The sequence below is a fragment of the Narcine bancroftii genome, chromosome 11, assembly GCF_036971445.1.
Source record: "Narcine bancroftii isolate sNarBan1 chromosome 11, sNarBan1.hap1, whole genome shotgun sequence".
Taxonomy (NCBI): domain Eukaryota; kingdom Metazoa; phylum Chordata; class Chondrichthyes; order Torpediniformes; family Narcinidae; genus Narcine; species Narcine bancroftii.
In genome coordinates this window covers 62,088,472-62,576,243 of record NC_091479.1, presented here as the reverse complement: position 1 = coordinate 62,576,243, position 487,772 = coordinate 62,088,472, and the positions used below count along the sequence as shown (strand labels likewise).

The window sequence follows — 487,772 nt, the reverse complement described above, 5'->3', positions numbered from 1 at the left end:
GGTCCACAAAGTACTATTGGCCATTGCCTTGTTACAAGTGTTCTGCTGTGGTCTGGCAAAGACAAATATAACTAATATCGTTCAAGTTTACTATCATCTGACCAGGTAGACAGCCAGATCAAACAATGTTTCTGCGACACATACACAGCACAAAGCAATCATGTATATAGTTCAAAATAAATTTATATAAATATTTTGGCTTGAGTTACAGGATACCATTCATCAGTCTCACATCCTATGGAAAGAAGCTATTTCCCAGCCCGGGAGGCCTGATTTTGCTCCTCAAAGATACTGTGCGCTGGATGGAAAGGTCCCTCAATAATTCTTTGTGCCCTATCTAAGCAACACTCCTGGATAATATCTTCAGTAGAGACCCCAGTGATCTCCGCTATTTTGATGATCTTCTGTTTTGATTTTTGCCTGATCCTTAGCAGCTACCATACCACCAATGATGCAGCCAGACAGGACACTCAATTGTGGTCCTCTAGACAAGTAATATGTAAAACAATGATGACAAAAAATCCCCAACATTTTCAAAATGTCTGACACAAAAAAACATTGGTGATGGGAGAAGGAGCTTGAATTCAGCAGGCCCCACACATCTCATGGCCCTTGGGTTTTTCTGGAGGTAAGTAAAATAATATGGTCTCTGGGTGAAATCAAGTTGAGAATCACTGAATGAGGGAGCCTCAATGTTAATCGGAATCTTTAAAGAAAAATATCTTGCTGCTCATCCATAAACAGGGACAGTTCTAGACTTGTATAGCATGGATACGCTGTCCAAATACCAAATTCAGTTTGTGAAGGTCGGTTTGGCAGTCGGCAGGAAATGTATAGTGGTCATGAGGAAGTCCGTCTCCCAACTAAATACTACATGGTTGAATATGGAAATACAGAGTTGCATTCCCCTGGAGAAAATCACGAACAATTTAAGTAGGAAATATGACACATTCGTTAGAGTGTGGCAACCTTATCTGAAATATATTGGTATGCAGATATGTCTATCCTCCTTCAGAATAAGGGTACTGAAACAATCTGTCCCAGCAAGGAAACGATTGGGATCAATGAAGTGGGATGTGGTGCAGACGATGGGCTCTGAAAATTGTTTTTTTATTCCTTTTGTTACCTAGTCACCTTGGTTGTTTTTTCCTTGGCTTTTCCCTAAGTTTCAGTAAGGGGTCCTTGACCCCACCAGTATTTGTGTTTTTCATATCTGTACAAGTTATATGACTTTATTCTCAGTTGTATCGGGGCAAGTGGGGTAGGGGGGGATAAAAACATATTTTGAATGCCTTATTGGTGTTGAAAGAAATGGTATTGTTTGAATTTATACGAGTCTTTGAAAATCAAACATAAAATATTCAAAACAAATCTTTGCCTTATGATAGACTGAAGGATATTTCGTGCAATATCACATTTTCTGTTTTACTGTATGACAAAATAATCTTGAATGGATATAAATCCTTCTCACTGATGAAAATAAAGGAAGAATATGTGCATTTCTTTCCCTGGAGATGACCATACAGTACATGCTCATGTAAAATTCAAATTTTCTCGACCACTTTTTAATGTTAAATTTATAGGGTCAACTATTACATGGATTCTTCTTTTGAGGGGCTGAAATTCACAGTAGAATCCAAAATACTATGCAGTAGCAAATGATCTCTATAAATGAATAAAGAACAAAAACATAACAAATTAAAGTAATAATAGAGTTTGCACATCAAAACAAATCTCACCATGTGGGGCGGTCAGGACCATGGTAAATATCTGCAACATTGGAGGCATTGGAAGTTCTGATCAGTGGGCAGCCGGGGCTGAGGTGAGAGTGCACATTAGATGTGATGGGACCTCCAATGGACAGGTGACCAGGCCAAGATGAGAATCTGCATTAGACACATCAGGAGCTTCACCGAGCCAGGGCCTCGGTGAGAGTCTGTGTTAGATGCAACGGGGGCTCCAAAGGACAGGCGACTAGGCCAAGATGACGGTCTACATTAGATGTGTCAGAAGCTCTGAAGGGTGGGTGGCTGGGGCAGATGCAAGAGTCCATGTTGGACTCATTGAGAGCTCTGATGGTCAGGTAGCCAGGGCCGGTGAGAGTCCGTATTGGAGGCATTGGGAAGTATGATGGGTGGGCAGTTGGGGCTGGTGTATAATTTTGTGACCAAGGTGTCAGAAACTCCAGCCTCCGGGTAGGTGGCTGAGGCCAAGGTGAGAGACTAGGGTCAACCTTCACACGAGATGTGTGGAAAATTCCAGATGTTTTGACCAAATATAAGGGGTCAACTTTTACGAGATCTACTTTTACCACGACTCTATATGGTAACTCTTTCCTGTGAAGATGAAGTTCATGATGTAATCCCTCACACTCCCTGAATATAGCTGAAATCTGGCCCTGTGTTCTCACCAGTGAACTGAGTTGGGAAATGTGGCCGCTCTGAGAGGAAGACTTTTCCCGTGCAATGTCATCCACACCTGCTCCCTCAGCTCATCATTTAGCCTCCACACTTTCTCTGCAAGGAGTGGAAACCTGCCCCATTGTTTCCCTCACCCCTAAAATATGTCACTTACCCAGTAATGTGCATAATTCCCTGCTGACCATTGTACCTCCTGTCTTTTCCCTGTTTAACCACTTCCCCATATTCCTTTTGTTTTTGCCAGTGTCATTGTTCCAATTCACACATTTTACCTTATCTGCCTGATTTGAAGACTATACCATGGGATTAATATTATTCAATGCAAACTTTTCCATTGTGCCTGTTAATATTTATGAAAGCATTCCAATTATTTCTCAACCATCCTCACTGAATCAGCATATACTTTTGCATTAAATTGTTTATTGTCACATGCACCAAGATACAGTGAAAAGCTTTGTTTTGCATGCTATCCAAGCAAATCACTTCAATGCACCATCCATGGCCCATCCCTTCACAAGCGAAGATGAACATTGTAGCTTTTCAGCTTTAGGCACTGTGTGCTGGGGCTAAAACTTGGAGGCGAGTGCTCAGTGCACCAGGTAGCACAATAATAAAACAAAAGTGCATAGTGTTACTGTGAATCAAACTGAGCAGGGTAAAGTGAGCAGAAGTGCAAGGGATGGAGAAAAATACAGTTAAAACAGTGCAAGGTATTAACTTTTGCCAATGAAAGGTCCATTTAAGAATCTGATAACAGCATTGTCCATGAATGTGAGAGGTCATGTATCTTTATCAAACCAAATTTGGATGCTGAAGGCACCTGCTCTCATCTACACTTTACAAGCCCCTCCAACCTTTGGCGCAACTCTATCTGGTCACCCCTGCCTCCTAAGCCACTTCTCCACACACACTTCCCCACCACCATCACCACCGTCCGTCCCCCCCTCTCTGCTTCATTATGGCAATTCTACACACTCCCATAAAACAGAGGCCATGGCTGTTGCTACTGTACACTGAGGGAACTTTCAACTTAGTCAACAGCTTAATTTATTGAAGTTACTCTCGTCGGCCGATCGTTCTATCGTTCCTTGTACTTCCAATGACTCTTTTGGTCTGGGTCGTCATCCCTAATTTAATTCCTCCTGTCTTCCACCCAAAAAACTTTCATTCTTTCTTCTCTATCCCCATTTCTCCTCCTGTGAAGCAATAGGTTAATTAAATATATGTTTATAAAAGGGATTTGAATTGGTTAGCTGTTAGATTGCATGCATTTTTACAGACAGAACAATGCCTTGCAAAGTTCCGAGGGCAGGTGCAAACAGAAGGTTCTGGGCTTTAGCAACATGTGCAAGCACACCCCAGAAACTGAAACATTCGCAGAGAGTTGGGGCCATGTGTTTTCTATAAAACCTGGAACTTGCAACATTTGCAAACTGAAACCAGAAAAATAACAGTGCCTGAAACATGAGGAGGAGAGGGGCAGAGAATGAGAGAGAAGGAGTTAGCAGGAGGCAGTCTGAGAAAAGGCTGGACAGAAGTGGAGCTTGCTGAAAAGGCTTCCTTTTTCAAGACTGTGCAGAGTTCTAATATGGTAGCCTGAGTGCACTCTCTATGGAAATCAGGAGTGGCGGCTAGTCTTCCTGGTGTGGCCAAGAGAAGAACTCTGTGAGAAGAACCTGGAAAGAAGACAAGTTTCTTCTGGAAGACACTCCTGTTTGGGGTGTCCAACAAGCAATGATCATCTCTCTGTAACCCTCCACAACTTTCCTGCCTGGTAATTCTAAGTAAAGCACTGGAGTTTGCTTGACTGTAATGACTGTTTGATTCTGTGCACAGGATTAAAGATTACTGGAAACTGTAGCCTTGGAAATGTGGACAGTGGAAGATTGGCCAGTAAAAAGAACTTTCTTGAAGATACACTACACACACTTAAGCTTAGATTAGGTTGGGGGAGGTGGGGGAAGGGATTGTGTAAATAACAGTGTTGATAAGTGTTGATCTTGTTGTTCTATACTCAGAGAATTAAACTAATTTTGTTTAAGGGACCATTGCTTTGGTATATTTCTATTGCTGCTGGTATATGGGGTTCACTGAACTCGTAACACTCCTCTCTAATGGATTAAAAGTCCTCTAAAGTGATAGGGTTCTGATGAAAGGTTGCCCATTGGAAACATCAATCTGTTCCTCCCTCAAAAGCTGCTGCCTGACCTACTGAGTATTTCCATGGAGTCACAGAGGTATCAGTCCCTGTGATTCTTCCACTCACCACTTGCCCAACCCACCCCTCCTGTGGTTCCATCTGGTCTCTCAATTCTTCTTCTAATCACCCTGAATAACTCATCTTCTACCTGACTCATTTTGTCTGGTCCTTCTCTCTCCCTTTGTCTGGCATCTGGCAATCATCATGCTCCGCCTCCCCTTGGCCCACCAATCCCACATGGGCCCCTTTCCTGCTCCTCCCACCTTGTCCTCTTCTTTTCTGCTTTCCCAGACTTGATGAAGGACCCTGGTCCAAAACGTTCACAATTCTTTTTCTATCACTGATGCTGCTCAACTAAACCAAGACTCTGTAGCAGATTGTGTTTGGCTTCGAATTCCAGGATCTGCAGTCTCCTGCATGTCTCGACTAGTTCCACTATTGATGAATTTAATTTTGTTTCTGTGACAGTATATAGAAATGCTTTTGGGAGATAAATTGGGGGAGGTTTATTAAGCCGCTTTCAGGTGTTCCCACGGAGATCGTACGCCAGCAGTTGCAGCTAGGGGAGTTCAGCTGGCATGTTTAGGTGGCCACAGAGTGGACGTCTTTCTGGCACTTGAACATGGGAGCTGACTGATAGCCATCTACCAGCGAAAGCCGGCTCCTCAGGACAGTGGCCTAGTCCCGCCCACGCTGCCTTGATGTCATAGCAGCGCTTCGGGCTGAAGCAGAACACAGAATCGGGAGAATGGAGGACAGAAGGGAAATGCTTATGGGGATGTTGTCAGCCTGTGTCTGCATTCAGGATGAGATACGCAAAATCCTTGGTGAGATCATGAAATAAGTTGAGGGTTTTATCAGCTCCATGCGATCTGAACAGCACGTAAGTGAAATCAGAGGACAATTCCTGCAAAGTTTGTTGGCTAGCAGGCAGCAGGTGGAGGTGAAAAGGCTTGCGGAGCATAGGCGCCGCAGACGGATGCAGATGCGAGTGTTGCATTTCAGTCAATTGGCTGTGATCACAAATCTATGGAGGTTGAACAGATCACAGGGGGCTGCATTCTGGAGTAATGTCCTCAACAAATTTGACGATGACAAGTGGAGGAGACACTTCCATATGACGCGGGGTACCTTCAACTTCGTGCTGGAACTCATTGAACATCACCTGCAGCCTTATAGACCAGATACACAGCATCCATAGGTCCCGGGAATTTGACTGGCTGTGGCCCTGTGGCGGTATGTAACCCCTTGTGAATATCGATCCATCAGTGCCATCTTTGGGATAGGCATCAACACTGTGTATATAGGAGGAGTCACGTGATGGAGTAGTGGCCGGTCAGGGAACTCCAGCCCTCTCCGGAAAAGTTTTAAAAAAAATACACAAAGCACAAAGGCACAAACATAAAAATTTTAAAAAAGTGAAAGTAAAGGTGGGAAGAAAATGGCAGCGAAGAAAGAAAAGTCGAAAGCCACGGGAAGAAGAGAAGAAGAAAGAACGTTGGAAGAAGAAGGTGAAGGCCTTACCTGTCCGAGGAGGCCCCCCGCGGAGAGAGAAGCCCGCTCCCTAAGGTCAGTTGAAGTACCGAGCTCGGGACTACCAAAATGGCTTGCGGAGCCAAGTAAAAGTGCGCAACCGCGCATGAAAAAAAAACACTGACGGGAGGCGGGACCAGCTGAGGAGTCGATCTCCACAGCTGAGAATGACAGCTGCAACACAACAACAGGAAGAGAACATAGAAAATAAAGAGAACAAGAAAGAAGAGAGTAAAAAGAAAACAAGGAAACAACAGATGACCAACCCAGAGGAAGAAGAAGAAGAAGAAGAACATAGATAAATGGAAGAAGAAGGGAAAGGCAAGACAATGGATATATTTTTTTAAAGAATATATGGAATCAGTAAAAGAATGGCAATTACAAGAATTTAGTGAAATAAAAAGAAGAATTAAAAGTGCAGAAGAAAAAATGAATAGATTAGAGATGGTCATGTCAGATATAGGAAAAAGTGTGGACAAGGTGGAAGAACGAGAAACAGCCGTAGAAATGGAAGTAGAGGACTTAAAAAAGAAATTAGAAGAATCTAATAAAAAAGTTAAAGAGACACAAGAGCTGTTAGCTCAGAAGATAGATATAATGGAAAATTATAATAGAAGAAATAATATAAAGATAGTGGGCCTTAAGGAAGATGAAGAAGGCAAGAATATGAGAGAATTTATAAAAGATTGGATCCCCAGGGTCCTAGGAAGACCAGAATTACAGGAAGAAATGGAAATAGAAAGGGCACATAGAACATTAGCCCTGAAACCACAGTCACAACAAAAACCAAGATCCATTTTAGTAAAATTCTTAAGATATACAACAAGAGAAAATATATTGGAGAAAGCAAATAAGAAAATAAGAGGAGACAAAAACCCACTGGAATACAAAGGTCAAAAATTTTTTTTCTATCCAGACATAAGTTTTGAACTCCTGAAGATGAGAAAGGAGTTTAATACAGCAAAAACGATCCTATGGAAAAAAGGATATAAATTTATGCTAAAGTACCCAGCGATACTTAAAATAGTTATTCCAGGGCAGCAAAACAGACTATTCTCGGATCCAGAGGAAGCATGAAAATTTGCAGAACAACTACAAAACAGACAGAGAGATGAAGACATGTAACGAGAGTAAAAATGACCACGAACTATATGTATGTGTGTATATGGGTAGTATATGGGTATACATATATATATATATATATATATATATATATATATATGTCTGTGTATGTATATATGTGTGTACATGAGTGTATCCGTATTTAGAGGAAAATATATAGATAAGAATTAATAAGGGAATGAAAGGGAAGAGAGGAAGTAAGGAGGGAATTAAGAGAGTGACCTTTGTAATATATGAAAATTGAAATCTTTTCTGGGGGGGGCTGGGTGGGGAGGAGTTACGGTCACTGCGAAATCAGTTGACGCTTGCGAGTGAATTCGCAAATTCAAATGGAGAAGGGGAGATGTGGTTGCCCGACAAGGGATAAAGGGCAACTCAGGAAGGGGAGGGGATAGTGGGGTTAAAGAAATTTTAGATAGGAGAATAAGGGAAATGTTTGATGTTTTAGAAATGTTATCTTATAAAGTTATCTTATAAAGTGTTCAAAACAAGAAAGCAGAAATGGATAAGAAGGAAAGGTGATGATGAGGAAACGGAAAGGAAAGATAAACAAGGTATGAAATGGCTATTTTGAACTATATGACTTTAAATATTAACGGAATACATAACCAAATCAAAAGGAAGAAACTGCTAAATTTACTGAAAAAAGAAAAAATTGATATAGCATTCGTGCAAGAAACACATTTAACTGAAATGGAGCACAAGAAATTAAAGAGAGATTGGGTAGGACATGTAACAGCAGCGTCATATAATTCAAAAGCTAGAGGAGTAGCTATATTAATCAGTAAAAATGTACCAATTAAAATAGAAGAGGAAATAATAGATCCAGCAGGGAGATATGTAATGATAAAATGTCAGATATAGTCGGAGTTTTGGAATTTACTCAATGTATATTCACCTAACGAAGAAGATCAAAAATTTATGCAAGATATTTTTTTGAAGATAGCAGACACGCAAGGGAACATACTAATAGGAGGGGATTTCAACCTTAATTTGGATTCAAACATGGATAAAACTGGGAAAAAAATTAATAGAAAGAACAAAGTAACCAAATTTATAATTAAATCGATGCAAGAAATGCAACTTTTGGATATATGGAGGAAACAACACCCAAAGGAAAAGGAATATTCATATTATTCAGGTAGACATAAAACATACTCAAGAATAGACCTATTCCTGTTATCAGCTCATATGGAAGATAGAGTAAGAAAAACAGAATATAAAGCTAGAATATTATCGGACCACTCACCCCTGATATTGACAATAGAGTTAGAGGACATCCCTCCAAGAATGTATAGATGGAGATTAAACTCCATGCTACTTAAAAGGCAGGATTTTAGAGAATTCATTGAAAGACAAATTAAAATGTACTTTGAAATAAATACGGAATCAGTGAAAGATAAGTTTATACTATGGGATGCAATGAAACGTTTCATCAGAGGGCAAATAATAAGTTACGTAACCAAGATGAAGAAGGACTACAATCAGGAAACAGAGCAGTTGGAAAGGGAAATAGTAAATATAGAAAAAGAATTAGCAATGAAGGAAAACACAACTAAAAAAAGAGAATTGGCAGATAAAAAAAAATGTGAAACACTACAAACGTAATGAAGACAAAACAGATATATTATGAACTAGGAGAAAAAACGCACAAAATTCTAGCATGGCAGCTTAAGACAGAACAAACTAAGAGAATGGTATTGGCATCAAGGAAAAAAGACAAACAAATCACATATAATCCAACAGAGATTAATGAAAACTTCAGAGAATTCTACAAACAATTATACCAAACTGAAAACGAAGGGAAAGAAGACAAAATAGATGAATTTTTAACTAAAATTGAACTACCAAAATTACAAATAGAGGAACAAAATAAATTAACAGAACCATATGAAATAGTAGAAATACAAGAGATAATAAAAAAATTACCAAATAATAAAACACCAGGACAGGATGGATTCCCAATAGAATTCTATAAAACATTTAAAGATTTATTAATTCCTCCCCTCCTGGAAGTAATCAACCAGATTGATAAAACACAAAGCTTACCAGATCCATGCAAAACAGCAATAATTACAGTAATACCAAAGACAGGGAAAGATCCACTCTCACCAGTGTCATATAGACCAATATCTTTACTTAACACAGGTTATAAGATAATAGCTAAACTATTAGCAAACAGATTAGCCGACTATGTACCAAAAATAGTAAATCTAGACCAAACTGGATTTATTAAAAAAAGACGAACAGACAATATTTGTAAATTTATTAACTTAATTCATGCAGTAGAAGGGAATAAAGCTCCAACAGTAGCAGTTGCTTTAGACACAGAGAAGGCCTTTGACAGAGTAGAATGGAATTATTTATTCAAAGTATTACAAAAATTCAGTTTACCAGAGAAGTATATTAATTGGATTAAAACGTTATATAAGGGGCCATTGGCGAAAGTGACAGTAAATGGATATATATCAAAGCAATTTAACTTAAGCAGATCAACAAGGCAGGGATGCCCACTATCACCCTTATTGTTCGCGTTAGCTATAGAACCACTGGCAGAATTGATAAGAACAGAAAATAAAATAAAAGGGATAAAAATAAAAGACAAGGAATATAAAATCAGTTTATTTGCAGATGACGTTATAGTATACTTCTTCTTCTTTGGCTTGGCTTCGCGGACGAAGATTTATGGAGGGGGTAAAAAGTCCACGTCAGCTGCAGGCTCGTTTGTGGCTGACAAGTCCGATGCGGGACAGGCAGACACGGTTGCAGCGGTTGCAGGGGAAAATTGGTTGGTTGGGGTTGGGTGTTGGGTTTTTCCTCCTTTGCCTTTTGTCAGTGAGGTGGGCTCTGCGGTCTTCTTCAAAGGAGGTTGCTGCCCGCCAAACTGTGAGGCGCCAAGATGCACGGTTTGAGGCGTTATCAGCCCACTGGCGGTGGTCAATGTGGCAAGCACCAAGAGATTTCTTTAGGCAGTCCTTGTACCTTTTCTTTGGTGCACCTCTGTCACGGTGGCCAGTGAAGAGCTCGCCATATAACACGATATTGGGAAGGCGATGGTCCTCCATTTTGGAGACGTGACCCATCCAGCGCAGCTGGATCTTCAGCAGCGTGGACTCGATGCTGTCGACCTCTGCCATCTCGAGTACTTCGACGTTAGGGATGAAAGCGCTCCAATGGATGTTGAGGATGGAGCGGAGACAACGCTGGTGGAAGCGTTCTAGGAGCCGTAGGTGATGCCGGTAGAGGACCCATGATTCGGAGCCGAACAGGAGTGTGGGTATGACAACGGCTCTGTATACGCTTATCTTTGTGAGGTTTTTCAGTTGGTTGTTTTTCCAGACTCTTTTGTGTAGTCTTCCAAAGGCGCTATTTGCCTTGGCGAGTCTGTTGTCTATCTCATTGTCGATCCTTGCATCTGATGAAATGGTGCAGCCGAGATAGGTAAACTGGTTGACCGTTTTGAGTTTTGTGTGCCCGATGGAGATGTGGGGGGGCTGGTAGTCATGGTGGGGAGCTGGCTGATGGAGGACCTCAGTTTTCTTCAGGCTGACTTCCAGGCCAAACATTTTGGCAGTTTCCGCAAAGCAGGACGTCAAGCGCTGAAGAGCTGGCTCTGAATGGTTTAGTATAGTATACTTAACAGAACCAGAAATATCAATAAAAGAATTACATAAGAAATTGAAGGAATATGGAGAAGTTTCAGTTACAAGATTAACGCAAATAAAAGTGAAGCAATGCCAATGAATAATGCGGATTTCTCAAAATTTAAGAAAGAATCACCATTCAGATGGCAAATGCAAGCAATACGATACCTAGGTATACAAATAAATAAAAACCTCGGCCATCTATATAAACTCAATTATTATCCACTAATGAAAAAATTACAGGACGACTTAGAGCATTGGAAAGACTTACCACTAACACTAATAGGAAGAATAAACTGTATTAAAATGAACATTTTCCCAAGGATACAATACCTATTTCAGGCATTGCCAATACACTTGACGGAGAAATTCTTCAAGGAGTTAAAGAAAATAATAAGGAAATTTTTATGGAAAGGAGGGAAACCGAGGATACCACTAGATAAATTAACAATGGTGTAAACAGGAGCCTTACAACTGCCAAACTTTAAAAATTATTATAGAGCCGCACAATTAAGATACCTATCAGATTTTTATCAAACAAGGGAAAAGCCAGATTCGACTAGATTAGAATTAGATAAAATAGGGGAGAAGATACCTGAACATATATTATATAAATGGGATGAAAAATTGGTACAACATAGGAATTCTCCAGTATTACATCATCTGCTCAATATTTGGAAGAAGATTCATGTAGAAAGGAATAAAAAAAAATTACCAATTACCAAAACTAATACTGATGCAAAATCAGCTAATCCCTTTTACAATAGATAACCTTTCCTTTAGAGAATGGGAGAAGAAAGGGATCAAAAGAATAGAAAATTGCTTTTCAGGAAATAAATTACTATCCTTTGAACAAATAAAGGATAAATATAATATAACTCAAGATACAGTTTTGGCATACTACCAACTGAAATCCTACTTGAAGGACAAATTGGGAAGCAGTCTGAGGTTACCAGAGGGAAGTAATTTTGAATATGTGATTACAGACACAATGATAATCAAAAAAATTTATAACAAATATATATATTAAACTGCAAGAAAAGGAGAATGAGGAAACAAATGGTAAAACTAAACAAAAATGGGAACAAGATTTAAACATAAAGATAAAGAAGGAAACATGGGAGAAGTTATGCTCTGGAACTATGAGAAATACAATAAACACGAGGTTACGTATGATACAATATAACTGGATACACAGGCTATACATTACACCTCAAAAGTTAAATAAATGGGGCCCAACAGTATCGGACAGATGTTTTCGTTGTAAAAAGGAAATGGGAACAACAATTCATGCAATCTGGACATGTGAGAAAGTGAAAAAATTTTGGGAAGATCTAAACCAGATATTAAATAAAATCACAGAAAGCAATATACCAAAAAACCCAGAGATCCTCCTCCTAAGTAAAATAAAACAAAGGATTTGGACTTGATTTGGATGGTGCACAAAAAAGATTTGTTAGGATAGCCTAGCTGTAGCAATAACATGTATTATGTCAGCCTGTAAATTAGAAGATAACTTGAGAATACAACAATGGTATATAGAAATGAATAAATGTATTCCATTAGAAAAAATAACATATAATTTAAGAAATAATATTATAATATTTGAACAAATATGGGAGCCATACATGAAACACAATAGAGAAAACCTACCAGGGACATCTACTACCTAAAATGACAGAAGGAGAAGGAAATGAAAAGAATTGACTCAGTGGAATTTCTTGTTTATTTTTATTGAGTGACAACATTTTTTGACAGGTTTAATGTATCTTAGATTCTGAACTTTAAATGAATGGGAGGGGAGGTAGGGAGGGTGGGATGGGAAGAGGGAGGCGGGGGAGAAAACAACACTGTATATATTTGAAAAGAAAAATGTATGTATCTTGATCAATGTGGTTTATAGTGTCAAAAATAAAACATTTTAAAAAAACACTGTATGGTGGTATGGCAGGTGACAGGAGCCGTGAAGAGTGTCCTCGGTAAGTGTTTCATCTCCCTGCCAAGCGGAACATGCCTCCAGGAGACAATTGATGGCTTTGCAGAAAGGGGCTACCCAATGTGTGCTGGCGCCATTGATCGGTTGCATATTCCCATTATCACCCCCAGCGTGGATCCTGCGGCCTACTATAATCGCAAAGGATGGCACTCCATGGTTCTGCAGGAGATTGTTGACCACAATTTCTGGTGAGTTGCAGTCTGACTTTTTGGGTTTTTTTTTGCATCTCGCTTGCCCATGTTCACTGGTACAAGCTACTTTATTTGTTAGTTTTCAAATTCTTGGACATGTTTGTGGGTTGGCCTGGCCGCACGCATGATGTACATGTGCTTGCCAACTCCCCTCTGTACAGAAAGGCGGAGGAGCAGGGCGGATACCTCTTTGCATGTGACGTGAGTGATAACCCTTACATGCTCCTCACGGCGATGTTGTTCATGCTGCATGGCTAAACAGGCGGGCCGGTGAACTAACGCCACCTCTGCACTTTTGTCCCCACAGGTGTCCAAAAATGTTGATGGAGTGGAGGTCCCAGCTCATCTGTGGTCTTAGATCCTGGCTGATGAAGGGCATCGAGTACTGGATGCAGACCAGTGAAAATTTAACAAGGCGCTGAATTCTGCTAGGATAGTGGTGGAGCATGACTTCGCCTGACTAAAAGACCGCTGGCGATGCTTGTCCAAGCGTCTTGATGTTGCGATTATCTTCTTCCCAGATGTTGTGTTTGCCTGCTGCGTTCTGCACGATATATGCGAGCTCAACAAGGAGAACCTTTTGCCTGAGTGGGCATTGGTTCGAGTAGATCATCCTGCACCCAGCACCCAGGACTGTAACGATCCCCAACCCACTGGAGTACAGGTCATACGTTCTGCGATTATGTCAATTCTCTAGGGGGGTGGATCTGAGGGATTGCCCGTGCGACGCAGGTGTGTCTCTCACACCCACCAACCCAACTGTCACCACAGCCTTCCCACCCCCCCCCTCACCCCCCCAACCCTGGCCCAAAGGCTGTGATGGGAGCCAGCTGCCTGGCCCCAGATTACAGAATCTAACGATTGCTTGATCAGAACAGTGACAAAGTAGATGATACTTACATGCTTTTTGAAAGTTTAATTAAAAAATTGTTCAATAACACTTGTATGGTTTCATATATACCTGAGGTAGATAACGCGTCATAAACATTAAACTTATTGCAACAGACTTGCTTTGTTGAATGGAATGGAGAAAAGACAGTGCAAATCCACCCCAAAAAGCAGGTCAACAGATATGACACAAAAGGAACACAAAACCTTTAAAGAACTACAACCTTCACCACCAGGCACCCACTAATCCTTCACATTAGGCATAGATTACCATCAAATGTGGCTAGTGACTTGGGGCAGCATTAACATGATTTCAGGTAGACACACAACTCATTCCAAAAATGAGATGAATGAAGGGGGAGGGGACGGGGAAGAAGAGGAGGGGGGGGTGGGGAAACATTGCTGCACCCCAGCATCTCCAACCTCTCCAAGTGGCCACCACCGTTACGCGATGGTATGAAACGATATTGTGGGCCAGCATGAGGGGGAAGGTACATGGATGGTGATCCATAGGGGTGTGAGAACTGGGATGGACAGCCGCCATTTGGACAAAGAATTGTTGGAAGGTGGAGGACTGACTGCCTAATGCTGCACTGAAGTACTCTAGCACGGATGACAGGCATGTCGCCGCCTGCAGATGCCTGTCACCCTCGGACCGGGGAACAGCATTCTCATGGCTCGTCAAATCTGCAAGCCGCTCTCTCTCCTGCTCCAGAGCCACTTCTGCATGCTGGCGGTCCCTCTCTGCTTCCTCCTGGTCCATTGTGGACATGATGTTCTGAAGCTCCTTGGCACCTTCGTTGGCCTCCTTCGCTTGCGTCTTGGACCGGGCACTTAAGGTCAAATCATGAAAAATACATCAGTATTTAAATAATGTGGTTCTCAATAAATAAATCCATTTAATGGATATGTGTCCACCGGTGCGAGTGCAGCCTCGCTACTTCCATGGTCAGCAAAAAGTGAATTGTTGTCTTGGGGGCCATCCAGGGCTGTGCCAGTTGAGTCATGGGTCTGCATCTCCAGTCCTTCTGCACTGCTGTTTGTGGCCTGAGATGCCTCAGGGATGAGATCTGGTGAATAAGGGTTCTCCATGGCACTGGCAATGCTTAACAGTTCTGCTGAGCAGCTGGATCCCCAGAGAGTGTGACATTGCTGGAAGTACTGCCACTCCATTCTACCACTGCCACTCCTGTGGTTGGGATCCAGCACGGCATGAAATTTTTTCTGAGGTTTTTCAGCTTGGTCACAACCTGAGTCTTTGTGCAGGCATGGCCACTGGCTGAGAATGCAGTGGCCACTCTTTCATATGTGGGACCATCCCTCATAGTCCCCGTCAGCTCTTTCTCCTGTGCCTCCTGAGTTAAATTGTCCAGAAGCAGTCTGACCTCTTCCAACTGGAAGCCATACCTGGATATTATGCTGCAAACTGATGATAATATTAAATTGCACCACGAGTCTGCACACCGACTGAATTTTCAAAAAATCGCGCCAAGAGTCGATGGCTGATGAAGTCAGCGCGACATCATCAGCCTGCCGCCTGGCAGCCCGGTCGTTTTCAGCTGCAACTCAGGATACTCGAAGCAGGATTTTACACCTACTGGAGAAGGATTAGGTAAGTAGACCTCCTGGCCGGGTTCACCCATTTCAGACGGCCACCCGACAGCCGCACAGGAGTACAATGTGCAGCTTTACAGTCAGGTATTGTAGCTATCTGAAAGTGCCTTTAGAGTAGGACACTTTAAAACAGATCTTATTTGAAATACTGGAGTACCTGCTAATGCTAGACATATCGGCTCCACAGATTTTGCAAGAGCTTTGAAGAATGCCCAAGAGTCTTCACTCATGGATTGTTGTTTAGAAAAGGCAACAAATGAAAGATCTTGTTGGAGCAGCAGATTGTCTGGAAGAGAACTTGTTGTTTTAAGAGAATCACGAGGTTTTGCAAGCTGAGAGAGTCAAACAGGCTTTCTCTCAGAGAGAGAGAGAGACACACACACACAAAAATCGCTTCTTCAGTATTACAGCTAGCAACAGTAGTTGGGACTGGAACAGGACAAGCTGGCAAGCTTCCAAGTTCAGCCTGGTCAAAGCCCTTGTGGTTCATGCAAGAGCCTGTCACATCTCCATCTGTGTGATTATCTACCACTGCTGGGTTTTGGGGTCCTCTGGGCCTGTCACTTCTCCACCTGTGTGAATATCTACTGCTGCTGGGTTTTGGGGTCGACCGGGCCCGTCACATCTCCATCTGTGTGAATATCTACCACTGCTGGGTTTTGGGGTCATCTGGGGCCATCACATCTCCATCTGTGTGAATATCTACTGCTGCTGGGTTTTGGGGTCGTCCGGGCCCGTCACATCTCCATCTGTGTGAATATCTACCACTGCTGGGTTTTGGGGTCATCTGGGCCCGTCACATCTCCATCTGTGTGAATATCTACTGCTGCTGGGTTTTGGGGTCGTCCGGGCCCGTCACATCTCCATCTGTGTGAATATCTACCACTGCTGGGTTTTGGGGTCATCTGGGCCCGTCACATCTCCATCTGTGTGAATATCTACTGCTGCTGGGTTTTGGGGTCGTCCGGGCCCGTCACATCTTCATCTGTGCGAAAGTCACCGATGACCGATAGTCTTTATCATTATTAGGAAAGGCTGAAGTTGTGAAGGGATCTGAGAGTTCAGATGGTCTCTTCACAGGCTCCATTTCCCTGCATTTTTTGATATCAATATCCTTCGACTTCCCTCCCAGTACTCTTCTTAAGGGTGTGTCTCAGTGTTCAATGCGTCCATTCGGCACCTTTGCTTGCATGCCAGCTTCTTGGAATTAGTCAAGTTTGATTTTTTTTTCCTTGATTCATTTGGTGAGATGTGTGCTTGGCTAGCTGAAGCACCACTAATTTTACTTGAGAGGATGGAGGTGAGCTGCCCTCTTGGACCACTAATGACACCCACAATGGTGACATTACTGCCTGTACTTTCTATTTCAGGTGTTCCATGATACTTCACAGCACTTCAGTTATTGAATCTCAGTTTCTCTTTGAACATCAAACTAAAAACCGCTCCTTGTTGTGACCTTTCAATGCAACAATGGATCCTGGGAACCAATGATGGAGACTGGAGACTGTCCCCACATTGTGAGTTTGCGCAGGGTTAGTGCAGCATTTGGGACCTAAGATTGCCCCCCTATGTGAAATTTGCATGTCCTGCCCGTCAGTTTATTTTAGGCATCCAAAAGATGTGCCTGTCAGCTAAGTGCATACATTAAGTTTTGTCTCAGTCTAGGTTAAAAGCAAAAATAATTAAAGCGAGAATAAGTTGCATTCATCCAGGGAAATAAGGCGAGGAGTAAAGCTGCCAATGGGAATGCTTCCCAAGGAACCAGTATAAACTGATGGGCTGAAAGGCCTCCAATTGCACCATTATCAGTGTACGCTGACATCTTTCGTACGTGTTGTTTAAAGATTCCAATGATAAATATGGAGATATTTCACATTAGCTGTTCTCCTTAGTCCTGTATTCTTGGTTACATGAATGATGTTTGAGATATTATGTTTGATTTCAGATTTATTGTCAGAGTACATGGATGACATCACATACAACCCTGAGATTCTTTTTCCTGCAGTCACGGCAGAATTACCACTTATTGGTAGTGCAAAAAAAATGTATACAATAAAACAAATAAAGAAATGTAAACAATTGACTGTGCCATACAGAGAGGAAAAAAAATCAAACAATAAAACACAAAGGTAAGAGTCCTTAAATGAGTCCCTGATTGAGTTTGTCATTGAGGAGTCTGATGGTGGAGGGGGAGCAACTGTTCCTGAACCTGGTGGAGCGAGTCTTGTGGCACCTACACCTCTTTCCTGATGGTAGCAGTGAGAACAGAGCATGTGCTGGGTGGTGTGGATCCTTGATGATTCCAGTCTTTCCCAGTGTTCTGTTTTCTCACTGAAACTGAATGACATATGAGGGAGTGGGAGGAGGAGAGAGACATAAGGAGGGAGAGGGAGAGAAGGCACTGGGAACTCTGAGAAGGGCACAGTTTTAAGTGAGTTCTGAAAATCAGCAGGGATCACTTAAGACGTGGACAGAATAATATGGTTGATTTGGTCAAATTTGTGGATCGTAAAGCAAGACCCACTTCTCGTATTTTGATCTTTTTTATTGATGGGGGTGAAAGTACCTTAAACTTCTTCCTGGCACACTTGTGTAAGTTTCTCATTTGGCACAGTCGGGATACAAAATGCACATCAGAAATGCAGGGTTGTTCTTTTGGACTTGATAGAAGATATTTATTTACAAATGTACTTTTAATTTTAAAAATAAATGCAAGTTCTATCTATGAGAAGTGAAAATCAGAAAACATTTGAAAAGATTGATATTAATTGATATCAAATGTCCAAGGTTGCACTGTAATGTAGTCAGTAGAAAAGTTGATACAATGTGCTGTAAAAAAGCAAATTTAAAATTGCAAAGGACTCAGTGATATCTTGAGCTGTGATTCAGAAGTATAATTACAATATGACAGTTCAACAGGCAAGTCTGCATGTGCTGTGATGGTAGTGCAATGCACAAGTGCTGTAGAAACTCAGCAGGCCATGCACCGTGTATAGGAAGCAAAGGGTAACCAACATTTCGGGCCTGTGCCTTACATCAAAGTATGAGCAAAAAGCAGGCAAACAGCTGAATGAAAAGCAGGGTGAGAAGAGGATAGGAAGGAGTCAGTGGAAGAGAAGGGCTCAGGCCTGAAACCTTGGTTACCCTTTAGTTCCTGTAGATGTTGCCTGACCTGCTGAATTTTTCCAGTTCTTTTGTGTATTGCAATATCATACAGTGTATGCAGTACAACGCTGGCACCTCCCTTCCATTCATTGTGCAGACAGAAGATGCCAATTAGTAGTGTATATGCAGGTGAATACGGATGACACTGCATTGGACGACCCCCAGAATTTCCGCTTAACATGGAGGTTGTGAGTGGTACTCTTTGTATGAGTCGACCTCCCCAAATCTGGCATTTCCCGCTGACCAATGGATGCCGTTAAAAGCAAATCAGAATACTTTAATACCAAATTATCCTGTAAAGATTTAAATTTTATTATCATATTTTAAAATAAACCACTGTTGACTCTTATAACAGACTGTTTAAAGACTGTACAGAGCTGACGGCGGATGGACCCATAGAACGCTTCAACACAGAACAACAGGCCATTCGGCCCTTCTAGTCTGTGCTGACTGCTATTTTGCTAGTCCAGACCCTCCCATCCATGTAACTATCCAATTTATTCTTAAAACACAAGATCAAACCTTCAATCACCACATCAGATGGCAGCTTGTTCCACACTCCCTCCACTCTCTGAGTGAAGAACTTTCCCCTACTGTTCCCCCTGAACCTTTCCTCTTTCAGCTTAAAACTATGACCTCTCATATCTCCCCCAACCTTAGTGGAAACAAGCTTACTTGCATCCACACTGTTTATACCACTCATAATCTGGTAAACCTCGATCAAATTTCCCCTCCTTCTTCTTCGCTCTAAGGAATAAAGTCTTAATTCAACTCTTGAAGACCCTGCAACATCCCAGTAAATCTTTTCTGCACACTTTCAATCATACTTACATCTTTCCTATAGTTAGGTGATTAGAACTTCACACAATATTTAAAATTTTGCCTCACCAATGTCTTAAGCAACTTCAACATAAAATCCCAACTCCTATACTCAATACTTTGATATATAAAGGCCAAAGTGCCAAAAGATTTCTTTACAACTCTGTCCATCTGAGACGCCACCTTCAAGGAACAATGTATCTGTATTCCCAGACCTCTCTGCTCCTCTGCACTCCTCAGTGCCCTACCATTTACTGTATACCTTCCAAAATGCATCACCTCACACCTGTCTGCATTAAATGCCATCTGCCATTTTTTGGCCCATTCTCCCAGTTCGTTCAGATCCCTCTGCAGGCTTTGAAAATTTTCCTTGCTATTGAGTGAAGAGATAGCCAAAGAATTTATTTGTAAATGGGATATAAAACAACTCTTGAAGAAAGTGGATAATCCTTATCCTAAAACATGTTCTTCAGACGTGGAAAAGCAAGATATTGGATGGAAGGTGGAGATATCCCCTAAAACACTCTTGAATCCGAATAATTTAATACCCTTGACTCTGGGTAATGAGATCCTGGACACCTGGTGCCAGACTGGGATCAGGTGTATCAAGGATTGTTACAAAGGGGGCAGCTTATATCATTTGAGCAATTGAGAAACAAGTTTAATTTGTTCACCAGAACATTGCTCTGCTATCTGCAAATAAGATATTTTTTGAGGGGAAAATTGGGACCCAGCAATGACCCTGCATGAATGTGGTGACATGGAGATTCTAATTTGAAAGGGGAATGTGTTTCTAAGATGTATACATTATATTCCAAAGTGAGGGTCCGAAACCGGGCCTACAAAGGTCGAGGGAGAGATGGGAGTTGGACTTGGGTACCACAATTAATGAAGAACGGTGGCAGGACCTATGTCTGGACAGTGTGACGGGGTCGCAAATGCCAGATACAGGATGGTGCAGTATAACTTCCTGCACCAGTTGTACCTCACACCTCAGAAACGACACAGATCAAAGTCTGAGATTTCAGAAATTTTTCGATGTGGTGTGGAGGTGAGAACTTTACCTGGCTGTGCTCAAAGGTGAGACCTTTTTTGGGGAGACCTAGGGGATATTCAAAAATAAAATTACAGGAGTGAATTTTCCACAGGACCCAGAACTGTTCCTCTTGGAGGATATGTGCAGTTTAGACTGACTAAATCCTAAATTCTGTTTGTGAATGTCGTCTTGGCGGTAGCCAGGAAGTATATAGTGGTTTCATTTAAGTCTGACTGCTAGGTAAATACCACACAATGGAATATGGAAATAAAGAGTTTCATTCCCCTGGAGAAAACTACATATAACCTACAGAGGAAATATGACACATTCGTTAGGTTATGGCAACCTTACTTAAAGTACATTGGTTCTCAGATAGATTAATTCTGCCCTAAGGTTAAGTTATCCCAGTGCGGCCAGAGGTGTGATTACAGAAATAAGACTTTGTGCAGACGACACGCCTGCCCTTTTCTTCTGTCCTTAGTTTTCTTTTTCTTCTGAGTTTCCTTTTGTGATAGTACTGACCTATCACCAATGTATATAGTTACAGTATCTCGAGTGTAATGACTGTGCTTACAGCGATTGGCTGAGAGCTTAGCCACGCCTACTGTCTGTGCCTTAAAGGGTTGTGTCCCTAGCCAGGTTGGATCATTCCGGACTGGTCGGCAACCTGTGAAGAGCTCCTGTCTTTTGTTAATAAAAGCCTTGGTTTGGATCAACAAGTCTTTGGTTCTTTCGACGAGCTCTACACCTTTCTTTTTAGTGTTTTCTTTGAGTGGTGTTGCCATTGTATTTTCTTTTCATTACAGGTCTTGATAGGGGTCGTGTACCCCACAATGTGTGGGATTGAGATAGGTTTTTGGAATATATTCGCTATGGTGGGTGGTGGGTGGGGGGGGGGGGAGGAGTTGGGACATATAGGGACTTTGGGCATGCATATGCACACAAATGGCTTTGTTTATTGGATTTTGTAAGTCTGTGAAAAATAAATAAAATATTCAAAAAAAAACTTCCTCAGTGTCCACAACATCTCCTATCTTTGTGTCATCCGCAAACTTGCTAATCCAAGTTACCACATTATCATCCAGATTATTAATATATACAACAAACAACAATGGTCCCAACACAGATCCTTGAAACACACGACTAGTCACAGGCCTCCAGTGTGAGAAGCAATCATCCACTACCATTCTCTATTTTCTCCCACACAGCTAATTATGAATCCAGTTTACAACATCTCCATGGGTACCTAGTATCATAACCTTCTGAACTAATCTCCCATATGGGACCTGTCAAGGTCCATGTAGACAACATCCTCAGCAATTCCTTCATCTACCATCTTGGTAACCTCCTCGAAAAACTCTATGAGATTCATTAAGCATGACCTACCATGCACAAAGGCATGCTGACTGTCCTTAATCAACCCATGGCTGTCCAAATACCTAGATATCCCCTCTCTCAGAACTCCTTTGAATAATTTACCTACTATTGACATCAGGCTCAACAGCCTATAATTACCTGGTTTATTTTTGGAGCCTTTTTTAAACAATTGAATAATATGAGCTACCATCCAATTCTCCAGCACCTCATCAGCCAGGGCACCTGAAATTTCTACACTAGTCTCCATTGAGGTCCAAGGGAATATCATATCGAGGTCCATATCTGGCCTGGGGGTTTATCTACCTTTATTTGTTGTAAGGCAGCAAACACCTCCTCCTCCTTAATCTCCATATGCTCCATGACACTTCTATTTGTTTCCCTTCCTTCCTTATGCACTCTGCCAGTTTCCTGAGTAAATACTGATGTAAAAAACTTTAAGATCTTCCCCATCTTGTGAGGCTTCACATTTTGTTGACCACTCTGATCCTCTAGGGGACCCATTTTTCCCCTTATTATCCTTTTACTTCTAGAAACCCTTCAGGTTTAACTTCACATTATTGGCCAGAGCAACCTCGTGTCTTCTTTTTTCCTCCTGATTTCTTTCATGAGTATTTTCTTGCTTGGCACTCAAGAACTTCATTAGCTCCTTGTTGCCTATACTTACTGTACACCTCCTTCTTCTTAACCAGGTCGTCAATATCCCTTGAAAACCAGGCCTTGAAATATCCCTTGAAAACCATGGGGGAGCGCTGAGACCTCATTGATAACTAACAGGATATGCCCAAGATTGGGGGGGGGGGGGGGCGCGGGGGGAAGGTGGCAGTGGTGTTGAGACTTCACTTTCAAGGTTTGGATTTTATACTCAGCGTATAAAATGACCCCTGATTTTGAGTGACATTGTTAAGTTTCAGATATATACGCTGTTTCAGATATATTCCTATACGCTGGGATGTATAGCTTTAAAGAGAAAGTTCATCAAACAGCATATCCAGGTGGATGGATTCCAGAGTGGAGTGAGAAGTGAGACGCACTCTGGGGAATTATCTTACTGGTCATAAGACAGGAAAGTCGTAACTATTGTGGAAGAAAGGTTCCAAAGCTTCCGTATTCATTCAGGTCAACCTGGGCTGCCCTCACCCTTTCAAGTGCTCTCCTCCTTTCACATCTGCTTGAGTACAAAGCTGTCATATTCCTTTCAGGGAGGCTTGTGCTACCCTCTGCCTTTCAGGTCTGCTTGAATGCCACTGTGCCATCTACCTTTCAGGTCCTTATCAATCTATTCCCGCTTGGCCCTTGTAGCGCGTCAAATGACTCAAAGACTTGTTGACTCAAACCAAGGCTTTTATTAATAGAAAACTGGAACATATTACATCGAGGTTGACCAGTCCAGACTGACCTGGGTAGGCTTGGCTACGGCTCTCAGCCAATCACTACTACTATATCTAAATATATACAAATATGTACATTGGTGATAGTATCCTGTACTATCACAACCCTATCCGGTGCGCTGCTCCTGTCCTTGCTATCACAACCCTATCCGGTGCACTGCTCCTGTCCTTGCGTGCCATCACATTGGCCAGTCCCCCAGGAAACATTATTACTGTTACTCATTCCTTGGTCAGTTTCCCCTGTGCTCAATTAACCTCTTTGCATCTGTGATTTTGTTCTTTGCATCTGTGATTTGGGAAGATAGAACTAGAGTGTACCAATTCTGAAAATGATGGGGATTTATTGATGGTTTCAGATGTTATTCCTGGATTGTACTGAGTTAAATCATTCTAGCTGAGAGAGGTTGTAATTATTATTTTTGGCCTCTGCACCCCAGGAGCAGTGAAATGATGCATTGATATGGCTTCAGAAAGTGGTTTAGTTTTACCAGTGGATATCTTGATGGCGACTAAGATTACGAATGAGCCAGACTGCAATCTCTGCAGTCAAAAGGCCCTTTCAAACTGCCATGTAAAATGGGGTTAACCAGGCATTTTAGATGGTTATCAACCTAGTTACATGGTGATTTGAAAGGGTCCAACTGGGTCAACCCGGTCAGACCTACCTCAGAGAACCCAGATAAACTTACCCAGGCATCCTGGTCTGGCGGATTGAAAAGGGGAAATGGCCGACCCGATTCATCTTGTGACGTCAGCACTTACGCCACAGGGAAATCTCTGGCTGAAGGGCTGCTGACACGATTGGGGGGGAGAGAGAGGGGTCGCTGCCGCGGGGGGAGGGTAGGGGGGGGGATGTGCTCCGGCTCGCGGCGATGGCTCAATACAGAGGTGCTGGATCAATGGCCATCTTCCTTATCCATAATCCCCCACGCCGCTGGAATCGGAGCAGCAAGTCACCACAGCAACCAACCTTCCACCATTCACGGCAGTGGCACTTCGCTAGGGGGGTGGTGTCTGATAAGAGGGCTGACTATGGGGTGGTGGCAACCGATAGAGGGGTAGCGACTGATTGGGGGGGGGGGGGCGATGTCTTTGCATTTCATTTTACTTTCATGACCAGACAGTTCCATCTTTTTCAAACTCTGTAACAGTGATTTGTGATTTACCCTGCTTAAAGCCGATCTTGTTCTCTTCTTAATAATGACTAAGCTCTCAAATCTTCCCAAACTAATTCTGCATGACACTGAAAACCCAGACACTTGCATCTTTGCGTTTATTAACCAGAGTCTGGTCAAATCAAACATTTCTTTTCTTTTAATGCTGTGCATCCCTCTGCTGTAATTGCTATTCTGATCAAACCATCAAACCTTATCTGATTTATTCTAAATGACTGTGCTTTATTAATCCATCAAGATAGAATTTTAGCTGCGAAAGAAGATTTGACTCCTAAGTGCTTTCTAGTGGTGTCAAATCATCTGTTCAGATTACGGTGTGAATTTTAAAGTCTATCAATTTTTTTTATGAGCTACACAGGCTAAATTGTGAACTTTGAAATAAATTCTGACAATTATGCTTTCAGTGAAACCAATTCCAGTAAGTTGACTTCAGGTGGAATTAAATTCCATCTCTCACCCTGAAGAACAAAAAGGGGATTCTTTCTGCTTTCCACATAGTTTTGAGCACTGGAGACTTTGAAATAAATAGGGGAGAATGGCGGTTGTAGTCTGCTGGGGAAAATGTGCGGGAGCCAGACCAAGTCATTTATGGGGGAGAGTGGAGTCTGCCGGAGCCCAGATTCGAAATGAACCAGATGATTTAATGGCTTCACAGTTGAGGTTTGTCGCTATCATCAATCTGAGCGGAACTGCACAAAATGATTCTTGGTGTATCTTGGACCCGAGGGGAAGAAATCAGAATTATATTCACCGTGATATTTTCAACACTTCTCTTGAAATCAACCGAGCGACTTTATCAGGTCCCAGAAGGCCAGATTGTTAGCAAAATGCATCAGCTGTGACTGTATCGACTTTGCTCCACTAGGCAAGGTTATATGATTTATGCAATGGAACAAACAACAGCGAAAGGTGAACCAGAAGTGAGGTGGGGGCAAGTTGGGCACCAGTCTTCATTCAAAAGCAGCTTCCTCCCCCTTGTAGTGTGGCCAAGGAGCTGAGGGAGATGGACTGAGCTGAACCAGGAGGACCAACTCTTCTCTCCTCTTGTTATCTGGAAACTCGAGTCAATTAGTGTGAACACACTCAATTCCAATGAAAGGAAGTGCTTGTGTTTCTGTTGTATGTTTTAGGGGATTCCAAAGTTATTTCCAGTCACTGAAGTACTTTTAAGGTGCCACCAAAGTACAAATTTATTTCAGAGAACATACATGACATTACATACAACCCTGAGGTTTTTTTTTTATGCAGGCCAGGCAGATTTTTATTTATTGGTAACAGTAAGCTGTACACAAGAAAAAAAGATATGTACACAAAAGAGAGAAATGTAAGCATAGAAAGAAATGTAAATAACATAACATAACATAACATAACAATTACAGCACGGAAACAGGCCATTAGGCCCTTCTAGTCCGCACCGAACCAAACACCCCTTTCTAGTCCCACCTCCCTGCACAATGCCCATAACCCTCCATCTTCTTCTCATCCATATACCTGTCCAACCTTTTCTTAAATAATACAATTGACTCCGCCGCCACTATTTCTCCCGGAAGATCATTCCACACAGCTACCACTCTCTGAGTAAAGAAGTTCCCCCTCATGTTACCTCTAAACCTCTGCCCCTTAATTCTTAACTCATGTCCTCTTGTTTTAAACTTTCCTCCTCTTAACGGAAATAGTCTATCCACATCCATTCTGTCTATCCCTTTCATAATCTTAAATACTTCTATCAAATCCCCTCTCAACCTTCTACGCTCCAAAGAATAAAGACCCAATCTGTCCAATCTCTCCCCATACTCCAGATGCTTAAACCCAGGCAACATTCTGGTAAACCTTCTCTGCACTCTCTCCACTCTGTTTATATCCTTCCTATAATTAGGCGACCAGAACTGCACACAGAACTCCAAATTAGGCCGCACCAACGTCTTATACAATATCAACATCACCTCCCAACTCCTATATTCCATGCAATGATTGATAAAGGCCAGCATACTAAAAGCCTTCTTCACCACCCTATTCACGTGAGTTTCTACCTTCAGGGAACGATGTACCGTTACTCCTAAATCTGCTCTTCTGTATTCCTCAATGCTCTCCCATTTACCACATATGTCCTATTCTGATTCTTCTTACCAAAATGAAGCACCTCACACTTATCAGCATTAAATTCCATCTGCCATTTTTCAGCCCACTTTTCTAAGCAGCCCAAATCCCTCTGCAATCCTTGAAAACCTTCTTCATTATCCACTATTCCACCTATCTTAGTATCGTCTGCATATTTACTAATCCAATTCACCACCCCATCATCTAGATCATTAATGTATATAACGAACAACAATGGGCCCAATACAGATCCTTGAGGCACACCACTGGTCACCGGCCTCCAACCTGACAGACAATTATCCACTACCACTCTCTGGCCTCTCCCTTTCAGCCAATGTTCAATCCATTTGACTATCTCAAAATTTATACCTAAAGACTGCACCTTCTAAGTAACCTTCCATGTGGTACCTTATCGAAGGCCTTACTGAAGTCCATATAGACAACATCCACTGCTCTACCCTCATCCACATTCCTAGTCACCTCTTCAAAAAATTCAATCAGATTGGTCAAACATGACCTTCCTCCCACAAATCCATGTTGAGTGCTCCTGATCAGACCCTGTCTATCCAGATGTTTATAAGTACTATCTCTAAGAATTTTCTCCATTAATTTACCTACCACAGATGTCAAACTTACAGGCCGATAGTTGCCAGGCTTCTTCCTTGAACCCTTTTTAAATAACGGAACCACATGCGCAATGCGCCAATCCTCCAGCACTATCCCCATATCTAATGACATTTGAAAAATTACCGCCAGAGCCTCTGCTATTTCCTCCTTCACTTCTCTCAATGTCCTGGGGAAGATCCCGTCTGGTCCCGGAGACTTATCCACCTTTATATTCTTCAAAAGCCTTAAAACTACACCTTTTGTAATCTCTATATTCCCCATATTTACCCAATTTGCTTTTTTTATCCCACATCTCCCAATATCCTTCTCCTTAGTGAATACCGAAGAAAAGAAACTGTTCAATATCTCCCCCATTTCTCTAGGTTCCACACACAGTTTTCCACTCTGATTTTCTAAGGGACCAATTTTGTCTCTAGCTTTCCTCTTACCATTAACATATTTGTAGAACTCTTTTGGATTAGTTTTCACCCTGCTTGCCATAGTTTTCTCGTACCTTCTTTTAGCTTTCCTAATTCCTCTCTTAAGATTCCTCTTACATTCAATGTATCTTTCAAACATCTCCTTAACTCCATGCTTCTTGTATCTAATGTACGCCTCCCTTTTTCTTCGAACCAAGTTTCCAATATTTCTTGAAAACCACGGCTCTCTCAAACCTTTTGCCCCTCCTTTTAACCTAACAGGAACATAAAGCTTTTGCACTCTCAAAATCTGATCTTTAAAAGACTTCCATCTCTCTACTACATCCTGCCCATAAAACAAATTGTCCCAATGCACACCCTGCAAGTCCTTTCGCATCTCCTCAAATCTAGCTTTTCCCCAATCAAAAACCTCAATCCTTGGCCCTGATTTCTCTCTTTCCATAATGACATTGAAGCTGATGGCATTATGATCACTGGACCCGAAGTGCTCGCCAACACTAACCTCCGTCACTTGACTAAACTGTGAAAATACAGAAAAAAATATTCAGGAATAAATAATGAGCAAATTAAGAGCCTTATTTAAACTCACTTTGGAGACCCCTAGTCTATGAGGAGTGATTGAGTCACTTGGGACTATACTCACAGGAATTTAGATGTATTGGAACATATAAAATTATGAAAGACATAGATAAGATAGAGAAGTTGTTCCCATTTGTCGAGAAGACCAGAACTAGGGGAAATTTAGGGTAGCAGGTTTAAGATAGAGATGAGGAAAAATTGCTTTTCCTAGAGAGTGTTGAACCTATGGAATTCACTGCCCATTGAAGCAGCGGACATGAATTCACTAATTCACATGAATTCAGGGTTGGATAGATTTTACATAGTAAGGGAATTAAAGAAAAACTTGAAAAGGCAGGTGGGTGGAAATGAGCCTGTCATCAGATTAGCTGTGAACTCATTGAATGGCGGAGCAGGCTCGATGGGCCAGATGGCCGACTCCTGCTCCTATTTCTTACATTCTTAAAGAAACAAGCCCCTCAGCCTATCATATCCATGATGGCCATCGAGTACCCATTGATGCTCTCACTTGGTCCATTCACAGTTGGTAATTCAAATACTTGTTAAGTAATCTTCATGTTGAACAATATAAGGAGCCAGAAACTTGATAACATCAGCATGGAAGCCATTGAACTGGGTAGTGTTGGGGGGGGGGGGGGGTGCAACCATTGCAGCTTCCTTGTCCACAGAACCCAAGTGTTGGCTTTCAGTGTGAATTATTCTCCAACTGAAGTTAGCAATGCACATCTTGGCTTTGCTCAAACGCAATGTACAAGTTAATGTGAAGTATGAGAGATCACATTCTTCACAATATGAAAGAAAACATCTTGATTGCCTCATTCAAAGCTGATGTTTCTTCAAGCACCTCTTTTCTGGTTACCACTATCAAGGGCCCCAGGTTTTGGAGGGTGAGCAGAATGAATTGGCAGAGTTTGTTCAGCTCTTTCATCTCCATTCTGAACTATTAATCTCCCCTTGACACTGCCTGGCGAACCCACTGAAGAAGGGAGAAATCTTTGTGCTTCTACTGCAGTTCATCTCCAGTGTGAGGGCGGCAGAAATTCCCCTGCTGTGCACAGGCCCCAAAAAGGTTACATCGCTTCATTTGGGACAACATCCTTTTGCCTTTGGCTGAATTTGAAGGTTCAGCTTTTGCTACCACTGGTGTAACACTGTTGAGCTCCACTGCAAGAGAATGAGGACAGCCACCATTCGGACTCTTTCAATCCTTAGTCTTTGCAACTGATGATAATTTTGCACAATGAACATTCTAACTCAAGTATATTATCATCTGACTGTATATATACAACCCAACAAAACAACATTTCTCAGGACCAGGGTGCACGCACACATAGTCACACCCAACACACACACACACACACACACACACACACACACACTGCACAGCACTTAATAATCATATCTATGCTTAAATAAATAATAATTTAAAATAAATATGTAATATTTCAATTATCTACTCAATTAGAGGATACCCGTTCATTAATCTCACAGCATCCAGGACGAAGCTACTTCCCAGCCCGGCAGTCCTGATTTTGATGTTCCTGTCCCTCCTTCCTGATGGTAGTAGGTTAAAGATACTATGTGCTGGATGGAAAAGCTCCTCAATAATTCCATGAACCCTATTAAAGCAACCCTCCCACTGAATGTCATCAATAGAGGAAAGGGAGACCCCAGTGATCTTGGCCATTTTGATCATCCTCTGTATTGACGTCCGGTCCGATGATTTGCAGTTACTGTCCCACACAATGGCGCAGCCGGCCAGGACAATTACAATTGTGCTCCCTGTAAAATGTCGTCAAGATGAGGTGGGTTCAACTCTGTATAATGAGGTGCATTTAATTTTCTCACTTCAACATCAATCTGTTAAACCGTCATTTTGTGAAAGCATTTGGTATCAAATGTCTCAATGAATTAAAATTCAAATGGAGGAATAGCGAGGTAGGTAAAGGACGTCTGCTTCAGATATAGACATTGTCCAGGTGAACATCTCTCTTCTAACCAACACCCAATACCCTGATCCTCAACATCTGATTTGTGAAAGATTTGTGATAGATCAGCGAATAGAAAGGAGAGAAGAAAAAATACCTGCACAATTTCAAGGAGAGATCATTATTATGTTGTGTGGTGGGTAGACTAATATGGTGCAAGGTTTGTCTCTCCCTGAGAGTATCTGACTGATTTACCTTACTTTCACAAGCTTCCAGTAATATCCAATCTCATTAATACTTCTGATTAAAACTACCTTTACTTCCCTTCCAAGTGTTAATTAAGGATCTCTATTGCACTGAAAAATGTCATTTCAAATGTAAAAAAATCATGTGCAAATGTGAGGAGAAAAGATACAATTGTATAAGCATATCAATTTCGGAGTGGGAGTTGGAAATGATGGAGTGGGCTGAATCAATTCTTCTAGCTACAGTTTCTCCAGCTGACAGAACAAGGTGTTTTGAATAGAATCTCAAAGAAAATAGGAGCTGAGATTACAGCTTTCATATCAGATTCTGAGGAAGATTTTGTACGTGGGTGAATTTCTGCTGCCTGTTTCACCAGCGAAATGTCTTCCCATCACATACGAGTCAGAGAATAAAAGATGAAGTTGGTTTAAGGATGATTACAAACACAATCAGTTCATTCTTTTTTTTTGGTGGGGGGGGGGGTCATATCAAGTTAAGTTTCAGGTGGTTATTCCTCACCGGGAGAAATCTTAAACAGCTTGTTCTCCTTTGCCTGTAAGGAATCCACAACCCATTGTTAAACTTTGTAAAATCAGCTACAAGGAGCAATCCCACACTGCTACTCTATCGCTGGTCCCGAAAAGCCATTCAGTTTTAAGTGCGGTTGACATTCAGTTGAACTCATGAATACTTGCTCGGAATTAGTAATAACTATTTGTAACCAACTGATTCGTCATGGGAATTTCGGCAGCAAGGTGAAAGAAACTGATTTGAATTCATTCCTCATCTCAAAGTCTCACCAGACATGGCAGCCCATGAAACATTGATGCATTCTTTGGTGGAGGTAAACATGGGCATGGTATCACTCAGAACCATTGAATAGGCACAGTTCAGACTGAGTATGTGTCTTTTATGGAAATTGAATGGCAAGATGAAGGAAGGGGAAGGGCTGCTCAGCTCATGGAATCGCTGCCTCACAGCTCTGGAGATCTATGTTCAATCTCCAGTTCAGGTGCTATCTGTTTGAAGTTTGCACATTCTCCCTGTGACTGCAAGGGTTTTCTCCCACAACCCAAAGGTGTGCAGGCGGGTAGATTAATTTGTACTTCTCATCAGGAGGTCGGTAGTAAAATCTGGGGCGAGTTAATGGGAAAGTGAGGAGAATAAAATTAGGATTAATACAGGATTTGTGTCAATGGCTGTTTGACGTTTGGACTGGACTCAGTTGACTGAAGGGTCTATTTCCATGTTGTATTTATCTCTGAATCTAATTCTCCACCATTCTTTGCTTTCCACAGCCAAGTATTTAATCCAAAGCTCTACTCATAACTGAATCATATTTTGTTACAAATATAGAAGGCCATTTTATCTCATCAAGTCTACACCAGTTCCAAAGCAATCCTGCTCCCCATTAATTTTCCTGTAAACTATGCTTCCCATGTTCTCATCCACTCCCCCCAGATTCTACATCACCTGCTCACCAGGGTGGTCTAACCAATCAACTTGCTCTCATTGGAATGTGGAAGAAAGCTAGAGGACCTTTAGGAAACCTGAATGGTCACAGGGGGAATGTTCAAGTCCAAGTTTATTGTCACATGCACCAAGATCTAGTCATAGATTTTGTTTAGTGAACAGTCCAACTGGACATCTCATACTTGGTACATCAAGGAAGATACGGTACAGAAGTGTACAGAGAGGTCAAGTGACATGGTGCAAAGTCATTATGTTAAGATTAATTTAAGAGCCTGATAATGGTAAGAAATAAACAGTCCTTGAACCTTCATAATTGTGAATAATTTTTCTGATGGAAGAGTATGGTCAGGGTAGGATGTGTCTTTTAATATAGTGGCTGATTTTCCAAGGCACCAGGACCTATAGATGGAGTCAGTGGAATGGAGGGGGGGATTCTGTGTGATGGCCTCAACTGCATTCCATTTCTTGTGGTCTTGGGTGAGAGCAGATCCTGTCACACACAATGATGCACCCTGATAGGATACTTTCAATGGCGCATCTATCAAAATTGTTGAGGGATGCAGATGATGTCTCAAATTTCCTCATGCTTCTGAGGGAGCAGAGCTCTGATGTGGTTTCTTGGCTCCTGCATCGATGCGGGTGAACCAAGACATGTCACAGGAGATGTTTACCCCAAGGAATTTAAAGCTGTCTAGTATCTCCACCTCAGCTTTGTTGGAGTAGAGAGTGAATGTGCAGACTCCACACATATAACATGGGAGGTTAGGATTGTTCCTGGCTCGCTGATACTTTGAGGCAGAAGCTGATTTTGCTATACCACTCTCCTACCCAAATAATTACTTTATTTAAACATTCTTCAATAAGGAGTGCTTTTACTTTTGAGTGAATGGGTTAATTCTCAGTTAGGTACTGAAGTTTATCAAGAAGGAACCACGTTTGCAATAACTGGACCGTTTCCAAGACTGTTATTTTCTATGGCATAGAAAATATTAAAGCAGAGTTCAGGAAATTGAAGAAATATTGGCCCTTCCCTGGAGCCTGAAATGAAAGAAAGAAATTAAGAGATCAGAAAGATATCATGGACTGGTTTGAAAGCTCTAATCCTAGCTCAGGACTGAGGTGATGACTGTAGGCAGTGGAGCAAAACCCACACATCACAGTAACAGAGTAAACTGTCAGGATTGGCAGCCACTGCCAGTTCGACCACTGACCTGAAACTAAAATAGAAATACCTTAAAAAATTAACAGATTATTCATGAAAGAAAAAGTTCAAAATGGATGGCAGTCCAAATTTAATATGTTTTTTTTATTTGCAAGTCAAATTCAAGCTATGTTTGTAAACCACCTGAGTATAACTTTCAGTTGAACTCATCGATTAAAATTTGTGTGTAATCATTACAAATGTTGGTTATTCTCTGAACTTCCTGGGATATTGGCCAATAAAATGTTTCACATTACGTCCTGGCATCTTCCTCAGCCTCGATTTTTGGAGGCATTAAAAGCTGTTGGTAATGAATACATTGGTACCTCTGCAGAAGAGGAGGTGGGAAGGGTTTGGAGAAGTGAGTGCCAGGACATGGGATAACAACTGACCACCTGGAGGAAACCCATGTAGACACCGAAAGAACATACAAACGCCACACAGACAGCACGCAAGGTTAGTGTTATACCCAGGTCTCTGGAACTGTGAAACACCGGTTCTACGATCTGTGCCATTGTGCCATCCTCAACTGGATTCAAATTCAAGGGCTGGGTTATTGTTATCAGAGAATCATTCATGTATAGATGGCAAATGAGAGTGGGTTCAGTATTAATTTTGTATAGCCATGGGGCAGGAGTGTTGTCTAATTGTGGGTAATGTCCAGTGCTGGATACTATTGGGTTGCCCAGGAAAGTACCAACTTGGCCATGCATTGCCATTCTTTCATTTTCACCAAAGACATTTTGTGTGGAGTTTGAGATAATGGGACGAGACAAGCATTTATTGTCATATACATAAGTACACTGTTCAGATGCTCTAAAATTTTACCTTGCTGTAGCCAAACAGGTATGTAAGATACACCAACTGCAACAAAGAAGAGTGTAGTAACCAGGCTAAATAACTATCAACCAGCAGCACTTACATCAATAATCTATCATTACCAGAGCAGCACAGAGTTGCATTCTTAGCCCCCTGCTTAAATCACTTTACATTTAAGACTGTGTGGCTCAGCTCAGTATCACAATAGTAAGACCATCTACAAATTTACAGACGATACCATGGTTGTACAAAAAAAAGGTGATGAGTAGGCATACAGGAGAGAGGTTGAAAACTTGCACCAACAATAACCTTGCACTCAATGTCACCAAAACCAAAGAGCTGATTGTCGAATTCAAAAAAGGAAAACCAGTAGTATATGATCCAGTGATCACTGGGTGATCAGAGGTGGAGAGGGTGAGCAAATTGAAGTTCTTGGTCATCACTATATCGGAGATGCTTTCCTGGACCCAGCACACTAATGGCATCATGAAGAAAGCATGTCAGCACCTCTACTTCCTCAGGAGTTTGTGAAGGTTTGGTATGACACCAGAAACCCTGGCAAATTTCTACAGATGTGTGGTGACCGGCTGCATCACGATCTGGTCTGGGGACACCAATACCACTGAGTGTAAAACCCTATAAAAGGTAATGGACACAGCCCAGGACATCACAGGTAAAATCACTATCAAGAAACAATCATCAAGGATCCACAGCACCCAGCACACACTCCGTTCTTGCTGCTACCATCTGGAAAGAGATACAGGTGCCATAAGATTTGTACCACCGGGTTCAGGAACAGCTGCTCCCCCTCCACCATCAGTCTCCTCAACAACAAACTCAATCAGGGACTTATTTAAGAACTCTTATTTTGCACCAACGAGCCTGCAGCAGACGTGGACATACCCCTCCATAAATCTTCGTCCGCGAAGCCAAGCCAAAGAAAAGAAAGAAAGAAAGAAATATGTTTCATGCAGTTTTTGTTTTTGCATTCCCAGTAAGTGGTAATTCTGCTGTGCCCACAGGAAAAAGGAATCTCAGGGTTGTATGTGATGTCACGTATGTTCTCTGACAGTAAATCTGAAACAATTAAATAAGCAGAATATGCCAAAAAATAAATAAATAGGAAAGGACAAATTAATAAATATTCAGTTGTAGTTTGTGCTCAAAAAAATATATAATGACATTTGATTCGAACAGACTCATCCTTTGGGGGGTCCCAGAGTAATTTATGATTCAAGTTCTGGGAGTATGTGGAAGCTCAAGAGTCGGATAACTGTTCTTGAACCTGGATTTTCTGGGCTTTAGGCTTCTGTACCTTCTGCTTGAAGGCAGCGGTGAGAAAGAGGTTGTGACCAGAGTGACGTGGATCCTTTACGATGATGACAACCTTCTTGAGGCAGTACCTCCCACAGGTTTCTTCAATGGACGGCAGGTTGGTGCCTGTGATGGACCTGGTGAGGCTTGTAACTTTCTGCAGTCTTCTACATTCCTGGGCACTCAAGTTTCCAAACCAGGACTTGATGCAACCGGTCAGTGCACTTTTCACACTGCACATGCAGAAGTGTGCCAAATCTCCTTAGACTTCCTGCAGGGTTGAGCATTGGTATCCCTTCCTCATAATTCGTACTCTCTCATTGTGACCACACAAGTTTCCTTCGAGTGCTCCAGTTTCCACATTCCAAAGACATCTTTAGATGTTGTAAACATTGGTTAATGGACAAAAGGGATTAAAGGGGACTTGATGGGCATATGTGAGGAAGAACAAGTTGCAGGGGCACAAGGAAGTAAGGAGGATAAATGGGACTGGTAGGGTTCTCCTCTGGGACCCAACATGGGCTGAGTGGCATTCTTCATTAAGTGGGCCAGTCTGTGGTGACCAGTGGTGATCGATAAATGCCAAACTTGCCATGAATAGTCCAGGACATGAATGGATCAGAAGAAGTTCAAATTAACTGCCTGGTGGCAGGGCAGTGGAAGTAGTTGTAGATTGATCCGGTGGAGAAATGGAAGAGATGGAAGATGCCTCTTCCCAATTCACTTGAAAGCTTTCCAGATTTGTTGTTGTTGTTGCAGTTATCAGGAGAAGGTGGGTTGATTTCTTTGGAGCTAGGAGGCTGGGGGATGACCTGAGACCAGGGAAACAAGCAGGCTGGCTGCTGTTAATGGCTGTGGCAGTTGGCCAAGAACATAGCCTTCTCTACCTGTGGGATTCAGTTGGCAGCTGATGCTTCCTCATCGACACCGGGGCCCAGATCAGCATCATCCCGGCCACAGCCATCGAGTCCCAGAACCGGCCTCGAGAACCTCCCCTCCGTGCAGCCAATTCAATGGAGATTCAAATGTATGGAGACAAGACCGTCCACTTCCAGATCGGCTAGCACAAGTTCTCGTGGAGGTTTACTGTTTCGTCCCTTCCAACTGCTATCCTGGGTGTTGACTTCCTCCTCGCCCACGGACTCCTGATCGACATTCGGGGTGGGCGACTGATGCCCGTACATTCCAATCTGTTCGCCTCAACACCTCCTGCACAGTGCAGCCGCAGATGGCCATTGTCAGCACGCCCAAGGATGAGTTTCAGCGTGTCCTGGACAAGTTCTCGTCCCTCCTCAAGCCACAGTTCTCTGTCGCCTCACCACACCATGGGGTGGCCCACCGGTCCATGCCAAGGAATGCCGGCTTCCGCCAGATAAGCTCCAGATAGCGAAGGAAGAGTTCTCGCATCTGCAGGAGCTGGGGATCATTCGACGCTCTGACAGTCCTTGGGCCTCACCACTCCACCTGGTCCCCAAAGCCTCTGGTGGCTGGTGCCCCTGCGAAGATTATCAATGGCTTAATGACGCGATAGTACCTGACCGTTACCCGATCCCTCACATCCAGGACTTTACAGCCAACCTGCATGGCGTGAGGGTATTCTCCAATGTCGACCTGGTGGGCGGGTATTACCAAATCCCAGTGCACCCCGAGGACATACCCAAAACGGCCATCATCACCCCCTTCGGCTCGTTCGAGTTCTTACGCATGCCGTTCGGGCTCAAGAACACTGCCCAGACCTTCCAGTGCCTTATGGACACAGTAGGCAGGGATTTTAATTTTGTATTCATTTACCTGGACAACCTCCTTGTCGCCAGCAGACACCGAGCACCCTCTTCTACCGACTGGCTGACTTCGGTCTAACGATCAATCCGGTCAAGTGCCAGTTTGGGAAAGAGTCCATGCAGTTCCTGGGCCATACCATCACGGCCGAAGGAGCTACACCTGCCGCTATGAAGGTCACTGCAATCAGGAAGTTCCCATGCCCAGACAACCTCAAGGGGCTACAGGAGTTCACGGGTATGGTCAATTTCTATAACCGCTTCATTTCAGGCTCTGTGCGCATCATGCAGCTGCTCTTCGCCCTCATTGCGGCCAAAGATAAGACACTCGCCTAGATTCCAGAGGCCAGCAGGGCATTCAAAGCCACGAAAGATGTCCTCACGAAGGCTACCCTGCTTGTCCACCCACACACCAACCTGCATATGGTGCTCTCCATCGATGCCTCTGCCACAGCAGCAGGTGAATGGACATTGGAAACCACTGGCATTCTTTAGCCAGCTTCTTCGCCCGCCAGAGCGCAAGTATAGCGCTTTCGATCGTGAGTTGCTGGGCATGTACCTGGCGGTGTGTCATTTCCACTATTTCTTGGAGGGGGTCTTTCACCATTTTTACCGACCACAAACCCCTCACAGGCACTCACTATGGTAAGAGATCCCTGGTCGGCTCGCCAACAGTGTCACCTCTTCTTTGTGTCAGAGTTCACCATCGACATTTGGCACAAGGGGGGGAAAGACAACGTGGTCGCCGATGCACTCTCACAACTGGCCATTTGCGCGCTGACACCCAACCTTGACTTCGACCAGCTCGCCCGGGACCAGAAGTCCAACGAGGAGATGTGGACCTTCAGGATTGCCATCACGGGCCTGGGGTTCCAGGACCTCTCGACTCCTCACGGTGAGGGCACCCTGCGACCAGTGGTTCCCCAGCAGTGGTGCAGGCAAGTCTTCCACCATATCCATGACCTTTCCCACCCTTCCATCAGGTCCACGGTCCGTATGGTGGCAAAACATTTCATCTGGCATGGGCTTCAGAAGCAGATTGCTGACTGGGGCAGAACCTGCACCCATTGCCAGATTTCCAAGGTACACAGGCACACCAGAGTGCCGTACAAGATTTTGAACACGTCCGGGAATGGTTCAGCCACATACATGTGGATTCGTCGGACCCTTACCCATTTCCCAGGGTAACCGTTACCTTTTCACAGTGGTACACAAGCACCACTTGTTGGCCCAAGGTGATCCCAATGCCAGATGACTCTGTGGACTCCTGCTCCCGAGCACTTTTGAACGGTTGGGTTGCCCAGTTCGGCATCCCGAAACACCTCACCAGTGATTCAGGCACCCAGTTCACCTCTGCGCTTTGGGTCCAGCTCGCCAACAGGCGAGTTATATCACACCATGGCCTATCACTCACAGGCCAATGGACTAGTTGAGTGATTGCACTGCCACCTTAAGTTGGCATTTATGGCCCGCCTCACCGGCCCCGACTGGGTGGATGAGCTGCCTTAGATGCTCCTGGGGATCCATTTTACACCCAAAGTCCTACAGGCGTCATCAGCCAAACTGGTACCGCTAGCCCTACCCGATGAGTTCATCAACGTACCTCACGACCCCCAGCAGTCACCACATGGTCTACTTCCCCATCTCCTGGCCCATTTAGACTCCTTCACACCCCCACCGCCACTCAGACACGGCACATGGCCTCGTATGTCCCCAGCAAGCTGTACTCCTCAGAATATGTTTTTATCAGACGGGGCTCGTCCACAGCACCTCTACAAAGACCATACGAAGGGCCCGTACAAAGTTGTCCAGCATTCAGGATCCACTTTCACACTAGACATTGGTGGTAAGAGGGAATTGTTTACTGTGGACAGGCCACCTCGACCCCACTGAGCCAGTAGTTGTGGCCCAACCCAAGAAGTGAGGCCGTCTGGCAAAAAAAGGTAATTGGCGTCGGTTCGGGGGGTGGGCTGTGTGGCAGTAGGCCATTAGGCAGGCGAACCGGCCCCGCTTGTCACACACATGGCAGGGCAGCCAGCCAAAATGGCGCCATCAGGGGTTTCCTCCCGACCTGGGCACTGGACTCAGAAGCCTGCGGTTGGGGACCCACGTGACACCCTGGTGATGTCGGGGGCGCCAGCGCAGTTCTCAGCCAGGTCCAGGTTGGGAGTATAAGACCAGCCAGGCAGCCTGCAATAATAAATCAGTTCTTGCTTACTGAACTCATCCCGTCTGGTTGTGCCATCCTTCAGTGCGCAGTGTCGCCGCCGCTACACTACCTTACATCTATGTCAACATGCTCTGTGGTCCTGGAGAAGCGCCTTCTCACCTTTACCGTGCCAGCATGGTGACTTGACTCGGTCACAGGGAGAACGCGCTAACTCCATCCAGGTCAGGATGGAACCACAGAAACAGGCTCTTCAGTCAGCAAAGACTCATTTGGCTCGAATCCCATCTTTTGCCCATTTTACTCTCCCTTGCAGAAGGGACTATGTGAAGCAATGAACCAGCCTTTGGGATGTGGGTGGAAACAGGGGGAGAAAGGAAGCCCACAAACTAATGGGGGGAGAACACGCAAGATCTTCGCCGCCAGTCCCCGAGGGCTGGGTCACTGGAGCTGCCAGATGCCCTGGAAGCGGAGCAAAGGGCTGACGTGCTTCTTGCATGGGTTGGGAGCTGGCAGGTGAGGATTCTTACCCCTGCACCTTTTTCAGTGCAGATGAGGGGGGGGGGGGGGGGGGAAACCACGTTGGAAGAGGAATGGGATTTTAAAAAAATCAACTTGGAATATTGATTTGAGGGAGAGGAGAATCTCCTGTTTCCATCCACATTCATGGCAATGTCGGTTTCATCCGTCCCCGTCCCCACCCTGGGTGCCCATGGGTTTTGCGAGGCGAGCAGTCAACCCCAGATTATCCGGCAGACCAACCCCGGCCGCTGGAGTCGCTGCGGTTAAAGGGGGGTGGGGGACGCAGTGAGAGAGCGGCGAGTGTCGCCGCTGGAGGCAGCTGCGGCCGCCACAGTCTTGCGAGCAAAGCGGCGGGTCCCGATCTCCCCTCAACCATCCGAGTCCTTCCTCCTCTCGCTTCTGGTTCGAGACGGCGGCTCCGAATTTTCCTCCCGCACACCCCTTAACGAAGAAGGCGCCCGCCGGGGGGTAAGTGTGTGCGTTGGTAACGCCGGCGCGTCGTGGGGCTGCGCTCCGCACGTTTTCACTCCTATTCTGCGGGGAGACCGGACCCCCCGACCCCGTCGCAACCGGACGCGGTGACACCCTGTCAAGGAAATCTCAGGCGGGGTTAACACCAACAAAAATATATGCGCCGTGGTTCTCGGTGCTGCTTTTTCCTGGCTGAATCCCGGCCAAAGGTTTCCAACAGATTCTTGATTGCAAACGATGCTACAGGCAAGGGGGGGGGGGGGGGGGCAACGCGTCGCCGTCTTCCAGCACAACACCCCGCTTAATCTCCCGTGTCTGCGCGCTGCCTCCTCTCTCCCTCCCACAGGCGCAGCACGAAATCAGAGGGGAAGGGACTGCGACTTAATGGCTTTATCTTCCATCTCAATGCAGAAACGTCCCGTCTGGAAACGCCGAATTGTTCTTCTGCTGCTTCTTCGTGGGTGGGTGGGGTGGAGGGGGTTGTGTGTGGGAGGGGGGTGGGTGTAGTGTGGGGTTTGTGTGTGGGTGGGGGGTTTGTGTGTGGGTGGGGGGGGGTTGTGTGTGGGAAGGGGGGTGGGTGTAGTGTGGGGGTTGTGTGTGGGTGGGTGTAGTGTGGGGGTTGTGTGTGGGTGGGGGGGGTTGTGTGTGTGGGGGGGGGGTTGTGTGGGTGGGTGTGTGTGTACCTTGATGCGCACGATCCTCTGCCCGCAGCGGGTTGGAGGTGTGGTGGAAACGCGCTGGCCGAGCGCACGGTCGTGAGCCGCCCCTTCACGCCGCTAGTCTTGAACGGGGTCGAGTGAATTGCGAACCAGCCCGCCCGAGCTCTGCCTCTCTCGCCCCCAGCAAAGTTTCTGAGCTCTTCCTCCCGCTCAGAATCGGAACTGCGGATTGATTTGGAATCGATCGCCCCAAATGCGACTCAAGGTCGCAAGTCGGAACGGAACGGCCGTCAGGAGCGGAGCCGACCCCCCCACCCCCTTATTGCCAGCATGTAGGTTCCAAAGTGCGGGGGCGCCGTGCAGTGTGGTGCAGCATCCAATTTGCCTGCACCCTTGCCAGCGGAACCGTCTATCTTACTACAAGGCAGCTTGTGGCAAAGGTCGGGGTGAGGATGGGGGAGGGAGAGGCGGTGAGTGGCCGGATTGGAGACTTCTTCCTAATAAACTGGTCCTTTTGCACACTGGTCTCCCCCCCCCCCCCAAAAAGCAAGGCACACCAGCACGATTTTGTGTTTATGTGTTTCCTTTGAGGAATTCCTCATGTTAAATGTTAATATTTCAGACATTGAAGGAATTTGATTTGAATATCAGTTCACAAAGTGTGGGCCAGAAAGGCTTTATTCTTTTGATGTAAAGCAGTAAAATCTACAGGCTCTCTGGTTGGAGCTGGAGAAACCCAGCAGGTTTATCTAGTAGCGGTAAAGATGCATAACTGAACCCTTCATCGAGCCCTGACACTGTTTGACCTGCTGAGTTTCTACAGCATTGTGTTTTTATTCTTTACGTCTGGTTCATGTTGTTATTGTTGCAATTTCTTCAGCCAAATGCCTTTGAATCATTAGGTCTTTGCACGGGAGAAGGCTGGAAGTGCCCACGTGTGTTTGTATGTAGTTTGTGTGATCAGTCTTCTCCAGACTGTCTCTGCACTGGAAGGAACTCAAAAGAGTGAAACTTGTGGATGACATGTTTTTCAAAGACAGCCCGTTTTCTGATAAACTGCAAATTCACTTGACATAGAAGGGTGCCATTTACAATCTGAATTTTACCTATTTTGGCACTTTAGAAAAGGTTTGCATTCAGTACTACACCGTCTCCCCCCCCCCCCCCCCCCCAGCCCATATTCTCTTTTCCAGTGCTGCTTTGAGAGGTTCGTAACGCCTTTGAACAGTGTATTTCAGAGCTACAAAATGTAATGATTGGATTTCTTCAGTAATACCTGTAAACCAAACTGTAGGAGACCTGACAGTGCTAGTGGAGGTACATGCACTGCTTATAGGCAACACTTTCCTTATTCTAATATATCCTAATTTTAAAGTATCATCTTCCAAAACATGAGCACTGATATCCCAAATTTAGATCTCTTTAATCCAACAAATCAAACTCTGTAGCTGTCACTTTATGAAGTTTTAATTTGTTGATAAAATGGATAAACATTTTGCATAGCTTCGCATTGACTTTCAATAATATTTACTGTATAATGATACAAAGATATTATAGAGATATGAAATGTATATAAAATGCATATGATATAAAAAGCTTTTAAAGAGATACACAATGGTATTTAAAGAGATACAAAAATTCAAAGAAAAATTTCTTGTGCTCACACTTCCTTCACATCTTGTACAATGAATGAGCCTTTAGTCTAGGTGGATATTATGACATATTACATCATAGTCATTATGGCAACACTTCAAACAATAGTTCTCTTAAAGAGACAGGCACAAAATTAACTAAGAGTTAAAAAAAAACCAAGGTTTTAACCTTTACACTGCTGGGCTCCAGAAGATGACATTTGACCTTATTTTTGCCCATTTGAATCTCTATGGAATCCATAGGATTCGAGAAGGTATTCGAGAAGGCTGTAGGTTGGGCAGCTTCTTAAAAAGCTGATTTTTGGACCATTTGTTTCAAAATTCATGTCACAGCAATGTATTGCCTTTGGTCAGTTGTTTGCATGCATTTGTTAAAAGTCTCAAATTTAAAGTTGTTCTGTGTTCTGAAGATCAATGGAGTGAATCCAATTAAACACTTTATTGTCTGCTGGATTCAGAACAAAAGTGTTCGGCAGTTTTTTTTCTGTCTTAATCTAATTTTGGGGAGATTTTAAGGAGCTGCACAGTAGTATTTTACTGTGGAGGTAAAAATTTCAGAAGATTATTACTTTTCGAAGTGAAATGAAATCCAAAGACTCTTGAAGGGGAATCACTGGCAGCAAAGATTCAGGGAGAGGTGGTGAGGTTTGAACGTGTGACAATTGGAGGAGGATATCTGGGGAAAAGAACTAAAAGTAAATACGATGACCTAGTCAATTTTGAAATAAGGCAGCGAGGATATTAGGAAGATAGAAAGGATTTGGACTGTTGCAGCTTAAATCTTATGGTATTATCCTACAGCAAAAGGCTGTTTAATTTGTTATTTGGTCCGTGGTACTTTGCTTCAGATTTCACCCACTCTCTGTCAAGCTCCAATCTAATTCTCAAGAGTATCCATTCTACACTCCAGCACTAGTCTGTCGTGAAGAAGTTTACATTCCATCCACTCTCAATGGAATGAAGCTTTCTTCTTACTGGCTCTTAAATTCATTTTGTGATTATCTTTGCTTCCAAGAGTAGTTTTTCTTTTAAAACAATCTCATTAAAATTTGCAATGCAAAAGGCTTCATGACCTCAAAGACCTCAATCAACTTCCTAGCTACAGTTCTCAGCTTTAGTGAATTCTGGCTTCACAACTAACTCCCCAGAGGGTCTGTGCTGCATCTTGCCTTGATTTTTGTACAAGGCTTTTTCAGGTGCATTCTCTGCTAAGAATGCGCCTGAAGAAGCAGGCGGCCCTTTAAATTGTCGTTCAGGTGGCAGCTTTTAAAGCGCAACGTTGGCCACCTGAAGGAAACAGCTGCACAGGATGTGGCTCTGAGGACACTCCGGCTCCTGCCCACTGTCAGCTGTGATCAGCAGCCTGACCCTTTCACATCTGCTTTCAGCCACCTGCATTCAGGTCGCTGGGGGAGCTACTGAGCTGAGCTGATTATCCCTCTCAGAGGAAGGTTACGTAGCTTGCCTGAAAAGCACCTCCTGCACATTCAGGTGGCCTCAAAACAGCCACACATTGCCTAAACATGGGGCTTTACATGCGGGGCAATTGGCCACCTGAAAGTGCCTATAGTTTCTATGGCAGGAGACCAAGACTGCGCATTGAAAGGAATATACTCGAATCACCGTCACCCTAATAAAACAGATTAAACGTACATGCAGAAAATAATGCATAGAGCAAAGTTGTGTGTGCCACAAATAGGATGTCAATAATTACAATGCAAGGGGTTTATTATGATAGCACAATTAATTCAAATTATCTGTGGATGCATATGCAAATTCTCATTTTTGCTTCTGCTTAAATTTGCATTGTCTGAGCTTCAAATGTGTGAACATCTGTACATTACTGTTGTAATTTCTTGCACCTTCAGAGAACTAATCAATGATTAATTGAAGCTTTATTACTTTTGAACATTTTCATAAACTTCAGTAAAAATAACTAATTCCCAATTGTAATCAAATTATGTTAACCAAACATTATTTTGCGGAGATTTTATTATCATACTGAAATATATTCCATTAATATCAAGTGTTTACTTTTAGAATTCAGCTTCCATTAAAGGATTACTTGAGATCTGCATTGATCTATTTGTCTCCAGAGACTTGTGTCAACCAGTTACAGACTGGTGATGTGATCTTGAATAATATTCATAACTTGGAATAAAGGTTTACTAAACACAATATGAAAACTGGCTCCTTCTCTGGTACCGTCAGTAACAGTAAATAGACCAGTGGGTCTCAACCTTTTTCTTTCCACGCACATACAACTTTAAGTAATCCCCATGCCATTGGTGCTCTGTGATTAGTAAGGGTTTACTTAAGGTGGTTTGCGAGTGGGAAGGGAAGGTTGAGAATCACTGCTCTAGACCCAATTGCTTGAGAAAAAATGATAATTGGCCCATTTCTTTTGGAGTTATGAAACTGTGCACATAACAACTCAATTAGGTATGACTAAAACAGTGGTTTTCAAACCTTTTCCTTCCACCCACATAACCACCTTAAGCAATCGCTTACTAATCACAGAGCACCTATGGCATAGGGATTAGTAACAGAGAGTAGAAAGAAAAAGGTTGAGAACCACTGAAATAGACTGTCAGATTCTCATACACCTGTCAATGAGGGAGTAGCTCCTGTACGGCCAGGAAGCTATTGTGAAGGATTCTGATTTGCTTGTTCTGTGAAAATGTCAGCAAACCCAGTTTGAAGATTGGTATGATGCCTCTTTGTTCTAGATTCTTCTTTTATTTGGCCTTTCATCTTTGTTATCTTGTGATTTTCTGCACATTTTTAAATCCAAAATGGCACTGGTACATAGCAATATTTTCCAAACTATCTGGATGGCATGCAACAACCCCAATTTTTTTTTTTGTTGTAGCTCGATGCACATGTGAATAAACAATTCAATTCAGTGCCCAGCAATGGATGATATCATTAAGAATCACTTTATTGCATGACTGTAACTGGAGACCATGGCAAAGCAGTTAGTGCTGACCTCTGACACTCTCATTGTCAGGGGTCCATATTTCTCCTTCCAATTATTGGGGTTCCCCCCACTATTGCTTTCTTCCTGCATCCCTGTCACTCTGGTGGGTTCATCTGCTATTGTGAATTCCCTACCAGTAAATGTAAATGGAAAAAGAATTGAAGAGGCTTTGAAGAGTAGGTGAGCGAAAGTGTATTGTAGGGCTATTGAGAAGGAAGGACTGGGATTGCTTAGTTGAGAGCTGGATGTACTTTAAAAATGCAGCTGGATACTGTGCAATTTCATTAAAATGTTACATTTAACCAGGTATTCATTGAATGAGAGGGTTGTGCATGGCAGGAATGCTGATGAGGGATGGGACAACTTCTGGTTTGAGTCACAGTGGAAAGTTTGCATTCAGTTGGAACAATCTCACTTCTCAAAGTATTCAGAATCCAAATTCATTCTCATGAAAAACTCATGAAATTTGGTGTGGAAGTGTGAGGAGGCCCAAGTGGGGTTGGGATGCTCTCACATTCGTAGAGAAGAAATTGCTCTTCTGTCTTGGGGAATGAGGCAAGTTGTTGGGCCATGTCTCTGGGTTACTTGGGAGGCTTCTTAAATAATTGAGAGATACAAGATTCAAATAACAGAAGAGACTTACTGATGCCTTCCACCATCTCAGGAAGCTGTTCACACACTTGTATACATACACCCCACAGTGGTGGACTGCAGTTACTACAGTGAGAAGGGTGTATTCTTGCACGGTTACAAATAGTTCACATTATCCTGATTGTATAACATCCCTCCTTCTCAAGATAAATCAAAATTTAGAGTTCTTTATCACTTTACTTCTAGTGCAGCTTAAGTAATTGAAATTGTACCCTAGTTTATTTACTCAACTATTTTTAAATAGTTCTTATTGATATCGCTCTGGGGGCAGTACGTTGCTTCGCCATCTTGGGATTTGGCTGCGACCGTTTGGCTCTGAGTTGCTGGTACACATGAAGGTGATGGAGCTTGTTGTGCCTCACCTGACCACTGCTGTGTTGATGTTTCAGTATTAGTGGTTGTGGTCTCTTCAATTGATACCTCACTTGATATTGGTGTTGCAGCTTGGCTGGTATTAAAGCTCTCTGCTTCATCACATCTTGTGTCGGCCGGATGTGAATTCTGTTCCTCCACAGCTGATTGCCAGAGTCTGTCTCGACAATGTATGATCTTGGTGTCTCAGCTTCTCTGATGACCTTTGCTGGGGTCCATGTTTTCAACATCGGCTCTTGAATATGCACATGCTGCCCTCTGAAGAGTTCTGGCAATGTTTGTGCCTGTTTGTTATAATGCTGGCTTCCTTCTTGCGTTTCAGCCATTCTTCTTCTGGTTTCCTCCTGGTCTTCTGGAGGGCGTATTTTCCTTGGCAGAGTTGTTTTATATCTCCTGATATTTAGAAGTCTGCCGGAGACTTCATGCCAGCCCTTAAAGGTGTTTTGCTCGTAATGATGTGGGTCTTCTTTTGTTTTGCTGCACTTAACAAGTGTGGGTTTCACCGTTCGCACCTTTCCTTCAATGGACTCATGACCTTTGGGGTCGTATGGGGATGATGCAGTGATAACAAACCCATACACTGCAGCCAGCTTTCTGAATTCTTGTGACGTGAACTGTGTTCCATTGACATGTATTACTTACTCGGGTATTCCTTGTACAGCAAGGGCGGCTCTTACTTCTGAGGTGATAGTTGACGCTCTCAGGTCTTTCACCCTTTTGACGTACGGAAACTTAGAGTAGTAACAGGCTACTATTAAATCCCACGCTTGATTCTCGGTGAACATGTTACTCCCACTGTGTGCCATGGCCTGGCAGGTACTTCTGTGGAAATCATTTCCTCTTTTCGTTGTGTGTTTCTGTTGATGCTTATGGATATCTTCTTCATCTGGATCTCATAATTGACAGAAATCAACTGCAACTTCTGGCTGCTATTCAGACCTAGAATTGCTGGTCCATCTGCATATACCACATAGAATGTACAGAAGATGTTCTTTCCTTTATGCCAGCCATTGATCTTCGCTTTCCCTAGCTGCTGGATCATGGATCCACCATTGGCCACTAATGTGACGTTTGCTGTTTCTAATGCACTGTCTTTTGAATACCCTTTTACTATGTTTTCTGGGAACATCTGGCAGTAGAGTCTGAGTGGAAGGACGTTGCTTTGTAATCCAGTATCCAGCTTCACCTTTAGGTTAAATATCATAGGCTTGTTCTGGATCATCCTCTGTATTTGGATCCTTGTGTGCAAATTGCTTCCTTCTTTCATCTCACCCGACATCTTGTGGAGGTGTATGGATTCTATGTCCGGTATCTGGGTGTTGGAGTCCTCATTGTTGTTTCCTTTTTTGTGGTGGATCTTCTTCTTGTCTTTTTCCTTCACTGGTATTACTATTTTCTTCATACCAGACTTGCACATCTTCGCCCAGTGGTTTGCTTTACCACAGGTTCTACATTCAGAACCGTATGCGGGGCATTTGTTTCGATCATCGAAGGGGTGTTGCCTGCTGCACTTCCTCCAGCTCTTAGAGGTTTGCACATTTCTCATTGTGTTCTTTATAGCATCAACCCTTCCTTCTCTTTGCTCTGCATAGACAGGGATTTCATTTGTCTCCTTGTGGATTTGAAGGCTCTGCCTGTGTCTGTGGCTTCAGCCAGCTTCAAGCTATCCTTCCCTATAAGAGACTTTTGCACTTAAAGATGGACACTCCCCCATATTAGTTCATCAACTAATCTTTCCTCTATATCCTTAAATCTGAATTTTTCAGCAATACTTTTGAGTCTAGTGAGGAGGTTATCAACAGTTTCATCAGCCTCTTGAAATTCATAGCATTTAATTCTAAGATTAGACCTGGGTTCAAGGTGAGAAGCAAACTGCAAATATCTGCTCACGATCATTTCTCTCCCCCTCTGTAAGCTCCCAGCTATTAAATAAGTCAAGGCTTTATTCTTGTTCTCTTATACCACTGCCACCACGTTATGTCTCTGTGTTTCTTGGGAGGCTTCTTAAATAACTTAGAGATGCAAGATTCCAATAACAGAAAAGACTTTACTTACTGATGTCTTCCACCATCTCAGGAAGCTGTTCACATACTCATATATATATATATATATATATATATATACATACATCCCACAGTGGTGCATTACATTTACTACAGTGAGAAGGGTGTATTCCTACACTGTTACAAAATAGTTCACATTATCCTGACTATATAACAGGCCAGAACCAATTGTGAAGATTTCTTCTGCTTCAAATTCAACGTATAGAACCCTGAAGTCAGGCATTTCCAAGTTCAAGAACAGTTTTTGTCCATCAGCCATCAGGCTTTTGAATCTCCACGGACTATTTCAATCCTAACAATACACTACCTCAGGACCAACAAAAGATCTGTCTGCATGACAGAAACATTTTTTTGCACTAACTGCAATTGCAAATATTTATTCACCTATCCTTCGAAATTCATTCCATCTTTCTCTGCCTTGTATTTGTGCTTATTTAAAGTTTTACCATTGCAGTTGATGTGTCTTGCGTATCAGTTTGACAACAGCAAGTAAGAAATTTGGTGCATCTGTGCCTTGTGCTCCTGCAGTGACAATAAACTTGCATTGAACATTAATGTAGCGGGCAGAGGGCTTGTGTGGGGAAAAAGGAATGCCCAGAAAATGCCTGCACAGATACCAGGTTTAGGATCAAGAGATGCACATTTATGGTGTGATGGTGCAATATCTGCATTTAAATTGAAACTGCTGTGAAATCCTGGTGGCCTAGAGGTATATAAGACAGGGTCCTTGCTCCTGTTCACCAGTCATGCCGAAAATGGCACCCACATCTTGTTTCACTTTGGACCACGTTCTGGAGATCCAATGGTTCAGGCAGTCATTATGGCCGTGAGAGGGTCAGTACTCTTAGCAGTGGGGGGGGGGGGGTGTGGCGGAAAGGAGAAAGGAGACAAATGGTTTCATGTCGTTTTGAATAACTCATTTAAAGTAGAATCAGATATTGAGAAGGAATCAAGGGTTCCTTTGCTTGTTATGTTTTGGATGGTTTCCAAAATGGTTGCATGTTGCATTGTTCCTCAGAAGGACCATATATGACTTTGCTTTGGGGGATTGCTAGAGGGATAAAGAATAATTGGATTCCATCATGTGCAGTGAACTAAACGAAACTAAGCCCAGACATGATCAATCCCTTGTGTCAATGATTCAAGTCCTCAGGGCATTTCTGTTCCAATGCTATGGCATATATAATGGTAGAAACCATCCCATTTATATACTTGGTAAAACACTGTGGTTAAGTGAAAAAAAAACCACAAATGCTGGAGAAACTCAGCAGGTCAAACCGTGCCTTTATGTAGCAAAGAAGATACACACAGGATTCTGTTGTCACCGTGGTTAAAGTGGAAAAAAAAACACCTTGATGAAGGGCTCAAGCCCGAAACATTGGTGGTGTATCTTTACCTTTGCTACATAAAGGGATGATTTGACCTGCTATGTTTCTCCAGCATTTGTGTGTTTTCCCATTTATATGCTTTGTAAGTGGGAATGTGCATCATTTAACAGGAGAGGGTACAGACGCTGGGGTTGAGTGCAATACACAAATAGGCTGGAGAAATTCAAGAGTTCATGCAGCATCCATATATTTTACACCCAATGAAGGGTCTAGACCAAAATCTTGGTTATCCTTTACTTATGGATACTGGATGACCTGCTGAGTTTCTCCAACAGATTTCTCCAACCGATGTTACTAAACTATTCAGACTCAGAATATCAACTCAAGCCTTGTTAGCTGATGCTGCTCTTCCTCACCTGGTGGAACCTGGATGGATCCTTGGTTCTCATAAGATCCTGCTGTGTGGAACAATTCAGAGCACAGTGAAATGGTAAGCACAGTCGAGGATCCTCGATAGCTGAGGTCAGCCTATTTTTCTTGTTAACTTATCAACTGTAATGAGCAAAGAGGTTGGCTTCACTCGTGTGATGGACCAGTGCTGACGGGGCTCTTGTATGATTGGCCAGGCAGCATTTCCAAAGCAGCAGCCTCCTTTCCATTTCAGTCATCTCACCTTATGATAGACCTTGGTGTTGGTACAAGGTGGACACCATTGGTTGAATGCATCCATCTTGTTCCAGGATGTTCTTGCGAGATGCTGTGACTTCAGAATATTCTATTGTGAAAACCGAATATGCTGGGAATACTCAGCAGGTCAAACAAGCAGCATCTTCAAGTCCCTTTGTCAGACATGAAACATTCACTCTACTTTTTGTTCCGGAGAAGCCTTTGCCCTGTGTTTTTCTGGCACTTCCGATTGGCAGCATCTGAGGTTTTGCTTTGACTCTCCGATTAGTCCATCGAGTGGCTTCATTCACTCACCAGCACTACATTCACCTTTAAATTTTCACTTGTGCTGGTTCCAGTGGGTGACCGGCTTCAGCTGAGGTAGATGAATGATTCTGCCGTTTCAAAGCTGTTGCCGACTATTTTCATTTCATCCAGATGGTACAGCAGTCCTTGTCTGATCTTTATTTGGGTTCATTCACTTTATTTCTAAAGCAAATGAAAGTTCATTTTCCATTAACTTCCAGAGTATGGAATAGAACTTCATGCATCTCAGTGTGCAAGGTGGGATGGTTGTCCTCGTCAGCAAATAGTGACTGGGGCTTGCTCCCAGCAGAACTTTGTTTAACAATGAGTACAAAAAAACAGACTTGAACCAATGGTTCAGCCATGCCTCCTGCCACTCTTGTTGAACCAATCGGAGGACTCAACACAATGGTTTTAAAAAAAGCAATGTTATTAACGGAGACACAGGGGACTGCAGATGTTGGATTCTGGAGCCAAAAAAAACAGCCCTGATGTACAGTTTCGTCCTTCAACATGACTGCTCCTTGCCTCTGTAGATGCTGTTTTTTAACCATCAGAATTTCTCCAGCGGGTTGCTTGTGAATAAGTTGAAATGTAGTCCAAAATAAGGTGTTTCCAGCAATGCAGCTCTCCCCACTCCTGCACTGGAGTGCAGAGCTCCATCCCATTTAAGTAAGGGGATTGCCTCTGAGCCAAGGCTAGGGGAGTAGTGTCAAGGGTAGGAGAATACATTCCCCCTGCAGGTATTGCCACCTGACCTTAGGCCTGACAGAGTAATACATGGAGAAACTGCAATTCTTCCAGGGCTGTGCGAGCCAACTCGTTTGCTGCATAAGATGGCCACCTCGGCACTCCTGTTAAAATAGTCGAGGATGACATGCAGGAGTGGGGTGAGAACTTGACTAACAGCAAATTCCCGCGATTATTTTTTCAGTATAGTACATGAACAGGCACAGTAAAATATTTCTCTGTGCTCAGCACCTTGTTCGTCAGTAACAGATCACTTGTTCATCTCAATAACTGTTTGTCACTTAGTGCTGGTGAACATTGGCTGCTCTGTGTTTACTGAACGAAGTCAGTTATTCCAGAGGGAAGTCATGGTGTGTCAATGCCCTTGAGATGATCAAGTACGGTAATAACATTGTTTACATTTGAATATCCCTAACCCAGCGTTGCCCAGGAAATAAAAACTCAGTTGTTGACTACATGGTTGAATCAAAAATACCCCAAAAGCTTAATGGTAATTCTCTGCAGACCCTTGTTATCTGCTCATGGAAGGCCTGGCGGGATCAGCAGTGAAGCAGGCTTGGCATTGTTCCTCAGTTTCTTGCTGCCTGCTCCATGCCTGTCTGGAGGCCTGAGCCCTGAGACGGGCGTATCATTGCTGTTCTGTTTCCTGCTGCCTGCTCCTTGCATGTCTGGAAGGATCAACATTGAAGTGAGACTGATGTTCCTCTGCTGTCTCTTGCTTTCTCCTTGGTCTAACTCCTCAGGCTTGTGAAGACTGTCTGCCAATGTTGCTTCACTTTTTTGGGCCCATATTGAACTGTGTTTGGCCCCTTGTTTTTATAATGAATGTACATTGATGCCCAGCATAGTAATTAATTGAGGTGTCCCTAGAGCAAGTTCATATTTTTTGGAACTGCTGAACTTCATATGACTTTAAAGGTTAAATTCAATGCGGTCATGACATTCAGCATCAAATGTTACCAAAATTATAGTAAACAGTAATGCAAGTCTGTGCTAGTAAATCACCAAAGTTGTGGCTATCCCTAGAGGTTGAGGACGATGGTCTTCATTCCAATGGGCTCTCAAGGCGCTTATGTCCAATCTTGGAAAGTGTCCTACCGAGTGAAGATGCCCGTGTGTGTATTTGTTTAACGTGTACTTGTTGTTGCACTCAAAGAAGCACACGATACTTCACAAACTAGTTCCAATGGCCTGGAAACCACAATGATTAAATGTTCTACTTTGGTTCACATTATAGGGAAGCAACATCATCTGTTTGATTCCCTCTTGTGATGTCTCTCCTCCTGATCTCAGCTCGGTTAGTGTGATAGATATCAGGACTCCAGGACCTAAACAGAGTAATAATCAGGCAGGGTTGACCTCCTGATCCCTGAGACTGTATGTAAGTGCTCATGGAAGTGTCCCGGAGAGGTAGGGAGTGGGGAAGTTCAGAAGAAATATACTGGGATGTGTACATCAAGTAAAGAAAACTGAGGTGTTGAAAATCTAACTTTAAAAACCAAAATATCTGTAAGACCCAGAAGATGAGAATGTGTGCTGAGAGAACAAAAACAACAAAATTGCTGGAGGAACTCGAGCAGTATCAGTAAAGGCAAAAGGATGGCTGATATTTTGGGTCAAGACCCTGAGCATGACCATGAGTCATTTTGATCGCAGCCTCTGAAGCCTCCTTGTCTCTATGTTGGGATAAGCTGAGTGTGGGAATAAACAGAGTTAAGGTTTCAGTTCCCATGAGGCATCAACTTTGTTCCCCCTTCCACAGAGGCTGCCTGACCTGCTGGGTGTTTATTTGGTGTGATGTTTGCCCTTTCACTCTGTAATTGTGTGGGCTTTCTTCCATGTCTTAAAGATGCACAAATTAGGTTAATGATCCACTGTCATTTAACACTTGCATGTAGATGAGTGGTATAACCTGGGGAGGGATAAAATGATACCAGTTTTGGATTAGTGTAAATTGGTGTTTGGTGGAATGCACAGACTCAGTGGGATGAAGGGCCTGTTTCCATGCTAAATGCTTCAAGGACTGTGGCCCCTCCAGGGCCTTGATCGTAATAACGATCAGGCTGTAATAACAGTTACTTCAGTGGTTCATCTCGTAATCTTCTGAAATCGAGTGAATACTAGACTACACTATCCAATCCCTTTCCACTCAAGAGTCCTCCCACCCCAGAAATTGGCCCATTGCACCAGTCAATGGGCTAGTCTGTCATTATTATATTAGCAAGTGTTTAGCATAAACCCTGGATTAAATGTGGTGGTGGGGAAATAAACTGGCACTCATTGGACATTGGGCCAACTTCCAGTGAGATGGTTATATCCAGAGTTGATGGCTCAGTTTGAGCAATAAGGCCAGGTATGGTCTGACTATGCCTGCATCTGCCTGGGATACAGCCACACCTGGAGTTTTCAGTTCACTCTTAAGTTGAGACCAGATTGGTGGCCATTGTCAGAGTAGCCAACAGCTGTGGTGGAGGATTCTAAATTTACATTTTAATTAAAAATTTTTTAGACATACAGCACGGTAACGAGCTATTTCAACCCATGAGGCCGTGCTGCCCAATTACATCCAATCAAGCTACACCACCGGTACATTTTGAACGGTTGGAGGAAACCGAGCCCCTGGAGAAAACCCACGTGGACAACGGACAAACTCCTTACAGACAGTATGGGGTTTGAACCCTGGTCCCAACTGCTGTAACAGTGTTGTGCCAGCAAAGACCTGGTGTGCAGTTGCCTGCTACTCGGTTGCTGAATGACCCCACTGTGTGCATGTGTTTCCTGTCCTTGTCGATTTTCGTATTCCACTACAAAAGAATGGTGCAGTCCTAATGAAACTGCAAACCTGCATGTAAAATAACTGGAATCAACCCACAGAATACGTAATAACAATTTTATGGTTTTGTGTGGATCAATGTGCAGCAGAATGAGTTAAACCTTCCATCCAGATAGACACTGCTAAGTCTGACTTCCCAAATATACCAGCATTTCATTAGTCTAACTTCCTCTACAATCCAGCTCAGAGTCGCCATACTTTCTGATTAACTTACTGTAGCCATGTTTTGAAACCTTGACATCAATCAATATTTTCCTCACCTTTTGTTTACCCCAACATGTTTTAAAATTCAAACAAATCTCGGAAATAAGGTAGAGGGGGAGGCGGCCGCAAGCTGCTGTTGGTTTTGTCTTCCTGTTGCAATGATCTGTTATTTCCTCAGGGGAACAGAAGAATCAATCTGCCTCTGTGGTTACAATAGAACATGGATGGTCCATCGATTCCTCCTGATGTTATGATTGATAGACTTGTATTGGGTTGCTCGAGGAGAAGGGGAAGGGGAGTATGCTGGTGGCAGAATAAAAGACTTGCGATGTTCTGCTCTCCACTGCACTCACAAATCCTACTTTTGGTTCTCCAGTGGCACCTCTGGGAGTGTTTCAGCCAAGCCAAGATATTCTGGCCTTGCACTGATATACGCCTTGTCCATGGACTTTTCCTGAAGTGTTAACTCTGCTTCTCTCTACACAGATGCTCCCTGATCTGCTGAGTGTCCACAGCATTTTCTGTTTTTATTTTAGATTCATGGTAAATGTCTTCACTGTCCATGGTCATCCTGGGATGATGTGGCTAACAGGACCATGAATTGTTCCTCCAATCTAAAGTCATTAAGTCAAACATCATGGAACGGGCCTTTTGGCCCACCATGCCTAGGCCCACCTTCTGGACTGGTCCTATTTATCAGTACTTGCTTTGCAGATTTGATCATTTGTGCTTGTGGAGACACTGAAGCTGGAAATACTCGGCAAGTTAGGCACCTGTGAAAAGGATAAAAAAGAGTTAGGGGTTTATGTTGAAGACTGTTCTTGCCTTCCAGCTTTGCATTAGAGGTACATGATTGTCAGTTGGCAAGAGGATGAATAATATTAAAACATTAGAATCACTAATACATTTAATGTTCAACAGGTTCCATAAACTGGGCAACATGTTGATTATGGGCAGAATTTCTGAATCCAGTGAATTGAGTAACTCTCAAAAGAAAAGAAAAATAATATAGGAAATGGTGACTGTATCAGGTTATTTTTTACAATTACATCTCCCTCATTGATGTCCAACACGAAGGAACACAGACTGCCTCTCTGTCTGGACTTCATCAGATCTCACACCTGCAACGACCTTGAATGACTCTGGTTTCCTCTCAGAAATGCTGAGTGCCTAGGATATAGTCAACTGCTGTGACAAGTACAACCTGACTATGATAAAGGCTTTGTACGTTCAGAGAAAAACAGGCAGAGCAAAGTTAAATATTAGGAAGTCAAGTCAAGTTTATTGTCATCTGATTGTACAAGTACAACCCGACAAAATAGCTTTTTACAGTCCTCAGTGCAAAACATGCAGACAGTACATATGCAGAACAAATATTTTATTTTTACAAATAAATATTGTTTTGTACAAATGAGAGTCTCGGTGGTTAGTGTGAGCAGATCCTTTGGTCATTCACCATTCTCGCTGTCTATGGGGAGAAGCTGTTCCTCAGCCTGGTGGTGCTGGCTCTGATCCTCCTGGATCTCTTCCCCGACGGGAGCAGCTGAAAGATGCTGTGTGTAGAGAAGGAGTAGATCATTCAATAATTCATAATTGCTGCTCAAACTCTGAGCCATTTCTATACTTTCTCCTGAAACCTTTTTTCTTTGTGTGGTTAGAAATCTTTCTACCCCCTTCTGAACTACCCTCAGCAACTCTGCACTTGGGGTCTATGCTGGAGGATCTCACAACCTCACACTTCCCTTGGTGAAGAAACCTTTCCTCCTCTTATTTCAGTCCTAAGCATTTTGCCCCTTCTTGGATTGGTAAACTCTGCCTCTTGAGCTCCCAGCCAGGGAAACATTCTCTTTGCGTCCACATTTGCTGAACTTCAGTGGTTCATCTCGTAATCTTCTGACATCGAGTGAATACTAGACTACACTATCCAATCCCTTTCCACTCAAGAGTCCTGCCACCCCAGAAATTGGCCCACTGAAACCTTGTTGCGTTCCCTCTATGGCAGGTGTATTCTTTCTTTGATAAGAAAACCCAAAGGTAAAGTTGAACACTGCAATGATCAGCAAACATAGCCAGCTGACTTTAGGGTGGAAGGAAAGTCATTGATGAAACAGCTGGAAATGTTTGGTCCCAGAAATCCCTGCAGCAAAGTCCTGGATCTAAGATGATTGACCTCCAACGATCATAACCATCTTTCTTTATTCAATGTAATTACTTCAGTTATTGTCATGCTTTCTCCATTCAATCAAAGGCTACCTTAAGCTTGAGAGCAGTGATTCTTCACGTCACCATAAAAGGTGGTCAGGTGGTCTGTATTTCTATTATTCATTGGAAATCATTTCTATCACAAAGCCTTCAACAGGCCAAAAGAAGATGGATTGTAAGTAGCAGATTCCATGTTCTCTCTTGGGAGCCAATTGGATTGATTTATGACTTGTATTTAAACTTAACAGCACATTATTTTTGAAGTTGTCCTCGATCTTTAACATTGCATCATTTACATTAGTTACTCTGTGCTATGTGTAAAGCATTCCCATTAAATGATGAAGATTTTTTAAAAAAAAACAGCAACTAGAAGACAAATTTTCAAATTTACTTTGCTGTTCTGATACTTTATGCTTTGAAATTTTAAAGTATGATCTCAATTTGGCTTTCATACATAGAGTTGCTTTAAATCTGCCTTGGCTGAGTTTGCCCTGCCTGCAGCACAAATGGAACAGTTGAAGAATTCAGTTGGTCTCACAAATCCCTGATTTTTGTAATGTAGAACAGGACTGTACAGGAACAGGCCCTTGAGCTCATTATATTGCATGAGTTCTTAAAATGATGCCCAAATTAAACTAAATCTCTGCCAGTTGCATTTGATACATATTCTGCCATTCACTGCATATTGCATGTCTGCATAAACCCTTTCAAATGCTGCAATAATATCTGCTTCCACCACTACCCTTTGCAGTCTCTTCTGTGTGTGTGTGTGTGTGTGTGTTTACTACAAATTGTGCCTAAACTTTACCACCCTCTCCACTTGCATGGCCACTTTCAGAGAGCTATGGACTTGGACTCCACCCCCCCACCCCTCCCCCCCACCCAAGTCCCTCTCCACATCAATGTTGTTTAGAATTCTGACATAAACTGTTTACTTTCCTTTTCCCAAAATGCAGCACCTCATATTTGTCAGAATTAAATTCCAGAGTTCTGGGGAGGGATTCATTAGCCAGTATTCCCTTTGTCTATTGTTTTTTAAGTTTCCCTTGCTTATAGACTTGGCAATGGCAGGAGTGAACAGTTAGGATAGGAATGTTCAAATGAGACACAAACTATTGGAGTGAGTCACTGGGTTGCCCAATGTCGGAGGAAGCAGACTGACGGTTGACATCTCTGATTGAGAACCTGCATTAGGATGGAGAGTGTCGAGAAAAGATGTCCTTTCTGGTGAGAGAAAGGGGGAAATTTTCTCATGGGTTTCTTCTTCCTTGGTCTACTTTTCCTCCCCTTGATTAGTTCCATCTGCCCATCATATCTCTCTCTCTCTCTCTCTCTCTCTCTCTCAGCTGGTTCCTCTAATCTCTATCCCTTTCATCTTCTCCCATCCTCCCACAACTGATCAACGTATTATTTTTCCCCTTGTGTGCTTCTATCCAGCTACCTTTATCTCAAATCTCTTCTCCACCCCTCTCCACCCACAATCCCTCAACAGGCTAGCAAGGAAAAGAATATCTTAAACTGGCAATCCTTCAATTTTTCACAGTGATACAGAGTTCCTGATCCCACTCCAAGAGAAAACATCCTCTCCGGATCATCTCAAGGTGGCTCATGTATTTCAGTTGTCCCCTCATCTAAATGTAGGCAGATACAAGCCAAAGCTTTCCGTTCTTTCTTCATAAGACATGTTATTCCAAGAATTAGTCCATAGTGCATTACCATCCTCCATGAAATAAGATCAACACTGCACAATATGCCAAGTGAAGTTTCAACAATGCCCTGAATCATTGCCTCCCTACTTTGTATTAATTGCCTGAGAAATAAACAAAACCCCTCTGTTGGCTTTCTCCCTGCCCTGCTGCACCTGTGTAATGACAGGTGGGAACAGTTCACAAGGAAACAACTCTCTTAAAACTTTGCACTTTTGTATTCAATGTAGACATACAGCACAGTAACAGGCCATTTTGGCCCACGAGCCCATGCCGCCCAATTTGCATCCCATTAATCTATATCCCCGGTACGTTTTGAACAGTGGGAGGAAACCGCAGCCCCTGGGGAAAACCCACGCAGACATGGGTCTGCTTACAAGCAACTCCTTACAGGAAACACGGGATTTTGAATCCCGGTCCCGATTGCTGGCACTGTAAAGGCATTGCATTAACTGCTATGCCAACCGTGCCACCCCATGCCAACCATGCTGCCCTAATTTGTTTGTTTTTTTGTTTAATAAAGCTGCTCTCTTACCTTTCTTTGCCAAAATTAACAATTTCATTGTATCCCCCCACACTGTATGCATATGGTCTCTTTGATTCTGAATACGCCCGTAATTATCTGATCTCGGAAGCTAAGCAGACTCAGGTCTGGTCAGTACTTTGGGGGGGGAGATCGCGTAGGAACACTATGATTCTGTGAGGGGCGATGGTCAAAGTGGCAACACTTATGGTAGATAAAAGCAAAGGAATTTCATGTTACATTCTAAATGTAATATAACATGAAAATAATGGAACCTTTGATCATTGCAATCACTGTAACCTCAATATCTTACTTTCTTACCTTTGCGTCATTAATAATTTTTTAAATGATCTCTTAAAACCCTTCATCCAAGTAAGTGATAAGATATTGAGATCCCAGCACCGATCCCTGTGATTTAGCACTTGTAACCAATAGAATGTCCATTTCCAAATAACCTTTACATTACTTTCCACTCCACAATGTTTGCATTTCTATTATAAGTTTAATATGAACACCTCTCAATACACTCAATGCTTTTCATTACAGGATATGTTGCTTCTTCAAAGAACTCTAATAACTTGTTCTAAAGTGAAGTTGCTTTCACAAAGCCATGTTGACTTTGCTCAATGTGAATATTTTTTCTCAGTCTCTTACTCAGTTTCACTTTCCTATATTTTTCCAATGACAGCTGTTAATCTAACTGCTTTAGAGTTCCCTCCCTTTATTGCTCAACTGTGAGACTCGCTGTTGACAAAATCTTTGTTCAGTTTCAAAACCTTCAGTGCAAAAGTAGCAAAACTCATCTTTTTTGCATTATTTGGTCTGTTATACAATTCCTGGATTTTGAACAACTTTCAAAGATGTAATACTGGAAAGCATGTTCCAGAACGCAATTAAAGAATTATCAAATAACAATGGGGGGAAGAGGGGCTTTTTGGTTGGAAGGCTAAAATATTGTAATTTTAAAAATAGGTTTCAGAAGTATTTTTAGAGAAAATGGGTAATTAGGCAGAAAGATTGAGAAAAAGAAATCTGTGTGAGGATCTGAATGGTGGACAGCACCATTGCCAACAATCTTTCCCAACAGCAGTCCGCTCCTGCCAACCCTACCCTCAAACCTCCTCTCCAGTTTTGCTTTCTCTTCCTGCACCGAGAAGATCACCTTGCACTCTGCATCACCCGGAGTCTCGGGCCAGGAGTTGCAATTCCAGCAACCTAAATGCTAGGGGCACTCGGAATTGAAACAATTTTCAGGTGTACTATTTCTCACCGCAAATTTTTTCCTTAAACTTGCATCAATGAACGTATATCTTCAAAGAGCTTGGACATTTAGGCAGTTCTAGAACAATATTTTGATGGTTTGCACTTTTAGTATGGTTAGCAGTAATTCAGTTAGTACATCTGAAAATGCATAATCTCAAAGGCAGCTTTTAAAACCACCATTTGTGAGTCACCCAATCTGAAATAATTTAACATGATTTTAAATAACAATGTACATCCAATTGCCAGTGACACAGGCACATAGTTTCCCAGGAAAATGAAAGCAAACGCAAAAGGTTTTCATTATTAGTGTCTTTGCTTGTCTGTAAAGGGGTCTTCCACACCCTGCAAACGGGTAGGGTTCATGCTGATGGTTCTGACTTGGAGACATTCTGCTTCTCTGGGCCAAGGCTTTCTCAACTGAGATGGGGTTTTTTAAAGCCACTGTGAAATATTATGGAAATTCAATAGTTTGAAATTCCTCAAACTTGTTCATTGTCACAATGCAGAACTTTAACAGCAAGTGCAAGAATGCAAACACAGAAGTACATGGTGTAGAGTCACAGGAAACCAAAGTGTTGAGGAGAAAAGTTCAGAAATACAATGGATGGCCTCATCGTTTATGGCAAGTACTTTGGAGTTGAGCTATTTTTAAGGCGTACTTCAAATGAAAAACATGACCATCGGTTTAATCAGAGCCAATTATCATGATGGAGGTGTATGATCTAGTAATCATTGGGGGATCAAATGGTGAGAAAATTTAAAGTCCTGGGAGTCACTAACTAGGAGGATCTTTCCTAGACCCAACACATGAATCCCATCATGGATAAAGCATGTCAACACCTCTACTTCCTCCGGATTATGCGGAGGTTTGGTATGACATCAAAACCTCAGCAAACTTCCACAGATGTGTAGTGGAAAATGTATTGACTGGCTGCATCACGGCCTGCTATGGGGGTACCAATATCTCTGAGCTGAAAGCCCTGCAAAAGGTAGTGGTCATAGCCCAGAACATCACAGAAAAAACTCTCCCCACTATCGAGAAAATTTACATGGAATATTGCCATCAGAAAGCTCCAGAGCCCAGGACACGTTCTGTCTCTCTGCTGCCATCAGGAAAGGGGTATAGGTGCTCAAGACTCACACCTCCTGATATAGTTGCTACTCCTAAACAACAAATTCTATCAGAGACTCGTTAAAATATTCTAATTTGTACATTATTTATTATTGAATATTTATTTAATGTATTGCAGTTTGTTTACATTTCTTTATTTGTTTGCATTTCTCTCTTTTGTACACTTATCTATTCTTGGGTACTAGCAGTAAGTAGAAACTCTGCCGAGCCTGCAGGGGAAAAAAAAATTTCAGGGTTGCATGTAATGTCACCCTGACAATAAATCCGAACTTTGAAGTCCTGCTCTGAAGGTGCTGTAATGGAGGCTTTTACTTACACATAGCCTCTTTTAAAAGCCACAGTATCATCAAAATCAGTGATATATCCGGATAAATATCGCGCATGACATTGAATTCTTGCTTTCAGTTTTTAATGTTGACCCGATGGAACAGATGGAGTAGTCTCCTCAAACATATCAGCTGCCTTTCAGTCTTGTATGACAGCCTGTGGACACCAGGAAGAAACTCCAGATTTTATCACTGAGACGTTGTACTGGTGTATTATTTATTCCAGATCAGAAAGTTAGCCGATGCAAAAATGCACTGATACACACATTCATTCATGCCACATGTGCTTCTCTGAACTCCTAAGAGGATGTTGTTAGCTTCTGCTTTGCAAGAACTAATTAGTTGTGGACCAAATTCAGCATGTCTTCAATCTGAATTCAGAATTGGAATTTATTGTCAGAAGCAGGAGGATAAAGTGAGGTAGAATCTGTGGTTCATTGTCCATTCAGAAAACTGCTAGTGGAAGGGAGGAAACAATTTTTTACTATTGGGTTTTCATCTTTAGGCTCCTGTACCTCCTTCCAGATAGTAGCAATGAGAAGAGGGGATCGTCTAGGTGATGACAGTCCTTGATGAAAGAGGCTGCTTTCTTGAGACTCCGCCTCTTGTAGATGTCCTTAATAGAGTGAAGACTAATGCCCATGGAGACATTGGGTGAGTTCAGAGCTCTGTAGCCTTTTTCCATTCTGTACCTTGGAACCACAACTTGCAGATCAGAATTTTTTTACAGGTTTAATGATCAAATTTTCCCATGGCTTGTGAATCTAACATGCTGGATGCAATTTTCAAATTACAACCCTCCCAGAAGGGTTGAATAACCTTTATATATGATATGCTTTCAAAATTGTCAGGTTTCCCTTGATAAGATTAAAATATTATGGGAGTAATATCAGACAAAAATTAGGATTTGATTCCTAAATTAGTTAACACTTCTTCACTATGTGCTCGACATTCTCTTATTCAGTTCAAGGTTGTACATTGGACTTGGATGTCTAAGGACAAATGATCCCATATATTTCCTGATCTAAATCCTCAATGTGACAGATGTAATGATGGGGAAGCTGTGGTGGTACAACCAACTGAAAAACCTCACAAAGATAAGCGTATACAGAGCCGTTGTCATACCCACACTCCTGTTCGGCTCCGAATCATGGGTCCTCTACCGGCACCACCTACGGCTCCTAGAACGCTTCCACCAGCGTTGTCTCCGCTCCATCCTCAACATCCATTGGAGCGCTCACACCCCTAACGTCGAGGTACTCGAGATGGCAGAGGTCGACAGCATCGAGTCCACGCTGCTGAAGATCCAGCTGCGCTGGATGGGTCATGTCTCCAGAATGGAGGACCATCGCCTTCCCAAGATCGTATTATATGGCGAGCTCTCCACTGGCCACCGTGACAGAGGTGCACCAAAGAAAAGGTACAAGGACTGCCTAAAGAAATCTCTTGGTGCCTGCCACATTGACCACCGCCAGTGGGCTGATAACGCCTCAAACCGTGCATCTTGGCGCCTCACAGTTTGGCGGGCAGCAGCCTCCTTTGAAGAAGACCGCAGAGCCCACCTCACTGACAAAAGGCAAAGGAGGAAAAACCCAACACCCAACCCCAACCAACCAATTTTCCCTTGCAACCGCTGCAATCGTGTCTGCCTGTCCCGCATCGGACTGGTCAGCCACAAACGAGCCTGCAGCTGACGTGGACTTTTTACCCCCTCCATAAATCTTCGTCCGCGAAGCCAAGCCAAAGGAAAAGAAAGAAAGACACCACCAGCCTACTGCAGGGGGCAACCTCTGTACCTGCAGGAGTGTAAGGGGTCAGAACAACACCTGGCTGGCTGTCAATCAGTCAGCCTGAAGGGATCAAGCCCCATCTGGTCGGGTGTTAATCACCCTCTGGGATATAAGCCTGCGCCGGCCTCCCGAGGCCTCACTCAGAGTTGATGCAGCCACAGCCAGTCTGGCTCTGTGGAAGTCTTTGTGGATTAAAGTCTGTTGTACAGTCTTTATCTTTGTGTGTGTCTGATTCTGGCTAACAGTGCACCACAGAAGCAACCTTGATACAGATGTTCTGGCCTTGTTGAGCTCTTGAACCTTATCGGAGGGAGATTCTTTTATGTTTTATCAATAATATTATGTGTTAATCTTGAACCTAATCCTTTAACGGCTTTGCTTGGAGTGTTAGATGATATTAACAAGCTATTTTCTTCATCTGATCGTCAAGTCATACTATTTACAACTCTTATGGCACGAAGAGTGATCCTACTTGGATGGAAAGTCCTGTTCCACCCACTAGCACTCAGTGGTTATGTCATGTCTTGCCTTAATTTAGAAAAGATCAGGTGTTCTGTGTTGTATGCTAACACTAATTTTCATCAAATTTGGTGTCCTTTTATGGACTATTTTCGTGCTCATTAAAATGCTCTATAGATTCAGCAGAAGTATATAACCTTCAATTTTATCTCAAACATCCCAGGATTTTTGGTAGAGTTTTTTTTTTCTTTTTTGTCATTTGAATAACATTGTATGAGGAAATGTACTTATATTCTTCATATTTGGTTTGCCAACTTTGGAGATGGCATTTGAATTGTGCCTGGCCACACAGTCTTGGGTGTAGAGCGAGTAGAGCAGTGGGCTGAGCATGCATCCTTGAGGTGCGCCTATGTTGATCCTGAATGAGGGGGAGACGTAGTTTCTGATTCATACCGACTGTGATCTTCCGATGAGGAAGTCAAGAATCCAGTTGCAGAGATAGGTTCAGAGGCCCGGTTTGAAGCTTGTGGAGCAGTACCGAGGGGATGATTGCGTTGAGAACTGAATAGTAATTTAAAAAGCAGCCTGATGTGGGTGTTGCTGTTGTCTAGGTGATCTAGGCCTGAGTACAGATTGCATTGGCAATGGAGCGATTGTGGCGATCAGTGAATTGCAGAGGGTCCAGATCTTTACCTAGGTAGGAGTAAAATGTGAATGTCTGATGGAAGTAAAAATCTCGTGGGTGGTGAGCAGCATAATTGTCTTGAGACAAGGAATTGCAAACTGCAGTGGAGTGGTGTTGGGCAGATAATCTGAGTGTGAAGTTGGAAAAAGCCCAGAGGCAATAGGTCCTCATAGTGACCATCCCCAGGGCTTCGGGAAGCTGATCCCAAAAACGCCTTCAGTTCCTTGAAGAATTCCACTTTTTTTCTGCCTTGGCGTTCTTTCCCTCATCAATCTACTTGAGGGATGTTGTTCAGGTCAGAGTAAAATGCTATCAGGCCCCTTCCCAACTCTCCCAGAGTTCAGGGGAAGAAAGGAAAGAAGCAGCTATGCTGTTCTTTTTGTAATTAAAAAGAAACATGAGAAAAGTTCGCATTCAGTTTAGAATATTCTGGCTATTATTACAAGCAAAGAAGGAACACCCTCTTCTCTCCTTTAACCAGGAGGAGAAGCTAATTGTTATAATGAGGTTCAGTTAATGGGAGTGGACTCTCGAGCTGAGAGGTTCAAATGAGAACATTTGATGAAAGCAACTTTGGAAGAGTTGGAGGTGTTAATAATGAGAGGTTATTTCTAATGATTTGGTGGGAGGAGGGGAACGTTTCTTGGGCTAGTACCAGAACGAACTTGCTTCTTCAGCTGGTGTTGCCTCCTTGTGTTTTCATTGAGCTCATGAATTTTCATTGAAGTGCTGTCAGTGCCAATACACAGTCAGTCTGCAACAGTCACATTCCACAGAAAAGGTCTGTGCCAAGCAGTCAATAGGTCTGCTATGCAATGGAATCAGTGGGATTAACATGGGGCAGATGGGGGAAGAGGGAGGGGTGGGGGTGTTGGAATGGAGTTGGCGTGACCTTAATGCCCAAAACGTCATTAGAATGTGACTGCATGGCTGATGAAGCCAAGTCCATGACATTTCAGAGGTGAAGACTGTGAGGAAAGGAATTGTAAATGGGATATACTCATTTGTTCTGCTGTAATTCCTCCTTTGCATGTTCCTGTGAATGAAAATTCACTGTTGATTTGTCAGATGTCTGAGCTAATGAAGGCAGCCTTGTCAAAGAAGTGAGGAACATTGCACAAAAGCACTGGAGCAACTCAGCAGGTCACGAGCCAGTCGATGTTTCGGGCATTAGCCCTTCATCGAGGGTGCCAAAGATTGGACGAATGTCTGAATAAGAAAGAGGGAGTGGAAGCACAGGCTCACGGATGCAAGGTGAACGCTAGTGGGGGTGGGGGGGAAAGGAGTGGTGTTCGGGAGTGGAGTGGAAGGCTGAGAAAGGTGCTGTCTCATTGGAGGAATGAAGGAAAGGGGGTGGGGAGCTGGAGGAAGGAAGATATTGATGACAAGCTAGGGAATGAGAGGCATGGTAAGCTCTACTTTGTGAGGGGTGAGGAGACCGTGCTTGCCTACATGTGAGCTGACTCCCTCTGAGGTTAAAGTTGTGCCAATGTTCCCAGGCACAGCAGCCTTAGAATAGAAAGATTCCCCATTAGAACAGATGAGGATTTTTTCAGCCATAGGTCGTGAATCTGTGGAATTCATTGTCGCGTACAGCCATGAGGGCCATCATTGGGTATATTTAAAACAGATATTGATAGGCTATTGATTAGTAAGAGTGTCAAAGGTGAAGGAGAGAAGGCAGGAAAATGGGATTGAACTGAAACATCCATCAGCCGTGATTTGAATGGCAGAGCAGACCCTGGTTTAATTCTGCTCCTAAGTCTTATGGTATCTGCCTGCTGTAGTTTCAAGGCAAGTACTGCTCTCTCTTCAGAGAGTTTTCTGATGCTAGCCCATTAACGTAACCTGTCTGCACTGGCAAAGTCTCTCAGTGTCATGCTCAAAGCTCCTGTCGTCACCAAGCTTTGTAGTAATTGGCACACTTGGATAGGTTGGATTTGAATTCACCTGCCCGCCTACTTTAAATTCTTAACGTAGATGTGAACCTTTGGAACTCCAGAACTAATTATTTGTAACTCGCTTAATCACAGCCTCTGAACCCTAAAATTAACCTCTTTATTCCTACTAGTCGGTGAACCAGTCTGCAGCTCATCCCCAATACTAAGCTTCCATTTAGTTTAATAATACTTGCAGCAAAACTTTCCAAAAGTCCCAACTACTCTGTGGTTCCCTCTTCACTTAATCTGTTCATTTGCAGCTTAAAAAAAACTCGACTTTATTCAGATCTTTGAGTTGCAAGTCACCAGATCAAGGAGATGTATTGCTTTTTTTCAGTCCCCTGAATTTCTTTGCTCATTTTTTTTTTAACCCAGAACAAATTTCTTCAAGCTCTTGTGGCTCTTCATCATCTTCAGGAGATGTTTATCATCTGCTTTCATGAAGACAAACGACATTACTTTCTCTGCCATTTCTTTAACCCCCCACTATAATTTCTCCTGCTGTGGTTTGTAAGGAACCCATATCAACGTTACCTGTACTTTTTTTGTATGTTTACAGAATTCTTTTACGGTTTCTAGATGGCTCAATTTCACCTTTTCAGGTAAAGAGGTAAAATAATCGAGCCTGCAGCTGACGTGGACATTACCCCTCCATAAATCTTCATCCGCGAAGCCAAGCCAAAGAAAAAAGAAATAAATAAGAATGAATTCCTTACCATTGTTCTTAAGTGAATAAAAGCCTACAGGATTCTCAACAACAGTCTTTCAAGCACTTCATGGTACATCACTTCAATATTTATATAAAATTCTATCATAAAGTTGCTGTTCCATGAAAGACTCAAAACCATTTGAGAATTTCTGAAATCTCGATCTAAGACCATCTGTTTCCATCTGTCTATTCATCTTAACTGATCTGAAAAGCAACTCCGTGAGTGGTTCTCAGCACTTTCCCTGTTGCTTTGGTCAGTCTATGTGTTGATTTTAATAAAAAAAGCCTCATGATTTTCCAATGATGGGAAATACCTTGGATTTTGTGTGAACAGAATGAGTGATCTTTGGTTTCTTTGCTGTCGTTTCCTCCTTACAAGTTGATCATCTTGGTTCCCAAGTGTGATGAGAGAATCTCAGAAAAATATCAGTTTGGCCATGCTACTAGCCAGCTACTTTAATAATTGTGACTTCACTCCTAAAGCTGGGGCAAGTTGTTCTCCTTGAGGGATCATAACTCTCCAGAGGACATTGGGACTTTTTCTATAAATTAAACCAAAAGTTAAATATTTGAAAGTGCCAATGTGATTTTGCAGAAACCAACAGGACAATGTGCTATCATAAAAACTGAAAATGTTGGAACTATTCAGCAGCGGGGGAAGTGAACAGAGCCAAAAACTCACCAAAATGCTGGTCTTTCAGCATCTATAACAGGCACCAATAGGTTTCTCTTCCCCCACCAAAGATGGGCAAGATTTCTTATGGACATAAATTTGGAAATCTATCTTCTTATCCCAATGGATGGCATAGTTTAATGGCTTTCTCTTGTTTAATGGAATTCTTGCCTATTTTGCTGCCTTGGAGAAGCTGCTTTCATCCAGCCCTTCAGAAGCTTTGATTACCTCCCACAAAGTGAAACAGCCTTGAAGGCTCATTGTACAAAAGATCCCCAAATTGGAGTACAACAAACAATGAGAGCTTGGGGTAAAAAGTGATTGCGATTGGTGTTGTCACATTGAGGGAGGCTGTCAAAATGGGGTCTTGTGTGCTTTCTACATGTGACTTTATCAATTTGCAATCTCCGTTGCTTCTCAGGCCATCTTTTCGATGGGCAGTCTCTTCTACAGCCTTTCCAAAGCCTCCACATCCTGTTGTGATCTTCTTGTAAAAGACTAAAAGTTCTCATTCAGCTGCATTGTTCCCAGTTTTGTAGTTTAAATGCTGGGGAACCTAACTCTACAGCAATATACCGTTTTGACACTCTTACAATTTGGCATGTCATCTGGCCTGGTAAGTCAGAATCAGGATTTATTGTCATGAACAAGTCATGAAATTTGGTGTCCTGCAGCAGCGTCACGGTGCAAACGTTCATGTTATAACCATCTTACAACATTACTATAAAAATAATAGTGCACGACAAGTAAGGCAGAGTCTATGGTTCATTGATTATTCATGAATCTGATGGCAGCGGGGAAGAAGCAGCCATTGAGTGCTCTCCTTTAGACTCCTGCACCTTTCCCCGATGGTAGCAGAGTGAAGAGGGCATGGCATGGGTCTTTGAGGATAGAGGCTACTATTTTAAGGCATTGCCTCATGTAGGTGTCCTCGATGGAGTAAAGTCTGGTGCCTGTGCTGTCGCAGGCTGAGTTCACAACCCTCTGGAGTTTATTCTTGTCCTGACAGTTGGAGCCTCCAAACCAGCCAGTGATACAGCTAGCCAGAATGCTCTCCACTGTACACCTGTAGAAGTTTGAGAGTTTTCAGTGACATAACTGAATCTCCTCAGACACCTCACAAAGTATAGCCACTTCTTTGTGATTGCATCAACATGGAAGCTCCAGACAAAGTTAAAAAGCGATATGTGGTGGAAAACTTAACATTAGAGAAACAAATTGCTGAATTGGAAAAGGAATTCCAGAAAGATACTACAGAAGACAAAAAAGCTGCTTTAATGAAGTTGAAATTACATTATAATACTTACAAACTTATCAGTATGAGCAGCTACTTCATCGATCTAAGCAATGTTATTATGAATTGGGTGAGCGAGCTCATAAGGTATTAGCATGGCAATTAAAAACAGAGCAGGCATTATGAACTATTAATGCTGTGAAAAAGAATTCAACAGTTACCTATAAACCTCAGGAAATTAATGATCAGTTTTATTCATTTCATCCAAAATTACATACTTCTGAGGGAAAGCAGGACGCTGGTTCTATCGTATCCTATTTATCTAAATTAAACTTAACTGTTTTAGGGGAGGATGAGGTTAAAGAATTGGGAGCTCCATTTATGGACTTTGAGATTGAAGAGGCTATACAAGAGATGCCAAATGGAAAGTCGCCAGGAGATGATGGATTTTCTGCTGAATTTTATAAAGTATTTTATGAAGATTTATCCTCTATATTTGGAGATGTGTTGCAGCAAGTAACAGAGGAGCAGTTGTTAATGGAATCTTGTTCAAGTGCTATAATTACTGTGATTCCTAAGAAAGTTAGGGATCCATTGAAAGTATCTTCGTATAGACCTATTTCTTTATTAAATGTAGATTCTAAAATTATAGACTTGCCAAATATTTATTCAGTTGATACATGTAGATCAAACAGGTTTTATTAAAAATAGAAGTGCGTCTGATAATGTTCTTGTATTGATAACATTAGTCAATGCATTTAGACAGCAACCCAAGCATCCAATGGTGGTTGCGCTGGATCCAGAAAAGGCCTTTGATCGGGTCGAGTGGAATTTTTTGTTTAAGACAGGGGTGTCAAACTCAAATTCACGGAGGGCCAAAATTAAAAACTTGGACTAAGTCGAGGGCCGAACTAAATATTTATTGAAAATTTTCAACAACATCTGCATGTTTTCTCTTCTTTCAACATATGTAATGTTAAACTTTTTCTTATTAAAATAAATGTTTAATAATAGTTTTGGATAAACTCTTTCATTGTCATTGTCATTGGCCCATTTCCTTTAGCGATCTGAAACCGTGCACATGACGAGTCAATGAGGGATGATTAAAGCAGTGGTCTTCAAACTTTTTCTTTCCACCCACAGACCACCTTAAGCAATCCCTTACTAATCACAGAGCACCAATGGCACAGGGACACGAGTGGAAAGAAAAAGGTTGTGAACTGTTGTATTGTGGTAACTCCACATCTGATTAGGTTAATTGTTAGGCAAGTGGTCAGAGAAGGACCCCCACCCCCACCCCAAGAAAGACTTAAATCACAGGAACAAAATAAGCTTCCGTCTCACTGCTCCCAATCTTACACACAGTCCTGATGTGGAATGTGGGGTCGCAGCTCCACGTTCACCCGAGTTCAGGTGCTGTCTGTGTGGAGTTTGTACGCTCTCCCCTTGTCTTGGACCAACAGGTCAGTCGCCTGATGAAGGCACCCGAACCCCCCGTTGAAACGCCGGCGTCCGGGGCGGTGGAGGAATTGGCTGAGAAGAGCGCGTTGCTCCCACCCCCCTCCCATGATTGGAGAGGGATTAAACTGCGATCTCACGGCGCTGGGCTCGTCTCCAACAAAAGGAGCGGGAGGCAGGGTCTGCTGCGCACAGAGCGAGGGGGAAGGCATCGCCAACGAGACGTTCGGTCCGGTGTCGCCGCTGAAGCGCAGACCCAGCGAGGATGGTCCCCAACTCCAGCTGCGTCTGTGTGTCCGGGAGCCGGGCGGGCTGAGTGCGGCGCTCCGATCCCCGGGATTCGGGACTCTGAGATCCCTCCACACCTCCGGCGTCTTCATTTTCACCTTCAGTGTGCATGCGCTATACTGGCGCGGCGGCCAGCGGGCCAACTCTAATATATATTTAATATGATCTTGCAGGCCAAATATAATTATATCGCAGGCCAAATTTGGCCCGCGGGCCAGAGTTTGACATGTGTGGTTTAAGGTGTTAGAGAAGTTTAATTTTGGCCCTTATTTTATAGGCTGGGTTAAGCCTTTATATACAAACCCAACTGCTAGGGTGATGACAAATGGTCAAATTTCCTTACCATTTAACCTAATGCGTTCAACTCAACAAGGTTGTCCATTGTCATCAGCCTTATTTGCATTGGCTATTGAACCATTGGCTCAGACAATATGACAAAATGAAAAGATTAAAGGAATGAAAATTGCGGAGGATGAATATAAGATTAATTTATTTGCAGATGATGTGCTGGTATACTTGACAGAACTGGAACAGTCTTTGAAATATTTACAAGACTGCTTGTTAAAATTTGGGGAGTTATCTGGATATAAAGTAAATTGGGATAAGAGTGAAATATTGCCAGTTGGGGATGGAGATTATTCAGAATATAAAAGTATTATAAAATTGAAGTGGTCAGATAAAATTAAATATCTGGGAGTGGTAGTAAATGCAGACTACCATTCTTTATATAAATTGAATTAGGTCCCTTTATTTAAAAGGATTAAAATGGATTTGATTAAATGGAAAGATTTGCTGTTAACATCAATTGGTCGAGTAAATTGTGTTAAAATTCAATATTTGTTTCAGTCTATACCATGTTTACTTTCAAAGGGTTTTTTCAGGACTTGAATAAGGTAGTACGGAAATTTTTATGGAAAGGAAAATTAACCCGAGTAGCTTTACATAAACTTAGATGCTTTAGGTGGATTGCAATTACCTCACTTTCAAAATTATTATGATGCAGCTCAGTTGAAATTTGTTAGCAGATTGATGGGTGTGGATCAGCATCTGAGTTGGGCAAAGGTGGAAATGGCTTGTATATCTGAAGTTGAGATACATCAGTTTATATTTAAATGGAATCTGGATTTATTGTGGGAATGTAATATGCCAGTATTAAAACATTTGTTAAGGATATGGGTTAAAAGAAATAGGGTTTTAGGATCAAAGAGTAAATTACCATTATAGCATAATCAGCTTATTCCTTTTTCAATGTTCAATAATCAGTTAAAGAGATGGAATTTTAAGGGTATAAAGATAGTTCAGGACTGTTTTGAAGAAGGCCAATTTCTTTCTTTTGTTCAATTGAGGGAGAAACTTGATATATCTGTAAATTTTTTGTTTGTGTATTATCAACTCAGAGCTTTGATAAAAGATAATTATGGTAAAGAGATTAATTTACCCATGTTGATGAAATTTGAGTCTTTGATTTCCTCTGTACCTCAGAAAGGTTGTATTTTGGATATGTACCAATTGTTACAGGATAGTATGGATAAACCAGAATGGGAGAAATCGAGGCTTAAATGGGAAAGAAATTTAGCCATATTTTTCCGGAAGATAATTGGGAGGTTATGTGTCATGGTAGTGTAACTAAAGTGACGAATGTATGTTATGGAATGGTTAATTATAATTTTTTACATCAGTTATATTTGACTCCAGAGAAATTGAAAAAATATGGATTTTGTAACTCGGATTCTTGTTTTAGATGTGGACTATGTACTGGAACTTTTTTACATGCTATTTGGTCTTGCTTTCAAATACAACCATTTTGGGAAAGAATTAGATTGGTTTTGGAAAAATTATTTAAGATCAAATTACCATCAATCTTTTTATTGGGATATATGGTTTCTTTGAAAGGACTAGGGTCGGATAAATTTCAAATTGCATTTGTACCTCTAGTGTTATCTGTAGCGTGAAAATGCATAGCTAGTACTTGGAAGGATAATGTGGAGGTTAATATAACACGCTGACATAATGAGTTGAGACATTGTATTATTGTGGAAAAAATTACATGTAATTTGCACGATAACCATTCATATTTTAAAATGTGGTCTCCTTATTTGGAGTATATGAATTTAGAAATACTTTGAACTATTTTTTATAATCACTGTATTATCTTTATATTTGCCTCCCCTTAAGGGAGCTGGTTGAAAGGGTGGCTGGGTTTGTTTTATATGTATAAAAGTTTTTTTTTGTTGTTTTTTTCTTGTTATGTTTAAGTGTGTTGATTAAATTCTTTAAATAAAGTTTTCAAAAAAAACCATGGAGGCTCCAGAACAGATGTTCGGAGATGTTAACACCCAAAATTTGAAGTTCTTGACTCTCTCCATTACTAAGCCGTCAATGAGGACTGGGGAACCTTCCCCTGATTTCCTTCTGAAAGAAGGTAAAAATTCCATTGTTGTCATGTAATATTACATTTAGAATGTAACATACATGACATTTTTTAACATGTCTATCATAAGGCAGACAGATTGTCACCACTTTGTCCAGCGCCCCTCACAGAAACCTACAGCACCTGGTGGTCTCCCCTCCAAGTACTGACCAGTCCTGTGTTTGCTTAGCTTCCAAAATCAGACAATCCCAGGCATATGCAGGCTATTAGGTAGTCCACAATTATCTCCTTGGTTTTGCTAATGTCGAGCACAAAGTTGTTGTCATTACACCACTCAACGAACTGATCTATCTCTCTCCTGTACACTTCCTCATTGCCGTTTGTGATTCTGCCGACAACTGTGGTTCATCGACAAACTTGTAGATGGCATTGGAATTGTGCCTGGCCACAGTCATGGGTGTATACGAGTAGAGCAGTGGGCAAAGCACGTATCCTTGGGATGCGTCTGTGCTTTTCAAAAAATATATTTTATTGATGAGTTTTAACCACCAAATAAAATTTGCAATACAAATCTTTAAATTGGTTTTACATTACCACTCCCTCCATCTAAGGCCCCAAGAAAGAAGGAAGAAAGAATGAAAAAGATAGAAGATGCAAGAAGAAAGATCAGACATTATCCAGAGAGTCCTTTTCCAGAAGTCATAATTACCCTCAAATAAATGTCACCAAGGATTGAGGTGACCAGAAAAATTATTAAACGTGCACCTGTGTTGATAAATCAATGAGGAGGAGAAGTTGTTTCCAATTTGAACTGACTGTGGTCTTCTGATGAGAAAGTCAAGGATGCAGTTGCAAGAAGTCTTGACTTCTTGGACCATTTGAGGGAAGGGATTTGAAACAATTTTTTAAAAATTTTGTTGGATTATTGGTCTTTTGCAGTTGACCACTGTGATGGTTGATTCTGATGGATGTTGCTGCAAGTTGCATGAATTCCATTTTGTAGTTTGGCTAGAATATGCTCACCATACAGAATTTACAACAACCAGTCTATTTTATCTGTGGCTAAGTCATTTAAAAAAAATGTTTCTGTTAAATGGAGAAAACTGGACAAGTGAATGAAAAGATATCATTAGTGATTTTTTAGACAGCAAGGTTGAAAAAATCTGAAAAGAAAATAGCATAAATTAACACACTCCCCTTGTGGTCGTTTACACTGCTCGCCTTAAATTCCTGTGCGCCTTTGTCCCGGTGCTTTGACGTGGAGCAACGTGGCCTGAGTCATCCGCTGGATGTCAATTTGATAAAACGAGTTTTGCGGTGCGATTTAGACTGCAGGCTCCCCCTCCTCTCCCCCCCCCCCCCCCACTGAAAAGTAATAGGGTTCCTGCAGGATAAATCGTGGTGCAGGAATTGACTAAAACTTCCTGCACGCTCCTTTTTACACTGCCCGTGTCATGGCAAATTTCGTTGATTGCGATTTCCATACCTGCGGTGTGAAAACCCTACAGAGGTCTTGACAAGAGCAAAGTCCCTGGCACCGGAGTCAGCTCTTTGTGCGGTTGACAATCAACTTCATTCTGATGGTGTTGGCGGATGTTTTGAAATTCCAGATTCCCTTATTGCCATGAAACGCGAAAGTCTGTAGACCCTGTCTGTGATTGTAGTTAAAAACACACTGAAACGCCGAAAGACCGGCCGCGCTCCCTGTGGCCCCAGCTAATTACTGAAGCCAGATTAGATTTGGCCAGCGCAGAACTGCAATGAACAAAATAACATTATGGGTGATTGCTAAATAGTAAAGATGAGGCGCTTGCCACACAGTTTGGCTCGGTTCCTAATGAGTACGTGCTTTTCTATTTCATGGAAATCACTTTAATTTATACTGTGGGAACTTTTCAAAGTTGAAATGCGCGGACAATTTCTTGAACATTTATTTATCGCTGATTTATATCTTCGACTTTCCATCGGAGATTCGTGAACTTTCCATCTCGGTTACAAACATTTTAAGCCCTGCTAACGTGTTCCATGGCGGGATATTCAAAAATGGGAAAGAGGGGCAGTGCTTTGTGATTCAGAACCCCAGATTGAGACGGGCCACTGTGCCGAGGGCGCAACTTTCAGGGTGTCCAGCGTTCACACGGGGCTGGTTGCAGGGCGAGGGCGTGGTCAGATTTGCGAGAATTTCCAAGTGATGGATTGAGATCAATCCACCACGCCCCATTATATTGGGCCAGGGGGAATTGTGCCACGCTGCGTGGTTAGCGCGATGTTTGTGTCCGCGTCCTGTCTCACTTACCGGGAGACTGAGCGGATGGTAGAAGTGATTGTCAAAGAGAATCGAGGTGAATGTTGCAAAACACTGGCCACTTGCAAACTGCAACGTAAGTTCATTCACTGTCGTTGACCTTTGGATTTTTTTTTGTCTATGGTGGAGTGTGCCCCGTATTCCTGAGTTGGGTGGGAAAAATCAATGGGGAGACTTTCTCCTCCGAGTCCAAATGAGACACGGTCCCGATTTAACCTGGGATCTGAAGCAGAAGTCAATCTCCTGCAGGGACTGAATGGGGACAGGAGTATTGTGGATGTTACGGGTCGAAACCTTTCCATTCACCCCCACCCCGTCCCGATGCTGCTTCTCGCCCTGCCGATGTCCACCCGCAGATATTTCTTTCAGAAGAACCGCGCCTGTCGCAATTCTTTCTCTAGTACAATTCACTAGAGTTCGCTCACTGGCAGGTTCCCCTCGACCCGAAGTAACATTTCTTGCTCTGGAGTTGTCCGAGCGGGTCTGAACTTTTGGGTTGTGTGTAGACAAAATAGTGCAGTCCTTTTGACATTAGGTTTCATTCTAGGTTCAGTTTAAAGGGCAGGTGAGAAAGGGGAAACTATGCCGACTATACATTCCCAGAACTTGCTCCTGCTCTCTCTTCTGTGGCTTCAACGTTATTTGTTCATAGACGTGTTCCCTCGTGCAGCCAATGCCTTGCACATCACCTCCGGTGAGATGAGCGGTGTGTTTCCTGGAGGAGAGGCAAACTGGAGGGCTCAACGGGGCAGGCGGCATCCCTGGAGACAACTGGTCAGTCAACGTTTCGGGTCGGAGTCCTTCAGCGAGAGTCTGCTGGTGACGTCTCCGCGTTATTGAGTCCACCCAGAGCCATTGGGGAGAAAAAGGGTGAGGTCAAGGGGGGGGGGGGGGGAGAGGATAAAGCTCGCCGTAGTGTCCACCCGTTAACATTGTTGGTCGGAGTGCAGTTTCAACCTTCCCGTGGCGGTAGCGCGAGTGGAAATGATTCTGAAACACTTGACCTGGGAGGCCCCTCCACTGCCTAATGGGGAACCCCCGCCCGGTTTGCAGTGAGTCGAGTTGATTCAGTCGCTTCGGCCGCGAACAAAGACACTGGGTGGAGTGGGGGGTCGCCGAAAGTGACAGAAAAGCGAGCTCTCTGGGATCCACTTTGTCAGCGGCAATTGGAGGGGCGCCCTGCTGCGGCTTTATTCTGGTCGTTTCTCCTGTTTGACCATCTCCAGGGATTGGGCGGCCAATGTGGGCACGGAGCTTGGCATTTTTTTGTCCCACCGAGGAGTTGTCCCCCTCTCAGTGCTGGCCGGGGCCCGTTCACTGCTGCCTGCTTGGGCGTGAGCCCAATGGTCTTCTGCTGGGCTGCTCTCCATGGGTCCGCTCACAGCAGTGAAGCCGAGGGGAAATTGGGGAGGGGGGGGAGGAAGGGCCCGTTTTTTGGGGGGGAGGAAAGGAGGAAGGGCCCTTTTTTTGGGGGGGGGGAGGAAAGGAGGAAGGGCCCGTTTTTTGGGGGGGGGGAAAGGAGAGGAGGAAGGGCCCGTTTTTTGGAGGAGAGGAGGAAGGGCCCTTTTTTTGGGGGGGGGGGGAAGGAGAGGAGGAAGGGCCCGTTTTTTGGAGGAGAGGAGGAAGGGCCCTTTTTTGGGGGGGGAAGGAGAGGAGGAAGTGCTCGTTTTTGGGGGAGAGGAAAGGAGGAAGGGCCCTTTTTTTGGGGGGGAGGAAAGGAGGAAGGGCCCTTTTTTGGGAGGGGGGAAGGAGAGGAGGAAGGGCCCTTTTTTGGGGGGAGGAAAGGAGGAAGGGCCCTTTTTTGGGGGGGGGAGGAAAGGAGGAAGGGCCCTTTTTTGGGGGAGGAGAGGAGGAAGGGCCCTTTTTTGGGGGAGGAGAGGAGGAAGGGCCCTTTTTTGGGGGAGGAGAGGAGGAAGGGCCCTTTTTTGGGGGAGGAGAGGAGGAAGGGCCCGATGTTGTTGTTTGGGGGGTGGAAGGGCCCTTTTTTGGGGGGAGGAAAGGAGGAAGGGCTCGTTTTTTGGGGGGGAGGAAAGGCCCTTTTTTGGGGGGAGGAAAGGAGAAAGGGCCCTTTTTTTTGGGGGGGGGGAGGAGAGGAGGAAGGGCCCGTTTTTTGGGGGAGGGGAAGGAGAGGAGGAAGGGCCCGTTTTTTTGGGGGGGAGGAGAGGAGGAAGGGCCCGTTTTTTGGGGGAGGGGAAGGAGAGGAGGAAGGGCCTTTTTTGTTGGGGGGGTGGGGGGAGAGTAACTCACGAACGTTGGGATGCATTTTGCGCCGCGCCTTTCTCGACGTGTTTGTCCCCAGTGATCAACTTTCTATCCGGGCAGAAATAAGAACAAGTTGCCCCAGACGGCAGCACCAAACTGCCCTTGAAAGGCGGAATGGATGGAGAAGGAAATGCTGGACTCATTAAAAGCACATTATACGATTGCTTCGCTGTTTGCAGTTCTCGCTGGAGTAAATTAAAATTCCGTTGGGTTCTCGCCCAAGTCGAGGGCATGTTTTCCTTTGGAATGAGTTGCACATTGAACAGTAACACTGCGAAAAGTAAAAGACGACCCGAGACCCAGCTGGGTGTTTGAGGGGATCTGTCCGCTTCCCCTGCGCTGCCGCCGACTGACGAGTCGGGCGGAGCTGTGGTCTGAACGTATTGTGGAGCGTCCCCTCGCCTTTCAGCAGTTTACCTCTAGAATGCAAAAAGGCCGAACAAAGCTGCTTCTGTTTCCCTTCTCTCTCCTCCCCCCCCCCCCCCACCCCACTTCTTGTGCTCGCCTTTCGCGGAATGAGTGTGGACTTGGCGAGGGGTCAGGAAAGAGAAATCCCCTGTTGTATCGCATTCCAGGGCACCAGCTCTGCCGTTTTCAGCGGATCCTATGGCAGCCGCTGGCCATTGAAATGTGTCCAAGCAGCGCAGAGTGGCAGGGAGTCCAGAGGTTGCCTGGCAGCTCCAGCGACGGGGGCGGTGGGGTTCAATCCTGACCTCGGGTGCCGTCTGTGTGGAGTTTGCAAGCCCCGCTAGGTTTCGCCGGGGTATTCTTTTCGGGTAATTGGCCGTAATGAATTGCCCCTTGGAGGCGGATACATTTGATCTGGCAAATGGGCACGAGGTTGCTCACTGAGCTGCCCTCAAGTGGGTGGGCCGAATGGCCGCGCCGTTTGGAAATGGAATAGATGCGGTTTGTCAGACGATGAATTCTGGGTATACGAGTCGGAGTTGCTGAGAGTGACTGTTCACTGAGCAGGACTTTGGCCGCTCCGGCTGGTTGCAAGCGGGTGGCGGGAGAATCTCTTCCCGCCACTCCCGCGGCGCACCCGCCTTCGGCATTGCTCCGAGGCACACGAGAGGCTGGAATCTGGAGCAAGACGGAATCTGCTGCAGGAACTCAGCGGGTTGAGCAGCGTCGTTGGCGGGGGGGGAGGGGGGGGGGAGGGGGGGTGGAAAGGAAGAAAAAGAGGAGGCGGGAACCACTTGCTCTGCTGGTTTGCTCTCCCGGTACCGGCCGCGGCGCTGGGACTTGCCATGATCGTCCTGGTGCTGATCGGGCGAGCCTCTTTGGCCAGCTGTCTGGGACTGCTCTGCATCCAATTTTTACTGCATGAACATTGACTCTCCTTTGGAAAGATCAAAGATTGCGCCGTGGCGCCCCGTGGGTTAGAAGGAGAACTGAATGGAACAGCGACCCGACTTGGACTCAATATCTTTTATTGAAGAGCCTCTGAATGAGGAGGTGTCACTTGGTGTGTGTGTGAGTTCCCAACAGCAAGCTCCTCAAGACGCCATCAACCCTTATTATCCCCATATCCCGAAGTGAACCAGCCTTGTGCAAACTTATGGAGAGGATCCTTAAGGATAGGATCTATCTTTTCTTCTTTAGCTTGGCTTCGCGGACGAAGATTTATGGAGGGGTAAATGTCCACGTCAGCTGCAGGCTCGTTTGTGGCTGACAAGTCTGATGCGGGACAGGCAGACATGGTTGCAGTGGTTGCAGGGGAAAATTGGTGGGTTGGGGTTGGGTGTTGGGTTTTTCCTCCTTTGCCTTTTGTCAGTGAGGTGGGCTCTGCGGTCTTCTTCAAAGGAGGTTGCAGCCCGCATGAACTGTGAGGTGCCAAGATGCACAGTTTGAGGCGATATCAGCCCACTGGCGGTGGTCAATGTGGCAGGCACCAAGAGATTTCTTTAGGCAGTCCTTGTACCTTTTCTTTGGTGCACCTCTGTCACGGTGGCCAGTGGAGAGCTCGCCATATAACACTCTCTTGGGAAGGCGATGATCCTCCATTCTGGAGACGTGACCCGCCCAGCGCAGCTGGATCTTCAGCAGCGTGGACTCGATGCTGTCGACCTCTGCCATCTCAAGTACTTCGACGTTAGGGATGAAAGCGCTCCAATGAATGTTGAGGATGGAGCGGAGACAACGCTGGTGGAAGCGTTCTAGGAGCTGTAGATGATGCCGGTAGAGGACCCATGATTCGGAGCAGTTTTCTCAAGTCAAGTCGGCTTGGATTTGTGAAGGGAAGGAAGTGCCTCACGTGTCTAATTGAGGTGGTTACAAAAGAAATTGATGAGGATAGGGCGGTAGATGTGGTCTAAATGGATCTTAGCAAGGTATTTGACAAGGTCCCTGTGCAAACCTGGTAATGAGCCCAGGCCAGCTGGGAAATGTAGGCCCCATTTCAAACTGTTCATTCATTATTTTTGTCATCAGTGCTAAATACACATGATTTATAGATGTAGTGTGCATGATGTTCTTACAAGTAACAGCTCTGAATAAAAGAACTAGAATGGTTATTTTAAAAATAATGGCAAGCAATTTTATTCAAAATGTATATGACGGAAAAGATCATTATATTCAAAATGGATGCAAGATTGAAAAGATCACTGGGGGCTCTCTTCCAACCATGAAGGACATCGACAACACTGGATGCAGCCGAAAGGCAATAAACATTGTGAAGGACTCCACACACCCCTCAGGTAAACTGTTCTCTCTTCTGCCATCTGGTAGGAGGTACCATAGCACTCGGGCCCCTATGTCCAGATTGGGCAACAGCTTTTCCCCCAAGCCACCAGGCTCCTGAACTGCCAGAATGTTTGGGGATAGGGTATCGTAGACTGCTAATCTACAAGTCTTAATATTTTAAACATGTTGAACTTCTAACTTCTATTTATGTAAAAATGCTCCGTGGTCCTGGAGAAATGCTATCTCGTCTTTACTGTGCTCGCATGGTATGAACGATAAATAAAGGTGACTTGACAAGCAGTAAAAACATTCGTGTTTTTTCCATATTCAGAGTTTCAGATCAAAAATGGACATCACTTCAGCATTCAGAAATGCTTTACATGGTTTTCTTTAGGCAAATTCATCAATTACACTAGAAAAATCCAGCAACTTTGCCTTGTCACTGTTAGTGTTCAAATTTGCTAATCCATTCAAACGTTCTTGCACCATTGCTCAGAAGCTCAACAAAACCCCCAAAATTTCTGTTGTATCACTGATTTGTTCAGAAGAACCAGGGAAAACGAGACCCCTCTCTGACAAAAATAGGATGATACCAAGAATGCGATGAAGAGTTTCCTTCCATTTATTGCTTTCAGCCTTGAGCTGGTCTACAATATAATTGTCAATTGAAGTTGAAGCCACTGCCTTACCTTTTGCTTCTCATGTAATATAGTTTTCGTTGTGCAAGTTAGAATTGTCATGACTTGGAATCTGATCCTATAGCTAGCTGCTACAAGCTATGGCTCTGCAGAGCCTATAGCACAGGAGAGGTTATACCTGTATGCAGGTTAGCTTAGAAAGAACATGGTGTTTCCAGAAAAATTGACATAAACCCCAGTTGAGTGTAGTTAATACTGAGTTTTATTAGGCTCACAGCCCTGCTTTTATTCTCAAGCTGAGGGGCATGGTCAAAACCCTCTCAGCACTGATTGGTGTGTTTGTGATCCGCTTTCCGTGATAGGCCAGTTAAGCTCTTTTGGTTGTGGCTAATTGGAGGGTAGCTCGTGCAGCCTGCTGGATGGTCCTTCATTTTGTGAGGCCCCGTGGGGGAGCTGTGAAGGGCCGACACAATCCTTTAATTTTCTCCACTCTTTCTCATTACTTCATCCTGGAGGACTGGTTAACACACTCACATTAGAAGAGACATCCCCCTTGGTAAACAAGAAACAAGGTGCACAATACAGTGATGGCTTCATTTGACACCAACACAGCCAGTCTCATTTATACTTCTCTCCATTTGTTTCACACTGAGGGCAATCGGTGACCCTTCTTGGATCCAGGTGAAATTCCCGGGAAGTCAGGACCTCCCTGGCCTTTCACACTGTAGTCCAAATTCCCTGCAATTTGGTGAGGACCCGCCTCCAGCGATGACATAGAGAGTGACACATTGCGCGCTCACAGGAAGTCCTTCCGGAAGTCAGACTGCACAGTAATGACAGGCGAGGCTTAAAAAAAATTATTAAACTTAATAGCTATATGCTTAAATAAATGGAGTAATTCAATCTACAATCCTATTGTACAAACACCTCTCCCACGTTCTTCTTCCTTGATTGGTGACACAGCACGCAAGTGCTGACGTCTCAATGCTTCCCCTGCTCGGCCATTTGCCGATTTAGACCGCAGGGAGGTGGTGGCCAGGGGAAATTACTTGGTAGTTTTCCTGAGCTGACATTTTCACACCAGGAGGGTTCTGGTGAAAATTTCCCGTGAATCCCCATTTTACATGGTGGTATGAAAAGGCCTATTGTTAGTGTAAAAGGGTAAATTAGAATTGAGTGATTATCCTTGGGAACATCAGTTGGTACTTCAAGACCTGAACTTTTAGAAATGGTTTAGTGTCATTTCTACTCTTTTCATCAGTACGTTCAATGTCGATTTGTGAAGTGGAGGCTTTTCCAGCTGCGGACCCTTTTTCATTATTATCAGTATCAGGTTCAGTTGGTAATTTTGGTTCCACGGTTTGCTCTCAGTTTATCATCAGTTTCTTTAGCAGTATTATCTTCTGCATCTGTAGCTGGTCCTGATCCAACAGCCTGGTTATCAAGATCAGCGTGGTCATTCTCTGATTCACATTCATGTCTAGCTAGGAAGTCAGTAATTGATGTGGACTTTTTGACGGCTTCTTCTTGCAATTCGGCACGTTTTTTCTTTGCTACACCACTTTCATATTTTTCATTGTGAAAATCTACCGTATCTTCAGCATATAAGTCAATCCCTATTTTTCAACCTAATTTTAATATCTGATATATGTCGACCCCCATTTTTTGGGCTGTCCGGACCTCCCAGGAATGATGCATGATTTTTTTTTAACACCCCTATTGCGAGTAACAAAGCTGTAAATTAAGTAACTAAAAATAAATCCTCGGCCTTCCAGGCAGCAGTGGTGACAGCCCACAGCTGAAGCGGCAAATTTGTTCTCCAGGCGGGAGCAGAGACCTCAGCCTATCAGGTAGGACCTCAGATCCCAGGTAGGAACAGTTATGGTGGTTCCCAATGGTGGGGAGGTGTCAGGGAGTGCCAGCACTGGCAGTGGAGAGGTACTTCCAGCATCTGCTTGTACGTTGAATTGACGTTAATCTGTTTTTTTTTGTGAATTTAAGGCCTCAAAAATATATGCGGAAATTCAACCTCCCCCCGCCCACCTTTGAAACTTGACTTGTATGCTGAAATATATGGTAGTTCAGTAATTTTGCTTCCACCCATTGACCAATAGATTATATAATATTGGTAGTAATATTTTGATATTAACCAATAAAGCAAGTATCAATGTAAGTGTGCATTTTTTTTGTTCCTTTTTTGTTTAACATTGGTTAAAAATAGAATATTACCTCTGACATTGTAAATCTATTGGTCAGTATGTGGTAGCAAAATTACTGACCAAGAAGATTTTCACAAACTTTGCAGCTCTATTATATTTACCATAATATAAAAGATAAAAACATTTTGCATGAAGAGTTAACAAAAATAAAAAAAAATTGTGTATAAAACGCCAAAGACGCACTAAACCACAAAGCTAATAAACAAAACAATTAATTTAAAACATATCTTTTATCAACAAGCATTGAAATTTCTCACAGGCCTGTCTACTCAAAGTGATAGCATTATCTGCTGTCAAAGCCAAGTTTCCTGAAATTTAATGAAGAGATGTGCCGTGAGTGTGAGTGGGTGTTGCGCAGGCTCAATGCAGATATGTATTTATAAACCAAATGCACAACACAACAAATATATGAGCATGAAGAAACTGATGGGGGCTTACAGGCTCTATCGAGCTACTGCTCGCTAGCAAGGCAGGCACAATCACTCGTTCCCACGCAATGCACGTGCACAGCGAGCATTGTGGCAGTTGTGAGAAGAGTGGGAAAAATTCTTTTTATTTGTGTGTGTGGCCACCACAACAAGATACATAGGATAAATTTGGAACATAAGTTGGTTTCGGTTATCTGCATTCATTTATCTATTAATCTTTTATGAATCTTCTTTAAAATATTAATATTTTGTGCGAAATGATCCCCTCCTTGACTCTTTTATACAATATCAATATTCTTTACCAAGGTGAAGGGTTCCCCCCATTCCTCTACCAGGGGTAGTAGGCCCCCTCAGAATCATAGACCCATGCCAACTGGCCCACCTGCCCACCCCCTGTTCTGGCCTAGCTGCATGGAGAAAACATTGGCTTGTAGGAAGAAAGCAGAAAGAAATAGTGGAAGGAAAGTATTCTCCCTGGAGGTTGGTGACTAGTGGACTGCCTCAAGGATCAGTACTGGGACTCCTGCTCTTTGGGCTTTTTTATAAATGACCTAGATGAAGAGGCAGAAGGATAGGTCAATAAGTTTGCGGTGCAGATGACACGAAGGTTGGAAGAGTGGTGGATGGAGCTGAAGGTTGTTGAAGGTTACAAGAGGATATAGACAGATGAAGAGTTGGGCATAAAAGTGGCAGATGGATTTCAATCCGGATAAGTGTGAGACGATGCATTTTGGAAGGATGAACCAGAAGGCTGAGTACAGAAGTGTGGTTGAACAGAGGGCCTTGGGGTTCAAATCTGTCCGCCCCTCAATGTCGCAGCAAAGGTTGATAGGATAATTAAGAAAGCCTATGTGATGCTGGGATTCATTAATAGGAGGATTAAATTCACGAGTAGAGAGGTCATGTTGCAACTCTACAAGTCTCTGGTAAGACCACACTTAGGTTTTTGTGTTCAGTTCTGGTCACCTCATTATAGGAAGGATGTGGAAGCCATGGAGAGGGTGCAGAGGAGATTTACCAGGATGTTACCTGGATTGGGAAACAAGTCTTCTGAGGCAAGGTTAGCAGAGCTGGGTCTTTTCTCCTTGGATTGTAGAAGGATGAGAGGAAACTATACAGTCTACAAGATTATGACAACCATTGCCAAATTCCCAAGGCAGGATCAGCAAACATTAGAGGGCATAAGCACAAAGTTAAGAGAGGGAAGTTTAGGGGAGACATCAGGGTAAGTTATTTTTTACACAGAGAGTTGTAGGTGTCTGGAATAGTTTTCTGAGGATAGGGGTCGAGGCTGAAACATTGGGGGCATTTAAGAGACTCAGGCACATGGATGAAAGGAAAATAGAGGGTTATGGTGTAGGGAGGGTTTAGTACTTTTTTTTATAGGTTGGCACCACAACATCAAGGGCTGAAGGTCCTGGACTGTGGTGTATTCAATGTTCTCCCAGGCCAAACTCCCAACAAAACTGAGCTATATTTTCAGCTTCCTGCAGCCTCAACAGCAGTTTCTGCGAGCAGTCGCTCTATTCTGAGATGGGAAGATATTACCTGAAGACAGGTAAAGACTTGTAGGTGTTCAAAAAGCTCCACTAACAAGAATACAAGAGTCATACTGTTCTTGGCTGAGACCCATTGAAGAAGTCCATTGGTCGGTACTGAACGGTGTAAATGGCGGGGGAGTGAGCAACCTTCCTGACCCTTTAGACATTTCCTATCTCATTTGTGGTAGGATCTTCAGATCCCACATTTTGTGGCACATTGGAAACTACAGAAGCAGGAGTGAACGCAGCTCACTCAAGATCCTGATGAACTGCTCGAGCTGATGATGAATATGGACATTTCGTCAGTAACTGCGCCAACTCAGCAGTTTCCATGAAGAAACAGAGTGTGTTGATTGGGGCCATTGAACTTAAATTTTTCAGTGTGATTTTCTTTCAGAAAAATGTGGGGTTTCTCCCAAAAATCAATCAGTCCCAGCGTCTCCTTCCTCAAGAAATCAGCCAAACTCTATTGACCAGGCATGTTCTATCATTAGCTCTGTGCAGAATCCAGTTGGCTGGTATCTCCCCTCATTTGGCACCGATGGGGTACTGACTCCTATTGCCATGTGACTGGACTTTTGGGGAAGGATGCTAGGATAATGTAAGAACAGCATTCATTGAGGAACAATTTTCCCCAAGGAAGAAAGGGATCTGAGTATCCCTGCAAGGCAATTGAAGACACTTGTATCTTCACATTACAGAATGGAAAGAATTCTGTTGAACGTGTCAAGTTCATGGAAGTTATGCTGATGGGGTGCAATGACTAATCAAGCTTGGGGACAGCTCTTTTAAGGCTGCAAAGATCAATCTCTTTCCTCTGAGGTCTGGAATGTTAATCCTTCTTCCACCCCAAGCTATGGAATTATGAAAAGTGCTCTCACACAGGAATAACACGATGACCAAGTCCAATTTTAGTGATGCACATTGACACTTCTTCAAATGTGGGAGGGGATCTTTTGCATTTATTTGGGGGAGCCAGATTGGCTAAGAAAGGCAGCGCACTCACCAGTACACCACAAAATATGGCTGGATAAATAATATGGTTGAATATTCCTCAATCATTGGGATGAATCGCTAAATGCAGCTGGATGTGCCCACAAGCATTCACCTGCATTTTCTACACAGCCCAAAGCTGTCCAACAATCCATCTTTGAGATTCAATAACATTATTGCTTAACCTCCACTATTAGTATATTGCAATTTACCACTCTCAGAAACTTAACCAGATGCAGAAGGTGCGGCTAAATGTCTGTAAAGAAAAAAGGCTTTACTGTTCTGCAATGTTCATAAAGATTACCACTAGATTGTCATGTCGCTTCGGTGTATGTCACCTGCAAGATAAAACAAGGGTATTTTGACAGCACTGCTCAAATGCATGTTTATCAATAATAGATGTAAATCATGGGGTTGAAATGATATTAAAACATCAGACTCCTATGAGCTGGTGAAAGTTCTGGTTCAGGTCGACCATTTTGAGTTTCAGTGGACTGTCATTTTTTAAAAAAAAGCTATACTTGTGGATTCTCAGCTCCCTTAAGGATGTCTGTATACTCACCAAGAGAATGATACATTGTATGCCAGGCTATTATTCATTGACTTCAACTTGACATTCATCACCATCATATTATCTGTCATCGCTGGGACTCAACACGCCAATCTGCAACTGGATTTTGGACTTCTTGATGGAAAGGAAACAGACTGGGTTGGCATCAAACCTCAAAACCCATCACGCTGAGCACGAGTGCACCTCAGTGCTGTGTGGTCAATCCACTATTGTTCACGTTGCTGATCTATGACCGCAGTTCCACATTCAGTTTAAACAGAATCACCAAACTTGCAGCCTCTTCCGCAACAATGATAATTCGACTGACAGAGAAGAAGCTGGGTGGCTTGTAAAATGGAGCAAGTTGACAACCTGTGATTCAATGTGCACAAGACAAAGGAGATGATTGTGGATTTCAGGAAGCCAAAGGTTGACCACTCTCCATTACACTTCATCAGTTCAGTTATAGCAAGCACAAAGTTCCTTGGTGTGCATAGAAAGGGCGACCTAGCACAACATCACCTCATTAGTCAGGAAGGCGCAGCAGCGCCTACACTTCCAAAAGGCGGTCAAAGGGGGCAATGATACCGGCCTGCGTCTTGACATTTTACAGGAACACAATTGAGAGGGCCCAGTCGGGCCACGTCATTGTGTGGTATGATAGCTCCAAAGCATCACATTCTCAATGCAAATCGTCAAAATGGCCATGAAGATCACTTGGGTCTCCCTTTCCCGCACTGAGAATATTTACTGGAAGCAATGCTTAAATAGGACTCAAAGCATCATTGAGTACCAGCACACAATATCTTTGACCACCTAACATCGCTATGGAGGTTCAGGAACATTAAAAATCAGGACTGTCAGGCTGGAAAATGGATTCTTTCTGCAGGTTGTGAGATTGCTAAACAATATCCTGGAACCAAGTAAATCATCCCAAAATATTAATATTTATTTAAAATTGTATCCTTATGTATATATGCGATTATTATTGGCTATGCATTGTTTGTACCATGGTCAGAAAAAAAAGACTTTTATCTGTGTAAGCATTGTAGTGCGGATAATTCTGACGCCAAGTCCACATACTGTACATCAGGCTTTAATTCGCTTAAACCTGTACACACCAGGTCTTAGTACACACCTGGCTCCACACGTCTGACTGCCTCTAAGGGGGCCGGCTCGAGTCTTTATATGGAGACAGCAGACAGGTGGGGTCAGGCTCCCAGGCTGTCTACCTGCAGGTACAATGGTTGCCCCCTGCAGTAGGCTGGTAGGAGTGCGACCAGTCTAGTGGTTGTATCAGCACATTCTGATTGTATATGTTCAGTCAGGTTGAACTTGAAGTAACTAGCAGGTGAATATGGTTTTGGCAGCATCTCATGTGCATAGTTGCTTCTGGTCGAATAAGTTGTCGAAGAAAGTGCTTCCGTGTAGTTGAGGTGAAGATTGGCGACGATCTCACTGAAAGCCTGCATATTGGACAATTGTTGGCGTAGTTACTCAATTGGTTCACCATGAACAGATTTGAGATTCCAAATTGTACACTTGCTCAGTTTAATATCTGGAGCTCCTGATCACTGGTCTTTTGAATGGATATGTTTTTAGGTGAGACTGGTTTTAAATTTTAATCAATCAGCCCTTGAATAAACAAAGCTCTAAGCTTTGGGGTGCATTTTATTATATTGATTGAAGCAAGAGGTGTTCATATAGCATGTACACTGTTTTTATCTTCAAATCATGTTGCTGAACCCCATCCAATTTTTCAGATTTAATTTGTTCGTTTCCATTCCAAAAGACTTTTACTTGGATGGAATTTAATTTTTTGTTGTTGCTTAATTTGGTTTATTTTTTGTCCTTGGAAGGCTGTGGCTTTCATCATCTCAAAAGAAAGAAACCAATAGTTTGATTTATACTCAAATTTGCAGGGTTTGGTTGTCAAATGATCATGGGTCCTGTTCTTGTAACCTTGAGGTGAAGAGTTCAAATCTCACCATGATAAGAGGGAAAATTAAGTCCAATAAATCTATCAGTTTTGTAGGCCAGCATGAAAGCTCTAATTTTGCTATAAAATGTCAGTTGGTTTCAATGTACCCTTCTGGGAAGGGAATTTTATGTCGCAGCTTCGCTGAGAACTACTTCAGTCCCACATAATATGGTGCCTGTAAATAGCCTTTGGCATTTCGAGTGGGACAATGAAAAGGACACAGCTGACATCAATGCAGCCCGAGAACAAATTCACAATTTCAATTGGTCTGCGCAGGTTCATGCTGCAAGTGCCCCCAGTGAAAAGTTCAACAAATTTATTATGGGGAGAGGAAGGGCTTTGTGGTCTATTGTGCAAGTTTGTTTTTTAGCATTTAAGAATTAAAACAAAACTATCCATTTCAATTGGAAGCTTTGCTCTTTGATCCTTTCTGAAGAGGCATTGGTCCAGGAGATGGAGACAGGACTGTAGACTGGTTAGTCCAGCGTTGGAGGTGGGGAATTTGCTGGAGTCTGTGGCAAAAAAAAGGGCACGATTTGATCCTCTGTGGATTGATAGAGGGAAACTTGTGTTCCATACAAAGTGTGCGCAGAATTAAAGCTAACGGGATTGAAGGGACCCTACAGGAGATTCATGGACATGGGGAAACAATTGATTTTCTGTATAGGGGATAAGCATTGGGGGCTCAGATTTTGTTTTTGCAGTAAACGTCAGTGATTTGAGTAAATGAAGTACTTCCACAGAACTAATTGTGAGGAGAAGGTAAAGAAATATGAAGGCCACTTTAGATTAGTTGAACGAGTGGGCAAATGAATGGCCAGATGCAGCGCGACATAGACATATGCAAAGTTATGCATTTGAGTGATCATGTAGGAAACAATGAAGCCTTGTGCAGCAGTACAAAACAATCATATGGGTGAAAGCAAGTGGTATATTGGACTTATGCTTTCCAAGTCTTTTTGAGCTGAGGACCAGGGTACTGCTTTCAAGAGGCTTGGTGGAGTGCACATTGGTGAATACACAAATATACTAGAGAAACTCAGGGGGTCACGCAGGGCAATAGGAAGTCGCTTGAGGGTAAGCAATGTTTCAGCTCTGAGCCCCTCACCAAGGCATGAACAAAAACACGCAGGAGCCTGAATAAAAAGGAGAGGAGGGAGGGAGGGATGGGGGAGGAGCATAGGTAAGAGATCGTAGGTGGGCATAGGTGAGAGGGTAGAAAAGAAGAAAAAAGCTGAGGTGATGGGGGAGTGGGTAGCTCTAGATTCGGAGAGGAAAGTGGGTGGAAAGCTTTAGGAAAGGGATATGGGAAGAGAGACACCGGGGAGGGATTGATCAGAAATTGATATTAATATGTCTAGTTGGAGAGTGCCCAGATGAAAGGCAAAGTGTCCCTCCAATTTATGGGTAGCCCCGGTTTGGCAGTATGAGACCATGGATAGACGTGTCGGTGTGGGAATGATTAGTGGAATTAAAATGGTTGGCCACTGGGAGGTCCTTGTTATGGTGAACAGAGCCAAGGCACCTGCCTGTTTTTGCTCACAGCTCGACATAGGGGTCAGGCCTGAAACGTCGGTTACTCTTTATTCCAGTGGATGCTGCATGACGTGCTGAGTTTCTCCAGCACACATTGACTGTTAAATGATAAGGGATTGGATTAACTGGAACTGTACATGCTGGAACTTGGGAAAACGAGAGGAAATCCAATGGAGATGTACAAAATGTTGACAAATTCAACAGGCTAGATGCAGGGAGGGTGGTTCCCTTCGCAATCTCAAGTCTGGGGTTGTTGTCTCTGAACATGGGATGAGATGTTTTCAGTTCTGAAGAGTTTTGTACATTTTGCAGGGTTTTGAACCTGAGGAATTCTCTACCACAGAATGTCATGTCAAGCTGCTAAATAATTTTTTAAAGGAGTTAGATTTCTTGACACAAGTAATCATGGAGTAAGCAGAGAGAGCAGGAAAATGATCCCATGATATGGGATTATCTATGAAGGACCAAATGATCTCTCTTGCTCTGTTACCATCTGGATCATGAATCTTGTAGGGTTGGTGTTCCCTGGGAGTAATTCCAGTGGAAATCCAATCCTGCTTTCGATCTGCACAGTCCCATGATCTGGGGGGAGAAGACTTGTGAATCTCCTGTGCCTGTTCAGTTTGTTGGCTGAAGGCTCACTGAGTGCAACAGGTCTACCTCAAACCTGTATTGTCTTTGCCAGGAGGAATCCAGAGCCTTGTACTTTGTGAATGTCCTGCTGCACCTGAAACTTGTGCGTTGCTAAACAGCTGCATAGAACAGGAGTGGCCTCGAGATATTGTGTGACCCTTTGTGCAGATAAAACTGGAGGAGTTTTGTTCAAGACAGCGTCTGGAGATGTGAAGAGAATGAATTGCCTGTAAGTTTGTTTGTGCTGGCGGTGGAGTAGGCAATCAATCATTTGGCTCAAGGAAGGCACTTTTGTGTCAACTGACCGAATGAAGGGCATTCTTGTCAGAGCAATGCACCTGGCCTTGGGAGCAAGCCACTACAAGTGGACGAGGCCAAGACCATCTTAATTAACTTCATTGATCAGCTTACACAGCTGGACCAAGCTCCTCATTACATAATTATAAGACACTGAGACATTGATAGTTGAAGCATTGATTGAATGTTCAGATTGCCCCTGAAGTCCCCATCTTGCTAAAGTGCCTTTCTCCACATTAATGATAGCAGCTGTGGCCTTGTTCAAATCTTGCCATAAACTTTTTACGCTTTGGAGAAACCAGTAAAGGTGGGCGCTGTTGTAATGTCAATGATCCTTTGGTTAGTTCGTGCCTTTGCTCTGTTGGAAATTGACAACATAAGTTTTGTTAGCGCAGTGTACGCAAGTGGAGGAAAAACTCAACAGGCCACGCAGCATGCACAGGAAGCAAAAGGCAGCTGACGTTTCGGCCCTGAGCCTTTCCACCAGAATGAGTTTTGTTCATACAGTCTGATACCTTTATCTCGCGAGTTGCTTCTGGAAATGTATCCTTGAGTTTCTGCTTCATGCAACCAATTTTGGGTCCCACTTCTTGACACTGATGACATGGGGATCAGAAATAAGATTTCTATGGTGGAGGAGGCCGCCAGGTAATGGCCATAAGGGAAGGGGGTACTTGAGCAAGTTGCAGGAGTAAATTTGAAATGAGAGGGAATAATGTTCCAGCTTCAGCATACTTTGACCTCCCATGCAAAAAAACAACATCTTCAGTGGTGGAGTCTGCTCCAGACCCCTGCTAATTTCCAAGACGTTGATTGCACAGAGAATACAGAGACATTTCCTCTGATCCTTGCGAGAGCCTGTGGAAGAAATGGGAAAATACAGCTCTAGTTTCAAATTGTTCAAATTGAACCCAGTGACTTTAACTGCATCTACTGCAATAAAAAAAGAATGTGCTGAAAGAACCTCTGAGCGCAGTCAACGTGTTAGAGGGGGATAGCCAACTTGCAACAAGAAACGAGTTTGTCAACTCCATGTCACGGAAATTAATATCCATTTCGAATGGAAGATGCTTAACTTTCCAATGATGTATGGACTTGAATCCTTGACTGGAGTTGCAGTCCATGCCCTTAAGAGTGAAGAAGAAAATGGAACACTAATCAGAAATTTGGTCTAATACTAAACAGTATTTAATTCCCATTGTATTTTGCACAACAAATCCTCTGGTCAGCTCAGTGTGATATCATCAATGATTTACTTTTTGAAGTACAGCACTTTTGTATAGGATTGAGTCTTGCGACAGAATATATCCTTAGCACTCTTGAACATGGTGGCTGCAAAAAACCTTGTCATTATTCTGCTTTTGTGTGTTGCAAGCTTTAATAGGCTATAAGGTCCAATTATTTAAAGTTAGAATTCCGAGTTTTTCTGGGGAGAGGTCAGGATGCTGTTATATGTGGATTGTGGAGGAACACATGACCTCCCTGTCTGAAACTTATTTGGAAGTCGCCTTGCCTGCCAATCAAAGTTGGACTCTAGCCACCCAGTAGTGCACACCTTGCCATTGGCTCAGTTAGGTGATTCATTGCCATCATTAGTCAGATGCCCAGCTCCAAACAGTATAAGATATCGATGAATACGACATTCCTCTCTCTCTCGGTCCAAGTCCCAGACATAGCTCCCTGCCAGGTTGCTACTGTGGGCATCGCTGAAGAAGTCGTGCATAAGGTATGCACAACACTTAAATTGAGCCATGGGACTACAATAGATCAGTTCTTGGAGAGAGCTGCACCCCCCGTTGGTGCAGGGAATCGGGAGTGTGTTTGAAAGTCCCTGTCTGTGAAGTGTGTACATGTGCGGGAGAGCAACTGGTATTGGAGTCCCTTGTGCCCAATGTGCCTGCTTGGACCATTATAGTTTTTGTCTCGTATCATGTACTGGTATTGGACTCCAACCTGGGTCCAATGTGAATGTATCTATAGTTATTTAGTAGTAGAGCAAGTATCATTTGCATCTTCCCCTGTTTGTCTCCCTTGTGTTCAGTAAAGTTAATTTTGATTGTAACACTTGTGACCAGACTCATCTGTCTGAACCAACTGAGCCTGCCACTTTCCAAACAGAACATATGAATTGTGCTGTTTTATTTTGTGCTACTTTGATGAAAATAGTTAATTTCCAGAGGGAAATGTATCTGATAGCTTCTGGGCTGAATCACAGCACTCCACAGATTCAGCAGGGAAGTTCTTGGCGTGTCGCCCTTGCCCACACAGGACAATCTCAACATTGGCCATGCTTGGATGGCTTCACCCTTCTGCAAGGTGCATTCCCTCTTGTATTCATGATTCTGGACTTGACCCTGTGCTGTCATCCCATCCCAGGTAGATTCTGTTCTGAGAATCTGTTTGGCAGTTCATACTTTTCAGATCACTTCATTCCTTTTGCAGTTGTCAACCTTTGAAGTAATTTGGCTGAAGGAATCAAATGTAATGTACCCAGGTTTGGTGATGATTCCAAGCTGTCAATGTGGGGAAGATGTAGGTAGACTTTGGGGATTTAGGCCTCCATGAATGGAGAAAGGGGACAGATGAAGTATGACATAGCAAAAAGCCACAGCATTGGTGTTTGTCGAAAAAGAGTAGCCAGTTGGGTTTTCAATAGGAGATGGAAGAAGCTTGTGTACAAATCAATCTGAATTCATCACATTCGGGGAAACATGAAGTTAGGAAGGAAGTGATATGATGGGCTTTGTTGCAAGAGGATTTGAGTACAAGAGTGGAGATGTCTTGCTCCTGTTTGTTCTATTGTGACTTTCTGGAATATTGTGTGCAGGCATGGCCTTCTAACCAAAGGAAGGATACATAAGAACTAGGAGCAGGAGTCGGCCATCCGGCCCATCGAGCCTGCCCCACCAACCAGTAAGATCATGGCTGATCTGATCATTGACTCAACCCACCTTCCCTACCTTTTCCCAATATCCCCAAATTCTTTTCTTATGTAAAAATATATCTAACTCAGTGGTTCTCAACCTTTTTCTACCCACTCACATTCCACTTTAAGTAACCCCTATGCCATAGGTGCTCTGTATTAGTAAGGGATTGCTGAAGGTGGGTGGGAAGGGAAGGTTGAGAATCACTGCCCTAGACCCATTTGTTACTGAAATATTTTGCTTGAGAGAAATTGTCATTGGCCCATTTCCTTTGGAATTCTGAAACCCTGCACATAACGAGTCAATTGGAGATGATTAAAACAGTGGTTTTCAAACTTTTTCTTTCCACCCATGTCCCACCTTAAGCAATCCCTTATGAATCACAGAACACCTATGGCATAGGGAATACTTAAAGTGGTGTGTGAGTGGAAAGATAAAGGTTGAGAACCACTAAATTGAACCTTAAATATGCAATTGGAGTGCTGTTACACAAACTTGCTGGAGAAACTCAAAAGGTCATGCAGGACCCAGAGGAAATGGAAGGTGTGATAGTACAGATCTATCACCAATGTATATAGTGTATATAGTTACAGTATCTAGACTGTGCTTACAGCAATTGGCTGAGAGCTAAGCCACGCCTACTGTCTGGGCCTTAAAGGGTTGTGTCCCTAGCCAGGTCAGATCATTCCGGACTGGTCGGCCACCTGTGAAAAGCTCCTGTCTTTTGCTAATAAAAGCCTTGGTTTGGATCAACAAGTCTTTAATTCTTTTGACGAGCTCTACAGAAGGTAGCCAACGTTTCATGCATTGCAGGTTCCTGAGATGGTGAGTTTATTGTGTGCAAAAAGTCTGGCATATATATTCAAGTTTAGAAGGAGGAGAACTGTTTCAACTGAACGGAGCAATATTTTTATGGTAGTTTGACCAGATGCAGAGTTCAAACATCCCTGGAGGGATATTAAGAATGAGAGGTGATCTTCATTAGACATTAAGATGAGAAGTTTCATCAGAAGTGATGTATCTTTGATAACCTTAATCCAAGAGATCAGCAGAGCATATTGCAAGAATGAGAGCTTTTTGGCCTTTCAAGGAAGTTGTTTGGGGTGAGAGAATGGCACTGAGGTAAATGATCAGTTATAATATTGAATGGTAGTGCATGCACAAGAATCTTCAATGACCCACGCCTGCTGTTTCATGTGTCCTTGATTCTGGCCTTGACGCTGGACTGACATCCCATCCCAGTCAGATCCTTTTTGAGGGAAAAGACTGTCTGCTGGAGGAACTCAGTGCGAACCACATTAGTTGGAGAAAACCAAAGTTTGATGATTTGGACTGGAACATTTTATCAATACTTCCATACAGGATTCCGACCTGAAATTATGACCTTTTTATTCCTTGCACTAATGTGGCTCGACCTGCTCAGTTTATTTAGCAGATTTTTGTTCTCCATATTCCAGCATCTGCAGTTTCTTGTCTTTCTTGGTCTGTTTTTTTTTATTAAATTTGTTTTTATATCCCTAATTGTCCTTACCCCATTACCGTTCAATACACCCTCACGGTATCAACCCTCGGCTCTTTCATAATTCACCTGGCCTAGATCCCAAACTCCAGGCCCCTGATCTTTTGCTGCATTCCTCGAGAGGAATTTTCCTCAATAGTTTCCAGTTCCAGCGACATCACTGATCCAAGGTCTTCACTGGTCCTGGGGTTGGTCCATTGCATTTCAACCTGCCCGTTGGTGGTGAGCTGCTGGGTGTCACCAAACTCTGCCTTGTACCATGATCAAATTTCTGATTAATGTTCCATTTGACTGTGCAGGCAAATTTCAGTGATGCTCTTTAAAACAGAGAGCATCTTTTTACTTCCCCAACTTTTTATTGAACTATAATAGATGACCAAAATAATTTGAGGCAGCAAACTGATGTGAAATAAATGTAAACAATTCCAAAAGTGGGTCACTAACTCTTTAGCCCTGGTTCAAGTTGTTTCACTGTCCCATTTAACTCTGCAGTATGGAATATGCTTTTTAACTTTGAAAATTAGGCTAATTACATCAGCTCTATCTGTGTGAAGTGACAACCGGAGTACAGTCACTGGAGTTGTAGCCATATTTTAGTTACCTGGACAGTTTAGATATTCTTTTTCCATTGATTATGAGGAAAAATGCAATTGTTTGGAACAGAATACTGATGCTGCATTGTTTTGCTGAAAGAAATAGAAGATGTTGGATTATGCCCCTTCCTAGTTCAACTCTACACCAGACCAGACCAGTCCACCAGGCTGATGGGCAATTTGCAGTGCCCGTTTATCCTTCAGTGTCGGGGAGTCCAAGGGAAGGGGGCGTGGAGGTAAATTGATGGGAATGTGGGGATAATGAGCGTGGGGTTAGTATAAATGGATACTTAATTGTCAGTATAAACAGTGGGGTGTTAGTGGCCGTTGATCAAGAAAGGAAGGTCTTCAATTTCAGGAAACGTGGAGAAACTGCTACTGTGCTGGAGTCTAAGCTAAAGGAGAGGAAGAGAAATAAAATTTCCACGCACCTTAACCTTGGAATTGCAAATTCTTTGGTCAAGCCCAATCACCAAATTGGTCACCTTTTGTAGGACAGTCCTATTTGTGAGAACAGTATGAGATGCTTTATGTGGATGCTTGATAATTGTTGCTGCTATCAAATTGCAGCGGACCCTACAGACGTTCTTGGTGGTGGGGAGGATTTTGCCTGTGATGTCCTGGGGCTATGTCCACTACCTTTTTGCAGGGTTTTTCTCACAAGGTTGTTGGTGTCTCCATACCAGACCATGATGCAGCCGGTCAGCACACTTTCCATCACTCATCTGTAGAAATTTGCCAGGGTTTCTGGTGTCACAAACTTTTGAGGAAGTAGAGGTGCTGATGTGCTTTCTTCATGATGCCATTAGTGTGTTGGGCCCAGTAAAGATTCTCCGAGGTAGTGACTCCCAAGAACGTAAATTTGTTCATCCTCTCCGACCGGAAGACATTACCAAGGATCTTCAAAATGGCTGAGAAGATCACTGGGTTCCTTTCCTGTATTGATGACATTAACCAGGAGTGTTACTTAAATTGGGCTCAAAGGATTATTGAGGACCCTTTTCATCTAGCACACAGCACCTTCGATCTACTACCACCAAGGAGGGGTATAGGAGTATCAAAATCAGGACTCCCAGGATGAGAAATAGCTTCTTCCTGCAGGCTATGAGATTGATAAACAGTATCCTGTAATTGAGTGAATCATTCCAAAATACTTGAACTGAAAATATTTATTTAAAAATATCTTTTTTCCTCTCTCTCTGCACTATATGTTAATCATACACACACACACACACACACACACACACACACACACACACACACACACACACACACACACACACACACACACACACACACACACACACACACACACACACACAATTTATTGTCATGAGCAAGTCCAGAAATTCATTGTTTTGCAGTAGCGTCACTTATATAAGCCATTTTACAAAGTAAGGCAGTGCCTGTGGTTCATTGTTCATTCAAGAATCTGATAGCAGAGAGGACTAAGCTGTCCTTGTGCCGCTAAGTGCTCGAATTCCGGCTCCTCTATTCTTTTCTCAATGGTTGTAGAGGGAAAAGGTCATAGCCTGGGTGGTGAGTGTCCTTGGGGATAGAGGCTGCTTTCTTAAGACACCGCCTCTAGTAGACATCCTTGATGGAGTGAAGTCTGGGGCCCTCTTTTTTTTCCCCCTGTCCTGAGCATTTGCATCTCTGTACCAAACAAAGATGTAACCAGCCTGAGCGTTCTCCACGGTACACGCATAGAGGTTTTGAGAGCCTTCGGTGACATTCCGAATCTCCTCGCAAAGTATAGCCGCTGGCGAGCCTTCTTCATGATTTCGTCAATGTGGACAGATCCTTGGAGATGTTGACACCCAAGAATTTGATGTTCTTGACCCTCTCCACTGCTGAGCCCTCGATGAGGACTGATTTGGGTACAGTTAGATGATACACTTGATCATCTCCCCCTCTTAGTGTGAATTTCTTCAGTAGAAAGATCCAATAGAATTCTCAACCACGGAGTTGTGGAGGCAAAGTGATTGAATACATGACAGGCTGAGATATCCTGCTGCTATCTAATGAATATGAGAACTGGTAGAGTGAAGCATAAGTCACGATTAGAATCTGAACTTTAGTCATAAACGAGTTATGATATTGGTTGTTTTGTGGCAGCATCACATTAATTTACGAAAAGTCAAAGTGAGGGTTGATTGATCATTCTGGAATCTGATGGCAGTGGGAAAGAAGCTTGGTGATGACCACGATGGTTGAACAGTCTTGAGGGGCTGCGCACCTCATTCTTGCTCTCAGTTTTTCCTTCTGTGGGATCATGCTTTGTGCAAATTGGGTGCCGTATGTTTTTCATGGTGACATTTTCCCTATTTGCTTCCTGATGCCCTCAAAGGGAAATTTTCCCAAGCATTTTGATTGGCAGTGCGATCTAAGCTGGCTGGAAAGGCAGATGTTCTGCACATTTGAGTCTTGACTACGATGAGCATATCGAATTGAATGCGTTCCGCTGAGATGCATCAGCAGCAGGCAGTGTCATGCCCATTTTGCTCTTCAAGCGCTCTCAAATCTGTGATGGTGCCCCACTGGTTTTTGGTCTGTTTGACGAGTTCTTGGCCTTCCTGTTCCCAGTCATTAATAGAATTAATTGGCAATTTGTGACTTCAACTGCTCTTCAAGCTTTTGTCTTCATCTTCCTTCACTGCTCGTGTTGAAAGAAAATCTCCACAGGCTCCAGGAAGATATGTCCTGCTTTTTATTTAATTTTCCACAAGTGATTCTAAATAGCATTTGTATTGTAGAAAAGAGAGTTGGGCCTGTTCCCAAAAATGAGTAGCTTTTTGCAGTGAGTCGTTTGCTGGTGATTGCATTTTAATGTGAAGGGGAACTTAAATGATCTCTATGGAGGGATAGAGGTAAATGATTTGCCCTTTTACTGGTGATATTCCATAATGCCAGCAGCTGTTTTAAATGTTCTTCTAATCACATACTGAGCACAATATTCACTTGCTGCCCTTGCATTGATGTTCTATTGGTGGGAGTCCATTCTCTCCAAACTCTCCACAATAACATGAGAATTGACGGTGAGCTGGGCTTTTGATGGAAATAATGCAAGACCAGCCCCCTCCAACTTCCAGCTTTGCTTCTGTTCAACAGCCTGGCAGTTGGAGAGGATTGTCCCAGCTGGCGTTCGCCTCAGTTGAATGGTTAAGTGTTGGTTCAAATCAACTTTTGAATGTTCAGGGCAAGCCTAATACTGGAAAGACTATATACTTCATCCGGTTCTGCTTGCCTTTAAGAATTGCTTTATGTGGGACTGTTGTCCCAGTGAGCCTCACCTTTATGATCCCTGTGGAAGGGCATTGGTTGGATTGTTCAATAATCTGGCAGCATTGACATCAGGCACCTGGTGGTGTTTAAACCTCATCAAATTCAAGTTGGCGCTTTGATATTCATGATGTAACTCTTCGAGATGCCAACTGCCATGTGTCAGATTTGGAGGGTCTGAATTTGAAACCCAAGGTGCTTGAAGAAATAGCTAAAGGTTTCAGCGCAGGTATGAATGTGAAGGTCTTGTGGTAGCCAGTGGTTGGTAAATACAGTGGATGCCTCCTTCAAGAAAAGCATGATGAATTGGAATGGGTGACAATGGACTTGGGAGGCGAAGTTAAAAGTGACTGCAGATTCTGAAACCCAGAATATAAACCATGCTGGAAGAACTTGGTGGGACATCCATTTTCTGTGGAAGCAAAAGAGGTCACATATTACTTTGAGACCCTGCCTCAGAGGGAAGGGGAAAGATTGCCAGCAATAGCAGTTCTTAGTTGGGTGGGCAGTCATTGGTAGGTGATTGGTGGGACCAGATAATGAGGGGCTGATGAACAAAGGGAACCAGACAGGAGAAGAGAATGGGAGGCATGAATAAAGGGACAAGTAAACATGGCGAATAACTGAGTGGGAAGTGGACATTGGGGATGTGGGTTGCTTGAAATTTGAAAAAATTCATTATTCTTACCATTGGCTGTGTGCTTCCCAAGTGGAATAAGGTGGTGGTCTTCCATTTTTATGTTTGGCCACTTGAATGTTGACATCCATGCTCTTCTCTGCCCATGCACATTCTGCTGTTTCCTTCCTTTTGGTCATCCTTCTCATTGTTTCTCCCCCTCCCTCCCAACCTTTTTCAGATTTCTTGTCAGAGTACATACATGCCATCACATACAAACCTTAGACTCCTTTTGCCTGTGGGCGCAGCAGAATTCTCACTAATTGGTAGTGCAAAAAATAAACCGTAAACAAATAAAAGAACTGGAAACAAACTGTGCAATACAGAGAGAACAAAGGAAAATCGCTAAAGTTCACAATAAGAGTCCTTAAATGAGTCCCTGATTGAGTTTGTCATTGAGGAGTCTGATGGTGGAGGGATGGCAGCTGTTCCTGAACCTGGGGCCAGTCGGTGGGAAGGGAAGAGGGGACGAGGAATTGTGAGGGAGCAGACATTGAGGAGAGGGTAAAATGTGCCTGGTAGTGGGATTGTGTTTTAGGCAGAAATTGTAGAGCATCATATGTTGGTTGTGGAGGATGGTGGAGTGGTAGATGAGGACAAGAGGATTCCTGTCCTGGTTGTGTCTGGGAACAGAGAAGGCAATGTCAGATGCATGGGAAATGGAGGATATGCAGGTAAAGGGTGAGTTGATGGTAATGGAGGGGAAGCCATGTGTTTTGAAGGAGGCCTCAGCATCCAACATACCTTGATGAAGGGCACAGACTCAAAATGTTGGTTATATGAGCACCAACGAATGCTTTGGGACCTGCTGAGTTTCCCCAGCACTTTACTCCAATCATAACATTGGTCTTGTCTTGTTTCCCTTCAGTCTGAGCAGTGCCATTTCTCTCCCAGTGATGACGACATAGATCCACTACCTCACAGTTCCAGAGAAGACCTGCGTTCAATTCTGACTTTGTGAAAACTCCACAAACACTGCATCTATTCCACCTGTAATCGAGCAGGTTTCCCCCACATGATTTTCAGTGGCACGGCTCGCGCAGCGGTTACTGCAATGCTATTACAGTAACCTGGTTACGAATCCAGCGCAGTCCATGAGGAGTTTGTACATTCTGTCTGTGTGGGTTTCCTCCGAGCGCTCAGTTTCCTCCTACCTTCCAACAAAGCGAGGGGTTTGTATGTTAATTAACTGTTCTTCCTGTACGGTGAAAACATTATGAGAACCATACAAGACCTACCTGGGATAATTACAGGAGGACTCAATATCAACACCCTCTGCTATGCAGATGATACAGTACTGATAGCAAACAGTGGAAGTAAATTTACGGAAATTCGTATCTACCATCAACACAGAGAGTGAAAGACTTGGCCTAACTTTAAACAAAAGGAAAACTGAAATAATGGTCATATCAAAGAAGCATGATTTTCCAAATTGTGGGATCGTAATGGGAAATTAAATCCTGAAGTAAAGTTCACAACTTCAAGATCATGGATAACATCGGAAGGCAAATGAGAAATAGACATAAAAGCAAGAAGAGCCATGGCAAGAACAGCATTTATTAGAAATGAGAAACATCCTAAGGAACAAGGAAATAGCAATTGGCGTCCACCTTCGAGCTCTCAGCAGCTACATTCTTCCTGTATGGATGTCTGGTTGCAAGTGGTGGACCATCACAAATGCAATGGAATGAAGAATCAGTGCAGCAGAGATGTGGCTTCTCAGAAGAATGCTCTGCAGATCATTTACGGAGAGGATAACAAATGAAGACGTTCTACAAAAAATGAAAACAAAACGTACATTACTTAAAAGAATCAGACTAGCCATCAATATTCTTTCGCACATCATGTGAAGAGATACATTAGAACATTTAGTTACAACTGGAACGCTGGAAAGAAAAAGAAGCAGAGGCCGACAGAATGAAAATGAGAGATGGATTATCATCATGGTTAGAAACAAGGGCAACAACTACAATTCAGAGGGTCAGAGACTATGATGGACAGAGAGACATGATCACCATGCCGAACGACAAGGCACCTAAATGCACAAAGTTAATTAGTATATTTGTGCAGTACAAACTTGTGAGCCTGTTACTGTGCTGTCAGTCTAAATTTTAAAAAATATAACTAACCAAACCTTGCAGGTTTCAGTCACTGAAAATTGCCCCTGGTGTAAGGGTGAGTAGTAGAAGCTTTGGGGGAGTTGATGAGAGTGTGGGCAGCATTAAAAGCATATGAGTTTTAATGCGTCATTGATGGTCAGTGCGGATTGGTGCACCCAAGGTGTATCACTGACTTCTATGTCTGTTTTGACCATGAGAACCTTATTTCTACCAAGAAGAGCAGGTGATGAATCAACTGATGAATCTACCTTGAGGAGTGGATGCTTTTGTGAGTTGCTGCTTTAAAAAAAAATCATTTGGGATCTGGGTATCGATGGAATTTTTTTTTTGCCCATCTATTTAACAATGGGCCATTGATCATTATGGAGAGGCCTGAAACGTATGTTCACCTGCTCAGTTAGGAGAGCAGATTTCCTCCCTGGGATTTGAGCTGTGTTATCTAGGCTATAGTTGATTATCTGAATTCCTTGGCTCCTGGATGACTGTAGAAAGAGTGTTTCCTGTTGAGAACACATTGTGAAATTCATCAGACCCCACACCCAAACGAATGCAGGACTGCCATTGGGAGCATACATTTCCCCTTGAATTCCATCATCAGGCATCTTGGCTTCTGGAGGCTTGGTGGTGTTGTTACTGAGATTCTTTAACATCTTAGTTTGTGAATGGAAATTGAAAATTCTTCAGAGGGGGCTATTTTCATCGGCACTTTGCAGTGCCCAGAATGAAAGAAGCAATACATTTTCTCCAGGAAGCAGTAAACTGTTCTGTTTAATCATGGAACTTTCCAATCTGTTCATTAACACCCTTTCAATGCAATTCCCTGCATGGTAATGGCCAGGTTAGAGATCTTCTCGAGGGCATCATCAAATCTGCTTCAGGAAATTATAGTCATGGGTTTTTGCAGTCCAGCTCCTCAGTGACCCTTGAATTCTTTTGGGGGTTAAGTACAATTGCACCAAGAACACTCTTGGATAAGTGTTTCAAAATGCAGACTTGTAAACCCTCTCACGTCGTATCAGCTGCTTTTGTGCATAGTGATTAAGGCATTGCAGACATGTGCCGGAATTGCTGGCACAGTCCTCCACTCTAATAGACTCATAAGAAATTCACAGGCTTAATTGTTTTCCCACACTGAGTTGAACCCCCCACCCTTTCTCCTCGATTCAGAAAGAGAAAGATTGCTTTCTTTCCTATGGAACTTTATTGCACCTGTCCCAAAATGAAGACAAAGTCTGACTCATAACAATGTATGGCGTTGTAATGAAGAGTGCTTTTGTCTGACTGCACCAAGATAAACCATTCAGTTTTACAGGGTATTGCAGCCAGGCTCCAGCCCACTGTACACAAATGGACACTGCACAGCCAGGTTTATTGCAGTCGGAGCAAGAATCCAGCACGCTGCCTCATCGCTCCACCTCTGGCCATATCAACAAGAGTTCCCCACTATAGTCCTGCCTAAAATTATGATGCATGTGATGTTGGAGCTTGGAGTTTGTGGCTCTTTGCTGTGTGGAAGAGGTCATTCTACGCCAGTTGGCTGGACATCTTTATGAATGGTCTTTTTTGCCTGGCAATGCCTTGAACAAGATGCCAGTTGAAATGGAGACTGTCAATAAAATCTGTAGTTATTTGTTGTATTCCTGGTGTTTAAAATCATGGTGGCACTTTCCAATTGGAAAGAGAGGAAAATGTGAAGGGCAATCAGAAAGGAAAGTAGAAGAGAATTATGTGTTCATTTAACTGTCTCTTGTTCTTTGAATGTGGTCATTTTTTTTAAAAGGGAAGGAATCTGTAAGCAGGACAATTGAAGATGATTAAATTTCCAGAATACACCTAAGTATAAAATCAGAGTTAATAACTTTACATTTGCCCAGACCAAATGCAAATAAAGGATGTTGGCAGTTGACATCCCACATCACAATTAGCTGCGGAGGACCATGGATTACTGTCCATAAGACTTGACAGCAGATCAAGGCCATTCAGCCCATAAAGTCTGCTCTGTCTTTAAAATCATAACTATTATTTATTTTCTTTCAACTCCACTGTCCTGTCTTCATAACTTTTAAAAAAAAAAATTTAGAGATATGTTACAGTAACAGGCCATTTTGGCCCATGAGTCCTTGCCACCCAATTTACACCCAATCTACAACTATGCAGATGGTATCCACACATTGAGCAGGCAATGCCCATGCTTGCCAGGATGCAGCCCTAGGCCCTGCACCTCTTTCCTGTCATCCTCTCCAAATCAACCTTTAGATTATTCGTTTTCTGGGGCCTACAGGGATTCCTGGCACCCAGGTTTCTAGCCCAGCACTGTCACTGGACAGTTGACTTGCCTGGCATAGCAGAGGGATGCTTATCCAAGTACTTGACAGTGTGTTTCTGTGAGTATTCCAGCAGTGGAATAATAAATAGGGACGCTATGGTAGTCGTTGGTTAGTTTTACCAGGGAAATGAAGATTCTGGTTGAGGTGGGGGATGGTTGGAACCCCAAGGTTAGTGATGAAATTGCCGAATGTTGATGTTATAAATCATAGAAGCAGTTGGAGGTGTGGGAAGAGAAACGATTGACATTTCAAGTTGAAAACTTTGACCTGGAAGTTTGACTTTGTGTCTCTCTCTGCAGGTGATACTGGATTTTCAGGTTAAAGTTCATTCTCATCTGACGATGTTTACAACCAAATGAAGCAGTATTTCTCTGGACCAATTCACAGTGCCCAGCAATCACATTTATACCAAAATATATAAATATGTTAAACAGTGGAATAGATCCACTCCATTGGGGACTTCCTGTGTGGAGGTTGCATCTGTTTCTTGGGGACAGTGAAGCTTAAACTATGAGCTCCTTTTTCACTTAAATTATTTGAATATTTAATATGGTATGTTTATCAAATAAACCGTAATTTATTTTGGATTTTTTTTTCCACCAAAGCTGAGGTTTGGTTAATTGGCTTGTGGGGTCTATTGCAGGAAAGAAGGGGGGTTGGATGAGAACAGGGAGAAAAATGCAGGAATGGTTAGATGGGGAAAGTCTGCAGGATGTATATGGAGAGGAAGGCCAGATGACTCTGAGTGGAAATGGGTTAGTGCTGCAGCCCACTGTGACAGAGGCCTGATGTGGCACCTGAGATTTCTGCAAGTTAGTGCCTTAGTTAGCAGTTAATAAATAAAATGCAGACACATGCCCCAAAAATATATTGTTCAGCACATTTTAAAAATAAGTGTGTTCAGAATTTATTCAAGTTGAAAGCAGTTTGCTGTGTTCTCCTGTATTTGCTTGGGTTTTTCAGCGTTGGAGTCAGGACTTGTGCTAGCTTGCATATCGAACTTGATGTGAAGTGTATTAGCTTTCATCCTCTTGTGTTGCACTGTTGTCATTTTAGGTGGTGATCCATCTGCTGTTTCACCGTTAATCATTTGTTTATGCTCGTGTTGATATTTGCATTGCAGAAGTAACAGCACTTCGGGAAGAATTTGGCTGTAAAGCAAGTTGGAACATCTTTTGGGAGTGAGAGGCAGCACGTAAATGCAAGTACTTATTATTTTTCGGGTCTTGAAGTGTTTGGATGTTTTAATTGTCTGGAAAATTGTCAAGTTGATTGTCACATGCATGAAGATGCAGTGATTAAGTTTGATTTGTAAGCCGTCTTGCTGGTCATCTTGTACATAGTACTGAAGATGCAGTGTTACAGAGAGATGAGTTATTAGCCCTTTTTTCACTGGCATCCCAGTTAATTCAGTGCCTCGGTTAATGAAGTTTTTTGCTGATCCTACTGGGCCACTTTTAACCGGGACACGACCTGCTTTCACATTGACCACAAGTCATCCCTGGGGATAGAAGAGTCTACCTTCAACATTTTTGTCCCGGGTACAACTTATCCCATTTTCACCGGGTTAATCTGCATAGTTGACACTGGGGATATGAGTAGGGATCGAGGCCATCAAGCCCCGGCGTGATTTGATGCCAGAGTGCTGATTGATTCACTGTCCTAGGGGACTGTTAACCAGTAAGTTGGTCATCACTTCCTGGGGCAAGGGGCCAGTGAGAAAGGGGCTAGTGATGATTAGTGCGAGAGAGGAGAACAGTGTTTGAGGAGTGTGAAAAGGCAATCTGTTGCAAACAGCTCCCTGAGCATTGCTACATTTTCAATGCTCTCTTTTCATCTTAGCAAAGTTACCCAGCTGCACTATTAATCTGAGTTTGACCGGAGCAAAAGCCCTTTTGCAAGTGGAATCTTACCTGCATTGGAATCTTTAGTAACCATTATCTTTAGTTCCCCTTTTGATATCTGGTCACCGTTTATGATGCTGTAACTTTCAATTTGCCAATGGAAATACTCTGATGCTTTCACTATCTTGAGAGCCTGTTGGTTTCTCTGGACTTTCAAGCACAATGCCTAGGTTTTGTCATCTTCTTCTGAAAACTGTATTTCCTCATTGCTTGAACATTCTGGTAAACCTTCCTTCTGACAGGACTTTCCACACCCGCATCCTCATTGCGCGCACGTTCCTATTTGTTGATGCACCCTCTTCAGGGCCTGGAGGATTGGATCGGTTTGTTTCAGCATTGGAGCCTCAATTTGGAGATGAAAATAAGCCCCAGGATTGTTTGGCATGAACTCCATTTTGAACAAGCCATCAGCCCAGTTATTGGTATTTGTTTACCAAGCAACAGAGACTGCACTGGTTAATAAATTCTGGGGCTGCAGTATAATCCCAATCTTGGGTTCTGTGTGTGGAATTTGCATGTTCTCCTTGTGATGTTGTGGGCTCTACTGGTCTCCCATCTTCAATAAATACTGGTTATTTAATTACAGTGAGCAAGCTATTGGTGCATTTAAATAGAAAATGGGTCAATGATGGGCATGATTGAGGCTGGATAAATTCCTGGATTAAAATGATGGGATTGCTATGCTGGAAGCTGGCACTTGATGGGCTGAATGATCTCCTTTGCCTGAAGGAAGTTAATCATTTGAGCTGATGTTCTTGCATTGACTCATCACCTGCATTCAAGTGACTTGCTGAACCTCTACCATCAACAGCAAGAAAACGAGGCTGAGATCTTGGGTGGTAGCCTGAAGGTGGAATTGCTTTGCAGCAAAAATAAAACGACTGGGATAAAGTGGAAATGTATGACTTGTCTCCAACGTGGGGTGACCACTTCTGATTGCGCCTATTCCAGGAGATTTCTCCTTCTGGAGTGTCTGAGGTGAAGAGGAGGCCTGTTGTGTGAAAATGTTTAGAGTCTTCATGTCAGATACCAGAGGATGTAGGTTTAAGGATTAAAGGAGATGTTTGAGGCAGAATGTGGGCCTCCCAGTGGCCAAGCACTTTAATTCCACCACATTGACATGTCGGTCCACAGACCCGTGTATTGCCAAATTGAGGCCTCTCACAAATTGGAGGAATAACACCTCATTTTTAATCTTGGCGGCCTCCAACCAGACTGCATTAACTTCTCCAATTTCTGTTACCCCCCTCCCCACCACTCCAGGTCTCCCTTACTCCAGTTTCTCACTCTCTTCCCTCCATCAGAGAGCTATTCTTCTTGGTCCTCTGCCCTCTTCCCCATCACCTCTCAATTTCTATCCTTTCACCTGGACCCACTTTTTTTATAACCTCTTGCCAGTTTGCCTGTGCTCTTCCTTCTACCCCCCTCCTCCGTGCCCTCTCTCTCCCCCCTCTCCCTCCCCCACCCAACTTTTTTTATTCAGGGGTCCATCTGATTTTTGGCATTTCTATGAAGGGCCCAGACTGTCTTTTACTTTCTATGCATGCTGTGTGGCCTGCTGAGTTTCTCCAGCCCTTTTGTTACTGCATTAGATCCCAGCATGTGCAGATTCTTGTGTTTACCAGAGATGAATGGCATCATGTGCGACCCAGATCTAGTTTGCTAAAGGGACTGTTTCTTTGTTTTGCCTTTTTGCACTCTCTTGACCCTTGTCCAGGTAAATATCACCAATTACCTGGAAATTTCTTCAACTAAGAGAAGTGCTCCACAGAAGTAAACAGAAGTGGACAATGGTTAACCACGTGTCATTTCAACAGGAAGCAAATCTTGTAGCATCAGTCTAAATGAGGTAGGAGCAAAAAAATACTGCAGATGCTGGAATCTAGAGCAAGAATAGTGATCTGCTGGAGGAATCCAGAAGGTCAGGCTGAACCTGTGAGGGCAATGGGATGTGGGTGCTTCAGGGCTGAAAGCTTGCATCAAGGGAAAATGGTGATCTAGGTTTTTTAGCAAGACGTCCTTGCAAATGGTGCTGCAGTTTAAAGAGGCTTGAAATTTGTAATATAAAGCCCAGTGTAATTTTCATTGAAAATAATTTTAAAAAGCTGTAATGTTGGATTGAAGTGTCTGGGATCCTGTTCAAGCTTGCATTGCACTGAACAGCTTTGTGCTCCATGACCTCTACTGATGACATATAACGGGAGCGTTGCTTAAATAGGTCCCAAAGAATTACGGAAGACCATTTCCATCCTTCCCAGCACTGCTATCGAGCAAGAGGTACAGGAGCATCAAAATCAGGACTGCCAGGCTGGGAAATGGCTTCTATCTGCAGGCTGTGAGATTGATGGCCATTATCCTGTAACTGAGTAAATAAACCAAAAAAATTTATATATTTTAAATAATTTCTGTAGGTATATATGTAATGTCTTCTGTAATGTGTGTGTATGTGCGTCATGAATGGGGGGGGGGGGTAAATGCTCTTTTATTGGGATGAATGTCTTCTTTCTTTGGCTTGGCTTCGCGGACGAAGATTTATGGAGGGGGTAAAAAGTCCACGTCAGCTGCAGGCTCGTTTGTGGCTGACCAGTCCGATGCGGGACAGGCAGACACGATTGCAGCGGTTGCAAGGGAAAATTGGTTGGTTGGGGTTGGGTGTTGGGTTTTTCCTCCTTTGCCTTTTGTCAGTGAGGTGGGCTCTGCGGTCTTCTTCAAAGGAGGCTGCTGCCCGCCAAACTGTGAGGCGCCAAGATGCACGGTTTGAGGCGTTATCAGCCCACTGGCGGTGGTCAATGTGGCAGGCACCAAGAGATTTCTTTAGGCAGTCCTTGTACCTTTTCTTTGGTGCACCTCTGTCACGGTGGCCAGTGGAGAGCTCGCCATATAATACGATCTTGGGAAGGCGATGGTCCTCCATTCTGGAGACGTGACCCATCCAGCGCAGCTGGATCTTCAGCAGCGTGGACTCGATGCTGTCGACCTCTGCCATCTCGAGTACCTCGACGTTAGGGGTGTGAGCGCTCCAATGGATGTTGAGGATGGAGCGGAGACAACGCTGGTGGAAGCGTTCTAGGAGCCGTAGGTGGTGCCGGTAGAGGACCCATGATTCGGAGCCGAACAGGAGTGTGGGTATGACAACGGCTCTGTATACGCTTATCTTTGTGAGGTTTTTCAGTTGGTTGTTTTTCCAGACTCTTTTGTGTAGTCTTCCAAAGGCGCTATTTGCCTTGGCGAGTCTGTTGTCTATCTCATTGTCGATCCTTGCATCTGATGAAATGGTGCAGTCATGATAATAAACTTGAATGTGATTTTGGGGAAGGTGCACTGGATTCAATGTTGAACTGCAGAGTGATGGCAATTATTTCTGGGTGAAATTGCTTTAATTGTGAAAAAGCATCAATGCTCTGATTGCAATTATGTTGTCTCATCGGACTTTTTCACCCCTTTGTGCAGTCACCTGTATATATGTGTGGCCTGCTGGTCATGCAAATTCTTATCTGTTCTGACATCAACTGTTCAGTACCCCACACCACAGAGTGGGAAAGACTCAGTCCAGCTAAGAAGCTTGCGTGCTAGCATTTGCAGGGATAGTCTTTCTTGCGAGGATATTTTGAGAGCCTCAGAACTGATAGTAAGCTGCTAAACATCTTCCGAAGTCCAAAGAATGTGCAAGAATGGGCCGCAGAGTGTTGTAGTATCACAATTCAAATTCCTCGCTGTAAGGAGTTTGTACTTTCTCCTTGTGTCCGCCTGGGTTTTCCCTGAGGCATCAGTCTCTTCCTACCATTTGAAATGTACTTGAGGGTGTAGGTCAATTGGGTGGTAAGGGCTCATGGGCCGAAATGGCTTGTAACTGTGCTGTATGTTTTAATTTAAAAATCTCATTCTACACACACACACACACACACACACACACACACACACACACACACACACACACACACACACACACACACACACACACACACACACACACACACACACACACACACACACACACACACACCCTGTCAGTCTTCCTCCAGAACATTGTGTTTTTCTGCAAGGATACCTCTTCCTTCTGATTGCCACTGACTGAAGGCCCTATCTGCTCAACCTAACTCCCATCATCTCAAAGCTCAACCTGGTGAACTTGATCCAAACTGCTTCCCTTACAATAACTCTCTCAATTAAGGAAGCTTGAATTGTGCACATACTTCAGGGTCCAGACGTGTTGAAGGGCACAGACTCAAAATGTTGGACACTCTTCACTCCCTTTGAATGCTTTGTGTCCTGCAGAGTTTCTCCAGCACGTTTGTGTATTCCATACTTTGGGGTCTCATCTCTCCAATGCCGTGCAGAGTTTTAATAAGACCAATGAACCAGATGGCTTCGCAATTTCTTGCTCTATTTTCCTTTTAACATATTTTTCCCCCATGCAAGGTGACAGCCTGATCATTCTTTACACCAGCAAATTTGAGCACCACAGAAACAGGTCCTTTGGCCCAACATGTATCATCCTCAGCTTGTCGTGTGTGTCTGCATGTAGCCTTTACTTCTGTGAAGCTTTCCTACCCATGTTCTTGTCCAAATGTCTTTTCAAAGTGGAGAATTGTGTAATCTCTTCCTGGACACATTGACATCTCTTTATGAAAGCAAGATTCTAGGACCAAGTGCTCCTGCAGTTTGGAGAACTGAATTTGTTCATGAAACAACAGTCGTTTCGTGATATGATCTAAATACTATATCTGTAACCCAGCCAAACAGCTGTACCCAAGAATAAAGCAATTATACTTGAGGTTTACAGTTGGTATTTGAGATTGTTTCAGGCTTTTAAAAGACAGCTATTGATTTGAGCTCCACTAATCTTTGGCTTGGCTTCGCGGACGAAGATTTATGGAGGGGGTAAAAAGTCCACGTCAGCTGCAGGCTCGTTTGTGGCTGACCAGTCCGATGCGGGACAGGCAGACACGATTGCAGCGGTTGCAAGGGAAAATTGGTTGGTTGGGGTTGGGTGTTGGGTTTTTCCTCCTTTGCCTTTTGTCAGTGAGGTGGGCTCTGCGGTCTTCTTCAAAGGAGGCTGCTGCCCGCCAAACTGTGAGGCGCCAAGATGCACGGTTTGAGGCGTTATCAGCCCACTGGCGGTGGTCAATGTGGCAGGCACCAAGAGATTTCTTTAGGCAGTCCTTGTACCTTTTCTTTGGTGCACCTCTGTCACGGTGGCCAGTGGAGAGCTCGCCATATAATACGATCTTGGGAAGGCGATGGTCCTCCATTCTGGAGACGTGACCCATCCAGCGCAGCTGGATCTTCAGCAGCGTGGACTCGATGCTGTCGACCTCTGCCATCTCGAGTACCTCGACGTTAGGGGTGTGAGCGCTCCAATGGATGTTGAGGATGGAGCGGAGACAACGCTGGTGGAAGCGTTCTAGGAGCCGTAGGTGGTGCCGGTAGAGGACCCATGATTCGGAGCCGAACAGGAGTGTGGGTATGACAACGGCTCTGTATACGCTTATCTTTGTGAGGTTTTTCAGTTGGTTGTTTTTCCAGACTCTTTTGTGTAGTCTTCCAAAGGCGCTATTTGCCTTGGCGAGTCTGTTGTCTATCTCATTGTCGATCCTTGCATCTGATGAAATGGTGCAGCCGAGATAGGTAAACTGGTTGACCGTTTTGAGTTTTGTGTGCCCGATGGAGATGTGGGGGGGCTGGTAGTCATGGTGGGGAGCTGGCTGATGGAGGACCTCAGTTTTCTTCAGGCTGACTTCCAGGCCAAACATTTTGGCAGTTTCCGCAAAGCAGGGGAATCACGTTGCTCTCCATTGCAGGCAAAATCTTCGCTAGGATTCTACTAAATAGAATAATACCTAGTGTCGCTGAGAATATTCTCCCAGAATCACAGTGCGGCTTTCGCGCTAACAGAGGAACCACTGACATGGTCTTTGCCCTCAGACAGCTCCAAGAAAAGTGTAGAGAACAAAACAAAGGACTCTACATCACCTTTGTTGACCTCACCAAAGCCTTCGACACCGTGAGCAGGAAAGGGCTTTGGCAAATACTAGAGCGCATCGGATGTCCCCCAAAGTTCCTCAACATGATTATCCAACTGCACGAAAACCAACAAGGTCGGGTCAGATACAGCAATGAGCTCTCTGAACCCTTCTCCATTAACAATGGCGTGAAGCAAGGCTGTGTTCTCGCACCAACCCTCTTTTCAATCTTCTTCAGCATGATGCTGAACCAAGCCATGAAAGACCCCAACAATGAAGACGCTGTTTACATCCGGTACCGCACGGATGGCAGTCTCTTCAATCTGAGGCGCCTGCAAGCTCACCACTAATAAGCTGACAACAATTGACCTGGGTCAGAAAAATCCAATAAAGTGCCTGAACGCCTCTACATTCTGAGAAGACAAAGGAGATTCTGTATGTCCCCTTGACCCTCAACTTGCTGGCTGTGGTACAGGAACTGATCTGCTCAGGATTGGGGAGAAACTGGAAAAGGTAGTGAATTCAACCCAGATTATAACACAAACCTCCCCCCACCCCGTGAACTCTATTCTCTTCTCCTGTTGCAGAGGGAAGGCAGACAACACACTGAAAGGTTCTTCACACTCTCTGTCTTCTTCATCCTCTGGTCAGGGAGGAAAGGGTGTGAAAGCATGCACCAATGAGTTTAAATGCAGTTTTATCCCCCCTCTTCCACCAGGCTCTTGAATGCCCCACACAATTGCTTTCATGATGCCATTGGCGCTAATTGGCCTTCCTTTTCCTTGTAATCGTGTACTCTGTTCCTTTTTTATATGGCTGTATAAATGTTAGAGATGACCTATTAGTCTGCTCACAGAAGAACCCTTCTCACTGTACTCAACATCTTGTGGTAGCCTATTTATGAGTTGTGCTCCCCTGAGGCAATAACACTGTGGAGTCTCCACCATGATCAAGCATACATGGACTGTTTCCTTGCCACAGGAGCTTTTTAAATGGCCACAGCCTTTCTCTGCTATGTCTCCAATTTGCTGCCTACTGCTGCATCAGAGCACACCAAGCGGAGTCATTTCAAGTTCCCAGCTACCACTGAGGGAGTTGAACCTGTGTCCAGAGTTAGTAGTCTTGGAAGGGTGGCCCAGAAACCTAACTTGCACATGAAGTGTCTGGGGTGGAGCTGCTTAAATTAGATTGAGAGGAACCGTGAGATGTCTTCAAGATGATGAAAGGATTTGATGAGGTTGGCCTGACGGAGTAGTTTCCAGCCTTGGTTAGAGCCTCCAGCAAAAATTAAGCGTCAATAAGGAATTAATTTGAAGCTCATTTGCCCAGTGAGAGGTTAGAATATGGAAATACCATATATTTTGGCACATAAGTTAACTGGTATATAAGTCTACCCCCATCTTTCAGCCTACTTTTAAGGGTGTTATGGTATATCTGGCATATAAGTCGACCCCAATTTTTTGGCCTGTCCCAGGAACAACCCAACATTTTTGAAAACTCCCCAACTGCAAGCAACCAAACTGTAAATTAACTAAGTTTTTAAAAAAAAACCTTGGCCTACCAGAGAGAAACAGTGATGGCCCACGGAGCGTGAATAACAAAGACGTGTTCAAGAAGAAAACAGCAAGGCAGTTCAAGTTTCCTAAATTGAGGAATATGTACTTGCATTGGAGACTGTTCAGATAAAATTCATCAGGATGAACTTCTGGGATGAGGGGGTTGGTGTATGAAATTCGGTTAAGTTAGAAGGAAATTGAGGAAGAATGATATCTGCACATCAACGGTTAACAGCGTTGAGAAGGATGCTGTTGCAAAACATAAGGATTGACAAGGGTCTGATCTGCCAACAAATATTTTGCAATACTTCACACTGTTCCATTGATAGTGATCTGAGATTCTTGTGACGGCCTCCAATTAATCTTCAAGAGCATAACAATCCAGGAGTTTTGGCAGCTCTGATCTGAAATCACTTGATGCACACAATGATATTCAATGGCGAGTGAACCCTGCAGTGAACCAAAGAATGATGGCCTTTGAAAATTGCGAGTGTCCATAATAGCTGGTTTCGTTTTGGGCCTTTTTGGTTTTATCCTGCAACAGATTTATTTAGATGTTTGATGACGAGATGTTTTTATCTGGTAGTAATGATATTCAAGAGAACAGAGCTGATCTTATGTGGGTGTTTGGCATTTGTACGGAATTTCGCATTAAGTGAAAATACAATGAGAAGTATGTATTACAATTTCTCTGCCACGTGGTTGAAATTCCCAATGATAAGGTAGATGAATCATCCCAGACAACGAGTAATGATTCCAGTCCTGGGCAGCAGGGAGCGGGAAATGGTTCCACCTCTGGCCATACAAGGGGGGGGGGGTGGTGGTTGTGTTGGGGGAGTGTTTCCACTTCTCTAAATGTTGGGAGGATGATTTTCATTACTGACCGCTGGCCTGATTTTTACCATTCAGTTAATTTTTGGACACATTTCAGTGATGCTTTCTCCAAACCAAAGTTCAAATACTTCTACCAAAATGCATAAACTTAATGGAATTGCCTTCATTTTGCCTCCTGGCGCTGGTCCATTTGCATGTGTTCCTTCAGCATCTGACACAGTTCCTGCCAGCCTCACCTCCCTTTGTCACCAAAGAGGGAGTAGGGGAGTGCTTGGTCATAGAGTCATAGTTTGGAAGAGATGGGAAGGCATTCATATCTGGTAAGATCATTCTTGGAGTATTGAGTTCAGTTCCGATCCCCTCATTATAGGAAGGGTGGAGAGAACACAGAGGAGATTTACCAGAATGCTGTCTTGATTTGAAAACATGAGGCAAGGTTAGCAGAGCTGGGACTTTTCTCTTTGGAGTGTAGAAAGATGAGAGGGGACTTGATAGAAGTCTACAAGATTATGAGAGCCAGCACCTTTTTCTCAGGACAACATCAGCAAATACCACAGGACACATGTACAAAGTTAAGGGAGGGAAGTTTAAGGGGTATGTTTTTTTTTTACATAGATTTGTGGGTGCCTGGAATGCCTTGCTGGCGATGGGGGTGGAGGCTAAAACATTAGGGGCATTTAAGAGACTCTTAAATAGGCACATGGATGAAAGAAAAACAGAAGGTTACGGGGTAGGGAGGATTTAGTACTACTTTTAGGAAGGAATATATGGGTTGGCACAACATCGAGGGCCAAAGGGCCTGTACTGTGCTCTATTGCAATATGTTTTATGAGTCCAGAACAAAAGCCATTTGGGAAGTGGTGGGTGTGGAGTGGAAAGTGGGAATAATTGGTTTGGCATATGGAGAAAGGGATGAAGTTTTATCTAGAATCACCTGTTGATTGCATTCACTCAAGTGAACCATGGATTAGGTGTCTGGATGGACCTCAAACCTCTGAGGAGTGACCAAAACTTTATGTGCAGATCTGTGCTGAACAGGATCAATGATGCAGATCATATATTGGTTAGAGCAGGAAGTTCAGTTCATTGAAGGGTTCAATTCAAACAGTGCACCATGCTTTCACTCCCTCCTCTTTAACCTCTGAGCTCTGTTTGTTGATTTGCCAGTGTGCATTTTCTGGTCTTCCTTTGCTGATGGATGAGTCCTGTGACCCATAAGAGCAATACTGCTTCCTACTCCCCTATCGTGAAGAGAAGACCATGTGGTTCATGGGGATTTTGTCACAAACACCCTTTTGTTTGCGGCATTTCAGAGGAGAATGCAGACCTTGCTAGAGGCAGTGGGCAAGATGACAATGACTGGCAGGTGAGGATCAGTCCCTTTCCTGAGTTCTGTGCACAGCTTTGCCCTCCTGCACTGACTTACTCACCCACATCCCCAAGGCCCAATCAAAGACCTTGCATGGAACTGGTATATTAAATTCTTATCACAGCAGTTTCTTAACATTCAAAAGTCGCTCTCCTTGCACTGGTGTCTGAATGTTCCAGTTCAGGGGATTGAAAGGTTTGATGTTTGTGGGACTGAAATATGGCGAGCTCTCTGATCCTCCTCAGATCAAAAGTTGTTCTGAATCATTGCCAAACTTTGTGACAGACACACCATAAAATCTGAGGGGAATTTTCATTGTTGTGTTAAAGATCAATGAACACAATGGGTTATTAATCAGTGTTAAGAATGAAAGGCAGTGAGAAATATTCAGACAATGGCACACTGGTAATTGATCTCCTTTAATTTATCAGATGCTGCTTTCCCTCAAACCTTTTTCTTCAGTCGCTTTCAGGTTCATTCTCCGCCAAGAATGCGCCTGCAGAAGCGGATATAGCCCTGTGGAATGGTGGTTCAGGTGGCAGCCCTGAAAGTGCTGCGCTGCCCACCTGAAAGGGACAGCTGCAGGAGAGGTGCCTCCAAGTGCCCTCCGACTCCTGTCAGCGCAGGACGTCGGGGCAGGGGCGGCCGGCACGCGGGGATTTGGGTCACTGGCCCCTAGCAGCCGCTTTCAGACTGCTGCATTCAGGGGCCTTGGGGGACTGCTCAGATGTGGAGATTATACCTCCCGGAGGAGGGTTGGTGAGTACTCCTCCGACCCACGCCTGGCTCTTTCAGGTGGCCTCCCGACAGCTGCATTCGGGTCGAATATATGGCTTTACATTGGGGTATTCTGGCCACCTGAAAGAGGCTTTTGATTTAGCATGGTAAATTTTGGTTACTCTCCAGCCTCCTGACTCATTCCACCGCATCCAGTCACCTGGCTGGCACCAGAGAGGTTTGTAAGAATCGTGATGTCATTGGCAACGTAAGAGGCCATCCTGGCCATTACGTACATGCTGGCCCTGGAGAGAATAATCTGCACATCCAATTTCCAAAGGCAAGTCTTAGCTGTCAAATGTAGTGTTTGAAGTAACACTGCAGATTTCATATTTATTGTCAGGGTTCAAGGCAGAATGACAAAAAACGCTGTACACATGCAAACAAAAATGGAAATATAAATGAACTCTGCAATATAGAGAGAAATTAAACAATTGTAATGGATAAATATTGAGAGAATTTGGTAAGATTAGAGTAGGTTACATACATACATGCACACATTTTCAAACAGATCTTATTTGAAATATTGAAGAATTCATATTCAGTGAACACAATAGAAACAATGGAGAATGCTATACACATTTCACAAGTAGGTGCTAATTGAAATGATGTCATGAAATGAATAGACCATTGTCTTGGACTGGGGACAGGCTGGCTGGTTGAATAATTACAAGGCTTCTGACCTTTTTACAAAATGCTCACAGAAAGATCTCACCTGGGTTTTGTTTACCTAAGACAACAACCTGACCAAGAAGGAGAACTGTTGTTTGCTGAAGAAGGTGAGGGTTTTTGCAAGTGAGAGAGTCGCATGGGCTTTCTGGCAGTCTCCGTTGGAGAGGGAGAGAGAGAGAGAGAGAGAGAGAGAAGAAGAAGACAAGTTCAAGAAGCTCTCTCAGCCTGTGTGTGTGACACTAAAAGCAGCTGAACAGTGCAAGCCAAGAAAAGCTGGTGGGAAACAGAAAGCTCCAGAGTGGCGGATGGCTGGAAGTGCTATCTGTCTGATGTTTCTCTTGGAATAAGCGGAACAGAAAGGAACTCTGTGATAGCCTGAAAGAAGGAGGTTACTATTTGGAGAACCCTGATGGGGCAAGTTTCATCAGCGAGACATTGAGGTGACTAATGGTGGTACCTCAGTTGTGGAAATCCTGGAACAACAAATCTCTCTCTGCAAACCCTACAAGAACCTTCCTGAGCGGAAAACATTTACCCTTCGAGCACCAAAGCCTGGTGAACTTTATACATGTTAAATTCTGTGCACAGTATAAGAATTGCCTGCATCCAGAGAACTTGGAAGAAGGAGAAGTGAGATTGAACTGTGAACCAAATAACTTTTCTTAAATTTACACACACGTCACATACACGTGCGCTTAGAGTTAGAAGGGGATTAATTTGGATTAGTTAAGTATAGAGATAAGTTAAAGTGTGATTCTGTTTTCATGTTTAAAGTTAATTAAAAACAACTTTAGTTTAAGTAACTACTTGTCTTGGTGAATGTCTATGGCTGATGGGTTTTGGGGTCCTTTGGGCTCGTAACACAATAAAGTGCAAAAGTCCTTAAATGAGTCTCTTGAGTTTGTTGTTGAGGAGTTTAATGGTGGGGCAGGTGTGAAATAATTCATTGAGAGTGGTAGTAAAAACACAGAAATGCTGGATGAACTCAGCAGGCCTCATAGTGTCCAACGTCAGATAAAGATATATCGTCAACATTTACGGCCTGAGCTCTTCAAGGTCTGAGTGAAAAGCAGGCAGGCTGCTGAACTAAGGCTGGGGCAAAGGAAAGAAAGGGAAAGGGGGAGAGGTATCAACCGGCAGATGAAAGGTGTTAGTTAATTGGATATGGACAGGAGGAAAGGTGAGCATTGATTTGGGGAGGGGGAATTTGGCTCTATGAATGCAGAGTTTAGGGTGGGGGGGGGAAGAGGCAGAGGAATAAGGGGAAGAGACAGAGCAGAAGAAAAGGAGACATAGGGATGCATGGTGAGGGGTGGGGGAGGGGAGGGAGGGTGTGTGGCTAATGGAAACCAGACAATTCAATTAATAGAATCTAGTTGTGGTGTGCCCAGTTTGAATATCAGTTGTTGTTCCTCCAATTTGCTGGTGGTCTCAGTCTGGTAGTGCTGGTGGATTTGGTCTGGCAGTGAATGGACAGACATGTCGGCAGGGAAATGAAAATGGGAATGGTTGGGAAGGTTGAGAAAGTGGTCAAAAAAACCCTTGAGCTGGAGCTTTATAAATGAAGGTGTGGAGTATGAGGGTAAGGATATCGTGATTGACCTTTTACAGAATACTGGAGCATTGGAACAAGTTCTAGGCACTGCACAAGGGAAAATACTGTGAAGAAGAGGTTGATGGAAATTATTATAGAGATAAGGAACTTTAGTTATCTGGGAAACTGGAGAAGGTGGGTAGTTCACGTTGGAACAGGAAAAGTTCAAGCAATTGGGGCATTTAAAATCATAAGGTGTGCAGGGAGTAGATAGAGAGAAGCCTCAGATTGATCTGGAATTGTGGAATGAAGGTAAAAGAACCAAAAGTGATACATTTATTAAATTTAGACATACAGCACAGTGACAGGCCCTGCCACCCCACACATCGTGCCCCCCAATACATGAATTAACTTGTAATCCCTGTATATTTTTGAAGGGAGGGAAGAAACCAGAGCATCTGGAGGAAACTCGCATAGCGTACGGACCGGGGGTTTGAATCCTGCGCTGTCTGTAAGGGGTCTGTACATTCTCCTCATGCCTGCGTGGGTATTCTCCACAGGCTCCGGTTTCCTCCCACTGTTCAAAATGTCCCAGGGGTGTAGGTTAATAGGGTGTAAATTGGGCGGCGCAGACTCGTGGGCTGAAATAGCCTCTTACCGTGTTGTATGTCTCAATGAAAAAAAATTTAAAAACGTACAAACTCTTACAGACAATGCCAGATTAAAACCCAGGTCACTGGCACTTTAATCTTCTTCTTCTTTCTTCTTTGGCTGTGATGTGAAGGATTTTTATGCTCTAGTGGATTGGGTCTGAAATGTGCTGTAAGGGGAAGTCATGGAGGCAAATTCAGTTGTAGCATTTATTGAGGAGGTGAATATGTTTCTGAAAGATAGTAGATTGCAAGATGATGGGAGATTGAGATTAATTGGATCGCTGTAATATGGGAGGAGTGCAGTCAGGCCAAAATAGCTGCCTTTGTGCTATAATCATTCTGCAATTTCCTTAGTTTTTCTCCATGTTGATTTGAGTGTGCCAATAGATGCAAGGTGATGGTAAATTAATAAATGAAGAGTAAAGAAAGATCGGTCTGAAGGAAGTTTGCTGAAAGTTACCAGGGGGCAATGGAGCGATTGCTGACCATCCTCAATAAAAATCCAGAGATTTACTAGCATTTGTGGAATCCAAAAGGCCATGGTCAAAAGTGGGAAAGGAGAATCACAGAAAATAGGTGTCGGGGGAGGCAATTCAGCCCTTTAAGAGCCTGAAGCCCCTTCAACAAGATTATGGTTGATTGGCAGTTTGTTCATACAGCATTGAGGGTGTTCCTTCTGACTGTGTTGGACAGTGGCATAACATAAGAGGATTGAATGGGAATGAGTTGGAATTGAAGTGAAAGGTGACTAGATCTACAGGACTGAACAAGGGTGTTCCACAAAGTGATTGGTCATTCAATCTATATTTCATTGCAAATCAGTTCTTCATAAATTTCCACAGTGAAGGAACAGTTACAAAAAAAGGTTTCTGTGTATGGTCCTGGTGGATGACCAATCAACAGATGTGAAGAGATGAATATTTTATAAACTGCATCGATTGGCAGAGCCTGATCTGAGGTTGAAGCACTGACCGAACATCTGCTCAGTAGTGTCATGAGAGAGCAGCAAGAGGGAAACTCTTTGCATTGGCCAAGGGGTTAGTACCAGAGGATACAGAATGAAGGTGGCACAAATAGAAGCATGTGGTTTGGGGAAATTCTTTTCACAAAGCAAGTTACTGGGGTCAGAATGTACAGCCAATGTCAGTGGTGGAGGCAGATTTAACTGCAGTTCAAAAGGGAATAAAATTGAGTTCTGAGAAGACTTGCAAATGGAATCAGATTTCCCTCACATTGGGTCAGTACTGACTAGATGGGCTGAAAGGCTTCCATCCATGTTGTGTTCATTCAGTGACTTCATGAGTTGTGTTTGAGCGCAAGAGCTCGCTCTAGGGGAAGTATTGATTTCATCGCTGTGTTTTAAATGACAAAAGATTATGGTTTGCCTTTCCTGGTCCTGCACTCAACCCAATGCTTTTTTAAAATGTTACAACTATAAATGGTTCTTCGAACCTGCTTCAACAATCTCCCCCCTTCCCCCAAGGCAGAGAACCTCGGCTTTTGATCTATTTGTCAAATTCAGGCTCCCCATCCCTGGGATTGGCACTTCTGCTGAATTCACATTTTTCCCATAATTTGACAGCAGTTCACTGAGGCTGACTGTGCTTTCTTGCTGTTGTACCTGGAGCTCTTGTTACTCTCTTGCACTATGAAGACCAATATCCCTTCTACTTTTTTTTTTAAAACCTTCTCAACCTGTTCGAGTACCTTCCACGATCAATGTGCTAGTGGCACCAGTTCTGTCCTTGTGCCCCTCTTACCAATACGCTCTCTTATTTATTGCCTTGTAGTGGGTTGCTGCAGTTATAGCTTGAGGTATAATGGGGTTAGAGCTCGAGGCTGAAGAAAGAAGTATAATTGACACTGACTTTATTGGGCTGCAGCTCTGTCTTTTATAGGCAGCCAGCTGCATCATCACTGGGCCGACTGGCTGCTGATTGGCTGTCCTGGATGCAGGGGCCTGGATTGGACCCCCTGTGATCTGCTGGCGGTGATTGGTCGATTCAACCACTATTCCTGCAGCTTATGGGAGCAGGGATTTCATCCTGCATGCTGTTTGCTCAATTGCCGTGTTTGGCGACCCTGAGCCGCTACTGCCTCTCATTTTTCCGACTTTAAAAACCACTCTTAGCACTTCTCTTCATTGAATCTTGCCTGTCAATTTTTCCATTTTGCTTTTATCTCCTTTCACTCTGCTCCCATCGAGGGGGGGTGGGGGGGCGAGGGCAGGGGGTGGTGGCAGTGGGGGGAGGTACAGGAGCCCAAAGACAAGCACTCAGCAGCACAAGGACATCTTCCTCGCTGCCATCAGATTCCTGAATAATCAATGAACCAAAGACACTGATTTACTTTGATTTTTCATGCACTATTTTTATTTATTTTTGTCAGTTGGTTTATATGAATGTTTTCTCTATGGTGCGGCTGCACGTCAATGAATTTCGTGACTTGTTCTGAATGAAGATGCTTTGGATGTCAAATAGTGTTGGTGGAGAGAAAATCTCATAATGTTTTAGGCCAGTTATGTTTCATCTGAATCAGGAAATAAAACCTGTTCACGTTCCACTGTTTTTGTGGGTGGTGGAATGACCGTGATAAGGTGGAAACCACAACAAACTGAATGATGCGAGTGGTAACAAGAGAGTGTGGTAAAAGTGGTAATCGACAGCTGATCTGTCTGGAGGAGGCACGTGTACAGGAAGAGGTGAGGGTGGAGTTTTATGTCAGTGATTGGGGGGTGGGGGCGCGTGGGGAGGGAGAAATACCAGATTCTGGAAGTCTGAAACAAATGAAAATCCAGCAAATATTTAGCAGGATGGGAAATGGAGAAAACAAATGAATGGGACCAGTGGATGAGTTTTCATCGGAATTGACCAGAATTGTCCTGGTCTGAACTTTTGGCAAGTCCTGTGAACACACTTCCCTTCCAGTCTTTTTTTTTAAAATCCATCCTTCACTGTCACCTTGTTACTTAGTCAACTTCCTCTTCATGTTACTGCAGCCCCTTTCAATTTTTAATCCACAGGTTTCAATTTTGATGACCAATCTGTGATCTTCCTCATCAATCTTCTCCAAAAATAAACTCTAGCAAGTTAATTGAATGCAATTTTTATTTAATAACTCCATGCTGGCTTTCCCTAATTAATCCACCCTTGTCCAAGTTATCCTCCATCTGACAGCAATCTGCCACATGGTTATCCAACCATACATTGAAGCCATAAGCAAGGGTGTTTTCCACTGCTTTATGCTCAATCTCTGATTTGCTAATACAAATTGACACATTAGAAGCATTTCCATGGTCTCATGCACTGCAAAACTGAGACCACCCGCATCTCAGAGAAACCATACCTTGTATTCTGTCTAGGCACCCTCCAATCAGATGGTATTAACATCCACTTCTCTGATATCCGTTAAACCCCCACACACCCCACCCCATCCTTCTCTTTCCCTATCACTCTTCTCCAGCTCCAGCTCCCTGTCCATTGTCTCTCTCTCTCTCTCTCTCTCTCTCTCTCTCTTTCCCTATCCTTCTTTCACAAAGCTACATCCTCCCACACCTCTCCCCCTCCCTGATCAATGCTCAGCCTTTTTTCCTCCTGCCCTTCTTTTCACATCCACCTATGGCTTTTTGGCTGTTGGCCTGTGCTCTTGCCCCTGCCCTTTCTTCCCTCACCTTTTTATGTAGGTGCCTGGCTGCTTTTTGATCAAACCTTGATGAAGGGCTCAGGCCTGAAACATTGGTTATGTTGCTTTGCCTCCTTTGGATGCTGTGGGATCTGCCGAGTTACTCCAGCACTATTGTTTTGTGTGCACTTCCTAATGCCTTTTATTCACCACCTTGTCCACCCAGGTCTTAAATTGTAGAATTCCCTTCCAAGAAATGTCTGTTTTTTATAATTCTGTGAAGAGCCTTGTGATGAATTTTCCCGAATAGAGATGTCTTTTGAATGCTGTTTGTTGTTGCATTAAATTTGAACTGTGTTTTGATACTAAATATATCTGTGTTTACAAAGAAGATGGGTGTAAATCATTTAATCACAATGTTTATTTCACAATGATTTATTGCGCAACTTCACGTGGTGTGACTGATTGAAAATGACATCAGAAGAGACGGCAAAAAAAAAGATGTGAACCCTGAGGTGGTCCCTTGGGGCTGAGGTGTGGCGGGGGGGGGGGGGGGGTGGGGGGTGGTTCTTGCTTTCCCCTTGGATCTGTAGATGAGGCCCACAGGAAATGCACGATGGTTGGGGAGGGTGGGTAAGTGGTTTGTGAGATGGTGCTCTCCATTGAACGTTTGGATTGGCCTGTGTGTGCCCTGGCTCCATTCATTCCTCAGCTGGTGAGATTGCCTGTACAATATGCATGTGCTTAAACAAGTTCCCATTACTGCATGTCCTGAATTAAAGACCTGTCAAATGTTTAATTATGACATCAAGAAAGTGGATCCTCTAAACTCATTGGTGGGGTGGGGGGGGGGGGAAATGAGCATGAAATATTATTGATTTCTGAGTAAATTCACCCATTGCATGCAGATCCTGTTTGGAAAGGAGGCCCTAAACTGACAAGAATCATGGAGTCATTACCACACAGGAAGAGGTCGTGCAATTCATCGAGAACTTGATGAACTAGAGTGATCGAAGTAACTTGTAGCCCCCTCCTTCTAGTATCTGCCCTGTTCCCTCTGAAGGACCTGGATAAGTCTAATTCCACCATAATCTACTGCATGCAAGGACCAGAGATTATCAGCTCTGTGAGAAGTTTACCATTGTGTCCCACCTGTTTTTTGACCGTCACTTGGGATCTGGGAAGTGGCAAAGTGAGTGGGATACTAGACTACAACCAGTTTTGGACCTTGCACTGTATATGTGTGAAAAGGAAAAAGTGTGTATCATGGTTAATGTGATTTATGGTGTGAAAAATAAAAAACTTAAAAAAAAACAAAAAAAAAAACCAGTTTTGGACCAAGGATCTGGAAATGAGAGTTTAAATTCTGCAATTGTGTCTAGAAAAATGTAACCTAACAACTTGTAATTTAACTAAAGATCTGCCATTTAAAAAAAAACCCATAAAATGATGAGATTAGCATTGAGGAGAAAAATCATGTTGAAGTGTTTGCTTTTGGTTTTTTTTCTTGACATGATAAGTCATCAAGAAGATCTGCTGTACTTTGAAAATATAGCTTGCGTTGTGGTTTTGAATCCACCAGCATGGTTGACTCTCAGCGATCTCAATTCAGGGGGATGGAAGGATTGAGAAATGCTGGCATCTCCAATGATATCCCCCTCCTGCCAATTAATTTTAAGGTGGGAAAAAAAGCACTTGTTCTATCCCACCAGTCACAATCTTGCACACCAGTATTGAATTTGTTCTCTGCCTTTTCCACGTGGAAAAAGGCTGGTTTCCCCAGCTGAAATGCTACACCCCGAGAACTAGTTCAACCTTTTCCGCTCTGTTTGTTGGCCCTTGTTGGCTCCTTTCAAAAAATGTAGTTGATCAGAAGCTGGAAGCAATACGCCAGTTGAGGTCAAACTCGTGTTCCCTACTTCTCGGCCTCATGTTTGAGGCCTGAATCCCATATGGTTTTCTAAATAATTTTCTCACTACGTCTCATTTCCTTCAAAGTGTTCCTGTTCACCCTGAAGGAGTCTGTCATTTAATCTTGTCCTTTCTGAATGAATTTATCTGCCCATTGTGATCATCCTGCCAGCCTATTCATGCCCCCTTGGTTTGAAAGTTGGACTGGGAGATTGCTTTGTGAGTGCTTGATGCGGCATCGTCTACATTCACAAGATATAGGAGCAGAAGTCAGCCCATTGTGTCTGCTCCACCATTCTAATCATCTTCTCACTCAACCCCATTCCCCATAACCCTTGATGCCCTGACTAATCAAATACCTGTCAATCTCTGCTTTAAAGACACTCAATGACTCTGCTTCATCAGCTGCCTTTGGCAACAAGTTCCACAGGCTCATGACCTTCTGACTAAAGGAATTTTTCCACATCTCTGTTTTAAATTGACGCCCTTTTATCCTAAAATTTATGCCCTCCTCTCCTTGAATTGGATGACTGAAGGCAGGCTGGGAGTACCTTCACTATCTCTGCACCAACAGCGAAGACCTACCAGTGGCTAACCACTTCAATTCCGCACCCCATTGCACACTGACACATTTGGGCAAAATGTATGGCCAAGTTGAGGCCACCTGCGAATTAGAGGACCAACACCATGTCGGCAGTCTCCAAACAGATGACATCAAAATTGACTTCTCCACCTTCTGTGAACCTCCTTCCTAGACTCTGCCCCTAACCATCCATTTTTTCTCCAGCTGTCCACCCCTTCCCTTCCTTCTCTCAGATAGCTACTATTCTCAAGCTTCCACCCTCTTCCCCAATGACTTCTAAACTTGTTTTCTCTTCTCACCTTTTACCTCTTACCTGTTAGCTGGTGTCCCGCCCTCCTCCCCCCCAACCTTTTTATTTGGGGATCTACCTGATTTTTTTATCACCCCTGAAGAAGGGCCCAGGCCTGAAACGCCAACGGCCTTTTGCTTTCTATGGACGTTGCATGACCTGCTGAATTTCTCCAGCACTTTTGTGTATTGCACTGGGCATCTGCAGAGTTTCTTGTTTACAATTTTAAACTTCTCACCTCTAAGTTTGGTGCCATCTGCACTTTATTGAAATTGTAATCTGTACGTCCACATCCAAGTCATTAACAAATATCAAAGGCAGAGTGACTCCAGAACTGATCCCTGGGGATCCTGCTGTCTGCCATTGTTCAGCTTGAAAAACATCGCTTTCCACTGATCTCTGTTTTCTGTCCTTGAGCCAAATTTTTTTATATCCGTGGTGCCTGTGGGCCGTTTTATTCCACAGGCCTTGATTCTGTTAAAAGAGTCTTTCATGTGGTAACTTCTCAATTGTTTCTGAAAACACGTCTGGCAATTTCTGCTGCATTCTCTTTATCGACTTTCTCAGTTGCCTCATCAAAAGTTTAAATCAAGGCAGACGAGCATGATCTTCCTTCTTACAAATCTGCGCTGCCTGTTGAATGAAGTCTAGTCTTGCCATGTGATTTCTTCCCCTCTGTTTCTATCATTATTGGAACACCGCGACATTGACTCTCAGTTTCTATCAGTGAGGACCCTGCCTTTTTAAAGGAAGATCTTTGAATGTAAAATTCTGAGTTGTAAGATCATCAGTGCAATACTCAAAAGTGCTGGAGAAACTCAGCAGATCATGCAGGATCGAGAGGAGGCGAAGGGTAACCGATGCTTCTCTGAGCCATTTGTCAAGGAAGGCAGACAAATACCTGAATAAAGAGACGGAGGGAGGAGAATCAGAATTTAACAGGTACAAGTGTCACAAAATTTGTTGTTTTGCAGCGACATTATTGTGCAAAAATTGCAATAAATTACATTTCCAAAAGTATGTTTTTGAAAAGAAAGAAATTAGTGCAAAAGAACAGAAAAAGGCGAGGTTGTTCATTGTCCATTTTGAAATTTGATGGGGGAGGGAAAGAAGCTGTTTTGTATCGTTGGAGAGGAGGGAAGAATGGGCCTGCGGAGGATCACAGATCAAAAGATGAGAGGCCATGAGTGGCTTCGCATCAAGGTGTGGATTTCCCTTATCTTCACCTACCACCCCACCAGCCTCCACATCCAACATACTCTCCTCAACTTCAGACACCTGTATCATGAATCCACGATTATAGATCTTCCCCTCTCCTCCCTTCTCTGCTTTCTGCAGCGATGGCTCCCTCTGGGACCCCCCCTTGTTCACTCATTCCCTCCTACTAATTTCCCCCTCAATATCTACACCTGCAACCACAAGAGATGCTCTACTTGTGCCCACACCTCACCACCATTTGGGGCCCCAAACAATCCTTCCAGGTGAAGCAACATTTCACTTGGGAATCTGCAAGATCATCTACTGCATCCGGTGCTCCCATCGTGGTCTCCTCTACATCAGAGAGACAGGGTGCAGACTGGGAGATCATTTCATTGAGCTCTTTTATTCTGTCCGCTGCAATAGCCAACCATTTTAATTCTCACCCTGGCATGTCTGTCCATAGTTTTGTGTACTGCCAAACCAAGACAACACAGCTATTGGAGGAAATATACCCAATATTCCACCTGGGCACCTGCCAACCAGACATGACTTTCTGCTGAACCGCTTCCTCAAGTCTCTCTCATGGAGATTCTCTGGAGATGCAGCATCATCTTGAAGCATGTTTTAACTGCAATTGCAATTATATCTCTTGGATCTTTCCCAATCCTTCCCTCAACTTGCCAATCACTCCCTCTGGTTTCTTGGTCACAGAATGGCTCAGATGAATAACAATGGTTCAGAGCCTGTTGGGATTGCATGAACAGTATTTGCCTGCTGTAGGTTTGGCCCTATATTTGTATTTCTCAAGACTTAAAATGAGGCCATTCTGCCCTTGATCTTTAGCTCTGGAGTCAGTTTATCAACGTTTCCCATAACCTGTTCTCCCTCTTGCTGCCCATGCTCCCATCCCATTCTCTTGGAACATGCCCACACAGTTAATTTGCAGTAGCCAATTAGCGTACTAATTCCTGTCTTTCGGATGTGGGAAGTAATCAGAGCTCATAGAAGAAGCCCATGTGGTTGAAGCCCACAGGATGAATGTGCAAATTCAACGGAAACAATACCAGAGGTTAGGATTGAACCTGAGTTGCTGGAGGTGTGAGGTAGCAGCTCCACAATCTGTCTGACTGTGAATGGGTTTGTGAGAAACCTTCACAGAAATTGCTCGAGACAAAAATTGAGAACAAATAGCATTTATTATACAACAATGCAAAGTTGGGTGCTTTCCCCTTATCCTGGGAATAAACACACACACTGGGGCTCACCCAACTTTTATACAGTTTATTTCAGTATAGAATTACCCTCCCCCTTACATTCTTCTGCCTCCTGGATGAGTTTGGCATTAGGCAATCCTGTCTGCCTACATGCTGTTTCTGTGAACTTGGAGGACCAGGGGGTATCCTGTCTGTGTCATTGTCCTTATTGACAAACCTGCCTTTGTACTTATTCACACCTTCCCAACCCTCAGAGCTTACTAACTCTTATATGGAGAACTTGCTAATTCTGTCTAAGGCTTACTAATTACATATGCGGAACTTGCTGACTCTGTCTAAGGCTTGAAAACCCTTATCTTATCCAGACTAACTTTACTTCCTACATTCTATTATCTACCCTTATCCCATTCATGCTGGCTTTATTCATTACACATATATCCATACTAGCTTTCTTCATCTCTCATATTTTCATATTAGTTTTACTCATCTCTCACAATCCTCACTTTTAGCTACGCTTCGTGAATTCTCAACTTTACTCATCTCTCACAATCCTCACTTTTAGCTACGCTTCGTGAATTCTCAACTGGAATGTATTACTTGTATACTTGGTCTTTTTCCCAGCGAGTCAGTAAACGAACTGCAGTCTCAGCATCATCAGACAGAATTTGGGAAACATACATCCTTTGGGTTATAGTGATCTGACGAGGGGTCTGTTGAATTAAATACTGCACACAAGTCTTTAGGCAGGGGAGCACCATAATGGCCAGAATAGCGAGTCCAGCTGCTATAAGGGCTGTGGGTATCAGACTCCAGTTACCAATAAAAAGTCTAATCCATCCCACACCGGACCAAGGTTGCCAAGTCTGAACCTGAGCATGGGAAGATTTTCGAACTCCTGAAGAAGTGTCTTTAACCACCTGACCGTTGTGAGCATTGTCATTAACCAGTCTTTCACAAACGCTGCCTTCAGCAGCCAACGAGTAATCGAGAGCCATGCGGTTTTGTTGAACTGTGGCTTGTATCTGTCGTCTTTCTTCAGCCCATAAATTCAGGGCCATCGCTGTCTGTTCAATGATGATCTCCAAGGCTGCCTGGAGTCTGATAAAACGATTTAAATGCCAAGCAGCTGTGGTGTTCTGGAGCAGCTTAAGTCGTTTACAGCTGGAACTCCCCTTACAGTGGTGGTTCTTAACATTCCGAATGTCTGTGTGACCCAAAGGATGATTTACAGGAGACCAAGTTGGGGAGGGGGGTTTCTTGTCACTTAACCTGTGAGTTGCAGCCTGTCTGTGACATTAGCATATGTATTCACTCTATCTCTGCTACATGTACAAACCTGACTAACGTTCTGTCTGTCATTGTCCCACCATCTTCTTTGTGCTATCTCTTTAAAACTCTTTATAATACCTGTAGTGGCCGAAATACAAATCAAATCTACTCCCCTAGGGCCGTTCTGTTCCCCTGGTCCATGTTGGGATCCTATATTAACCCATACCCCACTATGACTCCATACCTGCGCCCTGTCTACATTCTAAAGGTAAATAATTGTCACCTCTGCTGCCCCTGTTCCAGGAGGACAATACATTGTGAGCAATTTGGTGATTTCCCAAAAATTGGGAACCAACAAGTAAACATAACAACAAATCGTAAAAACAGCATTACAGCACTTTTTTCCCGCATAGTGTAACTTTTAGATCAGAAGGATGAGGGATTGCACGCCAGGTGGAGGGTAGATTATCAATGTCGTTAGTCCATGGATCAGCAGCTCGTTTAATTCGTTGGATGTGGCTCCATCCCTTTTCTTTCGTTTGCACGGCAGTGTCTGTAATCAAAAGTACACAATAGGGGCCATCCCAGACAGGTTTTAGTTGGTGATCTTGCCATGCATTTACATATACTCAATCACCAGGTTTAATAGAATGAATAGGATACTCCAGGGGTGGGTTTTGAGCTAATAAACCCTTCCGTTTTAATTCGTATAGAGAGGCAGAAAGTCCCTTTAAATATTTGGATATGTACTGGTCGTTAGCCTCAGGGGTAGGGGTATTAATGTGGAATCCCATGTAAGGAAGACCAAACATCTCATATGCTGAGATAGCAAGATCCTTATGAGGGGCTGTGCGAGTCCTGATTAAAGCTAAGGGCAAGCATTTAATCCAGGAGAGACTAGTTTCGTCATGAAGTCGAGTGAGCTGATTTTTCAAGGTCTGATTCATTCGTTCAACACGGCCTGAGCTCTGGGGGTGCTATGGGGTATGTAGCTGCCAATCTATTCCCAGTATTTTACACACACCCTGGAGTACCTGAGAGGTAAAATGTGTACCTCGATCTGAGTCAGTGGTTTGAATCATACCATATTGTGGAATCACAAACTCCAGCAGTATCCTGATAACGGTGCTGGCACGATCATTAGGGGTCGGGAAAGCCTCAACCCATCATGTGAAATGATCTACCATCACCAGGAGGTATTTGTAAACCCCTATCTTAGGTAATTCCGTAAAGTCAATTTGTATCCGTTGAAATGGGCGTACAGCTATATCGCGACCGCCAGGCATTACCTGGAGCATAACTTTCTTATTTACTCTCTGACAGACTGGACAACCCCGAGTACTTTGCTTGGCTATAATGTATATTCCCGAGGAATGAAAATACTGTACAAAAGTATCCACAAGTGCCTCTGTTCCCCAGTGTGTCTGCCGGTGGAGCTGATCAATAATTTGCCGAGCCAAGGCTTTGTTCAGCACTTGGCGTCCTTCTGCCGTCCACCACAACCCATCAGCAGTTTGGCGCATTCCCTGGTCCTTCATGTAAACCTCCTCTTCCCGTGAAAAGATGGGAGCCTTTTGAACCTCATATGGGGTGGGCAGTAACAGCTGCATGTCTATTTTCTCCGTGAGCGCAGCCTGTTTGGCAGCTGCATCTGCCTGTTTGTTCCCCTGTGCTTCAGGACTGTCACCACTTTGATGAACTACATGAACTACAGCTATCTCCTCAGGTAATGTAAGAGCATCTAGAGATTGGACAATTAAGTTTTCATGGATCAACTTTTGTCCTTTCCCAGTTATCATTCTCCGCTCTTTCCAGATCTTCCCAAAAGTGTGCACTACACCAAAAGTGTACTTTGAGTCTGTGTAGATCGTGCCCACCTTGTTCTCTAGACCCTGGAGAGCTCTACAGAGGGCATACAATTCACAAGATTGTGCTGACCAATGACCGGGAAGGCGACCGGCTTCAATCACTACTCCTTCCTTCCCATCCACTATTCTATACGCGCTATAATGAGTGCCATCAATGCAACGGGAAGATCCATCAATAAACCACCTTTCACACTCCTGTAAAGGCTCATCGCTTAAATCCTCTCTAATTTTGGTCTGTAAATCAATGACCTCTAAACATATGTGCTCTAAATCATTTATGGTATTGTCAGAATTTGGATAAACCAAGAAAGCTGCTGGATTCTGTTCTTTATTCGTAATCAGGGTCAAATCATCCCTATCCATTAGGATTGCTTCATATTTTAAAATTCTAGAGTCTGTAAGCCACCTTCCAGCATGTTGTAAGAGAATACTGCAGACTGTGTGAGGGGTATGAACTATCATCGGGGCACCAAACGTAATCTTTCGTCCTTCCTCAACTAAAATAGCAGTGGCTGCGATGGCTTGCACACACTCTGGCCAACCACGACAAACAGGGTCTAAAACTTTTGACAGAAAAGCAACTGGCTGTCTACAGCCTGCCCTCTCTTGTGTTAGTACTCCGGTGGCCACACCGTCTGGTTTCTGGACAGGAAAAATTGGGGTATTAAAAGGTGACATACAAGGTTCGAGTATACCATCTTTCACCAACTGGTCAATTACTGGCTGCAGCCCCTTTCGGCCAGCCATCGGAATTGGATACTGCTTTCGTCTAATTACTTGCTCAGGATCTTTTAAAGCAACTTGCAAGGGAGGAATATCTAACACTCCTCTATTGCCTCTTTTTGCCCATACTCCAGGATTTATTAGTTCCCGATCCTCCTCGGTTAATACATACAATTGAACCCCGATACCTGATTCCTGTAGTCTGGTGCCGATAGCCAATTGGTCCTGTAAATCTCGTCCTAACAAACAAACTCCAGCTTGGGGAACTAGTAGAATGTCCTCTGTTACTATCTTCTCTCCCATTTGTATTCTTACTTCCCTTAATACAGGGACCGTAAAATCTCTTCCTACCCCCGAAATCATCACTGTCCCCTCTATCTTAACACCCTCGGGTGGTTGTAAAATACTAGACCGGGCTGCCCCAGAATCTACTAAAAAGGTCATCTTGTCACTGTGGGGTCCTATGCTTAAATTTACCAATGGTTCTCCGTGCAGCCCCACGGTGTGTATTGACTGAGAACCGTGACCCCCCTATTCATAAAATGCTTCCATCAGTGCGTAAGATCGCGTCTCCCTGGCTCGCATTGGGCATTCTCTCTTAAAATGTCCCTCCTTTTTACTCATGCTCCTGTATCCCAATTCCTACCGGGATTACCATGAGGTCCCGGGAACGGTCGTTGTCCCCAGAATTCCCCTCTACCCTTGCCCCTGCTCTGGTCTCTACTCTCCCACTCCCAGTGCTCCTCCCAATGTCTAGGAGCTGGCACACAGCCCCTACCCTTTCCTTGCTGTCCCTCCACGACTTCCTTGACTGCCTGCATCAAAATCTTAGCCTTTCCTTTCTGTTTATCCTCAGACCTCTGGACGTATGCCCTTTGTGCGATCTGTAAAAGCTGTGTTATTCCCTGTTCATGCCAATTCTCAGTCTTCTGCAATTTCCTTCTAATGTCTGGGGCTGAATTTGTAACGAAGCCCGTTAATACCAATTGTTCACCCGCTGGGGATTCTATATTCAGACCCCCATATTGCTGTATGGCCATACACAATCTATTCAGAAATGCAGAGGGGATCTCCTCGGGACCTTGAAAGCCTCAAATGCTTTCTTAAAATTCTGTCCCTTTGGAACAGATTCCTTGATTCCTTTTATCAGATTAACCCTATATTCCTCCATTAATGTGCGACCATCATTAGTATTCTTATCCCAGTTTGGTTTTGCCAGGGGGAATTTAAGTTCCCCAGGTATCGCCTCTGGTCCCCCTTGGTGTTCCCTATCCCAGACTCTAATCTCTGCCTGGCGAATCATTCCACGTTCATCCAAAATGAACAGAGCCCTAAAGATCGATGTTAACTCATCCCATGTACATATATTTGGTCCCAAAAATTGATCTAATTGTTCGGCACATCCCTGAGGATCCTCTATCAGGGAGATCATTTCTCTCTTAAAGTTACGCACTGTACTAGTCAGGGGCACATTTACGAAACCGAGACCCCCTCCCACGGGAACTTCCATTAAGGTCTCATCCAGTTAATTTCTGGCTTATCCTCTCCTTTATAATGTCTAGGTTCCTGCTCTCCGGGAAATGAATCAAAGGGTTCTGCCCTTCCCTCCCAGAGGGTCTCACACTGTTCTGAATCAAAGTCTCCTCCCTCTCTTGTCAATTGAGGTGGCAATCTAGTACTTTGTGAATGGGTCATCATACCACCCCTACTTTCTTCTCCTTTCTTTAGCTGTGGGGGAGGAGGGGAAGGTGAAGAAGGGTAGAGCATAGGAGAGAGGGGAAAGATAGGAGACGGCATAGGAGGAGCATAAGGTGGAGGAAGGGAATGTAACACATCACATCCTTGTGTTTCAGGGACAAAAGGTTCCTCATCCTTCTTGTCCTTACATTCCTTTTCATTCAAAACCAGTTGATCAACCGATCCACTGAGTCAGCAGGCTGCATATTCTCTCCTCTCAATATTATCTCTATGATTTTGATAGAGCCAGATGTTCAATGCCTGACACATCCAGTCCTCATCGGATCCGAACTTTGGCCAATGTACCGAATTCCCTTTTATCGGGTTTTTAACCCATTCCAGACAGCAATACCTGACCATGGTCTGTTTGTCTTTCCCACGGGTTCTCTCTGCACCCCAATCAGATAGCATTAATCCTAATGGACTTTGCTTAATTATCTGATTGTCCCGTCCTTCCTTCGGATGACTATTTCCCTTGCTACTCACACCTCCCATACTAACAGGTAAGTAAAATTCCTCTTACCGGGATCCAGTAGCTATTCCTAGCGCGCTTCCTTAACGTCCTCCATCGTTTGTTCTCAATGCCTCTTCTCAGATATCACTCACTTCATCCACTGACCAGTCACCCGTCGTCCGTGAGTCCAGCTGAATCACCCGGGGTGCACCTACCATCATCGTCGGGCACTCTGTCAGTGGAGGGAGTGGGATCCCGGACGAGCCCCCATTTGTGAGAAACAGAAGTACCTTGACAGAAATTGCTTGAGACAAAAATTGAGAACAAAGAACATTTATTATACAACAATGCAAAGTTGGGTTTTTCCCCTTACCCTGGGAATACACACATACACTGGGGCTCACCCAACTTTTATACAGTTTATTTCAGTATAGAAATACCCTCCCCCTTACATTCTTCTGCCTCCTGGATGAGTTTGGCATTAGGCAATCCTGTCTGCCTACATGCTGTTTCTGTGGATTTGGAGGACCAGGGGGTATCCTGTCTGTGTCCCATCATGTCATTGTCCTTATTGACAAACCTGCCTTTGTCCTTATTCACACCTTCCCAACCCTCAGGGCTTACTAACTCTTATATGCAGAACTTGCTAATTCTGTCTAAGGCTTACTAATTACATATGCGCAACTTGCTGACTCTGTCTAAGGCTAGAAGACCCTTATCTTATTCAGACTAACTTTACTCCTACATTCTATTATCTACCCTTATCCTATTTATGCTGGCTTTATTCATTACACATATATCCATGCTAGCTTTCTTCATCTCTCATATTTTCATATTAGTTTTACTCATCTCTCACAGGTTGAATAGAGAAATTAAAAAAAAAGAGCTGTCACATTAATGGAAAATGTATTCTCTCACACAGCATTCTCTCTCTCACACAGCATTCTCTCTCTCTCGCTCTCTCTCTCTCTCTCTCTCTCTCTCACTCACTCACTCACACTCACTCACTCACTCACTCACTCACTCACTCACTCACTCACTCACTCACTCACTCACTCACTCACTCACTCACTCACTCACTCACTCACTCACTCACTCACTCACACACACATACACACACACACAATCTAAGAGGACAAATTTCCTGAAATACATAAAAAAAGACCATTGGAACATAGAACATTACAGTACAGGCCCTTCAGACCATGATGTTGGGCCATCCTATGTAAACTTGCTTCACAACAATCTAATTTTTCCCTGCCCCTCACCCATAACCTATTCTTCTTGCATCCATGTGCCTATCTAATACTCTTTTGAATGTTCCTTTACCACCACTCCTGGCAATGAATTCCAGACACCTACCACTCTCCGAGGTTTAAAAAAAGATCTGAAATTTCCCCTAAATTTTCCTCCACTTACCTTAAGCAGATCTCCTCTGGTATTTGCTATTGTCGCCCCAGAGAAAAGGCGATGGCTGACCACCCTGTCAAATCTTGTATTCCGTGTCAATACGCCTCTCATCCTTTGTTGCTCCAAAGAGAAAAGCCTTAGCTCTGCCAGCCTTGCTTCATATGACATGTTCTCCAATTGAGGCAACATTCTGATAAATCTCCAATGCACCCTCTGCAAAGCATTTACATCCATCCTGGAAGGAGGTAACAAGTTTGAACACAATGTGGATTAGTAACTGGTCATAAAGAATAAAGAACGAGTAATGTTCTTGAGATGCATTCTGTAAAACCTTTATCAATCACATGCAGTGAACACAAGGAGGGGAAATTGATACTTAATTTTAGGGAAATAAATTGGGTCGGGTGGCAGTTGTGGATCATTTTGGGAAAAACCATCATAACAATTGAACTTGGTGTCATTGTGGAAAAGCACGAAGATGAACTGGCAAACCTTACTTGCAGCTGGGGTTTAGAATGTGTGCCCAGCATTTCTTGATACGGGGAAGTTTCCCATCCAACCAAGAAAACCTAGTCCTGTAAGTTGAAGAAAGAGATCTGTAGACATCGCAATACTTCGGACTGATGCGACCAGGCCTTGTACGTTCATCTTTTCTGCATTGCTGCGATTAAAATTCTGGAAGAAAATAACAGCTTTCTTTTGTTAAATTGTGGTGAAAACAATATTGGGAAAGGGAAAGTGATTTTCTTTTTCCATTATGCTCGCTATTTAGAAGCAGAAGTTTTGCAATGAAACCTCGAGCTAACTGTTCACCCAGTTGATGATGCACTTGCCTGCTTGTTAACACATCCAGTGGTACAAGATTGCCCGTGATAGACCTTTATTTTGAAAGAATGAAGCTATTATGAGATGATCAAGTTCATCTTTGGCAGAGATCCACTTTAATGCCCAGCAGACATCACTGGCAGATTCCTTGGCCCTCCCCCATCCCCCACCCCGAAGAATAACTCGCTTCCAAGATATGACTGGTTGTTGTTGCCCTGGTAACAGTAATTTCTGATTACCAGCAATGTGGCTTCACCAAGACTTAAAATCGGTGCATCCCAGGGGCAGAGCTTCTTGTTCATGATGTGATCAGTTTCCCTGACCCAAGGGTTAAGATGCAAAGCCATAGAATTAATGTTCATGGCATAGTACCCTCGATGCTTTCTATGAATAGGTGCACTTCTGACCCAGGTCATTTGATGTCTGTGTATTAGTGAAGCTCAAATCAATAGTCGACTTTTAAAAGCTTGCTAAGATCTCAAATACAAGCTGTAAGCTTGAAAGGATAATTGCTCTATGCAAGGGTTCAAGCTGTTTGGCAAGGTTGCAAAAATGGTGTTTAGCTCATATTCAGAAAGGATTGTGATTCAGTGAAAGCTGCAGGAATAGTTGCTTCTGGATCTTGCTTTCATTTAAAGATGTCCAAGTGTTCAGTGGAGTGATTTTGCCGTCTTCCTTTGGGAGGAGATATTTGGACAGGTGCATGGACAGCAAAGGTTTAGAGAGATACAATCTCATTTCTCTTATGCATTGCTCGGAAAGTTCGTCTATTTTCTTGTGCCCTGAGAGCCAGTGACCAAGTTTGTTTTGTGTGCAATCTAGTTGGACAGCCCATGTAGCAGTAAAAACACAGTCCAGAGAGAGAGAGATCAGTTGGAACAGAACAAAGGCAATGTTATTTTACTTGGTTGCCTGGATGATTTAATTTTTTAAATGTAGACATATAGCATGGTATAACAGGCCCTTATGGCCCACAAGCCCGTGCCGCCCAATCACCCTACAATCCCCGATACATTTTAAAGGGTGTTAGAAAACCGGAGCCTCTGGAGAGAACCCACGCAGACACGGGGTGAATGTACAAACTCATTACAGACAGCATGGGATTCGAACCCCTGTCCCGATTGCTGGCACTGTAAACAGTGTTCTGCTAACTGTGCCGCCTAGATGAGTTGGAGGCGAAGGCCTTACTTCATGCTGATCTGCTCTAATCCTTAGAGACATCTTTTATTAAGCTCTTTTGCTGGTTTGCTCCATGCCCTCTCATCCACTCCCTGTCAAAAGTGAGGGACACCTTTTCTCTTGCACTTACCCTCATACACGAATCCTTGGATAAGAAATCTTGATTGAATGGACTTTGTACTTAACCCATTTACAACAACATCATAGGCTCTTGACCAGTAAGAGCTGGTGCTTGTTCTCAGAGCTGGAGGTTCCACCCTTGCATCCAACTCTGGTTCTGTCACCCAGTGTTGACCACAATGAAGCTGTTAGATCATCAAGGACCATTGAACAGAACTGCACAGGAACAGACCCTTTGGCCCATGTGCTGGACAACTAAATCTCTGCTGCTTGCACCTGGTAGATATCCCTCTATCCCCTTCATGTGTTTATCAAAAAGCCTCTTAAATTCTACTATTGTATCTACTTCCATTACTATTCCTGACAGCCCATTCCAGGCACTTACCACTCTGTATAAAATATTCTGCTTATTCCTTGAAGAAGGGCTCAGGCCCGAAATGTCAGCAATCTATCTTTGTCTCCTATGGACGCTGAAAGACTGACTTGAGTTTCTCCAGCATTTTGGTGTGTTTCTACGACAGTCACAGCCTCCGCAGACTTTCCTGTTTCACTCAAAATGTTTGCCCTGCACATTTCCTTGCTTGACATTAAAGTGTGCAAACATCTCTTGTTTGGAATCTTGTGGGCAAAGTGGAAGGAAATATTGGGCTGGATGGTGAAGGACAATATAAATGGGCATGGTCCCATGAATGGATTGTTTGGCCCCTACCAGCCCATTCTGTTATTCAACAAGATCATAGCTGATCTGATTCAGCACTATTTCCCTGTCCTGACTTCATTTTGTGAGTGAGGAAATGGGTTTGGTAGGTCTCAAAGGCAAGGACTCTAAACATAGTTTTGGTAGGGAAGGATTTTATTTATAGAAGGCAAGTGTGGGAAATAGAAACACACACACACACACACACACACACACACACACACACACACACACACACACACACACACACACACACACACACACACACACACACACACACACACACACACACACACACACACACGATGCTCCATCAGCCCTTGAGTCAATGCAGGCACTGCTCTTTGTTACAAGGGACAGTAATTAAACACTTCTAACCCTTTTAACAGTGCACTAATTTCTCCAGCACCCTTTCACATTTCTAGGCTAGGGTGGTCCCAAGCTGGCAAAGAGAGAGAACAAAGAACACATGGCACCTTTATAGTGCTGGAGGGTTCAGCCCAGATCATTTAGAGAGTGAATGGCTCAGTGCCAGGAGGGTTAATCCAATTGCTACAGCCAATGGCCCAAGGCCCAGTATAGGAAGGCTGGAGAGTCCAGTCCATGGAGCAAACAGCAAGGTGTGTATTAATCGGTGGGGTGGAATGGAACCAAACCTTGATTGGCAGCAGGTGTGTCCTCCAGCTAGGTAAGTTGGGGGGGCAGTGCTGTCTCATGACAGCCACAACCCTTCCTAATGCTCCCCATAATCCTTTCGGATCAAAAATCTGTCCATCTCTGTTTTGAATACAATCGATGAACAAGCTTAAAAAAAAATTCATCTCCCTCTGAGTGAATGCATTTCTCTTCCTTTCGGTTCAAAGTGAACTATTCCTTATCTTGATATTGTTCCCTGTCTCTAAGTTCCCGAGCAAGGAAAAAATTATTGAGGAAAAGTTATTCAGAAATATATAAAAGGAGTGTCAAATTTAAATAAAAAATCATGAACAAAATGACTGTTGGATCCATCGAGTCTGGGGAATTGATAATGAAATACAAGGTGAATTAAACAAGTATTTTGCATCAGTCTTCACAACAGAGAATAAAATGACATCCAAGATACAGGAATCAGGATAAAATTGCTTTCACCTGGATAGTGTTGGAGATCTAAGCTGTTAAATCTTCACATCCTGATGGGCTTCATAGGGTCAGAAGAGAAGTAGCCAGTGAAATAGTTGTGGCACTGACTTTAATTCCCCCAAATATGGAAGATCTCAGGAAGGTTCTGTTCAATTGAAAAATGGCAAATGTAACTCTTTTATTCAAAAAGAGAGGGAAGGAGGAAAGCTGAAAGGGAACTTCTAGCCAGTGAGCCTAACACCTCTCTCAGGAAAAATGCTCAACGCTGTTCTGTAAGACAGGGCACTTTGAAAAGGATTTATATAATCAAGGGAAGTTGCCGTGATTTTCTGAAGAGGAAAGCACGGCCAATTTACTGGAGTTCTTTGAAGTGTCACATGCTATGAGGGCATTTGGAAAGGTGCCACATGAAAGGTTATGGCTAAAATGATAAGCTCCTTGTTTAGGAGTTAATATACTGGTGTGAAGAAAAGTTTGGGTTATTGATTTGAAACAAAGGAAGCTTCAATGCACGATTCTCTGCTTAGGAAAATGCAGTGAGCAGGGTGCTACAGAGAATTGCTCCAAGACATCACATTTAAAAAAAAATCAATGAAGACACAGAAGGTTTGGTTGTTACATTTACTAATGACAGGTTGCTGGGGAGGATAGAAAGTTGTGGGAAGGAATTCCAGAGTTCAGGAAAGCCGAGGTTGGCAGAGGAAATTGTGCAGGCGGAAAGCTGGAATTGGAGATAATGGAGAGTTGGAGGTGTTTGAAGGGACAGGGAGGGTTGAAGCCACAGAGGGATTTGAATAGAGTGGAGATTTCAGACAGGGTACTGCAAGGCAAGGAGGCAAGGATGGACATGATATTCATTCTGCGATGTTACAACAGTGACCACACTCAATTCGCCGTAAGAGTCCTTTGGTGTGTTTTGAAAGAAATGAGCAAAATACCAACAAATATATTTGCAACTGTTGTTTGAAATTTGGTGATTAATACTGGCTCTTCACTGTTTACAAGGTAATTTGATGAAAATGATCTCATCCCATCATTAAAAAAAAACTGTTCTCAGTTCACTTTGACAGCTTGTATAAAATTGTGCAGTTAATTTTGATAGGATCAGTGGGGGGAGAACATCCTTCTGTTCCTTCCTGCATGGCTTCAATTGATAGAATTGAACATGGATGCCTTCTGGGAATAGAGAGCGTACATAATAAACTTCACTTTGATGCAGCAAGTGCCATTGGAAATAGGAAAGAGAAGAAATGATAGGAAAAATAAGATTGTCACTTGGGGGATTGAGTTTACCTGCCTTGGTTGGTTGACTCTTTGAAGTATGGATCCGCCACTGTAAAAGGATAGGAGGAAAGAATTAATCTTATTAACCACATGTCTCCTGGTAATGTTACAATTGCTGCTACAGAAGTCCAAATGGACTTCTGCAATTTGATTGCTTGAGGTTAGGCTATTTGTTACCATCTATGACGATATGCCTTGAAGGTTCAATGCGCATTGTATAATCAGTCATATTCTCTTACTTCGCAATTCAACTGGATCCAAGAAAAACCTTATAGCCTCTTATTGTTGACACACTTTATAGTTATTAATAGTTATGTGGCAGCTGCAATGACATAGCATCGGAGAGCAGTGAAATGAATCTAGTTTGTCTAATGAAAGGTGACACAGAGATCTTGCTGGAAGTCCTGCTGGCCATCGCAACAATCGACCAAATCTACGGAAGACCTCCTGGACCCGAGTGCAGGTTCGCCAGATGCAAGTCAAATGATCGTGACCGTTAACCATTGCGGGTTTCTGCTCCTTGTATCCATCGGCTCTGTAAGATTTTTGTCAGAGGGCTAGGAGACGGGCCCACTCAGTTTAACAACTGAATTTGAGTGAAGTGACACCACCAAAAGAAGTAAGTGATTGAGTATCATTTCTGGTTAAAATCCCAGAGTTAGACCAAGGCACATTAAGAGGCACATTTTTTGATGATTCAATCTGTCTTCATCTTTGTCAGTAAAACTACTTCACTGAAATAAATCCATAAATCCTCACCTTGTCAAACTTTATTATTAATGCATTTTTTCCCATCTCAGGTTGGATTAAATTAAGAAACTCCAAAAAAAACTGTATTTTGAGATGATAACAAATGAACTCGAGCTCCCACCTGAGGCCTGCCCGAGAAATGAAGCTGAGAAAGAGTGCATATTTTTGGTTGTCCTTCCTTGCTGCACCAATATTAAGTTTTTATTTTATTTACCACATGTTAGAAGCTGATTCTGGCCATGTAAACCCATGCTGCCTCCCCAGGAACTTCCAGAGCTGCAATAATGGCAGCACTGCTGCTGCAGACCTGAGAGAGTGGAGGGCAGAGACACAAAGTAGCTCCCCATAACATGCCGTTCTCCCTAGCAACGAAGGTTTCAAATGCCTGATCTTAATACTTGGCTCCATACAGACTTTAAACACCCTGCAAAGGAGCCGAAGATGTTTGTAAATAAAATCCTGCAGCCGTGATGAGGTCTGTGCCCAAGATGGCGTCACCCGAGCTCGGCAGTGGCCACGAGGGTTGGCAGATCCTGGGGAGTGGTGGGCTGGCACAGAGCACCAAAAATAGGGAGAGCACACCTTATCCCCCTCTCCGCCCCACCCCCATCCACCATTGAGAAGTTTGGGAGACCACTTGGTTGCAGGAGGGGTGGAACTGGCAGCTCAATAATATGGGCTTCAGGCACGATAGAACGGAGGAATGAAAGGGGGAGAAGTGGCATTGCTCATCAGGGAAAATATCACAGCTGTGCTCAGATAGGACAGGCCAGAGGGCCTGTCTACTGAGGCTCTATGGGTGAAGCTGAGGAACAGGAAAGATGTGACTGCACTCATGGGGTTACACTATAGATCACCCAATAGTCAATGAGAATTGGAGGAGCAAATCTGTAGAGAGATAGAAGACAGCTGCCAGAAACACGAGGTTGTGATAATAGGGGATTTTAATTTTCCACATATTGACTGGGACTCCCATACTGTAAAAGGGCTGGATGGCTTGGAGTTTGTCAAATGTGTTCAAGAAAGTTTTCTAAATCAATATATAGAGAGAGTGCAATGGGGAATGAGACAGGGGAGGTAACAATATCTATAGGGGAACATTTTGGGTCGAACGATCATAATGCCATTAGTTTCAAATTAATTATGGAGAAAGATAGGTCTGGGCCTTTGGTTGAGATTCTAAATTGGAGAAAGGCCAATTCTAAGGAAATGAGAAAGGATCTAGAATATGTGGATTGGGATAGGTTGTTTTCAGGCAAGGATGTGCGAGGACCATCGAAGGTGGAATTTTGAGAGTACAGAGTTTGTCTGTTCCCGTCAGGATTAAAGGCAAGGTTAGCAGGCATTGGGAACCTTGGTTGTTGAGGGATATTGAGGATCTGGATTGGGAGGAGAGAGAGGTGTGTAGCAGGTATAGGCAACATGGAACAAATGAGGTATTTGAGGTGTATAAAAAAAAATAAATCAGGAAGGCTAAAAAAAGACACGAGGTTGCTTTGGCAGACAATAGGAAAGAAAATCCTAAGGAACTTCTACAGGTAAATTTAGAGTAACAGGATAGTAGTGACAACATTGATCCCCTTGAAGATCAGAGTGGCCAGCTTTGTATCAAAAGAGATGAAGGAGGTTTAAATGGTTATTTTTCACCAGTATTCACTCAGGAAACAGTCATGGAAACTAAGGGAAACAAGCAGTGAGGTCATGGAACACTTACAGATTAAAGAGGAGGAAATGCTTGCTGTCTTAAAGCAAATAAGGGCAGATAAATCCCCAGGGCCTAACCTGATATTCCCTCAGGCCTTGAGGGAGGCTAGTGTAGAAAATGCAGGGACTCTGGCAGAAATATTTCAAATGTCCTTAGCCACGAGTGTGGTTCTGGAGGATTGGAATGCAGCAATGTTCCCTCTTCTTTTTAGTAGCCAGTGTGCACAAAAATCTTAGGTTGTGCAAATTGTCAGTGACCCAGGTTCGTATCCAGCCCTGTCTGCAAGGAGTTTTGTACCTTCTCTTGGTGTCTGCATGGGTTTTCCCTAGGTGCTCTAGTTTCCTCCCACTACTCAAAGACTCCAGAGCAGCTGTCTGTTCCTGAGTATCTTTTCAAGGTACCATAGGTAATGAGCCCTAACAAGAGCAAAATCCATTCAGGGGCCTATCTCTGTGGGAAAGATCCTGTTGTGAAATTTAAACTTGTTGGGGTTGGAGGAGCACATGAGCGGAACAAGCTGCAGGTTATGTGCGTCCTTTTGGTTTAGAAAAGGGCCCATCTGGCACTCCACTTTGTCACATCAAAGATGAAGAACAGCAGTGGAGTGACCCTGAGAGAACCAACAACTCCTGACAGGGTGTTGCCGAGGGATAGATGATGGAGGAAAGGTCGGAGGGAGAAGAGAGGCAAGGCAACGGGCAATGCTGGGGACGGACTCTGTCTGGATTACAACTTGCTGGAGGCCAGCCATGACTTGAATGGCTTCCTTCCTTCCATTTTATTCTCTATAGGTCAAACACTTACATGCAACTGTTGCCATAGATGCTTCTATTTTGGTGATTACTAGGGAAGGAGGAGGGGTGTCCCTGGTTCACTCCCATCTGCATGGACAGGACGGGCAGACAGAAAATACACACTTGACAATTAAACTACTAATCCCGTACAGTTTTGGAACATGGGAGGAAGCCCACACGGTCAGGGAGAAAACTCTTAAGGACAACAATGCTCAAAAGTATTGGAGAATCCCAGTCGGCCACACAAAGGAAGTGAAGGAATAGAACCAACTTGAGCGCTTCGTCAAAGTGTCCTCCTGAGTTTCTCCAGCGCTTTGGCATATTTCACAACAATCACAGTGTTTGCAGACTTCCTGTTTAACTCCGAATGGACAGTGAATTTGAACCCAGGTCATTGGCGCTGACTGCAATGCTAACCGTACTGCTTTTAAAAAGTACCAGCCAATTGGACGTTTTACTGAGGTAAGAATGACTGCGGGAAGCGCTGCTTATATAATTGTGTGATCTCACGAACCTGCTGCAGATGAGTCGGTCCATATGGCACATCCCAGTATATCCATCTGGATAACTTGCGCTCTCTGCTGTGAGGATTCAGCTCGTTTGCTCACTTACCCAGTGATTCATCCAAGCCCACCTTCTGATGCTGCAGCAAGGCTCCTGACAGGAGTCAAGAAGGGGGAATTATATCACCCCTATTCTGGCCTCTCTTCACTGGCTGCCAGTATGGCTCGGGTTAGATTTTAAAGTTCTCCAGTTTGTTTACAATGTCATTAATGGACTAGCCCCCCTCCTACGTCATCGATCTCCTAACACCCTACTCAAGACCCCTCAGATCGGCCAATTTAGGGCACTTGGTTGTTCTGCACTCAAATTGCAAACTCGGGGGAGATCACACCCTCTCTATTGCAACTGTGGAATAATGTTCCTCCCTCCATCAAATCAGCCCCTTCCTTTAACTCTTTTAAATCCAGGCTGAAGTTGTATTTTTACTCGCAAGCATTTTGAGGTGATTGTTGATTGTTACCATGTTGTCTGTACAATTCAGAACCTTGGGGACCAGTTTTGTACTGCACTTTAAATAGCTGCTTACGTTGAGATGTAATTTGCAGCACTTTGGTCAACGTGAGTTGCTTCAAATGTGCTACAAATAAACAAAACTGATCCTTGCCCAAATGCATGATGTCCTTTTTGACATTTGTGCCAAAGTTGCCTTACAATCTGATGTTCCAGGTTTTCTGTTCTGTAGAACACCTGCTGCTCTTTTGCGAGCGCCTTGTTTTGCTGAGCAGCTTAGCTGGGAGGAGTGAAACATGAAAGTTTTCAGATGCTGTGATTGTGGTCAAAACACAGAAATGCTGGAGGGACTCAGCTGGTCTCGCAGCACCCGTAGGAGGTAAATTTTTATTGCCGATGATTCGGGCCTGAGAAGGTGTAAGTGATAAAAGACAAGCGACTGAAGTAAAGGTGGGAGAAAGAAAGGGTGAAGGATGGGAGGGGGAGGAGTCCAAATCAACAGACACAAGGTGCTATGCACTAGCAGTACCTCGAAAGACGAGAAGTTAACCTGACTGATTGGCTTTTATTCCTTCAACTGACGGCACATCTCACATTGCTGGCCTGAGCTTGTGCTGGGTGAGGGGGTTATGGCGTTGTCGCCTTTATTAGGGGAATAAAGGGGGAGGAGCAATCAGCAAGAGGTGGGCTAGCCATACACACGCAAACAGTGCTTCCACCACTTGTGGTTCCTCCACAAGGTGTTTAATTGGAAAAGTGAGAATAGATTTTGGATTTGTGAAAGGAAACAGGGAAAAGAGCAAAAGGGAAAAGCTGGAGGGAAGGAGACATGGGGAAGAAGATGGGGGGGGGCGCTTCTAATGGAATCCAGAGAAGTCCATGTTAATGCCATTTGTTTGCAGGTGCTGTTCCTCCAATTTGCCAGTGGTCTCAGTCTGGCTGTGCATGAGGCCATGGATGGACATGCCAGCAAGGGGTGAGGAATCGAAATGGGCAGCAACTGCAAGATCCACGTTATTGCGGCAAATAGAGCCAAGGTGCTTAATAAAGCCTCCACCTTCTGGTCCACCCCCCCACAACACCCTCTGCAGCATTGACCCTCCCCACCCCCAACCCCTGCCTGGTTTTCACCATCGCTTCTGATCTCAGAGGTAAATGTGCTGCCAAAAGTAGAGGCTTCACCTTAATACCCCTTCATCCACACCTCAAAGAATCCCGTGCATGCCATGATACTGAACTCTTCTTCCATCGGCTCTATCTCTGAGATTTACCACTCCCCACTACAGACTCCTACTCATACTTTAAACCTTCTTCCTCCAACTTGTTCCAGTCTTTTGCCTGCTCTAGGCCTTTATATTTCCAACTTCTGCCAAAATGTCAACCACATTTACATCATCACTCCCCTTGGAACACCTGGGGCCTCCACTCTCTCTGCACTAAAACCTATCTCACGTACTAGGGTGGCGCAGTTGTGGTCTGGAGCACTGAACTCTATCTGGCTGAAGACAGTCAACAACTATCAGACATCTCCTCTAACTTGCGCCCAAAACCACTGTAACAGGTGCTATCTCTGAACTCATCACTTCCGGCCACCTCCATAGCATGGCCTTCAACCTCATTGTATCCGAACACATACTGCCCATTTTTACCTTCTACCTAACCCATTTGTCCCAGCATACCGATCGTTTCTGTGTGCTCCTCCCTCAAATCCATTTTGTTCCCCTGGTCCAGTCCCTCCCCACCTACATCTGGGACACTTCACATGCTTTTTATCACCTCAACAACTTCCAGTTTCCTGAACTCGATCGCCTCATCTTTACCATGGACATCCAATCCCTATAGACCTCCATCCCCCACATCGAAGGCCTCACAGCCCTTTGATTTTTTCTTGACAATAGATCCAACCAGCCCCCCTCCTTCACCAACCTTCTCCACTACCAGATCTTGTCCATACTCTCCATAAATTTTCCTTTGACTCTTTCTACTTTCTCCAGGTCAAATGGGTAGCCATAGGTACCTGCTATGCCTGCCTTTTTGTTGGCTATTTGGAGATTCCAGACTACAAGCCTACACAGGAAAGGCCCCTAAGCTCTTCTTCCCCTATAGTGAAGACCACTTTGCTTCTGCCTCATGCATTCATGATGAGTTGGTCAACTTTGTAAACTTGCTACCAACTTCCACTTGGACATCAAATTCACTTGGTCCACCTCTAGCAATACTCTCCCTTTTTTTGATCTCCAACTTGGGAGACAAGCTGTCCTCAGACCATTTTTTTAACAAACCCACCAGCTATCTCAACTACATCTCTTCACACCCTATCCACTGTGAGGATTCCATTCGTTTCTCTCAACTCCTCCATCTCCATTGCATCTGCTCCCAGGATGAAGTCTTCCATGCTAAGACTTAAGAAACCTCCTTCCTCTTCAAACAATGTGGCTTCCTCTCTATCACCATCAAATTGGCCCTCACTTACCTGCACATCTTCACTGGCCCCCTCCACCCCCACACATAACAAGGACAGGATTCCCTTTGTTCACAGCTACCACCACACCAGACTCCATGTGCAACATATCCTCCTGCACCATTTCTGCCATCTACTACGTGATCCCACCAGTGGACATATTCCCTTTTCCTTCCCTCTCCACCTTCTGCAGGGACTGCTCCTTCCATGATATCCTTTTCCTTTCCTCCTCCCCACCAATGACCCCCATGGCACCTACCCTTGTGACAGCAGGAGATGCTTCACTTGCGCCCACACCTCCTTCCGCACCACCATTTGGGCCCCCAAACAGTTCATTTCAAGTGAAGCAATACTTGTGAATCTGCAGGTGTCATCCTCTACATTAGAGAGACTGGACGCAGATTGGGAGATCGCTTCGTCAAGCACCTCAGCTCTGTCCACTGCAATAGCGTGGATCCTCCAGTGGCCACCAATTTCAGTCCCTTGTGGACATGTCTTATGCACTGCCAGACTGAGACCACCCACAAATTGGAGAGTAACACCTCATCGTCTGACTGGGCAAGCTCCACCTGGGTGGCACTGACATAGACATCTCTGGTCTTCATTAGAACCCCCCCTCCCCCCAACTTCTTCGACCCTTTCTCCTCTAGCTCTGTCTTTCTCCCCTTTACTTGACTGCAAAATCAATTCTCACCTTTCCTCTGAACCTTTTATCTGTTCATCTGTACTCCTCCCTCTTGCATTCTTCCCCATCTTTCCCCCTGCTTTTAATTCAGAACCCTGATTTTTTTCCCACTCTTACCTTAAGGGTGGGCTCAGGCCCGAAATGGCATTAATATTCCTTTTTGGACGCTGTGCATTCCTCTAGCATTTCTGTGATTTGAACAGCTCAGCTTTACACTTGCCTTGGCGAACATGGTTGGGTGGAGGTGGGGGGTCGGGGGTGGTTGTGAAACGAAGTCTGCAGTTGCTGTGATTGCAGTCAATACCCAAAATTGTGTTATTGACAGTAGGTGGCTGTTCAATCCATCAAATCTATACTGGCGCTGCTTCAGATTAATCTGTTCAATCCCCCTTGCTGTTTCTCCATATAATTGATTTTTTTTTGTCTCCCAAGTGTTTTGTTTTTCCCTTACAGCTGCCCTGATATATTCACAACCCAATAAGGTAATATTGGTAAAATCCTAACCTATCATGTACTAAAATGCAGTAGAAACTCAGCAAGTCAAAAGTTTGTTATCTAATTCTCATTGCTAATCACATAAGTAGTGTGGTTTCCAGCAGTTGGGAATGTTCCCCTTATCTGAGCCCTTTATGATTTTGAATATTCCACCTTCTTGTTTTCTGTTTTCTCTCTACAAATCACTTTTCCCACTCTTTTGTTGGATGCCTTCCCAGCTCCCTCAAGCCCTCACCTTTCCCAATATCACTTCACCAGCCACAAACAATCTGCTGCTGGAGAGACTCAGCCGAATGAGTGGCTTCAGGGGGATGAAACGAATCGCCAAGGTTTCAGGTCAGAATCCTTCTTCAAACTGAGGGGAGCAGCTCAACAGGGAACAGTATGGAGAGGTGAAGGATAACAGGCAGGCAGTTAACTGGTAGTTGCCAGACAAAAGGAGAGAGAGAAGGCATCAGGTGGAGGATGAGTCGTGGAGGGTGGAGTGGTCTTCTTTCTCAGTCTTGACGAAGGATTTTGACCTGATGCACCAAAACAAAATTCTCCCACTCAACTCAGCAGTTTGCGTGGCTCCAGATTCCAGCATCTCCAAAAATTCAGGTCCCTTGGCCTCCCCCCACTGCAGCATTGAGTGGGAAACCTCAACTATTATAATGTTCAACAGTATTTCGGTTTGTTTCCAAATGAAATTTCAGATTTATTGTCGAGTACGTACGTGACATCACATAAAACCCGGAGATTCCTTTTTCCTGCAGAATTGTGGCAGAATTACCACTAATCGGTAGAGCAAAATATAGACTGTAGAGAGCATAAACATATAAGCAAAAAACTGTATGAATATAAACAAACCAACTGTGCAATACAGAGTGAACAAAATAAAATCAATAAATTAAGAGTCCTTAAATGAGTCTCTGACTGAATTTAGGAGTCTGATGGTGGAGGGGGAGCAACTGTCCCTGAATCTTTTATCTTGTACCACCTACACAGGTGCCTAACATTTTATCCAGGATCATTGGGACCAGACACCTGCCATTGTTTGGATTCTTCCGGATTTGGGAATCATTTTGATTTCCGTCCCTTTAAGCTCACTCGAGTCACGCTTCCACTTCCATCCCCATCCCCCTCCGGATTCGCACTGTTGCCTCTCCCCCCGCCCCGCCCGCCTGGAGACACACTGCCATTTCTGCTCCCTGCCTTTGCTGCCCGAGTCGAGCTGCTGTCTCGTTCTGCCCCTGCCCGCCCGAGTTGTGCTGATGTCTCTCTCCCCCTGCCCGCCCGAGTTGTGCTGCTGTCTCTCTCTCCCCCCACCTGACTCCCGCTGTACCAACGCCAGGAGGATGGACCCTTCTTGCTTCCCCTGTGCTGGTGTTGGAACAACGGTTTCCACTGCATGGGGATTATGGGAAGCGACAACAGCCATTGAGCTGCCACTGGGCTGACTGAAAGCACCACAACACTAGACAGGCATCAGTATCGGTGATTTAAAGTAGAGGAATGCAGCGGGATATATTGGAGTGGAGCAAGGGTCACATCAGGTCATGTTTGGTGTCAAACCTCATCTTTGATGAGCAGATGTCATCTAACAAAAAAGACGCCAGTTTTTGGAATTCTGAATAAAAGGTTAGGCACTTGTACCTCTTTCCTGATGGCAGCAGCGTGAACAGAGTGTGTGGAGGATGGCATGGGTCTTTGATGATTGTTGCTGCTCTCCGATGGCAGTGTTCCCTGTAGATGTACTCAATAGTGGGGAGAGTTTTGCCTGTGATGCCCTGGATTGTGTCCACTACCTTTTGGAAGGTTTTATGCTCAGGGGTATTGGTGTTTCCATACCAGACCATGATGCAGCTGGTCAGCAGACTTTCCACCACACCTCTGTAGAAATTTGCAAGGGTTTCTGGTGTCATACCAAACCTCTGCGAACTCCTGAGGAAGTAGAGGAGCTGACGTGCTTTCTTCACAATACCATTGGTATGTTGGGTCCAGGAAAGATCTTCGGAGTTAGTGACTCCCAAGAACTTAAGCTCACCCTCTCCATCTCTGATCCCCCCAATAATCAATGAATTGTAAACCTTTGGCTTTCCTTTCTTTTTAAAAAAAAAACACTTTATTTAATATTTTCAAAACAAAAACTTTTACAAAGTCCGTGATATAAAAATGTAAACTACAACTAACCCACCCCCTTCCACCCACCCTCAGCAAACTCCACAAGGGAAGCATTAAGAAAATAAAAGAAACTCATGCAACAATTTAAGATATTACTAAATTCATACATTTCAAATAAGGCGACCACATCTTAACAAAAAAGTCATAATTATTATGCAAGTTATATGTTATTTTCTCCATATAAATACAGGACCTCAACTCATTATGCCAACGATTTACATTTATCTCAACCTCGTCTTTCTATGAAATCGCAACACATTTATGTGCTACAGCTAATGCGAAATGGAAAAATTCTGTCTGAAACTTATCTAACCCCAAATCCATAAATGGAGCAGTATAACCCAAAAAAGTGTTTTTTGGATCAAACAAAAATTGAATCTTAATCAAATTTTGAAGAAATTCCCTAATATATGCCAAAATGATTGAACCTTATCTTAAAGCCAAACTGAATGTAAAAATGTTCGTACACCTAATCCACATCTAAAACACAACTCTGAATTACTAAATCCATATTTTTTCAATTTTTCAGGGGTCAGTGTAAAAAATTATAATTAATCATACTATATCTTACATTAAGCAATTTAGTCACATCATCAAATTACACCATCTCCCAATCGACCTGATTAATATCACAAATTAAATCATTTTTCCATTTAATCCTAGATTTATCTAAATTTATTTTATCCATAGTGTCTTGTAACAATGCATACATCTCAGAAATAAAACATTTAAAGAATGAGAAATCATAAACTCAAATTTCGTTAACTTAGGAATTTTCATTTCTCTTCCAAAATTATCTTTCACTAACGCTCTAATTTGAAAACAAAGAATTCGCTGAAATTCCAAATTTCTCTCTAAGTTGATCAAATGATAAAAATTTATCCTCTTCAAAACAATTCTGCAACGACTTTATTCCTTTAATCTGCCATTCTCTTAAAAATCTATTATTCAATTGGGGCTTGAACCAATAATTTACCTTTCGAACCTATCAATAAATTCCCTTTAGTCCAAATCTCTAACAAATGTTTTAAAATCGGTACATTATATCTCTGTAATAAAACAGAATTCCACGTAAATATAAATTGATGTGAATAAGGTTCAGAAATACCAGCTAATTCTACCCTAGCCTAACTAGGGGGGCACGAAACATCCAGCATACAATTAATAAATCTTAATTGAGTTGTTTCATAATAATTTTGAAAATGAGGTAATTGTAAACCTCCAAAAGCATATTTCCAAGTCAATTTATGTATCACTACTCTAGCTAATTTCCCCTTCCATAAAAATTCTCGTATTACTTTATTTAAATCCTGAAAAAAAGATTTCGGAAGTAAACAAGGAATCGACCGAAAAAGATACTGAATTCACGGAAAAATATTCATCTTAATACAATTTACTCGGCCTATTAATGATAAAGGTAAATCTTCCCACTTAATCAGATTCACTTTGATCTTTCTCATTAATGATATATAATTTAAATAGTACCATGATTGAACATTTACATCAATCATTATACCTAAATACTTGATTTTATCAGTCCAATTAAATTTAGTAATTTGTCTACACTGATCGTAATTTACCTCAGAAATTGGTAATATTTCACTTTTATTCCAATTCACTTTATATCCTGATAATTTACCATATTGTTCTAGACATTCTTGCAAGTAAATTAAAGATCGTTTCGGATTAGTAAAATATATCAAAATATCATCAGCAAATAGATTAATCGTCTGCTATCCTTATATCTCTAATATTCTAATTTTGCCTAATAGCTTGAGCTAACAGTTTGATGACCAATGCAAACAGAGCTGACGACAAAGGACAACCTTAACGAGTTGAACGCGATAATTAAAAAAAAGAAGAGGTTTGGCCATTTTCCACCACCCTCGCAACGGGATTATTATATAATGCCTTCACCCAACCAATAAAAAAGGGTCCAAACTTGTATTTCTCCAAAACTTTAAATAAAAAATTCCATTTGACCCGATCAAAAGCTTTTTCAGCATCTAGAGCAACTACCATTGGTAGGTTGGGTTGCTGACGTGAAGCATTGATCAGCGAAATCACTCTAAGAATATTGTCAGAGGCATACCTATTTTTAATGAAACCAGCCTGATCAGCATGTACCAAATGTGGTAAATACTTAGCAAGTCTATTTGCCAATAATTTCACTATTATTTTATAATCTACATTTAATAAAGAAATTGGCTGATATGAAGCTACATTCAAAGGGTTTCTATCTTTTTTTGGTATAATCGTTATTATTGCACTCAAACACGAATCTGGTAAAGCTTGTTCTTGCGTTACCTGCTGAAGAGCATCCATAAATAAAGAAGACAAATCATCATAAAAATACTTTATAAAATTCAACAGTAAACCCATCATCTCCTGGAGGCTTCCCATTAGGCATTTGTTGAATAACATCCTTTATTTCTAAATCTGTAAAAGGAGAACCAGTTTCCTCACATCATCTTCCCTTAATATTGGCAAGCTTAACTCTGACAAAAAAATTCAATGGAACCATCTTCTTAAACTCCCTCAGAAGCATATAATTTCTGGTAAAATGATAAAAATTGGTCATTGATTTCCTGAGGTTTAAAAGTAACTGAGTTATCTTTCCTCACTGCATTAATAGTTCTCGATGCTTGTTCTTTTTTCAGTTGCCATGCTAAAACTTCATGGGCTCTATCCCCTAAATCATAATAGCGTTGCTTAGATCTTTGAATCAAACATTCATATTGATATGTTTGTAATGTATTATATCGTAACTTCAATTTAGTTAATGCTGCCTTATTATCCTCTGTACAATTCCTCTGAAATTCTTTTTCCAGATCAGCTATCTGTTTTTGCAATAACTGACTCTCTGCCAAAAATTTCTTTCGATGCATAAGTAATAATTTGACCACGTAAAGATGCCTTCAAAGCAGCCCATAAAGTAAAATTACTCTAAACTGTATTCCTACTAAAATCCAGAAAATAAGCAATTTGATTCTTAATAAATTTTACAAATTCCAGTTATCTCAATAGCATTGCATTAAACCTCCACCGAAAAATTGATTGAGTAACTTCTGGCCCAACACAAGAAATAAATAACAATGAATTGTCAGAAATTGTTCTACTCTTATATTCAGCTTGAGTAAAACGGGATTGCAAATGTGCTGATGCCAAAAAGAAATCAATCCTTGAAAATGAATCATGACGTGGAGAATAAAAAGAAAAATCTTTCTCAGTAGGATTTAACCTCCTCCAAACCTCTATCAAATTTAAATCTTTCATCAAGGAAACCAATTGGATTTTTTCAAGGTTTTCGAAGATTTATCCAATAATGGATCTAATACACAATTGAAATCTCCCCCATCAAAATATTTTTCTTTAGCTTGACTCAAAGTTAAACAAGTTTCAGACACAAATTGTTCATCGTTAACATTAGGCACATACACATTTAACAAAGACCATGACTCGGCAAACAATTTACAATTAAACCTTAAAACTCGACCAGCTGTTTCCACCAAAGATTCGAGTTCAAATGGTATTTTCTTGTGAATCAAAATCACCATTCCTCATGCTTTCGAGTTAAAAGAGGATGAGATTACATGACCAACCATTTCGCTTCAATTTTAAATGTTCTTTTCAGTTAAATGAGTTTCCTGCAAAAAAGCAATATCAACTTTCATCCTTTTTATATAGGCTAAAACACGTTTACGCTTAATCGGGTTGTTTAATCCCTGAACATTAAATGTTGCAAAATTCAAACAAGACATTGATATCAGAATAACCCCCCCTTCTTTTCCTTCAATCCACAAAAAATCCTTTCTCCTCAATAAAATGAAGCTTCCCTTGCCAAATAGCCCCTAAATTAATCAACCACTGGAACCCCCCCTTAAACAAAATAAAGATTACATAAAAATAAGAAAAAAGTTTTTTTAAAATAAGTAGAAACTATAAAAGTAGTAACTCCCCATTTAACTGGATGTGGAAAGAAATAAAATCCCCCCCCTCGGGTGGCAGATGACTTCCAAAAGCTTCAGCGACATCCATCCCACCCCCCCCCCACCAACTGGACTTACAAAATTATGTCTAAATCAGTTCACAGCCCCAATGAATTCGATCCCAAAGCGTGTTTCGGATCATCAATATCAATCAAACTCTGACATATTTGCTTTCTCGTTCCCATTTCCATTCTTCTTATCAGATGTCTTCCTCAGATGAAGAATGCCTTTCAGTCGCCCTTTCAGAAAATTGGCAAAGATTAAAGCATCATGATCCCTCACAAAAAACTGTGATTGAAAGTTACCAAAAAAATCTTCAAAACTGCAGGGTATCGAAAAGAAAATTTATAACCCGTTCTCCAAAGCACCTCTTCAGCAGAATTGAATTCTTTATGCCTTTTAATAATTTCTTGACTTAAATCTGGGTAAAAGAAAGCCTGATTTCCTTGTACCATCAACAGAAACTTTTATCTACGTGCATTTTGGATTGCAACTCGCAAAATGGTTTCCCTGTCTTGATACCGTAAACAACGAATCAAAACAACTCACGGAAGTTGGCCCGGATATGATTTACTTCTCAAAGCTCTATGTGCCCTATCTAATTCCAAACCTTCTGGGAAAAATTCCAATCCCAATGCTTCAGGGATTGATTTTTAAAGTTATTTTTTAATGGATCCGAACCCTCTGGGATTCCCACTATTTTGACATTATTCCAGTGGCTTTGGTTTTCCATAGAGTCTATCTTCTTCAATAAGTCCTTCTTCTGAATTTCCCATCCAACAAAAGAACCTTCTATTTTTTCTTTATTACGTTCCTCTTGTTCTTTACAGACTTGAAAGGCATCTTCCATTTTCTTCAAATTGTCTTGAACTGTATCCACCATATTCAAACATCTATTGACATCATGTTTAACATCAGAAATATCTTTCTTAACAGAAGAGACTGCCTCACAAATATTATTAATTTTTTCAGTCATGTTCATAAATTCATGGTCAATCTGTTTAGACATTTGTGTTGACATATTTTAACATTAGGCTCATTTGATGAGCTATAGATTCCAAAATTGTAAAAACAGCATCAAAAGTAGTTTCACTAGTCTCTCCTTGAGGCCGACTTTCTCTCACTTCAGTTTCACTAGTCTCTCCTTGAGGCCGACCTTCTCTCACTTCAGTAACAGTCAATGATTCTTCTTCCATAGCTTCAGTTTGCAAAGTGGCTTTCCCTTGCTGTTCTTTTAATTTCACCAACGATTTTGTCACTTTACTTCTGGTCTGCATACCTACAGACCCAGTCCCTACATGATCAGCCCATTGCCGACCAACTTCACTGACAGCCCAGACCCTATCAAGAAGATTGCAGACCCGGGACGCACCGCGCATGCCCGGCAGCACTGGGGCCCGTGCTTGCGCGTCTTCCAACACGCTGCCTCGGGCCTCCGTGCCGCCGGGACCCGCAGCAGTGTCGTGTACTGGGCTCGACGCTGCAGACTCCGGCAACTCTACAAGCACGCTCGACGTCGCGAGCACGCTGATCAAGATAAGAAGAAAAAATTGGAAGCCTGGCACCATCTTGGGAGGGCGCCGGGGTAATACTTAGGCGAGCTGGAGTGCGTTGCTGCCTAGGTGGCTGTCCAATCGATTCCATGGATTCCACTTGGTAAGTAGGCCTCATTTCTTCTGTATTCTTAAAAGGAAGTTTCTTCTGAATCTTTGTATTAGTATTAGTAGCCATTGCAGTCTTTTAACATTCAAACAACTTCAGAACAAACTTTCAAGACTTTTTTACATTCTTTAATTCAGTTATTTATTAGTCCAAGAAGACAGAATTACACTTCTTCTTCCTTCGCCATTAGGCCACGCTCCCCGGCCTTCCTTTCCCGAAGCCAACAATCAGCTCCTTAGTTTTGGTGACATTGAGCGCAAGGTTGTTGTTGGTGCACCATTCAGTCACGTTTTCAATCTCCCTCCTGTACGCTGACTCATCCCCTTTTTTATACAACCCACTAATGTGGTATTGTCGGCAAATTTGTGGATGGTGTTATTGTCGTACCGAGCCACACAATCGTAGGTGTAAAGTGAGAAGGGCGGGGGCTAAGAACACAGCCCTATGGTGCTCCAGTACTGGAGATGGTAGAGGAGAAGTGGTCTGGATGTGAGCGAATCCATGATCCAAATACATAGTGGGGTGATAACTCCCAGGTCTTGGAATTTGCTGATCAGTTTTGAGGGGATGATGGTGTTAAATGCCGAACTGTAGTCAATAAAGAGCATCCTGATGTAGGCATCTTTGCTGTCCAGGTGTTCCAGGGCTTTGTGTAGAGCCAGTGAGATGGCATCAGCCGTGGGCCTCAGTGGGATTGAAGTGCCTTTTGCTTAGCACTCTAACCGAGCATGTTAGCAACATCAAACAAAGAATTGCTGGAGGAACTCAGCAGGTCAGTCAGTATTCATGAGAAGAAATAGTCAGACAATGTCAAGGCTAACGTAGAATTGGGGAAATAGAATATATTCCAATATCTGAAGCCTTGAGCTTCTCATTGAAAACATCAGTTGGCAATCTTTATGGTGCATTGCCCACTCAGGTTCTTGCACTTCTAAGTTCAGTTAACCTGTGCCCACCCCAAAATTTCTTCTGTAAACTTCTCTGTGTTGCAAACCTAAAATATTAATTCTCAGGTGTCTCTTTCCTGTCAGCTTTCCTTGCTCCCTCCTTGTTGGGGAAGGATGTTGGGTTGCTTTTCCAGATGAAAGGCACTGTTCAACTGCAGGTTGTTGAAATCACTACGGCCTCATCCCACCACCTGTTCATTCAATCCTGCAGCCCTAAAAAAAGAGGGTGTGCTCCTCTCCAATTTTTCACTTCTAATTGTTCTTGCACATTGGAGCATTGAGGTTCAATGAGACTTTCCACTCTTCATATTGCCGCAGTGACCACCTGCTTTTTCAACTTGACAACTGAATCTTTCTGTGTTAAGATATTTGTAAATGTTAATCTTGCATCTGTCAGCCTTTTCCTTCACCCTGACAGCAGTCTATTGTTAACATATCACACTAAGGTCATTTGAGTGAAATTTGCCCACTGGCTTTAACTTTAAACACTGCTGATGGAGATCTAATCAATTCTACTTCAAATAGTCTCTTTTTCAAACTTGTGTCGTAAATGAAGTCCTATCCCAAAGGCAATATACAGGAGGCACCATGGAAAACAGAAGCCATCTGGATGGCATAATTTTGAGCAGAATGAGATCCTGGATGTTAGTACGTTGTGATTTTTATGTTGTGCTGGATGTACCCATGAAGAGGTTCAGAAAGCTGAGAAGTGTTCTGAAAGACAGCTCAGCAGGTCCTGCAGCCTCCACAGGAGGCATAGATACTCCACGAAATGACTGTATAGATTTGACCCAGGGCTCATTGGTTGTACATCGTTGCCTCTTGTGGACGCTGCGAGACCGACCGAGATCCTCCTCCACTTTTGAGCATTAACTACAATCACAGCATTTGCAGACTTGAGCAGGTGCCAGGTTTGACCCCACCCATGAGTGGATCCTATTGGCAATAAATAACCCTGAATTTGTGAATAACACCACTGGAATGGTTTGGAAGGGGTGGGGCAAGATTAGAGCATCGATTTAATTGAATATTTTATACTATATGTGTGCTGAGATAATGTGAACTACTTCTTCGTGTGCTATCTAGTTAAGTCAACTTACCCTCAAGTCCAACAGGTAGTTCAAAATAAAACTCGAGTGCAGAGTATTGTGGGGAAGTCGGAGGACAGCAGTGGGTTGGTGGTTGATTTTTCTGATTTGTCTGGATAGTGTGTAGGAAATGTTAGGAGGGTGTAGTCAACTATAAAACCCTGCAATGTACTTCAATAATGAGCATGACTAGAATTGTTTTGCACTTTAAAGAAATGTTGTTTAAAAGCCAAAAAACATAGTGCTACAACAACTCCTAGTCGCCTGCAACATAATGCTGTGACATTATATTGTGAACCACAGGACCTTCCAGACCAAAGCAATGAAGGCTGTTGTTGGGATCAAATTCATTTGTCGGACCAGATCATTTTCAGGACCAGCTTCTCTTTCTGGAAGGGCATTCATGGAAAAGTTTGTTTTCTTGAGCTTAAAAAGGTACTTTTCACTTGAATAAGTCTGTATGGATCAGAGAAAGCTGGTGTGGATTTGTTGGAAGGCAATTAGGTCCAACTAACTTTGCAAATTTGGTAAAGTAAGGGTAGATATAGTGGTTGGGATGTTCCAAAAGGCTTGTGCTTGGGTGCCTCAAAAATGGCTTGTCTTTGAGTTTGAAGACCAAGGAATAAAATTGGTTCAGTAATAAGAAACAGAACAGTGGTCAAAAGTTATTTATGGGAATTGAAGCAGTGGTGTTCCCCAGAGGTCCGTTGGAGCTTTTCATGCGCGCTAGTGCTTTGCACTTGGATGCACAGGGCAGAATTTTTTTAACGTGTTAACACAAAATTTGGAGGGGCAGTGAACCATGACAAAGAGTGTGGAAGACCAAGCAGATATTGACAGGCTGGTGGTGTGGGCGGATGAAGTTTTAAGTGAGAGATGGGAAGTGTTGCCTATTGCTGGAAAGAAGGAGAAAAGATTAAATAAAAACTGAAGGATGTTGTTCTGGAAGGAATAAAGAACAAAAAGCTTTCATAGCTTGTTGAAATGAGTGAAGCATTTTGGAAAAGTTGTGAGAGAACCACGGTGGCTCCTGATTTATAGAACGAGGTGCACAAAGTCCAAGGGCGAGGAAGTTCTGATGAATCTTTAAAAAAAAAACCTCTTGTTTGACTGTAATTGGATTATTGTTAAGTTCGAGACACCACATTTGAGAAAAAAAAAAGTTTTTGAAGGGGATACAGAAGAAATTTAATGATTCCAGGGTTGCAGAAACGTTAACTTAACACACTGGAGCAGAAGAGGTTCAAGGAAGTTGGTAGATTGAAAGTAGACGCAGAGAAACTATTTTCATTGGCAATTCACAAATGTACGAGAGAAGCTCAGCAGGTCATGCAGCATCCATAGAAAGTAAAGGCTATCCAATGTTTTGGGCCTGGGCCCTTTGTCAAGATATAAGCAAGCGCCTGAATAAAAAGATTGGGTGGAAAGGAGGAGAGGACAAGATGGAGAAAAGGGCAGCAGGAGAAGTGCAGGCTAACAGGTAAGAGGTTCTAGATAGATACAGATGGGAGGGTAGAAGAGAAACATGCTGAGAAGTGGTAGAAAGAAAGTAGCTCTTAGATAGGAGAAGGAAGAAAGGAGATGGAGGGATAGGGAAAGAAGAACTTCGGGAGATGTTTAATGGAACTTGGAGAAGTCAATGTTAATGCTGTCTGGGTGAAGAATACTCAGATGGAATAGATGCTGTTCCTCCAATTTGCAGGTAACCTCGGTTTGGAAGAGCGGATAAGAATGGAAAGACCTAGAATGGAAGTAATTGGCAAAGGAATCAAAAGTCACGTGACGAGAAAGCTTTTCAGGTACAGAATGCACCGCTTGAGTGGTCATGCGGGAAGATTTAATTGCAGCATTCAGAAGGGACCTGGATACAAATTTGAAGGGCAGAGCTGTGAGACAGTGGCGAAGAAGGTAACGCAATGCCGACATTCATTTCAAGAGGGGATAGGATATAAGATGTGATGTTGAGGCTTTACAAAGCCTGGACTATTGTGAGCAGTTTTTGGCTCCTCGTTTAAGAATGGATGAGCTGATGTTAGAAAGGGTTCAAAGGAGGGTCACTAGGATGATTCAGGAAATTAAAGGATTATATGAGGAGCATTTGACAGCTCTTGGCCTGTATTGGAATTTAGGAGAATTGGGGGGGGGGGGGGGGGGGAATCTCATTGAAACATTTTGACTGGCAGAGTAGATGTGCAAAGGTAGTTTCCTATGGTGGGAGTGTCTAGGACAAGAGGGCACAACTTCAGGATTGAAGGATGTTTAGAACAGAGATGCGTAGTAAGTTCTTCAGCCAGAGGGTGGTAAATCTGTGGAATTTGTTGCTACAGACGGTTGTGGAGGCCAAGTCACTGGGTGTATTTAAGACATTTGATAGGTTCTTGATTAGCCTGGGCTTCAAAGGTTACGGAATGAAGTCTGGGCAGTGGGGCTCAGTTGGAAAATGGATCAGCTCATGATCGAATGGCAGGGCAGACTCGATGGGCTGAATAGCCTATTTCAGCTCCTATGTCATGGTCTTGTAGACAATGAAGTGAGACTGACTGGACTCAAATGGGACTGGAATGGACTCAAAGGGCTGAATTGCCTCCTCCTTTTAGTTTTATGATATTATGAATTACTTTGTCCCTTCACCACGTTCTGAGGTTTGGCAAATTTGTGGACACTTGGAAAGCTTTCTTCCTCCTGCTTGATGGCTGTTGCAGAAAGTCAGAAGGCAGAACACCAAACAGATGGCTGTTGCACACTTGATTCCTGAGACTGCCTGTCGCTGAAGCTCATCTGGTTCCAGTTGAGAGAGTGTTGCTGTCAGCGTTTAAACCAAAGGCTGAGTCGACACTCTTGGGCATGAAAACTCCTGGCAGGAACTCGGTGTAACGTGTGCGAGTATTGAAGACTTTAGCGACCTGCATCACTCATCATCCCGGCAGAAAGGTGGAAACTGGCAGAAAATACTTATCTCTTCATGTCCCGTCTTTGTCCTTGGACCTTCCATTGACATTTGACAGTGTTAAGGGGAAATATTTCAGCGGTACTTGGAGCTAAAAATCCTCTGTTCGAAATTAAAACATTTCTATACTTTGTACCATGAGCAATTTGCAAAACTAATAAAGGGTTTTTTGTCAAGTTGAATGTTGTAATTGCTTTCTGTAGTATATTTAAAAGAAGAACGAATGACATATTAATAGTTTTTGTGGCTTTTTTTTAGTAATTCAAAGCAGAATGAACACAATCTGACAACAGAAAGTAAGATTTTATAGTATTAAGCATTTTTAACTATTTTTGAAGGTAATGCAATTAACTTTATTCTTGCACGTAAATCATTGTTAAGTTAAGCCCTTGCTGAGTTGTGTTCACTTGTGGGTGCCATATTTTAGGAAGGATGCGAAGGACTTTGAGAGAGTGTGGAGGAGGCTTAATATACAGGAAATCCTCCACTTGCAACCTACACGAGTTTACGTCCACCTGCACATATGACTGAAAATTAAAAGGTTCATTTGTTGAAAGTTTTTTTTTGAAAAACCACTTTAATCCCTCTTTAAGACATACGAATCCGACTTGGGACCAATCTGAGTAGTGACCAATCCTTCAGTCCCAATTACGGTCATAAGTGGAGGACTACCTGTAATTGTACTAAGGATGAGTAAATTCAGTTGTGTGGAGAAACCAAAAAGCTTGGCCGTTCTTGGGAGTTCAAAGGTTTTCCTGTCACAGGTAAGAGCAAACTGTTTGAATTGGTCAAAGGCTCTCCAATCAGGGACATGAATTAAACATTCATTGGGTCACAAATTGTGCTGATCAGATTGGACTCCTTGATTAGGTAATGACTCGGGCAACATAATGGAAGGGAAAATGTATGGTCCATGGGCTTGGTTTCAGTGGTTGAGAGAGTGAGACACATTGCTTCTCCTTCTGTTGCTTCTCCGATCAAAGATTTCATCATCTGACTATTTGGTGTTGGCATCTTCCTCAGCTCTTCTCATCTCTGGCTCTCATTTGTGTCTCCCTTTTGCTCTCCCTCTCGTTTTTGTGCACCTCCCTCTTTTCCCACAGTGAACTTTGCCCAATATTTGTGACCTCCCAACCTCACTTTTCCTATTTAAATGTCTGTCTTTGTTTAGATTCAATGGGGCTGGGAAGCAAATTTAACCTTTGCTGATGTTGAACCTTTAGGCTATGGTGAATAATCGAGGCAGCCATTCTTTTGGACCCAAATCGGAAGATGCATGTTGGAGGAACTCCAGCATTCCAGAGAGCTCAGCACCAGTCCCTCAGTTGGGCTATTACTCAGGAATTGTCACTGTCCTTTTGTGTGGGATTGCTCCAATTTGGCTGTAATAGGAGCGTGAAGGTACCAATGGTGCCAGGTGAACTCCGGAGAGGGTCTGATCAAAAGCCACTGGCTGACACAAGAACTCCATCTCATTTTTCCCCCAGATGCTAACTGCTATGCTAATCCTAGCTAGCAATTTTGGTTTTTATTTCACATTTTCAGAATCTGTCGATGTATTTTTTTTTGCTTCAAATCCTGACGAGAATTTTGGGATTCATTAATCTTTAGATTTTTGCATGAATAAAGGAGTTTATTTTCAGATACATTGCACAATGTGCAGATGCACTGAGGTTTCTACCTGTTGCCAAGGAGAGAAACATGGAAATACAGACCAAATACAGAATGACCTCAGTGAAACACAAAAGACTGCAGATGCTATGATTGTAGTAAAAACACGTTGGAGGAATTCAGCCTGTCTTTCACTGTCTGTAAAAAGCTAAGCTCTCTTGCCAAAGTTTCGGGCCTGAGCCCTTTAATTTCGGTATGTTTTTTTTTCAGAACTACTTTGGTCTCAGAATGAACCAAAACAAAAAACCTGAGACCATGAAATGGATGATTTGGGGCAAGGAACAGGGGAAATGCAGTGTCTCTCAGACTATTTATAGTCTGAAAATTAGAGGTTATCCATATAAAACAGAGATAAGGAAGAACTTCTTTAGCCAGAGAGTCATGGATCTGCCGCAAACAGCAGTGGAAGCCAGATCACTGGGAGTAAACAAGAAATAGACAAGTATCTCATTAGTGAGGGCATCAAGGGATATGAGGAAAAGGCCGGAAATTGGAACTAGTGCAGAGTAGCTTAGTGTAGATTTATGGAACAGACTCGATGGGCCTAGTGGCCTGCTTCATTCCTTTGTCTTGTGATCTTGTGAAATGAATCAGAACCATAAATGAGATCCAGCTGCAGTTGGAGACTTTGATCATCAGTGAATGTATAAAAGAGATATGAAACATTGAAAACTGCAATATGCACGCAGGAAGTCCATGGGTATCAGGTCACGAGAGGATTGGATAATGGGAATGGATCCATTTCCGGGAAAGCTGTCAGGCAAAGCAGCTTGTTTTGCACAGCGGAGAGGTGCGTGGGAGGTTAAGAGATCAAAGTTGAAGCCAACGAAAGCAACAGGCCTGACTTAGCTCCACATTGCCCCTGTTCTTCCATCTCCCTTGAGGGCAGGGGGCTTGGATATATCCCTTCAGCCCGAGGTTTGCTCTGGTGTGGAACGATCCAGTAGTTCAGCAAACCCACCTTTTGCTCTCTCATTTCTATTTCAAAGAAAATCACTGCAGCTGTCACATGAGCCAAGGTGTTTGTGTATCATGGGGATTGCTGGCTTGTGATACAATTGAATGTCTACTATTATTAGCATTCCTGCGTCAGTACCAAAAATCTCAAAGGGCCAGGCTGCATGACGTGTTTTGCTCCACTGTCCATTGGCTTCAATCCCTGAATGGACTCATTAACCCAAGATAAATTAACTTTCTTTTTTAATGAAAGATTCATTTTAATTTAAGAATAATATATGGATCAATTCCAGTTTGCCTATCGTAGAACAGGCCTAGAGCAGATGCCATCTCACTGGCTCTACACAAAGTCCTGGAACACTTGGACAGCAAAGATGCATTCATCAGGATTCATCGACTAAAACCATCATCCCTCAAAACTGATCAGCAAACCCCAAGACCTAGGAGTTTAACAACCCACTTCATTATTATTTCATGGATTTCCTCCCCTCCAGTGAAGATTGGTAAAAACTTCTCCTTCACAATCTCCATCAGCACCGGAGCACCACCGGGCTGTGTTAACTTTACAACTACAATTTGTGTGGCTCGGCACGAATATCACCATCTACAAATTTGGTGACGATACCACAGTAGTGGGTTGTATAAAGAAAGATAATGAGTCAGCACACAGGAGGGAGAACGAAAACTTGGCTGAATGGTCCACCAACAACAACCTTGCACTCAATGTCACCAAAATGAAGGAGCTGATTGTTGACTTCAGGAAAGGAAAACCAGAGGTGTACAATTCAGTGATCATTGGGGTGGAAAGGGTAGGCTTAAGTTCTTGGGAGTCACTAACTCTGAAGATCTTTCCTGGACCCAACACATCAATGGTATTGTGAAGAAAGCACGTCAGCACCTCAGCTTCCTCAGGAGTTTGTAGTGGTTTGATATAGCACCAGAAACCCTGGCAAATTTCTAGAGAGGTGAGGTGGAAAGTGTACTGACTGGCTGCATCATGGTCTGATCTGGAAACCCCAATACCCCTGAGCATAAAGCCCTCCCAAAGGAAGTGGATACAGCCCAGGACATCACAGGCAAAATCCTCCCCACTATTGAGTACATCTACAGGGAATGCTGATGTCAGAGGGCAGCAGCAATCATCGAAGACCTACACCACCCAGCACATGCTCTGTTCTCGCTGCTGTGAGGTTTAGGGGCCACAAGACTCACATCACCAGGTTCAGGAACAGTTGCACCCCCTGCACCATCAGACTCCTCAACGACAAACTCAATCATGGACTCATTTAAGGACTCTGACTTGTGCACTTTATTGATTTTATTCTCTCGGTATTGCAGTCAATTTATTTACATTCATTATCTGTTTATAGTTTTATTTGTTTCCATGTTCATGCTGGGTACAGTTTATTTTTTTGCACTACCAATTAGTGGTAATTCTGCTGCACCTGCAGGGGAAAAGGAATCTTAGGGTTGTATGTGATGTCATGTACGTACTCTGAGAATAAATCTGAAATCTTGATGCGTATAATAGATTAGAGTTGACTGGAAGCCGTAATTCAGATTGTAGCTCTGTCACCTGTGGTTTGGAGGGTCTTCACCCCGGAGATGGATCGAATTTTTGCTGGCATTCCAGCTGGAATTTGGGGGAAGAAGTTCTTGAAACTGAAGCCATATCAATCTCGAGGGTGGAGGGCACTTCTGCCCACTGTTTGTCACTTGACCGATGTTATTAAAAACAAGTATAGTAATTCACTGCTGTGTGTGTCAACCTTTGGGTGTGGTGTTTGAGCAGTGATTGAGTTACTGGATTGGTGACTCTGAGAACCGGACAAACAATCCAGAACAATATCAAGTTCTTCAATTTCTATTAACCCATTCCCCCATAACTTCTTATCCCCTTACTCTTCCATCTGTATTCACTTATTATGTCTTACCTTTTAGTCTATGTTCTTCCCTCCTGTCCCCTCCTCTTTTGGAATCTTGGAAAGTCTCAGCAGATCAGATGTGGAAAGTGAACGTTTTTTTTCCCCCAAGATTTTTGAGATTCCTTTATTACGGATAAGATTGGACATTCCGCCTGCCGTAAGACTAATGAAGAGTCACCATGAGTGTTGCCCGACACCCCTTACAGTGCGAGAGAAAGAACCAAATAGACTCCCTTCAAAGCCACTGAGGGTCCGAGGATTCATCTCCAGCACCCCCCGCAGCCTTTGCAGCTGTGCAGACTCCTCTTAAATCTATTGCCTACCCAAGCTCCAGGTCCGCACCTCCGACATGATTAGGAAGCCTTCAGCACTTGAGCCCTTTCCCTCAGTGCCCTCTCTAATCCCGCTCCGATTCCTGGTTCCCGAGAGCCAGCAGCCCATGTGGGTTCCCCGACAGCCTGTGTGGCTGGAATAGAGAACACGTCTTCGGAAATGAAGGTAACAGAGCTAAGGGTTTTCTCTTTGGAGTGACAAAGAATGAGAGGTGATGTAATAGGCGTACTGTATATAACGTTATGCAGAGCTTAGGGCGGACAGTCGGCTTCTTTTTCCTGAGGCAACAATAACAAGTACCAGAAGACACGTTTAAGATGAATAGAGGAAAGTTTAGGGGAGAAGGCAGAGGTATTCTTCTTTATTTTTATTTCTTTACACAGAGAGTGGTGGGTGCCAGGAATGCACTGCCAGGGGCCATTATGGAGGCTGGTAAAATAGGGATTCTTAGATAGCCACCTGGATGGAAGAAAGATAGATGGTTATGGGTAGGGTAGAGAAGGGTGAGATTGTTGCGGAGTAGGTTCATACAAGGATGCCTGACAGTTGAGGCAGGGTCTAAATGGCATAACCTGCTCCAAAACCAAATCCAATGCAGTAGAAACAGCAGTGCTTCACTCCCAGATGAACTCGATGCCTTCTACATCCAATTTGATCACCAGAACAACAAAGAGCAACTGTGTTCTTGATATCCCCCGATGATCCTCTACTGTCAGTATCCGAGGAGGACATGGCTGCCCTCAGGAGAATGAACCCAAGGAAAGAATCCTATCTGGACAGATTACCCGGCCTAGTACTGAACACCTATGCTGACCAACTGACCAATATATTCACGGATATCTTCAACATCTAATTTTGGCAGGGCATTGTACCCACCTGTTATAAACAAGCATCAATAGTTCCTGTGACCAAGAAGTGTGTGATAACCTGCCTACGTGACTACTGACCAATGGCACTCACATTCACAGTGGTGAGCTGTTTGAGAGGCTGCTCGTGAAGCATATCGGCTCCGACGTAGATCCGTTCCATTTTACCTTCCACAGGTCTACGGTAGATGCCATCTCACTGGCTCTACAGAAAGCCCTGGAACACCTGAACAGCAAAGATGCAGACATCAGGATGGTCTTTATCAACTACAGTTCAGCATTCAACACCATCATCCCCTCAAAGCTGATCAGAAAACTCCAAGACCTCTTCTCAACACCCCACTGTGTAATTGGATTGTTGATTTCCTCACCTCCAGACCACAATCAATGAGGATTTGTAACAACATCTCCTTCACAATCTGTATTAGAGCACCCACAGGGCCTTGTTCTTAGCCTCCTGCACAGTCACTTTACTCCTACGAATGTGTTGCTCAGTATGGCATTAACACCATCTACATATTTGCAAACGATGCTATGGTAGTGGGTTGTATAAAGGAAGGGGATGAGTCAGCCTACAGGATGGAGGTTGAAAACTTGGCTGTGAATGGTGCATCAACAACAACCTTGCACTCAATGACACCAAAACTAAGGAACTGATTGTGAACTTTAGGGAGGGAAAACCAAGGGTGTATGATCCAGTGATTATTGGGGGATGAGAAATGCAGAAGATGATCAAATTTAAATTCCTGGAGGACCTTTCCTGAACCCAGTATAGGAATAGCATGGTGAAGAAAGCACATCAGTGCCTCTACTTCCTCAGAGTTTGCAAAGGTTTGGTATGACGTTGCAAACCTTGGCAAATTTCTACAGAGGTGTAGTGGAAAGTGTGCTGACTGGCTGCATTACAGCCTGGTATGGAGACACTGAAAATACCTCTGAGTGGAAAGCCCTGCAAAAGGTAGTGGGCACAGCCTAGTACATAACAGGGAAATCTCTCCCCCTCATCGAGAACATCTACAGGGAACGCTGCCTTCGGAAGGCAGCAGCAATTATCAAAGACCCACACATGCTCTGTTCTCACTGCTACCATCAGGGAAGAGGTATAGGTGCCACAAGACTCATACCACCAGGTTCGGGAACAGCTGCTACCCCTCGGCCATCAGACTCCTCAACATCAAACTCCATCAGGGACTTGTGCCCTTTATTGATTTTCTTTTTGATCTCTCTCTGTATTGCAGTTTGTTTACATTTGTTATCTGTTCAGAATTCTTTTATTTGTTTACATATTTTCGCTGTGTACAGTTTAATTTTTGCACTACCAATTAAGGCAATTCTGCTGCGCCAGCAGGGAAAAGGAGTCTCAGGGTTGCACATGATGCTATGTATCTACTGACAATAAATTTGAAATCAGACCATTTATTTATTTTTGTAGGCGGTCGGCGTATGTGAATGTTTACTCTGTGATGATGGTGCACAACAACGAATGTCGGGACTTGTTCATGACAATAAATTCTGATTCTGATCCTGAGATCAGTGTTGGTCCATTTCTACTTTGCCAAGCTGGTGGCAATTGCCTCAGCAAAAGTGCAACACCGCTGCCAGGTGATAGAATGGCCTGCCGTTGATGTTCAGTCCAGGACTTGACTTCCTACTCCTGCCTGGTTTAATCTAATGCACCCCAAGAAAGTCTCCTTTTTTTTACTTAATTATCTATATGATGCCACCCAGAAACACAGCATCTTGTATCTGTGGTACAAGATAACATGGTTACCAGCTATGGTGGTAGAGTCTGAGATGATAACCCAGATGTCAAGGCTAATGATTCAGGATTCAAATTAGATCATGGCAACTCCATCTGAGCAACATTATTATTTTCTCAGATAGCATGCTGTCCACACTTCTGCCAATGGTGCCCACTTTTGCTTCACCTTTCCTGTGCTCCTTGTTCAGCTCTTCTGACCTTCAGAAATATTCTCCGACCCAATCCTGGTGAAACCAAGACATCTTTCTTGAGTTCCCACCACAAACTCATTCTTGACCCATCAACTCCCTTCCCTGAGATTGAACAGGGCCTTCTGCAAGTTTGGCGTCACCACCTATATGTGCTAAGGCTGTTTCGACCTCTCTTGCAAAACCTTACTCCACCCAGGTTCCTGCATCTCTGCTGCAGATGCCAGTGGCAGTTCTAAACCTGAGCACTCCAAGCACACTCTTCTCGGTTGCCTCTTGTCCTATCCTTGGCAAGCTGGAGGACATCCAGAACTCTGTAGCCTCGGCTGTCCTGTTCAATCTTCAGCCCAGTGCTCTGTTAACTCTGTGTAGTATTCAGTTAAACAATCTCACAATATTAAAATGGCTGTTCTTCTTCTTATCTTTTTCCTTCATGGTCTCATCCCCCACCCCTCTCGCTCTGTCATCTCCAACCCCACAAAACACATGATCTCATGTTTCTTTGATGCCTCCACCAATACCTTCAGTTTCCCTCTCTCTTTAATTTAAAACACTCCTTTATCTTATCAAACATCAGGTCATTTTCTGCCAACCTATTCTTTTGTTTGGAAATGCTCCCACGAAGTAACTCAGGGTGTTTAGTGATGTTAAGGGGCAATATATAATTACAAGATGCAGTCATCGTTTATTGTTGAGAACTCTTTTCACAAAAAGAGAGTGCACAAATATTTATCTCCTTCCAAAGCATTTGGCCGCTTAATCAGTAACTCAGACCTTGCAGATCCTCTAATTTTGCAGAATAATGTGGGAGTTGTTTAGTCTCAGCAAGGTGCCAGAACCAGAAGTGAGATTAATGACCCATTTGATCACAACAGAGGACCTAGGTTGCTGAATGTGAATTTAAACAGTCACATGCCTGCAGAATTAACTAGTACCTAAGCAAAGACTAGGGCCCACTGCTTAATGCCTGCTGCCACAATTGTACCACAGCATATGCAATCTCACTGGGTCTCCACTCAGCCCTGGATTACATGGACAACAGCAACACAAACATCAGGTTGCTTTTCATTGATTACGGCTCAACTTTCAACCATCATCCCTTCAGTACTGGTCAGCAAGCTTCAAACCCTGGGCCACTGCACCCCCCACGTTGCAAATGGATCCTTGACTTCCCCATTGGAAGACCACAGTCAGTGCGGATCGGTAATAACTTCTCCTTACTGACATTCCACACAGGCGCACCTCAAGGATGCGTGCTTAGCCCACTACTCTACTCTCCCTGCATCCACGACAATGTGGCTAAGCATAGTTCAAATGCTATCTACAAATTTGCCGAATGCACCTCGATTGTCAGCCGAATCACAGATGGCAATGATGAAGTGTGCACAAGGGAGTCAGGTCAGCTAGTTGAGTGGTGTCCCACCAACAACCTTGCACTCAATGTCTGCAAAACTGAGGAATTGATTGTGGATTTCCGGAGAAGATGAACCAGTTCTCATTGTGGGGTCAGCAGTGTAAAGGGTAAGAAACTTCAAATTCCTGGATGTCAACATCTCTGAAGAACTGTCCTCGGGCAATCAAGAAGAATGCACACCAGCAGCTATATCGGACCAAAGCATAAGACCAGGTCTTTGCAGAGAATCATCTAAACAGCCGAGAAGATCACCGGGGTCTCCCTTTCCTCTATTGACTACATTTAGTGGGAACATTGCTTAAATAGGGCTCAAAGAATTACTGAGAATGTTTCCCATCTATCAGGCCATATCTTTGATCTACTGCCATCATGAAGGAGGTACAGGGGTATCAAAATCAGGACGGTCAGGCTGGGAAATAACTTCTTCCCACAGGCTGTGAGATTGATAAACAGAATCCTGAAATCCAGTAAATCATCCCAAAGTATTTATATTTACTTTAAGTTAAATTAAATCTTTATATATAAAATAATTATTATGTACTATGTATTGTGTGTGTATATATGTGTGTGCTCAGAGGAGTGGAGAAATTATGTTTCATTGGGTTGTTAATGTATGATCAGATGGTAATAAACTTGAATAAAGGCTCAAAAATTCTCAGATAATGTGAAGTGCCGTGATCCTCTCTCCCTTTTGGTAATTTAATATTGCGTTTAATTCTTCATCTCACTCCCTCTCTGGGCTCCCTGGCTGTGGTCTCCTGTGCTGTTGTCAGGAGGCCCAAAGTAGGCTTGAGATCCCTTGTGGAGGCTGGTTGAAAGCCTTCCACACAAAGTAGCACATTCCACAACTCCAGTTCATTCACTTTCTTTCTCTGTCTCAGAACTGGGCAGTCACTTTGTGATATTGGCTCAGTTCTCCCTTCGTGAGTTCAGCACGACCCATCAGCAGAGATTTACAGCAACTCCAGTTCATTCACTTTCTCTCTCTGTCTCAGAACTGGGCAGTCATTTTGTGATATTGGCTCAGTTCTCCCTTCAATCCCCTCTCTCCCAATCAATTTTCCCCTTTCCTCTCCTGTCCTCCTATCCATGCCCAATTATCACCTGCTGGCTGCTGGCCTGTGCTCCTCACCATGCCCTTATTCCCTTCTACCCCAGCCATTTTATTTGGATGCCTGCCTGCTTTTTATACCTAGAAGCAGGCCTCAGGCCTGACCATTGGTTATATGTCTTTGCCTCCTATGGACTTGCGAGACCTGCTGAGTTCCTCCAGCATTTTTGTTTTAGCTATTACCTTGATGGAATCGATGTATTAGATTTATCAAGTGCTCTCATAGTGCACTTCATTGACTGTTGATTATTTGGTCATGGACTATGTTGCACAAATGCAAGTTGTTTAAGTCTTTTAGATGCTGGTGATTTTGCTTAATGACTGAGGGCACAAGTGTGTAGATCGAAGGAAGTCCAGTCAAATAATTGCAAATTTCTGCAACTCCGATGGGCTTCAGTGGGCAGAATGGGCCAATTAGTGGAATTGAGGAGTGCCGCAGCACAGAAACAGGCCCTTCATCCCACTAAGTTTATACTAACCAGCAACTACCCATTTGCATCCCATTAACTATTCTCCATTGAGGAACTCAATGGATCGAGTAACATTGGAGAAAGATAAGAGGCATTTGGAGCCTGAAGGGTTAATGAAGGGATTCTACAGTGTTAGATGGCTGTTGCCTCTTGGTGTTGCCAGGGCTTGGTGTGTGAAACTGGCTTACTGACTATCTTTCTTCCATTGATGCTGAGTTCCTCCAGCTGACTTTGTTGCTCCAGATTCCAAAGTCCAGATTTATTGTCAGTGTGCATGCATATCACATACAGCCCTGAAATTATTTTTCCCGGGGGCCAGGAAGAATGTCTACCTAACAACAGTGCAAAAACACTGTGCTCAAGAAAAGGAACACCTACAAAAGAAAGGAGTGCAAACAGACTGTGCAAAACCAAAAAATCAATAGTGGTGAAAGTGAGAGTCCTTAAAGGAGTCGCTGATTGAGTTTGTTGTTGAGGAGTCTGATGGTGGAGGACGAGCAGCTCTTCCTGAACTTGGTGGTGCGGGTCTCGTGGCACCTAGACCTCTTTCCTGATGGCAGAAGCGAGAGCAGGGCGTGTGCTGGGTCGTGTGGATGCTTGATGAATGCTGCTGCTCTCTGTCGGCAATGTTCCCCGTAGATTTTCTCAATGGTGGGGAGAGTTTTGCCTGTGGAGTATTAGGCTGTTGATGGTGTTATTGTCATGCCTGTGTCTCTACATTATCAAATGTATTTGATTTCAAGAATATCCTGTCAAATACCTTGTGGTTGTGACAGATGGGATCTTCCAAGGTGCAGTTCAACCCTCTGATCCATATTGTCTTGTTATCCCTGTACAAAGTGGTGAAAGATGAAGTTGAAGGCGATCTTGTTACACTCCCAGATGGATAATGTTTGTAAGTACTCTACTCCAATTACAGTGAAGACCTTGGATGAAACCAGAGACTGTTGTGTTGTTGTAGGGATTGGATTCCTATGACATGCAGAGGGGAAACATAACATTAGCTGTGGCTTGTGCCTGACATAGTACTGAGCGATAACAGAAAATGACTGCCTGAGGAGAAAGAATGGGAATCGGCCTCGGTGTGTGGGCTTCTGTCATAGGAGCTCAGAAGAAACAAAAGGGAATACCCTGGAGAAGCCGTGATCAGAGAAGGATGGATTTGATTGTGCCTTTCACACCTCATCATGTCCCAGGACACATGGCAGGCACTGGAGAATACTTGGAGTTAAACAGGAAATCTGCAGATGCTGGAGGATACATGGACTGTTTGAACGTAGGAATTATGACCACCAGTTTTCACAATACCAAGTGGCCAAAGCCATCTAACAGTGTAGAAATTTGATCTTGTAGTGCTTTTTTTTTGTTACGTTTGTCAGCGTTCCAAGCTATGTTGTCCTTATGCTCAATGGCCACTAATATGTGCAATAATATTCTTGCATTCTGAAGCAGACATTACCCAAGGGATGAGGGCTGATTTAATGTAAATTCAAAGAGCAGACCCTAGCTGAACTTTTGCTGGGATGTCTGTGGTGGGGACCATCTTTGCGGCATAGAGATGGCTTCACTACTTCCTAACACATTGCTGTCTCTGCTAAAGTCTTCAGAGCATTCCTGTCCTCTGATGTAGGCACACAGCAATTAGCTCACCGCTCCACTCCCACCCGCCTCCCCCAATTGTCTCTGCAAAATTCTGGCTCTGTCCACCATCACCAATGGCTCTTGACTCACCCCAATCATCTCCATGCCCAACCCCTCTCTTCACAACCCAACATTCCACACTCCCCTTTTATTCACTCACAATTTGACCCTACCCACCCTCACCAGCAACCTGGTCACCAGCACCCTTCCTTGGTCATCAGCACTCTGCAAGGTGGGGTTTTGGAGAAAAGGTCTCTGCAAGTATTTAAGGCAGGTACTGCACTGATCCCTGAGATCTACATGGGGAACTGGCACAGCATCAATTCAACATGTGCTTTGACAATTTTTCAGCCAGTGTGTTTGAACTTTGGTTTTAGGAAAAGTATTGGGCGGAAAGCCAATAACATTTGTGGCGTTTGCAATAATTGAGGGATATGAGCAGATATTTGCTGGGGAAGATTGGAAAAAATTGCAAAAATTCAATCTGAATCAAAAATGATTAAAAAAAAAACCATTGTAGAAATCATTAAATAAGAAGTCTGAAGATGCTGGAAACAGGAACAGTTCTAGAGCTTTCCTTGTGCAATGCTGGAGAAACTCGGCAGGTCATGCACCATCGTTAGGAAGTAAAAAGGTAACTAGTTCTGAACCCTTTGCCAAGGTATGAGCAAAAAGCAGACAGGATCGTGGAAGGGGAGTAAAGGAGAGGAGGCACCTACTTGCAAGGCTCAGGCCTTGACCTGTTGAATGCCTCCAGCACTTTTGTGTATTGTATCAGGCCGTGGTTTGATTTTCTGCAGTTTCGCTATTTGTCAGTTTAACCTCTCCATCCATCGCTCTGTGGCTGCTGTCAGGGTAGGTTACTGCCATGAAAGAGGGCAAGTGGAGGTGTTTGGGGTACATTCAATCTGGTAATGGGAGAAGCTGTGGGGATAAGAAGAGTGTGGGTGGGGGGTGGGCTCCAGAGGTAGGAGGTGAGAGATGGGTGCTGAATGGGATTGTTTGGAGATTGGGGACACAGGATGGTGATGGGATTTGAAGCAGGACAGGAAAGAGGCTACAGGCAGGGTTAATTGTGTGGATTTGCGTGAGCATATTAATATCCGTATCACAAAGTCGTTTTTCCATCATCCCATTGGACTAATGCCTCCCTCCGTCAAGGCCACATGGTAGCTGGTACTCCTCAGAACTGGAATGCAAGCAAGTCATTGTCAATCCTGAGGGATTTCCTGAACTTGGCTCCTGGGATGATGTTCTGAGTGCCTGTTGAATCATGTATTTTGGGCAGCATTTGACTCTGTTATCTGGGGAGGTGTAGGCTGGACATTTTTTCATCCTTTGGCTGTGACAGCTGACCCTTTTGTGGGTGGAAAGACCTGAGTTGGAGACCACCAAACCTGAATGTATCGTGACTTGTAGAAAGAATATTTCAAATGCTTATCCAATTGTTTGAGTGCCTGCTGTGAAGGAGCTGCCCACTGTTATTCCTAGCTCCCAGCATTGGGTCCTCTGCAATCCAGGTTCTTCAGGTACATGTCCCGGTGCTGATTAAATGTGATGAGGCTCTCTGCCTCCTCCACCCTTTCATTCTGTGAGGTACAGAACTCCCCCCTCCCCAAAAAAAACTTCTGAGGGTGTAAACATTTTCCACATCTCTCCTCTAATTTCCCCCTTCCCCTTTCCCGATGACTGATGAGACCAGAAGACATGGGACAGAATTAGACCATTAGTCCAGAGTCTGCTCCACCATGGCTGATATGTTCTTCCTCTCAACCTCATTCTCCTGCCTTCTGTCCACAACACTCCCATTAATCGAGACCCAATTAACCCTTGCTTTAAATATACCCGATGTCGGCCTCCACAGCTGCCCATGGTAATGAACTCAACATGTTCTCCACCCTCTGGCTGAAGAAGTTTTTCCTTGACTGTCTTCTGAAGGGGCATCCTTTTATTGCTGTGTCCTATGGTCCTAGAACTTCCCACCACTGGAAACATTTTCTCCTCATACTCTTTATCCAGCCCATTCTTTTATTGTCATGTAATAACACAGAGCATGTTATAATACACAGCATTGCCTTCTGCCTTCTGCAAGTTGCAGTAATTTTCTTAGCTGAGGATAAATCGATCCCTCCTTTCACTTACTGCCTAGGCCCAGAACAACTTCAGGCACCTGCGAGCTTCAATTCAGGGCAACCTTCTTCTCCCAAATATACCTTGCATCTTCCAAAGCAACCCCCAGGCCTTTCATGTTCCTCAGAAAAGTGCAAGGCACTGAACCCCGTGTCCGATTAGTGGAACCACTCTTGAATGTGCAGCCACACGAAAAAAAAACAAATGGTTGGATGGTCGGCGCAGATTCCAGACCCACTTCAACACAATGTACATTGATGATACTACTTCTGCACTACTTTCGTGGCCTGTGCATGGTAAACTTTGCCCTGGGAAGGCACATGCACCCTTAGCTCTGACAACACTGATCGTGCAAGGTCATCAATCTGGCAAACCGTTCAATGCACTGCATTGTCCCTCTCTGGGCTTTTGCGAGAAGCCATTGTTCTGTGGCATGGTTATTTATTGACACGCTGTGGAAAATAAAAGACTGAAAACACATGGAAACTATTGATAAAGAAACTGGCCTTCCATTGTGAGTCCGAAAATACTGGGTAGATTATCATACACTGACAAATCCTTCGAACTTTTCAAATAGAATAAGGCTGCTATGTTCAAAGTCGGCTGCGAAGGCTGAAGTTGGTTGATGCAGGAAGCTGGAGAGGAAAATCAAACATGTTCAGGTGCCACTATTTTCAAGAAAGTAGCTCCTCAGCATATGAAAGCAATAGTTTGTGCTGGAAATGGCAGCTAGTTTATTGTGGATTGCAGTGGTGGGTTACATTTCTCTCTTCTTAACTGGTTCCCATTTCTGCAACGATTGCAGGTGGCTGTCAAAATGCTGAGGTCACAATTCGAGGATTTCAAGCGGCTAACTTACTCCCCACTGTTCTGCCCAGCAGGAGACTGCAGACCAATTTGACCTGGGAAAGAAATAAAAAGGCCTTTAAAGGCAGTAATGGATCCTTTGCTGTTGTGAAGCAGTTGGTCGAAATAACTCTGATTTGATTCGGTCAGTTGGATGACGTAAGAGGAATTAACCAATATCTGTGTCCATGGAAGATTTTAAACTGTGCCAAACCTGAGTAAACTCAAACCAACTTAATTCCTGTGTGAAAATGAAACTAGCCTGTGAAAGAGCACTTATGGAGAACCTAACTTACTTCCAAGATGCCCAAACACTTCACAGTCCTATGAAGTCTTCACGAAGGGTCAACGTTGCATTAAGGATTGCAATCGCAAGAGAAATGGATCTGAATTGTTCTTGAGTTTACCAAGTATTGGTATCATAATTCAGCTTCAGGAGGCAGACATACTCAGGATACACTGGGAAGTTTGGTGATTCCCATTTCCACTCCACACTTTCAGAATGAACTCACCAGTGGCATCAAACCTTTCATTATTATTAAATGGAATACTCCCATTACAGTTGTTTTTCAGAAAGTTAGTGATTAAAATTAATTAATTCTTTCTGTCGGCCAGTGATCTTTGATTGATGTGATGTTCACAGATTACTAATGCATGTCGATGTTCCTTCCAACATGGGCCCCAAAGGGAATAAAGTTGTGGTCTGAGCTCCTGGCTGAATTATTGACTAGGGCAGAGCTTCAAAGTAACCCAATGTTACAGAGAGCTTATTGGACATTGCAACTCTCTGCATTATTGATGTAGCCATATGGTAGCAGAGCAGACAAATCACAGGCTAATCATCTTTTCTCCATTGCTTTCAAGACACACTAATGAATCAGTTGGTCAAATTCTGGCTGTCCATTCTGGAGGCCTGTTTGCCTTCAATCTTGGACAATATCCGCTGGTTATGATTGGATACTTCCTCATTTTGGCAGTTGAAATTGTGACTGATGCAGTTCAGTGAAGGACAGAAAATACTTCAGTCATTCCTGATGCCTGATGTATTCCTAACTGCTTGCTCTATGTGCATGCAATATTCTGGTCTGCTTAAAATGCCTGTTCACTGCTGTCAAGGGAGCAGCAATTAGAGCTACCTTTGAACAGATGGAACAATTAGTCATTCCAGGGTTAATGAATACCGAGCTCTGAGTTGCTGTTAATGCATGAGATAACTTGACTCACAAGGAAAGGCAATGGTATTTATTTGGTTGTTTTTCGTCATTACTGGCAAGGGGTGGGGGGGGGGTCAATATTTATTATCACTCCTTTGTTTTTTAGACTACAATGTCGGGGAAATCATGCAAAAAATTTATATAATTACTGCTCGTGTGGTCAATCACGCCTTTTTAGACTGCAACTACTTGAGTGCAACAGTCCCGGGGTTTGGATGTGCAGTCGAGTGGATGAATGTCAACAAATTTTTCTGGTAGGATTTACACTGCAGGCTTCCTCCAAAAAGTTGTAGGGATCCTGCAGGATAAATTGCGGGGCAGGGATTGACTCAATATTCCTGCACGTTCCTTTTAAGCGCAAAATTTCTTGATTGTGCCGTTACATGTCAGCAATCAAAAACTCACTATTGCTATTGAAGGAATTGGTAGTTGGGGACAATCATATCAGTTGCTACCTGACAAATTAACTCCATAAGTTGATGGATCCCAGATCCTGTGGTTCTTTTGCCTTTCGCACACCATAGTAAGCCCCAAGTTTTCTTAACCTACTCAGCTTCAACAGGTATATACGCAAGATCTCAGCACCTGAGGCGCGGAGAAGGATCACTGAGGTTCTAGGGCTGCTGAGCCAATCCCTGGCACTCTCGGTTAAATGAGAGAAAGAGTGAAAAAGAACTGCAGATGCTAGAATCTTGAGCACATAGTGAGCGGCTGGAGGGGTTCAGCAGGCCAGGCTGCATCTGTTGTAGAAATGATCTGCCAACATTTCTGGTCAGGACCCTTTATCAAGGCTAAAGTGAAAAGGGGATTATACTATGAATATGAAAATTATGCTACTTGATACGTGGGCATATGTCTGTTTAAAATGGGGGAGGGGCAGAAGCACAGAACCACAGACAAGAGGGAATGGGTGGATAAGGAAGGGGGGGTAAAACACAGAAAACAGGGTGAGGGGCGATAACTCTGTGAATGGAGAAGGAAGGGAGTGGAGAAATGAGGCAGATGGATAGGGAAGAGAAGGGGAACGGGGAGTGATCTTGCAGAAACTAGAGAAGCCGATGTTAATGCCATCCAGTTGGAGAGGTGGAACATTAGGTGTTTCTCCTCCAATTTGCGAGTGGCCTTGGTTCGGCAGAGCTTATGGCCTTGGACAGATGTGTCTGCATGGGAGTGGGGCGCAGAATTGAAATCTGCAATTTCCATATGATCCCACCACCAGATACATCCTCCCCTCTTGGCCTTCTGGAGGCACTGCTCCCTCCGTGACTCCCTCGTCCATTCATCCCTTCCCGCTAATCGCACCTTTCGCACCTTCACTTGTCACTGCAGAAAGTGCCGCACCTGCGCCCTCACCTCCTCCCTCATCACCATTCAGGGCCTCAAATTGTCCTTCCAGGTGATGCAACGCTTCCCTTGAGAATCCGCAGGAGCCATCTGCTTCCACGGCGGTTCTCGACTGGACGCAGACTGGCATTGTTGCTCTGTCTGCAGCAAAATGCCAGGGATCTCCCAGTGGCCATCCATTTCAATTCTGTGCCCCACTCTCATGGCCTGTTCATGTTCATGGCCTCGTCCACTGCCAAATCAAGGCCACCCGTAAATTGGAGGAGCAGCATCTCAATATTCTACCTCGCATTAACATTGACTTCTCCTGTTCCTGCCAGATTACTTCCTGTTCTCCCTCTCTTCCCTAAACCTCTGTCTCCTTTCTTTCAGTTCTCCACCCCCATCCCTCTCCATTCTCAGAGCTATCCCCTTCCCCTGTTTGCTGTTGATCCCCCCTCCTTTATCTACTTATCACCTCCTACCCATCTCCCCTCCACCATTTTATTCAGGTGATTGCTTACATTTTGCTCATCCCTTGATGAAGGGCTCACGCCCGAAACTTTGGTTATGTATCTTTGTCATTGCTCTATAAAGTGGACTGCTTGACTTGCTGAGTTTCTCCAGCATTGGGTTTTCACCGCATCTGCAGACTTTTGTGTTTTACTCCTTCGTGTCTATTAAAATAATCGCAGGATATGAGCGACATTGAAATGTATTGCTCAATTTACTTTATGTTTCCACATTCTATTCAAAATCGGTGATACTGTAAGGGAATATTTAAATTGTTTTCCCTTTACTGCGAATTGGAATATTTTTGTCATCATACTCTCCAGAATACACTTTATGCTAATGCGCCTTAGGAGAACAGCCCATGAAGTGTGAGAGTTTCCATTGCTCATGTACACTTTCATAAGGACCTCTGGGAATTGGGCTGAACCATAACAGGTTCACAAGATTCGTACCAGCAAGTTCAGTTGCTACCCCTCCACCATCAGACTCCTATACAACTAAGTCAATCAGAGACTCATTTAAGGACGTTTACTTTTCATATTTATTATTGAACATTTTTTTTGTATTGCACAGTCAGTTTGTTTACATTGTATGAACATTTCTTGAGTACAGTTTTTTTGCACTGCTGATAAGTAATGACTCTGCCTGGCCCACAGGAAAAAAAGGATCTCAGGGTTCTATGTGAGCTCTGAAAATAATTTTGAACTTTCCATTGGACCTAACTCTGTCTTCAATACACAAAATGCTGGAAAAGCTCAGGTAGCATCTGTGAAAGAAGAAACAGTAAACATTTTCTGTTCCCAGATCTTTCATCAGTAGGCAAGCTGGTTGAGATAGTAAAAACAAAAGTTGGGGAAAGCAATGGTGGAGCGCAAGATTTAAAAAAACATCTTATTGAAGACAGATTTTCAGATTTCAGGAGCGCAGGGAGTTGGGTTGAACAATTGCGATAGATTGTAATGACATTTGCTTTGTAAAATTGATCAGTTGGAATGCGCTTGCTGCTGAGATTCACCAAGGGGAGAGTCATCCATTATGTCAAGGTCGAAAGATCCAGCTGTTCACCTGTTTAAGGTTCATAGAAATCACCATTCATTGAAAACCTTCAGTCCATTATGAGTGCAGTGGTTCAAGTGGTTATTGTACTTCAGGAATTCAGAAGTGGCAAGCTCACCACAAAGTGTGGTTACCTAGTATTTCATGTGCTCCCTTGACTGGAATTTCAAGGAGAGAAGTCAGGCTGGCAGAAGGGCTGGGTCGAAAGAGGAAAAGGCTTCAATGAAATTGGCTGGTTCATGGAAGGGGCCAGGTTGATGGATGGGTGGGGTTGACCAAGTGGTTTGACCATTGAAAGGGTTGTCCTTACCGACATTGGGTTAAACGGCACAGTTGACAACCAGCACCTGCAAAATCCAGCACAACCTGGATAAGCATCTGGTCACTTGTGGACAAGTGCCAGGAAATCCTGCAGAATTATTTAAAAAACCCAACTGGTTCATTGGAGGACTCCAGGAAAGTCAATCTACTGCCCACTGATTTGTACTGAGTATGACTCCAGTCCAACAGGGTGACTTCATTGTTGCTCTCTAGAGATCGAGAAGTGTCAAATATTGTGTGTTTGCCAGCATGACAAGAATCCCAGGAACTAGTGCTCTGTTAAAGTCTGGAAAGAAAGTCACCAAAGCCTGTACTATTCATTTTGCAGGCTGACGTGATAATAGCCTGGGAGTTTTGGGTTGAGGCATTCCCAATCATCCAATTGGTGATAGAAGTGATCTAGGGCATCGCGGTTGGGATAACGATTTGCTCGATGCCATTACAGCGCCAGCACTTGGAACAGGGTTCGAATCCCGCGGTGTCTGTAAGGAGTTTATATGCTCTCCCTTTGTCTGCGTGGGTTTTCCCAGGGGGCTCCAGTTTTCTCCCACTGTTCAAAATGTATCGGGTGGGGGGGCTTGTAGTTTAATGGGTGTAAATTTGGCGGCTTAGACTCTTAGGCCGAAAGGGCCAGTTACCGTGCTGTATGTCTAAATTTATGGTAAATTTAAAAAAATTTAAATGAAAAAAATTAAACTCAGCCTGCGCAAGTGAAATATTTTTCCAGCTGACCTATAACATTTTGCTTATTATCCTGAGATTACCCAATCACCTTCTTGCAGTTATCAGGAAAGTAGATATACAAAACCTTTCCACAGAAAATTCCTTGGATTTTGGATAAATCGAAATTTTTGTAAACTGAGATGATGGGGTCAGAGATTTGGAACGATTGGCAGGAAACTGAGTTGAGGTGAAAATCATCCACGATCTGTTTGAATGGCAGAATAGACCCAAAGGAGAGAATGACCTGCTCCTGGGCCTCTACTTCTCATTCCACAATTGGAAGATGTGAGTGACCTGTGTTTCAGAGTACAGTACCAGTCTGTTTGCAGTTTTCTTTGTCTGAGCATTCACTACAACAATGTGCTCGCAATCCCTTCACTTATCTTTCTTTTATGGAGTGCATTTGGCCAGACATGTTGCCATGACGATGTTTGAGCAGAAATATTTTTGCAGCTTCACTTTGAAAGACCATCCCATTCTTTCTGAAGTGGGGGGGGGGGGGGGGAAGGTGGAATTTAGGATTAGTTTCTTGTGGATGCACTGTATTGGAAGGTTTCAATGTGGGAAGCCTGGTGCGCGAATCCTGAAAACATGGAAACAAAGTGCTGTAGCAGAGTGCTGATGTTTGGTCTAGATGCTGCATCAGAGACCTGACAATATTCAGGACCAGTTTGCTCCAACTTGCCTCTATTTTATTTGTGTTCTTCTGCCCTGAATGTCTGCTCAGTGAATTTCAGTGGGAGCATATCATCAGTTGCTTGGTCTTTCCCCTCTTTTGATCCACCTAGATTCAGGATTGGTCTGGAGGTTATTTGCAGATGCAGTGTCTGGGAGAGATATTGTGTGCAGGAAAGAAAAGACAGTGGGAAAGGGGAGGATGCATTGCAAGTGGATTTTTCATCCAAGGGGCAGCCAACCCTTCAAATGAGCAGAGCTATATTGAGCAGTTGTTGCATTAAAACCAAAACTAAATGGAATTAATCTAATTTCAGTGATCATTAATGGGTCTCTCATTGAACCAAAGCATTGGCATGGCAAGGACTATTTGGCTGAAAGTTTTTCCTCAGTGGGGAAGTGACTTCTGAGAAAGCAGAATATTGTTTAGCACCATCCTGTTGGGGAGGGGATGGTGGGGAAGGGGCTCAGAGGACAATAGGTTCTAACAATACTGTGTGTCAAGGGGATTTTATTCTGTCCACTTGAAAATGTTTCAAAGAAACCTTTTAACTTTGCCATTCTTGTAATTTGAAAGCTGGGTTTCATCTTGTTGGGGGGTCTGAGAGGGTCTCATTCAAATAGATTGGGTGGCCAACTGCTGTGCTTTTCAACGCCATTCAAAGTGGGCCAGGCAGTGGCAGGAGGTTCGTCTGCACGGCATTGACTGAACACAGATATCCTTGGTTAACTTCCTGCCTTTTGTGACATGTTAGTCGTCTCAAAGCGTGATGATCTGAGCATCTCAAGTACACTGGTGGATGTTAACCCTCTTAGGCTTGCTTTCGTGTGAAGAACTCAGGAATTTCTCTGGATTTAAGCAAATAACATTAAAACCAACCTTGTACATTGCATAATGTAATTGTGCATCCCAGCATCATCCACTGTAAATCACACTATAAATAATATGCCTCAATACTATCGGGAGTACCTCTGCAGAATGAACAAGCACTGTGTGGAAGTGTGGAAATGATGTGTACAGACCCATCCCTACACCGAATGGGAGTGATATTGTGTACAGATCCATCCCTGCCATATATGGGACAGATTACAGAATCATCCCTGCACTGTATGGGACAGATATTGTGTACAGAATCATCCCTGTCCTATATGGGACAGATATGGTGTACAGATCATTCCCTGCCCTGTATGGGACAGATATTGTGTACAGAATCATCCCTGCCCTGTATGGGACAGATAATGTGTACAGATCCATCCCTGCCCTGTATGGGACAGATATTGTGTACAGAATCATCCCTGCCCTGTATGGGACAGATATTGTGTACAGAATCATCCCTGCCCTGTATGGGACAGTGTAGAGCTCGTCGAAAGAACCAAAGACTTGTTGATCCAAACCAAGGCTTTTATTAGCAAAAGACCGGAGCTCTTCACAGGTGGCCGACCAGTCCGGAATGATCCGACCTGGCTAGGGACACAACCCTTTAAGGCCCAAACAATAGGTGTGGCTTAGCTCTCAGCCAATCGCTGTAAGCACAGTCTAGATACAGTAACTATATACACTATGTACATTGGTGATAGATCTGTACTATCACATTCACCCCTTCTTGGAGAATTGACCCTGGGAAAAAAAAACAAAAACGAGGGAGAGAATGAAAAGGAAGGGGTAGGTCAAGGACTGTAGCGGTCAGGGGGTCTGACCATCCGGTGTGACCGCCGTGGTGCCGGGATTGGGGTCGCTGGAGTGGTGTCGCCAGCGGGCTCATCGGGTGCGACTGCTCCGTCGCTCAATTCCCCAGTCGTTTTGTCGGCAGGGTGGCCCGAGTCATTGGGGTGCTGTTGGTCCTTCTGTTGCGGCACGGGGCCTGGAGCATAAGGAGTTGGGGGGTTTGCTGGGTCTACCGCGTCCTGAGCTAGGTCCCGCACCGAAACAGTGTCCTCCCGCCCGTCTGGGAACTCCACGTATGCGTAATGTGGGTTCGCGTGGAGTAGAGTCACTCGGTCGACCAAGGGGTCGTTCTTTGAATGCCGGACGTGGCGTCGCAAAAGGACGGGGCCAGGGACGGTGAGCCACGCCGGTACAGTGGTTCCCGATTCGGATTTCCTCGGGAAAAGGAACATCCTTTCGTGGGGGGTGGCATTTGTTGCAGTACATAGGAGGGAGCGGATGGAGTGTAAGGCACTAGTGAGAACCTCCTGCCAGTGAGAGGTGGGGAGACCTTTAGACCGGAGAGCCAGTGTAACCGCTCTCCATATGGTGGCATTCTCCCTCTCGACCTGGCCATTACCGCGTGGGTTATAGCTCGTGGTCCTGCTTGAAGCAATACCACACTCCAGAAGGTACTGTTGCAGCTCTGCACTCATGAATGAGGACCCCCTATCACTGTGGATGGAATTGGGGTACCCGAAGATGGTGAAAATACTGTGAAGGGCCTGTATCACTGAGGTGGCAGTGGTGTCTGGGCAGGCCACAGCGAATGGGAAGCGGGAGTATTCGTCGATGGCCGTAAGGATGTAGGTATTACGGTTGGTCGACGGTAGGGGTCCCTTAAAGTCTACGCTAAGACGCTCGAAGGGGCGGGTGGCTTTGATAACGTGGGAGTTATCCGGACGGAAGAAGTGGGGCTTGCATTCGGCGCACACCGAACTGGCTCGGGTCATGGAGCGGATCTCCTCAACTGTGTAGGGTAAGTTGCGCGCCTTGACAAAGTGAGCAAACCTAGTGACCCCTGGATGACAGAGCGCCTCATGGAGTTTCCGTAGTCTGTCCATCTGTATGCTGGCGCACGTCCCCCTGGAGAGCGCGTCAGGCGGGTCGTTGAGCTTACCAGGCCGGTACAGGATGTCATAGTTAAAGGTGGAGAGTTCGATTCTCCATCTGGCGATTTTGTCGTTTTTTATCTTACCACGCTGGGTGTTGCTGAACATGAAGGAGACCGCGCGTTGATCAGTCAACAGTGTAAAGCGCCTCCCAGCGAGGTAATGTCTCCAACGACGTACCGCTTCAACTATGGCCTGGGCCTCCTTCTCGATCGAGGAGTGTCTACTCTCCGGACCCTGGAGGGTTCTGGAGAAGAAGGCTACAGGCCGACCGGCCTGGTTCAAGGTGGCTGCCAGGGCGAAGTCGGATGCATCGCTCTCGACTTGAAACGGGACAGACTCATCGATCGCGTGCAGCGTCGCAGCAGCGATGTCAGATTTGATTCGATCGAAAGCCGCTGTGGCTTCGGTCGAGAGGGGAAAAGAGGTGGTCTTGATAAGAGGACGTGCCTTGTCGGCGTAGTTTGGAACCCATTGGGCGTAATACGAGAAAAGGCCCAGGCAGCGTTTGAGAGCTTTCTGGGTATGTGGGGGGGGTAAGTCCATTAAGGGACGCATGCGGTCAGGATCTGGCATGACTATCCCGTTTTCCACCACACAACCTAGAATAGCGAGTCGTGTGGTCCGGAAAACACACTTGTCCAAATTGTAAGTCAGGTTTAGCTGACGGGCAGTTTGAAGAAATTTGTCTAGGTTGGCGTCATGGTCCTGCATGTCGTGGCCGCAGATGGTGATATTGTCCAGATACGGGAAGGTAGCGGTTAGCCCGTTCTGGTCCACCATCCTGTCCATTTCCCGCTGGAAGACCACGACACCATTTGTGACCCCGAATGGTACCCTGAGAAATTGATATAGCCGCCCATTCGCTTCAAAGGCCGTGAATGGTCGGTCCTCGCAGCGGATCGGGAGCTGGTGGTAGGCCGAACGTAGGTCAATAGTGGAGAAAATGCGGTACTGGGCGATCTGGTTCACCACATCCGTGATGCGTGGCAGGGGGTACGCATCCAGGAGTGTGAAGCGGTTAATGGTCTGGCTATAGTCGACCACCATCCGTAGTTTTTCCCCATTCTTGACAACCACCACCTGGGCTCTCCAGGGGCTTGAACTGGGTTCGATGATTCCCTCATCCAGCAATCTACGCACCTCACTCCTAATGAATTGCCTGTTTTCATAACTATATTGCCGACTTTTGGTGGCCACAGGCTTCCAGCCAGGGGTGAGGTTTGCGAAGAGTGCTGGCGGGGCAATCCGGAGTGTGGAAAGGCCGCAGGATTGGCCCCGGGGCACGGGGGCGGGTTGCTCGGGTGCTTCGGGAGTGGGGCGATGGCAGACCGAGAGGGGGGCGTGGGGTCCCCCAAAGTGTAGGGACACCGTTTGGAACTGACACTGGAAGTCTAATCCCAGCAACACTGGGGCGCACAATTGGGGAAGGACGAATAATTTAAAGTGGGTGACCGTCACGCCCTGTACTTCCAGCGTGGCGATGCAATACCCCTTTATCCCAGTCGAGTGCGACCTCGTCGCTAATGAGATCCTCTGGGTAGTGGGGATAATGTCAAGTCCCCAACGGAGGGCCAGATCTGGCTGGATAAAACTGTCAGTTGACCCAGAGTCAAATAAGCAATTGGTGTAGTGTCCATGCACTTTAATCAGTTCCATTGCTCTGGTGAGGGGATGAGAGCATTGCTGGTTTAATGTTATTGAAGCAGTTGACAGGGGAGTTTTGCGCGATGGCGTCACGCAACGGGATGACGTCACGCAACGGGATGACGTAGTCAACGCTCGAGGAGCAGGTTGGAGAACCTCCCGGAAGTGCTGTTGTGGCGGGTGAATGGTAAGTAGTGGGGTTTGTAGTTGCTCGCGATTGGCGGTCGGGCCCTGGCGGTCGTCTGCGATGGACGCTAGGGTGAGCACCTGGTTGGCCGCGGGGGTGGCTGCGGCGGCGGTAGCGTCGGCCCCGGGGGTGTCTGTGGCGGCGGCAGCAGCGGTGGTAGCGTCGGCCCCGGGGGTGTCCGTGGCGGCGGCGGCAGCAGCGGCGGTAGCGTCGGCCCCGGGGGTGTCCGTGGCGGCGGCAGCAGCGGCGGTAGCGTCGGCCCCGGGGGTGTCCGTGGCGGCGGCAGCAGCAGCGGCGGTAGCGTCGGCCCCGGGGTTGGCTGTGGCGGCGGCAGCAGCGGCGGTAGCGTCGGCCCCGGGGGTGTCTGTGGCGGCGGCAGCAGCGGCGGTAGCGTCGGCAGTGTCAAGTGTTCCGCACGGGGGCGAGAGGCAGGCCATCACCATGGTTGCGACGGTGGGTTGCCCCTTCCGGGTTCGGCGTCTCCGTGACGTCAGGCGTTGCCGTGCAGGGGAGCCCTCGCTCTCATTGGACGAGAGCTCTGGGGAAGAAGAGTTTGAATGGGATAGTGGCGGTTGAGCTTCACACGAGGCACTGTGTTTGCTGGCGGCCATTTTAGACCTACAGACTGCAGCAAAGTGGCCCTTTTTAAGGCACTTCTGGCACCTGGCTTTTCTTGCTGGGCACTGGGACCTGCTGTGCTTGTCCCTCCCACAGAAATAACATTTCGGGTTCGCACGGGGCAGGGTAGCAGCAGCCGACAGGCCGTCAGGGGTAGGGTAGAAGGGCACTCTACTCACATCAGAACGAGGGGTCCAGTCCCTACAGAGCTCGGTGGACTTTAAGGCTGCATCCTCCATTGTGATTGCAATCCGGGCCACGTCCTCTAGTTTTTCTACCCCTTGTTCGAGCAAACGCAGCCTCACTTCGTTCGATCGGAGCCCAGCCACATAGGCATCCCGGACGAGGTCGCTAGTGATCTCGGCAGCAGTTTTGTCCACACAGTTACAGTCCTTGCCCAATGCCTTTAATACTTGTAAATATGCCCTGCTGGACTCGCTGGGCTGTTGCTTCCTCGACGCAAGCATGAGCCGGGCATGAACTCTGTTCACCGGTTGATCATACAGTCCTTTCAGTACCTTTATGGCTGCGGTGTAAGTGGTCTCATCCTGGATGTTCTCGTAGACTCTCAAGGACACCATAGACAGCAATGCTGTTAGACGCTGGTTATCCTCCTCTACCTGAATGAATCTCAGGAAGTTTTCAAAGTTCAGCAGCCAGAACTTAAAGGCTTTGAAGGCTGTAGCTGACTGTGGGTCGATATCAAGTTTTTCTGGCCGAGTTAAACGCTCCATCCCTTTCAAAAAAAAAATTCTTTTTCCTAATAAAATTGTAGAGCTCGTCGAAAGAACCAAAGACTTGTTGATCCAAACCAAGGCTTTTATTAGCAAAAGACCGGAGCTCTTCACAGGTGGCCGACCAGTCCGGAATGATCCGACCTGGCTAGGGACACAACCCTTTAAGGCCCAAACAATAGGTGTGGCTTAGCTCTCAGCCAATCGCTGTAAGCACAGTCTAGATACAGTAACTATATACACTATGTACATTGGTGATAGATCTGTACTATCACAGACAGATATGGTGTACAGATTATTCCCTGCCCTGTATGGGACAGATATGGTGTACAGAATCATCCCTGCCCTGTATGGGACAGATATTGCGCACAGATCCATCCCTGCCCTGTATGGGACAGATATTGTGTACAGAATCATCCCTGCCCTATATGGGACAGATATTGTGTACAGAACCATCCCTGCCCTGTATGAGACAGATATTGTGTACAGATCCATCCCTGCCCTGTATGGGACAGATATTGTGTACAGAATCATCCCTGCCCTGTATGGGACAGATATTGTGTACAGATCCATCCCTGCCCTGTATGGGAAGATATTGTGTACAGATCAATCCATGCCCTATATGGGACAGATATTGTGTACAGAACCATCCCTGCCCTGTATGGGACAGATATTGTGTACAGATCCATCTCTGCCCTATATAGGACAGATATTGTGTACAGAATCATCCCTGCCCTGTATGGGACAGATATTGTGTACAGATGCCCTGTATGGGACAGATCTTGTGTACAGATCCATCCCTGTATTGTATGGAAGAGATATTGTGTACAGAATCATCCCTGCCCTGTATGGGACAGATATTGTGTACAGAATCATCCCTGCCCTGTATGGGACAGATATTGTGTACAGATCCATCCCTGCCCTGTATGGGACAGATATTGTGTACAGAATCATCCCTGCTCTGTATGGGACAGATATTGTGTACAGATCCATCCTTGCCCTTTATGGGACAGATATTGTTTACAGATCCATCCCTGTTCTGTATCGGACAGATATTGTGTACAGAATCATCCCTGCCCTGTATGTGACAGATATTGTGTACAGATCCATCCCTGCCCTGTATGGGACAGATATTGTGTACAGAATCATCCCTGCCCTGTATGGGACAGATATTGTGTACAGAATCATCCCTGCCCTGTATGGGACAGATATTGTGTACAGATCCATCTCTGCCCTATATAGGACAGATATTGTGTACAGAATCATCCCTGCCCTGTATGGGACAGATATTGTGTACAGAACCACCCCTGCCCTGTATGGGACAGATATTGTGTACAGATCCATCCCTGTATTGTATGGAAGAGATATTGTGTACAGAATCATCCCTGCCCTGTATGGGACAGATATTGTGTACAGAATCATCCCTGCTCTGTATGGGACAGATATTGTGTACAGATCCATCCCTGCTCTGTATCGGACAGATATTGTGTACAGAATCATCCCTGTCCTGTATGGGACAGATATTGTGTACAGAATCATCCCTGCCCTGTATGAGAATGACATTGCACATGGAGCCACCCTTGCATTGTGTGAGAGTGACATTGCATAAGTTCAATGGTCAAATTTATGGTCCGTGTACTTGCACATTATCACATACAACCCTGAGATTCTTTTTTCCTGCAGGCTAAGAAGAAATTCTAATTATCGGTAACCGAATTGTACTCAAGAAGAAAGAAATGTAACCAAACTGAAAATACATATTCAGTAATAAAAATGAGCAAAAGATCGAATGTGTTGTTTAAGAGTCAGATGGTTGAGGGATAGTAGACTTTCCTGTATCTGGACGTATGAGTCCAGTGGCACCTGTGTCTCTTTCCTGATGGCAGCACTGAGGATACAGTATGTCCTGGGTGGTACGGATCCTTGATGATTGTTGCTGCACTCTGACGGCAGAGTTCCATGTAGCAACTCACGATGGTGGGATGAGTTTTGCCTGTAATGTACTGGGCGGTGTCCATTACCTTTTGCGGGGCTTTCCACCAAAAGGTATCCCCATACCTGACCCTGATGCACTTTCCACGACACATCTGTAGAGGTTTTTGGTTTTTCTTTCCTAAAGTTGACAATCAGCTCCTTGGTCTTGGTGGCACTGAGTGAGAGGTTGTTGTTGGTGCGCTATTGAGCCAAGTTTTCAATGTTCCTCCTTTCCCCTTTTTATACAGCCTTCTATGATGGTGTCATTAGCAAATTTGGACCTGATGCTGTTGTACCAAGCCACACAGTAGGTAGAGCAAGGGACTAAGTGAACAACCTTGTGGTGCTCCAGGGCTGATCGAGATCATGGAGAATATATTCTTGCCAATCTACACTGTTTGGGGTCTGGAGGTAAGGAAATCCAGGATCCAACAGCCCAGGTCTTGAAGCTTGCCGATTGATTTTGGAGGAAATCATGGTGTTGAATGTCAGACTGTAGTCAATAATGCCTTAGACCTGTTGCTGCAGTAGGTAAAATGGAATGGATCCATGTCCCCACTTGGACAAGACCTGATGTGCCTTCAACGCCAGCCTCTCAAAACATTGCACCACTTTGGATGTGAGAGGCACTCATCAGTTGTAGTTAAACACACTTCATAGGCACCAGCATGATTGAAGCTTTTTTGAATCAGGTGGGTACCACGCCCTGTCAGAGTGAAATGTTGAAGATATTCGTGAATACATTGGCCAGTTGATCAGCACAGGTTTTCAGTACTTGGCCAAGTACTCTGTCCGGACCAGATGCTTTCCTTGGATTCACTCTCCTGAAGGCAGCCCGCACATCATCTTCAGATACAGATGATAGAGGATCATCAGGCACAGTGGTTCTTGGGCATAGAGGCCATTGAGTTCATCTGGGGGAGAAGCTTTGTAGTCTCCTATTGGATTTGGTTTTGTAGCAGTTTATATCATTTAGGACCTGCCATGGCTGTCAGTTAGCCTTTGTTGTTTCCTTTCTCATCCAGAATCTCCACTTTCCCTGGGAGATGGCTTTTGATAGGTCAAACCTGCACCTTGTGTGGTTTTCTTGATCTCCAGACTTAAATACCTGTAATCTTGCTTCAGCAGGTTCCAGATTTCATTGTTCATCCACGGCTTCTGGTTGGGGAAAACCTGAACAATTTGGTGGGGACACACTCATCCACAACTGTTTTAATAAAGACTTTAACGGCCATAGTTATATTTATTCAGATCCTCAGCTAAGTTCTTGACCACCACCCAATCCACTGCCTTGAGGCAATTCCGTAACCATATTTAGTCTCCCATGACCAACTTTTCTACGGAACCATTCCTGCCTTCATCTGCAGAATCATCCCTACACCATATGGGAGTGACATTGAATACTGAGCAATCTCTGAATTGCATGGGAGAATGGGAATGGGATTACCTACCTCAGTGTCCTGGCCCCAAAGTTAGGATGTGGCTTTCTTCTTGGGCAACTGCCAAGGTAACATTCAACATCCCAGCACCTCTTAATGCTTGCACTTCCAACTCGAGCTCCTTAATGTGGAGCCAAAGCTCCTCCAGTCATGAACTTTTGCCACAGTTGTAGTCATCTTGGATCACAGCAATACATCTCCTGTTCTATTAATTTATTCTTTAATTACTTTGTTGTTAATATATTTTATTGAAATGATTGCATTGTTGGTAAACTTAGTTGATTGCTGTTGTTAGTTTTAAACTTATTGTACAGTCAGCAACAATCAATTGCCTGTGCTGTCACACTGTGGAAGTCTCACGTTGAAATTTCCCAACTGTTCCATTATAAACTGTCACCTTAAATGCCAATGTGGCGATACCTGAACTGATGCCACTCATTGCCACCCAATCTCACCAAAGTCACCTCGCTCCAAGGAGAGCTGTTTCCAAACCACTGCTTCAGTTCTACCCCATCATTCCTGAGCTGCCAGCCAATGGTTACAAGTTTCCCCTGCAAATTCCTCTCTCTGCAGTGATGGGGGTTTGTGTTTGAATTTGGTTGTGTAAGCCCATGGGCCATGTGGGCATTAAAGTGACGCCACTGGGAATCTTGTGCAGATTGTGTGGCATCTCTCAATTCAATGTTTTGTTATTCACTGCAACACTGGGTAAAGACATTTTCTCGCTTCACTAATGTAAATTTAGAGAGCATTTGTTCCAATTCCAAAAAAAACCCCAACCCCCTGTGTGAAAATGCAGAATCATTTTCCCAGAACTTTGCCACCAACAAGTTGGCCCACCATTGAATTCAGCCCTCTTTGACAACTCATCCACTGAAAGCAACTGTTGGAGCAATTACTCTCCAGCTAAATTACAGCTCAACAGTCCATTGTACAACTTGGATTAATATGTCCAAGGTGATGGAACTAGGCCTTTGAAGGTTCTGAAGATTATGGATTATTGCTTTCTATCAAGGGCATCTATCCTTGTTTTCATTGCCAATTATCTCTAAGTGAGAGGCTCTTTCTGTCTTTTCCAGACTGAAACCAAAAGTGAGAATTAAATGAAAGTTGGACTTCATTTCACTACATCACATCCTGAAGATTTACAATGCCTACCCTCTCTGTCCAACCTAGATCTTGCACATCCATGATTCAATTAAGGCAAATACATTATATCCATTTCCACCAATTTGTGCTGTTAATGTATCCACCTTGTTACAAATGCTTTACACCTTCAAATATTGAGCTGAAATATAACTTTTTTTTCCTAACATAGTCGATGAGTCCACACAGTCTCCGTCCATCCTCTGTCCATGCCTATCTTTTTGCGCAGCTACACCAATCCCATTTATCCACATTCGGTCTGTACCTTTCTAGGCTTTGTTTGTTTATGTGTCTGCCTAAATTCTTAACATTGTAATTTTTTTACTGTAGATATATTTATCTTAATTTCTGTTTTTTCTGAGCTCTACCCAAGGTTTGAACAAATTATTCCATGGCCAATTTGGACATGGCTCAGATAATAATTGAGAAATTATCCTTGTGAGCCTGCTCCTTCTCTTTCAGCAGAACCCCTCGTCCCACTATGCTGTTGTTTCCAACTCTGAACACAATTATATTCTCCCCCTTCAACTCCACGTTCCCCCCCATTCAGGGAAAACGCATCTCTGGTACAAAACAGGCAGCAGAGACCATATAAACCATATAACCACTTACAGCACAGAACAGGCCAGTTCGGCCCTACTAGTCCATGCCGTAGCAAATCCCCACCCTCTAGTCCCACTGACCAGCACCCTGTCCATACCCCTCTAGTCCCCTCCTATCCATGTAACGATCCAGTCTTTCCTTAAATGTAACCAATGATCCCGCCTCGACCACGTCTGCCGGAAGCTCATTCCACATCCCCACCACCCTCTGCGTAAAGAAATTTCCCCTCATGTTCCCCTTATAATTTTCCCCCTTCAATCTTAAACCATGTCCTCTAGTTTGAATCTCCCCCTTTCTTAATTGAAAAAGCCTATCCACATTTACTCTGTCTGTCCCTTTTAAAATCTTAAACACCTCTATCAAGTCCCCTCTCAATCTTCTACGCTCCAGAGAAAAAAGCCCCAGTCTGCACAACCTTTCCCTGTAACTCAGACCCTGAAATCCTGTCAACATTCTTGTGAACCTTCTCTGCACTCTCTCTATTTTGTTTATATCTCTCATATAATTTGGTGACCAAAACTGCACACAGTACTCCAAATTTGGCCTTTAGGTCTTTTTCTCCAGGCTTCAGAGGATAGTGTTGATCCAGCTAAATACATTCCTACTGGAATCATTATCTGAATGGCTTCCAGCACCATGGTTCCAGAGTCTGTTTACTTATCCTCCATGGAATCGCTGCACTCATCTAAGTGCTGTGTAGAGCTGGCATCATATGTAGAATCATCCCTCAACTATGAGGGACTGGCATCATGTACAGATCCATCCCTGCACTGTGAGAGACTGGCATCATGTGCTGTTCCTACACTGTAGTGTCAATGTGTACAGAACCATCCGTGGAACGCGTGGAGTGATGTTCTATACAGAAGCATCCTTGTACTGTGAGGGAGTGGCATTGTGCACAGAACTATCCCTCCCCTGTATGGGTGTGGGGGTGTGTGTATGTATGCGGTGTCTACAGAACTGTTGTTGCACGTAAGTGGCAGGAGCATAAGAAATACTTTTTAGTTTCCAAGAAGGATTTGAGGAAACAGTTAACAATTCTAAGTTTTTAAAAATATTATACTTATTGACTAAGAGAACTAGTGGCACTCTGGTTTGATGATGTTAGTTTTGGGCAAATATCACACTTATTTCAGGGATTTCTTGTGCATTCATTGGGAGCTCCCTTTGGTAACCATGGCAGCAGTAGGCAAGTCTCTGAATTGCATTTTATTGCTTGCTCTGTGCTGCAACAGCTGCTGGTGCCCGAGACCAGGTTGTGGAGATTATGTCTGAGCTGTAGTTGCACTGATGCACGACAAGACTTCAGTTCTCCTTCTGCTTCCCATGTACTTTTCTTTTGTTGACCTTTGTATCCCATGGGCACCAACTCTCCCTGGAGGAGTCAAGTATACAAGGCATCAAGGCCAAGTTCAGTTCTATCCTCATTGATGTGTATCTCCATTCTCTTTAAGTAAGCAGCACTGCAGTGTCCATTCAGCCCAACTTGTCCAGGTCAGCCAAGGTGCCTACCCAAGTTGGCCCCATCTGCCTGCGAAACCTTTCCTATTCATGGGCCAATGTCATTCAAATATTGTAATTTACTTGTTTCAACCACATCCTTTGGCAGCTCGTCCCAATACCCTCCCTGTGTGGGATCTCCTTTAAATCTTTCACCACTCACCTTTTATCAACTTACCAATGTATTCACGGATATCTTCAACATCTCCCTCCAGCAGGTGCGGTACCCACCTGTTTCAAAAAGGCATCAATCATATTGGAGCTGCAGAAGAGTATCGACTAGTAGCACTTACATCAACAGTGATTAAGTGTTTTGAAAGGCTGGTGATGAACCATATCAGCTCCTGATTTTGAGCAGCGATATGGACACGTTCCAGTTCACCTATTGTAGCAACATGTCTATGGTGGATGCCAACTCACTGGCTCAACACAAAACCCTGGAACACCCGGACAGCAAAGATGGATACATCAGGATGCTCTTTATTGACTACATTTCGGCATTTAACACCATCATCCCCTCAAAGCTGATCAGAAAACTACAAGATCTGGGTAATTGGATCCTGGATTTCCTCACCTCCAGACCACAATCAGTGAGGATTGGCAAGAAAATCTCCTCCACAAACCGGAACACCTCTGCTCTATTTAATTTACACCTAGACCGTGTGGCTCGGTACGACAATAACTCCATCTACCAATTCGCCAATGATATATAATTATAGTGGGTTGTATAAAGGAAGGGGATGAGTCAGCAGGGAATTGAAATGGGTGGCCACGGGGAGATCTATCACGGGGAGGGAGACTAAAAACCTGGCTGAGTGGTGCACCAACAACAACCTCGCACTCAATGTCACCAAAACTAAGGAGCTGATTGTTGACTTCAGGAAAGAAAAGCCGGAGGTGTACAATCCAGTAATCATTAGGGGATCAGAGGTGGAGAGGGTGAGTATATTTAAGTTCTTTCGAGTCACTTCTAGTTTTCCTAGAATTGTGAAGAAAAAACATCAGTGCCTTTATTCCTTTAGAAGTTTGCGGAGGTTTGGTATGACACCATTATTGTCACTTAAAATGTAACATACATTGAAATTCTTTAAGTTTTGTCCACCATCAGGCAGACAAAGAGTCACCATTTTGTCCAGCGCCCCTCACAGGGATTCACAGCACCTGGTGTTCCTTGGCAGTCTCCCCTCCAAGTACTGGGCAGGCCTGAGCCAGCTTAGCTTTCAAGATCAGACAAACTCATGCATAATTCAGGCTATTAGGCTTTACTGATGTGTTGTGAAAAGTGTGTTGACCAACTGCATCATGGGGACATCAATATCCCTCAGTGTAAAGCCCTTTAAAATGTAATGGGCACAGCCCAGGACATCACAGGCAGAACCCTCCCCATCAATGAGAACATCTACAGGGAATGCTGCCGTCAGAGAGCTGTAGCAATCATCAAGGATCCACACCATCCAGCACACGCTCTGTTCTCGCTGCTGCCATCAGGAAAGAGGTGTCGGGGCCACAAGACTCGCACCACCAGGTTCAGGAACGGCTGCTCCCCCTCCACCATCAGACTCCTCAATGACAAACTCAATCAGAGACTCATTTAAGGACTCTTACTTTGTGCACTTTATTGATTTTTTGAAATTCTCTGTGTGGCACAGTTTGTTTACATTCGTCATCTGTTTACAGCTCTTTGTTTACATGTGTACATTGAGTACATTTTATTTTTGTATTAACAATTAGTGGTAATTCCACCTCGCCTACAGGACAAAGAATCTCAGGGTTGCATGTGATATCACGTACGTGCTCTGACAAATAAATCTGAATCTGAAACTGATGCTTTCTAGTTTTAGATTTTACTTTCCTGGGGGCAAAAATAAACTGTGATTATCGACACTTTTATGCCCCTCATTATTTTATAAACTTGTATGAAAGTCCAGGGAAAAGTCCCAGCCTCTCCAGTCTCTCCTCACAACTGAAGCCCTCAAGTCCCAACTGGGAATGTTGGTGAATATTTCTGCATCCTCTCCAGCTTAATCCATCCAGTAGCAGGCAGACCAGAACAGCAGTTGCTCTCAGCGGCAGGCTGCCTGATCACTTTCCTTGCTCTTTGGAAGGTTCCAGTAGCCCTTTGATTGAGGTTCCCTGAGTGGTCCTGGGACCACCCATGGTGCACGGTCACCCCCAGTGCCATACTGATGGCAATGACAGAGTATGCGACTCTGCTGTCAAAATGGCCGTTGCTCCATGTTCCCCCATCAAGTCACTGGGGCCGAAAGTTGCGACTCTGGAAGTACTGTCAGATGGTTTATTTCTTTTTACATATCTTAAAAGGACCGTGCATTCTGCTTGATGTTTTCCTGTATCCTGACAAGGAAGTAATAGACAGGTATTGCATGCATCGTAGGAGGAGCGTTATGGAATGTCTTTGCACAAGAATGCAGAGGTTGAGGGCTCTGGCATTGATATGTTCATCTAAAGGACTTAATTGTGAGCTTGTTTCAACAGGGCTCCAATAAAGGCTTTCAGAAATAGTAGTAGGCTTGATTATACATGTTGCTTTGAGCAAATTTAAATGGCCATTCATCACAGCTGAGAACTGAAAGAGAATGCTCTGTGTGCCCCCTCTCTATGGAGCCACTGAAGGATAGCCCTTTTGTGTCTAACCTCTGGGCCTGGGAGTGCGATGTCAAAACAACTCGCCGTCCATTGTGGCCTTCCCTTTGCATCCCAGCCCGCACGAAGCAAGAGCAACTACAGGCACCACGATAAGAAGAAAATAAATGTGTGGAGGTGCTGTTCCCTTGTCTATTGGTTCATTATATTCTGGGTTTTGTTTTCCACTTGGGATGCTCAGCTTTAAAGGACTGAGTTCTTGAGTTCAAATGAATGGCCCTGAAACAAGGAAAGTAAATATTCCGTCTGGGCTCTCTCCAACCAGACGGCCTTAACATTGACTTCTCCATTTTCCGTAAAAACCCCTCCCCTGAGTCGCTCTCTTTCCCTCCAGCTCCCAAAACCCCCTCCCTTTCAGATTGTAACAACCCCCCCCCCCCCATCACGTCCCTGAATTTTTCCCTTCTACCCTCCTACCCATATCAACCTGTTGGACTGTGCTCCTCCCCCCTGCCCCTTCCTCCCACCACCCCCCTAACCCTTTTTATTCAGTTGCCTGTCTGCTTTTTGCTCAGGCCCGAGACATTGGTTACCTTTCACTTCCTGGAGATGCTGTGTGACCTGCTGAGTTTCTCCAGCATGTTGGCGTATTGCACTAAATGATATTCTGTCTAAAGGAGAAAAAGCAGGAGAGCCGGTGGTAGAAATTCATCCTTGGCCACGTGTTAAATGTCATGAAACAGTGCAGGCTGCAAAGTCAGAAGCTGCCCACAGCACTGCTCTCTCTCCTATCTAATGCTTACGGCCAATGACTAGTTCCTGTGCTTGGTCAGGAAGGGAAGCAAATAAGATTTAATATCAGACCCTGAGAGGGCTTTCTGGATGTTGGTGCTCTTCGAATAAGTGGTGCATCTCTGTTGTAGAGCATTAAAACAGCTGTTGACATGGCAAAGCTTCCACCTTCCAAATGAGCTAAATTAATTGGTACAATTTCTGTATTGTCAGTCCTATTGTAACTGACCGATTGTGGTGTGCTGCAGTGCAAACAAACAACGAAAGGCTGTATGATAGGCTTTAATTAGCTAAAAAAACTTGCATGCAAGGTTCTGCATCCTTTCTGGCTCCAGGTCATCTGCTTCTGCCTAAGGGCTGGCGTGAGCCATTATGTGGGGCCGGTGTTTGGCAGGGAGTAGGTGGAGCCAGTCTCCCAGGTTACCTCCCTGCCGGTACAATGGGTTGCCCCCTGCAGTAGGCAGTGCAGGAGTGTGGACAAGCGCAGGCTGTCACTGACAGTCCAGTGATTGTATCAGCAGGCCAAGTAGGAACAATTTTCATGCTCAGGGCCACATGCCGAATGTAGGCTTCAACATAAATGGACAATAGAGGGGATTGTCCAGAAAACAGTGATAGACAGTGTGGAAAAGTAAATCCAAACTGCAGGGTTACAGAAACAGCATTTAACAGGCCTCTTCACGTTCAGCCCATGTACGGCAACTTCGAGCAATCAATTAACCCACAAGCCAACTTATTTAGGGGGTATGAGAGCAAACAGGGAGAATGTGGAAACTCCACATAGACAGCTATTGGAGGTCAGGATTGAACCTGGGCTGCTGGAACTATGTACTCACTATACCAATGAGCCGTACGTTGAATCGACATATTTTTGTTGAAAGTTGTATGTCTTCAAGAGTTGGGGGAAGTGAAGTATTAAAACACTGTACCACTTTCGAAACTCAAGATAATGTTCTTTCTCTCTGATCTCATCTTCGTCCTATACAAGTACTTGTGAAGATATAATTCTGATTTCCTTTACAGTGATTCTCAACCTTTTTCTGTCCACTCACATACCACTTTAAGTATTCCCTATGCCATAGGTGCTCTGTGATTAGTAAGGGATTGCTTAAGGTGATATGTGGATGGAAAGAAAAAGTTTGAAACCCACTGTTTTAATCGTCCCTAATTGACTCGTTATGTGCACGGTTTCAGAACTCCAAAGGAAATGGGCTAATGACAATTTTTCTCAAGCAAAATATTTCAGTAACAATTGGGTCTAGAGCAGTGATTCTCAACCTTCCCTTCCCACTCACATATCATCTTAAGCAATCCCTTACTAATCACAGAGCACTTATGACCTAGGGATTACTTAAAGTGGTATGAGAATGGAAAGAAAAAGGTTCAGAACCACTGCATTAAAATCTCCAATACAATGTTATATCACACAATATTTCTTATTAAAAGAGAAATCATAATTGAGTTATTAGTTCAGCTTTTAACCATTATGTCTTTGGTTGTCTTGATTGTCCAACCTGAAGAGTTTTAGCAAGAAAGATGGAACCATCAGGTTTTTCTTTGTCCTCTCTGAAATTTTGTGAAATTAATGGGGTCACAATCTTAGGAGAAAGTAAAGCTCATTGGGCGGTAACAGCAACGGATCTTGGTCAGGAAAAGCAACGTGCTCAAGCCCTTATTCCTGCCAAAGCACTCCCTCCATGTAACCAGATGTTTAAAGAATTTAATTGCCCTCCCTCACCCACACCGACTTCTTTTCCACAAGTCACGCTTGTTCCTGTTGCCTTTCAGATGGAGCCACAATAGGCCACGTCAAGCAGAAAGGAGAACTGTCCCTCCTCCCTCACAGCCTCATTACAGGTCCTTTCAGAAACCTTTCTCCTTCTTAGAGAGTCCTTTTCAGTTCTGCATGGAATCGTTTGATGATTCAAGGAAGGAGGCTTTTCTGACTGTGCAGATTGTGAGGAGGCCGGCCTGTTCAGGTGTTTTGCTGTAATCACAGTTTTCTTTGGAGATTTACCCCAGTATGTTTTGGATGCAGTTTTCAACTTCTGTCCTGTGGTGTTAAAACCAGAGGAAAAGAAGAGCATTGGTGTTTTTTTTAAAGTAGATTTTTCAAGTTCAAACTGACGAACTGCAAGGAATGAAATGCAGGGAGGGTAGCAATTTCCGTTGGTACTCAGTGCTCCTACATCTTGGATCCTGGCTGATGCTGCACTATTTGTTTCCAATCCAGTGGGATGTGTGCCCTAAACTGGAGTATGCAGAGTTTACTTCTGGTGCTGCCCATAATCATCCCATGACTTCTAAATGTTAAACTCTACTGAGCGTTTGGAATCCTCTCCAAAACAAGGTGCTAAACAGCATGATGGCAGGTGTCCTCAAGGTGAGGGCTGGGCCCTGTCATCTGAATGATCACCCTTATCAACAGACTCACCTGCAGCAGGTGGATTGGTGAGATCAGTTTGAATGGGACTTCAACTGTGTTGATTTTCTCACCAGCTACAGCATGGCATGGCAGCAATATCCTCAACAACTTGACTACTTCGATTGTTGTTGAACAAGATTGTCTGCAGATGCTGTGGTCAAGTGCAAAACACAAACATGCCTGAGAAACTCAGCAGGTCATGCAGCATCCACAGGAAGTAAAGGTTCACCAATGTTCTGGGCCTGGGCCCTTGGTCAAGTATAAGCTAAAACAGGCAAGCTCCTGAATAAAAAGATGGTGGAGGAGGCAGAAAGTGGCAGGGGGTGGAGCACAGTCTGACAGGTGGATAGAGGAAGGAAGATGGAAGAGACTGGCAAGTGATGGGGGAGGGGGTTGCTCTGATAGAGAAGGGAAGTTGGTGAGGAGCTAGGGGAAAGGAGACAGAGATAGGGAAAGAGAGAGACTCGGGGGGGGGAGGGGATTGATGGAAATTGGAGGTCTCTGTTAATGCCTTCTGGTTGGTAAGTGCCCAGGCAGAATACAAGGTGTCGTTCCTCCAATTTGTGTGTAGCCTTGGTTTGTGATGTGCCTGAGGCCTTGGACAGACATGTCGGTGTGGGAATATGGTCTGTGGGTTTAAACTGGTTGGCCAGCATGAGGTTCTTGTCATTTGCAGCTGACAGAGTGAAGGTGCTAACTGGTATAGTTCATTGAAAATGAACAGTCACACAGTTTACCATTTAAGTGGCAATCAAAGATGGTAGAGAAAGCACTAATTATTGAGCCTGTGCTACGTTCCCAAGTGATAGATGGACGTTATGACAAACTCTGGCTTTGAGCACATCGCAGAACAACTCTTCCCTTCCAAGTGGAGAAGAATTGACCTGAACTCCCTTTACATTGGATATTGACTTTTTTTTGCTCCATTGCTTTTTCAGTTTAGACATTGAAAATCAGGAAAATTTTCCAATGATCACTCAGATTCTGCAAACATGTTTGGAGCATGGGATTGGATGTAATATCTCCAAATTTGCAGATGACACTAAGCTAGGAGGGGTTGTGTGCACGGAAGAGGGGGTCAGGAAGCTCCAGTGTGATTTGGATAAATTGAGGGACTGGGCAGATCCATGGCAAATGCACTACAATGTGGATAAATGTGAGGTTATCTACTTTGGGAATACAAACCGGAGGGCAGATTACTATTTGAATGGCAATAGATTAAGAGATGGGGAAGTGCAGAGAGACCTAGGGGTACTTGTACACCAGTCTCTGAAGGCAAGCATGCAGGTACAGCAGGCGGTTAAAAAGGCAAACGGTATGTTGGCCTTCATATCAAGAGGGTTTGAGTAGAGGAACAAGGATACCTTACTGCAGCTGTACAGGGCCTTGGTGAGACCCCACCTGGAGTATTGTGTGTGCAGTTTGGGTCACCTTATCGAAGGAAGGATGTTCTTGCAATGGAGGGAGTGCAGAGGCGATTCACCAGGCTGATACCTGGAATGGCAGGAATGACTTATGAGGAAAGATTGCACAAATTGGGATTGTACTTGCTGGAGTTTAGAAGATTGAGAGAGGATCTCATAGAGACCTATAAAATTCTGGCAGGACTGGACAGAATGGATGCAGATGGGATGTTTCCAAGGATGGGAAAATCCAGAACCCGGGGCCATGGTTTGAGGATAATAGGCAAACCATTTAGGACCGAGATGAGGAGGAATTTCTTGACCCAGAGGGTGGTGAATCTATGGAATTCATTGCCACAGAGGGCAGTAGAGGCAGGTTCATTAAATATATTTAAGAGGGAATTGGATCTATTTCTTCAGTATAAGGGTATTAAAGGTTACGGAGAGAAGGCAGGGACGGGATACTGAACTTTAAGATCAGCCATGATCTCGTTGAATGGCGGAGCAGGCTCGAAGGGTCGAATGACCTACTCCTGCTCCTATCTTCTATGTTTCTATGTTTCTATGACTATTTTTTCAGCTTTGTTAGCTCGCAAACACAACCCAGAGGTGGTACCTAACCTTCAATCACAAACAGTGAAAATGCCGAGATTGCAGCGCTTATTGACACCTTTTTAAGTGGGAGGTTCGGTGAAACTGTATGGTCCATTAGTCAGAAAGTGACAGTAAAGGAAAGAGTTGACCTTCCATTCATCATGAAGATTTCCCCATTGCTCAGGAGGAGGCGTTGACAGGGGTGTCATGGGACAGATCTATCATGTCAGTGCATTTGGTATTTTATTTCTCTGTTCTCCAATCCCCCTCCCACTGCCCCCCCCCCCACCCTCGGGGATTTCTCTTGCTTTCTGGAATCTTGGATTTCCAAAAGAAGTTGGCAGCTTACTTTGAACCCACTGGCAGTGAACTGCCGAACTCTTTTTGCCTGCTTCGACTATTGAGACTACAAACCAGTGACTGAAGCCTGGAGCTGTTGAACACCTGTATTCATCAAAACTTTCACTTGGAGACCCTGTCAGTTGAATCTCCCCGGACTCAAGGAACATTCAGTTCTTATACTTTTAAGAACAAACATAACAGCAGGTGATTCAATACAATTTCAATTACTTCAATTCTGTGAGTCGAACAAATTGTTCTACAAATTATGTTTTAACAGTGGGAGCACTCTGTAACTGACAGGACATATCTGAATGTCCTTCTCAGTCAAAGTAATTTGCATTCATGGTTTAAAACTTCTGAGAACAGAAGCCAAATAGACAAATATAGTGTTGTGAGGGCAGAGCAGATATTCCTAACACTATATTTAATGTGATGTGACCTTAATCCTAATTACAATGATCCAAAATAGCAAAGCTGGTGTGTGGTGTTGATGTAGGCCAATTAATATATCCCCCATGCCTCAGTGCCATGAAATGTCCCAATCATTTGGACTTTCCACATTGTCATTCTATTGTGCAAAAATTTTTTAAGACAAACATCTTTGATCACAAGTTCATCAGGCAGTGGTCATCACCGAAACCATACTGCAGGAACTGAGGAACAAGACCTCAATGAATACTATGGGGTGGTTCTTTGTGCAGACTGTCCAGGTCATCTGGCAGAATTTCTCATTACCGGAGCTCATTGACAAGCACCTGGTGGTAAAAGGAGCCCTCCCAAGTCAATCCTTCTCGTATGACCAGAATATCACTCCCAGTGCACGCTGCCTTCGATGGGGAGGAGACAGCCACCCACTTCTTTACAGACTACATTTGCTAAGAGTGTGTGGAGAAAGTTTCAAGGGGCCTTGCCACTGTTCATCCCTGGCAGCAGCGTAACAGAGAGTTCTCTAATTTATGGGTTGTTTCTGGGGATGCGCACAGAGTCAAACATCCAGTGTTGCTGAAAGATCATCAATTTGGTGAAAGACGCTGTTTAGTCTGCTGGAACCCTGTTGGTCGTCCAACACACAGTGAGGGAAAGCTGCTTACAGGAACATTTCCGGGAGGACACAATGAGGGATGGACTGAAGCTCGGACCAGCCAAGCTTTGTGGAGAAGGACCAACAGGTGTTAAGCGACTGAAACTGGTGGGGGAAGACCCTCAAACAACGGAGTAACTCCAGATGACCTTATTGGTGGCAAAAGTGTATCGCAGTAAAATTCATGATTAACACAAAATGTTGCTGTGAGTGTAACACATGGAACGTGGACAAAAGTGCATTGTTTTCTTCATAGATTTTTCATTGTGAATAAAGTTCAGTTTTGAAAATAAAGTTAGCATTACCCCATTGCCTTGCATTTAGCCAATGCAAGTGAGAACATCTGTTGGTCATGACAGTTTTCAAACCACACCTCTTGTGGTGCACTGTTAGCCAGAATGAGACACACACAAGGTAAAGACTGTACAACAGGCTTTTATCCACAAAGACTTCCACAGAGTCAGGCTGGCTGTAGCTGCAGCAACTCTGAGTGAGGCCTCGGGAGGCCGGCGCAAGCTTATATCCCGGAGGGTGATTGAACCCGACTGGGTGGGGCTTGTCCATTCAGACTGACTGATTGACAGCCGGCCAGGTGTTGTCCCCTTACACTCCTGCAGGTACAGAGATTGCCCCCTGCAGTAGGCCGGTCGTATATCACCATACCTCTTGACTAGCCTTTGCATTGTTTGTTTATTAAGTTGTCCTTTCAGTTGCAAGTAAATTACTGCTCATCATATCAGAAGAAGAGGTCTTTCTTGAAGACCAATTCTAATGTGAATTGATGCCTACTGTCCACAGATTTTCATCACTTCCTAAGTAATCCCCACTAGTGTTTTGACATGTTGTGCTTCCACTTGCAGGCTTCTTGGATGAATGGAAGAGCAGCAACCGTAAGCAGCACATTTTACTGGATGTGCAGCAAGACCTCTGCAGCTTTGGGGTAAGTGTGCAGACGTTATTTTCCTGATGTGGAACATTACTGCCAGCATGAAATTGCACAATGGCTTTGTCTGGAAGCTTTGGTCAAATGATTCTGCAAGTGTGGAGATCGATTTCAGTCACCATTGCCAGGCGCAATTGAACTTGATGGTTGATTTTTTAATATATTTGTGCAATGTGTTGTGCTGTCGGGTGTTTGAAGTGATGCCAGTGAGGGGACGAGTTGTAGGGAAAGAGGATGGAACAGGGTATGGGGTATCTGAGGTGTCTGCAAGGAATCAGCCAAAATCAGGGTCAAGGTTCAAGATTCCTTTTATTGTCATACATTAAAAATGTAACAAACATGATCCACTTTAACTTGTGCCTGTTGCAAAATGGACAGAGTTGCCGTTATTATGGCCCACCGTCCCTTATGGTACAAGAGAAAGAGAGACATGGAGGGTCCACGGATTTGTCTCCAGTGCACCTCCTGCCTCTGCAGCTGCGCAGACTCCTGGCTTCAGCGCCTGAAGCCCTTCTTGCCCTCAGCACCCTCGCAAATCCTGGCTCCCGTACCTGGTTCCCGTGAGCCACTCCCCCGACCGCAGGACGTCCGCAGCCTGTGTGGGTTCTTTAGCTGCTTAACCCTTTGATGGTCTGCTGCTGTGGTCACTGTCCTGCAGGGTCAGCCGCTAAGCCCCTTGCTGGTTCCATGTGTCCTTAATGCACTGAAAAAGTGGTTTGTTTTATCAGATGCATATCTGCACTGGAATTTGATGTAGGGTGGTCAGACGACCAGTTTTAGGCCAGACTGTCCAACTTTTGAGAACTTTGTCCACCTCTGCATTAATCAACAGGGAAAGCAGACCCCACAATTTTGGTTTGAAACCATACCGAGCTGATTCTGAGATATTTGTACTTCAGAATGTGTCCTGTTGGCCATTCATCACCAAAAACAGCGGCACACCTTGATGATGTTGCCAGCTTGGATCTCCAAGATCGGCACAAACAGCACCCACCAACTCCACACACAGTGAATTGAGATCATTAGAAATCTCCTGTTTCCAGTTAAGCTTTTGGCCTGAACTGTCATTTTAATCTTGAGATGCACCTTAAGAGGAATTTGTTGGAAGCTGCCACTCAGTGAAATGAGTGTGGGTGGGGCTTTTTGGCCAGTATGGGCAAGTTGATCCGAAGGGTTTGTTTCCACATTGTATGACTCTGTGACCTTGGCTTCTGGATATGTTGCATTGGATGTGTGCGTTACCAGGCCTGTCTAGATCAGGCAGCATGTAATTCATGTTACAAATGGACCCAGCATTTCCAGCTTGCAAGTTTTCTTCCAAACATCATAGAAGTCTTATTACTGATGTTAATCATCAACATGCAAACTCTGGATTCAATCCTGAACTTGGGTACTGGCAGTGGAAGCTCCATTTCTTCATGCAAACTCTTTACATCGCCAGTTAATTGCCTCAGTTATTCCGTCCCCAAAATTGGTCATGGATTTCAAAATATTTCATCCTTGGTGATTCTGATGTCACTGCAAGTTTTCACTTTGGATTTCTAGCTGTCCGAGTTGTAAACCTATGAAATGTCTGGTAACTTTGTGTTTGTTGGCCCATCTTGAACTGCCACATTGAAGAGCGATGACCTGCCTACTAGAGGTTCCAACACAATTTTAACCAAGCCTGCCACATTTGTAAATGCATGGGTTCATGACTTTTGACAAAATGTGCAGCAAGCCCTTCGACGTCTGCAGAAGAAACTCAGTTTTGAATTTGCTTCTGTTACTGATTTAATTTTCTTGAGTTTATTGGCATCGATGGTCTTGTTAGCAGCATCCCTGTCAGTCTATAATGAGAGTTTGTTCCCACTGCCCAGAATCTACAGTAAGAAGTTACAACAGTTAGATGTTTTTGGACACCTTTCCTTGGATGTTCTTGCAGCTCAATGACATAATAATTTCTGATTGTGATTGCGTTAGGGGATGCTCTGTAAATGCAGTTTGTTCTTATTGCTGATCATGCACCCAAATCTGCATGAACAGAGAAGAAATGGAGCCTCCTCATTGACAGCAAGATTGAACCTAGGTCCCTGTAGTTAGGAGGCAGCGTTGCAGATTACTGGATCACAATTGCCAGCCAGAACTGAGGTTGCTCTCCCAGTCACAAATAAGGCTGAGAGGGACTTTGATAGAGGTGACCAGGTTGGATTGGGGACACAAACCTACTCCCATCAGGTTTATGCTTCAAAGGCAAGGGGACACTGATTCCAAATTGATGGAAAGAAAATTAATAATTTTACATAGCATGCTTATAATCTAGATCCAGTCCCTATCAGGGGTGGAAGTTGGACCCATCAGCCTTTTGAAATGGAATTGGATGAACGTTTGAGGGAAAAGAATATGGGGATATTGGGATATAATGGGGAACTGGGTAGATTGCCATACAGGGGCTGGCATGAACTTGATGGGCTGATTGGATTCCTGTGGAAGAAAGATTTTATGATTCCATCTCCCCATTGAATTGAGATTCCTAATGCGCGTGTTTTCACTGAACTATTTTCCATCTTTTCTCCCAGGGACCGACAGGGCAGTTGAAGGTCTCCTGCTCATTCAACCTGTTTGTAATTTTCGACTGGCATTAGTGATAGAAAATCAAACCAAGTGGCTGATGCAGCAGACCTTGGTACTGATGTGACAAAAGCTCTTGCAATTGTCAACATCGCAGGAACCTGTTCCATTTTGAGCGAAACCCCATTCCTATTTGCTCTCAGCCTGGTGTCTGAGGGTGAGTTTAAACCTCTCCGAGTGTTTCCAAACCTCCCGACCTCATGAAATCATTTTCTTGCTTCAAAGACCCCACAGCTGACTGCTGCAAGCTCTCTTCAATCTTTCTCACCTCCCTGCGCTTTGAGTTATCATTAATTTTAACACGCGTTTTCAGTTCCAGAGGGGAAAGCACAATTTGATTTGCTCAACTGTCCTCCCTGCTCATTCATTATGTGGATCCAGGTGCAGCCTTTCAAGCATAACTGAGATGCTAGGTTTACATATCTCACTAAATTATGCATTAACGATGTGCAGACTTTGTTCAAAACCTTGATTTCTGGTTATAAAGGTCACCAGCAGCCTTTTCTTTCCTCCCGCCTCATCGTTCTCTGTCAGGATTGCATTTTGTTCCTTATAGCCTCCACGGAGCGGACAATTTTATTGTATTTGCTGAAATTTCGGGCTGTTTTTGATTCCTCACACTTTGGTTCATTCCATCAGCAGGTGCCTTTACTTTACAGCCTGTGAATGGCAAATGCTTCTTTGCTGGCTGCTTTTGCCAAAAGGGTCTGGTAACTGATGCAGTAGTGTTAGTTGAGATTTATCCTGAGCCATTGTGGAAAATCTGGCCCTGTGATCTGCTGTCCATTCCCGAGGACACATACAGAGGCGAGTGTTGACCGGGACCAGAAGCGTATTTTGGTCTGCAGGGAACCTGCTGGTGTTTCAGTACACAAAGGCATCAGTGAGTGAATGCTGCTCACTAGAACTTTGCTTGCTGCAGGAGTCCATGCTGAGGGATGCTCTGAAGCTTGGCCCAACCACTATAAAGGCTCTTTGGGTAAGGAGCACAGTCTGCCACCACTGGACACTCAGAGAAGCAGAGCCCTGTGTAACAGCCTATCAAACACACACACTGTTTCCGAGTGAAACTTGGAGATGAAAATGTGCAGCAAAGATTTGCTGGAATGTTACTGGGACAAGTGGGCTTGAAAGTGTGAAAGAGCAGACAGATAGGCTTGGAGTCTTCTCCCCAGAGGTTGGAGGGCAACCCATTTGTGGTTTATGACATGAGGGCACGGATAAGATTAATAGTCATTGTCATTTTCATGGGAAGGGAGATCTAAAACCAGAGGGCATCAATTTAAGGTGAGAGGGGAAAGATTTAAAAGGGGCTTGAATGGCATCTTTTCCACAGAAGGTGGTGGGTGTATGAAATGAGCTACCACAGGAATCTGTGGAGGCAGGCAGAGTGGTAACATTAAAAACAACATTTGGACTGGTACATGGATTTGAGCCAGACACAAGTAAATGGGACTGGCTTGAGTAGGCCACTTGCTCAGACTGGACATTGAATTGTTTAGTGCTGTGAAAGTAGATAATAACGTGCTCCTGTATTCCTCATGGATAAAGTATGCTTTTAGAGAATAAGTTCCCACTGAACAAAGATATGGATGATGGTCTTCCATGCATCACACAGGATTACAATGCTGCCAGGAAAAATGGATTAAATGCAGTGGACCCTTCTTGCCATAAACCAAGTGAGGAATTGGTACTTGTCTTAAAGTTCCGGTGGTGTGGAATTCTACCAAGTGACTGGCAATCTGTTCAAGCAGCCATCAGGCAGGATCCCACCTCTCCTTCACCAGGATGTTCTGTGCAGGAAACTTCCTGACAGGCATCTTCAAAGATCTTTCTGCACAAAAATATTTCAACAAAGGGGAGGCGGTCCATCTGAACTTGTTCTGGGCAAAGGGGCCAGGAGAGGTTTAATATTTGCACAGTCTGGAGGCACTGCATTTTGTAGTGCACAAGTTTTCTGTCCAGTTTGATGTTGTTACACAGAATGAGTATCAGGATGAGGGCAGCATTGGGTATGTTTTTCCCTCCTTTCATTGGAGACCTTTTGGATCTTCAGATGAAATGGGGAAAGTTGCTCAGGTGACTGTGGAAACACAGAGTCAGGTCACAGATACTGCAACAGCAAGGGCACCTTGCACCTGATAGCCAGCTCCCTGCCCACAATGGAGTTGCAGTTTCACTCCTTTCATTCCTAACTCCTTTGCTTCTGCCAATCTCGCCTCATGCTCCAGCTCCTCCACACCAGATTCCCAGCTCCTTTAGGACTTGGCCTTGCAGGGAATGAGGATCTCTTGCACCGGTTGCTGTAGAACATGTTATTAAACAAGGAAGTCTGCAGATGCTGGTGTTGACTAAATGCACAAACGTGCTGGAGAAACTCAGCAGGTCATGCAACATCCATAAAGTTGGTTACACCTTTATATCCTATGGATGCTGCGGATCTGTGGACTCTGCTCACTCCAACTCCAATGCAGTTCTTGTTGGGCTCATCAATCAGGTGAGTGGAAGTCAGCCATAGTGACAACAGGAAGGGAGGCTTTTCCCTGTGTGAATGCACTGCCTAGCTTATCACATAACTTGATGGATTTGGAAAAAAGGTTCACAAGAAGCACACAGAAAAGGTTGCAGAAAGGGCATCCTTGCCTCACTCCAGATATGGTGAGGAAGCTACTTGTTTCTCATCTGTTAACTTTCATTGTGCTGTGGATGTCAGGGCAAAGCAGCTACATCCAATCACAAATTCACAAGATCACAAGAAAAAAGGAACAGAAGAAGGCCACTTGGCCCATCAAGTCTGTTCCGCAACACTACCCTAAGCTGAACTATACTCACACCTAGTTCCAATTGCCAGTCTTTTTCCCCATATCCCCTGATGCCCTGACCAATTAGATACTCAATCTCCTGCTTAAACTCTCCCAGTGATTGGGCATCCACCGCTGTATGCGGCAATGAATTCCACAAATCCATGATCCTTTGTTTAAATGGATAACTTCCAATTCTTTGTCCAAATCCAATTCCAAAGTTATCCATCCATTGTGTATTCACATATTCTGTGAAAGGTCTTCTCCTTGACCAGACTGACCAGACAAATACCCACCCCTGATCTGCATGTTGGCAATGGTATCCCTGATTAGCAGTGATCTTCCTGGTTGGATGGCACGGGTTCTGGTCCAGGAGAGGAGCAGCAGTATTTGTCAAGGTTCAGCCCAACCAATTGGGTAACAGTCTTTTCCCAGCGACACATTGTGAGGCGATCCTTGACTGCTAGAAGATCATCAACTCGGTGAGAGATACACTTTGGTCTCTCCATGACATTTTTGATCGAGCTGTGCAACAAGTTGTCCACGATTTGATGCTGCCAAGGGGCCCATTTCAAGGTGAAAGAGAGCACTCTGAGGGACCCACTGAAACTTGGTACAGCTACTGCCAAGGTGTGGCGGAGAAGGTCCACCTTCTTGGCTCCTGTGCTGCCACTGGTCACTGTAACAGCTGCTCAAACACCTCGTAGGTGCATTTTTGAAGGAGGAAATAATAATGATTACATCTCGTGGATGAATAAATTAGTGTTTATTTTAAGATACACAAATGTAATGTACAGGTCCAATTAAAGTCTTATTAGTTGGAGCTGAACAAGAACGTAAGATGCATCAATTGCAACTGTAGAAATTTAACTTGCCACAATGCTACACAGGAAAAGATATACTGGTATGAATCAATGGATAGATAAGTATTCATAGTGGCAGTTTGAGCAAGAAAACAAAATGATGTTTCAGTGGTGCAAGCAGATCTTTCGGTGGCTCTGTTGATTTGGGTTAGAGTAGCACAGGGATATTTCAAGAGCTTTTAGCTTTTGGATAAAAACTGTTCTTGAACCTGGAAGTTCTGGACTTCTGTCTGAAGATAGCAGGGAGACGAGGTTGTGGCCAGAATAATAGGAGTCCTTAATGATGATGCCAGCCAGCTTGAGGCAGTGTGTCACGTAACTGCTTTCAATGGACAGGAGGTCGGTGCCTGCGATGGACTTGGCTCGGTTTGCCACTTTCTGCAGCTGCCTTCATTCCGAGACACTTGAGTTTCCAAACCAGGCTGTAAAATCAACCAGTCAGTCTACTCTTCACAGTTCACCTGTTGAAGTATTTAATGATGTTATATCTCATCAGACATTTTAGAAAGTAGATGTATTGGTGTTCCTTCTTCACAGTTTCTCCAGGAGAGGCCCTCTGATATGTGGACTGCTCAGAACTTAAAGGTACTTACTTGAGTTTTGACCTCCCCATCCAAAAGTCGACAATGGTCTTGCGGATCTTGAGAACGCGATTGATGTCTGGAACCACTCAACCAGATTTTCACTCTCCATCCAATATTCTGACTTATCCATTGCCGATATTTGGCCAATAATACTAGTGTTATCAGCAACTATATAGATTGGTTTGGAGCTGGGGATTGGAGGGATTTGTGAGGTGCATCATTGTCTTCCTTTTCAAAGCAAATGTAGAAGGAGTTGAATTCATCTGAAAAAGCAGTTTTGCAGTCAGCGGTTTTACCTCATTTCTCCTTACAGCATGTGACACGGCTACAGCCCTGCTCCGGCTGCCAAGCATCTGTCTGAAACTTCATCTAAACCTGGGAATTGTCTTTTTGCATTTTGTTTGCAAGGATGTCTTGGTTCTATGCTTTTCACAAGTGGGAAGATGAGCAGCCAGACGTTATGGTCCACGTAGGCACCAATGATGAGGTCCTGCAAAGTGAGTTCAGGGAGTGAGGAGCTGGGTTAAAGGAAAGGAACTCCAGAGTTGTGATCTCAGGGTTACTACCTTTGCCACGTTCTAGTGACTACTTGGCCAAATGGAGTACCAACAACAACTTTGCACTCAATGTCACCTAAACTAAGGAGGCAGGACCTCTGGAATGGGAAATCAGAGATGTACGATTGGAGGAATCACAGGTGGAGAGGGTGAGATTATGTTATTTGGAGTCACTGACTCAGAGGATCTTTCTTGGATCCAACACACTAATGGGATTGTGAAGAAAACACGTCAGTGCCTCTACTTCCTTCGGAGTTTGCTGAGATTTGGTATGACATTGGAAACCCTGGCAAATTTCTACGAATATGTGGTGGAAAGTGTGCTGACCAGCTGCATCATGGTCCGGTATGGGAAGACCAATACCCCTGAGTGTAAACCCCTACTAAAGGTACTGAACACATCCCAGTACATCACAGGCAAAGCCCTCCCCACCATTGAGAACATCTGCAGGGAGCGCTGCCGTTGTAGAGCAGCAGCAATTATCAAGGATCCACACCCCCCAGCACATGATCTGGTCTCACTGCTACCATCAGGAAAGAGGTAGAGGTGCCACAAGACTCACACTACCAGGTTCAGGAACCCCTGCTACCCTTCCACCATCAGACTCCTCAACAACAAAGGGACTGGCAGGATGATGTTTCAGAACAGACTAGAAGGGCCAAATGGCCTGCTTTCTGAGCTGTAGTTTTCTATGGTCCTAACAAACTCAATTGAGACTCATTTAACAACTCTTACTTTTGTACATTTTTTCTCTCTGTATCGCACAGTCAGTTTACACGTGTACGTATGTTCTTGAGTATAGATATTTTATAGTATCAAAAAGTGGTAATTCTGCTTCGCCTGCCGGAAAAAGAATCTTTGGGTTGTATGTGATGTTAAGTATGTACTCTGACAATAAACCTGAACTTTGAGGCCAGAAATAGGTGAATGCATGTGCATTTAGGCACATATGCCTAAAGTGGTGGCTCAGGAGGGAGGGTTTCAGATTTTTGGATCATCCACCTTTCTTCCAGAGAAGATGGGATCTATACTGGCAGGATGGTTTGCATCTGAACTGGAGGGAGACCACTAACCTTGCCGGATTAGCTGGTGCTGTTCCAGGGGGTTTAAAGTAGTGATGTTGAGAGATGTGAACCAGACGTCAGAAAAATATGTTATTAAGTCTACATACAAAGAGAGAGAGGTTGAGCTTGATAGGAATAATGTTGTGAGTTGCATCTATGTCAATGCAAGGAGTATTGTATGGAAGCCGGTCGAGTTCGAACGTGGAGCAGCGCGTGGAGTTGTACCATTGTGGCCATCAGTGGGACTTGGTTTCACCAAAGGCAAGATTGACAGCTGAATGTTCTGGGGGTTCCGTTGTATTAGACATGATAGAGAGGGACGGACGGCATTTGCTTGTCGGGGAAAATGTCATGACGGTGTTCAGACAGGGCAGATTGGAGGACTCGACCACTTTAAGATGGAACTGAGGAATGAGAAAGGGACAAGCACATTAATGGGATTATATTGTAAATCTCCCAATCCTCAGCAGGATTTGAAGGAGAGGCAGCAGACAGTTGCAAGAAACAAAGTTGTAATGGTACATGTTTGTAATTTTCCACATTTTGATGGGGATTCCCATGCTGCAAAAGGGCTAGATAGGTAAGAGTTTATAAAAATGTTCAGGAAAAATTCCTAACTCCAAATGTAGATCTCCCGACGAGATAGGGGGGAAGGAGTGGCGTTAAACCAAGTAGTGGGGATGGAAATGATACAGGCTCATGGTGTAAAAGGAGTCAGAAGTTCATTGGACCCAAAGAGTGAGAGATGAACACAACCAGTCACCAGTATGTTGCAACAACAAATGTCTGCTCCCCAAAGACTCCTAGAACATAGAAATTGACAGCACTGTACAAGCCCTTCAGCCCATGGTGTTATGCCAACCTAATAACTGCCCACATTTATGCCTACTTAATAACTGCCCACATTTTCCCTACAGTATAACCCTTCATTTTTTTTCAGTTCCATGAACCTATCTAATAGTCTCTTAAAAGACCCTGTTGCCACTCCCTCCACAACCATTGTTGGTAGCATATCCCACCTCTCTCCATGTGGAAAAACTTACCCCTAATAGCCTGTATACGCCTGTGATTGTCCGGTCTCGGAAGCTAAGCAGGCTCAAGCCTGGTCAGTACTTGGAGGGGAGACCACCTAGGTTTCTGAGGGGCATTAGACAAAGTGGCGACTCTCTGCTTACTTTTACAGTAGATAAAAGTCAAAGAATTTCATTTATGTTACATGTACTATGTGACAATAATGGAACCTTTACTTACTGCCAAGCGCCTTAAAACAATGCCTCCTCATGTTAACTATTTCTGCCCTGGGAAACAGCCTCTGGCCATGCACACAATCAATGCCTCTCATCACTTTATATATCTCTAACAGGTCACTCCTCACTCCCAGCACTCCAAAGAGAAATGACCAGGTGCACTCCTAGTAAATCTCCTCTATACCCTGTCTATTGCATCCCTGTCTTTCCTGTAATGAGGTGACAGATGGTTTGTTGTTTCTAACAGTGCATTGCTATTGCACGGGGACATTTCCTAGAGATGGTTGATGAAGTCAAGTTCAAACCATTGAAATATTTTAAACCGCAGGTTGCGTACCTTCTGACTTCCTGTCACATAATTTCAAACTCGGCTGTTTCCGATTGAGGTGACGGGATACAACTTGGATTGCTTGGAGGTTGCAACATGGAACTGTAGCACTGCACACGAGCAGGAGAGCTGATGAAAAATGACTTGAGCCAGTTATTGGAAAATCTTCCAGATTTATCCAATGCAAAATGTTTCAGTTAATAAAACCAAATGGACACTTCACCTTTAAAATGGGATTTAACCGAGGTGTTTCAATTCTTTGTCATCCAGTTCAGGGAAAGGCTAATTCTGCTCCTATAACAGTATTATTCAATGTGGTTTGAAACAGATTCCTTCTCCAGTTTGCTGCTGCCAGTCACTTTAATGAGCTCCCGTGGATCCCTGGCCACCTGACCATTCACCATTCCCTGCCCCTCTCCCATATGCATCATTGAATGTCCACCAAGCGTGATATTATCAGCCCTGGACTAACAGTTGAACAGTCGATTATGGTTTTCGGGCTGCAATGTTGGGAAAAATTAGCATAGTTATTGCCCGTAAGGTCATTCACACTGGGCACCTTTTTAGACTGCAAGTACCTGAGTGCAACAGTCCCGGGGGTTGGACGTTGAGTCGAGAGTCAATGAATTTTTCTGGTACAATTTACACTGCAGGCTTCCTCCATAAAATTGTAGGGGTCCTGCAGGATAAATCACGGGGCTGGAATTGACACTAAATTCCTGCACCATCCTTTTTAGACTGCCTGTGTAGTGGTAAAATTCCTTGATTCTGCCGTTACATGGCTGCAGTCTAAAAACCCATAATAGACTAAACATTGGCCCAATTCTCACCTTCAGATGTGTATTTATGTAGCCATACTTTGAAGCTAATGGTAGCTTCTATTATGCACAATGTATCAGGTCCTCTGAAAGGAATTGTGCACAATTCTCAAATTCAGGAAGACAAATCCAACAAAATATCCCCCTCTTTTATGCTCTCCATTCGATGAAACTTCTCTATACAATTATAAAACAGGATCAGGCCCTTAGGCCCAAGATATCTGCACCTAATGTGATACCAAATTAAATTACATCTCTCCCACCTGCTTGTGATACATATCCCCTCCCTGCACATCCACGTCTCCATGTAAAAGCCTCTTAAATTCTACTGTCACAACTGATCCCACCACTGCCCCAAGCAGAACATTCTGGATACCCAACTTCTAGGCACTCTCCAAGTAACTTGTTAAAAATACTTCCCCCTGTTGAGATTGCATTGCAATGCCTTAATTGCCAGCAGTGCAACATGGAACAGGTTCTTCTTGAAGATGCCCAAAAATGAGATCTATTTAGTGTGCATCTGTGGATGCCATGGAATTGCATCCTCCAGTGCCAAAGTGCAAATAGTAGATCATAAAAATCTGTAGACACCGTTGGCTGAAGTAAAAACACAAAATGCTGGAGAAACTCAGTGGGTCGAAAAGGTAAAAAATGCATACCGATATTTTGGGCTTGAGATACCTTGATAAAGGGCTCAAGCCCAAAACGTCAGTTATGTATTTTTACCTTTGCTCTCAAAGTGCAGATATCCCAGCTCTGTCAAACATGGAGAGACCAGAGGCATTAAACAAGAAAGTCTGCCGTAGCTGGGGTTAGTGCAACACACAAAAGTGCTGGAGAAACTCAGCAGGTCACGCAGCATCCACAGGAAGTAAAGGGTAATTTAATGAGCCCAGAGGACCCCAAAACCCAGCAGCAATAGATATTCACCAAGACAAGCAGCTACTTAAACAAAAGTTGCTTTTAATTATCATTAAACATGAAAACAGAATCACACTTTAACTTATTATTATTGACTAAACTAACCAAACTTAACCCACTTCTAATGCTAAGCACCCATGCATTTAATGTGTGTGTGTACGTTCAGAAAAGTTCTTTGATTCACAGTCCAATCTCATTTCTCATTCCTTCAAGTTCACTGGTTGCAGGCAATTCCTTTACTGTGCACAGAATTTAACATTTATAAAGTTCACCAGGCTTTGGTGCTTGAAAGATAAATGGTAACTGCTCAGGAAGGTTCTTGTCAGTTCACAGAGAGAGATTTGTTGTTCATTTACTTCCATCAGCCACTTCAGTGTCTTGCTGAAGAAACTTGCCCCTTCAGGCTTCTCCAGATGATAACCTCTTTCTTTCAGGTCACCACAGAGTTCTTTTTTGTTTCTCTAATTTCAAGTGAAATATTAGTCAGCCAATCCTCTCCTCTTGCATGAACGACAAGGGCTCTGACCAGGCTGAACTAAGAACTTACAACCTGTCTTCCAAATGCGGTTTTCCACAAGCTTGCCAGCTTGTCCTGTTCCAGTCCCAGCTACTGCTGTTGACTGTAAAACTATAGAACTGATCTTTGTGTGTGTGTGTGTGTGTGTCTCTCTCTCTCTCTCTTTCTCTCTCTCTCTCTTTCTCTCTCTCTCTCTCACACACACACACACACACACACACACACACACACACACACACACACACACACACACACACACACACACACACACACACACACACACACACACACACACACACACATGCTCCAAAGCTTTTGCAAAGGCTCTGAGGCCCCGACATGTCTAACATGAGCAGAGCTCCAGTATTTTAAATAAGATTTGTTTTAAAGAGTTTGCATGTGACCTACACTAAAATCTTCCCCAAATTATCTCCCAAAAATATGTCTATATTCTGTCACAGTAACCAACATTCTGAGCCTGAACCCTTTGTTAGGAATCTGTAAAAAAAAAAGGTCTGAATAAAAAAGTGGGGGTAGGGAGGAGGGTAGGTAGAAGGAGAAGCTATCAGGTAAGAGGTAACAGGTGAATACAGATAGAATGGTAGAAGGAAAAAGTGGCCAAAAAGTGACAGGGGAGAGTGCACGGAGTGAAGAATGGTAACTCTCAGATAGGAGAAGGAAGGAACGGTGGTGGGCAGCTGGAAGAAAGGAAACAGAAGTTGGATTGGAGGAGGGTATATGCAATATCCCAAATTTAGATATTTTTAATCCAACAAATCAAACTCTGTGGCTGTTACTTTATGCAGTTTTAATTTGTTGATAAAATGGATAAACATTTTGCATAGCTTTGCCACAAAAAAATTAATAATGATGAATAGCAAAGTATTTACTGTATGATAGAGATACAAAAGATATATAGATATATAAGAAGCTTTTAAAGAGATGTGCAAACTTTAAAGTGATACACAAGCATTGAAAGAGATAGAAAAATTTCTTGTGCTCATGCTTCCTTCACATCTTGTAGAATGAGCAAGCTATTAGTTTGGGCTAATATTACATCATAGTCACTATGGGAACACTACAAACAATAGTTCTCTTAAAGAGACAGCCACAAAATTAACTAAGAGTTAGTAACACAAGGTTTTAACCTTTACAGAGAGTGTTAATGGAAATTGGAGAAGCTGATGTTCATGCCATCTAGTTGGTGAATGCTGAAACATTGTTCTTCCAATTTGTGGGTGGCCTTGATTTGGCAGGACAGCATGGTAATAGGGTTGAAGTTAAGCTGAACCTATTTGACCCTTCATACCTTCCTTGCTGTTCCATTAGACCACGGTGGATCACTAGTTCAATGCAATTTGTTCCTCATCCTTTTACCATTAACTCTGTTTCTGTATCTTCAGTTGCTGCATGAACTTCTGAATATTTCTAGTATTTCCTGTTTTATCTTTGACTTTTGTCATGGTGGGTGGGGACAGTGGCTTATAGGCTTGAGATCATGTTGAAACATGATTCAGAAACAATGAAAAGAAAAGCTATGATTGTTGAAAATCCTAAATTACATTTGGAACAAGTTGTCAATCCAGAGGTGGACAAGTGATGGCCAGATGCTATGGATAGGAATATTGATTAGCCATGTGACTTGGTAGGTGGGACCCCACTGATGATGAAGCAATTGTGTCCCTTGGGTTTAGCTCATGGCTTAACATCCAAAAATGCACAGATGATCATCGTCTGGAAGCTCAGTATATGTTTGCATGAAATGCTGCTGCTTTGTTATTTAAAGGAAGCAATGACCTGTTCATTTCAAGCAGGTTGACAGCTGCTTTGAACAGCAGATGGAGTCATTTAATATGAACATGTGAATACTTGTATCTAAATTACTATCCAATGTAATTTTCAATGTCTGGGCAATTTTTGGATTTCAGAACCAGTGCCACAAATGATGGAGTAACATTTTGCTAATCAATTTTAATTCTATATTGCTTCAGTTGGAGATTGCTCTGAGAAGCTTGATCCACAGTGCATTCATTCCAGTTGTTCATCATCTTTGATAACAGCTGCACGTCATGTTATCCCTGTTTGGGTTTGCAGGATCTAGCATGAAATTATTTTTTATGCTAACTTGGATGAAATTGCTCATGACACAAATTGCAACAGATGGGGACTTGCTACGATTTTGAAATTTAGCTACTCAGATTATACACACGCTAAGGCTGGGGACCCGAGCTGGGGCAAAAAAAGAAGTGGCGGAAGAGGTCGGCAAGAGCGAGCAGCATCTGTGGAGGCGAGGTTTCCGCTCGAGACGGAACTAGGAGGGCAGCGGGAGGTAACTTGTATGTACAAATGAATGTGTACTTACCTTGAGGAAAGGCTCAGGCACAAAATGTCACTAATACATCGAGACCTGCTGCATTCCTCCAGCATTTCTGTGTTTATCCTAACTCTGAGGCATGGTTGCTGCTTTTTACCAATTGTCTTGTAACGACATAGTTCATAAGCTCCATTCTGCAGCTGTTGAGTTGGCTGAACTCAACCAAAATAATGAAGAGAACTGATGAAGGAGCCAGTGCAAAAACACTGGTTGCTCTGTACTTCCCGTGGTGCTGTGTGACCTGCTGAGTTTTTCCAGCATGTTTGTGTATTACGCTCGACCCCAGTGTCTGCAGACATGTTTAAACAATGTCCAGGGTACTCTACCTCAGCTTTGTGGCCTTTGGTCCTGGGGCATGTATCAGGCAAAAACTGAAACACAAATGAACATGGATGGGCATTAGGTAAGAGCAAAGATCAAATATTCACTGATCACTAACTGCAGCGAGGGAAGGTCATTGAGTGTACTAGCTTGGTGAGATAGATTATATTTCCCTGGGATCTATCCGTCAGTGAGTTCCACAACAGCAGGCACTTGTTGGCCTGATCAAAGGCTATCAAGCAAAAACTATTTTCCACTCCACAGGTGGTGCCTGGCCTGCTGAATACAGCCAGCATTTTTTATTCTCTTGGAAGTTTTCCCACAATTTCAGGTAGAGGAAGAATCCTTTCGGTCCTGTCATGTGGCCACAGTAACACACAATCTTCATACTTTTTTACACTGCCCTCGTATGTGAAGGTATCGTTCTTTTCTGCAATGGCTAATTCCTTTTTGCTGTAGCTCCTGCACATCCTTATTGGTCAAATTCCCTTGGATATGTGGTTCAGAAAGGAATATCCAAAATGTTTATACATACTTATTTTGTGTTATATTTTTATGTATACAGTCCCCTCCATTATGTTTGGGACAGAAATACACATTATTTCCTTTATTTGCCCCTGTGCTCCACAGTTCTAAACTTGTAGTCGAACAATTGACGTGATTAAAGTGCACATTCCAGATTTCATTCAAGGTTATTTATATACCTTTTGGTTTGACCATGTAGAAATTAGAGCCCTTTTATACATAGTCCCCTCATTTCAGATGGGTGATTGAATTAAAAAAGGTGCGGGGAGGAGGGGTTGGGAATACAACCTCCCCATCACTTCTCAGCTCCCATCTCTCTCCTCCTGTGACCAGTTATCCTGTAATAATCCACCTGCCCCTCCCTCCCTCCTGTTCTCTTCCCCCACCCCCCACTACATCCCTTTAGACCTTTCCCTGCTCTTTGTATGTAACGTGACAAAGGGCCTCGGCCCAAATGGTTGGCTCCCCTTTATTCCTGCGGGTGCTGCGTGATCCTGCACTTCTATTTGTTGCACTGCAATCACAGCGTCTGCATCCTTTCCTGTTCAAGTCAATTATGTCTTGTCTCCTGTTCGAGATGCTTTATAAGGTGTCTCAACCTGAAATGCTGCCGACTTCTCCCCATGGTTGCAGTTTCACCCTCTGAGTTCCTCCAGCAACTCTTGCCTACTCTAGGTTCCAGCACCTTCAGCTTTTGTGTTTCTGTCGGGTTCCCTCATTCTTTTACCGCATTCTTGGTTGAAGAAAAATAGCAGATTTTGACATGTTCAGTAAGTCATGGGATGGGTTTCTCACAGAAATTCCCTGATTTTTATCCCACATAACTTTGTCATCAAAATTTAATTCAACTTTATTTTCTCAACACATTTCCTAAAATCTAGTCATTACAGCATTGCGCCACACAGGATTTCTGAAGTTGCTTGCAATCGTTGTCTTTGCCGTGCAGTTTAGAATGGGAAATAGATTTGTCCGGATTCAAATCCTGTTCCATCTTTTGCATATTCATAAACTGAGCACATACAATTCTGCATGAAAACAAAGTCCTAGGGAACAGATTTTCTTTATGTGCTTTTATATAAAAAAAAATTGGAAACCTAATTATGGAGCAGCATGTTCCAAATTTTGGCGTGCAAACAAGACACAGTGAATCTACCCATTTCCCCAAGGGTCATGGAAGATGATGAGCAGTGAAGGGTCTGAATAATAAAGAAATGTGTGAGGCAGCAAATGATTAACTCTGTTTCCGTGTTTAAAACGGATGAACTGAGGGGCCCCAGTCACTTTTCAAGCTGTCTCTCTATAGCAATTAGATCCTTCCATGAATGTAAATGTCATCACCACCTTCAGAGATGAAGGACATAATTAAATGCACTTTGATGGTCCCTTCTCTCATTCCTGTCTGCCCCAATCCAGAGATTGTTCCTCTTCCCCCATTCAAGACCATTCCACATACTCCTGCAGTCAGTCCAAAATTGCAATTTACAAACCTTAACCTCTCTTTGTCTCTCTGGTACAATCTAACCAGAAGCAATATGCTAGCTTCACCTTCTCTTGTTCCCTTGTCTATCCATCTTGCCATCTTTTGGATGGTCGCTTGCATGCTGATGTCCAAAACATGATACAACAAGAGTTCCAGAGAAACTCAGCAGGTCACACAGGATCCCTAGGAAGTAAAAGGCAGTCGACGGTTCAGTCCTGAGCCTTTCATCAGGAGTGTAGAAACCAGGCAGATGCCCAAATTTAAAAGAAAGGAGGGGTGGAAAGGGGAAGGAGCCCAGGCTAATGGTAATAGGTGGATGCAGGTGGGATGTTGGATCTCTGCGAACTGCAGTTTCTTTAGCGCTTTTGTGTACTGCACTGGACCCCAGCATCTGCAGATTTTCTTGTTTATCTTCAGAACATGACAGCCAATCGCAAGCTGTCAATGACATCAACCAGGGGAAGCTCCCTGCTCTATGTAGGGCCAGAGGTAAACTCACTGTACAGCCAGTCCATTGCTGGATACGTTCAAATTTATTTCCAGAGTACATACATGACATCACCTACAATTCTGAGATTTCACTTTTTTCCCTGTGTGCCAGGTAGAATTTGTATATCATTATATAACTGTACTCAAGAAAAAGATACGTACAAAAAAGAGGGACATGTAAACAAACTGTGCAAAGACGGAAAATATATTCAGTAACGTCGCTGAGGAGTCTGATAGTGACAGGGCAGCAGCTGTTCCTGAACCTGGTGGTGCGGGTCTTGTGGCACTGACACCTCTTTCCTGATGGCAGCAGCGAGGGCGGAGCGTGTGCTGGGTGGTGTGTGTGGTGATATGTATATATTGTTCTGTGTATAAGTGGCTAGCTCACCCACTGATGACTCGATCCCCTGTAACCTCTCCCCGTGTGGCGTGGCTATAAAGGTCAGACTCCCTACCTCCCCTTCCATTCATTTGAGCACATGGAGTTGGGCCAGCCGAAATCTCATGCGCATTAAAGCCTATCACTCCTCACTCAGCCTTTGGAGTCATTGATAGAGCCCATTGGTGTGGACCCTGATCATTGCTGCATAAATGACAGAACCCACCAGGATTTTTCCACAGGACGGGCTCTGTCACATAATGTGGCAATTTATTTTTGACCCAACAACCCGTCCCTGAGATGTGGTGGTTCTGTAAGTGTCATGGTACATCGGCCAATGAAAAGTTTGCATCGCAAACTGGAGCACCTTCTCTGACGAGCTCAGGATGAGACTTATTCTGCTTGGACAAATCAAGCGAAACCTGTTTGCGGATCTTCGTTCTGACAAAAGGCAAAGGAGGAAAAACCCAACCCACCAATTTTCCCCTGCAGCCGCTGCAACCGTGTCTGCCTGTCCCGCATCGGACTTGTCAGCCACAAACGAGCCTGCAGCTGACGTGGACTTTTACCCCCTCCATAAATCTTCGTCCGCGAAGCCAAGCCAAAGAAAGAATTGGATGAAATGAAGAATTCTACATTTGTTTTTCTGCGTTCATTCTGTATTAGTGAAGAACCCCACATGCAGTAGGCTTGAACAGAAGCCCTACACACAAAATAGAAAGAGCATTGTGTCCGTCTTGGAGCCATCATAATGAACAATATTCTGTGAGCCCTTGTTAGAATGATCACACTTAACACAAGTTACTCTATTTTCTTTATGTTCTGCACTCTCACTCACATTCACATGTATATTGTGCCTTTAACAAAGATGAATGTCCCAAAGCACCAAGGACATTGAATTGTGGGGGAGAGGATCAATCAAAAATTTGGGCAAAGAGTGAGGTTCAAAGGAGGGTTTTTGAGACGAAGGGTGAGGAAGTCATGTGTGACGCCTGATCTACTGAAAGCATGGACTGCAATGGTGAGATGGAGAGGGGTGGCAGGCATTTAAATACAGTGTAATAATTTAACATTGGGGGGGAAGCAGGGGACAGTGTGTGTCGGGCCATGTTGGTCGAGGTTCCAGGGTTTGGACTGGCTGCTCTGGGGAAAGACTGAAGGATGAGAAAAGACATAAAGAAGGAAATCTACAGATGCTGGAGGAGCTCAGCAGGTCACACGTCAACCACATAAAAGGCAATCAACATTTTCGGTTTGAGCACTTTGTCAGGAACCTGGAAAACACCGGCATCCACCTTAGTAGGTGCTCCTCCTCTTTCCTTTTCTCTGTCCTCTGCGTACCATTTTATTCAGACATCCACATGATTTTCTAGAATGCCTCCCTTCTCCTCTCTTCCCTCTCCTCTCTCTTTTTACCATCCCCTCTCCTCTCTTCTTTGTGTATTGCAGATGAGAAATTAGGTTGACAATTACTCTGTTAATTGTGCAGGACATGATTGAAGTTGAGAGGCTGTGAGGGTGCAGAGATACCTGGCTTTAACTTCCAGAGTCAAACACAAGAGCTAGGAGCAGGAGTAAAGTATCCAGCCCGTCGAGCCTGCTCTGCCATTCAATAAGATCATGGCTGATCTATCTGATCATTGACTCAACTCCACCTACCTGCCTCTTCCCCATATCCCCGAATTCCTATCTTATGTAAAAATCTATCTAACTGAACCTTAAAAATGTTTAATGAAGTCGCCTCAACTGCTTCCCTGGGCAGAAAATCCCACAGATTCACTACTCTCTGGGATAAACAGTTTCTCCTCATCTCTGTCTTGAAACTACTCCCCTGAATCTTGAGACTGTGTCCCCTAGTTCTGGTCTCCCCTACCAGTGAAGGCAATTTTCCTGCCTCTGTCTTATCTATCCCTTTCATAATTTTATATGTTTCTATAAGATCTCGTCTATTCTTCTGAATTTGAGTGAGTATAAACCCAGGCGATTTAGTCTATCCTCATAGGTCAACCCCCTCATCTCTGGGATCAACCTGGTGAACCACCTCTGGACTGCCTCCAAGGCCAGTATATCCTTTCTCAAGTATGGAGACCAGAACTGCACACAGTCCTCACCAGGACCTTGTACAATTGCAGCATGGCTTTCCTGCTCTTGAATTCAATTCCTCTAGTGATGAAGGTCAACATAGCATTTGCCTTCTTAATAACCTGTTGTACCTGAAACCCATCTTTTTGTGATTCATGCACAAGCCCTCCCGAGTCCTTCTGCACTACAGCATGCTGCAGTTTTTTCACCATTTAAATAATAATCTACTCTTCTATTTTCCTGCCGAAGTGGATGATCTCGCATTTACTAACTTTGTTCTCCATCTGCCAGACCTTTGCCCACTCACCTAACTTAACTATATCCTTCTGCAGCCTCTCCATACCCTCTGTACAATTTGTTTTTCCACTCAATTTAGTATCATCCACAAACTTAGCTACACTACACTCTGTCCCCTCCTCCAAATCATCATTGTAAATGGTGAGCAGATGCGGGCCCAGCACCGACCCCTGCAGCACCCCACTTACCACTGTCTGCCAATCAGAAAAACACCCATTTATCCCGACTCTCTGCCTTCTGTCAGTTAACCAATCCTCACTCCTTACCAATATACTTCCCCAGACTCCATTCATCTATATCTTATTGATAAATCTCTTGTGTGGCACCTTATCAAACGCCTTCTGGAAATCCAAATATACAATCCAATATACCTGTTCCCCTCTATCGACCACACCCATTATATCCTCAAAGAACTCCAGCAAGTTTGTCAAACAAAACCTACCCTTTCTGAATCCATGCTGCGTCTACCTGATGGAACCCTTCTTTCTAAAAGTCTCGCTATTTTATCCTTAATGACAGCTTCAAGCCTTTTTCCAACTACAGACGTTAAGCTAACTGGCCAATAGTTACCTGTCTTCTGCCTACATCCCTTTTTAAAAAGTGGCATGACATTTGTTGTCTTCCAATCTGCCAGGACCTGAGCAGTATCTATAGAATTTTGGAAAATGTCAACCAACGCATCGACTATAACTCCCACCATTTCCCTCAGTACCCGAGGATGCATCCCATCATGACGAGGGGAATTATCCACTTTCAGTCCCATTAGTTTGTTCATCACTGTCTCTTTTGTAACAATTATTTTATCGAAGCCCTCACCTCCCTTTGCATCCCTATTACCACTCTTTGGCAAGCTGGACATGTCTTCCACCTTGAAGACTGACACAAAATATCCGTTCGATGCCTTGGCTATTTCCTCATTACTCAATATCAATCTCCCTCTCTCATCTTCCAAGGGACCTATGTTGACACTAACCTCTCTTTTCTGTTTTGTATATTAAAAAAAAAAATTTTGCTACCTGTTTTTATATTTTGTGCTCATTTACCTTCATAATCCTTATTCCCTTTCCTTATTTCCTGTTTAGTTGTCCTTTGTTCCCTTTTAAAGTTTTCCCAATCCTTCAGTTTCTCCTGGCGACTTTGTACACATGAGCTTTTAATTTCATAGTTTCCTTTATTTCCTTAGTTAATTGAGGCAGACTCTTCCCTCTGTTACTGCCCTTATTTTTAACAGGAATATATTTTTTGTTGAAGACTGTGAAAAATCTCTGAAACTTTTCCTCAACTGTTCTGCCAACAAGCCTGTGCTCCCAGTTCACACTGACCATTCCTCCCTCATCCTGTTCAAGCATAATACATTATTTTTAGATCTAACTATTGAACCCTCCATCAGTATGAGAAATTCATCTGTATGATTGCTCTTTCCAAGAGGGTCCCTAATTACTAGATTGTTAATCATTGCACAACACTCGATCTAAAATTGCATTCTCCCTTGTTGGTCTCTTAATATGCTGCTCAAGAAAGCTATCATGGATGCATTCTATGAAGTCATCCTCCAGACTCCCTCAACCAACTTGATTTTCCCAATCTACGTGGAAGTTAAAGTCCCCCATGCCCACTACCATTCCATTCTTACATGCCTCAGTTATCTCTCGGTTAATGCCCTGTGCCACTGACCTATTGTTATTTGGAGGACGATAAGACAACGCCCACCAGTGTCTTTTTTCCCTTTACTATTCTTAACCTCTACCCAGATAGACTCAACATTCTGTTCCTTAGATTTTATATCATCTCTCACTATTGCCCTGATCTCATCCTTGATTAAGAATGCCACCCCAGCACCTTTATCATCCTATCTATCTTTTCGTACTACCTGATACTCTTGAAAGTTCAATTCCCAATCATGTCCATCTTGCAACCATGTTTCTGTGATGGCCACTAAATCATATGCCTGGGGACTGATTTGTGGCTGAAGTTCACTAACTTTGTTTCTAATACCACGGGCATTCAGATAAAGTGCCCTTATGCTCATTGTCCTTTTAGAATCCAGTGACCTCTATATCCTTTGCTTTTGACTCTCCTGCCATCTATTTTTCTTTTTCTCTTTCCTAACTCTAGCTTTGGTCTCTGTACCACCTTCCTCATTCTTTCTTTGTAGGTTCCCATCCCCCTGCCTCATTAGTTTAAACCTTCCCCAACAGCACTAGCAAACAATCTCCCGAGGACATGGATTCCGGCCCTGCCCAGATGTAGACCGTCAGGTTTGTACTGGTCCTATCTGCCCCAATGCCTCAAGAAACTGAAAACCTCCCTCCTGTACCATTGCTCAAGCCACATTCATTCTAACTCTTCTGCTATTTCTACTCTGAATAGCTCGTGGTACCAGTAATAATCCTGAGATTATTGCTTTTGAGGTCTTAATCCTTAATTTGACTCCTAGCTCCCATAAATTCAGCATGGAGGCCATCTCAGCCCCTCTAATCCAAACCGATTTAAGTGAACTCCTCTAGTCCCACCTACCTGGTCTCTGTCCATAACCCTCAAATCCCCTAATATCCATGCACTCATCCAACCTTCTCTTAAATGACAAAATTGACCCTGCTGCAACCACCTCTTCCGGAAGGTCATTCCACTCAGCCACCACTCTCTGAGTGAAGAAGTTTCCTCTCTTGTTACTTCTAAACTTTTCCCACCTAACCCTTAACTCATAACCCCTTGTTCCAATCTTACCTACCCTTAAGGGAAAGAGTCTATTCACATCTACTCTTTCTATCCCCCTCATAATTTTAAATACTTCTTTCAAATCCCCCCTCAACCTTCTATGCTCCATTGAATAAAGACCCAATCTAATTAATCTTTCTCCATATTCCAGATACTGCAATCCAGGCAACATTTTAGTAAATCTTCTCTGCATCCTCTCTACCTTATTGATATCCTTCCTATAATTTGGGGACCAGAAATGCACACAGTATTCCAAATTTGGCCTCACTAATGCATTGAATAGACAATGGCAAGTGAAACACAGACATCTGCATACAGTAGGCACTTTCAAGCTGTCTTGTAAAATGGGGTTAACTGGTTAGCGCCCTACTCACAAGGCAGCTTGAAAGGATCTGACCCGGTCAGCGGGCTCCAAAATTAACCGTGTCCCTGCCTTACCTCCGAGGTGGTCAAAGAACCCAGTTAAACTTACCCAGGTCGGGTCCACCAGCAGCTTGAAAATAAAAATGGCTGACCCAGTCTCTCCATATCAGCGCTTGTGTGCTGGTGTCACAGGGAAACCCCGGCTGAAGTGTCTGCCATGATTGGGGGAAAGGGGTTGCTGCCTCCATGGATAGGGGGAGTGAGGTCGCTGACATGGAGAGAGAGGTTACTGCCGTTGGAGGGGGCGGGGGCGGGTGGTGCCATGATCGGTGCAGAGGGGTCAGCTGCCGCGGCAGTGGGAGAGGAGCAGGGCCACTGCTGCGGGAATGAGAGTAATGGGGGTTGCTGCCGTAGGGGGGGAGAGGAGAGGGGTCAGGGGGGCGACTGATGACTGGTGGGGGGGACTTACCAATTGTTCCCCTGAATGCATGCCGCATTACGCACCACCGGGTTGGCGATTTAATAGGTCCACACCCCCCCTCCCCCACCCCCCGCAGCATAAAAGTTGTTGGAAGCACCTTTGCCCCACTAATCACACCTGGGTCCCAGGAGGGCTACCCGGGTGCTACAGCTTAAAAGCACCTACTGTGATTGTGGTAAAAACACACCAACATGCTGGAAAAACTCAGCTGGTCTTGCACCATCCATAGGAGATCATGGTATGTTGCCGACGTTATGGGCCTGAGCCCTTCCATAATGAATAACAAGAGAAAAAAGCAAAGGATTTTGACTGACAAAGTTACCCATGGACCTCAATACTAATCAAAATACCAGGCAGGGTCTCCCTTTCCTCTGTTGACAACAATCACTGCTTCAGTCAGGCTCAAAGAATTATTGATGTTCTTTTCCCTCCAGCATACAGTATCTTTGACCTATTACTGTCAAGAAGGACCTACAGGAACATCAAAATCAGAATTGCCAGGCTGAGATACAGCTTCTTCCTGCAGCTGTGAGATTGATGAGCAGTGGCCTGTAACCAAATAAATCATTCCAAAATATTTATATATGTATTTTAAATTATGCCTGTGCATATATGTGAATGTTATGTGCTGTATGTGTATGTGTCTGCACCATCGTCCTGAGAAACATTTTTGTCCAGTTGACTACGTACAGTTATACGATAATAAACTTGATCTGTTGTGGGAGTTGTATAACTGGACCAAGTGGAGAACATTCCACCTTTCCTTTGGGTGGCACAACACCTTTACAGCGTAGTGGTTAGCACAACACCTTTACAGAACCAGCAATTGGGACCGGACCTGGGTTTGAATCCTGCGCTTTCTGTAAGGAGATTGTATGTTCTTCCCATGTCTGCATGGGCTTTCTCCTGGGGCTCCGGTTTCCTCCCACCCTTCAGAAAAAGACGTACCGGGTTGTTGGTCAATGGGGTGTAAATTGGGCGACATGGATTCGTAGGGCCAAATTGGCCAGTCTAAATTTAAAATTAAAAAAAACTTCCCTTCAGAATCAGGATGTATTGTCATGAACAAGTCGTGAAATTTGATGTTTTGTGACAGCATCATCGTGCAAACATTCATATTATAAACCATCTTACAACATTATTATATAAAAAAATAATGGATGAAAAGTAAAGCAGTGTCTTTGGTTCATTGATTATTTAAGAATCTGATGGCAGCAGGGAAGAAGCAGTCCTTGTGCCGCTGAGTGCTTGTTTTTAGACTCCTGTACCTTTTCCCGATGGCAACAGAGTGAAGAGGGCAAGGCCTGGGTGGTGGGGGTCTTTGAGGATAGAGGCTTCTTTTCTTCAGACGTTCTCAATGGAGTGAAGTCTTGTTCCTGTGATGTTGCAGGCTGAGTTAACAACCCTCTGGAGTTTATTCTTGTCCTGAGAGTTGGCACCTCCATACCAGGCAATGATGCAACCAGCCAGAATGCTCTTCACAGCATACCTGTAGAAGTTTATGAGGGTCTTCAGCGATGTACCGAACTGCCTAATGCACCTCACCAAGTATAGCCATTGTCAAGCCTTCTTTGTGATTGCATGGACTTGGACATTGGGGGAAAAGAGGCACTTTTCACGATCAATCGCCTGAAGCCAGCCCATCTGGACTGAAAACAACTGGCCAAACGTAGAGGGAGGGTTCCACAAGACTGTACAGTCTCTGAACTATTGGGCACTATGGCTGGTTCTGGGGGAGGGGGAGTGTGTGGTGACCCACGCGCTTGGTGGTCAGGTGAACTGAACTGGCTCAGAGTGTAACACACGTGCCATCGGAGCAGCCGCACCAAATATGGTGCCGCACATCCGCTTCTGTTAAGAGCAAGGAGCCTGCATGCACACAGGCTGCGTGCTTATATAGCCTTGACATGAATTCTGGCACGAGGGGCAGGAGTTTCAAGTGCCTTAAGAACTCTGCGCGCAAGACAAAATAAACTCATGAGTTCTGGACGAACCCACTGACTATTGATCTCATCTTTCGCCCTGCTAGCACAGACACTACGGCCTCATGTTAAGGTGGAGCGGGCAGCATTTTTATTCTTCCTTTCAGGCTGGGGTGGGGGGGAGGGGCGGGTCTCGATTCTTATTAATGAAAATATTCCTTTTGTTCATCACAGTGTCATATCAGATACAAATGGTCGTTATAATCATTGTTTCATGGAAACTATTATAAAATAGTAGTTTTTGCTAATGTTTATGCCTCTAGTGTAGATAATGAAGGGTTTTTTTTTATTTTTTTTCCCCTACCGGATTTGAATGTATACTTTCTGGTGCTTGGTGGGGGATTTTAATTTTTGGTTAGACCCTGCTTTAGTTTGTTCATCTCCTAACCCTACCACAATAATTATATCCTCCTTGTTAATTCATTCCTTTAAAATCAAATTATGGCTGTTCTGATGTCTGGCATTTTCTTTATCCAAATAGGAGAGAGTATTCTTTCTTTTCAAATGCTCATTGCACTTTTTCGCAAATTGATTATTTTCTTATTGATAATCAATGGATCCCACTGACTCGCTTTTGTGATTATCACAGTAGAGTAATATCAGATCATGCCCCTGTTGTATTATCTATGACCTTCCTCATAAAAAAATGACACCAGCACTTCAATTCGACCATATTATCAGATAATCACTTTGTGAGATTTACGGAGGAGCAGATGACATTTTTTCTTTAATACAAATCCTTCGTTAGAAACTTCTCGTTTGATTGTTTAGGATGTTTGAAAACTTATCTCAGGGGGCAAATTATCTTCTTTTACTGTGATTAGAATTAGTTAATCAAATTAAACAAATAGATCAAGGATACGCTCAAGTTAAAAATCCTGAGTTATATAGAAAGCGAGTGGAACTCCAATCCAAATTTGATCTCTTTTTAACTTATCTGATTGAATGCCAACTTTTGAAGAGTAAGAGTTGGTTTTATATTCACGTTGACAAATCTGGAAGCTTTTAGCTCATCAATTGAGAGGTTTTGAAGCCAAGCAGCAAATTTCACAGATTCAAATGGATGATGGTAACATTACTACAGATCACTCTGAGATAAATGATACATTTATACATAAATGAAATGTTACTCCCGACTTTAAACTTCTGAATTAACAAATGATAATAGTTCGATGAAGAGTTTCCTGGATTGCTTAAATATTCCCATGCTTTCTTTGGATAACCAAATGAGATTTGATGAGCCTATATCACAAGAGGAAAATAGCTGCTGCTATTCATTGCATTCTGGAAGGTCTCCAGGACCTGATGGGTTTCCTGTGGAGTTTTTAAAATCATTTTCTCATTTGCTTTCACCTCATTTAGGTTCTGAGTTATCTGATTTGTTTCAGCAGGTTAATATCCCAGCAACATTTAACGAAGTGTGCGTATCTCTCATAGTAAAGAAAGATAAAGACCCAGGTGATTGCTCCTCTGATAGGCCAATTTCTTTATTAAATGTTGATGTTAAAATTTTGGCTCAACTTTTGGCCCATATACTGGAGAATATCTGACCAACTATCATTTCTGAAGATCATTTGGGACTTACCTTCCTGTGGTGTTCCTGAATGTGTTCTTTCCTTAGATGCAGAGAAAGAATTTAATCAGGTGAAGTCGATGTATTTATTTACGATCTGATAAAAATTCAATTTTGGACCATGTTTTATTGCATGGATTAAATTGCTGTATTTCTGCCCTATGGCTTCAATTCTCACTAACTTTCTACAGTCACAACCTTTCAATCTCCAACAGCAAAAATGTCAATCGCTGTCCTCTAAGTCCATTACTTTTTGATTTGGCCATAGAGTCTTCAACGATTGTATTTTGGGAGTGCAGGGATATTTCAGGGACTGGTAGGAAGGGAAATGAGCATAAAGTTTCCCTTTATGTGGATGATCTACTGCATTTCAGATCAAGCCCTGACACTTTCCCAGTTTAGACAGATTTCTAGATAGAGATTAAACCTGCTTGAAAGTGAACTTTTCCCTTTGGATGCACCTGCACCAGTGTACACTAATCTTCCTTTTAAGACTGTGGAAAATCAATTTACTTTTCTTGTTATTACAAAGAATCATAAGTATCTTTTTAAAGAAAATTTCCTTACTTTATTAAAGGATGTGAAACAATCCTTAACACAATGGTCTCCCCTTTCTATATCTCTGGTTGATCGTATTAATTCTATTAAAATAAATATTTTACCTAAATTTCTATACCTTTTTCAGTCTATACCAATTTTCATTCCCAAATCGCTTTTTGATTCATTGATTGTTTATCCTCAAAAATCTAAAAAGAACGAAGGCATGCCTCTACGTAATTCCAGATTTTATTATTGGGCTGTCAATATATGTTACCTTGTGTTTTGGTTTTATTTTTGTAACTGAGTGGATCGTCCAGCATGCATAACAATGGAGCCGAATTCTGCTAAAATCATTTCCATTCCAGGTCTTCTTCGATCCTCACTTCCCTTCTCTTTAAATAAATCAATTGACAATCGTTTTGTCAGGCAAACTGTGAGAGCGTGGATGCAGTTCAGAAAACATTTTTCACTTTATGGTTTTTCTCTTTCAAGTCTTATTTTATCCAACCTTCTTTTATTTACAACCTTCTTTGCATGATCTTGCTTTTCATGAATGGTTTTGATTCGGCATTGAACTCTTCCAAGATCTTTTTATTAATAACAGTTTTGTGTAATTTGAATGACTTTCTGAAAAGTTCAATTTACCAAATACTATTTTTTTTCAGATATTTCCAAATCAGGCATTTTCTTCAGTCTCCGATACCCGATTTTCTTCGGGCACCGATACCCGATTTTCTTCGGGCACCTGATGTGAACATTGTTAATGTATTTTTTTTAGTTTACAATCTTCTCGCAAAAGTTTAATATCCATTATCTATGATAAGTTGATGCCTGTGAACACGATTTAGGCCTTTCATTATCAGATGAGGTTTGGGATTCAATTTTTAAGTTGGTTAGTAATACATCTTTATGTGTCCATCATTGTTACAATTTAAAGTTTTTCAAAACTAAATTTATCTTGTATCTATTCAGATGTAAAATTCTTTAATTTATGTGTTCTGGATGAGTCCTAGCCTTGAAAAATACTGGAAGGATGTGTTTCAAACTTTATTCTTAATGTAAATCTAGAGCCTAATCCTTTGGTTGCTCTTTTCAATACATCTTGAGAAGAAGATGTTCTTTTAACTCCAATCATATACTGTCTTTTGCTTCTCTTTTAGCCAGACATTTGATATTGTTTAGATGGAAGGATGCTGTCCCGCCCACTCATGCTCAGTGGCTGAGAGACATTATGTCCTGCTTAAATTTAGAAAAGATTCATTACTCAAATAATAACTCAAATATAAGGTTTCTAATGTTGTGGGCACTATTCTTGAATTATTTCCACAATTTCTAGGCCAGTGGTTCACACCCTTTTTCTTTCCACTCACATCTCACTTTAAGTAATCCCTATGCCATCAGTGCTCTGTGATTAGTAAGGGATTGCTTAAGATAGGATGTGAGTGGGAAGGGAAGGTTGAGAATCACTCCTCTAGACCCAAATGTGACTGAAATATTTTGCTTGAGAAAAATTGTCATTGGCCCATTTTCTTTGGAGTTATGAAACCGTGCACATAATGAGTCAAGTGGGGACAATTAAAACGGTGGTTCACTTACATACCACCTTAAGCAATCCCTTACCAATCACAGAGGTGGAATGTGAGTGGAAAGAAAAAGTTTGAAAACCACTGCTCTTCTTCTTCTTTTCTTTCTTTGGCTTGGCTTCGCGGACGAAGATTTATGGAGGGGGTAAAAGTCCACGTCAGCTGCAGGCTCGATTGTGGCTGACAAGTCCGATGCAGGACAGGCAGACACAGTTGCAGCGGTTGCAGGGGAAAATTGGTTGGTTGGGGTTGGGTGTTGGGTTTTTCCTCCTTTGTCTTTTGTCAGTGAGGTAAGTCATATGTTAGTGTGGGGATGGGGGTTTAGAGACACAGTTATCTGTGATAAAAATTATTATTAGGCGTGCTTTTGTATAATGGATGTACTCTACGTACTTTTATATTTTGTTGAGCTATATAATTTGTCATTTTTATTGTGTATTCCATAAATGTTTTGTACATATATGTTTATTTGTGCAAAACTGATAAAAATATTAAAGAGAAAAATAAATCTCCTCACTTGTCAAGAAGGCACAACAACTGCACTTCCTGAGAAGACGGAGGTGGGCAAGGCTACCATCCACCATTCTGTCAACTTTTTACAGGACCTCTGTCAAGAGCGTCCTGGCCAACTGCATCAAAGTGTGGTGTGGTTGCTGCAGAGAAATGGATCGGAGGTCATAAGAGCAGCAGAGAGGTTCACTGGAGTCTCCCTCCCCCCATCGACATGATCTACCGGGATCGTTGTCTCAACAGGGCTTGTAAAATCAATGATAGGGTGGCCAGACATCCAGTTCAGTCCGGCTTTTGAGCCCTCTGTCTGGCGCCACCTCGAGCCAGACATTAATTTGTCCTCTATTTGAGAGTGTAGGCCCTACACCCCCAAATGGAGGACGAAGTAAGAGGCAGAACTGGACTTAGCCTTTTAATCTCGGCGTGTGAGGCCATGTTTCTTCTCCCACTCATGTGCAATTGCCGGCTCGCACATGCGCAGTGAGGGGGAAAAGTGTGATGGCAACGTATGGCAGATAAGCCTCACCTCCACCCCGCCTGCTGAGATATTTTCTAATGTTGGCCCTGCTTGTCCTCTGTCTTGGTAAGTTGGAAATGGCCACCCTACACCAGCATGCAGCATCTTCCAGCTACTTCAATCAGGAAAGAGATGCAGGAATATCAGAGCCAGAACCACCAGGCTGAGAAACAGCTTCTACCCACGGGGATTGAGACCGCTGAATGACTGATGTACTGCTCATACAAACCCTCCTTAACTTGACTATTTATTTAACAATAATATTAATTTCTTTTAATATTTATATATAAGTATTGTGCATTTGTATGCATGTAATGTCTGCGTGTTTGCAATGTTTTTGCACTGAAGACTGGAGAATGCTAATTCGTCGGGTTGTACTCGCACAATCTGACGATAAATCAACTTGAACTTGACAGAATGAGGACTTTGCTCCAAAATTGTGGCCTCTCTCAAAGCCGAACATGAGGCAACAGATGAGCTCTGCCTGAGGCACTAAACAAATTGGTAGCCCAAGGTGGGGATAAAGTGTGTTTCAAGGACTCCACTCTCAGTTGGAATCAGCTACATGGTGGAATAATTTATGTTTCTGTCTGTCAGTCACTTCTACCCAAGGCCCAGCTGGGCAATGTGGTGATATGTTTCGTCTGGAGAGAATTGGGAATATTGATGTTTGATTGCGAGGCGATATGATGAAATAGGGGAACGTGCCTCCTAGAAAAAAAGAATCAAACTCTTTTTGCTGTTACAGTGAGCGCTTTCCCTCGTTATGGTATCCTTTAAATGGAAGGTCAGGTGATGAGATAATTGACACCCAGTCTCCCAGCTCAAGAACGGGCCATGATTAGTTGGAAATTTCTCCCAATGGATTTAGTTTGAAGTTGAAGTTGCTGTTAAATTGTGATGACAGCTACATAATATCACTGATGTAAACCGCCACTCTGCATCACGATCTTTTCTATCTCTCTGCAGAGTGACGGATTGAAGTGGCAATATGAATGACAAAGTACAGCCCCACTCACTATTATTCCTTGGTGCTTCTGAACCACTGTCTTTTGATTCAGAGATAGAGATAATTAAAGAGTTAAATGAGGGCCTGAATTAGGGAATGTGAAAGAAGAGAAGAGCATATGGATTACAGGAAATATTTCATCAGAAGTACAAGCTCTAATCTGCCAGTAATTGCAGTTTATGACCTGATCAATGAAAAGTATAGATTTAGTTTTTATTCTGGACCTTGTTGCAGCAGGTAGATGATAAGTCTCACATTTCCAACAGGGAATGCTTCCCCAGGGTCATGTAGTAACTGGAACCTGTCACTCATGGTCAGTCACCAGATTGTATGGGAAGTTAAAAGAATTCCCTCCACAAAATGTACTTTTCCCTTTTTTTGTTATTTTTATTGGAGTTATTTTGTAAAAACAAGCAGATTCTATGTCTATGCAGCCAATAAAAGATTGAGAGGTGATTTTGTTTTGGCGATTAAAAGATTAAATGGGAGAAGTACAGGGACGTGGAATAATTCTGCTGGTGAATTGTGCTTGCTCTTTTTGTCATGTTAGTTTGATCTCCCCCCACCTCTTCCTGAATACTTCTGCAACATTTTCTCCTCAACTACATACCCAGTTCATGTTTGAAGACTGCCAACAATTTTGGGTTCACTGGCCTGTCGAACATTATCTTCCCATTCCTGAACATGTCCAGTACACTTTCAGCTATCACTTACTTGACCTTTTCATGCTGCTGTTTAAAATGGGGATCCCTGGGAAATTTACCCAGAATCCCTCCTGTGAACCAGCAGTGTGAAAATATCGGCCTGGGATAATTACCCAGGTCTGTGGTCCTAGGGTAATTTTCTTGGACCTCCCTTTCCCTGTGGTGTGAAAAGGTAAATGGCCAAGCAGGGGAAGAGTCGTGACGTTAGTGCTTGCGTGCTGTGTCACGCAGGTGATTTAAACAAAGAATCATGCCACCCGACTGCATCAGGCTGGTTTGGGTCTTACGATGGCAGTTCATTGAGACTGTCCTCATTACTCATAATCCCCCATGCAGCTGAAACCACCCTGCATTTCCAGGATCAGTTCCAGCTGTGTGAGGGATTATGGGTAACGAAGTAGGCCTTTGATCCTGCATTGCATCATCGGCGTGACGTCCCGAAGTGGCAGTGGGGGGGGGGGTGGGGGCGCGACAGATGACCTGGGATGGGGGAGGTGATGGACAGCCCGCCCGAGGTGGGGGGGTGCAAGGAGGTGATGGACAAATGACCAGGGGTGGGGGTGGTGGAAACTTACTCCTTTGAGTATGTAATGCATCATTGCTGGGGGCAGGACACCCCAAAATTACTGGGGAGGGAAACTACAGGGTATTTGGACTGTGGTGTGAAAGGTCCGGGAGGTCCTGCCTTTCTGGAAATTTCACCCATGTCCCTGCTCACCAGCGGTGTGTAAAGGCTAATCTGATACCAACACTTTGCCATTTATTTGTTCCACTGAAAGACCTTAGGGGGAAATGAAAACTTCATGAAATCTCTTCTTGGCATTCTGTGACAGGAGGACAGTGTCAGCTTTGCCTTCCTATTTACCCCCTCACTGAATTCCCTCAGACTCAGAACCATTCCAGCAATTTTGTTTATCTTTCCTGCCATCCCTCCTCAACAACATCCTTGCATTTGCTTCTGTGCTTCTCGTTGCAAAATCCTGTATCCCATTAACTATTTTGATTGACAAACTGTATTATCTTCCAATACCTGTATCAAAATGAGAATCAGAATTTATTCTCCTGAACATGTCACAAAATTTATTATTTTATGGCAGCATCACAGGTGCAAATATCGTGATAAAGTACATTTAAAAATAAATAAATTAGAACAAAAAGAAGAGAAAATGAGGTGGTGGCTGCGGATCATTGTCCATTCAGAACTCTGGTGGCAGACGGGAGGAAGCTGTGTTTGTACTGCTCTGTGCTTGTCTTCAGGTTCCTGTACCTTCTTCTTGATGGTAGAAGAGGGCATGGCCTGGGTGGTGAGGGTCCTTGAGGATAGAGGCTGATTTCTTAAGACACTGTCTCTTGAAGATGTCCTCGATGAAGTGAAGATGATGCCCTTGATGTTGTTGGCTGAGTTCCTGTCCTGTTCATTGGCACCTGCATACTGGACAGGGATGCAGCCAGTCAGAATGCTCTCCCCGGGACACCTGTCAAAATTTGCAAGACTCCTTGGTGACTTCCAAATCTCTTCAAACTCTTCACGAATTTTTGCTGCTGGTGAGCCTTCTTTGTGATTGCCTCGACATGGAAGCCCCAAGATAGATCTTCAAAGATCTTGATACCCAGGAATTTGAAGTTCTTAACCCTTTCCTCTGCTGACCCCTCAATGAGGACTCGTTGGTGTGGTATTGGAGAAACCATATTTGTCTGTGTCAAACAACCACTTTATTTTTCCTGTCAAAATTTATTGCCTCATTTATCTGCAAAGAATGCCCAAGTTAACCTGTGCCATGGCATGGTGATCTTCCTCAGTAGAGTCACAGTATAATATAGTACCAAAATGTGGTGGGCATGTGGGATGGGAACCCAAGGAGCCTGACGAAATGATCATGAGGAGATGGGCAAACTTCAGGCAGACAGTGTCCAAGTTCAGGGCTGGACCTGGATATCTGGAGCATTTCCAGCTGGAACCATTTTGCCACCACATTAACTTCCACAGCTTGGAGTATCACATACACCAGCTATGAGATTGAATCACGGAGCATCACATACACCAGCACGACCAGCTATGAGATTGAATCACAGATGAGCAGAAAGCAATCTAAATATAAATTTTAAATTTAAATTTAGACCTACAGCACGGTAACAGGACATTTCGCCCCACGAGCCCGTGCCGCCCAATTGCACCCAATTGACCTACAAACTCCGGTGCGTTTTGAAGGGTGGGAGGAAGTCGGAGCCCCCGGAGGAAACTCACACAGACACGGGGAGAAAGTACAAACTCCATACAGACAGCGCGGGACTCGAACCCCGGTCTCGATCGCTGGTGCTGTAACAATGTTGAGCTAACTGCGGCACTCTTAATTCCCTCGCTTTTAACTGATTGGTCACCTCATCAGTGACATCTGTTCAGTTTGTATCACCTGTAAATTTTGAAATTTGCTCATACTTTCAGTTTTATTCAATGATCGAACTAAAAACTTGTAGAGGTCTTTATCATGAATCCCAAAGTGTACCTTCCTTCAAACTGTTAAAAAACCATTCGTAATCCACGTTTCATATCCTTCAGCCAGTGCTGTATCCACATTGCTACTTACCTTGGCTCCTGTCCTTCTCTACTGCTAATGTGCCTTTTTGACACAACAGCCCTCAACCACTTACCTTATCAAGAGATTGTAATGTATGTTGGTGCGTGTATTAATTTAACTCCAACAATTAAATGTCAAGAAGGATACTGAGATGCACAGAGCATGCACAACTGACCGGCTGCATCACAGTCTGGTATGGGAACCTCAATACCCCTGAGCGTAAATCCCTGCTAAATGTAGAGGACACAGCCCAGGACATCACAGGCAAAACCCTCCCCACCCTCGAGAACATCTCCCGTCGGAGAGCAGCGGTGATCATCAAGGATCCACATGACCCACCACATGCTCTGTTCTGGCTGCTGCCATCAGGAAAGAGGTGTCGGTGCCACAAGATTTGCACCACCAGGTTCAGGAACAGCTGCTCCCCCTCCACCATCAGACCACTCAACATGTGCTCATGTAAGGACTCTTAATGTGCTCTTTGATTGTTTTTTCCCCTCTCTGTATTGCACAGTCAGTGTTTACATTTCTTTATTCGTTCACATGTGTACATTTTTTGGCACTCATTGTGCAAAGAGTTTGTGCAATTATTCCACCTGGTAACTGAGGGTAATAAATTAACATGAAGGAGAACAGGAATTTTAACTTTAAATGGATGAGCTGAGGTCTTTCTTGGGTCAATAATGCAAGGAAATCCAGATAACCAACACGCAGGCCTAACCTGGAAAGGGTTTGGATAAAGAGGTGAAGTGTAGAAGGGACACTTTCCACTGTGTGGAGCCCTTCAATCTTCTTGGTGAGAGGCTGTTTTGCTGCAAGAGTTTCCTCCTCACCATCCTCCCTGGCATTGTTTATAAAACTCCAATGGAAATCCATCAGAGCCTAGAGCTCGATGAGACTGCGTTGCTTTAATCGATAATGTAATCTCTTCCTCCATGAGTCTTGCATCCAGTTCCTTAATCAAGTTGGAGTTAAGTTGTGAGATTGTTACGAAACTAGCTCATTTTGGGTTTGTCAATGCATATTCAGATTTATAGTGATTATGGCGGCGCACATTCTCATGGCGGACCGGCCCTGCTTGTACCGTCACGTGGCGGGGCAGCCATGAGAAGATGGCGCCGTTGGGGCTCCTCCTTCCCTTGTGGTTCCAGCCCAGTGCATGCCTCGGGCAGCCATTATGACGTCACTGCTCAAGCAGGGGCGGAGCTCATGCTGCCCTAAAAGAGGCGTGTGCAGGATTTGAAAGATCCTTCTCCTTCTCTGTAGCTGCCGCTACATGATAAACAAAAAGATTTAAAAGTAGCATTAATTACCTTAGGATCTGATGTTATGTTATTAGAGGAGTCTCTAATATGGCCATGAAGTCAGGGACTACCTGTATTTCTTTTTTTTCGAAACTTTATTTATTAATTTTAACATATGAAGAAAGTAAGTAATTCACGTACAGAAAAAATACAAAATAAAGTAATACAAGTACAAAGTAACATAGTTAATACAATACCAATCTCGGCATCTCCCCCTAAGAACTAAAAACTAAGACTAAAAAAAAAACTATTTAACCCCTAAACCCCCCCTCCCCACCCCCACGATAAAGAGTGAAGAATTAATACTATTAGTATAATTAAAAAATATATATATCTTAAAAAAAGATCGATATTGCTAGGTCTGCTTTGTTCGTGAATGAGTGAGTCAAACACCAGACTGAGTCGAAATCAAGGTTCTTTGTTCTTTATTGCCGGATTGTAATACTTGCAACTAACAGTGTTAGTTGGAGAAGGCGCATTCTGCCGTTATCAGCAAGTGGTGTTTTTTATATACCTTAGGATACAACAGACTCGCCAAGGCAAATAGTGCCTTTGGAAGACTACACAAAAGAGTCTGGAAAAACAACCAACTGAAAAACCTCACAAAGATAAGCGTATACAGAGCCGTTGTCATACCCACACTCCTGTTCGGCTCCGAATCATGGGTCCTCTACCGGCATCACCTACGGCTCCTAGAACGCTTCCACCAGCGTTGTCTCCGCTCCATCCTCAACATCCATTGGAGCGCTTTCATCCCTAACGTCGAAGTACTCGAGATGGCAGAGGTCGACAGCATCGAGTCCACGCTGCTGAAGATCCAGCTGCGCTGGATGGGTCACGTCTCCAGAATGGAGGACCATCGCCTTCCCAAGATCGTGTTATATGGCGAGCTCTCCACTGGCCACCGTGACAGAGGTGCACCAAAGAAAAGGTACAAGGACTGCCTAAAGAAATCTCTTGGTGCCTGCCACATTGACCACCGCCAGTGGGCTGATATCGCCTCAAACCGTGCATCTTGGCGCCTCACAGTTTGGCGGGCAGCAACCTCCTTTGAAGAAGACCACAGAGCCCACCTCACTGACAAAAGGCAAAGGAGGAAAAACCCAACACCCAACCCCAACCAACCAATTTTCCCCTGCAGCCGCTGCAACCGTGTCTGCCTGTCCCGCATCGGACTTGTCAGCCACAAACGAGCCTGCAGCTGACGTGGACTTTTACCCCCTCCATAAATCTTCGTCCGCGAAGCCAAGCCAAAGAAAGAAGAGGATACGTACTTAGTAAATTATCATACCATGACTGTCCAATGAATAAACTGTTGCTGTCCCTCTCTGCTAGCCTCCTGCACATCAATTTGTCATCCCCACTCTTATCTTGAGAGTACAAGGTCACAACTGCATCTTGTTAGGGCCCAGCACTGGGTGACTCCCTCTACATTCCCAGCTCATGATGTTTTTACCTAACAATATATATTAAAAAAAATTAATTAAGTATTAATTATTAATCCAAAAAATTTTTATTATATAAGAATATATATGAAAAAACAAAAACAAAAAGAACTTAAACGAAAAAAAAACAACTAATAATAAAAAAAAACTAAAAAAAAGAGAAAAAAAAACATATATATAGAAAAAATATATAATAAAAAAAGTTTTTTTAAAGAAAAAAAATGATTAATTCAAACTTATTTAAATTGTATATAATCAATAAATGGGGTCCACTTTAACTCATACAAAGACATCTTATCTTGTATAGAAAAAGATATTCTTTCCATAACCCAACAAAACTTCATCTCTGAATACCACCTATCTAAAGACAATACATTTCTATTCTTCCAAGTAATCGCTATACATTTCTTGGCCACTGCCAGCGCTAAGTAAATAAAAGAGATCTGGTAATTATCTAATTCTAAATCAATCAGCGGTTGCATATTCCCTAATAAAAATATATCAGGGTCAAATACAATCTGAAGATTATATAGATTATTAAATACAGATTGAATACCTCTCCAAAATTGTTGTAACCGATCACACAACTAAACAGCATGTAAAAAAGTACCAGAAACCTGATCACAACGAAAACAAAGATCTGACTTACTAAAACCAAATTTTTAAAATTTTTCGGGTGTTAAATATAATTGATGTATAAAATTATAATTAATCATCGCCAATCTAGCATTAATCAATTTTCGAAGACTATTACGGCAGATTTCAGACCAATCTTCTTCAGTTATTGTTAAACTTAAATCTTTTTCCCATTTCATTTTATCTTTATCCCAATCTATTTTACTTTCACTTTCCAACAAAATACGATACAAACCTGATATATAACCCTTTTTTGGAAATGAGAGCACATATTTCTCAAAATCAGTTTCAGACAGTAAATTCATTTGACGACCGCATACCTGTTTTGACTACCTGTATTTCAAACTTCTGTACTTTTAAAAGTCTATTTTAAGCCTAATCGTTTGACTGTCTTGTTTGGCATTGTTGGAGAGAGTGGCATAACTTTATCAGCATCTGATTTGCATGTATTAGCTTTTATTTCTCTTATGACTTGGTGGACATTGTTACTCTAACGGAGGGATGTTACCCCACCTACTCATGCTCAAAAGCCATGTGATGTCAATATCCGATTTGAATTTAAATTTTTCAAACAAAGTGGGGACCCTTTTTGAATTACTTTCAAAATCTTTGATTTGGTATTAATGCCAAGGTGTTGGCTAATAAGGTCATTTATTACTATGACTGGGAATTTTTTTTTCTTTCTTTTCCAAACAGCTTTGGTTTTGGGAGTGGGATTAGATTTTCTTTTTATAATAAAATATTACTTAATACAATTTGTTTGATTAAGAATGCGGGGTAATGTGGATTAAATAGTACGATCTGAGTGTGATGTATTCTGTAGATTTTAATTTTTTTGACTTTTATTGTGTGTTCTTACGTACTGTATTTTTTAATGTGGAAAATCAGAAAAGAGTCTGATATGTTCACATTTTTTTTGTCTGCAAGAAAGAGAGCGTGAAATCTCCAGTGCTGTAGGTTAATATGGTGATTGGATAGTTGGAGGTCTATTAAATGAATGATCAGAGATTAAAATACTGGAATAACCTGAAAAGACAACACCTGGATTAAGAGAGTCATCCGGAGAAAACCCCACGTAAACACAGGGAGAACATACAAGGTCCCTACAGATAGTGCTGGATTCTAAGCTAGGTTTACTGCTGCTGTAATACTGTTGCTGTAATACTGGTCCTCCATCAGCCAGCTCCCCACCATGACTACCAGCCCCCCCACATCTCCATCGGGCACACAAAACTCAAAACGGTCAACCAGTTTACCTATCTCGGCTGCACCATTTCATCAGATGCAAGGATCGACAACGAGATAGACAACAGACTCGCCAAGGCAAATAGCGCCTTTGGAAGACTACACAAAAGAGTCTGGAAAAACAACCAACTGAAAAACCTCACAAAGATAAGCGTATACAGAGCTGTTGTCATACCCACACTCCTGTTCGGCTACGAATCATGGGTCCTCTACCGGCATCACCTACGGCTCCTAGAACGCTTCCACCAGCGTTGTCTCTGCTCTATCCTCAACATCCATTGGAGCGCTTTCATCCCTAACGTCGAAGTACTCGAGATGGCAGAGGTCGACAGCATCGAGTCCACGCTGCTGAAGATCCAGCTGCGCTGGGTGGGTCACATCTCCAGAATGGAGGACCATCGCCTTCCCAAGATCATGTTATATGGCGAGCTCTCCACCGTGACAGAGGTGCACCAAAGAAGAGGTACAAGGACTGCCTAAAGAAATCTCTTGGTGCCTGCCACATTGACCACCGCCAGTGGGCTGATATCGCCTCAAACCGTGCATCTTGGCGCCTCACAGTTTGGCGGGCAGCAACCTCCTTTGAAGAAGACCGCAGAGCCCACCTCACTGACAAAAGGCAAAGGAGGAAAAACCCAACACCCAACCCCAACCAACCAATTTTCCCCTGCAGCCGCTGCAACCGTGTCTGCCTGTCCCGCATCGGACTTGTCAGCCACAAACGAGCCAGCAGCTGACGTGGACTTTTACCCCCTCCATAAATATTCGTCCGCGAAGCCAAGCCAAAGAATACTGTTGCCAAGACTTGCGGGGATCAGGCCATAAATGGAGGTGAGGCCAAGTTCAGATTGGTAGTCCACTTTGGTGGATGAGGTGGCTGACTGGCTTACTCCCTTGGGTTTGTTGAGGCTTCTCACCTGGGGTTGGGAACTGGGAAATTGGACTGACTGAATGTCATCCCGCTGGAAACTTGCCAGCAGTGGGCGTTCCTCCTTTGTGTGTGACCGCACACTCTGCCCCAAACATCCAGACCCTAACTATCCCCACCATCCCCCCACAAAGGCTTTCTTGAAAATGTGACCTCACTAATGCACAGCAAAAAATAGAATGGAAGCCTTAAAGATTTGCCTTGTGAATCTCATTTATCAGAGACAGCAGATGCATCAATGACAGCAATTGAATTAGGCACGTTATTGATGGCTCACATGAGATCAGGCAAATGCTCTTTGGGTAAGTAACCAGGATTCTAATTGATCCTAAGTCAGGGGTCATCACTAACTGCACCAGTTTTATGTCAGTTTCTTCTCCTCCTTGCAAATATAATTGCAAATATTATTAAAGCATTGAAGCATTGCACGTGGACACTCCTCCCTATCTGAACATAATCCTTTGCTGGATCATCATCCTGGGAGAGTCCAAGGTTTAACTTTCCATTTATGTCACATAAACACTCCTTCTGTCAATGTGGGTGGGATCTTGCTCATTGCGGCTCAGTCGATTCAGATCTTTAAGAAAACTCCACTCTTTCGCTTTCACCATTCTCAAAGTGTGTAGGAGCACCAAATGACAGGAAAGAGAGCACAGGTGGGAGGGTAGAAGGTAGCGAGAAGGCAGAGAGTAGGGAGGGAGGAAGGTAGCGACAGGGCAGAGAGTAGGGAGGGAGGATTTCAGCATTCTGAGTGGCAGAGTCATCCAGAACTGAACCAGACCCTTCTGCCCATTGAGTCATGGTGATGATCAGCCACTCATTCATAATCCCATTTTATTCTCCCTCCCCCTCCAACATTCCCATCAATTCTCCCCAGATACCCCCATTTACCGGCACAACCAGGGGAAAATAATCTGCCAAGCCATACATCTTTGTACTGCCCCCAGAGGAAAACTGTGCAGTGACAGGGAAGAGGCGTGCAAACTCCACAGACCCAAGGCCAGGACTGAACCCAGATCTTTGAGGCAGCAGCTCGACCAGTCTTGGCAGTCACACCTTTAGTGAAGAGTTATCTGATGCAGCAGTTCAATTGAAGGGGGACTTTTTACAAAAAATTCCAGCCTAATACTTACCAATATGGATCATGGAAGTGCCCTGTAAGTCATTTACTTGACGTGCTCGCCCAGACATGGTGGCATCCCGCAACGAACATGATTCTCAGGTAAACAGCCTCCTCTCAGAACCTCTGAAGCAAATTACCACCACCCCCTCCTCCCCCCACAACCTTCCTCTTCAAAGTCACCATGCGCAACTGCATCACCGCCTAGTTTGGAAGCAGTACTACCTTGGACCGCAAGACCCTGAAGAGGATGGTGAAGTCAGTGGAAAAGATCATTGGGGGGCTCTCTTCCTACCATGAAGGACATCGACAATACTTGAGGCAAGCGAAAGGCAATAAACATTGTGAAGGACTCCACATATCCCGCATGTAATCTGTCCTCCCTTCTGCCAGCTGGTAGGTTCCGAAGCACTCGGGCCCCTATATCCAGAGCGGGAAACAGCTTTTACTCCCAAACCATCAGGCTCTTGAACTCTCAGTACAGAATGCACAGGGAGATGTGGACCTTCAGTGTATACGTCATAATTTTTTAATGTGTTAACTGTTTTCCTAATATCTATGTAAATAGGCTCTGTGGTCCTGGAGAAAAACTATCTCGACCTACTATGCGAGCATCGTATGAACGATAAAGTTAAAGTTCAAAGTTCATATTTATTGTCAGAGTATATGCACAATATCACATACAACCCTGAAATTCTTTTTCTGTTGGCCAGGCAGAATTTCTAATTCCAGTAACTATAAACCGTACTCGATGAAAGAAAGAACCACGAATAAAGTGACTGTGCCAAGACAGAAGTATAAATATATAGTAATAAATAATGAGCAAAGTATGAGAGTCCTCAAATGATTCTCTGAATGTGTCTGTTGTTGATGAGTCTGATGGTGGAGGGGGAGCAGCTGTTCCTGAGTCTGGTGGATGTGAGTCTTGTGGCGCCAAGACCTCTTTCCTGATGGCAGTGGCAAGAACAGAGCATGTGCTGGGTGGTGTGGATCCTTGATGATCGTTACTGCTCTCCGACAGCAGCACTCCCCATAGATGTTCTTGATAGTGGACAGGATTTTGCCTGTGATGTCCTGGCTCTGTCCACTACCTTTTGAAGGCTTTACGCTCGGGGGCATTGGTGTCCATGTTGCAGCTGGTGAGCACACTTTCTACCACACCTCTGTAGATGTTTGGCAGGGGGTTTGATATCATACCTTAAACTCTGCAAACTCCAGAGGAAATAAAGGGGTTGATGTGCATGATGGCATTAGTATGTTGGGTCCAGAAAAGGTTCTCAAAGATAGTGACCCCCAGAAATTTAACAATTTTCACTGGATTGTACACCTCTGGTTTTCCTTTCCTAAAGCAATTAGCTCCTTGGTCTTGCTGACATTGATTGAGATATTGTTGTTACTACATCATTCAACGAAGTTTACAATCTCCTTCCTAAATGCTGATTCAACACCCCCTTTTGCAATGTCCATTGGTGGTATCGTCAGCAAACTTGTATATGGTGTTGTTATATCAAGCCACACAGTCGTAGGTGTAGAGTGAGCAGAGCAGGGGGCTATGAACGCAGCCCTGTTGTGCTCTCATGCTGATGGAGATTGTGGAGGAGAGGTTTTTGCAAATCTGCACTGACTGGGGTCTGGAGGCGAGGAAATCCAGGATCCAATTGCACAGTGGGGTATTGAGGACCAGGTCAAACAGCCCCTGCCCTTACTGTGCAGTGTTCATGGTCACATGTGGTACTTATCAACCATCTCAAGCCCCATAGAACTGGAGTATAAACAAATTGAAGCACTTTTCCGTTGCCCGCCAGAGGATATAAAGGGTGGGTGTTTGCAAGTAACGTGATAACTAACGCATGCAAGGGTGCAGCTGCAGATTTGCCAGACTTCACTTTGCACCCTGAATTTCCATGGAAAAGCAATCGGACCAATGCCAAAACCAATAGGCAAGAGTCCCACTGATTCCAGTCAAGGTAGATGATGTGAGAGTGGGGAATGGTAATAACTCACCTACCAACTCAAACAACAGGAAGGGCTCCTTGCTAAATCTCCATTAGATCCTGAAAAGCCCAGGTGTTCTCATTAGATCATCCAAGCAACCAACATTTATCTGTCTACCAAGGCCACCCGCAAATTGGAGGAGCAGTGGGCATCTCCAACTAGATGGCATTAACATTGACCTCTCCAATTTCCATTAACCCCCTCCCTTCAGTCTCGCTCTTTTCCTTTACCTCTGCATCTTCCTCCCTCCCTACCCTCTGCCCTCTCACTACCTACTCTCCTTACCTTCTGCCCTCTCGCTACCTTCCTCACTCCCAACCCTCTGCCCTCTCGCTACCTTCCTCCCTCCCTACCCTCTGCCCTCTCACTACCTTCTACCCTCCCTACCCTCAGCCTTCTCGCTAACATACCCTCCCTACCTTCTGCCCTCTCGCTACCTTCCACCCTCACTACCCTCTGCCCTCTCGCTACCTTCCACCCTACCTATCCTCTGCCTTCTCGCTACCTTCTACCCTCCCTACCCTCTGCCCTCTTGCTACCTTCTACCCTCCATACCCTCTGCCCTCTCGGTACCCACCCTCCCTACCCTCTGCCCTCTCGCTACCTTCCTCCCTCCCTACCCTCTGCCCTCTCGCTACCTTCCACCTCCCTACCCTCTGCCCTCTCGCTACCTTCTACCCTCTCTACCTTCTGTCCTCTCGCTACCTTCCACCTCCCTACCGTCTGCCCTCTCGCTGCCTTCCTCCCTCCCTAACCTCTGCCCTCTCTCTACCTTCCACCCTCACTACCCTCTGCCCTCTTGCTACCTTCCAGCCTCCCTACCCTCTGCCCTCTCACTACCTTCTACCCTCCATACCCTCTGCCCTCTCGCTACCTTCCACCTCCCTATCCTCTGCCCTCTCGCTACCTACCCTCTCTACCCTCTGCCCTCTCACTACCTTCCACCCTCCCTACCCTCTGCCTTCTCACTACATTATACCCTCCCTACCCTCTACCCTCTTGCTACCTTCTACCCTCCATACACTCTGCCCTCTCGGTACACACCCTCCCTACCCTCTGCCCTCTCGCTACCTTCCTCCCTCCCTACCTTCTGCCCTCCCGCTACCTTCCACCTCCATACCCTCAGCCCTCTCGCTACCTTCCTCCCTCCCTACCCTCTGCCCTCTCACTACCTTCCTCCCTCCCTACCCTCTGCCCGGTCACTACCTTCCCCCCTCCCTACCCTCTGCCTTCTCGCTACCTTCCTCCCTCCCTACTCTCTGCCCTGTCGCTACCTTCCTCCCTCCCTACTCTCTGCCTTCTCGCTACCTTCTACCCTCCCACCTGTGCTCTCTTTCCTGTCAGTTGGTGCTCTTACCTCTGCCACTTCCTCCCTCCCTACCCTCTGCCCTGTCCTTTTATTTAGGCGCCTGCCTGTATTTGCTTATACCTGCAGAAGGGCTGAGTTTCTCCAGGAAGTTAGTGTATTGCACTTGACCCCAGCATCTGCAGGGACTTGTTTAACTCAGTTTGGATGTCTAAGTTATCTAGATGCTTGCATGTCTGGTAATTTTAACCAAGCTAAAAAGAAACTTTGCAAATCTCTGTTTTGTTTCATTCATTCATTTCAAGCATTCAGATCCATTCAACTATAAAAGCAGATTGAAAATTATCTAAACTCCTTAGGAACCATCGCAAACCTTTCAAATTGGTTCTTTTATTCCTGTTCAATTGAGTCTCACCTTTCAGCATTCCGTTGATGCAACAAACAGTTTAGTTGTACAGAAATTGAACTGAACAGTACAGGGAGGTGAGACAGCCTTCAAACAGGAATGCCCTGAATGCTTCACAAGACAATGCCAAGTACACTCATTTGCAGAATACTCAGAGGAAAATGGTAATGAGGACATGGGGGGGGGGGGGGTCGGGTCACAATCACCTCCCCCTCCCCCTTTGACCTGGGTAACTTACATTGCTTTTCGTCGTGACTGGATCACAATGCTGGAATCTTCCGATGTGATGGGCCAGCACCAACGCCTTCACCAGTCGTTCAAGCAGGTTGTGTGCCCAAGTGCTCTGCATTGGACCTGCCACACTCCTGAACTGCTCAGCTTTTGACCTGAACACCTCTTAAACTGCTCATGCATCATTTCCTGACTTAATTTTCTGCATCTGCTGTTTTTTTTTAAAACATTTTTATTCCCCATTGAATTCACAGCCACTTCTCGTGCAAGGAATGCCATCCTGGCAGAAATGCTGTGCTCTCAGGATGGACCTGCCTTGCATGAGCTGTTGGATCTGCTGAGTGCTTCCAACATTTTGTTTCATTTCAAATCTCAATCATTTGCAGTTTTTTTTAAACCATATTTTCATCTACTCTTCAAGGTTGTTCATCAAGGTATTCCACCTGAGAAGATTACATTATATTATTAAAAACTTTACATTATATAGTTTACTCTCATCACAGTCTCCAGTTTTTTCTCTTTTCTTTCTCTTTTTTCTTTTTGGAAAGGGAGGGAGGGAGGGAGGGAGGGAGGGAGGGAGGGAGGGAGGGAGGGAGGGAGGGAGGGTTTTGTATACTACATGTATAATATTTGAAAGTTTTTTTATTGAATGAAATGTATGTAATGTTGTGGTTTAAAAATTGTTGAATAAAATATTCAGAAATAAAGGTTGTTCATCATCTGTCATCTTTGTGTCCTCAATGAGTTTTAAACTCAAGAATGCATGAGACACAAGGAGCTCAAAGAAACCAGTTTAGTGCTGGAGAAGGTCATGAAGAGAACTGCGGGGAGGGGCCGAACAGAAACCAGAGGCCAACGTTAATCCTACCTGGCAGAGAGTGCCCAGACGGAATATTTGGTGTTGCTCCTTCAATGTGCAGGTGGGCCTCAGTTTAGTAGCGCACGAGGCCATGGACGGACATGTCAGTGTGGGAATGAAATGGTTGGCCATTGGGAGGTCCCACTATTGAGCAGGCAGAGTGAAGGTGCTTACTGGATCGATTTCCCAGTCTGTGTCTAGTCTCGCCCATGTAGAGGAGGTCCCATCGCTCTTCCTCTCCCCCTATATCTTGGTCTCATTTCCTACAGCTCCCCTCCCCTATCACTGCAGCAATTTTCCCTCCCACCCATATCTGTTTATAACCTCTTGCCTGTAGGTCTGTGATTTTCACCCGCTCCTTCTTTCCTCTTTCCCCCACTATTTTTTTACAGGCACTTGCCGGCCTTTTGCTCTTTCCTTGACAAAGGACTCAGGCTCGAAATATTGATCCTGTATTTTGCTTCCTATGACCTTGCTTAGTTTCTCCGGCACTTATGTGTACAATCACTGCCTCTGCAGACTTTCTTGTTTAACTCCTGTGTAGTCAAGTCTTCTTCAAGACTACCTTTGGAACTTCCTACATACACGGATGAATGCTGTTTCCCAGCTAACTGTTGCATGGGTCCCAGATTTTGCAACTTTGAGGGTCTTTCAAGGTTGCCAGGAGGTAACTGAACATCAGTCACATCTTCTGCTCCTTGAGGAAATGGAGAGAAATTAATCTCTTAAAAATGCCAGGATGTACTTACGGTGCATTTTAATCTTAACTTGTAGTTGTTAAACTTATTAAGCCTGTTAAGATGAAATTTCAAGATTTATAACATCACCGTTAGATTTATATTTGGAATTATTGGAGTGAATAACGCAGTCAACTGAAGTACATTGCAATGTGCCTGTGAATCTAATTCAAAGTTCGCGGGAGGGAGGTTTAAGTTTATTTTCTTTTTAGCTCACTCTTCGAGTCCCTAGCATTTAGGTGTGAGGATGTTTCGGCCAAGTAGATGTTATGTATTGTTCCCAAGGATCAGCTTTAATATGGGGACAAGTGTGTAAGTATGTGGGTGTGTCTGCAGTTCATGTAGGTTGGGGGAGGAGAGTTATTGGAGGGGGAGGCAAGGGTGGTTTGGAGGGGGATCACCTCGGCCTTCAAACTCAATTATGGCATTACAGATCATAATGTCTCGATGTTTAACGCAATGAATCCTGGTACTCTTGGTGGGGTGACAGCTGTTAGATTTCTTAGTTGGAATATTAGCGGAATGGGAAGTCCTATCAAAAAGATCAAAGCTTTTCTCTCATCTGAAGTGTTTAATGTCTGATATAGTATTCTTACCTTTGCCATTAAAGACCACTAAGCTGCAAGGTCCATGGCTAAGTTAGGTTTACCACTCTAATATCAATTCTAAGTCATGGGGGGGGAGGGTCGCTGTTTTAATTAATAAAAACATGCAATTTTTACCAGCTAATGTGATAGCAGACAGAATGGAAAAAAACACATTATAGTGTGCACTAAAGACTACTAAGCTGCAAGGTCCATGGCTAAGTCAGGTTTACCACTCTAATATCAATTCTAAATCATGGGGGGGGGGGGGGGGTCGCTGTTTTAATAAATAAAAAAATGCAATTTTTACCAGCAAATATGATAGCAGACAGAATGGAAAAAAACACATTATAGTGGCAGATAAGGTTTTGCCGAAACAGGGGCTATTGGTTCCTGTTCATGCACCCAACTTTGATGGCATCTCATTTGCCAATACACAATGAAGTAATCTCCCCTTTTAAATACCCACACATTAATTTTTTGGAAGAGATTCAAACTGTGTGATGGGTCTGGTCCTAGACTGACCTCATCCCCGCAGCACTTCCAAATCCGCCATGGCTGGGTTGTTTTCTGATTTTAGGCTAAGAAGGGTCTGATTGACCCTTGGAGATTTCACATCCCTCATTTTTTTCCAAAGATCAGAATTCATACTCTGGGTTTGACCATTTCTTTCTGGATCCTCTGGTTTCTTCCACGGTCCAAAAACATATGCGTTTGTGGCTTAATGGGTGTATTTCTGCATTCTGCCTGGTTACATCACTATCTGGTGCCAATGCTCAGGACAAGGAAAGATTCCAGAGTGTTGTTAACTCAGCCTACAACATCACAGAATACAGACCTCACTCTATTGAGGACATTTGCAAGAGGGAGTGTCAGAAGAAAGCAACCTCTATCCTCAAGGACCCTCACCACCTAGGCTATACCCTCTTCACTCTGCTACCATCTGGCACACAGTGGCACAAGGACAGCTTCTTCCCTGCTGCCATCAAATTCCTGAATGATCAATGAACTAAAAACACATAGACTTTTTATGCCTTTTATTTTAGACATGCAGCACGGTAACAGGCCATTTTGGCCCACGTGTCCATGCTGGTCAATTTACACCCAATTAACCTACACCCCTGGTACGTTTCAAGTGGTGAGAGGAAATCGGAGCCCCTGGGGAAACCCATGCAGACGTGGGGAGAATGTACAAACTCCTTATAGACAGTGAAGGATTTGAACCCCGGTCTCGATCGCTGGCGCTGTAAAGGCGTTGCGCTAACTGCTGTGCCAATTGTGTCGCACTGTAAAGTTGTTTATATAAATGTTTGCACTGTGACGCTGCCGCAAAACAATGACTTTTGTGACTAGTTCATGACAACAAATTTTAATTCTGATTTAGGTAGCATGGTCTCATGCGCTGGAAGGGCCTTTTAACGTATTGTATCTCTATCTCAGAGAATTCTCAGAGACCAAAGATCCTCTCCATCTCAGCCGTGAATAACTCATCCCCCACAACTGGAATGCTTGGAGAATTCCAGCCCAATTTTGCAACATATGAGAGAAGAAATTCCTCTTCAATCTGCAGTCCCTTAATCAGAAAGTATACCTTGCTCTCACCTCAGTTCTGGATTCCTCAATGAGGGGAATCATCCCCTCCGCATCTTTCTTGTCAAATCACATCAGGGACCAGGCAACGTGGGCCAAGAGAGCTGAAGTCCTGGCTTGCTGGTTCCTGATGAAGGCTTGGGCAGCTCAGCCATCCGAGCAAAGAGGCTGCCAACGCTCAAGTACAGCCACTTGGGTTGCTGACGGGCATTTAACGGTTTGGTTAGCAGGCCCAGGGAAGGGCATGGGGTGGGGAGGAGAGCATCTGCCAAGAATTTACTTGGAATTCCACATAACTAATCAAACCCTGCATCGTTGCCAAGACTCCACCAGAAAGTTTTGGAAAGTGATTGCAGAGGATGGGAGCAAATTTGAGTCGCTCCTGCACTCAGCAGTCAGGAAGCGATCTTTTCCCCTCCAGTCTGCAAGTCCTAGGCCAACAGAGTCACACAGTGGGTAGAGATGCAGCCTTGCAATGCCGGAGACCAGGGTTCAATCCTGACCTTGGATGCCGTCTGTGTGGAGCTTGCACGTTCTTCCTGTGACTTGTGTGGGTTTCCTCTTCATTTCTCTGGGTTCATCCTAGTTTGCAAAGATGTGGAAGTCAGTGGGGTGAATTGGCCACTGTTATTTGTCCCCAGTGGGGAGGTGAGTGGTCAAATATTGGCAGAGTTGATGTGAATGTGAAAAGAATCTGCACGCTTAGCCTAGTGGTTAGGGCCACGCTGTCACAGCGCCAGCGACCTGGGTTCAAATCCGGCGTTGGCTGTAAGGAGTTTGTACCTTCACCCTGTGTCTGCGTGGGTTTTCTCCAAGTGCTCCGGTTTCCTCCCACCCCTTAAAACGTACAGGGATTGTATGTCTAAATTTAAACAGAAATTAAATTAAAATCTAGTGGTCACTTTGGAATGAATTGGTTTGATTGATAGAGCCCTGTTCAGTACTGATATCGAGTTGAAGTTGCTTCCAGGTGCCAGGGAGAGGAAAGAGAAAGAGAGGCAAAGCTCACCATCTGCTAAGAAAGATTTGTGGGTTTATATGATCATTCAAACTGAATTACATAATGCGGGGGACTGAGCTGTTGCCTGGAGACAGCAGGTGAAGACGTCAAATCCCTGTTCGGTCCTGTGATTGTCTGTGGCCTATCTGAGTGCACATTCGTCTCTTTTGTTCATCTGTGTATCCTGAGGAGATGCTCAAGAGGTTGAGAGGACAGCCTGCTGACACTGGCTAGTGTTGATAAGAGAAGGCTGGGACAAGTTTAACTGTAGCTTTAAAAAGACCTTGTCAGTGGTTGGGTCCAAGACCTTGCATGGAGCTTGAATCGATTGGACAGGGTTAAATAAAACAGAGCAAACTATGGCAGCTATATGCCGCGATTGAACGGCTGCCACCAAAGATCAGCTTTGTTGAGCTCCACTGCTTTAGGTAACATTGAAAGGTACAATTTCCTCTTTCACAATTGCTCTACTGCTCGCCTTCGTTGGTCAGGGCAGGAATTGAGATACCATTTTGCAACTGCACTAGATGTTGGTGAAACTTGTGCGCAATTCTGGTCACCCAGTCATAGGAATGATATCCTTAAACTGGAAAAGATCCCGGGATTGGGTAGGCTTGAGTTATAAGGAGAAGGTAGACAAGCTGGAACTTTTCTTCCTGGAAAGCACTGAATTTCATGATTTGTTCATGACAATAAATTCTGATTCTGGAGAGCAGGAGGCTGAGCAGGAGATCTTTTTGAGGTTTCAATTAGAAATCTTTAATTTAAAAAAAATTTAAAGGTAGATCTACAGCACGGTAACAGGCCCTTGTGGCCCACGAGCTCGTGCCACTCAATCACACCCATTTGACCTGCAACCTCTGGAAGGTGGGAGGAAACCAGTGCCACCGGGGAAAACCCATGCAGACATGTGGAGAACGTATATACTCTTTGCAGATAGCGCATAACACAAACCCTGGTCCCGGAAGAACTCAGGGCCACAATGCGCACTCAAAGTGTCAATGATCAATGTGTCCTGCAATTCAAATTTATTGTTGAAGGCAATACATGGCGTCGCATACAAATCTGTGTGAAACATGAAAGTCTGCAGATGTTGTGATTGTGGTGAACACATAGAAATGCTGGAGGAACTCAGCCGATCTTGCAGCGCCCAGAGGAGACAAAGATATATAACGGAAGCTTTGGGCCTGAGCCCTTCTTCAAGGGATGAGCAAAAGAGTAGCCAGGAGTCTGAATAAAAAGGCTGGGGGAGAAGTGAAGACGGGGCAGGGTAAGGGGGTTACACAGGCCAACAGATAAAAAGCGATAGTTGGATAGATCGGAGGAAAGATGAGAATTAATCAGGGGATGGGTGGTTCTGTGAATGCAGAGCTCAGGAGGAAGGGAGAAAGAGAGCAAGGAAAAGAGAAAACGAGAAACAATGTGGAAGACAGGAGAATAGGGATAGGCGAAGGGGAAGAAGACAGTGCAGGGTCGTAGGGAAATGAACAGAAACTGGGCGTCAATTTTAATCCCCATCACATTGGAGGGTGCCCAGATGGAATATGAGTGTTCTACCTCCAATTTATGGTGGTCTCAGTCTGGCAGTGCATGAGACCATGAACAGACATGTGGGCTTGGGAACGAGACGGGGAATGGAAATGGGCTGCCCAGTATTGCAGTGGACAGAGTAAAGTGTCCTGTGGTGTGTCCCTTTGTAATCTGCTCTACATCAGAGAGTGTGGATGCTGTGATGGAATATATGGGAATGTTTTGGGGTGATAAATTGGTAAAATTAGAGTAGGTTGCATACATACACACACTTTAAAACAGATTTTATTTGAAATATTGAAGAATTCATATTCAATTACTTTACAGAAAATATGGAGAATGCTGTGCACATTTCACAAGTAGGTGCTAATTGAAATGATGTCATTTAAAGCAACAAGCAGGAGACAATGACTGTTAAAAGCTCTTTGTAAGGGTTTTGATAAGAGTGCACAGAAAGGCCACTTCTGGATTTTTTTTAAACCTAAAGACAACAGCTTGACCAAGAAGACTAACTTCTATTGTTTGATGGAGAAGTTCAGGGGTTTTTCAAGTGAGTAGGTCACATGGGCATTCTGACAGTTGGTATCTCAGATATGAGTGAGAGAGAGAGAGAGAGAGAGAGAGAGAGAGAGAGAGAGAGAGAAGCTGAACGGTACAAGTCAGGAAATTTGATTGAACTGAAATAAACTCCAGAGCGGTGAATGGCTGGATGTGCTATCTGTCTGATGTGTCTCTTGGAATAAGGGAAACAGAAAGGGACTCTACGATAGTCTGAAAGAAAGAGGTTATCATCTGGAGAATCCTGATGGGGCAAGTTTCATCAGCAAGACATTGACGTGACTAATGGTGATACCTCAGTTGTGGAAATCCTGGAACAACAAATCTCTCTCTGCAAACCCTACGAGAACCTTCCTAAGTGGTAAACATATACCTTTCAAGCACAAAAGGCTGGTGAACTTTATACATGTTAAATTCTGTGCACAGTATAAGAATTGACTGCAACCAGTCAACTTGGAGGAATGAGAAGTGAGATTGGTCTGTGAACCAAAGAACTTTTCTTAAATTTACACACACATCACATACACGTGCACTTAGAATTAGAAGGCGGTTAAGTTGTACAGTTGTTAATAGAGATAAGTTAATATTTGATTCTGTTTTCATATTTAAATATAATTAAATATAACTTTTGTTTAAGAAACCATTTGTCTTGGTGAATATCTATTGCTGCTGGGTTTTGGGGTCGTCTGGACCTGTAACAATGCAGACTGGGAGATTGTTTCGTTCAGCTCTTACACTCTGTCCGCTGTAATAGAAGGGTTATCCCAGTGGCCACATACAATCCTGTGATTCTTTATCTGCAGGCCAGGCAGAATTTCTACTTATCAGTCGTGTAATATGCACTCAAGATAAAGATATGAAAGAGCGAATTATAAACAAAGAAATAAATTAAACAAGCTGACTGCGCAAATACAGAAAAAATGTAAATGATCAGTATTAAATTATGTGCAAAGAGAGGGTCCTTAAATGAGTCCCCGATTGAGTTTGTTGTTGAAGCGTCTGATGGTGGAAGGGAAACAGTTGATCCTGAACGTGGTGGTTGGAATCTTGTGGCACCTATACCTCTTTCCTGATGGCAGCAGTGAGAACAGAGCATGTGTGGGTGATGTGAATTCTTGATGATTGCTGCTGCTCTCCGACAGCAGTGTTCCATTATTTTCTCAATGGTGGCAAGTTTTACTTGTAATGCACTGGGCTTTGTCCATTATGTGTTGCAGGGCTTTCTGCTCAGAGGTATTTGTACCTCCATACCACGCCATGATTCAGTCAGTAAGTACATCGCACATCTGTAGAAGTTTGCCATGATTTAAAAAAAATATTTAGTCATTCAGCATGGTAACAGGCCCTTTCAGCCCTTGAGCCCGTGCCACCCAATTTACACCCCATTAACCTATAACCCCAGTACTTTTCAAAGAGTGGGAGGAAACTGGAGCCCCCAGGGAAATCCCACACAGATACGTGGAAAACGTACAAAATCCTGACAGTATGCATGGGATTTGAACCCTAGTCCCAATCGCTGACGCTGTAACAGTGTTGCACTAACCACTGCGTTAACCGTGCTGCCCTGATTTATGATGTCATACCGAACCTCCACAAACTCCTGAGGAAGTAGAGGTGCCGACGTGCTTTCTTCATGATGACATTAGTGTGTTGGGTCCAGGAAAAATCCTCCGAGAGAGTGACCCTTAGGAATTTAAATTTGCTCATCCTTTCCACCTCTGATCCCCCAAAGATCACTGCATTTATAAAATCATGAGAGGTATAGATAGGGTCATGTCCTTTTTCTAGGTCAGGGGAATCTTAAACTAAAGGGTGTGGATTTAAAGATAACGATTTAAAACAGACCTGAGGGATATATTTTTCACATAGGAGGTGGATGTCTCCAACATGCTTCTGTCTTCATTTCCACCAGAAATAAATGCTGATGTTTTGTTGGTTTTCCTGCTAACTTTTGAACACGAGCCTTCTGCAAAGCAGACATTCTGACACCCAGATCCCTTTACATTTCACAGCTCTTTATCTCGCACCAATTGGATAAGATGTATAGATCAATGAGATAGCTAACAAGCTGACTGCCATGGTGGTACATTTTGGGCTTGCTTGCCTTGGGATCTTCTTTTTAAATATTTTTATTAATTTCATTTTTTTTCGCATATATTACATTGGTAAAATGAACATGAATAGTGTTACAAGCTCAGAGAACCCTAAATCCCAGCAGCAATAGATATTCACCAAGACAAATGGTTACTTAAACAAAAATTGCTTTTAATTATCTGTAAACATGAAAACAGAATCACACTAACTTATCACTATTGACTTAACTAACCTAATTTAACCCCCTTCTAATTCTAAACGCACGTGTAATGTATGTGTAAGTTCAGAAAAGTTCTTTAGTTTGCAGACCAATCTCACTTCTCATTCCTCCAAGTTCAATGGTTGCAGGCAATTCCTTTACTGTGCACAGAATTTTTACATTTATAAAATTCACCAGGCTTTGGTGCTTGAAAGGTAAATGGTTACCCCTCAGAAGGTTCTTGTTGGTTTTCAGAGAGAGATTTGTTGTTCCAGAACATCCACAACTGATTTACTTCCATCAGCCACTTCAGTATCTTGCTGATGTAACTTGCCCCCTTCAGGGTTCTCCAGATGATAAGAACACACAACCCTTCTTCCAAATGGGGTTTTCCACAAGCTTGTCAGCTTGTCCTGTTCCAGTCCAAGCTGCTGTTGCTGGCTGTAACACTGTAGAAATGATCTCTTTCTCTCTCCCCCCCCCTCCCCCACAAGAGAAAGCCTGTTTGACTCTCTCTGCTTGCAAAACCACACGACCCTTTTAGAACAGTTTCAGACAATCTGTAGCTCCGACAAGCTCTTTCATCTGTTGCCTTTTTATAAACAACAATTCATTAGTGAAGTCTCTTGGACACTCTTCAAACCTCTTGCAAAAGCCCTGAGGCTTCTTGATGGTGGGGATTAGTATTTCAAATAAGATCTGTTTTAAAGTGTTTGTCTGTAATCTTTTCTAACAAACCTTTCCCAATTTATCTCCCAATAGAACAATAATCAAATTTACATGATACTATTGTCAGCAATGACAAAACCTATATTACATTTTAAAAAAATACAAAAAGGAAAATTGCTATTGTACAAATTCAACCCCCTATCTACAGAGGCTGTTGGCAAAATACCACGATCTGATAATAAAAAGAAAAATAATAATTGAGGTAAAAAAAATCAAAAATGAGCTAAGCTTACAAATTTGAAAAGAACTCCATAAAGAAATAACATTCACATCTATTACAGTAGTGGAACATCTATTTTTTTTTCTAAAGACAAACAAACCATTTAGTGTGAATGGGAGGGACAGGATCTTTCCAGTTCATTCGTATGGTCCTGCTTGCCTTGGGATCTGAGCGAGCTCCTCGATCTTAATCTTGTCCAGAAGCATCATGGAGTACAAAAAAAAAAGAATTAGAGGCTTAAGACTGGAGATGTATGCACCAACACTCTTAAAGACAGTTTCTTCCCCGCACCCATCAGGCCTGGAAGTTACCCATAACAAAGATCTCCTTTTGCCCTTGCTTGGTGCTGGTTGATCTTGCTTTTCATTGGAATCTGATCCTCTGTGCTCTTTGCACGGCTGTGTGAAGGCTAGAGATAACCTGTCAGTCTGTTTGCTGAAGAACCCTCCCACTGCACTTGTGACAAGTTAACTTAGACTTAAATATATGGGTAATTAACAGTGGCCAATTAACCTGCCGATCCTCATGTCCTTGGAAATCCACAAGGGCCATGCTCGACAACAGGATCTAATGTGAATTGCAGGAGCTGCAAGGCAGCAGCTTTGTTAGGTGCACTGCTGTGAAGCCTCGAAGGTGGTGTTGTGAAATATTGGACCGGGGAATGTAGAGCGAGAAAGTCTTCAGATGCTGGGGTCGTGTGCAATATATCAATGTGCTGGAGAAACTCAGCAGGTAATGCAGCATCCATGGGAAGCGAAAGATGTCCAATATTTCAGGCCTAGGCCCTTCATTGTGACTTGCTGAGTTTCTCCAGCTCCTTTTTGCTTCCGCTTGGATGATGTTGTCAGATGGGGTCTGGGGCTTGAGAAGCAGGAGGAGTGCTGCCCGCGAGACAGGGACTTTGTTAACTGGGTGGGTAGAAACTGGGGCATTTCCTCTGGCTTTCCAGACAGCCAGAAGTTACAGGATCACTAAGATGTCTTGCTTGAAAAAACGCACAAATGCTGCAGAAACTCAGCAGTTCAAACAGTCACACCTTGATGAAGGGCTCCATCTCGAAACGTTGATGATGTATATTTACCTTTGCTATAAAGACACTGTTTGATCTGCTGAGTTTCTCCAGCTTTTGTGTGTTTTTTTCACTTAACCACTGTGTCAACAGAATCCTCTGTTTTACCCAAGATGTCTTGCTTAATCGGTGATGGATTGGGTTCTTATCCCAGTCCCCAACTGGTGAAATCATGCACAATGGAAAGGACAGACACTTGGCGAAGAACCTTGAATGCTTCAGTTAGTCAATGTGAGTTGCCCTGAGGCATCAGCAAAGTACAGTGGAGGAATAATGACAGGGCGCACAAACCATTGTTCAGGTTTTTTTAAAATATGTAAATTTAAATTTAAACTCACAGCGTGGTAACAGCCATTTCGGCCCACGAGCCCGTATTGCCCAATCAACCCCCAGTATGTTTTGAAGTGTGGGAGGAAACCAGAGCCACTGGGGAAAACTCATGCATACATGGGGAGAACGTACAAACACCTTACAAACAACGCGGGTTTCGAACTCCGGTCTTGATCCCTGGCGCTGTAACAGTGTAGTGTTACCCACTATGCTAACAGATGCTAATGGTGCAGCTGGGCAACTCATACATAGTACAGCAGTAAGACACAGTGCAGATTTAGAGAGAGGTATCAGAGCAAAGACAACATTCAGGAGTCAGATAACAGCGAGAATGGACCGGTCTCTCATTCTGGTGGTACACGATCTCACACTCGTGAATCTTCTTCCTGATGGGAGGGAGAATGTGGCTGGGCCGGGGTAAGTCTTTCAAAATGTTGGCTGTTTCCAAAGTAGCGGGATGACATCGATGGAGGGGAGGGGGAAATGTGCAATGGTCATTGGGCAAGGAGAACTCTTCCTTGCAGTTGTGTGATACTTAGCTGGGTAATGTTCAATGTTCAATGTCGCAATGAAACTTGTTCTGTCACAATAATAATTATTTGATGAAAAGGCTGCGACTTACTGGTGCTTATTGAAGACAGGCTTCAAGTAGGATATTGCCGACAGTGCTGTATTGTGTCTCTTTCTGCAATACCACATCAAACTGGCCCAAAATAGTGACAGCATTTGGTATCCTTCCTTCCTGTAGAACCATTCACCCACTTACTGGACAAGCAGGCAGCTGAACAAGCCGATTTTTCTGGGTTTTATTGGAATAAAAAGAGCTTGGGGTGAAGTGCAGCTTGGAGTTGAGCCAAACCACTTCCCACACCCACTCGTCAGCCAAATTTCTCTGCTAAAGAGGTACCGCAGAATAATTGCGTAACAGAACATGAATGATGTGGCTCTGATTTGTGTTGAGAGGGCAATTTTTAGATCAGCCCTCTAACTGAAGGCAATGGCTGGTAGCTGTCTTCACTCTTCTCAAGACTTCACCTGCACAGCATTCCAAGGTGCCATGTCGCAACCCAATCATACTCAATCCAACAGCAAATCAGATAAGCTGATAGCAAAGCAAATGAGATGAGAGTTCATTGTTAGGAGATGAATTAAAGGAGGAGAGAGAGAGAGAGATGGGGAGGTTTCGGAAGGAAAGAGGCAATGGCAGTTGGTGTAGCGAAGGAAATCCAGGTATAGGAGAGGCAAAATGAGGTTTTTCCCAAAGTGCAGAGGGTGAACATATTAGGATGGATTGTTGCATTGGGAGAGAAACCAGCAAGACTACAGATGGTGGAATCTTGAGCCAAAGACTGGAGGAACTCAGCATCAGTGTGAGGGTGGGTGGGGGGGGAGGGGGGAGTTGTTGACGTTTCGAGTTGGAACCCTTTGTTGTGACTGATTGTGGAAGGATAGCCAGTAAAATGGGCAGAGCATTGGAGGGGTAAGACAAATTTACTTGTCATCTGATTGCACAAGTACTGTCCATCGAAACAGCATTCTCCAGAAGTCGGTGCAAAGCACACAGGCACATAACCAGACATAACACACATACAGACAATGTATATATTTTTTTTATTTTTTTTCTTCTTTCTTCTTCTTTCTTTGGCTTGGCTTCGCAGACGAAGATTTATGGAGGGGTAATGTCCACGTCAGCTGCAGGCTCGTTTGTGGCTGACAAGTCCGATGCGGGACAGGCAGACACGGTTGCAGCGGTTGCAAGGGAAAATTAGTTGGTTGGGGTTGGGTGTTGGGATTTTCCTCCTTTGTCTTTTGTCAGTGAGGTGGGCTCTGCGGTCTTCTTCAAAGGAGGTTGCTGCCCGCCGAACTGTGAGGCGCCAAGATGCACGGTTTGAGGCAATATCAGCCCACTGGCGGTGGTCAATATGGCAGGCACCAAGAGATTTCTTTAGGCAGTCCTTGTACCTCTTCTTTGGTGCACCTCTGTCATGGTGGCCAGTGGAGAGCTCGCCATATAACACGATCTTGGGAAGGCGATGGTCCTCCATTCTGGAGACGTGACCTACCCAGCGCAGTTGGATCTTCAGCAGCGTGGATTCGATGCTGTCGGCCTCTGCCATCTCGAGTACTTCGATGGGTCCTCTACCGGCATCACCTACGGCTCCTAGAACTCTTCCACCAGCGTTGTCTCCGCTCCATCCTCAATATATATACAATATGCAGGACAAGTATTCATATATGTAAATAAATCAATGTATTATTCACGAATATGAGAGTCAGTGGCTAGTGTGAGCAGAATCTTTGGTTGTTCACCATTCTCACTGCCTGTGGGAAAAAGCTATTCCTCAGCCTGGTGGTGCTGGCTCTTATCCTCCTGTATTTCTTTCCCGACAGGAGCAGCTGAAAGATGATGTGTGGAGGGTGGAAGGGGTCTGCAATGATTTTGCGCACTCTCTTCAGATAATGATCCCGGTTGATCACGTCACTGGTTGGGTGGGGGGTGGGGGGTGGGGTGGGAGGCTCCTATGAGCCAGTGGGGATTGGTGAAAAAAAGTGGTAAAGGATGACGGACAGATAAGGAGACTGAGTGTCAGAGACTGAGCAGGGGATTGATCAACGCCAGCTAAAGAGAGCAAGAGAAGGGGAGAGAAAATGGCCAGGTGGAATAAAATAGACCAGGTGTGGGTGAAGGTGGTGACAGCTGGTGGAAGGTGATCAGATGGAATGAAGGTTAACAATGTTGGTATGTAATAAATAAGAGCCAAGGGAGGGCTCTAATTCTTCAATCATCTTTCACAATATTCAAATCCACCAAGCCAAATAAAAAGTTTGGTTATGTTATAATACGGAAACAAAGTGTTGCAGCAAGATCCCACAAACAGCAATGTTGGAATTATATTTTTTTAATTCTTGGTTGAGGAAAATGTCTTAGTCACTGGGGAAGATGTGAATCCATACTCTTCCAACCCAGAACTGTGAGGCAAATGAATTCTGTTCCCATCGAGTATTGCCATCGAGATATTTTGGTCAGCTAAAGCTCCTCTCTTTAACTCAACAATGTTAAGCTGTGGACATTCAGGATGGATTTCATGACAGGTTTTTGTTTCTGGAAATTGTAGAATCAAAGAATCCTTCTAAATCTCTGACCTCAACCATTTCAGTCAAATGAAACCTCAGGTCAGTCATGCCCACAAGGCAGATTCAAACCACAATGGACCTCTGTCAAGGCACACTTTGTTTATTGTACCACGAAACTTTCAAACATTTATCCCCCCGGCTATGGTTACAAACCCTCTCTGATTGTCCTGAAGTTTCTGGAAGATGAACATTAATCTCCAAGACATTGTTGGAAATAACCTCGGATTCATGAGATATGTCATTGGAAAATTAAAAGACGTCACATTTTCCTTTGTGTGAACAACTCAGGCAGCATCCACAGAGAGAAATGGTTCAGGTCATGTCGTGAGACCTTGGTCTTGCTTAGCACTGTTTGAGCACTTTGTCTCATTGGTTGTAAAAGTATCGAGACTGATGATCTGTTCATCAAAATACATGACTTGAAATAATGAACAGTCTTTACACGGTCGGTTTCACAGAAAAACATTGGCCCAAGGATCCCCTTCCATTGGTCTTTTCCCATTCCAACACATTCCATCAATGTTTGTTTTTCTTCTTGTGCGCATTTCTGGAGAATCAGGGTCAAATCCACAGCATCAGTGGGAAACATGCAAAATCCATACAGATGCAATCAGAGGCCAGAGCCAAGACCAGGTCTCTGGATTGTCAGGGACCAGCTTGACCTGTTGTAACACTGTGTTGCCTACCAGTGCTAAGCTTGGGTTTCCCAACAAGATAGGGAGCCCAGTGGAGGCAGGACTGAACAGGTTCAGCCTTCCAAATCCACAGGTGTCCTGGACATGGCTGTTGTTTCATTGGCTAATCTTGACTGTTCCATTCGGATCCACAGACAAAACACAATGTAGTTCAGATTGGAAGGAACTATGTCCAGGTCTTTATATAGAACATTACAGCACATTACAACCATTTCAATGCATGATGTAGTACTGACCTATGTAAACCTGATTTGCAAGGTATTTTATGTAAGACTAGATGTTAATATCGCTATTGCACGCCTGAGACTTGTTGCCTAGACTCTAGAGGGTAGCCAAGAGTCAACAATATAATCCTGACCCACCTCATGCCCATAACCCTCCTTTTTTTTATATCCATGTGCCGATCAGCAACTCACATCCGGCTGCTCTTCATCGACTACAGCTCGACCTTCAGTACCATTATTCACTCAGTGCTGGTCAAGAAGCTACAAACTCTAGGCCTCTGTACCCTCCTCTGCAACTGGATCCTTGAGTTTCTCGTCAGAAGACCACAGTCAGTACGATTTGGAAACAACTTCTCCTCCTCACTGATCATCCACACAAGCACACCCTAAGGATGCCTGCTTAGCCCACTGCTCTTCTTTTTGTACACCCATGACCTTGTGGCCAGGTGCAATTCCAAAGCCATCTACAAGATTGCCAATGACACCACAGTTGTCGGCAGAATCACAAACGGCAATGAGGAAGTGTGAAGGAGGGAGAAAGATTGGCTTGTTGAATGGTGTAACGACAACAACCTTGCGCTCAACATCAACAAAACCAAGGAGATGATTGTGGACTTAAGGAGGAAGTCAGACGAACATGACCCAGGCCTCGTCGAGAGATCAGCAGTGGAGAGGGTCAAGAACTTCAAATTCCTGGGTGTCAACATCTCCGAGGATCTGTCCTGATGCCTCCATGTTGATGCAATTATAAAGAAGGCTCGCCAGTAACTATACTTTGTTAGGTGTTTGAGGCAGTTTGGTATGTCACCGAAGACTCTCATAAATTTCTACAGGTGTACTGTGAAGGGCATTGTGGCTGGTTGCATCACTGCCTGGTATGGAGGTACCAACTCTCAGGACAAGAATAAACTCCAGAGGGTTGTTAACTCGGCCTATGACATCACAGGCACCAGACTTCACTCCATCGAGGATATCTACATGAGGCGGTGTCGTAAAAAAAGCAGCCTCAATTCTCAAAGATCCCCCACCACCCAGGTCACTCCCTCTTCACTCTGCTACCATCGGAGAAAAGATACAGGAGCCTAAAGACAAACACTCAGCGGCATAAGGACGGCTTCTTCCCCACTGCCATCAGATTCCTGAATAATCAATGAACCAAAGACACGGCCTCACTTTTCATGCACTGTTATTATTATTGTTTTATTTTAAGATAATGTTGAAAGACGGTTATAATATGAATGTTTTCTCTATGATGCTGCCACAAAACATTGAATCTCATGACTTTTTCATAACAATATATCCTGATTCTGATTCTATCTAAGTCTTTTGAATGACCCTATTATATCAACAGGCGCTGCAATATTGTCCTTCATCTGCACCCCAGGAAGACTAATGACAAATAAAATAATATCTGTTTGGTAAAACATAACCTTCATTTCTGTGTCATGATCAGTGGGCTGGTCATGGCAATCCTTGGGACTCAATCCAACAATTTCAGACCATCAGCTGGTCCAGTTTAGAAAGGAGGAAGCAACACTTCATATTCCATCTGAGCACTCTCCAAGCAGGTGGCATTAATATCTGTTTCGCCAGCTTCCCTCTCGTCTGTACCTCTGAGTCTTTTCCTCCATTTCCCCAACCCCTTTCCTTCTCTCTCTGTTCAGGGAGTTACCCTCTCCTCCTATCACTTCTCAGTGTTGACCTTTTCTACCTTCTCACCTGTATCCACCTGTGACCTCTAATTTGTTAGCCAGTGCTCCTCCCCCTGCCTCTTCCTCCCTCCCCTCCTCTCACTCCCCCCTAACCTCTTTATTCAGGCACCTGCCTGTTTTTCGTTCAGACCAAGGGCTCAGGCCCAAAACATTGGTTACTGTTACTTCCAGTAGATGCCATGTGACCTGTTGAGTTTTTCCATCACTTTACTGTATTGCAGCTTAGAAAGAATTAGTAAGTTCTTGATTGTCAACCAAAAACATTCCCTCTGTTTCTCTCTCCCCAGATGGTGCCTGACCCATTAGTTCAGTAGTATATTTCGTATTTCAGATTTGCAACATTTGGCAGTGTTTTGTCCCCATGCTAATTTGCTTGGACCAAGGAAAACTGCCTCAGGACCTTCGTGATGCCATCATCATCACCTTGTACAAAAACAAAGGCGCGAAATCAGACTGTTCAAACTACAGGGGAATCACGCTGCTCTCCATTGCAGGCAAAATCTTCGCTAGGATTCTCCTAAATAGAATAATACCTATTGTCGCCGAGAATGTTCTCCCAGAATCACAGTGCGGCTTTCGCGCAAACAGAGGAACTACTGACGTGGTCTTTGCCCTCAGACAGCTCCAAGAAAAGTGCAGAGAACAAAACAAAGGACTCGACATCACCTTTGTTGATCTCACCAAAGCCTTCGACACCGTGAGCAGGAAAGGGCTTTGGCAAATACTAGAGCGCCTCGGATGCCCCCCAAAGTTCCTCAACATGGTTATCCAACTGCACGAAAACCAACAAGGTCGGGTCAGATACAGCAATGAGCTCTCTGAACCCTTCTCCATAAACAATGGCGTGAAGCAAGGCTGCGTTCTCGCACAACCCTCTTTTCAATCTTCTTCAGCATGATGCTGAACCAAGCCATGAAAGACCTCAACAATGAAGACGCTGTTTACATCCGGTACCGCACGGATGGCAGTCTCTTCAATCTGACACCAAAACACAAGAGAAACTTGTCCGTGAACTACTCTTTGCAGACGATGCCACTTTAGTTGCCCATTCAGAGCCAGCTCTTCAGCGCTTGACGTCCTGTTTTGCAGAAACTGCCAAAATGTTTGGCCTGGAAGTCAGCCTGAAGAAAACTGAGGTCCTCCATCAGCCAGTTCCCCACCATGACTACCAGCCCCCCCACATCTCCATTGGGTACACAAAACTCAAAATGGTCAACCAGTTTACCTATCTCGGCTGCACCATTTCATTGGATGCAAGGATCGACAACGAGATAGACAACAGACTCGCCAAGGCAAATAGCGCCTTTGGAAGACTACACAAAAGTGTCTGGAAAAACAACCAACTGAAAAACCGCACAAAGATAAGCGTATATAGAGCCGTTGTCATACCCACACTCCTGTTCGGCTCCGAATCATGGGTCCTCTACCGGCATCACTTACGGCTCCTAGAACGCTTCCACCAGCGTTGTCTCCGCTCCATCCTCAACATTCATTGGAGAGACTTCATCCCTAACATCGAAGTACTCAAGATGGCAGAGGCCGACAGCATCGAATCCACGCTGTTGAAGATCCAACTGCGCTGGGTAGGTCACGTCTCCAGAATGGAGGACCATCACCTCCCCAAGATCGTGTTATATGGCAAGCTCTCCACTGGCCACCGTGACAGAGGTGCACCAAAGAAGAGGTACAAGGACTGCCTAAAGAAATCTCTTGGTGCCTGCCACATTGACCACCGCCAGTGGGCTGATATCGCCTCAAACCGTGCATCTTGGCGCCTCACAGTTCGGCGGGCAGCAACCTCCTTTGAAGAAGACCACAGAGCCCACCTCATTGACAAAAGACAAAGAAGGAAAAACCCAACACCCAACCCCAACCAACCAATTTTCCCCTGCAACCGCTGCAAACGAGCCTGCAGCTGACGTGGACATTTACCCCTCCATAAATCTTCATCCGCGAAGCCAAGCCAAAAGAAAAAAAAAAGAATTTGTATCATACAATCCCACCAGTTTTTTTTATCTACTCTCTCTCGATATTTGCTTTCATTTTCCTTTCTCTCGTTGTATCTTCTCTATTATTAAGAAGCCTTCACCATCCTATCTTAACCAGCTCCACCCTTATGTGTCATCTAGTTTCCTCTCAACACTCATCCAATCATGGTCAATTTCTCCATTCTTTTCCCTGCCCTCCAACTAAATATCCCTGGGTCCAGTGATGGGTCGGTCACCCAAGGTTTTAATTTTCTCTCTCCGTAGATACTGCCTGACCAGCTGAGTGTTACCATTATTATTTGTTTTTATTTCAGTTTCATAGTTGTGTTGGGCTTTTCCATTATGTATGTGGAATCCTTTATTTTGTTGTGTCAGGTCTGTTCCTTGGCCAATAATAATTCACAATAAACTTTGTGGGTAACAGGATAGTGGGTCAACTTGAGGAATCTGCATTATTATCCCCTGAATGCATTGGGCTGTCTAATTTAGGCAATAGATTGTCGAGACCCTTGTGTACTCCAGCCACTGTGGGATATGACTGCAGTTCATAAAGAGGAGGGGTCCTCTGATTAATCTGGAGTGACAAATACGGTCATAAGGCCAAAAAGAAGGGGTAATTCTTTCTCAATCAAAAGCATCACGGGTCGTGCTGTGAGATGCTGACCCCCCAATTGTTGGGTAATTGGTAGCTCTTTCGTGCTTGTGTTGAGAATGTTCCAGTGCAGAGAGACCAACCCTATTGTGCACGCCTGACTGGATCTCTGCTGACATTGCCGATCTTCCGAAATCCTAATCCCATGGCAAAAGAACAGGGTTGGGGGAGGAGGTGGGCCAGGCATTGAAACTTTGACAATATTGGACTTATTGAAGGGGAATGGGCACAGACTGTTGTTTTTAGAGCTGATTCTATTCAATTGTTCTCAAATAAAAGAAGTGAGGCGACCATTGGTGGCTTTGTTTTCCTCTGTTATGTGGCGGGAATGCCATTCCCATTTTGTACTGTTGCATTTTCAGCAATTTGAGGCTGTGTCAAAGACATCGGTGAGCCCTAGTATGAAGTGAGTAGCTGCAGCCATAATTGTGTCGCTGCGGGAGGATGCACTGTTTTAACCTTAACATTACTTTCACCTTTTGCATTTACATTGCACCTCCTGCATTTCAAAGTATGTCATCAAACAGGTCCGATCAAATCATCGTGCAGATAAGAAGGGCAACAGTTGTGGGCTTTCTGGGTCCAGAATGGGCTTGGGGCGCAGGAGAGTGAGCCAAACCTCTTGAGCTTTGAAGGTGATGTGAATGACTGCACAAATGTGCTGGTGGAACTCTGCAGGCATCCGTCAGAAATAAAGGGTAACCAATGTTTTGGGCTTGGGCCCTCAGTCAGGGACAACCAAAAGTTGACAGGTATCTGGATAAAATAGGTCCTCTCACCACTCCTCCTTCCCCCTCTCCCCACATTTTTATTATCTGTTCTATCATTGATAAAGACCCACCTCAAACATCAATAACCATCCAGTAGTGGTGGTGGGGGGGGGTGGAGGGGAGGTCTACCTTTCACCTGCTCTGGCCTATTTGTGAGTCCAAATTCATCCCATGTGGCTGGCTCTTGAAAGTGCAATCTGAAATGACCTGTCAATCCATTCCCCCCCCCCCCACCCACCCCTTTGCCACCTCTCAAGAGCAGTAAAGGAGGTGGCAGTAAATATGAAATTCTCACCTGAGAATTCACCAAGATCTTGAAAAATTAATTCATAAATACATTGGTTGCATCATTCTGGAGCAATAGGAACTAATTCGGCCACTCTGCAGTCACCTCAAACTTGGTTAAACTATCTGTACAGAGCACTGGAAGTCCTCTCACCAATGCCCCATTAAAGTGAAGCATAACCTTTTGCTTATGTTTTTTGCAAATGAGTGGTTCATTGTCAATGACGACTCGGGGGTGGGGGGGGGGCTGATGTTTCTGGGCGCTGCATCTCTCCATGATTCTCTGTGGATTCCCCCACCAGGATTTATCTCAAAACAAACATCATCTCAGTCAAATTATCTGGTCGTTATTCTATTTTGAGGATCCACCTGCCAACACTTTGTTTCTTGCTTTTCCAGTTATGATCACAAGATTTACGCTTTAAAAGTATGAAATTGGCTTGGAGATGCTTTGAGATATCCCGAGGCACTATATAAATGAAAGACTAATCTCAAGCTGTCACTGGAAGGGCTGAGAACTACAATCAGCACCCATGGGACAGCCCTGATACCTTCCCAATCATTGTAGAGGACTTCACCCAGGCCATCCTGAAGGAATTATTGACAAGCTGTTGCCAACCTGTTTCCTGCGCCACCAGAGGAACCAGCACACTTGACCTCTGCTGCGCCACCACGAAGAATGCCTGTACATCAGCAAGTCTGATCACCTGCCTGAACTTCTGCTCCCAGTGTACAGACAGAGACTGAGGACCACAGAACCAGTGTTGAAGACGGTGAAAGTATGGTCAAGGGAGGTGGAAGAGTGCATGCTGGTTTCCTTTGAATTGGTAGACTGGAATGAATATGCCACAGCTGTTATCGACTTCATCAAGTCCTGTGTGGATGAATACATACCGACGGCCACGTACTGTGAGTATTCCAACCAGAAGTTGTGGATAAATCAAAGGATTTGCAACCTGGTCAATGGTGTTTAATCTCTACAGGAACTTCAGGTATGACCTACAGAAGGCCATTTCAACAGCAAAGAGGCAGTTCCAAGTGAAACCAGAACCAGAATCAGATACTAAACAGCTATGTATGGGTTTGCTGTCTATTACATCCTATCTTCTCTCTTTGGCTTGGCTTCGCAGACAAAGATTTATGGAGGGGTAATGTCCACGTCAGCTGCAGGCTCGTTTGTGGCTGACAAGTCCAATGCGGGACAGGCAGACACAGTTGCAGCGGTTGCAAGGGAAAATTGGTTGGTTGGGGTTGGGTGTGGGGTTTTTCCTCCTTTGGCTTTTGACAGTGAGGTGGGCTCTACAGTCTTCTTCAAAGGAGGTTGCTGCCTGCCGAACTGTGAGGCGCCAAGATGCACGGTTTGAGGTGATATCAGCCCACTGGCGGTGGTCAATGTGGCAGGCACCAAGAGCTTTCTTTAGGCAGTCGTTGTACTTCTTCTTTGGTGCACCTCTGTCTCGGTGGCCAGTGGAGAGCTCGCCATATAACACGATCTTGGGAAGGCGATGGTCCTCCATTCTGGAGACGTGACCTACCCAGCGCAGTTTGATCTTCAGCAGCGTGGATTTGATGCTGTCGGCCTCTGCCATCTCAAGTACTTCGATGTTGGAGTTGAAGTCGCTCCAATGAATGTTGAGGATGGAGCGGAGACAACGCTGGTGGAAGCGTTCTAGGAGCCGTAGGTGATGCCAGTAGAGGACCCATGATTCGGAGCCGAACAGGAGTGTGGGTATGACAACGGCTCTGTATATGCTCATCTTTGTGAGGTTTTTCAGTTGGTTGTTTTCCCAGACTCTTTTGTGTAGTCTTCCAAAGGCGCTATTTGCCTTGGCGAGTCTGTTGTCTATCTCTTTGTCGATCCTTGCATCCGATGAAATGGTGCAGCCGAGATAGGTAAACTGGTTGACTGTTTTGAGTTTTGTGTGCCCGATGGAGATGTGGGGGGGGCTGGTAGTCATGGTGGGGAGCTGGCTGATGGAGGACCTCAGTTTTCTTCAGGCTGACTTCCAGGCCAAACATTTTGGCAGTTTAGGGTGAAGCCTAATATCAGAACTGGCTGTGTAACTTCACTCTCCGATGAGCAGATCACCTTTTGAAAATGAGAAATCAATGGCATCAATGAGAATCCCTGCAGAAGCTGTCGACCCTGTCATATCTGTCTCTGAGGCCAGTGTCAGAACATCTTTCAAGGGGGTGAACCCTCATAAGGCATCAGGCCCTGATGGCGTACCTGGCAGGGTACTGAAAATCTGTGCCCACCAATGAGATGGAGCATTCATGGACATTTTCAGTCTCTCATTGCTGCTGTTGGAGGTTCCCACCTGCTTCAAAAGGGCATCGATTAAACCGGTACAAGAGGAGCAGAGTGAGCTGCCTCAGTGACCCTCACCCAGTAACATGCTTATCTACTCTGATGAAATACTTTGAGAGGTTGGTCATGGTCAGAATTAACTCATGCCTATGTGAAGACCTGGACCCACTGAATTTGCCTATCACCACAATCGCTCCACAGCAGATGCAATCTCATTGTCTCTCCATTCAGCCCTGGGCCACAGCAACATCAGCTTGCTTTTCATTGATGACATATTTAGCTTTAAATACCATCATCCCCTCAGTACTGGTCAACAAACTTCAAAACCTGGGCCTCTGCACCTCCCTCTGCAGCTGGATTCTTGACTTCCTTATTGAAAGACCACTGTCAGTGCGGATCAGTACAACATCGCCTCCTCACTGACAACTTCAAGGATGTGTGCTTAGCCCACTGCTCTCCTCTCCCTACACCCATTGCAGTGTATCTAGGCTCAATTCAAGGCCAACTCCAAATTTGCCAATGACACCACATTAGCAAAATTAGGACCCGATTGTGGATTTCTGGAAGGGGAACACAAACCATTCTTCTTTGACAGGTCAGCAGTGGAGATGGTGAAGAACTTTGAATTCCTGGGTGTCAACATTTCTGGAGATCTATCCTGTGATGCATTTGAGGAGATTTGGAATGTCACCAAAGACTTGCAAACTTCTACAGGGGTGCCATGGAGAGCATTCTGGCTGGTTGTATCACCCTCTGATCTGCAGATACCAATACACAGGGCAAGAAAAGGCTATAGAGAGTTGTGAATTCAGCCCGTGCCACCAAGGGCATTCATCTTTACTCCATTAAGTGCATCTACAAGAAGCAGCCTCTATCAAGGACCCTCACCCCTCAGGCCATGCCCTCTTCACACTGCTACCATTGGGGAAGAAGATACAGGAAGCTGAAAATGAACACCCAGCGGTACAAATACACCTTCTTCCTTTCCGCCGTCAGATTTCTGAATGGACAATGAACTACTCACTCTTCCTCTTCTTTTGCACTAATTTTTTAAAAAAATGTAATTTAAAACAATTTTTGCACCTCCTAATGCTACTGTAAAATAAAATAATTCCTGGTACATGCTCAGGGCAATAAATTATGATTTATGCTAATAGAAACCGACTTTGCAGAGGCATTGATTCACTGAAGATACATTGGCACTGAATATTCAAATTTGTCCGCCAGAGCTTCAGAACCAGATTGGGCAGAGCATAAAGTGAAACAAAAAGGAGTGCAGAGAATGTGATTGTAGTAAAAATACTGGAGGAACTCAGCAGGTCTCCCAGCGTCAAGTGTAGTGTATGTATGGAGCAGTAGGGCTGAGAGTTTTTGTTTCTGTGCTGTCGACCCATTGAGAAAGGATAATCCATTCAAGTTGTAATTCTGACAGTGCATTGGTTAACCCATCCTTAAAACATATTCTTCTGCACAGTGTTTTCACCACAAAGACTCCTTGAAACAAGCAGGTGTCAATTTCACAAAGCAGCCCAGGACTTTGAACAACCACGCAAGCATGTGCAATTTAGGAGAAGCATTTAGAGAATGCTGAGGAATGTGGAAAACTTCAAGTGATCTAACGCTTCCAAGCCGCAGAATCTGAAGTGTAACTCAATTAGAAGTAGCCAGCGGCCCCCTCTTAATCAAACAATGGGCTTTGAATCTCCAAGATAGCCCCCTTTTCATTGTGAGCTGCATGCCTTCTTCTGTGGGCCGATCAGATGCTTGGGCGATGCGACATCCTTTTGCTTTGCAGTTGGTCGGTGGATGCTTTGTTTCTTGATTCTGGAGTGGGTCTGTGGAAGAACAAAGTGGCTCAGTGTGACTATAGTCACTGTGCAAATCATTTCCTTGAATAAATTGTGGCAAAGTGGCTTTTCTGAACCAGCCACGCAAGCGAGTCTGACGTGAGGCTTAATACTTGTACAGTTTGGTTGTCACAGTGGAAATTGGCAAAAAAAAATTACAATCGCAGAAACAGTATTATCCAAGATTCTCCATCTAAATGCAGAGTTGATTAAATACATTGCTTGAGGACATAGTTAAAATGTTGCTCTCAGTAATAATTTCACACACCCAGCGATTCAGAACTCAGATATGTCCCTGGAGGTAAAATTCTGGTGAAGAATTAGACTGTTAATGGGCCATTGAAAGTTAAACTGTAGACTCTTATAACCAAGGGGGAAATCCACTGACAGCTTCCAAATCAGTATGTGTTCTTCCCTCTCTCCAAACTAGTTATCGCTTGGAATTCTAATAAGATCAGTCAAATTGGCAAAAACGAATGAGGCCAAGGACAGAGGAATCATTTGTCAGAATGGTTGGGGAAGTTGAAGTGGTTGGCTCCAGAAGCTCAAACATGGACCTACAAGCAGTGGGTAGGTGTTCAGCGAGGGGGTCACCCAATCTCATACTGTCAGGCTATAGGTCAACTTTCCCTCTCTCACTTTGGAGAAGATGTACTCTGATGGTTTGGCCAGGTTCTTAACAACCAGGTTCTTTGCTCAGTGGAGAGAGTGTGCCACGTCACAGTATTGACCCTCTCTATGTGGAGAGAAAATGTTTGCAGGTTCAGAATGATGGAGCAGCTCTCGTTCCTCTCAATTACATCTGCAATAGAGAGAAGGTCAAGATCCGCCATCGGGAAATGTGATGCTTAGATTTTCAGGGTCACTGCCGACAACTTCTCAGTTTAATTTGTCTGCTGGAGCGTACTTTTACGAGGGACATGTGTAATGTGTTTTAATCGATTTTACTTTTGTTCCCCCCAGCCTTAAAATGCAATCCTGAATCACTTAACAGTGGAATCATAGTTTTAATAGTGTTCCATTAACATTAATGTACTCAACGTCAGCAGAATTTAAGAATCAACATCTTGTCCGAGCTGCAGAAAAGCAACAATCGATGAATAATATTCCTGTCATTTACCATGTGTCTTTGTTACCATGTGACATACCCCTCCATAAATCTTCGTCCGTGAAGCCAAGCCAAAGAAGAAGATGCTTGGGAGTTCAAGCTTATCCATAGAAATTTTGACACAATTGGAATGATTATAATTCCCTAGAAAATTTTTTTTTAAACTTTTTTTTTAATGAACTCAATATTTTCTGAAGCCCTCCACAGGTGTCATGGCTGCATTTGAGGAAGTGTGGACACCAATTTTCCCACAGTCAGGTTGGAAGAGCAGCAAGATGCAGATGATTTCTTAGTTTAATTTATTCAGAGATGAGAAGTAGCCAGGACACTCAGGGAAGTTTTTTTTTAAATATTTTCCTCATATTTTCACACAAGCTTGTACAGCCATGTACAGTGTAATGCCAACAATGACCATTCACATTCAAATATACATATATTCATTCTCTTTATGACTTTATATACTAGCCCATGACTCTACCACACATAAAACAAGACGACTCACTCAAACATCGACCAACAACAACAAAACTTTAACAGCAAGAAAATAAATAATAAATAAGGGCCAAGGATTGTGGCAGCTCAGTGGGGCGGCCACTGGGCTGATACTCATTCCTGACTTTTCTTGATCGGGATCAGTGCGAGGGAGAGGAAGCCGCAGCAAGGAACGGGGAAATCAATCACCGCCATGCACCAATGTAGTGCATGTGTGGCTGCCAGATCTTATGAAAAGTACTGTATTTGTTTCTCACTTTCAAAGTTACTTTCTCCAGGGGAATGCAGCTCTGCATTTCCTTGTTCCACCATTCGATACTAAGACTAGAGTCGGACTTCAAAGGCGCCACAATGCCATTCTTGGCCACTGCCAATGCGATGAACACAAATTGGATTTGAAATTTGGACAGCTTTCATTGTAAGCCTTATGTCCATTATGTTTCCCAGCAGGAACAATTCTGGGAATTCTGTGGGAATCGCTTGCCTATAATTTTCTCCAGGACATGGCCTAGATCTACCCAAAAGGGGCTCACCTTGGCACGACCAGTTTGCGTGCACGAACATCCTGGTTTCAATGCCACATCTGAAGCATTGGTCCAAGAGTTCTGGTTTTGATATGTTTATTTTCTGCGGCGTTATATACAACTGGTGCAAAAAGTTATACTGGACCAGCCTTTACCTTGCATTGATGACCGTGGTCATGCTTTCCTGGCACAAATTGGACCAGCATCCCTCATCATTTGCAATGCCCAAGACCGACTCCCATCTCCCATCTTTCGCCCGGTTTGGGTCCCTCTGACTGGAACAGGCAATACATTGCCGAAATAAATTTCTTACCCCTCCCCCTTTGAATCAAGGCTTCTATGTTACTGCATCGAGGTAGGGCCATACTTGGACTCAATACGTCCCGTAGAAAAGACCTTATTTGAAGATAGCAGTGGAATGTCTGATGTGGAAAAGCATATTTATTTTTTATCTGCTCAATCGACATCAATTGCCCCTGCTCGTAACAGTCCTCTATGCACCTGATGCCATTCCAGCGCCAGGTGTCCAGGATCTTGTTACCTACTGTTAATAATATTAATTTATTAGGAGTCAGGGGTGTTTTTGGTTATAGCTCCACTTTAGCGTTCAGATACGGGTTAATTTTGGCCCAGATACTAATCACTTGTTTTAGTACGGGGCTGCCCTTCTTCCCTGACACCAATTTGGCATCCCATTTGTAAATAAAATCCTCTGCCATTTTCTTGCCCACCAAGTGCAGATCAATTTGTGCCCTGAATAGTACACCTCCTCCTTGAAAGAGAGAGGCAATATATCTCGACTGGGGTGCCCAATAATATTTTTTGAAGTCCGACATTCTCAATGTGCCTAGACTGAGAATGCCAGACTTCAAAAAATAGGGAAGTTCCCCATTCCTCAAATAATAGCGTGGGATCTTTGTCCTTGAGATCAGCAAATGGGGCAATGATATCTCAACACTCTGTTACTGTGTTGTGGTGGGGCGGGGGGAGGAGGTCAGGCTGACCAGCATGGTCAAGAGTCTCAAATTATACCATAACCTGTTGGGCAAAGATGAGAATCGTCATGATGTAGGAGGATTGGATTTCTTTATGTAGTTTGTTCGGTGTCTGTCAATAATTCAGGAAAATAGGGGCATGAATTTCTGAGCCATCCCCATTCCAATTTGAAGTTAAAAGAAATAGTTGCTGATTGGCATGAGTTCAGCACATCTGCTGCAGTGGAGTGGCAGTATTTAGAGCAGAGAGTGCTCCAGCTGTATGAGCAGCTGCCTAACAGCTGGAACCTAGCTACAGAGGCAGCGGGGTTGACAACTGAGAGGAAATGGGGCGGGTGTACAGCATTAGCATTTGAAGCTGCTGGTGACTGAAGTTCAAGTTCATGTGTGAGCTTGGTAAAGCTGGTCCTGTGGGACTGAATTTTGCCCTCAAGGTCGGGCTCACAAACTGGTAATCTTTATATGGTGGGAAGGTTGACAAGTTGCGTAACTGAACTCGCTGAATCTCGCCACTGGCAGAAGGGAAGGTTGCATCATTAGGGGCTGGGAGACTTTCCATTGAGTCTGCATGTGACTCCAATCCCACACTGTGCGGCATGATCTTGGAATGAGCATTCCACCCATTTATAAAACCAAGTCGCTACCATAATCCAGAAAGACAAAAAAGAAAATCAATGACCCCACCTCTTCTGAGGAAATAAGCGAAGGGTGGGCGTGGATGCATGTAAACAGGAAAAGACATTCAGCTCCTTGAACCAGTTTATCCATCCAACTGCCTCACATTATTGCCTGCAATTTCAAAATTGCTTCCCTTCATACAGTGCTCCTTCGCAGGAGGAAGGGGACTTGCAATATTCACTTAATCAAATGCACGTTCAAAGCACATGTCAAATTCATGCACCATTTTTCATGTAGATTGGGGTACCGGTGCCCATTGTTACGAGCCCAGCAGCAATAGATATTCACCACGACAAATGATTACTTAAACAAAAGTTGCTTTAAATTATCTTTAAATATGAAAACAGAACCTATCTTTATTAACTTAACTAACCCAAATTAACCCCCTTCTAATTCTAAGCGCATGTGTATGTGATGTGTGTGTAAATTTAAGAAAAGTTCTTTGGTTCACAGTCCAATCTCACTTCTCATTCCTCCAAGTTGACTGGTTGCAGTCAATTCTTATACTGTGCACAGAATTTAACATGTATAAAGTTCACCAGCCTTTTGTGCTTGAAAGGTAAATGTTTACCACTTAGGAAGGTTCTTGTAGGGTTTACAGAGAGACACTTGTTGTTCCAGGATTTCCACACCATTAGTCACCTCAATGTCTTGCTGATGAAACTTGCCCCATCAGGGTTCTCCAGATGATAACCTCTTTCTTTCAGACTACCACGGAGTTCCTTTCTGTTTCCCTTACACCAAGAGAAACATCAGACAGATAGCACTTCCAGACACCCGCCACTCTGGAGCTTTCTGTTTCAGTTCCAACAAGCTTTTTCCTGCTTGCTTCAGCTGTGACTGTTCAATCTCTCTTTCTCTCTTCATCTTCCAACTGCTAGAAAGCCCATGTGACTCTCTTATTACAACAACCGCCCCCCCCCCCCCACCTTCTTCAGCAAACAACAGGAGTTATCCTTCTTCTCCCATCTGTTGCTTTAGGTAAATAAAACCCAGGTGTGACCTTTCTGTGTACTTTTCAGAAAGGTCAGAAGCCTTGTAAAAATGTTCAACACAGACGACCTGTCTCCAGTCGATTCATTTCATGACATCATTTCAATTAGCAGCTACTTGTGAAATGTGCATAGCATTTTCCATAATTTCTGTAAAGTTCACTGAATATGAATTCTTCAGTATTTCAAATAAGATCTGTTTTAAAATGTGTGTATATATGTAACCTACTCTAATTTTACCAAATTATCTCCCAAATATTCCATTACACCATGCAGAGCATTTATTTTCAGGATCCAGGATTGCAATTTCAAATAGGATCTTCCCCTCTCTGCTTTCCACTAGGAAAGTGTCTCCCTTGTCCACTCCTCCCTCCCTGCAATCATCCACCTACTCCTGTGACCACAGGAGATGCTCCACTTGTGCCCGCACCTTCCCCCCCTCACCACCATTTGGGGCTCCGAAGTGCTCTCCCTCTATCCTCCTCCTCCTCCTCCTCTCTCTGTCTTTCTCCCTCTCCTTTTGTCTCCCCCTTGCTCACCTCTCAATCCATCCCCTCTCTTTTCCTCTCTCCTCACCCTCCCTCTCCCCACTCTTTCCCATTCTCTCCTTCCCCACTCTTTTCCCCCCCACCCACTGTCTCCCCAGTCTCTCTCTCTCTCTCTGTCTGTCTGTCTGTCTGTCTGTCTGTCTGTCTGTCTGTCTGTCTGTCTGTCTGTCTGTCTGTTTGTCTCTCTCTCTCTCTCTCTCTCTCTCTATATATATATATAATATATGTGTATATATATATATATACCCCTAATGCATAAAATATTCTGTGATTCCTATTTCAAATTGGGACGTTGAAGTTGTGTGAATGTGTCTGCCATCACCTCATTGATCCAATGGAAGTAGGAACAGATCCAATGCTCAGAAGTGCTGGAGAAACAGCCTATCTGACAGTGTCCATAGAAGGTAAAGATATATTACTGACATTTCGGGCCTGACCCCTTACCTTGAGGAAGGTATATCTTTATCTCCTGTGGGCGCTGTGAGACCGACGGAGTTCCTCCAACGTTTCTGTGTTTTTACTACAATCACAGCGCCTGCAGACTTTCATCCTTCACTCCTTACGGTTGCACTGCTCTCTATGAAGCTCTCAAACTCTGTATTTTCATCTTTCCAACAAATAATTCTTTGTGCCACTGATGCATGGCAGATTTAATGAGAAAATACCACACCTTTAATGAGGTTTAAATGATGTAATTTAATGTGTTTTAAAGCATTCTTTGTACTTGACAAAAGAAAGAATATCAGTAATTATCTCCAAATGCAGTGATCAAAGAAGCTTCGTTTGTGAGTGAGGATCTGTGAAGAAAATATCACCATATCCTCTGCTATATAGAGAAAATTAAAAAAAAACGTTAACAATTCACGCAGCTGTCTTGTGACACAAGCAAAATATTGGATCAAAGAAGCCAATAGCTGATATTTTTTCTCAAAAGCATTTTCTCATCGTGGTCCTTTACCTGTTCCCATTTTTCCAGACCATTCCGATATTTGCTTTTCACTTAACACCCTCTGTACTCCATTGTCTCCCCACTTCATCTCCCATCTTCATCTGACGGATATCATATTTCTTCTTGCCCTCCATTTTATCCTGCTGTCTCCCTCTCCCACCTTAGTCACGAGAAAGAGTCCCAAGCCAAAATGTTGACTGTGTAGAGGCTTCCCGGAGGTGTAATCGAACCAGCTCAGGAGGTTCTGAGTGACGACTTGACGTCACAATGCGATGAGGTCATTTGGAACGTGCGGGATTTAAAAAAGCTGAGCGTGATGGTTTGAGTAAACAACTTTTACTGAACTTGGGCTCGACTACGTCTGATCATCTTCTCGTTTGTCATTTTGGACTGTGGCACAGTTGCTACAACTGTCTATTTCTCTCCGTGGATGCCTGTTTGCTCAAGATTCCAACACCGGCAATTTCTGTTTCTTTAATTCTGATCTCACATATTTAGTTTATAAAAGTGTTGCACAGCGATGTGGGCACCAATTCAGATGTTGCACTTGGATTCAACAGGACATACTGCACGCTTTGATGGGGAAAACACGCTGAAAGTTCACAAGGTATATAATAAAATGAACACAGAAGCCTTATTCCATTTATAATGAGTTGGTACAAAAATAATTAGTTTTAAAATAATTTGGAATACATTTTTTCATAGACTTGGAAAATATAGAGTAAATGAAAACAGTGCAAAACAGTGACATCAGTTGAATTTCCAGTATAGAGAAAGAGGGCAGCATCCAAAATAAACTTAAACTTGTTGAAGTCTGCTTTCAGCCAAGTCAGCTTTGAATTGGCTGCAGGGGTCATTCCACTGAGCGTCGTGTCACTGTATGTCAATTAAAGCAGCAAATTTCCACTCAAGGTCTTGAAGCCACATGGAGATGGCCACCAGATGTGTGCACCCTCTGAAATCAATGTGGCCCATGATTCACGAGCTACCCTGACACCTTATCTTTGCAGCTGATTGTAAAGTAACAGTACATTGGCATCCTTCTGCAGATATTTGAACAAACCTCACTGAGAGCAAGTGTAGACTTAAAGTGGTTGTATGTATTTATTACATCATATTATATTTTGCTACATTATCTAATTACATTCCTACTCCCCATCGTCTTTAGGGAGATGGATCTCCGGCTGAATCAGAAGACAGTTTGTGTTGGCACGGTGGATGTTGCCGATGTTGGATTTGTTCAGGTTATCGTGATATGTGGGCATGTGCCTTTCTAATTTCAGTTCTATTTTACACAAATTATCTTCATCAGATTCTCATGCCTCATTTGAAACTAAAGTCTGCCCAGCATGGGGAATATCGGGTTGAGTTCAAATAAAAGCAGAGAATGCTGGAAATACCCAACAGAACAGGCTGCATCTGTGGGAGTTAACATTTCAGGCCGAGAAATTATTAATGATCAGTGGTGTTGTAGACACTAACATCACAGAGAGCACAGTATCCCATTCAACAAATGTATGCATTCATTTAAATACAACTGCAATGATGAGGGCAACACTAAAGTTAAGCAGAATGAAAATCCTGCATCTCTTGTTGAAATAATGAGTCTCATTTTGCCCTGAAGCTTCAAGATAATGGCATGTAGAAGGAGATTCACTCAGTCAGAGCCCAGTAATTGTCTCGACCTTATTGTGAGCACAACTGCATTCTGCTCCATTGCTCTGCAATCCCAGTGACACCAATGAAGTCAATTTTTTGTGTTGTGGTTGACATCTGATGTTTCCCTCCAGAGGTAATGGTTTACTTTCCTGGATGTTCCGCCACTGATGCATGCCTGTCCCTGAAAATTAATGAGCCAATCCATTTATCAAAATGAATTTTTTATACAGTTTTAGTCATTTGATGAAGCTTCTGTGTGAAAAACAGGAGTCTATCCCAGAGTAATATGTATCATTCAAAACAAAAATGTTCAAGGTTTACTGTGCATTTAGTGAAATACTGTATGTGCGTATGTATATATGTTTGTCCTTCGTAGTTGAAGATGACCATGGCTTCAAAGTCAAATGCGTGTTGGGTTGGAAGTCATGACTTGCGCTTGACTTGCATTAAAGTGAGGGAGAGTTGTGCAGGTCGTCAGGCTCACTCTCTCGCCCCGGCCTATCTGGACCCAGGGGCAAGACATAGTCGAGACGGCTGGAGACAGGTCAGGATGCAGTGGATGCCAGCAATGTTCTGTCTGTGTCTCGCTGTGCCCGCTCAGCACTCCACCACACACTGCTGAGAGTCGCCTTTCTGCCCATTGAACCAGTGATGGTTTCTTCTGCACAATCCACCAAATCCAAGCCCTGAGTCAACAGCAGTTCTTGTGACGTGCTCGCAAGCCTCCCTACCCATTGTTGGGCATCCTCATCCGCCTGCTCCACCGTTGGGATGATCAGCTAGTGGTGTAGTAATGACACCACCCCCTCACTTGTTTCCACCCGCTAGCTGAAGCGGTTTCCGGGGTGTGGCACGAGGAGCCAACAAGTGAGAGATTTAGGAGATGAGTGAGGTCCAGTGATGCCCACCATCCCCACCTTAGTGAGGCACAGCTATCAGCACCAAAGGTACCCCCTCTCCTCAGAGCTGCCCACACTAAAGCAGGTCCAACCTTCAAGAGGATGAGTAGATGAAAATGTCATGGACAAGTCTGCTGCTTGTGCTTTAACTGAATGTTATACCATTCAAGGATAAATGTAGAACCTGCACTGACTTTGCTCTCTTACACAGGCACAGGGATGGAAGTGCTGTCAAACTCCAGAGGGTAGCGTTAAGTTTGATCGCAAAAGCTAAACACTGCAGATATTAGAAATCCAAAATAAAGTAGGAAGTCCCGGAAACGCTCAGATGGTCAGGCACCTTCAACGTGGTATAAAACACTTTGGGGCGATAAGTTTATGTGAGAACTGGGAAAAGTTGGAGTGGAGAGAACGAAAGGGAGTGCGAGTGAGAAGATGAGGTTGGGTGGTCGTGTGAGGTGAGAGAGGTTGATGAAGGCTAAAGCACAGGGGGATGCAGGAAAGGCGTGAATTTAGTTGTGTGCAATAATGCGGGTTTGTAAATGCTGCTGGCATGGCCAACACTTACTGCCCACTTATAACTGCCCCTGAGTAGCAGGTTTGATTACGCACATTTAAAACAACTCACGTTGACCAAAGTGCCATACACAATGAGGCAACTACTTAAAGTCCAGAATAAAATGAATCCAACAAGATAGAACCCAAGGTAACAATCAGCTGCAATACGAGGACTCAAAACACTGGTGAACAAAAGCACATCTTCAATCTGGATATAAAAGAGTTGATGGAAGGGGCTGATTGATGGAGAGAGGATTGTTGTTCCACAGTTTGGGGGCTGCAGTAGTGAAGGCGTGATCTCCCCTGAGTTTAAGATTGGACCACAGAGCAGCAAAGCGCCCGAGGTTAGCCGACCTGAGGGGACTTGAAGTGGAATGAGGAGTTAGGAGATCCGTGGGGAGCTAGCCCGTTGGGCTTGCTTTATAGACAAAAAGAACTTTAAAATCAATTCTGAGCCATACTGGTAGCCAATGTAGGGAGGCCAGGAGTGATAGGGTCCCTCTTCTTGGCTCCTGTCAGGAGCCTGGCTGCAGCCTTTTGTACCAGTTACAGATAGGATAATGAAGACTGACTAAACGCAGTATATAGAGAGGTGGAATAGTCTAAACAGGAGAATATAAGGGCATGGATAACTTTCTTCTTTAAATGAAAGGAATAATTTGATTTTGGCAATAGTGTGGAGCTGGAAAAAGCTAGCTTTTACTACTGCATTAACTTGTTTGCTGAACATGAATACAAAATCATCAGGGGGATAGACAAGGTGAAGTCTGATTACTTGTTCCCAATGATGGGGGAGACGAGGACTAGAGGGCATAGTTTAAGAATACAGGGTAGGCCCTTTAGGACGGAGATGAGAAAGCATTTTTTACCCAGAGAAGTGTGAATCTGTGGAATGCTCTGCCACAGAGGGTGGTAGAGGCGGATTCGCTGACTATGTTCAAAAGAGAGTTAGATAAGACTCTTGTGGGTAACGGAGTTAAGGGTTATGGGGATAAGGCTGGAAAGGGGTACTGATGGTAATGATCAGCCATGATCTAAAATGGCGGTGCTGGCCCGACGGGCCAAATGGCCTTCTCCAGCTCTTATTGTCTATTGTCTATTGAATCAAATATCATACCAAGGGATTTGATGTGGATTTTGATGAGGGTGGATAAATTACAAAGACCATTGGAAATAATTTTGGTAGAATTATGGGGACCCAATAGGATAACGTCAAATTTGCCCTCATTTAGCCGTAAGAAGTTTTGAGCCGTCCAACACTTTGTCCTCTAGACATTTAGTGAGGCTGGCTATCTATCATTAGGTTTCAAGGGGAGATGGAGCTGAGTATCATCAGCATAGCAATGGATAGAGATGTCCTGTTTTTGAATGATATGACCATGTATAAAGAAAAGAGAATGGGGCTTAGAATAGACCTTTGTGGGACCCCACAGAAAAAGGTAGCTGAGGAAGACGAAAAAAATTTGCCCATATTAACTGAGAAAGTCCTGTCATTAAGATATGATTTGAACCAGTTCAAGACCGGGCCATTGACACCAACCCCATACTGGGTGCGGTCTATTAAAATAGCATGATCCACAGTATCAAATGCTGCGCTAAGGTCCAGGAGAATTAGAATGGCAGAGCCACCTGAGTCAATCTTTCCGATATGATGTAAGTAGGGCAATTTTTTCAAGGATCTTTTTCAGGAATGGAAGTTTAGAAACAGGTCTGTAATTTTTGGATGTGGGTTTTTTCCAGAAGGGTCTGGACTACAGCACACAAAACAAATTGGAACAGTCCCAATGGCCAGGGAACTGTTAATAATAGGATACTAGGACTGGCTATCTCAAAAACATCTTTCAGGAGGGGAATAGGGATAATGTAGAGGGTGCAGGTGGTTGGTTTCATGGGAGACACAGTCTTTCTAAGGATTGGTAGTGTGCTGGGGCTAAAACAATCCAGGTTAGATGAACAGAATTGTGGTACAGTTAGGTGGAAGGGGGATGTTTTTCCTGATGCTCTCAACTTTATTTATGACAAATTTTAAAAATTCTTTGCATTTGGTGGTGATGAGCTGCAGTCTTGAACCTCTGCAGTTCCTCTGATAAAGTATTGCCACATTAGGACTGAGGAGCAGGGATAATGAAGGACGGATGGTGAGCACCTGGAAGGTTCTAACATTCCTCAGGTTGTTTTTTTTATTGTCACATAATAATACTTAAGAAACATAACATACACATGATAGACTTCAACTATTGGCTGCCAGAAAGCAAACAAAGAGTCACTGTGAACCCAGACTCCTATCAATGGGAGAAAGAGAAGCAAAAGAGAGCCCCTTTAGAATCATTGAGTGTCTGTGGATTTGCCTCCAGCACTCCTGCAGCCGATATAACTGCACACACTCGACTCATCGGCAACCTGAGCTCCAGATCCAATCCTCTGACACAATCAGCGCCCAAGGCCCTTTGGGAGCTCTTCTTGACCTCAGCACCCTCTCGATTCCCAGCTCAGATACCTATTTCCCTGACCATAAGTCGCCCGCAGACTGTGTGAGTCCCTCCGCTGCTGAGCACCTTACTGGTCTACTACTGTAGTCACCATCCTGTAAGGTTGTCTCCCAGCTTCTCCTTTTCAACGAAAAGGGGAATTTGCAGGTGGTGGTGTTTCCCTACACCTTCTTCTCTCTCTGTGGTAAAGATTGAGGCTTGATGGGTGGATTAACTGAGGCGAGTAACTGTAGTGTATTTTGTGTATGGTCCACGCTGTCATACAGTGGAGGGAATGAATGTTTCAGGTGGCCTGTGGGGTGCTACCTTAGCGTTGATGTTGAGTTTATTTCATCTTGTTGGAGTTGCATGTCAGGAAAATGGAGAGAAGGCCATGATTTGAATGACCTGCCATCTGGAAGATGATGGAAACCCTTTGGGTTGTCAGGAAGTGAATTACTCTCTGAAAGAGGCCAAGCCTCTGTCCTGTGTTTTTGTGCCTTGCACAGCTGGGTTTCTGGCCAATGGTGTTCTCCCAGGAGCATGACGGACTCAGCAATATTAAAGATATTGAATTTTGAGGGAAAATGGACAGACTGACTTGTTTGAGATGGACACTGCCTGGCACAAATGTTATTTACCACTTCTCGTCTCCTGCCAGTGTGAAGTGCTCCATTTGCTCTTGAGCGGCGAATAGAACTGAACGTTGTGTGATTATCAATGAACATCAATTCTGATCTTACTACCTCTTACAGTTCATTACAACATAGAAGATGCCATTCAACCTGTGGGGTCTATTCCAGCCCATCAGATCAATATATTCTCTCACATTTACCCACTGGCACCACTCTTCCACTTGGGTGGGGCAATTTACAGACAATCAGCATATATTCGCAGTTACTTGTAAATAGCTCTCTTCTTTGTACCTCTGGTTAGATGCTTTTGCATTTCATTGGCTTTGTATCTGTACTTGCCACAATAACAATAAAGTTGAATCTAATCTAATAATTAGGGATGTGAGAGGGGACCGGAGCACCAAGGGAAAACCCATGCAGTGACAGGGGAAAGAGTCAAGTTCCACACCCACAGCGCTGAAAGTCAGAATTGGACCCAGGATGTGAGAACTCGGAAGTAAATGAACCATCTACAGCACCATTGAGTTGCCCTCATCAATGATAAATCAGCTGAAGATGCCTGTTCCTGGGGCAATGTCGATCGGTGGGATCATTATCTTGCACACAAAAATGGAATGGTTTATTATTCTTATGTGTACCGAGATACATTGTGCAATCCAGGCAAGTCACCTCAAACGTACGTTCAAGTTCATTATCATGTGACTATACGTATACAACCACAGTGCACACTTCTCACACAGCATATTAAAATCACACATATTCAATATTAAATAAATATATACATTGTTTGGAACAATTTATTCGTTTCATTTATGAGACCCAAGTTTAGAGGATACTATTCATCAATCACATAGCCTGAGGAAAGAAGCTATTTCCCAGCCTGGCAGTCCTAATTTTGATGCTCCTGTACCTCATTCCTGATGGTCGTAGGTCAAAGATTCTGTGTGATGGATGGTAAGGATCCTCAGTAATTCTTTGAGCCCTATTTAAGTAACACTCTTGCTGAACATCATTAGTAGAGGAAAGGGAGACCCCAGCATCCTCTTAGCCATTTGAATGATCCTCTGTCTAGATTTCCTGGCTGATGCTTTGCAGCTTCTGTCTCTTCTTCTTTGGCTTGGCTTCGCGGACGAAGATTTATGGAGGGGGTAAATGTCCACGTCAGCTGCAGGCTCGTTTGTGGCTGACAAGTCCGATGCGGGACAGGCAGACACGGTTGCAGCGGTTGCAGGGGAAAATTGGTTGGTTGGGGTTGGCTGTTGGGTTTTTCCTCCTTTGCCTTTTGTCAGTGAGGCGGGCTCTGCGGTCTTCTTCAAAGGAGGTTGCTGCCCGCCAAATTGTGAGGCGCCAAGATGCACGGTTTGAGGCGATATCAGCCCACTGGCGGTGGTCAATGTGGCAGGCACCAAGAGATTTCTTTAGGCAGTCCTTGTACCTTTTCTTTGGTGCACCTCTGTCATGGTGGCCAGTGGAGAGCTCGTCATATAACACGATCTTGGGAAGGCGATGGTCCTCCATTCTGGAGACGTGACCCACCCAGCGCAGCAATATCATGATAGGGCCAAACAAACTCTTCTTCAGCATCATGGACTCGATGCTGTTGACCTCTGCCATCTCGAGTACTTCGATGTTAGGGATGAAAGCGCTCCAATGAATGTTGAGGATGGAGCGGAGACAACGCTGGTGGAAGCGTTCTAGGAGCCGTAGGTGATGCCGGTAGAGGACCCATGATTCGGAGCCGGACAGGAGTGTGGGTATGACAACAGCTCTGTATATGCTTATCTTTGTGAGGTTTTTCAGGTGGTATGTGTTTTCAAACTCGTGCATCTTCTACCAAGTGGGTGGAGGGGGGTGGGGGGTGGTTAGAAGAGAATGTGACGAGGTGGGATTGGTCGTTAATCATCCTGGAAATGTGGACTGAGTTGACGGAGAGGAGATTGGTCTGTGTGATGGCTTGAACTGCATTCCCCAACTCTCGGGCTGAGCAGTTCCTGTGCCAAGGTGTGATGCAATCAACTTTCTATCAGGCATCTGTAATAATTGGTCAGAGACATTCGGTTCATGCCAGATTTCCTTGGACTTCTGAGGCAGTTGAGGTGTTGATCCATTTTCTTGACCACAGTGTCTTGATGGTGAATGTAAAGCTCTCCACCTCTGATCCACTGATGCAGACTGGGGCATGTGGTTCCCTGCACTTCCAGGAGTCGATGAGCAGCCCCTTCATTATACTGGCATTGAGGGAGAGGTTGTTATCCTGACAGGATTCCAGCAGACTTTATCTCCTTCCTCTTCTCTGTGTTGTTATCTTTTTGAGATCCAGCCTACAACAGGGGTTTCATTTGGAGTTAAAGCAGAATTTAGCCACATTGTTGAGAGGGCATTGAGGATATTAGTACATAACCTTGCAGGGCACCGGTGCCCAATGATTCATGGACAGCAGTCGTTTTCACCAGTCCTCACTGATTGCAATCTGCAAGTCAGGAAATTGAGTAGCCAATAGCAGAGGGGGATGCTGAGTGCTGGGTCCTGGAGTTTCAAGAAGAGTTTGTTTGGCCCTATCATGATATTGGTGCCCTTGTTAAAAAAGAAGTTCCATGGATAAGTGTTGGGCCTGGGAGGTAGCATCTGCTGCAGATCTATTGGAGGGAGAGGCGAATTGTGATGGATCAAGGCTGTCTGGGAGTGAAATAGCTGTGTTAGTTGAAGAACAGTCATCCCAGCCCCAGGATATCCCTGCAGGGTTTCCTGAGGGCTCTTGTCCTCGGCTCAACCCTCTGCAGGTTCCTTACGAATCCCTATTCGACCATGATTTTCCTCAAAGTGGTTAAGAATTCATTGAAAACCCCAGTCATTGAATCTCCCATCAAATGAGGTGTGACCTTCATTGCAAACACAGACTTTCTCTCCTTGGCTGAGATTTTCGATGATTCCACACAACTCATTCAGAAACTGGACTGCTCAGCTAAAAAGATAAAGAATGAACGCCATTTATCTCATTTATCACCCAAGTACATTCTCAAGATAATTTAGGCCACTACAAAATACTGAAATACTTCAACGTAGATACCAGTGGCAGACGTAGACATTCTTCTGTGCCAGGAGTAAACAAAACACTCCAACAATCAGGTAATCTGTTTAACCAACTGCAGTATTGGCTTGAAACGTGGTTTTGACAACAGTTGTACTGATGTACTGAAGGACCCTATCTCACAATTTAACTTCTCATCCACCAAATAACATTACCCAACAATGTAATTGTCATCATAGCTGAACTGAAGCATGAATTGACACAGTCTTTTCTGGAGGAGCGTCACTGAATGGTAATAAAGTGGCTGAATTCTGTCAGTGCCCTTTTTACACTCGTCTGTTATCTTGGGAACTTTGAAATGATCTTCTTGATTTTTATTTGTGTCCTCGAACACAAACTTGCTTGACAGCAGTTTCACTTTCGAGTCAGAAGATTGTGGATTGAAGTCTTGGTCCTGGGACCATGATCTAGCTCAACCACTTCATTCCAGCATGTGAAAGTCCTGCACTCTTCAGGTCTCCACTTTTACCAAGCATACAAAACCCCAGGAGATGGAGCATTGGTGAATGGCAAATAGATGAAGGTAGGAATGATCGAAACATAATTAAGTCCGGGATAACAAAAGAGAAGAACACAAAGGCCAAGTGATTCATCAGTGAAAGTGGGCAAAATTCACTGGAAAAAATCTGACAAAAATAACAGAGTCCATATTTCATTAAAAGTAGTCCATAATAACACAGCATAAAGGAATAAGCAAATAAGAAAAGAATGGAAGCAAATTGAGCTTAAACTGCCAATTATTATAAAGGGGGGGGGGGAGGGGGATAACAAGAGGAACTTTGGAGTTAGTCACAATCACAGAACAGGCCCTTAGTTTCATGATGTCCTGGCAAACCACCTATACTTATCCCATTTACCAGCAGCTGATACAGAGCCTGCAACCAAGTGCTTCCAGCACTTTGTCAGGCAGTAAACTCCACACTTTAACATCTAAACTAATGGTAGGGCACTGAGGGGTGCGGAGAAACGGAGAAACATATAATTCCCTGAAAGTGGCATCACAGGTAGACAGTGTTGCAAAGAAAGGTTTAGGGATCTTGGCCTTCATAAATCAAAGTATTGAGTACAGGAATTGGGATGTTATGTTGAGGTTGTATAAGACATTGGTGACGCCAAATTTCTGGACACCACACTACAGGAAGGATATCAGTAAGATTGAAAGAGTGCAGAGAAGATTTACTAGGATGCTGCTGGGTCTTCAGGAGTTGATTTACAGGGAAAGATTAAGCAGATTAGGACTTTATTCCTTTGAAAGAAAAAGAATGAGGGGAGATTTGATAGAGGTTTACAAGATTATGAGGGGAATAGACAGAGTTAATGTGAGTAGGCTCTTTCGATTTAGATTAGGAGAGATAAATATGAGAGGACATGGTTTGAGGGTGAAAGGGGAAAGGTTTAGGGGAAACATTAGGGGGAACTTGTTCACTCAGAGAGGGGGAAGTGTGAAATGAGCTGCCATCTGCCATGGTAAATGCATGGTTAGTGTAGGGGCAGCACAGTTAGTGTAGGGGCAGTACAGTTAAAGTAGGGGTTGCACGTTTAGTGTACAGGTGGCATGGTTAGCGTAGTAGGGCAGCACGGTTAGTGAAGTGGTTAGCACAATGCAGATACAGTGTCAGCAATTTGAACTGGGGTTCAAATCCCGCACTATCTGTAAGGTGTTTGTACGTTCTTTCCATGTCTGCATGGGTTTTCTCTGGGGTTTCCAATTTCCTCCCACCCTACAAAACATGCCTGGGGTAGTAGGTCAATTGGGCGTGATTGGATGGTGCATGTTCATGGGGCCAAAAGGGTCAGTTATTGGGCTGTATTTATAAAATACATAAAATATATAAAATATATACAATTTTTAAATTTAATTTAAATTTAAAAGTCCAGTGTCAGTTGGTTGACCACAAAATTACAGACTTCCAAAGCTATTCTGCAGGAGTGAATTGGAATCAATGGTCGCATCTCTGGGAGCTTCTGAGTTTTGTACATTGTCTCCCCAATAATTACAGGTTTTTAAGAAAGATATGATGGCCAGGTACACCATGGAAAAATGTTCAAGGCATGAGTAACAGAGGAATCTTGCATCACGAATAAATGTGAGTGGCAACGCAAATTAATGCTGCTTCCATGGAACGAAATAAGTTAACAACTTGTTCCGGGATAGAATTGACAAGTTATGTTATAGTGGGAGAGAATGTTTGTCAGCCCATATTTGGAATATAGTGAACAGTTGCAGTCTCGAAATCAAAGAAGGTTTGGGAAGGGATGAGGTAAAAGCAAAACTATTTCTCAGATGATGTTAAACCTTGAATGATCAGGGAATGCTTTGGCAGACTTTTCTCTCAAAGGGGACTTGATCTAATGGAGGCTTTTCCTTTTGAAAGAGTTCAATAGGATGGATGAAAAATTGAAAGGCACAAAGAAGGACAGGTAGGCTGGTGTTAAACAAGGAAGTCTGCACATGCCAAGTTGAGTGCAATACACAACCATGCCGCAGAAACTCAGCAGGTTGCGAAGCAAGCTTCAGAGTTTGTTCAGCACATTTGTGTCTTGCAAGTAGCATGGTGCCACTTTCATCTCAGTGACAGGCAAGGTTTAAGGCAAGATTAAAGAATGTAAGAATGATGAAATCCCTGTGGGGTGTCTTGCCACTTGGGTATCCTTTCTGGCTTTGAAATTGGGCACTTGGGAACAATGAAATGTATGAAGTTTACTGTCAAATGCAGAAAGACAAGGTGGAGATTAAATTAAAGTCTTTCTTGCTGTAACATCTCATTGAAACACACTGGCAACTGCACACAAGACGAGAAAATATACAATAAGATAAAATGAAGAGGAAAAATAATAAATATTCAAGGAATGGACTTGATTGGCCCAGTCAAGTGACTTTCACCCACAAGACTGAAAAGAAGCAAGACTGGATGGTTCATTTGATGTTGACCTTGGCAAAGTATTCTCATAGAGCAGAGTCTCTATCCTCGTCACAAACACCTGGGCACTGGTGTTCTATAAAGGAGAGGTGTCCCACAGAACTGGTCGAGGAGCAGTGTGGCACCATCGTCCTCACAGAATCATCGAGTACAGACAAAGGGTCAGACCCTTCCATCCCAGTCCATCAGGGAAGGAGTGGGAAACAGTGGTGAACATGTAGGAGGGGTAGATTTGGGGGTGCCCACTTAAAACGTGGACAAGGGACCCTCCTCTTGATTGCTACTTAGCCTCTACCCTCAGTGCTCAAACATGGAAAAAAGCCATGACTGTATCAAGGTGGGGGACATTAATGTCTATCACTGAGGGTAGCTTGATAGCATCTTCACTGACTAATTAAGTCCTGTCTGATACATTTGTCCAAGTGAGACCCTTGCAGGCGTGAGGGAAACAACATGAGGGACCATAAAAGAAAAGAGCAGGATTAGGCCATTCAGTCCATCATCTGCTCTGCCATTTGAATCATGGGCTGATATATTTATCCCTCTCACGCCCAATTTCCTGCCTTCTTTCCATCACCTTTTCCACACTTACTAATCAACCTCTGCCAAGAATTGGCCTCCAGCCATCTGTGGCAATGAATTCCACAGATTCACCTCCCTGTGCCTGAAAATAATTCTCTTCATCTCTGTTCGAAGGGGACATTCTGTTATTCTCCTTTTTTAATGAGCTTCTCTTGGTTTTTAAAGGCTACCCAATCCAGCTTCCCACTAATATCTGCCCTCTCCTTTGCTTTTATGTCTCTGACTTCTTAATCTTTGGGATGACTTCCTAATTATTCCAGAAACTCCTGCCATTGCTGCTCTACCATCTTCCCTTTTAGGGTCCCCTTCCAATTAACTTTGGCCAGCTCATCTCTCATGCCTCTAACTTTACTAAATTGTAATCCAAACATCTGACTTCTCCCTCTCAAACTGCAGAGTGAATTCTTTCACATTATGATCACTACAGCCTGAGGGTTCCTTTACATTAAGCTCCCACATCAAGTCCAGTTCATGTAAAGCATCAAATCCAGAATGGGCTCAACCACAGCTGCTCTATAAAAGGCATTTCCACCAATTCCTTTTCGTGGAATCCCACATGGTCACCATAATGTCGTCTTTCTTACTCCTGTTCTCACACTCCTGTTGTCGTCTACACCCTGCATCCTGGCTACTATTTGTAGGGCATGCGTGTAACACAGATATTGAAATTTAAATTCAAGTTTAAATTTTAGATTTGGACAGACAGCACGGTAACAGGCCATTTCAGCCCATGAGGCCGTGCCACCTGAGATACACCCCATTAACTTACACTCACGGTATGTTTTGAACGGTGAGAGGAAACCGGAGCCCCCAGAGAAAACCCACGCAGTCACAGTGAGAACATATAAACTCCTTACAGAGAGCAAGGGACTTGGATCCTGGTGCAGTCCTGATTGCTGGCACTGTAAAAGCATTGCGCTAACCATTACACCAACCGTATCGTCCTCTTTTTGTACCCTTGCAGTTTTCTAAGTTCTACCCCCAAGGATTCTATATCCTTTTCTTGCAAAGGATTTGATGTCATTGTATTTTACTCACCCACCCCCTCCGCCCACCTTCCTGCCCTTTTCAATTGGATGTGTATCCTGAGATGCTAAGTTTCCAACCGATTGACAAATGTACAGTACCTTGACCTTGCTGTCAACCTAGGGCAGAAGCCTTTGCTCGTGATAGCATTGTCCCTGCCATATCCCAAGATGAATTGAGAGTGCAAAATTAAATAGCAACCCAGACCAGACTCCATCCCCATCCTTGTTGGCCAGATCCATAGTGCAAGTCCCAACAATAAGGCAGCAGTCGAGCAAAAAAGAGACTCATTACCACCTTACTGAGGGAAATTGGGGATGGAAATTTAGCCCTGTTATCAATGTCGAGATCCTGAAAAATGAATGTCCAATAAAAATCTGAGGGAGCAGAAGTTCTGATTCTGTCCATTTGCTCTTTCATGCTGTGCACTTTTGGGTGGGATAAAACATTGGTGTAAATGTCAAAGAAGGAGAAAAAGAATTCTCACAGTGTCCAATTCAACTTTACTCACTCAGATCAAAACTTGATTATATGGCTGTTTGTTCAGCCGGGGTAGGTTATCAAAAATAACCCATTACAGTTGCTCACTGTAAATATGTGTGGACAAAAAACTGCAGTAGAGCTGCCTGCCAGCTTTCTAGATTGGGAGTGATGTTTAACACAGCAAGTCCTGCCAGGACCTCTGCTGCTTGTTGTCATTGGCCATCCATAGATTAGGCATGACCTCTCAATTTCCTGGGCTGAACCTCAGCCTGACGTACCCTCAGTTCAATGATCCCTGGAATTTCCCCTCTTGTTCCTCCCATCCCAAGCCCCTCTTCTTTGCTTCTGCTCACTTTAATTCTGCCAATTTTCTCCTGACATCACCAAAGTCAAGTTCAAGTTTATTGTCTTCTGACAATAAACGGCGTTTCTCAAGACTACGGTATACACACCATACATAATAAACACATGTACCTGTATATACATACAGATATAGTGTAAAATAAATATAAATAAATATTTTGGGATGATTTATTCAATTACAGAATACTGTTCATCAATCTCATGGGTCCGGGGTAAGGAGCTATTTCCCAGCTTGGCCGTCCTGATTTTGATCATCCTGTACCACCTCCTTGATGGTATTGGGTCAAAGTTACTGTGTTCTGGGTGTCCATCCTTGCTTCATCCAGAGCTAGGGCCACGTTATCCACAGAGAGACTCCACTTAGCTGTAAGTGACAAATCGTTGGAGTGTTTTTGACAAGCTGCATGTTGGCACTGTCAACGTTGATTAATTGTTACCAAGCCTGGTTTCCCATCCGATTCCTGCAAAAAATGGAAGGGTTGAGAATCATGTTCTATCACATCTAATTTTGATGTGTCCCCTGTGACCAAGTCAAATAATCCCACTTACTCTTGCTTCAGATGCTGAAGGATGGGAGGGGTGGAATATCTGAGGGGAATAATTAATTGGTTTTCAGTCCTTGACAAGAATTTTGGATGCTTAAAGAATAAAAATAAACAATTAAAAATAAACAAAGAAAAATGGCAAAGGCAGCATTTAATGCCCATCCTTTGGAATTTCAAGACAGCGTTTTGAATGGCTGTTGTAATGAAGTGACCTGCATTGTAATGAAGTGTAATGAAGTGACCTGCATTGTAATGAAGTGTAATGAAGTGACCTGCATTGCTCCAAGGTTCCACTCCAGTGATGAATTCCGATTCCTTCTCTCTTCTGGTGGAAGGAGACAAGGTTGCTAATTCTCCTTCATTGCATGTCCTTTTAAATCCCTGCTTGTTAATGTTGTACAGATGTTCTCTTCTATTTGTACTGGCTGTCCAGCCTATCTAAGCCCCTCATAAATCTTATATACCTCTATTGAATCACCTCAAATCCTTTGCACTCCATATTAGTATTAACTTCTCCAAGGGCCAAGGCAGAGGTTCAGACTTCTGGTCGATAGTGTACTGATTCCATTTCTATTATGCCCTTTGAGGACATAATAGTCCTTAGTTTTGATGAAGGGTGCTGAAGTGTGGCAGCTGATTCCATTTAACCACCTGCCATCAATAATGTGGTCAGTGGTTGAATTGTGGAAGGGGAGTCACGTGATGGAGTAGTGGCGGACGGTGAACTCCAGCCCTCTCCAGAAAAGTCGGAAAAAACAAAGGAAAACACAAAGGCACAGAAATAAAAGTTAAAGAAAAGTGAGTATAAAGGTGGAAAGAAGATGGCGACAAAAAAAGAAAAATCGAAAGCAACGGTAAGAAGAGAGGAAGAGAAGACAACGGAGGAAGAAGGAGAAGGCCTTACCTGTTCGAAGAGGCCCGCGGTGGAGAGAGAAACCCGCTCCCTCAGGTCGGTAGAAATTGGACTATAAAAATGGCTCGCTGAGCCGAGTAAAAGTGTGCAACCGCGCATGAAAAAAAACACACCGACGGGAGGGGTGACCAGCTGGGGAGTCGATCTCCATAGCCGGCAACGACAGCTGCAGAACACCTGCAGCAAGAAGAGAACACAGAAGACAATGGAAACAAGAAAGAAGAGAAGAAAAGGGCAACAAAGAAACAACAGATGGCCAACCCAGAGGAAGAAGAAGAGGAAGAGTACAGTGAAATAGAAGAAGAAGGGAAAGGCAAGATAAAGGATATACTTTCTCTTATTAAAGAATACATGGAGTCATTTAAAGAATGGCAAACACAGGAATTTAATGATTTAAGAAGAAGAATAAACAACACAGAAGAGAAAATGAGTAAAATAGATATGACCTTAACAGAAATGGGAAAGAAAATGGACAAGATGGAAGAGCGGGCAGTAGCAGTAGAAATGGAGGTAGAGGACTTAAAAAAGAAATTAGAGGAATCTAATAAAAAAGTTATAGAGACACAAGAACTGTTAGCTCAGAAAATAGATATAATGGAAAATTATAACAGAAGAAATAACATAAAGATAGTGGGCCTTAAGGAAGATGAAGAAGGCAAGAATATGAGAGAGTTTATAAAAGATTGGATCCCTAGGATCCTAGGATGTCCAGAACTACAGCAAGAAATGGAAATAGAAAGGGCACATAGAGCATTGGCCTTTAAACCACAACCACAACAAAAACCAAGATCTATTTTAGAAAAATTCCTAAGATATACTACAAGAGAAAAGGTACTGGAGAAGACAATGGAAAAAGTAAGAGAGGGCAACAAGCCACTGGAGTACAAAGGGCAAAAAATCTTCATTTATCCAGATATAAGTTTTGAACTCCTAAAGAAGAGAAAGGAGTTCAATACAGCAAAGGCGATTTTATGGAAAAAAGGGTATAAATTTATACTAAAGCATCCAGCGGTATTGAAAATATTTATTCCAGGACAACAAAACAGACTATTCTCGGATCCAGAAGAAGCACGAAAATTTGCAGAACAATTACAAAATAGACTGAGGGATGAAGACGTGTAATGAGAGTAAAAATGACCACGATTTATATGTATGTGGGTAAAGAGGTATAAGTGTGTATATGTATAATGTGCATACGTGAATTTATCCGTATTTAGAGGAAAATATAGATAGTATAGACAAGAATTAATAAGGGAAGGAAATGGAATAGAGGGAATAAGGAGGGAACTAAAAGAGTGACCTTTGTTACATATGAAAAGTGAAATCTTTTCTGGGGGGGGCTGGGTGGGGAGGAGTTGCGGTCACTGCAAAATCAGCTGATGCTTGCGAGTGAATTCGCAAACCCAAATGGAGAGGGGAGATGTAGTTGTCCGACAAGGGATAAAGGACAACTCAGGAGGGGAAGGGGAGATTGGGGCTAAAGAAGTTTTAAATAGGAGAATAAGGAAAATGTTTGATGTTTTAGGAATGTTGTCTTATAAAGGGTTTAAAACAAGAAAACAGAAATGGATAAGAAGGAAAGGTAATGATGGAGAAACGGAAAGGGAAGATAAACAAAGTTTAAAATGGCTACGTTGAACTATATGACTTTAAATATTAATGGAATACATAACCAAATTAAAAGGAAGAAACTGCTAAATTTACTGAAAAAAGAAAAAATTGATATAGCATTTGTGCAAGAAACACACTTAACTGAATTGGAACACAAGAAATTAAAGAGAGATTGGGTAGGACATGTAACAGCAGCTTTGTATAATTCAAAAGCAAGAGGAGTGGCTATATTAATTAGTAAAAATATGCCATTTAAAATAGAAGAGGAAATAATAGATCCAGCAGGGAGATATGTAATGATAAAATGTCAGATATATTCGGAGTTTTGGAATCTACTCAATGTATATTCACCTAACGAAGAAGATCAAAAGTTTATGCAAGATATCTTTTTGAAGGTAGCAAATACGCAAGGGAACATATTAATAGGAGGGGATTTCAACCTGAATTTGGATTCAAATATGGATAAAACTGGGAAAAAAATTAACAGAAAGAACAAAGTAACCAAATTTATAATTAAATCAATGGAAGAAATGCAACTTTTGGATATATGGAGGAAACAACACCCAAAAGAAAAGGAATATTCATATTACTCGGCTAGACATAAAACATACTCAAGAATAGACCTATTTTTGTTATCAGCTAGTATGCAAGATAGAGTAAGAAAAACAGAATATAAAGCTAGAATACTATCGGACCATTCACCCTTAATATTGACAGTAAAGCTAGAGGACATCCCTCCAAGAATGTATAGATGGAGATTAAACCCCATGTTACTCAAAAGGCAGGATTTTAGAGAATTTATTGAAAAACAAATAAAAATGTATTTTGAAAATAATATGGAATCAGTGGAAGATAAGTTTATACTATGGGATGCAATGAAAGCATTCATTAGAGGGCAAATAATAAGTTATGTAACCAAGATGAAGAAGGACTATAATCAGGAAACAGAGCAGTTGGAAAGGGAAATAGTAAATATAGAAAAAAAATTAGCAATGAAGGAAGATACAACTAAAAGAAGAGAATTGGCGGATAAAAAAATAAAATATGAAACACTACAAACATATAAGGTGGAGAAGAATATAATGAAGACAAAACAGAAATATTATGAACTGGGTGAAAAAACGCACAAAATCCTAGCATGGCAGCTTAAGACAGAACAAGCTAAGAAAATGGTATTGGCATCAAGGAAAAAAGACAACCAAATTACATATAATCCAAAAGAAATTAAGGAAAACTTTAGAGAATTTTATGAACAATTATACCGAAGTGGTGGAATTGTGCAAAACTCCGCTCAGAGACAGCACCTGAAATGTAAAAGTTTGGAGTTAAGCCCATTCCAGCTAAGTCAGATCAAACCTATTTGCAGTGAACTATTATTCTTCCATGGACTCATGTCCATCTTTCATCTGATGCCAAGAAGGAGGCAAAGTAGAGTTCACCTAAGTGGAAGATGTCAAAATATTTTGCACAGTTTATCTCACCGTGGATAATTTTTTTGGAAGTATCTTGAAAATATGGTATAAAGAAAATAAAGTTATAAGTACTCAAAGGTAAATTTTCAGGTAAAAGCCCTTTGTATCAATATAAGCTTTTTTCTTTTACACTTAATCATCAACTTTTGAAGTTGTGGGATCAAAAGGGCATTAAATTGGTAGAAGATTGTTACGAAGCAGGATACTTTATTTCATTTCAAAGAATGAAAGAGAAATATGATATATCTTCGAATACTCTTTTCTCTTATTATCAAATTAAAGCTTTATTGATGGATCACTTTGGGTGTAGGTCACGGTTACCAAGGCGATCTAAATTTGAAATTTTACTTACTGAGAAAGGATTCATATCTGAGATTTACGCTTTATTACGGAATAAAATGCTTAAAGCCAGATGTTCATAAATCTAGATTAAAATGGGAAAGAGATTCGTCCATATCTATTTCTCAAGATGATTGGATGAATCTATGTGAGGATAGTATGACTAAAATTGTAAATGTAAGGTTCGTGATAATTTTCTTCATCAATTATATTTAACTCCAGAGAAATTAAGGAAATATAAGTTTATTTCGGATTTATGTTTTAGATATAAGGAAGTCGACTCCTTCTTGCATTCTACTTGGTTATGTGAGATGGTGAAACCTTTTTGGAATAGATTTAAGGAACTTTTAGAAGTTATTTTTAAATTGAAAGTTGCACTTGATCCTTTAATATTTTTGTTGGTTTATATTAAGAGATTGAGTTTGGAGTTAAAATTAAATAAATTTCAAATTTTTTGAGATTAGCTTTAGTTGTGGCTAGAAAATGTTTGGCAATTACTTGGAAAAATTAGACTAACTCGAGTATTCAGAGATGGCATTTGGAAATGAGATCTTGTATTCCATTGGAAAAGATAAAGGTGTATTCCTAATATAGCTGGAACTACAGCAAATTAACAGGAAAACAAACAATATGAAGGGAAAGATTTTGCTCCAATTGGACTCTGAAGATTGTGTGTAAATGCAACACTGCCAGGTCATCTGGGCTCCCCATCAAAGGAAAGATATATTTGCAGTTATGGGAGAGCAAGGACAATTCACCAGACTGACACCTGTGAGGTGTTTAACCAGGCTTGGTTGTCTCTCAAGAGTTTTGAGCAAAGGAGATCATCTTAATTAAATATATAAAATTCTGACAAGTTAGATTTAGGATGCCTGGTGGACAAATTAGATGAGGGACGCCTGGTGGACAAGTTAGATGTGGGACGCCTGGTGGACAATTTAGATGTGGGATGCCTGGTGGACAAGTTAGACGTGGGTTGCCTGGTGGACAAGTTAGACGTGGGACGCCTGGTGGACACGTTAGATATGGGATGCCTGGTTGGATCTTCCAGAGCCAGGGTCACAGTCTCACAATGAGAGGACATGGATGAAAATAAATATATCCAACCACAGGATGAGGAATTTTCGTTTTGTTTTTTAACCAAGAAGACTGTAAGTTCTGTTTTTGTTCAGGACTAAGATCAACAGATTTTTGGATCTTAAGGGAAAGGATGGATCTGTAGGGTTGGTCCAAGAACATGGTGTTGGGGTCAGAATCCAGTCATGATCTTTGTGAATGGTGTACAAGGCACAAGGGCCCAAATGGTCCATTCCTCCTATCTTCTACTTCCTTCCTGTTTTCCACACTGCATGCTTAAAGGCACAACCTCTTGTAAAGCACGAAGGTCTGCAGACACCGTGCTTGAATTAAAACCACAAAGCTGGAGAAATTCAGCAGGTCAAACAGTGCCCTTTATATAGAAAAGATAAAGGTACATAACCAACATTTCAGGCTTGAGCCCTTCATCAACAAATAGTGCAGAAGGATATGGGCCAAATGCTGGTAGTTGGAACCTGCTTGGATGGGCAATTTAACTTGCATGGACAAGTTGGACTGAAGGCCCTGTTTTATATGTTCTATAACCCAATCTTACAAATAGTTCCTTTAGGTACGAGAAAAATTAGCACTGTCACAGAATGGGATAAAAAAGTGCTGTCACATGTGCCATCAATAAAAAGAGTGAAGAATTATAAAGCAGCTTCTAAGACATCAGGACATAATTATCAATCTCTCTTTACCCCTTAACTGTGAATGTATTTGAATTTTGTAATCACTTGTTAACCAGACTAGCTGTGGAGAGCAGTGAACCAGATGGTCTTTGACACTGAGTGGCTGCTTGGTGTTCACTGTTACAGTGAGGAGCTGTCTTTAAATTCCAGATCTATTTCAGTGCTTGAATTTAAATCCTCTGCCATTAGACGGTCATTAGACAAGAGGAGCAGGAGTAGATAACTCCCAACATTAATTGCCTTCAGTCAGAAGATCAACCAACCAAGTTAAAAGAACAGGTCAGCATCTGGGTATCCTGCAACAGGTCACTTCCTGATGCCCCATCTTTCCAACACCTTCAAGATGCAGGCCTGGAAAGCAATTGATATTCTCCATTTGCCAGGATAAGTACAGCTCTGACAACTGCAAAGCAGACCATTTGATGGCAGTCGATAATCCAATCTCAACATTCATTCTTGCGTCTACTGAGGCATAGAACATCGTCCACAAGATACGTTGCAATTGCATGCTCTGGAACTGAAATACCTCCCTAACCTGTGGCTTCTGTCACCAAAAAGAACAAAGGCAGTAGGCTCCAGTGAAGTTCAAGCTCAATTCCGGTCTTTCATCATTACTGGGCCTAAGTCTAGGAACTCCCCAACAGTGATGGAGGACAACTTGCATCAGAAAGGTTGCAGTGATTTGACAAAGGTGCTTGACATCACCTTCTTGAGGGCTTTTCAGAATTGGCAATAAATCTGGTCTTTTCTAAAGATGCCCAGATCCTCCTCCCAAGCACCCCCCCCTAATAAATAGATAAACAGACTTAGGAATGTGATGACAAAAAGTTTTGGTGCATTCTTGCTTTCAGCTAAATAGTGTGGGAGAAGGAAACAGATACTAAACCTGAATGCAAAGAAAGTGACCGCAAAATGTTGAAGTTCACGCAGGTTATTTGGAAAGTTGGAATTTATGGTTCAATTCTTATAATGTGCTCTCTCAGCTTTATCTAGTGCAGCCTTGACTGGAAATGGAGGTTGGTGGGGATAATATTAGATCAATTAGATAGATTGCAGAGTGTCACCCGGGAATAATCATAAAAGGGAAAGAGTGAGTCACATTGGCACATTTTGTTTCAAGGTTCGGAGAAGAGATCATTTGGCATCCAAACGTAAAATGCCATGGCATCCTGTCTTGCTCTACGGCCCTGGATTGAAAAGCATCAGAGTTTCCTGAGAAAGTTGGGGACTACGACTTTCAGCTTAATAAATTCCTTGTATTTTGATTTTGTTATGACCTTTTGTGAATTTTGGACTGAATTCTGATCTTTTGCATGTTGATATTTTGAGATTATTGGATTTTATAAAATCTGTTATTTCACTTTAAAATTTGTTCCAATGTTGACTTGCTTTTTGATCTTGCAATTGTAACTGAGTTAAAACTACCCCATCCTGTTAACCTTCCCTGACTCAAGGGGACCACCTGAACATCAGTTAAACTGTCCTGACAAGCTTGCAACTGCTAACCGAGTCAAGTCCACAGAAAAGTTTCTGTGGTGGATGGGAATGTAATGTCGAGGTTCCATTTTCATCTGCCTCGACCTTACTGAAATGATGGAACAGGTTCGATAAGCCAAGTGGCCAACTGCTCCAAGTTGTGTGTTGGTGAGTTCCTGCAATTGGTCCTCACCTTTCACCCCAGGAGCTCCTCATGCTTCACCATTTCAACCAGCTCCAACATGATCCCAACACTAGCCACTTCTTCCATTCACTCTCCCCCCTTTTCTTCTTTTCCCAGACACCACTCTTTCTCTGATTCTATGGTCTGCCTCTCCATCCCCTCCTACTTTCCTCTGCAACTATAGACATGACTCTTGTTCCTCCACATCTTCCCACACCCCTATTCAGGGACCTCAGCATTCCTTCCAGGTTAAGGTGAGTCTTCATCTTCTCCAACCTACTCCATTGTGTTTGGTGCTCCTATTGGCATTGGTGAGACTGAATGTCGACCAAGTGACCATTTGGCAGAGCACCTGCGAGTTTCCAGTTCCACATCATTTCAACTCCGTCTCCCATTCCCTCACTGACTTGTCTGTCCTCTGCCATGATAAGATCAAATCTAACCCAGAAAAACATGGCCTTTTATTCCGCAGGGGAAGCCTACAACTCAATGGTGTGGCCATTGAATTTTCCAATGCAGATAGCGTCTCCCCTGTGTTTCTTTCCCACTCCCACCAGCCCATCCAGGAACTATTTTTTCCAGTTGTACAATTATCCCCTCTCTTCTCCTCCATGTGCTTCCATCTATCCATTTTTCCCTCGTCTCATTCCATTTATCACGTTGGGTGATTGACCTCTTATCTTCCATCCACTGATTGGCACTGATAAGCTGCTGGTTAGGACATTGTCCTTCCTGCAGATTGTAAGCAGCCCCCTGCCTCAGAAATATGTGCTCTGTCTTCTTTAGAGGACTGTGATAACTGTGCTGTGAGTGAACATTCAATGCAGCTATGATCTGAACTGATAGATTAATGCTCCATGATTAAAATAAAATAGCCAGCAAGGCAAAGGAAATCCTGTAAATTATGCAAATATTGCGACTTACTATTACAAACAGGCCCTTGTGGAGATGCATGATGTGGTCAGTGAACAAGAGGCACCCTAGCCTGACACACTTAATCAGCAACTTTAACCAGGCCAGTGTCAAGAAATCCCTGCCCAACTACTACCAGGAAGTAACTTGCTGTATCAGAGGTTCCAGCATACTCAATCAAGATAAGGAAGGCCTGCGGTTCTTTCCTGAGACCGCATTTAGGCAAGTCGGATCACCTTGCTGTGCTCCTTCTGCCTTCATACAGACAGAAAGAAAGGGTCTGGAGATCACGACAGTTAGAAGGTGGTTGCAGGAGGCTGAAGAATGGTTACAGGCCTTCCCCGAGTCAGCTCACGGGGCGGTGTTCAAGGTCTCAGATGAGAATCTAATCAATTACGCCAGGGCCGTCACAGACTTCATCAAAACAGCTGTGGATGAGTGTGTCCCCACCAAATCATTCAGGGTTTTGTCCCAACCAGAGCAAATGAAATCTAGAACCTGCTGAGAGGCATTTGTCCGGAGATCCAGATCAATACAGAAGGAGCAGGTATGATCTGCGGAATGCTATCTCCTGGGCAAAGTGGAGATTCTGGATGAAAATGGAAACAACAAGGGACACCCGACAGGTGTGGCAGGGCCTAAATACCATAACAGGCTACAAAACCAAATCCGGTGAAGTAGCAGATGGCAAACCTTCTCTCAAGAGGAACTCAATGCCTTCTATGTCTGATTTGATGATAGTAACAGTGAAGGACCACCTCTTCCCACCCCAATGTCCCCTGATGATCCCATCCTGTCCATATCTGAGGATGACGTGCGAGCTGCCTTCAGGAGAGTGAATCTGAGGAAAACATCCAGCCTGGACAGAGTACTTGGCCAAGTATTAAAAATCCGTGCTGACCAACTTACCAATATTTTCAATATGTCACTCTAGCAGGGTGTGTTACCCACCTGCTTCAAACAGGCGTCAATCATACCGGTGCCCAAGAAGAGTGTGGTAACCTGCCTTAATGATTATCACCCAGTAGCACTTACATCAACTGTGATGAAGTGTTTTGAAAGGGTAATGTTGAAGCATATCAGCTCCTGTCTGAGGAGCGATATGGATCTGTTCCATTTTAGCTACCACAGCAATAGGTCTATGGCAGATTCCATCTCACTGGCTCTATACAAAGCCCTGGATAGCAAAAATACATTTATCAGGATGCTCTTTATCAACTACAATTCGGCATTTAACACCATCATCCCCTCAAAACTAATCAGCAAACTCCAAGACCATGGCCTCAACACCTCCAGACCACAATCAGTGAAGATTGGTAAGAACATCTCCTCCACAATTTCCAGCGGTACCAGAGTATCATAGGGCTATGCTCTTAGCCTCCTGCTCTACACACTTTGCATCTACAACCGTGTGGTTCAGTACGACAATAACACCATCTACAAATTTGCCAATTATACCACGGTAGTGGGTTGTATAAGGGAAGGAGATGAGTCAGCAGGGAATTGAAATGGGTGGCCATGGGGAGATCTATCACGGGGAGGTAAATGAAAACTTGGCTGAATGGTGAACCAACAACAACCTTGCACTCAAGGTCACCAAAACTAAGGAGCTGATTGTTGACTTTAGGAAAGGAAAGCCAGAGGTTTACAATCCAGTGATCACTGGGGGATCAGAGGTGGAGAGGGTGAGCAAATTTAAGTTCTTGGGAGTCACTATCTCGGAGGATCTTTCCTGCAGCCAACACAGTAATGGGATCATGAAGAAAGCACGTCAGTGCCTCTACTTTCTCAGGAGTTTGCAGAGGTTTGGTATGTCATCAGTAACCCTGGCAAATTTCTACAGAGGTGTGCTGATCTGTTATGGAGACATCAATACCCCTGAGCGAAAATCCCTTTAAAAGTCAATGAACACAACCCAGGACATTACAGGCAAAATGCTCCACACTATCAAGATATCTACAGGGAACGCTGCCGTCAGAGAGCAGCAGCAATCATTAAGGATCCACACCACCCAGCGATGCTCTGTTCTCGCTGCTGCCATCAGGAAAGAAGTATTGGTGCCTCAGGACTCTCACGAACAGGTTCAGGAACAGCTGCTCCCCCTCCACCATCAGACTCCTCATCGACAAACTCAATCAAGGACTCATTTAAGGACTCTCACGTGCAATTTATTGATTTTTTAAAGTTCTTTGTATTGCACAGTCAGTTTGTTTACATTCATTATCTGTTTGCAGTTCTTTATTTACATGTAGATGGTGTGTACAGTTTTTTGACACTACCAATTAGTGGTAATTCTGCTCGCCCACAGGAAAAAGAATCTCAGGATTGTTTGTGACAATAAATCAGAAATATGAAATATAAAATAGGCATTGAACATGATGAAATGAGGGCCAATTCCTCTCCAATAGAGTAGATCTCCCCGTGGCCACCCATTTCAATTCCCTGCCCCATTCCCTTGCTGGGATGTCTGTGCATGTTCTCATGCTCTGCCAGACTCAGACCACCCACAATTTATGGATCAACACCTCATCATTTGTCTGGGCACTCTCCAGCCATTTGGCATGAACATCGACTTCTCTGATTTCTATCAGATCTTCTACCCCCCTCTCTTCTTTCCCTGTTGCTTTTCCTCCAGCTCCCTCTCTCTCTCTTTCTGCCCCACTTTCCCCATCTCCTTTGTCAAAGCTAAAATCAATTCTCACCTTTCATCATATCCAATTAACACCTTCTGTTTGTTGGTCTGGACTCCTCCCCCTCCCAGTCGCCCCTTTCTCTCTCTAGTCTTTATCCAGATGGCTTCCTGTTTTTTTCTTCTCGCTTATACCTTGAAGAAGAGCTTGGGCCCCAAAATGTCAGTGATATATCTTTACCTCCTATGGAAGCTGCGAGACCAGCTGAGTCCCTCCAGCATTTTTGAACCTGATGCATGTCCACCCAAAAATCTGCTTTATTTATTGCTGCTTAGCATGGGTGCTTCCTGCAATGTCATTTTAAAACTGTTCATAATTAATTATAGGAGAAAGTATTGCATGAATATGGGGATGAACAGGGCAATGTAAGGAACTGGGCTGTTATTCAAAGCAGCCATTAGATGGTTGAATGGCCTTCTCTTGTGTTATTGTTCTAAGATACGATAATATGATTCAAAAATAAGACAGGCATCAGGATTAGCATGTCTGATGGGATTGTACTCTAACCATTGCTTTTTTTCAGGGACCTCAGAAACAAATGAGTGTTTTATTGGGAATGTCTTGCTGTCAGCAGTACTGAAGGACACAGCTCTGTCTGACCGCCACAGATAGCATTAGACAATTGGCCTCAGGCTCCTTGTTGCTGTGGACAGTGGATTTGCTCCTAATTAGCCATTCAAAATCTCAGTGCCTCAGCTGTCATAGATTTGCCGTCACAACCCTCCCATTCTGCACGGCAACCTCAGCGTTGCAGCCGTTTCACCATGAAGTGTGCCTGTGGTCCCTTCGTTGCAAACTGAGCCAGCAGTTTGTGTGTTCGCTGTGCACCTCTCAGTGGCCGTGGCAGGTACAGTGTGCCTCCGGATTGTTTTTTGTATGCAAGCTCTTCTCATTTGAGTGCTTTACAGTGGGGAATGGTTTAAAGTTTCATGGATTACCTGGGTGTGGTGGTGTGACTGAAAATCGTGTGATTTTTGAACTGAAATTGACTTCAGAATTCAATTGTGGATTACCGGATGCAAACAAAATGTGAAGGTTTTGGGGACTTGAGAAACTGGAATATCATTTCAGTCAGTTTTTATTTTGTTGGCTGGCAGTAATGGAATATACTGTATTTGTCAACATCTTTTATTGATGCATGACTTGAATCTGTGTGCGGTTAATGTTGGGACCAGATGCTGTTCAATGTTGCACTGTAATGTCGAGAGAAGCGGCTTTAATCATTTAAGGCAAGTTCTAATTTACGATTTGTCTTGTGTTTGCATCTCTCAATCACGTGGTTTATGGAAATTACACAATCTAATGAAGTAATAATGTTAGTCCTCAGTAAGCAATATGTTTCTATTCAAGCTAACCTCGTTTAAATGTTTGATTCAAAAGCTAAAGCAACATTTATTCATCATGTAATACTGTAATATGTATGACTGCCCTGGAAATGAAGGAGGAGGTTTTCATGGCTATTGAAAATGTAATGTTTTATTTGGATCCTTTATTTCATGAATGGACTCACATGTCACAATGCAGAGTACAATTCATTCAGACGTGTCTTGCTGACTGTCTAAGGCATAGAGTCTGGAATTGATTCCTACACTGAGCTAAATGCAATCAGCTGGAGGCGCTCAGCAGGTCCATCAGTATAGTGGAAGAAGGAGCTCGTCAATGTTTTGGGCTGGGGCCTTTCATCGAGATCCTTAGGTCCACCCAATTTGAGGCATTGGCCTTTCTTTTCCTTCCACCAATGTCGCACAATCCGCTGAGTTCCTCTGGCAGATTGTATTCACCTTCAGATTCCTTTATCATACCATCTTCAATTTTTCTGGAAAAGCAAAAACTGTCTTCAGTTTTTGCATTGTCCAATCTCACAGGCCAGAGATGATTGTATGTATGTTTAGATTCAGGGTAAAGCTCTCAATTATCCTAAATTAGGCAGAGCATGTCTGGAGTCAGAGAAAAGTTCTTCCACTGCTCCAGTCAATGCTCCCACGTGATGGTCGCGCGCTCTCTTGATTCCGACTTGACAAGCTGCCTCGCGGAGCGCTGCTGTTTTCTGGAGCACTGTGTCCTTTACAAGGTGTTACCTGTTGTTTCTGCCTGGGAATGAGAGCAGTTAAAATCTCTGCAGGTTCACAGCTCCATATGGACGAGGTAGGTTCAGGGCTGTTTCTTTAGGGATCCATTTACATGCAGGAGACTAACATGCTCATGTTAACCTCTTAAGCATGAAAAAAGATACTGAAACTATGCCAAATATGAAGCCTGCTCCCTACTTGACAGGACAGAGGGCACCAGCAACAAGCAAGGTCCCTCATCAACAGCACATTCTCAGGTATGTTAGGCCAAAGTGCTCATGATAACAAGAATGAGTTTACTATGTTACAAGCCCAGAGACCCCAAAACCCAGCAGCAATAGATATTCACCAAGACAAATGGTTACTTGAACAAAAGTTGTTTTTAATTATCTTTAAACATGAAAACAGATTCAAACTTTAACTTATCACTATTGATTTATTTAACCTAACTTCACCCCCTCTAGTTCTAAGCACACGTGTTTGTAATGTGTGTGTAAGTTCAGAAAAGTTCTTTGGTTCACATTCCAATCTCATTTCTCATACCTCAAGTTCACTTGTTGCAGGCAATTCTTATAGTGTGCACAGAATTTCATATTTCTAAAGTTCATCAGGCTTTGGTGCTTGTAAGGTAAATGGTTACCGCTCAGGAAGGTTCTTGTCAGTTTTCAGAGAGAGATGTGCTGTTCCTGGACATTCACAACTGATGTACTTCTATCAGTCACATCAGTGTCTTGCTGACGAAACTTGCCCCTTCAGGGTTCTCCTGATGATAACCTCTTTCTTTCAGGTCATCACAGAGTTCCTTTTTGTTTCCCTTATTCCAAGTGAATCATTAGACAGCCAGTCCTCTCCTCTTGCATGAACCACAAGCACTTTGACCAGGCCATCTTACAAATGGGGCTTTCCTCAAGCTTGCCAGCTTGTCCTGTTCCAGTCCCAGCTGCTGTTGCTGACTGTAACTGATCTCTCTCTCTCTCTCTTTCTCTCTCTCTCTCTCTAAGAGAAGTTTGTTTGACTCTCTCTGCTTGCAAAACCACATGACCCTCTTAGAACAACAAGTTCTCTTCCAGACAATCTGCAGCTCCGACAAGATCTTTCATCTGTTGCCTTTGGTAAACAACAATCCATTAGTGAAGTCCCTTGAGCACTCTTCAAAGCTCTTGAAAAACTTTGGAGCCGATATGTCTAGCATGGAGTAGAGCTCCAGTATTTCAAATAAGATCTGTTTAAAGTATTTGTATGTGACCTACTCTAACAAACCTTTCCCAATTTATACAACTGTCATATATATTGTACAATATACATAAGCACCAGAATACTTGCTTTCTGCAGCCGAACAGGTACTTTATATAAAAAAAAACTGAACTAAAAAGAGACAATAAATACAAAAGATGCATAATATCTTGGGGCAAAAAGAATGACTTTGCAAAGGTGTAGACAATTTGTTGAGAGACCGTGATTAGTGCAACAAGGGGAGGTTCAAGAATTGAGGCAAAGTTGGCCATAAAGTAATGGAGACCATTTTGGGCTTCAAATTTGATTTTGGGTTTAGATCACAGTCAGTGGAAATCATAAGAAGACTGAGTCTGACCTTCTGGAAAAGCACAGAGTGAACCCTGCATGGTTGGAGGATCTCGCTTGATGCTCCAGTGGAACACTGAGGAATCCCTGCTCTGTCACAGGTCACCTGTCCTCCCTGGTGGATCACAACTCCCCTTAGACTGGCCTGAGCTGAAATGTTCTCACATCTAGTTCCAAATTTTGGCCTTTTCCCCATACTCTAGATAATCTGACTAATGAGATACCTATCAATTTCCTTCTGAAACTCCCCCAATGATCGGGCTTCCACATCTGTATGTGGCAACAAATTCCACAAATCCACAACCCTTAGTCTAAAGAAATTTCTCCTCTTCTCTGATTTAAATGGGTACCTTCTAATTCTAAGACTCTGCCCTCTCGTCGTGGATTCACCCAGCAAGGGAAACATCTTATTCACATCCACTCTGTCCAATCCTTTCCTCATTCAAAAGGATGAGATCCCTTCATTCTATGTTCCAATGAATACAGTTGAAGAGCCGCTAAACGTTCCTCATATGCTAGAACGTGCATTCCAGAAATCATCCTGGTAAATCTTCTCTGCTCTCTCTCCAACATGATTGCATCCCTTCTAAGATGAGGGACCCAAAACTGCAAACAGTTCTCCAAATTAGGTCTTACCAGTGCCCCATAGACCCTCATCAACACCTCTTTACTCTTATACACTATTCCTCTTGAAATGAATGCCAATATAGCATTCACTTTATTTACTGCTGATCCAACCTGGTGGTTAACCTTTAGGGTATCCTGTATGAGGACCCCTAAGTCCCTTTGCACTTCCAAATTTTGAATTTTTTCCCCATCTAAGTAATAATCTGCCCATTTCCTCTTCCAACATGTACAACCGTACATTTCTCAACATTGTATCTCATCTGCCATTTCTTTTCCCCCTCTCCTCAACTGTCCAAGTCTCTCTGAAACCCATCAGTTTCTTCATCACTTTCCACTCCACCACTTATCTTGGTGTCATCTGCAAACTTAGCCATAAAACCATTTAATCCATAATCTAAATCATCAATATACATTGTGAAAAGAAGCAGCCCCAACACCAACCCCTGACGAACACCACTAGTAACCGGCGACCAACCGGAGCACAGTCCCTTTATTCCCACCCTTTGCTTTCTGCCCATCAGCCAATGCGCCACCCAATCTAGTTTCTTTCCTGTAATTCCATGGTCTCTCCTCTTATTAAACAGCCTCTTATGCGGCACCTTGTACTTTTGAAAATCCAAATGCACAACATCCACAGCCTCTCCCTTGACCGTCCTACATGAGATTTCCTCAAAGAATTCCATTGGGTTGGTCAGGCAGGATCTTTCCTTCATGGCCTGGACTTATCAGATCATGCACCTCGAGGTATTTCCGAACTTCGTCCTTGAGGATCGACTCCAATAATTTTCCAACTACTGACTTCAGACTAATAGGCTTATAATTTCCTTTTTTCTGCCTCTCTCCTTTCTTAAACAGCAGAACTACATTTGCGACCTTCCAATCCTCCGGAACCACACCATAGTCTATTGATTTCTGTAAAATCAATTCCAATGCCTCCTGTGGTGAATGTCTGCCAAGCTGCCTGTCTCCCCACCTCTGGCAAGCCTTGCTGTATTAACATTGGCTGTGCATTATCTCTACTGTTAAGGACACCCCCCTTGGATATAACTGTATATGCATCATATTCAGATTTCTGCCACATATACTGTTCATATACTGTTTCCTGCAACAGTGTTTCATTATTGTACCGTGAGTTTCTTCTAATAAATGCCATGATTATTGTTTGACCACATCGTCTTTTTCTTTCCTTTGGGGTTCCAGCACTCCTGGATGTTTCCTTTTCGGTTTCTAGCATTTACCTGGAAGCCATGGCACTTCTCAGTGTTTTGGCTAGAGTGACTGCCCAGTCGTAGTTTAAGAGCTCCGTCTCCAGCACCCTCCGTCGGATGTAACTGGAGTCAATCCTGTTGACTAAAGCATCCAGCTTCTCCTCTTCTTCTTATCAGTGGGAATACTTTTCGCCTTACACGCTTTAGCAAAGTGGCCAAGTTTCCCACAATAGCTGCAGGTAGCAAATCGAACCGGGCACTTCTGTCTGGAGTGCCGGCTATTATCACAAAAATAGCATTTTTCAGGAGTTCGTCTCATCGAGCACGTTGTTTCGAGCCATGTAGTAATCAAAACAAGCAATCCAGTGGTTGAAAATTTCTCTGGCCCTCAGGGCAGACTGGTTGATTATCAGTGCTCTGGCTTGAGGGCTGCATCCAGTTGATTCATAAAGTCACCTCCTTCAGAACCTGTGGATGAATCTCATCTGGCCCAAGAGACTCATCTATCTTTCATCCATTAAGCTTACTAAACACGATCTCTCGAGTAATCCTGACTGTACTTAGTTCTATTCCCTGAGACCTCTGACTATCAGGTACATTGCTATTATCTTCCTCAGTGAAGACTGATGCAAAATACTCATTTAGTTCCTCTTCCATCTCTTTGTTATCCATTAGAATTTCTCCAGCATCATTTTCAATCAGTCCTCTATCTACCCATCTCTCTCTTTTTGTACATTAAAAAAAATACTTAGTATCCTTTTGTATGTTACTTGGCAACTTCCTTTCATAATTCGTCTTTTCTTTCTTTGTCTCTTTTTGTAAGTTTCCCAGACCTGTTTTTCCACTAATTTTTGCTTCCTTATATGGGCTCTCTTTTGCTTTTATTTGAATCTCTTGTTAGCCACATTTGTGCCATTTTTCCATTCATAATTTTATTTTTTCCTTGAATATATTTATCCTGCACTTTCTTTATTTCCTGCAGAAATATCAATTCTGCTCTGTTGTGCTAGCTTACTTTTCCATTCAAACTTGGGCCAGTTCCTCTCTCTTTCTTCCACTGAAATATTGATACACCTGATATCAGCTTTTCCTGTTCAAATTTGAAACTGAACTCGATCATGTTATGATCACTTCTTCCTAAGAGTTCCATTACCTTTATTTCCTTAATCACCTCAGGTTCATTACACATCAACCAATCCAAAACCGCCAATCCCCTGGTGGGCTTATTGTTGATAGGAACGGCCGCAGGGGTTCTCTGTCCTGTCTGCCTCTTCACCTTCCCCTCTCCTGACAGTCACCCAGCTACCTGCCTCCCTGAAACTCTTGTCTACAACTACCTCTGCCTCCCTCAAGATCCGCAGTTCATCCAACTCCTGCTCCAGTTCCTTTAACTCGGTTTGTAAGGAGCTGCAGCTGGATGCACCTTTTGCAGGTGTAGACTTCTGGGACAAGAACGGTGTTCCAGATTTCCCGCAACCAGAGCAATCCACTAGCTATGTTGTTAAGAATGCTTCAGTGTTCCCTGTATTATAAGAACATCAACAATGACTTCACTGGCCACAGTGTAATATGGCGTGGCCTGACACTGTGACTAACCTTTCTTAAGTAAAGGCAAAATAAACAATTATAAAACTAGATATGATAGGGTCTGGATTCTGCCTCCCATTCTCCCATACAATTTCACACAGCAATCCTCCAAGGTGACAGACACCAGTCAGATAACTGTGTTGATTGGTGAAAGGCCAATAATCGGAATAAAAATCTGCAGATAAAAAAGTGTTCACTTACAAAGAAAGTTAAGGAAAGGATTAAGCAAATCTAATCACTTCTGAGCAAAGCCAAATAACATAAACTGAACCTGCAGACCAGAATTTGATGAAGGCATCTCTATCGAAGGGAAGTGCTTAACAATCATTGTCTGCTGAAAAGAATCAGACAGACAAGGTATCACTGGACTTCTCTCATCATTCACCACCTCAGGAACCCTCAATGCACTTGACAGCTCAAGCCACACTTTTAAAGAGTAGCCATTGTTGTAATGCAGGAATTCCTGCAACCAATTTTCACATGGCAAGCTGCTTGTAACAGCAATGTCAGAATGACTACTGACCTCTGAGAGTCGCTCATGGTTAAATGCTGGACAAGAAATGTAATTGTTTTCACCTGGGATTGATGATGGGCCGAAGTTTTATTCCTGATCCAAATAACGGTACTATTAGCAGATAGGTTCAAGCTTATAATCATCTGACTGCTTGTATACAAGTAGAAAAAAATAGCGTTTCTGTAAACAGACAATACACAACACATAGTAAACACACATATACATCAAGATTCCATTTAAAATAAATATAAATGAATATTTGGAATGATTTACTCAGTTACAGGATACTCTTCATCAATCTCATAGCCTGTGGGAAGAAGCTATGTCCTCGTCTGGCAGTCCTGTCCCTTCTTCCTGATGGCTGTCTTGATGACAGTCCTGTAGTGCGGTAATGGGCTACATTTTGTGTGTACCTCTACTTGCAACTATCACTTTGAGTGATTTGACATTTTTGGGTCCAAGGCCCAATATGGACCACGAGTTAAGTTTATAGCTATTTTGTGCAGAATTTCATAATCAGTTTGGCAGGAAATGGGTGAGTGCTGGGAAATCATCCATGATCAGTGCCTTTCCTAGTGATCCTGATGAGTGAGACCTGAACAATGGTCCAAACCACCCCCCACCCTCTAAAGCCATTGCCACCAGGTCACTGGGAAATTTCAGGACTGCTCGTGAATGTATTTTTTAGGAAAGGTGATGAAAGAGGCCAGAAAATGTCACAAGAAGATGGAGCTAAGCATAGATCCGACATCAGGGCAGCAGTCCAATTTCTCAGCTACTGCCTGGGTTTATGTGCACTCGAGCTGTAGGTGGATCACTGGGCAGATTCTCCCCCCCCCCCCCGCCATTCTGCCTGCTTCCCCACCACGCTGCGAGGAGGGTAGGAGGAGAGGTGGTGAATGGTGGCAGGGATGGGATTCTGGCCATTGGTCCCTAATTTGCTTTTTCCTTTTTTTTAGTTTAAAGTGCCAAATTGCTCCGATTTTAAAAATCATGAGTGAGGCAATTAATGTTTAATAAACTAGTGGGGCTGCAAGATGGAGTTAAATACTGATCTGGCAGGATCTGACGAAATGCAGTCCCAAAGAGGCAAAACCTACAATCCCATTAACAAAGCAACAGATCGCTTGGCGAACAAATTCTGGATATTAAATGAATTGGATTCCTTGGTTGCTCTGTGTGGTGTGTTTAATTGCAGAGTGAAATTAATTGACAGAGTTGAAGAACGGGCAATAAGTGCAGCGAATCCTTCCTTCAATTGTGGAATTATTTAATTGCTATCAGGCAAAGAGTGATCCTACTTTGCATCAAGTTAGCTGCTGATTGATTGCTTTCAGTCATGATTACAAGTGAGATGAAAGCTGGGACCATCCTTCGCAAAGAACTTGATCACAAGTGTCAGTTTTTATCAAGTTTGACTTCATTCAGCATCCTGCTTCAGCTCAAGGGCTGCCGAGACTCTCGTCCGTATCTGCGTGATCATTGGACGCCCGTTTCAGTGCACTCCTGGGCACCCGCCGCTACCTGCTTACCATTAACAAGCTCATCCACCCTCCACATGCAGGAAGAAGTTTTTGCCCCCTCCTACTTCTGCTCACGTGTGCTCCAAATCAGAAATATACGGAGCTTAAAGACTCTCCACATTGTGTCAAAGCTTTCCATTCCCCTTTCTCTAGTCTATATCTCCTGAGACCGTTGTGTTCCATTAGTTCACTTGTTGATAATTCTGAATTTGAGTCGGTGCATGGTTTGAGCTTGAAATTCAAGATTTCTCTCTCTGACCCTCTCTACCACTTCTTCCTTTTGAACCAAACTCAGGAATGTTTAGCTCTTCAGATGAGTCATTGGGGTGGCTGGAAATTTTTCGAATTTGATGGTGTTACTTTATTACTGGAATCCATTTGGATGGTGCATCACAATTAGCTGTAATGTTTACCTGTTCAATAACACAGCAAATACAGCTGCTTCCTCACAGCTGCAGGGACCAGGGTTCCATCCTGACCTCAATGCTGTCTCCATGTTCTCCTTGGGACTGCATGGTTTTCCCTGAGTGCTCAAATTTTGTCCAACTTTCCAAAGGCCTTCCATGTTAAGCCACACTTCACCTGTACCTCCAAAAGACTTTTTTACTGCATTCGGTGCACTCTTTGTGCCATTGACTACATCGGAGAGACCAGTCACAGACTGGGAGATCATTTCGCTTAGCACCGCCTCTCCGTTCGCAACCGCAGCGACCTCCCAGTGGCCAACTACTTCAATTCTGGGTCACATCCCCACGCTCACATGCCTGTCCATGGCCTTATGTACTGTCCCACCCTGTCCACCTGCAGATTGGGTGCCCTCCAGCCAGATGGCGTGAACGCTGCTTTCCACCAAACCTGCTCACCTTTTCTTTCCCCTCCCTCATTTCCTGTCTTTCCATTTCTTTCACCTACACAGCCCTGCCTTTCAAAACCCCCCTTCCCCTCAGCGCTGCTTGTGCCCTCCCTCCCTTCTCCATCTATCATCTCCTGCCCTCCCACCCATACTTTGATGAAGGGCTCAAGCCCAAAACGTCAGTTATGTAACTCTGCGTTTGCTACATAAAGGACACTGTCTGACCTGCTGAGTCTCTCTAGCGTTGTGTGTTTTTACTTCAACCACAATGCCCACAGAATTTTGTGTTTTACCCTGTCCAAAGGTATGTGGTTGGATTGGCCACATGAGCGTAATGGTTAACATAATGCTATTACAGCGGCCACAACCCGGGTTCCAATCGGCCGCTGTTTGTAAGGAGTTTGTATGTTTTCCTCATGTCGACATAGGTTTTCACCGGTCAGAATCAGAATTTATTGTCACGAAGAAGTCATGAAATTCGGATTTTGCGGTAGCATCATAGAGCAAACATTTCATATTATAACCATCTTACAACATTACTATAAAAAATAAAAATAACAGTGCATGAAAAGTGAGGCCGTGTCTTCGGTTCATTGATTATTCAGGAATCTGATGGCAGCAGGGAAGAAGTTGTCCTTGTGCTGTTGAGTGCTTGTCTTTAGATTCCTGTACATTTTCCCCAATGGTAGCAGGGTGAAGAGGGCCTGGCCTGGGTGATGGGGGTCTTTGAGGATAGAGGCTGCTTTTTTAAGACACCGCCTCATGTAGGCATCCTCGATGGAGTGAAGTCTGGTGCCTGTGATGTCGCAGGCCGAGTTAACAACCCCCTGGAGTTTATTCTTGTCCTGAGAGTTGGCACTGTCGTACCAGCCAGTGATGCAACCAGGCAGAATGCTCTCCTCGGTACACCTGTAGAAATTTATGAGAGTCTTTGGTGACATATGGAATCTCCTCAGACACTTCACAAAGTATAGCCTCTGGAGAGTCTTCTTAGTGATTGCATGAACATAGAGGCTCCCTGTTGCTGAATCTCAATTGATGTAATTGGCCACTTACTGCTTGGTGTGGACCCATTGGGCTGAGGGATCTTTTCATGCTATATGAACACGTTGGAACTGAAACCAATTTGTAACTTTGTTATCCTGCCAATCTCTGATGCTTGGTCAATTGTGGTGTGATGTTTGATTAGGGGTTGAAGTAAACTGTCCAAAAGTAGACTGGAATTATCAAGACATGGTGGCGAAAACAGTGAAAGCATGGCCTCTGTTATGGTTGGATGTTCAATATAGGATGAAAGAAATCAACACATGAAATATCACACAACTCATTCACATTGAGGGAAGATGACAAGAGAGTCCAAACTAGAAAACTTCAAACTAAAATAAGGGCACAGCTGGGTGTGAGAATGCTCGATCAGGAACAGACCAGCAAGATTAGATACTCGTGAACAATTTGGATCAGTCACAGGTGAAACATTTTCAATTTTTAAAAATGATTGTCAATCCACATTGACTTTACAAACATGAGAGAGGTGATCAATGTTTAATAAACCAGCATATGGAAGGGGACCAGGAAGACAAGAGTTAAAAAGAGATCAGATGCAATATGTTGGAATTCAGGACCAGAATTGAAGAATTAAAATTCACAACCCCATTCTCAAAAAACACAGATTAACAGTTGAACAGGTTCCAGCTATTAAGTGAGTGACTTAGAAAAAAATCAAGAAAGTTTTGGCCTATTCTGAGTATTTAAAACTATCAATGTTATGGTTTCTTAGAACCGTAGGATCATAGAACTCTACAGCACAGAACCAGGCCCCTTTGGCCCATCTAGTCTGTGCCAAACTATTATTCTGCCTAGTCCCATTGTCATGTACCCAGACCATAGCCCTCCATACCCCTTCCATCCACGTAACTATCGGAATGTTTTTTCAATCTGAGAATTGAGCCCACATTTAATGTTCATTCCACACTCTCACAGCTCTCTGCAGGAAGTTCCCTTTAAGCACTTTCCCTTTTAGCTATGACCCATGTCCTCTCATTCTTGTCTCACCCAACCTCAATGGAAATAGCCTGCTTGCACTGACTCGATCTATACCTTTCATAACTTTGTATACATCTCGATTCACACTAGAAGAGGGAGTGGGGTGAGAGGCTATCGGAAAGTCTTTGTGTGGGGAAGAAGTACATGAGTAGGATAGGGGTGGTGGTAACCATACGACAGGCCTGAATAGGAATACAATATCTTGTGAAGTTTCCTCACTACCACTGAGTGAGGTGACACAAACCAACGACCTACTGCCCCAGTCATTGTGCATGAACTAAGATGAAACCTGTTATAAAATTCCACACAACGTGGTTTTATTGCAGTTTATAATTTTCATGGATAAATTAGATTGTAGGTTATAGAACACTAAATCACAGTACAGTTCCTTCAACCCTCAATGTTCCTTAAAACGTACTAATCCCTCCCTACTCTGTAACCCTCTATTTTTCTTTCATCCATGTGCATAAGTGTCTATTAAATGTCCCCCAAAGTTTCAGCTTTCACCCCCGGCGAGATATTCCAGGCCCCCACAACTCTCTTTGTAAAAATAACACCCCTGATGTCTCCCCTAAACTTCCTTCCCTTCACTTAGGACATATGTCCTCTGGTGTTTGCTATTTTTGTCCTGGGAAACAGGGGCTGGCTGTCCACCCTATCTGTGCCTCTCATAATCTTGTCGACAATTATTAAATCTCCTCCTACATTCTAAAGAGAAAAGTCTCAGCTCTGCTAACCTTGACTCATAAGACTTAATTTCAGTCTAGGAAATATCTGCTAAATTTCTTCTGTTCCCTCTCCATAGCTTCCACATCCTTTCCTATAACGAGGTGACCAGAAAGGAACACAATGGTATGTGTCGTCTCACTAGCGATTTGTAGAGTTGCAACATGACCTCTCTCCTCCTGAACTCAATCCCCCTATTCCCGGCATCCCATAGATTAGATTAGATTAAACTTTATTGTCATTGTGCCAAGTACAATACAAATCCAATGAAATACAATTAGTATCTAACCAGAAGTTAAAAAATAGTGCTGCATACAAATAACTACAATTAAAAACAAGTGCATTCAGCAAGCAAACAATGATAAAAGTACTGACAGTTCAATGTGAGTGCAAGACCATTCAGTGCTGGGATTTAAGGCTCAGCAGGGGGGAAAAATGTTCCTCTTAAGGCAGCTGGTTCTAGAGCAGAGGTTCCTGCAGTGCCTACTAGATGAGAGAAGGGTAAAAAGTCCATAGTTTGGGTGTGATACATCCTTGATGATGCTCTTCTCCCTGCCCAGACAACATTCCTGATAGATGTTCTCAATGGTGGGCAATTGAATGCCGATAATCTGCTGGGCAGTTTTCACCACCTGCTGAAGTGCTTTATAGTCTGATACAAGACAATTGCCACACCACAGAGGTGCCATGGGTGAGTATGGTCTTAAAGGTATAGCAGTGAAAATGCATCAATATCCTGGGACAGAGGTGTACTTTCTTCATGCCTTTTTGATCAGAATGGAGTAGTTCAGGGACCAGGTGAGATCAATGGAAATGTGGGCACCAAGAAATTTGAAGCTTGGTACACGTTCCACCACAGCTCCATTGATGTAAATAGGGGCATGAGTGTTGCTTCCAGTATGCCTGAAGTCCACAATGATCTCCTTGGTCTTCTGAATGTTAAGTGCCAAGTTGTTGTCGGCACACCACACAGCCATGTGCTGAACCTGGTCCCTATAGCCAACTATCTCATCATCCTCTCTGATCAGGCCAATTCCCGTGGTGTCATTTGAAAACTTGATTATGGAATTATAGGCCTTAACCATCGTGTTATGTTTTTTCTGTTGTCAATTAACAATTTTAAAAAAATAGACAGGGTTAAACTGAACTGTATCACTTAATGGACAGCTACAATGAAGCAAAGTGAAATATTACTCAAAATGTATCATGGTGTGGCTTCTAAGCCTCTAAACTGAAAGCAACACACTGAGTCTTGCAGAGTTCTGGAGTATTTGCTTTACTGGCTTGAAGAGGCCTGCCTGGTCCCAGAGTCCTTGGCGCCCCAGGGTGGTGGAAGTCACGTCATCTTCCAGGCCATGGCTTTGTCCCGCACTGACTGTCTCTCTGGATGCCGTTGGCTTCGGACTTACCCGCTGCTGCTGGCACCAGTTCGGTTGTCGGGTCGTGTTGTCGTGCTGCTACAATTGTTATGTTTAAAACCTTATTGGCACCTCAGGGCAACTTGCTGTCTTCTCAACCTTTTTTTCTTTCCACTCACATCTTTTTTCTTTGGCTTGGCTTTGTGGACGAAGATTTATGGAGGGGGTAAAAAGTCCACGTCAGCTGCAGGCTCGTTTGTGGCTGACAAGTCCGATGCGGGACAGGCAGACACGGTTGCAGCGGCTGCAGGGGAAAATTGGTTGGTTGGGGTTGGGTGTTGGGTTTTTCCTCCTTTGTCTTTTGTCAGTGAGGTGGGCTCTGCAGTCTTCTTCAAAGGAGGTTGCTGCCCGCCAAACTGTGAGGCGCCAAGATGCACGGTTTGAGGCGTTATCAGCCCACTGGCGGTGGTCAATGTGGCAGGCACCAAGAGATTTCTTTAGGCAGTCCTTGTACCTTTTCTTTGGTGCACCTCTGTCACGGTGGCCAGTGGAGAGCTTGCCATATAACACGATCTTGGGAAGGCCATGGTCCTCCATTCTGGAGACGTGACCCATCCAGCGCAGCTGGATCTTCAGCAGTGTGGACTCGATGCTGTCGACCTCTGCCATCTCGAGTACTTCGACGTTAGGGATGAAAGCACTCCAATGGATGTTGAGGATGGAGCGGAGACAACGCTGGTGGAAGCGTTCTAGGAGCCGTAGGTGGTGCCGGTAGAGGACCCATGATTCGGAGCTGAACAGGAGTGTGGGTATGACAACGGCTCTGTATACGCTTATCTTTGTGAGGTTTTTCAGTTGGTTGTTTTTCCAGACTCTTTTGTGTAGTCTTCCAAAGGCGCTATTTGCCTTGGCGAGTCTGTTGTCTATCTCATTGTCGATCCTTGCATCTGATGAAATGGTGCAGCCGAGATAGGTAAACTGGTTGACCGTTTTGAGTTTTGTGTGCCCGATGGAGATGTGGGGGGGCTGGTAGTCATGGTGGGGAGCTGGCTGATGGAGGACCTCAGTGGAGTATGTGACTCCACTCACATACCACTTTAAGTAATCCCTATGCCACAGGTGCTCTGTGATTAGTGAGTGGAAAGAAAAAGTTTGAAAACCACTGTTGTAATCATCCCTCATTGACTTGTTATGTGCACGGTTTCAGAACTCCAAAGGAAATGGGCCAATGACCATTTTTCTCAAGCAAAATATTTCAGTAACAATTGAGTCTAGAGCAATGATTCTCAACCTTCCCTTCCCACTCACAGACCTCCTTAAGCAATCCCTTACTAATCACAGAGCACTGATGGGATAGGGATTGCTTTAAGTGGTCTGTGAGTGGGAAGAAAAAGGTTGAGAAGCACTGACCTAGGGATTGGGGAGAGTAATTCTGGTTGAGGAGTCTCCTACTGGAATACCCCCATCAAGCCAGAACATCATCAGAGTTTATACTTAGGAACAAACTATGGTTTTATGTTCTGATATAAATTCATTCTATCTTGTCTCAGACTTTCAGTGAGGTTGTTACACTTCAATGCAATGAGATTTTTGTTGAGTTCCCTGTACTGTAAATTATTTGCAAAAGCTAGTCCCTATGCAGCTTCTAAATGGACTGTATGACAGCAGCATACATTAACGCAAATCAGGTAATGGAAAAAATCTAATATAATTGCTTTGTTTGATTTTATGCCTCTTTTCAAAAGTATATGCCCATCTCCCTTTGATTCCTCCCCTGCGTCTCACTGTTTCACACAGAATCCCACCACATCTCATGAAATCACTGTACTTAACAAAAAAAATCTGTTTTTTTTTAAATTGAAAAGTACTTAAATTGCTCCCCCCCCCACCCCACCCCACCCCACTCCAACCCCCACCAAACAGTGAGGAAACAACAGATATGGGATAAATATAGTTAAACAGACGCTGGGCTCAGTTGTACCTGACAAAGGGATCAGGCCTGAAACGTTTATGGACGCTGCTGAGATTCTCCAGCATGTTTGTGGGATAAATATAGTCTGCTGCCAGGTGGTCGAAACAAGTTAGCGGCAGGAGATCAAATTGAACACTGCATTGACATTGAATCCTCTCTTTAGTCTGTGGAAACACTGAGCAGTGACAAAATTCATGCAAATATGTCAGAACATTGCAAAATAATTGGTTATGTCTGAAGAACAAACAGTAAAAAAAATTGGAGACTTGTTCTATTTAAAACCTGAATTGCACACTTTACCTGTATAATGTCAGCTCCAATGATGCATGGTTCTATTTATCAACCGTTTTGGCTTGCAGCAGGTTGTTTCCTCTTTAATTTCCAAGAAATCAATGAAGAGAACTCTTGTGTGGCTTATCTGTGGCAGCTTTTTATTCCCAGATACCTTTATCAGTTCAGTTCAGGTGTCAGGACTTGCCTGTGATGTTAAAGCACAGGCATCTAACTTGTCATTTTTTTACATTTTAATGATACTGTACGATAGAAGGCCCTCTGGCCCATGAAACCCATGCCATTCAATTACATCCAACTAACCTCTGTTTTGGAGGGTGGGGGGGAAACTGGAGCACCCGGAGTAAACTCACACAGGTCATGGGGAGAACGTTCAAACTCCTTACAGACCTTACTCCTTACTCCTTACTGGTGCTGTATTAATTAGCATTGCACGAACCACTGGGCTGACCCAGCTGCCCCTTTAGCAGGGGATGTGGCAACATCAGGTGGTGCCTGTTCTCCACTCATTATCAAAATGTGCCAAGATGTCAGGATGCCAAGCTTGATCAGAAAATGGACGTGCCCATTTTTAGAATTTAGAAGATTGGGGAAAGGGGATCTTATAGAAACGTATAAAATTCTTAAGGGACTGGACAGGCTAAATGAAGGAAGGTTGTTCCCGTAGTTGGGGAAAACCAGAACCAGGGAGTCATAGTTTAAGGATAAGGGGGAAGTCTAAGAATTTTTTCTTCTCTCAGAGAGTGGTGAATCTGTGGAATTCTTTGCCACAGGAAGTAGTTGAAACCAGTTCCTTATCTATATTTAAGAGGGAGTTAGATTTGACCCGTTTGGCTAAGGAGATCAGGGGTATGGGAGAAGGCAGGTACTGGGTAGTGAGTAGATGGCCAGCCATGATCAAAATGAATGTGTGGTGTAGGCTTGAAGGGCCAAATGGCCTTCTCCTACAACTATTTTCTATGTCGCCAGTGAAATGATTCAACCCCAGCTCCAGTGTGGTCTGTGTGGAGTGGTCACGTTTTCCCAGTTAACTTGTCAGTTTCGCCTGGTTTCCTCCCGTGTGCTGATTGGATGGAAGTTCACTTTGCAGTGTTGTCTCTTCTGAAAAGGACTCAAAAATGTTTCAAAATTCAATTCTGATGGTTCAGTGCTCCTGTGATTTCACACTGGATTATCAGCCTGCACACATTTAATCCGTTAAGACTGAGAAGCAAACATTAAGCAGATCCTCCAGGACATTTCCTTGTCCACAATCTGCACGATCAATTCCAAACACCAGGTGGCCACCCTTGGAAGCAAGCAAATGTGATTTGCTTCAGATGATGTGGGTTTTTTTAGACTTGGCCATAGAACTCTGCCACACAGAAGCAGGCCCTTTGGCCCATCTAATAACTGCTGAACTATTATTCTGCCGAGAGTTAAACAAGAAAGTCTGCAGATGCTGGGGTTGAATACAGTACGCAAATGTGCTTGAGAAACACAGCCGGTCACACAGCATCCATAGAGAGTAAAGTGTTGGACCCTTCATCAGGTTACCCTGTACTTCCTATGGATGTTGCATGGCCTGCTGAGTCTCTCCAGTACCTTTGTTTATTATTCTGCCTCATCCCATTGACCTGCACCCAGACCATAGTGCTCCACCCCTTCCCATTCTTCTACCTATCCAAACCTTCCTTAAATGTTGAAATCGAGCCCACATTCTCCACTTTAGATGGCAGCTCATTCCACACTCTGACCACTCTCAGTGTGAAGAGGAAGCCATCCAATATCAGTGAACCATTCCTGAGAAGAGGCCAAGGTTAAGCTGCTATACAGTGGCCAACAAATGCAGAATGAAGCCACAAAGCTGCAGCCGCCCCGTGGAGGCTGAGCTGGCAGCAGATGAGTTGCAGGAGATGGCGCGAGATGATGAGGACACTGACTAAACCACGGTGCCACATCATGCCACACCAGCCCAGCTGAACCAATCCAGCAGGAGCTGCACTGAGATCAGCCATGGGTAATTGCACTCTCTAGTCTATCAGCCCATTAGGAGGGAAATTCAAAGTAAAAGCAGAAAATGCTGGAAATTCTCAGCACGCTGGGCTGCATCTGTGGGAAGAGAAACAGAATGAGCATTTCAGGTCCAACACCCTTCATCCGGACTCACAGGTAAGAGTTTCCCAAGCAAGGGGAAGGAGGGCTGAGCTCTGAAATGTTGGTTATATGACCTGTTGAATCACTTTTGTACTTTTGTTAACCTGGAAAGTTGACTCCGTTTCTTTCTATTACAATGTTGTTGAGTGTGTGTTTCTATTGATTGTACTTTCATGCAGTCTGATGCCAGCCAAAATGTTTTGCTGATTGTAATTTCATTCTTCTTCTCTTGTACCTTTTTGCAGATTCCAGTGTCCAGGGGGGCTTGTATTCTAGCAGCCCTGAGCTCCGGGTCTGGATAATGCTGGGAATGAAGTCAAGTCGAGGATGCCGTAGCGCTGCACTTATTCTCCTCCTGAGCTGTCTGGGTGGTGCACTGGAAGTTCCCCTTGATCGTGAGTGAAACCCATTTCATCTGCAATTTGGCTCCCAAGGTGGCCAAGAGTAGGTAATGCAAGCATGCTAAACAGAAGAGCTTTGAGGCAGAACTTTGCTGGGAAGAAGTGGAATACACAATCATTGGTTACCCTTTACTTCCTGTGGATTCTGCGTGACCTGCTGAGGTTCTCCAGAATGTTTGTGTATTGCACTCGGCCCCAGTACCTGCAGACCTTCCTGTTTAACTCCATTGCTGAAAAGAATCCCGTGCCATAGCAGCACAATCTGCAAGTTGGTCCCGGCTCCACAGCAGTGGCAGAGCGTGCCCGTGAAATGTGAACCTGCTCAAGGTGCAAGCCAGTTTGCAATGGTCCACTCTTACAATTGCTCTGAACCTTCACTGGGATTTTCATGGAGCTTTGTTAGTTGCCCATGAAACTCACTGCAAAAAAAAAGGTTAAGCCAGGAAATGAGCACCATTTAATTACAAGATAATAATGAACAATCTCTCATACCAAAAGAATAAAGAAAGTATGCAATCAATCAGTCAAAATGTATTTTCTTTGAACTTCTGCTTTTGTTTCATTTGACAATCCAATATTTTTTTATTATCTCTACCTATCTCTTTTTGTCTTTGTCATCAAGTCACACAGGCTCTTAAGCCCAATTTTCCCACGTCGACAAAAATGTCTCACCCATACTAACTTGCCTGCATTTGGCCTATATTCCCTGAAACCCCTCCGATCCCATGTATCCGTCCAATTTACTTGTCCAAGTACTCTCTGTACTTGTTTAGCATTGAATTGATCCACTCTTATCCTCCTCGAATTTATTTTAGCAGACCTTCGATCCCATTCGTGACATAGACGACCGTTTGTTCTCATTGCCCATTTGCCATCACTACATACCATCAACCTTTCACGTGCTCTCTTCACAGCTTTGCGGGCCACAGTTTGAAAACCTAGTTGCACAACTTGAAGTTGAAAGGGTCAACCCACGAAACACCTTCACCCCTGACAGCATGTCATGTTGATACAGAACTAACTAATGACGGCTGCAAGCCTTCATGGTTCCCAGACCTGGGGGGGGGGGCAAAGGCCATCCCCCAGGTTTACCAGTCTGATCTTCGCACATCAACCACTGAATCTGAACATCACATCTGCTCAGATTAGGAAGTGACACCTATGGAGCCATCAGTGAAACATTCACAGCATGGAAACAGGATTTTGACTCTCCCAGACCACACCAACCATCAAACCCCCTTTGACTCCAATCCCATGCCATTCCGTGCACATTCCCATCAAGTCCTCCCACTTTCTGACACCCAGTGGCCAATTAGCCTCTCAACTCACATGTCTTTGTGATGTGGGAGGAAACTGGAGCACCCAGGGGAAACGTGAAAACAGGCACTCTCCACAGAGACATCAGGATTGAATGTGGGTCCCTAAACGAACGAGCCTGTAGCTCCACTAACTGTGCCACTTGCTCTCCAAATGTCCATAATAAAACCAGATATTCAGTCATTTTGGAGAGCTACGAGATTCATGCCCACAGGAAAGAAGAAAGGGTAAGTTGATGGGAGTGGACAACCCTTTTAAACCCATCTGGATGTCCTTGGGCAATTCTGCAGCAGAATTAAAAGCACAGCATTGTACTTTGTAGGCATCAAACGCTGGCCTTTCCATCCAATCAGAGAGTCTCCTAGCAATGTCAACCAAAACCCAAAATATATTCTCTTCAATGTGCCCCTTTATTCCATAAAACTTGTATTCATTTTGGTGTTGACAGAGCAATGTTAATGTTGATGAATGATTCACTTCACTGTGGCAAGTCTGGTTGGAATAAAATATAACAAGCAGTTGCCCTTCCTGTTAGCAGTGGCCTCAGCTATCAGAGAGTATTGAGCAGACAACAGGAGAGTGGTGGCACTCAGTAATCTGATGTACCAGTTATGGAGACTTTTAGAGATGAGCAAGTTGGTTGAAGTGTGAAGCACAGAGTGAAGGGAAGATCGTTGTGTGCCAGACAGCACAATTAAGACACAGGCAGGAGCTCCCACCATCCGTCCTCTCTGAGAACAATGCTGTATCAGTATGGCGTCCTTCCATCTTGCATTTGATTCATCTATTGACATCCATGAGTAAGACTTACAAATCACTGTCCAATTAGATGTGATTTGGTGCTATAGCAACAGTATCATATCCAGAACCGTCCCTCCGAATGTTTGCACCAGATTCATCAATATTCAAAGGCACAGCATTCAGAGGGGCAGCCAATTTATTGGAGTCTATTGGAAGGGGAAAAAAATTGTGGTTTAAATGTAGACGTCTCTGATGTGCAAAACAATCTGTTGGGATTAATTTGCTTTTCAATTTATTCTCATTTACAAAGAAGGGGATTTATTGCTGTGTCATACTTCATTTGACACAAGGACTGTTCAGACAATTGACCGAGATGTAGCGGTGTGGTGCGTAATTTTCTGATGAATGATGTTAATTATTTACAAGACAACTGAGTGAACAATTTTTTTTATGTTCTAAATCCTTTATGCTCAGCCACTTAAGCAAATTCTGTGTCAACTTCTCAGCCACTGAGAAAGAGGATTGGGTTTTGGGGAGGGGTTGTGGGGGGGGGGGGGGTCGGCATGGGATTGTGAATGAATCAATCAATGAAAACATTGAAAATGAATGTTTTGGAAAGGCAGATCAGATAGGACAGGATTTGAGGAACTGAAGTGACAAATGGGTGGGGGCGGGGGTGGTGGGGGGCGTAAGTATGGTGCTTTTTGCAACCAAATGCATGTTCTATTTGATTTCTCATTCTATATGAATAAGGAGGAGAGTGCAAAAAAAGTGAGAATCCTTCTCAGTATATCAGCAGTAATCAGCATGAGCTTAATGCTATAAAAGGATCCAGGCCTTACTTCATGTAAGTGTGTGAGAGGGGCGGAAACTTTCTACAAACTTAAACTGTGTCTTTTTTTCTCCCTCTCTCTTTTATTATCCTGTATTATTTACTCTCTCAATTGGTGATTCTGGGAGTAAAGCAAAAATTCTGGATGAATGTAAGTTTGCGACTCGCGCGATGCGAGCCGCAGTGTGTGTCCCTCTTGGTTTGAAGTGCTGTGTTTGTCTGCCGTGCTGTTCTCTCCCGTATGCTGCACCCACTGCATGTTCACGAGTTGGTCTTGTGTTTCTTTTTGCCACGCCTGTGTTCGAGCAGTGCACCGTAGCATTGCTGAAGCTCGCCGGCCCCGTTCAGTCGCATCCTACCAGAATCTTGGGAGGGGCTGAGTCTAAAAGGGATTGTCAAGATCTGGTCAGATCACCAAAATAATGGCAGGTTTTGCATTTCTAATTTCGAAGGGCTCCGTCCAGTTTATCCTTTGACCAAAGAAAATCTCCAAATTACACACAGATTTATATTTATCTTCAGCCACTTGACAGAATTCTGCAGGGTGTTTCAGATTTTTAAAAAATATTTCATTTATAATTTTTCTAATTCAAACAGATTCCATATTCAAATATTTAAAAATATAATTATAGCCATTTACTGCTGAGTTCAAGTCATTTCCCCCCACATCCAACCCCTCCCCAACCGTTCTCACACTCATACCTTGACTACCGGATGTCTACAACAGGTGAGGGCACCAGCAGTGGGATCGCCCATGTCCCTTAGTCCTTTCAAGTAGCTTCTTAGTTCCGGGGCTCTTTCTATACATACTAATCCATTTATGGGCAGGCGCACATCAAGACGCTATTGGCCATTCACATGTGCACGCCACACCCAAACTAACAGGAACAAAGGAGGAGTTGGAAAAGAAATTAACCAATAAATAAGGCATTTCAAATTTAACCTCAGATGCAAAGCGCAGATCCCAGATCCCTTTGCCAACCTTCTACCAGACCCAGTTGAGGAAGGGATTGATCAAAGTTCCCCCAACACATCTGCCTCAGCAGGTTCCTCGAATCCCCAGGGACAGGCAAGAAATTGGGTGTGGGATGGGGTTTGAAAAAAAGCTCCCTTAGTTTGGCTCCCAGTTCCATGAACAGGGTTTGCATGCAGCTTCGATGATCCCACTTGATGACGTAATGAATTCGCATGAACAATCATTTGGACTTCATCAATATTTTCTCCGTTGATGTTTGAATGCCCCTTTATTCATGGTCTTGTGCTCTTTGCCGTCTAATCCAGTGCCGCAGCCCCCGACCATTATCCACCAGTCTCCGAAGGATTACATTATAGACCCCAGAGATAACATCGTGATCCAATGTGAGGCCAAAGGGAAGCCGGCTCCCAGGTACGTACACATAGAGTCAGAGAGATGCTCCCACGTGAGTACTCCCAAGTCTGTGCCAACTATCAAGCGGCCTTTATTTTACACTGGTCCAAAGATGTACCGATTAGTCTTTGGTCACATGAGTGTTGTTGGGCTGGAAGGGCCTGTAACGATGCTCCAGCTCTATGAAATAATCCTACCCTCAACCATTTAATTCTTGCCAGATTCTACCAGTCACCTACACATGAGGACCAATTCACAAAGGCTGGTTAACTAACCATTCTACATGTCTCTGGAGCACACCGGGGAAACCCACACAGTTTCAGGGAGAATGTGTGAGGTCAGGATTGAACCTGGGGTTCTGGTGCAGTGAGGTATGGGTTCTCTGGGCTGTGACACTGTTGCTCCCTGTTGCTTCAACCTCTTGAAATTTGTACCTTGAAGAAAATATGGTGGTGCAGTGTCCCAGCCCAGCGGGAAATGCCACAGGCACATTGGTCCACTGCCAGGTTTGATCCGTAACCTCCAGCATGATTTGTGTGGAGTTTCAACCTTCTTCTTGTGATCACATTTGTTTCCTCAGGATATTCTGAGTTCCTTCCACACCCCAAGCCCATGGTGATAGATCAATGAATTGCCCCTGGTGTAGCTGGATGGCATAAATGTCAGGATGACAGGGAGAGAGAGAGATAAAGTAAGGAAAGAGAGAGAGATGGGGGGAAGGAGCGAGATGGCGATGAACTAACTTCCAGGGAAATAGGAGAAAGGGGTGGATTGGTTGCATCGAGAGCTAGCAAAAATGATGGGGCAAATAGCCTCAAATGTTGGAGGGGATTATGAACACAAGAATGTGGTAGGAGAAGAATAGGATCAAAGAGAAAAGGTCTGGGAAACCTGCACGGTAAGTCAACTTTCCTTGGAGACTCGTACAAATCTGCAGGTGCTGGTATCTGGAGCAATAAACTAATCTGCAGGAGGAACTCAGGGGCCCTTGGTGAAAGGTTTCAGCCCGAAAAGTCGACCATTGATGCTGCTCGACTCTCCTGAGCTCCTCCACCAGGTTGCCTCTTGCTTGGGTCATTCTGAGCTGGCTCCTCATCTGGTGCCCTTTGTCTCTCTCTCCCTGCCCCAAATGACTTTGGCATGCTTGTCCCCACTGTCCCACATTCATCCCTTCTCGCAAAAAGTTTGATCAAGTTCATGGTCATCTGTATAACGTTTTGAAGTAACTTTTGAATTGAATGTAATATAATATTGAGGTTTAAAATTTGTAAATAAAATATATTTTATTAAAAAATTCATTATCATCTGAGTGTATGTATGTAACCAAAGAGAACAGTGTTTCTCCAGACTATGGTGCACACTCAGTACACAGCACATAATAATCATATATATCCATTATGATATAATATAAAATAAATATATATAGTTTCAAAAATATTTAATATTCTATACATGCAGTAATTACAATTATTATAAAATACAGATAATAAAAAAAGAACAAATTGATTGCATTCATGATGGTTTTAAACTCATCCATCCTTCCCAACCTCCCCCCCAGAAAAAAAATATAAAAATTGAAAAATGTGAACACTTTTTATAGGTATAAAAAGATAAGAAGAAAGAAAAGAGAAAGTTAAAAAGGATCTTTGGATTGCAGAGAGAGATGTCATGCAGTACAAATCATCGGTTCTAACATAAATATAGAAGAATTCCACAAGGCTAGAGGGATAAAAAGGATATCGCTACAAATTTAATCCCATTATTTGAGTGTACAGGCATAAATAAACATTTTTGAATTATTTACGCATTTACAGAATATAGTTTATCAATCTCACTATTTCCCCGCCTAGCCGACGTGGCCCAGTCACAACAAAGAATATGAAGCTCTCATTGTTTTGAAGCAATTTTCCCCGACTCAAGACTGACAGTAATAAAAGCATCTCCAAAGCCATTGGAATACCTTGCATGAATCTTTGAGCTGTGTGTTAACATTGACTTGCAAAATTTCTTTGGCGCGACGAAGTTTTGGGGTCATTGCTCGCTTTAACTGGTCCTCGAACATTTTCTGCAGCTTTTCATGGACACGCAATGGAACCCATTTTAACATCGACAAAGACTCTCGAGTGATGATGAAGCCTGACTCCGGGACTCTACTGATTGACATCGTGAGGGGCGGGAAGGCGGAGGCTTACGAAGGAGAATATCAGTGCACAGCGAGAAATGATCGCGGCACAGCAGTTTCCAACAAAATCGTCATCCGGCAGTCTAGTGAGTCAAACTAGAGTTTGGCCTTTTTCTCCTGAACCTGTCTGTGAGGGGTCAGTGAGGAACAGTCATTGCACCAAAAATCCCTGTTTATGAACATATTTGCAATATTTGCATAGCTATCTGAGGGATGATGCAGATGGGTTTGGTGTTGCCTGAAGGAAACCACGTCAGAAAAGTGAGGTGGTGTCTTTAAAACAAACACACAAAAAAAATAGATTGCTTTTTTTTTCTCCCCTGCATATGTGTCCAGAATCCTGGATCACAGGCTTAAAATTAGGGGTCTGTCATTCAGACAAGAATTTTTTTTTTCCCGAAGCAGTGTGAATGTTGGAAACTTTCTGCAACAAGGAATCTGGAGTCTCATTCATTGTGTTTTTTTTTGTATGGGGGTGGGATGTTGGACAAATGCAGCTATCAATTCATGTACTGTACTTGGAGTGGGCAAAACCCATTTTCTGGGCAATTATTATTTGAAGCCGAGGCCTCACTGCGTGCTGGGGTGGAGAAAAAGATTCTGTGGCAGTTTCTCAAAGTGTATTTGTCTGCCGGATAGAAAACTTCCCTCAAGCAAAAAAACCCACCCACCCCCCCAAGTTTTCCAGCACATCTGTGTATTGCACTCAATCCTAGCGTCTGCAGACTTTCTTATTTAACTTCTGCACCAGTTGGTGATTCGTCTCTCTGCAGATCCCTGAGCACAGATCGGGCTACCATGTGTCCACCTTTATTATAGTTGTAGTCCAAGAAAGAACTCTGGAGCTTGCAAAACAGTGCTTTATAACTGTAATTCCTCAGATCTCGTCAGTGTATTTGTCCATAAAATATTCAATACTATTTCTTTAACTGTCATGTTTCTTTTTCTTTCTAACAAAAGACCTCTTTTTAATCATCAAATTCATCTTGATGGAAGGTAACTGCTGCTAGCATTTGGTTCCAACCTCGCATGAATTAGTTCCTCTGTTTTATCCCATGATACCCATTTCCCTCAGTTTACCTATCCCCACCTCTCAGAGTGGCGACAGAGCAAAAGGGGGCAGGTCTTCTCCTTTGAACCCAACCCCATGACAGCATGGTGCAAGATTGTCCTTTTCTGGGGTATGGTTTTCAGGGGTGGGGGTACAGGGTGGTCTGGTCAAGTTCCATTAAAAAAAAGCATGAAGACTCTGTGTTGAATAAACAGCCTTTTGTCGCTGAGTAAGTTGTGGGTGAAGGGTGGTTGGGCAACTGTCGGAGTGTCCACGCGTCAGATTGAGGTTGCACCATGCATTGCGTGGTGCACACAGTAATTCTGGATCAGCCAATGTTGACTTGGCACCGTGGATCTGAAGTAGGCCACTGTCACATTTGTAACCCATGATTGACCCTCTTCCCACTGGCCTAATGATGGTTTCCAACCTGGGAATATCAAAATCTCCAGAACCTGATGCAATCAACATCAAGGTTGAGGTATCAGTGGACAGGGGCCTGGCCATTGATGTCCCACTATATAAACAAATTCTAAACTGTCTAATGAACACAGTGCATTTGCAAGTAGACACAGGAATGCAGTGTATTTACTGTATGCTGATTCCCTAGTGTTGTCTCTAGATAATTGCTGCCTTGTACTAAACTATTACTTCCCATATGTTTTCACCCCCTGCACAATTATTTTTTGAGGGCACATTTACAGTTCTTGAAGTCCACTCTCTTCTGTGTCAATTCCCAGGATCTCCGATGTGGGCCAAAGAGAAGATCGAGCCAAAGGTAGTCCAGGAAGGAGCTTCGCTGGTTCTCCATTGCGATCCGCCCTCGGGCCTGCCTCCACCCATCATCTTCTGGATGGATAACTGTAAGTGGGGAGCCAGGCTTCAGGGCAAGTCTTGCCAGAGAGCAGTCAGCTCAGCTGGGCAAGCCGCTCAGGTTCAGCATGGGAAGGGATGGGGGTGGGGGGGGGCGTGAGGGGAAAGTAATCAGGCTTTCATGGTGTCACAGCCGCCTGTGATGGAAAGGAGGAGGTTGGAACTCATCCTTCAGTCAAATTGGCCCATTGGCCCTTCCTGTGAAGTTCTCTGGAGTCCTTGACAGATTAACTCGTGACCTTTGACTGTCAATGCACAAAATAATTAGCTCGATGTTTTGGGGCAGTTCACATGGTGTCAGGCAGCATGACGGTGACATGGTTTGCACCATGCTATTCGACCCAGGTTTAAATCCGGCGCTCTCTATCAGGTGTTTAGACGTCTGCATGGGCCACATGGTTACGCATGGTATTAGCACTTGTGTCTGATAGTGTCAGGTCAGTGCCCAGAATTCTGCCACTTTGATGCAATGCTGCAAGGCTCAATACTCATAGCGTTGGTGCAATTTCTGTTAACACAAGTGAAATATGGTGCTACGCAAATACAACTCTTGCTTTGGTATTGTCAGTTCATTCTTTCTACATAATATTCAATCTATTTCTTTAATTGCTTCCCAGCTGAGAACAAGTTTGTAATTATTAACAACACTGCATCAAAGCTGCACTTCAGAAAATGTGTTTCCCGCGATCAGTGTGACCAAAGTTCCATCATTGTGTTCCAATGCCAGAGAGTGTGCACGATGTGGAACATTGGCCCTGTGCCTCACAGCATTTTTGCAGATGTGGTTATTAATGCAGTGTCCTGATGACGTTACACAGTACCTGCGTTTTAGCGCAGTGGCCAGAAGTATTATTGTGGCACTTCAAAATATTACTTCACTGACCCATGTGGCTGCCACAGATATTACACACCATTAGCACAATGGTAGAGACATTAGGGGCATATAGGTTGAGGCATGAGGAGAAAATTCCATATTTCAAACGCGAGGAGTTAGCTCATTCATGACAATAGCACAATGTTCTCATTAGGATGCAAGTCAAGTCAACTTTATTTATCGTTCATCCTATGCTCACATGGGATAGCATTTCTCCAGGACCACAGAGCATATATACATATGGGTTAGGAAAGCAGTTAAGACCTTAAAATATTAAGGTATTAAGACGTATACACTGAAAGTCCACAGCGCACTAAGCACATCTGTACTGGGAGTTCAGGAGCCTGATGGCTTGGGGGAAAAAGCTGTTTCCCACTTTGGACATAAGGTACCAAGTGCTTCAAGATGGCAAAAGAGACGGAGAGGGGAGTTGTGGTTTCCCGGCAAGGGACAAGGGGTGACTCAGAGAGGGGGGAGGGATACTTGGGGCTAAGGGAATTTTAGATGTGAGAGTGGTTGAAGTATTTTATGTTTTAGAAGTGTTGTCATATATTGAGTTCAAAAAAGGAAAACTGAGAGATGAAAATGTGGAAAAGGGGAAAAGGGGATGGTGAGGAAGCGGAAATTAGGTGTAAAGAGAGTATGAGATGGCCATGTTGAACTATATGACTATAAATATTAATGGAATACATAACCAAATCAAAAGGAAGAGGGTATTAAATATACTGAAAAAAGAAAAAAATAGATATAGCATTCGTGCAGGAAACACATCTAACTGAAGTGGAACATAATAAATAAAGGAGAGACTGGGTAGGGCACGTAACGGCAGCATCATATAATTCAAAAGCCAGAGGTGTAGCTTTATTAATTAATAAAAATGTACCAATCAACATAGAGGAGGAAATAATAGATCCAGCAGGGAGATATGTAATGATAAAGTGTCAGATATATTCAGAATTCTGGAATTTTGTCAATATATATGCACCTAATGAAGAGGATCAAAAGTTTTTGCAAGATTTTTTTGAAGATTGTAGATACACAGGGGAATATATTGATAGGAGGGGACTTTAACGTTAATTTGGACCCAAAGATGAATAAAACTGGACAGAAGACTAGCAAAAAGATCAAATCAATGCAGGAAATGCAACTTTTGGATATATGGAGAAGGAATACTCATATTATTCGAGTAGACATAAAACATACTCAAGGATTGACCTGTTCCTGTTGTCAGCCCATATCCAAGGGAGAGTTAGGAAAATGGAATATAAAGCTAGATTGTTATTGGATCACTCACCCCTGTTATTAGCAATAGAACTGGAGGACATCCCACCAAGAACATATAGATGGAGATTAAACTCCATGCTACTTAAAAGACAAGAATTTAGAGAATTTATTGAGCACCAAATTAAAATGTACTTTGAAATAAATATGGAATCAGTGAAAAATGAATTTATATTATGGGATGCCATGAAAGCCTTCATTAGAGGGCAGATAATAAGTTATGTAACTAAGATGAAAAAGGACTACAATCGAGAAATAGAACAGCTGGAAAGGGAAATAGTAAGTACAGAAAAAGAACTAGCAACAAGGGAAGATACAACAAAAGGAAGAGAATTGGCGGACAAAAAAGTAAAATACAAAACATTACAAATGTATAAGGTGGATAAGAACGTAATGAAAATAAAGCAGAAGTATTATGAGCTAGGAGAAAAAACTCACAAAATTACTAGCCTGGCAGCTTAAAACAGAACATGTTAAAAGAACTGTATTGGCATCAAGGAAAAAGGACGAACAAATTACATATAACCCAACAGAGATCAATGAAAACTTTAAGGAATTCTACGAACAATTATACCAAACTGAGAACGAAGGGAAAGACAACAAAATAGATGAGTTTTTAGCTGAAATTGAACTATCAAAATTGGAAGAAGAGGAGCAAAACAAATTGATAAAACAGGATATATTAAGAAAGCTACCGAACAATAACATGCCTGGAGAAACTTGTCCGTGAACTACTCTTTGCAGACGATGCCGCTTTAGTTGCCCATTCAGAGCCAGGTCTTCAGCGCTTGACGTCCTGTTTTGCGGAAACTGCCAAAATGTTTGGCCTGGAAGTCAGCCTGAAGAAAACGGAGGTCCTCCGTCAGCCAGCTCCCCACCATGACTACCAGCCCCCCCACATCTCCATCGGGCACACAAAATTCAAAACGGTCAACCAGTTTGCCTATCTCGGCTGCACCATTTCATCAGATGCAAGGATCGACAACGAGATAGACAACAGACTCGCCAAGGCAAATAGCGCCTTTGGAAGACTACGGAAAAGAGTCTGGAAAAACAACCAACTGAAAAACCTCACAAAGATAAGCGTATACAGAGCCGTTGTCATACCCACACTCCTGTTCGGCTCCGAATCATGGGTCCTCTACCGGCACCACCTACGGCTCCTAGAACGCTTCCACCAGCGTTGTCTCCGCTCCATCCTCAACATTCATTGGAGCGCCTTCATCCCTAACATCGAAGTACTCGAGATGGCAGAGGCCGACAGCATCGAGTCCACGCTGCTGAAGATCCAGCTGCGCTGGGTGGGTCACATCTCCAGAATGGAGGACCATCACCTTCCCAAGATCGTGTTCTATGGCGAACTCTCCACTGGCCACTGTGACAGAGGTGCACCAAAGAAGAGGTACAAGGACTGCCTAAAGAAATCTCTTGGTGCCTGCCACATTGACCACCGCCAGTGGGCTGATAACGCCTCAAACCGTGCATCTTGGCGCCTCACAGTTTGGCGGGCAGCAACCTCCTTTGAAGAAGACCGCAGAGCCCACCTCACTGACAAAAGACAAAGGAGGAAAAACCCAACTCCCAACCCCAACCAACCAATTTTCCCCTGCAACCGCTGCAACCGTGTCTGCCTGTCCCGCATCGGACTTGTCAGCCACAAACGAGCCTACAGCTGACGTGGACATTTACCCCCTCCATAAATCTTCGTCTGCGAAGCCAAGCCAAAGAAGACCTTAATCTGGAGTGAGTAAACAATGTCCTATTGCACGAAGCCCAGTGACCTAGAATTTTCCACCTCTTTCAAAAAGGCCTCAGTCAGTGTGGTAATGTGGCTAAACGACTACCAACCAATGGCACACACATCCACAGTGTTGAAGTGTTATTTGAGAGATTGGTGTTGACGCATATCAATTCCTGTCTGAGTGGCGATGTGGATCCATGTGAATTTGCTTACCACAGCAACAGTGGAAGCATGCAAGGTATCAGCGAAATTGGAAGGTGCATTTCCCATGGTGTTAGCATGCTGTTGGAGGTCACAGGGCATTGTCCCACAGCATGGTGGCATCATTATAATCCCTGAGACAAGTTCTCCAAAGCATTTGGCAGTGTCAGAGGCATTTGGTTTTCCCTGGTATCAGAAAATTGCAGTCACTGGTGCATTTACTTTGACTTGTGAGCAGCATAGAATGTATTAACCCAGTGGCCCAGAGGATTTGTTGAGTGGAGTAGGTTTACTTGGTGATGTAAGTTGCCATCCATGAGAACAGGGGGACGAGTTCATCCAACATGCCAGCTGGACTTTCCAGTGAAGCACAAAAGTCTGCAGATGTCATTTAAAGAAACAACGCAAAAATGCTGGAGGAACTCAGCAGGTGATGCAATTCAAGAAGGGCTCAGGCCCTTAACATCGGTTATGTATCGTCACTCCCATGGATGGTGTGTGACCTGCTGAGTTCCTCTAGCGTTTCTGCAAATTTTTTACAGCTGATCTTCCAGGAGGTTTTCAGGCTGAAAGGTTGCACAGCTGTTACTAAAGAGTTGGCAATTGCCATTACCCAGAAGGTTGACTCTTTCCATCAGTCATCTGGAGTTGGTAAAGGAGTACTTCAGGTAATCTGTGGGTGAAAGAGTGTTGAGAACCCTGCTCCAAAGCTTAGGAGAATGAGAGATCTTGAGGCAACAAGCTAAATTCTTGGAGGTTGATGGGCTAGAATCAGAGGAGATCTCTTTTGGCTGAAGAATATAGAACTGGAGGCATGGTTTGATAATAAAGATGGGCTTTGACTCGAACAGGGAGAGGTGTCTTCTCGCAGAGAGTGGTGAAGCTTTGGAATCTGCTGTCTTGGCAGGCTGGCAGACACTCATCATGTCCGTTGAAATCAGAGACCAATAGATTGGTGGATGTTCAATGAGTCAGGGGTGATGAGGATGATGTAGGATGAAGGTGCTCAGCCATGACCTAGTGGACCAGGCAGGAAGAAATAGATGTTCTCATTCTAACATTCCAGAGACCAGGAATCTGAGAGCCCAGCGATAGATCATCCAATAGCTTGATTGGCATCTCCAGTTGCAGACAAGAGGCCTCGTAAGTAGGGAAACTGATCTTGCTGCATTGTGCTGTTGTCTGTCTTCATCGTCAATGCTAACATTGATCATCAATTGTCATTGCTCCTCCTTATGTCAAATCTTTATTCTTGCTGTTTCCTTCCCCAGCAATGCAAAGGTTTACACAAGATGCCCGGGTTTCACAGGGTCTCAACGGAGACCTGTATTTCTCAAATGTTCAACCGGAGGACACCCGGGCCGATTACATCTGCTACGCCAGGTTCAACCACACTCAAACCATTCAGCAGAAGCAGCCAATCTCTGTTAAAGTCATGACATGTGAGTATTGCGTTGTTTATTGTGCGTTTGGTCACATAAACAGTGGCCAGCGACAAGATCTGCTGATGACTGAGAAGGTAAATGCTCCACCCTGGACTCCGACCTCAAGTTCCAAACTTGTGGCCAGATGCCCAGCTTTCCTCGACATAAGAGTTTCTCAACCCGGCTCTCCGCTGCCCTCTGCTGGGAAGTGTAGCCTGAAACAAGGTCGGAGGGAATTGCCGGCCTCAGTGCCAACCCTTCCTGATGAACGGACGACGGAGGCTCGGTCAATTGAAGTGAGGTGAACAGAAGAACTCCGACCCAAGGGAGATTCAGTAGAAAAATATCAAGGCAGAATAGTATTTAAATAGTGTTAGCTTAATACTCAGAGAACCGAGTGTTCACAAACATAGAGAATTAACATGCGGATACAGCAAGCAATGAAGAAGTGAATGTTGCAGAGGATGAGAGTACAGGAGTAGGAGAGTCTTTTTTACAAAAAATAGTTTAGTTTAAAATTTTTCACCATTCATGCAGTCAATTACAAAATTAAAAATTGCAAGCACCAATGTAAATCCAGTATTTTCTCCATGATAGTTATTCCTCAACCCCACCCACCCAAGAAAAAAGTCCAAAGAAAAGAGTAAGATATAAGAAAAAGCAAGAAAATGAGAAAAATTTAAAGAAAAAGAAAGCAGAATGGGTCGCTGAAAAGTGCCGAACACTCCATAGAAGTCAAGGGTAACCAACATTTTGGGCTTGGCCCCAGTTCAACCACCTGAATTTGAAACCAGGCCATCATTAAAAATGCATCGCAATCCTCAAAGATCGAACTGGGATGTTTAAGACAAGGGGAGGGGATGTAGGATTTGATTGGGTAAAGGGGAATAGCCAATGCGGTGGGCTGCGTAATTAACAAGTGGATTCAAGTAATTCAGGTGTAACGTCAGGTCCTCACGAACAAACCTCTCTTTCTAATAGTTTGCAGAGTCCATCAGTCATTTGAAAAATTCCCAAATTGGCATTGATAGATTTTTGAAATCAAATAGGAACTTCTGGAAATACTCAGCAGGCCAGGCAGCTTCTGTGGAGGTGAAAATATCAGGAGGAGTTTTCATCAGAACTGGGCAAGGTTGAGAACGAAAGGGAGAGATTGGAGGTAGATGCTGGATATTGTGAGGTCAGTCCATTTCTCTCTGCGCAATTGCAACTTCGCATTTTTTTTTGCTCGAAATGCAACTGTGAGTGTTTATCTATCCTTTTGATTTTGTATTTTCTTCTCCCGTGTAGGAATTTATAATTTTATTGTGTACTGGTGCATTGGCAGCAAGCCAGAGGAGTTTTAGTGCATTTGCACATCGTACGTGTGTGCATGACAGTAAATCCTCATCTCATCTTCTCTATCAAGGGTCACAGGGTCAGGTTGTGCAGAAATGGACACAGACTGGCCAGGCCTAGCTGGATTTCAGAACAGGCTCAAAGAGCTGAGTGGTCTGGTCTGATGTTAAAACCCAAGGCTAGAGAAACTCAGCAGGTCGAACAGTGTCCTTTATGGTGCAAAGATAAAGATACAGAACCAACGATTCGGGCTTGAGCCCTTCATCAAGGTGTGAACGAAACTGAGTGCCTGCACACATTTTGTCCCTACGTTGAGGAAGGCCTCAAGCCCGAAAGGTTGGTTATACATCTTTACCTTTGCTACATATTTTTTTGACCTGCTGAGTTTCTCTCACATTACTTCAAAAACGATGTCTGCAGAATTTAGAGTTTTACTACTGATCCATTTGTTTTGCCCTGATGTTCACTCCAACCTCCTCTTCCTCAACGTGGACACAGTCTTGTGTTTGTTTCAGTGAATGCAATCAATGAGACTAATGGATTCAACTCCAATGGCACTGAATTGTCCAGCGGTGAGTGATGGTTCCACGTGACACAGGTCCTCTTTCTATCACTAAACTCAGTCTCAATACTCACTTCTTCTTTGTTGACGAGCAACAATAATCTTGATGATAACATTAATTCGGTGCTTGCTCTTGGACTAACACAGTAACACCTCTTTGTGTAAAATGTGATGTCTCTCCACAAGCTAGCTGGGTGTCCAACCCGAGTGGGTCACTTCAAGACCTCTCATCGTTTTTACCCAAGGTCGGTTGTTGCTCTGAGTACCAGGTGTCAGATGGACAGGACTCGGGGAGGCCCCCTGCTCCTGCTTGAGGATCAACACTCCCAAAGCATGTCGAAATGACCTGGGGTATTGGGACAGCAACTCCAGCTTCTGCAGTGAAAAACTTGTTGGTGCTCATGATATGGCCTTGTGAAGTGGCACCAGGCAACTTTTTCCCTTGGTCTCTGCTGGATCTGGGCCTCAGGGGATGAGGATGTGATACCTGGGACTTCAGGCCTGGTCTGGGGGTCAGGAAGGGTGGACGGTGTTGGTCAAGGATGAGAGCCAGAGAGGAAGGAGGTTGGCAGCTGGAGCAGGTGAGGTTGGTGACTGGAGATTTCATTTGGCCCGAAATTTGGGTTGAATTGGTCAGACCTTGGGGCTGAGGCCTGCAGGGTTGAGAGTAAAATTCGGAAGGAATGAGTATGAGGTTGCGTGGAGTTGTGGGTCAGGAGAAAGTTGAGGAGGAGAGGTCACAGAAGAGTCAAAGGTAAGTCAGGAATTCATCCTCAAAGAATCCCAAGCAATGCCATATTGCGGAGACCAAATGATGTCCATCTATGGTCCCTGCTGAGTCCATGTGGCCAAACTTTCCCACAATGCAATAGCAGGAGAGTTGAGAGAACTGGAGATTTGTGTCCTTTGAATGTCTCAGCACATGCCTTTCCAGAAAGGAGGTCAGAGCTACTAGAGGAAATTGACAAGTTGGTGTTAAACATTGATATGATGTACCTGTTGTGAGGAATGCTCAGGTCTAAGAATTCAGCCAAACATTATACACTCCGTCAGACGATTCGAGAACTTCTTTCACAGACGTCAGCTGTACCCACTCAACCCACCAACCCAGCTGATCCCAGGGTCTATCTAGCCTTATAGCATCCGTGTGCTTCACTGAATGCTTCTCCTCATGCCAAGGCCCCTCCACATCCGACTAAACCAGTTCTCCCCAGGCCCACTCCCCCCACCCTCCACCTCATGACTGCATGTCACTGCATAGCCCCACTGCCACGCCATTGCTCCATCCCACGAGGTTTTTGCTATTAAGAGTAGGGTCAGTCCATGTGTTGTCTTTGCACCCAAGCCAGGATTGAGCTCTCGTTTTGGGCACATCAAGAGGTAAGATTCAATCCCTGATGTTCAGAGGATCTTGATATGGTCAGATCCCAGTGCTTGGAAGCAAACTATTTGACATATGATGGTCAAGATGATGGTTTGTAAGAAGTATCCAACTAGCCCACAGTTCCTGCTGTGTTCTCAAAACTATGGAAATATTTCAATTCTTCTTTCAAGGATAAAGCTTCCACCAGAGCGATATTCGGAATTGGCGACAGGCTCAGGAGTTTAGCTTTTAAAGGGTCATGCTCAATGCAGCATTTGTGCAAACATGCACAATTTCAACAAGCATCCATCTGTGAATGCATCCCTGCTTAAAATTCTGAGGCTGGAAGAGGAGCGAGAGGAGGTTTCATTTTATTTGGAACCTCTGCAAACAACATGGCAGAGTAAATAAACATAATTGCAAGGAAGATGTCACTGTCAGGCCATCCAAACTGGAGAACATTTAGCCCAGTGCCCTGTCTGCATTTTTATTGTATTGCTGCTTGAATAAATGAACCAGCAGAGTTAGAGGTAAAAACAGAAGCTGCTTTGCAGAAGTCAGCAGGCTCCTAAATAGGCTGCAATGTCAATGTAAAACAATGAGTCAAGGGTCATTTCATGCAATACAGATTGGTTCTTAAAAGTATTGTAATCTTATGCTCTTGGAAGGAATTAAACTCATGCAATTAAAGAGCTACTCACACACACATTTATGGAATCAAGTTACTATGAACTTTAATATACTGCTATAAATTTACTCAATCCCTTTGTTCTCTGAATATCTTCACAGCAAAATGTGTGGGATCTTCAAATTATGCACTTCCCTCTCAAGATAAGCCATGAACATCTGGTCTCTCACCTTATCTTTCAAGGCTTCCCTCTGTACAGTCACCTTCATAATGATGTTACATGTTCCAGATCATCATCTTTAATATGTCACAACAAACTATCTGCTGGATGAAGTCAGCAGGTTGAGCAGCTTCCGTGGGAGAGAAAGAATGATCACTATGTCAGGCCGGAACCCTCCCTCATTAGTCTGCACTCTCAATATCAGTGAAGGGTTCCGGACCGAAATATCAACCATTCTTTCCCTCCCACTGATGCTGATTGACCCATTGACTTCCTCCAGCAGATTGTTGGTAGCTCCAGATTCCAGTCTCCCATGTGGTACCCAAACTAACCACACATAACATGACATACTCCAACCTGTCTTGGCCACAGTAGTTACAGCTGTGCATTGAATCTTGCATGTCACTGAGTTTGGTTCCATCTTCAAACTCTCCAACCGTGTGTCTCTGTGTCCACATTGGCTCCGACTCTGATTCACTGTGCCCCTTGGACCTTCTGTCACTGTTGAAGATAGGAAGCAGTCTCATCTCAATTTTCTGTTAGATGACCATCTCCAGGGTTCTCAACTCTGGCATGATTGCAGCACTCTGCTGTGCTTTGCTGGGTGATATTAGCGAGTCCACATCTCTGCGATGGTGTCCCTCAGAGGGGCTTCAAATCTTTAGAATGGACTTTGCTCTACAACACAGCACTTGCTCAAACATTCAATGATGCTTGAGAGAGGACAGTATTGCAATGTGAAGGCAGTTCCAGTAGCAGTCATCCAGAATGATGCTTCCCCCATCTTTCCCCCAGTCAACCCAGCAGATTGGATTGAGAAGATTTTGCAGACAGGCAGAATAAGGCAGGAACTATACCACTACAGGATGAGACAGACATGACACTGCAGAGTTGAAGGGACACTGAGAATAAAACCAGCATTAGACAGATGCCATGCAAAACCCAAAGGAATTATAAACCCACACACACCACATCCCTGATCGTAAGATTGTGATGGAGGAGAAAATGATGTGATCAGTTACTCCAGAAGGTCTGTCTATTTGAGTGGAAGGTGTCTATTCACTTATGAGTGATGGGCATATGGATGAGAAATGATCAAGTCCTTAACCAGATGGATTTGCTTCATTTAACATAACTTCCTGGCTGTCCTCCAGTTCCTCAGAGAGTGACGTGTGCTCAGAGAGGATGTGGTTGTGGGGTGGTGGGGTGGTGAGAAGCCTTGGGCTGCTCTGTGGTTGCAACTTGTGGGGAAATGAGATAATGTCAGAGGCGTGCTCTGTAACATGTTTGGTGAGGATCTTTCCTTGTGAGGAGTGGAGAGGGAGGGCCAAATGGCATTTGTGTCAGTGGGATCCTATGTTGTAGGGATTTGCCATCAAGGGGTCTCAGTCCCGTGCTCTTCCAGGTAAACCAAGGCAACTCAGAGACTCAGAGAGGCATTACCAGGACAATGGGATCCAAATTACTGCAACATTCCAAAAGGGGGATTGGTCAAGGCCTGACATCACCACGAGCCCTGGAAATCTCACCTGGATTGCAAGGGTGTCTCTGACCTCGAGGGACCTGGCAGAGTTTCCAGGGTAAATGCAAAATCACCCAGAAATGGCCAATCATGCATTTTACCTGTAAAATATGGGTTTAAATTGTGAAGCGCTAAGCAACATTTGATGTGCAACTGAATTTCTGCATCACATTTTGTGTGATCTGTAATCCATAGTCAGACTTTGGCATACTTTGGATATTAAGGAAGAAAGAAAAACAGTTTAAAAACACTTTTGACCCATGAAAGTGAAAACCTCAATTGCTTTTGAGTTCACAATTAATTACCAATAAATTAACCTACAAACTTCATCATGTCTGTGGTCACCAGCTCTCTGCAGGTATATTGTGGCAACTACTCCAATTTTCACCCCCAAATCCTCTGTCTGTTTCCCACTTCATCTATCCTGATAGTGGATCACTTTCCTCTTTTTCGGAAAGACTACTGTCCCATTTGGATGAGTCTCGACTTTCGATGAAAGAGTCCCAGGTCTCTTCATTGTCATAAAGATAGTGATGTTCCCACCTCTCCTGCACAACAACCATGGATTAATTTTCATCCCTGTTCCTTGGAGATTAATTTTCAGCTCTTGAAGGCTCTAAAATAAACCTGAAGGATTGGTGACCCCAAACATGTCTCATTATTGCTGTTTAACCTCATCTGATCAATACTAATACCACAGTGCTTTTCAAAGCTGTTTCTATGTCATGTTGCTTGGGTCCACCTTTGATTTCTGCCTCACAGCACTCAGCGCTAGCTTGGTTCTATTGTCTTGTTCACGGTTTATGCTTCCACAGACAGCCCTGCGGGTGAGCGAAGGCCCAACATCCTCACCCCCAAAGGTACAAGCAGCAGGAAGACTGTGCTGAGAGGACAAATCCTGTACTTGGAGTGTATCGCTGAAGGCCTGTAAGTTACCTGATATGTTTGCTTTCCGGACATTGCCTCATTCAGAGGAGATACTGAACCAAATCTGACTGGCGGTCTTGGATAGGTGTAGAGCATCCTATGTTGAAGAAGAATGGGGATTCCGCAATGAACATTACTTCAAGCAAGTTGATGATGCTAATGAACTAATTGGACATTGTGTATCCTACCATGCAAAAACCTCAGAAGTAATTATCAATCGTGAAACAGTTTTTTGAATCATTCATTTTGTTGGGGTTGTTGTGAACCTTGCTCCAAATAGCTCCTGGACAGAAAGACTCACGATATCCCTTTTGGGAGAATATTTTAAAGTTAGCTTTTTTATTGTAGTTTAGGAGCTGCATATGCACTAGACCAGTGAAGAAGGACAAACAATATGATTAAACCTGATGGGTTTTAAGACAATCTGGTAGGTCATGACCAGTATCACTAATTCTAGCGAGATTATTAATTGCCTTTTAAATTCCAAGCAGCCATGGTGCCCCAACTATAAAAGGTTTCTTAAAATTAGTTCCAGCACACAGTTAATTGGAGGAGATTTTAAGGATCAACATATCTGACGCAGAGCTGTAAAACACAAAAGTGCTGAAGGAAGTCAGACGGCCTTGCAAGGGTGAATCAGGACCTTGGACAGGGTCGCAGGAATAGGTTGTTTTGTTCATTGAACGTGCTCAGTTTGATCACCTCTGGCCTAACTTCAGAGACCACCTTTTTCTTAACCACGTGGGTGATCAGAATTCAGCAGTCTCAGATTTAACACTAACAATGGGTCCATCGGCAGGAGTTCTTTGCTGAAGTGATGTACGTCATCTGTTCCTTTAAATATGTTGAAAGCTTTAGTCAAATAAGCACTTAAACCATGAAAAAAAACTGCAGATGCTGGAAATATAAATGTTTACATTTTAGACAAACAGCATGGTAAAAGGCCCTTTTGGCCCACAAATCCTTGCTGCCCAATTATACCCAACTGATCTACAACCCCGGTACATTCTGAAATTTGGATGGAAACCGAAGCCCCTGGAGGAAGCCCACGCAGACATGGGTAGAACGTACAAACTCCTGATAGACAGCGCGAGATTCAAACTCTGATCACTGGTGCTGTAATAGTGTTGTCCTATTACCGCCCAAAGGTAAACAAGAACACTATTTTGTCTGGTTATAGGTGCACAGTCAGATGATAATAAACTTGAACTGTGCTGGAAACCCTCAACAGAATTGCTCCGATTGTGGGTTTAATGGTCAACATGATTTTTTTCCTCTTAAACCCTGAGCCTCCACATTCCAACCTGGTGGATTTTTAAACCACTTTCTCAATTTGCCCTGCCACTATCAATGATCAATCACACATGCACCCCTTTTAGAACCTGTCAGGCAGTATATATTGACCCTTCTTTCCAAATTATAGCACTCCACGTTTCTCAGCATTAAATTTTATCTGGCGCTTTGCCCCCTATTCTCCCCATCTGCCTGTATCACCTTGGAGCCTATTGATTTGCACTTTGTAGTGTCGCCAACTTTTGACTCGTCCTGCAGATTTAGAAATCATCCTCTGCACCAGAGTCCAAGTCATTATGGAGTGTGTGAGCAGAAGTTGCGCTCCTGCCCCTATCCCTGGTAATTCATCCATGTGAAGTGTGCCTCGCTTTTCTTACACATACACATAATAAATGCTTCGCCCATCCGGAGACTGAATTACGTCTTTGCAGACACTCCAACAACACCTTCTTCCATGATGGAGATTAATTACTTATTTAATGTTTAATTTATTCAATTTAATGGGTGACACGGTTGGCGTAGGGATCAGCGTTTACAGCACCAGGGGTTCAAATCCCGCGCTGTCTGTAAGAAGTTTTCACGTTCTCCCCGTGTCTGCATGGGGTTTTCTCGGGGGCTCCGGTTTCCTCCCACCATTCAAAAAAACCATACGGGGGGAGGGGGGTGTGGTGGTTTGTAGGTTAATGGGGTGTAAATTCAGTGGCTCGGACTCGTGGGGCCAGAATGGCCTGTAACCATTCTGTTTGTCTAAAAAAATACCTCAGCCGTGCCCCCACCTTTCCTTGGACAACCCGCAACCTGTTCGCGTGGCCTCGGGTATACTTTTGGATTGGCTTTAATGTTTGATGCCAACCTTTTTTAGTTTTTCAAGTTCAGGTTGATTATCATTTAACTGTACAAATTAGACAAAACAGTATTTTTCCAGACCACAATGCACCTTATACACTCACATACAATAACCACCTTCTGTATGTCCATTAAGATATCATTTAAAATAAATATATATCAATATTTTGGAATGATTCACTCAGTTACATTTCCTGTATCACTTCCCCTCTAGCCTGTCTGAAATCAGCCTGATTCTCATGTGTTAATAACATAAAATTTGTTGCATGCTTTCTTTCTCTGATTTCTACCGTCAGATCACCAGACATGCATGATGGACACCTTGCACCTACACGTTTGCATTGCATGTCTATCTGTCAACTTCATGCCTTCTCTCTTCATCTGGTTCTGCCTGAAGTTCTGCAATTTTTGTTCTGATGCTATTTCTCTTGCGATCTTTCTTGCACCTATTTTCTCCTATTCATTGTTATTCCCCTGTGTCCATTCCCCACTAAATCCATGAAAATCTCCCCACTACCCCCACACCTGTGACAGAGTATTTTGACGTGGTTTGGGAGGCATTGCTAGAGCAGCTTGCATACACACATTTCAAACCACAGAATTTTTGCAGGATTTTTGGAGAGTGCTTTTTGCAGTAAGAGCAATAAACTTGCAGAATCCAGCTGGCCTGGGAGAGCAGGCTCAGAACAGTTGTGCTCTCAGAGAGGGAGGGAGTGAAACAGAGAGGAGAGACACCAAAATCAATTCCAGAAGGACAAAGCTGGAAAACCTTTGGAAGGCTGTCTGGTCAAAGGAGAAGACTGGCGGTCTGAAAGGTGACCCGAAAGAAAGAGGATCATCTGGAGAACCCTGAAGGGGGCAAGTTTCGTCAGCAAGAATGATTAGAAAGAAATCAGGTGTGGATGTCCTGGAACAAAAGGAATCTCTCTCTCTGAAAACCAGCAAGAACCTTCCTGAGTGGTAACCATTTGCCTGTTAAGCACCAAAGACTGGTGAACTTTCTTAATTCTAATTTCTGTGCACAATCCAAGAATTGCCTGCAACCAGTGAGATTGGACTGTGATCCAAAGAACTTTTCTAATCTTAAATATACATTACACACATCTGTGCTTAGTATTAGTGGGTTAGGTAGGTTAAGTAAGTAGGCTAAGTAATAAGTTAAAGTTTAATTATGTTTTCATGTTCAAATACAATTTAAAAACTACTTTTGTTTAAGTACCCCTGTGTTGTGGTGCATATCTATGGTTTCTGGGGTCCCCTGGACTCCGTAACAACAATTCCCCCTGTGATCATTGTCCTGTCATTGATGAGGTTTAACTTTCCCAACTGTGCAGGTCCCACTGATCGCAGATGCCCAAGATCTGAACCCCTCCTTCATGCATCACCTCCCATTCTCACCTGACATCGAAGAGGCCATTTGGCCAATTGAGCCTCCGGGCGCCCCTGGTGCCATCTCAATCCTTTACCCATTTCATCTTGCATGCTCATTAAGTCATTTGATTTTTCCTCCCATCTGCCCACACATAGGGTTATCGATAGTGGGCAGTTAACCTGTCAACCCTTTTCTCTAGGACATGGAAGGAAACCTACACAGCCACCAGGAAGATGTGCAAACTCCACACAGACCGCACCTAAAGTCATGATCGAACCTGGGAGGTGGGAGGCATCAGTGCCCACTTGCTGGCCCCACTATCCCTCCAGCCACTCTCTTAGCTGTGCTACAACCAAGAATTTAGATGGAAATTTCAAAGGAACAATGGCACCAAATGTCAAAGTTCAAAAACAGGAAGTGCCATTCTTTTAGTGATCCAAGAGAGGTTGGGAGAACTCAATGGGTCAGGTAGCATCCACGGAGAGATCAGATCAGAGAAGTGTTCTGACCTGAGATATTGACTGACTAGTTTCTCTCAATTGATGCTGTTTGATCTGCTGATTCACTGCAGCTTCTCCTTGTTCACTCAATGTTCCAGCATCTGCAGTTCTGGTGTTCCATTGGTTCCAAGCTTTGAATTTGTGAACATGGTCAGAGATTTTTATGGGGAGGCAGTTTTGTGGTTCAAAGACACATGAGAAGCAATTCTGTAATTTTCTTCTCCGGCCCTGAAGTGAAAATGCAAACATGAGAGAAAGATTGGATAAATTCGCCAGTAACCAGATGGCGGACATTTGAAACCAGTGTGGACCAAAGTCACTGAAGGGAAGTTTCCAAAGCAGCCGAGAGTGAGCGCATCAGGTCAGAACACCCAGCAGGCCAGGTGGCATCTGTGGAAAGAAGCACAGAGTCAAGATTTCAGGTGGAAGAACCTGCATGCACCACAGTTTGTTTTAATTGCAGAGAGTGTAGGGAGGGGTGGAAAGGACAAAGGGAGCATCAAAGGAAAGCAGAAGATGGCAACAAAAAAAATGTTGGTAACGTGTGGGGGGAAAAGACAAATTCCTAATATTTCTGGAGAAACTGCAGAACTGAATTGAATCTGCAGAACTCAATCCAATAAAGCAGTAGAGACTGCCTCATTAACTGTGTTTAAGACACAGATGGGTTATGTTTTGAATAATTGGGGAATTAGGCTTATGGTAATGGTGGGGGTTGGGGGGGTGAGTGGAGCTCAGTGCACAGCCAGGAACCTACTGAATGGTGGAGCACTCTTAACAAATGGCCTACTGTTGCTCCTATTCCTTATCAACTTCACAGGAGAATGGAGGCGGGCATTATTAATAGAGAGTACAGCAGTCCGAGAGGATCTATAGGTCTGTGAAGAGTTTAATAGGGATATTTCAATCCATAAAGGGTCTGGAAAGAAGAGTAAGAGAGAAACTGTTCCTTTTGGTGGAGGACAGAAGACAGAGTGAAAGTCACAGCAAAAGAACTAAAATCCTGATACAGAACAATTAACGTGGCTGATGCCATACTTGATATGGCAATGAAGAAATTACCAGGGACGCAATTCCTTCCGTGATTGCGACAGAATAGATTAGGGTCAGAGCATTATGATGAGCTCTCCTGCTCTTCAAATAATGTTCAACTATCCTTCATGTCTATTCCAAAGGCTGAATATTAATCTGATTAAAATCTCACCTGAGAGATGGAACATCTTTCTGCATGAAGTTCACATAGGTGAGCGGATACTTCCATTTACAGTCCAGTGAAGTACCCATGGGAAAGTCATTCTTCTGGGATAGGTAGGAGGTTTTTTTTGCTGTGAGCACGTCTTTACAAAAGATTCTTTATCGTAGGATTATCTATTCCATTCCAGGCCAACGCCAGAGATCCATTGGACTAAAGAAGGAGGAGAATTGCCCATTCACAGAACATTTGAGATCAATTTTAAGAAGACCCTGAAAATTATTCACGTATCGGAGGCAGATGCGGGGAAATACCGGTGCACGGCAAAGAATTATTTGGGAACCAGTTCACATGTCATCACGGTGACAGTCAAAGGTTTGGCAGAGATAAGTTCCTTTGTGACAGAAGAGTTTGTACTTTACCCTGGGCCAAGAGAAAAAGGGATTTAGCTGCAGTGTGAAAAGTTCCAGAGACCATTAAACTGATAACTGGTGGCATGTGACATTGTTGCAAACAATCAGTTCATTTGTATTGATTAGAGCACAAACCTGTTTGTACTTCAGGGCAACAATATTCTGGTATGGATAATGACTCCAGCCAAAAAATGCAGACTTGGGTTTCATTGGCAATTGATCTTGGTGAAGAGGTTGGGATTATAACTGAGCTGTAAGTAGGGTGTGATTTTTCCCTCTGAGAATCAAAGACATGGGGCTCTTCGCTGCCTGAATTAAAGGACAATACATTTATCTTGATATCTTTGAATTCAGTCAGCACAGGTGTGACAATATTTAGAGGTGGTTTGGGATGATTGTTAGAGCAGGTTGCACACAAACATTTAAAAAACAATTTTTGCAGAGGGCTATTTTGCAAAAGCCAACAAAATAGTAACATATGGCAGCAGCTTGTCTGGAAGAGCATGTGATCTTTGCAGGCAGTAGAACAGCTTTGCTCTCAGAGACAGAGAGAGAGAGAGAGAGAGAGAGAGAGAAAGAAAGAGAGAAAGAGAGAAAGAGAGAGAGAGAGAGAGAGAAAGAAAGAGAGAGAAAAACTTCGGTTCCAGAGGGACAAGCTGGCAAACTTTGGAAGACTGCCTGGTCAAAGGAGAAGACTGGCTGTGTGAAAGGAACTCTGTGGTGACCTGAAAGAAAGAGGACCATCTGGAGAACCCTGAAGGGGACAAGATTCGTCATCAAGACTGATTAAAAAGGAATCAGGTGCGGATGTCCTGGAACAAAAGCTCTCTCTCTCTCTCTCTCTCTCTCTCTCTCTCTCATTTATCCCATTTATTAATGCTAACTTCTGTGCACAGAACAATTGCCTACAACCAGTAAAATTGGACTGTGAACCAAAGAACTTTTCTACACTTATACAGGGTATACACATTACACACACATAAGCTTAGAATTATAGGGATGTTAAGTAAGTTGATAATAATAAGTTAAACTTTGATTCTGTTTTCATTTGCAAAGATAATTAAAAGCAACTTTTGTTTAAGTAAACTTTTGTCGTGGTGCATATCTATTGCTGCTGGGTTTTGGGGTCCTCTGGACTCCGTAACATTTTGTGGAGGATTGTCCAGGATTATCTTTGAACATGAAAACAGAATCAAATTTTAACTTATCTCTATCAACTTACTTAACTACCCTCTAATTCGAAATGCACGTGTATATAATGTGTTTATAAGTGTAGAAAAGTTCTTTGTTTCACAGTCCAATCTTAGTGGTTGCAGGCAATTCTTGTACTGTGCACAGAAGTAAGCATTAATAAAGTTCATCAGGCTTTGGTGCTTAACAGGCAAATGGTTACCACTCAGGAGGGTTCCAGGACATCTGCACCTGATTCCTTTATAATCAGTTTTGCTGAGGAAACTTGCCCCCTTCAGGGTTCTCCAGACAATAACCTTTTTCTTTTAAGTCACCACAGAGTTCTTTTCAGACAGCCAGTCTTCTCCTTTGACCAGACAGTCTTCCAAAGTTTGCCAGCTTGTCCCTCTGGAACCGAATTTTCTATCTCTCACTCCCTCCCTCTCTGAGAGCAAATTTATACTGCCTCTGCCTGCAAAGATCACATGCTCTTCCAGACAGCAAACTGTTTTTCAGACAAAGCTGCTGCAGTATGCTGCTACTTTGTTAGCTTTTGCAAAATAGCCCTCTGCAAAAGTCCTGTAAAAATTCTGTTTTAAAATGTTTGTGTGCAACCTGCTCTAACAATCATCCCAAACCAGCTCTAAATAATTTATCACACAGGTAACTTGTCATCACAACCACGGCTCTGGTTGTGATTTTGTAATATTGCTTCTTTATCCTCTGTGTTTCCATTCAATTGAATTGAGCAGCAGAGTTTGCAGGTAAATTAGACTAAGTTCTCCCTATTTAAGTGGGCCTGATGATTATCTTTTTAGGAAGCTGACGAGCATAAAATGAGCAAGAATCACATTTTTCACCTGAGGGTCACTTCACTCGTTCCCCTCAAAGGTCCATGAACTTTGGGGTTCAGGGTTGAGGAAAGATTTTATTTAGAAATGGAACATATTTGTCAGATAAAGTCTTCCTGCTGGACTGTTCCACTGGGATAAGGGCATCACAGTTAGTGTGGCGATTTATGCAATGCAATTACAGCGCAAGCGACCCGTGTATGAATTAGTCACTGTCTGTAAGGAGTTTGGATATTTTCCCTGTGCGAGATTCCTTCGGGTATTGTTAAAAATTAAATTTAAATAAAGCACCTTTTCAATTTTCACTGTCTGAAGGACATTGAGTTCCTTCTCCATTGGTGCAGGTCCATCAGACTGCCTTTTTTTCCCGTCCTTCCTCTGCCTCTCCCATCCCTACGAAGAAAAGGAACATGGGAATTTGAGAACAGGATCACACCAGTCTGTCCTAGTGTTTGATTAAACCTGGTTAGGGCCGGCACTGCTAGCTCTGCTGAGGAACAAGTGACAGACTGTCCACAAGATCAAAGCTTTTGATTCTCTGTTGGTTTTGAGCAGCTGCCCCGTACTGGATCAGTGAGCCAAAGAACCTGGTCCTGGCTCCGGGGGAAGATGGGAGACTAATCTGCAGAGCTAATGGCAATCCCAAGCCTGCCATCCAGTGGCTGGTCAATGGTTTTCCCATTGAAAGTGAGTGTGAAGACAAATAATATTCCATATGGCTGCACTGCTTAAATGAATTTTGGCTGTGAAATCCTTGTTGGCAGATCCTGACTTCTTTGTGATTGACAGATGCCCCCAATGACATCAGCAGAAAAATGATGGATGATACCATCAGCTTCACCAAGGTGCAGGTGTCGTCCAGTGCTGTTTACCAGTGCAACGCCTCGAATGAGCATGGATATCTGTTGGCAAATGCGTTTGTCAATGTACTCGGTAAGACTTCATGTTGCTGGGTGAGTTCACAGGCCTTCCCCGGTGATGTGCCAACTTGCAGTGATATCATAAATGGTTTCCCAGAAGCAGCAACGATATAGATCCAGGAGTGGGTGGTGGGTGGGAGATGGGCAGGACTGCACTACTACACATTACCATCTGCAGAGGAACTGCTGAGTAATGATGGATTCCATTGGTCTCAATATTTTATACTCTCATTGACCAAGAATCCACAATTCTTTGGGATGTAAAACTCCAAAAATACCAAACCATCTGACAAAAATTCTTCTCAATGCACACACACTGAATTGAGTGATCACTTATTCCGAGACTGTGCACCCAATTTCCAAAGTCTATGCCAGGGGAAATAGCCTCTCAGCACCTCTGCTGTAAATTCCTCCCTGTATCTTTTCTGTTGTTTTGAAATGACCTCTGCAATCATTAGGAATCAGTCGACTTACTCCAGCATCTGAGGCAATAGCATCCTTTCTTGGATATGGCCAAATCTGCAGATGTCTCATCAAGTCCAATTGTGACGAGACGTTCCCACATGTGCTTGGATCTCCTCCTGATTTTGCCTCACCTGCACACGAGCTTTCTAAATTATGTGTACAGGAAGTCGAATTTCCCCAGAGCCAACTACTTACTTGTTCCACTTTTCTGTCCACGGCCACGCATAAATTGGAGGAATAACACATCTTCTTCCATCTCAACACTCTCCAACTAGGTGGCATTAATGTCCCCCACTTTTTGTTAACCTATTCCTCCAAGTCTCTCTCCCCACCCCTCTATCTTCTTTCTTCCAACTCCCCCTACCCTTTTCAGCCCTCTGCCCTCTTTCTCAATCTTTTATTTCTTTTTCCCTCCCACCGCTATCCACCTATGACCACTTACCAGATAACTGTGCTCCTTATCCTCTCCTCCTTCCCCCTTTCTCCCTCACCCCACCTTCTTATTCAGGCATCTACCTGTCTTTCCAGATTCCTGATGAAGAGCTCAGGCCCGAAACGTTGGTTTCCTATGGATATTTGTGACCTAATGAATTTCTTGAACACATTTGTGTATTGCACTTGTTCTTCATCAGGATGGAAAGATTCAGTTTTTCTAATCTTTCCACATGGTGAATGATTGCCTGTTTTCATGTCTGTTATTCTGCAGATTACTTGTCCTTCGTTTAGCTTTCTTTCTCATCTAGTCCTGGATGGTCAGAAAATTTGGATACATTCTTCTCTCCCCTTTAATCCTGATGACATCTTTCAGTGACAACCTGATAAAGATCTGTTTGCTAATATATATTTCTGTCTAATATGCTAACATGGTACCCCTGCTGGCAATTTATAGAAGAAAGATTTTATTATAGAAAATCCAGATGTTTCCCTTGTGGACTATATTCTATATTCTATATATGCTATATTCTAAAATTCTAGAATATGCTATATTCTAAAATTATTCTATGAGATTCATCCAACCTGGATTTCCCTTCATAAAAAAAAATGTATAATCATCTTATCAATTTTGAAGTGTTCTGTTACCGCAGTGTTAATTTTGAATTCCAATATTTTCACTGTGACGTGTCAGATTCTGGTCTGTAGTTCCCTATTTTCTCCCCAACTCTTTTCCAGAAGAGCAACGTTAAATTTGCTTCCATAAAGCACTGTACTCATGTCATTCATTAGTTACACTATTTCTCCAGTTACGTCAGTCAAGGAGTGGTAACCTTTAATAACAGCGGTGCACAAATTTGAAAGAAGATTGGCCACTGAATTGGGAAATGCTGGATCTCAGGGTGAGGCCATGTGAATAAAGATGCAGAAGAAGTCCATCCAAACACCTCTTTGAAGCTGTGGTGGAATAGGAGTCATTCAGCTGTGGATAAATCTGGTGAAGACTCCATGTGGGGTGGGGTCATTGAGGAAGTTGCTTAAAGCAGAGTTTGGTCATTTAAATTATCACCTTAGTCAAGCAAAGGAAATAAAGTCAAAAAGTTAATTCAAGGTTCACAAATGAAATAAAGTCATTGGCAGAGAAAAAAAAAGATCTAATATTATCCTGATAATAACTTAGACTGATATAACCTGCCTTCATAAATCAAAGTATAGTTTAAAAAAAATCCCCATTATCCAGAATTCAAGCAACCAGCAGCCTCAAGCAACAGGAATTTAAAAAAATGGGTAAAATATACAAAAGCTTAAAATTGGTGCCCCCTAGTGGTTACTTTGCCAATTATGCAACGTTTAATCTCAAGCAACTAGTAAATTCACTTATCTAGCATCTACCAATTCCCTCATGTGCCAGATATCAATGGTTTTACGGAGAAGTGAAGTTGGGATGTGATGGTGAAGTTGTACAAGACATTGGTGAGGCCGAATTTGAAGTAATGTGTGCAGTTTTGGTCATCCACCTGTAAAAAAACAAAATCAATGTTTGAAAGAGTGCAGAGAAGATTTACAAGGATGTTGAAGAACTTGAGGAACTGAATTACAGGAAAAGGACAAACAGGTTGGGATTTTATTCCTTGCAGCATCAGAGAATGAGGGGAGATTTGATGAAGATACACAAATTTGAGGTGTATCGATGGAGCAAACAGGCCTTTTCCACTGAGGATAAATGAGACAAGGACTGGAGGATGCGTGTTAAGGGTGAAAGGAGAAATATTTAAAGGGATCATTGGAGGTAATTTCTTCATGCGGTGGGAGTGGGGAATGAGCTGCCAGCTGAAGTGATGAATATGGGTTCGATTTTGGTATTTGAGAATAATTTGGATAGCTACATGGATGGGGAAGGATATGGAGGGCTATGGTCTGGTGCAGGCCAATGGAACTAGGCAGAATAATAGTTTGGCACAGACTAGATGGGCCAAAGGCCTTGAGTTGCAGTGATCTGTAGTTCTCTGTTCCATTGCAGAGGTTTGAAGCATATTCTCAAATGTTGTATCCTGCATTTAGAAATCTCTACTTGTAGAAGCAATAACTTGAATTTATTTACCATCCCAAAGTGCCTTACTCCAGATCTGTTATAACATTGGAATCATGACATCTTCGACTCGTGTCATGATGATACTTTACAGTGTTTTTCGTTGGGGTGATGAGTGGCTGGTTTTTGCTCCTCGTGTCCTCAGGATGACTTCTGTCCAAAGTAGTCGCTACGGGTTTTCGTCCAGAGAATCAGAAAGTGCCACTGTCGGACCTCCTCAGAGGAGGGTCAGCCTCAATATTTCACAGATCGCTAGAGTGAAACTGAACCTTGTAGCCTACCGGTTTGGCCAGAGAATATCATCTTTTTTCCCTTCAATGTAATCTGTTTCATATCCAGTTGGCGGGGAATGTTGATTTTGTTGCAAGAATCTAGTAGATTTTTAGAACAGTGTGACTTTGCAAGCAATGAACAATTACAAAACACAAAGGATTCAGTTGCAAAAATTGTTTCTCCTTTTGTGGCCCTCTTTAGCGGAGACGCCCAGAATGCTTTCTGAACCTGACCAGGTTTATCAGGTAATTGCCAACAAGCCCGCACGCTTGGACTGTCTATTTTTTGGATCACCGATACCTCAAATTCAATGGTGAGGATGTTACTTTATTTGCTGTATGCATAATGTATAAGGTGTAATCTGATCACTGTATCTGGTATATTTTCAATTTTTTTTATGAAATATTCTTGGAATTATTACAATACCATTGAAGAACTGCACGTGAAGTTTCAATGAATCCATGGTCAATGATAGCTGGTTAAAACAATCCATTTCAAGACTCTAGTTGAAAGGTCTATGAGGTCCAAAATAACCAATGTGATATGACCATGGCTTTTTAAGAGATGCACACAGTTTTGAGATGAATTGGTGACTCTAAGATTACTAAGTCTTTGGGTGGGTGGAAGGAGAATTGGTGGGTGTTAACAAAGGAGAACAAGTTACAGGGAAAATATTGGGGTAATGGATTTGATGAGACTGATATTTGATGAGGCAGCATTGTGCAAATGACCTTCCTTTGTATTGTAAGGGATATTTCAAGGTAAGTGGAGTGGAGGAAAGTTTAGAGGAGACATCAAAGTTAGTTTTTTTCTTACAGAAAGGGTTGTGGGTGCCTGGAACGCATTGCCAGGGGTAGTGGTGGCAAGTGGTACAATAGGGACATTAGATACCTTGACGAAGGGCCCTGGCCTGAAACTTTGGTTACCCTTGACTTCCTCTTGATGGTGTATGGCCTGTGAAGTTTCTCCAGCCCATTTTGTTGCAGTCAGCTCCAGAATCTCCTCTCAGGAAAGAGATGCAGGAGTATCAGAGCCAGAGCCACCAGGCTGAGAAATGGTTTCTTCCCACAGGCAGTGAGACAGCTGAACAACTGATGAACTGCTCATACAAGCCCTCAGTGGCTCAACTATTTATTTAACAGTAATACTTATTTATTTTAATATTTGTATGTAAGTACAATGCATATGAATCATTTGTACGTGTGTCATGTACATGTATGTGTTTAAAGTGCGTTGCACCAAGGATCAGAGAACGTTGTTTCGTCGGGTTGTATTTGTTCAGTCGGGGGATAAATAAACTTGATCTGCAGCTTGTACTCCACACAAGAGTCACTTTGCCTTAGAACACAGGGAAATCAGTGCTTAGAAGTTGGAGGTGTTGCACTCTTTTTGAAGCAGGAAGTTGAGGACTTTACTCAGATAAACAAACTGTGATTTTTCCACCAAGATTCTCAGTGCATCTCCACTATTTAGTTTCAGTTGTCTCCCCAAATTCCAAGTTGCAGCTGTAATCCCATTGCTTGCCTGAGTGTGGCACAATGTGATGTGAATCAGAGTTAATATGAGGAACTCCAGTGCATGAGCAACTGCAAAGATTTCTCTGAACTGTTTAGTGCTCAAGAAGCCAGTGAGGATTTTCAGTAGCGCCACCTTTTCATTTAATGTGCAGTCTCTCAGTGAAACTCAAAGTGTAGCTAAATTAGATGAAAAGTCAGGGGACCAACCAGGGGTGGTCAGAGTTTTGAAGATGGAAGGAAATAAGCAGAACATTCAAACTGATGGCATTCGGTAGCAAATGAACTAACTGTGGATCGCTGAGGGTGGACAAGGTTCAATGGAGAAGAGTCACTCAGTGGGGTCCTAAAAGAGGAACTGGACATTGAGAGCATGGAGGCTGGCTGGTAAAAGAATTTCTTTAAGTATTCAAAATTCTGAAGGTTCAGAAGAGGTTGGTAGAAAGAACCAAATTGAGATTTCTGGTAATTGCAAAATATCCAAAGGCAATATGAGTTAAACAAGAAAGTCTGCAAATGCTGGGCCTGAGTGCAATACACAAACGTGCTAGAGAAACTCCGCAGATCACACAGCGACCATGTATATTATACCTGACGAAGGGGCCAGGCCCGAAACATTGGTTACCCTTTACTCTCTGTGGATGCTGCATGGCCTGCTGAGTTTATCCAGCACATTTGCGTGTTCTAGAGCAAAAATAGTGATATTGTGTTCTTGGAAGAATAGTGCAGGCAAATTAAGTGAAGATTTCCAAAATAAAATGGAATTCTGATTAGAAATAAATAAATGCTTGGCCTGCCTTTGGGGGAAAAAAAACAGGTTAGTGAAACCGACATCTGACAAGATTCTGAGAGGAAACCCTACGGCAATGTAGGAAAAGCCGTAAGGAGCCCCACTGCTCCTTTGACTTGGTTTCAGTCCAGACCCCTGGTCCTGCCTGCTCCGAGTCTCTGATTTGTCCCTATGACCATGTGAATTTTCCATGGGTGCTCTTGTTTCCTCTCACGTTCCAGAGAAGGGCTGGTTTTGAGGTGAATTAGCGACTGCAAGATTACTTCGTCTGTGGGTGGGAGGTAGAATTGGTGGGTATTAACTGGGGCGAGATGGAAGAGAGGGATAATATGTTTGGTAATGCGATTGATGGGAATGCTGTGAGAATTGGCGTTGACTCATTGTGCAAATGGCCTTCAGGAATATTTAAGTTGAGTGGAGGATAGTTCAGGGGAGATGTCAGAGGTAAGTTTTTTGTTTACTCAGTGAGTGATGAGTGCCTGGAATGCATTTCTACGAGCTATAGAGGCTAGTACAATAGGGACATTCAAATGGAGTAGGTTTACATGGGTCTGCACCACATCATGGGCTTAAGGGGCTATGCCTTCTTATTTCTGTAAAATTCTATGCTGGTGAACTGAGGAAGGGAGATTTAGAGGAGCATCAATGAGACAAGGCAGGAAAGGGGAGTTGTTAGTGGAGCCTCATTGAGAATTCATTCAATTGCAGGTTCAAGGATGACCAAGGCAGTGTGCTCCACGGTGACGCTTACTTTGTCCATGAAAATGGCACTCTGGAAATAGCCTTTGCGCAGAAGAATGACAGTGGGACATATACCTGCATAGCATCCAATACCCTTGGTGTGGTCCAAAACCAAGCCATTCTGCAGATCAAAGGTGAGTTCCTTTACATCATCAAAATATACTCAGGGCAGCACATCCGAGTTGATAACTGATAACTCTGCAATTTTCAGACCCAACAACCATCATGAAACAGCCGCAATATCAGTCCGTGCAGACGCTGGGCACAGCAGTCTTCGAGTGCAAGGTGAAGCATGACCCAACGCTCTCACCCACAATTACATGGCTAAAAGACAATGAGGAACTGCCTGATGACAGCAGGTATGATAAGTTGCTCATTGACATCGATGGGTCTGATCTGTCAATAGTTCAAAATGTTTTCCTGGTGTCTAAGCAGGCCATTCAGCCTGTCAAGCCCCCCCCCTCAGATATACAGAGCAATCCTATCCCCCCTTTTAATTTTTCCTGTCTAACCAGTTCTCTGCCTGTTCCCACCTGCTGCCATGAAGGTCAATTTGCAGTGGCCAACCTGCTCGGGAGGAAACCCTAGCAATTTGGTGTCACTGTACGGGGGGGCGGGGGGGGGGGAAAGCCTTTCCTCACAACTTAAACCACTTGAATATTTGGAAATTATTATTAGTGAATGCTAGAAATTTGAACTACTGGAAACTGCTGAAGTAGTTTTTAAAGGGCTGCTTTCACCTTAGAGGTTAACGTAACTATATAGTACAAGTGATCAGGTGACAATTCGCTGCCCCCCTCCCCCCTCCATAACGTGTTGATTTCCTCTGGGTGCTCTGGTTTCCTCCAACTATCTAAAAGCACACAGGCTTGTGGGTTAATCAGATGGCGCAAGTTTTATGGGTCGGAAGGATCTTCTACTGTGCTAAATTGTTAATTAAAAAAAAATTAAATCAATAGGCAGATAACTAGAGCACAATCCCTGTTTCAGGCACCGTACATTGGGCGATGTCTTGACCATTCTTGAGGTATCTGAGGAAGACCAAGGATCCTACACGTGTGTAGTGAACACCACTCTGGACACTAACTCTGCCACAGCTGACCTCACTGTCCTGGGTAATGTGTCCTCTTTCCTTTGCTCTTGTCTTCAGACCACAAGACAGGCAGTTGTGAAGATTTGGGCAGATTCTTGGATGTTTGCTTGCACTTTTCTTCATCCACAAACCTTCCCCCACCCTCCTCTGCACCGTGACTGTTCACCAGACATGTTCCAATGACACTTGGTGATGACCCATTCAACCCACACTACAAACACCACTTGCCTTGGACAGCTCTCTCCCACATTTATACAGTTTATACAGAGTACTTTGTTCCTGCTGCAGGCTTAGCCATTAGATGATGAACACAGTTAGACTGGAACAATGCAGATTCATGGTAGTCCAGGGCATTATCAGTTCCTGAGCTCAGCTGGAGGAAGATGTTAGTTGCAATGTTGACTGAATTCTCTCTGTGATTCAATATCATACCTCTCCATTCCAGAGGACTGGGGTTCTAGCCAAAGTCAACTGTGGTCAGGAGTGTCCATTTTCTGCTGTTAGCAAGACTGTTGATGACTTGAGTGTGAGGAAAGTCGCCTTTGTTTGTTTAATCTGGGAACCCAGTGTTGTCCAAAATGTCTAATTCAGACACTGGTTATCTGCCCTCTGTAATGTCTCTATTTCTAGCCAAACTTGTCTCACGGGACAGACTACTGAGTAAATGGAAATCAGGGTTCTCTCTTGAACTCCCAGTGACCCTCAAAATAATCTGGCCTGCTTTACCCTGATTTCCTCATTCCCTTCACAACCAATCTGCATTTTACTCCCCATGCCCCATTCTGGTTGTAGATTCTGGAAAGCCGCATGCCATTGGCTAAACCAGTTCATTAAAGTAAGGTTTGAGAATGCTTTCAGATGGTCAGAAGACTCCATGCCCTTTGGGTGTTTTGTGCCTGCTTCCTACACTTTGAACACATCAGACTCAGAGTTCAAATGCAGCAGGTTACAGATGCTGGAAATGCAGATGAAAATGGAAGGAGTCAGCCCATCAGGCAATGATCCTGAAGGGAAAATCAGAGCTCAGGCTTCAGGTGGAGAGATGAAAAACTAGGGGTCGCCTTCTCAGACACCACAGTGTTTCAGAATGGTCATCCAATCTGCATTTGTTTGATCATGCAGAGACTGTGTTGTGAGCTGGACTGAGTTGGAAGGGGTGGATGTGACCGTCGCTTCACCTGGATGGTGGGAGGGAAGGAAGCGCACAGGCTTGGGTGCCATCTCCTGCAGTTGTTGGGAAAGGAAGCGGATGTTGGTGGAGAACGATTCAGAGTGTCTCATCAGGAGGAACAGTCCCTTCAGAATGCTAAAGTGAGGAAGGATAGATTTATCCGTTGGGGCATCATATTGGAGGGAATGGAAGTTCTGCAGATGTACGAAGACTGCTGGGTGGAAGGTGATATCAAGGGGAAGCCTATTGGAGTTAAACACAACAGTCTGCAGTTGCTGGGGTGGAGTGCAACACACAAACGTACTGGAGAAACTCAGCAGGCCATGCAACATCTATAGACAGTAAAGAGTAGCTAATGTTTCAGCCCTGGGCCATTCATCAGGTATAAGCAAAAGCAGGCAAGTGCCTGAATAAAATGGTGGGTGGGGGGGGGGGCGGGGGAAGAGCAGAGGAGAGGAAGATTTAGACAAACAGCACATTTCAGCTCATGAGGACGTACCACCCAATTAACCTACACCTCCAGTATGTTTCAAACAGTGGGAGGAAGCCAGAGCCCCCGGAGAAAACACAAACAGATGCAGGGAGAATGTAGCAACTCCTTACAGAGAGCACAGGATTCAAACTACGGACCTGATGCCAGGCATTTTGCCAACTGCCATGCTGACCGTGCCACGCCTAAGGGTCAGGGGGAGGAGCACAGGCTTACAGGTCATAGGTGGATGAATGAGGGAGGGTAGAAGAGAACAAAGTTGAGAAATCATGGATGAAGAGGGCCGAGGGTAGCTTTGATGGGAGAAGTAAAGGGGTGGGGAGCTGAAGGACAGAGCGAGAGGGAAAGAGTGAGACATAGAGTAGGTGGTTGATAGAAATTGCATTGCATCTTTGCCTGTCATCACATGGTCCTGCAGGCAAAAAGTGGAGTGCATGGGACAAACTTGGTTAAGAGGTGCAGTGACCTGATGTGTTCCACGGTTGAGGAACACATATGGGAAGACCTGATGTGGAAACTGTTATTGTGGAGAGATGGAATGGACTCCTCACTGAATGTAGGGTGGGAAGAAGTACAGGCAAGACAGAGATGTCTGTGGACATGGAAAGGATTCAAATTGCTGGAGATATTTGGTCGGGCAACTTCCGTGAAAAGGGAATTGAAGACACCTTCCGAGGAGGGTCTGCTTTCACCAGAAGCAATGTGGTCTAGAGTATGTTGGAGAGAGGGAAAGAGAGAGTAAACAAAGGTGATAAATGCATTAAGGGGCCCACAGTTGGCAGAGTGTTTAGTAAAACACTGCTATAGAGCCAGCAAAAGGAACTGGGGTTAGTAAAACACAACAATAGAGTCAACAATAGGAACTGGGGTTAGTAAAACAACAATAGAGTCAACAATAGGAACTGGGGTTAGTAAAACACAACAATAGAGTCAACAATAGGAACTGGGGTTAGTAAAACACAACTATAGAGTCAACAATAGCAACTGGGGTTAGTAAAACACAACTATAGAGTCAACAATAGGAACTGGGATTAGTAAAACACAACTATAGAGTCAACAATAGGAACTGGGATTAGTAAAACACAACTATAGAGTCAGCAATAGGAACTGGGATTAGTAAAACACAAATATAGAGTCAACAATAGGAACTGGGGTTAGTAAAACACAACTATAGAGTCAACAATAGCAACTGGGGTTAGTAAAACACAACTATAGAGTCAGCAATAGGAACTGGGATTAGTAAAACACAACAATAGAGTCAACAATAGCAACTGGTGTTAGTAAAACACAACTATAGAGTCAACAATAGGAACTGGGATTAGTAAAACACAACAATAGAGTCAACAATAGCAACTGGGATTAGTAAAACACAACAATAGAGTCAACAATAGCAACTGGTGTTAGTAAAACACAACTATAGAGTCAACAATAGGAACTGGGGTTAGTAAAACACAACTATAGAGTCAACAATAGGAACTGGGGTTAGTAAAACACAACAATAGAGTCAACAATAGGAACTGGGGTTAGTAAAACACAACAATAGAGTCAACAATAGGAACTGGGATTAGTAAAACACAACAATAGAGTCAACAATAGGAACTGGGATTAGTAAAACACAACAATCGAGTCAACAATAGGAACTGGGGTTAGTAAAACACAACTATAGAGTCAACAATAGGAACTGGGATTCGTAAAACACAACTATAGAGTCAACAATAGGAACTGGGGTTAGTAAAACACAACAATAGAGTCAACAATAGGAACTGGGGTTAGTAAAACACAACTATAGAGTCAACAATAGGAACAGGGATTAGTAAAACACAACTATAGAGTCAACAATAGGAACTGGGATTAGTAAAACACAACTATAGAGTCAAAAATAGGAACTGGGATTAGTAAAACACAACTATAGAGTCAACAATAGGAACTGGGATTAGTAAAACACAACTATAGAGTCAACAATAGGAACTGGGATTAGTAAAACACAACTATAGAGTCAAAAATAGGAACTGGGATTAGTAAAACACAACTATAGAGTCAACAATAGGAACTGGGATTAGTAAAACACAACTATAGAGTCAACAATAGGAACTGGGATTAGTAAAACACAACTATAGAGTCAACAATAGGAACTGGGATTAGTAAAACACAACTATAGAGTCAAAAATAGGAACTGGGATTAGTAAAACACAACTATAGAGTCAACAATAGGAACTGGGATTAGTAAAACACAACTATAGAGTCAACAATAGGAACTGGGATTAGTAAAACACAACTATAGAGTCAAAAATAGGAACTGGGATTAGTAAAACACAACTATAGAGTCAACAATAGGAAGTGGGATTAGTAAAACACAACTATAGAGTCAAAAATAGGAACTGGGATTAGTAAAACACAACTATAGAGTCAACAGTAGGAACTGGGGTTAGTAAAACACAACTATAGAGTCAACAATAGGAACTGGGGTTAGTAAAACACAACAATAGAATCAACAATAGGAACTGGGGTTAGTAAAACACAACAATAGAGTCAATAATAGGAACTGGGGTTAGTAAAACACAACAATAGAGTCAACAGTAGGAACTGGGGTTAGTAAAACACAACTAAAGAGTCAACAATAGGAACTGGGGTTAGTAAAACACAACAATAGAGTCAACAATAGGAACTGGGGTTAGTAAAACACAACAATAGAGTCAACAATAGGAACTGGGGTTAGTAAAACACAACAATAGAGTCAACTATAGGAACTGGGGTTAGTAAAACACAACAATAGAGTCAACTATAGGAACTGGTGTTTGTAAAATACAACAATAGAGTCAACAATAGGAACTGGTGTTAGTAAAACACAACAATAGAGTCAACAATAAAACTGGGATTAGTAAAACACAACTATAGAGTCAACAATAGGAACTGGTGTTAGTAAAACACAACAATAGAGTCAACTATAGGAACTGGTGTTAGTAAAACACAACAATAGAGTCAACAATAGGAACTGGTGTTAGTAAAACACAACAATAGAGTCAACAATAAAACTGGGATTAGTAAAACACAACTATAGAGTCAACAATAGGAACTGGTGTTAGTAAAACACAACAATAGAGTCAACAATAGGAACTGGGATTAGTAAAACACAACTATAGAGTCAACAATAGGAACTGGGGTGAGTAAAACACAACAATAGAGTCAACAATAGGAACTGGGATTAGTAAAACACAACAATAGAGTCAACAATAGGAACTGGGATTAGTAAAACACAACTATAGAGTCAACAATAGGAACTGGGGTGAGTAAAACACAACTATAGAGTCAACAATAGGAACTGGGATTAGTAAAACACAACTATAGAGTCAACAATAGGAACTGGGGTTAGTAAAACACAACTATAGAGTCAACAATAGGATCTGGGGTTAGTAAAACACAACTATAGAGTCAACAATAGGAACTGGGGTGAGTAAAACACAACTATAGAGTCAACTATAGTTTCTGGGGTTAGTAAAACACAACTATAGAGTCAACAATAGGAACTGGGGTTAGTAAAACACAACTATAGAGTCAACAATAGGAACTGGGGTTAGTAAAACACAACAATAGAGTCAACAATAGGAACTGGGATTAGTAAAACACAACAATAGAGTCAACAATAGGAACTGGGGTTAGTAAAACACAACAATAGAGTCAACAATAGGAACTGGGATTAGTAAAACACAACAATAGAGTCAACAATAGGAACTGGGATTAGTAAAACACAACAATAGAGTCAACAATAGGAACTGGGATTAGTAAAACACAACAATAGAGTCAACAATAGGAACTGGGGTTAGTAAAACACAACTATAGAGTCAACAATAGGAACTGGGGTTAGTAAAACACAACAATAGAGTCAACAATAGGAACTGGGATTAGTAAAACACAACAATAGAGTCAACAATAGGAACTGGGATTAGTAAAACACAACAATAGAGTCAACAATAGGAACTGGGATTAGTAAAACACAACAATAGAGTCAACAATAGGAACTGGGGTTAGTAAAACACAACAATAGAGTCAACAATAGGAACTGGTGTTAGTAAAACACAACAATAGAGTCAACAATAGGAACTGGGATTAGTAAAACACAACTATAGAGTCAACAATAGGAACTGGGGTGAGTAAAACACAACAATAGAGTCAACAATAGGAACTGGTGTTAGTAAAACACAACTATAGAGTCAACTATAGGAACTGGTGTTAGTAAAACACAACTATAGAGTCAACAATAGGAACTGGGGTTAGTAAAACACAACTATAGAGTCAACAATAGGAACTGGGGTTAGTAAAACACAACAATAGAGTCAACAATAGGAACTGGTGTTAGTAAAACACAACTATAGAGTCAACTATAGGAACTGGTGTAGTGAAACACAACTATAGAGTCAACAATAGGAACTGGGGTTAGTAAAACACAACTATAGAGTCAACTATAGGAACTGGTGTTAGTAAAACACAACTATAGAGTCAACTATAGGAACTGGTGTTAGTAAAACACAACTATAGAGTCAACTATAGGAACTGGTGTTAGTAAAACACAACTATAGAGTCAACAATAGGAACTGGGGTTAGTAAAACACAACAATAGAGTCAACTATAGGAACTGGTGTTAGTAGAACACAAGAATAGAGTCAACAATAGGAACTGGTGTTAGTAAAACACAACAATAGAGTCAACTATAGGACTGGTGTTAGTAAAACACAACTATAGAGTCAACTATAGGAACTGGTGTTAGTAAAACACAACTATAGAGTCAACAATAGGAACTGGGGTTAGTAAAACAACAATAGAGTCAACAATAGGAACTGGGGTAGGTAAAACACAACAATAGAGTCAACAATAGGAACTGGGGATAGTAAAACACAACTATAGAGTCAACTATAGGAACTGGGGTTAGTAAAACACAACAATAGAGTCAACAATAGGAACTGGGGTTAGTAAAACACAACTATAGAGTCAACAATAGGAACTGGGGTTAGTAAAACACAACTATAGAGTCAACAATCGGAACTGGGGTTGGTAAAACACAAGTATAGAGTCAACAATAGGAACTGGGGTTAGTAAAACACAACTATAGAGTCAACTATAGGAACAGGGGTTAGTAAAACACAACAATAGAGTCAACAATAGGAACTGGGGTTAGTAAAACACAACTATAGAGCCAACAATAGGAACTGGGGTTAGTAAAACACAACTATAGAGTCAACAATAGGAACTGGGGTTAGTAAAACACAACTATAGAGTCAACTATAGCAACTGGTATTAGTAAAACACAACTATAGAGTCAACAATAGGCACTGGGGTTAGTAAAACACAACTATAGAGTCAACTATAGGAACTGGTGTTAGTAAAACACAACTATAGAGTCAACAATAGGAACTGGGGTTAGTAAAACACAACAATAGAGTCAACAATAGGAACTGGGGTTAGTAAAACAACAATAGAGTCAACAATAGGAACTGTGGTTAGTAAAACACAACAATAGAGTCAACAATAGGAACTGGGGTTAGTAAAACACAACAATAGAGTCAACAATAGGAACTGGGGTTAGTAAAACACAACTATAGAGTCAACAATAGGAACTGGGGTTAGTAAAACACAACTATAGAGTCAACAATAGGAACTGGGCTTAGTAAAACACAACTATAGAGTCAACAATAGGAACTGGGGTTAGTAAAACACAACTATAGAGTCAACTATAGGAACTGGGGTTAGTAAAACACAACAATAGAGTCAACAATAGGAACTGGGGTTAGTAAAACACAACTATAGAGTCAACAATAGGAACTGGGGTTAGTAAAACACAACTATAGAGTCAACAATAGGAACTGGGGTTAGTAAAACACAACTATAGAGTGAACTATAGCAACTGGTGTTAGTAAAACACAACTATAGAGTCAACAATAGGCACTGGGGTTAGTAAAACACAACTATAGAGTCAACTATAGGAACTGCTGTTAGTAAAACACAACTATAGAGTCAACAATAGGAACTGGGGTTAGTAAAACACAACAATAGAGTCAACAATAGGAACTGGGGTTAGTAAAACACAACAATAGAGTCAACTATAGGAACTGGGGTTAGTAAAACAGAACAATTGAGTCAACTGTAGGAACTGGTGTTTGTAAAACACAACAATAGAGTCAACAATAGGAACTGGGGTTAGTAAAACACAACAATAGAGTCAACAATAGGAACTGGGATTAGTAAAACACAACTATAGAGTCAACAATAGGAACTGGTGTTAGTAAAACACAACAATAGAGTCAACAATAGGAACTGGTGTTAGTAAAACACAACAATAGAGTCAACAATAGGAACTGGGATTAGTAAAACACAACTATAGAGTCAACAATAGGAACTGGGGTGAGTAAAACACAACTATAGAGTCAACAATAGGAACTGGTGTTAGTAAAACACAACAATAGAGTCAACAATAGGAACTGGAATTAGTAAAACACAACTATAGAGTCAACAATAGGAACTGGGGTTAGTAAAACACAACTATAGAGTCAACAATAGGAACTGGGGTTAGTAAAACACAACAATAGAGTCAACAATAGGAACTGGGATTAGTAAAACACAACTATAGAGTCAACAATAGGAACTGGGGTTAGTAAAACACAACTATAGAGTCAAAAATAGGAACTGGGGATAGTAAAACACAACAATAGAGTCAACAATAGGAACTGGGGTTAGTAAAACACAACTATAGAGTCAACAATAGGAACTGGGGTTAGTAAAACACAACTATAGAGTCAACAATAGGAACTGGGGTGAGTAAAACACAGCTATAGAGTCAACAATAGGAACTGGGATTAGGAAAACACAACTATAGAGTCAACAATAGGAACTGGGATTAGTAAAACACAACAATAGAGTCAACAATAGGAACTGGGGTTAGTAAAACACAACAATAGAGTCAACAATAGGAACTGGGGTTAGTAAAACAACAATAGAGTCAACAATAGGAACTGGTGTTAGTAAAACACAACTATACAGTCAACAATAGGAACTGGGGTTAGTAAAACAACAATAGAGTCAACAATAGGAACTGGGGTTAGTAAAACACAACAATAGAGTCAACAATAGGAACTGGGGTTAGTAAAACACAACAATAGAGTCAACAATAGGAACTGGGGTTAGTAAAACACAACTATAGAGTCAACTATAGGAACTGGGGTTAGTAAAACACAACTATAGAGTCAACAATAGGAACTGGGATTAGTAAAACAAAACTATAGAGTCAACAATAGGAACAGGGATTAGTGAAACACAACTATAGAGTCAACAATAGGAACTGGGATTAGTAAAACACAACTATAGAGTCAACAATAGGAACTGGGATTAGTAAAACACAACTATAGAGTCAACTATAGGAACTGGGGTGAATAAAACACAACTATAGAGTCAAAAATAGGAACTGGTGTTAGTAAAACACAACTATAGAGTCAACAATAGGAACTGGGGTTAGTAAAACACATCTATAGAGTCAACAATAGGAACTGGGGTTAGTAAAACACAACTATAGAGTCAACAATAGGAACCGGGGTTAGTAAAACACAACTATAGAGTCAACAATAGGAACTGGGGTGAGTAAAACACAACTATAGAGTCAACAATAGGAACTGGGGTTAGTGAAACACAACTATAGAGTCAACAATAGGAACTGAGATTAGCAAAACACAACTATAGAGTCAACAATAGGAACTGGGGTTAGTGAAACACAACTATAGAGTCAACAATAGGAACTGGGATTAGCAAAACACAACTATAGAGTCAACAATAGGAACTGGGATTAGTAAAACACAACTATAGAGTCAACAATAGGAACTGGGGTTAGTGAAACACAACTATAGAGTCAACAATAGGAACTGAGATTAGCAAAACACAACTATAGAGTCAACAATAGGAACTGGGATTAGTAAAACACAACTATAGAGTCAACAATAGGAACTGGGGTTAGTGAAACACAACTATAGAGTCAACAATAGGAACTGGGGTTAGTAAAACACAACAATAGAGTCAACAATAGGAACTGGGGTTAGTAAAACACAACAATAGAGTCAACAATAGGAACTGGGGTTAGTAAAACACAACAATAGAGTCAACAATAGGAACTGGGGTTAGTAAAACACAACTATAGAGTCAACAATAGGAACTGGGGTTAGTAAAACACAACAATAGAGTCAACAATAGGAACTGGGGTTAGTAAAACACAACAATAGAGTCAACAATAGGAACTGGGGTTAGTAAAACACAACAGTAGAGTCAACAATAGGAACTGGGGTTAGTAAAACACAACTATAGAGTCAACAATAGGAACTGGGATTAGTAAAACACAACTATAGAGTCAACAATAGGAACTGGGATTAGTAAAACACAACTATAGAGTCAACAATAGGAACTGGGATTAGTAAAACACAACTATAGAGTCAACAATAGGAACTGGGATTAGTAAAACACAACTATAGCGTCAACAATAGGAACTGGGATTTGTAAAACACAACTATAGAGTCAACAATAGGAACTGGGATTAGTAAAACACAACAATAGAGTCAACAATAGGAACTGGGGTTAGTAAAACACAACTATAGAGTCAACAATAGGAACTGGGGTGAGTAAAACACAACTATAGAGTCAACAATAGGAACTGGGATTAGTAAAACACAACTATAGAGTCAACAATAGGAACTGGGATTAGTAAAACACAACTATAGAGTCAACAATAGGAACTGGGATTAGTAAAACACAACAATAGAGTCAACAATAGGAACTGGGGTTAGTAAAACACAACAATAGAGTCAACAATAGGAACTGGGGTTAGTAAAACACAACAATAGAGTCAACAATAGGAACTGGGGTTAGTAAAACACAACTATAGAGTCAGCAATAGGAACTGGGATTAGTAAAACACAACTATAGAGTCAACAATAGGAACTGGGATTAGTAAAACACAACTATAGAGTCAACAATTGGAACTAGGGTTAGTTTAACACAACTATAGAGTCAACAATAGGAAGTGGGATTAGTAAAACACAACTATAGAGTCAACAGTAGGAACTGGGATTAGTAAAACACAACTATAGAGTCAACAATAGGAACTGGGGTTAGTAAAACACAACAATAGAGTCAACAATAGGAACTGGGGTTAGTAAAACACAACAATAGAGTCAACAATAGGAACTGGGGTGAGTAAAACACAACAATAGAGTCAACAATAGGAACTGGGGTTAGTAAAACACAACTATAGAGTCAACAATAGGAACTGGGGTTAGTAAAACACAACAATAGAGTCAACAATAGGAACTGGGGTTAGTAAAACACAACAATAGAGTCAACAATAGGAACTGGGGTTAGTAAAACACAACAATAGAGTCAACAATAGGAACTGGGGTTAGTAAAACACAACTATAGAGTCAACAATAGGAACTGGGGTTAGTAAAACACAACAATAGAGTCAACAATAGGAACTGGGATTAGTAAAACACAACTATAGAGTCAACAATAGGAACTGGGATTAGTAAAACACAACTATAGAGTCAACAATAGGAACTGGGATTAGTAAAACACAACTATAGAGTCAACAATAGGATCTGGGATAAGTAAAACACAACTATAGAGTCAACAATAGGAACTGGGATTAGTAAAACACAACTATAGAGTCAACAATACGAACTGGGATTAGTAAAACACAACAATAGAGTCAACAATAGGAACTGGGGTTAGTAAAACACAACAATAGAGTCAACAATAGGAACTGGGGTTAGTAAAACACAACTATAGAGTCAACAATAGGAACTGGGGTGAGTAAAACACAACTATAGAGTCAACAATAGGAACTGGGATTAGGAAAACACAACTATAGAGTCAACAATAGGAACTGGGATTAGTAAAACACAACAATAGAGTCAACAATAGGAACTGGGGTTAGTAAAACACAACAATAGAGTCAACAATAGGAACTGGGGTTAGTAAAACAACAATAGAGTCAACAATAGGAACTGGTGTTAGTAAAACACAACTATACAGTCAACAATAGGAACTGGGGTTAGTAAAACAACAATAGAGTCAACAATAGGAACAGGGGTTAGTAAAACACAACAATAGAGTCAACAATAGGAACTGGGGTTAGTAAAACACAACAATAGAGTCAACAATAGGAACTGGGGTTAGTAAAACACAACTATAGAGTCAACTATAGGAACTGGGGTTAGTAAAACACAACAATAGACTCAACAGTAGGAACTGGGGTTAGTAAAACACATCTATAGAGTCAACAATAGGAACTGGGGTTAGTAAAACACAACTATAGAGTCAACAATAGGAACTGGGGTTAGTAAAACACAACTATAGAGTCAACAATAGGAACTGGGGTTAGTAAAACACAACTATAGAGTCAACAATAGGAACTGGGATTAGTAAAACACAACAATAGAGTCAACAATAGGAACTGGGGTTAGTAAAACACAACTATAGAGTCAACAATAGGAACTGGGGTTAGTAAAACACAACAATAGAGTCAACAATAGGAACTGGGGTTAGTAAAACACAACAATAGAGTCAACAATAGGAACTGGGGTGAGTAAAACACAACAATAGAGTCAACAATAGGAACTGGGGTTAGTAAAACACAACTATAGAGTCAACAATAGGAACTGGGGTTAGTAAAACACAACAATAGAGTCAACAATAGGAACTGGGGTTAGTAAAACACAACAATAGAGTCAACAATAGGAACTGGGGTTAGTTAAACACAACAATAGAGTCAACAATAGGAACTGGGGTTAGTAAAACACAACTATAGAGTCAACAATAGGAACTGGGGTTAGTAAAACACAACAATAGAGTCAACAATAGGAACTGGGATTAGTAAAACACAACTATAGAGTCAACAATAGGAACTGGGATTAGTAAAACACAACTATAGAGTCAACAATAGGAACTGGGATTAGTAAAACACAACTATAGAGTCAACAATAGGATCTGGGATAAGTAAAACACAACTATAGAGTCAACAATAGGAACTGGGATTAGTAAAACACAACAATAGAGTCAACAATAGGAACTGGGGTTAGTAAAACACAACAATAGAGTCAACAATAGGAACTGGGGTTAGTAAAACACAACTATAGAGTCAACAATAGGAACTGGGGTGAGTAAAACACAACTATAGAGTCAACAATAGGAACTGGGATTAGGAAAACACAACTATAGAGTCAACAATAGGAACTGGGATTAGTAAAACACAACAATAGAGTCAACAATAGGAACTGGGGTTAGTAAAACACAACAATAGAGTCAACAATAGGAACTGGGGTTAGTAAAACAACAATAGAGTCAACAATAGGAACTGGTGTTAGTAAAACACAACTATACAGTCAACAATAGGAACTGGGGTTAGTAAAACACAACAATAGAGTCAACAATAGGAACTGGGGTTAGTAAAACACAACAATAGAGTCAACAATAGGAACTGGGGTTAGTAAAACACAACTATAGAGTCAACTATAGGAACTGGGGTTAGTAAAACACAACAATAGACTCAACAGTAGGAACTGGGGTTAGTAAAACACATCTATAGAGTCAACAATAGGAACTGGGGTTAGTAAAACACAACTATAGAGTCAACAATAGGAACTGGGGTTAGTAAAACACAACTATAGAGTCAACAATAGGAACTGGGGTTAGTAAAACACAACTATAGAGTCAACAATAGGAACTGGGATTAGTAAAACACAACAATAGAGTCAACAATAGGAACTGGGGTTAGTAAAACACAACTATAGAGTCAACAATAGGAACTGGGGTTAGTAAAACACAACTATAGAGTCAACAATAGGAACTGGGGTTAGTAAAACACAACTATAGAGTCAACAATAGGAATTGGGGTTCGTAAAACACAACAGTAGAGTCAACTATAGGAACTGGGGTTAGTAAAACACAACAATAGAGTCAACTATAGGAACTGGTGTTTGTAAAACACAACAATAGAGTCAACAATAGGAACTGGGGTTAGTAAAACACAACAATAGAGTCAACAATAGGAACTGGGATTAGTAAAACACAACTATAGAGTCAACAATAGGAACTGGTGTTAGTAAAACACAACAATAGAGTCAACAATAGGAACTGGTGTTAGTAAAACACAACAATAGAGTCAACAATAGGAACTGGGATTAGTAAAACACAACTATAGAGTCAACAATAGGAACTGGGGTGAGTAAAACACAACTATAGAGTCAACAATAGGAACTGGTGTTAGTAAAACACAACAATAGAGTCAACAATAGGAACTGGGATTAGTAAAACACAACTATAGAGTCAACAATAGGAACTGGGGTTAGTAAAACACAACTATAGAGTCAACAATAGGAACTGGGGTTAGTAAAACACAACAATAGAGTCAACAATAGGAACTGGGATTAGTAAAACACAACTATAGAGTCAACTATAGGAACTGGGGTGAATAAAACACAACTATAGAGTCAAAAATAGGAACTGGTGTTAGTAAAACACAACTATAGAGTCAACAATAGGAACTGGGGTTAGTAAAACACATCTATAGAGTCAACAATAGGAACTGGGGTTAGTAAAACACAACAATAGAGTCAACAATAGGAACTGGGGTTAGTAAAACACAACAATAGAGTCAACAATAGGAACTGGGGTTAGTAAAACACATCTATAGAGTCAACAATAGGAACTGGGGTTAGTAAAACACAACTATAGAGTCAACAATAGGAACTGGGGTTAGTAAAACACAACTATAGAGTCAACAATAGGAACTGGGGTTAGTAAAACACAACTATAGAGTCAACAATAGGAACTGGGATTAGTAAAACACAACAATCGAGTCAACAATAGGAACTGGGGTTAGTAAAACACAACTATAGAGTCAACAATAGGAACTGGGGTTAGTAAAACACAACTATAGAGTCAACAATAGGAACTGGGGTTAGTAAAACACAACTATAGAGTCAACAATAGGAACTGGGGTTAGTAAAACACAACAATAGTGTCAACAATAGGAACTGGGATTAGTAAAACACAACTATAGAGTCAAAAATAGGAACTGGGATTAGTAAAACACAACTATAGAGTCAACAATAGGAACTGGGGTTCGTAAAACACAACTATAGAGTCAGCAATAGGAACTGGGATTAGTAAAACACAACTATAGAGTCAACAATAGGAACTGGGGTTAGTAAAACACAACTATAGATTCAACAATAGGAAGTGGGATTAGTAAAACACAACTATAGAGTCAACAGTAGGAACTGGGGTTAGTAAAACACAACTATAGAGTCAACAATAGGAACTGGGGTGAGTAAAACACAACTATAGAGTCAACTATAGGAACTGGGGTTAGTAAAACACAACAATAGAGTCAACAATAGGAACTGGGGTTAGTAAAACACAACTATAGAGTCAACTATAGGAACTGGGGTGAATAAAACACAACTATAGAGTCAAAAATAGGAACTGGTGTTAGTAAAACACAACTATAGAGTCAACAATAGGAACTGGGGTTAGTAAAACACAACTATAGAGTCAGCAATAGGCACTGGGGTTAGTAAAACAACAATAGAGTCAACAATAGGAACTGGTGTTAGTAAAACACAACTATACAGTCAACAATAGGAACTGGGGTTAGTAAAACAACAATAGAGTCAACAATAGGAACTGGGGTTAGTAAAACACAACAATAGAGTCAACAATAGGAACTGGGGTTAGTAAAACACAACTATAGAGTCAACTATAGGAACTGGGGTTAGTAAAACACAACAATAGAGTCAACAGTAGGAACTGGGGTTAGTAAAACACAACTATAGAGTCAACTATAGGAACTGGGGTGAATAAAACACAACTATAGAGTCAAAAATAGGAACTGGTGTTAGTAAAACACAACTATAGAGTCAACAATAGGAACTGGGGTTAGTAAAACACAACAATAGAGTCAACAATAGGAACTGGGGTTAGTAAAACAACAATAGAGTCAACAATAGGAACTGGTGTTAGTAAAACACAACTATACAGTCAACAATAGGAACTGGGGTTAGTAAAACAACAATAGAGTCAACAATAGGAACTGGGGTTAGTAAAACACAACAATAGAGTCAACAATAGGAACTGGGGTTAGTAAAACACAACTATAGAGTCAACTATAGGAACTGGGGTTAGTAAAACACAACAATAGAGTCAACAGTAGGAACTGGGGTTAGTAAAACACATCTATAGAGTCAACAATAGGAACTGGGGTTAGTAAAACACAACTATAGAGTCAACAATAGGAACTGGGGTTAGTAAAACACAACTATAGAGTCAACAATAGGAACTGGGGTTAGTAAAACACAACTATAGAGTCAACAATAGGAACTGGGATTAGTAAAACACAACAATAGAGTCAACAATAGGAACTGGGGTTAGTAAAACACAACTATAGAGTCAACAATAGGAACTGGGGTTAGTAAAACACAACTATAGAGTCAACAATAGGAACTGGGGTTAGTAAAACACAACTATAGAGTCAACAATAGGAACTGGGGTTAGTAAAACACAACAGTAGAGTCAACTATAGGAACTGGGGTTAGTAAAACACAACAATAGAGTCAACTATAGGAACTGGTGTTTGTAAAACACAACAATAGAGTCAACAATAGGAACTGGGGTTAGTAAAACACAACAATAGAGTCAACAATAGGAACTGGGATTAGTAAAACACAACTATAGAGTCAACAATAGGAACTGGTGTTAGTAAAACACAACAATAGAGTCAACAATAGGAACTGGTGTTAGTAAAACACAACAATAGAGTCAACAATAGGAACTGGGATTAGTAAAACACAACTATAGAGTCAACAATAGGAACTGGGGTGAGTAAAACACAACTATAGAGTCAACAATAGGAACTGGTGTTAGTAAAACACAACAATAGAGTCAACAATAGGAACTGGGATTAGTAAAACACAACTATAGAGTCAACAATAGGAACTGGGGTTAGTAAAACACAACTATAGAGTCAACAATAGGAACTGGGGTTAGTAAAACACAACAATAGAGTCAACAATAGGAACTGGGATTAGTAAAACACAACTATAGAGTCAACTATAGGAACTGGGGTGAATAAAACACAACTATAGAGTCAAAAATAGGAACTGGTGTTAGTAAAACACAACTATAGAGTCAACAATAGGAACTGGGGTTAGTAAAACACATCTATAGAGTCAACAATAGGAACTGGGGTTAGTAAAACACAACTATAGAGTCAACAATAGGAACTGGGGTTAGTAAAACACAACAATAGAGTCAACAATAGGAACTGGGGTTAGTAAAACACATCTATAGAGTCAACAATAGGAACTGGGGTTAGTAAAACACAACTATAGAGTCAACAATAGGAACTGGGGTTAGTAAAACACAACTATAGAGTCAACAATAGGAACTGGGGTTAGTAAAACACAACTATAGAGTCAACAATAGGAACTGGGATTAGTAAAACACAACAATCGAGTCAACAATAGGAACTGGGGTTAGTAAAACACAACTATAGAGTCAACAATAGGAACTGGGGTTAGTAAAACACAACTATAGAGTCAACAATAGGAACTGGGGTTAGTAAAACACAACTATAGAGTCAACAATAGGAACTGGGGTTAGTAAAACACAACAATAGTGTCAACAATAGGAACTGGGATTAGTAAAACACAACTATAGAGTCAAAAATAGGAACTGGGATTAGTAAAACACAACTATAGAGTCAACAATAGGAACTGGGGTTCGTAAAACACAACAATAGAGTTAACAATAGGAACTGGGGTTAGTAAAACACAACTATAGAGTCAGCAATAGGAACTGGGATTAGTAAAACACAACTATAGAGTCAACAATAGGAACTGGGGTTAGTAAAACACAACTATAGATTCAACAATAGGAAGTGGGATTAGTAAAACACAACTATAGAGTCAACAGTAGGAACTGGGGTGAGTAAAACACAACTATAGAGTCAACTATAGGAACTGGGGTTAGTAAAACACAACAATAGAGTCAACAATAGGAACTGGGGTTAGTAAAACACAACTATAGAGTCAACTATAGGAACTGGGGTGAATAAAACACAACTATAGAGTCAAAAATAGGAACTGGTGTTAGTAAAACACAACTATAGAGTCAACAATAGGAACTGGGGTTAGTAAAACACAACTATAGAGTCAGCAATAGGCACTGGGGTTTGAATCGTACACTGTGTGAGGAGTTTGTACGTTTTTCTGTGTCTGTGTGGGTTTTCTTTGGGGGCTGTGTTTCCTCCCACCATGCAAAGACGTGCTGGGCATTGTAGTTCAATTGGGTGGCATGGATTGTGAGCCAAAAAGGGCCTGTTACCATACTATAGTCTAAATTTTTTTTAAATTTAATGCCGTGACAGAAATCTTGTTGGGGCCATCGAAGAGAGGGCTTGTTAATCATAATCTGACCAGTCTAGAGAAGATATCAATGGAAGGGCAAGAATTGGAGCAAGGACCAATACAGACTCAGCATTGAATATATGAGCTACAATTGGAAATCAAATAAATGAAATACTCAGCAGGCCAGGTAACATCTGCGGAGAGAGAAAAATCATTTATTTTGATGCTCTTTCATCGCAGCTGGCCAGTTTTAACACAAACAGATGTAGCTGGTGATCTCAATTTGCTGAATTGTGTGCAATATGAATTGTAATGGATTTCTCAAGTTTTCTGTTGGACTTTGCGGGAACAGTGTCAGTGGGTGAAGAATTGATGGGACAGGCAGCTTGAAGCCAAATTCTGATTGGGTGACCACTTCGCAGAAAACCTCTGCAGCATCTCCATTCCATTGGTAAGAGTGAGCTTTCAGCAACTTCAAAGCAGCTGTTAATCCTAACTAAATCCGCTTGTCATCTCTCCAATATGTGGTAGTTGACATCCAAGCCTGAATGCTCAAAAATTATTTTTAGGCTAAAAGATTATTTTAGAACTTCTCATTTTCAGCTGCTATTAAGTATGCAGGAAATCATTTTATATTTCACTTATTTAAAATACTTGAAAGAAAAATGTAATCTCTGATGTGTGAATCATTGCACCACATGTGTTTCCATGAATCTTTTTTAAAAGAATCCATTAAGTTGATCAGCTTACTTAAAATTTTAGAAGAACCGATGTCCTTTATTTAAGGTATTTATTTCCTCCCCTTTGCAGTGTCAGATTTGCTTGTTCAATATCTTATCTTAATGAGGCAAAGGTGATACTCGCCTCACTTGCCAAATATCAGTTTCTGTGAGAGTTGTGGAATAGTTTGCACTCCCCCAACCTCATTTCCAGCCTCTTTCTGACCAGCGCGTCCTTCCCAAACTGCTGCCACCATCCTTCTTTCTCTCGGGCACACCTAGCACCTCACCAACGGAATGGGATTTTGGGTTTGGTCACGTTTGGTGCAACTAAATTCAGAGAGGGAGGGGCTGTTCATCTGTGATTGAAAGTTTGCAAAGGATCATTGGAATGTGTCAGGACCTTGGCCCGCAATTAAAAGAGTTCCATCCCCTCCACGTTTAAATGAATGTGGACCTGTGCAATCAAAAAGGGGAAGCCCTGAAAATGAGACTTGCAGGGAAAGCCAACATTTCACAAACACTGCAGTTTGACGTCTGTGGTAGGTAAATTAATGGAGAAAATTCTTAGAGATAGTACTTATAAACATCTGGATAGACAGGGTCTGATCAGGAGCACTCAACATGGATTTGTGGGAGGAAGGTCATGTTTGACCAATCTGATTGAATTTTTTGAAGAGGTGACTAGGAATGTGGATGAGGGTAGCGCAGTGGATGTTGTCTATATGGACTTCAGTAAGGCCTTCGATAAGGTACCACATGGAAGGTTAGTTAGGAAGGTGCAGTCTTTAGGTATAAATTTTGAGATAGTCAAATGGATTGAACATTGGCTGAAAGGGAGAGGCCAGAGAGTGGTAGTGGATAACTGTCTGTCAGGTTGGAGGCCGGTGACCAGTGGTGTGCCTCAAGGATCTGTATTGGGCCCATTGTTGTTCGTTATATACATTAATGATCTAGATGATGGGGTGGTGAATTGGATTAGTAAATATGCAGATGATACTAAGATAGGTGGAATAGTGTATAATGAAGAAGGTTTTCAAGGATTGCAGAGGGATTTGGGCTGCTTAGAAAAGTGGGCTGAAAAATGGCAGATGGAATTTAATGCTGATAAGTGTGAGGTGCTTCATTTTGGTAAGAAGAATCAGAACAGGACATACGTGGTAAATGGGAGAGCATTGATGAATACAAGAAGAGCAGAAAGATTTAGGAGTAACGGTACATCGTTCCCTGAAGGTAGAAACTCACGTGAATAGGGTGGTGAAGAAGGCTTTTAGTATGCTGGCCTTTATCAATCATTGCATGGAATATAGGAGTTGGGAGGTGATGTTGATATTGTATAAGACGTTGGTGCGGCCTAATTTGGAGTTCTGTGTGCAGTTCTGGTCGCCTATAATCATAGGAAGGATATAAACAGAGTGGAGAGAGTGCAGAGAAGGTTTACCAGAATGTTACCTGGGTTTAAGCATCTAGAGTATAGGGAGAGATTGGACAGATTAGGTCTTTATTCTTTGGAGCGTAGAAGGTTGAGAGGGGATTTGATAGAAGTATTTAAGATTATGAAAGGGATAGACAGAGTGGATGTGGATAGACTATTTCCGTTAAGAGGAGGAAAGATTAAAACAAGAGGACATCAGTTCAGAATTAAGGGGCAGAGGTTTAGAGGTAACATGAGGGGGAACTTCTTTACTCAGAGAGTGGTAGCCGTGTGGAATGAGCTTCCGGGAGAAATAGTGGCGGCGGAGTCAATTGTATTATTTAAGAAAAGGTTGGACAGGTATATGGATGAGAAGAAGATGGAGGGTTATGGGCATTGTGCAGGGAGGTGGGACTAGAGAGGGGTGTTTGGTTCGGTGCAGACTAGAAGGGCCTAATGGCCTGTTTCCATGCTGTAATTGTTATGTTATGTTATGTTATGACTCCAAGTCAGTGGCAATGCAAAGCATTAATTCTTATGGTCAGATTGCTTAAACTGATGCCATTATGCACCCAAAAGTATCAAAAATGCCAACAGTGGGCTTTTCCTATTGGAAACTCAAGAGTTTTGATGTGTGTCTGATAGCTTCTTTGAATAATTATTGGTGTATGTTAAAGTAATGTACGCATGCAAACTATTTCATGATCATTCTAGAGGTGACAATTTTCTCTTATGTATCTAGTTGAAGATTATGACTCTCACTTGTGCAACTAAACCCTAACCTTGCTTTTTATTTCCAGCCCGTCCCTCAACTCCAGCTAGTCCTCACGGTAAACTAACAACTGTTTGTCTGGACACACTTCACTCTTCTATTTGTTTTGACTTTGCTCTCATAACTTCATCTCCAGCAGTGGTGCGGCATGTTCACCAGCATCATGTTTCTATCGAACATCCATTGAGGTGACGCATTGTGGAGACTGATGCTCGTGCATCTCCACACTGCCCTTCCAATGTAGTTTGAGTTTAGCCCATCACACATGACATTTGGTGTATCCTGTGTTTATTTTCTTTTTCTTCATTAAAGGTGGAGATTCAGTATATATTTATGTCATGCTAGCTTGATTTCTGCTTTGTTCAGCTTCTGGTTGAATGTGTGATCACATGCTGTGGAAGGTCCATCACCAGAGTGGAGCAGGAGAAAACCTTGTGCCAATGCAAAGGGAATTATCTTTGGTAACACAAAGTGCATTCGGTTTCATTTACAATTGGTTATTATCTTCCATTCCAAGCCAAGTTCTTAGCTGGAGCCTGCATCAGAATGTGCAGGTGGTCCATCGCTTGGACGTTTGACCAGTGGGATCGCTTCTATTCTGGCTGGTGATGGAGATTCCATTGAGCGATTCCTTCCATTGAAAGCTGTGAGAGGAGGAGTTCTCCTGCAGGGTCGTTGCCCATTACATCATCCCATCCTTGATGACAGGTGTTCCTGCCCAGTGCACAATTGCTGACTGGTTGTGATGGGGAGAGTAGGTTCAAGGAGTAACAAGTCCTGAGCAGTGTTGGTAGAAAACACTGATCTTTAGATTTTTTGTCAATAAATCACGTATAACCCTGAGATTCTTTGTTCTGCAAGCGAGGCAGAATTATCACTTATTGGTAGTGCAAAAGAAAACTGTACACAGCATAAAGATGTAAGCAAACAAACAACTGTAAACAGATAACAAATGTTACACACTATGCAAAACAGAGAGAATTTGCATGTGGGGGAATTGGCAACAGGGAAGCATACACAACAGTTGCTCACAAATTATATGCATCGGATGCTTGTCGGATACAGATACTAGCAACTCCTGATAGTTATGCAACAATACTCTCTATAATACTGCTCTACAATACTCAAACACGGGGCACTAGTCAATAGTGAAACAGTAGTCTAATTACAACTATAACATGTGTATTCCACTATAGCCCCCTCCATGTACCATCATGCACCACACAACTGGTCTCCAGTGTCGCCCACAGCTTACAACCTGGATAAGACCCCTCATAGATAGTCTTTTGGCATTGTCCGTGGCTCACAACCTGGAGTAGATGCCTTGAGGGAACAAGAGAGTGATCTGGTCCAGGTGGTGGGCTTTATGCTGCAGCCAGCTAGAGGGGCCAGTCCAGGTGTGTCCATGTGATCTCTGAGGACCAATGGTGTCTGGAGGAGCCAGTCCAATCGCACCCTCATGACCGGGTAAAACCAATTTCATGGCAGCCTCACCTGTGGGTGCATCTAACCTTGATTGACATGGGGAAATGACTTTTGATTTGCCTTCTACCTGGCTGGTCAGATGATCCTCCAGGAACAAACACATGGGAATGCCTTTGTTTGGACCAGTTTCCTGTCCGACCTGTGGATAGTCCTCTGGATAACATTCCACCCCATTCCACTCTCTCCTCAAACTAATGCAAACTCGGGACAATTTATAAAATTACACTCATAACAGAGTAGGATAATGTACACTATTATTAGGTGTTACCTAGTGAATTACAGTGGCCCACCAACTTCCTACTTCCCCAAAAGGCCACCAGCTTCCCCATGGAGAGCTGTGTTATAGGAATTGGTCTCTGGCTCATTTAATTTGTTCACCAACTCTCACATGTGCCATGTGAGTGATAATTCCTGATTGATCCAGAGTGCAAGTGCAGAACTCTTTACCAACAAGAGCATAGATATCACACTTGGATCTGAGTAGGTAGCCAGGGCAATCCAATTCCTCTGTTTGCTGAAATGCCATAGCTGTCTTGATGACCTGTTTGTCCATCACAGTAGCCAATCATCTAGGTGCTCCCCAAGATTATTGAGGAGTATGCACCCAGGATAGCAGCAGCAGTACCATCCCATGGGGAGCCATGGGTTGGCCCAGCAGCTGCATACCCAGGACGTACCATTTAGGGCTCAGGGAGCACCCACTTTCACTGATCCATCGGCTGTGGACAGTGTCATGCCTGGATGCTGTTCCTGCTTGCACTCCCAGTGATCGATTGGACCAGTGCTGGTTATGCCATCTGCACTATCATTCTTCAGCCCTTATCACTGGTTGGGGACTCACTCCAAGAGTCAGGACTTTGTATGGACCAGGTTGTGCACAGGGAAAGACCAACCCTTGAACTACTGTGGGTGGTTGGATGTGGGGTGAAGTTGGTTGGAGACCATTACCTCCAGGCATCCCCAACAAAGAATATCAAAACCCACTGAGCTGGACAACTTCCCCCTTCCCCCCACCATAGTCTCTTTTTTGAGTGCTGCAGGAGAGATCAGTGCCACCAGCATTTGATTTGTTGTCTCTGCAGATTTTCCCCATCGCCAATCAGCACCGCATCACTGCTTCCAGTGATGGAACATGTGTTATCCTGTGAATGAAGGCAGACTCGTTCTCTCTGGGTCAGTCAGTGTGTGTGTAGACAGATCATTCCCGCTTCCTTCAGTAAAGCAACACACCGTGGGTCCCTGTGCTACTACCTTTCCTCTTCTTGGCAGCATTGATGGATCTCCTAAACCCTTGACAGCAACCCAGGGTCCTCACCATGTGTCACGGTTGCCTTGGGTGATGATGTGCTTTGCACAGGAGTACCTAAGTGCCATCCATCACTAAATGTTCCCCTTTTCCCAGTGTAGTCAAGGGAAATTTAGGGCATCGGGTCTCCTGACTGAGAAAGGGCCACTGAACAAATCTGGCAGGAGACCTGGTCCCAACCCGACATCAGTGGAGTAGAGGGTCAGTCAGTGCTGCCACTGCAGCTCTACTCTCATCTGTCCTTTGGACCTGAGCACGTGCTCCTCTCTCTGCATATTCTAGCCCTTCTACCAAGCAGATAGTCTCCCTCACCGCCAGCCCGAACAGGGACGGAACCATCCCCTTCAGGTCAGGATGGATAGTGGTGACCAGGTGTCCCATCAATGCAGGATGACCTTGGAGCTTTCAAGTGAGTCATGGTTGTGGGCACCCTTGTAGAGCCCAGTAACCAGGGCCCACTGCGTAATGATGCTCGTCCCATCCTCCACTCTGCCCGGAACTGTAGATCCCACACCAGATGGATGGGTTCCTGACCCAGGCTGTGGTGACTACATGGTCCCACAGGGACACATTGCCTTCATGGACCCCATAGGGTCAGTAGGATGTGGTTACTGGCTCACCAAGGATGCCTGCTTCCCGACAGGACAGGCTCACGCCAGTACTGCCCTCATCCCACATATGAAGGGAGCTATTTGGCCAGGACTCACCTGCCTTTTGCTGGCAGTGATTTCCCCAGACCGGTCAATTCCTTGGCAGAGTATTCCCAGGTCTCAGTGGTCTGGTATAGAACAACATGGTCACTGGTCTGGTCTGCAATGGCTTTGGGCATATTAGGAGGGGAGGATGTCCGCAGTACCGGTCTATATCCTTGCTGCCATTCCAGACATCCCCATCCCTTGACAACATGTCAGCACATACCCCCCCACAGCATCATGGATCAGACCTTGACTGGGTCTGGCTCCCAGTTGGGCCATTGAGTTGCTTCCAGCTGTTGCATCATCACTAACCTCACGCCAGTTTGGTGCCCTGAGATTCTAGCTCTTGCACCTAGGTTTGTGCGGCCTGAACCACTTCCCCCATGGTGGAGAGACACGGCTGCAACGTCTCCACCTATCTTCAACTGGGTAGTCACCTGCTTCTCCTTCCCCAAGGTGTTGTGCTGGTGCCTCAGCGCAGCTACTAGGAGCCACAAGGCATCTTTTTGGCTCCCCTTAATTCCGACAAACCCCAATCCCCTGAGGCAATTATGGTGACAAATTTCCTCTCCTCATGGCTCTAGGGTTATCTGACCAGTCCTCTGCCTTGCCATCGTCTGCTAGTAGGGTGACCAGCCTGCCAAATCCAGTACAGTTGAAGTTCTAAAATCCGGACTACTCAGTGATTGTGTCGATCTGGATTTTCCGGATTCTTGAGCAGTGCTTTTAAAATTCAAATTTGAGGAAGATTAGATGAATTTTGGTAAATTTTGCTAGTTTATTCATTAGCAAACACAGCATGCTTCCTTTATCATAATGAGCAGTTTTAAAGAAAAATAAAGTCAACAGGTGTGTCGCTGTGCATCTATGGCCTTTGCACATGCACGCAAAACCTGCTAAATTTAAAAAGCTTGAGTGTATTCAAAAAGTCTGGATTCTCGGGTGGTCCGGAATTTTGTACTTCTACTATGCTATCATCTGTCCTTCCCGGGTTTCTACCTTCTCTACTGGTGGGGCCCTTATGCTGGTACTGTTCGCAAGAGTCTCTCTCTCTCTCTCTCTCTCTCTCTCTCTCTCTCTCTCTCTCTCTCTCTCTCTCTCTCTCTCTCACACACACACACTCACACACAATGCAACCACACATGTGTCCACTCGAAACTCCTTGAACCCTGCTCCCTGTGCCCATTTTGATGTTAAGGAAAGGTTCGATGGGTTCAAAGATAACAAGTCCTGGACATGTGTTAGTTGAAAATAGTGATCTTTATTGAACTGCAAGGGAATTTGCAACAGGGAAGCACTCATACAGACATACACAACAGTAGGATACCAGTCAGGCAATGATACAGCTCTTGATAGTACACTAAGGTTAGAACCATTCAATACTACAGCACAGAAAACAGGCTATTTGGTCCTTCTAGTCTGTGCTGACTACTATTTCACTAGTCCCACTGACCTGCTCCCACTCCATAACCCTCCAGATCTCTCTCATCCAGGTATCTATCCAATTTATTCTTAAAACTTAAGACTGAGCCCACTTTCACCACATCAGATGGCAGCTCATTCCACACTCCCACCATCGTCTGAGTGAAAAACTTCCCCCAATGTTCCCCCTCAACCTTACCCCTTCCAGCTTAAAAGTATGACCCCTTGTATTTATCTCCCCCAATCTAAGTGGAAAAAGCCTTCTCTCATCCACTCTGTCTCTACCTCTCATAATCTTGTAAACCTCTATCAAATCTCCCCTCATTCTTCTTCACTCCAAGGAATGAAGTCCAAACCTGTTTAAACTTTCCTGCCTTTAGGACCAGGCTCCTCCCCTGCCCCTCCCTCCCCTCCACCACCATTTTTTTTAGGGCACTGCCAACATTTTTTCATATCTTGATGAAGGGCTCAACCCTGAAACATTGGTGATGTATTTTTACCTTTGCTGATGTGCCCCCTCACATCTCCATCAGGCACACAAAACTCAAAACGGTCAACCAGTTTACCTATCTCGGCTGCACCATTTCATCGGATGCAAGGATCGACAACGAGATAGACAACAGACTCGCCAAGGCAAATAGTGCCTTTGGAAGACTACAGAAAAGAGTCTGGAAAAACAACCAACTGAAAAACCTCACAAAGATAAGCGTATAGAGAGCCGTTGACATACCCACACTCCTGTTCGGCTCCGAATCATGGGTCCTCTACCGGCATCACTTACGGCTCCTAGAACGCTTCCACCAGCATTGTCTCCGCTCCATCCTCAACATTCATTGGAGCGACTTCATCCCTAACATCGAAGTACTCGAGATGGCAGAGGCCGACAGCATCGAATCCACGCTGTTGAAGATCCAACTGCGCTGGGTAGGTCACGACTCCAGAATGGAGGACCATCGCCTTCCCAAGATCGTGTTATATGGCGAGCTTACCACTGGCCATCGTGTCAGAGGTGCACCAAAGAAGAGGTACAAGGACTGCCTAAAGAAATCTCTTGGTGCCTGCCACATTGACCACTGCCAGTGGGCTGATATCGCCTCAAACCGTGCATCTTGGTGCCTCACAGTTCGGCGGGCAGCAACCTCCTTTGAAGAAGACCGCAGAGCCCACCTCACTGACAAAAGACAAAGGAGGAAGAACCCAACACCCAACCCCAACCAACCAATTTTCCCCTGCAACCGCTGCAACCGTGTCTGCCTGTCCCGCATCGGACTTGTCAGCCACAAACGAGCCTGCAGCTGATGTGGACATTTACCCCTCCATAAATCTTCGTCCGTGAAGCCAAGCCAAAGAAGAATAAAGTACACTGTTTCACCTGCTGTGTTTCTCCAGCATTATATTTTTGTGCATGCCGTTATACCCTCAACCCTGTGCAGTGAACTGGGATTCACTGGTAGGGTGTTGTGCTGATGGCTGGCCCTGCTTCTTGGCTTCACCCCCACCAGCCCACATATATCTCTGGTTTCCTGCCTAAACCCAGAACCCTCCTGAAGACTACTGTTGAACCCTACCCTTAGTTATAAGCTAATAAAAGCGTTTGTTCTCCCTCCAGTCGTGAGTCCTTTTATTCACGCTATAATTTTATTAGCTTATTCCCTAAACGATGGAAGCGTTACTCAAGCCAGGTACCCTCTACCCACTCTACCCCCCAACGCTACTGAGGAGTTCATGCACTGGTTAGACTGCTTCCAGGCCTACCTGAATGCGACAAGAGACGTCTTCCACACCGATGAACTCAGAAGGTCTGCACTTATTTCGAGGGTAGGAACGTAAGTGTATGTAATCATCAGGAACTGCTTTCCATATGACGCTGCTATCGAGACATTGAAGGCTAGGTACCTGAAGTCGCAGAACGAGGTCCTAGCAAGGCTTGCTCTACATTGCCAGCGGCCAAGAGAGTCCATCGATGACAACCTGCTGGATCTATGGACGCTTGCCAAGAAGTGCAGGTACGAAGCAGCTGCGGGCTGTGTTCGTGAGGAAGAACAGATCTAGTTACAGGAGTCCACTCGAGGTACATGAGGCAGCAACTGTTCCAGTTGGGAAAGAAGGACCTGGCTAGCCATGGCAAACTGGCCAAATAACTGGAACAGGCCAAGCTGTAGAACGATGACCTCGAAGCCAGCGAGTTCACCCACCCAGGTGAGCCATTCCAAGGACCAGTTGCTCCCACTACCCCTGCTTAACAGCTGCCGCTTCCCATGACAGGAAGGGCTTTTTCTGTGGCAAGAGCCAGCCTCCCCAATCTTGTTGCCCGGCAAAGGACTCAGTGTGTTCCAGCTGTGACAAGAAAGGCATTGGGTGAGGGAAGCCTGGGGAAGTCTGCAGGCTGCATCACTCCCAGATCTGATTTCAGCCCCGAAATCACTCAAACCCGCTTGTTGCACAACACGCTGACAGAGGGTGGCAGTGAGGAAATGGCATGAAAAGACTCGGTGGTCATCTTGCCGCACCATCTTACCTACACAGGGCTATCCAGGATGGTGGTGGCCACTCGAGTGAGGAGCATGGAGTCTCCGGGGACCTAGCCTCGGTAGTCCTAGATCAGGACAGACCTCACCAGCTCAGCAACTCCATAATGACTGTAAAGGTAAATGGACATTCCATTAAATGCCTAATCGTCACAGATTCTGCCCAAAGCTTCATAGACTCATGGACTGTGCAAAAATACAACCTGAAGATGTATCCTTCTAATTACTGTATATTTTTCGCATCTCATTCGCATTCTACGTATGTTCAACAACATTGTATAGTACACCTGTCATTTGAAGGGGAAGAATTCTGTAAATTTCGCTTGTATATTCTTGATGAACTGCTTGCTCTGGTGTTGTTGGGTCTGCACTTCTTGTGTCACCTTAAAAGTGTGACCTTGGCGTATTCTGGTCCCCTCCCCCCCTGTAATGGTTCAGAATGGAGGGCCCCTAAAATCAGAACCCACATGCAGACTCTCCACACTGAATATCAACCCCACTCTTCTTTTCCCAAATCTGTACCCAGACTGCAAGTACATTGTTTCCAAGAGCAGGAAGTACAGTGCAGCAGACCAAGAGTTTATAAAGTCAGAGACTCAATGTCTGCTGGATGAAGGTATCATCAAACCTAGCACCAGCCCATGGGTAGTGCAAGTGGTAGTGGTAAAAAGGGGAAAACAAGTCCAGGTTAGTAATTGACTATAGCCAAACTATTAATCAGTACACATTCCTGGATGCATATCCCTTGCATTTCAGACATGGTGAATGATATTGTGCAGTATCGAGTCTATTTGACCATCGACCTGAAAGCTGTCTATCACCAGTTGCCAATCCATTCCGAGGACTGTCCATATATGGCATTTGAGGCTAACGGTCGTCTCTATCAATTCCGAAGGGTCTCTTTCGGTATTACTAACAGGGTTTCTATCTTCCAGAGGCAAATGGATAGAATGGTGGATGAATATGGGTTGAAGTCTACCTTCCCCTACCTCAATAATGTCACCATCTATAGGCACACCTTGGAAGACCACGACGCCAACCTCAAGAGTTTTCTCCATGTGGGAAAAGCCCTGAACCTCACTTATAATTCTGAAAAGTGCATGTTCAGGACTAAACAGCCAGCTATCCTTGGCTACATTGTGGAGAATGGCATCACTGGCCCTGATCCTGTTAGAGCTCCCCATCCCCAAGACCACAAAGGCTTTGAGGAGATACCTGGGGTTTTTCTCATTACACCAAATGGATCCCTGAATACATTGATAAGGTTTATCCTCTCTGAAAATCCACTAATTTCCCCCTCTCGGCTGAAACCCAAACAGCTTTTAACTTCCTCCGGAACCACTTTGCAAAAGCCGCCATGCTTGAGAATGTACCTTTCCAAGTGGAAAGCGACACTTCAGACATAGCCCTGGCCGCTACCCTCAACCAAGTGGGCAGGCTGGTTGCATTTTTTTCACAGACATTCCAAGGTTACAAGCTCAGGAACCCACTGGTGGAAAAGAAGGCTCAAGCCATTTTAGAAGCAGTGAGGCACTGGAGACGCTACTTGGCTGGTAGAAGATTTACGCTCCTCACTGACCAGCGCTCGATTGCATTCATGTTCAATAATGTCAAGTGGGGAAAAATCAAGAATGACAAAATTGTTAGGTGGAAGATCGAGATCTCCATCTACAATTATGACATTGCCTATCGGCTAGGAGTTCTTAATGACCCTTCAGATGCCTTATCCAGAGGAAGCTGTGCCTCTGCATACACCAGCCAACTGCGGTCGATGCATAATGAGCTCTGCCATCCAAGGGTTACCCACATGGCTCATTTTGTCAAGGCGCGCAATCTGCCCTACTCCATGGAAGACATCAGGGAAATGATCAGTTCTTGCCAAGACTCTGCGGAGTGCAAGCCACACTTCTACCACCCCGCAAAAAGACGCACCTGATCAAGTCATCCAGGGCCTTGGAATGGCTCAGTGTCGATTTTAAGGGAGTTTTCCCCTCCACAAACGGGAACACTTTCTTCTTCTCCATCATTGATGAGTACTCCCACTTCCCATTTGCCCTTCCATGTCCAGACACGTCCATTTCGTCAGCCATAAAGACCATAGACTCCATTTTTGCCCTGTTTGAGTATCCTAGCTATATTCATAGTGACCGGGGCTCATCCTTTATGAGTGACGAGCTATGTCAGTACCTGCTGGTGAGGGACACTGCGTCCAGCAGGACTACTACCGACAACCCCTGGGGGAATGGGCAGGTTGAAAAGGAGTATGCCACAGTCTGGAAGGCTGTCAAATTGGCCCTGAAGTCAAAAGGCCTTCCAGACTCATGCTGGCAGGAAGTCCTTTGCTTGGCATTCCACTCTATCTGGTTGCTACTATGAGCTGGGACCAACGCTACACCTCATGAACTCCTATTCACTTTTGAAAGAAGGTTGGCATCGGGAACTACACTCCCAGTCTTGCTCAGTCCTTCCAAAGAAATAAGACTGTTGGAAAGGATGAAACCGCTCCACTCCAATCCCACATATGCCTCAGTGGAGTACCCAGATGGCAGGGAGGACACCATCTACATCAGGGACCTGGCACCCACTGGAACAGAGGGTCCATTGCCTCAGGTGCTCTGCAAGCCACAGAGCTCATTCTCACTGCCCCAGACAGGGCCACGGGTTCAGGAAGAAACTAAACCCCCCTCCATTGTTGAGCTGGAGACCCAGCCCACCTCTCCTCCCTCACAAGGGGACCAGGAGACCCAAGGAGTCCAAGGACCCCCAGAGCTAAGCCACTCCACCAGGAACTCCAACCCCCCCCCAGACTGTTTAAATTTGTAAATAACTGTATATTTCTTACCACTTGTTTCTGAACCCGTGTCTTCATTCACAGACCCTAAATTCTACAGGAAGGGGTGAATGCATTGAACTGGGATTCACTTGTACGGTGTTGTGCTAATGGCTGGCCTCACCTCCCAGCTCTGTCCCCATCTGCCCCCATATAACCCTGGTTTCCTGCCTAAACCCAAGACCTTTTTGAAGATGACTGTGAAACCCTATTCTTAGTTATAAGCTCCCTCCAGTCGTGAGAGCTTTTATTCACGCTATACCCTGTACCTACATTTACCACATAACTGGTCTCCCGCTTCACCCACGACTCACAACCTCACAGTCAGTCTTCCGGCGTGGCCCATGGTCCGCAACCTGCAGTGGAGCTCAGGACTGTCTCGAAGGAACAAGAGACATGGTGTTTATGCTGCAGCCAGTTAGAGGGGCCTACCCAGGTGTGCCCATATGACCTGTGAGGACTAATGACATCCGAAGGAGCCAGTCCACATGTGCCTACATGACCTAGGAGGACCAATTGCGTGGCAGCCTCACCTGTGAATTGACCTAACCTTGATTGACATGGGGAAATGACTTTTGACCTGTCTCCTGCTTGGTTGGTCAGATGACCACTCAGGAGCAAGCACACGGACCTGTTATATAATCCTCTGAATAGCATAGGACACCACCATATCCTTGCTCACAGATATTCTTGACTAGTCTTTTCAGCTTTATTGTGATGTTTTAGTGGATTTTGTACCCATGGTTCATGTGGCAAGATGAACATCTGCTGTGCTGAATTAATAATGAAGAAAGAAAATATCCTCATTGGTGCAACACAGAGCCCACACTCTGAGAGCCCATGACTTCCTGTATCTATCCAGCTTATTTATGTGCAATATATAGGAGTACCAGCGATGTGCACTGGAAATGAAGGCAGAAGATGCGTTTGCGGATGTTAAACCGTGCCTGACGTGTTCCTTTGTGATCCGAATGTCTGATCTCTGCCTGAAAGAAAGTGTCATGGAGTAATAGGGAGTAATTGTTACACAGTCATTGAATCTTACCATATGGAAACAGGCCCTTGGGGACAACTTCTTCATGCCAGCTAATGTGTCCACCCAAGCTAGTCCAAGTTGCCAGCACTCAGCCTATATCTCACAAAAGCTTTTCTGTCAGTGCACCTGCCTTTCAAACATGAAAATTGTCTTCACCTCTCCCACTTCTGGTGGCAACTCATTCCGTAGCCCCCATCCTTTGTGTGGAAAAGGTGCATCTTTTAAATATTTTTCCTCTCACTTTAAATCTACACCCTCTTGTTTTAGATTCCCCTACCCTGGGAAAAGACAATGACTACATGGCCTCCTGTTTTTCAGAGAGACTAAGTGCAGGCTGGGAAATGACTTTGATGAATAATCTTAGCTCTGTCCATGGCAATAGCAGCGTTCTTCGGAGATCTTCATTTCCTCGTCCCATTCCCTTGCCGACGTGTCTGTCCATGGTCTCATGCACTGCCAGACTGAGACCACCCGCAAATTGGAGGCACAACACCTCATCTTCCATCTGGCACACTCTACCTGGATTGCATTAACATCGACCTCCAGTTTCCATTAAACCATGCACCCCACCCCCCCCAATTCTGCCCCCTGTAGTCTTTCCTCCAGCTCTCTCTTTTCCCTCTGTCTCCATCCACAGATCCAAAATTAATTCCCACCTCTCCTCTTGTCACATCCAATTATGTTCATCTGGGCTCCTCCCCGTCAGTCCGCTTTATTCTGGCACCTTCCTGTTCTTTGGTTATTCCTTGAAGAAGGGCTCAAGCCCGAAACCCCGCTAATAAAGCTTTACCTCCTATGGATGCTGCAGGGCTGATTATTTACCTTATCAATGTCCCACATGATTTTATAAACCTTCAATAGATTCCCCTCAGACTCCTATGCTGCAGGGAAAAAAATCACTTATCTAATGAGTGAGTGCCCAATGGAGAGCAGGGTAAGAGAATCTGACGTGACAGTTCAGCAGGAGTGTGGGAACATGTGGCCTAGATATCAGGAGTGTGAGACAGTGCCTCATCCTCTGAGCACTTTTGGTCATCGTGAGGGCATCTGACGTATGTGCCTGGAGCGTCAGATAATGTGCATCAGAAACACGGGAGCACCTGGCACATCTGTCAGGAGGGTGAGGATGACAGCACATCTCCCAGGAGAGTGAGGATGACAGCACATCTCCCAGGAGGGTGAGGATGACAGCACATCTCCCAGGAGGGTGAGGATGACAGCACATCTGTCAGGAGGGTGAGGATGACAGCACATCTCCCAGGAGGGTAAGGATGACAGCACATCTCCCAGGAGGGTGAGGATGACAGCACATCTGTCAGGAGGGTGAGGATGACAGCACATCTGTCAGGAGGGTGAGGATGACAGCACATCTGTCAGGAGGGTAAGGATGACAGCACATCTCCCAGGAGGGTGAGGATGACAGCTCATCTCCCAGGAGGGTGAGGATGACAGCACATCTCCCAGGAGGGTGAGGATGACAGCACATCTGTCAGGAGGGTGAGGATGACAGCACATCTGTCAGGAGGGTAAGGATGACAGCACATCTGTCAGGAGGCTGAGGATGACAGCACATCTGTCAGGAGGGTGAGGATGACAGCACATCTGTCAGGAGGGTAAGGATGACAGCACATCTGTCAGGAGGGTGGGAATGGCAGGCACATCATGTTGGGAGGGTGGGAATGACTGATACATCTATAGCAGGAGAGACTGTCATATCTATTCATTTAGCCAGAAGAAATGAACACATCTGACAGGAGTGCAAAACTGACTGTCATCTGTTGGGGGTTTGAAGTGGGACTGACACACCTGTCCTGTTTGGAAGAAATACTGTGCTTCAGTGAGACTATCTGACATGTTTGTTGCGTTTCCACTTGGCAAATAAATGATAATTGGCTCCAATTTTATACTTGCAAAAAATGCAATATATACAGAATACTAAAGTGTGAAATGCATTTTTAATTTGCCTGCTCCCACTTATAGTCTTTAAATTAACAAGCAAAGGTGACTCTGTAGCTTAACTCAAAGATCCCACAGCTTTAAGATGGATTTAATCTCTCTGGAGCCTGGTGATGTTGATCAACACATTCTACACTGTGGACAGTTCTATATTGAGCAGATTTTGTATCCACACTTATAAATGCATGCATGCAGGATCTTGCTGTGTAGCGTTGCTTCTGTTGTCTCTAAATTCATCTGGAAGGTAGGTGGATGGGTACTGATGATTTTGGAAGGACCTACCATGCATGTATCTATAAACCTGAGAAATGAAGACATTGTATGTCTGAGAGAGCTCTCTCAAGGCGGCTTTCACTTTTGGATCTGAAGCTTGCATGTTTAACGATGGTCCAGGCAGGGTGATGAGGAGCTGCACATTTTCAGAGGTTCCAGTCTTCTGGAACACTCGATGGCTCATGGATAGAGGCCAGTCAGCCATCATACCTGCCCTCTGAGAACAAACTAGTTTGCCCCACTCACCCATCCTCTCCCTGCAGCTGTGCAAATTTCAGGGGCTTATCGAGCTCCCTTTTGAACCCAACAATTGAATCATCTCCACTTCATCCCTTAGCTGAATGTTCCTGTTCGAAGCACTCAGTATGGGGCAAGAAAACCTCCTCTCACCTTTAATTCTCCATCCACCCATCCTTCCGCTGAGGGGAACACTTTCTCCCTAACCCCTCTGCCTAGACATTTAATGATCAGACCCTCCCACAATTTCAAGGACAACCTCAGCTTCTGTCCCCATGAAATTTGGGAAACCTCTCCTGAAGCTTCTCTTCCTCAACTCAGGATCCTGGAGTTGGACACAATTTTTCCTACTGTGGCCAATTCATAAAGGTGCATGATATCTTCTGCATTTCTCCTCAACTTTCTCTGCTCCTGGATAATGATGATGAGATTATTGTCATTGACTGAAGTTCAAAGTACATATGTTGCAAGAATCTGCTGTGACCAAACAAATTTAACTAAAAATAAGGTTGTAGACTCTACCGAAAATTGTGATCATGAGTTTATTATCATACGCTTTGGCAATGTGTATATGCCCAAAATTTCACTTGTTGCGGCCGATCAGGAACTTTATAAATTTTAGAAAAAGGATTCCATTAGAGAATAATGATAATGACAGTAAGTCTATTGCCAATATATCCTTGGCAAAAATTCTGATGCTGCAGCCTAGCAAGGACTTAAAAGAAAATCTATACTTGTACTGACAATAACCACACCAGCAGTGCGGCTATTGTCAGTACAATTTAATAAACTGCAAGATGAACCTGGAAGGCTAGACTATAGCTCTGGACTGTTTTAGATACAAGGTCACCAGGATGACCCCTGGTGACCTAGTGGTGGAATTACATATCACCCCAATACTAAACTAATAAATTTAATTAGAAGAGACAATGAATACAGAAGAATGAGTGTAAATATTTACAGTAATTCTAGTACAAAGAAGTGACTTGCAATAGTCCAGACAATCCATGATTAGTGTAACAAGGGGAGATAGACGTTGGAAAGAAAGTTTAAGTTAGTTGGGTTCATATATTTCTACTGCTGTCTCTGGGCAGATGGTCTTGTTGACTTCAGCTTTCCTGTGGCCTGTATCAGGTGAGGTTCCATGTCATATAACCCATCAGTCAGGACAAGAGCTTTAAGGGGAGCTTTAGGTGAGCAACGATCCATATCTTCACTGTGAAGAGCTGCAGCATTGCATGTCAAGCCGAAAGGTCTTCCCATCGAGCTGTTGGGTTTGAGAGAACTCCTGAGTGCATGCAGCCACATCACCCATCTCTATCCTGCATGGTGACAAGATTCCAAGCACTTGTCCCTGCACACCCCTTCATGTTTTAAATGAAACTTTTTATTCCATAGATCATCCCGATCCACCTACGGACCTGGAATTGACCAATCCTCGAGACAGGAGTGTGCAGTTGTCATGGATACCAGGAGAGGAGCATAACAGTCCCATTACAAGTAGGTTTCTGAACAGTTTTTTTCAGTGCATGAGGCCTCAAATTCCAAAGAACCAACTTTACCCCAGACAATAACGTGACCCAGGTTCGAATCCAGCACCGTCTGTAAGGCTATCAACTTGTCTGCATGGGTCTCCTCCAGATGCTTTGGTTTCTTTCACCGTTCAAAAACATATGAGGGTTGTAAGTTAATTGGGGTATTTGGGTGTTTGCGAAGTGAGTGATTTCTCAAGTACTGAGACCACCCCACCTTTTGGTTCAGCTGCTGCTCTTTCCCTGACAATGTCCAGAGACAGTCAGTGAACGCAGGGCAAACACTTCAGAGTTTTGGAGCGACACGGCACAGAAACAGCCCCTTGAGACCACAAAGTCTGTGCTGATCATCACCTACCTATTGCTGGTAATCCTACACTTGACCCAATGTTGTCCTCCCCACATTCTGGTCATCTCCTCCCCAACAATTTACACTGATCAATTGGGCCAGTAGGATTGGTGTAGACGTTTCACGCAATGCCCTTACAGCACCAGTGATTGGGACCAGACCGGGGTTCGAATCCTGCGCTGTCTTTAAGGAGTTTTTACGTTTTCCCGTGCTTGTGTGGTTTCCTCCCACTGTTCAAAACATATCAGGGGTGTAGGTTAATTGGGTGACGCAGGCTCATGGGCTGAAACGGCCTGTTACTATGCTCTATGTCAACAGTTTTTAAAATTTAACCTCCCACCCACACATCCTTGGGATGTGGAAGGAGACCGGAGCTCCTGGAGGAAACTCACTCAGTGACAGGACCACAGAGAGTACACCCCAGGTCAGGAATGAACCCAGGCAACGGGCACTGAGAGCCAATAGCTCTGCTGTCTTCATTGCTGTGATTCCCACTTCAAATAAAGTGGCTTGGCCAGTGATGGAGCCATGGCTGACGACTGTTCTGTGGAGAGGGCACCCCACCATTGTGGGGGTAGCAGTGGACCCTTTAACTTTCTCCACCACCTCTCAGACGATTGCTGATCTGATGGTCAACATCACTCATCAGCCACACCTCCTTCCTCACCACAGTCCAGGGACCCAAAGAGGCCTTTCAATTGAAGCAACACTTCACATGTATCTGCAGGACTGATTTACTGCATCCGGTGCTCCCTTTGTGGCCACCTCTACATCGGAGAGAGAGAGGGGGCACAGATTGAGACATTGCTTCGCTGACCACCTTCGCTCTGTCCGCACCAGTGACAGGAACCTCCCACTGGGCGACCCTTTCAGTACCATGTCCCACTCCCATATTCACATGCTTGTCCATGGCCTCATGTACTATCATCAAGACCACCTGTAAAGTGGAGGAACAACACCTGATTTTCCGATGGGCACTCTCCAGCTGGATGGCATTAACATTGACTTTTCTGTTTTCTGCTAACCTGTTCTCCATTCTCCCTCTCTACCCTTCCCCCTGTCTTCTTTCCTTTAGCTCTCCACCCACTTCCCTCTCTATTCACAGAGCCATCCCTCCTCCCCTGCTTGCTGCTGTACCCTCCTTCCCTTCGCCACCTATTGCCTCTTCATGTTTTTCCACACCTTGATGAAGAGCTCAAGCTGAGTTTTTCCAGCATTAAGTTTTTATATCACTCAATTGTTTCCCTCTTTATTCCTTAATATCTCTATTGCATAAATTCTATTAATCTTCAAAATTGCCTCAACACTTGGTTTCTTTCTGGGAGAGAATTCCTGATTTTTGCATGGAGCATAAGCCTCCTTCTCAGTTCAAGGCAAAACCAGCCAAGTTTAAGTGAACTTTACAGTTTATAATTGACGTACCAATGTTGACAATCTGGGCTGCGCACAAAATGAACTTTCTCACGACACCTCACCACAAGTGGCAGTAAACTTGAACTTGAGTAATTGGCTCCACCTTAGTTAGGTTGTGTGAACTTCCATGTAATTCCAGCCATGGCTGTCGGACCATGTGTCTGAATGTGTGGAGAGCTGGTTGCAGCAAGTGGACATGCCTGTTCACATTCAGGTGGGAACGGTTTCGTCCCCTTCCTGCAACCAGCTCACTGACGTTGGTACAGTCCCAGTTGTTCATGTGGTCACCGACCCTTCTCCATATCACCCCTTCACCCAACTTTGTGCCAATCTCCAGGATGGAGAAGAACAATGGGACAAAGTAGAGGGTGTGTTGCGAACTTCCCTAAAACACTTGTGATGATGTGGGTCCATGTCTGTTCAAAATGTTCAAACTCCATTGAAGACAACTGTGTTATCTCACACAAAATGTTTCAGAGAGTTCAATGGGTGGTGAGTGCTTGCAGGGCGGTGGGTGTTCACTGGGCGGTGCGCGTTCACTGGGCAGTGCACATTCACTGGGCAATGTGTACAGTGGAACAACATTTGGTAGAATTGGTGTCTTACCTTCTCAGAGTTCATCATTGAGTATGACGAGGATCAGTTTGAACCCGGACTGTGGCGTTACCTGGCCAACGTGGAGGGAACACGCACTACGGCCCAGCTCCAGCTATCGCCCTTTGTCAACTACATCTTCCGGGTTATTGCTGTCAACGAGATTGGCCCAAGTGAGCCGAGCCTCCCATCTGAGCACTACTTCACACAACCAGCAGGTGAGGCAATATGGACAGGGTGGGGGGAGGACTGCAGCCTCTCCAGGCTTGCTTTGGATGTTCAATACCCACCTCCCTGCCCGGGGGGACGCGAGAAGCATTTCCATCATGTGTCTCCGGTCAGACCCCTGGCTCCTCAGCTTCACTCTTTCACTTCATTTTCTGCCAAGTCCCTGCTCCAATCAATCCTGTACACTCAGAGTTCATCAAGACTTTATAACACCAAGATATTTATTCAGGATCTCACCTCTGTAGATCACTGTCATAATGGGGCCAAATTAAATGTCTTTAATGAGCAGGAGCTTTGAACCTGAACAGTGAAGTCTTTTTCATTGAACGCAAGACCTTCACCCTCCATTTTAGAAACAGGCCCTTCAGCCATGTCGTTTGTGCCCATGTCGTTTGGTATTCGCCCTAGACTCCTTGACCTGCACTTGGACCGTAGCCATCCACACCTCTCCCATCCAGGAACCTATCCAAATTGTCTTTTAAATGACAAAATCATTCATACTTCAGCTGGCAGATGGTTCCACACTCTCCACTCTGCATGAAGAGTCCACCCCCCACCCCGACGATCCCTTTAAACAATTCACCTTTCACTCTTAACCCATGTCCTCTTGTTCTTGCCCCACAGTGCCTTTCAAGCGATATTCCTTCATGACAGCTTTACCTGCTGATTTACATTCCTCTTCAGGGACCCTGCCAGACCAGGACAGTTTATGCTTTTCTCCCCACACCTGATGTCCAATCCTCCACTCAGCAAGGTTAAATATCCAGTCCATATCAATGGAATAGCTCTCAAACGGTAGAGCTTGTACTCACTGTTCAGCAGCTCCACCTTCAAGTGTCCGTGTGTGTTTGAAGCATAACAACCCAATAGCATGCAATCCACATGACAAGAGAATTCTTCTCTCTATACCCTCTAAGGGTTGCACAAGAACAAATATCTCAAAATACCAGATTGTGAAACTAAATTGTTTGTGGTCTTGCTAATACTTATTCCTGTTACAAAAGCCAGTGATTCCATCGGACAACTATTGCAGGAATTAAACATCCATGTTTACCTTTGTGTTCATTAGACACCTTGTTTCTTCCAGCTCCTGATGAAAATCCCTCAGGAATCCAAGGGATGGGAACTGACCCCAACAACCTGGTGATAACCTGGGAGGTATGCAAACTCTTTTGCACGTGGGCAGGGTTGCAGGTCTGGGCGGATTGGTGTGTGCCTGGCTTCAAAATGTGCAGTGGGAATATTGCCAGGGAATGAGTGCTTCTGATTCTTCCCGTTGCACCTGGCCTACACACAAGCAAAGGCAGCACGGTTAGTGTAGCAATTAGCTCAACGCTATTGCAGCATCAGCCACCTGGGCTAGAATCCCGCGCTATTTGTAAGGAGTTTGCATGTTCTCCCCATGTCTGTGGGTTTTCTCCCAATGCTCTGGATTCCTCCCATTTTTCAAAGTGCATGGTGGGGGTGGGGAGGGGGAGTGCCATAGGCTCATGGGCCAGAAGGGCTTGTTACTGTGCTGTATGTCTGAAAAACTAAACTCAGATGTATGAGGGTCTTAGTGTCTGTTGATCAAGGATAATTTATGACTGATGGGAGAGTTCCATGTTTCCACCGACTCTTGTTTGCAATAGTTTTGCAAGTCCATTCTTGAAAAACCTGGTTCTAGTTTACAGTCTTCTGTCAAGTCCTCAATATTCCAACCATCTGAAAGAAATTTTATTCCCCCATCCTATTGTCACTACCTTCAACCTTGAAAACCTCAATCAAGTAATTCTTAATTCCACAGAATACAACTCCACAATACAGATAACAAATCTCTCCTCTTGCTTCAACTTGGTCACCAGGCAGAAGTAAACCTGTACTGTGTACACTTCATTGAATCTGTTCCAATTCACCTATCTAGCAACAGGTGCCATCTCACTGGCTCTACACAAAGCCCAGGAATGCCTGGACAGCAAAGATGCAGACATCAGGATGCTCTTTATCGACTACAGTTTGACATTTAACACCATCATCCCCTCAAAACTGATCAGAAACTGAGCAGACAATTCTGCCCCTGATTCATACCAAATAGTCTGGTCAGCTCAGCTCAGCATGCCTTGGCTCTGGGAACTCAGTAAACAAGTGTTTATCCCCAATTTGTTGCACAATTCCACAGAAAGAAGCAATCCCCAAAACTCTGTCCTGTGCCTGAAGATTTCCTGTTGTTTCTTCAGCCTTTGAAAGGTGTCCAGTACAATGGGCCAGGCCTGACGTACAAAGTCAGCTGGAGACAGAAGGTCGGTGATGATGAGTGGACCTCGGTGATGGTCGCCAACGTTTCCAAGTACATTGTCTCTGGCACGCCAGAATTCTCTCCCTATGAACTGAAAGTGCAAGCGTTCAACAGCTTCGGAGCTGCTCCAGAGCCCGAGGTTGTGATCGGATACTCTGGAGAGGACTGTGAGTTACACCACTTTTCATTTAGCTTGGGTCTTGCACACCATCTTTCAACATTCTAATAGCGATCCTTCATTTGACTGAAGAATAACTTCCAGATTTTGCAATTTAAAGTGAAGTACTTTTTGCTGATTGAAGTAGCCAGCTCCTTTCTTTCAGACAGGAGGTTCCCAATCTCCATTGATCTCATTGGAGGCAATGATTGTTATGCAACTTACGCTCAGTGCCCAGAAGTGAAAGGGGAAGGTCACCTAGACTGGTTTGTTCTTGTTGATCTTTCTTCTTTCTTTGGCTTGGCTTCGCGGACGAAGATTTATGGAGGGGTATGTCCACGTCTGCTGCAGGCTCGTTGGTGACTGACAAGTCCGATGCAGGACAGGCAGACACGGTTGCAGCGGTTGCAAGGGAAAATTGGTTGGTTGGGTTTTTCCTCCTTTGTCTTTTGTCAGTGAGGTGGGCTCTGCGGTCTTCTTCAAAGGAGGTTGCTGCCCGCCGAACTGTGAGGCGCCAAGATGCACAGTTGGAGGTGATATCAGCCCACTGGCGGTGGTCAATGTGGCAGGCACCAACAGATTTCTTTAAGCAGTCCTTGTACCTCTTGATCACTGTCCACCTTAACATGCCTGATAATGAAATGGCCTAACTTTCAGTCATTGGGTCACAGCAAGAAATGGATCCTGATGTCCACCATGCTTCTGTTGATCTTCTTCCATCTGCTCACATTTGACCCATTCCCTCTAATTCTTTAAGTGATGACATCAATATGCCTATAACATAGTACAAAGAACACAACAGCATGGTTCAGCCCTTCAGCCCACAATGTTGTTCTGACCTACTCCACCATAATCTAATTTTTCCCTTCCTCACACCCATAAACTATGTTTCTTACATCCATGCACCTATTTGTTGTATCAGCCTCCACCACCATCCACGACAATGCATTGCAGGCATTTTTAACTACTATCTATGTTTAAAAAAACCTCTGCTCTATCATCTCCCCAAATCCTTCTCCACTAACCCCAAACTCACGTCCTTTGTGATACGTTGTTGTCACTCCAGGAATAGGGTGTGACTGTCCACCCCATCCGCACCCCCCATGCACCTCCATCAAATCATGGCATTTGATCTGTTTCCACATCCTCCTCTGCCTATGAATTCCAAAAGTCAGCCACCCAATGTGTAAAAAAATAAACTTACTCATCAGATCCCCTTTAAAACTTCTTCCTCTCATCTTCAACCAGTTTCCTCTTGTTTTTGATACCTCTACCACAGATGAAATGGAGTGTTCTGCAGGCATACCCACGCGAACTGACTCTCCTGCAGACACTCAGTCAGGGGAAACGAGATGAGATCTTTGCTTCTACGTCTATCTCCTGGCTGTCTTGTTTGCCAGCAGCTGACTTCCTGTCTCAGCCGTACTGCTTCATGGTTCAAGGAGAGAAGGAAACAACTTTTCAGGCAGCTTGGAGCATTGAGTGAGGATAAGAGCCATCAATTGTCTTCCTGGAACAATAAAACTCCAGTCATCCATGATCTGATAGATTGGAAATCCCAATGGATCAGCACCTAGATTACTGGGTCCTGATTCCTGCCCTCCCATTAATACACATAGGACCCGAGTACCAGGATCATGACTTGTCCTCAGTTACGTATAACTGACTTCAAGTCCCTTGGGCTCTTGCTGTCGAAGTCATTGACCCAAATAGTAAAGAAACACTGGCCTGAGCATGTGACTTTAGTCCAGTGCATGAGGGGCATTCTTAGTGCCTACCAAAATAGCTTCTTCCTGTGACCATTGACTTTTGCCTTCACCTCATTCACTGGTGAAGAATGATGCATGGTTAGGCCTTGTTCACCAGAGAGAGATAAATGAGGATGATGAATGAAAAGACAGAAAATAACCAAAACCTTTTTGTATTTATTGAGGACATAATTGTTGGGTTTTGTGTGTACGTGCAAATTCCATTGCAATCAGTAATACTTGGAATGCTTCACTTCCAGTACCAATGTTAGCCCCCAGCAACGTGCGGGTCCATGTTGTCAATAGCACACTGGCGAAGGTGCACTGGGACCCAGTTCCAACGAAGTCTGTCCGTGGATTCCTCAAAGGATATAAAGTAAGTGGGTGAACAATGTTGTCGGCTCTCAAAGCAGTTTTTGGTTGCAAATATTCAGCCTAACTAGTTTCTCAGCCGGTGAATCTAAAATGTTACATAGGGCTTGACCCTGACCATAGTGTTCACAACGGCCATCTTCGACCTTGGCTTGTCTCCATCCATATTGGAGAAGGTTTGCAAGGTTGATAGAGCTCAGCCTATTCTCTTTAGAGCGACAAAAGAAGAGAGGTGACTTCATTGAGGTATATAAGATTACAAGGGGCTTGGAGAGGGTGGACAGCCAGCACCTTTTTCTCCTGGAGCAACAGTAGCAAATACCTGAGGACATCAGTTTAAAATGAGTGGAGGAAAGTTTATGGGAGACGTCAGAGGTAAACTTTATACAGAGTGTGGGTGCAAGGAATGTACTGCCAGGGGTGGTGATGGAGCCTGGTACAATAGGGACTCCATGATGAATGTAAGAAAATAGAGGGTTATGGGTGTGAGGTGGGAAAGGGTTTGATTCTTGTGGAGAAGGTCGGCATAACATCATGCTGTAATGTTCAATGTTCCAAGGCCAGAGAGTTAAAAATTCACATTCATGAAATAAACACACGGTGAATATTAAACATCACTGGAGAAAGAATCACTTTGCAACATTGAGGGAACTAAAAACATGATTTAATGCAGACTATTCCTTTCCTGTTTCCATTTCTCCAAATGACTGCAAGGGCATTTGATCAAATGGGGCAAGTCAACCTCTCAGATGCCGAACAACTACATAATGGGATAAGAGAAGATAAAAAGGGATAGGATGGGAGATAATGATGGACAAGGGATAATGGTTTGAGCCCGAAGGAGATCGGAATTAAATAAACATGGGTCCAGAGGAAGACGCATATGGGTGGTCTCAGTAGAAGGGGACATAACTGGCAACATCTGGCAAAACAAAATAGTTCCTCAAGGTGTGATGGAACGAAGATCTGGCCATTGTTGTTTACTCCTTAATGGAGCGATCGAAGCTGGATGAACGCAGAATGAGCTCGCAGTCAGTCAGCGGCTGGGCTCGCATCTGAGAAACAGGCTTGCGGACACAGTGGAAAATGACAAGGAATCACAGCTGGAGGTGTGTTGAGGACTTTCAGGAGGGAAAGGGAAAAGAGAATGTGGGTAGGCATCAGAATAAAAAGGTAGAGGGGAAGGTGTAGGGTATTTATGTATTTGCAAATCTTAGAGGAAGTCAAATCCACTTTGCGGTGCTTCACAAAGTGAGCAAATTCTCTCTCAGCCTGAACAGAGATTGTTCTTTGGCCAACACCCAAACTGGTAGTCTTACTCTGGCACCTCGCTGGGCATTTACTGTAATGGCTGAGTCCCCTGAGCAGGAACATTGAAATACATATGAGAAGTGATACTTTGGGAAGCCTTGAGTGGATGAAAGGGGTGATATCTCAATGCAGGTTATTCCTTTCCACGACATGTACTTTTTTCCCCCACCCAGATCTATTATTGGAAGCAAGGGAACCTCATCAAACGAGACAAACGGCACACAGAGGTGAAGATTCTGACTTTCAGTGGAAATATGAGCCACGGCATGTTGCCAGGGTTGGAACCTTTCAGTGTTTACAAGCTTAATGTGCGAGTCTTCAATGGGAAAGGGGAAGGCCCCCCGAGCACAGATGCGACGTTGAGAACTCCAGAGGGAGGTGAGGTCCAAAGTAGCCAGCTGATTGATTAAACCTTGGCACATATGTTGATGGCACATCACAGGCTTTGCCACTACAATTTCACCTCCAAAACCCATTGAATCTCTCTATGGCTTCTGGGTGTCAAGAACAACACAGTGCAGGTACTTCAGCCCACGAGGTTGTAATGACCTATGTACATCTACTCAAAAACAAGCTAATTCTTCCCCACTTGCATCCACGTGCCTGACTAAGAGTCTTTTGAATATCCTTATCATATCAGCCTCCACCACCACCCTCAGCCACGTATTCCAGGCACCCTCCACTCTCTGTGTAAAAAACAAATTACCTCTGACATCTTGTGGTGGAGCTGGGAAGGATGTCCCGCCTGCTGAACTGGTAGCCCCTCCCCCCAAGAACCCTAATAAAGGCTGAGAGCCCTAGACTCCTCCCCCATTCCTACCCTTGGACTTGAGCCAGCAGCATGCTGAGGCATGCTTGGATTTTAGATTCCTGAGTGGTAATTGATTGCGCTACTCATCTCCCGTAAAACTTGCCCCACTTGCTTCAAAACTATGTCCACTGGTATTTGCTATTATCGCCCCAGGTAAAGTGTTGTTGCCTGTCCTCCCTGACTAAGCCCATAATCTCATCTACTTCCATTAAGTCTCCTCTCATCCAAAGGACTAATGTCTCTCACAAGATGTTGTCGCTTTGCAGTCACAATGCACAAAATAGGCTCATTCCTTTTATTTTGAATTCAGACCACAAGGCCAGCATTTATTGCCCATTGAAAGTTCCCCTGAAAAACATTCACCTGATGGTACTTCCCTGATAAAAAGAGTGTGACCGAAATGACCAAGCATTGGAGTTTCAGTCAAGGCACATGATGGTTTATGATAGCTATCAACTATGTACAGCATCATAAAGGACTCTCCACTACCTATGTGTAGTAGAGGTTGGTCGTTCCTGGTCCTCCTAAAGTCCACGATAATCTCCTTCATCTTGTCCGCGTTGAGACTCAGGTTGTTAATTTTACATCGTATCTCTTTATTTCCCCATATTTGGTTAAACATTGTGACTAAGCCTCCAGAATCCTGAAGGGGAGAAAATTCCAAAGGTTCATTACCTTCAAAGTGAAGACATTTCTCCCTCATCTCATACCCTGCCCTTGATGTGAAAGTGTGACCCTTGGTTGTGGACTCCTCGCATGAGTAGTACCAATAACTGACAGCATTATCCCATTCAACGACAACATTCAGAAGGTCATGGAGTCAGACAGCATGCAAGAGGCCCTTCCCTCACTTTTCACCACTGCAATGTGGCCAATATGCTATTCTGCTCCACCATCTTCTCAGCCATACAGAGATATCAAAGGCAGAGATTTCTCCACGAGGGCTCCCGAGGATTATTAACCTGCCTGGCATACGACCACATACTTGACCCAAGCCACCAAGCAAATCTTTGCAACCATCAATCCTGCTGTTGGATGGGATAGTGTAATCACAGCCCAGAGGGTTGTGGTGCCTCCAAGATAAAAATGCCCCTTTTTTCTAACAGAGGAGCCTGGGACTACTCAGTCCTATCAACCCATGCAGGAGCAGAGTTGTTAGTGCTGTTGTCTTGGAAGATCTAGTTCGATCCTGACCTCAGATGCTGTTTGTGAGGACCGTCTATGTTCTCACTCTGACCGTGTAGTTTTCCTTCAAGTGCCCCCAGTTTCCTTTCACATTCTGCTTGATTTGTTATTGTAAATTACTTCATTTTGAAGAATCAAAAGGGAATTGATGGGCAGAATAATTGGGAATGGGAAAGATGGAATGCTGCCATGGGAGCCGGAATAGCCACAACAGGCCAAATGGCCTCTTCCTTTGTTGTAAGGATATTGTGGGCACAGCCCTTCCATTTGCACCTAATCTCAGCTGACAATGAAATGCTTTTAGTGATTATGGATAATTTTTCAATAATTTCAAACTAATTAATTGGGTTTAAATTATGCACAAGGGAGTATTAGTTATGTTTCTGATTTAACACCAAATCTGAATAATTAGTGATTATTCACATGCACAAGCCTCTACAGCATGAATAAATTTAAATATTTATTGCCTTGAGCTGGGTGTCATAAAACCACATGGTTAATGAAGAGGAGCATGCATTATTTATCATCTTCCCAACTCTGTTCATGATCTACTCAGTTATGTTCTGTGAAACCTTTGTGCAATTTTGGACAAATATGAAAGACCCCTGTTAAAGAACTATGTTCTCACTTGTGTCTAGTCATAAGGGCAAACCACGAGCAGCAGGCATGTAGCATCTGTCAATAAAGTGAACCTTGAACAAAAGTCACTGGTACGCTTATCTAATGCTGTTAGGCGTGATGTAACTTGGTTTTATTACATTAACATAACATAACATAACATAACAATTACAGCACGGAAACAGGCCATTAGGCCAAAGAGACTCAATATTTACTTCGGCTCTTGCCATCATCCAAGGTTTGTGTAAGCATTTGTTTTGTCAAAGTTATCCTCAATTGAATTGAATTTAGATGCAACATGCTAACAGGCCCTTCCGACCCATGGGCCTGTGATGCACAAATACACCCTTAACTTGTGTTTTTGGAGGGTGGGAGGAAACCGGCGGACCTGGAGAAAACCCACGTGGTCACAAGAAGAACATACAAACTCCTTGCCGACTGCGATGGATTTGACCCCTGGGGGATCGCGCTGCACAAATCGCTAAGCTAACCATGCCTTTTAATGAGTTATTTTGGTCTTTCTAACCCAAAAACAACCAACTGAATGCTGATGACCTATCCGGTGGGATTGCTATATGATGTTTCTTGTGCTTTTCATTAGTGCCCAGTTCACCCGAATACTTGAAGATTACGAGCCCAATGCTTGACTCCCTGACTCTAGAGTGGGGCCCACCACTACACGCAAATGGCATTCTCAAAGGATACACCCTCAAGTACCAGCCCAGTGAGTATCTGCAGTGCAAGGATTGTGCACAACTTTTTATTGCCTCTTTGCAACAGCAGACGTTTGACCAAAGATGGGATGGGCCCAGCTGACTGATGCTGCACTGGCACTAAGCACAGTCAACTGAGAAGGTTGTTAAGTATTACTGGTTGACAGCATCTCCACTGAAAAGGAGATCATTATGAGGTTGTGTTCTATTCTTGTTTTCTCCAGGTATGCATATGTCTGGTAGAGGAGCTTGAGATCATGGATTCTCAGAAATTTACAACAAAGGAGGCTATTTGATCCATCATGACCATCCTGGCCAATGAAGGGTGTTTGATGCCCATTCTCTTAGTTGGCCACTCCACCGAATGCTCATCCTGCTGAGTAGTTAAATACAAGGAGAGGGGATCTGGTTCCACCACTATTTCCAGCTGAGTTCCAGGTCCTCCTCCAGTTCCAACTCCTTCAGAGTTTTGTTCATTGAAACTTCCCTCCTTCATTTGCAGTTAGTCTCTCTTCCAAGGGGAATGTCCTTCCATTTCCCTCCCTCATTCACATCTCAATTAAATGTCCCTCAGTTTCCTTTTTTTTCCCCAGAGAAACCAATGCTAGTCTTGACCATCTCTCCAAATAACAAGAATTCCCCCACACTGGTAGCATCTTTGTAAATTCCCTCAGCCCTCTCCAGCTCCACATGTGGCGCAGTCTTCAGAACTGATCAGAGTGCTCCAGGTATGTTGGATTATCTTCTATGCCTTAACTGAATGAAACAAGTCTTGATTTAGGGTTTCACCCTGAAACATGGGCAATTCCTCCCCCCGCCACTTCACCCATGATGCTCTACCCATTGAGTTCCTCCAACAGGAGACTGCAGATACTGGAATCAGAAGTCAAACACAATCTGCGAGAGAACCTCAACTCAGGTAGAGAAGTGCAAATGATTCTTATAAGCCCCGAAAAGCGAGGGGCCTAGGTTTTTTTTGAAGTTGAAGGATAGAGTGGAAGAGAGGAAAAATTTTTTTGGAAGGGGAAGGGGAATTATCACGAAAAAATTCCAAAGTCAGGCAATCTTGTGCTCTCAAAGCTCTTGTGGTTGGAGAAGGGGTTATGAGGATTGGTTAAAAAAAATCAAATCAAATGATAAGGGAAGAGCAAAGAAACAGGTGAAAATCAGCCATATTCTTCAGTTTTAAGCATGTAAACTGTTCCCCTTCTGCCAGCTGGCAGGAAGTACCGAAGCAGTGAGGCCCTTCCATCCAGAGAGGGAAACCGCTTTTTTCCCCAAGCCATAGAAACATAGAAAATAGGTGCAGGAGTACACCATTTGGCCCTTCAAGCCTACACCGCCATTCAATATGATCATTGCTGATCAGTACCCGGTTCCTGCCTTCTCCCCATACCCCCTGATCCCCTTAGCCACAAGGGCAAAATCTAACCTACTCTTAAATATTGACAAGGAACCGGCCTCAACTACTTCCTGTGGCAAAGAATTCCACAGATCTACCACTCTCTGAGAGAAGAAATTTTTCCTCATCTCAGTACTAAAAAAAACCCCCTTATCTTTAAACTGTGACCCCTGGTTCTAGTTTTTCCCAGCATTGGAAAAAACCTTCCTGCATCTAGTCTGTTTAAACCCTTAAGAATTTTAAATGTTTCTATAAGATCCTCCCTCAATCTTCTAAATTCCAGAGAATACAAGCCTAGTCTATCCAACCTTTCTTCATATGCAAGTCCTTCCATCCCTGGTATCAGACTAGTGAACCTTCTCTGCACCCCCTCCATTGAGAGGATATCCTTCCTCAGATAAGGAGACCAAAACTGCACGCAGTACTCCAGATGGGGTCTCACCAAGACCCAGTACAGCTGTAGCAGGATCTCCCTACTCCTGGACTCAAATCAGGCTCCTGAACTCCCAGTACAGATGTGGATAGTGCGCTGTGTATACATCTTAGTATTTTAATATGTTAACTGCTTTCCTAACTTGTATCTCTGTAAATCTGCTCCATGGTCCTGGTGAAACACCATCTCGTCCTATTGCGTGAGTATGGTATGAACAATAAATAAAGTTGACTAGATGATCATGATTGAAAAGCGTGGAACAACTTTGCATGTGTACTGGTGTGACGGTGAAATGTGACAACAGAGGCACTGTACGCTACTCCAGTCTTTCACTTTAGGATTAATATGCTGGTCTGTTTGCAATTGAAATGATGTAAAGTTTATTGATATTTACAAGCTGTTGTTAATCACCGGAGTCTCACTGGCATGTGTGCTGAAGATGGAATCGTTGCAAACATTAATCTTTCTGTGTTCCCTCAGTTAACAGCACACATGAGCTGGGCCCTCTGGTGGAGATCACAATTCCGGTGGAAAATGAAACCAGCTGGACGCTGAGGAACCTCAACTACAGTACCCGCTACAAGTTCTATCTCAATGCCTTCACCAGCGTGGGAGCTGGCAGCAAGCTGACAGAAGAGGCCATAACAGTGATGGATGAAGGTACTCTGGGCTATGGAGATATTTCATTCCTATTCTTGGGCCTCAGAGCTGTTGTTGAACTTGGCTTTAAAAGAACATCCAAAATACCTTTGTCCTTCAGGATCAGATTCATTTCAACAAAGTCCCGTCCCCAAATGACTCAGTAGTTACAACTCTATTGAAACACCATTCATTATTTCCTCACCTAATCACTCATTGGTGCAGTGGACCTGACGTGCTTACACTCCCAGCATCACAGGATGTGGATGAGAAAGGTGTTCTGCCACACACAATAGTGATTACTGGCTGATCACTCAACTGGAGTCTCCCACAATCAGCACACATTCCATCCACTACTGTCCTGTTCAGGAAGACTCCCTGGCCAGTGGTTCTCCTCAGCTGTTGTTTGAGTTGTTCCAGTATCACAAGGCCGGTTGTCTAAATTATGCCCCTCACCTCCTTGGCCCAAGGACTGGTGGAACAACTCCTAACTACCTGACGCGCTTACATTCCCAGCATCATAGCGCTCTCATTCATAGGTTCAAAGATTCCAATCCTTCCCAACATGGTACAGTGTCAAGGAAAGGGCACAGTGAATGGGCAGGGAACGGAATATGACCACCTGGTGAAGTGTACCTAACAACATGCAGAAACCCAATCCCTTCAGAACAGAAGGGAGAGAAAGATCAAGCAAACAGGAAAGTCCTGATTACAAGAGGTGGCCCTGCTAACATTTTGTTTCTCAAGCTGTCAACCCTAAACGCTCCAGCCAGGACTAACTATTGTCAAGTACAAGTCCCGGACAAAAGCCTAAAGGTTTCCATCATGGGATTTCCGGGAGATATCAAATTATTCCACAGTTGGGATGAGGGAAATAATTTGATTGGAAAAATAAATCAATTGTACCAATATTTTAAAACTTAACATTGTCACTAATTTTCCACACATCCTGAAATTGTCTGCAGAGAACTGGCCAATGAAGGACTTGCTTTTACAGGTCACTGATGACTAGTGCAGGGCTTAAGTCTTGTGATTTACTTCTGTGCATTGGTACCAGGTTAGTCTTGCTCAATTTCCTTCAGCCATTTGAATTACGAGCACAATACCCAAAATGGGGTGGAGAAACTCGGCAGGTCATGTGGCACCCAGAGCAAGTAAAGGGTGACCCTTTACAGTGGGTTACATTTTCCTTCCCATGGATACCGCATGACCAGCCGAGTTCTTCCACCCCAATTTTGGGTATTGCGCTCCACCTCAGAATCTGCAGATGTTCTTCTTTAAGTGAATTAAGAGTGCTTTGTGTGACATTGACTGGATGGCTACATTCGGTTTGGTCCCCAGTTTGTGTGCGCAATGATGTGGATCAAGAGTGCAGGGTATGCTCCATCCACCGCCTTGTCCCAGTCAAACACCTTGAAAGTTTTCAGCGAAATTTTTTCGGAGTTTCTGATTTATGTGTTATCCCTTAGACGTCAGGATGACTGAGGAAGGTGACGTTTTGGATAGGCAGGAAACAATGAGAATTAAACTGTTCCAAAGGCCTGATGAATGCTTATTTGCCTTTGAGAAATCATGGCAAATCTCTCTCGCTTGTTGAAACAAGCTGCTTTGTCCCAGTCATACCTTCCTGCTGTTCTCCCTGAAAAAGTGTAATCAAGAGCACCGCTGAAGAGAAAACAGTGAGTGATCTGGGATCCAGTGTGTGACTGGCAGCAAGAACCCGTTCTGATGAAGAAGAAAACAGAGGCCACACTCACTGTTGTGTTTTGAACACCATTGAAGCAGCTGTGTGTGAAAACTGCCTCTTGCGGCTGTTTTCACCGTATCCCCTGTAAATGTGAACTGAGAAAGAGGCAGCTCGTGTTTCCGTCGAGAAATTTCAGAAAGACTTTCAAATGCACAAGTTAGGGATGGGGGAAATATTTGTCTTGAATGGGTTAATTGATATCCAGCTTCATAGATGCTTACTAAACCAAGTGTCAGGCAGCCAATTTGATGCCACTCGTTTCCTGAACAGCCAAGACAAATTTTGACCTGAGTTATGTTTCCACTTTATTTCCTCACTCTGCCAAGTCAAGACTAACCTCTTGTTTTATGGGCAATATAAAAAATGTGCAGGAGAAACACAGCAGGTCGTGCAACTTCCATAGCAGGTAAAGGGTAACCAACATTTCAGGCCTGGGCCCTTCAACAGAAACCTATATAAGCAGGCCCACAGCATTTTGCTTCCTATGGAGTTTCTTCAACATGTTTGTGTACTGCTCTCAACCCCAGCATCTGCAAACTTTCTTGTTTAACTCTTGGATTATGGGATTTTTTTTGTGAGTTCCTCATTGGTGTTAAATGTGTTTTTAATACAGTTATCTTTACATGTGTTTCCCTGATTTGTTCTCACTGTGCACCTAATTATTCAGTTTCTATCTTTATTGTTCCTGTCTTCTTCTACTCTCTCTTTTGATCGTTAACAGTGATTCACCAAACCGCACCTGGGGAGGGCAAAGGTAACCTGCATGGTTTTCTGAGTTTGTGGCTGTTTGCCATGTGTTTGGCCTTGGATTTGCAAGGGTTTGGGGTGCTCGAGCTGAGGCTGATGGATCTTTAATTATGAGCAGTTTGCAGATGACTGCTTGCAGAGTCTGAGCACCGATAGCTTGCAGGAGCTGACGGTTTTTGACTGACAGCGCTCTCTCGTACTCAAGTCTGCGCTATTTATTATTATTAACCACAGTTTGCCGTAATCCTCAAGTATGCATGACCTATTAATCATCTGGGGTCAATATGAATGGGATCAAGTATTTACAATAGTATAATTGTTGCTGAATGGTTTCTTCAAGTTATTGCAGAGTGAAGCTCTTTGTTGAGAGAGTGAAACTGCAACAGAGAGATGCAGGGACCAAATTGATAAGCTCACCCGTGTTTCTCTCCATCTTTCTCTCTTGAGTGGTGGGGAGCTTTCACTGAGAATCTATGTGAATTACTAACCCTCTATGATTATCCTGGGGCCCTCAGGAATTAAAGATTACTTCTTTCTTGGGAAGCGGGGTAGGGATGGGGGGGTGACAAAGGGTGTCGATTTTGTTTTCTCTTTTTCTTTATCGTGATAAATTTGGATAATGCCGTCGAAGGCACACAATCAGACATTCAGGACGATTCCAAGCAGAGATGGCTTCCCTTTTTGTGAAGAAGATTGTCGAGAGAAGCCTGGTCTGTGTATTTCTCAGTTTGGTCCAGGGTGATGCATCCACTTCAGTTCTGAATGTTTCACAGCTGTGTGCAATCTCTCTCTCTCTCTCTCTCTCTCTCTCTCTCTCTCTCTCTCGCTCTCTCTCTCTCTCTCTCTCGCTCTAAATTTCTGAGTTATTATATGACAACACTTTGCTGCACTTTCCTTCTGTCTTATGTGTTCTTTTTCTTTCTCTACCACTGCAGGAATATCTTCAACATCTCCGTTATTGAAAACAGATATAATAATCCCAGTTGATAAAAAAATGAAGGGTATTGTCTCTCTTGTAATATAACATTGATATTATTTAGTTTGTGTCAATGGTCAAATATAATCTATTGTTAACCCACTGGATATTGTTCAAGGTGAATGTGAAGGATGTATGAACAGAGATAGTTCACAAGAATGAAGAGCAGGGCTTAATGGAGTCATTCTCTCTTTCACATTTTAATGTATCTAGAGCAGGGTTTCCCAAACTTTTTCTTTCCACTCACACACCACCTTATGCCATTGGTGCTCTGTGATTAGTAAGGGATTGATTAAAGTGGTGTGTGAGTGGGGGGGGGGGGGGGGTGGAGAAAATGGCTGAGAACCACTGCTCTAGACCCAATTGTTACTGAAATATTTTGCTTGAGAAAACATTGTCATTGGCCCATTTACTTTGGAGTTCTGAAGTCGTGCACATAACGAGTCCATCAGGTACGATTAAAACAGAGGGTTTCAAACTTTTTCTTTCCACCCACATACCACCCCATTTGAGGTGGGGGAGCAATAACTGGCCAAGGAATGAAGGACAAAAATAAGGTGTGCATGTACACATTGTGTTTGTTTTTGTGTGTGTGGTGTACATCTATGCACGTGTGTCTATTCCTTTTTGTTTGTGGTGTGGTTGTGTGATGTGCAAGTACCAATATGTGTTCCTGTTTCTATGTATCTGGTGTCCATGTATGTGTGTGTGTGTGTGTGTGTGTGTGTGTGTGGTGCATGTACATGTGTATGTCTGTTTTTCTGTATGTTTGTGCATATAGATGGGTGTGTCCATTTCTTTGTACACACATGTGAGTGTGTGTGTGTGCGCATGTGCATGGAACTACGTATGTTTGTGTGTGTCTGGTGAGCCTGTAGAAGACTTGTGTGTCTGTGTGTATGTAGAGTGTATGTATTTGTATGTATCTGTGTGTGTTTGTGTTTGTGTGGTGTGTGCATGTATATGTATGTATCTGTGTGTGTGTGTGTGTGTGTGTGTGTGTGTGTGTGTGTGTGTGTGTGTGTGTGTGTGTGTGTGTGGTGTGCACATAAACATGTGTATGTCTTTTTCTGTGTGTATATGCATGTAGATGTGCATGCCCATTTTTGTGCACGTGTGTGTGTGTGTGTGTGTGTGTGTGTGTGTGTGCACTTGTGTATGTATGGTGTGCATGGAACTATATCTGTTTCTCTGTATGTGATGTGCATGTAGACATATGTCCGCACATGTATGGTGTGAATGTATTTGTATGTATCTGTGTGTGTGTCTGTATGTACATGTGTGTGTGTGTGTGTGTGTGTGTGTGTGTGTGTGTGTGGTATGTGCATGTATTTGTATGTATTTGTGTGCATGAGCATGTGTGTGTGTTTGGTGTGAAGTATATGTATCTGTGTGTGTGTGTGTGTGTGTGTGCGTGTGTGTGTGTGTGTGTGTGTGCGTGTGTGTGTGTGTGTGTGTGTGCGTGTGTGTGTGTGTGTGTGTGTGTGGTGTTCATGTACACATGTGTATGTGAACGTAGATGAGTGTACCCCTTTTTATGTGTGTACATGTGTGTGGTGTGAATGGAACTATATCTGATTCTGAGTGTATGGTGTGCAAGTGGATGTTTGTGTGTGTGTGGTGTGCATGTATTCATATGTACCTGTGTGTGCATGTGCACATGTGTGTCTCTGTTTCTCTGTATGTGATGTGCACATATTTATTTAGCATTCACTAACAAACACATTAGTGCCGTAGGAAGCTACTGCATGCCCTAGCTTCAGCCAGAAGAGGAGAGGCAGAAACATGAACCCAGTGGACTTTGTCTTTAGCCAACTGTCATTGAGGGTGTCAAGTACTCCAGGCGTCCATGCAGGCCAGTGTTGCACGTCGAATGACTTCCAAGGTTTACACTTCCTCTGCTGAACAGGTGTAACTGAAGCCTGATGACTCATTTTGGGAAGGTCACATTTTCTCCTCTGCTGTTTGAGTAAGATTGCTGCATGCTTTTTGTTGATATGGCTTTCTCCTTCATTGCAAAGCAGAACAGAGATCTTTAAATATTAAATATGAATAAAAATCATGTGGTTTAACTCCAAAGCTGAAAAAATTTTACCCATTGACCTAGTGAAGAGGAACTTGAAACCCATAGTGTCCGTAGTAGTGATGTATCTTTTGAATGTACTTTTTTTTACACCTGACTCTCTCTCTCTTCTGTTACCTACTTAGTCATGGTCCTTCGTCCAGTAATTACGAACATTACCTCATCTTCAACCCATGCAAATATCAGTTGGGAGTTTGACCAAATGGACATGCACTTTTATGTTGAATATAATAGAGATAACAGTAAGAATTTCATTGATCGGATCCTGTGTGTTTCTCTTTAGTTTTTAGAAAGTTTCTTTGCGCTCTCAAAGATCAATTTGTTAATTTCTGTTTCATCCAGCTGGTTTATGTGCAGCCTCAGAAATCAGCCCCTCAGTGCCAGTAAATGATGTCCTGTCTCAGAAGACCACTAGTTTGTTCTGAAAACTTCAGACGCTGAGAGTTCCTGATCCCACTCATGCAGCCCTTGTTGAATTGGCGCCCAGTTTGCCTGCATGGATCAGCCTTCACCATTACCCCTGATTATCATCATCTACAATCAGATGAAATGGGGTTTCACTGGCCCTAAGTGCACACACAATACACAGCACATAATATTCACACACACTTATATATACATATGGATTTAATTTAAAATAAATGTTCATCTCACAGCCTGCGGGAAGAAGCTGCTTCCCAGCCTGGCTGTCCTGATTTTAATGCTCCTGTACCTCCTTCTTGATGGTAGTGGGTTAAAGATACTCTGTGATGGATGGAAAAGATCCACGTTAACTCTTTGAGCCCTTTTTAAGCAACACTCCCGGTGAATGTCATCATAGAGGAAAGGAAGACCCTAGTGATCTCCTTGGCCATTTGGATGATCCTCGTCTGATGCTTTGAACCTACTCTGACACACAGCCAGACAGGACCCTCTCAATTGTGCTCCTGTTAAATCAGTCACATTCACAGACAGTTACACAAAGAACTGCCCCAAAACATACAATGTATGTTTCCTGGAATATTAACCCTGCATGTGAGTTCCAGGGTAATTTGGAAAGATATCACCATTGCTTCATTGCTTAAACTTCCAGAACTGCTTTGTTAACAGCATTGTGAGAGTATCCCTGTACACCCACAGGAGCTCTGTGTGACGGACAGCAAATAAATGCCTTAGCTGACAGTAACATCCACATGGCTGCAAGAAACACTGTAGGGGCAGCAGAAGGGAACCATGGGCTCTTTCTCCAGTTTAATGTCTGAGTCAATTATTATTTTACTGGCACTCCTGCTTGGGATGAAACAAATTCTCTCTCTTTCATTTGTTAGTGTGTTTGCTGGTTAGTCTGTCCTCCTAACTGTGAGCTGGCATTGGTGAATCCATCTCTTGCTCTGAGGTGGAATGTTTATATCTGTCCGCTGCTGCTTATTGAGTGGTGCATGTTAGAGACCACTGTTCATCCAATGCTCCTCTCTCCTGCAATAGATTTCTTCCATCCTCGTTGCAGAGTCCCCCCCATTTATGGGATGCGTTTGTTGCGGCAGTCAACTGACATGAGTTGAGAACTGGTATCAAACGGTAAAACCAAAGGTCTCAGTTTTCCATTGGTGATTGAGGCACTTGCCCTGCATTCCACCTTCTTCTCCAGACTAGATGTTGAACTGCTTGGGGAAGGGGAGTGAGGGAGAGAAGGCCCCAGAAGCTGACCCTGGGGCTATGCAGATCCACACACACCACCATTTGTGTGTTACTCTTCTCTTTCCTCTTGCCTCTCTCCCTCTGATTCTCCTGCCACTAACCTACACTGGGAGAAATTTAAAGTGGCCTCTCTCCAACCCATTTTATGCATTATTAAATTTTAAAATTAAATTTGGACATACCTTGTACAGCCCGGTAACAGACCCTTTTAGCCCACAAGCCCATGCCACCCAAATACACCCAATTGACCTACAATCCTAGCATGTTTTGAAGGGTGGGAGGAAATCAGGGCCCCCAGGGTAAACTCACACAGACATGGGGAGGACGTACCAACTCCTTACAAACATCGCAGGATTTAAACGCCAGTCCTGATTGATAGTGTTGCACTGTGCCAAAAGCTCCCTTTACCTTCCTATCTACCCATGACCCCACTTTCAGTGAATTTTGCATCTGCATTCTCAGATCCCTCTGTCTAACACACTCCTCAGTGCCCTATTATTTACCATTTATGTCCTATCTTGATTTGTCCTTCCAAAATGCATCATCCACATTTTCTTCGTTAAATTGCATCTGTCATTTTGCAGCCTATTTTTACAGCTGGTCCAGATCCCTCTGCCTTCCTCGCTGTCCACTACACCTCTCATCTTTGTCATCTGTAAACTTGTAGATCCAATTTCTCACATTATTATCCAGATGAATGATATAGATAGAAAATAACAATGGACCCAGCACCGATCCCTGAGACACACCACTAGTCACAGGCCTCCAGTGTGAGAAGCAATCACCCACCACTACTCTCTGGCTTCTCCCGTAAGTCCCTCCAACTTCTCCCTGTTTGATTAATCAAGTTAAACAATCCATCTATATCACAGGGGAAGAAATTAGGGCTACCAGTAATACAGGAATTGGCTGCTTTGTGTATTGGAACCAGCCTGTTCAGTTCTATACCAGATAGGAACAGCAAACCCCACCTGGCGAAACATGAATTACTGACAACTCCCCAGCAGTCTTAACTCAGATACATCTCCTCCAGAAGATGCATTATCAGTTAGGTTTTCTGATGAGATTCATCCGGGGTTGCTCTCACCAACATCATTAGACATGCTGTAGAAAGAAGGATTTCCACCTCGGCAGCTGGTTTAATGACTGGGATAGTACAGGCTCATAGCTGCGGGTTTGTGCCTGATAGTGCCACTGTTAATCAACAAACTGGCACTCACTGGCAGTGAGGTTTGGATGAAGATGAAACTCCAGTATGAGTCCAGAACCCCAGAACCAAGGGAACATCAGAAGGGAGGGAAAGACTTGGTGCTCACAAAATGTGATGGGCACTTGCTACAATCCAGAGGCCTGATCAGTGGCCTGTGGTTGAAACGTCGTCTGAAGGGATGTTGGGTGGAACAAATCAATGAACTGCTAGCCATTTAACTCCAGATTGGAGGACAACTTTCTGCCCTTGTACTATGGCGCTTTGCAAACCCATCCTGATTAGATGCACGTGGAGCATGGCCACATCGGCGTGCGTGGCGGTGATTGGGTCCAGTTATGTCAGTTCTTTGTCTTCATACGCTTTTCAGGTAAAGAGCCTGTGGACAAAATCCAGATAAATGCCTCGCAGACCTTCTTTGTACTGAAGGGCTTGTTGCCGGAAACAGTTTACAAAGTGCGAGTGGTTGCCGAGAGCCAGGCTGGCCAGTTGCAGAGTGCGGAAAAGCGGTTTAAGACGCGCCCACCAGGTGAGGCAGCGACCAGGAGCATTAGCTTTGGCCTCCCTCCCCAACCCCGCCCCACTTCCCCCGACGGAGTTTCCAACTGAGTGGCTGTGGAGGGAATGAGGCTCCGATGCCCAATGACTACTGATAAATGTCCGGTGGTCACGTTCACTATCATTGGTTTCTGCTAGCTGGAGAGTGCTCGTCTTGATTCTCTGAACTCCCTCAGATTAACTCCCTCAGTTAATCAACACTTGGGAATCATTTTGTTTTGCAACTGACTGAGAAGGAGTTATAGAAACAGGCCGGCAAACCCATTCTGACCACCAAGTACACATTCTGATCCATTCTCCCTGCCTTGCTATCATTCTCCTTAACCCTCCCATTTTCTCCCCCTCACTTCCACACTGAGGCCAATTTTTACAGTGGCCAGTTAACTGCTGGGAGGTAACCAGAGCAAAACCAAAATGTTCACAGGGAACGTGCCAACGCCATGCCTACAGCATCTGGGGCCAGGGTTGAACCTGGGTCCCTGGCGCTGCGAGGCAGAGGCCTACCCACTGCTCGACTATGTGGCCCAGAGGAATCAGGCTTCATCCATTACATTGTCCCTGGCTTTGCACCACATCCCTGTGTGTCAGGTGGAGAATGATAGTTTTAAAATTAACTATGGAACTGCCATGAGTTGCAGGTTGAGGAAGTGAGCCTGAACTCTTTGTGTGGAGAAATGTTTCTTGATTTCATTTCTGGAAAGTAACTGCAGCAGTTCCACGATGTGCACCCACCCCTCTATCAATTGTTGTCATGTTTCAATGATGAACAGGAGGAATTCTTTCAAAATGGCGTTTCATTCGCCCAAAAAAAAGTACACAATATAACATCGTGCTTTAATAGATGGCCATTCTTCGATCATTGCATGAAGAATGCTGTATATTAGCATCACTTACATTTTTTTTGTTTATGCTTCCATACCCATCCAGTATGGGTATCATCCCTTCTTCAGTAAGGGATGGTAAAACACCGAGTGTAATGAAAGTGCAACTTCACACAAAGGATGTCAGAAACAACAGAAAATCTCAGAAGTTGGCCTGGCCGATCTTTGTTCAGCAAGTTAACTCAAACAAAGGCGGGTGCATGGGGTTCGTGTGCAGTTCAGCTCAGATCTCATCGGTGAAAGGGGCTTGAGGGGGCAGAATGGCTCTGAATGAACCTTTATTGTTTCACCTTGTTTGTGTGGCATTTTGCAATGTTCTGGAGTGTCCTCCATCCCACCTGTGTCCTTCCGATTCATTAAACAATGATTTCACTGGCTCGCCAGATCTTGTAAGTTACTGTAGGTAATCCTCATCTTGATTCAAAGGATACAAGGGTGGTTACCTTCATGCAGTGCACTGCAGTGCAAGACAGCTGGACGGCATTCGGTATTTTGTGGAAAGCAGACAGAATTAGCCTCTTCCATGATACTCCTGGCCCCATCCAGTCCTGTTGCAGCAGCCGGCAGTCCGCTGCTTTGGAAGTTCTCTCAGTCTCGTTGGAATGACCCCTTCTGTGACAGTGGCAGAACTCACGGCTTGTCATGCATTTGTTTTTATTTTAATCTACCTCCTGCTCCCTCAACATGACAGTTGAGTGTTAGGTATGAATGCTTGCATTTTGATGTTAAATTAGTTGTTTGTGATCAAGCAAAACTGCCTGTTGGTGCAGCTGATGCTTCAAGGTAGTAAATGAGCCTTTGACTCCAGCATCTTAATGAGGCAGTGTCCTTTTGCTGTTCATCTATTTTGATTGAGGTATGGTGCTTCCGAATTTAAGGCAGCCACAAGATTTGAGCATTTCTAGCAGCTGTACTGGGAGAGTTCCTCCCATTCCAAATCTACAAAGCACCTATCAAATGCTCAGTTGGAGCTGCGCCTCGCAATGAAAAATATAATAATGAGAGAAAGAAAGGTAACTTCAGTGCAGTTGTCTTTAAGGAACAGTCCAGGTGCTTTCTGCATGGCTCCAGATTAATGTGCACAGAGATATAATGAGGTGATGGCTTCCACAAATAAACTTGGCCCGTGATTCAACTCTTATTCCTTCTAGCATTTTCTTTTAAAGTAGAGCCTGCCTGAAACAGGCTAAGATGTGCATTGCTGCTCATACCCAGGCAAAGACCATCCTGCAAGACTGTGGCATTGCCAAGTGTAGCGACTTCCCCTGCCATGCCTGCATCACGAGGGACTTCCAGTTCAAAATTGGTTCCTTGGGTGCTGAGTGCAATCCTCGTTCTGACCTGCTTTTGGAAACTAAGTGAAGGCTGTGTCTCAGTTTTCAAGCAAGGACTGAAGTTTGCTAATTAAGGAATGGACCATACCAGGGCGAGTTGAGTTGAAGAGGATGCCATTGGGCGGAGGGGTGGGAGGAACTGTCAAAAATGCAGCTGAAGTTACTGGTTTTTCACCGACGCAATCGATACTTCACATTTCCATGTGACAGTGGTGGTGGGAATTTGGCCCCTCGGGTTTATACCAGTTCACAAAACAATCCCATTCCCTATTCATTTGCTCCCTCCAACTCAGCTGGGATAGCAGTTAGCGCCACACTTTTACAGCTCCAGCCACTGGGACTGAGGTTCAAATCCAGCATTGTCTGTAAGGAGTTTGTATATTCTCTCTGTGTCTGCGTGGGTTTTCCCCAGGGAGGGGGGGGGGTGGCTTCGGTTTCCTCCCACCCTCCAAAACGTACCGGGGTTGTAGGTTAATTGGGTGTAATTGGGCAGCATGGGCTTGTGGGCCAGACGGGCCTGTTTAATAAAAATTAAAATGATTCCCTGGAGTGTTGGAGGATGAGGGGAAATTTGATAGAAGTTTACAACATTATGGGGGGTTGAGATAGAGTCAATGCAAGTGGGCTTTTTGCACTGAGGTTAGGTGAGACAAGAACTGGAGGATATGGGTTCAGGGTGAAAGGTGAGATGTTTAGGGGGAACATTAGGGGTGACCATGCAGAGTGGTGAGAGAGGAAGGAGCTGCCAGCTGAAATGAATTTACAGTAAAGAAAAATTTGGATCTACACATGGATGACTATGGGACCTGGTGTAGGCAGTGGACTTGGCAGAATGAGACCAGATGGGCTGAAGGGCCTGTCTCTATGCTGCAACGTTCTATGGTTCTGGTCTCCCCACAGTCCCATTAACTCTTCCCCTCCCCCAAGTTCTATCATTTGTGAACAGCCAAGGGGCAATCCACAATGGCGAACTCACCCATCAATCTTTGCCATGTGGGCAAACCTGGAATAACTGCACACATTAACAGGGGGAACATGCAATGGCCACACATCCAGCACGAGACGTCAGGATTGAACTCCCATCATTAGAGCTGTGGGGCAGAAGCAGTACCTCCTGTACGCCACTGTGCTGCCCAAGCCAGGACTGAACAACAGTGATGGAAATTCTGCAGAAGGCAGCATCCCCACTGAATGTTGCAGGAACAATTGACAAGATGGACAGCAAGGGAACACTGTCTTTAATCCTTTCCTTGCCAGCTTTATCTGTGGGCTAATTAAACAGGAAATGGTGCAAATACTCAAAGGGTCAGGCAACATCTGTGACAAGAGAAACAGAACTAACATTAGAAGGTGATTACTTATTTAATGGAACAATTAAATGTAATTTGGCCAAAACATTAACTTTGTTTCTCTCTCAACAGATGCTGTCTGATCTGCAGAGAGTTTCCAGCATTTACTGATTTTATTTTGGTTTCCATAGTCTGTATCATTTTGGATTTACTTTTTGATCCATCACCAGTTTTGGTTTGTATGTTGCAAGCAACATCATGGTTTTATCTGATGGTAAACGCTCAAATTCTGAAACATGTTTGGAGGTTAAATTCTTTGAATTGTGTTGATGTGAGTGTTAGTGTTGGCCAGAGAAATGGAAAAAGAGCTTGGCATTGAACCTCAAGGCTGAGACTCCGCGCATGCTTGTGTTGAGTTCTGATCAGTGTTTAATGACTAGAGAATTGGTGGGACCTTGCTTCTTCTGCATGTAGTTGTGTGTAATGCATCCTTAAAGTGAGACTGTGGAGATGAGTACCTGTGTGTGCTACTGCCTGGCTCATTTGTTGGGTAGTTTTAAAACACAGCACCCGCACAGTTTGCTCAAGTCCAGTTCACTTGTGGAAACTTTGCTGCGCTCCTTGTGGGATTGAGAATCTTCACTCTTTGTCGTCGTCTGTCTGTATCTGTGACAAACTCGGGAGAGCTCTTGCTGGATTGGAGTGGACCTTCTCTCCTTTCTCCAGTGGGCGCTAGCAAATGCCAGATGAATGTAATCGATGAGAATGAAAGACCTTAATTAACCTAACTTAACCCCCTTCTAATTCTAAGTGCATGTGTATGTAATGTGTGTGTAAATTCAGAAAAGTTCTTTGGTTCACAATCCAAACTCACTTCTTATTCCTCCAAGTTCACCGGTTGCAGGCAATTCTTACACTGTGCACAGAATTTAACATTTATAAAGTTCATCAGGCTTTGGAGCTTGAAAGGTAAATAGTTACTGCTCAGGAAGGTTTTTGTCAGTTTACAGAGAGAGATTTATTGTTCATTTACTTCCATCAGCCACTTCAGTGTCTTGCCGAAGAAATTTGCCCCCTTCAGGCTTCTCCAGATGATAACTTCTTTCTTTCAGGTCACCACAGAGTTCCTTTTTGTTTTTCTAATTTCAAGTGAAACATTAGACAACCAGTCCTCTCCTCTTACATGAACCACAAGGACTTTGACCAGGCTGAACTAAGAACTCACAACCCGTCTTCCAAATGGGGTTTTCCACAAGCTTTCCAGCTTGTCCTGATCCAGTCCCAGCTGCTGTTGCAGATGGTATCACTGTAGAAATTATCTCTGTGTGTCTCTCTCTCTCTCTCTCTCTCTCTCTCTCTCTCTCTCTCTCTCTCTCTCTCTCTCTCTGAGAGAAAGCATGTTTGACTCTCTCTGCTTGCAAAACCACATGACCCTCTTAGAACAGCAAGTTCTCCTCCAGACAGAATGTGGCTCCGACAAGCACTTTTATCTGTTGCCTTTTTGTAAACAACAATCCATTAGTGAAGTCTCTTGAGTTCTCTCCAAACCTCTGCAAAGACTGTTGGCCCCAACATGTCTAGCATGGGGCAGAGCTCCAGTATTTTAAATAAGATCTGTTTTAAAGTGTTTGTATGTGACCTACACTAAAACCTTCCCCAATTTATCACCCAAAAACATATCTATATTCTGTCACAGTTTCCCTTGCAAACTTTCCTCTTGCAAAAGGTGTGAAAAAAGATAGAAAGTCACGCTTGGAACAAATTTTCAATGCCACTAATTGCAGGGTACTTACTTTGCTTCTGAAGAATGCAAGGCCATCTTTATTTTGCTCTCTTCTCTGTTCTCCCACAACTCCAGGTTGAATGACCCTTTATCAATCTCCCTAAAATATATGTTGTTTTGGCACAACGTGTCACATATTATCGAGAAGGCATGAGCAAACTGATTCACGTTACTCCAAATCCATCAGTCCAGGCCTTTTGAGGACGTGGTGACAAAATGATTAAATGTGGCATAACATCAATAAACTGATCATTCTTGGCCAATTCCAGAGATTCCTTTTTTTTTGAGGCTGCGTTAATCCCTGTCCATGTGCCATCATTGTTATTCTTCCCATGAATTGATTGAGAACCTGGTTATCCTCTTCATTATTCGTGTCTGCTGGGCAGGGGACTGCCCCCAAGTGTTTCAGCATTGCTGGCTCTGCATTAGCTTCCTATGGCTGGCTGGATAATAGGTCCGGATCAATCATTCACTATCTGTATGGGGAGGGGGAGGTTGCTGTCATTTCCTCCCACTCCCCCAGGCAGTGACGACACGAGCATTGGTGTCACCTAGCGCGGTAACTCATGGTGACACCCCATCCCACCATGGACCTCCTCCCATACCAGACTATACGGAACCCTTAGTAAGGGATTTTTACAAATATTAATGACCACAATATTGTTGCTAAAACACCAGAAAATTTGACAAAAGCAGCGACTCTAAACCACCAGTAGCAACGAAAACAACAGCGCGTGCTTGTAGTGCGTGCAGACGAAACCACAGGATTTGAAGCATCGTTGGAATTGTCTAACAATGACAGCTCTGACCGGAGCGCAGTAGAAGGTTCAAAAAGTAAATGAACATTGAGTTTTAGCCCTGCAGGTATATTGATACATGTAAACTGGGCTTACGAAAAATATTTTTTTTTGTTATAACTAACTACAGGGATATTTTTATTAAAAAATCATAAATTTCTGCTGAAACACTGCACAAAAATTTTATAGGCAGTCATTTTGGTGTCAGCTGATGAGGTCCGCATCCACCCTAGTGATGTCAGTGCCCCCAGGCCCTTGTTGAATTGCTGTTGGCACTCTATTCAGATGGGAACAAGAATTGAAAAAGAGCTGTATCAACAGGAATAGACCTTCTATCTCAACCAAAGGCCATGCAGTGTTAGAAGGGGTGGACGACATATAAAATGCTAAGCAATGATCTCACTTCAGTTATGAAATGGCATTTGGACCAGTTTAAATCCAGATAAGGCAAGGTGCCTGCACTACATAAACATCCTGGAAAAACTCAGCAGATCATGCAGCATCCAAAGGAAGGAAAGGGTAACCCACATTTTGGGCCTGGGGCCTTTATCAGGGGTTAGGGGCATTGATTTATTCATGCCCCTGCCTGGTTTATATTGGGCTCAGCCCACAGCATTAGATGCTGTGTGACCTGCTGAGTTTCTCCACCCTGTTTGTGTATTGCGCTCAACCCCAGCATCTGCAGACTTTTTTTTTGTTTAACTCAAGACAAGGTGTTTAAGAGTTTATGTCTATCTAGATAAGATGTGCTTATTCCTCCCAAAATACAATTTAGACATTCAGTACAGTAACAGGCCATTTCAGCCCAGGAGTTGGGCCAATTAACCTACATCCCCCCGGTACCTTGTGAAGGGTGGGAGGAAACTGGAGCCCCGGGAGAAACCTCACGCAGACATGGAGAGAACGTACAAGCTCTTTACAGACAGAACGGGATCCGAACCCCGCTCCTGATCGCTGGCGCTGTAACAGTGTTGCGCTAACCGCTGCGCCCACCACAACTGTGGTTGTGATTGATCACAAATGCATATTGTCTATCTTATCATTGTTAATGTAAAATAGCCAATTGCCATTATGTCATAAACATGGGAGTGCCTTGGGCTACTTGCAATAATTTTGAAAGAGGTTGTAATCATCGTTTTCTTCCTCTCTCTCTTTCAAATCAACAACACTAGCTATGGCAAGCCGTCAGGTTGACATTGCCACCCAGGGTTGGTTTATTGGTTTGATGTGTGCCATCGCCCTTCTGATCCTGATTCTCCTGATTGTCTGCTTCATCAAAAGGAACAAAGGAGGCAAATACCCAGGTAAGGGCATCTTCAACCAATGCAGGCATTGAGAGACCATGAAGAGTTCTGTCAAATTTCCACCAAAGAGCTATCTTGTCCTTGGTGGTGGCAGAGGCTGGTATTACTCAGAGTGGGCTGAGGAGATCTTCACGCTGATACATGTGGAAACACTTCACTGCAAGTAAAACTGGAGTTTGAAAAGTTTTCTTCTGGAGCGTTTTTACCACCAAACTGAACTCTCGTGCCACAAGAGTATTAACTTAGACAACTCGTAGGGCCGATATGGCCTGTTTCCGCACTGTAAACGGGTGCTGTAAAATGTGGTCATTAATACAGTTACAACGGCAACACCAGTAAGTGGCACAAAAGGATCAGTTGCAGAAGAAATAATTTTGCAGATAAGCCCCTACCACAAGATTAAAAAAACATTGTAATAAAACAGGGTCATATTACTCGAAATTGCTTTTGCCCGCTGTAAGGCAGACAGATTCGCCATCGGCAGAAATTCCCTGAGCACCTCTTACAGTCAGAGAAAGAGAAGCAAGAGAGTTCCCCCCCCCCACTCCTTGAGTCACAGAGTACATTTTCTTCCAGCGCTTATGCAGCCCCCGCATCCACACAGCGTCCAGTCCAAACCACTGGCGACCCAAGCTCCAGATCCAAACCTTCGACTCAGTCAGGAACCCCTCAGCATCTTCGGTAACCCCTTGCAACCTGGTTCTGATATCTGGTATCCCTTCAGCCGGTTCAAGCCAGTCTGGAGCCCGGTGCATATCTTCCATCTCCAGCAGCCCCCAGCCTCTGTGGGCGCCTTGCCTCAAGTCGCCAGCAGCTCGCCACAGCCACAGAGCCCCCCCCTCACTGATCCGCCACTGTGTTCACCGTCCCCATGGATCATCTCCTCTGCTTCACCTTCTCAGACGGGGGGGGGTGGTTTCCCTGCTTTCTGTTGCCCTGCACCAGTCCTGCGCTCCCCTGGAGTCTTCAAACCCCCCCCCACCCCCCCCCCCCCCCCATGGCTGCTGCTGATCAGAAGCACCACCATCTCGGGCGCAGACCCCGTTGTCACGCGGTTCCAAATAAAATTACCATTGGCTCCTTTAACGGTTGGATACAACGGCTCCAGCAGTGCTGCCACATAGGATTACAATTAGAATCTTAATCAACTGGGAGAGTGGGCAAGAGATGTACTTTGGGAAGTTAAACTTGAGCTGGACATACGCAGTGCACGGTGAGATTTTGAGGAGTTTGATTGAATGGCGAGAACATCGGGTAACAATACCTCGTTCCCCATAAGTGAGGGATAGGTAGTGAGGAGTGCATGCTTGCCTTCATCAGCTGAAGTGTTGAGTGCATGAGTTGGGACATCATGTTGCAGTTGCACAAAACTTTGGTTCAGCCAGAATATTGTGTGCAATTCCGTTCCACCACCAGTGTAGGCTTAAGAAATTCACAAGATTGTTGCGAGTATTGGTGGTCTTCAGTTGGAGAGTTTGAATAGGTTAGGTCAGCATTTCCACACCCGTAGGAGACTGAGGGAGACACCTTTAAACCATATAAGCTTACTAGAGGATCAGTTGGGGGCAATAAGTTATTGACTATTTCCCATCATCAGGGAATATAAAACTAGAGGGCATAGGTTTAAGGTGAGAGGGAGAAGGTTTAAAGGGCAACTGAGGGGTAAATTTTTCAACAAAGATGAGTTGGTATCCAGAATGAGATGGTGAAGGCTGGAACAGTCACAACATTGGAAAGGGCATGTTTAAATTTAAATTTAGACACAGCACGGTTACAGGCTATTTTGGCCCATGAGCCCTTGCCGCCCAATTGCACCCCATTAACCTACACCCCCAGTACGTTTTGAATGGTGGGAGGAAACCGGAGCCCCCGGGGAAAAACCCACGGGCAGAACAGACAATGCAGGATTTGAACCCCAGACCCAATTGCTGGCACAATAAAGGTGTTGCACTAATCTTGGAGGGAGATGGAATTAATTTAGGCAAGTGGAATTAGTATAGAAAGACACCATGGCACGCATAGATGAGGCAAAGGGTCCATTTCTATGCTGTTCAACTCTTTGACTCCAATTCTTCTTTAGTTGAGAGGTAACTTCACAATCATGATGTCACAGGTTGTCCTCTTGGTCGTTTCTCAGCCCTCCCAACCTGCTGGTCTCCATTCCTCGCATTCTCATTCCTATATCTCCATCACTTTGTTCTCCTCTACCTTCTCCACACTCCATTCTTCTTATCCTATTTCTTCCCCTTTTGCCCATCCATTCCCACACCTCTGTTGTCCATCATAACATTTACTTTCCTTCCTCCATTTCCCTGTCCTCCTCCTTTCTATCTCTCTCCTCCTCTTTGTTTACAAGCCTCCCCCTAATTCCATATAACCATATAACCATATACAGCACAGAACAGGCCAATTTGGCCCTACTGGTCCATGCCGGAACAAATCCCCACCCTCCTAGTCCCACTGACCAGCACCTGGTCCATACCCCTCCAATCCTCTCCCCTCCATGTAATTATCCAGTCTTTCCTTAAATGTAAATAACGTCCTTGCTTCAACCACCTCTGCTGGAAGCTTATTCCACATCCCAATCACCCTTTGCGTGAAGAAATTTCCCCTCATGTTCCCCTTATAATTTTCCCCCTGCAATCTCAAACCATGGCCTCTGGTTTGAATATCCCCCACTCTTAATTGAAAAAGCCTATCCACGTTGACTCTCTCTGTCCCTTTTAAAATCTTGAACACCTCCATCAAATCCCCCCTCAATCTTCTACGCTCCAGAGAAAAAAGCCCCAGGCTGCTCAACCTTTCTCTGTAACTCAAACCCTGACATCCTGTCAACATTCTTGTGAACCTTCTCTGCACTCTCTCTATTTTGTTTATATCCTTCCTATAATTCAGTGACCAAAACTGCACACAGTATTCCAAACTTGGCTTCACCAATGCTTTTTACAATTTCATCATAACATCCCAACTCTTGAATTCAATACTCTGATTCATGAAGGCCAACATTCCAAATGCCTTCTTCACCACTCTATCTACCCGAGTATCAACTTTGAGGGTACTATTTACCATAACTCCTAAATCCCTTTGTTGCTCTGCACTCCTCAATTGTCTACCATTCAATGTATATGACGTATTTAGATTTGCCTTTCCAAAATGCAACACTTCACATTTATCCGTATTAAATTCCATCAGCCATTTCTCAGCCCACTCCTCTAGCTTTCCAATATCTCTTTTTAAGCTACGGTAATCTTCCTCACTCTCCACAATACCACCAATCTTTGTATCATCTGCAAACTTACTTATCCAATTTACCACCCCTTCTTCCAGATCGTTAATATATATATATATATATATATAACAAACAATAGTGGACCCAGGACCGATCCCTGAGGAACTCCACTCGTCACTGGTCTCCAATTGGACAAACAGTTTTCTACCAGTACTCTCTGACACCTCCCATCCAACCATTGCTGAATCCATTTCACTACCTCCTTATTTATACCTAACGCCTCCACCTTTTTTCCTAACTACTATAAAGTATACTACTTTCGACTTTTCCCACTTCCCTTTTCTCTCTTTTTACCCCTCATTGTTTACCCCACTCTGTTTAACCCTTCTGTTAACCCCTCTCTGTTTAACCCTCAATGTTCCACCCCACTCTGTTCAACCCCTCTGTTTACCCTCTCTGCTTAACCTCTCTTTATCCATTGGTTTTTACTCCTCTCTCTTCAACCCCCACCCCACCCATCCTTCTTCTTCTCCATTTTCCCTTTCCATTCTCTCAATTCCATAGGTTACCTCCCTTCCCACTGAATTCCTGTGCCCTCACAATTTCCCTCCCTCCCCCCATTCTCCTTCCTCCTTCAGCAATCCCCTCCTGACCACTGGTCCCCTCGCCTTCTCTCGTTCTTCCCTTTCAATGCTTCCCGCTCCATATTCCATCTTCCTCCTCCTTTCCCTTCCACCTCCCTCCTCACCATTTCCCCCAACACTTTTTGTTCACCCTCTCCTCTCCTGCCATTCCCACCCCCGCTGCGCGGCATGTTCCTTTCCTGCATAAAACTGCACACAAATGTAACGGTCTTCTTCCCTTGCCCCCTGTCCTTTGCAGTGAAGGAGAAGGAAGATGCTCATGCAGATCCTGAGATTCAGCCCATGAAAGAGGATGACGGAGCCTTCGGTGAATACAGGTGAGCACCTGTACTCTCCTCTCTCAGCTGCCTCTCATTGAAGATTGATCCAGCCGATCGGAATCCCTGGTCGAAGACCTGTTGAACATAGTAGCTTTGAAACTGTGGATGGTCTGTTCTTGGATTGCGACTTTTATTTTGGGAATTCCTTGTTTCTTCCCGTTTTTGTGCAAAATCTTGGCTTGGGGAACTGTACAGTTTCCTCCTGGTCTGTAAATGTACCGCCCTTTCAAACGTTGATCCTAACATCCCAATTTCAAGCTCGTTAACCAGACCTTGCTTTCTGCCTCTCAACTTTAAAAGCAATGCAATTGTTTTTCTCCAATCACGCAACAACATTTTGAAGAGATTGCTTTCTGGATTGTTGGGCTGCGAATCAGTGCTTAATTCGGGTGGTAAACCCAGTGACCTGGGTTTGAATCCAACACTATCTGTAAGGAGTTTATACGTTCACCCTGCACCAGTAGCCTCCCACATTCCAAAGACATACAGCGTGGGATTGTGGGCTGAAAGGGCTGGCTATTGTGCTGTGTCTCTAAATTAATTTAAGTTGCTAAAGGTCTCCATCTTCTGGTGTGAAACAAACTCCAAAAACCACAGCTGCTGAAAACCCCTGGGGTGGGGGTGGGGGGGGGGGGGAGTAGAAATTGCTGGGAACCCTCTGCAAAGCTGAAGAGGTTGCAGGACCCAAAATGTGAGCCTTCCAAGCATGCTGAGTGTTTCTAGCACTTTCTGTTCTTGTTTCACACATTCAGAGTTGTTCCTGCTGGGCATTGAGGAGGTCAACACAGTGGGTGTGCAGTCACTTCGCCAAATTGGACGGTGGAACTTGAAACTGAGCTCGGAGAAGAGGGGCATCAAAGGGGAGGAGGGAGCTGGAACAGAGGGGGAGAGATTTGTTGAAGGGAGAATTGTTTTTGAAGGCCCATTCTCTTTCCATGAATACTGCGTGAACTTTTGAGTTTCACCAGTTTCTCTTTTCCTTTCGGTTTGATACGGGCAGTTTCGTTGGGAGTTGCATGGTTGGTGATGGAAAACCTGGCTTGGGTGAGGGTTTATGGAAAACAATAAGAATTAGACATCTTTTTTTCTCTCTCTCAACTCATTGAGGTGCTTGAACTGAAAACACCAGAAGCTAAAGGGGTCATCCCCTAAAAAGCCAAATCCTATAAATAAAATCTGGAACTGCTTTTCATATTAGACATTTCAAAGACCTTCCAAACAAAAAGGGTGCAGGGGCAGAGGAAATTTCCAATGGGTGAACAGAGAGCAAAGATGATGGTGCAAATAGGATTGAAGTCCACTGTAATTTTAACTGAGGCAGAATAGCCTCCTTGTAATTCAGTTCAAATATTCAACTCGAAGGAAGCTTTCAATCTTTGACCAAAGCAGGTGTCCACTTCCCAACCCTGGTGTTCGAACTGTTCCCTGTTAAGTGCCCTGTGGAAGTGGGATCATGTTATCCCAAGGCAGCTAGCAAGGCTCCCAGAGGGAAATAGATTCTTGTTGCTATCAGTATCCAGTCTATTTTCCAGACAAGTTTATTATCATCTGACTGTACCTATACAACCATATGAAACAGCATTTCTCCAGAATATGGGGCACACAATACAGTTCCACACAAATTCAGCACATAATCACATACACGCATAAAAATATCATACAAATGTATAAACATAATTTACTCAGCTTCATTAATAAGAGACCCAAGGTTACTCGCATAACCTGTGGGAAGAAGCCATTTCCCAGCCTGGCAGTCCTGATTTTGATGTTCTTGCACTTCCTTCCTGATGTTAGTTGGTCAATGACAATGTGTGATGGATGGTAGGGATCCTCAATGATTTTTGACCCTTATTTAAACAACACTCATGGTGAATGTCGTCAATAGTGGAAAGGAAGCCCCCAGTGGCCTTCATGGCCATTTGAATGATCATCTGTATTGACTTCTGGTCTGATGCTTTGCAGCTACCACACCACATGATGATACAGCCAGAAAGGACCCCCTCAAATATGCTCCTGCAAAATGCCCTCCTCAACCATCGTAGGAGGCGTCGGTGCTGTTGTGCCTTCCTGACTAATGAAGAGGTGTTGTGGGTCCAGGATACATCATCCATTATTTGCACACTAAGGAACTTTGTGCTCTCAACTTCCTCCACGATGGAGCTATTGCTGCGTGGTGGAGCGTGGTTGACCTACATCATCCTGAAGTCCACACTCGTCTTCTCCACGTTAAGATTCTGGTTGTTGTTCTCACACCAGTTGACGAGACTCCCAACCTCCTCTCTGCAAACTGACCCAGCAATGTTGCCGATGAGGCCCAACTGATGTTGTACCAGCTGCAAACTTGATGATTCTGTTTGAAATTAACCTGGAAATTGCTGCTTCCCCCCCTCATAAAAATGGGATTAGTTAACTTGCCCTTCATTTTTCCAACCATGCAAATGGGCAAGGTGACTCTCAAGTGAATGTCATTTCTGCACACAAGAAACCTTTTAGAAGGAAGAGGAAAAGCCCCTCACTCTGCCTGGGGTGAGCAGTTAATCTTGTCTAAACCTGCCTCCCTCAATGCATGACCCCTGTATGAGCACTCTCTGTTGACTGACGTTCTTGTCTGCATGATGTTTTGACCTGGATGTCAAACTACCTGGCATCGTATCAGGAGGAACTTTTAATGCTGAAGCAAAAATAGTTGCAAAGCTCCCTTGAGAAGCAGCTCCAGTTCTATGCAATAGACAGCTGCTCAAAGCATTGTATGAAAACTGGCGCGGTGCCTGGCTTTCCTGGAAGGAGGAGACATGGGGAGCACCATCAGATGGGCAAGGGGACTGGCGGGATTCAGAAAGCACAGCACCAAACGTGTCTCTGTGTGCTCACAACTTCAGGGCAAGAGTGCATGTCACGAGCACTCATTGATGTGGCAAGATCCTTGGTTCGCTGAGGTTGAGCCCTTGTTGCACAGTTGTAGGTGGTGACCAGCCCTCCCCCCCCCCCCCCCCCCCATATCTTGACAACCTGTTGCAGGACCACAATTGAGAGTCTGGCTGCATTGTGGTATGGTCGCTGCAAAACATCAGACTGGAAGTCCATGTGGAGGATTACTGAAAAAATTCAAGATCACTGGGGTCTCCTTTCTTCTATTGACAACATTTACTGGGAGTGATGTCTAAATAGAACTCAGAGAATGAGAGAAGGCCCTTTCCATCCAGCGCACAGTATCTTGAACCCACTACCATCAAGAAGGAAGTACAGGAGCATCAAAATCAGGTCTGCCAGGCTGATTAATAGCTTCTTCCCACAGGCTGTGAGATTGAAGAAGTGTCCTGTAAGCAAGTAAATCATCCCAAATATTTACATTCATTTATTTTGATTATTCATGCGATCCTTCTGAATGGTGGGTTTTGTGGGTGGACTGTGGTCCGGAGAGACACTGCTTCGTTGGGCTGTACACATACACCCAGATGGTAATAAACTTGAACTTGAAGACAGTTGAAGGCTCAGAGAATCACAACACCGGGAGGCCATTTGGCTGATTGGCAGGAAGCAGAGAGTTGGAATACAGTGATTTTATTCTGGTTGGCTGCCAGTTACTCGTGGTGTTCCACAGGGGCCGGTGTTGGGGCCGCTTTTTTTTATATTGCATATTAATGATTGGATTATGGAACGAAGGGCTTTGTGGCCAAGTTTGCAGATGATAGGTGGAGGAGCAGGTAGTGTTGAAGAAACTTGGAGGCTGCAGAAGGACTTAAGAGATTAGGAGAATGGGCAGAGAAATGGATCAGCTCATAATTAAATGGTGGGGAAGACTCGATGGGCTGAATAGCCTATTTCTGCTTCTATGTCTTATGTTCTTATGGTCTTAGGTGAGATGAGGGCGATGTGAAGGAGGAGATTAGAGATGGTGCAGCTTTCTCATCAAATGTTGACTTCACATTTAAATGAGAGTCCAAGGTTGTGATCCTTCAGGCGCAGCCTTCAAACAAAAAAGGAAACACTCAGCAGGTCTGATGGTGTCTGTGGAAAGGATAACAGATGTTTCAGGTCAGAGAGCACTCATCAGCCTTGCATTGAATTGGTGTTTAGAGAGTGGAGATTGAAGTGAGATTCCAATACACTCTGCCTTCACTCCCTGCCACTGCCTTCACTCCCCGCCACTGCCTTCACCCCCCCCGCCACTACCTTTACCCCCTGCCACTGCCTTCACTTCCTGCCACTGCCTTCACCCCCGCCATTGCCTTCACTCCCCGCCACTGCCTTCACCCCTGCCACTGCCTCACCCCCTGACCCTCTGCCTTCACTCCCTGATACAGCCTTCACTCCCTGACACTGCCTTCACTCCCTGACACTGCCTTCACTCCCTGGCACTGCCTTCACTCCCTGATACTGCCTTCACCCCGCCACTGCCTTCACTCCCTGACACTGCCTCACCCCCTGACCCTCTGCCTTCACTCCCTGACACAGCCTTCACTCCCTGACACAGCCTTCACTCCCTGCCACTGGCTTCACTCCCTGACACTACCTTCACTCCCCAACACTGCCTTCATTCCCCAACACTATCTTCATTCACCGACACTGCCTTCACTCCCTGACACTGCCTTCTCTCCCTGATACTGCCTTCACTCCCTGACCCTGTCTTCCCTCGCTGACCCTCTGTCTTCCATCGCTGACCCTCTGCCTTCACTCCCTGACCGTCTGTCTTCACTCCCTGACTCTGCCTTCATTCCCCGCCACTGCCTTCACTCCCCACCACTTCTTTCACTCCCTGAAACTTCCTTCACTCCCCGACACAGCCTTCGCAATCCCCGACACAACCTTTACTCCCCGCCACTGCCTTCACTCCCCGTCTCTGCTTTCACTCTCCGTCACTGTCTTCATTCCCCATCACTGCTCTCTGTTAAAGTGCTTCATTGGGTAAGGAGTAAGAGTAAAATGAGATCTTTTCCCAGCACCATTGAGACCACAGGCAGAAATGGGAGCAGATGTGGTGGAAATGTTGTCAGGTACATGTATTTCAATTCAAGGAGTATTGCAGGAAAGGATCTTAGAGTGTGGATTGGCATGTGGAATTATGACATTGTGGCAATTAGTGAAACATGGTTACAGGAGGGGCAGGACTGGCAGCTCAAGGTTCCAGGCTTCTGTTGCTTTAGACGTAATAGAACGGTGGGGGTGGGTGGGGGAGGGTTTTGAAAGGGGGAGAAGTGGCATTGCTCATTATGGAAATATCATAGCTGAGCTTTGGCAGGACAGTCAAGAGAACTCGTCTACTGAGACTATATGAGTGAAGCTGAAGAATGGAAAAGGTATGACCACACTCATGGGGTTGTAATATAGACCACCCATTAGTTAACAAGAATTGGATTAGCAAAACTGTAGAGAGATAGCAGACAGCTGCAGGATACACAAGGTTGTGATAGTAGGTGTGGCTTGGAGTTTGTCAAATATAACCATATAACCATATACAGAGCGGAAACAGGCCATGTTGGCCTTTCGAGTCTGCACCGATTCACTGATTTTGTGCGCCCTCTTCAGGCATTGGTCCCGGTAGATCTTCATTCAATAACAATGGGCGAATTCAATGCAGGTGGAATCAGATAATAGCAAAACTATGAGCAAACAGATTGGCTGTCTGTGTACAAAAAATAGTAAAACTTGACGAAACTGGATTTATTAATAATGAAGCTAGTACCATGCTGGGATTGAAGGATGTTCAGGAAAGTTTTCTAAATCAATATATAGAGGTGCCAACTAGAGAGAATGCAATACTGGATCTCCTATTAGGGAATGAGACAGGACAGGTGATAGAATTGGGAGCATTTTAGGTCCAGTGATCATAATCCTGTAAGTTTTAAGTTAATTAAGGAGGACAGGTCTGGGTCTTGGGTTGAGATTCAAAATTGGAGAAAGGATCTAGAATGTCTGAATTGGGAGAAAATATTTTCAGGGAAAGATGTGCTAGGGTAAGTGGAGGACTTTAAACGTAAATTTTGAGGGTACAAAGTTTTTTATGCTGCTATCAGGATTAAAGGGAAGTTTAGCAAGCATAAGGAACCTTGGTTTTTGAGGGATATTGTGGATCAGGTTGGAAGGTGTATAGCAGGTACAGGTAACATGAAGCAAATGAGGAATTTGAGGAGTTTAAAAAATGCAAGGAAAACTTCAAGAAAGAAATCAGGAAGACTAAAAGAAGACACAAGGCTGCTTTGGCAGACACTGTAAAGGAAAATCATAAGGGTTTCTACAGGTATATTAAGAGAAAAAGCAAAGAAAGGTCCCCTTGAAGATCGGAGTGGTTGGCTTTATATGGAGCCAAAAGAGATGGGGGAGGTCTTCAATGTTTTTTCTTAAATCAATATTCACTCAGGAAACAGGCACAGAGTTTTGGGAAGTTAGGAAAACAAGTAGAGAGGTCATAGAACTTATACAGATTAAAGAAGAGGAAGTACTTGCTGTCTTAAAGCAGTAAGGACAGATAAATCCCCAGGGCCTGACAAGATATTCCCTTGGACCTTGAGGGGGGCTAGTTTAGAAATTGCAGGGACTCTGGCAGAAATATTTAAAATGTCCTTAGCCATGGGTGTGGTGCCAGAGAATTGGACTGTAGCCCATGTTGTTCCATTGTTTAAAAAAGGCTCCAAAAGTAATTATGGAAATTATAGGCCTGATGTCAGTATTAGATAAATTATTGGAAGGTTTTCTAAGAGAGCGGATATACAATTATTTGGATAGCAAGGAACTGATTAGGGATAGTCAACATGGCTTTGTGCACGGTAGCTTGTGTTTTTCAAGGAAGTTACCAGGAAAGTTGATGTAGGAAAGACTGAGGATGTTGTCTACATGGACTTTAGTAAGACCTTTGACCAATTCCCCCATGGGAGGTTAGGAAGGTTCAGATACTAGGTATTGATGATGAAGTAGTGAAATGGATTCGACAATGCACGGGAGAAGCCAGAGAGTAGTGGTGGATAATTGTTTCCTAGACTGGAGGCCTGTGACTAGTGGTGTACTTCAGGGATAGGTACAGACTAGAAGGGCTGAAGGGGCCTGTTTCAATGTGGTAATGTTCTATGTTGTAAGATTGTTCTGTGATGTTATGGAAACAGACATTGATTTTGGGCTCCTTATTGAAAGGTGATTCTGGATCTATTCCTAAAGGAGAAAGGGGTGTGTGTGTGTGTGTGTGTGTGTGTGTGTGTGTGTGTGTGTGTGTGTGTGTGTGTGTGTGTGTGTGTGTGTGTGTGTGTGTGTGTGTGTGCGTGTGTGTGTATGTGTCTTCAAACTGGACTTCAAGGGTATGTGTCTGGAACTTTGCTTAAAGGGGCTTCAGTTCTAGGTCATTGCAATGTTGGGGTATGACTAAAGGAAAGGGGCTGCATTCCTTAAAAGATGAGGATGGGTTTGGGATACTCTAATCTCCTTCCTTGAAAAAAAAGGGCCTCCAGTTTTTCCACACTCCTGAAAGGGAAAGGGCATTTTTAAAAGGAGAGTAGGGTGCTGGGTTTCACGTCACGCTGAGAAGAACTCCCTGGCATCGATCTGCATTCTTGATACTTACTGATGGCCACACGATTCAGTTTGAGAAACATCACAAGAATCAGCGTCGGCCCCAAGGGGAAGCATTTACAGGTATCACCCCTGCCCCCCCCAATCAAGGTCTTGTGCCCGCCCCCAACCACGCACGGGGACGCACCCACCCACAGGCCAAGCCTTTTTAGCACAAAATGCACAAAACCTTTTTCATTCAAATATATTTTGAATATTAAAACTTACCTGTTCTCCAAATGAAATAGAAACGGAAATAGGAAAGGAAAAATGCTTACGCTCATGATGTCAGAAGGGAAGTTGCGTTGTAATGCTTGCAATGCACATGTGGCGTCATATCGCAGTGCAACGTTTATCAGGGGCAGTGGGAGTGCGATGCGTCAGCAGGCGGAGGCAGGTAGGCAGCACAAGCACCCAATGCCGAGCGAGTTGAAGAGCAGAAAGTTACCCAATTCCCGCTCTGGAGCTGACCCTGACAAGAATAGGTTGGCTGATCATTTGTTCACAAAGACCATGTCCTTATAAAATGCAGGTACTGTCTCCAAAACATTGACAAAGCAATATTGTGATATTGAGGCCTTCTATGATCTTGTAATCATTATGAGACTGATACAGTTCTATCTTATTTTGTAGATACCGAAGCTGTACGTTTTATAATGTTGATGTACATTGCCTATTTATTTCCAGATATATATTTATATATGTTGATATTGTGCCCCCTGCTTTGTATAATTATCTCTTGATTGCTGTCCATCAACATTGCCTTGCTATTTCTATAAAACTTTAGGGTGCAACTGTCACCAGTTGTGTTGTCATTGTTGGAGGAGTGATTTGGGGAGGGAATTTTGCTTTAAACATGTTACAAAAGACCCCATTGCTGTTTTCAGTTTGCATTAACAGAAGACTGAGCTTCAAGAAAAGATGTAACATTTCTCCTGAGGTTTTGCCCATAATATCTTTTGCTGAATCAGAGGATCATCTCATTCCCTGGCCCTCGGTGGAATGACGAGTTTTGTTCCCAGTCGATAGCCTCAGTAAGCTGGGGAGGGAAGTAGCCAAAGCAACCACCCTTGATTGTTGCCCCCAGGGATAAGCACCCCCCCCCCCTCCCACAATTCCGGCCTTCACAGTACTCCTACTGCAGACTGACTTAGGTATCAGTGCATTGGGATCTATCGCCAATAAAATGAGAAGGCAGAGGGAGGGAGTGAGTGGGGTGGATGGGGCAAGAGATTAAAAATGAAACTGAAAATTGTTGCACCCTGATGGAAATAAAAGGTAAATGTGCTGCAGCAAATAGAGTTGATCCTGTTCTTGGCTAACAATATTGCTCATCTCAAAAGCGAAGACTCAACGGAATGTGTTGGACCTTGAACTTGATTCTGCCAGGACTGATTAAATCTCTGAGAATTGATTCTCGCATTTCTTGCTGAACAGGGGCTTGCTTTCGTCACTTGGCATCCACCACAGTTTGCAAAACAGCGTGAATAGAAGGCAAAACTCTGGCCCACAAAGGCACAAAATGCTTTCTCTCTCTCTCTCCCCTTCACTTTGCCTACTTCAATTATTTTGCGCCCTCTGGTTTTGCTTCGAAGACTGTGGCTGCTGCCTGCAACGCTGTTCCATGGTCACCATTCCATCTCTCAGATGACCCCCCTCCCTTTCACTTCTGCAGCCAGACACTGACAGAAGGCTTCAGCAATGTCAGAATGTGATGGGTGCTTTGTCTCACTTGAAAACCACAAGCAATGAAGCTGATTTCCATCCAGCCCATTTTGTTATGATTGAAAGGAAAGTGAAAAGTGATTTTATCCTCTTTCTGCCTTGGAGTGGGGGGTGTTGGATTAATGGAAATGTGGGTTTTACGTCAAGAAGGTTAGAAGAAGGTATGTCGTACAGAGCTTAGGCTAGACCCCATCCAGATTTCGCATGGAGTTCTGGGATATGTTCAGTTAGTCGAGGAAGCAATGTAGATTCAGCAGAATGGTAATGGAGCTATTAAATTGGCTCAGCTTATATTGCCTTGTGCATGGAAAATTGAGGAGTGATTTGATTAGGTACTTAAGGTGGTTGAAGGATTCAGTTGAGTCAATGAAAGGGAAACAATTACTCCTGCAGGCAGGCCAAAACGAGAACACAACCTTAGCATAAATACCAGGCCCTTCAGCGCTTCATAACACAAGGGTCGGTGGACAGAAAAGCATTCAACACAAAAATGCTCTGGAGACCAGTTTAACGTCCTTCATGACGGAGAAGGAGTCTGTTCAATTTGTCCAGTCTGCACCAGCTCTCAAGCTGTCTCAATCCCCGTTTATTTCTGAGTGACTCGTTCCCTCTTAGACGTTTATCTGCACTAGGGGTAACATACGTTGGCCAGTTAACTACCACCCTCCCCCCTCCATGTTAGAGATGCAGGAGGAAACTAGAACACCCAGGAGAAGTCCACACAGTCATGGAGAACATGCAAACTCCATATAGACAGGGCCTGAGGGTAGGTCTCTCACTGTCGTGAGACAGCAATACTAACCACTGCACCATGGTGCCACTCTGTAAATTATTTTACTTTTGCTTTAAGTTATGAAATTCATCAGGGAAATGGTTTGCTCAGGAGACACAGAACAAGCTCAAGGGGCTGTATGGCCTCTTGCTTCTCCACTCTTTCTAAACCCAACTGTGGCAAATGAGGTGTTACCCTTCCCAATAAAACCCAAATGCCCAGTTTAGATTTAAAGATGATTGCTGGGACTTCATTGGATGTGGCCTGATCCAGTGTACAACACGTGGGTCTGGCTGGAGAAATGAGCCCATGGAACCCCAGCATGTTCGCCTTGGTACAACCTCAGGTTGCAACAGCCCTTCCAAAAGCCAGAACAACTATTCATCCTGTGTGGCCCACTCTCCATTCTTGGCCCACTACCATTTCCCCACCTCCTCCCACCTCCTCCCACCTCCTTCATTTAGGCATTGGTTGAGTAAGTGCCGTGTTTAGTAGTCGCAGCGGTCTTCATGGCTGGGCTCGGAGTTAGCACACTTCTCATCACAGGCTTCCTCTGGGCATCACACAATCACAGACACAGGATGAGACATTCAGCTCATTAGGTCTGCGTTGGTCCAAAAAAAAAACACCCCAGCTTAATCCTGCCTTCCAAATCTTCAAATGTTACTATTCTGTATAAATATGCTGAGATTTCTATCCATCAACCAATGTATCCAAATTCTTGAATGGATATAAACATCTTCCTCATTTCCTCTGATTATTCTACCAATCACTTTAAGTCTATGCCCACTTTTCTCTCTATTTGCCTGAATCAGACCCCTCCTATTTATACATCATATCACATTTCAGTTAAGTCTCCCCTTGGCCTCCCTTGTGGAGGTTTTTAATCAGCTATGAGGATCAGGAGCTCTGGCTGGACATTCCTTCCCCCTTCCCACACTTAAACAAGTGGCATTTGTGTTAGGAGCTGAGATGTGCCACAGGATGAGGTCACTTCACTTTGCACAGATCTGGAGACATGCCAACAACTCCAAAGCAGGCAAGCATATGTCTGCTGACCAATGTAGAGAAGGGGAACTAAAATTAGAGTGACTGCCTAGGCAGGTACCACCAGAAAGTTTAGAAATTTCTTTAATAGATTCTTAAATGGAACAAAGAGTTCTTCGGTCCATTCAGTCACTTGCACTAATCCCTGACTGACCCCATTTTCTATTCTCCCCACATTCTCATCAACTGCCCCCACAGGTTTCACCACTCACCTGTGTGCTTTGAACAATTAACAGTGGCCAATTAACCTCCGAACCTGCTCGTAATTTGGGATGCTGGAGGAAGCCAGTGACCCCCCCCTGAGAAATCCATGCCGTTACAGAAGGAATGTGCAAACTCCAGCAGCAGAAACCCGGGCTGAACCCAGGTTACTGGAGCTGTGAAGTGGCATGTCAACCAGCTGCCTCACTGTCACAACAACCAAAAAGCGTTATGACCTCAGCTGCAAAGCAATGAGAATTGAGTTTTGACATTTCATTCAGCTTCAATGAGGTTATATGCAGTAGGTTTTCCTGAAAATTTAAATGACCAAAAATAGATTCTTGTCAATTACATATCCCTTCAGAATGTTGCCATTTGGAGTCTTGATTTGCATTCCTTCACATTCCTTTCATTTCACCTCACTTATTAAATCCTGACTGGTACACAGCCATTATTTTCCTCTTCAACTGATTCATTTTTGTCTTCCCCTTGTTGCGAGCCCAGAGGACCTCAAAACCCAGCAGCAATAGATATTCACCAAGACAAATGGTTACTTAAACAAAAGTTGCTTTTAATTATCTTTAAACATGAAATCAGAATCACGCTTTAACTTATCACTATTGACTTAACTAACCTAACTTAACCCCCTTCAAATTCTAAGCACACGTGTATGTAATGTGTGTGTGTGTGTGAGTGTGTGTAAGTTCAGAAAAGTTCTTTGGTTCACTGTCCAATCTCATTCCTCCAAGTTCACTAGTTTCAGACAATTCTTATACTGTGCACAGAATTTAATATGCTTGAAAGATAAATGGTTACCGCTCAGGAAGGTTCTTGTCAGTTTTCAGAGAGAGATTTGTTGTTCCAGGATACTCACAACTGATTCCTTTTTAATCAGCCACTTCAGTGTCTTGCTGACGAAACTTACCCCCTCAGAGTTCTCCAGATGATAATCTTTTTCTTTCAGGTCACCACAAAGTTCCTTTTTGTTTCACATTTCAAGTACTTTTGACAAAGTTCCCCACAGGAGGTTAGGAAAAAAGGTGGAGGCATTAGGTATAAATGAGGAGGTAGTGAAATGGATTCAGCAATGGTTGGATGGGAGGTGTCAGAGAGTAGTGGTAGAAAATTGTTTGTCCAATTGGAGGCCGGTGACTAGTGGAGTTCCTCACGGATCAGTCCTCGGTCCACTATTGTTTGTTATATATATTAACGATCTGGAAGTAGGGGTGGAGAATTGGATAAGCAAGTTTGCGGATGATACAAAGATTGGTGGTGTTGTGGACAGTGAGGAAGATTACCGTAGATTAAAAGGTGATTTAGGAAGGCTGGAGGTGTGGGCTGAGAAATGGCTAATGGAATTTAATACAGATAAGTGTGAGGTGTTACATTTTGGAAAGGCAAATCTAAATAGGTCATATGCATTAAATGGTAGGCTATTGAGATGTGCAGAGCAACAAAGGGATTTAGGAGTTGTGGTAAATAATACCCTCAAGGCTGATACTCAGGTAGATGGTGTGGTGAAGAAGGCATTTGGAATGTTGGCCTTCATAAATCGGAGTATTGAATTCAAGAGTAGGGAGGTTATGATGAAATTGTACAAGGCATTGGTGAGGCCAAATTTGGAGTACTGTGTACAGTTTTGGTCTCCAAATTATAGGAAAGATATAAACAAAATAGAGAGAGTGCAGAGAAAGTTTACGAGAATGTTGACAGGATTTCAAGGTTTGAGTTACAGGGAAAAGTTGTGCAGACTGGGGCTTTTTTCTCTGGAGCGTAGAAGATTGAGAGGGGACTTGATAGAGGTGTTTAAGATTTTAAAAGGGACTGACAGAGTAAACGTGGATAGGCTTTTTCAATTAAGAGTGGGGGAGATTCAAACTGGAGGGCATGGTTGAAGGGGGAAAATTATAAGGGGTACATGAGGGGAAATTTCTTTACGCAAAGGGTGGTGTGGATGTGGAATGAGCTTCTGACAGACATGGTTGAGGCGGGATCATTGGTTACATTTAAGGAAAGACTGGATAGTTACACGGATAGGAGAGGACTGGAGGGGTATGGACCGGGTGCTGGTCAGTGGGACTAGGAGGGTGGGGATTTGTTACGGCATGGACTAGTAGGGCCGAAGTGGCCTGTTCTGTGCTGTAAGAGGTTATATGGTTATATGGAAACATTAGACAGCCATTCCTCCCCTCTTGCAGCTTTGACCAGGCTGAACTAAGCACTCACAACCCATCTTCCAAATGTGGTTTTTCCACAAGCTTTCCAGCTTGTCCTGTTCCAGTCCCAGCTGCTGTTGCAGACTGTAAACTCTGAGAGAAAGCCTGTTTGACTCTCTCTGTTTGCAAAGCCACATGACCCTCTTAGAACAGCGAGTTCTACTCCAGACAACCTGCGGCTCCAACAAGTTCTTTCACCTGTTGCCTTTTTGTAAATAATCCATTTGTGAAGTCTCTTGGGCATGCTCCAAAGCTCTTGCAAAGGCTGTGGGGCCGACATGTCTAGCATGAGCAGAGCTCCAAAATTTTAAATAAAATCTGTTTTAAAGTGTTTGTATGTGACCTACACAAAAAAACAAGCCCCAATTTATCTCCCAAAACATATCTATATTATATCACACTCTACCCCTGGTCACTCACTAATTCACCAACTTTCATGAGTTTTTTGTACTCTCCTCTTCAAATCACATGGAGACAAGGCTCTGGTTGGACCTCCCCCATCATGAGGGGCATGCACAGAGGAAGGCAGCAGAGGGAAAGGGTAAATAAAGGAACAAGGAGAGATGGAAGGAAATGTGACGAGGAATTTGCAAAATCCAATATTTTTTTTTCCTTTAGTTTCCTTCTGATAGACAACTGGTGTACACTCATTGGACATGATAAGGCACTGGGACAGAGGTCTCCAAAATGGTCGATTTGATCCCTGGGACTATCCAAAGGGTCGATAAATGCCTGGGGTTTAAAGGGGGTCAATTTGGGGTCAAACGCAGGGGCATATCTACGGGAAATTGCGTCTCTGATAGGGGTGGCCAATCCCTTGCAAGATCTGGCCCTGGAGGCCACCATGTTGTACTTGGCTTCAGCCGTCTAATACGTTGAGAGTGAATGAGAGGATGAGGAATGATGGCAGCCAGTTCTGTCAACCACCACCCCCCCCCCACACCCTGGACAGCACCGTCACCCCACCACACACACCCCCCCACCCCATCCAGACACTCCCCTGCCCTGACATGCGAAGATCATCTATGCTTATGGGTCAATGAGGGATCAAGGATTCCCCATGAAGGAATTGATAGTCTAAAATGTTTCGGGGCTCCTGCACTGGGTCAACATCCAGTTTATTGCTTTCCCTTCATCTGCAGTACGGATGTACCGTAGTTCATGTGTACTAAGATTATAAATAAACACCTCCATCCGATTCTTTGCAACAACCTTGATCTCCTGTGTTATTCAGCAAGTAATATGTTTTGGAATGGTCATATTGGTACATCAGACAGACCAGTCTGCTCATTTCTTGCAGCAGTTCTAACTGCATCCAAAGTTTATTATTAAAAACACAAATGCTGGAGAACCTCAGCAGATCAAGCAGTGTCCTTTATATAGCAAAGGTAAAAATATATCACTGATGTTTCGGGCCTGAGCCCTTCATCAAGTTATGGGAAAATGTTGGCAGGCAACTGAACAAAAAAGTTGGGGGAGGTGTAGTCACAAAGGCAGGAGGTGATAGGTGGGGAAGGGAGGGAGGGGACAGCAGCGATTAAGGGGAGTAGAGAAGGGTGGGGTGAATAGAGAGGGAAGGGGGGAGGAATACTGAAAAGGGGAAGGGATGGGGTGGAGGGGGAAGAAGAGAGCAGGGTAGCAGAAACCAGAAAAGTTGGTGTTAGTGCCATCTGGCAGGAGAGTGCCCAGGCAGAAAATCAGGTGTTGTTCTCCAATTAGTGGGTGGTCTTGGTGGGATGGTACACAAGGCTGTAGGTGGCTTTACCTCCATTACTTTTACTCCAAAGTTTATTCTCTGTCTTCCAGAGCAAAGTTAGGAGCAAGTTATGTTGAGTACTAATGTTGAGCTGGGGAGAAAGGAGGGATGAAATGAGACTATTAAGTTATGGGAATAAAAAGGTTAGATCGAGGGTGCACAAAAGTTGCACGTGAGCGAACCACCACTCAATTGTTAGCCAAGACATTTTAAAGTTGCTGCTGCACTATCTAGTATGTCTATTCATCCTGATGTCTTCCATGTCCTTGCATAAAATCAGAGCTGTTCACAAAGTGGTGGTGGTGAGGGCCACATTAACTGTCCAAACTAAAATAACAAGAACTTCACTCCATTTCCTTACGATAAGAGGATAAGAAATAGGATCGAGCAAACTCAGCTGTTCAATAGGATCATAGGTGATATTACCATTGACCCATCTCCACCTCCAAATATGACCTTGTAACCCTTGACTTTTCCAAAATCTGCCTGTGCCTTAAATGCATATAATTGCTTCATTGGATAGAGAATTCTACAGGCATCCTGCTTTCAGGTATAAGATGTCCATTCTTTTGCATGTTTCTATAAGATCCATCCTCATCCTTCTGAAATCCAATGAATATTTTCCCAAGCCACTCAATCTCTCTTCATTAACTGACCCCCTCATTTCCAGAAGTTCAGTTCAGAAGTCTTCACTGGTTCACAGAGCAATCCCGTTCCTGTTTCCCTCCATCCCCATCAATTCTTCCAGCAACTCATGGCAGGGGCAATTTACAATAGCCAAAATTAACCTACTGACCCAACTGGCTTTGGAACGTGTAAGGAACTAGAGCACTCAGAAGATAACTAACTGGCCATGGGAGGTAGTGTACAGACACCACACAGGCAGCACCTAAGGTCGGGATTGAACCCAGGTCCCTGGGGCTGTGAGGCAGCAGTTTTATCACATGCACCATCATGCAGCCCTCTTGTGGGCGCGTTCACATGTTCACCTCATTTTTCAAGACAAAAGCACCAGTCCCTCTAAAAATTAACACAGTTCAGTTCAAGCATACATCCCTGGACACAAATCGACAGGGTCTTTCACAGGCAAAGTGGGCAAGGCATTGTAATGGTGAAAACTTCACATTCTCAAACATGAGGTGCCACCTGCATATCTGATTAATGTACCGCTCTGCCTTTTTGGGTATCGCATCAAATGATTTTTGGACTTTTGATTTGGTTGCAAGAATTGTGTGAAACAAGACTGTGAACCACATGGGTTCACAATGCAAAACAGGCACACTATAAAGACAACAACAACTTCTATTTACGTAGCACCTTTTGGAAAATGGCCGAATGCGCTTCACTCAAGCATTCCAGCAAACAGTTCCAGGAAGCAATTTGCGGGACCGCGAATGAGCTCAAACAAAAGAAAGATTTGCATTTGTTTCCTTGACGTCAGGCTGTCTGGAAGCCAGTGATCTCACTGTTGTCATTGCAAGAAAGGTGAGTTAAGTTTGAAAGGCTATTGCAGAGGAGAGAAGGTGGGGGCAAGACTTAAAGAGGGATTTCCAGTGCCTGCGGCTGTGAGGGCTAAGTGTATGGCCAGAAGGACATTTAAATAATCATGATTGGGTGAAGGTTTCATTGAGAGAAGAAGTGAGGCGATGCTCGGGAGAATGAAATGGGTGGTCCTTGTCATGGTATGGAAATATGATCAGACAAAGTAATTACTGATCTAAGTAAATGTCCTTTTAAGATCTTAGTAATGTCTGAGTAATTATGAATCTAAGTAATGAGATAGAAAGGTGATCAGATGTGGTTAGTGTGAACCAAGTTTGAAAACAATCCATTCCAATCTAATTAGCCAGGAGCGAGTGGGATCAGTGGAAACGGGGCTTGTAACTGGAGAATGACTTGAGTCTCACAGATATTTAATTGGAAGAACCTCCTGCTCCTCCTTCACTGGTGGCAGACAAGGAGTCTATCAATTTGAAGACAGTGTCGTGTTTGAGATTTGCAACAGGGAAGGGGACTACATACATCAGGGTAACGTACGCTTCCTGATAAAATCGTCACTGGGCTTCGGGATGGTGAGGAGATATCAATGGCAATGTTGCTGGAACGAGGGAAAGATGTTGCAGGCAGTTCCTTTTTCTCAAATGTGGGCTCAGAATGCTCATCCCTCCATCTGCTGGAGAGGCACCGAAGGAGGTGAGTGCAGCTGACAGTGTGGGATTGCTCTGTGAACCAGTGAACCAGTTAATTTTGGTTATTGTAAATTGCCCCTGCTGTGAGTTGCTGGTTGAGAAAAACGAGCAGAGACAGATTTAACCATGACACTCTCTTGTTGGGTGCCAACGGTCACTTTGGTTGAGCCCATTTGGAAACTGAAGTGGGACGCAAGCCTGACAGGTGATCACATGTTACAGGTCCAAGAAAGCTGACCCCCCACTATTACAGCAGGTCACACAAGCTTAGGAAGGGGAGGTGGTCCCTCATAAGCAGAGAGAGTCTGCTGTTTTTTTTTGAGGGGAGGGGTGATGCTGGCAGCTTTGACAAGAGGGGCCAGGAAGGGAAGCTGTGTGAAATGTGAACAAAATTCTGGCAACACTCGTTGAGGCAGGCACCATCTGCAGGAATTAAAAGCAACATCAACTGTTCATGTTGACAACCTGACAGTTTGGCAGCAATAGGGATAAAGTGGATAACCTGGACAAAAATAGTTTGCAGTAGGTGTGGGGGATAGAAACAGAAGGAAGGTTAACACATGGATGAGCCCAGAAATAGTTCTGCATCTTAATTAGGTTTGCAGAAAGGCCACAAACAGTTCCGGTGTTGGTTTCAGTGAACAACTTCCCTTGAATGTATTTTGCACTGAGAAGGATCTGTCCAATGCTTCTTTCTGAGTGCTCGATGGTCACCAGTGCAAATGGCCCTGTACCTTGTTGAGGCCTGGAGTGGGCACTGTTGCCCAACTCTTCAGAAGAAAGGAACTCAGTGGGTTAGTCAATATCTCTGGAGAGAAACGTTCACTCAGTGTTTTGGGCCAGGATTCTTTGCATCAGGAAAAAAAGGGGATCTGATGAGAGGTACAGATCCAGTCAATATAATTAGGCTTTTTCCATTGAGGTTGAGTGTGACAAGAACAAGAGGACGTGGGTTAAAGGTGAAAGGGGAACATTCAGAGGAACTTCATCACACAGAGGGAGATGAGAGTGTGGCACGAGCGGCCAGCTGAAGTTGTGAATGTGGGCTCAATTTCAACACTTGAAGAACAATTTGGATAGGTATGCAGGGTATGCAGGGCGATGGTCTGGCGCAGTTCAATGGAACAGGAAAATAATAGTTTGGTACAGACTAAATGGGCCTTGGGGCCTGTTTCTGTACTGTAGTGTTCTACAGTTCTCTATCTCAGAGAAGGGTCCTGACCTGTAACATTGTCTGTCCATTTCTCTGCCTGATTTGATGAGTTTCCTCATAGATTTCAGCATTGGCAGTTCTCTCATTTCTAAACGTACCGGGGATTGTGGGTTAATTGGGTGTAAAATGAGCAGCACAGACTTATGGGCCGAAACGGCCTGTTACCGTGCTGGATGTCTAATCTATAAAAATTAAAATTAAATTAGAATTATAATTTAAAAATTTGTCAATGCCGAACTATTATTCTACATAATCACATTGACCTGCATCTGGACCATAGCCCTCCATACCCCTCCTAAGCACGTACCTATCCAAATTTTTCTTCAGTGTTGAAATCAAGCCCGCATTCACCATTTCAGTTGGCCCCTCATTCCACCCTCTCACCACTCTCTGTGTGGTTTCCCCCTGCTGCCATGTTCCCTTTCAGCATCTCACCTTTCGCCCTTAACCTATGCTCTCTACTTCTTGTCTCACCTTATTGTTGAAAATAAAAAAACCATGATCAGCAAAAGCACCAGTCATTGAAAAAAAAACAAACCAGTTTACAAAAGACATTCAGAGAAGAAAATCTTCTGGTTTTATTCCCAGTCCAGCCTGCACTTGACAGGCCAACAACAAAATCATGTCTCCCGATGAAGGATCAACTCTCCATTTCCCTCCACATATGCTATCTGACTTGCTGGGTCCCTCCAGCATCTCATTTTTATAGAGACTGGTTGGCTTCAAAGTCTTCACCTGCAGAAGATCCATCTCGCCCCTTAATAGATAGAGAGCGTTATTTCCTGTTCATCACATTTGACACTGCCGCAGTTCTGCTGAACTCCTCCACAATCTGAATTCACCCCAGCAGGGGAGAAGAAGCAGAAAATCATCTCAATTTTTTTTTTTGCAATTCCCTTGTCATTACTCCAAGACCTAGCTCCTTTTTTTTCCTTTTTAATTTCTATCAGGAAATGTTTCACATTTTTCTATTTCTTTCCCTCCCCTTTCTCCAAAGCAAAAAAAATATTCATTTCTAACCGAGTGTGTACTTATTTTAACAACCCAGCCACATTTTAATTTGGGAGCAGGAATTAAAAATAACAATGCTGACTTTACAGTTATGTCATTGGCAATAACAGTAGTGTGACTGGGGGTAGGTGCAAAGCTTTGGTTAACCAAAGTTGTGAGCACCTCTAAACGTGCTGAGGTTGCACATGAAGTGTTTGTCAGCATTGCACAGGTCAGCTCTGTCGCTGCTTTCATTCATCCTCTGGTGGCCCCGTTTTAGGATTGCGGGGAAATGTATACAGAGTCCACCCAATCTCACGTGCTCAATCTGCAGTCCCAAGATGCCCTTGTTGGTCTCTGGCACCACATAAGTAGACATCACAGCCATGTTTGTTTCCCCTCCTCCAGCCACACCCACTTACTTCTGTGATTTACTTGGCATGAAGACAGTTAGCGTAACCCCACATAGATTGATCAACCAGCTCAATGCTGGAGCTGAAACAGGGAGTTCTTTGGTCTGAAGCTTTGTGTGTTACCAGAAGTCAGCTCTATAATGGGAAGAAACCATCTCCCAGTTATTAAAGAGTTCCTTCTTCTTCTTGCTCATGAACTTGTCTTTTGTCCTCTTGTTTCCATTCCCTGAATGCTCATTGTGCATCTGTATCCCTGTAACTTCCTCGGTGATGAAATCAGTTTTCCAATAACATCAATTTGAATCCCATAATTTGTTAGTTGATCCAACCAATTGAGTTGATATCCTCTGAAACCAGTGTCAACTTGTCATTGTCGCACTGCTGGTGAGACTTTGTTACATGTCGACTGGTTGCTGTGGCAGTGGCAAACCTTCAGAAAGGTTTCATAAATATGTGGAGCTGCTGATCATGGCACCAGAAACCCAGGTTCAACCCTGACCTCCAGCAATGTGTGGGTGCAGTTCGCACCCTCTCCCTGTGACTGTGTGGGTTTCCCCCAGATTTTCCAGTTTCCTCCTCCCATATCCCAAAGACACGTTGGTGTCAATTGGCTGCTGTGCATTGTTCCAGGTGTGTGAAGGAGTGGGAGAATCTGGGAGGAAGCGATGAGAAAGTGGGGAGAGTAAAAGAAAGGGATCAATCTTGGATGAGTGAGCTGAAGAGCTTGTTTCTGCATTGCACCTCTGCAACATCGTGACTCTACAACTTCTAGCACTGAAGCATACTTTGGTTCTTAAAGAATGTTATGTTGATCCACATCTTTTCTTTAAAAAGTACAGAGCTTGGCTAAAGAAATTCAATTCAGAGAATACAGCTTTAAGCTCATTCGGTAGTGATGCCTTCCTCAAATTTTCCTTCTCAATATCATGACTGCCAATGCATTGCTCTGTGTTTTATCACACCATACAACCAGTTAAACTAAACTGGCCGGTTCCCTTTTCATCATGGCCATAATAGGAAGAATCGTCATAGATTTAAAGCAGTGGTTCTCAACCTTTTTCTTTCCACACACATACCACTTTAATCAGTGATTAAAGGATTCCTCAAGGTGGGATGTGGGTGAAAAAAAAGTGGAAACCCACTGTTGTAATTGTACCTCATTGACTCGTAATGTGCACAGTTTCAGAACGCCAAAGGAAATGGGCCATTTTTCTTTTTTTTTTCAAATTTTATTTAAAAGATTTTTTAAAAACAAAATACAATCAAATAACAGCAAGAAATTTTTAGATACATAAAAAAAACCCTCGCCACCCTCCCAACCCTTCAGCCAGCTCCCTTAAGGGAGCCAAATACAAAAACAAAATTGAATATATAGAATATTTCAAAGTATTTTCAAATTCATATAGTCCAAATAAGAAGACCACATATTAATAAAGAAGGAATAATTATCATGCAAGTTTTGTGTATTTTTTTCCAACTGAATACAAGCTCTTAAATGACCATTTTTCTCAAGCAAAATATTTCAGTAACAATTGGGTCTAGAGCAGTGATTCTCAACCTTCCCTTCCCACCCACCGACCACCTTATTCATCACGGAGCACCAATAGCATAGGGATTACTTAAAGTGGGATGTGAGTGGAAAGAAAAAGGTTGAGAACCAGATGATTTTAGGGTGACTTACATGGAATCGCTGACAAAATTGTGGCATGGGGTTCCCTGAACTCTTTCTCAGCGACACATCAAGGTTTTCCTCCACTGTCCTTGGAGCAACAGCATGGGAGCCATGTGGAATGGCACGAGTTGCAATGAAATGTGTTTGCCCTCCCATGGGTCTCTTTTCTCTATTGTCGCGTGTGCTGCTTTAAGATGTGCTCTGCCATTAAAAGAACATTTGCGCAGCTGGCAACAGACTGAGCTTGCTGCTTCCCTGACTGTTTTTATTTGTTTTTCTGCATTCTATAATGGAAAATGTAGGTCACTGGAAAGGTAAGGAGGCAACTGAAAGTCTGGCATGCCTTACTTAACATCAAATGACTTGAATGCCCCTGCAACACTTGCTTAACTCCCCTCCCACCCCCATTTCATTGAAAGCACTGAAAACAACTCTCTTTATTTCAAAACATTTCCATTTTCATATTGCCATCTGCTGCTGAGGTTTCCTGCGAACTAACTTCTGACTGAATTCATCCCTTTTCCAGCCCAAAGGTCCAAATTTAAAGATTTAGGCATGCAGCATGATAACAGCCCACGAGCCTGTGCTGGCCAATTAGCCTTCTAACTTCATGCGCCTTTGGATTGTGGGAGGAATCCGGAGCACCCGGAGGAACCCCACGCAGAAAAATGTGCAAACTCTTTAACGACAGCGGAGGATTCGAGCCTTGGTCACTGGCACTTTAAGGGTGCTGCGTTAACTGCTACACTAGCCCTGTGTAGCTTGCATCTCAGTTGATCCACAGTGTCGCTTGTAGATGCTGAACAGGACAATAAATATCCAAGCTGAGTAGAATTGTTGGTCAATGCAATGGCCTTTCAGCAGTAATGCATTGTGGCTGCAGGTTTACCCTGGGCTAGAAAAGGATCTTACAACCATCATTCTCCATTTGATCAATCCTGCCATCATTTTTCCTGACAGCAGAATGTGTCACTCCATGAGCTGCTCACTCATTTCCACAATTCCTTCCTACCATTGAAATATTTTGAATTGGAATTTAACTTGTTGCTTGAAAATGAAGAGATTTATCAGACTCATCAAATGTACAGTCACATTTTGCACTGACGATCTCACGTAACGCAGTGGAGTATGCCTTATTGGAACAACTTCCCAGTTCATTCAGATGGTTGAATCTGGTAATGCATATGGCTGCCTGTGCACATTGGCTTTGCTGTGTGTTGCTTTCTCATTTTAAAACGTGCCCTCCCATTAAATCTCATCCTTCTTTACAGTGACACAGAGGACCATAAACCACTTAAAGGTAGCCGGACGCCCTCTGACGGGACGGTGAAGAAAGGCGTGAGTGATGACAGCTTGGTTGACTACAGTGAAGGTGGGGAAGGGCAATTCAATGAAGATGGCTCTTTTATTGGACAGTACAGCGGAAAGAAGGAAAAGGAAACGGTGGAGGGCAATGAGAGCTCCGAAGCCCCATCCCCGGTCAATGCCATGAACTCCTTTGTCTAACACAAGGGGAGGTTGTGGAATCATCCAACATCCCATGCACCAGTAAAGCGTAGAGTTTATCCATTCACACTTATCTCTTGACTTGTCATTACATGCACGTTCAGAAATGAAGGGATGATGGGAAGTTAGTGCCTAAACGTTCAGAGTCTGCAGATGAACCAAACAAAGGAAGAAATCCCTGACATGAGTTTTCAGGGAATGAAGCTGAAGAGAGAAGGGATTGGGAATTATTGAATACTAATCTGGAACAGAAGTTCATCTTCTATGTGTATAACATTTGACCTGGCACATCATTTGTTGGATTCCACTTCTTTGTGTCCTCTTGGTTTGCGCTAACATCGTGCATGAGAACAACGTGTATCTCACTGCCACATAAGATAGATGAGTGTGTGCTGTGATGACAGTGGTCTGTATAATATTTGTTTATAAAGTGCAGAGTGCAGTGACTGAAAATGAACCTCGTTTTGTCGTCAGTGTTCGATTGGTATTCTAGAGCTCGCCAATGTCGGTGGGACATTGTTGTGAAGGTGATACAGTATGACTTTTCATTGAATGTATAACAACTGTTTGTGTCTTTTTATTTTGCAAGACAGCAAAAGAAAAAAAAATGGGAGGGTTTGACTGTATTGGATCCAAGTGGACGATTTAAAGTGAAATGCTTTGGGTTGGTAACTGAGTCTCCTGTTTTTACCATAATGTTGTAGTTCTAGCAAGGGAGAAAGCAAGAGGGAGTTCTTTATCCAATTACAAAAGAACTGCAAAGTTCTTCTGAAAGGCACAATTCACACACTATTAATATGAGCACACAAAACCTCTGAAAGCCTTGCACACCTTTCTTTGTAAATGATACCTAGCTACTTGTTAAAGAAATATTTGAATGAATGCCACACACCACAATTAATGATGGCATTCAGTTGCCATATCTACTTGTTATTATTGCTAGTTATACTGCCTTTTCAGATCTAAATTGAAGCCAAAAAAAAATGTGTTCCCTCTATTTTTCAACTAAAAGTCAAGTGTTCTATCCAAACCCTTTGCGAAGTGTTAGACAAGGATTACATGAATTGGGATTACAAGCTCTTGGTTACAAGAATGTTGTCTGTTTGCCATTTTCTTTCCTTCATAACTTGCATCAAGTTTAATTAAGCTTCTTTTTGTTGTAGATATTGTGTTGTATTTTGTAAATATGATTTGACGCCATTACCACAGGCTTCTAGATTGCTTCAGTGCAGCTCGGTTTGCTCTGTGTATGAAGTGAAATATCGCCAATCGAGTCCATGAAATTCGGTGGTTGGGTTGCCAGTCCTCCAGAGTTTTCCTTTTCTTTCTGATGATTAAATATTAATCGACTGCTTTGGCCTCTCCATATTCGAAGTGGTAAAATATCAGCCACAATCGTAGTGAATGGTGGAGCAGGTGCAAGTGGCTGAATAGCCTCTTCCTGCTTCTATTTCCAATCATCAATGGCTTATTCTCTGCCGGTTTTACCATTCACAATGACTCGTCACAGCACATTGCATTCAGCCTTGCAAAGAGCGGACCCTCCAAGACACTGTGGCCCACCCCACATCACACCTTTCATTACATCGCCTGTTCCCTTTCCTCTCACTACAGATTTCCCAGGGTGTCCTCCCAGTCTTGACAGAGTTCTTTTCATACTTCTGCACTGGACACAGTGTGACCTCTGCAACATCGGGAAGACACCGATGCGTGACTGTTTCTTGAAGCACTTTTGTCAACTCTATAGGTGCAACCCCAACTTCTGGTCACCTGCCACTGTATTTCCCTGCCTCATTTTCACTCCAGTCTCTCAGTTCTCCACATTTTACACCATTGTACTGAAGATCAATCTAAGCTTGGGAATGAAGTAAGCTTTGTTGTATTTCCACTTCTGTGAGATGCATTGTTTCCTGTCCCATTATCACCCTCCTCTCCTCCTTTTCAGAAACCTTTCTTTTTCCACCTTCCAAGCCACCAGCCATCCCTGCCACGTGGCTGCTAAAAACTTAAACCGTTTATGTCCACCTTTGGATGGAGGATCGTCAAGCTTAAACATTTGCTCTGTTTCTCCCTCCGCAGACGCCGGCAAATCTGCTGAGCATTTCCAAAGTTTTCCCTGGTGCAATACCCAGGAGATAACAGAAGGACTGCATCGGGAAAAATCTTTGTTGATGTTTTATTTGCTATAAATATGTGGGTGAATATGTCTGTGTAATGGATGGGTGAAGCTCAGGTGAAGAAATCTCCAAAAATCTCACTGAAAAGTTTTATTCTCTCACTGTATTTTCTGCTGTTCATTTGTAAAGCTACCAACTCCCTGGTTGTGGAGTAATCTGTTTTTAACTAACTGGGATATCTCACTTCCATGATTTTATTCTGATTCTCCAGTAACTGGTTACAGTATTGGAGAGGCTAATTGTCCCACCTTACATAAAATAGCTACTGCCTGCAAAATGACTTTTTGAAAAAAAAATATTTACAGAGCCATCAATTTTTTTCCCCCTCCCAGCTTACTAATGGGACAGAGCACAAGCCAGAAAGCAGTCCACAGGACATCTTATTCTTGACAGGATCAACGTGGTAATGAGCGTCCTTTGGGGGACGTGTTGATGAAGCTGGTGGATCAAGTTAATTTTGAGCGCAGGTGATCTGGATGTGAGATTTCTCTTTGCATGGGAAGGCATAGAATCAGATGGAAAGATATCTGCTGTGCCTCGTTGTTCTGCATTGCCAGTAAGAATTTACTGATTTTGTACTGGAAAAAAAAGAAGCAAATGGGAAAATAAATGTGCTCTAGACTTTCACTTTTCGGGCCTTCTCTTATTTGTTTCTTTCATGACTGATATCAGATGATTTGAGAACTGGAGGTTCTGATTTACACAATGAATTCTCTTCAGTGACTTTCTGTTCAATTATACAGTGTGGAATATTTCATGACAACAAGTCTTATGATGTGTGGGCTCTCCTTAAAAGAGACCTTGATGTTTCTCTGCAGCAATTGTAATTGAACTTTAAGGTCAAGCCCATTCCACTGAATACAACACCATGACACTGGACTAGTCTGCAAAAGTGGAAGAAAGTGTGGCAACGCTCTGTGACAGCAGCAGTCTAGGTTAGAATCCAGTACTGTCTGTAAGCAGTTTGCATGTTCTTCCCATGAACTGTGTAAATAAAAAAAATTATAATATTACAAGCTCCAGTTTTAGTAAAATGGGATAATCACTGTAAGGGATAGTATAGACAGGAGGGTCACAGTTAACATTTAACATTTCATATAAACACATTGTGATTTTGCAAAGGGAGAAGCATTCTGACTGCTAAAAAGAAAACATCTTTTTAGAGCAGCTCTTGTGGCCATTTTTATGGAATTCAGAGCAAAACCGGTTCTGTGAATGACTGGGCCTTTTCAATGGATTGACCTGTGCCAGGAGGGTCTTTTGGGAAGCAAAGGGCTTCATTTTGATTGTGACTAACAGAGAAGGTCACTTGAAGAGACTGGTGCCAGGGTCTTGGAAGCTTCGTGGAGGCCGCCCAGTTCGAGTCTTGCCTACAAAAGGACCAGGAGTGCTATGACTGCAACACATGAAGAATTCATGAGCCTGTAGCAGCCACAACTCTGGTCTTCCCATCAGTTCATCATTAATTCTGGGCATCAAATTTCAAAGACCTACGCTTCAACACTGATTTTAAAAGAATGAACTTTGAAGTAACTTTGTAGATTTTGGCCTGGACTGTGATGGTTTAGGTATCTCTCTCTCTCTCTCTCTCTCTCTCTCTCTCTCTCTCTCTCTCTCTCTCTCTCTCTCTCTCTCACACACACATACTCTTTGGCTTGGCTTCGCGGACGAAGATTTATGGAGGGGGTAAAAAGTCCACGTCAGCTGCAGGACACACACACATACACACACACCCATAATCACACACACCCCCACAATCACACACAAACAAAATCACACACATACACCCACAATCACACACACCTCCACAATCACACACACCTCCACACACATACACTAACAATCACACACACCTCCGCACACACACCCACAATCACACACACCTCCACAATCCACAATCTCTCTCTCTCTCTCTCTCTCTCTCTCTCTCTCACACACACACACACACACACACACTTGTGCATAGTTGGGGATAGATTTAGTGTTAAAGAATAGTTTAAAAGATGAGACTATAGTTTAAGAGATAGAAATAAAATTAGTGGTTTAAAATTAAACACTGTCTGGTTCATTGTCTGGTTCATTGTCTATTGCTGTTTATTATGCACAGTTCGTAACAAAGTAGAATTCCTTTTTTCTATTCATGACCAATTTGATAATGTTAGTCTACAAATAAATCAACATTGGAACTTGGTTTAATTTTCGGATTATCTGGTCCAAAATGTACCGGGGGGTTAATGGGGCAGCATGGACTCGTGAGCCTAAATGGACTGTTATTGTGCTGTTACCATGCTAAATTTAAAAGAAAATTAAATTTTAAAAAGTTATAATGGGATTACTGTTTTCTGGGGCTCTCAGTGCATAAATTGACAGCCACATTTCCTATATTAGAACAGCTGCCACACACCAGAAGCAAATTATTGTATGTAAGTCAGGTCGATGATAGTATATCTTCAGTTTCATTAGGAATAGCCATCACACAAATATTGAATCAACACAATTTCCTCTGTAAAAACTCCATTAATATACCGCACGTGGCAATCAGCTCCAATTTATGGGTGAAGGTTTGGGAATTGGATTAGAGGGTACAGTTTCAGAATCTGGAATTGGAAAAGAGTATCACTATTGAGGCCAATTACTTATCACAAGGTGCACAGGTTAAGAGTATTGCTTGCTGTTCAGTGAAGGATGAAGTCATGTCAGGAAAAATAGATGAAAAATAAGTCAACAGATCTTGGGGATTGAGGGTCCTGACATTAAGCGTTAACTGACCATTTCTATGCAGGGACGCCGCCCGGCTCACTGTGTTCCTCCAGCTTATCATTGCTCGCTCAAAATTCCAGCATCTCCAATTTTTGTGTTTCTCACGTGCTTTACGGATGGATCTCTTTGGGTGAACGCGTTCTGGAATATTTGGTCTTCAATGCTCGCAACAACCAACCCAGACTGTCCCAGGTTATATCATGTTAATTGTGGGGTGGGGGTGTGGGGGAGGGAACACATTGGAATGTGTGTGGAAAAATATCTTTTTTTCTGAATGTTCATCGTGGAACAATTAGCATTCCTCAGGAATTCAGATTTGAAAAAGGTGAAGTAATTAATCAAAGTGCAATCAAGTTAAAGGGGAGACTCAAAGAATGAAATCAAATGTCACATGGTAAAATATTAGTACAGAAAACATGATCTCAGGAGGTGTCAAAGGAGTGGCACTGATAACGTTAAATGGAAATTAACAAGCTAATTTCCTTCATTCGTTTTTACTATAGATCAGTGGTTCTCAACCTTTTTTTTTCCACTCACATCCCACTTTAAGTATTCCCTATGCCATCGGTCCTCTGTGATTAGTAAGGGATTGCTTAAGGTGGTATGTGGATGGAAAGAAAAAGTTTGAAAACCACTGTTTTAATTGTCCCTCATTGACTCGTTATGTGCATGGTTTCAGAACTCCAAAGGAAATGGGCCAATGACAATTTTTCACAAGCACAATATTTTAGTAACAATTGGGTCTAGAGCAGTGATTCTCAACCTTCCCTTCCCACCCACATCCCACCTTAAGCAATCTCTTACCAATCTCAGAGCACCGATGGCATAGAGATTATTTAAAACGGTATGTGAGTGGAAAGAAAAAGGTTGAGAACCACTGCTATAGATTCAGGGAAATCAAAAATATAGATTTGATTAACTTGCAAGGTTAGGAAATTAAGTCAATATCTTTATGAAGGTACACAAGCTCTTTGTTAGTTCGCAAAGGAATCAAAGCATTTCAGTGCTGCCTCACCTTTGGGATGCTCAAGGCCTTGATGGAATTGTGTGAAAGGAGTCGCTAGGCAGTAGCCCCGTCCACCTGCCGTGCTGAATGAAGGCACTTTGATGGTTCCAGCAGCTTGTTGTTTTCGTGATGAGGATTGAAGAATGTTTTACTGGAGGAGATATTATGTTTTGTTGGCTTATAAAGGTGAAAAATAGTCAATAGAGTGATTGTATTGATGAAATAGAAGCAGGGCAGTGTTCATTTATATCACTTAGCATGACTTCAGGGTACTTAAGTCAAAGGATCACTTTTGAAGTGCACTCATGATATAGACTGATTCAAGCCTCATGAAGAAGGAAAGGTCAAACAACAAGGTCAGGGGTTTGGAGTGAAAAAAAATTCTGGAAATTGGTTAGATCTAGCCGAGTGTTCCAGAGAAACCGAACCCCTTGGGATTTGTATCAGACAGGTGTGAATATTCTAGTGCCCAAAATTGAGAGTGAGAGATCAAAGGAGAGAAGAGCTTAAGTTGAAGTTAGGAATGGGATGGAAATGGATCTGGAACCACAGTTATTACAATCCTGAAAATCAAACATAAGCGGCGGTGAGACCATTGCCGATAGTGTTATGAATGTCAAAGAAGGGTTTCAGAACAGGAACCTTTGGGCGATGTGCATCTCTTTCCAACATGGTGCCAACTGTGGGTAAATGTATTGCATCCACACATCTGACTCACACAACCCTTGGCACCCATACCTTACCAATGATTTGAGTACCTCAATCCAGACTGAAACTCACAAGAAAACTGGAGCACAAATCAGTCACTCTGCCCTGTGAACCTTCCCTGACAATCGTGAATCTTCCTTCTTCAGGGCCTCTCACCCACAGCACTCAATGATCTTTCTTCCATGGTCCCCTTGCCATTTTTTCAGTCCAATAAATAGGCAGATAAAAATCACCCTTGATGATATTTCCCCATTTATGCTTTCCCTACCTCGAGAGATCAAGGACCATTCTGACCATGTATTTGTTCCTTGCGAGTAAAAACACAGAAATCTGGAGGAAGTCAGCAGGTCTCACAGTGACTGTAGGAGGTAAAGATATGACAGGGTGATGGGAACCAGAATGTGAGTGCAGAGAATAGGGCAGAAGTTAGAAAATATGATGCAATGTGTTGTGGGTTTGTGAGGAAGGACGGGCAGGAGAGGAAGCATAAATGTACCCAGTTGGATGGTTTGAAATGTCTCCATTTCAATGGAAGATGCATTAGAAATAAAGGAACAAACATACGTAGAATTGCGATGTGGGTATTACAGACACTTGGCTGATGCAAGGACAGGATTGGCTGATGCAGGGTTTTGATGTTTTAAAAGAAATAGGATGCGATATAAGAGGGCAAGGGTTGTGGAGGGGGAGTCGCATTACTGGTGAGGAATAGTATCACAGCTGTAGAAAGGGGGGGGGGGGCAGTGCAGAGGGAGTGTCCACTGAGTCGGTGTAGGTGGAAGTCAAAAATAAGAAGGGAGCCATCACTGTACTGGGAGTAGTCCAGAGGCCCCAAAATAGTCCTCAGGATACCAAGGAGCAGATAAATAGGCAGGTTTTGGAACAGTGCGAAAATTACAGGTTATTGCCATTGTCCTTAATATTGACCGGCACCTCCTAATTGCAAGAGGGACAGATGGTGCAGAATTTCTCAGGTGTGCTCAAGAAGAATTCTTGACACTGTATGTGGATCAGCTGACTAGAGAAAAGGCTACACTGGATCTAGTACTGGGTAATAAACATGGTCAGGTGGCAGACCTCTTGGTGGGGGAGCATTTCGGTGAGAGTGATCACAACTTCCTGAACTTTAACATAGCTATGGACAAGGATAAAAGCAGACAAAATGAGGACGTGTTTAATTGAGGAAGGGATCATTATGATGGGATGAGGCAGGAACTGGGGAGAGTTAATTGGGAACAGATGTTCACAGGAGAAGGCACTGAAGTAATATGGAGAATGTTTAGGGGCCACTTGCACTGGTTTCAGGATTAGATTGTCCCAATATAACAGGGAAAAGACAAGGTTGACAAAACAGGTGAGGCAGTGAGTTAAGAGAAATAAGGAAGTATACATTAGATTTAAGAAGCAAAAAAACATGAAGGGCTCATGAGAATGCTACAAAAGAAATTAATGAAGGTAGGGCAGAAGATGAGGTAAATTTGAAGTTTAGCAAGGCATTTGACAAAGTCCCCCATGAGAGACTCATTCAGAAAGTCATGAGGCATGGGATCCATGGAACCTTGGCTGTGTGGATTAAGAATTGGCTTGCCTGCAGAGAGTAGTAATGGAGGGAAAGTATTCTGCCTGGTGGTCAGTGACTAATGGACTTGTGAAGAGTGCTGAAATTTCACATAGTTTACAAAAGCATATAGACAGAGTTTGGCAGAAAAGTGACAGATGTTGTTCAATCTGGATAAGAGTGAGGTGATGCATTTTGGAAGGTGAAACCTGAAGGCTGGGTACAGAGTTAATGGATACTTAACAGTGTGGAGGAACAGAGGGACCTTGGGGTCCAAATCCATAAACCCCTCAATGTTGCCGTTCAAGTTGTATCGGATAGTTGTGAAGGCCTATGCGACATTGGGCTTTGTTAGACATGGGATGGAGTTCAAGAGTCGAGAGGTCATGTTGCAACTCAACAAATCTCTAGTGAAACCACAGAGTTCTGGACACACCATTATAGGAAGAGTGTGAAAGCTATGGAGAGGGTGCAGAGATTTACCAGGATGTTGCCTGGATTGGAAACTAAGTCTTATGAGGCAAGGTTAGCAGAGCTGGGACTTTTCTCTTTGGAGCAAAGAGGTACAGCCAGCGCCTGTTTCCCAGGTTGGGAGGAGCAAACACCAGAGGACATCTGAACAAAGTGATCGGAGGAAAGTTTGGGGAGACATCAGGAGTAGGTTTTTCATGCAAAGAGTTGTGGGTGTCTGAAATGCCTTGCCCGGGATGGTGGTGGAGGCTGAAACATTAGGAGCATTTCAGAGACTCTCAGGTACATGGATGGAAGAGAAATAAAAGGTTACAAGGTAGGATTTTCTTTGGTACGGAAATGTAGGTCGGCACAACATCAAGGGCCAAATGGCCCATAGTGTGCAATAATTTTTTCTATGTAATTGACATTTTGAGGATGATCCCTTCTTCAAGGTATGAGTAAAATCCAGGCAAACGCTTAAATTAATAGGCTGGAGAGAAGGAAAGAAAGAGTGAGGGGAGGAGCACACCTACCAATGCGTACAACTACCTTGGCTACACCTCTTCACACCATGTCCCCCTGTAAGGATTCCATTCCTTTCTCACAATTCCTCTCTCTCTCTCTCTCTCTCTCTCTCTCTCTCTGTCACATCTGCACCCAGGACAAGGGCTTCCATACCAGATCATCCAAGATGTCCTCCTTGTTCAAAAATCATGGCTTCCCCTCCACTACACTCCACGATTTATGCCCATTTTTCCTTTCACAGATACTGCATTCATTTTTATAAACAACCTGAAACTTTTCACCTTTTCACTGACTTCAACTCTAACTTCTGCTGCACCTGGTTTGCTCATATTTCTGCCTCTTCCTGATATATAGTGCACTCTGGTCTCCATTCACCCTTTCACCATCCTGTGCCATTGCTCTTTCATTTTAAATAACTTTTTGCCATTTTAACCTTCCCCCTCCTAGCTCGTTTAAAATCCTGTCAAGGTGGCTCAGTTAGTGGAGCTATTGCCTCACAGCTCTCGTGGCCTGGGTTCAATCCAGATCTGCGTGGACTTTGCATGTTCTCTCCAATTTCCTTCCAGATCCCAAAGCACGTTGGTTGGTTTGTTAATTGACCGCTGCATAGATCCAACTGTGTTGCTAAATCTAAGGGGGAGTTGGGGGCAATGAGGGGAGCAAAGGGCGCCATGGTTGACATAGCGGTTGATGCAATGCTTTTACAGCGCCAGCGATCAGGACTGGGATTCGAATCCCACGCTGTCTGTAAGGTGTTTGCACATTCTCCCCGTGTCTGCATGGGTTTTCTCCAGGGGCCCCGGTTTCCTCCCACTCTTCAAAATGTACCAGGGGCATAGATTAATTGGGTCTAAATTGGGCGACACAGACTCGTGGACTGAATTGGACCCGTTCCCCTGCTCTATGTCTAAAAAAATCAAATAAAAATGGGTTCAGATAGCATTGGTATAAAAAAATGCATGGTTGATGGTAGGCATGGATTTAGTGGGCTGAAGGGTCTGTTTCTACATCTCTCCATGCACCTGTAACCCTAATCATCTGATTGGTCAGGGTCCTGTTCCAATCATTGTTCAGATGAAGCCTTTCCCTCTTGCCCAATACTGGTGCCAACATCTCATTAACTGGAAGCTATCAGTCTTTGCCTCATGGATTTATATCTCGATTTATCCTCTGCTCATTTACATATGGTGCAGGTAGTAACCTGAAAATTATCATCATTGTAGTTCATCTTTCAGTTTTCCCTGACCTGCTTGTAATTCCTCATCAAAACTTATTCCAGTCCTACTTTGTTGTGAGTGCCAGCCTGGAACATCCTGCTCCCACACCTTCTTCCTTCCAAGACGAGACATCCTAATAGGGCAGAAAACAAACCCTTCAGGACACAGAGCAGTGTCTGTTCCCCCATCTAAGTACCCCTGAGACCACTGTTTCCTCTCCATACTTGAATAGCTTCCTGTGCCAAGGTGCAATTGACTTTTGCACATCTTCCCTGCATCCCCCTAACCTCATCCAAGAAGGGTGCAACAACCCAATCTTTACAGGCAAAAAGGACAGCTGTTCTGTCAGAGGTACTACCTTTCAGGTGGGCACTAAGCCCAATTGGAGAGAGTCCAACTGGAGTCTCCTTCTCCCCCCCCCCCGCCCCCCCACCCCCATCACCGTGATCTACCGGGATTGTTGTTTGAAGAGGATGTTCAAAATTATTGAGGACTCCTTCCACACTGCACACAGTGTCTTTAGTGGCTCCTGTTGGGGAAGAGATACAGGAGTATCGCAGCCAGCACCACCAGGGTAAGGAACAGCTTCTTCCCACGGCCAGTGAGAATGGTGAACGACCAAAGGGTCTGCTTGCACTAACACCCAAGACTCTCATTTGTACAAAACGATATTTATTGATGTATTTGTGTAGATGAAATATTTGTCCTGCATATGTACTTTTTGTCTGTATGTGTGTTATGTCTGGGTGTGTGTCTGTGTGCTTTGCACTGAGTATCATAGAACACTGGTTTATCGGGTTGTGCTTAGGGGGGCAGTGCTTATTGTTTAGGTGCCAGAACTCACCAAAAAATTACAACAAGGAGGTGCCGGAGCAGCCCCCTGAGGTGCCTGAAGGGCCTCCTGAGGTGCCGGAGCAGCGCTCTAATGAGCACCAGCACCACTGCAGCCCTGGTTGTCCTTGTACAATCAGATGACAATAAACTTGACCTGCCTTGAATTGATCTCATAAATGGATATTAAAGATGCCAAGGCACTCAAATGTGACTGAGTAAGTTATTCCTGGCACCTTGGCCAATATTTATCCCAATCAGCCATTCTGATGGAAATGATCACCTCATGGTCACACTGCTCTTGGTAGGAGCAAGCTTTTTTACAAATTGGAAGCTTGGTTTGGCCAGCTTAAATTTAAATTGGCTGCAGACCTCTTGAACTTTCTGAGAGGGGTGTGAAAGTTGTTATATTAATGCAAATCTCACTTTCTATTTTTAGGTGTTCCATATTTTTCCGTATTAATTTTTTTTGTCAGGAAAGTTCATTTGTTGGAATTAATTTTTGTGACTTGACAGTTCATGGAATTTTAATAAGTCAGCTTGCATGGAACTCTGCAATTCATATAGCAGTTCAATAACAAATGAGCTCCACTTTGATCCTACAGCTTCCCTTAATACCTTAATGCAACATTATGTACCTTGGTTACATTTTCTGCACTGGCTAAGATGTTGTCAGTTGAAAATGAACATTATAAATTGCACTGTAGTTCTTTGAACACATTAAATTGTCTTGAACTTAAAGCGCCAACTATAAGGACAAAATTGTGGAAGCCATTTAATGCACAGTAAGATGACATGACAGCACAGAGATGGGTCATTGATTAATTTTTGTCCAATAATAATAAAAAGAATTATGTCTCGCCTGACAAAGCCCATTATTTCAGACGTAGAAGTTCATTTATCATCCCGTTGTCCCAGTACAACCTGACGAAAGAGCATTCTTCGGTCCACAGTGCAAAAACAGTGCAAACACACAGACACACAATACATATACACAGATATATAGTGCCAATAAGCATGTCTTATATGCATATATTAAAAAATACAAATTATTAATAAATAGTAGAGTCACATGGAGTTGTTATAGGAGTTCAGCCGTCGTGGGAAGAAGCTGTTCCTCAGCCTGGTGGATCTGGCTCAAATATTTTGTTACCAATGGAAGTAGCTGGAAGATGCTGTGTGCGGGGTGTTCTCACATGCCATCATGTCCCGCTAAATGTGAGTATTTTATTGAGCACCTATAAATCCAGTGACTTGGGTTCAATCCTGACGCCTGGTGCTGTCTGTGTTTCCTCCCACACCCCAAAATGTGTGGGTTGGTCAGTTAATTTGTCCTGCAAAGTGCCATGAGTGTACGTGACTCTTAGAGTCAGGGGACTCAGCCAACTTGTAAAAAATGGGTATGGGAAAGATTCATGTAGAAATAGCTGGTAGAGTGTTTTTGGGCCTGTTTCCATACTGTCTATTCCATGCTGTCTAACTCAATGAAGATGCTGGAAATCTGAAATAAATATAGATGTTGTAAATACTCATTTTTTTAGACAGCACATATAGAAAGTTGAAAGCTCAAATTTATTGTCAGAGTACATACATGACATCACACACAACCCTGAGATTCTTTTTTACCATGGGGTCAGGCTTAATGATTTCTCTACCTGGCATTACGAGGTCCTGTTTCATTTTTGTGTGACTGTCACTTTAAGGGATAACAAATCAAACTGCAACCCTGCACAGCTTTGGAGACTGGAGGTGACAACAATTGGTACAGTCTGCCTAAAGAGATCCAATCAGACCAGGGGAGTAATTTCATGACAGGGCTGTTTCAGCAGATAGTTTATAAATTGGGAGCTAACCAGATCACGTCATCTGCATAACATCCAGAATCTCAAGGGGCCTTGGAGAAGTTCTATTCGACCCTCAAAATCATGATGAGGAACTATTGTCTTGAGAATGAGAAGGACTGGGATGAGGGTGTCCAGTTGCTTTTGTTTGCAGTAAGGGAGTCTATACAAGAATCATTAGGCTTTAGCCCTTTTGAGCTGGTGTTTGGACATCAAGTCAGTGGTCCTTTAGTGTTGTTGAAAGAACCATGAGGATGTGCAGGTGAATTTGTTAGATTATGTTTTAAAGTTTAAAGGTCATTTGCAGAACGTCTGTGAATGAGCTCAAGAGAATTTGAAAACAGCGCAAAGGAAAATGAAGGACTGATATGATAAAAAGGCTAGGGTGAGATTGAAAGGTTACTGGTGTGTTTCTTCAGCAGACAGAGGTGGGGAAATGTCGGCATTTATAATCTCGTCGGGGTTATATGAAGACAATATTATACCATTTGAAATGAAAAATGCTACAGGAACATTCCAAAGAATGGTCAGTTCTGTGATTCAAGGTTTAGAGCCACGTGGTAGCTTATTATAGTGATAATTACGGGAAATGGGAACACAAATCTCTGAGTTAGAGAAATTGTTAACAAACTTTCAAAAGCCAATCTTATTTGTTAATTTAGCTAAAAGTGAATTTGGCTATGCTACTGTGAGTTATCGTGCTTATGTTGTTGTTCAGGGCAAGTTGTCACCTGTCCAGGTGAAAGTTTAGATGATTTATGAGTTTCCCATGCCCATGCATAAGCTATGAAGTATTTGGGAATGTTAGGGTAGTACAGCAAGTTCTGTAAAAAGTTTGCTGTAATATCCCTTCCTTTGACTAACCTTCTGAAGAAAAGTGAAAAGCTTGGACAGATCTTTGTCAGGAAGCATTTGATAAACTGAAAGCCATTTTATGTCACCAGCCTGAGCTTCAGTCATCTGACTTCGAGAATCCACTTTCTTTAGCAGTAGATGCTAGTGATGAAGCTGCAGGAGCTGTGCTATTACAAAAGAATGATTGTGATATTATTCACCATCCAGTGGGTTACTTATCCAAGAAATTCAATAAACATCAAAGGTATTATTCTACCATGGAGAAAGATTTGTTGTCCCTTGCATTGGCTTTTCAGCATTTCAATATTTATATCTGCACAGCTCAAGGACCATTTGTTGTGTTTACCAACCATAATCCTTTAATCTTCTTGAGTAAAATGACAAAAATAGATGATTGTTAAACCAGAGTCCAATTCTACAGGAATATGATTTAATGTAAACTCATATTAAAGGCAAGGATAATGTAAATGCTGATTGCCTTTCAAGATGTTAAGTTTGAAATGTTACTGAAAAATGTTATGCCTGTCTGCATTATATCATTTAAATAGTGAATGTATTATTTCAAACATTGTAGGTTGCAGTCAAGGTTTTGCTCTTACAGATCAAAATCTTCTTTGTAGGTGGGAGGAATTACAAGGGCCCATTTCATTTTTGTGTGACTGCCACTTTACAGGTTAACAAATCAAGCTGCAACCCTGCACAGCTTTGGAGAGACTAGAGGTGGTACCAACTCAAACAGCAGGTTCCTACTTCACTGCATTTGAAGAGAGGAAATGTGTTGCTTTTCCATGGACACAGATGGGAAGAGTCATGTGAGGGACACACTTAAAGGGAGAGGCACTTTGTGATAAGCAGCCATTTTTTAAAGGAACAGCACTTTGAGCATCAGCCATCTGAAGGAACACTGTGTTGGAGTGGGTCTGTGTGGTAATAGACAATTCTATCAGTAGAATTTTTGATCCCCATCATGGCCAAAGGGGACTTATTGAACCACACCATGACCAAAGGAAAGGTCAGTTTGAAGAAGGGAATTATTGAACCCCACTGTGACCAAAGGAAAGGTCACTTTGTTTGACTCATATCTGGGTAAAGGAAGCAGTAGATTTGCCTCATTGGATCACGACCATTGTTCTGGTCATTTCAATAACCCTTTCCAAGGTTTTTAGAAGCTTTCTGGAAGTCACATATTTCGGTTCCCCATGAAAGGAAAAGGGGTGTTGGGACAACCACTCGTCTGAAAGGACATTCGCTCTGGAAGCAACTTGACATGGATTGGTGAGTTTTCAGAAGTCTGATTACTTCTTTGCATCAGTTTAAGAGTCTTTGTGCCAATACTGGATGTCTGAGACTGGCATTGGAATGACTTTCCAGAATTGTGCCTAAGCTGTAATGGTTTTGGATATCACACATGCACATTCACATATAGGACTACTTGCGCATAGTTGGGGATTAAATTTAGATAAGATGTTATATTATTAGTAATTAATAATAAAAATATTATTAAAAAAAACACTGTCTTGGTGAATTTCTATTGCTGCTGCTCTGTGATGTAACACTGGTAACTGTAAACTGTACTCAGAGAAAGAAAGAACTGTAAACAAACTGTGCAAATGTAAGTATAAATTTACAGTAATAAATAATGAGCATAATATGAGTCCTTAACTAAGTCTCTAAATGAGTCTATGGTTCATAGTCTCTAAATGAGTCTATGAGTCTGATAGTTGAGTGGTAACAACTATTCGTAAACCTGGCAGTATGAGTCCTATGGCACCCGTATCTCCTTCCTGAGGGAGAAATTGAGTTAACACTTCAGGTCGAAGTCTCTCTGGAAGAATTGTTTGGACATTGATGCCTGCTCCAATGAGATTGATGCCTGCTCCAATGAGATTGATGTCTGCTCCAATGAGCCTGAAGCCTGCGCCAAGAGATTGATGCCTGCTCCAATGGATGAATGCAAAACTGGGATACAAGCAAAGTGGGCAGGTTGCTGGCTGTAATCCATCAACAGCTGTTATGAGAAACCCAGCAGACCTCCGTACGATTGGCAATTTCCTGCAGCTCGGCTCAGTGAAATAAATGAACACCAATGGTGGAGAAGCAGGTGTGAAACCGATCAGAGTGGAAAGTCACAGAGAGTTGGATTTACCTGTGGCAGGAGTTAACTTTTCCTATCTGAAGGTGGCTGACAAGCTCTGCTGAGTCAGGTAGCCCTGTGCTGAGGATCATCCACTATTCTTCACAACTGCAAACCGGACCCTTGGAAATACGTAGTTCAGGCAGAAAGCCCGGATGGAAATTTTCCAAGGCTTCTTGAACGCTGCATCAGATGTGGCTCAATCAACCAATTAGGGGGCAGTATTTTCTTCAGATCACGACCTTTGTTTTTTTTTAATGTATTGGAAAATGAGCTGCAAATTCCTGTTTTACTTCCACTGATATTGAGATACAAGTTGATTTAGAGTCATTGTTTGCATTGAATTGCTCCATATTTTGGTAATGATGACATTTGCTGGTGAGTAGATGGGGATGGATTTTCAGGCAATCAATAAAGCCCAGGTTGGTCTGTGGTGTTGCGGGACATATATCAGCTTGAATGGAGGATTGGATTAGTTAAAATAAAACAAATCAAGGAACTAATAGATCTTTCTCAGGATGGCAGGCTGTGAAGAATGGACAACTTCAGGGATTCAACTTTTCGTAACTCGCGTCAACAATTTGCTTATAGGGTTCAAATGTAACATTTTCAAGTTTGTGGGTGACACAAAACTAAACAAATGTGAATATTGATGAGAATACAGAGGCTTCAAGTGGGCAAGAATGTGGCAGGTGAAGTACGACATTGAGAGTGTTCTGAACAAGAAGGAATAAATGGCCTCTTTCCATATCATAAGAAAAAAATATTCAATATAAAAAATTATGAGAAAAAATATCCAGTTATCACACTAGGTATATGAAAACAATATTGCTTATTATTTTTCAAGTAGAAATGAGGAAATCTTGAAAATTATAGGATACTAGGCATTGCTGTACAGGTCTCTGAAAGCTCATGCAGGTGTGGAAATAGAAAGGTTAAACGTGATGTGAGATTTTACATCAAGAATATTTCAAAAACAGCAAAGATCACAAGATAAAGGAACAGAAGTAGGCCATTTGGCCCATTGAGCCTGCTCCACAAATCCACCCTCAGCTAAGCTGTTCTCGTTCCAAGTTCCAGCCTTTTCCCCATATGCCTTTATACCTAACAAATCAGATATCTATCAATGTACCCTTTAAACTACCCCAATGATTGGACCTCCCACAGCTGTATGTGGCAACGAATTCCACGAATCCACAACCCTCTGACTAAAGACATTTCTCCTCACCTCAGATTTTAATGGGTACCTTCTAATTCTAAGACCATGTTCTCTTGTCCTGGATGCATCCACCAAGGGAAACATCTAATTCACAGCTACTTTTGTGTCACGACGTTTATTGGCCTATGGTGAGTATTGGTTGAAATCTTGGTCTGTTTTCCAAGGGAAGGATCCACTTGTAAAAGGCAAAGCATAGTGGAGACAGAGCAGTTTGATTCCACACATCGACGGTCTGTTGAATAAGGAGAGAGTGAGTAGGCTAGTTCTGTATACTGTCGAGTTCGAAGATTATTTGTGGATTTGACAGGGTGAATATGGCGAGGAAGGAGAAGTCTAAAAGAGGTTGGCCCTTTAGACCAGAGGTAGGAGAAATTCCTTTACTTAGAATGTGATGAAATCCTCATCCAGAATGAGTGTGGGGTCTTAATCACCGAGTGATTTCCAAACAGATGTGAATAGATTTTGAAGTATTAGTGGAAACAGCGGATATGTGGAAAGTGCAGGAAATTGGTGTTAAGAACTAACATGATCTTATTGAATGGTCTGCTCTTGCTCATATTTCATATGGCACTTCTAAAATGCCTGTGTGCATACAACTCGGGTTGAGTTTTATGGTGATTGACCCAACACACTTGCAGCACCTGGTGCCCAGCTCACAATTGCTGCAGCATTTTTAAAAAAGAGGAACATTTGAACTGAAGACGCTGAATTGAGCAAACAAAGCCATTGGGAAAGAGGTATAGGTGCCACAGGAATCATACAACTAGGTTCAGGAACAGTTGCTAACTCTCACCCATCAGATTCCTAAGCAGACTCAATCAGAAATTCATTTAATGACTCTAACTTTGCACAATATTTATCACTGAATTTTTTTTCTCTGCATTTACACAATTTGCTTGGTTACATTTCTTTAACCTGGCAGGGCGAGTTGAATTCAACCGGGCTCTGACACTTGCCCTGACTGAGGTAACTCACTAATCACCTTCTGGATGAGTGAAAGCACAACCTGCTCTCATATTGAGGCAGGATCCCTCTTAAAATGCCGGTTTGCCGATTAACCAGGTAAATCATGGAGCAATAAATGCAGCATGAATGGTAATTTTACCTGCTTCCAAGGAGAGTTGGCAGTGTGAAAAGGGCTGTTGGGACATTTCACTCTGCGCGATTACCGGGTATGGACCCGGTAATTACCCAGTTCAACCTTCATGTAATCGGCAGTGTGAAAGGGGCTAAATTTATTTACATTTCTCTCTCTTGCATACATATCTTTCTTCTTGAGTACAGTTTACAGTTACCGATAAATAGAAATTTGGTGTGGCATGCAGGATAAAGAATTTCCGGGGCTCTATGTGTTGTTGTGTATGTATTCTGACAATAGATTTGAACTTTGAACAAAGAGGAACTAAACAAGTCAGACAGCATCCACAGAGGTAAATGAACAGTCAGCGTTTTGGGGTCAGGATCTTCTGTACGTAAAGGCATTGGAAGGTACCATCAATTTCACAGAGCCAGCTCCATGTCTTGTTGCTAAGGCAAGGTATCTCATTAGTTCTGTTGTTAGCCAAGTTCTGTTCCTCTGAATATTTGACTACTGGTTGCTAAGATACATTTTTTAATTAGTGAATTACAGGGTAGTGAACTTATAACCTGGAAAAAGCAAGGTCACTCTAGCAGTTTGCAATTTTGAATTTGAATCCAATTTGGAGAAAAAGCAGCTGCCAACGAAAGTGACCATGAAATCATTTGGTTCTCGAATGGTCCTTGGATGAAGCAAAGTTGCAGTCCACTCTCAGTGTTGTCTACATGTGGAGGCTGGAATTGATATGGGCTTGCAGGTAAATGACGCAGGAGTCAACGAGCAATTAAATTTAGTTCTGATGAAGGATTGCAGACCCAAAACATTGACTTTCTTTTTGCATAGATGGTATCTGGCCTGAATTCTTCAGTATCTTTCTGGGGCTTTTTCAGAATGCCAGCAAATGAATTTTTAAAATCATTCAGTTGCAACAGACACTTTTTCTCTAGTTAAGATCACATCTGGTACACTGTTCACTTGCAATGCTTAAAAGGCATTGGGATTAGAATTTAAAGAGGAAAGATGCAGAGGGATGGAGACAAATAGGACGAGCGTGTATTACAGTTGGCATGGACAAGGTTATCCAAGAGGGTTTGTTTCTGTGATTCTCCTATCAGCTGCACCTTACACGACATCTGAGGGAGGAAAGATTGGACTCGGAGGGAGCACAGAATGAATCCTGAATTCCAAGGGATAATTGGAATGAACTGATTTGTTTAGTGAGATGTGCACCAAGACATGGGAAAAGCTTTGTTTTGCAAGCTCTCCAAGCCTGTCAACCCATACTTAAATTCAGCAATACTCAAAGAATACTTCAGGTGTAGTGTTACAGTAAATCAGGGTGTGAAAGATGCAGAGAAAAATACCGATAATCAATATCAGGATATCATCATTTCAGTGACTGTTCCATTTAAAACCCTGATAACAGTGGGAAAGAAACTAATCTTGAATCTGAAGGCTTGTTCTTCTGTTTGATGAAAGGGAGACGAAAGAGAGGGTGACCAGGGTGGGATGGGTCCTTGAATAAGTTGGTAGCTTTCCCAAGAAGGTGGGAGGTCGAGACAGAGTCGATGGAGGGGAAGGGTTTTGTGTGCTGGCCTGAGCTGCGTTCACAACTCTCTGCAGTTTTTTTGTTGCCTTGGACTGAACAGTTCTCAATTACAATGTGGGATTAGCTTAGTGGTTAGTGCCACACTATACGGTGCCAGCAACCTGGGTTCAAATCTGGATCCCCATGTCTATGTGGATTTCCTCCCACCCTCCAAAATGTATGGGCCTTGTAGATTAATTGGTATACTTGGAAGGCATGGGCTCATCGACCGGAAGTGCCTGTTACCACGCTCTAACTCTTAAAAAAAACCAGCACTCCTTGGAGGTTAAAGTGTTAGGCTGATGGGTTTCCTGTTTTCTTTGAAGGATAGAATGGTGGATGGTGTCTGGGGCCAGGTTCAGGACTGCATTTGGTTGTAGTTCGGTACTTCATTTTTCATTTAACATTGAGAGATTTCGCTTGAGCAAAGCTACAAGGAGCAGTGGGACAAAGCATGGTATAATGTCATGCATGAACCCTGATCCCTTGGAGCGACACAATGGTGTAGCGAGGAGACCTGCTGCCTCACAGTTCCACGGACCTGTTCTCCGATGCTGTCTGCATGGGTTTCCTCCTGGTCCTCTGGTTTCCTTCCATGTTTCGAAGGTGCAAGGACTGGGAGGTTAATCGGCTGCTCTAAATTGCCTCGAGCGTGCAGATGAGTGGAGGAATCCAGGGGTCGTTGTGGGAATACAATGGGGATCAGCGTAGGAATGGAGTCTGAGTGGTTGATGGTCATCGTGGACTCGATAGCGTGAAATGTGTATTCCTTGCTGGTATCAAGGATGTGCAGACTCCGTTCAATGTGGAACAGAGAAGTCGATCATCTTCCCGGCGAGTTGAAGATGATTCGCTTCCAGTCCAGATTCAGCATTTCAAGGTGGCTGATTGGGTGGGGAGTTTGTTTGCAAGGTGACAGGGCGGGGGGCTTCTGCACGGCTGGTCTCAACCTGAGCATGGAAGCATAATTTCCCTGCATGATCATTATATATGAAAATCCTCATGCATTTATTTTTCCCCTGGAGGAGGGGCCCCGTTGCTGTTGCTCCGAGCAACATGTTGATGCGATAGAATTAGTACCTTGCCTGTAATCACGACACATGCCTGCGGGCTTTTAACATGATCGGTCTTTTTTTAAACTCCGTGGTGCCCCTCGCTCCTGGGAGGGGTGAGAGTGGCATTGACCCCATATTGTCCGAGCGACTCCTCTTTGTGATCGCGGACGACTCTCCCGCTTCACTGAATCAGAAGTTATTCCTGTTTGCACATTTCGTCGCTGGAGGAAGGGCCGCTGCAGGGAGTTCAGAAGAAAGTCACCATTTCCCGGGCTTCGGCCGCAGCCGCTCCGCAATGCAGGTGTATTCTGCACCCCCCTCCTGCCGTCGGCACCCCACCGACGTCTCCCGGCCGCCCGGTGTTCGCTGCGGGGACGGGGTGTTGCGTGTGCGAGGGGGCGGGATAGACGGGGGCTGCTAAAGAGAGTGGGGTTTCTGCAGTTCTTGGGGGGGTTAAGCGTCCAGGGCAAGCGGGTGAGGGACCGAACTGCTGGCAGGGCTGGTGCATTGGGCGAGGGACTGCTACAGAGGGGCGGGGATGGTGCCACGCACTGCGGCTGACAGGCTACCCCCACCCCCCCTTTCCTCTCTCAGCCCGGCACACCCGCTGCTCTTGCTGATGCAGCCGGCGAGCTGCCGCAGCGGGAGGAGCGTCGCTCCCTCCCAACTACCCCGCGACGCGGAGCTGGTAGGCTGCCGTGCCTGGGATCGACGCCACCCTCAGCCAATCGCTGGGCGAGAGGCGGCCGCCAATCCGTGGGGGCGGAGCGCCGGGAGAGCCGGGGACTCAGGTGCGCTGTCCGGAGCTGCAGGCTTTCGGCGTGGAAGGAACCGGTGCTCGGTAAGTGCAAGGAAGAAGAGGCTGAGCAGCTGGTCAGAGCCATTGGCAGCGCTGCCGCCTGCCCCCCTGTTAAAGGCAGCAGCGTGTGAGCATGCAGAGGCATGTCATTTCTCATCGGCTTTGATATTCTGGTCACTCCAGGGCTGCCTTCGCACGGGGAGAAATTGATCAACGCCAGGCTTTTAAGAAACGTTGGGTCCACTCCCTAAAATGTAGAGAGGCGGCGTGTGTGTGTTCCCCTCTCCCAAGGTGACGCCTTCCCTGGCCGGTGCGGTGGGTCCGTGTGAAACGTCCCTGCCCAGTGACGGCAATAACTCGTGGTCTATTTCGTTCAAGGTGTCCGAATTGCGATGCACCGCGGGGGGATGAGTTCGGAATTTGCCGCGCCGCTCCCCTTCGGACGTGGCCCTTTCAGCGCATGTTTGGCTGGTGAACCCCGAGCGCGAGTGGGCAACATGCGAGGTGCTGAAAGGAGAGCGATTTTCGCCGGGAAGGTGGACCACACGTTACACGGGGGATAGTTGGTGAACGTGCGCTGAATTGTAGTAACTGCTCCAACACTACAAAAACGGGGGGGGAGGGGGGAAATATACTTGATTTTAAACTTCTTTCTCATTATTGATGTTGAGTTACTGATTCACGTTATTTGATTTTTTTTTTGTTGCTCTGTCTTCTTGGGAGTTTACGTCCACATTTCTTCACAATGCAAGAATATGGGGGTAATATGTGGAAATTAAGAAAATAAGATGAAGCTTGGGTGCAGGGAAGGCTGATAAAGATTACTTTTACTGAGACCAGGGAGTTATTTCCCCTTGAGCGACCTGTTGCACTCAAACCTCTTGGGAATACTTTAATGAACTACTTCTCTTGGAGATTTGTCCTTCACTGATTTGTCCCAGGAGAAATCCAAGCTGCTTGGAATTGATTTCCAAAAAAAAATCACCCCGCCATTTGGATGGGTGGGGTCGAAAAGCAGATGATTGTCACTCATGTTATGGGCAATGCCTCTGATAAGATTCAAGATGTGGGTTATTATTGGAAATTTAACAAGGAGAAAAATATTTTGTCGTTTTTTTAAAAAACAACACAATGCCAGAGAAACTCCGCGGGTCAAACAGTGTACTCTATAGAGCAAAGATAAAAATACATAACCAATGTTTCCGGCTTCAGCCCTTCATCAAAGTACACTGAATTTCTCCAGCATTGGGTTTTTATTTCAACCACAGTGTCCACAGACTTTAGAATTACTTTTTTTTCCCCTTTTGTAGTAAGTATGAACTGCTTTTACCCTTCAATGCTATTAAGTCAATACAAGGGCATTTCTGCACTGAATACAATTTAAAATATAGATGAATTTGGAGGCCTTGTTGTTAAGCCAAATAATTCTTAACAAGTCAGGGCAGTAATCTGGAACAGTTAGTACGCTGCTGCCTCACAGCTCCAGGGAACTGCGTTCAATAATTATCTCTGGTGCTGTTTGGGGAAATTTTACATATTCTACCCTTCATGACTGGTTTCCTCTGGATACTTTGGTTAGCTCCCACATCCTGAAGATGTGCTGGTTGATTGTCTAAATTACTTCATGGTGTAGATGAGCGACAGAAAGAATCAAGGGGGAACTGCTGGGCAGCTGAGAGAGACTCAGTTGCTGGGCTGAAGGAGAAAGAGGAGCGGGGAAGTGAGGATGCTTTGCTGATGGGTAGCATGGAGCTGATTGACCAAATTGACTCATTGGTTTAACAATTGCATCTGGCATTTTGTATTATTTTCTGTCCAGTGAACATTCAGGAAGTAATGAGACAAATAGGAACTCAGGCAAGAAGAAAATGTGCAAGGAATTACAGTTATTAAAATCTGTGACTTGTTCAGGATTTCATCTAGATTTGATGGCAAGTCCTACCCATGTTGACTAAAAGGTGTGCATATTCAAAGTACCCGTGGTCCTTTTCCCTCCATAGGTGCTGCCTGACTTGCTGTTCCTCCAGCAGTTTGCTTTTTTCTCCAGATTCCAGCATCTGCAGTCTGATTTGAGATTTTTAGTGTTTCTGGCAGAACTCTGGAGAAGTGAAGCTCTGGCACCAACAAGTGGACATGATTACTCATTCGAAGTCTGATTTGAGATGGGCCAAATGTGGTCAAAGTCCACCTTGGAGAAACTGTTGCAAATTAATCAACAACCACCTTGCCTGCTCTTCCTCAGTAAGAGGCAAAGGGCTCCTGGGAGCCAAACTTCAGGCTGAACACAGTGAACATGTAATGTCAATCAATGAGGAGTGTTGCTTGTCCTCTACTGTTACTGAAAGGGGATCTAAATGTATGTGTGGATCCACCAGTTTCTTGAGCTTCATCTGCTTCCTGCTGTTGCATTTGAGATGAATGGAGTTTGGTGCCAACCTTGAAGTTTTATGAGAATCCGCAAAGATAATTAATTTTAGAAAAAGTTTGGAAATCTTTCTTTTAGTTGTCGTAAAATGTTTCTCCACTTTTTGCCCAAGTAGGTTATTTTAATCCTTTTATAAAATTCACTTCATTTTAAATTATTCTATCATTTATCAATGATTTGGTTTCTCTGTTTAGATAGAAATGTTAGGAGTGTCAAGGGGCTTTGATTTTTCAGATATTTTTTTAAGCCACTGACTGTGTAATATTTGTTTATAAGCACATTTCTTTTACTTCTAAGCATCATTTTGTGTAACGCTTGAAGGAAATAATGCATGCATTTCTGTAGCAGAAAGAAAGTATTATTTTACAAACCTGTAGGTTTATCTAAGCCATTGTACCTGATAGATGGTCAGGTCACTCATCTGAGTGCTACTTCTACCTGTCGCATGGCCGGTGACTAAACCGGCTCCCCCCACCAGGCTTGCCTGGTGCGGAGGGTGGCTAGAGGGTGCAGGATGAAAAACAAGACCTGTCAAAGGGTGGATGAACCCTCTTGTTGGGTCATTGGCTATCTAGCAAACACGTGCGATGAAGCACGGAAAGGGCATCCCTTACATCAAAGCTTGGCCTGGCCATTCACTGCAACAGAACTCCTTCCCCTCACCATCCCCCTGCCACTTGGACCTCATCATGCTGCTGGTTCTGGGAGGGGATGTCAAGAGGGTGGACCTGTGCATTTCCCTACTCACCTAAATCTATTCACGCACACACTGTTCCTTACTGAGGAGTGGGGTATCCTCATGTCAAACCCTACAAATTGACTGAAAGGAACCATCATCATCTTATGGGATGAATAGTCAGGAAAAAAATGTACCTGATAAATCTCTCATTTTCTGATGGAGTAATTATGCACAATGGCTTTAAAGGGAGCCATCAGTGCTCTTCAGATTGCTCCCCTAAACTCACTATGCCATTGTTGCTCTGTGATTGGTAAGGGGTTGCTTAAGGTGGTATGTGAACGGGAAGGTTCAGAACCACTGGTTGAAACCCAATAGTTATGGAAATATTTTGCTTGAGAAAAATTATAATGGGCCCATTTCCTTTGGAGTTCTGAAACCATGCACATAACTAGTCAATTAGGTACGATTAAAGCAGTGGTTTTCAGCCTTTTTGTTTCCACCCACATACCACCTGAAGCCATCCCTTTCTAATCACAGAGCACCTATGGCATTGGGATGGCTTCAGGTGGAATGTGAGTTTAGGGGAGCAGTTTAAAAACCATTGGGTTAAATATTAGTTTCCCCTGACTGATCTAAAGAGAGAATTTTCCATCCAACAACTTGTTCCATATTCTCAGTATGTCCCAAAGCACTCAATCAGCAAGGAAGTCCTTTTGATGTGTAGTGGCAATTACAGCGAAGGAAATTTGTGGCCAATAAGCTCTCACCAACAGTGATGGGATCAATAATGTTTGTCTTTTTTTCCTTTCTTTTTCAATCATTAGGCATATTATAGATAAACATTGCATGAGGAGAATAGTACATCATCAAAAAGGGGAAAATATCCCTATATGACATCATATGATATAACCTGTTGAATGTTTGTTGAACAGGGCACCAGGGAGATCTCTGCTGTTCTCCGTGAATTGATGCCAACACAACTGGTAGAAGCCAGTCGTGATGGCTGGAGAGAAGGTTTGAGAATAGAAAGCAAAAAATGTGGGTTATGGAAATACTTTGTCAAACTGTCTTGGTTTAATTGGGAAAGTCTTTGGAATTATTATTCCTGTGTCCAATCACAAATTTAGATGGCATTTATTATTAAAAGGGTATTGGTTTGCACGATTTTTCATGATGTAGTTCCTCCTCCAGGATTTTTACCTTTATTTGACATGTTATTATAACCCTTATGGGATCTTAATGTACATTAAAAAAAATAACAAAGCAGTTCGATGTTACAGAATGATTTTGGTTGAGAGAGGGACTTGTATTGACCAGGTTGATCATTCATTTGTATATTGCTGCTATCTCCATATGAAACAACAGATGTGAACAATAAAACTTGACAGCACAGTCCCTTCAGCCCACAATGTTGTGCCAATTGACGTAAATCAACTTCACAACAACTTAATTCTTCCATACTGTTATGGGGGAGTATTAGAATGGTTATGGATAAATGTCTTTAAAAGAGATAGATTGTGGGGGGGGTTTAGTGTAGGTCACTTCACAAACAGAGTAACACTTCACAAAAGACATATTTAAAATGCAAGATCTTTGCTGAAGCTAGACATTGAGGCTTTGGTTGGTTTTGCAGAAGCAATGAAGAATGCTGATCTATTGTGTATGGGCAATAAAGTCCAGGCTCAGAGAGGCTGATAAGATCTTTCAAAGATTGTGTTTGGAGCCTTTGGGCTTGTTTTTACAAGCAGAGAGAGGAGAAAAAAAAAGAAAACTGGATTCTTCTCTTAGAGAGAAGTGAGTTCTACAATAGCAGTTGAGGCTGCAGAATGGCAAGCTTGTTGAAAGACCCCATTTTGAAGACTGGTTGTGAGTTCTGTGTTCAGCCTGTTCAAAATCCTGGCATCCTTACAAGAGGAAAGGGCTGGCGGCAGTGTTTCTCCTGAAATAAGGGAAATGAGGAATTCTGTGGTGACTAAAAAGAAGAGGATATCATTTAGAAAACCCATGATGGGGCAAGTTTCTTCGGCAAGGCACTGAAGTGGCTGATCAGAGGGAATCAGAGCAACGAATCTCTCTTTTTGAAACCATTTAACGTTAAGCACCAGAACCTGGTGAAGATTCATAAACATTAAATTTTGTGCACAGTACAAGAATTGCCTGATATCAGTGAACTTGGAGAAGTGAATGATTGGACTGTGAATCAAAGAACATTTCTGAACTTGCACACACATTACATACACGTGTGCTTAGAATGAGAAGGGCGTTGTTAATAGTAAAGATTGATCCTGTTTTTATGTTTAAAGAAAATTAAAAGCAACATTTGTTGAAGTAACTATTGTTTTGGTGAATTTCTCTTGCTGCTGGGTTTTGGAGTCCTCTGGGCTCGTAACATCCACCTCACACCCATAACCCCCTATTTCTTTCATCCATGTGCCCATCATGTACAATCCAGTTATCATTGGGGGATCAGAGTTGGGAGAGGATGAGCAAATTTAAATTCTTGGGAGATACGGCTTCTCCATACTTGCAGAAAGTATGTCAGCACTTCTACTTCCTCAGGAATTTTTGGAGCTTTGGTATGACTTCGAACAACCTGGGAAACTTGTGTTGTCATGGAAATTGTACTGACCAGCTGTGTCATAGCCTGATATGTGGAAGCCAATACCTCTGAGTGGAAAGCCTTGCAGAAGGTAGTGGACACCAATGTGGCTAAATTCTCCCCACTACTGAGAAAATCTACATGGAATGCTGGCATCAGAGAGTAACAGCAATCATCATGGATCCACACCACATAGGAAACACTGTGTTCTCACTGCTACCATCAGGAAAGAGATCTAAGTGCCACAAGACTTGTACCACCAGATTCAGGAACAGTTGCTCCTTGTCCACCATCAGATTCTTAAACAACAAACTCAATCAGCAACTTGTTTATGGACTCTTGGTTTCCACATGATTTATTATTGAATGTTTGTTTTCTGTATTGCGCAGACAGTTTGTTTACATTTCTCTCTTTTGTATGCGTAGCTTTTGTTAAGAGCAAAAAGAATCTCCGGGTTTTACTCTGATAGTTCAAAGTTCAGATTTATTGTCAGTGTTTTGAATATCCCTCTTGTACAACCTCTCCCACCACACCTGGCAATGCATTCCAGGCACACACCACTTTCTGAGTGAAATGAATGGCCTCTAACATCTCCTCTGAACATTCCTCTATTTGCCCTAAGCAGATGCCCTCTGATAATTGCTATTGTTACCACAGGAAAATGTTTTGGCTTTCCACCCTACCCAAGCCCCTCCATAAAACCCCCTCTCATCTTTCGTCAGTCCAAAGAGAAAATCTCTAGGTCTGTCAACCTTGCTTTCAATATGACATGTTCTCCAATCCAGGCAAAACCC

At 43.6% G+C, this 487,772-nt stretch overlaps 1 protein-coding gene across 3 annotated transcripts; it reads left to right on the top strand.

Moving 5' to 3' along the window:
* Nucleotides 1-206,313: 206,313 nt before the first annotated feature.
* Nucleotides 206,314-462,276, top strand: nrcama (neuronal cell adhesion molecule a). 3 transcript variants are annotated; one of them, XM_069903117.1, is made up of 27 exons: nt 206,314-206,394; nt 328,557-328,706; nt 332,884-332,989; nt 335,043-335,239; nt 336,945-337,067; nt 342,446-342,616; nt 344,452-344,508; nt 349,047-349,158; nt 354,552-354,736; nt 357,351-357,482; nt 357,585-357,728; nt 361,176-361,287; nt 363,987-364,153; nt 364,231-364,378; nt 365,010-365,134; nt 386,140-386,169; nt 401,278-401,379; nt 403,788-403,985; nt 405,083-405,153; nt 406,212-406,437; nt 408,436-408,551; nt 410,032-410,236; nt 413,074-413,196; nt 415,501-415,680; nt 431,911-432,042; nt 436,154-436,232; nt 459,237-462,276. In XM_069903117.1, exons 2-27 carry the CDS (start codon nt 328,613-328,615, stop codon nt 459,469-459,471), a joined length of 3,570 nt encoding a protein of 1,189 aa, XP_069759218.1. In that variant the 5' UTR covers nt 206,314-206,394; nt 328,557-328,612; the 3' UTR covers nt 459,472-462,276. The 3 variants fall into 3 exon arrangements, with proteins under 3 accessions (XP_069759218.1, XP_069759216.1, XP_069759217.1); XM_069903115.1 differs by lacking the exon at nt 386,140-386,169; XM_069903116.1 differs by lacking the exons at nt 401,278-401,379; nt 403,788-403,985; nt 405,083-405,153; ... (6 more) ...; nt 436,154-436,232; nt 459,237-462,276 and having other exon boundaries at nt 386,140-386,361.
* Nucleotides 462,277-487,772: the final 25,496 nt, after the last annotated feature.

Excerpts from the sequence above, each read along its gene's own strand:
- nrcama (XM_069903117.1), top strand. The coding sequence starts at position 328,613 with ATGCTGGGAATGAAGTCAAGTCGAGGATGCCGTAGCGCTGCACTTATT. Across the intron at positions 405,154-406,211 it reads ACCTGGTGATAACCTGGGAG|CCTTTGAAAGGTGTCCAGTA; the intron begins GTATGCAAACTC and ends TTGTTTCTTCAG. Across the intron at positions 413,197-415,500 it reads CACCCTCAAGTACCAGCCCA|TTAACAGCACACATGAGCTG; the intron begins GTGAGTATCTGC and ends GTGTTCCCTCAG.